Source organism: Epinephelus lanceolatus, chromosome 16, assembly GCF_041903045.1.
Source record: "Epinephelus lanceolatus isolate andai-2023 chromosome 16, ASM4190304v1, whole genome shotgun sequence".
NCBI lineage: Eukaryota > Metazoa > Chordata > Actinopteri > Perciformes > Serranidae > Epinephelus > Epinephelus lanceolatus.
Genome location: NC_135749.1, coordinates 6242070 through 6655113, shown reverse-complemented (window position 1 = coordinate 6655113; position 413044 = coordinate 6242070). Strand labels below are relative to the sequence as shown.

The 413044-nt window shown below is 41.6% G+C and overlaps 6 protein-coding genes across 8 annotated transcripts; 4 read left to right on the top strand and 2 right to left on the bottom strand.

Moving 5' to 3' along the window:
* Window positions 1-10737: 10737 nt before the first annotated feature.
* tpbg1b (trophoblast glycoprotein 1b) lies at window positions 10738-12486 on the bottom strand. Its single transcript, XM_033636301.2, has 2 exons — window positions 12094-12486; window positions 10738-11727 (listed from the first exon to the last, which is right to left on the bottom strand). Exons 1-2 carry the CDS (start codon window positions 12345-12347, stop codon window positions 10878-10880), a joined length of 1104 nt encoding a protein of 367 aa, XP_033492192.1. The 5' UTR covers window positions 12348-12486; the 3' UTR covers window positions 10738-10877.
* A 1692-nt stretch (window positions 12487-14178) lies between these two features.
* On the bottom strand, window positions 14179-24334 carry tmem222b (transmembrane protein 222b). Its single transcript, XM_033637671.2, has 6 exons — window positions 24149-24334; window positions 20978-21062; window positions 19633-19664; window positions 19436-19532; window positions 19170-19300; window positions 14179-16808 (listed from the first exon to the last, which is right to left on the bottom strand). The coding sequence occupies exons 1-6, from the start codon at window positions 24265-24267 to the stop codon at window positions 16721-16723; spliced, it is 552 nt and encodes a 183-aa protein (XP_033493562.1). The 5' UTR covers window positions 24268-24334; the 3' UTR covers window positions 14179-16720.
* Window positions 24335-38559: 14225 nt separating this feature from the next.
* On the top strand, window positions 38560-43162 carry LOC117263513 (membrane progestin receptor alpha-B-like). Its single transcript, XM_033636943.2, has 2 exons — window positions 38560-38696; window positions 41772-43162. The coding sequence occupies exon 2, from the start codon at window positions 41806-41808 to the stop codon at window positions 42868-42870; it is 1065 nt and encodes a 354-aa protein (XP_033492834.1). The 5' UTR covers window positions 38560-38696; window positions 41772-41805; the 3' UTR covers window positions 42871-43162.
* A 6768-nt stretch (window positions 43163-49930) lies between these two features.
* LOC117263514 (membrane progestin receptor alpha-B-like) lies at window positions 49931-57959 on the top strand. 2 transcript variants are annotated; one of them, XM_078175707.1, is made up of 3 exons: window positions 49938-50143; window positions 51111-51263; window positions 54122-57959. In XM_078175707.1, the coding sequence occupies exon 3, from the start codon at window positions 54156-54158 to the stop codon at window positions 55218-55220; it is 1065 nt and encodes a 354-aa protein (XP_078031833.1). In that variant the 5' UTR covers window positions 49938-50143; window positions 51111-51263; window positions 54122-54155; the 3' UTR covers window positions 55221-57959. The 2 variants fall into 2 exon arrangements, with proteins under 2 accessions (XP_033492837.2, XP_078031833.1); XM_033636946.2 differs by lacking the exon at window positions 51111-51263 and having other exon boundaries at window positions 49931-50143.
* Window positions 57960-67919: 9960 nt separating this feature from the next.
* Window positions 67920-76363, top strand: sh3bgrl3 (SH3 domain binding glutamate-rich protein like 3). The gene is made up of 3 exons (XM_033636433.2): window positions 67920-68047; window positions 71673-71840; window positions 72999-76363. Exons 1-3 carry the CDS (start codon window positions 68003-68005, stop codon window positions 73062-73064), a joined length of 279 nt encoding a protein of 92 aa, XP_033492324.1. The 5' UTR covers window positions 67920-68002; the 3' UTR covers window positions 73065-76363.
* Window positions 76364-78077: 1714 nt separating this feature from the next.
* Window positions 78078-402022, top strand: trappc9 (trafficking protein particle complex subunit 9). 2 transcript variants are annotated; one of them, XM_033637214.2, is made up of 23 exons: window positions 78078-78147; window positions 79731-80326; window positions 84102-84247; window positions 85773-85898; window positions 90197-90223; window positions 91544-91665; window positions 95547-95672; window positions 97873-98089; window positions 109477-109620; window positions 127282-127408; window positions 129596-129741; window positions 142071-142156; window positions 152368-152494; window positions 152692-152824; window positions 160123-160286; window positions 180770-180922; window positions 202554-202672; window positions 237711-237853; window positions 254949-255059; window positions 289206-289359; window positions 300555-300645; window positions 397603-397826; window positions 401286-402022. In XM_033637214.2, the coding sequence occupies exons 2-23, from the start codon at window positions 79743-79745 to the stop codon at window positions 401463-401465; spliced, it is 3450 nt and encodes a 1149-aa protein (XP_033493105.1). In that variant the 5' UTR covers window positions 78078-78147; window positions 79731-79742; the 3' UTR covers window positions 401466-402022. The 2 variants fall into 2 exon arrangements, with proteins under 2 accessions (XP_033493105.1, XP_033493106.1); XM_033637215.2 differs by lacking the exon at window positions 90197-90223.
* The last annotated feature ends 11022 nt before the right edge of the window (window positions 402023-413044 follow it).

The following is a 413044-nucleotide window of genomic DNA, read 5'->3' as shown; positions in this document are numbered from 1 at the left end:
AAGTTTACCGTTTTCAGTTGAAATCGTTGTCGTATAAACGGGACCTAAATGTGTAGCGACGCTGTGCTGGTGAAAGAGACGAGAGAGAGCGTTTAATTAGGGATAGACTTTTAATTTAAGCTTTATGGTACCTAAATTAAAATGAAACATAATTTCATTACACAACACAACTAAAATAAAATTGCAGGTTCTCAGACTGTTATGTATATATGTTCTATATATTATATCTGAAGCTGATATCACAGTGAGAGATTTCTCTCTTCTTCTTTATGTGACACCTAGTCCCGCTCTATTGTGCTGTGATTGGCTAGTACTCGCCCTAACCATGACCTCTTTGCCCTTACCCTGACCCCCTCGGACCTTGTTGTGTAACATCACAAGTACTAGCCAATCACAGCACAGCAGGGCGGGGCCAGGCGGGACACTCTTAGGGAAAAAAGTGTCGTGACAAGCAGTGCTAGTGGAATTTTATAATCCTATGAAGGAGAGTCCTCATCGTCTCCTCAGAGTCCTTACTGTAGCAAGATGCTGTGAAATGAGACAGAGACAGTCAGCAGATGGTGTCTCCTCTCTGGAAGAATCTACCCTTTGGCCTCCGAACCGTTCCTCTCCTTCTGACCAATCAGGTGCCTCAGATCCCTGTTGGGTGTGCTGGGCCCCCTCCCGCTCCGGCATCTGGTCCAACATTTGAAATAATGAAGGTAATAATAATGAGCTTAAGTCTCCACCCCACAGGAAGGCGAGAGGTCAAACTACCTACGGTGAGTTCACACCCAACGCATTCCATGAGCAGCTCGAGGATCCATCATCAGAGAGGCTGCACTGTTTGCACCTCAGTTTACAGCTAACAGTGTTCTGAAGCTAAAGTTTAAGCTTTCAATGTAGTTTTGGTCATCATCTCTATTGGCTATGATAACATACTGTATAGTAGTTCTCGCAGAGTCATTGCTCTCTTCATCTCCAGGTGTAACTGAAGGTGAGTACACCCTAATGTCAGTAATAATCCCTCTATGCAAGAAAGACTGTGACATGTATGGCAGGTCTAAGTTGAACCAGGAAGTTGGTCTATAAACTGTGAAAACACCAGACCATCTCTCCCATAAGTTTGTCTCGCCTGGTGAAATATTCATAACTCTGATCCACTGGATGCTCGTGTTTATTTCCCCTTTTGATTTATTTTTACTGACGATGCTGTTCCCAAAAATACAGTAAGCTGAAAACTTGTCAGCCAATAGTGTGATTCAACATCCAAACTATTTCCTGTTTACACATCCAGCAGACACAGAGAGTTCGCTTTTTTTTTGTGACCATCTAGAATAAGTGAATCCAACACTGACTCTCCTTTTAGCTGTTTTGTTGCTTTTGACCATAGGCAGTATACACTGTAAAAATGAAGTGAACATATAGAGATATTACTGAAAACCTGACGCACATGGGGTTGCCTTTTTGCATATATAGCAAATGACACTGTTTTTAAATTATTAATATTAGCTTTTTGTCATTTATCTTTGAGCACAGGTATATTTTAAAGGTGGCAATCTGAATCACTTGCAAAGGCCCACTCTCCCTATGGGCCCCTCCACCCCAGGGGCCCCAGTGCAAATGCACAGCTGCTATAGTGTGCCTATACTCCAGCCAGCCACCAGGGGGCGACTGAGATGTTTTTCTGGGTTTGGAGCGCTGTCATGTCGTCCATCTTTATTGTACAGGCTTTGAAGCCAGTTTCACATAGTGGCAAAAAGTGGAATTACACCGTCTGGGTCTGTCACATGATGCCATAGACTTACACTCAGTATGTTTACAGGCACAGCTTAATCGAGCTATGCTCAAAATTCGATTTTGGCGTCTAATCGGACTTCTGTCCTTGTCCCAGTTTACAAGCAACTGAGAAAATCGAATTACTGACGGGAACGTGTCCTCCTCCTCAACACTAGGTGGTGATATGCGTCGTTTCAGCGGGTTAATACGGCCCCCTTTCCGGTTGACCTGTTACGTCACTTAATAATAAACAACTGGAGTCAGGCGGCAGACCGGCATTTTCGAACAACAGCAAGATGGATAATCGTACAGCTTTGTTCATCTCGTACGTAATGTACGCGTTACTGATTGTGCAGATAAGGTGCACGCTATACCTCGTGGTCATGGTGATTTCAAGAGGCAGACAAGAACGGCGTATGCTGTTGGAGGGCTACAACAATAGCATGTCTTGTCTGTTCTGGGGTCATACACCAGCGCGGGGGGGTGTGGAGCATGTGCACATGCATTGTCTTGTTAAACTCCGATTACGGCGTATACATGCGGGAGAAAAATCAAATTCCAATCACATAGTCTGGGTGTCTTAATTGGAGTTGGAGAACTCCGATATTCGTCGGAGTAACGCGTTTACATGCACTTCAGTTGTCCAGTTATAGTCGGATTAAGGCAATAATTCATTTTTTTCAAGTGTCATGTAAACGTACTGACTGTGAAAGAGACGTCTTTAAATCAGTGGATTAATTTTTTTTTAGTTTCACAACAACTGCGAAATGACTATTTCACTATGAAGATTTGATCCATTCAGTGCGTCAACATTTCAAAAGTCTAGAGGAGCTGTATGATAAAATGATTTAATCCCATTTAAGTTAGCGTTAGCGTTAGCGGTAAGTCTCTTGTGCGTTTGCTCTATGGGCCCCACAATATGGAAGATCCGGGTAATTTCATTGAAATTGAAATAGAGTTTTTTTTGGCCTCATGCGCCACTGAGCAACTTTCATAGGAATGAACGAGGCCCCGCCCCCAACACTGTATCCAGTTCTCTCAATACATCTATGGTATGGGTAGGCAACCTTTAGACCCTCTCAGTGGCTCCCTGTGGCTTTGATATAAAATTATCTGGAAATGAATAACAGTTATTGAACATTCAGATTTTCATTCGTCATTGTTATAGGCCTGAAGTGATTATTGCTTTCGACAGCTGTAAAAATGTGTACCCTATACATTAAATTAAAAAAAGGTTTAACGATTCATCAACTAAAATCTGCGTCACACGTCTACGACTTGGTGCCTTTTCCTGAGTCTCTCTAGCATGAGTAGCTCTGGATTCCAAATCCAAAAATGGAAAAGCATTGGAGGAAAATAAAGGATTTAACACTGTGTGGACAGATTTATTTGCTTTCACCATCAATGCTGCAAAGTTAAGGTACTAAATGATTATAAATAGCCCTCTGCAGAGTTGCCACCTCGCAGTAAATCATATCAATGAATGCTCATTTAGACCTTATCCTAATGTTGATGCGCTAATTCAGACTTAATAGACTGTTATCTTCATTCAAATATGTTTTGCGGCTCCAGACTGATTTTTTTTTTTTTTTTTTGGCCAATAATAGTAAAGTAATAGTAAAGGTTGCTCACTCCTGCTCTATGGTCTCTACCAACTCTTCAGGAGCTCCACTACATTCAAAGCTAGTCGCTGACTGACTGTCTGCCGTTTGGCACTGGGCAGGTCGTGTATAGTGACTTTATAAGACCTTTTTTTTTCTTAAGACATGGTTGATGGAGTAAAATACTAAATTTGCAGGTCAGAAAATAACAAAACAATAAGCTGAAATGTGCTAAATAATGTGCTATATAACTTAGAGGAACTGCAAGGTTGGTTTCCTTTCACATAGTTGATCCATTTTTCATATAAATATACCGATTACTGCAGCTTTAATATTCTCATGAAACATCTACAACTGTAACTGGACTGAAAAAAACAGCCAGCAATAAAGTCTGTAAACCACTGTGGGTCTGCTGAAGGCGAAGTGGTTGATCCCAAGTTGTTCCAGCCGCACTAAAGACACAGAGGCCAACATGTCATACTCTATCATGCCCACCTGAGGGCAAAACAAATGGCGCCACCATTCTCAACAGAGGGCTGTTATGCTAACAAATTGCCTGTAGCTAGCTGAATACTTCAGAGGTCAGAGGTTTATTTTATTTTAGCAGCCTATATCTACCAGATTGGGAACATTATATTGACAAAACTCAATATTGTTGGTCTATCTCAGTGTTCCCTCTTCTTACCTTGACCCCACTGAATAGCCAGGTGTGAAATACTTTGATATTTTAAATCTATTAGATCAGGCCCGATGTAATATCCACTTTTGTCTTCTTAAAGGTTCAGTTTTTCAGGCTCTGCAGGCTATCACAATTTAGTTCTGGGTTCTTTACCCAGGCACACACAGCAAATTTTAGACTGTTTTTGTTGTTGTTTGCAGGCAAATGTTAAAGGAGGTCAATAGAGAGCATGAATTGTGGGCTGTGAACTGTGGGCGGGACTTAATTGCGCACTTTCTCTATTGTTTTTCCCGGCTCTCTGCTAAGTTCCAGCCCAACTCATTGATGCATGAAGCAGATGATGAAGTAGTGCAGGAGTTGTGAGTATCTTGTCCTTCCTTAAAACGGGTCAAGGCCATTTATAATCAACCAGCAACACGGGCCTTATTCCTTTTCTCTGAGAGGACCAGAGGAGAGACTCTTCATCATAGTGGGGCTTCTTCCTCTGGTATGCCTAATCAATCGAAGGCCTTGATTAGTCACCATTGGAACGATTCATCTTTATACTGTGCTCTTCTCCCTCGGGGAGAACGTAAAGCAGGGAAGTGTTATCTTTTCTTTAACTTTCAGGACATGCAGTAAGCCTCAGCTTCAGGGGTTCATTCAGACTGTGAGAGAACGAGGCAGGATGGGACACAGGGAAACATGTCTCTCTAATTGAAAACTCCCTAACCTCATCCTCCTATAAACAACCACAGCAACAACAAAACAAAACTTCTGACAAGCCACATGGATTAAGAGACTGATTTGTGGCCAGCTGGAGGACAGTGGAGCCCACAACAAGGCTGCAGGACAGTCTCTGCTCTGAGGCCCAGAGGAGGGGAAGTCACGGGGGTGGTGGTGGTGGGAGGCCATAAAGCCTGGCAGAGCCGTGCTGTTGCACCGTTTACAGTTGTAGTCAATTCGGAGATCAATGGAGAAACAGTCCTGAAGACTTCAGAGGAAAGCTGCATTGTTGCGGTGGAGTGTATTACATGAGCCTTCCTTTCATACGAGACAGGACTTTGTTGAGACATTTGTTTCTCATTTTCCGCTGGTCTGGGGATCCAGTGCGGTTAAGCACCAAAAGGTTTTTGTTTAAATTTCAAGAGCATAAAGAATCCCATTTTGACATGTGAACACATACATGTTTTACAAACTCTGTGGTGACTGTACCAAAGTGGGGCTGATAGATTATACAGTCAAATGCAAATCAAATCCATTTGCTTTGTGAGATTTACTAAAATCAAATTTAAATTAGAAGATTAAAGTATTGCAGCTATTGTGCAGATTTTTTTGTTTTTCAAAAGAGGATAGATCTGGTTTTGGACTTGTGGAAACAACCCTGTTGGTGGGCATTTCCCATGGCGGCGGCTGAGTGACATAAAGCGTTACGAGGAGATAGGCTGTCAACTTCCGTAGCGTGCTACACAGCCTGAAATCACGAAGCACTGCGGATTCAAATGGTTTTGTTAAGTTCAGTTCAAAGATTCAGTCACTGACTATGTTTTTTTCAAAGCTAAGCAACTGTATCACTGTTCAAATTCACTTTGGATCGTACAGGAGTAGGTTATTGCATCACAGCACATCACAGCGCCACAGCGTTTGACACTGATTCTCACTGTCTTTGTCTTTGTCTTTGCCCTGACACACGCTGTCGATCAATGTTTGGCCGTCTGCAAGTGTCTGTCTCCTAGTTTTTGCAGTGTGTCCCGCACCGTCGGCTCTAGTCGCCCCTTATTCTTAGCAGTCCCTGCAACATTATCAGTCTCAGTCTCTATATCGCAACAGGGTGAAACCTGACCCAGACAAGATCCTGGCTGTACAACCCACCAGCGCCATGCCACAGCCACCAGTATGACGCAGGAGGGAGCGACAGCGACCAGCGTCTCACACCAATGATTGGGATGAACAAGACAGGCCCATTTGCCGCCAGTGCAGACAAGCAGGTCACTTTGTTGAGTTTGTGGGAGGCCAGCTGCCTCTCAGCTGGCTTTAAACTAGCCAAATCTATTCTCTTCCGTATATCAATTTAGGCCCTCCCTTCCACTGCTGATTGGATGCAGGGGCTTGGTCTAGCGCTCTCATAGGCTGATATGACTTTCAATAAACAAAAGACAGAGCTGCAAAGGTGCAGGTAATCTGTAATCATCTGTCACGTATACGGCAGGAAGTCACATTTTAACTCTAATAGCATGCTATAAAATCAAAACAATAAAACGCTAATAAATAAAAGAGTATAAAAACATGCATAGCAATTCACAGTACATGAATAACCATAAAATCAACACTTGCGCTTGTGACATTTCAGCTTTTATGTCGGTGTCAGAGACGGTGGAGGCCATCAATGAAAGAAATCCCTCTGATTGTCAGTTCAGCTCAGTGCACAAGAAGAGAAATGGAAGTTAGGAAAGCAAGCAAACAGCTGAAGTCAAAAGGGTGTGAGATTGTTATATTTGGTATGAAGCACTAGCTCACCAGAGACTCTAGCCTCGTTTCCACCGAGCTGTACGATACAGTTTGGTACGTTTCCACAGTGAAAAGTTGTGGATGGTACCAATGGAACGTTCTGTATCGTCCCCATGTTTGGTCCCCCCTCTGTTGGGGTACCTAGCACACAGATGTGGTACTAAAAGGTGGAGCTGTGAACACTGCAGTCTGATTGGTCAGTAGAGGACGGTCACTCTGCTCAGGGCTGAGTTGTGTCTGGTTTTGAGGCTCATGTAACCACTGTTCATACTGTGGAGAGTTTTATTAGTAAACTGTAACTATAAAATGAAAGGATGTTTTGCTGCCTCTCACAGCAGCTGGAGTCTGAGAAACAATAACTTCATTCACTGGGCCGACTGCCGGTGACTTTTAAGGTGGAACGTTAACTTGTAATGTTACTCAGTGCATGAGGTGATGACGTGAATCCATCAGCACACCTTAAATTTCACTGTGACAACTTTGACCATCACTTTAGTTTTTATATGACACACACTTTTAGTAATGACTTTAAAAATATAGATTAATTTGGAGCGGATTATGTGAAGGTCATATATTCTAATCCTCACTTCCTGTGGGCTACAGCAACACTAAACCTCTGAGCTTGCCTGAGAAGGACTAAATGCACAAACCCAGTATTTATATTTAAATATCCCATGGAGAGAGACTCTCACTGCAGCCTGTTCTATTTTGTTCTGAAAATGTCGGCGTGCAGCCTCGTTCTGTGGACGATAAACCAGGTGCAGACTTCCATCTGTGTCACCACTGATGAGGAAATACAGCGAGTGCTGGACGGAGCAGTGAGTGACAACAACCCCGCCCACATTACGCTAGGGTCTAGGTACCATGTCTGAAGGATTACTTTTGGTTCCAAAGGTACCATACTGAAAGTGTTTGGTGGAAACGGGGCTTTTGCTGGCCTAGAGGCTAACCATTTACTTCCAGTTTCGGGCTTCACTAACTTGAATTGGGATAAAATGATTTAATCGTGCAGCTCTTCTAGACTTTCTGAATACAGTACATAAGTGCACCAAAGAGCTGATATCTTACAAAACTTAATTGAAATGTCAGATAGATAGTGATGTCAGAAAGAGGAGAGACTATCTGAATACAGTTTTAAAGAATACCATAATTCAGGTGTGTGTGTGTGTGCATGTACAGTGTTGTGTGCTGTGTGTGTTGTACCTCTAGTCTTTATGAAAGTGATAAATGGGAGGCCAGTTGGCTTTAATGGGTAGTCGGGCCAGCTGTACGAACTCCTCCTCACTTGCATCCTCTGGCAAACACAATTAGTCACATTGATCAAGTGAGCAGCAGAACAATGGGTAATACCCCGCTGGAACCACTTCTGTGGTTTAGTCACCACCTTCGCCGCCCAGACCGGTCGGATGTGATGGATAGGCAACATACAGGAAGCTGGGCGAATGAATCCTTTGATCTCACATCACAAATAAGTTCATTGTTAAAAGAAGGAAAGGGAAGATATGAGAGACTAGACTTTGCTGTGCTGCACTCTGCATGGTTTGGTTTTAAAAGTGCGGAAACCGAATGTAAAGCAGAATGTATCAGATGACTGTGTAGTGTTTAGTGACTGCAAATGTAAATGATGACATGTGTCCTTAGTTGAGAAAGAGACAGCTGTATTTGTCATACCATACCAGTGGAGGGGGGTAGATGCCACTTTGTCTCTGTCGTCATGCTGCTGACTGTTGTGGTCTCTTTTTAACATGTTCAATTCCTCACAGATGTGGTGTTCACTTTTAAGGCATATTCCCTATCATGGCCATTAAACCCATGTAATGGCGCCAAGATGTTCCCGGAGACAGGAGGCGTATGAAATAAAAAGCCTGCTGTGCTCCAAAGGATCGTTCTCAACACTGAAGAGAAACACTTCAAGTATGTATTTTGCCTTTTTGCAATAGCACAAACCACACGCTGCACATACAGCAACATAAAGCTGTTAAAGTTTGTGGAGCTGCTCCCATGAAGGAAACCTCAGCGGTGTGACAAATAGCTTGTGGGAATACAAGACATTGCAAGCAAAGTTGAAATAAAGATGTGATCTTTTAATCAGATATGTGCAACGTACAGTCTGAGGGAACACTGTAATTGGAGCAATTTTTCCTGTTTTTAACAAGCCTCTCTTTTCAACTGGGAGTAATGGAGAACGTCTGGATGCATTTGCAGGGTTCCTCTGTTTTCATTGCATTCCTGCTGAGACAATCTTGCACAGTCTATAGCAGGCAGACCATATATTTTTCAAACAGCCACACTCGTAAAAAGACAAAAAAGGCATGGGTCCTAATCCACACTTTTAATGAGCGAAAACGGAAGTAATGACATGCAGGGAATAATCTGTCTTCTCTCTGCTCTGCCAACTGACACCAATAACCCGTGGCCGGCCTAATGCCCCGGTTATGACACGTTGTGTAATAGGAAAGGAGGACTTCTCCTGGGATTCTCTCCCACAGGCAATTATTAAGAATGATGACACTTTAACAATCGCTGGATCAGAGCGCTCAACTTTGTCATCATGAGTGAATCCTATTATGCGGCGGCATAATGGTCGTCTGTGAAAATAGAAAGACAATGGGTATCACAAGGCATCTTTCTGCGCAGGAAAACAAAGCTCATTTGAGGCGTCTTGCCATCCAAGCCACCCTTTGTGCGAGCGTACGAGCCTCAATTGTTTTCTCCTCTGCAAGTAAATACCCGGCTTAATGTGGTCCTGTGGCTCAGAGATATGATACTTACAGCTCGGTCCAAATATTATGAATACATTCACCTCTGATTACACATGAGCTAAATGACTATACAGACATCACAACTTTCTGAAGCTTTATTTTGTCTTTACACATGCAGTAAAATGTCTCCATGTTATAAACATTTCTGGATTGCTATCAGAGGAGTTTGGAGAACATCTTGATAGGATGAAGATGCTGCTTTGGCTTCGAACAATGGGAGGCTGTTTCAGTTAACTCCAGGCCTCCTCCCTCCCCGTTCCAAATACCTAGATAGCTAGCAATTTAGGCAATAAACACTTTGAGGAATGGCAGCATGCCATCCTCTCTCACTGTCTGTGTTTGTCTCACTTCATAGCATCATAAGGCCACAGAGGATTGCTTTTGTCATGGAGCCATTTTGGAAAACAGGGACGACACATGTGACACTTGAGAAAAGAAGGCTATTGTGTTTTGTTTGGCACTCATGCAGGTTATAATTGATTCAGTTTAAACATGCATGTAAAATGTAAGGTTTGAGAAACAGACGTATTGATATACACCTCTGGATTTCAGTGGTATTTCTCTTAGGAAACAACACTTTTTCACAGCATAACCTGAACTGCAGGAACATAGACGGTACAGAAAAACCAAAAGGTGAAGAGCATTTTCTTTCTTAACTGATCAAACTGCTGAATGAAACAATGTAGCTGGTGTTACAGAATCATCTGTGTCTTATCACTGAGAAGAAGAAAAAAATCCCCTAAACAGAAAAACGTGGAGAGCCAGAGTTTTCTCTCAGAGAGCCTCCACAGCGGCTGTTGTCTTTAAGGAGGGAGGGGAGATTGCTTTCAGCGGCCTCAGCCCAGGACTGGTTCTCATCATTTTGACAATAAAGCTCAAGCAGTTGAAACAAAGCAATGGTTCATGAGAGAAAAAATGAGGGGGCTAGGAGATTTCCGCTGGTCTGCACCGAATTGTCTCCCCTTCAAATCCGACAGCCAAAGAGGAGCAGAGTGGTGACTTTAGGGGAAAAGCTTTGGAGGCTTAATTCCTCTCTGGCACCCTGGGGCCGGAGGACGCAGAGACCAAAGGGCTTGAAATGGTTCAAAGAAGAATGAGTGATTGTGCTTTGAATTCCCAGAGGTTTGTTTTTGTAGTGTCGGGGTTTTATTGCAGCATTTTGTTGCTTTTCTACAAGCTGAAAATAAGATCTGACACAGAGTAATGACTGAAAATGTGGAGACTGAGTTCAGATCGCTCTGCTGATTAAAAAACAATACCTAGCTGACTTTAGGCACTTGCTGTTGCTTTCATATGGACATAAGGAGCAGGCGTGATTTTAAGACATCACTTATTAAACTCCCTGTACAACATTCACGTCCGTTTAGCTCAAGAGAGCGAACAAATCCAGGATATTCTGTACTAAAAGAGCGCATTTGTTGTGTAAAGAGGAAAAATGGGCAGTGCATGCTTTAAACAACAAGGCTGAAAGATAATTAACACTATTGTATGTATATATTTACAGAAAAATCTGTACACTTTTTACATGTCACTACTGATAAATGCATTGGAAAAGAGTCATAAGAAAAAACACCAGAGGTGATTGTCCTCTCACACGTCAGCACTCGTGGAGACCTGTGATAACCTGGGGTCAGAGTCAATCTCGAAGCGGTAGTGGTAGCCCTCCCACACCTCCCTGCAGGCGTCCCGCAAGTCATAGATGCGCTTCTTGATGCCCTTGCGGTTGAGATAAAGTACAAACAGGAAGATGAGCCCCACGAAGCCCAGGACTATACCCAAGAAGACGTAAGAGGTCTGCAAAGCAAGGTCAGCCCCTGCACCGCTCTGATGGCATCCCAGAGTCAACGTGCCCACAGCCAGCATGGATGTGTTTCTCATGCTGGCCGGGAACGCGCACACGAGGCCCTCAGCATCACTTATGCGTCCCTGTGATCTGTTGAGCCACAGAGCAAATGGTTCGATTCCACACGTGCATGTAAACGGGTTTTCCCCCAGCTGAAGAACAGCACCAGGCAGGGAGTCCAGCTCTCGTAGGCCCTCCTCGGGGATCGTCTTCAGGGCGTTCAGGGTCAGATCCAGCTCCTCCAGGTGCTCCAAACCCGAGAAGGTGTTGTTGTGAATGGCCACCAGGGAGTTGTTGGAAAGCAGGAGGCGCCGCAGGCTGGTCAGGTGGGAAAAGATGCGTGAGGGTAAATAGATGAGGCCGTTGTGAGAAAGGTCCAGCCCCTTCAGGGTACCCAGGGAGCTCCAGCGGAGAGAGGTGGCCAAGTCCATCACTGACGAGTGGTTGTAGAGGGCTCGGCTCAGGTTGAGTTCCCGCAGAGACTGGTTCTGCACGGTGAAGGCCTCGGGGTGGATGAGTGCCAGCTGGTTGTTGCTCAGATCCAGGGAGCGGAGGCTGCGGAGTTCGGCAAAGGTGTGGGATTCCACCTCGGAGATTCTGGATGTGAGAGGACAGAGATGTCGTTCACGCTTTTTCACAAGAGCAAGAAAGTGGAAAAGAAGAACTGATGCTTTCAGACATAAAAACAGGACTGATTTATGTTGAGAGAATTTAAATAAAATGTGATGTGAGTGTCATTTTACCATAAAAGTCTGCAAAGCTCCCTTTTCAAGTGTCACTTGACTAAAATTATAAAATCTTGGCTGCTATGTTTCAGCGACAATCAGGACTGATGGCTCAAATACAGTATTTTGCTCTGAGACAAACTGCTCTGTCCTAAAGAAATATTTGTTTTCTGTTCTCCAAGCTTTGCATCACAAAGTCATGTTTGTCATGAATGACATAAAGGCAGGAGAGTCTTACCTGTTATTGCTCAGAGACAGGTTGGTCACATTCCCCAGCCCTTTAAAAGACTCCGGACCGATCCGCCCGATCTGATTCCCAGTTATGAACAGATTCCTGGTGTATCCGGGGATCCCAGTCGGGATACTCCGCAGGTCTCTGGAGACGCACTTCACGGTGTGAGCCGCCTCTGAGCATTCGCAGCGCGGAGGGCACGGCGCGTAAACGGAGCCGAGCAGCGCGCAAAAAACAATGCGCTGCGCCAAATGCAGCATGTTGGGGAGAGAAAAGTGTGCGGTCCGAGAGCAGAGAGAGAAACACAGGGAGGAAAATGCTGAAATGAAACGATCAGCTCCTCCAAGACATCATTATCATCTGTTGTCCCGGCTGAGAATGCGCCTCAACTTTGCATCTCTGCAGAAAGTGTGGCGGAGAGGGAGGGTCTGATTTCCATGAGAACAAAACTGGGGGTCGTGCTAATCAGAGGGGGTGTTTGATCCTTTTGCCGTGGCAAAGCGGGGCGTCGCTTCTTCTCCAACAATGAAGTTAAAAGGACCATCGCCTGGTGCGATGATACGCGGGGAGGGGCTTCTCTCCTGCTCGTACCCTGTCCGGATCCACGAGATCTTCCTCTCAGGCTCGAGTAGACGCTGCTGGCATGACAGAGGAGGAGAAAGTGGTTCAGCTCTCAGCTCCCTGTCTACTCAGATTTACCATTTCGCGCGTTGCAGCCACATATAATCATGTGGCGTCAGTGTCATTGGCCAGAATTGCAGTCCCTTCACTCCAAAATGTGGGCATGGAAATCTGGACATTTATGATTGTACTAAAAACATGAAAAATAATGCAAGAAAATCTAATATAGTGAAAATGACTTGGGGCAGAGTTCAGTGCCCATGTTTCCTCTCTGTATATCTTGTCAGGAATCATTATTCTTTTTCACTCTAATCTTGTTTTAAAGAGGTTTTTTAATATATGCTATTAGGTGCAATAACTTCCCTGTTAACTAGCTGGTGAATGTAATGTCCCTGGTCATTCCCACCTACCCAGGTGGTATGGTAAACGTGGGGGAGGGGTGTTTGGGGGCCAGACACAAGCCTTTGATCCCCCTTTTCTTGAATGTCATGATGCTCTGCAGGATAATAGCCATTGGGTGGGACTTGTAGCCACTTGATAGCTGCGTATCAAAGCCTTCTCTAATGTTGATTCTGACAGCTTATAATGATTATTACAGGAATCACTTCACAGTGTATTTATAGAAACTTGAGGAGGAGGAGGGGACTTTGCCTTTCATGGCTCGGAGCGCCGTGAATTCCAAACATCATCCCTCCCGCTGTCAGCACTGATGAAACACAGTTGTCATAATTCAGTGATTGAAATCCAGAGGAAGAAAAGAAAACTCGCAAATTTCTACAATAATAGACATCTTTATTGGTATTATAGCTGTAAGTCATAAACACATTCAGAGTTCACACAGTCACTTGCAGAGGAGTCTTAAAATTCCCCATGGTCTATATGATCTGCAGCATAAAAGATATTTTGGGGATTAGAGAAACAAAAGAGGGTTTTGAAATTGCAGACTGGTATAAGTATATATGGATAGTGGCACTAATAATAGCATCCCAACTGTCTTTTGTCAGCGGACTGAATTGCTGGGACCACAGGTCTCCACATTCCTGGACCTGGCTCTTGGATACAACAAGGCACCGCAGCAGGCAACATCTAAAACCATTCAAATCATCTCCATTGAATATTGCATTCTTGCACATGCACTCCAATAAAGGACCGGCGGACTATTTATCGTCACAAGTTCTATCTTTCCTCCTAAAATATACACATATATTTATATGTCAAAAGCAGCAATAATGACAATGTTGTGAGTTTCAAGTCATTCATTCATTGCCTCTCGCAGCTCAGAGTGTAATGAATGAGCTGTTTGACTAAAGAAAACAAGTTACGGATTCAAGCACAGTTTGTCTCCCATTTCCTGTCATTTAGCGCAATTACAGAGAACCAAAGGGGTTTTCATGTTTCTGTTTTTCTCTATAGGTATTTTCCACAGCCACGTTCACTAAGTTTGGACAGAGACGTGAAACGTAGCTGCAGTTTAATGAGCATACTTCTTTTTTAAACACATGCTACTTTTAGTAACATCATTCTCAAGTCAAATTCCCAACAAGTTAAAATGTAAATATTTGAGACTCTGGGGCGTAAATTTTTGTACGTACATAAAGGCAATTACCTCTTCACAGCAGTGACATGGCTTTAGGAAACAGTCGTGGAGCGTCACAGTAAAAAGGTTGGAAATATTCCCAAAACAATGTTTTTATTTACAATAATGTTCAAACTGACGGCACGTTCTCCATCTCTTCCTCCTTCCTCGTTTAATGCTTTAACAAAATGACTCTGCAGCTCTAATCCACATAAAGTGTAGCTACACACGGAACGGTACAGGCTATTGCATCAAATCAACGTTAACTTAAGCAGGCCTGTTATAGTCTAATTTATTATTAATCCTTGCTAAGGCTTGAACGAGTTTAAGAGAAAGATATGGAGTATAAATATAGAAATCAATAACTAGGCAGCTGGCTGCAACGCAATGCAGCTGACTATTAATCAAGAAGCCACAGTATATGTCAAACATGAACGTCTCTCTCAAACTTTCTTGCACACATGCAACACACACATGCTGGCATGCAATCACATGCTCTCTCTGATCACTGCTGTGTGCATGACTAACACACACATGCGATCACGCACTCATCCAGGCACAGATCTGCTTCACTGCCCGAGCAGAGATGATATGCAGAGGTGGAGTAGAGAAATAAAAAAATTGTAAATTATTCAAAGAATAAATCTGTTGAGTGAGTGATCACGTTTGCAAAATATATGAAGAGCACCTGGTGTACAGTACAATGTGTGATCAAATATTTACAGGCAACATGGGTAAAACACACACAAGAGGCCACAGAATATCTGCTTTCGAGAAGTTGAGTGAGGAGAGCAAAGTCTAGAAAACTGGCACTGTGTTAGCCCTAACATTCAACCCTAAAAAATAAAATAAATTGTAATTTATAACAACACACTAACATGACATCTACTTTGGATTATTGCAGGATGTTGGCCGGTATATATCAAAGCTTTGTGAAACAGTGCTGACATTTTGCAATGACCTTCAAATCTGATCTGCAGAGGTGGAAAACAGCAGGAGTGACGCTGGTCAGGCGCTGAGGGAAATGGGGATATTCAGCAGGGGTTGGCGAGTGTGAAAACCTGAGGATCCTGGCTACCTGCTGCTTCTGGCAGCACCGCGGACAAAGAGAGGGCTCAACACTTTTTTCTATTTGATTGCAAACAATGAGGGGATTTGAATCTACTCATGATAGCCATGGCAACGGATTTCGAGTGCCAACCATCATGTGGATTTAACTTCTTTTTTAAAGTGTCAAAAATAACTACAAAAATCAAAAATACAATATTTAAGGGATCTGTGAGCGAGGTCACTTTTAGGCACTGACTTCTGCTTCTTCACATTAAGTCAGAATTTGTGATGAAAAGCAAAAGATTAAAGCAGACGTCATAACAACAACAACAGGCCTTTCATTCGATAAATTTGGAGTCACCAATGAGCTGTTCCGCTAAAGAACGAGTTCAAGGACACAGTTTGAGTTGGTCTCCCATTCTCCTACGTTTGGCACTGGTATAGAAAACCAAAAGGAGCTTAACTATTCTGTTGGTTTCTCTAGGTATTTTCCACAGCCACATTCACTGAGGTTGCTACAATCATTGCATTGATGATCTGCAGTTAAAGGTATGAAAACATTTATCGTAAACCTATTTAAAGTAGTACCATGAGGTGATACGTGGAATGCATGTACAACATATCTCTGAGAAAATATTTCTTTTTAGAAGATGCAGACGTTTTGATATCGTACAAGTAAGAAAATGCACAAAAATACAAACTGCTCTGCCGTGTTTAGCTTTAAGTCGCAGTGCTACAGACGAGCTACATTAGATTAAGCATGAGATGCAATAAAGTCCCTAAAAAGGCATCTAATTGATTTAGCATGTTTGCCCTCCCCAGTATAAAAATGGTATTCTGGAAGCACTGAATCATGGGATTACACTCCCAGTCCAATACAAAGTAATATCATCAGAATCTGAAAGCAAGGCATGGATGTTTTCCCTCCGTGAATTCGACTATGTATGTTCCTCGACTCAACTATCAACACAGGTACACGACGTCTACGCTGTGCAGGTGCCGATGGCTTAAACCTGCTGTTAGGCTTTCGGTAATCATAATCCATTAAGTGTTTGACTGGTTCTGGTAGTTGTGGTGTATGTGGGGTGCTCAGTCACTTCCCTCTAAATAAATGACTGAATATAAATGAATTTCTGTCACTTGGTCGTTCCAGTTTCCCCACTGGAGTTATGCCACTAACAGGCCGCCTGCTCCCCACAAACCAAGCATGTGTTGGTATACATGTGTTGGACATTCCTGTTCAACAATCTCCCCTCGGAGGTGAGTAGTCTTTAGCTCCTCGATCGCGTCTGCACGACACCGTGTGATGCCCCCCTTGTTGTCTAAAAGGTCATCCCTACATCCGACCTGCAGGGGTTCCACTGTGTCTTTAACCTGCCTCCCAGGTCACCGCAGGTTGAGGGCCAGGGCCACTGTGAGGATGATGCCCATCAGCATCAGGAAAGGCAGCCAGGTCTTCAGAAAGCCTGCACAGCTGGAGCGGGGAGAGGAGAGACAGATGAGTGAAGGTGAGGAGAGTGTGGAGGTGATGACATGCATATAGTCCTGATGATACCCTGCACCAATAACCCTCCGCGTCCACTTGCTGTTACCGTGACATCACCAGGCTACATCCACACTTTTCTGGCATTTTGGAGCCCCTAAAATGGAGACTGTTGAAAACTCTGCTGACCCTGTTTTAGTTTGAAAACTCCATGGTGGCACGGCGGAAATGGATACTTCTGAAGCGATGACACAGACACCCATGATTGCTTCCAGACTGGGCCTTATCAGTCACGCCAAGACAAGCCAAAACATTATAGCTAAGTCTACATACCTTTTGGGATTTAATCCTTCTCATGTGGGTAACAAAACTACTTTCCATTGCAAAGCCTTCCTCTGGTGATGGTTGTGCTTTTGTAATGCTGCCATAATTGTTTTGCAACAACTCCCAATCTGTTTTCCACCACCTTGAGAGCTTTATACTCATGTCTTACTTTCAGTAACAGTTCCACCTCTTCGTCAGTCCAAGCAAATAAACCTCTGGTCTTACTTTTGGCCACCTCCGTAGTATATTCTCCAAGTGGCTACAGAGGTAAGTGACTACAGTGACTTCAATTGTCTTCTCTAATCAACTTCTTACTTCTCAACACACATCAGAGAGCCACTGGGATGTGCAGTCCCTTCCTGTAACAGTACTATACCACTAAGGCCTCCTGGAGAAATGTCCTATATACACTCTTACTACCTCCCTAGAATCAGGGCTCTCTCTCTCGTGTCCTGAGACACAACAGGTTCAAGGCATACCAGTAAAATCATGTCCGAGCCCCTGGGATCGCAGCGAGAAACCTCATTCACAAGCTCCAGCCCTACTTCTTGTGGTGTCTTTGAAGAGAGCAGCTGGAGATTATAGGGTAGCAGCAGCAGCTTATCCCTGCATTAGCCAAATAATGTTGCTGCTAAACATTTTTGTTGCAACGACATTAGTCTAACATACTGTATGCACAATGTAAAATTAATGCTATGTGAGAAATGTACTTTACAGTGTAGCCTGATATTTGAAGGACACAGAGAGACTTTTCATTGTGTCGGCTCTACTCAGGCATGACGGATTTCATATCAAACCACGACTACAACTGCTTTTTCAATGCAGTCATTTGTGTTTTGTGTCTGAAAGTCGACAACACAGAGACAAGAGCAGGCGAAGCTCTGCCAGGCCTGTACGGCAGCCATCTTCCCTTCGTGCTCGGTTCAGGGGCTTCAGCAGGTGCAACACCTGTTCAGTTGGACTAAGATCAGGTGCCAGTCGAGAACATTTCCTGCTGCACTGTCCAAAAACTGAAGGACTATTCCCACCCCGTTTACCCACTATGGATGCAACCACCTTCAAACACCCTTTAGCTTCAGAGGTATCAGTCACCATTTAAATTTGATGTCTTCTACTTCCCCCTTCGCTACTAAAGGGGGGGCGGCAGAGAATCTTTAGGGGGAGATAGTAAGTCAGCAGTGTATGCCACATAGAAGTGGTATACATCAATCAAAGCTGGATTTGTGAGAAACAGCATGGTTTTTGCCCCTAACTGCACGGGACTACCATAAAGTGGACATAACTGTAAGAGGGAGACTCGTGGGTACCTGTAAAACCCTTTTTTATTTACATATCTTGAGCTGAGAGGTCAAGGAACCCCTTTAAAAAAGGCCATGCCAGTGTTTCCCTTGCCAAAATTTAGCCTAACTTTGGAGCATTATTTAACCTCCTTCCTGACAAGCTAGCATGACATGGCTGGCACCATTAGACTCCTTAGTTCCTTCACTCCTGCCCTCTACAGCCTCGCAAAGACAGTGAAGTCAGTTGGCAGGAAGAAGTTAAATCCACTGAGCTAAATTATCGCTATAACAATGAAAAACATATCAGTGTCCTGATACTGCCTCATGTTTCTATATGAGAAACTATTCAAAATGATTCCTTTTAATGTCTCACATGAGACTCTGCGCTGTAAGTCAGTCACGTATTTATATATCAAATCCAGCTCTGGGACTCTCAGACTTGTGCAGAGCAACATGCAGAATTAAAGCTGTTATGTAACTCTTTCATGTTTTTAAATGAAGGTTAATGTAATCTATTAATAGCCTTGTGAGATCACGCATTGACAAGGGCAAATGAGTCGACTCAAAACAGAGCTCACGTAATCTTACACCATATTTATATTTTCACACACTGAGATCAACGGTATAATACCTGTGGCCTTTTCACTACCTCACTGGACCATGAGTTTATTTTCTGTATCATGTATCAGTTTAACACCAGCAGCAAACTCTTATTTCCAAAGACTGGAGACGTGTCACTGCTTCTTACCTGACGTGTTTTCCATGGATCAGAGCGAGGAGGCAGAGTTTGACCATGTTCCACGAGGTGCTGTTTTCATATCGCATCAGATTCAGAGCCATGGCAACGTGTGAGTGACAGTTGTCACAACACAGGTTGTGCTTTGGAGAAAATAAAAATACGAATCATTGCTGTTGTTTTCACTTTTACGGAGTAATTTCTCAATTATGGGATCAATAAAGGTGTATCTTATCTTATCTTAAATAAAAGACTCATCTACAAGACCACTTATTTACCATCCGGTGCTTATACTCCTCTGAAGCATCGTGCACCGCTGTGTCCCAGGCGTTGGAGCCACTGGCGTAGACTTTGCTAACATCCAGCATCCAGTACCTACAGTCAGAGAGAGAATCTAACTATGGTTGTGTTGGACAGATATTTCTCTGTAGCATTATGTGTAATCACAACAACCTGAATATTTTCAATCACTTACTTTGTTGGTCTTCCAAAAGCCATGTTGTCTTCCTGCAAAAAACAAGCAGAAAATGTTTATTGCTATTTATCATTTCAAAAAAGATCACGTGATCATCTGTGTGCTCATGTTTCTTTAATTCAGCTGAGGAATTCAGCAGTGACACACTTTTGGGTTCTTTGGGAACCGGAATACGTAATTTAGATGGTTTAGCATTACAAATTCAGGAAATGTGCCTCACATCCTGTTTGTATCCACCAACAACTTTGTTTGTGCGCAACGCAAATGGGTCCAAGAACCTATTAGGCTGCGGTCAGACAGTCAACAGGAGAAATGAAGGCCTCTCATTCATGAGAAAGGAATCGCTGCTTTGATACAGCAGGTGTATCTGATGCAAACACAGGAGGCATCGGCAAAACAACGCAAGCACCACAACATCTTGCAAGAAGCTGTGCAAGCGCACCTTCCTGCCAGATTATTTTGTATCATGAATGAAGTCTTTAAACTGTTTATCTTGAGAATGTTGTGACGTGAGATAAAGTGATTGAGGCCACAATAACTCTCCAGAGTTTAAAATCCTCAGAGACCACTGTGCAGTGTTTTGGTATCTGTTAGGCTTTCAATCTCATGGACATTCCTGGATCATATTTCATATTATCTCACTGGTACCTGAAGCAACACGCTCCCACCAATGAAGCCCCTTGCAATTTTTTGTGTGTTAAGCCCCTTTCACACTTGCACTGCAAACTTGAAATTGTCTGGAGGAGCAGTATGTGAGAACTCAAATGTCCAAATCAGTTGAATCAGGCATTAATCTGATTTTATCCTGCCAGGTCCCGAGTACAAAGTCTGTTTAATATCCAATTGAGCCCATGTGTGAACAGAGCAGGTCATTGTTCAAAGAATTCACAGCGAGTCAGTTGGTATGTTGATGACGTTTATCATCATGCGAAACTAGGAGAAAACAAACATCCAAAGGTAAAGATAAAGGTCATTTACATGAAAACAGCCACGAAAATGTCAAACTGAAGAGATGACGAGATTCGGGGAACTTCCGCCAGTAAGGGCCAATGCCAATATCATCAGACAATTTCAAGGACAAGAAGAGATTCGGTTGATTATGACCAAATTAATCAGCTATGCAGCATATTTCCAGTATGTGAGAATGCTTCGGACACAGACAATCTCCTGCTGTATTCTACATGTGCGAAAGGGAAACTCCGGACAAAGTCCAGACATGATTCTCCAGACACTGTGTGATCATATGAGAAAATGGCCTTAGCGTAGAGCCACTGTATTGTACTTAATTTTTCCATACAGGCTGTAATATATTCTCAGAATCTTTTGTTCATCTCAAATTACTCACTGAGACAAAGTAAGGTCCAGCAAAGTCCCGGATGACACCAGTGGAAGTGCAGATTCCCATGTGGCCGATGAATGGAAGCAGCCATCTGGACAAAAAAACAACAACAACAAAAAACATGCAAAGTTACTATTACAACTTAAAAGAAGCATTGCAATTATAACCTCCACAAAGATGAACACATTCCCAGATGCGAGTTTTCATCAGGTCCACACAAAACAGACAGACAGTCTAAGAGTCTTCTTAAGTGGAAAATATGCAGCAACACTGCAGTTTGAGGTAGAAATAAATTACATGTGTAACATTACTTTGTTGTTGAAGAAAGAGTGGCAGTAACAGTCACTTAACTTTTCCAAAATTCAACTTGATTGTCCTCCAGTTTCTCTTGGCTATAAAAACAGTACAGTACATGATATTGGATTTTTTTGCCAATTATATGTTATGTAACAACACATTTGACCCATTACCGATACCGATGTTTCCAGTTTTTTCCCCACCTAATTTTAGTGATCATCAAGTCTCTGCTGTAGTTAATTAACATCATAGTATCTATGCATGCTCTTATCATGATGGCCCACCAGCAGATGGAGACATGAAATACAATGCTTTTCAACATATGTAATATTTGTGCAAAAGAAGGAAAAAGATGTTGGCTGATTCTGATGACATACCGTCATTATCGTGCACCCCTAGTCTGATTAGCTTCACCTGTATGCTCAGCTCGTAGGTGGTGGCTCAAATTCAAAATACTTTGGTGATATTTTAATATCGTCTTGGATTGTATTTTCTTTCTTTTTTCATGTGATGGATGTAATTTTGATGCATGTTCAGTAATTTCTCATTATTGTGCAGGATGTTGTTTTTCTGAACACTTGCGGAGGTGTGTCACCTTCAAAATGGCCTCTCATTGTGATCGATTGCTGTCAGCCACCTGCATTCACTTAACAATCAGGACTGGGTGACACCCCCTACCAGGTTTATAAAATGTTTGCTTGACTCCTGTCCACCCTCATGCACCCTGATTAAGATCTTAGCTTCCTAACAAGTCAGTGTTTTTAACTCTAAGCAGCCATGTTTCTTTGAATGAAGGCTTCTTAACTTAATTCAAGTGCATTTGTTCCCAAAGTTCATATTTTCTTCCCATGTGACCCTGACCCTTTTCTTCAAGAGCAGTGAGAGTGTCATATAGTAAAGACAGTCCTGAGCACACCACTACCTCGTTCTCCATAAGAAAAAGGATGCTGGCTGATTCTGATGGTCTATTTTAAAGCCAGTATCGGCCATGACTAATGACGTGTTAATATTATTGTGCATCCCTAGCAAACAGCAGTCCTTAAATATTCATGTTTTGTAATTAAAATACACAGAGTCCTGAGTTACACAACTGTCAGCATTTTATCAATGGAAGAGAAAAGACAATATTAAGTTTCAAAAAAGCAGTAACTGCACAATTTGTAATTATATATTCAATACCCCCACCACAAAACATACACATTCACATACTTTTTCTAGAACCATTGTTTTAGAACTGGGTTGTCAAACATTTGGCCCGTGGACCAGCACTGGCCCGCCAAAGGATCCAATCAGGCCCACTAGATGACTGGACTAAAGCCTAGTTCACATTACACGATTTCACCGCGATTTTGATGTCGCAGAGGATCTTGAGAGCCACCTTGGGTCAGAGGTGAGTCGGCAGATAATCTACAATGAGTCCTCGTGTGTGAACGAGCCTACGAGCAAGTCGCCCCCTTGTCTGCAACCGGGACTGGATATCTGGCATGGTAGAAAAGTGGAGACGTCTGACATGACTGACAAAGGGCATCAGCCAATGAGAGGAGGGATACGTCCCACGTCAGAACGCAGAAGGACGGAAGAAATGTGTGGAGGACAAGCCGGCAAGCAACAACAACAATGGCAGCGTCCACAGGATCACGGGGAGCGCGTTGTGTTTGGACCCAGGCCCTGGAGGCAGATCTGATTCAACACTGGGAAGAATATCCATGCCTTTACGATGTGTCGTCTCCAAGTTAAAAAATGTAGTTTGGTGACATCATCGCGTTATCTGGGGCTCTGTCGGTGAGGGCTCAGTGGAGAAATCTTGTGGTGTGCACACACAGGTTGTAACGCAGTTGGCAAGACTCCCGCTGACAGAAACACACGTTGCCAGGTATGAACACTCAAAAGATTACGATAGTCTCTGTGATGCAAAATCAGGGTGAAAATCGTGTAATGTGAACTAGGCTTAAGAGGTTCCAGGTTTCAGGAGCAGGTTAAACAATGCCAACTTTGAGTAAAACTCTGCTTCAGAGGCTTTTTCACCCTGACCAGAATCCATTTCTCTGATATAACGATGAATACTTAATGTGACCATGTTTAAAGATATTGAACATTGTGCAAAAAAGTCAATCAGCAGTGTTAGTTCAAAAGAATCTATCAGGACATGTATGAATAAATGAACATGTAATGAGAGTGAGAAGTAGGTTGATTAAATGTGGAATAACTGAGACATATTGTTGAAATTGCACTTATTTTTTTTAAGACATCTCAGGCTGTTCATCTGTTTTGTAAAAGAATGGACGTCTACAGAATGTACTGTAATTCTTTACACAAAAAAGGGGAAAATATTGTAGCTGATACTATTCAAAGGTTTCATTAATCTATGAGTTGACACCCCTGTTCTATAACTATCATAAAAATAAAAGTCATAAGTATAATGCCAATACTTAAGCGAGTATATAACTGTTTTAAAACAGTATGGGAATAACAAATAGTAATTTGGACATTACTACAAGAGCATTATAACTTCTGAAGCCAAGTAAATTTGCACTTTGAGGAAAGTGAGTTTTAGCTTTCAAATGTTATGTGAAACCGTCATTTGTGTTAACTTTGTGTCAAAAAGCTTTCTTATTTTTGCCTTATTATATATGCACCGATATTAATGTCCCCTTTTTGATTATAGTCATAATATGTACACATTTTGAATTCATACTCTGACTAACTAACTACAGCAGGGACGTGCTAATATACGTGACCCAGTGTGCCAAAATGTTTTAAGGAACCCAGCAACAGGATGGTATTGTACGTGTGCTAGCTAGCTAAGCTAATAAAGCTGTCACTTCATGTCCCGAGGTTTCGGTCAGCAGCCGACCTGCACGGTGGACGGCGGTAACTCACGATAACACAGGGATGGGTGTCCACACAATACAGTAAGGGTAGCGACTGGTCTCTGGGTTAATTTTCTCAGACGCTATGTGGTAATTCTTCATGGTCTCTTTTTCAACAACATCCGCCATCACCAGCTGTGGAAAATGAACTTCATTTGTCCCACTTACAGCTGCGCCAAGGCACACGAATGCACGGAACAAGACCGGAAATCAAGTGATTCTGGCTTCAAAATAAAATGTACTACATGAGCGGTATCGTAAAATAGTGGCTAAGTAGTTTGACTCGCGCCGTTATAAACACATTTCACATAAATACTCGGTATTATTTCGACATCTGGGGAAATAGTAGCAGAAAATAGAGACAGGCGTGTTATATAATGAGCAAAACAATACATGGTGGTTAAATAAAGGTTTTATTTTGAAGGGCACAGTCTAAAGCTCTCCCTCTTATTCCTGCTGGCTTGATACTGTTGTCTGTCTTGGCAGCAGTAGCAACTTCCGGAATAGGTTCAAGACATCAAGAGGAACAATAGATCTGTCCAGTCAAAGTTTAGTCAAACAACCCGGTTATTTTGTTTAAATCTGAGCCTATAGAGCAAAATATATGTATTTTATGTGCTCAACATTGATATAAAACTGAGGAAAGCAGCAAACTGTCATTGAAGAAAATAAAACTTGAGAACTTTGTGTGTTTATGCCTGGCAGGTTATATAATAAGATAAGATACACCAGATCAAAGGTCACAGTGACCTTGGACCACCAAAATGTAATCTGTTCATCGTTGAGTCTGACAAATTTTGGCAAATTTGAAATTCCCTCAAGGCCTTCTCTATATATCGCTTTCAAAAGAATGAGACAGATGCAAGGTGACTGATCTTGACCTTTGACCATCGAAATCTAATCATTCAATTCAGTGTGAGTCCAAGTGGACGTTTGTGCCAAATTTGAGAAAATTCTCATTCACAAAAATGGGACGGACAGACTGACAGACAACCCCGAAAAGACTGATGCGCCCGGCCACGGCTATTGCAGGTGCAGAGGTCAACCAGGTCAACACATACAGATGATATATAATTATGACGCTGTCGTTAACAAACATTTCTGTCACTTGCATACATTTTTGGATATACTGTTCTGTGGTTGACTATCACAACTGACACCTCCAGAATTTTAATAAATACAAAAATAGCCATTACTTAGAACATTTGAGTTTTTTTTCCCATTTTCATTTTATCAAAATAAATAGCTAAGTTACTTTGAAGAGTGGTTTCTTTTATTTTTATTTTTTTTATTTTGTGTCACGCTCACTTACATGTGCCCAACCCTCACAGGTTTACAAGACACCATTACAATGACGTTGCAGTAACGATCCAGAGTACATGTTGTTTTACTGCTCAGTCCAGAAACAGAATACTCTCCCTTCTATCCCAGGCCTGGCAAAGAAAGTCAGCACAAAAAAGGTTTCTGCAAGGAAACTCAAACGTTTCATGATCATCCAACCAAAAGAAATCAACATAGATAGATAGATAGATAGATAGATAGATAGATAGATAGAGGTCATTTTACTGAAGAGCACGTCTTTTATCTCTTCATGTCCAGGACAGTAAAATAAGACATGAACCTCATTCTCAACTTCACCTACGTTACACAACAAGCAAATTCGGTTCTCCTCTGGGGTGGTGTCAAACCCTCCAGTCTCTAAGGCTAAAGTTAATGTTCCCACCTGGCACGGTCACTACCTGGAGCTCGCATAAACGGAGCCTGGGTTTGTTGAAGGTGGCAGTGCTGTTTGGGCTGAGAAAGCCATGTGTAAGTAAGGTAAAGGAGGTTGTTGGGTCGGTGCGGGGAGCAGTGAGACCTGGCATTAGGGGAGTGTCTCTGGGACGCCAGAGATCGCTGTCTAGTCTCCTGGAGGTGTCGTGGGACGAACTAGATGAAACACTGGTGAAGGGAAGTTCCCATCTGATGACCCCAAAGATATGTTAGTTATCACTGCTCACTGGTCTGTATAGTTAAGCCTTGCCATAATAGCTTATCATAGGGCTTAGGAGGTTATTCACTGAGTGCTGATCCTTTATCTAGAGCACACATTTCTTGTGTTTGTTTGAACCTGAGTGCAGCCGTGCACGCAGGGATCTTTGTCTTCTGTTAAGATTATACTTAACATAAGGCTCCACACTGTAGCTGTTTTTTTCAATCGATAATGGAATCATCATTAGATGCAGGCTCAGCCACTAATCTTTCTGACTTCATAAGTGTCAAGGGTCAACACCCCAAAGGTGCATGCTTAGAAAGAATTGTAGAGCCAGCGATTGTCAATCTGCGAGTCAGGACTTCCTTAGAGGTAGCAAGATCATCTCAGGGGTCAAAAGATGATTGACGACAGAAAGAATATATTTCTGTTACAGAAAAATATGTTTATGTTTTCTGACTGTATTCCTGTAAAATGCTTTTACGTCTTACGTCTAATCTGAGAAGGAAAACAATCACTCACTGCTCATGACTCATTTCCACACTGAGGCTTCCGGTGCAAGGAAGAATAACGAAAAAAACCCAATATTTGCCTGCCTCTTCCCTCACTTCAGGAGAGCAGGACATATTAAAACTTGGCGCCACATGGGTTATACCAGGATTACTTGGGTATCAAGTGGGTATGGGCCCAAAATGGGCATCTTATCTGGGGCCCACTTGGGTAAACTCACCCATGTGGGCAACTGGCATGGGTCCAATATGGAACTCGTGGACAGTCCCATATAGGGCCCATTCTTCAGCTCATTTACTACCCAGATGGGCCCCACATATGAATGTTGGCTATAAGAGTGATGGAAAATATGGGTTTACAACACTTCATGTCATTCGGAGACAGAAACGCTCATTCATTTGGTCGTAGTTGTGTGTATTGACGTGGTTGTACTACTGTATACGATATGATATGTCCATTAAGAAACTGTGGAGTGCATGCAGCCAAATACTTGAATCAATTGTCCCAGTTTTAAGGTTAAACTGTATTGTACAGGTCTATTGTTATCATCCAAATTCAATCCTACCACGAGCACTTTAATGAGACTTCTGTCTGCTTTATTGCAAGGAATCTCTATTTGATTTCATGCCAGCACAACGAGAGCTCTCCAGTATGAAGGAGGTGGAGGGCTGCAGCTATCGAATGAGTTATCTATGGCAATGGTGGAAATGGAAATAAAGATGAGCCCAAGGGATCCGCTGGGGCCCTGTGTACTCCATACTGGGTCCCATTAGATGTGACAGGTGATATATTGTGCGAAGGGCAAAAACAAACTACTCAGCAAAAGCAGGCAGACGTTGATAAACGAAGGCACACTGGGTTCATCATCAGGGAGCTGAGGGAATTCTCCAGCAAAATGCCACCTCAATATCTGGCTGAGCCATCCAACCCAATTAGGCCAGAAGATGTGCTGCTTTAGGGACTGTAACTCGGTGACATGTTATCCTTTAAAGTCAAAGGTTTGAAAAGTAAATGTCAAGTGTCTGCTAGTTTCCAGCTCAGCTGCCTGGACTGTGTTTACAGCTAAATAAAAATGATGGTCTAATTCTACACTTTTAGAAACACGTTTTAGAATGAATTTTTCCCAGAGGTTATGTAAAAGAGTTAGGAAGGTAAAAAGTTGTGATTTTACTGCTTAAAAAGAGGCCTGATTAAAGACAGAGACAAATGACTCTCTAAGCAGTCATTATAAAGCAACACAGCGCTTTCCCACATAAAACCGTGTCATGTAAAAAGGTCCTGAGAGGTGAAGTGCTTTTCATTAAGGGCTAATTAAACCTTGTAAAATGTCATGTAACTAAAAAGCCCACACAAATACAACTCACGTAACAAATCAGTTCATTGATTTAGGGTAATTTGTTGAAATTGTGATATTGATTTTCTGTTCAACAGTACACTAAGCTTCAGATTTTGTTTCCCTGGGGACAAGCGGGAGGTCATAACCCAGAGTTTATGTTGTATAAGGCTGGATTCCAATCTGGGCAAAGAGGGAAACTGCCGCAGGGCCCTAGACCCTCAGGGGACCCGAAGGCCCTGGTAACAGGGAATTTGTGCCACTACAGCAGAACATAAAGTGAAATGATAAGGGTAAAAAATGCAGGTTTACCTAATATTGAGGCCCCACACTGCAGAGGGGCCCCTAAATGAAAATTTAGCTATAAGCCCAATATTATTTCAGTTCATATTGTGCCGAAATGATGCATATTCCCAAATAAATGTTTAATAAATTTACTGCAGTTTATTCATACTACTAACATATAATCATAAGAGAAACCAATACATTCTCACTCCGACTTCGTCACATATCGACGTTTTGGTCATAGACTCTCCACATCCACATATGATGTGCAAGGTACCCTGGGTGCACTGGTTGTTGATATTCTGGGACACCGTGTACAGTTCTGCCTGTTAAGCCTAGTTCACATTACACGATTTTCACCATGATTTTGATGTTGCAGAGGCTCTTGAGAACCACCTTGGGTCGGAAATGAGTCGGCAGATAGTCTGCCACAACGAGTCTTCATGTGTGAGCAAGCCTACGAGCAAATCGCCCCCTCACCTGTGACTGGATATCTGGCATGCTAGAAAAGTGGAGAAGTCTGACACGACTGACAAAGAGCATCAGCCAATGAGAGGTGTCCCACATCAGCACACAGGAGGACGGAAGAAATGTGAGGAGGACAAGCCGCAGGGTTGCCAGGTCCGCTTATTAGCCGGTTTCTATATATATCTGTCGCTTCTTTTGGACTTGTTTCCATAGCCCTGGTTGCCTGTTTCTCTCCCAAGATCTGGCAACACTGACAAGCCGGCAAGCAACAACAACAGTGATGGCGTTCACAGGATCACGGGGAGTGTGCTGTGTTTGGACCCAGGCCCTGGAGGCAGATCTGATTCAACACTGGGAAGAATATCCATGCCTTTACCATGTGTCGTCTCCAAGTTAAAAAAGGTAGTTTTGTGACGTCACCGCGTTATCTCGGGCTCTGTCGGCGAGGGCTCGGTGGAGAAATCTTGTGGTGTGCACACCCCGATGACAGAAACACATGTCGCCAGATATGAACACTCAAAAGATTACGACAGTCTCCGCGACACAAAATCGGGGTGACAATCGTGTAATGTGAACTAGGCTTTACATGCATTGTCTTCTTTCAAGATACACTTCTGTTTTCACGGGAAATTTACCATTCATGTACAGTCTCTTTCAAAATAAATGCACTATGTCGGTACAACTCCAACAAATACACTTCGTTGGGTTTAGGCAATAAAAGGAAGTGGTTTGGTTTCGGTAAAAAGAACAGGGTTTGGCTTTAGAATCTTACGGGACTTGAACATTGCTCTCAGAGGTGAAAGTCAGTGATTGTTGGACCCATCCACCATCCCTCCTGCCTGCCCCACTTGGTCATTGGCAGCCTTAACTTTCGTCCTTGTCCCACCTTGTTTCCCCCTCATGCCGCCGGGTGCCGTTGAACTATAATGGCAACCAGCCCTGTATCATGCCGACGTCAAAGTACAGCTTTTTTCATTGGTTTCTGACGCCACAAGTCACTACCCAAGCGCTGGATTTCGACGACTTTGGGGTGAGACCATGCTCTAGAAACAGTGGTTGGTTTATGGGCAAAAAGGACAAAGGAACATACTAACACAATGCATAGACAGTGGAAGGAATATGTGTGCAGTGGGGGCCCACATTTGATTTGTCCCCAGGGCCATCTAGCAGGTGAATCCAGCCCTGGTGCATCCTGCAACATGTCTCACACGTGGTGCTTTCTAAAAGCTGGTGTTGGGATGTCACATATGTTTGAGACAAACTCTCATAATCTATAAGCAGAGGAAAAACATCACAGTGATGTGAAAAATAAAAATGTTAAAGTTTTCTCAACTGCTTTTCCTTCTGTTCAGGGGATCCACAAAGCATGAATGATCACATTTGTTAGTGTATGAATGAATGAATAACTGCTGCCATGAATGACACAGTTACACAAGGAAACACTGCCCCTCTGTGGACGAGCTGGAGAACTGCTGGACACTGCTGAGTCTCAGTCACATGGCTGGAAAACAGGTAGAACAAGTTTAAGAGATCAATGCTTTTCTTAGAACATTCAGGTAAAGTGACAACAAAACATACGTGAACTCCTCCTCCTCCCTCTACCCCCCTCCACCCCCCTCCACCTGTGTATTGTGCATGTGCCCTGTCACAAAAGACCGTACAATGCAGTGTCGTTATACAGCCAGAGACAAAACCAGTGTACATGGTGCTAGTTAGTGATAATTTGAATGAACACACCTTCGTGATTTGTGGCTTTATATTCAATCTCTCAAAGGGAAAATCTTTGTATTCAGTTCTCCCTTATTTGTGACTGTTTTGACTTCTAGTTCCTAGTACTGGTGTATACTTATCTTCCCCAGAATATCACAAGGCTGACACATAGAGACAGACAACCATTCACACCTACGGACAATTTCGAGTCACCAATTAACCTGCATGTCTATGGACTGTGGGAGGAAGCTGGTGCACCTGGAGGAAACCCACGCTGACACGGGGAGAATATGCATTCTATTCTTGTATTACTTCTGCTATGACACTTCACATTTCCGTGAGTGTGATGAATACATTTGATCTTGCCTTTTGTTTAGTATGTTATTTGTAAGGTCAATGAAAACAAAAATAATACAGGTGGTAAAACTTGATTTCTACTCAGGGGCCTTTGACATGCAAGAGCCAAAAGATTAGTTACAAATGTAGGACCTGCCTTAACAGATACTGTGCTTGAATTTAGTGCATATTCCCTAATAACCTTTAATTTTATCAAATGACTGGGAAAAAAATGAAAATATTATAGCTGCTGCGCAGCGATGGGTCGGGTCCGGGCATTTTTAGGCAATTCTGAGCAACCTCTGGAACCTAAGATGGTCATCTACCGCTCTGAGCTAATTGGCAAGTAGCAACGCAGATTTGAAACCACTGTAAAAAATTCAGTTATTAAGACAAAAATCTGAAAATACACATATTGCATCTAGACAGCATGGAGATGTTGGTAATTTGTTTGTAACAATGATTGATTTGCTCCATAAGTGAAAAACTGATGTTTAAAATTGCCATTTTTACATTGACTCCAATTGTTCACATTAGAGCAAAATTCAAAATGCTGTCAAAAATTCAGTTTTTGAGATAAATTTCTGAAATTTGCCACACATCATCTACCATGACTCTAGAATTTTGTCATTTTTTCATGAACATTGAAGATTTATTTAGCAAGAATTTGCATGTATATGTTTACAGTACCGTTTACAGTCAAACATTTTGATGCACTGTAGGCTCAATTTTTGATAAATCAAAAATCTGAGAAACGTAGTTTTTGTAGGACAGTCTGAAGATGCTCTGTAGCAAGTTTGGTGTCAATTGAGCAAAAATTGTGGGAGGAGATAGGTTTAAGAAGTTTTACAGTTTTTGAAAAAAACAGAGTGATGGACTTCATCATTTTTAATAGGTTTAAATGTACAAAAGTTTCTTCAGTATTGGGGCTACAGTTTGATGAAAGTTGTGAAGTTGTAGCATGTATGGTTGATTTGTTATGAATTTTCAAAGTTTTGAACTTTAGACGCTTGCTGTAGCGCCACCATCAGGACTATTGGCTTGAGTTTACAGCTGAGGATATCTGGCATGAGACTGGACCTTTGTGCAAAGTGTGGTGAGTTTTCACCCATGGGAAGTATGATTTCCTCGGAAGAAGAAGAAGAAGAAGAAGAAGAAGAAGAATACCTAGGATTACAATAGTGTCCTGGCAGCTTAGCTGCCTGGACCCTAATAACAGCTTTTATTGCCAATGAAGGTCTTAAGCCCTGAGGCAGTTACTTGCTTTGCAAACTTGGTGATACTTTCTAATCCATGTCTATAATTTAGGTGAAACACTCAGGATTATATTTAAAACACATCGACAAATTGGTGTAATTTACACACACCATGCCCATATACAACATATATATATATATATATATATATATATATATATATATATATATGGCAGGATAGGTGGAGTCAATGATCTGTTTATAAGTACAACTCAAGAGTTAAATAAAAATGACAAAATGTGAAAATGATTTGTTGACATCTCACATGAAAAATAAAATAAATAAAAGATATAAAGATAATAAATCAATCATAAGACCAATAGATTAAAGTGCTACATGATAGAAACTTCGAGAATATTAGAGCAATGAGAGATGAAATAGACCTGACACAGGAAATGAAATTATTGAGCAAGCAAGTGTGGTTAGCAACAGGAAGTGTGTAAATATTTGTGAGAGAGATAAATGGACCGAGTGAGGGAGTGACGGCGTGAAAACCTTCAGTAGAAATGTGTGTTTATCAGATACCAGATGTCTATACTTAAAACGGTGATGAGAAACAGAGTTACTACTGAATGCAACACTTGAGAGATCCTCCCAGTCCAGAGCTGAGGGTGTGCTGAGCTTCAAATATACAGTCTGTTTATTAATGGGGAACTCAGATACACACATAGAGAGACTGAATATATTCAGATGAAAGATCAAAGTGAAAATAAATGCGTAATTTCACTGCTCAGGATGGACGACAATTTCCTAAAAGATACGTGATATAGACTTAGATATTTGTACAGCAGGTCTAAGCTATAATTTGACTCTGATTTTAATTTATAAAATGTCATTAATCCAAAGTACCCAAGGCTTTTCTAATGAGTCTCATCTATTTGCCTCCATGCAGCTGTAGCTTCATTTGCCCTGTGTGCACATGACTAATTTGTGTTATCTTATTGTTGCCGTTGGGTCTTTACACATGTAAATGTCCCCAGTTTTTCAGGTATCATGTAAATTTAACCCTGTAACATTCCTGTGATGATACCCTGCCTCTAAAGTAAAACTGGTTGAGCCAAATTTAGTCTCTGTCATTGTAAGTGGACCACAGTTTCTGTTGCCTGGTACACTGTGAACTAATTTCCTCCTGGACAGAAAAAAACACTTGATTGCACTCTGAGCAGAAACAACTATATGTGTGCTTAACCCCAGTTCTCAGTCTGCAGGTGAACCTGCTGTTCCTGGTGTTGTTTCAGAGAACTGCACAGTCAGAGTGCGGAGCTCTTTTACATCTGCGGTGCTTTCCCCTTCCTGTTGTCATCCTTATGTATACACACACACTCACAAGTATGTAAACAGTTGATCACTTGCTGTCTCTTCAGTAAAATACCTCAAACATCTTTTTACAAAGGAAGGACAGACCAAAATGTCCCCAGGGTTTTAATATGTCTCTAAGAAATTTCTTACTTCTTTTTTTCTGGTAAAATTGTCCCACTGTATGTCGTGTGTGTTTTCGAAGGCTTCAGCACTCTAACTACAGTTTAAAATGAAGCAATCACAGATAGATGTCTGAACCTGTCATTACTGGAGACTGTTATGTGCTCTTTTGTTTCAATGGTAACGCTGAGTTCTAGGAAATATGCAGGCACACTGGAGGGTTCGCATTCAGCAGAGCTCAAACCCCCGGGGCCAATTCTCACCATTGTTTCAGGCTAAAGGGTTATGTAACAGGGAGCTCGGCTGTCTTGGTGCCAAACAGAAAAGGAGATCTCTGATGGAAACTGGATTAACTTAATTGTGCTACATAGGCTGGATAAGAGTCATAACAGTTTTCTGACATATCACAGAACATGGCAAAGCACATCCTTAAAACAAAAGGTAAAACTATACTTAAAGCATATTTTCAAAATGCTTATTCACTTTTTTGCCAAGAGAAGAAAGAAAACACTCCCATATCTGTGTAATGAACATGAAGCTACAGCCAGGAAATAGACAGCTTATCTTGGCACAAAGACTGAAACATGGACACAGCTAGCATTGCTCTGTTGGAAGCACTTAAATATTCAAGCAAAAACTGATGCAAAAACTACAAGATGTGAAGACAGGTGCCAGACTACTTTTGGTAGCCTAACTCGGATCTTGCTACTTGAGGTGAATTAGGTATATCTGGTAAATTTTGGTGGATTTTTTCTGTCGATTACCAAGAAAACCACCTAAAATTCTGAAAACTACCTTAATATTGTTACTTTTAGACTGTGTTATGGATCTCTGTTATATTTCTATAAGGTTTCTATCAGGAAAGGCAACATCACAGACAAGTATAACCTCATACAAGGTGAGGTCATTCCATCCATCAAGGATAATCCCATCAAGTGTCTGGGAAAGTGGTATGACGAGTCACTGAAGGACAGAAACACCGTCCACAGCACTGAGAAGCTAGCCTGAGTGTCAGATTGAAGCTCCCAGAACCTTCAGTCTGACATCACCTCCATTGAAGGCGATTTACAAGGGGGAGGGAATTTGATTTGTCCCTAACCAATCAGTAGAGATCAACGACTCACCCAGAATCTGACGTCATTAGTATCCATGCCTCGGGGGTGCCGAAAACAAGCGAGCATTGCCCGTTTAAAATGTCTCCGTTGTCGTGCACGCCCAGCTGCATCGCCGTTAATCCAGTTTAGCAGCTTCCTTAATTTGGTCCTCCATTAACGCGAGTAGTTGCGAAATACCTCGATAGCATTGTTAATGTGGTCTGCAGGATCTGTAGCGGTCGCCATTGTTGCTATCCTCACCAGTTACCCACCGCCGTACAGCTTGACTTCAGCATGGCGCTGATTGGCTAATCACTAGACCCGCCCCCACCCCCGGCATTCATTGGTCCTTCCATCATTTGGACGAGATAAATTGCAAATTCATTGCAGTATGCCAGACCAGAGATGCAAGCCTACTCAGTTGAGTGGGCGGGGTCTATGGTCTGGAACCAGGCTACTGAGAAGCAAGTGGAGAGATGGTTGAAGAACATCGAAAAATCTGGACTCCCTGGAAAGTTTAGGGCATGGCCATACCAACACGGCCTGCTTCCCAGACTGATGTGGCTGATGACGGTGTACAAAGTCCCATTAACAGCAATGGAAGGAGTGGAGCGAAAGATCAACGAGCACCTTAGGAGGTGGCTTGGAGTCCCTCCAAGTTTCACATCAATCGGGCTGTACATCAGATCTGGGCAACTACAACTACCTCTGTCATCCCTCGTTGAGGAATTCAGGGTGGCAAAGTGCAGGGTTGCCATAAGCTTTAGGGACTCAAGAGACAACAAGGTCCGGGAAGCGGGGATAAAGACCATGTCAGGATGGAAATGGGAGGCCTCTACAGCACTGGCCCAAGCGGAAGGAAATCTCAAGCTCAAAGACATCATCGGAGCACCCTGCACAGGCAGGCAAGGTCTGGGGATGACCCACTTTCAAAAGTGGAGAAAAGCCAACCCAAGGGAGAGGCGAACCATGGTCCAGGCAGAAATAAGGAACCTAGAAGAAGAGCAGAGGAAGGCGGGAGTGGTGGAGCTAGGATCCTAGCGAGCCTGGACAAGGTGGGACCTCCCAAAGAGGAAGCTGACATGGCAGACCTATGGAGACTCAAGCCATTCCGGATCTCCTTCTTCCTGAGGGCCGTCTATGACACCCTACCAACCCCTGTGAACCTGCACAGATGGGGCATGAGAGACGACCCAATGTGCAAGCTCTGTGGGAAAAACGGGACCATGGCACACATCCTGTCAGGCTGCAACATCGCTCTGTCCCAAGGCAGATACAGGTGGCGCCATTACAAAGTGTTAGCCGTGCTCGCTGAAGTTGTTGACAGCAGTGGGACTGACAGGAAGTGAGAGGAAGAAGGCGGTACGAAGACTGGGGGAGGTGGCAGAGAGAGCCTCGTGTTGGATATGGAGCAGGAGGGAGGAGGCAAGCTGGCAGCCGGGAGGGAGTGAGTAGTGGCTGGCCACCACTGCTGACCCGCCAGCAGGAGGGTGTTATGTTTAAGGGTCGAAACACCCAGTGAGTGCTGGTAACCATCTGACGACACAACCTCCTGGCTAAAGGCTGCAGTCATTATGTAATGACGTAGAGGAGAAGCATCACAAGATGTACGTAAACACAACAACTCTCCAAAAACTGAAGTGTTGGAACTCAAAGTTGTGATGTCACAGGGTATAAGTCTGAAAGTGCTCTGTACACAATGAATGATTAAAGGGCTGTACACATGCCGCGTTTTTTTGTGCCTTCATATTCATTGTTTTTAATGTACACATGCAGCAGGCGCACTCAAACACCAGAGCGATGCCATTGCGGCACGCACGTGTTCCTGAGCATCTGTTTTTCAGGGCACGATGGATGCACCCTCAGATAAACCAGTCACAGCTGTCAGATATCTTTCCCTTCTTCCATAAAATATCAGACTGTGGTAAATATGGAGCAGTTGGTCATTTTAGTACAAGGCTACCCAGAGCTTTACATGTGCCCCACAGACAATATGTTGGGCCTACACAATTTAAGAACAGCCCCTTGAAGAAGATCAGCTCTGCACTCAGGATATGTCTTGATGTTTGTATTGTAGTGTAGCGGTATGTGGATTGTAGTATGTGGATTGTGTTTTATGTATTTTATTGTGGTTTTATACTGTTTAAAACTGTACATTTTTAATAACATTTCAAGTCAACATGTAAAAGCCCAACTGAGCCTACTTGACCCCAATAAATAGCAAGTTACAGGAAAATTTCCGGACAAATAGATTTAAATTCTTCTCCCATTTTCTAGACCTCTCAGAAAAAGTCATCTTTTCCATCTTATAAAGACCTCCTTGATTATGTCCATCCATTGTGAAAGAACATGACCACATTTCAACAATACCAGCATAAATCTGTACACACACTCTGCAAACACAGCCCACACCATTCAGGCTCTTGTGGAAACATGCCCCACTTTTTACATAGGAGATCAGTCCTCCGTGGCCTCGTGGTCACTTTTATCTTCATAAGAAATTTTGCAGGAATGCCCATGTATTTGTTTTCCAGTAATCTTGATTTTTGCTGGAATTTTAAAATTGAGTGTATGTAATTAATGTACTCAGCTCTGACTATGAGGTGGAGGGTCTCTCTGTCTCTGTAGTACAGTATGGCAGTGGAGTATTGGGGGGGGGGAGGCTCCCCTGAGCAGATTCACTGACAAAGAATGTTGCAGGAGTTCACACCCACACAGTCAGAATAACTCACTCTGCTTTTCTCTCTTTTACTACAAATGTTCCCATTTAAATGCTACTTAAAGTCACTTTTTCCACTTTGCAGCCACAGAGGAATCAGACTGTTCAACTCCTGAGCTTGCAGGAGGTTTGTCAGTAATTGTATAAAATCCATTTGCACATGAACACATCATGAAACAACTGTCTTTACAACTGCAGCCTGATCAGCTGTTTCATGTTCACACATCTGACAGGGTTAAAGCGGTTTGAGTCAAAGCTGTCTGTCGTAGTTTTTTCCTTTTAGTCTTTATATATAAAAAGCACCTTCTTCCTCCTTATTCACCCGGTGTCTACAAAGCTACAGGCACAACAGTGTTTCCGGTGTCACTCACCAAAATAAAACACTCACTGACGTTTCATAACCTTCATAACCAGGCACAATGGTGCAGGTTATTGCCACTGAAGGTGAGCAATATATTTAAATCCTGGAGATGGATGAGTCTACTGTTTAGTCATATAACCCAGGCTAATTACAGGCTGTATTAACTTATTAATTATGTGTTATTCTTGTGTATTTTCTTATTGCAATTTTTCAATTATTATTGTTGTAATTTCTACTTCTCTATTTATCTGTACTTATTTCTGTCTGTGCTGCAACAACACCTGAGTTTCTCTAGGGATTAATAAAGGCCTACCTTTTCAAAAAAAAGAAAGAAAAAAAAATTTAAATAAATAAATAAATGAATAAAATAATTAATCATAGTAATGATAATAATAAAAATGAAATAGAAAAAAATAAATGTAGAATTTAAATTTTAAAAATAGTTTTAGATTTTTTTTCACTTGTTTATGCTTTTATTTTCCAAAAAATTGTTTACTATATTTCACTAATTCCAATCTGCATGTATTTATGGTGCTCATGTTGTTTTTCTGTTTCTAATTACTGTTTTATTGCTGTTACTTTTTTTGCAATAAATAAAATAAAATAATATAATAAAATCAAATAAAAAGATGAACAAATAAAAGAAAAGTAAGAATGAAGATTAGAAAACCAACAACAAAAAAAACAAACAACCAGATAATTTCACATCAGGAGTTTCATAAAAATTTTTTGTAATATTCTAAAAATTAAATTCAATTAAATCCAATCAAAAAATATGTAAAGGGGGTTGTGAACCTAAGAACTTCTGTTTATTAATAAACAATTCCCCAGATAAAATAAAGAAATGAACAATAAAGGTCAGAAACTTGTTGCTCATATTTTTCCCTGGGATGGCGCTTTTATTTTGGCACGCTCATCATACTTCCGGTTATATTCAAAGGCCGTTCAGCAGCTTGACGCTGACTTCTCCTTCTCACTTGAGAGCAAGATTCAATCTGTTGAATATTTGTCTCTGCAGACGACAAGACGAGGAGGAGGAGGAGGAAGAGGCCGATTCAGCTGCGGACACTGAAGGAACCAAGGGGTCTCAGTAAGGTGAGTTAAAGCTCAGTAATCAGCTCGGTGTCATGTAAAAGTGATGCGCACCCGGTTTTAGAAAGTTACGCGTGTGTTTCAGGCTGCGGCAGAACTTTACCGGACTGTGTCGGGTTCAGTCGTGAACATTTACAGTAGCAGACACACTGCTGAGTCTAAACCGACACGACCCGGGTCAGTGAAGCCAGATGAAGTCAGTGTGTTGGGGATATTTGACACACAGCTGCATGTTGTCACCAGGGGCGGCTGGAAGACGAAGGGAGGGTGTGTGCAAACATACTGACATTTAAAAAAGGAAGAAAGACAGAAAATTCATGTAGGCCTAATATAAATTAGGCCCTCCGGTTCCAACAACAATTACTTGCTGTATTTCTGAGAATAACTTCAGAAGTCTCAATCTTATTTCTGTGTGATAAATACACCAAATATTTAGCTACTCCTGTTTAAGGTGAAGTGTCACACTGTAAAGACCCAGACAGTAAGCACTTAATTGGCTTAACTCAATTACTGTTACTTGGCATTAAGTGAGGCCTGCTCTATAATGCTCCGCTACTTTATCCACCTCTGGTAAGGACATGCGCACAGTGCTTAGTTTAAGATGAAGAAGAGAAGAAGAAGATATACTTTATTAATTCTAAAAGGGAAGTTCAATTTTTTCACTCTCCTAGTTATTTTGGATGAGTAGGACCTGATAAGTATAATCGCAATGTCCTCAAAAGAAACAATAATAAAGTCCCAGTGTCCTTCAATGAGCTGATGATAAATTCCCAATAGGCCCGTTTCCACTGAAGAAGTTCCTGGTACTATCTGGGGGCAGGAACTACTACAGGAACGTCCTCTCGCTTGGTCCTCTCAACCGCAGCAAGGCTATTCAAGAGAAGGCTGAGACACGGGGTCAAACATGGGGGGAGTGCACATGCGCAGTGTAACTTGAGCTGCAATGCTGGAGAGTGACAGCAGGGGCGCTAGATAAAAAGCGCAGGATCCGCTCAGGCGATCAAGGAGTGCGCTTGGTGCGGTCTGCTTGGACTTTTGGACGGCGGCTGCCTGAAGTTGTCGGAATTGCATCTCTGTCATTCTCACCCACAATGCAGGCCACCAGTGACAGTCCAATAATAAGCTGTGAAAATGACATGCATACACATCCCCTTTATTCCGTGGTCTCACGCCATCTACTGAGCCTTTGAGGAAGTGCGGACCAGATTTTACTGCACATGTGCAATCCCCCCATGTTTGACCCCGTGTTTCAGCCTTCTCTTGAATAGCCTTGCGGAGTAGGAGGAAGGTTCCTGTGAAGTTACGGGGCTCTGTATGTGACGTAATCGTTGCGCGACCATTTTGACCGGGGCGATGTAGGGGCGTAGGGACGCCGTTAGCCGTTAGCGGTGTCTGTAATAACTCCGGTCACGGTCTGTGAAAAAAATATTTTTTCCAGCGGATGTCTTAGTTACAACATGATTGAGCTAACTGGAGTAGTTTCATGTCGTATCCGACAACGGGAGGCTTTTAACAGATGACGTCCTGATGTTAGCTTTGCTGCTGCTGTTAGCTGTCCCTGTCAGCTGATGCTTTCTAGACATCGTGATTTCCCAAAACTGAATAAATACCACACATAGCAACACAAAACTGCTTTGCTAGTTCAATCATGTTGTAACTAAGATATCCGCTGGAAAAAATATTGAGCGTTTATTGAGTTATTACAGACACCGCTAACAGCTAACGTTAGCCCAGCTAATCTACGATAACCATGTTATTAATCAGAGCCCTACGGCACTGTTATTAATTACAAAACGTCACATCCCGCCTTGAGTATGTCCAATCAGCACTAAGTAATCCCCAAGCCCCAGCCAGGAGTTTCTCGGGGCCGTTCTGAGTACCTACTCCGAGGCAGGGACTTGTTTAGCCCCTGTAAAAGTTCCGGAACTCTGTCCTTCGGGGGTGGTTCCTGCGGTGGAGACACGCCCCAACAGCCCCGGCCCCGTAAAATTACCCCGAAGTTCCTGCGGTGGAAACGGGCCTAATGTCTTCAAACGAGTACTTTCTAGTTAACAGCGTCTCACCGTTGCTGTGACTGTTGCTATTGTATGGCATATCAAACTATAAGTTATTAATCATAAATAAACAAGTTTCAACTATTAAATGTGGTCAGATTTTGGACCTTGTCCACTTTTGTGTAGGGATCTGCTGCAGACTGACTTGGCAGAGATGATCGTGTTTTTACATGGATTAGTGTATTGTCCTCTTACTACCACTAGATGGCACAAAAAGTGTCCACGATCGAGGACAACAGGTCTTAAGCCCTTTTTAAATAGGAATTGTGCAAATTTGCAGAAAAGCCCATTCAGTCTTTTGTCAGCATTGGCAGTATAAAAACAAAGTCGCGGAGTGCAGCAAAATGCCGCCTACCTACTTTTGCTTATACAGAATGTGCCTTTTTCGGGGCAATGGGGGGCGTGAGCAAGTAACAAAACGTGTAGCTCAGCCTGTGACGTAAACAGTGACATGCCACCAGTCCACACTCCATATTTGGTCCGGACAGGGACTTAAGCAGATGACCCTCCGGTTCCAGACCCAGGTCCCTATGGACAGAGCTACTGCCGCCCCCCATGCTGGATCCTTAATATAGTTTTGTTTGTTTCTTCTATCCTTAACTAAACAAGGCAAAAATAAATATACACATGCAGTTATTAAACTGAACACAGGGGGGAGCATTCATATTGAAGTGCATATAGGTAAGCTCCAGGTAATAAGGATCAGGTGGGGAATGGGGAAGCATGTAGCATCTCACTGACAAAAGTTTACACATTTATATTTGTATGCACTAACTAAACAGATAAGTAATGTTAGCTCAAGAGCTTAGCCAACAACCTGTTTTATACATCTGAAGAACTTCTATAACAATGAACTGCTTGGCAACCAGACCAGGCGTCTAACTGAGACAGGTCTTTATTAGGCATCACAATGTGTAGCTACACTGGGCTAGTAAAAGGGACTGGGCCTTTGATTGAAGTTTTACAATACACAACTAAATGATCTGTCAATTTTTGTTAATGTAAACTCTTAACATCTCTGCAGGGACCCAGCGTTCATCAATCAGCTACTGACAGATATGGCGACCATTGTGATGGAGAAAATCGGGCGAGTGTTCATCACCCTGCAGCAGATCAGGGAGGTTCCCCGGATGCTGACTGAGGCTGCACCCTCCATGCCCGGCACCATAAGAGACATCGATGTTCCCCACTACTTCAGGGAGCGTTACATCGGCACCGGCTACAGACCACTCAACCAGAACTGGCGTTACTACTTCCTGTCTTTATTCCAGCGCCACAATGAGACCATCAACGTCTGGACTCACCTGCTGGCGTTTTTAGTTATTCTGATTAAACTGCGACAGCTCACTGAGACTGTGGACTTTGTAGGTGATCCGCATTCGTGGCCCCTGATGATCCTTATCCTGTCCTCCTTGACCTACTCGGCGTGCAGTGTAATCGCTCACCTGCTGGGTGGAAAGTCTGAGCTCTGTCACTACACCTTCTTCTATCTGGACTATGTAGGAGTAGCACAGTATCAGTACGGCAGTGCGGTAGTTCACTTTTACTATGCTGTGGATGAGGGCTTGCACAGATACATGCATGGGATCTTCATGCCCGTCGCCACCATCCTCAACTGTCTGTCATGCCTGGGATGCTGCTATGGCAAGTACTGCAACCACAACTCACCGCCGTGGGTGCGTAAGGTGTGCCAGGTGGTGCCTTCAGGACTTACCTATATGTGGGACATCAGTCCTGTGGTTAAAAGACTCATGTCATGGTCTACAGCCAGCGATGACCCAGCCCTTATTTACCACTTTGGCCAGGTGGCGTTCTTTCTCAGCTGCACCTTCTTCTTCACCGTCCCTCTGCTGGAGCGCTGCTTCCCAGGGCGGTGCGATTTTGTCGGACAGAGCCATCAGGTGTTCCATGTTCTACTAACGTGCTGCACCCTGTGTCAGATCCATGCCTCATACCTCGACTACGTGGGCCGCAGGCAGCTGTACTCACATCTGCATGGGAGCAATGATGCCACTCTCTTTGTGGGGTTCTACGTGGTCTCTTTGGTCGTATGTGCACTGATAGTTACCTTCATGCTGAGGAAAGTGAAAGAAGTGCTAGACTTGAAAAACAAGTGCAAATAATAGACCAGATGTTGTAGGAACTATATGCAGAAGCATTTATGTGCCTTTCCTTCCAGACTAGGGATAGACCGATATGGATTTTTTAGGGCCGATGCCGATACCAATTTTTTTCCATCACCCTTAGCCGATGACCGATTATGGACTGCTGATTTTCTTGAGCCGATATTTGGGGCCGATACTGCTTTTGCTCCCTCAATTTACATCAAAAAAATGACACGATAACAAATATTACAGGTCTCAAGTTTAAAATAAGAAACATTTATTGAACAGTAAAAAAATACTAAAACAAGATGGAAAGTTGAGGTAGAACAGGTAGAATATTATCATTATTATTATTATTATTATTATACATTCAAATAAAAAAAGAGTTCATTGCTCTTAAATCTTCTAGTAATGTCTTTATAAAATAAACAAATATTTAAGCTGAAGCATAAATAAAACAACAACTACTGTACACAGTAGGATTCGCTGCATGTGCGCTGCAGGGTCTTCCGGCAACACAGAGCTGCCCGTGGATGCCTGTCTGTAAATCATGACAGGGAAAAATAAATCCGCGAACCCACGCACGTATCGGCCAATGCCGATACAAGTAAAAAACTCAAATATCGGCCCGATATATCAGCCGGCCAATGTATCGGTCTATCCTTATTCCAGACTTACTGACCGCTTGATAGAAAGGGAACTAATCGTACCGTATGCGCTGCTGGCTTGTGTTACGTAGATAGCTGCTGAAATTTGAAAATTTCATCACAGCACAGTAAGTAACCTACAAGAGGGATACATATTGATATCCTGAGGTAGTATTTTGGTACTGATTTGTATTGGATCTTTGAAATAATTCACAGTATCATCATTTTTTTCATTTATCAGCAAAGGCTAGTGCTTTTACTCAAGAGTCAAAGTAATCTAAATCACATACTCAAAACTTAAAAGCCACTGCCTACAGTACATAACCATTTATAAGCTCACTGCTGTAACTGATAACAGTGGATGACATGGTCAGATTTGTGAAAAATATGCAAATATTTATTTTACATATTATGAAAGTTACTGACTCTAGTTTTTGTTATTTATGCTGTCGCCATATATTTAACTCAAAATGATGGGGTTTTAAAATGCTAATCATGGAAATGGTTCAAAGGTGATACACCAGTGATACTCAACCCATGGTCTGTGGACCAAATCTGGCCCCTGATAGGGTGTTGGGTTGCCTGCCGACCAGTGTCTAATTCACAAAAAAATAAATTAATTCACACTGAGAATTTTTTTGGACTTTGAATGTAAATAAGGTGCCAGCGTGCATTAAAAACATCAAAATAGAGCTTGTTTCTGAAGAACAAGTGCCAACAAAGGTTTGAGCTACGTCCTGAATTTCCTTAAGTCCCAGAGACACCCTTGTGCACACCTGACCTGTGCAGGGATTTGTTTCTTGGTAAAGATAAGTAAGTCAGCAAATGTTGTCAGGTTAAAAACAGGCAATTCATTTATTACATATACTAACAAATATTAGGGCTGTCAGAGTTAACACGGTCATCACGATGCGATCAATTACCGAACATAATGCGTTATTTTTTAAAAATCGCGTTAATCGCATGCTGCTATTTTGTCACTTCCACGCACCCTTTTTTCCAGGTAAGCTACCACAGCGGCTTCCTGCTGCTGCAGAAATGGAAGATAACGATGGCACTGTGCTTTTTAAAGGCTCATGTTATGTTAACAAATTCCCAGACGGCTCAGTTAAGAAGTCAAAAGTAATTTGCACATTGTGTCAAACAGAATTAAAATATCACCAAAGTACTTTGATTTTGAGCTGCCATCTAGGAGCTGAGCACACAGGTACTCAAACTAAATCGAAGAAGTCAACCACAGTGCTTGCTGAATGGGTGGCAACTGACTGCAAAACAGTCAGCATCAAGAACGTCTCCAGACTGTGGGATGTCCTCAGGTCTGCATGTTGTGACCAGTCATATAAGCTCATACGCTGTCACAGGGAGAAATGGTGTCACACATACAGGACCTGTAAGAATCAGAGAAAGCAACTAAACTGGAACTCCTGTGAATGCTGTCGCGTTAACCGAGGATCATTGGACATCAGTGAGTAATCAGTATTATCTCGGAGTATCAACACACCATATCGGTACTGACTGGATTCACATGTGCTGCATATTTTATACACGCACTCGTGCACATTTCTCAACGTAGAACCTCAAACATTGTACTTCAGAGAATAAGCACTTTGAAGTTGTCTCCGCAGCACTGATTTGAAAGCAATAAATCTAAAAGTCAAGATCATAAAGTCAGTGTATTCGCATTCATTTGATTCCCAATCAAGACATTCTAGTAAGAACTGCTTCACCTGCAAAATATGGACTTCAAAACAGTTTTGAAATGAAAAATAATGAAATGCGATTGAAAATGCGCTAGAAATTTGGCGATTAATCCTGATTTTAAAAATGTATTGTTTGACAGCCCTAATAAATATGGTTAACATTTTGGTGGCCTCCTGTCACTTTGCAAAGTGAGCCCCGGGCCAAGCAACTTGAGTATCTCTCTGATACACTGATCACTGATTGTGGCAGGACTTTTCCTAGCTTAAAAACAACTCCATAAACGAACTTTAGATACTACAATTTAGTAGCTTTTACAAGGTGACAATGTTACACTTAGCCTTTGTCATTGTGCCTTGAGAGACAATTGTTTGGACATTTTATGTAAAATTCAGCACCGAGTTGGTGGTAAGTGAGAATTACCTTGTGATTGTTACTAATGTCCAGCCCTAAACACTATCAGATGATTGTACCGCGTGTAGATTCTTCAGAAACAAAAGCCGTAACATTGAAGTTGCCATCATACATGTAGGTTTGAAATCCTTGAAGACACATGATGACATGTCTGTCATTGCCAGTCTGAGATTTAAATCTTTCGTCGTCTTGCTAGCACAAGTTCTGTTTCACAGCACTGTTAGATATAATTTAATACACTGCCTTTTGACTGTATTTAAGAAAGATGGATTTTTATGAGGGATCTAATTAGTCTTAATAATACTGATGTGTCTTATTTTATACACACAGCGTATACTGTATGTGACGACTGTTGTATGAGGATGTCAGCAATCACTGTATTGTCTTATTGGAAATCTTGATTGTGCCTTATGAGTGGAAGAAGGGAGACGTGAATGTGGGTGTTACATGAGTGTACAGATAAAGGAAGTGTGATATTGTGTGTCTTTGGGTGATAATAAAGACAGTGATTGAGTTAAACAAACATCTCATGGGGACGGAGCAGGTCTGGAGGCAGAAATAATCCTTTTATAAACCGCTTTTCGTTTCATGTGTGCAGCGTTGACTGATGATGTGACATCTTGCCCGCCACTGTATTAAATTCTCACCTCGAGCAGTTCAGATATCAAACATGCCTGGAAATGACGGAGAGGTTCCAGACGGATGGGGAGAACTGGGTCGCATATCAGGAGCATGTTGACCTTTGCACACTGTGCGAGGAACATGTACATGTTATCTTCACTGTTATCTTTAATGTAGCCTACATCCAAACCACCAGAGTATAATGTAGATTACCAGACTGTGTGTTTAATGTTGAAACAGTAAAAGTAACCTCACCTATAGTGTCTGATCGTATGTTGCGCCCTGCCTCTGGTTAATGTTTGAGTAACTGAAACTCGCACTGGGACGAGTTCCACCTTATTGTGTGTGTTGATACTTTATTTCTCTTAATGCACTTTTATTTGCTTAACATCATGTCAAACCTGTCTGATTTCATCACTTATTTTCTTGCTGTTGCCAAATGAAATTAATGTCAACCTAAAGCGTCCTGCTTGTGATGTCCCCAGTCCACCTGTTGCAGGATGACATGAAATGATAGCAGAAAGATGTATGTGTGTAATTTCACTGATAAAAAACCTTTAACATGACAAACTGATTTATTGCTGTCTGTGGAGGATATGTGTTTTATTGCTGTAATCTGTCTTTATGGAGGAAGGGTTGAGAAGTGCAAGGGTACCATGACAATTGTTGATGCAAAGATAGCACGCCAAATCTGACTGCTGTTTCCCAATGGTTAATTGGTCTCCACAGCAACCTGTTAAACAGTGTCCTTCCAAGCAGGGCCTCAGCTGTTATTTACATACTGTACGGATACACTTGACACTGCGATGCTGTGCATGTGTGTTGGTGATTCATGAGCTCAGACTAGTGACTAGAACGAAGTCAACATAAAAACATGCACCTGTAGGCCAAGAAACCAGGAGTAGGATTAGGACTCTATTCAAGGAAGGCTTGTCCTTTGTAATGGAAGAAAAACAAATTTGAGAAATGGAGGAGAAAATTTAATCATTGTACCTATTAGGTGAAAATGTACCCTACTGTCTGTGTCAAGGATCCATCAAACAGAGCCAGTAAAAGAAAGTGATGTCATAGTGGCAGCTGCTACCTCTGACAATGCAGGAGATGTGTGACGTGGAGGCTTTGTGACTGGTTGGCGACCCACTTGGAGTCCTAGACCGACTCCCTATCTGAATTGACAGTGATACCAGGCTTTGCCCTTTGTAGAGCTTAATTAAACGGAACTCTATGACGATTTTCCACCAGCTATGTGCCACTGCAGTGTGTGCAGAAAGAATGTGTGCCACCAGCTCCCTGAGCTCCCAATCCAACTCCAGATCTGCCAGCGCAGGAAGCTGAGTCTGCAAGTGTAGATGCCTGTGATGGCTCTGAAACCCACTGTAAGTATCTTAGACACCAGCTACTCATCCTGTCGGGAATCCATTTTTATTTTTGTGCCTCTGCGCAATCCGCCTGTCCGTCCTTTTGTACGTACATACGTCCCATCCTTGTGAACACGATATCTCAAAAACGCCTCAAGGGAGTTTCTTTATATTTGCAACCAATATTCACTTTGACTGAATAGTGGACTGATAAAATTTTGGGGGTCAAAGGTCGAGGTCAGTGTGACCTTGCATCTGTCTCGTACTAGTGAATACAATATCTCAAGAACACTTTAAGGGAATTTCTTTACATTTAAACGTCCACTTAGACTGACGAATAAACTAATCAGAATTTTGTGGTCGCATGTCAAAGGTCAAGGTCAGTGTGACCTCACAAAATATGTTTTTGGCCAAGAATTCATATGCTAATTAGGTAACAACTTCACACAAATGTCTGATAGGATAAGGTCAACAGAAGGGGAGACATTTGGTCAGACGATGAATTGGTGACACTCATCTCAGCTGTCCACCTTGAAACTGTGCTGATTGTATAGATCTTCTGTGCTGCAGGGGGACAATGGGTGTAAAGCATTCATGTTTTCACAGACATGAATGCAAACTATGAGAGTAATGTGACTGAGGAGGCATACAGCCACGGGGCAGTACTTCTAGTTCATGTTTGCTTTGTTTTTGTTTTGGTTGAAGCCCTGCAGGATGGATGCTCATCAAGCTCATCTGTTTGTCTTCCACTGAGTCTGTTCCTGGCTCCTTGCATTATGCAAGATGAACAAAGGTGACCTTTCTATTGCTCTGTCTGCAGGGTGTGAAGATCTGAACCTTTGAGGCCCTGTAAATGTCTGGATGGTACAGATGATATGGAACAGTCATGGAAAGGCCAGGTAGAGCTTTTAGCCTCAGACTTCAGTTGTTGACTTCTGTAGCACTGAACTGCAGACTGAGTAGCCTTAGAGCCCCCTAATGGTCATGATGGGAACTTGTGTCCCTTCCCAATAACTTTTGCTTTTCATCCAGATCCAAAGGAACAGTTAGTGTGCTGGTTGAGTCCAGTTATATTACAATACCATTGTAGGGAAACACTTACATGGCACATATGAGGGGTGCAGCACAGTGTAAATGTGAGCACACGACTATTTATGCTCACATGCTTACACAGGAGCTACAGGAAAACTGTATGTTGCTGATTCCATCAGCTGTTAGTCCAAAGCACTCCCTCGCCTCAGACACAATTTCTCTATGGAGGGTGTGTGCCAGTAGGTTAATTTCATGGATCCAAACAGCAGCTCAGAAACTGTCCTGGTATTTTTTCTGCTCCTGGTCTCTCTCAGCCTGTTCAGCCTGTCTGTGTTATCCATTAGCTCCTGCTACTGCAAATCTTTCCCTAAGTTTAGCCAACCCTCTAACTTTATTAATGCCACCAGGGACAATTTGTTTTAACATCTTACCTTTAACACAGTCAGATGTCTGTCAGATGAGTGCAGAATCTGGTTTCTATCTGTAATAAGTATCTGTCTAGATTCTGCACTCATCTGACAGGGGCATCATAGTAGGGGGATTACCCAGGGCCCCAATGGGAGAGGGCCCTTGAAAATCCTGGAATGGAAAGTTTAGTTTTGTTTACAGCTTTTTCATTCCTACGTATTTCGTGCCAAAACTAAATTTAAATTGGCTGAATAAATCGGTTGAAAGATTGAACTTTGTAGAATATTTGTGGAGGCTCTCTGAGGTCCCTCTCACACCTTAAAGGCAAAAAAATGGTTTAGTCTGCACCAGGATTTGTCTTTAAATAAACTAAAGCTGAGTGTGTTACTCCATATGCTGCAAGAGCATCAATGCACGCTGTAATATCTTTCCCCCAAGAGAGAGAAATCAGGGTTCCAAAAATGAGAAGAAAGAAAGAAAGCAAAGGGAAAGATCAGCGTGAGTGGGTGCTGAGGGTGCTGCAGCACCCTCAGCACCCACCTTCCGACACCCAGTGCAGGTAGTACTAAAAGCATGTGACATGTCTATACATGCTCATTCCTCCTGACAGTATACAGCCACGTGAACTACAGCTACAGCCGTGGCTGAATCTATGATGGCAGGGATATGGCTATGGCGGCTGCACTGTGACCACTCTTCACTCTGCACTTTACTATTGACTGTCTACTGCATCATACATAATACAATATCATAATACAGCTCAGCCTTGGATCAGAGGAAACACAAAACTTGAGGGAATGCAAAATGCATGTGAGGGAAAACTAAGGTATTGCAGTGATGCAAAACTTGTTGTTGTGTACCTGTACCTCTAACTGTCTGTCAACCAGCACTCTTTGAAGCATTCCAACACTGACATTTACACTGAGACGCCTGCAGGGTAACTGTCTGTTGACAGTGTTCACGCCCATTGGCTTGTCATACTCCAAACATTTGAGCTACTGCCTCTTTATCTCAAGTGTACACATCCAAACCAAAGGGCTTACCTGTGTGTTTATGTTCACTTCGTACTTGATACTTACTTCTGTACAATGCTTCCTATTCAGCCGACCTCTGGTAAGAACCTTTTGTTATCAGCTACATATTTGTGTTGATGAAGTTGCAGTGTGCGCATTGTTGTGCTTCTGTAGGACGAGACTGTCATCAGCTAACCAGTGAGAGCGTGTATTGTTGTTTTTCATTGTCTGGGTTGCCACTGTGGTTGTTACATAAACTTTTTTGAATTAAGTACATGTTAATTGTTAGCACTCATATTGTGTTTAATTTAGTCAAGCTCATGTTTAAAGAGTAAACTGTGATTCCATGAAGTTAGGTTGCTGACTTCTACACAACATAAATGTCAGAGATCAGTTTAGTAAATAAAATGCTGAAAACATTTACCATTTATGTGCTACATTTGACTTAAATGCAATATTTTTAAATGTTAATCTCCCATTTGAATACTGAAGATACAACATTTTGTTTTGCTAGTTTTATTGGAAAACATTTGTAGCAGTAAAGATGACACTGCCATATGAACTGATTGAAAGTAGAATATAAGAAAAAATAGTAAAACATTTGGTTTAACTTTAATAGACATTACAAAATCATTGCGCTTGGTAGGTTCATTGTCAATTGAAAAACACCACACTAAGATGAAGTTGGGCAAAATCAGTGGTGCTCCCTCTCTAATCTGCACTGCCTCAAATCTTGTTTGAATTAGGAGAGTTTAAACGGCCCAAGGCAGACATTAAATATCTGTCCCTTCTCAGTTCTCCACTGAAAACTCTTTTTGTGGGCCTAAACAAATTTGTTACTTAACTATTCAGCTGCATGCGGAGGAGAAGTCCCACCCTAGCTTGGGAACCAGACAAACCTGTAAGCTCAGTTTTTTTTCAGCTCTGGTAGACACATCTTGTACACTTCATGCCCAAACAGGTTTCAAGTTGATTTTGTCACGGTTAATACTGCAGGCAGGTGAACCCAAATGCAAAAGCAGCCACATGGCAACAGGGTCTTGAAGAAAATACTCATTTATCACCAGATTCTGGGAACAGGCAGACGAAGGGAAAACACAACTGGCTGGCTTGAAACACGAGGAGCAAAAACAAATGTGGAACGCCAGTAACTGACAAGGAACCAGCTGGAGTAGGTGGGACCGGCACAAGGAGTCAAAGACAAGGGAGAGTGAGAACAGGTAAGTGGACTGCAGGACTAGCAAGGGATATGTGAGGCTCAGGGACAGGTAAACAGACAGGAAGTAAAACAGAAATGACACATGAGAAGGGAATCTAAAAAATAAAACAGGAAACAGGTCAAACATGAATCAATAAAATGAAACAAAGACAAATGCAGACAGAAACCCAAGAACAAGGTGCTAGAGATAAGACATTAAACAAATAGCCAGGATCATGACAGACCTGGCCCAGAGCGGGTCATGTATAACTGTTTATCTAATCTGGAACGTGCATCAGATAATGACCGACAACTTGCAGAGCCTTAGCACTTTAAATGCAAAATATGTGGTGACATAATTTTTGGACTCTATGGCAAGTATGAACCTTGCTTAAAGAGAAGTGCTGTTGAGGCATTTTCAAAAACAACCAAGATGGCTGCAGCTCTTTCTGTTTAAGTATTATTTTCAAATTCTGATGTCAAAAAGAGCAACACTCATTGACAGACTTACTAATGCTACATCATCACAGCTCATCTCGGCACACTGTAGTGTATTTACATTTGTCCATCGCTCAATGTTACGTCAAGTGTTTGGCTTCTCTGGTTGGCTTTAGGTCTATCCAATTGCGTCCAGAGGCGTTTTCGTCCATGGCCATGGATAACGCCCCTTGGAAATTGAAAATGAAAGCTGAAGTTCCAGACAAATTCGCATTTGTGATTTGGTCTGGTGACGTCAGGCTAATCATACCCTTTAATATTTGGACAAAGATCAGTAGGATGCCCCAAACGTTGCTAGGCATACTGTGCAGGGGCAGAGGCCCCCAGTCAGAAGCCCCGGTGCCCCGGTGAAGTTGTCTGGCAACGTGCCTGCAGTAGTGGTGTCGGTGTGAGTCCCAAATAAAATGTAAAAAGCTCTTTAATTTTTGTGTTTTTCAACCGATTGTAATGAGTCAATTTTATCTGGATCTGGATAATCTGGATATTTAGGCTAATCACTACTGCTCAATGCTTAGTAGAGGAGTGTGTTAGGCTTATATCAACTGAATTATTTATGCGCTGAAAGATAAATCATCACAGTCATTGATTTGGCGTATTCCTTAATTAATAGTTGTGAACACGTCCCCATTTATTATAATTGAATAATTGAATGTGGAAGTACAGCTTAGCAACTTGCTAGTGCGCTAGCTAGCTAACGCTGTCTGCTTATTAACACCTTGATCATTACAAAGTACTCTTCACTTTATAAAAGGCCACCACAAGAAAACGTGGTCTTTATTTATGTTAACTTAGAGACTATCATTTGTGTTTAGATCGGTTCATCTGCATCCAGGCAGGGAAAATGAAAGACTCGCCGATGTAAGCGATGTAGCTAACGTAGCTAGCACGCTGGCTATGCTTGATCAATGACAGGTAGAAACAAACATCTACGATCCATCATCCATTTATTAATCTAAACAAAGAACATGTTTTCTTGTGGTGTCCTTTCTGAAATGAGCAGTGGTGAAAGTTACGAAGGAGTCAATAAGCAGACAGCGTTAGCTAGCCAGCTGAAAAGCTGTCTGTTACTTCCTCGTTAAATTATATTATATGAGGACGTCTCCACAAGATTTAACCAGGGACAATAAGACATATCCATGCTTGACAAATGTGAGTTTTTAAAGTTATTTATGATGATAAATTGTCTTTCACACATCAGTAATTCAGTTCATGTAAGCCAAACACACACTCCTCTACTGAGCGTCCAGCAGTCGTTATCCGTACCGCAGAAGAAACTTTATTTTCCACTACACAGAGATCATAATGTATGTGTATATGTGTATATGTAGATTGTCTTGCACTAACAAACTAACGAGCAATGTCAACATTAAAGTGACCGGACATCTTCATGTACCTTGGGGAAAAACCCTGCGTCCATAGAAAAACTCAAGACATACAAACCTCTCCATTCATAGTTTTATACTTTGCAGTCACCTCAAGGATGTTTCATATGGAGATTTGTCAAATGATTTTTGTTTGTTATGGGCATTAAACAAAGCTATATAACACATAAACAAGTCAAACAGCTATTTACTGATGGCAAACACTGCATGGCTCAGTATGAACTTTTTTTCATTGCTTCAATGTATTTTAGAAAAATGTAAATCCCGTTGCCACTAGGTGTATGTAAATATAGGCCTAAATATTTCATGCTAACTGAAGGGCTCTATTTATTGCATATGTAACTATTAGGTAGTTTTTTGTTTACATCAAATTATAGGAACCATCTTCTTTAAGCTTCAAACAGCGTCCTAGGTGATGGTTTTCAATAAAAATTAAGGTTATCTTTTTTTGTATTCCTGTTATGACATCCAGTGGCACAAAAAGACATGTTTATTAGGGGTATCTTATTACAGTGAAAGTAGAAATGCTCCATCAGAATTTAACAGTTCATAATTAGGAATGTCAACAGTTACATGTATGTCAGTCTATAGGTTAATTTTGTACTCACACTATGCTGTACCACAACAAAGCTTAAAAGTATTCACGCTACACTGGTTAGCTAGCCGCCACCACTCTGTATTGCGCACCAACTGGGTTGGGTGGGAGCTAGCTAGCATCAGCGCTCATTCAGTGATTATTGCTCGTAACACTGTTCCGACCCGTGCAGTTGCTGTTCCACAGCAGTGTTACAGTACCCACCCTCCAATCTTACCTCAAGTCGCCCCAGTAACTAAGCGGCTTTATTTTGAGCTGCAAAACTCCTTTAGCTTTGATAATATTGTTGTTTGCTACTATATTAATGTTCTGAATGTAAACTGAACCTGGATGGAAAATGACACAAATACAGAGCACACAAAAAAGTTCAAGTTAATATAATGTTAACTCTTAAAATCTCTGCAGGGACCCAGCGTTCATCAGTCAGCTACTGACAGATATGGCGACCATCATGATGGAGAAAATCGGGCGAGTGTTCATCACCCTGCAGCAGATCAGGGAGGTTCCCCGGATGCTGACTGAGGCTGCACCCTCCATGCCTGGCACCGTAAGAGACATCGATGTTCCCTACTACTTCAGGGAGAGCTACATCGGCACCGGCTACAGACCACTCAACGAGAACTGGCGCTACTACTTCCTGTCTTTATTCCAGCGCCACAATGAGACCATCAACGTCTGGACTCACCTGCTGGCGTTTTTATTTTTCCTGGCTAGATTGGGGCAACTTGCCAAGACTATAGACTTTGTTAATGATCCTCATTCGTGGCCCCTGTTGATCCTTATCCTGTCCTCCTTGACCTACTCGGCGTGCAGTGTAATCGCTCACCTGCTGGGTGGAAAGTCTGAGCTGTGTCACTACACCTTCTTCTATCTGGACTATGTAGGAGTAGCACAGTATCAGTACGGCAGTGCTGTAGTTCACTTTTACTATGCTGTGAGTGAGGGCTTGCACAGATACATGCATGGGATCTTCATGCCCACTGCTGCCATCCTCAGCTGTCTGTCATGTCTGGGATGCTGCTATGGCAAGTACTGCAGCCGCAGCGTACCACCATTGGGGCGTAAGGCATTTCAAGTGGTGCCCTCAGCGCTCGCCTTTATCTGGGATAGTACTCCTGTGGCTGGAAGACTCATGTCATGGTCTACAGCCAGCGATGACCCAGCCCTTATTTATCACTTTGGCCAAGTGGCGTTCTTTCTCAGCTGCACCTTCTTCTTCACCTTCCCTCTGCTGGAGCGCTGCCTCCCAGGGCGGTGTGATTTTGTTGGACAGAGCCATCAGGTGTTCCATGTTTTACTAACTTGCTGCACCCTGTGTCAGATCCATGTCTATCACCTCGACTACATGGATCGTAGGAAGCTGTACTCACGCCTGCATAGGAGCAGTGATGCCGCTCTCTTTGTGCAGCTGTATGTGGTCACTGTGGTTGTATGCGCGCTGATTGCTGCCTTCATGCTAAGGAGAGCTAAGCGAGGGCTTGACTGCAAAGCCAAGTCCAAATGATAGATTGACACAGATTAACCTGTCTCTGTCCAAAGCTAGAAAAATCCACCAACAAGCACCTCAGAAACTCATTGATTGACATGTTGTACTGTGTGTTATTGGTTAAATTTGCACACAGTGACAAGTTGTTTTGTGGGGTTTTACATGCCAAGACATGACCAAGAAATAGTACGGCATATAACCTCCCATAAAACCCCTACTTGGTGTCGTCACACCACAAAGTCACATCGACTTGTCCATGTGAAATAGGTGCTGGTGGTGATTCAGTGACTACTTGCAAGGCTAGCTGGTGAACTGCTGTAGGTCACAAGCTAGCCACCAACATGTCAGCTGGCTGGGTCAGCACTAGTCAACCTCTGGAGCCCCTCTGTTTTCTCTCTTCTGTTCTGTTTACTTTCCCCTTACATTTTGTTCACTATCGCACACCATTTTGTTCAATGAAGAGTCATTCAAGAGGGAAACTAAAGCTCTTCAAGATAGCGAGCTTACTAACGGTCACTTAGCTTGCTCCATTCTGGACTGTACAGCCTTCCATTCCCTAAGAGGTCAGCACTGTCAGTACTTCTCGCTGTTGTTCAACGGCATGAATCTGTGCATCATAGTTCACCTGTTCAGCTGAACTCTGCGCAGAACATTTGCATCGATTAATTTAACTCTTTCAGGTGAATCCTCCAATTGCAGACATTCTATTGAAATTGATTCTGCCACAACTTTTGCCGTTTTTAATTATGTTGTGTCCAGGTCTTTAGACTTCAGCTTTAGTTCTGATTAAATAAGATATAACATGTTAAACGAGCTAGCTGTATGGATGCATGGAGCCAGCATGGATGTATTAAGAGCCGTTCATTCCTGAACGTTGCTCAGTGACACATGAAGCCAAAAATGCTCTTCTTCCGTGGTAAGTAATTACTCTGATGAAGCGCTGCTTCTGCATCATTGGACTCATGACAGAGCAAGCATGCTCGAGACTTCCGCTGGCCAAGCTGGCTACTTCCAGTTTAGCACGCCACTAACTTTAATGGGATAAAATTATTTGATCTTGCGGCACTTCTAGACTTTGTGTTTTTTGACCAAATGGATTAAATCCTGCTCAAAAAATATAAATGTATGTATGTAAAGGCAAAAAACACCAAAAAGTAGCTTCAAAGCTTCAAAGCCCGATGCACTTCCTTGGGGCCTGGCTCATACTCTTCATGCTAAGCTAAACTAAGCTTAGCACAAAGTGAATTTTGTAATGTGCTGGGTCAACGTGTAAAAACATGGGCCTGTGTGTCCAAAAATGTAGTTACTGAAGACCAGATACGAGGATAAGGATGTTATATGAATAAACGTGCCTTGTCTTGTCTTGCCTTGTAAAAGAAACAGGTACCTACATATTGTAATTTTCAGGGATATGCCATCCTGAAATGTTCAAGGTTGACTCCACCCTAAACATACACATCATTTTACATTTCGTGAGAGGAACTATTCAGCTTGTGAAAACACGTTATGATATCCTCAGGGTTGTTTCAGGTCTCATCGGTCTATATGTGCCGTTTTGAGGTCCAGGCAGCACTGGCTGCTGGCAACCTATTGTTCTTGAGGGGTTCAAACCCAAAGGGCCGAAGCTGTATTGTTTCTGTGTGAATTTATTTATTAATGTTTCTTAAGTAATGCTTTGCAAATTCCTTTCAGGTGGTACAATGTAGAAACATTTAGTTTTAATCAATGATTGGACCTGGGCGTGGCTTATTACAATAAATCTAAATTTCCAGACATTTCACATTCCAAATGAAAAAAAAAAATCAAAATAAAATTTTGAAATTTGTTTAGCACATTCACTGAACTTTGACAAAGTATGATATGAGGTTTTAATTTTAGACTTTTATCACCAATGCTTGTGTCAGTGACTGTTTGACTGTTGTAAGTGCTTTAAACCTAAAAAGACAAAAAAAAAAATCCCCCGTTTTGTACATATGACATCATTGCAACAAGTTTTGAGAAGGTGTAGAAAACCATGTTTTCCTGGTGGTGCAGTTAGAGCTCATCTACTCTGTGGATGTAGAGGTTTCAAGGTTCAGTTCCCCAGGTAGGCGGGTACTTTACTTTGTGAACATTGAAATACACTTGATAAACGCAGGTTGATGTGTGATGTTTTTCAGGGTCGTATACCCAACAGTCACATTGTTGTTACTCTCTCTGCCTCCTGCTTCTGAGGCTGGTTTGTCTTCCTAGCCTCAGAGCCGCTGGGCAGGGTTGAAGATTTTGTCAGGAAACTATACCTGCACTGGTAGATCTCCTGTTTCTGCCCATCTGTTGTGATGTGTTACTTTATCAATTTCCAACTAATCGTCCTAATCTTCTGTGACGAATCTTATTTTAATGCAAAGGTTAAGTGTTCAAATCACAATTTTGCCATCTTGCAGGTGCATTTTTCACAATAACTTTCAACACTTTGAACATAGTAGCACTATTTGTTTATGAATCAATAGAAATGAGATCTGTTGTCACATGAAACATATTTGCGCACAAGCTCATAGGCCACATGGAGTGTTTCTGTTGAAAATGAAACAAGGATTCAAATGCTTGTAATGTGCTTGGACCTTGATAAATGTCGCTTGTGGCTTCAATTCATGTCATTTTAATTGCATAAAAATGATCTATACACCTCAGTATAACTCTACTTGATAATTCATGTATCTGTATGCTTTATTTTTTAAAACTGATTTATGTTTACATTAAATTTCTTTAAAAACCTAACTTTTCTCCTTTATTTTTTCTCTCCTTCATTCATTCATTCATTAATTTTCTGTAACCGCTTATCCTGTTAGAGGTCACGGGGGGCTGGAGCCTATTCCAGCTGATACTGGGTGAGAGGCAGGGTACACCCTGGATAGGTCGCCAGACTATCACAGGGCTGACACGTAGAGACAGACAACCATTCACACTCACATTCACACCTACGGATAATTTAGAGTCACCAATTAACCTGCATGTCTTGGGACTATGGGAGGAAGCTGGAGCACCTGGAGGACACCCATGCTGACACAGAGAGAACACGCAAACTCTGCACAGAAGGACTCGAACCCCCCACCCCATGGTTTGAACCAGGAGCCATTTTGCTGTGAGACAACAATGCTAACCACCAGAGATGGGACCAAGTCACACATGTGCAAGTCTCAAGTAAGTCTCAAGTCTTAACCTTCAAGTCTCAAGTAAGTCCCAAGTCATTTTTTCTTGGGCAAGTCTAGTCAAGTCAAGTCAAGTCACAGGTTATGTCAAGTCAAGTCCTGTAATAGGTCAAGTCAAGTCCAAGTTAAGTCACCTTATTATTGTAATTTTACCTGCAGAATCTGATCTTAATAAAGTGAAAAGACAAGATATAAGTAACTGTCAGTAAACATTGACTTCATCGCTGCAGTGGTTACTTTGCAGGGACGACCCCCATGCGTGCGCGTGCACACACACAGGCACACACACATACACTAACCAACCAAGGCAGCGGCCAAAATCACCCATTTAGCTCATTTGACCCCGTGTTGCTCGTTCATAAAACGTACAGCCGGTCTTGTGAAGAACCGGTCGGAATGTTCGCTCATGTTTTCTCGGGTTAATGTTAGCAAAAAAATTAAAAAACAAGTTCCACCAAACCGACCCACCCGCCCACCCCCATATCGTATCAAGCTAACGTTAGCTAACTACCGACTAACCAGATAATATTAGCTAACTGACAAGCACTTACTGGACAGAATGGCTCTTCAAATGATGAAAAAGTTTGAAGTTGTCGCCTGGCTGTCCGAGATGTTTATGCCGCATGTCTTGCACTGTGCTGTTCGTCTTTTGCCGTCATAATGGTAATTCTGAAAGCCGAAGACGATGACTCTCGGTACCCCTCCCGCTGACATGTTGATGCCTATCTGATATAAGAGGGCCTGTTTCTCCAATAAACACGTAAGGTAGGTAGAGAGGGCATGACTGATTGACAGGGTAGTCATCCAATCATGACAACGCCATTCTCGGCCTGCGCTCCTACCGGGTAATCAACATTATTTTTTAAATTAATTTATTAATTTTATATTCTAACCGAAAACATGATGTAAATAACACTCAAGTCATTCAAGTCATCGTGTCTCAAGTCAAGTCCTGAGTCTTTAACTTCCAAGTCTTTTATTTTTTGTCAAGTCACAAGTCATCAAAACAGCGACTCGAGTCCAAGTCACAATGACTTGAGTCAACATTTCTGCTAACCACTGCAGCGCCTTTTCTCTTCTTGTTGTGTTTAATTTCTCTATATTCACATTTCAACTCATACTCCCTGACCAAATACTGTAAAGTGAATTATAATCTTGCTTGCTCTCAGATGGATCTACACACAGTGACAAATGTCTTTCTGCTTCCACCCAATGTAAATGACTTTACTTGACACATGAGCAGAATATATTTCGTACTGTCTCAGGTGCAGAGAGAATACTGTCCACCTCACTCAGATATATTGGTCCTCTGGCCTGCTCTGTGGCCTGGCTCCAGTCTCACTGTGTACTGGTGCGTACTGGTCCGTCCTGCACGGCTCACTTACTCACTTGAAGCCCTGAATCAGCTAAATTATGGCACTGTTGGACTCTCTCCCACATTCCTCCTGTCTGACTCACAATAGAAGGGGCCAGCCTGCTTCCCATGTGATAAATTCCAAATTACATTTCATCACAGCTCATAAACCTAATGGAGCTCAAAATACTTGATGCAACAATAAACAGCTGATTTGTTGATGTTTGATAAACAAAAAGGTCATGGACAGTTACAATTTTAATAGTCTAGATGATTTCATGTCACTTAGCCTACTGTTGTGTGGTCTAGTGGTTGGACAGAGTGTACCAGAACTGGACAAACCCAGATTTAATCCACTTGGCAGCCATGTGTGAAGTTTCCTTGACCATTATTAAACCCCCTAGCTCCTTTTGACTCTCACAGTGACTGGTTCTTTGGAAGGAGAGGCAGAAAACAGTGTTTTTTTTTTATTCAATGAATTTCAGAGGAGCTCCTGGTAAAGAAGAGAAATGTTGTAATTGTGCCAGCAGTCACCAAGGACTAAATGTTTAAGTCATGCTAACGGCAAATGCCAAACTGTCAGTGTGTCGCTGAACCATTTTGGGACAGTCTGAAATTTACCATTTCAGTCACCAAATGACTGAAATGTATGGAGATAGATTTGTTTCATAATTATGTGTATGAACAGATCGACAATCTGTGTGTAAATGTGTAATCTGTAAATATAAAACACCTTCTACAAATACAAAAAAAGATTTGTAAACTCACAAAACTATTTTGCAAGTATGAAACGGATCTGCAAATACACAAACAAATTCTACAAATAAAAAAAATATCTGTGAATACATGAAATTAATTTGCAAATAAATGAAAAGCATTTGCGAATATCTACCTAACATTTACAGCTTTCAAACAGGCATTTGTGGACTCAGTTTTTATTTGTGAATCGAAAAAACATTTGTGTCTGTTGTGCCTAGGCAAGGGTCAGCAACAAAAAAAGATCTGTTTGGAGCCACAAAACATATTTAAGCCTCATGATGTAGGTAGCACAGGCTTTTAAGTTGAATTTAGCCCGTCATCGCTGCAGTGGTTACTTTGCAGGGACGACCCCCATGCCTGCGCGTGCACACACACACACACACACACACTAACCAAGGCAGCGGCCAAAATCACCCATTTAGCTCATTTGACCCTGTGTTGCTCGTTCATAAAATGTACAGCCGGTCTTGTGATGAACTGGTCGGAATGTTTGCTCATGTTTTCTGGGGTTAATGTTAGCAAATAAATTAAAAAACAAGTTCCACCAAACCGACCCATCCGCCCACCCCACCCCGGTATCGTATCAAGCTAACGTTAGCTAACTACCGACTAACCAGATAATATTAACTAATTGACAAGCACTTACTGGGCAGAATGGCTCTTCAAATGACGAACAAAGTTTGAAGTTGTCGCCTGGCTGTCCAAGATGTTTATGCCGCGTGTCTTGCACTGTGCTCTTCGTCTTTTGCCGTAATAATGGTCATTCCGAAAGCCGAAGACGATGACTCTCCGTACCCCTCCCGCTGACATGTTGATGCCTATCTGATATAAGAGGGCCTGTTTCTCCAATAAACACGTAAGGTATGTAGAGAGGGCATGACTGATTGACAGGGTAGCGATCCAATCATGACAACACCATTCTCAGCCTGCGCTCCTACCGGGTAATCAACATTATTTTTTAAATTAATTTATTAATTTTTTAAATTAATTTATTAATTTTATATTCTATTCTTTTATATTCTAATGTTGATATTAATATCAACATTACTATTAGATCTAAATGAGCATTCATTAATATATTTTAGCACAGGTAGTTCCTCTGCAGTGGACTATTTTTGATTATTTGGTTGTCTAAATTTGCCACGTTGAAACAATGAAAGCAAACAAACTTGTCCACGCACTATTAAATTCTCTATTTTCCCTAGAGAGTTTTTCTTTTGGATTTGGGATTCACAGTTAGCTTAGTGAGGAAGACTCATCACTCACTGTAACCATCACTAGTGATGTTTTTAGGGGAAAATGTGCCAGGCCAGACTTTTTTTTTTTTTTTTAAATTGGTGTTTAGGCTATGCATACAGTTAAAGAATGTAAAACACAGTTATTCATTTCCATATAATTTTATGTCAAAGCCACAAGGAGCCACTGGAGAGGCGCTTAAGAGCTGCATGCGTCTCTAGAGCCACAGGTTGCCTACCCCTGGCCTGGATGATAAGGTGTGTTGACTTTGGGGATCCCCTGAATAGTGCCACCATGAGGTTGACATTTTTGGTTAAAAGTAACCATAGACTAAAAAAGATGGTTTGTGGACTCCTGATTGAAGCCTCAAGTTTGACATTTTTATTGTCTTGTTTTTTAGGGTCAGAAGTGACCATATGTGGATAAGAGGGTGGTTAAGCCTAGCAAACAGCCTGGCAATCAAAGCAGCCCTGCCTTTAATTATGTATAACTTTAATAAAAGCTCTAATAAAATTTAAACAGGTGAGTTATATACAAATTTTCCCCACAAACAGTTGTTGTGAATTGGGAAATTAGCTATAGAGACCAAAACCAGGCTGGAAACATGCTTATTTCTGCTGTTACGTTGGACATCTTGATGAGGGTCTATGGGGATTGACACTCGCTTGCACCCTCAAGTGGCCATTAAAGGAACTGCAGTTTTTTGGCACTTTGGTATTGGCTTTGTTTTTCAACCCCAAAGGTTGGTGCTTGATAGTAACATGTCTGGCTGTTATTAGATGGATGGCCATGAAATTTAGTAAAGACAGCCATGGTGTCTCGACTATGAATCCCAATAACTTTGGTGGTCCCTTATCTAGTGAAACATCTCAACGTCTCCTGGGTGGATTGGCTCAAAATGTTACACTGATAATTATGGTTCCCAGGCGATTTTTCCCACTGACTTCAGTGATCCCCTGACTTATTTTTCTAGCACCACCATGATGTTGAAATTGTGTTGTTGTTTTTCCCCAGTTAAATTTCTTGCATTGCCTCAAAAGTTGGTACATACATTCATGTCCCCCTCAGGATGGATTGTATCTTCGGTGATCCCTCAACTCTTTATCCAGCTGTCCTTTGTGTTTAGTGCTCATACATTTTCATGCTAACATGCTAAACTAAGATTACACCATCTTAGCATCCACATGTTAGTATTGTCATTGTGAGCATGTTGGCATTGGTTAGCATTCAGTTCTAAGCTCTGCTCTGCCTGAGTAAAGCCTCACAGAGCTGTTAGCACGACTCTAGTCTTGTTGTCACACACCTTGGAATCAGCAGGAGGCTGTAAAGAAATAATTTAGTGAAAATGTCAAGAGAAAGAATTGGGGCATCAAAACTATTTTTAGAAATATTACACCAGTAGACTTTTGGGTGTGTGGTAGACTGCTCCTCCACTGTTTCATTTCTGGTCACACACACACACACACACACACACACACTGCAAGCTTCACTGTGTGCTGAGTGATGTGGCTGCCGGCCTGGAACACTAAATCTTAAAGGAGTAATGAAGGCTTCCTGCGCCCCAGTGGATTCATTCTCCAGAGGTGTTTGTCAGCAGACAGCGTGCTCAGGGTAGACTCCCATGGTTAGAAAAGCTCTGTTGATTGTAGTCATCACTTTTGCCAAGATGAGCCTCGTTTTAATGCAGCACTGACTGTCTGATCTACACAGCTGCCTTGCACAATATCCTCAGCTTTTGGATTTAGTAGCCAACACAAATTCAGAAAAGATCAGTTTGCTAGGAAGATAACCGTGTGTCAAAACCACGGGCAAGTACATGCCAGAATTAGAGCAGTAATAAACCTGGTGAATGACTGTTTGCTTGTATAAATGAAATACCTCCCCAATAACTGACCAAAAAGATTCCATTGCAGAAAACCAAAGGAAATTTAAAGGAAATCTCAACTCAGATTTAAAGGAAAATCATAAGGTGCTTTGTGCAACTAGACCCTTGATGCTTTTCCTGTTTCTATAACAGGTGGCACATGGACAGGAGAGAGCCATTTAATTTGAGCACAACAGTGCGAGGCAACGAGGTTACTGTTGGCACTGTGTCATCATCCTGAGGACATTGGTATCGTTAACTGCTGCACACAATTTACATGCTTCAACTCTTCATAGTGATTTTAACATTGGCACAGACATGAAAGATCAATAAGTTTGGTTGCCAGTTGGCTCCAGTAAAGAGAAGCCATTGTATGTAGGTGTTAACCTGCGGTGTGACGTATTTAATGTTGTCTAGTTACAGACTATTGTTTGGCAGAAAGACGCTGTGTCTGTAGAGTTATTAAATAGAAACATTCATGAGGAACACCACTGTGAGCAAGTGACGCAGATTTGTTGAAGAGGAATAAAACTGGTGAAGCGAGTTCATTGTTACACATTTTTCCCCACAAATGCTCAAGTTAGTCGTCATAATCTGGAGCAATTATTGAAAACATGTCCAGAATATGTAGAAAGAGATGCTCGGTCATGATAAGATATACTGGTAAACTTGAGTTAAGGGCTTTAAATAAGGTATATATGGCACAGGTACACATGTAGTTATTTCAGCTGGTGATACTTTTCTTAAAACAATGTAAATTCATTTTGATGTTTGGTGCACGGAGGAGGAAACAGTGTGCATGTGCCTCAAGACACTTAGTGACCTCTTCATCTACTGTTCCAGAGGAGGATAGGATCATTAGTAAAGGTGGATTGCATCACTAGTTTTCCTGTAAACAGCCTGTGCAGTACATAAAGTACAAGGAGTTATGGTTGACAGAGCCGTGGTGTCACCTAAAATATTTACTGCAGGACAGGGATATGTAGCATGACGCCATGTTACAAGTTTATCAGGATGAATTATTTTAAATGTTTGAGGACAAGGCCATTTATTGTAAAGATGACATGATGTAGAATTTAGAACGTTAAGTTTACACATAGTAACAGCAGTGATTTACAGACCAGATCAGATCCTGTGTCTCTGTTTAAAGAAAATTTAGGCATGTTTGGGACTGTTTGTTACTAATAAGGAGAGAATGGGTGGTGCAAAATCCATGACAAATATTTTTTTAAGCACTGGGAAGGGACTTGTGTTTTTTATGTTGGCGTAGGGGAGTGAGATATAACTTTAAATAGTTTGATGGTGAATTCATTTTAAATACCCCTTTTTAAATTCAATTCAATTCACAATTTTATTCACAAACACAGATTAAAAGAAAAAAATACAACTGCAGTTCATCTGAGCATTTTGCACTTTGCTGTATACTGCCCACTTGTGGCGCTCCCATAGGAAGAGCAATGTGTAAAGACTTAGGGGAGGGGTGTCCAAACTTTTTTGAAAGGGGGCCAGATAAAACAACGTGAAAATACCTGGGGGCCAACTGATTCTCGCATCAAATGGGTTTAAAAAAAAAAAAGTTCTTAATGAACTATTGATGCCTGTCTACAAACTGTATGATAGTCCTATTATTGTGAGATGAAGGGTAAAAATGTGAAGTGATCTTGCTCGATTAACCATTATTGTGTAAAGGGCCACATATGGTATATTCTGAAAGTCAAGCTGAGGGCCGATTAAAATTGGTCTGTGGGCCACAATTGGCCCCTGGGCCAGACTTTGGACATGCCTGACTTAGCGCCTGCTGGGGGACCTCTTATGATACACTGAGCCCCTTCTGACTCTCTCCTCAGATTCTGAAAAGTTGGTTCTTCTTCATTTGATAACATTCACGTCCTGTTACTGCATGTCACTAACTCGGCTTCTTCTCCGGAGCCTGTGCTCCGCTGTCTTGCAGGTTTTACTGTCACATACATATACTATCATATATTAATATTATTATAATATTATTACTAAAATGAATCAGAGCCGATGCAGGAACAGGGCTCTGAGCATCATCAGGGGTCCTTCACACCCTCTCCACAGGCACTTTGAACTGCTGCCATCAGGCAAACGCTACTGCTGCATCAAGTCTAGGACCAGTCGACTGCTGAACAGCTTCCTGCCACAGGCTGTCAGGATGCTAAACAGTTCAATTGGACTCTCCATCCCATGCACCTTATACATACTGCACAACACTGCACATGGTCACTTTAAATGCCAATTGTCACTTTTTCTGATAATGGTCACTGCTGATGTGTGAGTGTCATACTGAACTTTTAGTTGGTGATTTATTTATTAATAGAGTACTGTGGCTGTGTGATGAATCAGTTGAGGTAAGTCAGATACAGTTATCCATAAGGGACCAAACACAGCTTCTATGTGGGGACCAGTGTGTGTGTGTGTGTGTGTGTGTGTGTGTGTGTGTGTGTGAGAGTCTGCACTTCACTGTCTCTTTAAATGGAGCAGCCAGTAGTGGTCCTCAGTGTGAGGGAATGTAGAGTCAAGTTAACCAGAGTACAACAGATCATTTCCTGTTATCGTTCCCAATATTAAACACTTATTGACATGATTTGTGCTTTGAGCTGCTGTGACATGTGACAGTGTTGGATTAACAAAGTTTATCTTATCTTATCTTATCTTATCTTATGTCAAAGAGAATATGCATCAGCAAAGCCAAAACTGATGATAACCTTAACCTGCCAGTTATTTTCTTGAAAAAATATCTGGTCTATAAAATGTGTCTGACAAAATGTCTCACACCCCAAAAATCTGTTTTGCAGACATATGAGGACGAGGCAACCGAGATGCTGGAACTGGGCAATGTTTGGCGTTATGAATCTATACATATTAGGCGATTCATTGCTCTTCAGATAGGCTGGTTGTCTTTCCTTGACATTACTGATGTGGGAGGAACACTTCCCTCAGTAAAACAAAACATAACAATAACCAAATCTGAGCTTATAATAGTGATACTTAATCAAAATCACTTATTCTTATTCTTATTCTCACAAACTAACCAGCATGTACGACAAGAGTGATGAACCAAGGCTTTTTTAAACTCCAGGATTTCATCTTTTAACATTCAAACATCAAAGGATATCTTTTTCAAATCTAACAACTAATTTATGGTGGAGGGAGGGTCATGCATTTTCCACCAGTCACTCGGGGAGGCTCAGGGAGGGTAAAAAACAAACAAACAAACAGAAGAAGAAGATACACGACTATACTATTAATCCCCGAGGGGAAATTCACTGTGCGGTCCAATACCCATACTACCATACTTTATAGTATGCCACAAAAAGATTTAGTATGACCCAATACATAGTTTGTTTAATGCAGTGTGCCAAAAATACCAGGATGTTTTACTACATCCAGTACGATTTTGCAGTATGCAAGCAAGCATGCTTTTCTGGCTAATCTGACCCACAATCCTTTGCACAGTGGACGATACGTCACATTGACAGAGCCGCAAACAGATTGACAGCTGTCAGAATTCAAGTAACTGATGACCAGTCGAACAGTAATAATAATAATTTTTGGACTTCGCACAGACTCGTGTACTTTGCTGGCATGTTCCCGGGAAGTCCGGGAGTGCTGAGCAAATCCACAATTCAGTCAGTCCACAAGGGGCCTCAAGCGGACTTTCTGCAGACTTCCAGAGAGTCTGCTTGGGGTGCAGACTTCACCAACTCAGTGATTTAATAACACACAGTTCACTGGAATACGGATGTGAAAAAAAAAATTATGAATGTTTAAAATAGTTATTCATTATTAGGCCTACTAAAATGCTACTTGAATTGTATGAGTAGGCACTGTTCATCAACTTACATGACATATATATGAATATGACTGCAGCGGTGGTTAACCGTTTCCACGGCAACGAGCAAACAGTCTCAAGGGTTGTCTGTCTGCCACTTGCAGTCTCTGCTCTTGCATACTTTACATGTTGACGGTAAATACGTCACACTACGTACAACTGAAGTCTGTGAGGGCTCAGTGCAAGTCCAGAAGGTGGACATTTGGATTCAGTCCATATTTGGTTTGGACGAGGACTTGGACCAGTGACTCTCTGGTTCCCAACCCAGGTCCCTATGGACTGAGCTACTGCTGCCCAAAGAATGAAACAAACAAACAAAAACAATAAAGTCACCCCCCTCCTCTGGTAAGTAACGAACACTCCCTTACTTTTACCTTTTTCTGTTACACCTTGTTTGTTTTCCCTTAATGTGGAAATGCACGACTTTTATTTTGAAAACACTGCCACACTTCCGCCTTCTTGTTACCGCTAACCGTTGAGCTTGACACAGGCGAGAGAAAGGTGCTGGCAAGCAGATACACAAAGGCAGTGGAAGGACCCGCAGCAATGGGAATCAAACTGTACTACACCACCGTTACTGCCTCACGGACGGTGAGTGAAGCGGCCGTAACATCATGAACTTAACGCCATGTTTGTGTCTCGAGCTCCGGTGGCGGCAGCTAACAAAGCTCCGTCCAACAGACACACCCAGCACCCTATCAGCTATAGCTTCCTCCTGACTAACGGTGCAGTGGGCCTGTGCTAACGTTACTCAGCGCCCCTTTATATCAATAATGTAACGTCAGCATTACCAGGCTGTGTGGGCTTAATGGTGGAGGTGAAAGTTAGCAGTTGTAAATGTGACTAAACTAAACATATAGGGGTTACAGATACGAGCCAGGATACATACTCCACCTCATTTCCGTTATACGGAAGAGGAAAGGTGTTTTATTAATCGAGCATGCTTTGTTAGCTCATATAGACCGTATTATCTATATTAAAAGCTAACTATTAAAGTGTCATTTTGGTACATAGGACCACCTGCAATCGCTATGTGTAACGCTAGCAAGCAGATGTATCCGTTACCTTACTGTACGCCAAATTTAATGTAAAAAACCTGCTCATTCTTGTTGTTCCCATGACTGTAGGTTGGCGGTAAGCTAGCGTTACAATCCTGCAAAAATCAGAAAAGTAGCTTAAATAAAAACTGCCCGGTGGTTTAAACATAAGCCGTACTCATTACTAGACCCTGTCACTTAGGAAAAATCAACTCTTTTATGCATTTGTTAGTTTCTAAGCAAGATATCCTTAAATAGTTTGTTTTTCTTATGGAGTTTTGCATCACAGTTCCATAGACTATATTAGAATGAATCCATTGGAAGAGGTTGTCATTCATTTGCAGACACTAGTGAAGTGTGGTAAAACACAACATCCCATGTAGGAGTAACTGTGCAGCACTATGAAAAGTGTATGGCAAACCACTGGGCTGAACATCTGGTATCAATTAGATGTGAGGAATTCATGTAGTAAAAAAGTTTTGTGACGTGCACTGGCGTTTAACCCTCTCATGTGCAGTCATGCTTCTAGGTAGCTTCAGAAGTGTTCAAAAGGAAGATTTTGATTGCTTACATGCCACTAACACAGCACCTGCTGCACTGCTCTCCTATAGTAACTATTCATTTTTCCATAGCCAAAGGTGTATTTCAGATCATTTGAGATGAGATAAAGAAAACCAGTATATTTAAAATTATCTTAATGTATGTATTGGTTATATATTTTACACATTTTGTTTACTTAGACTATTGTAAGACCATCCCTCCTATTCCAAAATGAAAACATGCCCAAGAAACAAAAGCGTATTTGCTATTATAGCCTAATAATTTTTGTTTTGAAATTAACTCTAAAATTTGCCCCCTCTAATAAACCTTATGAACTGTTCTGCAATGGTACGACACATGAAAGATCTGAATGTGCAATATTAGTACGTGCAGCACTTCCAGAATGTTTCCGTCTCAATACCACACAGTCGTCTCAGACCTAAATATCTTAGCCAGAAGTCATTACTGGCTGCGACAACGGAACTGCTATTGTTCTCACCTTGTGTGTGTGTTTGTGTGTGAGTGTGTTGTCATGACAAAATGTGGTGCAGGAGACACCTATTGTAGTGGAAACTACCGCAGACAATATGTCCTGAAAATTATATCATGATATTTGTAATGCAGCTTTTAAAATGAGGGAAGGAAAAAACACCATTTATGCCATCTCACGATGCGACATCCAAAATCTAAGATGATATATATATATAGTCTCATATCTTGATAACCATATAATATCTTCATATTGCTCAGCCCGACCACAGACGCAGTTTTGAAAACTTTGCCATAAAGTGGGATGCTTTGAAGGAAATCAAACATCACAATATTTTTGACCAGGTGCCCTGATATTGATATTGCAACGATATTGTAGATTTGATCTCTTAATGTGCAATAACTGGTGCAGTTGTTCACCCGTGCAATATTTTTCAGTATATTTATTCAACACACAATGTCCACAACTCTGCATATTTCTTATGTTTATTCTTGTTCTTGTTTTTATTCTATTGATGTATATATTGTAGTAACCATTATAGCATAATGCATATATTATATATCTGAATGTAACACTAGTTTATATAGTGTAATGTAGCACAATGCACATATTTTTATATTTTAACACATTTACAGACTCAGCACAGTGAAGATATATATTTTATTCTTAATATCTGAAGTGTTATACGTTGTAGCATAAAGCACATTTTTTGTCTTTACATTGGAGCGACTGTAATGAGTCACAGTGAAGTATTTCTGATTCTGAGAATATTTATAAGATGAGATTTTTGATAAATACCCCTCAATAATGTGGATATAATGACTGAGTAGGTAAAGGCAAATAATGGAACAGCTGGAACAGTCAGGTAAGCTCAGAAAATGACATCACTTTACTATAATACAGCCTTTAAAACCAGGGCGACATTTACAATGTTACGATATCCAAACTCTAAGATGATATTTAATCTCATATCACAGTATCGATATAATATTTATATATTGTCCAGACCTACTTCGCCCGGTGACACGTACTATGTACCTGAGCGTGGGTTCGAGCAGACAGTCCTGGAAATTAAGAAATGGTGTCCGCTCAGGTGCTCTTTGGGTGCGTTGGACCTGACAGAACTTTTTTGGTACACTCAGATAGATGGCGGCTGATATACAATCGAATGTTTTTATAGAGAAAACATTTATTTATGCTCTTTTTTTTAAAGGATCTTTTCAGTTATTGCAGGATTATTATCGTCACCTTTATCTTTCTCAATATGTTTCGGACTCTGGACGTCCTCAGTGAAACGAATCAGTCATTTCCATGTTCTATGATAGCGCATCAGCTATTGAGCCTTTTGAATAGTGAAGACCAGACTTTACTGTGCATGTGAAGGACTCCAATAATATGACACAAATTAATGCTGTGACTTCTCCTTTCTTTAACCTTCTTTATAGGAAGTAGGAAAGAGGACCCCCAGCCACACGCACCCACGCACACATACCCTTTACGCTCTTGGTCCACAGTCTTTTAACTTCATGGATCACTGTATGGCTGCTGGTGTGATCCCATTGGAGAATTGTCACTAGTATTTCAAATGCAGTCACTCTAGTTGAAAATATTGTGTTCAGTTTTAGTTCCTTCGTCAACTGCTCGCGCCATTCAGAGACTCTTAACTGCTGAATCTGTAAAAGTGATTCTCTCTTTCAACGCAAGGACACTGGCTGTACAACAGCTGTGTGTGGCCGACTAAATGCCAGCTTGTGTGTTTCCAGTTATTGCTGTGCTTAGGTGTGGTCACTTTAACAATCCCCCTCCCAACTTCCTCAGTTGCTGAAACAGATAGCAGAGCTTTCACTCAGTCTATTAATCATCACCCAGGAGACGGATAGAGCCGCTGCGTTATTAAAGGAACAGCCTTGAAAAGTAGTTAAATCATATGGTTTGTTTTTGCTCTCACATGCCTAAATGTCCCCGACCTCCAGGAGAGATAATATGACAAAGTTTATTCAGTTCATCAAAGTTGTGTGATGATCTTTGTCTGCCTATTAATCATCACACTGACGACAGGATTTGAGTTTTGATGGCAGTTTTTTATCCTCAGGGTTGAACAGTTACGCAGGGGTTGAAAACATTTCTGATAGGTGCTGTTGTGTTTCAGGTGAAGTCTCAACAGGCGGAAGTGATACGAATCCTTGATAGCAAAAAAATCCAGTACGAGCTCATCGACATCTCTGTGGGTGGGGAGCTGCGTGATGAAATGAAGAACAAAGCAGGGAACCCCACGGCGGTCCCACCCCAGCTTTTCAATGAAGACCAGTACTGTGGGGTGAGAAAAGCACACACACTCGACACACTATTTTTGTAGTCATAGGATCATTTGAAATGTTACTGTATTTTTTTACTGGCACTTGAGTCACCAGTATTAGCATGTAACATGTGTATCAGCCTGAATGATGGCTGATTATCAACAAGATGTGTTTATTGTATGGTAATATAGATACTGCTATTGTCAACCAGAGAGCACTCACAGATTTATATTTCAACTGTAACTTAACCTGCTTAGTACATATTTTTCCCACAGTTCTCTAACAACCAAATGTCGAGGGTCTTGTTCAGAAATTACCTTCATACGTTCATGTTAAGAATTAAACAGCACACTGTGTTAGCGACAAACTGAAGCATGGATGGATTACTGAACAGGCCTACCGTGCACAGGCCTAGGGGGTCATTTTGTCACTGGGCCCCTGGCCTTCACTTGCAAAATGTCACTCAAATTAAGATGTACCAAACAGAAAGAGAGTCAAAATGACCCAGAGGAGACACAAAAAGACCACACAGAGATGCGAAGGAACTGCAGAGAGGCACAAATGATCTCAAAAACAGGCAAAACAACCACAAAGAGACACAAAATGATGACAAAAACAGGCAAAACAACTACAATAAGACACAAAATGACCACAAAATCAGGCAAAACAACCATAAAGAGACACAAAATGACAACAAAATCAGGCAAAACAACCACAAAGAGACACAAAATGACAACAAAATCAGGCAAAACAACCACAGAGACACAAAATGACCACTAAAACAGGCAAACAACCACAAAGAGACACAAAATGACAACAAAAACAGGCAAACAACCACAAAGAGACACAAAATGACCACAAAGAGACACAAAATGATCACAAAAACAGGCAAAACAACCACAAAGAGACACAAAATGACAACAAAAACAGGCAAACAACCACAAAGAGACACACAATTACTACAAAGCAACACAAAACGACCACTAAGGACACATAATTACCTCAAGAAGAAACTTAACTACCCCAAAGAGCCCCAAAATGACCACAAAGAGACACAACACACACATCACTCCTGTGGTTTCAGTGTAAAAATGGCAGAAAGGCTTTGACACTTCTAGGACTCAATAGCTGCCTCGTTTGTTTTCTTGTTTGCTTATTGCCTCTCTGTCTCTCCACAGGACTATGAAATGTTTTCCGAGGCGGTGGAAGCAGATACAGTGGACCAATTTCTGAAACTGGCATGAGGAGGGCGGAGTGTGAATTCTCCATCTTAACCCCATTCCCCCAACCACCTACCCCCCCACCTCGTGCCCTGATGGAGGCCCTTTATCCAGTCTCTCTCTGCACCACTGGCAGTATCCACTCACTTTCAATGCCATAATGAAGAATGCCAAATATCCTGTATCTAACTAATCAGAAGACACACATTCCCCATACTGCACCATAAGACTCAGTCTTAATCTGTTTGATTCTGTTTTCTATTCTCTGTTCATTCCTTTTGATTTCTTCCAGACCTGTTCCCCGTCTGACAGACTAGTTTTTCTAAGTGCTCTGAGTCCACTCGGAGTCAGTGGGGTGTCTAAATGTGCGGTAATTAGGTCGACTAATCTTGGCCACGGCCACATGATCTCTGGAGATTAAACTAATCCGCTGGATGACAGCATTCAACCCAGAATCTTCCTGATCCTCTGCAGACCAAACAAACCATCATCACTCAGTCTTAACTACTCTGTCGTCTTTTTATTGTAGCCTTCAAGTTCCCATGTTGTACATGACTGCACACTATTTGTATTCACATGGGTGCAAATGCACACAGACGTAGCAAGGGCTGTAACGTCCTTAAACCCAATTAATTAGGAGTCATAGATGCCTTTTTGGCACGGACAACTTTTTGTAATTTTGGTCCATTGGTCACTGTACGCAGTAACCCGCTGTAACCACTGACGTCCTGCGCTGAGCTGACCTTAGTCAAGTCAAAAAGTAAATATTAGAAGAATACGTCAAACCCAAATGATCATTTGTGTGTCCAACACTCACCCCGTGGTTCGCTGAATTCGGGAAGAACATTTGTCCTTTCTCTCATGCCTCCACCGTGAATGAAGAATCCAAAAACAGAAAATAATCTTAAAATTCAAAGTAAGAGGCAGACAGGTTGAACAACAGCAGAACTATACCAAAACATCAGTTTACAAACTCACACAACTCCTGCAGTGTAATCAAAGTCTCATTTATACAGTTGTACGCTAAACTTTCCAAACATTTTTGCTGAAAAAGTAAAATCTAAAAAACTTTTGCATGAACAGCGCAAGAGCACGACTCATCAGTCTCTCCCAAACATGGACGAGTATATGGAAGTTTTTTATATATTACATTTTTAGCAAAAAAATACATGTCCTTGAGGTGAATTTTTTTTTCTTCTTCAGGTCTTGACTGTTTCAAAAAAATATTTGAAGTCGTGCATTGTTTACATCCATGTTTACTAGCATGCAGTCTTCTTCCTCTTCCTCTCCTACTCTCTGTGTAGGGGGAAACTGGTGATGGGAGTTTGTATCACCCGTGTGTTCGATACAAACGAAACAGGGAGCCACTTGAACAAACTTCGATCCATAGCGCTGTTAGTGGTCGAATCTTTAAGCAAAGTTTTGGAAATGTCCAACAAAGATAAATGCGGATGATATGTTTGTGAAATATATAGTAAATCAAAAAATAGCCACATAATCTACAAGGTCTTAACAAACACTTGTCGACGGTTGGCCGTCAACCAAAGTCAGGTTGTCGGTAAACATCTGTCGGTCTAGTTTTTGTGGTGTGTCCCGTATCGTTGGCGGCTTTTTGGCAGATTGAGCATGTTGAATCATCTGGATGTAATAGTCCGTGGAGGTGCTGCGGTGCTCGCCTGCACAGATAGGAAACCCCTCGGCTGACAGGACTCTGCTACTTTGTTTATCTCATGAATTCCTCGGACTTCTGGTTTCCATTTTTGCGTTATTTCCACTGGCGCAGAATGTACGTGCTACTTGGCCGTCGGATGTAGTCCGTGTAGTGTGTTCAAATGCAACTGACACAGGGCGACGTGAGGCGACGTAGACGACTCAACAGTTGGCTTTCGGCGCCGCTAGTTCTTTGATGTTGGTTGGGTGTGTCTGCACCTTAACATGTCTTTTCTTAAAACTACCTTATAATGCTACTGAAAGAATCAGTCAGAAGTCGTACGTTTACAAATCACACACATTGTGGCTTCACTGGCGTCCAGTCGTAGCTACCGTTTAGTACACAAGTACTTATACATGGTTTGTATTTGATAGGCTGATTCCAGTAATATATGTATTTACATTTTACTATATAGGACACCAAAAGGATTTCCCCATGTATTATCTAGTGCGTAAACATACCTTTATGCGAGGAAACATAATTCATAGGTACAACAATGTCAAAATAAATAAATTGTGAAAAATCCAAAAAGACGGTTTTCATGGCCGCGCCCCTGTCAGTGTTTATCATCAGAATAAGTTTAATTTGGAAACCAAAAACTCGCATTAGATCTGTGACAATGGTCACCAATGGGCCAGAGTTAATAAAAAGGTTGGTAATCAGTTGAAGAACTTTCAGTAGTTAGCTGCTTAATGTTAGCACCCAATGGAGCAGGATGAACACATTTCTTAACTTCACATTTGGTGCCAATATATATCTGTAAAGCGCTTTGCAGGTGGATTTTCACTGTAGTATTAGCACTTACCTGCCATCTTCTGTGTTCCCCATAATCTGTATAACTCGGACGCTTCGTTCCTGGCACCGACGGGAGCTCTGTATCGCTGACTGACGGTGCACAAAGATGGCAAACATTTAGAAGGACGCATTTCATATCGATTGTAAACGATTAGACTGAAAAAGATGTGAATCTTTGAGCTTTTCAACCGCGTAGCTTTTCCTTTCTTTTGTTTATTTTGTGTTACAGTATCACTGACTGTCCCGGGCATGAAGATGCAGTAATGTGACTATGCACTGAAACCCTGCCTCACTCTGAACACAGACATGAAGGTCAAAGCTCAGTCTTACTAGCCTTAGGGAACACTCACCACATGGGAAAAATGAAGGCTTCACTTATTTGTGCTTTTATGTTTATGCATTCATTCAGTTGACTGACTTCAGTTGGAACATAATGCTCATGTTTTGGGTTGTTCATCTTTTTTTTTTTTTTTAAACGGAGGACAACATGGTTTCTCTCTCCTACTCGTAACATCTGCCCTGCTCTCAACATTGTGTTGTTACAGTTTGGGATCTGTAGTAATGACAGCCTTCACACACAATGTTTGTGCACTGTTTTGTAAGTCAATGGTTGTAGATGTTTGCCTGCTATTGATGTATATTCACTATGAAACATGTTTAAGACATTCCATGTCTCTATCTGAGCTCCTACTTTGCTTTTGGACCAATTCCCCTTGGCCAAAAAAAGAGAAGAAAATAGGGAATAAAATGCTGTTGTCTTCCAAGAAGATTGTGAAAAGTGATTTATGGGTGAAAAAATAAAATGAAGTTGACTACCTGTCTGGATATATATTTATTTATTCATTAATGGGTTCTACCGAAAACTTTAAACCAGAGGACAGTCAGCCTAAATTAACTCTGGCATGTTAGAAGGTTGATGTAATTTATAACAACAGAAACCCAAAATTAAAATGTGTCATTTTCTATTCATAGTCCTCACATTAATAAGGAATTTTACAGGATAGTGTGGGGACATTAGCTCACCCACAAGAGAGTTGATTCTAATTGGCAAGTCAGTGGAATATTCTCATCACCAGCGCATGATGGCATCTTCCATGGTCTACCTCGCTATATTCATAGCAATGTTGTGTGTGAGCTACATAATTTCACTGAACGATTGTACACAGACTTTTTGTAATGGTGAAATACGACATCAAGTTAGTGTACACAGACCTAGTTTGTTAGACAAAACTTAAATGCATACCAGCTAGTTTTATATGATTGGCTAATAGGAGGTCATTCTTATGAGGCATGTATTTAAATTAACATTCATCAATAATAATCACTAGGAAGTCACAATACATTTGAAGAGCAATACCAATCGTGGTTTTGCTCAGGTGCAGTACCTTATGTGTTCTTTGGGTGGCGCTAATGTGGCATTAGACTTCTACCTTTGCATAAGAAGAAGAAGAAGAAGAAGAAGAAGAAGAAGAAGAAGAAGCCCTACAATAGGAAACAAAAACCCTGATTTCAAAGTAAAAGCAGAACATCATGTGACATTTAACACAACATTGCATATTATTGTAATCTTGTTTTAAAGAATAAGACACAAAAATATAACTCCATTCGTTAATGTACATGCTACTAAAGGGTAATGGGCATGGGCGGATTGTGAGACAATGTGCCCCGGGTACAAAGGTGCAAGAGGTCCCACAACAGACACAGGCTTTATTGTTGTTTTGTGTCTCTATGCATCATCTTGTGATTTTGTGTTTCTGTGTGTTATTTTTGCTGTTGCTCTCTGGATCTTTCTGGTCACTTTTGTCTCTTTGTGGCCATGTTTCGTCTCACTGTAGTCACTTTGTGTCTCTTTGAGGTCATTAGCCTTTTGTAACACCTTGGTCAGAGACTACAGATAATAAAACTGGCCTCTTGGTTAATTCTGGGATTTTTATATGAGGGCCTATCTATTAATTTTGCATGTCATTTCTCAAATAAACTAAACAAAACTTAACATTTGTGTCTTTTTGTCTGTGTTTGTAGTCTCTTTGTGGTCATGTTGTGTCTCTTTGTGGTAGCTTTGTGTCTCTTTAAATTCAGTTTGAGTCACTTAGTGGACAGTACATGTTATTTTGAATGACACTTTACATGTGAATGCGAGGGGAGCCCAGGGCCCTCACCTTGGGCCCCTATTTTAGGTCCCTGGGCCTGTGCCCAATGGACCCATTCAGTGATCCATCCTTTTTAAAGGGTAAACAGAGGAATAGTGTGGGAATGATCCTTTACAATAGCCCAGATAAACACTTTGCCCCACCACACAAGATGATAATATACCACAGTGTAACTATGATTATATCCCCCCCCAAAAAATATTGTAATGTGGATATGATGTGGTGACCCAGACGGACATATTTATTGCTCAGTTAACATAAGTGCAACAGTGAAATTATCTGATGACTCCGAACTACAGGTTATCACAATTTAATGTTGTTTCTCAGTCTTGTGATACTTTTATTTTGAAAGTGGAAACCGGATATTCTATTGTTGATTAGCGTTACCTTAAGTGTTGTAAAACACTGGTCCAAAGAAGGAAGCTGTATCACTTGACAGGTCTCTGCTAAGGTAACGTGCATATATGTTATATTTTAAAGACACCGGTGTGAAAGACAGAGGACTCTCTGAGCTGATATGTGCATTAATAACCTGGTTATTTCAGTCAGTTGTTCCTGTGTGACTGTCAGGAGCAGCCAATTCAAAGGCTAGCTCGCTAGCTAGCTAAGCTAAGCTAGCTAACACAACTGTTTTGTTAAGACAGTAACGTTATAGCCTAATTAAAGCTATTTCTCGTGGTGTTAAATTAGCGAAATACAAGCTAACAGCACGAGGACGTGTGTTCTGTGACATGCCAGTTCGTAACATTTGACCACTGCGATAATAAAGCTGTCAGCTGTCACAGTTAGCTGACACTACCTGGTGTTTATGTTAGCACAGACAGCAGCAGGTGATGCTTTGCTTTTAGACAGAGGGAAGGTTGAATTTAGTCTGAAAGTTTTATGTTTCTGTTGGACTACCGAGGAGTCTCTGGGTGCAGCTTTACACTCACTGCATATCAAGGAGCACTTTTTCATTCAAACGTCAGAGGCTTTGAGTACATACACTCACTGGCCACTTTATTAGGTACACCTTGCTAGTACCAGGTTGGCCCCCTTATGCCTTCAGAACTGCCTTAATTCTTGGCGGCATAGATTCAACAAGGTGCTGGAAACATTCCTCAGAGATGTTGGTCCATATTGACATGATGACATCACACAGTCGCTGCAGTACTGGAGTAGTGTCATGTTCAAGAAACCAGTTTGAGATGATGTGAGCTTTGTGACATGGTGCGTTATCCTGCTGGAAGTAGCCATCAGAAGATGGGTACACTGTGGTCATAAAGGGATGGACACGGTCAGCAACAATACTCAGGTAGGCTGTGGTGTTTAAACCATGCTCAGTTGGTACTAAGAAAATCTCCCCCACACCATTACACCACCAGCAGCAGCCTGAAGCGTTGATACAAGGCAGGATGGATCCATGCTTCCATCTGAATGTGGTTTTTCCAATCTTCTATTGTCCAGTTTTGGTGAGAAAACCCGTGTGAATTGTAGCCTCAGTTTCCTGTTGTTAGCTGACAGGAGTGGCACCTGGTGTGGTTTTCTGCTGCTGTAGCCCATTTGCTTCAAGGTTGGACAAGGTGTTGTTGCTTCAGAGATGGTCTTCTGCACACCTTGGTTGGAGCCAGTGCTTATTTGACTTCCTGTTGCCTTTCTATCATCTTGAACCAGTCTGGCCATTCTCCTCTGACCTCTGGCATCGACAAGGCATTTTGGCTCACTGGATAGTTTCTCTTTGTTGGACCATCCTCTGTAAATCCTAGAGATGGTTGTGCTGAAAATCCCAGTAAATACTCAGACCAGCCCGTCTGGCACCAACAACCATGCCACGTTCAAAGTCACTTAAATCACCTTTCTTCCCCATTCCGAATGCAGAATTTGTGCTGTGAACAGTTTTCATTGGAGGCACTGTCTACTGAAGAAATGTAATAAGAGTTAAACAATAAGTTGTAATACTGAGATGCACAGAAGTTATTGCATGTTCATTGATCAAACAAAAAGTAGAATATGATCAGTTCTATGTAAATGTTTTTGTTTTTCTGTCCCCTGAAGCCACATGTGAAGATGAGCGTCCCAGACTACATGCAGTGTGCCGAGGACCACCAGACAGTGCTTGTGGTGGTCCAGCCGGTCGGCATCGTACCCGAGGACCAGTTCTTCAAGATCTACAAGCGCATCGCCAGTGTGAGCCAGGTGAGCATCAGGGACTCGCAGCGCCTCCTCTACATCCGCTACCGCCACCACTACCTTCCTGAAAACAACGAGTGGGGGGACTTCCAGACGCACCGCAAGGTGGTGGGCCTCATCTCCATCACCACCTGCGCCACGGCCAAAGAGTGGCCTCAGACTGCCGAGCGCTTTCACGGCCAGAAGGAGGTGTACAGCTCCACCCTGTACGACTCGCGGTTGCTGGTGTTTGGGCTGCAGGGAGAGATCGCAGAGCAGCAGCGGACAGATGTGGCCTTCTACTCCAGCTTTGAAGACTGCCCAGATGTGGAGAAGAGGGTGGACGACTTTGTGGAGTCCATATTTATTGTTCTGGAGTCAAAGCGTCTTGACCGAGCCACAGACAAGTCAGGTGACAAGATACCACTGCTCTGTGTTCCCTTTGAGAAGAAGGACTTTGTGGGTTTGGACACGGATAGCAGGTGAGTTGATGTTTTTGCTGCACCACCACCTGTTTTTCAAAGCACTGTAGCATTTAATGCTTCGATGTTCACTGCAGCCAGTTAATATGATAACTGCATTATTAGTTTGTGTTTGTTTCTGTGTCAAGTTGCTTGTTACATGTCAGCCTTGCCTGCTCAGAAGTGATCCTCTCAAAAATCTGTCTCTTGATTTTTGCTGCGTTCATTTTCTTTTCTTCACCTTGGTTTATTTGTCTTTCTTCTTTTTTTCTTTCATACTGTCCTGTGAGTTTATTGTTGGGTGTGAAAAGGTGAGACGCTAGACTCATAAGTTTAGTTGACCCATACCGATCCCATCGGCTTTAGCTCTGCCCCTGAAAGACAACGCCAGACCTCTGTGCTGTTGTGCATTTGCTCATGACTCCCAGCCAAACTCATCGCTCCTCTGCAGGCTTCAGTTTACACTGCCCTCGGGAAGACACCATAGAGCAGCTGCAGAAACAGAGAACATTAACAACAATATCTTTGCTACATTTGTATACACCATTCACACTGGAGCCATGTCTGTTATTGTCGTCTGTACTTTACATGTTGTGTTACTTATTGTACGCATGTAATCTTAATATGAAGTATTTTAACGAACCTGAGAAGCCAAAGGTGATAGTTCGACAGTTTGATAGAAGTTACAGGCAAAGAATATCCCCAGCTGTAAAACAGTAAGACTAGCTACTAAAATTAAGAAATAATCTAGGCCCATCACAACCAACCTGATCATTAGGAGGCCTGATTTGCAGTACTGCATTAAAGCTCCTTGCAAGAGTTCCACACATATCAGCAATGTTTCCATCTTGGCAACTAATTTACAGTCTTATACTATTTGTAAGATTGAGTCAGAGGGCATTTAAAGCACCATACCAGTGTTTGTCTGTGCTTTCATCATGTGTACTCTTAATTACTGCTGATCTTTCTGCCCTACTGGCAGCCACTGGTTTCATTACCTATATATCGATCGATCTGTCTCTCTGTCTGTTTATCCATTCATTCAGCTTGTTTGAAGTTACTCTACAGCTGCTGCACAGCACAGAGACAGTAGCTGTGTATTCATGGTCTGTGCCTTTAAGTGCTGGTGGGAAGCCTCAACATTTAAAACTTCAGCGGACCACCAAACAGCATTTTTTTTTTGTCCAAGAAGATGCCAAGTTTGCGTGACTGTTTTCACAATGACCAGGTTTCCATGTTATTTGTTCGTCCTTGTCAGATTTCCCAACATTTTTTGCACGTGCTTTCACTCAGGTACCAATCTGTCAAATTGGATGTTGGAACAAGGGTTGGGTAATACGGAGAAATTCAAATACTATGGTATTTTTCACTGCATACCTCAATATAAATATTGTAGTGATAATGACTATTATCTATTGGTAATTTCAGAAAATATTTACACATAGTTTTTTTTTAATTTATTAGGCATTTTGCCTTTAATCGATAGGATAGTATTAAGCGTGAAAGGGGAAGACAGAGAGAGGACGACATGCAGGGACACCTGCTCTACCCACTGATCCACTGGGCGCCCCATGAATTTAGTTTTTGATGAAAAATTATCAGTAGTGTGTGTATACATATCACTGAATAATTAAAGGCAAATAATAGAACAGCTAGATCAGTCTGGTAAAATCCATCACTTAACTGTCATGCAGCCTTTAAAACCAGGAAAAGACAACACTTATGATTTTACGATATCCAGAATCTAATATCTATCTAGTCTCTTATCACAATATTAATATATTATCAATATATAGCCCAGCCCTGTGTTGGAACTTCCAACCAGCACTTGAAAGATCTGTCCAGGGGCGTTGGTGGCTTAGTGGATAGAGCAGGTGCCCCATGTACAAGGCTGTTGCCGTAGAAGCCCGGGTTCGACTCCAGCCTGTGGCCCTTTGCTGCATGTCACTCCCTCTCTCTCTCCCCCTTCACACTTAGCTGTCCTGTCCATTATAAAGGCAAAAATGGCCAAAAAATATCTTTAAAAAAAAATAAGGAAAGATCTGTCCAGTAAATCTTAAACAGTCTACACTTTCATCTGCATGCACTAAAAACTAATATTGAGACATGACATAAAATTAACGCAAGCAAAAGCTGATTTATCCTTTTTTAACTTATATATATTCATATGTATTTATTTTATATAAATATATGATATATCATCTAATAACAAAGATAAAATACAAACTGTGTTTCGCTCTAACAGGAAATATATGAAACATTTTTTGTTGTGCAGAGAGAGAAGGAGATGTAAACTTGGTAACGTTTATTTTATAATTTCTCAGTAATTTCTGAGAAGCGTACTGGAAAGAACGATGGAATATGTACGAGTTATAGGAGACTTATGTATTTCCTTGAAAACAAAACCCTTAATTCTCCATATACGTATGTTAAATTGTGTGCATGTTCTGCTGAGCTGCTGTGCTCTGACTAAAAGAGGTTAGTTAATTAATTGAAAGTGCACCAATTTAATTCTGTCTCTGCTTTCCCTTTAATTAGTTACAATGACATAGACTGGTTCTTTCCAGGAAACTTCTTGGAAATTAAAGGGAAATTACAGCCTTGTTTAAGTGTTGCCTGAAGCTCTAAACATACACATTTGAAATTAAGACTAAGGCGCTAACCTACAGACAGAATGATGAATGACTTGTCTCAGGCATGTTTGTCGTCTCTGCTGTTGGATTAACATGTCAAATTAACCTGAAACCAGTGGCCACCTTCATCATTCAAAAATCCATTTGCATACCGTGGAAGATGCCCAAACTCAATGTTAAACATCATGTAATATTTATATGCTTAAAAATTCAAAAACAATGGTATGGTTCTTTAAAGGAGGAGCTGATAGTTTGGCCCCACTGACTGAACACAGTTTGGCACAGGACATGCTACTGAGGTTTGTCGCATCTTCAGGAGAACATTTAGATTGGGAAGGTATAGAAGCTGGAGTGAGACACCGACCATGGATCGTGGATCTATATTCATGAGAGCATACATTACCTTCCAGCCTGGCGTAGCACTGCAGCTACAACTTAAAACATGAGTTTGATAATGGCATTCATGTCCAAAGATCCAGTTTAATAGTTGTGGTTGTTTATTCATGACTCCCGTTAGAGCAGCTGTTTTATTTTAGTTTTATGCCGACAGAACAGTTACATTGTTATTCAGAAGTACCGAGCATTAGCATTAATTTTTAATTTGCCAGATGTATGATATAGATTTTTCCTAATACATGTTTATATAGCTCTTAATGCAGATTTTTACGCTGCCGTACAGCTTAGAAAAATGTCCATGGCTCCATTTTATCTCAAGTTTTACCTTGTCCACACATGACCTTCCCAGTCTGTCAGAGTGCTCAAATGTCTTGCACAATGGGGTTCATCATTTCCCTCAAAGCAGTTACATTCCCCCGTATCCTGGCGAAGCTGCTCCCTCCCGACTCCCTGTGTTATTGTGCAAGACTACAGGGTCGTAGGTCAGCTCATACTCCGTCCTTGTTTTGTTGCTGCCCTCTGCTTGTGCTCCACCACCCCATACATCCCCTGTGTAGCTGACTGATAAGATCCACCCGAGTCTCCTCTCCTGGCACCCTGCTGACATAAGAAATGACAGTAGCAGAGAGTCAGCACTGTTTTGAAATAAAGAGGAAAGTCTAGTGTATGAATCAACTAAAATAACATGTACTGTTATTCGAGCCGTGCTGTTCATCTTCCTGTTGTCTGAAAATATTTTTCTCCCTTGTCCTCCTGCTTTCTCTCAGGCATTATAAAAAGCGCTGCCAGGGGCGGATGAGGAAGCATGTAGGGGACTTGTGTCTCCAGGCAGGCATGCTACAGGACGCCCTGGTCCACTACCACATGGCCGTGGAGCTGCTCAGGGGGGTTAATGACTTCCTCTGGCTGGGTGGTAAGTCTGGAAAATAGTGGCTTATTACTGTCAGAAAGTTAGAATTTGTTTATTACTCAGTGTTAGCTCATGTCTCCTTGTAATGTGTCCACTTGAGTCTGGTCGATTAATTCATTGTTACAAAGTTGGTACTGAGCAGGACATGTTATAGATGAAAAATAAACTTGTCAGTGCTCTCTGGTTAAAAAACTATGTAATGGTTGCACTGTTTCCAAATGACCTCAGAGGCCGTACACATGCCACGTTTTTTGCACCCTCAAAGTCATTGTTTTTAATGTAGACGTGCGGCAGGTGCGCTCAAATGCCAGATCGACACCGTTGTGGCGTGAACGCATTCCTGAGGGCCTGTTTTTCAGGGCGCGATGGCTACGCCCCAGGATAAACTGACTTCAGATTTGAAACGCAGCAGCGCACTCTGCATATTGTGATAAGCAACAACCAATCACATCAAACAGATATCTTTCCCTTCTTCCTTAATTATCAGTCTGTGATAAATATGGAGGAGAAATTGACCATTTTAGTGCAGGGATGCCAGAGCTTTTCATCTGGCCCACAGACGATAGGCTGAAACAGCTCCTGCAAGAAGATCAGTTCTGCACTTAGGATTTCAGGTAAATGGGCTATGGTACCATGCTTGTTATCTGCCACCGCGCTTTTGAAAGCAGGCTCAAAAAAGGCACAAAAGTAGTGCTCAGCGCCCAACCTCGTGTTTTCCATGCGGTTAAAGATGTGGCATGTGTACGGCCCCTTAAAACAGCAGGCTGGTGATCAGCATCTAACCTGTGTACCGGCAGCAACAGAAAGTTTCTATTTTTTTCTTATTTTTTGGAGGGCTTTTTTTGTCTTTGTTTGATAGGACAGATTTAGCGTAAAAGGGGCAGAGAGAGTGGGGATGACATGCAGCGAAGGGCCGTGGGCTGGAATCAAACCAGTGGCCGCTGCGGCAAGGAAACAGCCTTTGTACATGGGGTGCCAGGTGAGCTAGTGAGCGCCCCAACAGAAAGTTTGCTGATCTGGCAGGGAGTCGGCGTGGTCTGGGATCAGACCCCCAGAGTTGGGGTTTGTGTTTGCTGAATTCCAGTTGCTACAGCTGCCAACTGAAGGTTCATCTCCAGAGCTGCCAATGCTCTCATTCCGGCAATGTAGTCTTCTAGCGGTGGGAAGTGAGGCAGAGGGGTTGAGAGGTGTGCTAGCTAATTCTTTTCTCATGTGGGGTTTGATAAACAGTAAATTCAGTGCTCTATAAAGCTATTTTCCAAATAACTGTAGCTGTCATATTTTCACTGGACCTGCGTGTGAGCAGTTTACATGGGAACGCAGCCGTCAAGGCTTTCACCAAATTGAAGTGGGCTCAGTTTCATCTAAAGTGGGTTGGAAGAATGAGAGACGAGGACTGACATGCAGGGAGTGCAGCAGAAAATGTTTCAGTTCCTTTGACAATAAACAAAACAAAAAGTTGACAGAAACAATATTAGGAGCTAATTAAAGACTGAGTGTTTGTCTTGTATACTTTGTGCCTTTCTAGCTGCGTTGGAGGGTTTGTGTTCAGCTTCTGTCATATTCCACTACCCTGGAGGCACAGCGGGGAAGACTGCAGGACGCAAGCCAAGCATCTCTCAGCCAGCAGACGCAGGGAAACGCCACAGACCAGGTGAGCACATCCCTCTGGAGCCAGACTGATGGAAACAGTGGTCTGGGTGGAATAATAACTGAGGGCTGACTGAGTTGTGTTGAGTGAGAATGTCCCCGCTGACTGGCAGCTCAAACTTTGCTAAGTGTTGCTCAGCTAAGCTGCTTCCTTTGTGTGCAGAGTACAAGATGTCAGCTTCCTAAACTGCTGGAGCTTCTCTTATTTACCCTGATGATGCTAATTTGATTCAAACTTAACATCACTGAATCTGATTTTGTTATTAACACGCTGTTAACGTGGTGTGATATTAACACTGCTTTGTGTTTAACCACACGATCAGCAGAGCATCACCCTGCACCCTGAATATAAGCAGTGCTAAAGAGCTGATACCTGAGGCTTGAGTGATTTAGAGTGGCAACTAATGATTTTTTTAATTATTAATGAATTTACAGATTATTATTGTTTAATTGTTGAGCTTATACATCTGATTTACAGTGGTTTAAAATAAGACAAGTTTTGATGAAACTTGTCATTACATGCAGTGAGCACCAGTTAAGTGAAAAACAGTTACTAAAAACAAACAGTAGCAAAGTGCATATAGAGATTTTCAAATTAACAGGACTGAAAAGTAGAAAAAGTGGCTGTGTAAAATACAGTAGAAACAGCACTCAGGTATGTTACATGTTTAGTGCACAAGAAGCCATTGTAGGGGTGCATATAGATTTAAAAATACAAATAAATACAGATGAATGAGGGACTGGCTGCACAAAGCACCACTTGAGTTCACTTAAGTTTGACACTTTAGGCTTAATTTCTCCTGAGCGCAGGGACTAATTTAAGGATGTTGCACAGATTCCCCCTAAAAGGTTTCCAACAGTAAGGCATTTACTCCATTGAAATAGATTTTACAGTGGTAGAAGTTGCCATGAAGTGTGTGCGACTCACCCCTGTGATCCCAGTTATGGCCTCACACAGTTGGCCTATAGATAGTGAAAAAAAGGGCAGAGGAAAAGAAGACAAGAAACCAAATTATTCCCAGGAGAAAAAGGTTATACTTTTGGAGGAATACAACAATAGACAGCAGATACTAAAAAGTATACAGTACAGGCCAAAAGTTTGGACACACCTTCTCATTCAATGCATTTTCTTTATTTTCATGACTATTTACATTGTAGATTCTCACTGAAGGCATCAAAACTATGAATGAACACATGTGGAGTTATGTACTTAACAAAAAAAGGTGAAATAACTGAAAACATGTTTTATATTCTAGTTTCTTCAAAATAGCCATCCTTTGCTCTGATTACTGCTTTGCACACTCTTGGCATTCTCTCCATGAGCTTCAAGAGGTAGTCACCTGAAATGGTTTTCCAACAGTCTTGAAGGAGTTCCCAGAGGTGTTTAGCACTTGTTGGCCCCTTTGCCTTCACTCTGCGGTCCAGCTCACCCCAAACCATCTCGATTGGGTTCAGGTCCGGTGACTGTGGAGGCCAGGTCATCTGCCGCAGCACTCCATCACTCTCCTTCTTGGTCAAATAGCCCTTACACAGCCTGGAGGTGTGTTTGGGGTCATTGTCCTGTTGAAAAATAAATGATCGTCCAACTAAACGCAAACCGGATGGGATGGCATGTCGCTGCAGGATGCTGTGGTAGCCATGCTGGTTCAGTGTGCCTTCAATTTTGAATAAATCCCCAACAGTGTCACCAGCAAAACACCCCCACACCATCACACCTCCTCCTCCATGCTTCACAGTGGGAACCAGGCATGTGGAATCCATCCGTTCACCTTTTCTGCGTCTCACAAAGACACGGTGGTTGGAACCAAAGATCTCAAATTTGGACTCATCAGACCAAAGCACAGATTTCCACTGGTCTAATGTCCATTCCTTGTGTTTCTTGGCCCAAACAAATCTCTTCTGCTTGTTGCCTCTCCTTAGCAGTGGTTTCCTAGCAGCTATTTGACCATGAAGGCCTGATTGGCGCAGTCTCCTCTTAACAGTTGTTCTAGAGATGGGTCTGCTGCTAGAACTCTGTGTGGCATTCATCTGGTCTCTGATCTGAGCTGCTGTTAACTTGCAATTTCTGAGGCTGATGACTCGGATGAACTTATCCTCAGAAGCAGAGGTGACTCTTGGTCTTCCTTTCCTGGGTCGGTCCTCATGTGTGCCAGTTTCGTTGTAGCGCTTGATGGTTTTTGCGACTCCACTTGGGGACACATTTAAAGTTTTTGCAATTTTCCGGACTGACTGACCTTCATTTCTTAAAGTAATGATGGCCACTCGTTTTTCTTTAGTTAGCTGATTGGTTCTTGCCATAATATGAATTTTAACAGTTGTCCAATAGGGCTGTCGGCTGTGTATTAACCTGACTTCTGCACAACACAACTGATGGTCCCAACCCCATTGATAAAGCAAGAAATTCCACTAATTAACCCTGATAAGGCACACCTGTGAAGTGGAAACCATTTCAGGTGACTACCTCTTGAAGCTCATGGAGAGAATGCCAAGAGTGTGCAAAGCAGTAATCAGAGCAAAGGGGGGCTATTTTGAAGAAACTAGAATATAAAACATGTTTTCAGTTATTTCACCTTTTTTTGTTAAGTACATAACTCCACATGTGTTCATTCATAGTTTTGATGCCTTCAGTGAGAATCTACAATGTAAATAGTCATGAAAATAAAGAAAACGCATTGAATGAGAAGGTGTGTCCAAACTTTTGGCCTGTACTGTATTTGATCCCCAAGTAAGAGAAAACAATGTTTGTGGGAGGAAACAATTAAGTAGAAAATTAATTCAGTCAAATCTAGAGAGTAAAATCAAAAGCATATCGATCGGCTTCTCCCGGTAGCAGAACACACCTCTTGGGATGCTTCATTTTCATTTATCACCATAAACTCAATCATGTTGTGGTTAACATAGAGTCAGAGGTACCTTAATTTTTTTTGTTACCTTACTTTGCGTGCTAAGGTCTTTTGTGCAGCGGTCGAGGGATTCCTTAAATGTAAGACCAAGACAAGGAGAAAACCAGAAATACTTTAGTGAACATGTTAAGAAAACCTCAAGGAGAGGACTTCAGGGTGTTTTGTGCAACTGATTTTAATTTGAGGAAACCTTAACTTGGACTTGAAGGAAAATGTTAACTTAAGGTGTTTTGTGCAGCTGCCCCCAGAAGGTCAAAATTGTCATCAATGCATTTTGCATTTCTTGAACTAATCACTTAACTTCATAAATTATTTCAGCAATGAATGAAATGAATTCACTAGTTTAAATAACAAATATACAACAGTAAGATTTATTTTTCAGAATCTTTATGTCCTCCTGACACCCTGAGTCCTCATATGAGGACATCACATTTTGGGTTTACTTGACCTCATACTTCATTCTACTTAACTCAGACCTGTCCTCGTTCGTGGACACTTTATTTTGCAATCTAGTGGCAGTAAGAGCACAATACACCAATCCATGTAAAAACAAGATAACCACTATCTCTGCCGAGTCAGTCTGAAGCCGATCCCGACACAAAATCTGATCAAATTTTATGGCTGAAACTTGTTTATTTATGATTAATAATGTTTGTAGTTTGTTATGGCAACAAATTTGACTAAGTAACAGTGACAAGATAAGATGCTGTTAAGTAGAAGGTACTCGTTTGAGGACATTGGGACTTTATTATCATTGACAGTGTTTCATTTTTTATACTCCTCGGTTCCTACTGATCCCAAATAGCTAGGAGAAATTAATAATGCAAACCAAACAGAAGTTCAGGTCTCAGGAGGATATGATGGAGCAAATATTTAAGAATGTTCTGTTGATGTTCCTTGTAACAAACAAAAGTAATATTTAGTCAGTCAGCATTACTCACCAAAATGCTTTGTGTGTCCAGCAAAAGTGTCAAGCACCTTTGCTTCCTCATAAAACTTTTGCAAAGCTGATTGAAGTCAGCGCTCTTCTTCTTTGCATGTGTGTGCATTGCTGTGCATCTTGTTGCATTACTTCCACGTGTGGATCAGTGGAGTAGTGGCAAACCATTGGCTGGACTGATGATCATGTCACCTGTGTGTGTGCGTCCTTGTGCACATGCAAATGAAATGGGGACTCAGTCTCTTAAAAAGAGCTGCACAAGAGGTGCTACCATAAACTTACCTTTCACTTTATTTTTATTAAAGTTAATTGCATGCCAAGAGTTGATCATGACTCTCGATGAGTGTATCTTATAGGAGAACAGCAGCAGCAGCCATTCAGCCGACTGTTGGGACTAACACTGCTAACATTGCGCCTTGCGTCATGGAGTGAATCTGCATTCTTTCTCTCTGTCTGTAGGGGCTCAGGAGGTTCTCATTGACCCAGGTATGGTATGTCTAACCAACATAGCTCTTGTAGACAACAATCCACCTGTCTGCTTGTGGTCACATCTCCCCTGTGTTTGATGTTGTTTTTCATCCTACACCATCAGCTTCCTGATTCCTATTATTTGGTTTATTTTATCCTTTGAAAATTGATTCATGTTTTTTCCCCCTCTGTGGCAGGTAGTGTTTCCTGTGTTGGTTTATCATCACCTTTTTATTTTCCTAACGTACCTGCTCTTTCTCACAGCCTCACTTCTCGTGATCAGTATCACACAACTATGATTGAAGACTTTAAATGGTCACTCTTAGTAGCTCCTTTTCTTTATTTATTGAAGCCCCCTTTGCGCTAACAATATACATCTTATACACAAAAATCACTTAACCTTGTCAAAAATATTTTGAACACATCTAAACACAGAGTTACGTATCTGTGTTCAGGCACCAGCAGGTGGCAGCTCATCACCAGTGGTGCACACTATGACTTCTCGCTCGTTAAATGCTCTCTGTTGCTTAACTTCCTACTTTCATAGCCTATAGAAAAAAATAAATCACATAATGTATTTATAATCCAAAACTGTAACACCTCAGAAATGTCTTTATTAACTTTATTCGTGCAATTATTGCCTTGAGTGTTTTCTCTTTGTTGTGTTGTGTGTGCAAATTGACCCGAGAAGTAGTGCAATGCAGCATTTCATTATTCACACGTTTGTCACAGTGACAGCGCCCCAGTGTTGCTATGGACACAGCCCCGTTGCTAGGCGATGCGCTCTCAATTGGAATTTGTATTCTAATCAGATTTGGCCGAGAGATGCACCTTGCAATTGCTTCTGAAACACGTCAGGTGCGGGTTTAACTCTGCCTGGGACGTTAGCCATCTTGTTCACATCTCAGTGGCTCCACAGACCTCGGAATATTCATGATACCACTTCTTACTGGTGAAGGGGAGAGCAGAGCGAGGTGGGGTAGATTTAAGATTTAAATTGAGGTTTGAATGGGATCATCAGGAGGCATCAGAGCAAGGGATGAACACATGTTTCACAGTGTCATTCAGCATTATCTGTTATGTGTTCAGACATGTTAACTGTTATCTGAGCAACATCTGAACACTGTTTATCTGTGTCGTGGTTGATATATATCAATTTGCATGTGGCGTTGGTAGCCAGGGCCGTTATCTTTGAAGAGCAACTGGTGGATTTAAGTTTCCCCTTCGTGCTGTTGTCACACCTGTCGTATCCTTTCCTTCTGTGGTGGAGCAGACTGATGGACGGCCGCCCTGGTGTCTCTCTGAAACTAATCATATACCGTCCTCTTTTGAGTGTAGGTGCCCTCACAGCCAATGGCATCAGTGCAGACACCAGCACTGAGATTGGACGAGCAAAGAACTGCCTGAGTCCTGAGGACATTATCGAGAAGTACAAAGAGGCCATCTCCTACTATGGAAAGGTACTGACCAAGAACCACACTCTGTCATCAAGAATTCAATTAATGTTGTTGAATCAGCAACAAGAACAGCAGAGACAGCACAACTTCACTGAAAACTGACATTATAAAAAGGATGTATTTTATATAATATCAGACCAATTTGAAATAGGATCCACTCTAAGTACAGGTTTATCTGAGACAATCAGAATACTGATCTGCCATACAATTTGCTGAAACTGTCAGTATATTTATTACACAGTGTTATATGAGACATATAGCCTGTGACAAAAATCAGGCTCCTCCTCCGACTCCTTGTGCTTCTACAGACATTTGCGAGTTGTTAAACTGTCAAACTGTGCAGTCCTGATCAAATATGAATAAAGATTCTGTTACTGCATTGCCTGTTCCTTGCCTCAGATGTCTTCAGAAACATATTTTACTGTACTGTTTAGCTGTAAAATGAGAACGTTTGTGTCCTGGCCGCCATGTTGGAAACATTTGAGCCGAAACAGAGCAAAACAGTACACTAAAATCTGTTTCTGAAAACATCGGAGGCGAGAAATAGGCAATGCAGTAACGGAATCTTGATTCATGTTTGATGGAAGTTGGTCTGGCCGGTAGGCGGTGCGTCATTCTCAACAACTCTTAACAACGTCACAAACTTTCTCAGTTTACAGCTAAACAGTACACTAAAACATGTTTCTGAAAACGTTTGAGGCGACTGCAATTTATGAGCAGTGAACTCTGATTGACAGTTGAGATAGAGACTCTTCTGCTCTTATTGGTTGTGTTCATTCATGTGCAGTAATGTTATTATAAGCACTATAAAGAGAAGGAAAATGTTTTTTTTCACAGATTTCCTGCCTATGTAACAAGTTTCTGAGTGTGCAATCAGTAGTCAAGTAAACTTTTGAACATCACAAATTGCTTCACAGTAAATGACAAAATCTTGTGCACAAAATAAGAGCAATAAAAAACTCAAAGTAAACAAACACAACTTCTAAGTCATGAGTTGCCTTGTGAGGCTTTCCAGATGTCTTATATCTGAAAAAATAAGTTTGATATTTTATTCTTTTCTTGTTGTCAACACAACTTAATCCAAGAATGAATTAATCCTGTTAACAAGTACAGCCTGTGTGCTGCAGAGCTGCATATTCGTCCAGAAACTCTCGAAATCACATCAGTGAGCGAGAGGTATTAAAAAATCTTGAAGTTAATTTGCAAATGTCAGAATTTTTTGTCTCGCCTGCTGTCGGCAAATGTTAGTTATAATGAAAAAATGTTAGTTTAGCTTCACTCAGCACCATGAGACTTGTAGCGAACATTGTCTCAAATACTGACGCTCACCTTCTCATCATATCATATGTTGATTTTAGCAAAAATGTCAGTGAACTTCAGTTAATAATTTTTCATTGATGAATCCTTTTATCTGGGTCTGGGTTTTATTAATTGAATAAATTGAATCATAACCACTTGATCTGTTGCTAGGGAGCGCTGAAAAGATGAGTGCCACACAGAGGGTTGGGATGTCGACAGCTTTCTGATGTAGACAGATGCCTTATGGTATTTTTCTCTTGATTGTAAATAGGATAAATAGGAGGGATAAAGATGCCACAGTGCCTGACCCTCCAGGGCCCAGGTGTTCAAAACATTTAATCTGGGTCAGAACGATCCAGATTTGTAAATCCCATGTTTTGCTGTCCAGGATCAGCTGATCCATCTTACCTTTGTGCTGGTTTTTCAAAGCAACATTGGACTGAATCACCCTGATCCAGATACAGACGTTACAAGAGTACCAAATCCAGATAACTGGTGTTCTTGATTGGAATATAGATGATAGGAAATGAATTTGTTTGATATTGAAAGCTATTTGGAGAATTATTTTATGGGAACAGCACCCCTTTTTTTTTTTAACTTAGCTGTACCGAAAGGCTTAAGAGGTAGCCTAAGGTCTACTTTATCTACTTCATCACCTAACAATTCAACACATCAAGTGCAAAATATGAATAAATGTCATTATATTTGGCCAATTTATGTGTTTTATTTGTTCCTGAAATCCACCCTGAATCCACCCTCTATTAGCCTGGAAATCCAGACCCAAATCTAGAAAGATTTAGGGTCTGGCCATGAGTAATGAAAATGGCCCAACTCAAGCATGCATTTGAAAATATCACTGCACGCAACTGGATAACACTACGACCAATCAGAACAATACACGGGGTGACGTATACGCTTAGCTACCAGCGGAGCTAACTGGTAGATTAGACTCTTGCTGTATCCGGTTGGCAAAACAGCAAAAACGTCCTTCTTGCAAAGGAAAGATTCGAACACCGTCTTCTGTTCCTCTTTTAGAGAAAAAGCCAAGTCTAACTCGTTCATTGTAGCGGCCAAAACCGTTTCAAACAACTGGTGTTCATCCGTAGCCATCTTGCAGTGTTTACTGACTGATTCCGGACTTCGTCGTCACAGCGCTGTCGTCATCTGTTTAGCTCGCCTCTGGCCCGCCTATATCAGATACACCGATGTGATTGGTGCAGCTCGGTTTCATGGGTATAGGTAATGAGCATCATTACTGATTGCCAGAGTGACTCGTTGAGCAAATTCAAATTGTGCTCTCGCGAGAACTCCAGGGTACCCTTCTATTGGGATCAGGATAATCCTGATTCTTTGGATCAAAGGTATACCAATCCAAAAAGGTTTGATCTAGATCAAAACCAAGACTGGATTACATGATCTAATCTGATCTGAACAGCCCATTTTCAAGATTTGATCCAATCTGGTAGCTGAAATATGATCAGACTACTTCAGTACAACTGGCCCCAGAGCTTCAGAAGTGATCACAAAAATAATGAATTGGATTCTGAATTTGATTGTAAGCCACTGTAGGGAAAGGAAGATCAGCGTCACGTCAGACAACTTGTAGGTGATCCACGTGGTAATCCACAGCTCTCCAGTTTTTAGATAAACTGCACAATGATGGTGTTCATGCTGAGGTTCCTTTGATACAAAACCAGCCCGTCTGTGTAGTAGTATTTATCCCTGTCACCAGGGGGCAGTATTTGATCAGGTTTGATGGCGTTTAAAGACAGTGACAACACTGTGTTTAAATAGTGTGGGACCAGGACATGCTGACAGCAGCTGTTTATTTCTGAACGCTACATGGGGTTAAGACTTCCAAACAAGCATGAGACCGTGTGTAATCTGTGGAAATAGAAGCACATTAGTGAGTGAATGCCTTTATAAAAAGCAGAGTTTGACAGACAAAACCATGTGAATTATGTATTTGTTCATGGCATAATATATCTGTACTCTCTTTTGACCACTGTACTTGTACAAAGTCAGTAAGAATAGTATTAAAGTATCCCTAATGCTTAGGGAAAGCTGAATAGGCTCATTATGCTCCCAAACTATTCAGAAGCAACCCTGTGCTTTATCTTCATTATTATAATTGCCTTTTTGCGCTGACCTCCCTCAGCCCTTTTACCTGTAACTAGTTCATTCAGAATTAAATTACATCTCAACACATAGCCATTCAGATATTAATTGAATTTTAATAAGGAGACAATGAGGGTGGAAGTGGAGGGAAGTTGAGGGACGGCGAGATAAAAAATGCACATGGTAGCACGTGGCGTGAAGCCGCAGGAGCAGCAGCAGCTCAGGTTTTCAGTGAAAGCACACGTGGAGCAGCAGGCAGGAACCCCTGAAAAACGAGCGACAGGGGATCCGAGTTATCACACTTGTCTGTCATCCCACATTCGCAGTGACTGATGAGGCTGGTCATATGTTAATGAAAAAACATTCCCTGTGATTATGAGGTGGGTTGCAGAAGTCAAGGCGACCCTCATTGACTGTTCATTTTTCATTAACTAAGCCTCCCCCGCTCCTCCTCTTATCTCCCGCAGTATAAGAACGCAGGCGTCATCGAGCTGGAGGCCTGTGTGAAAGCGGTGAGGGTGCTGGCCATTCAGAAGAGGGCCAGGGAGGCCTCTGAGTTCCTGCAGAACGCTGTTTACATCAACCTGGGACAGGTACGCTAATGGACTGGAGGATAAATGCTTTTCATGCTGGGAGTATGGTGTTCAGTTGAATCAGGGAGACTGCAGTATATCTTACTGTTAGCAAAAAAGCACAATAAATCATAACTCACCTTTCCCATCCTGGTTCAGCTCTATCTCTTTATCATTAAAACAATACATTTCTTATTCAGGAAAAAAGCTTTGTCCTTCAGTGTTTGAGTCTTGTTTCCTTATGTGACCTATGCAGCCAGTGAAGCTTCCTCCTGGCTTGTCCTGTGAGTTCAGTGACCCAGCCTCTTCTTCTCTTCTCTTATAGGGACAGCTCACCAAGACAATATTTCTCCTCTTACCTGTAGTGCTACTTATAAATCTGGATTGTTTTGGTGTGGGTTGCCGAGTATTTGAGATGTCTGCCTTCTCTCAAATATAATGGAACTAGATGATCAAAGCACCAAAAAAATACATTTGACAAACCCCACAGCAGTGTCTCTTTTAGAAATCATGACCTGGTTACTCAAGATGATCCACAGACCTTGTTGTGAGCAGTTTCATGTCGGGACTCTTTTCTTTCTACCAAACTACATCCACCAACTGCGCAGAAGAAAGCGTGATTCTTCTGCTAGCTCACCTAGCACCACTGGGCTAGCTAACGTTACAGCTCAGCTGAGGAGAACGCCATTAATGTTGACATCTCGCGCTGTCACAAGCACAAGCCTCTCGTTCATGAGTAGATGCACTCTGCCTTCTGCGTGGTGGTACTGTTTGTGGGTGTATTCTGGTAGAAATAAAATAGTTCCTACATGAAACTAGAGTGTCAGACTGAAGCTCCCAGAACCTGCAGTCTGACATCGCCATCGGGAATTTGATTTTTCCCTAACCAATCAGTAGAGATCAACGACTCACCCAGAATCTGACGTTATTAGTATCCATGCCTCGGGGGTGCTGAAAACAAGCGAGCATTGTCCATTTAAAATGTCTCCGTCGTCGTGCACGCCCAGCTGCATCACTGTTAAATCCAGTTTAGCAGCTTCCTTAATTTGGATCTCCATTAATGCGAGTAGTGGCGAAATACCTCGATAGCATCGTTACTGTGGTCTGTAGCGGTCGCCATTGTTGCCATCCTCACCAGTTACCCACCAGCGCGCAGCTTGACATCAGCGTGGCGCTGATTGGCTAATCGCTAGACCCGCCCCCACCCCCGGCGTTCATTGGTTCTTCCATCGTTTGGACGAGATAAATCGCAAATTCATTGCAGTATGCCAGACCAGAGATGCAAGCCTACTCAGTTGAGTGGGCGGGGTCTATGGTCTGGAACCAGGCTAACATGAAACTGCTCACAACAAGGTTTGTGGATTATCTAGCGTAAGCAGGTCATGATTTCTGGAAAGAGACATTCCTGTTGAGTTTTTCAAATGTAGTTTTGGCGCTTTGAGCACCACAAGCTGAGTGTCATCTAGTTCCATTATATTTAAGAGAAGGCAGACATCTCTACGGCTGATATTTCCAACACTCTGCAACTCACACCAAAACAATCTAGACTAATAAATAGCACTACAGGTAAGAAGACAATAAGTAGTTTTGTTCTAAGGCGAACTGTCCCTTTAATACACCTGAAATAACATTATAATTGTATATTGGTGCGTGAAAACCTGATGCCACTTTATTTAATTGTGTAGCTGTACGTATAGCCCAACAGTGGAAATATTTTTCTTAATAATCCTTCATGCACTTAGCAAGATCAAATAATTATGTCTAGATGGTTAAGGATCTCCTCCAGAGACGTCTGAAGATGTATGAAAATCTACTTTGAATAATAACTTGTGTCTGATAATTTTTCCACAAGAAAGTTAAATCACGGATTTAAAAATTCATCTACTTCTTCTCCCTCGTGAACAATCAAGAGTCTATGACTGTGCCGATATTGATATAAGATTAACTTCTTCACATAAGATGTCTCATACTTAACTGAGAAGACGATTCTCAGTGTATGTACGCTTATGTTAGTCGTTGGGCTCTGATTGGCTTCCAGACTAGTTGTGATGTTACTAAATCCTGCTCATACCTGTGCGCAGACAAGGTGAGCACAGATAAACTCTCCCCCTTCAGCAGATGAATGTGAACACACACTCTCTTATATCATTCTGCACAGTGGAGCTCAGATATCCAAATACCCTCCTTGATTTGAGGGTTAATGTTGTCTTCATAACTGCAGTTATCAGAGGAGGAGAAGATCCAGCGTTACAGCATCCTTTCCGAGCTCTACGAACTGATCGGCTTCCATCGCAAGTCTGCCTTTTTCAAGCGTGTTGCAGCCATGCAGTGTGTGGCTCCCACCATCCCAGAGCCTGGCTGGAGGGCCTGCTACAAGCTGCTGCTGGAGACGTTGCCTGGATACAGCCTGTCACTTGACCCTAAGGACTTCAGCAAAGGTAAGCTTGGACACTTGGCAGTACCAGGTTTGCTATGATTCATCTCCAAATTATTCATCTAACATATGGGTGTGTTTTAGGGCTTTCATTACTTTTATTCTGCCATCAGTTATTTTGTCCATTAATTGAAATACTGGTTGGTTTCTAAAACATCCAAAAATAATGAAAAACAGCTATGAAAGTTTCCTGAAGCCAAGAAGGTGACGTCTTTAAATCGCTTTTTTTCACCAACTAGTGATCAAAAACCCAAAGACATTTAATTTATAACAACACAACAGAGGAAAAAAAGTGAGTACTCACATTTGAGAAGCTGGAACGTGAGAATATTTGGCATTCTGGCTGGATAATTGATTTGCACAAGGAACTGATTGCCAACATTTTTGCAGAATCATTTTCTGTCTGTTGACTAGTCGACTGAGCAACTAATTAATTCAGCTGGAGTGTGTATGAAGGTACTTCTTTGTATTAGGCCTCTAAGGTTGAACACATCAAGGCCCCACTGGCGACAGATCTAATACAAGAGCGTCTAGCTAGCATTCTACAAATGCTCTGATTTATATCAAACCTAAAATGAAGCAGCTATTGTAAATGGCATCATTTCTGTAATAGACCTGCTGTATACCGTATTAAGCATGTGGCAGACAACATATGCAGCATAAAGAAAAAGATACAGAGCATGAAAATATCGCTCCACAAAAGTTTCATCCATTATATTCGACAAGCAGGAGAGAAGGGAGACAGAAAAAGGCAGATCAGTTCCTGAATTAATTTGTGTGTTTAGTTTTTGATTCCTGCTGCAGGTCTGGGGAGGAGGCTCTCGTTAATCTACCATCGTTTTGTCTTCAGTTACGATGCTTTTGGGAAACACCTGTAAAGCTTAAGAACGTTGGAAAGATAGATTTTACGATCATCCTAGCCTGGAGATGCTTTTGGGAAATGAGGCTGGGATCTGTTGAAACAGGAGAAACTGCAGCACGTCGACCAAATTACAGCCTTTACTCTACAGAAATTCAACGTCAACTTAGCCTTCATTAGAATCTGAAGTGAACATGAGCATAAAACATCCAATGTAATCCTGTTTTTTTGCCGACAGTACTCAGATGTTTTACCTAAGTGAAAATGGTAACACCACAGGATAGGAATATTATGTTACAATTAAAAGTCCTGCATTGAAGCACAGAAATATTAGCATCAATAATAAAAAGGTACTCATCGTGCAGAATGGCCCATATCAGAATAGTAAAGGTAATATTCCTGGATTATAATTAGTCATGCAATAATGTGTACATCACTCTAATGTTGCAGCTGGTCAAAGTGAAGCTCATTGAAGTACCTCATGTTTTCTTGGTAACTATAACAACATCTAATTAGTAACATAAGTAGTCGATTTTAATTTGTATTAATTATCTAAATCTGCAGATCTACTAGTAACTAAAGTAAAAAGTAAACTCTTTAGTTGTTGTGTAGTAGAAGTATAAAGTAGCATAAAATGGAAATACTCGATTTAAAGCCACTACAAGGAACTTTTAACTGGATATGCAAAAGTCTCTCATTTCTGCTGATGTCTGTGCGTGACCTACAACAGCAAATGAGACCATCGGTGTGAAGATAAGCTATTTCTATATAGTGTATATCCATACCTTTAGGAAACTGTCTCCGGGTCCGCCCCAGGTTGCTTCCAGGACGAAACGATTTACGGCACTCAGACGGCACACGTCATCTTACCTAGCTGCTTACATTTATAGTGACTCTTATAAATAGTCGCTATTCCTCCTCCTCAACCCGACGTCTGCGGGGAGTTAAAATAGCAGCAATCATCGGGTAAAAGTTCTGTGAAAGCACTGGACTCATCAACAGTCAGCCACGTCTCAGTCACACAGAGAAAATCCAATCCTCGGGAAGTCAGGAAATCCTTCAGGATAAATGTTTTGTTCGCTAGCGATCTAGCATTTACCAGCCCAATCCTGACAGGAGCTGGCAGGTCCACGGCGTTAGCTGTCCGGGGAGCCACACACAGAGGCCGCAGGTTGCGCAGATTCACCCCGCGCTAGCGGGGACGAGGAGAGCAAGGGCTGGAACACCTCATCCGGGCCGACGACAGGTTCCAGCCAGGCGTCGACAGGGTCCAGTGGTGCCGAGAAATAAAGAGGCGAGGCTCCATACTCAGTCCAAGAAGCCGTGGAAGTGCTCGCCAAACAGGCTTTCAGCCTTACCAGCCGACCGCTGTGTTTACCCTGGCGGCAGTGGCGCTTACGCCGGAGAGGTGGAGCTGGGGCGCGGCAGAGGTGAGCTGGGATCCCCGATAGGAGTGGGGGCAAAGTTTTCCCGTCTTGTTGTTTCATTCATCCCCAAAACAAACACATGCACGAGCCAGGTAAGCGTCTTTACGACAATATGCGCTAGAGCTCATGGGAAATGTAGGCTTCATTCTGGCAAAACACTACCGCTTTTGTCCACAGGGTCGCCAAAATCAACTCAAAATGAAAGTTCCTTGTAGGGGCTTTAAGTACAGGCACTGCAAAATTGAACTTGAGCACAGTACTTAAATACACGTAGTCACATTCCACCACTGCCAACAGGTGTGTCATTTTCATACTCACTGTCTACTGTAAAACTTCAATTAAAAGCCTAGTCCCAGTTAAACACCCAGTCCCTTTTATTAGCCCGGTGTGGCTACACATTTTGACAAATAAAGGCCTGTCTCAATTAGAGGCCTGGTCTGGTCGCCAAGTAGTTCATTTTTATTTGAAAATAGAAGTTCTTCGGATGTATAAAAGCGGGTTGTTGGCTTCCTTAAGTTATGTGTCCATTCCTCAATTACCCTGTAAGTTATTCATGTTCCTCAAGTCCGTAAGGTTCCTCAGAGCAAAAAGAATCAAAATGGATTTTCTTGAAAATTAATCCAAGTTGTGAGGATTGTTTTAACAGGATAAAGTGGGGTTGTGACATAATCCTAGAGTGCTGTAACCCACTCCCCTTCTGATGCGCTATCTGTTGGAGCTAGATCAAATGAATGATTCGTAATTTCTGAAGCCTAATTTATAAACAAGTAATATTCATACTGGTTTAAATAAAATGATAAAATGGTAAATGGACCTGTACTTGCATTGAGCCTTTCTAATCATCTGACCACTCAAATCGCTTTTTACACTACGAGTCACATTCATCCATTCACACACACATTCATACACTGTTGGCTGAGGCTACCATACAAGGTGCCACCTACTACTCAGTTTTTTAACTCATTCACACCAATGGAGCAGCCATCAGGAGCAATTTGGGGTTCAGTATCTTGCTCAAGGATACTACAACATGCAGATTGGTGGACGACCTGCTCTACCTCTGAGCCACAGCCGCAATTTGATTGTATTTCCCATCTTTGCTGAGCAACAGTTTTGTTTGAAAGGGATTAAAGGCCTGTCCCAAATACAAGCCGGTAGAGTTGAGTGATATAAGCAAATATTAGCCCGCGCTGCTAATTGAAGTTTTACAGTAAGTAGTACATTTTACAAAGCAGCATATCCACTGTGCCAGCATATTTTGGATCATTTTTTAGTGCCACAACATTTAATTAAGTTGTCTGTTTGTACATCATTCCCGTTCTCATGAACGCGATATCTCAAAAGTGCCATGGGGGATCTTACTCAAATTTGGCACAAACGTCCACCTGGACTCACAGATGAACTAATTTGAATTTGATGATCAGAACCATGACCTCACAAAACTCATTTTTTGCAATAACTCAAGAATTATTATGCTAATTATAACAAAGTGTGTCGTAATATTTCCTGGCCATTAGTCAACTCCATAACTCTGGAACAGAAGGGGAGACATTTGGTGGGATACTGAACTGGTGACACTAATCTCTGGGGCCCATCTTGAAACTGTGCTGAATGTATAGATCTTCTGTGCTGCCAATTGATGATGTCTGTGAAGCATCCACGTGTCAGAATGTGTAGCTTCTTTGCAGCAGCACCCATATTTGAAGCACTGTCTATTGTCATGCTGCATATGAGTCTGGACAGACATGGATGTGAACTGTAACTTGACTGGTTGGCAGAGGCAAACAACCACCAGGTGGTATTCTAGTTATAAAATGATGGAATCATTGTCTTATGTATCACACAAAGCAGTGCCATAATCAAAATTTAGCTCTCAGCCTGAAGAGAGGTTATTTTGAAACCAACATCTGTCCAGTCAACAGTGGCAATGATCAGTGTCAGCCTGCAGTAAAAACAAACTGCAGAAACAGTCTCCTTGTATCAGAGCTAGATTTATTTATTCATTCATTTTAAGAGTCAAGTAGTAGAGTAGTAGAGTGGAGTAGTGCTGATTTCATATAAGTGAAAAGGAGTAAATCTCTCTGGATTAATCTTTTTTCAAATAGTAAAAGCAGTGCAGTCGTGCATGACTCCGACTACATGAGTGGCAGCAGTGCAGACGTTTTTAATAGATCGCAAACGAATAGCATCGCTTCGTGCCACCTCAGGCCCTGCTGTCTTTTCAAGAGTGCTCCTTCAGTGTGTTCCGCATTCAAGCCACCACTTTGCTCAAAAAGAGGCACAGTCGAGACGTGACCCAGGCTTTTGTGCACTCTTTGGTAAGGTCCTCTTGATAAGCCTCTCGGTTCTACAGACTATTGACCCTTGTCAATGGCAACGCGTTGGTGACACAAAAGGCAGCGCTCGGGGAAGAGAAAAGCTCAGGGACATCCATATTTTTTCTTATGATGGCTTTTCAAGGGATGCTGTTACAGGATTTTTTTCTTAGATAAGCTGTTAATGTCTGGCATCTCTTCCTTTTGAAACTGAATAGAAACACACAGCAGATTGGTTGAAGTCAAATGTTTGCACTTCTGCTTTGAATGGTTGTTTTGGATGGTATTTAGGATTCTTTACACCAATAGCAAATAACTGTTGATGCCCTGGGCCTTGATATCACATGGGTAGGTATGGTCAGTCAGGATTTATTCCTACTTTATAAAGAAAAGATAAACCAGTGTTTAATACCCAAACCATATTCTTTGTTTTTATTTGGTATCTTTCAATCTATCGTATAAGATTTTTTTCCCACTTTCAAAATCTAAACCTCAAAATTCACCAACATTTTTTCTGTTCATCTCTTATGTTTGGTAGTTTCTGTGCGCTCTGAACACAGATCTGAGTGTTTGGCCAAAACATGAAAACCACTCGCTGGTGAAGTGAGTAACATTGATCATTTTGTCACAGTGTAATGCTCTTCGGGAAAACCTTGCGTCCTGGCATTCATGTCTGTACCACTTGACACGCTACACCCACCCAAACACCATTACAGACCAATATACCTCCTCATGGCAACAGCACTCCCTGATGGCAGTGTGGCCCCTCAGGCAGGACAATGCACCATGCCACACCACAAAAACTGCTCAGGAGTGGCTTGGTGGACGTTGACAAAGAGCTCAAGGTGTCGACCTGGCCTCCAAATTCCCCAGATTCCGATCTGATCGAAACATCAGTTGGGGATGCGGGTACCTTGTCTTGCAACCCACAGGACTCGAAGGATCCATCAACAACGCCTAGGTGCCAGACGACACAGGACACCCCCAGAGGTCCTGTCTCCATGCCTTGACAGGTTAGAGGCCCCACTGTAGATTGGACTCTGACCTATCGAGGCCTGAACAAAGGACCTCTGGGGTACTGGTTTGTCCCACAGATGCTCGATCAGATTGGGATCTGGGGAATTTGAAAGCTAGGTCGATGCCTTGAGCTCTTTGTCATGTTCCTTGGACCATTCCTGAGCAGTTTCTGCAGCGTGGCATGGTGCACTGCCTTGCTGGGAGGCTCCTGTCATCGGGGGAGTACAGTTGCAATGAGCATGGGTACTTGGTCTATAACAATGTTTGGGTGGGTGGAGTGTGTAAAGGACCAACGGTATCCCATCAGAACAATGCATTGTAATGAAACGATCACTGTAATTCACTTCACCTGTCAGTGGCTTTAATGTTCTGGCTGATTGGTGTACATAGAGCTTCTTCTCAAACATAGCTGATGTTTTTCCACAGGTCAGCTGTCGTCTCTCCACATTTATATATCAACTTCTACAATCGATAGATTGCCTCTAGTCTTGAATCACTTTGCACATGAAGTTTTATGTCAGTTGTAAAAGTGAAACCGACAAATCTTGTGGTGAATTATGGCAGACTTGAAGGTTTGATCGATTCCTCTGCATTTGTTCATTCTAGAGACATTTTCAAGACATTTTGAAACGTATTTCTTCAGCAGACTGAGGTGTAAGTGTCATCTTTCAGTAGAAATTTCTCAACCGCACTTGTGAACAAAATCCCTCTCTGCGTACTGACATGAAAATCTAGTTATCTTACTGCATTAAAATGATCTCTTAGGATCTAAACTGAACAAAGTGGAGCCTTTATTTGAAAAAAAAAGAAAAGAAAAAAGGGAAAACATAAAAGAACAGTGTTCTCTTTTTCTGATCCAATTTTTCTTGTCTCATTACCAGAAGACGAAACAGAAGTACCCTGGGATTCTTATTACATCAATCATCAGTACATGTAATCTAAGACAGAGATGTATCACTGAATATTAGAAGAACACTCCTTGCTCCTCCAGTCCTTAGATTAAGGAGGGGATAAAGTAAAACATAAGGGAAAAAAGAGTAAGGGTTCCAGTTATATTGGAGAACACGTGACCAGAAAAGCTTCACGTCTTTGCAATCCTACATTCCAAATGTGTAAGCTTACACTTTGTTAATTTTTAAGATAAAAACACAAAAGGACCTGGCCCGTCTCTTTAACTGTAATAACGAGCCTGAGCCCGGTTTAAACCCCACATTTTTTTTAAGGATACAAACGTGGACATTGAAGGTTGACTCTCGTCTTTCTTTCCATGGCAAGCCTTCGTCATGTGCCTCTTAAGTGTCGAGGTCCCCATCTTTTTGATTTCATATACCAGCATCGTGCTGCACTTGGTACACTCGACGAAGCCGACACACACGTTGTCACCGTCGACAACTCATATGTGCGCAGCCAGTGACCCAGCCCACGCGTCAGGTCCGGGTCGGGTTCGGGCTCGGGCAGAGAATCTAAGCTCTACTGACAGACAGTCGGCAAGCTGCGTTTACATGAGGAAACATAGCGCCAACTGACCAATCTCCAGTCTCCAAACCCCATAAGCATTGTTAACTGTGTGAGCACCACCAGCCATGCTAACGCTAAAAGTGCTAACAGTGATAACATAGTTTACAATGCTAAATGGGTTTTGCGTCTCAAAATTAAGCTGCTTTCTTACTGGGAAGACTTGAGGGGAGACCGAAGGGTGGGCACAATGTTTCCACAGCACGCCACCATGCATCAGGACAGTGTCACCAGTGGTAGTCGCCAAATGAGCACCAACGCTCACTAGCTAGCTACCTAGTATAGCATGAATACCTTACAGTCTTGTTGTGGTGCAGCATAGTGCTAGCATTGCTACTAAACTGAAGGGTAACAAAAATAACCCATGTACCGACATGCGTAACCAGTCAAAAACATTCTCAGTGGTTAACCATTACATTTGCATCTCTACCGCAAACGTTTCCTGTTAATCAATTCATTGTGACAATTTGAAGATTAAAATTTTAGATGAGCCAGTGATATTTTCCCCTACACTCTTTTCCAGATTAATGGATTTTTGCCAGGTCTTTAAATGGGAACTGTGGTATTTTTAACCTTGGACCCTATTTCCCATTTTTGTGTGTCTAAGTGATTAATGGGAATGACAATTTTTGAAACTGGTCCAGTATTAAGAGAAAGCGCTGTGGCCAGCAGCGGCAAAACAGACTTACAGGTAACCACTCAGGGTATGTGCCCCCTGTCAATTTGTGTCCATGACAAGTCCCTTTTTGCCACTGACAGACTCAGATTGTTATTTTGAGTGTCTCACAACATTACAGAAAGGACCCTGCAGAGAAATTAAACATTTCTATACCTTTCAGTTGTTCCGTTGTGTTTTGTGTCCAAGTCTCAACAAAAGGGAAGTCTTGAAATCACACAGACTATTTCACATTGTCGGAATCAGCTTCAACCATGATGACATTGAAATCTTTTAGATGAGAGTAAGGTACGCTTTCAGTACTCCAACACAACAAACTATTACCGGCACTCCTCTCTCCAACTCTCACTCCTGTTTCCACCTTTTCCTTGAGTCACATCTCATGAAAAATCAGAATGACACTTCTCCTTCAGCAAGACTTGGACACAAAACAGACTGGAAAAACCAAAGAGGCACTATCAGCAGACAGACTGTCACTCACAGCAGCCCACCCTTAATTATGTGTAACTTTAAGCCTTAATAAAATGTAAATGGGTGAGTTATATAAAAATTCAGCCCCTGTACAGTTGAGTGAAGGGGAAATTAACTATAGAGACCAAAACCATCTTTGCACCAGGCTGTAAACATGTTTATTTCTGCTGTAAAGTTTGGTGTTTTAACATGGAGGTCTATGGGGACCGACTTGCTTCCACAGGCAGTCTCAAGTAGCCATTCGATGAACTGCAGTTTTTGGCACTTGTGTGTTGGTTTCATTTTTCAGCCCGGGAGGTTGCCGCTTGGGAAAACGTTAAATTTCTCTGTAGAGTTCTTTCTGTATTGTTGTAAGACACGCACAGTAATAATCTGAGCCTGTCAGTGACGAAAACAAGCACTTATAATGGACACAAATTTAAGGGGTGCACCTGCCCCAAGAGGTCTGTTTCATCTGTCTCAATACTGGACCAATATTTTTCTTTATTTAGACACAAAAAAATTAGTAAATAGGGTCCAGGGTGAAAAATACAGGAGCTCCCCTTTAAGTCTGTTATTCAGACCTTGGAAACTTTACTTGTAATTTCTTGTACAGTAAAATAATCTTATTCAGTTGGACCTACAAGTAGATGAACAGGGAGTGCATTATTCTGTAGAACTTAAATCACTGTAACATACTCCATACTGATTTATCAGCTGTAACATCCAAACCCCAACTGAGGCCGGGGTATCTACTCTGAGTCTCCACAGCACTGATGGGAAAGCAGGGATTGACAGTTGTTAGTCTTTTGGCAGATGGGATCAGGTGGGAGTTTATCAAGCAATAAGCTGGAGAGGCAAGTTCAAGTGAGAAAGAAGGAAATGGACATCAATGGTGCATTCGAATAAGGCTGCTGTTCCCTCGGATACAGTGGAACAAATGGCTTTTTAAGTGGCACACGGGCCCTTTTTTTCCACTACTCCCCTCTGTTAACAGAAATGGGAACTCACTTTCTTCCTTTTGCACAACTCCACTGTTGTCAGACACTTTAGGAGTGTCATTGCTTAATAATTTACATGTTTATTATTGAGGAGAATAATGGTGGTATGTGGCATCTCATCACCCTGCACAGTGGAAACCTTCCCTAGTTCCATCAGAGGCGGCCCAGAGGCACGGCTCCTTTTAAGTCGGGTTTTGCATGACAGTGCGACTGCTTGGCCGTGGCACCACGCTCATTATCTTGGCGGTGCGTTAAATGGATTGCCAGACACCTCCAGTTCGGGTCTGAAAATACCACAAATGAAGTCATTTTTCGTGTTGGAGTGAGAGAGACATCCTCAGAAAATCCAGAGTGTCCTTTGGATTACTGTTCTCCAGATAAGCGCTGGTTCTGGCAGACAGGTGGAAGTCAGCTATTTTTAGACTGCTTAGTGGGTGCAGTTTCACGACATAAAAAAATAGCTTATGAAGGAATTGCATTTACAGTTTGTTCAAATGGCAGGAGACGTCAGGATGAATAATGCCCACAGTGGAAAAATGCTGATAAGTGAAAAGCATCACAGGCATGATTTTGACGTTATTGGAAGTGGTATTTAAGCTGAGGAAACATCCAAGTGTTTACCAAATATCCTCCCTCTGGCCCCCGCGGCCTCCTCAGCACATCTTTCCTCTAGTTTTCTTTCCCACTTAGTGAGTCAACAGTCGACAGCTGGGAGTGGAGCAGGGGATCTCGTAGGGGGCTGAGGGTCTTATGTAACAGTTGGTGTCAGGCTAGAATGCTATTAAGATGTCTTGTGGTACTCTGCAGAGCAAACAATGCTGGCTAAGTTAGCGCCATGCTGGAACACATGTGACAGGCAAAGGGAGCACTTTAGTTTTAAGAGATGGCTCCAATGAGGAGACTCAAGGTTGATCTAATTACGTGTGGTCTTTTGTGTGTGAAGCATGCCAGATACAAACTTTTGTCTTTTTGCTGCCATAGAGGAGCAAAGAAACCAGAAAATATTCACATCTAATAAGCTGGAATCAGAAACACTTGACTTTTTGCCCCTAAAAAAAAGACTGAATCCAGTTAATTGAGAATCAAATCGGTTGTTGATTAATTTAATAGTTGAAAACTATATATAGTTGAATTCAGTATTCAGCTCTACAGTAGAGAGCAAAAAACACACAACCAAATAAAAAACACATCTGTTGAAAGCCTCAAACGACTGTATGACAAAGTGTTGCGGAGAAGTTTCACACTTGTTGCACCTTCTCACTGAATACATTCAAGAACAATTATAAATCATCAGTGTAAAGGTGTGATGAAATTAAAGCAGGGACATGTTGCTAAAATTATTATCACTAAATTACTTATCAGTATATATTACAGTGTGCAAATTTGGTCCGGTTGATGTTGAGAGAATTGACTTTGTGTTCTGCTATCACCAGACAAGATTTCTCTCATGTAAAACAATAATTTAAAGGGATAGTGCACCCAAAAATGAAAATTCAGCCATTATCTACTCACCCATAGGCCGAGGGAGGCTCAGGTGAAGTTTTAGAGTCCTCACATCCCTTGCAGAGATCCAAGGGGAGAGGAGGTAGCAACACAACTCCACCTAATAGAGGCTGACGCCGCCCCAGATTCAAATGTCCAAAAACACATAATTGAAACCACAAAATATCTCCATACTGCTCGTCCGTAGTGATCCAAGTGTCCTGAAGCCCCGACAAACAACTTTTTATGTCGGGTCTTCAGGACACTTGGATCACTGCAGTGTCTGATGAAGGGCAGGGGCCCGAAACGTAACAGATGTATAAATTGTTCAAGGAGCAGCTTCTGGTGTGCGGACTTTATCTTTTATTAAGTTTTTTGGGATGTGCGTGCTACTTTTACCTGTAATTTGCTGTGTATCTATAATCTCAAAAGAAATCTAGTTGTGATCTTGCAGATAGTGACCCTGCAAGATCACCTGTCAACTCAAATACCAGAATTAGTTTTTTTCATCACTAGTGTAGAATATTATTCTACAGATTGTCTTGGTGCATCTAAACTGGTCTGATAGAGGAGCTGTGCAACATTAGATGTCAGCAATGAGCCTTGTCAGCCTCCTGAATTTGACTTTCTCCCACCGTCCCTCTCTCAGGTACCCACCGAGGCTGGGCTGCTGTTCAGATGCGCCTCCTACATGAGCTGGTGTACGCCTCCCGTCGCATGGGCAACCCCGGCCTGTCTGTTCGCCACCTGTCCTTCCTGCTGCAGACCATGCTGGACTTCCTGTCTGATCAAGGTCAGCTCACCATGAAGCTTGCAAAGCTGCAATGTTACACTTTCTTTTTTCATTGTGGTATTTAAACCCTGTGAGGTGCTTCCAGCCTTCAAAAAAAAAATAAAAAAAATCTAGAAACAGCCACCCTGTCCTTTGACGATTGTGGCATTATACCTTGTGCTTAATAGTATGCGATGCACAACGAAGCCAGCTTTTTCTTGGCGGGAGTGCAACATTGTGCTCTGACCAGAAATCCTGTGCAGCCAGGAGATAGGGTTTTTACTGAAGCAGTGTGAGCCAGACGGTCCACTGGCCACACAATAGAGGCCAGCGTAATCCTTGGTTGGCTATGGAGCATGAGAATGGAGGGAGGGAGGAAGAAGAGGGAGACGAGGTATGAACAAGATGAAGCAAGCTTAGAGTATTAAATATTAAACATCAGCAAAGGGACTTGTGCAGCTGTGTTCAGGGTACTGCTTATATGAGCGTTCTTAGAAACAGTCCTGCTGAAATGATAATACTGGCTACGGCCTTATGTATATCAAGAGCTACGAAAAAAAGCTACCAAATGATGTAATTACTAGTGCTACAGCTGAGTGTTTTCTCACTGTAAACACTGACCCTGTAAGCCGACTTCTTGTGGACTGTTTTTTGCTGCGATGAAAAACCATTTCATATTTGCTCAGTGTAACTTTTGGGGCTCAGAGCTCTGCCTGCTGCAGTTTGGGTGCCCTCCTTTGATTGCCTCTACTCCCGTCTGCAGTGTGATATTACAAATGTCAGAAAGGTTATTGTAGCTCGCTCTAGTGGAATAATTCTCTTTTGATGTGTCTTGGGGTTTATGTGTGTATATGTCGAGCACAGAATAGAGTTGGGCAGGAAAGGACTTTTACGGCTCTGTTGTGAACGTCCAACAGACATTGTAGCCAAGAAAGTGAATGTTAAAATCAAACTCTCACACATTCACAAATCTTTATGAGTCAAAACGTGACCATCACTTCTAGTGCACGACTTCATCAGGGTCACCATACAACACATACAACACATTACAAAGATCAGGATGAGCTTCAGGTCTTTCAGAGGATGCTGCTGTCCTTGGCCGATATGACAGTCTTTCAGAGGCTGTAGTGGACTGGAATGAAGATACTGGTATTATGAAAGTAGAAGATGTAAGAAATCCATTGGTACCAACCATTTTATGTGAGCTTGTCAGAGCGGGTTTGATAACGCTTCAAAGTTAGGCTGAATTTTGGCGAGAGAAAAACTGCCATGGCAATTTTCACAGGGTCCCTTGTGCAAAAACCATGCTGTTTTTCTCATGTAGTACAAATGTGTTATATTTGCTTTTTGTATTTGAATATTCCTGCATACTGTGATCCCTTAAAGGCTTGGAATTGCATAAACTGGGTGTGACTGGAAAGCTAAGACACTTGTGGATTCAGTTACCCTGATTTTATTGATGTGTGATGACAGTAGCCTTCAAAGAAGCCATTTCATTGCAGTCAGGCCATTTTCTGAAAGGACATTCCTATATAAAATGGCCTATTGTGACCTCAAGGATAATCAGAGCCTCATGAAACTGTATGGCAACAAAGTGGAGACCTCGGGAAATCAGAAGATTGATGGCTGTAATAGGTATATTGACAATAAGGTTTTTTTTTCAGCAGTTTCCAAAACAGAGGTGCTCGCCATCCAATCGCCAAAAAATGTCATTCTTACAGAACATTTTTCTTGGGTGTTCTTTAAGATTTTGGTGTTTTAATGTGGTATTTTGGAGGGATTATTGACCATTTTTCCCCCCAATATGTTTACATTTAGCTCGACAAAGCAAATAGTATCAACCCAAAAATTGCTGCAACATCTTAAGACACATAATTGAACATGGGAATGACCATCATATATTTCTATCCTAATCTTCCGGCCCCTTTACTCTCTAAGCTTTCAAAGTTTTAATAGGTGCCAAACTAAAACACAATGTTTACTCAAAAAATTTGATACATTGCCAAGCTGCATCTCAAATTAATCCTCAGGTTCCCAGCTTCCCTCTGTGTACTGTTGACCTACTGTCTCCCCCTAAGGCCTCATTTCCACTTACGGAAGTCACTGGTGTTCGTATATCCGAAAATATATGGATGATGCCTCTAGTGTCCAACGCAAGGAAGTGCATTTCTTTACAGATGCAAAGAAATCTGATAGAAACTACCTGAAGCCCTGGAAGAGAAGCTACTTTTGTCTGTGTACACCATCCAGTAGTTTGGAATATGCACTTGGAACATTACCGGGACAAAAACAGGACCAATATTGCATGGAAACAAATAAATGAATATGTTGGCCTATAATAATAACTGAAATGAATAATTAAAAAGACATATCAACAGCTGAAGGAGTCATAATGATAATCTGACTGTGTATAATGTATAATGATATTTTTGCAGAATAACATTGCTCAGGTAGCACTCTGTCATACGGTCTCTCCGAAATCCACCGCAAAAGTTCAATTTTTTTAATATAGTCGCGGCAAATTCTAGATCGAAATATTACAGAGGCTAGGGGTTTTGCAGGCACATTGGATATCACAGAGGTTCCCATTGGAATTAATGGACTTCCAGTTGACTCGTCTCCGTACACATACAAGTGGAAATGAAGTGTTAAGATCCCTTGTGCCCCCTAAAAAAGACAAAATGGGTCTATGGTAGGGAGGGGGAGAAGAAGAGGTTAAAAAATAAAAGTTACAGTATAAAATAAAATGATTATAATATACACTGCCTGGCCAAAAAAAAAGTCACCACCAAAAAAAAAGGTCATACACTCTAATATTTCGTTGGACCGCCTTTAGCTTTGATTACGGCACGCATTCGCTGTGGCATTGTTTCGATAAGCTTCTGCAATGTCACAAGATTTATTTCCATCCAGTGTTGCATTAATTTTTCACCAAGATCTTGCATTGATGATGGTAGAGTCTGACCGCTGCGCAAAGCCTTCTCCAGCACATCCCAAAGATTCTCAATGGGGTTAAGGTCTGGACTCTGTGGTGGCCAATCCATGTGTGAAAATGATGTCTCATGCTCCCTGAACCAGTCTTTCACAATTTGAGCCCGATGAATCCTGGCATTGTCATCTTGGAATATGCCCGTGCCATCAGGGAAGAAAAAATCCATTGATGGACTAACCTGGTCATTCAGTATATTCAGGTAGTCAGCTGACCTCATTCTTTGAGCACTTACTGTTGCTGAACCTAGACCTGACCAACTGCAGCAACCCCAGATCATAACACTGCCCCCACAGGCTTGTACAGTAGGCACTAGGCATGATGGGTGCATCACTTCATCTGCCTCTCTTCTTACCCTGATGCGCCCATCACTCTGGAACAGGGTAAATCTGGACTCATCAGACCACATGACCTTCTTCCATTGCTCCAGAGTCCAATCTTTATGCTCCCTAGCAAATTGAAGCCTTTTTTTCCGGTTAGCCTCACTGATTAGTGGTTTTCTTAAGGCTACACAGCTGTTCAGTCCCAATCCCTTGAGTTCCCTTCGCATTGTGCGTGTGGAAATGCTCTTACTTTCACTATTAAACATAGCCCTGAGTTCTACTGTTGTTTTTCTTCGGTTTGATCTCACCAAACATTTAAGTGATCGCCGATCACGATCATTGAGGATTTTTTTCCAGCCACATTTCTTCCTCGAAGACGATGGGTCCCCACTATCCTTCCAGTTTTTAATAATGCGTTGGACAGTTCTTAACCCAATTTTAGTAGTTTCTGCAATCTCCTTAGATGTTTTCTCTGCTTGATGCATGCCAATGATTTGACCCTTCTCAAACAGACTAACATCTTTTCCACGACCACGGGATGTGTCTTTCGACATGGTTGTTTAGGAAATGAGAAGCAACTCATTGCACCAGTTGGGGTTAAATAACTTGTTGCCAGCTGAAAGATAATCGCCCATGCAGTAATTATCCAATAGGAGGCTCGTACCTATTTGCTTAGTTAAATCCAGGTGGCGACTTTTTTTTTTGGCCAGGCAGTGTATAATACATGCAAGCTAACGCAGCATTCTCATATGGATGATTGTGGTGTATGGTCGTGTGGTTTCAGGCCAACATATTATTGAACTGGTGCGGAGATAGAAATGGGTGACACAATATTTGGTCAGTACATGGGACAAGTGCATCTATGGAAAAGTACCCTATGTGGAACTTAAGAAGTCTCCATCCTTTGACCTGTACAACACAACAATCATGTAACTCATCGCCTATTATGTAAGGATAAGAAAAGATGATAAAGCAGTAACACAGCTCGTGAAGACGATCTGTCACAGTGAATACAGATTGGATTCAAAACTTTGCAAATTAGTATCTTGTGTAGAAGATGATGTTGAATTTTTAAACAGCAGTGACCGTTGTCATCAAATGATACTTCATGGAGCAAGGTACATTTTCACTGATAATGAATATCTGTCGTGATGCCGGTAATATCAAAGGTGCTATGAAAAACATGGGCATGTAATTGTGTGCGGGAGTTTTTTAATTTGTTTGAGCTACTATAAAAAAGGGTTTAATTGAAAGGGAACTAAAAATAGAAAGAGATGATTAGAAGATCTTGTCTCTCTGATTAACATCACATATTAGTTTTGGTTGCTTAAGTCTTTTTCATTTTTGAAAATCTTGATTACATTGCCTTGATTGTAGAGAGAGGATACATTTTCTTTTTAGGCTGGATGCCACTCTTTACTGTTTTAATGTCATCATGTCACCCACAGGGCACATCTGTGAATTGTTTTATTTTCTTCCAAGGCCTCTCTGTGGCTGGTTGTATCTTTTCAGATCTTGGCTGGCATCATCAAACATAGCTCATTTTGTTTTTAGCAGAACTTGAATTGAAAGAGATGCTGAACGTCTCTTCCTCTGGGTCACGACAAGGTGACCAGGATCACATAGGGTTAGTCACAGCTGATATTCAGGATTGCCTGAGAGAGTGAAATCAGTCAGGGAGACAGAATGAGGTTAAAGCAAATGAGGAGAAGTTATGAGAAATCTCTTGTTTCCCCTAGACATGACAAACCCTTGAAACAGAACTGCTGAAATTTTAAACAGGGCTGTAGAATGTGTGAGTGAAGCTATTAAGACTTTTGGTTCAGGAAAGTTAAGTTGTCACTGATGGCTATAATATTCACACAACTTCCTGTCTGTTTATCAGGAGTCTTGGTTTGGTTCTGGATTTACTACATGTCTGACCGGCTACAGGGGGTCACGCACTACAAGACCTTTCCGATCTTTCCGAGAAATCCCCAATCTGTATGTCTTGTGACGTGTGAACCACAACACTGAGGACAGGGGTGCCTACTAGAATATATCCAAGTCAAAAAGCGGCAAAGCAGCATTCTGAGTTAGTTATTAGGCTAGTAACTTACAGAAACATTGCTTGCAATAATCCACCTTCCACCTTCACTTCTGTTCTGTGGGTTTTGTTGCAGACAAAGCTAAAATCTTACGAATGTGCAACTTGAATAGAGCAGTATGGCTAGTGGAGGTCTCAGTTATGTATTGATTACATCTTCCTAACCTGATGTTAGTTAAGATGATCCATTCTGAATGGACTGCAAGTGACTTGCAAACGTGTCAAGTTTGTAAAAAACACACTTTATTTTTTAAGTATAGTGACTTTCCGGTGTTGAGCTTTCATTTTGAAGTGCCGTTTTTCTGCTGTGGAATTTGTGACCAATAGACAGCTTCTTGACAGAGACAGTTAGCTAGCTCGATGACATGGCCAAACAGAAGTATGATGCCGAATGTATTAAACTGCGTGGACCTTGAACTAATAACTTAGGAGAAATCTGGACCCTTTAGCTGGACCAGTTTGCAACCACTGTTTTAAGCCATAGATATACATTTTGGGCTGGCTGCTATGGTAACCAATCTTTCTACATTTAAACTTTTTTTCTAAGATGATAGTTTTCACTCAGAAAAAAATTGAACCCATCAGACTTTCATAAATATCGTAAGGTAGCTATACACTGCTTTTGTAAACATGTTTTTAATTTTTCTGGATTTCGACTAATTTTTAGACGGTATGAGAAATTAAAGTTAAATAGAAATAAAATGAATACAAAACAGACCTGTTTTATTTTTGTGTATCTCACGCATATACATACCATGAACATACACTTTTTGCGACAAGGTCATAATGCTCAATTTCTCTTTACAGAGTGACTATCTTGATATGTAATGTTGAGTTCACACCAGGCGTGAATAAAACATTTTGTGTGAGTGAATTTCGTGCAAAGACAACGTGAAGACGCAATGAGACTTGAATTCCCACTGGGCAGTGTGATAGCCGCGACGTGAATGATGGGAAATATGCAAATTAAGCTTCATGGAGAAAGCGAGTAGTGCGATTTTGCATTATTATTATTTATTGGCAAAAGTTGAAAAATCTGAACTTCAGCGACTGAGTAGCACGAGGATAGCCAATCAGAATGGAGATCCGCTGGGGTTAATGACGCCAAGGATGTACCAGCAGAAATTCATTCATCGATTTAGTGATTTTACACGCCTATGATGCAAGTTATTCACGCATATAAAGTGAGTCAACACAAAATATTTTAGCTTTCAAATTTGCACGAGTTAAAAAAAGTTAAAAATAAATGGTGGTGTCCCTGGTGCCTCGTAAGGTGTCTCTTATTTCCTCACTGAATTGCAGCCTTAGTGCAGTTTAGGCCAACTGTCATGGCTGTCATTCTTCCATGTTAATCCAAGTGTTGCATTTAAGGCCACAAGATTCTCTTTAAGATCACTGACATGCTTACAGAGCATGCATACAATCCCTTTGTCATCATCAAAGTTTTGATCACAACTTTAATTTGGACATGTGCTTGTTTTGACGTGCTGTGTTTGACCTGTATTACCTTTTACCCCGCTGGCTGCCAGATTAACAGCAGCGTGATAATCACATCATGACTGATTGGTGCTGCTGCTGTTCGTAGTGCTCCTCAACTCTGTAGCACACAGCATTTGGGAAAATGTGATGTGGCTGATACAGTAAGGTACACAGGGAGACGTGCCAGCAGGTGTTACTGACCCAACACAGGAACACAGGAAATGTGTCTGTGTATCATGTTCTTGATTAGGTGTTCGGGAAACTGTCCCTAACCACCAATTAGTGATCCTCAAGCTGGAGAACAACTGAAACCAAACATCACTATATTTTTAGGAAAAAAAAGTGATGTTTACATTGCAGTTGCAATGACCGGTGAAATTGTTGCATCATTTTGGGGAAATGACTCACTTCACTTCTCCACGTATTAAAAAGATATAGTTGTTAAGGGGTTGCAGACTTGCAATAGTTATACCAAGTGCAGATGAAGTCCTGAACTCACATTTCATGAGATATGAATGTTCGTTCTCTGTGCCCACGCTCTACCTTTGTAATGATGGACATTGTTATACATTTTTTTTTACAGGCACAGGTATACCTCCTGCAGTCACAGGCACCACATCAGTTTAGCAGTATTGATAAATTAAGAAAGAAAGAAATACATTTTGCCATTTGTCCGAAGTTTGTTGTGAGTACTTGCATTTAATTAGAGTTGTTCACATACTTAATTAATCCCCATCTTGCCGAAGCTGTGAGTAGAGGTTGTTTGCTTGGTTGCATAAACTTTCACATAACAATTCTGTTTGCACATCTATCTGTAGAGATTTCTGAAAATATTTCCTCCAACAACAAATTACTCATTTTTTGACTCACCGCTGTGAGCAACCAAAACAACTAGCATTATAATTCTGCTGTTGCTCATTGCAGCCAGGGATGTATCTCTGTTGCAATTTAAAATACATTTAAAATGCTGTTTTGATTTGCCGTAGGAATGTGTAGAATACTAAGCTTCAGCAAACAGCTTGATGTAGATGTATGAGCTGAGGCAGCAGTTAGAACTCATCGTCTCTCCTGCAGCTTAGATATGGCCGTAGGAGTTTTAACTGAAAGGGAGCGGCCTCATACAGCCTGAAAGCAGTTGTGGATGACAGGTAAGGTTCAAGTGGCACTACACTGGTCCTATCCATAAAGATTACAAGTCAGTAAGAGTTTTCACAACCACTTAGCCTGTGAAAACAGTTGTATAATGTGTTCTGTGGCTCTGGGGGAGCTTTGTCTTGTCTGAGGGTGCTTTCACACCTGCCCTGTTTGGTTCAATTTAATCGAACTCAACTTTGTTTGCCCCCTAAAGCCTAGTTCACATTACACGATGTTCACTCTGATTTTGCATCACAGAGACTATCGTAGTCTTTTGAGTGTTCATACCTGGCGACATGTGTTTCTGTCATCGGAAGTCTCACCGACTGCGTTACGACCTGTGTGAGCACACCACAAGATTTCTCCACCGAGCCCTCGCCGACAGAGCCCCAGATAATGTGGTGATGTCACCAAACTACGGATTTTAACTTAAAGACGACACATCGTAAAGGCATGGATATTGTTCCCAGTGTTGAATCAGATCTGCCTCCAGGGACTGGGTCCAAACACAACACGCTCCCTGTGATCCTGTGGATGCCGCCATTGTTGTTGCTGCTTAGTCTCGCCACCAGACAATCAGAGATCTCCGCCTTCTGATAGTCTGGGGACGCTCCTTTCTAAAGTGTGTTTAACACACCGGAGAAAACGGCCGGCAACAAAGCAACACCTCTTGCATTTTTGAAAAGGACACGCCCTCCCGGAAATGTGCGCTCCCCCTTTTCTTGTCCGCAAGGAAACAAACACACAGAGAGCTTGAAAATGGATGCCGAGAGATTTAACTCTGTTTTATCAAACGTGTGCTCAGTCCACAAGATTGTGGAAATGAAGGACTTACAGCGACTTTGTTTAAAACTTTTAACGCAGTCGGACTATGTTTACGAGCACAAGAGTTCAGCGAGCCGCCGAAGGACCGCCCTGCAGATTTACTATTGGTTCTGCAACGTAGGGAGTTTTTTTAAACTCTGAAATTGTATCCGCCCATCTAAACACAAAATCAGGGGGAAAGACATCAGTCTTTAGTTAAGCAAAGCGTCTAAAGAATGACTTGTGAGTCTAGTTGTTGCTTGCTGGCTTGTCAGTGTTGCCAGATCTTGGGAGAGAAACAAGCAACCAGGGCTATGGAAACAAGCCCAAAAGAAGCGACGGATATATATAGAGAAAGGCAACATTTAGAGAGCAAGCCCAAATAAGCAACTCCACTTTAGAAACAAGCCCAAAAAACCGCAACCCGCGACTGACAATATTTGTAAGTGACATCAAAAAAAAAAAAAAAAAAAAAGCCCAAAGTCGTGGCTAATAAGCGGACCTGGCAACCCTGCGGCTTGTCCTCCTCACATTTCTTCCGTCCTCCCGCGTGCTGACGTGGGACATATCCCGCCTCTCATTGGCTGATGCTCTTTGTCAGTTGTGTCACACTTCTCCAGTTTTCTAGCATGCCAGATATCCAGTCCCAGTCACAGACGAGGGGGCGACTTGCTCGTAGGCTTGTTCACACATGAGGACTTGTCGTGGCAGACTATCTGCCGACTCACCTCCGACCCAAGGTGGCTCTCAAGATCCTCTGCGACGTCAAAATTGTGGTGAAAATCGTGTAATGTGAACTAGGCTTAAGTGCAGTTCGTTTGGGCAGGTGTGAACACAGCAATCACACTCAGGTGTGCACCAAAACAACCACACTGAGACCTTCTTGAAGAGGTGGTCTCAGTCCGGTTACAAACCAACTCTGGTGCGGTTCGTTTGTGGTGAGAACATGTTCCGACCTTGATCCGAACCAACTGCAGTCACATGACACATTGTTTGGGTTAAACATGAGCATGTTACAGTCCTGGACGATTATTAATGTGCACCTCCTCCTGTACTGCCTTAATATGCACATTCAGCATATCCAATGCATCAAAACACTGTCGATGCCAAATTAAGCGAGAAGGAGTATTCCTGTGTCAGGAAAAAGTCAACATGTCAACAAGTTTGATATTGCTTACCTATAAATAGTGAATTTCATACCAGAAAGATTAATGTCACCTTTCAGTTGCTCAGCTTCCAGTCTACTATGATTACTTCTTTAACTGAGGTTTTTATTATTTTGATGATTTATGTTTCACTTCCAGTGTTTTTTGTCGGCCTTTTCTTGAATTACCAGAAAAATCTAAATTATTCATAAAACTGTTGATATGTCTGTTTGTGATCTGTCAGTAGTTTTCATTTCACAATATAATTTGATAAATCTCCCTTTGAAAATGTTCCCATTGTCTGCGCTGTCATTAAAGGTATTTGAAGCTCACCTCTTCCCAGAAGTATCTATAAAACAGTGTCTATGAATGATGAGTCTCAAAGCACAGCAAATATAGGAATCTCAGGGGGGCCTTCGCTCTACTGCCGAGGTTTTTCTTTTTTTTTTGGTTTTGTCAAACTGTGAAAATCTTTAAAAGATTCAGGAGAATAATGGCAGTGCCACTTAAGGACCTGCTCAAAGCTGAAGGCCATAAACTTTCAGTTATTATTGCCTGATTTGCCATTCGGTTATCACTCCATTATTCAGTCTGACTTCGGCTTCTTGTTTGCTGTTTTTCCCCAGACTTAAATGGCCTGTTATTATGTGTGATTTACCTGTCTGCTTATACTTGACTTCCTGTTTATCATGCCAATTTGTTGCCTGTTAACCACATATAATTACAGTTACAATTACATATACATCAGTCATCATGCAGCAGTCATTCCAAGTCCCTCAGTTTCTGTTTGGGTCCATTCACACTGAGACACATTGCATAAAGATTTATGAATAGAATTATCTTTGATCACATATTGGTCTGATTTAAGCAGGTATATCAGTCACGTGATTTATAACTGCCCCAATACCTGCATCAGTTTCATCCATGCTTCTCATCATATTTGTAGGGATTTTGGCTCTGGCAGAGTTGGATAACATTTATAGGGCTGCCCCTGACGTTGAATTTTCCTAGTCGACCGATAGTCGTCATTTAGGGCCATTAGTCGACTAGTCTCCTGCATGTTTCTGATATGAATGTAATGATTAAATTATATATTTTGAAAGAACAGTATCAGTAACATTGTTAACACTGTGCTACATTACAGAGAAATACAAAACCGTACTAATGAACCTTCATTAATATAGGCCTATATTTTATCTACAAGTGCACGTCACACACTGAGCGAGCCGCCTGTTGATGACGCTGTGGGCTAATGGGCATGTAGCTACTTCCATGTTTCAGATGATACGTCATGTTTGTAGTCGACCAATGAAGATGAGTTTACATATCACCTTGGGTTCGTCCTTCACCTTCTCAAAATGATCCCACACTTTGGATTTCCTGCCCGACATGTTGTTAACTAGCCTGTGGAATAACCGCAGGTACCAATTTAAATTCCCACATGGTCCAGTCATATAGGTTTGGATTTATTTTGACAAGGCGCAGCTCAGAATAGAGTTTCACATTTGTTTTTCTTCTGCGACTAAGCAGCCAATGAATTCTTGTCAACTAATGACCTTTCTGGTCGACTAATGTTTGGTCGACTAATAGGGGGTAGACCTATACATTTCCCAACTTCAGTCCCTTATGCAAAGGCCCTGATTGGATATTCCAAAGTCTGTATCCTGTAGTTTAATCTAGTCATCTTGCTGCATATTTTTTTTACACATAACCATAGACTATATTGTTTCAGATGGCACTTGGCTTAGGGTTCTTAAAGCGCCAAAAATATATATATTTGATAAACTCAACAGCAATGTCTGTTTCCTGAAATCATGACCCGGTTACTCCAGATAATCCACATACCTTGTTGTGAACAGTTTCATGTGGGAACTATTTTCTTGCTACCCAACTACACCTGCCAACCATATCACCACACAGAAGAAAGTGTGCATCTACTCATGGAAGAGAAACTCATGCTTGTGACAGTGCAAGATGTGACAACATCAATAGTGTCCTCCCCTTTGAGCTGTAACGTTAGCTAGCTCAGTGGTGCTAGGTGCGCTGGAGGTAGATGCACACTTCTTTCTGCGTGGTGATACGGTTTGTGGGTGTAGTTTGGTAGAAAGAAGATAGTTCCTACATGAACCTGCTCACAACAAGCTCTATGGATTATCTTGAGTAACCGCATCATGATTTCTGGAAAGAGACATTGCTGTGGGGTTTTTCAAATGTATTTTTTAGGTACTTTGAGCACCGCAAGCTGAATGTCGTCTAGTTTCATTATATTTGAGAGACGCAGTCAGCTCTAAAGTCCATATCTCTAACGCTCATTAACTCACACCAAAACAATCTAGTATGGTAAATAGCACTACAGGGAAGTGACTTTGGAGTGGCGTGATTCCTGTGCCCGTCAAAAAGCAGCTTTTATGTCCTTTATTCAGCCTTAGCAGCTCCCAGTCGTGTGCCTTACTGAGTGAAAACAGACCCAGACCCAACAGATAAAGTTGGCTGCAACGTGAACACATGGAAATAAGCCATTTACCAAATTGAAAGAGTAAGTGGCACTCACACACAGAGAGAGCTGTAAAACTGTGAACCCAGCTGAAACTACAGTGGGAATTGTTATCTAGAACAGTAAAACTGGAGCTATAATGACTCATTTTGGGGAAACAGCAGAGCAGACACATCAACGAAGAAGTAAGGATGAGGGTTGGGGGACAGAACATTTTGTGCATCACAGCATACCTGAAGACTGTGGTTAGTGTGCATCATCGAAAATGAATCAATACATTGTTTGCTCTTCACAGATTGTCACTCACACCAACCCACCTCATTTTATATTACGTTTCATGGAACTTGCGCTTTCAAAACAGTTTCCAAACGAACTCAATTGACACCTGCTGCCTTACAAATTATGTTAGATGTATCCTGACAAATTGGGAGGCGTTAATATGGCTAAGCACAAAAGATGCTGTCAGGACACCTGAGCCCTCTCATTACTGTCACACCAACTTGTATGGCACAAGCATGATTTCACTGTTTATTCAGAATGAACTGTTTGGTCACGTCAAGCTGTTGAAAGTGCAGCTTTAATAAAGTGCGGCCGGGAAAGAAGAACTGCAAACAAGCTTGTTAGATGGAGGCGGATTCTACAGGTGCAAAATTCAAAAGTGTCTCACTCCTACCCTTCTGTCATTCGACAAGGTGATGTAAGCTCAGATTTAAGAGAATAGAATTTGCAACAAACTTTTACCCATACTGCCTGTCATCCCGCCTTCAACTGCTGTTCTTCGTCTTGACGGTTGACACTTGGAGATGAGATCCTTTCATTTGGGGAGTCATGTGAAGTGTTAAGAGCTGCACCTTTTTCTCCCCTCTTTTTATTAAGTGTAAGAAGAAGGAAAAAACCCTTATCTGGACAGTGTGTTCCAGCTGTCAGGCTAATGATGTGCTTTGTTGTGTTAGTCTGGGCAGGAAGCTCGGTGCAAAGCGGGTTGGAAACAAGTCAAAAATATGTTTTCTTCTTGTTTAACCCCGTGGGTGTGACTGTCTAAGGGCCCTGACACATACAACTGACCTCTAAAACTACTACTGACAAGGACAATTTGGCAAACATCTTCCTTATGGTGGAAATTGCAACTGAACACACCACAAATAGGGATGTCAACAGCTATCCATTAATGGATTAACTGCCAGGACTATTTTTGACCAGTTACACATGTTGTCTATAAGTTACTTCTGCTACTCTTGCCTTTAGTAGTAGCACTGGCACTATGCTTTACCATAACAAAGCTTTAATATACTCATACCACAATTGTTAGCTTGGGAGGAGCTAGCTAGCATTGGCACATTTGGCAATTAATGACGGTAACGCTATTTCTGACCCATGGTGCCATTGCCACGGAAACATTTTACCTACCCTCCAGTCTCCTCCCAGGTCCCCCTGGTGAGTAAGCGTCTTAACTTTGAGCTGCAAAACCCCTTTAGCTTTGTTAACTATGTCATCACTGTTAGCTCAGTTAGCACCATTAGCAGTATCAGAACAGTTAGTGGTGCTAACATACACTGAACAAAAATATAAACGCAACACTTTTGTTTTTGCTCCCATTTTTCATGAGCTGAACTCAAAGATCTAAAACATTTTCTATACACACAAAAGACCATGTCCTCACAAATATTGTTCACAAATCTGTCTAAATCTGTGTTAGTGAGCACTTCTCCTTTGCCGAGATAATCCATCCCACCTCACAGGTGTGGCATACCAAGATGCTGATTAGACAGCATGATTATTGCACGTGTTTCTTAGGCTGGCCACAATAAAAGGCCACTCTGAAATGTTCAGTTTTATCACACAGCACAATGCCACAGATGTCACAAGTTTTGAGGGAGCGTGCAACTGGCATGCTGACTGCAGGAATGTCCACCACAGCTGTTGCCCGTGAATTGAATGTTCATTTCTCTACCATAAGACGTCTCCAAAGGCGTTTCAGACAATTTGGCAGTACATCCAACCGGCCTCACAACCGCAGACCACATGTAACCACACCAGCCCAGGACCTCCACATCCAGCATGTTCACCTCCAAGATCAGACGACGAGCATGCAGATGAGCTTCCCTGAGACGGTTTCTGACAGTTTGTGCAGAAATTCTTTGGTTATGCAAACCGATTGTTGCAGCAGCTGTCCGGGTGGCTGGTCTCAGACGATCTTGGAGGTGAACAACACACAGTCAGCATGCCAATTGCACGCTCCCTCAAAACTTGCGACATCTGTGGCATTGTGCTGCTGTGTGATAAAACTGGACATTTTAGAGTGGCCTTTTATTGTGGCCAGCCTAAGGCACACCTGTGCAATATTCACGCTGTCTAATCAGCATCTTGATATGCCACACCTGTGAGGTGGGATGGATTATCTCGGCAAAGGAGAAGTGCTCACTAACAGAGATTTAGACAGATTTGTGAACAATATTTGAGGGAAATGGTCTTTTGTGTGTATAGAAAATGTTTTCGATCTTTGAGTTCAGCTCATGAAAAATGGGAGCAAAAACAAAAGTGTTGCGTTTATATTTTTGTTCAGTGTAGTTAACAATGCATAAGTGGTTTTGCAGTTTAAAACCAAGCCACTTATTTATCAGTGCGACTGGGGGGAGACTGGAGGGTGGCCATCATGTTTCTGCACTAACTCTGTCCTGCCATCATGGGTTGGGACTTTGTTGGCAAAGGGGAAATAATAGGTCAGAAGTAACAATTTGTAATCCTGAAAGTCAAAAGACAAACAATAACAAACCACCCTGTGAATCTATTCCAGTGGTACTCTGTCTCTGTTGGCACCCTGAAAATCAAGCCCCCGAATCAACACTGAACAGAAACAGCTACTGTTCTCAGTAGTGGCTGCTGCAAATACTCAGACATGGCAAACAAGGGAAAAATGGACAAATATGCCATCAATCACAAAAGCTTTGAGCCAGGAGGACAACTCGGCTATCACCCATCCATTTCTTGCCATTTTAATCTCTCTACGCTTCTTCCTCTGATTCCTTTCTTCCTTCCATCTATCCATCTCGATCTCACTTTATTACCTTCCTTTCCCTCTCGCCACTCCTTCACTCTAACTGTACTCCTCTAACCGTACTTCACTGTGATGTACTGCCGGTCGGTCTCTGGCTTCCAGTTTGTATTTACAGGCCTGTAGTTTGTGCATATATTAACTGTTTTTCTTAGAACATTTTTACCATTGTTAGGAAACATGAAAACCCTTGGATGTAAACTTTTGGCTGTTAATAGCTTCTCATCTCATGTCCTCCTGAGACCTGGACTTTTGTTTGGTTTACATTTTTAATTTTTTCTAGCTATTTGGGATCAGTGGGACCTGATAAGTATAAAAAACTAAACATTGTCAATGATAAAGTCTCAATGTCCTCAAACGACTTGACAATAAAGTCCCAATGTCTTCAAATGAGATGATAATAAAGTCCCAGTGTCCTCCAACGAGATGATAATAAAGTCCCAATGTCTTCAAATGAGATGACAATAAAGCCCCAATGTCTTCAAATGAGATGATAATAAAGTCCCAATGTCTTCAAATGAGACAATAATGAAGTCCCAATGTCTTCAGATGAGATGATAATAAAGTCCCAATGTCCTCAAATGAGATGATAATAAAGTCCCAATGTCTTCAAATGAGATGATGATAAAGCCCCAGTGTCTTCAAATGAGATGATAATAAAGCCCCAATGTCTTCAAATGAGATGATAATAAAGTCCCAATGTCTTCAAATGAGACAATAATGAAGTCCCAGTGTCTTCAGATGAGATGATAATAAAGTCCCAATGTCCTCAAATGAGATAATAAAGTCCCAATGTCCTCAAATGTGATGATAATAAAGCCCCAATGTCTTCAAATGAGATGATAATAAAATCCCAATGTCCTCAAATGAGATGATAAAGTCCCAATGTCTTCAAACAGATGACAAAAAAGTGTCTTCAAACAGGACGAGTTTAGAGTTCCAATGTCTTCAAACGAGATGACTATAAATTCCCAATGTCCTCAAACGAGATGGTAATAAAGCTCCAGTGTCTTCAAAGAAGACAGTAATAAAGTCCCAATGTCCTCAAACAAGATGACAATTAAGTCTCAATGTCTTCAAACGACACAATAATGTCCCATTGTCTTAAAACAAGACGATACTAAGTCCCAATGTCTTCAAACGAGATGACAATAATGTCTTCAAACGGGATGATGATAATAAAGTCCCAATGTCCTCAAACGGGACGATAATAAAGTCCCAATGTCTTCAAACGGGACGATAATAAAGTCCCAATGTCTTCAAACGAGATGACAATAAAGTCCCACCGTCTTCAAATGAATACCTCCTAATTAACAGTGTCTTAGCTAGTTACTGTTGCTAAAATTGGTCAAATGTGTTGCCATATCAAACTACAAACATTATCAATCATTAAAAAACAAGTTTCAATCATTAAATGTGATCAGGTTTTGGACCTTGTCCACTTTTGTGTCGGGATCGGCTGCAGATGGACTTAGCTGACATGGCTGCCATCTTGTTTTTACATGATTAGTGTATTGCGCTCTTACTACCTCTAGATGACACCAAAAACTGTCCACGAACAAGGACAACAGGTCTAAGTTAAGTAGAAGGAAGTATAAGGTCTCAGGGTCTCAGGAGGATATAGGCTGTATACTGTATATCTTAGACAGCTGATTTGGATTATGCAATAAGCATATAATCTATATCTGTAGTATTTTTCCATTGAATGTACAATGATGTGGAGAAACACGCAAACTTCACGTTAATACAAAAGGCTTGAAATTTTAGGACTTCATCTATGAAATCTTTGCAATCCTTTTTAATGTCCTCCTCCTGATGGACACTCTTGAAACTTGCAGTGCCAAAGCAAATTCTTTGGCTGGGTGAGCAGTAATGTTCCCACAAAAAGTATTGATGGTACAATAAAACTTAAAATTTTACTTGAAGGCTGAGGCTGTTATTGCTGAGAGAGAGAGAGACACCTCACAGGTCATTAATGTCGGGTTAATTTATATCACACACAAAGATGAACTCTCTGCAGCAGAGACTCGGATTATGTGGGTGTGGGGAACTTTAAAGTGGAATGTGTTATGTCATAATTGTTGCTGCCTGATCTTTGGATAATTGTATCTATGGACCTCTTTATGTACCCCTGCCTCATTGATTTCCCTGCTGTTGTGTGCTTTTGTGTTTATAGAGAAGAAAGAAGTGACCCAGAGTCTGGAGAATTACACCTCCAAGTGTCCAGGTGGAATGGAGGTCATCACCCTTCCTGATGGCTTGAAGCTCCCTCCGGTGCCCTTTACAAAGCTCCCCATTGTCCGGTAAGACAGGAGTGCGACTGATTGTAGCTTTCATGTATCTTGTCACATGTTGGCTCAGTTTTGAACTTGGCAAACATATCATCCAAATTATACATTTGGAGTAATTATACCATTGGAACATTAAAGTTTGTCAGTTTGTCAGTAGCCATTACTGCTGAATTATTGCATGAAAAGCCCTGAATATATAATTGGTGCTTTAATGTCAATTGCTTTGAAATTAGGCCTTCCGCTAATCAATCTATCATGGAGTTCATTTAAAAAACATTTATAAATTTGGGTAATTTTGTTCTCTTTTGAAATTGCTGAGAATCTCTCAGTTGTTTGGATTATTCATATGGAATTTACAGTTGTCAACAAAACTAGCAAGAAATCTCTTTCTCTGTGTGGGTGTGTCCTTTGCATATCTCGTTAGCTGTTCATCTGATCTACTTCACACTTGGTGGGTGCATTGCTGGGGACCAAGAAACGTGCTATGTCAAATTTGGTGCAATTTGGACATGAGACATGTTCAGTGTTAATAAGCTTTAAGCAGTCTTTGGAGCATGTCCAAAGTCTGGCCCGGGGGCCAGTTGTGGCTCGCAGACCAATTTCAATCGGCCCTCGGCTTGACTTTCAAAATATACCACATGTGGCCCTTTACACAATAATGGTTGATCCAGCAAGATCAGTTTGCATTTTTACCCTTTACCTCACAATGACAGGACTATCATACACTTTGTAGACAGGCATCAAGTAGTAATAGTTCATTAAAAGATAAAAATTGTTGCATTTGTCTCACTTTTTGTTCTTTGAAAACCAATTTGACGGGAGAATCAGTTGGCCCCCAGGTATTTTCACGTTGTTTCATCTGGCCCCCATTCAAAAAAAGTTTGGACACCTGCCTTAAAGTATCCTGGTCTCAATGAGGACATAGACGTCACGTGTTTTTTTTTATTTGTCATTATTCTCTACAAGCTTCATCATTTCTCTCACAGCCTGTGGGTTATGACAGGTGTGTAGTGTAGACTTAAATATATTTTTTCTGGGTATCTTAGATCATGTCACTCTGTGTTTTTTTTTAATTTTATTAGCTTGTTATTTTTTCATTATTGTCTTATTGTATTGCCATTATATGGGTCATGTGATGGCCTCTGATTGGTTCCTGCCACTACATAGGTGGGGCCATACCTGTGTTGTATATTTTGAAAGCCCTGACGAAGACCTGCAGTGGTTGAAACATGTTGGCTCTTTTAATGATTTCGCCACTACAATAAAGGCTTTTTGATATTTCCTTTAAGTGCCTGGATTGCCTTCCTGAATTTCATTGAATACCTGGTAACTTAAAGGGAAATTTCGGTTTATTTCAACCTGTCTCCTATCGTCCTAAATTTGTTTCAAGTGACTAGTGACATAAAAATAATAGTTAGCATGTTAGCTTTTAGCCTAGATACAGCCGGGGCGCATAGTAGCATCAGACCTGTTAAAACGTAAGTGAACGGGCAACCTTCAAGTGCAAAGTTAGTCCACTAAATAAGCTTTTTTTCCACAAAGACCGCCTCATATCGTTAGGATAAATGTCAGAGAACATATAGAAAACAACATGTAAACGTGTTGTCTTACCTTACCGGTGTGCTGCCATGTTTGTTTACCATTTAGCTCTGCTTTCCAAAGCGCTGCTGAAAATCTCAAGAACAAGCAGCAATCTCATACCGTGCAAGTTCTTATCACGCCTGCGCCCCTTTGATCACAGAAGTTATTATTGCCTGCCTAACCATAAAGACTTTGACATGTTAATGAGCAACAGTAACTTTCCTCCAGGACTGCAGGTTCTGTGCAGGAGTCTTTATCTACTGGATTACATTGGCATTGTGTCTGTGAATGAGTTAATAGGTCCCTGAAACTGAGGAGCAGACACTTTGTTCAAGCGTCTGTGCTTTTGTTTTTATTGGTTTGCCGACCTTGTAACCTTAAACAAAGAGTGGTGTTATAAATCTCTCGCAGTGTGCACAAATATTCATCACAAATATCTGGATTATAAAGCCCAAGCTGTTGTTACTCTAAAGATGCACCAACTAACTCACAATACAAAGGACACGATAAAACATCACCAGTTTTTCTCTTGACATGAGGGCGAGATGATCAGTTTTGGTGTGAAATGTGCCGTTAATACACACTTACTCATGTCTTTTCCTGTGATGTCCAAACTAGGTCAGTGAAGCTCCTCAATTTGCCCGTCAGTCTGCGTCCTCACAAAGTGAAAGGCCTGCTGGGACAGAATATGTCCACCGCCAGCCCCTTTATCTACTCACCAATCATCATGCACAACAGAGGAGAGGAACGCTGCAAGAAGATCGGTGAGTCCATCATCATTTCTGTTGTGTCCGTGCACTTCTCAGCCTTCTGTACATTCTCACACACACACACACACACAGACCCATACTGGTGAGTTTCTTTTGGGTTTCATCCTCAATGTCCGTCTGAACCCGACCCAGCATAGACCACAACAGAGGACATTGGACATCTCAAAGAGAGAAACATAAATCCTGTCAGTTAATTCAATCAGTAATTCCATGTCTTAAATAACACAAATCACTTAGTTTTAATTGAGATATTAATGATTGAATTAAAACATCATATTTTCATGTTAAATATGTTTGTTAATATAATCAATCTTATACTGTGCCAAGTATTTATTGTATTTTTTTTTTAAAAAATATATAAATGCTTTGTTTTAAATGATAATTATTCCAATAATATTTGTAATAATTGTTGAATTATTTTTATTCTAGCTTTTAATTCCAAACAAAATCAGTATTTACAACTAATAATCATAAAGCCCATCAATGAATTAAATTACTTACCCAGTCACATAATAAAATACTTCCATTACTAAACCCAAATCATGACTTTAAATCATTTCATTCACACATAACGATGAAATATAGCTTCCGCTATCGAGCCGACAAGTCAGTAAACAAACAAACAACATTTTATAATCAACAAGATTGATGGCACATTAATACATTACATGAATGAAATGAATGACCATATCTACACACAACGCCGTCACACAAATTAAACTACATGAATGAATGAATCTCCGAGGATCGTTCCTGCTGCTTGTGTAATTTACGGTATGTTGTAAATCATCTTTATTTGTGCAACTGTCATACATGTACATACCACTAGCTTCTTTTAAATCATAGTGAAAGACTGAAAAAGAAAATAACAGTCTTTTAATTTATGCTGTAACACACACTCCATCATCATCATCATCATCATCATCATCACTGAGCAAATGTACAGTCCGTTGGAAAGTGTTTTTCAGTTTCAAGATATTGCATACATCCTGGACATGTCTAAACAGAAGGTAGAAAGAAAACCAGCATTCACTGATGGACGATATGACTCGAATATAGTCGGCGGTTCATTGTGTAGCCTGAAAGACTTCAGTATTACATATAGGAGAAAATCAGCAGTACTTTTAACTGACTGCTTTGAGAAGCTTTTGGCAACATTTTGCTTTCTCCTGAGCTTCTTCACCAACGAGTGAATCAAAGGAGAATGTCATCGATTTTACACACACAAAAAAAGCTACTTTTAAAAAGCTGTATCATGAGTCTGAGTGCAGAGCTAAGTCAGTGGCGTGCTCTTTAAAGTGCTTCTACTTTTTATCAATATCGCTGAAGTCTACAGCTTGTAGACAGCAGGCGATGCTTGGTATCTGGTGGTGTTGTCCCAGGCTTGTACTGCAGCATTTACAGTCAAACTCAGGTCAGATGTAGAGGATTTAAGTCTTTGTTTTTTAGAGTATTGGAGGGTTTGCGTTCTTGGAAATATTCTAGCTCCCATGTCATTGATCTTGACAACATCCAGTCATGGCAGAAACATAACAGAGTCCTTATGTGAGGTGATATGACACTGGCTTTTCTCTATTCTACGTTATTTATAGTTGGATGATATTGGCCAGATGCTGTCATCCCTCTTTAATTGTATTTAAATCACTATATATCAGCAGTTTATAAAATTTGAAATTAGATTTTATTCTTGAAGACAACAGCAGATGAAGTGCTCATGTGGGTTGCAGTATCATGGTATCCAGGAAGGTGCTCTTTGGTCAGGAAGTGTAGAACATCTTGAAAAAAACAAAATCCAAGGCAACTCTTCTCTGGTGCAAAAGTTAAAAGGCCTTTATTAAATGGCTAGTTCATGATGAACATTAAAATCACCAACATGTTTCGGCCATGCTCACTGGCCTTCATCAGGGCATATAGCTGCAGGGTTCACAGGTGGCCTAAATGAGGCCCTACTCAGACATGGGTGGAGCCAATCACCACTCTATTTGCCAGACTGCAGGCATATAAGCAAAACTCCCTTTACACAATGCACTCATAACTAGAAACCTGCATCATAGGGCCAGTAGGCAAACATTGAGAATATAACAGATATAATTAGAAAAAATCACAATAAACCATCAATAGGTCAAATTCTATAAGGAGAACAAGAAAATATATATACATAAACTGCATTCAGAAGCAGAAATAACATATGAAAATTAATAGAATATATACATAAAACACAAAAAAGAGACAACCAAGAATAAGAAAAAAAAGAAAAGAAAAAAGACACTAAATATATGCAAACAGATATACGAAGCAGGGCACCTTTACATAGGAAGTATTAATTTACAAAAATGGAGTGAGGTCAAGGTCCTCATTAATTCCTGGTTATACAGTAGCTTTCAGTTTGAAAATCCATTCCGCCTCTTTTTGATTGAGACGTTTCTGTCTATCCCCTCTTCTATCTGCCTCAGGGATATGGTCAATGCCCATAGCCAACACAGAGGAGGGGTCATTGCCATGATGTTCTTTGAAATGTTTAGCCATAGGGTAGTCCAGGTTACCTATCCTGATTGCATACTTATGTTCTGCAAGTCTATCTTGTAACCTGCGTTTAGTACAGCCAATGTAAAAGATTTGGCATACCTGACATTCAAGTTTGTAAATCACAAAGGTGGTTTTACAATTGATGAAATGATGAATACAATATGTTTTATTTCTAACTTCAAAGGTTTTAGATTTGACAATATTATTACAATGAGGACAATGGCCACATCTGTAACAGCCCTTAAGTTCAGATTTTAGCCAGTTATTGGGACGTGCAGCTGGTAGATTTTATTCTGTTTGCCTGTACAAAGATCAAATGCATTTACCAGTGAGTAAGTGTTTGGGGAATCGAATTGTATTTTTAAGGCAGCACTGAGGAAAACGTGTAATTTTCAGTCCTGAAAATGGTCCATAACAATATCAGAACAAACTAGTCATTTGGATGTCTTCCCCAATTAGTCAGTGAACCTGTTGGATGTAAGAAATACTTGCTCTCATTTCTTTCTTTCTTTCCGTTAATTATTATACATGTTGGGGAATGAAACCCATGCAAAAATAAATCAGATAATTTTTCAATTAAAGTGTACTTTGCTTCACTGTGATGTTATTTATCGATTTTAATTCCATTGTTTCCTCTTGTCATGGCATCCTTATAAACAAAGCCTTCATCATTTTAACTGGTGCTATTTTAAATTGATGACTCCTCCTCATAAAGGCCCTAATCGCCTGAGGAACATACAGTTGATTCATCATCACTTAGTATGTAAACAGCAGCAACAGGCTCAAGGCTGTGCTGCAGTGAATCACTGCTGTCCTGACTGGAAGTCTGGTGTATGAAAAACTGTAGCTTGTGTGTGTGTGTGTTGTGTCTGTAATGAATTCATTTCATTTCATACAATCCCAGATGCAAAGTCATTAATCAAAGTACAAATTAGCATTGTAGCATCTTTGAGTGGCTGTGAATTGGCTGGTGTGTGTTTGAGACTGTGTTGGTCTTCACTTTGTTGACACCAACCGCCACATGTGTCCAATGCTGAGTGAGGGACATCATGCAGGGCCCCTTCATCTCGCAGCATCTTTGAAGTCCTTTGAGGTCCATCCGCAGCTCTTTGATAAAAGTAATCAAAAGATGTAAACTGCTGCTTCAGAGTGTAGTTGTGAAATCAGTGCGCAGTGTGACTCATAAAACAAATAAAGTAAAGGCTGTCGACATTATATAACTACCTGACATCTGATATTAAAGGGGAACCACGCCCATTTTTAAAATTCATACATGTTCCTAAGGTTTAAGAGAGTCCAAAAATATTGGTAAACATGAACAACTCCAAATCCAAAAACTAGAGTACCAAAACTCAAACTTGTGATGTCATAGGGTTTAAAGTCTGGAGCTGCTCCATAGACAGTGGTGGGGTTTCCATCCACCTATTTTTATTCGCATTTTCAAAAATTGCAAAAAAAAAAAAAAAACAAAAAAAAAAAAACAAACTTGGATGGAAACACCAGAAATTCGAAAAAAAAAGCCCAAAATTCGCGAGGGGTTGGATTTGTCAGCGTCTCGATAAAAATAAAATGCGACTTTTTCTATGGAAACAGGTTTTGTGAATAAACGATGACGTACCGGCACATAGATCCTCAAATGTGGCCCTTGACATACGGAAATGTTTCAGCCAGAGTTTGTGAGTGAAATGCTGTTGGACAACTACTTCCCAAAAGTCCTTCACATGCCTACGTTCCCATACACACGGAGAACGATGCGGTGGTCTCCTTCCAGCTATTTCCGACAGTACTCTTAACATTAAACTTCTTCTTTGTCGTCTCTTCTTCAAGATGGTCAGGTACGCTGTGAACGCTGACAAAATGCTAACCAGAGTTCTCCCAAGAGCCGACAGGTTTATCAGGAATCTGTCCATGGTCTGTTGTTGAGTGTCAGTTGAGTGTGTTGTTGTTTACAGTGGGCATAAGACGCTCTCTTATGACATCATCTCATGGCGCACTGTTCTTCTACGGGGGTGTTTTTATTTTGTTCATTTTTCACGAGAAGTGCCACCTACTGCCTCTCCTGTTGACTCCCAATAATCGCAAAACAATAACGAATGGAAACGGGCATAAATTCACATTTTCTTTTGCGCATTTTCACAAAATTCGCTCAAATATTTCAATAAATTTGGATGGAAACCCCACTAATGACTAGTAAAAGATGTTCTAGATGACACTGAGAGCAGCCAGGGGAATGTTCTGACTATATGGGAACATTTTCTGTTTCACAACTGAGAACTCTACAATAGAAAAAAGCTTGTGTGGGTATAAATAGTCTCGTCTTCTTTGCTTGTGTTAGTACTGTAGTAGTGGTACACAACCTGTTTTGGGCTAAGGCCCCCCTGTCAATTATCCTGAATGTTGATGTTGATTATGATTCTGTGTTACACCATGAAATGAAAAAGCATGTCATTGAATTCCACATAACAGAATTGATTAAACTGGACAGTGGGAATATCATTATCATTAGTTTCAGAGGGAGCAAAAAAAAAAATGGTGTGATTAGAAATTATATTTAATTAATGAGCGTTAAACACATGCAATGGTTAGGAATTTGTCATCCAAAGTTTAATTAGGTCTTGTTATTGATAACAAACAGCACAGCAGCCAATTGGAAAGCAGTAATGTGGCCGTAATTTCAACAGGAAGCATCTTATACAGAATTTATTAAAACTTTTTTCATACATACATATAGTGATTGGGTTGTAAACTGTCTATACACTTTTTCTGGATGACTAATATAAAGTTACAATTGGTGATTACAGTGCCTTGTTAAACGGTTAATGACACTGTGCAGTGCATCTACAAACATTTTTTGGTGGCCATTACAAAATTGCAGTGTCTGAAGGAAGTGGCAACCTCAGAGGCTGAAAAATGAAGCACCAGTGATGATGGTGATGACCGAAATGTTGGCTTTAAACTTGGGAGTCCACAAATCAGTGGGTGATGTCACGTTAGCTATGTTCATTATTTTTACAGTCTGTGGTTTAAAGATACACTACACAGTATTCATTAACCATTTAACAAGGTATTATGGTCATCAGTTGTAACTTTATAATGGCTATCCAAATAATTTTGATCAACAGTTTACCAACCAATTATTAATCATTAACAAATACTTAATATAGTACATTAAGTGTTACGATGTGTGCAACAATAAACAATCAGTAGATAGGATTTATTATCATTTCATTGTTTATTAACAGTAAAGTAACTACAGTGTTACCAAAGTTTAATGAACTATCAATCCTACTATATAATGACGAAAATCTGTGTGTGTGTGTGTGTCTGTGTGTGTGTCTGTGTGTCTGTCCCACGTTTTTCTCCTCACTGACTTGGTCAATCCAGGTGAAATTTGGCACAGTGGTAGAGGATCATGGGAGGATGCCAATGAAGCAATATTACATCAATTGGCCAAAGGGGGGCGCTATAGCAACCGATTGAAATTGCAAACTTTGAATGGGCATATCTCATGCCCCGTATGTCGTAGAGACATGAAACTTTGCACAGAGATGCCTCTCCTCATGAGGAACACATTTGCCTCAAGAACCCATAACTTCCGCTTATATAGATTTTCCGCCATTTTGAATTTTTTGAAAAACACTTCAAATGGATCTCTTCCTAGGAAGTTTGAGCGATCTGCATGAAACTGGGTGAACATAATCTAGGGACCAATATCTAAAGTTCCCTCTTGGCAAAAGTTGGAAAACTTACTAAAACTGAGCTTCTATAAGGCAATGAATATTGCGGAGGGCGTGGCTCATCACATAAAGGTGTATAACATCTCAAGGGTTTCACCCATCACCACGCAACTTTGTAGGCATATGACCACACATAATCTGAGGGGACCCCTCCATTATTGACCCCATCAAACAAAATGGGGGCGCTAGAGAGCTCATTTCTTATCTAGGCCTAACCGCCATATGGATTTTTACTAAACTTGGTAGATATGTAGAACAGGACGCCTCAAGGTGACTGGAGAAATTTAACTCTAATTGGCAACTGGGTGGCGCTATAACAACAGAAAAATGCTTAAAAATGGCTAAAATGCGACCGATCACTGTGGCTCCCCCTGTGGACCAATGTTGGGGTTTTTCTAATGTTTGGTATGACTAAGTCATGGTATGATATGCTGTACACAATCACAGAAACTGTCAGTGTGTCATTCTGTCAGTCAGTCATTCTGTCTGTCCCACATTTTTCTACTGACTGACGTGGTCAATCCGTGTGAGGATTGGCATAGGTAGAAGGTGACAAAGCTACCAATGGGTATGGACTAGTTTACCATTTATTTAATAATGATTATTATAGTGTTACCACAAATATGTTGTTATATGATAGTATCAGTGCTGTGGAAATGTTCATTATGTTGAATGAACTGTGTGCCTGACCGGACACACCCTGGGTTGTTACTTGAGATTTTGCCATTCTTTGAATACAGCCTGTTGTAGGAGAATTTTCGACAATCGTCACATACAGCAGGAAGTGTAAAACCTGAATGAAAAGCTTGAATATTTCTTCAGAAATTCTGTTCTTTTTAACTGCCTTACATCTGTAATCAATCAAAATGTACAAATCATTCATATTAGAGGTGGATGATAGTGAGCTGACCACCAGTGATTTTTCATAAATGGCCAGTATTCATACCCTGGAGCTGCCCTTGTCTTTAATCCGTATTTTGATGTTGAAAGTCACATTTTCCTCTGACGCACTGTGGTGTTGTGAGACTCTGGAGATTCATTCAAACATGCTTTACCCTCTTAGTCCATCTGCCTCTGGAGAGCAAGCTGCCAGCTAATGAAGTTAAGATTCTGCCTTAACTCCTTCAAGGCATCTCCCAGCACGCAGGGACTGTAGAAATCAAGCATTTGAAAGATGGGTTAACTGTGAACATGCATTCATCACACAATGGCCACATGTCGGCATGTCCTCCCCTGCAGAGCTCAGTATTATTTCTGTCACGCTGTATGACACCAGCCACAACCTCTTTTACCCTTTTTAATGTCATAGCACAGCTTGGATTCTCCAACCTGAAAAAGACATTTTTAAACTTGGGTCTAGTGTGTGCTTGCTTTGTCATCAGCGTTATGTGCACTATAGGGATATTTCTGAGGACTTCATTATGCGCCAGTATGAGCCACAGCTGTAAACTTTTACAGCTTAGAGTAAACCATCACTTCCCACTTACTCATTTCACTGATGGGCAACTGAAGTCTAGTATTCCTTCCTAGGCTCTGGCAATTAAGGTGTGTGAATGCTGAGAATATATGTGTGCGTGTTTTCATGCTCTTTAAATCACATGCCATGAATCAGGTTGATGTTCAGCCATAAAAGAAGGGGTCCTCTAATGGAAGATTGTTTTCCCTGTAATTGCTCTGAGACTCAGTTTTAAGAACTGTGTAGTCTACAGCTATCCATTCCCTTTGATGTGGGTGATAGGCTATTTATTACAGTGGTATATGAGCATACAGGGAGGTGAACTTTACTTCATCTTGTCCTCGTTGGGGAGGCAGGGACACAGTGCGGCTAGTAAGTGTTTGGACAGTGACACGTTTTATATTATGTCACATTGGATTTGAAATAAAACAGTAACTATGGGGGTAAAATGCTGACTTCCAGCTTTAAGGGTGCAAGGGGGCATTCACATCCATAGTAAGTGAGCAGTTTGCCCTTTTTAAACATTGTCCCCCAACATCAGAATAATAAAACAGGGCAGTGATCTGACACATACAGAGTTTTAGGGTCGAACAGTGGAATAATCTTAACAGGCCAAGTCAGTGACCTCGGTCCAGCAAAGAGTGTTACACTTGCTGAAAACCAGACTGAAGGAAGAAAGATTCATCAATGTCTTCTTCTGGAAACCACTCTGAAAAAGGATTTTCCTCACAAACCACCACTATGAAAGAGACATCTATAAAACTGTCCACAGACTGCAAATCAGATCAGTTATTACTCTCTGTATTTTGAGTTTTTAAACCATAATTTTTAATTTCAAGGACTTTCTCAGAGCCTCCAAAGTTTTATGGGCCAAGCAGAACTTGGAGGCCTCCTCTTAGCAAGAAATATTAATTTAATTTAATGGGCGGCATGTTGGAGTCTTGGTATTTAGCTTTTATAGTACATCCATGGTTAGCATGAGGGTCAGGGATTAAACAGCTGGCCGTTTGAGGATGCTGCAACACTGTCCCTAGACTGCATTCAAACCAACAATAGCTCTGTGTTAAAAATCATAGCATACTCATTCTTTGAAATGAGACCACAGAGAGCGCCACTAAAAAAAATGCAAGGTTGTGCCACAAAAAACTTAATCTGGATCAACTTTTGCTGCAATTAAAAACAACTTAATCTGACAAGGTCCACATTTGGTAGATGACTTTGTAATATACACTGATCAGCCAAAACATTTGTACGACTGGTGGGTGAAGGAAACAACATTGATCCTCTTGTTACAATGCAATGTTATGCTGGACAACCTTGGGTCCTGGCATTCATGTAGATGCCACTTGATGCTCTCCATCCACCCAAACACCACTGCAGACCAAGTGTCTTCCTCATGGCAATAGTACCCCACGATGGCAGTGGCCGCCCCAGCAGGACAGTGCACCATGACACACTGCAAAAATTGTTCAGGAATGGCAGGAAAGGCATTGACCTGGCCTCAAAATGCCCCAGATCCCACTTTTAAAAAACATTAGTGGGACGTGCCAGTATCCCAGAGGTAACCCTGATCAAAGGTTGAGCCCCTTAAGATCAGACTTGGCTTTGACCTGTCGAGGTATCCATACAGGGAGCTGATGGTGGAACCTTCCTGTGGGTGGCATACTGGCAGGTCCCACCAATGCTCACTCAGATTGGGGAATTCGGAGGCCAAGTTGACGCCAGTAGCAAGGGGAAAGAGAAGGATTGAAATGCCAGAAAGGTCCCCAGTCAGACTCGATCCACGGACTTTATGAATACATGGTCAGCATCCAAAACCTCCGGTACACCCCATCCCTGCTCAGTCTTACCCACCTGTTTGCTGCATGTGTTGGCAGTGCCCACTATTCTCCTGCTTGAATGGTTCTTGCATTGGCTGCACTTTCTTAGTATATTTGACAAAATAATGGTCATTCGAGAGCTACTTTTGCGTGACCATCAGCCACATATGGTGGTCTAGATCAGCAAATGGAGTTTGCTTCATAGTCAATGTGACTTTGTATTGACATCAGATAAGATAAGCTTTATTGACTGTTGTAAGGCAACAGAAATTCTCTGAGGATAGACATCAAACTAGCACTGCACTTTTGAAACACATTTAAAAACAATAAACAAATGAAATAGAACTGTTAAAATGACAGTTTTTAAGAATGATGCCATTAACAAGAACAATGTCAACAGGTCAGGGTAGAGTGCCTAATTTAATTTGTTCAGACAGTCAAGATTATTTTATCAGACTACTTCTCTCAAGTCAACAATGAGCTCTCACCATCAATCTCTCACTGCTATTTTAAATAGATACAGCATTTCATTTTTTGGTGTATATTTTTTAAATTCCTCTGTTTACAGTATCAACTAAATGTCCTCCAGAAATGTGTCTCCGTCTGAGGCGCTAATGACTTGTGATTTCAAACGAGCTTGAAAGCTCGACTTTATGTTCATATTCCCTTCATTCCCTCTTGCTCTGGGGTTGCTTCATTTCACATGCATGACTTTTGCTCCAGCGCCCAGGCGTAGTGTGTATATATTATTCAGTATAAAAGATTAACATTGCTGATAGTTCAACAGAATATTTCTCTGTAAGTTGCAGTAACATCTTGAGTTCTGTCTCTGGTCAATAAAAGATGATTTTCCTGGCACACGGGAGACAGTTTGACAAAATAATTTGCCCTTTAAGGAATCAAACACAGGCAGTGTTTAACCAACCATGCAGCCATACATTGGCTCAAAGCATTCATTATTGCTTTGTACGTTGAGGAGCTGAAGCCTTTGGAGATCTGTGCAGAATCTCAATGGCCACTTGAGGAGTTAGGACTGAAGCAACACAAAAAAGAAAGCAGCAATCCACTCTGTTTTTCTATTTTCTGAGGTGTATTTCACACTTAATTGGCCGGCTATGAGAGCATGCCTGTGAGCCAGACCTGAGGTTGTGTGGGGCTTTCTAGACATTCATATCATAGATATCTTTCTTTTGACTGACTTAATTTCCCAAGGTGCATGGCTGGAGTTTGCTTTCCATAAATCCCCTTTCCTGCCGGGGACTGAGCCAGGATTTTTTAGGCCCTCTTTTGCAAGTCTATTTACAGAAATGGACTCTCAGAATGGACTATAGAATATGTTGGTGGTTTTAAATGGAGATGGGTATGGGTACAGTGGGACTGAAGTAGCTTCTCAATCTAACAGACCCTTTTAACATCTCATTCAGGAATGATGGAAACTGCGGTGCAGAGCTGTAATCTCTTCTCATATTTATTTTTTCTAAAAGTAAGACTAAGCTGTTTCTAAAATCCAACTTTTTTTTCTAAGAATGTTTGGACTTTATAGAATCTACTTGAATTCAGCACCCATAATGCAACGCTAACTTACCTTTTACAGTTCACATTTCTCAGGGGTCCATTTAATTAGGTCCTAACATAATTTGATCCCATTATTCCTGCTGTTAGCTCATTACTGCAGGGATAAATGTCATTCTCAGAACCAACAATGACCCATTGAAAATGCCCTATTATACCCTCAACGGCTCCAGCTGTTCGAATTAATGTGAATTTCTTGCACAGTATAATCAATGTATATACACTCCATGGCCCAAAGTATGTGTGTACCCTACAGTTTTCACCCATTACATCTTATTCCAAATCCATGGGCATTACTATGCTGCAGTAATGACCTCCACTCTTCTGAGAAGGCTGCTGACGTGATGTGGTACCTGGCTGCACTTATTTTGCAACGATAGCATTTTCCCTGTGTTAAAAAAGTTGCCATTCGAATAAGGCTACTTTGTTGATGCAGTGGGGTTGCCAGTACAGAGGGGCAGGCAAAAAAGTTGGACCTGGCTCAGCTTTTACCGGACTGTATTGTGATGTGGTAAAGTCCTCTTCATTGTAAACCACTGTGCAGTGTTTTGGCACTGTACATGAATTTAAGTATTGAAAGGACAGGTCTTGTTTCTATGTGAAGTTATGTATCAGACTGTGTCTTGGCAGGGAGTGGTAACACCCTGGAGTCTCAGCCGGTAGTCCGACAAGCTCAGAGTGACAGCAAGGCTCCAGGAAGTTACTGCTCTGGGCCAAGGAATAGTTTGGTATTGGACGTCCTCTATGGTTTAGGGATCTGGCATTCAACAAAATGCTCCAAAAATTATAATCAGAAAAAGAAACAGTCCAAAACATAACCCTCTACACTTTGTTCTTTATGGATTAAACAAAGCTTTAGATGTTGTTTCTTTTGGACAGCACAAGGCCGGCTTTTCACCCCTGTTTCCAGTCTTTTGAGTTTCTAGTTGGACATTCAGGGAATCGCTTTCTCGCCAGGAAATTGATACCACTGTTATGTCTTAGTTCTGCGCATCAGTAACCTGTAAAACTACAAACTGTCAACTTCCCATTGCGGTTTGTGTATGTATGAAACAAACGAGACATAACTTGTTAATTAGTCAAATTTAGTGGTGCAGGCATATTTCTGTAGCCTAATGGTGTGTTTTCCTCAGCTCATTAGTTACAAATAGGTTTTAATACCACTGACATCTTATTTTAATGTATCCATGTCTTTTTTTTTTCTTTTCCCAGACTTCCAGTGGGTTCAAGGAGATGTCTGTGAGGTTCAACTCATGGTCTACAACCCCATGCCTTACGAACTTCGTGTGGAGAACATGGTCAGTGAAATGTATTACACCTGAGCTTAAAATGTACTGTGATAAATGCTTTGAAGGAGAGTCGCTGATATCAGTGTCTGATGAATCAGAATTTTTGAGTATTTAACCGCAGCTTTGTGAAAACAGGAGGTTGCCGACTTGCTTTTCATGTAGTAGTAATACAAACAGTCCCTCTGCACCCACACAAGAATTGCAACAGGGCAAGTGATAATGCTTTGTATTCATCTTTGATAGCCTAATTAAGGTCCCTTGAAAGCTTTTCTGACAGTTTAATATCGTAATGATTGTATGAGCTGGTGAGAACAAACTCTTCTTGCCCCTGACAGTGAGAAAACATCACTAGGGAGATGCACACCCCCTGTAGTCCTATTACTTTTATGGTTTCACACACCATTCTGTCAGACAGGATAGGTTCTATATTGAGGTAAGCATAAGGCCATTTGCTCTCTTTATCTATGCAAAGTAAAGTTTGAAAAGAGCCATCAGACACCAGGCAGTCATTTAATTGTTTTGTTTAATATCAGCTTGGTGACTATAGCTTTTAAACTTCAGAACACTTCCTTATTAAAGGACCTCTGATTGTAAACGAGCTTGAAAGCTCGACTTTATGCTTCTTAATTTCTGGACTTTGTCACTACCTTACCGCTCCTTCTCAGCACACACCAGATGAGCCACTTTATCAGGGTCAAGGGTACAAAGGTACCAAATAAAATACCCTTCTTTCTGCTCAGTGCTGTGTCTGTTTTCTGAATTCAGTGATGTGGGGCAACCCTGAAATGCAAAGTAATCGTCAGGCTCAGTAAAAGGCCAGCAGGGAGAGGCCTGCTTTCAGCTGTTAGATAGCGGTGGCACACACAGGCGCTCACACAATGTACTACCTGTCAAAACTGATGTTACCTTTAATTATTTGGAAAGTCGAGGACAAATTGCCGTGAAAGTTTCGTGGCGGAGTGTGAACAGAGACAGCGGCCTCTTAATTGCGGTGGCTGTCTCGGAGCTGATGCCAAATAGACTTAGACAGGTCTTGCTGGTTGATTTAGCCGCCCTGCGTTGTCTCATAATGACACATGCTGTTACAGACGCAGGAAACGCAGGCGACCTCCGGTTTTGGAACATCTGGAAAGTGCTTATAATGGAGGAGTAATCACCAGCCAATTGTCCCTGAGTGTGTGTTTGTGTATGTTAAAGCTCCAGTGAGCCAAATTCATTTCTGATAAATATCATCACAGTAGATCACAAACTGTGGTCACAGTAGGGAGACGTTTTTCATTCCATCAGATATGCTGTAGGTGGCTTTTAATATTAAAAATAATCATTCAGAACTTAAAAAAGGAAAATACAAACCTGTTCAAAAAAGTTAAAATTAGCACATTCACTCGTGTGTGGTCTTTTCATCAATGCCGATTAAATACATGCGATTACTGCAGAGGTATTTGACCCATGTCTGAATGTTGACTGTAACCTTTACCCACATAGAAAAGCCAGATGTAAGCGGGTGCTAGTGGCTTTTTTGTGCAGTGGAAAAGGGGCTTTAGTCTGACATACATTTGTGTAAAATGGTTAAATAATTTCGTTACTAGTTGGTCCGTTGGTCCGTTATTAGTTATAATTAAATTATTACATTATTACATCAAATAATTTTAATACCTTTTAATCATTTATGTCATTCATCAAGCAAAAATTCCAAACATTTGTTATTGCCAACCCAAAGTGTGAGGATTTGTTGCTTAAAGCTGTATTTGGTAACTTTTATGAAAATATTTTTTTGTCATATTTGCGGAAACTGTCACTGTATCCACACAGTAGACCATGACACAGATGATCTGTGAAAAAAAATTATATCCCCCTGCCTCCTCGTATTTCTTTTAATGGCATTACCACACATAAGTGTAAAAAAACAATCAGAGCTGAGGAGTCTCTAATGCAGCCGTCAGTCCTGTCAATCACTGCTCGTGAACTGCAATCAACCAGGCCACGCTGATCAAATATGAATCAAAGTTCTGTCAGTGCATTTTCTGTTTGTTTTTTTTTTTTTTTTTCAAAAATTTTCAGAAGCATATTTTAGTGTACTGTTTAGCTGTAACATGAGAAAGTTGGTCAGGCTGGTGGGCGGTGCTTGGTACTTTGCTCGAGTTTTTCCATCATGGCAGCCGGGACATATACTTTTCCATTTTAAAGCTAAACAGTCACTAAAATATGTTTCTGAAAACATCTGAGGTGAAAAATAGGCAATGCAGTGTGATAATCTCAATTCAGTGCTGTTTACTTTGACCACAGTTCATGAGCTTTGAGTGACATGATCAACAGCTGTGTTGAGACTCTGACTGGATGTTTTCCGTGAGCCTCAGTAGATTCTAGCAAATGCGAAGAGAAGCAATACGAGGAAGAACATGTTTGTTTTTCACTGATTTTCTGTCTCAAGTATTTCAGTGTGGATGTAGTGACAGTTATTTTTCTAAAAATCACTGTACCTGTACCTTTAATATTATTGTAAATATCTTTGATAACCTTGGACATCCCCCCCAGTACCCATCCACCTGTCCTCCCATCAGAAGTACAGATAACATAAAACAAACATAAATATATAAGGGAAATAAATAAATCAAACAATCCATCCAATCACATCCATCAACAAACTTTCATTGATCACGAAAATGAAGGTGAGTCGCACTCATGTCCCCAGGAATCTTGCTGGGCTGTACAGTAATTTTGCTGTAGTGGTCCCAGTTTGAATTGCAAGTAGCTCACCTGGTAGAGCATCTATAAAGGAGACATCCTTGCCACAGTGGCTGCAAATTCGATTCTCACCTACGGCCCTGTGCTGCATGCCATCCACTCTCTCTTCCCCTTTCACGCTAACCCTGTCCTTTAAAATAAAGGCTAAAAAATCCAAAAAATAATCTTGAATATAAAAAAAGCAAGTAAATAGGACTCCCCCACATTAAAAAGAAAAAAAAAAAAAACACTTAAGATTTTTGTTCTGATGTCATAAACATTTTGACGAGCCGTACCAGTAAATCTGATGGCACAGTGTTGCAGTGGTTCACACTGTCGCCTCACAGCAGGAGGGTTCTGTGCTTCTGTGTGATGTTCGCATGTTGTCCCTCCCCTCTTTGGCTTCCTCCCACAGTCTAGTGACATGCAGGTTAGATTAATTAGTGACTCTAAATAGGTGTGAATGTGAGTGTGAATGGTTGTCTGTCTCTGTGTGTCAGCCCTGTGATAGTCTGGTGACCTGTCCAGGATGTGCCTCTCGCCCAGTGACAGCAGAGATACGCTCTAGCTCCCTGTGACCCTATACCAGGATAAACAGTTATGTTGAGAAAAAAAAAATGAAAGTATCAGTCAATTATTTGATGTGTGTGAGGAGTCAGTTTAAAGGGAAATTTCGGTTTATCTCAACCTGTCTCCTATCGTCCTAAATTTGTTTCAAGTGACTAGTGACATAAAAATAATAGTTAGCATGTTAGCCGTTAGCCTAGATACAGCCGGGGCGCATAGTAGCGTCAGACCTGTTAAAACGTAAGTGAACGGGCAACCTTCAAGTGCAAAGTTAGTCCACTAAACAAGCTTTTTTTCCACAAAGACTGCTTTCCAAAGCGCAGCCGAAATATCGCGAGAACAAGCAGCAACAGCTGGAAGGCAGAACCGGACAGTAGCCTGAAAAGTTCATTCATTTATTTTATGAAAGATTTATAGAATAATGGCTGACTTTTTGCCAGACTTTGACTTTGTGGAGGAGGAATTTGATTTTGCAGAGTTTGATGGCCGCCCTTATTTATTTGAGCCAGAATACACTGACAAAGAGCTTCGTGAAATTGAAGAACGGAGGAGGAGAGAGAGAGAGGGGCGCAACAGGTAGAGGACGAGAGAGGAGGAATGGCTGCTGCAAGGCTGCGTAGCTCTGGAGATTGGTGGTGTACCTGTGAATGCTGTGCCCCAGTGCCCACAGAAGAGGAATGCCTCTGTTGCAAGGAATGGGACCAGTTGCAGCCTTATTTTCAAGGTCTGGATGTGACCGAGGACGAGACACCTCCACCTGGAGCAGTATCCAGCTGGGCTTTATCTAGAGCTCACGAGATTTCAGGCACGGTATGAGATCGCTGCTTGTTCTTGCGATATTTTGGCCGCGCTTTGGAAAGCAGAGCTAAATGGTAAACAAACATGGCACCACACTGGTAAGGTAAGACAACACGTTTACATGTCGTTTTCTATATGTTCTCTGACATTTATCCTAACAATATGAGGCGGTCTTTGTGGAAAAAAGCTTGTTTAGTGGACTAACTTTGCACTTGAAGGTTGCCCGTTCACTTACGTTTTAACAGGTCTGATGCTACTATGCGCCCCGGCTGTATCTAGGCTAACGGCTAACATGCTAACTATTATTTTTATGTCACTAGTCACTTGAAACAAATTTAGGACGATAGGAGATAGGTTGAAATAAACCGAAATTTCCCTTTAAAGTCAGACGGCTCAACATGAGGACTCTAATGACAACGCTCAACGGGCCCCAAATTGCAAAAGCCTGAAAACTTTCTTGGCATAAGCACTTAATGAGTGATTTGAAACGCCATCTGAAGTTCAGGGAGTTACAGCACTTCCACAATATATAAGCTGCCTGTTTGCAGAGTTACCGTGAGGTGGAACAATCAAACAGACAAGGTCAAATAGTGATGCGGATGTCATTAACTCCTCCCACCTACAGGTGAATTGATCAGGTCACAGATGGAGGCTGTGGCCCTTCACAGCTCCACGGCAGCTGGGAACCTCAGGTGGCGTTGTACAGTCACGCAGGTAGAGACAGACTGGCTGACGCAAGCTGCCAAGAGCTCCTCTGTACCCCAGACAAAGTGACTGCTGTTAGACAGGAGCAAGCATCTATCCACTGTACATAAACCAGCTCGCTGAAACACACACAAGGTCACTTTTCCATCCTCGTCACCAAGGTGACCCTGTAGTTTGGCAAGACGGGCGCTCCATCTCAGTCACCACACGGCTTCAGCACTAATACCCAGCTTTGTTTTGTGCTTTATTGATTTTCCATTAAAGTTCTGCTTTTTACCCGATCCCCACCCCCACCCTTTCATTTTCAGAGGGGTCACCGTCCGACGCTTCTTTGTCCCCACAAACAAGTTCGGGATATTTATTTGCTTTTCCTCAAAATGACAAATCATACTTTTAGTCTCGTCTCTCCTTTACTGACCTCGTGTCAGCTGAGTTATTTGCAGTAAAGGTGGAGTCATCATTTACTTTAATAATGAAACAAGAACGTATTTATCATCATGCTGTATGAGCCAAATTAATACTAAGAGACATTTCTGTCTTGGGAATCTGTTTCTTATTTTATCTGTCTTTGTCTGCATGCTTTTTCTTGTTGCTGTCAGCTGTGCAGTGACGTTCCAGAACAAAGGAATGATCATAATCATGAATTATAATCATACCTTTTCATAGCATTAGTTAAAGCAAAACAAAAGGTTAACTGCATACTGTCAGTGCTGTACAGTGGAGTCGATGCAAACCAGCTCAAACAATACAATGCACACACTAATCGTTATTGTTAGAGAAACAGGCTAATTAACCTTATCAAGGCTGAATGCAAATGAACTATTTCCAATAGGTTACCACTGATACTCCTGCCATCCAATAAAGGCGAATAATGCCCCGAAGTGAACGCAAGGAGAGTTTAAATCACAGCCGTGGCACCTCGGAGGCTCAGCTCTTCGGCAGCCTTCCCTCTAGTGAGGTAGTGTCTGCTGCTGGCGATTGATGCAGTCATTACGTCACCTCAGTCTGCCTCGTGCAACCAGGCGGTGTGTACTGGGAATGTAAATACAGTTGTTCTGAGGGTGAACGAGTACACATCCAAAGAAAACCTAGAAACGACATGAAGGACTCTCTGACTACAAATGAGCCCTGGCTGATGTGGCCTGCGTTTGTCACTGCAACCAATTTGACAGCTATAAAGAGTGTCTTTCAGTTGTATTCATTAATAAAACATTTTTTTATCACAGACTGTTGAGATCCTGGAGGTGATGTCAGTGTGTAACAGCTGACGTACTGGCGGGCAGAGACCAACCAAACTGTTCTTGGACTGCTGAGGGGAGTTGGTTTAACAGGAGATAATCACAGAAAATTTTCAGACACATTAAAAAGACAAAACTGCACAAACAGAAAAAGTACCAAAGTTAAATATCACAGAAATGTAAAGCGATCAGCTATTAAAACTGATATATTGGGGGAGATAATTAGAGAACATTGCCGCTTAAATGCTGCCTGCAGGCCAGTGGCGACCCCAAGAAACATTTTGTGCAGCCCTCGAACATGACATAAAATGCATTCATTGTATATTAATCTTTTGTGGTCCATTAAAATACTTCTACTTTTAACAGCTTGCTTTTTATACAGTACTCAGCCACTGCATCAACCTGTGTCTCTCTAACAAGCATCTGTCAGGTTAGGAATTAGAACTTGTAGAAAACTACTGGTTGCCTTGGTTGAGTGTCGCAGGAAATACATTCTGTCATCATTGCTTGTGCTGCTTGGCTCAAGTTAGCAACTTGGGTGGATGACTCGCAAATGCCCTTTTCCTGTGTGGACATGAGTCATGAGCTGGTTTCCTAAATCGGCACACAGCAAATCTTTGAGCGCCTCTGCCGAAGAAGAAGAGAACATGCTGTGGTTAAGTTCACAAGACTTGTTTTAAATGATGACTTTCAACAGTGACAGCAGTGTGGCTCCGTTAACATCAGTGTTGGTTGGTCTCATGGTTGGTCCACCACTTTGGCCCAGACTTAAAGGGGAACTAATGTTTTTTTCAACCTGGGCCCTATTTTCCGATCTACTTTTGTCTAAATGAGTGACAGGATGTTCAATATGTGACATTTCTCCAGTATGAAGCTAGGGCTGACCTGCCTGCAGCCTATGAGCGCGCTATATTAAATAATAGGGCACTCAGACATCGTCAAACAACGTCAAAATACGTCCACTAAAAGTGCATTTTTTTCACACAGATAGGCTCGGATTGTTAGTATAATTATCCGACAACATAACGGAAAAGAGAAATGAACGTCTGTGTTTACCTTTAGCTGGATTCAGACATGTTCCTCTGCCTGTTGCTGCTCCCTCTCTCTCCTCGTCCACTCTTCAGTTTCAATGAGCTCTGCGTCCGTGTACGTCCGTGTACTCCGTGTTCAAATAAATACGGGCGGTCATCAAATTCAGATGGCTCATCCAGATCCAGTTGGTCAAAATTGGGTAAAAATTTAGCCATGACTATTCCAAACAGAGTAACTCCTCGCGTTTTTAAGGTCACTCCAGCGGTAACTTCCTGCAACAACTCAAATCTCGCGAGACGTGAGATTGTAGAGCTTTTAGAGATTTTGACTTGCCACAACAAACATGTCCAAATTATTACCCGATTTTGACCAACTAACAATCCGAGCCTATCTGTGTGAAAAAAAATGCACTTTTAGTGGACGTATTTTGACGTTGTTTGACGCTGTCTGAGTGCCCTATTATTTAATATAGCGCGCTCATGGGCTGCAGGCAGGTCAGCCCTAGCTTCGTACTGGAGAAATGTCACATATTGAACATCCTGTCACTCATTTAGACAAAAGTAGATCGGAAAATAGGGCCCAGGTTGAAAAAAACATTAGTTCCCCTTTAAATATCTCAACAACTGTTTGGATTGCAGTTTATCTTTGCTTTAAATATTCAAAGTCATGAATTCAATGTATTTTCATACAGCATCAGTCACAAGTTACATTTGGAATTTTTCCAGTGTTTTAATTCATGGCCAATTCCTTGATAAACTAATGACATTTCCATCAGCCTCAGCTATATTTTAGTTAAGTGCTAACTAGCAAATGTTAGCATGCTAACACACTTAACTAATTAACGCAAGCATTTTATTATATTATTATCTTAGTATGGCATCATACAGTCACTAGCATGCCTTTAAAATCTGAGCGGGCATGTCTAAAACCAGGTCTGTAATTTTTCGTATACGCTGTATCAATCCGTCACAAGATAAAATTTGTAACGCACAGAAACCTTGCACACTAAATCCGATACTTTTTACTGTTCCATTTGTTGCAAGAATTCTCGATACAAGGGAAAATGGAAGACACATGTTGGTAAATGGTAAATGGACCTGCACTTTTATGGTGCCTTTCTAGTCTTCTGACCACTCAGAGTGCTTTTACACTACGAGTCACATTCACCCTTTCACACACATTCATAAACTGGTGGCTAAGGGTAGCTTACAAGCCACCTACTACTCAGTTTTTTACAGTCTCATATACCGATGGATCAGCCGGAGATCGATCCAATCTTCCGATTAGTGGCGGAGCCACAGCCACAGCCTCTATGCTCCCTTGCCTGTCTTCATTGGAGTTACCTCCCTAGGTTGTCACCACTCTGTCTGCGTCTTGCATTTGGCACCGCGGCTACCTGAGTTCTGAAATCATATTGTGCTGCGGTTACATTATACTCTGCTGTCAGCAACATCATTGTTGTTGTGCATTTCTGGATCGGCTATTGTTACCTTCTCTTTGACGTGGAAGGTTTCCAGAAAGACATTGCTTCCAAATCTTTTCACTTCTGTTTCTTGCTGGCTCGCTGTCCTCTTCTACTCTGTTCCCTGTTCTGTTGATGTATGTGTCCCTCAGGTAAAGCCACAATTTCTTCTTGGTCAAACAACTCTCTGTAGGCTTTTGACAGATACAAAAAACACAGAAAATCAAACCTGCTTTCAAAACCTTAATGACAGTGTGAGTGATGTTACAATATGTATGGGAATGTACCAATTGTCATGAAGTTACTGTCTTTACTAGGACAATAAAGGCATCTCATACATGTATTTTCCTTGTTGCTCCACTGGGCTGCTTCGTCCATCTCTTTAGAGCTTAAATGACACAGGTGGTACAAGGGTTCAAAACCAGCCCCATTTCATTACAGCATTGCATCTGCCCTTTAATGTAGTGACATCACAACAGGAACTCAAGGAGACAGTCGTGATTGCTCTCTGGGGTCTTTATTACAATTTGGGTTTTATTTTTAGTAGCTTTAAAAGTTGAAGTCTTCGTTGTCCTTCCTATCGGTAATAATAATGCTTAAGTCACTAATTTAATTGCTGAGATCTGACGATGTGATGACATCACTGAAAAAGAAGTCCGACAGGTCAAGAAACAACCTGTCTGATCGTCTGGCCTTGTTCCCAGATCTGAGCTGTTACTTTGTCGAGTGTAAGGTTATCAAACGATGGTCAAAACTGAAAACAGGACCCAAGTTTTAAGAAACCAGAATTATCCTTTGAACGATTCTGTTATATAATTGGTGTTTCTGATTCAATTCACTCCAAAAACTTTCATCAAAGGACTCAGAATTACCCTTTGGACAGTCAAACACTCCCAGTGCATTAAAAACCTTGGCATGGAATATTCTGGTCTGTGCAACGCCCAGTGGGAATTTGGGCTGCTGAGTCTGAAACCTGTCTTCTCCCTCTTCCCTCCATGTTGCGATCTGTAGGACTTATTTTCAATCACTTCTCAGGCACGCATGGCTCAAGTGGCTATTTACCATGGAGAGCAATTTTCTCCAATGGGAATGGCCATCTCATGCTGATAGAGATTTAATCTTCAAGACATCGTGGGTAGATTAAGATGATGAATCACATGAAACAGTTGGAGAGATACTTCACACTGATCTGTTGGTGGAGAATCAGACGGTTGCATGTCACACTGCTCTTTCAAAGGGAAAACAAATGGGGGCAATGTGAGCATGGCGTGCACCAACAGTCAGAGGAGAGCTGAGAGATTTGATTGTTTGTCGATGTTTCATTGTCAGTTTTTATTGGTTTCAAGCAACTGTATTACCAGTACCAAAATCTGCTATTGTCACTAAGGTGCTCTTTGTGATAGGAGAGGTTTTCCAGGTTTTAACATTTTTATTTTTGCTGAACCAGACTTACAGGTGGGAAATAAAAAAGTTTTCTCGTAACAATTTTAAAGACACATTTTACAGCTATGGCCATATTTTATCCCAGTCTTAACAAAAAAGCACACAAAGTTTTCTTTTTTATAATTTCAACTCATCATTTGCCATGAACTTCCCTTTTTTTTTTACTCCTGTGTCCTTTTTGCTTCAATGAAAGGGTTTGTCTCTACATATGTATTACAATCATGTCTCATCCTCTCTTGTCTTGCTTTCAGGGTTTGCTGACATCTGGAGTCGAGTTTGAATCCCTGCCTGCTGCGCTGTCCCTGCCTGCAGAGTCTGGCCTGTACCCCGTCACTCTGGTTGGCGTCCCACGCACAGCTGGCAACATCACTGTCAATGGTGAGTCTGTCTGAAAACCTATTCCAACACTCAGATGTTGCACATAATAATGAGCTGCTCAAATTAGCTGTGATTTCTGATGCATATGCTGCTGTATCAGAGACACATTGTGGCCTTGATCTTAACTTTAAGCTCCTGTTCTTCAGAACACCATCCATTCAAGCTAAACATGTCCTATATTCTGTGTTTAAACCCAGGTTACCACACATCAGTGTTTGGGGTGACCAGTGATTGCCTGTTGGAGGGCCTGCCCAGTGTGAAGACTAGTGGCTGTTTGGTGGAGGTCATTCCCTCCCTTCCTCGTCTTCAGCTCAGCACATCACTACCACGGTCAGAAACTCTCTGAATCTGTTTATTTTCATGGTTTTTACAGCTCTCTAAAGCTACAGGGATGAGTTTAACTGAACACCAACACAATAGGTAACAGTCACATGGGCAGGGGTGCAGATTTGTGTTTGGGAATGCCGACAGTGTTTGAGCAACTAGCTAACTGGAGCATTTATTAGTTCACAGGGCACTCAGTAAGTAGGACGGTGACATCATTCATTTTTGTGAGCTCTGTACATTGGAAATTAAATGAGAATTAGGATGTTAAAGCACTGACCCACAGCTTTAATTTAAGAGTGTTTACATCCACCTTAAACAAACAGATTGAAAGGGACCAAAACGTATAAAATAAAGTTGGACACAAGGTTATCCCTGCCTGTCCAACTCAAAGGCAGGTCGCCTTCATCTTACTGGCTGCTGCCTTGGTTGAATATTCCAAGATAAATGCAGATTGTTTTGTTTACTTATGCCAAAAACTATCATACCTTTAATCAGCAACTGCCTTGATGCAATTATATCACACATGCACGTTATGCATGGCACTCGAGTGTGAAGGCAACAAGGGAGAGACACATTAGGTAAGCAATGAATGGCTGTGATTCATGAGGCAAATGTGCTTACTAGGGATGCACCGAAATGAAAATTTGTGGCCGAAGCCGAATAAAATTAAACGCTTGGCCGAATACCGAGTACCGAATACTGAATACCATTGTTTAGTTTTTCATTAGTTTTTGCAGATGAACCCCCTCCAGATTAGTGTTGTCACGGTACCAAAATTGGGACCCACTGTGCGATACCAGTGAAAATATCACGGTTCTGAGTAGTATCATGATACCACAGCGAAAATGAAGCAGATGTGTCTTTTGTCATTTATAAAAAGATAAATCACTTTTCTATAATACATCAATGATATTTCAGTGGAATAAATTACTTATTGACTTATTCATACTTCAAAAACAGCATCAATAAGTGATTAACATAGGGGGGATCAAAATAAAATAAATAAATAAATAAATAAAATAAAAATCAACCAGTCCCCCTTCTCCCCTGACAAGTAAAGAACAGTCCCTTCATAAGTAAAGAACAGTCCCTAAAGTGCGGTGAGGTTTGTGGGCTGTTACCTGCCACAAAGAGAAATGTGAACGGCTTGTTTCTCCTCTGACACACCACATACCTGTGTGTCGCTATGGCTCGGCTGTTCAGGTACTTTTGGGCAGTCATGACACCAAGAAGAGGAAATTATTGGAGCCGGACTTCTCCGTCGCCGGTAAGCCTATGGCCACCGTATTTGACAGGAATACATTCCTGTCTGTGTCTGTGACCCCCGTTCAACCCACAGCCGGCGGGATTCGCCTTTCGTTTCTGCTACTGGTTGAAATCTGTACTCGCACAACGTGCTGAATGATTTATTTTGCTCGAACAAAACTATTTTTAGTTGCAAATGCAAGTGCGTTGACGGATGGAGTAAAATATCGCCACACTGCAGACATTTGACTCCGTCCGTCACCGCACGCTGTTTGATTGCGTTATCAAAACATGCTGCTATTATTCGGCCTTGCTTTTCACTTATTCCACTGAATACCGAATGTGTGTTTTTTTGCAATATTCGGTGCATCCCTAGTGGTAACGTGTTTGTAATGGAAGCTTGGTTAGCTTGAGTTACAGAAGTAAAGAGGACTGGATATCGAGGCTCAGTAGCCTATCTTTTGAGTGCTGGTACTTCAAAGATAATTTCTGAAAGCAGGAATCTATTTAGTCAATCCAAAATGTAATGAAGCCCCTAAGGAGACATGGAAGGGGGAAAAATAGATGAGTGAAAAAAAGGTAAATACTTTTGTGTTCTCCAAAGAAATATTACTGTGGTACACAGCCATGAGTGATAAACCATGGTCTGGTAGCCACTATCTGAAGTAGTTTTATGCCTTTGAGCTGCTCTCAGCGAGGTAAAGGTCCTGAAAGATACATAAAAGCGTTTTCTTTCATGTACTTTGTGTGTTTTTCTATGAACATAATGCTGACATCGTTATGTATCGTTCTTTGTCCTCATATTAGGCAGGTTGTAATTTTTATTTTGCCAGAAGGTTGCCAGATAAATCCTAAAGATTGCTGTTTTCAAAATCCTCTTAGATGGATGGTGTCCAAGTGAGGCAAAGATCCTGAAAGATGCATATACATGTTTTCTTTCTTTCTTTCTTTCTTTCTTTCTGTTCTTTCCATGTTCTTTTACGAACAAAAGTAAATGCTAACATTGTGGAAACAATACTGCCACTATAATGATACATCATGATTGTCTTTATATATCAAAAACCTATTTTTGTACTGCTCTTCAGATAGATAGAACCCTATCGCTGGTCAAAATTTTATTTACTATAAAGAGTTAAGTAAGTATAATGGGAGCTGATCTCCAAAAGGCATGAAGTTAACATGAAACATGCTTTTCAACATTTTAAGCAAGAATAGTGTTTTATTATTGTTTTGGAGCACTGCGCAAAACGGCATGTTTTTCCCAAAAATGCTGCACATGCAGCAGCATTGATTCTTTGGTAACCTTGGTTACAGCAGTGGCAAAAGATGAAAAAAAAAAAAACCTGACTCTACTAGTAGTACCAAAAAATTTCAAACGATACCCAGCCCTCAAAATAAACAGTTTCTCACTGTCTGCAATCATGCAATAACTTGAAATTTCATCTCCAGAATTAAAAAGAAGAAGGTAACAGAGTTCTCCAATAAAAGGCCAAGGACGGAGGAGGAAAGAGATAATATATAGATATAATGTTTTTTTTTAACATCTTTAGACCGGGGCTGTAACTCAGTATGGCGAAGTTTAATACACTGTCAATGTCTCCTACAGTCGAACACTTTCTTAATAAAGCAGCCAGCCACTTGAGACAGTTCATGAGGTAAGTGAGGGTCAATCTAAAACTCAAATCAGAGAACAGGGAGCAATTATATACGTTATTGAAATATAGAAGAGTATGAAGAATAGCCTAATAAGTAAAAATGAACTTAATTTGGTTTTTGTGCCTTATCATATATAACAGTCAGCACAGGAAGCACAGAGCAAGTGGCTTCGACCCAGACTGGCCTAAAAGCAGGCTCATGAACATGCCCGATAGGATGTTGTGTGTAATCTGCAGAAAACACACATTTGGAGGCACCTCACATCACACGCACACCTTTCCACCTTTGTCTCAAAACTGTCCAGGAAAAAAACCCTGACATGAACTGAAATACAATCTTTATGTCCCTCTTCTTTGCTGCGAAACCTTTGAAGCCTCGTGCTCCTGCTGAGACCTTTTGGCTTCATTCAGGTCCTCAGTAAGTGAAACATGTGCTCAATTGAATCAAGGTCAGGTGACAGACTGCACAGACAAGAACACTGCGCTGTTGGGCCGTAAAAATATTAAAGGGCAGCGAGTCCTACGCTGCTCATCCACGATTGATGTGAACATCCTCACACACACCGTTAAAGCTGAAAGTCAGCACTTTAACCTCGTAGCTATTGTTTCATTTCACATCCATTGTGCCGGAGTTCAGAGCCAAAACAATGAAAAATGTGTCACTGTCCTACAAATCACAGACTGCACTCTCATTGGATGGTGCTGATACTCCCATTGCTTAACAAGTAACAAAAGGTAAATGTTCAGCAGAGTGTCTCTGACCTGTTAGATGTGTTTTCAGACATAAATCTGATCAATGATGCAGGATAAGCACCAAGCCATCTTATGCCAAATTATCAACCAGGCATTTAACCACAACCAGAAGTTTGCATAATTTGAGATTAAACAGACTTTCGGTTGTTGCCATTCACACCTGTGCATGCAAATGAGATGTTTATGCACTGACTCACATTCAAGTTTCTTTCTGATCCAAAAGAAAAAAGCTTTCCCAGAGAAAAAGAAAATTCAACTTCAGATCTCTTCTTTGTCCAGCCTGTTTCTCCCAGACATAACTGAGCTCGGTAAAACATCAGTGTAAGATTTTGACCATTTTCTCATACCTCTTAAATCCAGCTCCTGAGAAATAGCTTCTCTCTTGTCTCAGCCTGATCCTTATTTAAGATCTTAAAATGCTCTTTTTCCTCTCTCACTGCAGTGATCTTTATTTGTCTGAAATAATCAGTTCTTGAGATAACTGTAAGATCCACAAGAAAACTAAAATGAGCCCGCACAATTTCAGAAATTTGTCTCAGTGATTAAATTCAAGTCTCGATTTTATCCGTTCTCAGAATGGAGAACCCTCTGAGAAGCCAATGAGCACAGCTAAAGAACTCCTGCTGATTTATTTTTACTCCTCATTTCTCCTAAAGGGGGTTGGGGTGTCGGGAGAAACGTCTTCAGATAAGATGCTGTTTTCTTCTGATGAGAGAAGTAAAGACTATTGTGAGCAGCAAAATTTTCCTCTGGGTTATGGCAGAGTGGCCTAAAAGTGACATATTAATAATTTATTGTAACCCTAGTGTAACTCACAGTATGGAAACTTATCCCTTTCATACTAAGTAGCACTGTCATGCTTGCTTAAAACTCAGTTTAGGTTTGTGAACCCTTTTTAATTCAGGAACCAGATCCTAACCTTGCACTTACATTAACCCTAACCCTAAGATTACTTGTGTTTCATTTCGTTGTCAATCGCCTTTACCCCCTCTAGTTGCTTTAACGTCTGGGTAAACAGCAGATGACACTAGATTTAAACTCTTGATTGAAGAGATCTAACTTATTGATGTTTTTTGTTATTGTTCCAGTTTTTTTCTTAAATGTGACAGGCACTATGACAGTTTGCTCATGCCAGCCACCAAGCTTATTGTACAGCAAGCTAATACGTATGGTTTCAGTGTTATAATGTTACAATAACAGCGTTTCCCACACATTGATTTATATGTTATGACTGCCACAATATCAACATTTACGGCCACATATTGATGTGATATTTTCAACCCCTCCTTACCCTGCTCCCGCTCTCTGTATCTGTCACATGTGAGACAAGCTGAATTAGTTAAGCTAGCAAGGTAACGCATCCCGCGGTCCTGCTACTCCCCGTCTAGGGGACTGCATTGCTGGGAAGAGAGCGGGCTACAGCTCCAGAGATGGACCTTCAGCTTGGCTGTAGCAATTCAGATTTGGCCAGCTGCTGTGCTGGGCCTAACCTGTGTGATGGCAGCAACAGAAAGTTTGCCGATCCAGCAGGGAGTCAGAGCGGTCTGGGATCAGATGCCAGACATTGCTGGGGGTTTTTCTCGCTGGATTTGATCTAATTCTGTAGCAAACACCAGTCAGCACCATCTTAAAGTTATTTTTAGTATGATTCTTTCAACCACTGATAACAAGGCTGGGCTACCCCACGATTGAATTGGCCAAATAACATTGGCTAAAGTCACTGTCAAGGTAGTCAGCTCATCTAATGCTAATGGTAAGTTAGCAAGTTAACATTACAGGTGGATATTTCATTTGAATGAAAAGACAGGATGAAATTTAATGTGAATAACACCTGAATACATTTCCTTGTCAGTGAACATGATTTCCACCGAGTAACGTCAGATAGATTCTCATTCTCTCTCACTCGGCAATGGTGGCTGAATGAACAATGAAGACAACAACTCTTATAATCCCACGCCACCTCACATCATCATCAATGTCCGTCCTTTGTCACTGTTTTGATTGGGAGACCCACAGCGGCACAAATTCCATATTGTATATTTAAAACACACAACAAACCAAAAGGTCTTTGCTGCGTAACTCAAAACAAAACTGACCATAAGAGAGGCATTTTCTCTGTCAGAAACAGCTGCAGTTGTCTGTCAACTTTAAACATCAGAGTAGCAGGTGAATTTGTTTCCATATACATCCTGTCAGGAAATGACATTTTCAATGCAGCCAAAGCAGGAAACATAAGAGGAGAAATCATGGGTTAAATTAATTCTAGTAAAGGCCCCTGTTGGAGTGCTTAAATCATTCTGACAGCGGAGCTGCTGAAAAATCCACTATTTAGGTCATGCCTGTAAGTACAGCACTTCAGCAGCTTTTGATGTGGAAAATCTTTTTATTCTCCAGCGTTGGAAGAGTACCGTGGCGGATACATGAAGCAAATAGAATAGAAATGCAATACAGTATTTCATCTCGTGGGTGCTCTCACTGTGTCTACAGGCAGACCTTCAGCTCTGACCTCAGTTAAAGTTGGATGATTTCTCAGATATCTTTTTGCCTCCAGGACAAAGCTGCGTTCTTACAGTTTCTCAAATTTCTAACGTCAGTGTCAAACATTATTTTTAATTATTTCTAACATGTCAGAAAGCTCAGAGGACAGATCTACCGTAAGTCTTCAGCTGTGTTTTACAAAACTATTTTACTGAGACATATTTAATAAAATGCAAACAATGTGTGTTGCTGCAGTAGTTGCAAAACCATTTAGACTTCTCAGTTTCTTGATTGTAAAAGGTTTTCCATCATTACTCTATTGTAACTTTCAGAATGCATTTGAAGTGTCTTAACATTTCAAAGAGTTATGTTTGTGTTAACACTGTCAAGCTCAGAAAAAACGTATAGGCAGCATTTGATGACTGACATTGTATTTCTAGCCTCAGGCAGAGTGTTTGTTGCATTTTAAAGTTATTGAACATGTGCATGTTTAATGAGGCAAGTTTTAGAGAACATCCGCATTGATCTTTCACAGTCTTGTACATTCCCTTTTGCCCCAGTATTTGCATTACTTTGCAAAAACAGATGCCAGCAGCTCTTTAAAACTTAAAGCATCAGCTGCAGGCGTTTTGCTTTTGACAACTGGTGAAAATAGTTTGCCATGATGTCACCGACTGAGATGTGGCCAGAAATACAACGAGACGCAGTTTGAGCTCACAAAGAAAAGCACAAATGAAGCTCTCAGATGTTAAATGTTTTAACTGCGGCCCAAATGAGGTTTGATGGCGAAACCCACAAATCATTCAGCAGCGCTCTCCACTGAGGGGAAAAAAAAGCCATCAACAAATGACGTTCCAGCTAATGAGATTCCAAAAACCATTTATCATCTTCATCAAAATCTGAGAAAGAGCATTTAAAACTTTATCTGTCTTCACACACCTCAAGTTGACCAGTCTTAAAATTGATTAATCCCTGAAGAATTGTTTTTCAAATTATGACAAGTATAATGGAACTGTTTGCATCATATCAAACCACATCTGGTCTTCCACATTGCAGGCCTCATATCTCTCGAGTTCATTTATTAGAAATCTTAATTCATATTGACTCCTTTAGAGAATAAAAGCAAGATTATTAGTCAGTTTTTCCTCCATCCCTCACAAATCTGAACAGGTCAGCTCACACACCTCACCCGACGTCCAAAGAGGAACTGTCCACCACTGTGTCCGTCCAGCTTTTCAATGGAGAGACCCAGCACCTGACCATCACCTTGGAGAACATTGGATCTGAGGACATCGAGACTCTGGAGCTCACCTCTAAGATTATCAGCACCAAAGGTTAGTGCCTCTGTCTGTTGATTTTACTTTTAATTTTAGGACTGGAAACAGGAAGTTGTGACAGTACAGCAAAGACGATAAGATGACAGTATAGTCTACCCAAAGGAGCTGCATGTGAGAAAGCAAATGTCAGAGTCAGTTGGATTGGACATTAAATGGACTTTGCCCTGCCTTACAAAGTAGTGTAATGTCCGATTGAGTCCACGTGTCAATAGAGCAGGTAATTGTTGGGAAAATTCACAGTGAACGAGTCGGCGTGTTCACAAAGTTGTTTTCACACGATGAACTCAATGAAAATGTCTAACTGGGGAGAGGACGAGATTTTGGAACTTCTGTCGATAAAGGCCGAAGCCGGAATCATCAGACAAATTCAAGGAACATCAAGAGACTGTTATTTATGACCAGTTAATGAACTGGTAGCCTCTATATACAGACTCTGCATTCAGTGAATGTAGAGTCTGTAGGCAAACCCTGGAGATCTTGCCTCCGGAAGAAGAGCAGAAGAGCACTGGTTTCTGGTTGTAGGCTGTTTGTAGTCCGCGTGATATTGACCAATCACGTTTGAGCCGGCTGCAGTTGTTGCCAGGTTAAATGGCCCATGCGGTGAACTAACGAGGTGGAACATAATTGGCGTCACTGCAAACTCTGAATCCATCGCAATGGTTCAGCATATTTACTTATATATAAACCGAAGTCGGAAACAGAAATTCGCCTCCTCCGCCCAAATCAAACCGGAATGCCAAAAAATCGGGGGTCTGCCAGAGGCTGTATCACCGCCTGCTGGAAGTCAGATGCCGAATATAGCCGATGGGTTCCGAGAATGATGAACTGGCTACGTGACCGCAACGTAAACCGCGTCATGCCCTTCCTCCTATACGCTCTCACCATGCGCCAACCTTTGTCTAAAGTAGGTGAGGACCTTGCTGACACAGATAGTCTCCTCTTGTGGGCTACATGTGTGAAAGGAAAACTCAGGACGTTGTCTGGACTTCATACGAGGAAACTGCTTACGTCGAATAATACTCAAGTCCAGTTTGTTTTAAACTCAGTGTGCTTCAAATACAGGGCAAGAATTAGATAAAGATCATACATGACAAAATCATGTAAGATAAGAAGATATTACAATAGTCCTTTTTACACAGATAGTGCTATAGGGCCGCTACAAAGTCTCTCTTTGAGTCCGAAGGCAATAATAATCTCAAGGACCTTATCTATGAAACAACTGTAACATGCTGAAACAAATGATGTTCTGAGATCATTGATTTGCATCCAGTGTTTGTTATCAGTGCTGTTTTAGTCAGGAAAGTTTTTGATATACTTCATCACCCCCTGAGTTTTTGCTACAGGCTTTTGCAGTCTGCGTGTCCGCTGTACAACAGAGGTCACTACCCCGTTGTCTTTGGTTACACATCTTTCATGCCCCTGTGGCTTTTCACTCTGTGTTCCATCTCTTTGTTCAACACCTGCTCGGGTCCTCAGATCTCTATAGTCCCCCTCACTCCGACTGGCTGTCTGTGTGTGTCTCTCTTGCTTTTTTGTCTTTGTCTCACCTTCTGTGTGAAAAAAGCAGCTGTGTTGCTAAAACAGGCAGCAACATTTCCCAAACATTCAACTCTATTATGTTTTATTGATGATGAGATAGATGACGAATCATGCTTTTGAAACTCCTGGCTCAGTGCTGCCTGTAGTCAGCAGATTTAAAACCCCACTCGATGTTTTTTCAATGGACCTGAAACCTCTCTGTAAGGGAATTTCAACAAATGTGATGTCTTACAGCATGAATATAGTGTTGAGGTTGCTTTCTACATCTTTACTTTGACATCAGTGATATATTTTATCAGTTATGTAAACTTAATCATACTGCATATTTACATATTTGTCAATTAAAAGAGTAACTAAAGCCCAGGGCTGATATTGATCAGTATTTTAAAGTAAAAAAAAAAAAAAATCTTGTGATGATATGTCTGATTTTTGCATAACATAAATAATTTTTGATAAAGTTCAAAAATCCACATTCACATCTTGACATTTTACAGTTGAAAATAAACTTGTGCCGTCTGGTGAACAAACTATGTGGTGACAAACCTAAATTACCTTTCAAATTAAACATTTGAAAAATGATGTGGCCTTGTTAGAAAATATTAAAGTCAAAAGCCTCACCAGCTCAGTGGCCTTGTGATAGAGTGTCCGCCCTGAGACTGGGAGGTCGTGGGTTCCATCCCCGGCCGGGTCATACCAAAGACTATAAAAATGGGACCCATTGCCTCCCTGCTTGGCACTCAGCATCAGGGGTTGGAATTGGGGGGTTAGATCACCACATGATTCCCGAGCGCGGCACCGCTGCTGCTCACCGCTCCCTCAGGGGATGGGTCAAATGCAGAGAACAAATTTCACACATTCAGGTGTGTGACAGTCAGTGGAACTTTACCTTTACCTTTACCTTCAAAGCAGAGCTCTGAGTAAGTTATAAGGCTAATATGTGCAATAGTCCACCTTCCACCCTCTCTTCCCCTCTCTCTGTCATTTCTTTACCTCCTTCTCAAACATACACACACCTTTGAAAGTGCTGCAGTGCTGCTTGTCTCTGTCCTCAACCTGTGTCTTGCGCTGTCATTGGCTGTAGATTGCCGACAAGGTCCCTGACAGGTCCGGATATTGAGCATCTTGGGGACCAATGCCAAGTTTCTCTGATCTGGGATTTGGTTGGAAAGCTCCAAAAACAGTTGGCGAGTGGAAACTCAGGGCTAATGTTGTATAGTGTTACCTAGGCATTACCGGACGATAGGGTTGGGTCGGTATGAGGGGGGAAAAAAAAAAAAAAAAAAAAAGGTCAGGTTTTTGTGAAAAAATGCATCAAGTCGGTAATACCGGATTTTCGCCACTTGGGGGCACAATTGACTCATTTAAAATAAAAAACGACCATAGGACAGTAACACATTGTTTCTTTTATTCCTTACAAATAAATTTGCAGGTTTAGCTTACTCAATCAGTGCAAACAAGGGCTGCCTCCTTCGTCTGGCTCAAAGCCAAAGTGTTGCCATGTTGGCGCATTCTTTGATTTCTTTGAGACTAAATTGTCCGCCATTATCGACTCCCCGTCACTGTTAAACAAACTCCAGGCTACAGTAGAGGCCTCGGCGCATGCGCACTCGCACTCGCACCCCCTAGCTCAGTCCCCGCCCCACCCCCACCCCCCTCTCTCTCCTGCTCACTGTGTGCTTGGCGAAGAGGCAGACACAGGCTGTAAAATGACGTATGCGGTCTGGTCGGTCTCAAAAAAAAAAAACCTGGTCCAAGATGGAGTACCGAACCAGATTGGTATTACCGAGAACCGACCCAACCCTACTGGACGACCTATGTATGTCATTACTGAGTGGAGAAAACCTATAGTCAGCTCATGTATTGGTCAGACACCAATTGAGAGTTACATCATTGGTACTTAAAACTAACAAAAATTGAAGTGTTAGCAGATCAAAAAGCAACACGTTTATAGATTCCACTTGAATCAGTCTGCACTACTTCAGACCTCGCATTCTTGTCTACCTTACCCTCGGGCAGCAGACGCTGTGGATTCCGCCATATTACTCTTTTGGTCAGCTGACTCGCCCTAAAAGCGTCTTTACAAATGACATCATACATAGCTGCACTGTCCAGATGGAGGGCAGGCACCTTGAAGCAAAGACTACCAAGGCTGCACAAATGCCTATAATTTGCGCTGTTTACGGCTGTTCCAGTCGATCAATTGGGAAAAAACAAAGGCCATATTAAGTTGGAAAACAATAGAACATAAAGGGGAGAAGTTAAAATAAAAGTCATGGATTAACAGGTGCACCTGTTGATCAAAAGCCTCCATCTTCAGTCCAGAGGAGCAAAGTCAACTATTATCAAATAACGTTAAGGCGTTGGGCTAAAAACATTAAGTTGGATGCTATTACAATTACAATACATTGAAAGACAGTTATGGGGCGTCGGTGGATTAGTGGATAGAGCAGACGCCCCATGTACAAGGCTGTTGCCGCAGCGGCCTGGGTTCGACTCCAGCCTGTGGCCCTTTGCTGCATGTCTCTACCTCTCTCTCCCCCCATTTCACACTTCACTATCCTAACAATTAAAAGCAAAAATGCCCTAAAAAATATCTTAAAAAAAAAAAAAAAGACAGTTATACTCAAGCACATTTGCTCATCCGGCCAAAAGCAAGACAGCAGTCGTTTCATACATGGACCCAACAACACACAAAATAGTTACAGTCCAATAGACTCTTGTACGCTTTCATCAGCTTGCCATGCAATTTTAGTAACATTAGGGGGGCAATGTGCGTCCATGAATTTGGGGGAGCACATGTGTTTGTTTGGGTTTTGAGGTCGATTGTTAACATTCTTTCTCCAGAATCTTAGACTCCATCTGTAAGACCACTGTTTCTGATTGCATGTTATTCCACACTGTATTGAACAGAACCAAAATAGGTGTTTGGCTGTGAAAGTACACTCTATCTTTTGGACACAGTTATCTTTTGTATTCATACCCGTGGAGCCTGTGGGTGTCTCGTTATACCCACTTTGTCAGAAACACCTATAATAAAGGTTTCTGACCTGCTGTTCTCGACACATACCAAATTGGATCATACTGAGAAAATAGCAGCGTATTTCCTGTGATTTAACCATGTGAAAGCAGTAGATTCATGATAAACCAGAGACAGATCTGCTTTTTTCCAACCACTTGTCACACCTTTGCTCTCGGCAGCAGTTCGATCACACAGTGATGAGCAAAGGAGGAGTGGCTGGGAGCCAGTATATGGAATTGATCTGACATTTTCTGATAGCCCCAGGGTTCTTTGTTTAATTGAAGACAGGCTACACTAACATATCCTCTGTCCAAGGGTTAACACTCATAGATCCTGTCTTAGCAGCTCCTGTCAGTCTTGCACTTGTATATTTTTTCTCACTTTTTGTGCATTTCTCTCACAAGCATGTCAATGCCTCACACTGTTGTGTAGAGATATGAAAAACTTTGCTGACCAGCCTCGATGTAGACTTTATGGCCCAATGACAATGTGGTGAGAGAATTACTGTGTCTCCTGTTGCCTGGGAACTTCTGTACAGGAGCCTCATCAGGCCTTTGCCCTAAGGTGGATAAAAATTAGCCTGTCAATGCTAACTAGTACAGAAGTCTAATTAAAGTAGTCTGGTGATTTGAAGACACTCATCCAGTGACTCTACCTCTCAGATCCTCCCTGCTTCTCACATCTCCTGCTCCCTGCTGGCCGGACTCCAAGGTACAGTGTAGTCTCTCTGGTTAACAAGAGTTCTCTTTGAAATGGAACTGTTGTTGTGGTTGTTGGAAATGATTTAGGCTGCACACATAGTTTTGCCTCCAAGGGAATGTTATTTTCAGAGTTGGATGAACAAGCAAAAAGAAGCTGACTTCTCTAGACCTGAATTAGGAAAACACCATCTGTAGTTTCACTCAAAGACTTTCGGCAAACACTTTAAACTTGAATGAATGTCCTGGAACCATTTACTTTGGAAAATATTATAATTGTAGACTTAAAGGTTCTGTGTGTGACATTCAGAGCATTAATATAGCAGCAAACCACGATTTTCTGTTTAAAGATATAGTGGTGTAATGGCATCCTGAGCAGAGAATGAAGTGTGTTCTAATCAGCACTTCTCTGGGGTTGTTGTGGTAAGCCAGTCCGGCTGCACGTGCGAGCACGGTCTCACTCCAAAGTTGTCGAAATCCAATGCTTGGGCAGTGGCTTGTGGCATCAGAAACCAATGAAAAAAGGCATCCTTTAATGTCAGCATGATACACGGCTGATTGACATTATAGTTTAATGGCACCTGGGCAATGTCAGTGGGAAACGTGGCAGGACAAGGATGAAAGTTAAGGCGGTGGAAGTCTGAGTGGGGCAGATTGGAGGGGTGGTGTATGGGTCCAACAAACACCGACTTTCACCCGAGAGAGCGGTGTTCTGACGTCCCGTAAGATTCTAAAGCCAAACCATGGTCTTTTTTTCTAAACCTAACCACGTGTTTTGTTGAAGGACAAACAACCTCAATTCGCAGTGTTGTACTGGCATAGTGCGTTCATTTTTAAAGAGACTATGTCAACGTTGAATGTCCTGTGAAAACGGAAGTGTATGTTGAAAGAAGAGAACTTGACATGGTGTCCCAGAACGTCAACTACCAATGCACCCAGGGTACCTTGCACATTGTTTGTGGACGTGGAAAGTCTGTGACCAAAACGTCAATATGTCGCCACCGCTTTGCACTGAGCTCATACGACGGACACCACTGATACTGGGATGGCATCATCCTGGAAGTGTACTGTCAGCCCTCCTGTCTGTGTGGAAAGCTTCGTCCTGGCTCTCGCCTCTCATGTTCCTGATCGTGATTCCTCTTCCTCACTTGTCTCATACCTGTTGTAAAGAAACGCTCCAGCTCTCAGAGTCTTGGGCCTCTTCCAGTTTGGTGTCCCACGGGCTCCACTCACATTACGGCCTTGCGCCCCCGGCATTGCTTTGTGTGTGTTCATGTGCGTCAGGCATTTGTCCACAATTAACACTTTCTTTATCCCCGGCCTTGCGGCTCTCCACCGGGACACTGTTCTCCATCGTTATGCCCTTTTCCCAGCATTCTTTTGTGCTCAGGGTGCTGTCATCCTTGAGCGGAGTTGTTTTGGGACGTTGTCCTGGTCTCCCTGTTTTGTTTGTTGCTAACGAGGATGCCATTCCGCTGCTTACTTCTTCCTCAGGATACACTCAGACTTAAATGTGAAACTGGGTAACAGTTATGCCAAAATGTTTTTGCCTTCCCTCTGTCAGCTTTGAGCTTTCAGCCACCTCAATGGTAAGAAGTGTCCAGACAACTCGTATGCTCTGAATTTTGCATTGAGCCCCTTTAACTCTAACGTACACTGTATATTTTATTCAGTTAATATAAACACAAGGAAGCATGACACCATTCAAATTGATTAATTAAAGGTAAAAAATTAAAAAGTAATCAATAATGCTCATTAAAAACTCAGCGGCTCAGTGATTTCATAAATGTGGATGAAATGTTAATCCAGTAAACAAGGGTTGGTTTATTATGTAACAGTTCAACAACCAGTCAATATGGGTTGTGTCTTAAAACTGAGACACAAAAATAGCTCAATAAAAGTCATTGCACTGTTAAAACATTGTTAAATACATAAACATTTCTGCTCCTTTAGTTTCCCTCTACCATTTTTTCACTCATGTTTCCTTTAAGCTGCAGGGCTGGTCAAACGCCAAAGGTCAAAACTCACTTAACAAGTGGATGAATGGTCATTTTAAGTTGTAGCAGATAACTGAAGAACTGGCCAGCAGAGAAACCATCAACAAAGCTCTTCGTCTGTCACTCTCCCGTTCGTCTTCATCCTTGTTTTCAAGTGCCTTCTCTTTGTTTTTTGCTTTATCTTTTTTTCAGTCCCTTCAAGCTGTCCTTCAAATCCTTATCTGCTCCGGTTTCAGGGAATAACTCACTTAGTTCCTCATATAGCTCTCATTCTCCTTATTGTTTTGTCTAGCTCATGTCATTCTCTGGGTTCCTATCCAGGGCAGCAGAGTGACCAGTAACACTTACTCTTTGAAGTCTCATTGAAAATTCAGTTCTCTATCTACTTTGCTCTTGCCCCTTTAGCTCAAACGGTATATGGCTATATTTAGTCTCCAGTTACTGTAGAGAGGAAGAAGGAGCTGGGAGGAAGATGGTCAGCTGCTTAGTTAAAGCTGGGGAAGGTGGAAATCTGGAAAAGGTAAAAATGGCAGAACTTGAAAATATACCCTCCTCCTGCAGCTCTCCCATGTCTTTCCTGAGCCCCTCCCATCAGATAACCACATGCACATGCTTTATACAGTAACCCAGTGTTTCCCCATTTTATTTAATCTTATTTTTTTATAGAGTTGCGCACAGGTCATTCACTCAGCCCCTCAGCAGGGGAGTCGGGGCCCCCAGCTGGGATTTGCACTGGCTGGATTTGGGTTTCTGCGGCTGCTGCAGCTTCAACTCCATAAATGTGAACTTGAAGCCGCAGCCATGAGCCTTTGGATCCCTCAGCAGAAAGCTAAACTATTAGAAATAGTCTCTAATAAGTCTGTCTCCTTTTTTTGGGTGGCTTTGCAGTGCAGGCAGTTGTTGCCAGTGCTGGAATAGTAACTTTCTCAGCAGGATTCTTCGCCATTGAACCAGGCTGTCACTGAAGGGACGTGCACGTGCATCTGTATGTGGAGAACAGTCAGTAGCAATGCATCATCTTGCCCATAGCAGGCAGTAGGTGTTGCATTGGTTAGCTAACAAATCCACTCCTGCTTTCTCAAACCAGGTCCACCTCTGTGTGTTCTGTGTTGGGCATTCAAAGGAATGTTGTTGAAGGTCTGTGCCGGCAACGAGACAGAGCTTTCATCCACCAAAAATAAGACAAACTTTCTAAACGAATTAGTGTTTAATTTTGTTGTAATATCACAGGTCTTCAATAAAAGGCTCGAAATAGCAAGAAATTGTTTAAATCAAAAACTGTCTGTTCAAAGAAATGCCAAGTTTCTGTTCTTTAAAGTGTTCAGTACTTGCTGCAGTGGATACTTTACAGTCAGTGCTGGAAATGACACCTAGCTCTAAATACAAAAAATCTCGGACATGTATAAATGTTCAAATTCATCATCAGTCACTGTTGTTTTAGCCTTTTTGGATCCATAAACGACTCCACTTTCACTTGTTTTTTTATGTTGGATGTGTCAGTATTATTCAAGCACAAACTTTACTCCAGACAATCTGCATTATTTCACCTAATTATAACAAAGTGACCACAGTAAAGATTCCTTCCTGTTGGGCGCTCCTCAGGTGGGCTCTTGAAGTGGGCCTCATTACAGTACAAAGAAAGAACCCCTGCGTGTACCACATCTGAGCTCTGAAACCTTTGAAGGCCATTTTAATGTCAGATCAGCACCAGTCTGGAGTGTGTCACCGGAGTCATTTTCGAAATTTAATCTGGGTTTCACTTTGTTCCTAATGGCCGTCTGTGATAGTGTTTGATGTTTAAGTGGTTGTATCGAGTAATCCTGTGAACGCTTTCACAACAAAGCGTTATCTAAGGAATTAAGACATTTAGCTTTGGACATCAGTAGTTATTATGGTTGAGAAATTGTATTTGTGTGCACAGATGGTTTTAAAGAATAAAATTATATGCTCCTTGCTCAGCCAATGACTGGACCCAGTTGAGATGTTGCATGGCTGATGATCTCACCATATGCATGGTTTTCAAGAATAAGGAAAACATGCCACCTACAGTTTGTCCCATGTCTCGTTAAAATGTCTTAGTTAACTCCTCAAGAGATGACTACCAGTTGTAAAATCTCACTCATCCCCTCACAAACAAGTTTGACTGTTGTTGTCACTTTCTCCAAAGTTTTGCTCCTCTTATTTTCAGTAGTTGGCACAGATGGAACGGCAGCTGTCGAACCTTCATATTCTCTATTTATACCACACTGGTGTAGTTAAACATTACCAGACCAGTAACTTTGTTGTGTTTAGAAAATCCCCTTATTTTCTTAAGGCTTTTGTAGATGTATGTTTATAATGCTTCTGACAGCAGCAGCTGAGCAGGGTAAGTAATGGTACAGATATAACCCACATGGCTCACTTCTGATCAGATTTAGACTTTTTAATTGATGATTCCTGTGCTGAGATAAAGGATAAAAGTTGTGAGGTGCTAGTTTCAGTTGTTGTTTAAATAATGTGGGTTTTTTGAATCCCTACATGACTTCTAGCGATTTGGGACCTTACCATTGCTGTGAAATTTGCTGAAAACACCTATCCAGAGCATACTTAAAGTAAACTGACAGCTGTTCTTCTTCCAGTTTTTCATTGGCCAAAGAAGCGTCCGTCATCAGAAAAACTGTTTGCTGTTAGCTGGATCTAGAGACCAAAAAGAGACTGTAAAAATGGCTGACTAAATCTGATTTCAGTTGGAATTAAGTCAGTGAAGATTCTCAGTCATCCAGGTCATGGTAATCTGAAGTGCTGTTTCGTAGGCCACTGGACTTGCTTGAGTTTCTTGAAGACATTTCACCTCTCATCCAAGAGGTTTCTTCAATTCTAACTGACTGGGAGTTGCAGGCTTTTAACCCTGTGTGGTTGTGAACCCTTACAGAGATGTTGAGGTCACATGCAAGCTCTTAGTTTCAAATCAAATAAAATCAACATTATTTATGTGGCACTTTTCATACGACAGTAACACATAGTGCCTAAAAACAACAAAGAACCAAAACAGAAAACAAAAAAGAAAAGAGAAAACCCAACCCTCCCACCCCACATAGCGATACATAAGCATACACATATGCACACACACACACACACACACACACACACACACTAGCTATCACTAAAGAGACATGGCCGAGCACCTTGACCCAAGACGAGGAAAAATCCTCCTCTGGGGGCCGTCCACACTGAGAGGGCCCACGGTCCACGGCCACAGGGAGCGCCGCCGTAGAGATCACCCCGACCCGGGCAGACAGGAGGCTCCACACTGAGGTGCAGTGCCCTTCAGCCACCCAGGTCAGAGCTGTCCACGGGACGGCACCCCCCTCGGAAGACCAGGAACAACTCTCAGTGTGGTAGGCCCCCATGAGGAAACACTGGAGCTAAAAACAGACTAAAACAGTAAGATAGGATAAAAGGTATAAAATGAACCAAATAAACAAAAAGCTATTTAGCTCATAAAATTAAGTTAATAGCTGGGTAAGAATGATCTAAAACAGAGACATAAAATGCATCAAAACTAAAACCTATTACTAAAAAAATAAAAGGGATCAGTTAAAAGCCTGATTAAAAAGATGAGTTTTGAGCCTCTTTTTAAAAACATCAAGTCTCTGCAGCCCTGATGTTCTCCGGCAGGCTGTCCCACAATCAGGGGCCATAATAACTAAATGCCGCCTCCCCGTGTGTTTTTGTCCTAACTTGTGGTATGGTTAGAAGGCCTGTGCCGGAGGACCTCAGGGTCCAAGAGGGTTGATATGGTAAAAGCAGGTCAGATAAATAAGAAGGCCCAAGACCATTAAGACATTTAAAAACGAATAAAAGAGTCGTCAAGGTCACATGTGAGTGGTTGACCCATCTGGCCGTCATGTGTGTCCTTAGGGTTAAATGGGTCCAGGTATGAATGGGTGTTAAGTCATCTGGGGAGGGATCCCAAGACTCTATTGTAGGTGGGTGGTAAGTGGTTGCTTCCCTCAAGGTGTTGGAATTAAGCCTGTTTATGCCTCTGTGACGGCTATGGCCATAGTCTGAGGCATTATTTTTTGGGTAGTCTGTCCGCCCAGTTCTTGTGAAGCGATATTTCAAGAACGCCTTGAGGGAATTTCCTCAAATTTAGCATGAACATCCACTTCAGTCAGTGTGACTTTGCATGTGTCATTCTGGTGAACATGTTATCTCACAAATACCTTGAGGGAATGTCTTCAGATTTGGTAAGAACGTCCACTCGGATTGAAGAATTAACTGATTAGAGTTTTGCGGTCAAAGGTCAGTGTAACCTCACAGAGTATGTTTTTCTTCAGATTTCTTACGCTAATTATGACAAAACTTCACACAGATGTCCAATAGGGTATAATGATGAAGTAATGACACTTAACATCCCAAAGGTCAACTTGGCTGTGACACCGTAATGTTCTGCAAAAACACTTTTCTTGCCATTACTCAACTTAATAACTCAGGGACAGATGGGAAGACATTTGGTCAGATGTTGAATTGTTGACCCTAATTTTGGATGTCCACACTGAAACTGCGATGATTGTACAGATCTTCTGTGCTGCTGGGGGTAAGATGTGTGAGAAGCATCCGTGTATTCACGCATGGATGTAAACTGTAAGAAGCATACAACCGCAGGCGGTAATTCTAGTTTTGGAAATATGTTAGTAATTTAGTAAGTTACATTAAAAGCTGGTTAGCATTCTGTTATGTACCACCTTGAGGGGAAGACGACAGTGGTGACGGTGTGTTTGTTTGGGAAGATCTTAAATCTTGTAATCTTGTAAGGGTTCTTATTGTCCTGTCTAAAGTCTTTCTTCAGGAGTCAGGTGGTATATAGCGCTGTTCTGTTGAGATTTTGTTTTTATGTTCAGAAAGAGTTTATTTTACCTCGTAGTCAGCATAGAAACAGGGTTTATGGCAGAGCGCCTTCTGTTTAATGCTAACCACAGTGACCCCTGAAAGCTGCCTGTAGATGAGCTGCCTTTGAAATAACCGATATTTGCTGGGTGTTGTTCCCAGTTTGTTCTGGAGGCTGATAATTCGCACATATCTGAGTGTACTTCTGTCTGCACTGCAGCCGTGCTGCAGCTTATGTGTTTCTTGTCTCTGTTATGCAGTACAGAAATGGCTGTGCTCGAAGTTTTCATTATGTTGAATAACAAGGTTTTGAAGTGTCCCCTTGTTACTTGAAGGAGTCTTTTGTAAATGCTTTCAAGAGTCTGGAAATGACAGTTGAGCCAAAGCTCGCATACTACCTCAGAGGAAGAACAGTGTGGCGGGCTGCATTGTACAACCCAACCTGCTAATTGCATTGCAGTGCAATTGATCATCCAGTTCTTTTCTCTGTGTAAATTCATCTTTTGTGTTGCCATAACTTCTGAAACCGCTGCAGTTTCAAGGCTTTAAATATGCCCAGTCCTCGATGAAATTACCACATTTTAATGAATATGTATTTTTAATCTGGTAAATCTAATTTTTACTGGTGTTTTGCCACCTCATTCCGTTAATGATGAGGAATCATCCACTTGTAATGGTCCTATTTAAAGGTGGTTTCTAGATGGATACAGCTCTCTGAATGTAGAACTGAGTGAACTCCAATTATCTTTTTTTCTTTTATCTGCATGTCATTACTGAGACATTAAGAGTTGTCAACCTAAACCCTCAACATCTCAACCATTGTGAAACTGGGTGCACATAAACAAGCTTCATTTCAACTCTCATATTTAGATAGAAATAGACGTAGACATACTCTCAATTGTCCTTTTTCATATCAAGCCTGCTGTGGCAAAGACGCACCATAATTTCACCAGTTACTTTCAAATACTTAAACACTGCCAGAGCAGCTGTCAATACGTGCACACATTACACATGTCTGTGGCTGAACATAGTGACCATATCATTCATTCATCACATGTACCTGTAAACCACTCATCATTGAGACTTTCCTAATTAACATTGTTTAAAGATTATTTTTGGGGCTTTTTGCCTTTATTTGACACGACAGTCAAGCATAAAAGGTGGAAAGAAGAGGGATAACATGCAGCAAAAGGCCACAGGCTCTGATCAAGCCTGTGGAAAGGACATTGCCTTCGTATATTCGACGCCTGCTCCACTCACTAAGCCATCAGGCGCTCCCTAATTATCACTGGTAGACCTCAGAAATATAATAATTGAGTTATAGCTCATATATAACAGCTACACTCATATCAGAGCTGACTCCACAGTGTTTCACATTTGCTACAAAACCTCACAAAAGATATAAAGAAAGGTTGTAAGTGCAGGAAAATAAAATGTATTTAAAAGAAAACTGATCACACAAGTCATTGATATGATGGGCATTTTACAGGTCGCCATGGCTGCAAAGAAACCACACAGCTATTGAAACTGACTAACAACCAGACATACAATAACTCATCTCTAGATTCTTTCTCTTAAATTATCTTATGTTTTATTCCTCTCATTCACCGGCTTTCTCGTTATCACTGTTCGCTCTCCTCATCCATTCTCTAGCTCGCTCGACCACTGGTTCTCCTCCAACACACCGACTAGGGTGCGCTGTGCCATGCGGCTACTATTATACTGTATGCGGCTATTGTAGTAAAAAATACAGGCGCACGTGTGTAAATTAACAGTCTCTGTATTCCAAAAATGTAAAGAAAGCAAGGGAAGAACATTTAATAAAGCCCTGGAGGGCGGGAATGGATGAACCAGGTTAAAGAGTACCCACCCGGACGGGATGCTCTAAAACTAAAGCGAGCACACCCGCAAGGAGGCAGGGATCATTTCATTGGTCAACAATAAACCTGCCGTTCTATTGGTTGGGGGATTTTGACAGGGTTGTTACACAAAAAAATCCTGAGAGCTGAAATTCCACGAGTGCACAGAAGCAGCTTGAGCGCGAGGAGAAGAGCTGAAGCTGGAGCAGGAAATCTGTGCAAGCAACACGGTATCTGAGTGCGAGCACACAGTTTGAGCAGAAACAGTGTAGATCTAAGCGCAAGCAGAAGCTATTTGAGTGTGAGGGCAGGGTTTAGAGGGACAATATTACAAAATGTGAAAGTGAAATCAGTAAATAATGCTCTCAAATTGATAGACAGCTCTCTTGAATAAAGATAGGAAAAAAGCGCCATACATGACTGAGGCACCTGGAGGCTGAATACTGTTATGTGGAGACAATCTTTAAAAGAAAAAAACAGCAACAATGAATGGGTCATGTGTAATGTTTGCTAGAAAATTAATCTGAATCAGACTAAGCCATGCTGTTGGTCTATGAGGCTGTATGAAACTTAAGCCCCTTTTACACTGCCAGATTTTCAGCAAATGTTGGGCCGTTTTGCCGGCAAGCTGCGAGCGTTTAGACACACAGAGCTGGATTGGCGAGTTGATCTGAGGTGCCCAATTTTCTGCCTCGTAGGGTAGACATATTGGTGGAACCCTTTTAGTTTAAACAGACTGAGACGGCCTTCCACAACGGGAGGGGCTGTTGAAGACTTGTGGGAGGAGCTGTTGATGACGCTGCACGTGCGAGCCACTGGCGGTGGATAAACAGGAAACAGCTGATAGCAGGAATTAGCGAGCAGCTAGTAGCAAGAGGGAAACACAAACCTGACAGACACTGTAAAGATGAGCAACTGGAGAGACAAGGAATTGCGTGCCCTCCTTGTCCTCGCAAACGAAGAGGCCATTAACCGTCAGATGACGGGGACGGTGAAGAACGGGCCGACTTACGAGAGAATTGCAGAAGGACTGACCAGCCGCAGCTTCCCTCCCACGTCACTGTTTACGTCACACGCTGAGCTACACGTTTTGTTTCTTGTTCACGCCCCCCATTGCTCCGAAAAAGGGCATTCTGTATAAACAAAAGTAGGTAGGCGGCATTTTGCTGCACTCCCCGATTTTGTTTTTATACTGCCAATGCTGAAAAAAGACTGATTGGGCTTTCCTGCAAATTTGCACAATTCCTATTTAAAAAGGGCTTTAGTTAGACATATACACCATGCATAAACACAAAACATGTTGATGCCATTTCCCACTTATAAACTGGTAGTGAAGATTGGAGTGAATTTGCACCCTCAAAGATCACCGTTGCTGGACTGGAGCAACTCGTTCCCGGGAGCGTAATGTTGCCTGTGTTCACTATGCAGTTGCGATAGAGGCTGTAGTGTCACACTGCAGCACCATGGTGACAGGACCTACCACCCCTGGTCATCATATTACAGTGTCCCATCCTGCCTGTGGCTCCTGAATTGTAACCTGGTAGTGGCTTCAGACAGGCCACAGTTGGGAGGGCCTCTGTGAAGCTGTCTGTGTTTTCTGTGGGAACTGAATGAATAAAATATGAAGAGTCACAATAGGAAGACATCTGCAGCAAAACAAACATTACTCTTTCTGCCACAGCATAGCCGTCATGACACACGAGATAGGAGATCAGTTTTTAAAAAACAAATATTTATTCATTAAAAAACTTAACAGATAACAAAAAGAAACTCTTAATGCAATAATGTATTGTATCGTATGTAAATAAGCCGAGTCGTCTCTGAATAGCAGAATATCAGACCTTTTGTTCATCACTGCTGCCGTATTGCTCCTCTGTGGATATAAACATCATCTCAGCTGGATTGTCCTCGACAACACTCATGCACATTCATATCAAATGTCTCATAAGGACAAAACACTTTCCACTGTGCAGCCCGTAAAAAGGAAAAGAGGGGATTAATATTGCTTCAGTGATTTTGTTATGAGCAGAGCGGCTGTCAGCTGCCTGTGCGGTCCATCTTTCTCATTTGACGACATCAATTTCCTTGTGATGGCTGTTTATTTGTGGTTCCTCGTGCTAGCTTTGCTTGATATGGTGAATTATATTTGTCTTTTTTTTTTTTGACAGAAGCCTATAATTTATTTATATGCATATAATTTAATAAATAACTTGTAAACTGAAATACTTAAATACTGCTGACCTGAGTTAAGCTTGACAATGTTACAGGAGTGCCGTGCATGTCTAAGCATATTTTAATTTTTGACAGGGGAAGGCAGATCCAACACCAGCAATGGAAACTAGAACTTCAGACCAAATTCAGCTCAGTGGAGACTGTTCAGCCCAACATCCCTCAGAGTTACGTCCATACTGGATGTTTCCACCCCTCATGATGTACAGCTGATGCCAAAGTTCGGTAGCAATGCAGAGAATTGTGTAGCCTTTATTTTGTGCAGAGGTTAGTAAGGTCATGGGTGCTGGTGAGATTTTATTTTATTCAAATGAACTTCTTTTACTGGTGTCCAGGTTGTGGTGCAAAGCCAACTAGTGCCGAAGGTGTGAAGTCACTGTAGGGGTGCGGGGGTACTTGTTTTAGCATGTTTGTAACAGTCAGAGCTGGAGAGCTGAGCTTGTGTGAAACATGGTGGTGTATTGATAAAGGCTTTTTACTCACAAAGGTGTTATTGTTCTTACAGTGATGGGGGTAACTTTAGTTGGAGGACACAGAGAGCAGAGGGGAGGCTGCAGTGTAATAAATACATTACAGCAAAACCTTGAAAAGTACAGAGAACAGAGTCAGTCACGTCAGAGCCTATTAATGCTTAGGTTTTTAATAATATAGCCGAGGGTTGTAAGCTGCATCTATACTCATGAAGGTAACCAAATAATGACACGGAGGCTCTGTAGTCTGAACCAAGATGGCAGAAGCTTAATTGCTTCCCATATTGTCAAGGACAGCGCGTCACAGCTTCACTCTGTACGTTGTAGCCCTTATAATAAGTCCCAGACTTACACACTGGACCACTTTGAATGCAAACAGGTTGAAACAAAATTGAAGGTAATAATGCCCTTAAATTCTCAGCTCACATCCCAGCTACATCAGCTGATCTCAAACAGCCCAATCGACTGATGGAGCAGCTGATTGATGGAAGGAAGTCAGCTGACAAATCACGTGATTCTTTTCTATGCAACCAATTGGTGAATCTCAGTCAGGACGCCCTATTTAAACAGCTCTGGCCTGCCGACTGTTGCTGCTTTCCTCTGCAAGCTGCTTTGCCTCCACCCCAGCTCCTCCTTTTCATTCTGTGTCTGACTTATCAATGTCATTTCTGTTTGTCATTGATGCTGCTCTGTTCTGCATGGAAGGGCAGGGAGATTTGCCTCACTGCCTCAGGCTTTCCTCATTTGCACGTTGAAGGGCAGAGAGGTGTGCTCTCTCTGTCTTATGCTTTACACATAGGCACATGGAAGGGCAGGGAGATTTGCCTCACTGCCTCAGGCTTTCCTCATTTGCACGTTGAAGGGCAGAGAGGTGTGCTCTCTCTGTCTTATGCTTTACACATAGGCACATGGAAGGGCAGGGAGATTTGCCTCACTGCCTCAGGCTTTCCTCATTTGCACGTTGAAGGGCAGAGAGGTGTGCTCTCTCTGTCTTATGCTTTACACATAGGCACATGGAAGGGCAGGGAGATTTGCCTCTCTGCCTCAGGCTTTCCTCATTTGCATGTTGAAGGGCAGAGAGGTGTGCTCTCTCTGCCTTATGCTTTACACATAGGCACATGGAAGGGCAGGGAGATTTGCCTCTCTGCCTCAGGCTTCCTCATTTGCACGTTGAAGGGCAGAGAGGTGTGCTCTCTCTGTCTTATGCTTTACACATAGGCACATGGAAGGGCAGGGAGATTTGCCTCACTGCCTCAGGCTTTCCTCATTTGCACGTTGAAGGGCAGAGAGGTGTGCTCTCTCTGTCTTATGCTTTACACATAGGCACATGGAAGGGCAGGGAGATTTGCCTCTCTGCCTCAGGCTTTCCTCATTTGCACATGGAAGGGCAGAGAGGTGTGCTCTATCTGCCTTATGCTTTACACATAGGCACATGGAAGGGCAGGGAGATTTGCCTCTCTGCCTCAGGCTTTCCTCATTTGCACATGGAAGGGCAGACAGGTGTGCTCTCTCCGCCTTATGCTTTCCACGTAGGCCCGTGGAAGAGGCTTTCTGCGTAGGCCCGAAGAAAGGCAAAGGGGCCCCAGAACAGAGCCATACCGCCAAGTATAATACTGCAAATGGAAATAAAGTTTTCTTTAACTAAAGTGTTCCTGACTGAACTGTAAAAATACATTGTCTAGGAGGGAACAAATTCACTTATGATGGAAATGCGTCTGAAGGCGAAGCTCTTGCACCCATTTGTAGTGAGTTAAACTCTAGTCTGACTTTCTTGCAGAAGACCAGAGTTTGTGTCCCCGTCACAGACCTGCAATTAACATTCATGACTGTAACCACAGTCATTCCTTAAACATATTATAGTTGTTAGGTAATGATGAACGATGAGTCCAGCCTGATGTTTGACCAGCACTGTGACTTGTGCTTCTCTGCTCCTCTTACATTCCCTCGTGGTACTTATTTAGCCATTTGGCTCTACTTTTTCTAATTTGTGTTTTTTTTTTTTTACACAATTGAAATCAATCACAACTAATTTCCTGAGCTGAGTTTTAAACATCGCTATCTCTTATTAAAAGTCTTTGCGGTGTGCTCCATTTTCTTTAGTTTAATGTCGTACTTCCTGAGAGTGATATTGGTCTTTCTTTCAGGCAAGGCGATGCTTGTTAACCACAGCACAACACACGTTAGCTTTTCCTACAAAAAAAGGGACTGTGTCAGACAGTGTTTCGCTGCAAATAAAGCCAACCTGTGATTACCACTACAATCACTTAACATAGTTGTGGTTCAATTATTTTCCACGGCCTGCTTTCAATTGTTTTTGTGAACATTACGTGTGCACCTGAGAGTACGGCAGTGTTGAGGTCAGATGCATCTCTTTGATGTTGCGTCTGCCTTTGTACTAAACCATGCAGACTGTTGTATTGATTGATTTAATTGGACACACTCGAAGCCCTTTGTTCCTTGTTAATTACTTTTTGGCGTGACGAGAAATTTAATGTTCGCCAACTACTAAATTTAGCAGTTAGTATTTGTCACACAATACCACCTGTGATTTCTCTGACTGGGGCTGATTTGTCCTGATCACGCCTGTTATGCGTTCATACCTTACAGCTCTACTGCAATGCCTCCACACCTCATTTCCCAACAGGTGGATTATTGAGGGAGAAAAGCAGCCAGAGAGGATGAATATCTGAAAACCTAGCCTAATTGTTCCTGACAGTGTTTGAAAGAGAGGTTGTTTCATATCTGCTCTGAAGTGATCTCTATATTGTATTCAAGAGTAGGAATGTCTCTGGTTTCTACTTTAAATAAGGCATGAAATATTTCTCGTCAGTCATTGTGGCTGCCATTTCTCGGGACTTGTAGTTTAGTAGTGTGATGGCAATAAAGCCATCCACAGTCCTGGCTCTCTACCTGTTGAATTACGAGGCCTGGTGGTGAATATTCAAGTAAAAGTGTTCCCATTTCTTTTAAATAATTTCCCTATTGCCTCACTCTCCTCTTTCCTCTCATTTGATTCAGCTCTGAGTTTATGAATATTTAAAGTGGAGGATTATTCACAAAATCTTTATTTAATGCTTCCTACATTCACATGCTCTTAGAGGATTTTAACGGCTTTGGTTATGAATCAAGCAGGGATGTGTAAACTGTTGTTCTTACTGTGAGCTCGCATCTCCCCTTCTGTTCAAATCAGCCTGCTTGCTGTTCCTGCAATCCCTGAGAGCAGGAGTGGCTCACCTGCACAGACAGAACACATGCTTTATTCAGGTGATGTATCATTCATTCGATGCTCCTGGCTGAAGTGGATGCAGCTGAGTCATTTGTCTCAGGTAGAAGGGCTTGGAGGCATAAATTAGCGAGTCAGGTCTGGTGACGAGCAGCCAAAGGACTCGTTGGTAGGGGGCCAATCAGCTGCTTTGTTGCTCTGGGGAGCTTGTTGCAAAAAATAAATCATGGTAACACTGGCTTCTCTTTGTGATGTGCAACCTGCAGCAGGTACAGTGAGACGCCCGTCTCCACCAACTATACACAGACAGTAACCAGCAACTCCAACAGAATTTTTTTCTGTGCTTGATGCTCATGTGTGTAAATTGGCTCTGGGTGGCTACGAGCGCCATTTTTTCCCCCCTGTCCAAAAATATTTGCATCCAAAAATGTTAAAGCAAGCTTGGCGAGTCTTGTCATCTTTTATCCCAGCAGGAATAATCACACCCAGAAAATGGCTTGTTATTCATGTTCCAAAATCTGTTTTATTTAATTTGTTTGTTTTTAATTACCTTTATCTCCCGTTTGTGTGTGTGCAGAGAAGGTGTTTGGGGAGTTTCTGAGCTGGGAGCTGGAGGATGCTCTGTCTCACCTGCCTCTAAAGCCTGGTCAGGCTGTGACACTGACTGTCAGCATCAAAGTCAAGCTGGACTTCTCTGGTCAGGAGAACCTGCTGCAGGACCTCAACGATGGTGAGTGGACACACACGGATATTTACAAGTTATTCAGATAGTGAGATGTGCCTACATAGACCCGTTCACAACACATGTACACTCTTTATACACACAGGGACACACAGATGGGTTGAGGGTGGGTGAAATAATACACAATTAATGGGGAAAATATGAAATAACATTCTCTAAAATATGAACAAAGCAGAGCTGCAGAGCTGCTGTCTGACTCCCCATTATGAGAGACGCTGTGTGCAATTACGCACGGGTGGCAGCGTAACTTCATTGATTATTTCAGAGCTGAAAATTAAGTTCTGTTTCCTCAATCAAGTTTGGTTTGCAGCATATTTGCTGCGGTGACATTACTGCTCTTACTGTGACAACACGTGCTTCTGTAATTTGCTGATTTCATCATGGAAACAAAAGTGCTGGGAGATGAAACTCTGATTAGTTGAAATTCATATTACACCCAAACACACCTAACGCCCCTTGAGTCTTTAAAACCCAGATTATGCATCGTTTAACAGCAAAAGTGGATTGAGACACACCCTCACTTGACTTTAGACCACTAGATTGTTCAAATAGGGCCCTAACTTTTGTAAGCTGATTATGTGATAATACAAGTTTGCAGCTTTACATAATAAATCTATAAAAGTATAACATTTTTCAAAAGTTTCCCCTTTTATCAAGTCATAAATGTTGTTTAATGAGCTGCATTAAAACATACTTTAACCCATCTCGCTCATCTTGACAAACAAGTGCCACAAAGCCAAACTGAAATGTTAAAAACATACTTTTGAAATATATTGATTAGACAAAATGAAAAAAGAGTGACTCAGTAGCAAATGTTCATTTGTCTGTATATTTATTGATAGAGGGACATTAATACACAGATTACCCTTACAGTAAATAGACCCTCATAGACGTAAGTATGATATCTGTAGTATTTATATGAATGAAAAAATATATGAAAAACACCTCCCAGTGTAAGGCCGTAGAATTGGATAGCATGCTGGCATCACAGAAGCAAAAGAGGCTTGACGTATAAAACAATTGTCGACCTACAGTGTGACGATAGCATTACCATGGCAGTTACAATCATTTACCATCCGTTATGTGGTGGCTGATTTCATACTTTGTTCTGAAGGTCAGGAGCTCCTGGACCTTGTTATTTCCCCAATATGTAGACATTTTTTGGCTGCTGTTCTTCTTTGAGTTAGCTGCTAACTGCTAACAGTCACTTTTAAAAACCCCTGCAGTGGGTTGCACGCATAACACGTTATCAAAATGTCACACCCGTGCCGCCCTCTGTTCCCGTCATTTCAGCTGTTCCTTTTACATAGATGTAATTTTGGTGCTGTTACGACCTCTGATGCTCCCTTAAAGGCGAGACAGCTCTGTCCCCCCATTGTGCGATCATACCTTTTATACAGAACAGCCAGGCAACCATACATTGTAACCTTCATGAGGGATTTATTGCAGTGCTGACAGCACTGATTTAGTTGGGTGTATCTATTGAACTGACATTTGAGTGCATCTTTGTTATCTGGGCTAATGTTCTTACTTCAGTTTTCTTGCGGTGGATTATAGTACAACTGTCATCCTATCTGTTAACTGTCCAGCTGAAGTTATGCACATGTTGGATGCAGAATAGGTTTTGTGCCGCTGCACATGGAACACTGTGTTACGGGGATTCTGGCTGCCTTGTTTAAGATTCAGCAGTAATAGGAGAGAGGTCTCAAGGCCTCTACACCTCCATTTCTCTCCCAGCTTCTGGCTACCTCACTTCAACTGTCGGATTTCCTCTCCTCTAATTCTTATTCCTGCTTAAAAAGAAATAGTCTGACCTTCTCCCCCACCTCGGAGCTCATTCATTGTGTTCTTTCTCCAGTTTTTCTCATAGTTCATGCCCAGCCTCCTTTCTCTCCTGTCTCACTCCCAGCCTCGCTTCCTCCTCCTTCAAAATGTTGAACCTCCACAGACTCCATGGGCTGATAAATATTAATGAGCGATCAATATTGACCCGCTCCTGCACCGGCAGAGACTTTACTGTGTGTGCTTGTGTATGTATGTGGATTCAGATGACAGGGAAAGGAAATACACATGATGCCGCATGTTTATCTCAGTCCCAGCGCCGCTCTCCTCATGAGGTCATTTAAGCGATACTGTTTTAATGTTTTAATTAGCTGAGCAATAATTGGGGCCCTGAATTAAGGAGATAAGACGACATGGCTCTGTTGAAACAGCAGCTCTGAATTCGGTTATTATTGTGGCATTATGGGATGCAGTTTTTGCTCAACACATTTGATGCTATCTGCCACTGTAATACATGAATGAAATCACATTAATAATGTTGTGGTAATACACGGATGAACATGTTTGCATAAAGACAGTTGTTCTGCTTTGTTTTCAGTTAGTGCTGCTTTGTGCTGGAAGATTACCGAGTCCTGCCATCTTCGCTAATTAAACTTCGGGATTATTTTAGGCACAACTAATGCTTTTAACAACTGTTCAGTTGCACTGCTTAGCCACTCCACATGGTCACATACAAATTTTAAATGCCGCCACATTGCATGATTAGTTAGTCATTACCTTGTTAGAGGCAACGGCATAATAGGCGTTACCTGAGTATCTCACATAGAGAGACATTTTTAAACCAGGCACTGTCAGGTCAGGTTGATCTCATGCACCATTTGCACCAAGTTTTCCTAAGAAAATGAATGCATGAAAACTTGTTCATATCCCACATAGGTGTGGGCAATATGGCCCTAAATTAATATCACGGTATTTCAGGGTTTTTTCCCAATAATGATATTCTTATTCTCAATGTATGACAAATTAAAATTATTAGTTTAGGAATACAGAATTTCAACAAAATCAGTGATACAGTTTTACATGTCAACCAAACAATCTGCCTTCAAATATTCAGTAAAAACTGAACAAAAATGATCCTTTATTTCTTTAGTTTGTGAACAACAGTAACTCAGAGTGAGATTCAGATTCTGTATACAGTATTAATAAGTATAATAAATTCAATAGAATAAAATCTACCACAAATTACACATTAAAACTATATAGTTAGTTGTTTTTTTTCCACCTGGAACTTTATGCTCTGCCATTTCTCCTCTAATCATCACGCTGCAACCTGTGACAGGCTGTTATGATACCACAACTATCACACATTCACATAGATGGAGTTTATTCACGTAGGTTTACATTACCAAAGGTTTATGACAAAATCACTTAAGGACACCGACTCCCGTGTGCGCATGGCGAGAGAGGAGAGTGAGAAATGTTGTGCAGCTGCCAGAGGAGCCGCTGAATGAGTTCCCTCTGAGCGGTAAGTCACTAAAAGAGTCTGAGAAGTCCGGGGCTGTTCATAAAACATTCAGGACGCCACAGTTTATTCCACACTACTGAAGCTGCTCCTCTTTTTGGAACCACTGCGGTGTCGGTAATAATTTCGCTTTCAGCCATGCCTGTTGTTGCCATGGGTAACAGTGTGACGTCAATGTCAGCAAGTCGAAATATTGTGAGTATCTCATATTATATTTTAGAAATTCTACCAGTATAATCGTGAACGAGATGACATGGCACACCCCTAATCCCACACAATCATGAGGCAGTAATTTATATATAAGGCTGCAATCACGTGACCAATGTGCTGACGATATGCAGAAGGAAGTGGCCCGTTAAAGAGGCATCTTTAGGTGGTGGATTGAGACTGGAGTTTGGAATCGTAAGAAGTCATTTTAACATACAAAGACACCATATTTTCTTTTTCTGAAACCTAACCAAAGTAACTTTACGTGCCTAAACCTAAAGATGCTCAGCTATGTTTCTTTTCCTAAACCTAAACCACAAAATTTCATGCGAATTACGTACTTTACGATAAGTACATAACGTCATTGGTGGGGTGCTAATTTGTTGGTTATCATACAAATCGTGTGTGCATTTTTGCAGGATAACATACCAACTGTTGTATGAGGATACGTTGGCCAGGTACATGTGTGACTGTTGGATCTTTTTGTGATGCATGGATCAGTTGACTGTGATGCTTCTTATTTAAAGAAATAGTCTGACATTTTTAGAATTACGCTTATCAACGAACTTGCCGAGAAGTAGATTAGAAGATTGATACGACTCTCATGTCTGTGTAGCTGAGCTGGGAGCTGATTAGCTTAGCTTAGCCTAATATCTGTAAGCCAAGTGAGGCCGCAAGCCAGGCTCTGACAAAGAAAAAGATATGCCCTCCAGCATGTCTGAAGTTGATTAGTTAACACATTGTACCTTGCTTGTTTAATTTGTTCATAATCAGAAATGTAAAAACAACCAGTCGTTGTTTTGTGGAACGTGATGTGCTGGGATTGTTTCTCAGAAATTTCCCCCTGCTTCTTCTCTCTGTATAAAAATAGACTAATGGCTGTAGCTTCATATTGAGCGTGCAGATGGGAAAGTGAAATCAGCCTTTTCCTCTAACTCTCAGCAAGAAAACAAACAAGTGTATTTGCCCAAGTGTTGAACTGGTCTTTAAATTCTTATCCTTTGTAGCTAAACATGGTTCAGGTGTTGACAGGGCCAAGTCAGTTTTTCTGTCCACAAAAAGGGTCTCAAATGCCATTAGCTTAGTGGAGTGACATCCCTTTCTGGTCTCTTGTGGTATTTCAAAACGACACTAATTATTCTTCATACAAGGCGTAATGTAAAAAAAAAGGACCTTGAAGGCACAATAACAACAGAAGAATGATGCATGTCACACTTCAATACTTCAGTTTTGCCGTTTTCTACACTGCACTGAATCGACTAAAAAAAAGCATTCACCACAGCCATTTTACATCACACACAATATGTTTGTTTGGCAGTCATTATGCTCAGTGGATTAATGCATTCATTTAATGTGTCCCCACCTTCTGGATACAGTTAATGAACTAAACCATCGCCAGCAAATTGGTAGTCTATTTTAGATTTGCATTTCCTGCCACTGGGTTCCATGTGGTGGATTTCTTCACAGCACCATGGCGTGTACAGTAAATGTACAGTAAATGGACTGCATTTATAAAGTTCTTCTTTTCAAAGTGCTTTACAATCTGCGTTTCGTTCAACCACTCACACACACACTCAACCAATAGCACAGTGCTACAATGCAAGACACTTGGTCTGTCCATCGGGAGCCATTTGTGGGTCTGGTGTCCTGCTCATAGACACTTGGACACATGAACAGGAGGAGCTGCCAACCCTGAACCCCTGCCAACCAGAAGACAAAAAGAGGTGCCGTTTGTTTTGCAAGGACAGCGATAAAACATTTGTTTATCACAAACACTAACAGTGGACAGTAACTATTAATAGGCATTGAAAATTAACAATTTTAGCTGTGTCTCAGTTTGGGGCCTGCAGCCTTCGACCGATTGTGTCACATGGGCGTGACCAAGGCTGTCCCATTTTGAATGCTTCTTCAAATGCGGCCTTCTTTCCCAGAATTTAGAGGATGCACCGGATGAATCCTTCGTGGCCCAGCCTATCCCAAGATGCATTGTGCGCTGGTGACGATTATATATTAAGTTAAGGATAACAGTTGTTAACTAGCTGACAGTTAACTGTTATTAACAAGTTTATCTTAAAACGGTCCATCAGCCTGAAATATATCAAATGGCAGTGTCTGCCGTGGTGAATCATGTCCTCAAGTGTTAAATAAAAAATAAAATATATAATAACAATCTCCGGGTCCATGATTTAGGGCTGACTAACTAACTTACTAGCTTACTCCTTTTTTCGTCAAGCACAGGTGGATTCTAGGTAACAGGAACGGCAACGGGTGAGAACAACTGGTGATGCAACCAGGAAATCCTCCGCAGACCACACCGTCCCATTTTGGAGACTGTTTGGTTTGGCTGATGCAGTCTTCAAAGGATGTGGCTGTTGGCGACCACGAAGGTCGCATCTTTCAAAAGCTGCAGCTCCTGAATATAGAACGAGTCTTTATCAAACAGGACAGAGTTGCTGTGGGTCCTTAAAAAGTCTTCAAATGTCTAAAATAAACTTTTCCTAATAAAAGGCCTTAAAAATGATCAGATCTTCTTGACTACAGATTGAATTGGTCCAAAATCTTTTTCAGTCACGTCACCCCAAGAATTCCTGGTGTTGCCACTACAGGAAACACTATTCGAGGTGGGAAACAGACTTAAACACACCTGTATGCATGCAGTAATCCTAATTTCACCCCCTCTACACGTTTAGATCCTGCAACAAGTCTGCATCATTAAACTTAGACCTTGCTCAACAGCTTGTTTGTTAGTTTAGTATCATCAGTGTCATTTTACCTTACTGTTCATTTAAAGCTAGTCTGAGTGGGCGGAAGTTCGCTGCATAGATCAGCCTCTCATTGGGCGGAACGAGCCACCCACTGAAGTCCCGCCCTACCACCTCCTTCAACACGTCCTTTACTAACTTTTGCAGTGTTTGATCTTGCGGGGATGTAGCCATTTTTCTGCCATGGTTCGCGTCCTGCAGCTCATATTTTTGTGGCTGTGTTAGACCAAAACCTGTTTCCCCCCGGCAATATTATTGCAAGCGCACCGTTGCTGTGGCACCGCGCAGAACGATTGTGATTGGTTGAAAGAAATACAAGCAGCCGGGGCGTTTTTTTCTCCAATCTTAAAGTGAGAGTTGGCCCAGCCAGACCTTTCTTTTCTTGAGAAAGGTCTGGTGAGCGAGACTGATTTAAAGCTGACTAATGTGTTTACTGAACTGAACTGACATCAAGGTGAATATTTTCACTTTTGATGTGTATTTCCATCCTAAGTTTGGTCTTTTCATTTATTTAAAGTGGTAAAATGGTCTTTAAAAGTCTATTTAACTTGTTTATACCTGTACCTATACCTAGACACCCTGCAGGAATAAGAAAAATATACTTGTAAAGGAAGAGTTCACCATTTTGGAAAAATTTCTTTTTAGATCAAAGGATCTATACGGCTGCCATGTCTATACACTGAACGAAGCTTGAGCCAGCAGGGGATTGGTTTAACTTAAAACATAACCTCCCTGCAAAACTACAAACTGTGATTTTTACAGTTTTGTTTGTGTATGAATTAAACAAACGGATAAATAATGCAAAATAATTCAGGCGGATAACGCCAGTATTTATGCTATTCTAAGCTAAGCTAAAATAAGCCAGACATGATACCTGCACTGAATAATGATGTCAAATGCCTACTTGTTGCTGCAGTCTCATTTGTTCACAGCAATTATAACAACAAATCAATTTTTAATAAGATATTGACATTTGAAAATGCTACACTTCGTACCCCAGCGAGTGGCCCATTGTTTTAGCCATATTTAATTTAAATCCAGGGGTGTTATAAATATTCATTGTCCTTGGTAGCATTATGTAGGTCAATACAATTTCAAAGTTTTAATAAAAATGTATTAAAATCAGCTGCTCCCACTCCAACATGGAAAACCTGACAATGATTGTGAATACGTGGATGAATATGAATGAAGTGCTCCTCTTTGCCCAGGTGAAAAGATCCACACATGCGCTCTTTTTCTGTCTCTCTGTTCCTCTGTCATGCCGTCTCTCTTCACAGCTCCACAGCTCAAGGATAAATGATGGCTCGCAGCTTGTGGAGTCTCTCTGATGTGTCTGCTGCTGGTGCATTGTGTTAACATCAGCACTTCTATATTAAATATAACTATAGCCTCAGATGTCTAGCAGCCCTCATGTGACCAAAGTTTAGTTTTGACTGTTTGTTGTGTCGCACTGAAGCTAGGAATTAGTTTTCACATGATTCACACTTCTCAGAATGTGGTTGAGAGTTGTGGAGTTTTTCCACCAATTACGTGCTATTTATTGATCAGCCTGTATTTGTATGCACATCTGTCAGCTTTAACTGTGATGCTGCGTGGCACCTCTGCACCAGATGTCCTCTGTGCTCCAGCTGAGGCATAAGGGGCGAAGCAGACAAGGCCACAGGAAACGGTGCAGAGGGAACATTCAGAACAGGCCGAGCCTCATTGATTTATCCCCAGACAAGTTTGTCCCTCACTTTGGGTCCGGCTCGAGACCACGACACCATAACTCAGGATCAGATGGGAGTGATGTCATTACTCAGGACTAATGGGCCTTGACTTAGCGAGCTTTATCGTATTAAATGGTGTGAGCGTTGTATTTAATGACAACACTGCGGCCTACATTAGTGTTGTCTTTGAAGACAGCGCCGCGTACCACAGTAAATGTCTGCATTAAAGTAAGGAGACACAAATAACACGCTGTTCCAGCCATCAACATGAATTAAAAGACTCAAATGGAGAGGAGGACGCTTTCAGAAGCTCTGCTGAAATGTGTAAGGGACAGGATGGTGCTGTCAAGGAGTTTGCACTGCTGTCCTTCTTGTATAGATGGTTTTAAATTACTTCCAACACCAGCAGGCTTTGCCCCTAAGAACACTTTAAATAACCTTCGTGTTACATTTCTGTTTTACTTCTCTCTGTTTTCTTTCAACCTACAGTACAGGCCAAAAGTTTGGACACACCTTCTCATTCAATGCGTTTTCTTTATTTTCATGACTATTTACACTGTAGATTCTCACTGAAGGCATCAAAACTATGAATGAACACATGTGGAGTTATGTACTTAACAAAAAAAGGTGAAATAACTGAAAACATGTTTTCTATTCTAGTTTCTTCAAAATAGCCACCCTTTGCTCTGATTACTGCTTTGCACACTCTTGGCATTCTCTTGATGAGCTTCAAGAGGTAGTCACCTGAAATGGTTTTCCAACAGTCTTGAAGGAGTTCCCAGAGGTGTTTAGCACTTGTTGGCCCCTTTGCCTTCACTCTGCAGTCCAGCTCACCCCAAACCATCTGGATTGGGTTCAGGTCCGGTGACTGTGGAGGCCAGGTCATCTGCCGCAGCACTCCATCACTCTCCTTCTTGGTCAAATAGCCCTTACACAGCCTGGAGGTGTGTTTGGGGTCATTGTCCTGTTGAAAAATAAATGATCGTCCAACTAAACGCAAACCGGATGGGATGGCATGTCGCTGCAGGATGCTGTGGTAGCCATGCTGGTTCAGTGTGCCTTCAATTTTGAATAAATCCCCAACAGTGTCACCAGCAAAACACCCCCACACCATCACACCTCCTCCTCCATGCTTCACAGTGGGAACCAGGCATGTGGAATCCATCCGTTCACCTTTTCTGTGTCTCACAAAGACACGGCGGTTGGAACCAAAGATCTCAAATTTGGACTCATCAGACCAAAGCACAGATTTCCACTGGTCTAATGTCCATTCCTTGTGTTTCTTGGCCCAAACAAATCTCTTCTGCTTGTTGCCTCTCCTTAGCAGTGGTTTCCTAGCAGCTATTTGACCATGCAGGCCTGATTGGCGCAGTCTCCTCTTAACAGTTGTTCTAGAGATGGGTCTGCTGCTAGAACTCTGTGTGGCATTCATCTGGTCTCTGATCTGAGCTGCTGTTAACTTGCGATTTCTGAGGCTGGTGACTCGGATGAACTTATCCTCAGAAGCAGAGGTGACTCTTGGTCTTCCTTTCCTGGGTCGGTCCTCATGTGTGCCAGTTTCGTTGTAGCGCTTGATGGTTTTTGCGACTCCACTTGGGGACACATTTAAAGTTTTTGCAATTTTCCGGACTGACTGACCTTCATTTCTTAAAGTAATGATGGCCACTCGTTTTTCTTTAGTTAGCTGATTGGTTCTTGCCATAATATGAATTTTAACAGTTGTCCAATAGGGCTGTCGGCTGTGTATTAACCTGACTTCTGCACAACACAACTGATGGTCCCAACCCCATTGATAAAGCAAGAAATTCCACTAATTAACCCTGATAAGGCACACCTGTGAAGTGGAAACCATTTCAGGTGACTACCTCTTGAAGCTCATGGAGAGAATGCCAAGAGTGTGCAAAGCAGTAATCAGAGCAAAGGGTGGCTATTTTGAAGAAACTAGAATAGAAAACATGTTTTCAGTTATTTCACCTTTTTTTGTTAAGTACATAACTCCACATGTGTTCATTCATAGTTTTGATGCCTTCAGTGAGAATCTACAATGTAAATAGTCATGAAAATAAAGAAAACGCATTGAATGAGAAGGTGTGTCCAAACTTTTGGCCTGTACTGTACATACATTTTATAAAGGGATTTATATTTGCTGTTCTGAGTACCTTGGGCTGATAGGTGTCTCGAAGGAAAAATCCTTTCAAGTACTTTGTATCAGACATAAGTTTTTGACGTCTTGATGTAAGTCAAAGACTCCATTTGCACTCAGTCCCTCTGTGCACCTTTGGTGGACTAGAAAGCAGTTGATTATCAATTAAAGCTAAGTTTCAGTGAGTCCAAGAAGCGTCCAAGACAGGCGGAAATCTGATTGCTCAAACCACCTCGGAAGGAGGTCAACTTCCAAGTGGTAATTATGACCGGGAAACTCAGATGGGTTGTTGCTTTTAACTGATCCCTGATCAGTTCGACCACTGACTAATCAGTGGGTGTGGGAACAGCTTTAATAAGACGATAATAACTTCATAGTAGTCCATCCATTGGGGACATCTTTGTGTTTCTGTTAGGTTATGGATAACTGTTAGCTGGCTAGCTTAGCTGTTTGGTAGTTAAGTTACAAGTCATTCTTCTTCTAGGATTTTTGGCTGTTACTAATCAGTATCATTACCACCACCTTCTGGCCTGACACTGATTTACATGTAGTGAACAGAGATGCATAAATGTGGCTAAGTGTTAACCAAGCTAAAACTTCCTGGGCTGAAGCTAAAATTTAAGTGCCAAAAACTGCAGTTCCTCAAATGGCTACAGGGGCAAGTTAACCCTCATAGACCCCCATGTTACAATGCCCAACTTTACAGCAGAAATTAATAAAGTTAACACTCCCTCCAATAAAGGTCTTGGTCTCTGTAGCTAATTTTCCTGTTCAGTAACTCACCCGTTAAAATATTATTAAGGCCATAAAGTTATGCATGATTTAAGGTGCTGCCACTTTGAGTGACTGGTCGGTGCCGTCCATTGACAAGTCACTACAAAGGTGACAATGTTGGTTACGTAACGTAACCATGACATAACCCCAGATTCATATAGTATAGGTATAGCTTTAGCTGTTGCTATTTTTAGTGTGTTTTCAGTGTATGAAAGTTAATTGTAATGTTTTGGTTGCCTGAAAAAAATATCATTCAGCATTTGGTTGTATTAAAACATCCTCTAAGGAGACTTATGTTCAGTCTTTGCTGTGAGTACATTTTATTTCAATGGTTTTAAGCCTGTTTTCTTTGCTAGTGAAAATTAGTATTATCATTATCACAGCTAACTATGGGTTTGTTTGGACACACTGACTCTGAGTGCCGTGGGGCTCTCTGGCACAAACTGGACTGTTTGTAAATTCAGAGCGCTTTTGGAATATACCGATCAGTTGTTTAGCGCATCACACTCTCGGAGCAGCAGAGTGCACTCTGGGCACTCTGTCTGGGGAGATGTAGCAGCAGCGCGCCAAGCGGACTGAATGTGTGATTAACTTAATGGTTCTTTATTTCGTGTGGGAGCAGAACACTCTGCGCTCTCATTTCAGTGTACCGCATCAGGTTGGATTTATGAACGCAACCCATAGGCGCTGTGCTAACCAAGCTAGCAGCTAGCTTTAGGGTTAGCTTCACCCACTTATCCAAATGTAGGGTGACCATATTTTGATTTCCAAAAAAGAGGACACTCGCCCCGGCCATGAGATAGCCTACTTAAATGATACTCGCAGTTTACTCAAAGATGCCTTATAATTTTAATATATTTAAAGTTTATATGTATGGATAGAAAATTCAGTTCTATTACAAAATAATATCTCTCAAAGACAGAAATTTAGATAGGCTTCTCAGAGGTTACTCAACTTGCTTTTATTATGCCTAAAATAATAATCTTATTACACGTTTCAATTGTACAAAAATAAATATAAATGTAAAATAAATGTAAAATCTCTGGAATTAAATAATGATATAAATAATGTCTCTTCTGTATTAGAAAATCAACTTGTAAAATAATAGCTATCTTTTCAAGTCTTACTAGACAAATAAATAAATAAATAAATAATATGAAATAATGTTCTAAATAATACCTCTTCTGTATTAGAAAATCAACTTGTAAAATAATAGCTATCTTTTCAAGTCTTACTAGACAAATAAATAAATAAATAAATAATATGAAATAATGTTCTAAATAATACCTCTTCTGTATTAGAAAATCCAACTTTGAGCTCCCCAGCACCTTTATTAGACACAGAATCATATGTGCCAGCTTTGCACACGGTGCACTCAGCCTCCCATATATCCCGACTGGGTCGGGACGGTAACTTGGGAATTTTTTCTGCAGTTCATCTGTGAAGCTGCACTTGCGCTTTGGCACCTTGGAAGCTCAGAATAATGCTGCGCCGCTGATGTCTGCAGCTTCCTTGTTGTAAGTGTTGGAGATCCGCCGATAAGGCAGCCCCTCGGGGATTGCGCACACACACACACACACACACACACACAGGGAAAACCTTACATTATCATCAATTTATAAACACCCCCCGGACGCCCTGGACAGGACGTGAAAAGTGGACATATTCGGGCAAAAGAGGACATTTGGTCAGCCTAAAATATAGTCACCTCTGGCTCTAAAAGTCCAAGATGACGACAGCCAAAATGCCAAACTTGAGACATCAAAATGGCAGCCAACAGACCAATGTGTGACATCATGGTGGCTACGTCCATTATTTCCTACAGTCTATAGTTTATAGTTTGTACTAAATTGCATCTGGATTTTATGTGTTCATTTCTTGATGTTTATACGTCTCCATGTAAAGTATCACAAAATATATCAATTTGTTATTGACACTAGAAATTATTTTTTTTAAATGATACCCTGGTTTAGTAGCAAAGGAAGTTATGTTCTTCCACTTCCAGTTTTCCAGTTTGTTGGAAATAAATAGAGGAAGAATTGAGCAGTGATAGCCCCCATGGCTGAACAGACAAAGATAAGAGTGCAACCTATAGAAATCTAAGTAAACCTAATTAACAGAAAATCAAAGGGAAAATGCTTATCACAAGATGGTCTCAGACAGTGAGTGAAGAGACTGAGGCCTGTGTGTTACGGAAGTCAAGGCAGACAGTACCTTGGTGGCTGCAAAATAACAAAAGCCTGTAGTAGAAAATAAATAGTGGTTGTATTGTCGACTAAACGCCATGTGAATTTCTGCCTGCCAGACATTTGTTAGTGCTGTTAAAACAAAGCAGCTGTTTGTCGATGACTTTAATGGAGCGTCCAGACAGACTGGAATGGCTCTCTGTAATGATGGTAATCATTTGTTCAGATCTTTGTATATTACCTAACAGATTTCTGCTCATCACGAAGACCCATTCCTCTCTCTCCCGCCCTCTGTAAGACTGATAGAAGTGTAATGATGCTCTTACAGTCTCAGTGTTGCGTGTCAGCTCAGAATAACTGCGGTGTTGAGTGAGGCGCTGTGAGTTTGTGCTGTGATATCTTGTTTTGTCATTGTTTGAATTGAATTAATGGCGTATTTGATGCCCAGAAATGACAAAGCTTCAGTATCAGTCAAAACATTATGAAACATTATGTTGTCCATGTAGCGCATGTTAAATGAGGCTCAGGTCAAACAGTATTTGGTGTTTATATGCATTAATTTTCTCTTCCTCGAACAGGAAATTGAACGGGGTTTTTAATGTTTACACTGTGACAAGTCATATTTTCCATATTTACTAAATAATATATCTATCTTCCAGGAAAAAGGCTCATAAATGTGAGCACACCTGACACAGCAGAGATCAACAGTGTCATATAAACATCCAGACAAGTGCTGATGTTAGAATTATTCCTGGGGTGACACAGTCGTTGCTGGTATACCTAAACTCAGGCAGCGAGGTGCCCACTGATAGAAAAGCTGAGCTCACCCGATTCTCCCCGTGACAGTTAGACACGGACTGAGACAGATACTGATTGGAAGGAGGGTATAAAGGAGGGCGACGATTGTGAACAATGCCATCGTTAATCACGGTGCCCATTACTCACACAGTCTCTTTGCCACAGGACACAACGAGTCATGTGTATCTCCTGAAATCCGGCTGCGTGCCATAATGAAGGATGCAGTTCATAGAGTCCAAAAGTGTTTTCACTTCTTCCCCTTTCTGCCACTCTGAGTCTATGTCTAGATGCATATCTAATCTGTTTAATAGTGGGATGTAGAGAATGTGGTAACAACAAGAGGAGATTGTTCTCATCAGAGCAGTAACAGCAGTCGCTACGGACACGTTTCACACAGTTTAGTTGACTATATGCTGTGCCATTTTGGGTTGTCCCAGATGAGAGCTGACAGTTGTGAGTGAAATGGGGTGAAATTGAATCAAAACCTATGGTTGTAGATCATACTGTCTATAAAGGCTGGTTTTCAGCTGCACTGAACAAAGTGACAGCTGCTAAAAGTCAGAAACTAAGGAGAAAAATCTCACACTGTAATTTTTTCAACCATGAAATGATGAACCCAATCGCCAGAGTAAATGTTGGCATTGTGCACATCTGCAAACTATGGCTTATGTTACATTTGTGCATTAATGTAGCAGATATGATAAAACTTTGTGTTTCTTTATATTTCAACAATGCTTCGGTTAACATGTGGTTATGTGGGGGGAAGAGATCATGTTTTGGTATAAAATACTTGCTTTTGGTACCACAATCATGGCTGGAAACGCAGCAATGTCTCTGTAAAAAACGACTGCTCTTCATGGTGCTATCCTAGCAGAAAACGCGGCAGTGGCTTGGTAAAAAAACAACTCTTTTCGTGGCACTATCCTGGCAGAAAATTCAGCAGTGGCTCGGTAAAAAAAACAACTCTATTCGTGGCACTATCTCGGTAGCAAACAACTGCTTTCTGCGGTACTATCCTGGCAAATAATGCGGCAATGGCTCAGTGCAAAACTACTCTTTTTCGCGGCATTATCCCGGCAGAAAACACAGCAGTGGCTCACTAAAAAACAACTGCTGCTCTTGGCGCTATCCTGGCAAGAAACTCAGCGATGTCTGTGTGAAAGCCGCCTGCTTTTTGTGGCACTAAATGCTCAGGTTTCTCAATTGAAAAAACAAACAAACAAAAAAAAAAAAAAAAAAACTTTTGTGGCATTATCCTAACAGATACAAACACAGCGGTGGCTCACTAAAAATCATGGCTCTGTGTGGCACTGTCCCTGATGGAGACATCGCAATGGGTTGCTAAAACACACCCATGTTTGTTGGCTAAAAAGCAGCTGTAAACACAGCAATGACTCGCTACATCAAAAGGTTTTGTTGTTTGTTTTGCTTGTTGGTCCAATACAGTGGCCTGCAGATTGGCAGACCTCGCCTTGACGACACGCCATTCGATGACGAAGTCACTTCGTCACTTTAGAAATGCTGATATGATACGTATTAAAAGTACAAATGTAACATATCCATGGTTTGCAGAAACATACAATGTCAACATTTTCTTCTGGCAACTCCACTGAAGCCTTTTTTGTTTTTCTAGTTTGTTTTATTGTTCAGTTGTGAACGTGTGCTTAACTAAAGCTCTAAACCACAAGTGGCTCCCAGTGAGTGAATATGTCTGAGAGCTCAGGGTTTCCCACACATTCTTTTCATGGTGGTGGGCCACCACAATATCTTTTTACCAATATCTGTATTTTCTACTTCTGGAGCCGGGCCATTCATTAGGTGCACTGTTTGAATACTGTTTTGTTATTCATTGCACCACACTCTTAGCCTGGAAATCCAGACCCAAATCTAGAAAGATTTAGGGTCTGGCTATGAGTAATGCAAATGGCCCAACTCGAGGGGCAGCACCAAGCATGCATTTGAAAATATCACTGCACGCAATTGGATAACACTACGACCAATCAGAAAAATACACGGGGTGACGTATCCAGAGCTTAGCTACCAGCGGAGCTAACTGGTAGATTAGACTTGCCGTATCTGGTCGGCAAAACAGCAAAAACGTCCTTTTTGCAAAGGAAAGATTCGAGTGCCATCTTCTGTTCCTCTTTTAGAGAAAAAGCCAAGTCTAACTCGTTCATTGTAGCAGCCAAAGCTGTTCCAAACAGCTGGTGTTCATCTGTAGCCATCTTGCAATGTTTACTGACTGATTCCGGACTTCGTCATCGCAGCGCTGTCGTCATCTGTTTAGCTCGCCTCTGGCCCACCTATATCAGATACACCGATGTGATTGGTGCAGCTCGGTTTCATGAGCATAGGTAATGAGCATCATTACTGATTGCCAGAGTGACTCGCTGAGCAAATTCAAATTGTGCTCTCGCGAGAACTCTGGATTTCCAGGGTACCACACTCTCAGGGTGCAGAGCGTACTCTGGTCAGAGGAGGAACAGTAGAATGGCAGGTGCAGTCAAAGTGAAACTGAACTGTTCATTGTGCGGGGTCTAAAAGTTTGCTCTCACTGGCCTCTGCAGCAGCTGCTCCTCTTATCCGTCGTTTTGATCTGATCAGCTCTGACTGGATTGATGGATCTGTTATGCACCTCTGGACTCAAACTTTACAAACTGCTGCTGAGAAAAACAAGAACTCATTAAGAGTTACGTGCTACATTCACAGACCTGCAGAACTGAAGAACACAGGACATGGACGGTTTTCAGTTCTGAAAATGATCAAAAGGTGTCCGACCCTGTAGTTACCTCAACTGAAGAGAACACAAGGTCTCTATTTAAGATTATTGTTGGAGACAGCACAACACATGCACAAGTAGGCAGAGCCTGAAGCATCCGTGTATTCAAGCAGACTCTTGTTATTTATTTGATGGAATAAAAATGCAAGAAGAGTGCTCGCTCTTCTTACGTATGACTTTCTGGGGCTTTGTTCCAGGCTGGTAGCACCCTGAAGAAAAAGCTGAGATGTAATACAAAGGAATGAGTAGAGCGTGTGTTTCGCTCTATCTTGCCTATTATTGGAGGAACACCTTTATGTACAAGTCTCCCTGTTTTATGTTTTATTATTTTACCAAGACTGTTTTATGATCTGCTGCAGTTTGCTGTGTTAATTTGCTGTTCCTGCTGTTTGCTGTTGGTACAAACTCAACATTTCCTCCGTGTTTACCTGCTGTCATAAATGTCTGCTTTGCTGTCGTAAATTTAGCATAATCCACATTTTCACTGCTTTAATTCCATCAACACAACAACATATTCATTCCAAGCACACCACTCTGTTGCTCAGACTCTCTCTTTTTAACAGATATCCTCCTCTAGTTGGTTCTGTTTTACCAATCGTGTGTGTGGGTGTTATGGTTTGATAGTCTGTGTAAATATGTCTGTCTGTCTATCGTGAGCCCAATTGCCTGAGCTGCTGCAAAGACCAGTAATTTCCCCTCTCTTAGGGGAAATTGCAGGGCTTTGCTTTCCACTGACGTCAGAGAGAGATATGATTCCTTTGACGTCAGAGTGTGGGCTCTGGGCGTCATTTTTGGGTATTGTCTGTGAGGTTGAAAGCAGCAGCGCCTGTGGTGGTGCCTAACACAGCTGCAGATAGTGCAGCTGCGACTGTGTCCAGACTGATTCTGTCAAGGTCATGAATACAAAATCATTCATTTATTCTTCACATGCCGATGGTGGCACCATGAACCCTGTGATCTCAAATGTTCTATCATTTTCAAATATTTAAAACTAAATTGCTTCCAGGGCAATTATTGGACTATTAGTGCAAGCCAAGAGTGATGTTTGCAGTCTAACAAGATAAAGTGACCACAGTTTATTGAGATAAATTACACTGATGTCATTGTTTTAAATGTAAAACAGATCTACATTGCTAAAAATACACAAATGTGGTGTGTACATAGTGTGTTAATATGAGTGAGGGTAGACAAAATAATAGGAATACCTCTCAGTATGATGCAGTTTAATAGTAGGATTAATGAAATTGAAAGAGATGAGTTTTGAGGCGTGATTGCAAGGTGGAAAGAAAGTTGATGTTACAGTTGATCAGTGGGAGGGAGATCCAGAGGCGGGAGGCAGAGCACCTCGAAGGCTTTAGACCAGTGGTTCCCAACTGGTGGGTCAGGGTCCAAAAGTGGGTCACGGGTCGATTCTGAATGGACCGCAAGTGACTCTGAAACATGTCACGCTTGTAAAAAACACACTCTATTTTTAGGTACAGTGAATTTCCAGCACAGAGCTTTTACTTTGAAGTGCTGTTTCCTGCTGTAGAGAGACAGCAAACTAGCTCAACGACATGGTCAAACGCAAGTATGAACATGTTGAATGTATTAAACTGTGTGGACCTTAAACTAATGAGTAAGGAGAAATCTGGACCCCGAAGGTGGACCAGTTGGGAACCACTGCTCTAGACCCCATGGTGGTCAGGCGGGCTGGGAGTGCGAGTGGGGGTGTGGATGTGCAAGAGTTTGGAGAGGTACAGAGGAGCTAGGTTGCTAGCGTCACTGGGTTTTTTTTTTGTTGAAGTTACGCAATACTAGCGACAAAGTTAATAATAATATCATACAGTAATATACATAAAATTCAAATCTATATGTATTTTAGATCCTTATATGAGGGGATGCAACTCAATTTAAAGGTGCAGGTCAGTCCAGTGTAGGCACACTACTGGAGCTAGCATCCATCACAGGAAGTATCGTGCAGTGAGTACTTGCCAATCACATCACAGTAGGGCGGGACGAGGCGAAACATGCTTGGGGAGAAAAAAATAATGCGTCACTAGCCAATTAGATCGAATTCAGGCAGCTAGTGTTAGCTGTTGCTAATGCTAAATGAGCTGGGTGAAAACTGCCCCCAGCTTTTAAAACAAGAAGCCACAGAAAGGGTTTTAAATATGCACTTGGCTACATCCACAGTAGTGAGATGAATGCTTTTCAAATCTTCAAATGGTGTGCTTTGCTTTGACAAGAGGACAGGATTGATTATGAGCAACAAGGGATGTGTTTGGCAACAAACCCTAACCCACATTATAATGTAATAAGCTAATGGCCCTTGCCTTTGAAAATAACTCCGTTAGCTGGACATGCTAACATTTGCAGCGTTCATTTGAGCAGATAGACATTGTTTAATCCATTCCTTACACAAGGGCTGAAAAACATCATCCTACAAACTCTTCACATACCAAGTATTGCTTTTTCTGCAGCGCCATGATCAATGTTTCGGCTTGTGGAGAAATCCAAAGCTTGTCAGTCCCACCATGCTGACTTACACTTGCTAAAAAGTGATTGAACAATTGCTGTTCAGGGGTGTTGTCTAGCAAATGGTCGATTAAGTGCACATAATAGCCGTAGATTACTGAAAAGAAGGATACAATCTAAAACACATTTTACTCCTTTGAACACGACAAGCAGTAAATGATAGTAATAATATACAGTTTAATCTAATACTCCTGCCTTTGATCAAATGCATCAAGTTCAGACTGGTTTCCTGGTGATTGTCAAATAACTGTGAGGAACACGGCTCTTCTTGGGAGTATGAGAAATATAGGAATTCACTAACTAATGACAGATAGGTAGATAGATAGGTAGGTGGATAGATAGATAGTTAGGTAGACAGGTAGATAGATAGGTAGATAGATCGATAGATCGGTGGCTAGGTAGATAGGTCGATTGGTAGGTAGGTAGATAGATAGATTAATAGATAGGTAGATAGATAGTTAGGTAGACAGGTAGATAGGTAGATAGGTAGGTAGGTAGGTAGGTAGATAGATAGATAGATAGATAGATAGTTCGTTAGTTACGTAGGTTGGTAGATCAATAGATAGGTAGGTAGATAGATAGATAGATAGATAGTTCATTAGTTACGTAGATAGATAGATAGATAGATAGATAGATAGATAGATACATACATACATACAGTACAGGCCAAAAGTTTGGACACACCTTCTCATTCAATGCGTTTTCTTTATTTTCATGACTATTTACATTGTAGATTCTCACTGAAGGCATCAAAACTATGAATGAACACATGTGGAGTTATGTACTTAACAAAAAAAGGTGAAATAACTGAAAACATGTTTTATATTCTAGTTTCTTCAAAATAGCCACCCTTTGCTCTGATTACTGCTTTGCACACTCTTGGCATTCTCTCCATGAGCTTCAAGAGGTAGTCACCTGAAATGGTTTCCACTTCACAGGTGTGCCTTATCAGGGTTAATTAGTGGAATTTCTTGCTTTATCAATGGGGTTGGGACCATCAGTTGTGTTGTGCAGAAGTCAGGTTAATACACAGCCGACAGCCCTATTGGACAACTGTTAAAATTCATATTATGGCAAGAACCAATCAGCTAACTAAAGAAAAACGAGTGGCCATCATTACTTTAAGAAATGAAGGTCAGTCAGTCCGGAAAATTGCAAAAACTTTAAATGTGTCCCCAAGTGGAGTCGCAAAAACCATCAAGCGCTACAACGAAACTGGCACACATGAGGACCGACCCAGGAAAGGAAGACCAAGAGTCACCTCTGCTTCTGAGGATAAGTTCATCTGAGTCACCAGCCTCAGAAATCGCAAGTTAACAGCAGCTCAGATCAGAGACCAGATGAATGCCACACAGAGTTCTAGCAGCAGACCCATTTCTAGAACAACTGTTAAGAGGAGACTGCGCGAATCAGGCCTCATGGTCAAATAGCTGCTAGGAAACCACTGCTAAGGAGAGGCAACAAGCAGAAGAGATTTGTTTGGGCCAAGAAACACAAGGAATGGACATTAGACCAGTGGAAATCTGTGCTTTGGTCTGATGAGTCCAAATTTGAGATCTTTGGTTCCAACCGCCGTGTCTTTGTGAGACGCAGAAAAGGTGAACGGATGGATTCCACATGCCTGGTTCCCACTGTGAAGCATGGAGGAGGAGGTGTGATGGTGTGGGGGTGTTTTGCTGGTGACACTGTTGGGGATTTATTCAAAATTGAAGGCACACTGAACCAGCATGGCTACCACAGCATCCTGCAGCGACATGCCATCCCATCCGGTTTGCGTTTAGTTGGACGATCATTTATTTTTCAACAGGACAATGACCCCAAACACACCTCCAGGCTGTGTAAGGGCTATTTGACCAAGAAGGAGAGTGATGGAGTGCTGCGGCAGATGACCTGGCCTCCACAGTCACCGGACCTGAACCCAATCGAGATGGTTTGGGGTGAGCTGGACCGCAGAGTGAAGGCAAAGGGGCCAACAAGTGCTAAACACCTCTGGGAACTCCTTCAAGACTGTTGGAAAACCATTTCAGGTGACTACCTCTTGAAGCTCATGGAGAGAATGCCAAGAGTGTGCAAAGCAGTAATCAGAGCAAAGGGTGGCTATTTTGAAGAAACTAGAATATAAAACATGTTTTCAGTTATTTCACCTTTTTTTGTTAAGTACATAACTCCACATGTGTTCATTCATAGTTTTGATGCCTTCAGTGAGAATCTACAATGTAAATAGTCATGAAAATAAAGAAAACGCATTGAATGAGAAGGTGTGTCCAAACTTTTGGCCTGTACTGTACATACATACATACATAGATAAAACACTTCATTACAATATAACTTTAATTAAATGGTTGATGTCTAACAATGTTTGATACCCTGATTACCGTGGTAATGATAGCCTTGTCTTTATACTCTTTTGCTGACTGTGCGATGCCATGATGTCTTTCAGATGGAATCAGTGTGACAGGCCTGCCCATCTCCAGTCCGCTGCGCCAAGTCCTCAAACCCAGGGCCGAGACCAAGAATGTGGGCAGTGAGTCCGGCAAGGCAGAGTACAGCCATATTAAGGTAAATGAACAATAGCCTGTGTAAAATGCATCACCCATTGTTCCTATTGTTTTGCTCAGTCATTGATTAAGATGCAAGCAGTTGTTTTCTTTTGTTTTTCCTGGCTTGTGCCAAAGTTGCTCACTGGGACTTTTCTGCTGACAATGAATATCTCAGGTTGGGATATTTAACCCCCTCAGTCTCTCTTTTTCTTTCTCTTTACACCATTATATTTGTGTGCATATCTTTGCAAAAGTTAAATCTATGGCATTAGTTACCACCAAACTGCTGCTTTTGCTATAGAAAGAATGCTGAGTTTATGTGGCTGGTGTCTCACCTTGGCTGCAGATGCACTCTGCTCTTTGAATCAGGACTCAGAGCAACATAGGCATAGCAATGAGAAAAAAAAAGTGTTTACAGGTTTTTTGTGTGAAGCTGCAAAGAGTGCAAAGGGGAAATATAGATAGTGTGACAGGGGAGGAAAAAAAAGGCAAGAACAAGCAGTAGATTGAGCTGATCAGCAGGGGAGAAGGGTTTGTTTAGGACTGGATGTTGGAGGGGTAGAAATGGGCGGGCTGTCAGAGTGTACCTGCTGAGGGTCATCTGGAGCACAACAGCCACACCACCTGCAAGTGGGGTGGCTGCGTTGTCTTACCTTTAAAAAGCAGAAAAAAACCCTTTCTCTCCTTTGTGAATCATCAAGAGAGGAAACAGCATTGATGTTTAATGTTCAGATGTGCTGCCAAACAAAGCAAACTTTTCTAACTTTCTTAAGAGAAGTTTGACAGGATGATGACTAATGGTAGAGAGAATGCAGGAAGATCGTAGCTGCTCATGGTCAAAGAAGACTCACTCAGTGACAAGTTTTTACTTTGAACAGTTTCACAGAAAGAGCATCTTGCATCTAGAAAATCACGTTAACAGTTCACATTAGTTATGCATACTTTATACAGTATAAAGGATGGATTTTTATTGGTTCAGCTGCCAACTAAATATACAAAAGAACATTTGAAATTAAGTAATAAAACATAATTTATATGTGAAACCTACCCTCAAAAAAATAAAGAAAGCTGAGTCTCAATTAAAAAATTTTACTGTTTTTGGTAAATGGAAATGGAAATTAATAGTGAACACAGAAGAAGTTTGAACTACTTCTACCCTACAACAGACACATTTTTGGCTTTATTTTTATGGTGGACAGGGGATCTTTATGTGGAGATAGCAGGTTAACAGTATATGCCACATAGAAGTAATATACATCATCTAAAAGCTGGAAACCTGAAGATTAATTTCTAGTCATAAATATGTAACAAACATTATGTTTTGTGAGGCACCTATTCAAACGTAAATGGGCTTAGAACATTATGATAAAAGTATACGAAGGTCATTCCCATGCTCAGTTATGTCTCGTAAGTTGTTGCTGTGGCTGGAGGCTTTATGTTTTTGGTTGTCTGTCCATCCGACCCCATTCTTATGAATTCAATATCTCATGAACACTGTGAGGGAGTTTCTTCAAATTTGGCACAAATATTCACTTAGACTCAATGATGAACTGATCAGAATTTGGTGGTCAAAGGAAGAGTCAAGGTCACTGTGACCTCCCAAACCATGTTTTTGGCCATGACTCAAGAATCCACATGCTCATTAGGACAAAATTTCACACAAAGGTCTAATGGGATAAAAAGGTGAAGGAATGGCATTTTATATCCAGAAGTTCAAAGGTCATCTTCACTGTGACATCATAACATTCGGCAGAAATACTTTTCTGTTCATTACTCAACGTCATAACTCAGGAACAGAAGAGAGAGACAGTTTTTAAATACAATTGGCCAAAATATCACATTTGTACTGCATGCTTTTTGCAAAAGCTGCATGGGACCAGCATAAACGTGGCATGTCTGTAAAGAGATTTGTACCCATTTTCATTCAGATATCTTGAGATAAGTGTTTCCTTGTGAAAATAGGTATACCAGTTTTTCCCTTGCCAAAATTTAGCCTAAATTTGGAGCATTATTTAGCCCCCTTCCTGACAAGTTAGCATGACATGGTTGGTTCCACTAGATTCCTTCCTTCACAGTGGGGATATACAATACAGTTCAAAAGTGCATTTGGCCACATTGCATAAAATTTCATTAAAAACTTATTTTTGTATACATAATGAAAGGAGGCCTAGATGAACATAAAGCTGGACTGGAATTTCTGGAATTTGAAATATAAGCTGCTATAAAATCAGGACATAGCTCATTAGCCTGGTGAAACCATCCTCATCTCGTGAGCTCATATTCTATTTCTCTCCGCAGATCAGTCTGGCCATGCAATCATAAAGGCGCATTCTGGCATCGGTTAAAGCTTACCGGGCTAATCACAACCATTTATTACTCTGGGGCGGGCGCGTCATCAGAATAGGAGGGACAAGGAGCAGAGTGAATGCATTTCGTAAACAAAGAACATGGCTACTGATTTTGAAACTGCGATGGTAAATGTGTTGAACCAACTGGAATGTACATTTTCTTTGAAAGCAGAACAAACAGCTGCACTGAAAGCTTTTATTGAAAAATGGATGTGTTTGCCGTCCTTCCTACGGGGTTTGGTAAAAGTTTAATTTACCAACTGGCTCTGTTGATTGGGAAAAAGATGGGACTCAGTGAAAACCCAGTGGCTATTGTTGTGTCTCCGCTAGTTGCTCTCATGGAGGAGCAGGTCAGGGAAGCGACCAAGCTGGGAATCACAGCCATGCAACTCAGAGTCCACAGTGAGGAGGAAATCCACAAAGACGGCAACACTCTTTCCCAGACATCATCACATCATCACAGCTCATGTCCGCTGCAGCTTGCTGGTCTGTTTACAGTGGCATTGTGCTAGCCTACGTCACACGTTTCGTTTATTCTGATTGGTTTTCCGTCTTTCCAATTGCGTGAAGGGGCATTTTGAGTAACAGCCGTTGATACCGCCCCTCGGGAATAGAGGAAATGTACACTCCGTGTCCAACGCCAGGCTAATAGCTCATTGGTCCATATGAAAAATAAAGTTAATTTGAAGTGTCTATGAATGCAGCTTTGAGGCGGCCCTTATACAGCTTGTCCCCGTGTGGTTGCAAGTTGCACAAGTTGCCAGGCTTCAGTTAAAAGTTCAAGGTAGAATTTGTGCACCTTACAGACATATATCACCTGGATTACTGGTTATACTGAAGAAAAACCGATGTGAGGATATAAGGAACTCCATTTTGTGTTATTCCTGAACATATTTATGAACCTTTACCCTCGATATGGATTTCCAAGATTCTCACCACTGTAAAGAGCCAATTCCACTGATTGTATCTGCCAGAGTTGTAGTTTGCATCCCTACTATACTTCCAAATCCTCCTCATGCTGCACAGCAACGCTGCAGGTTAGAAGCACAGTTCTTTCCCCTTTGGATTTATTGCATAACCTGTTAGATATCCAATACCTTTGCGGTACGAGAATAAAAGAACCAGCCATTGTTAAAGGCAAGCTGGGCATTTTAATCAGTGGTTAGGCTTATTAAAGGCAGTGTTTGACTGACAGCTCTGACTTTTCATAGCAGAATATATGGTGTTGAATCCATGGTTTAAGTAAAGCCAATTACACAGGGGCTCTCAACCTGCTAAAAGTCTGCTTTAAAGCAAGTTGTGAGGACATGAGCTCCTTTTTCTTTTTCTTTTGTAGACGTGCTGTTGGACATACAGTAGACACCAGAGTGACTGATTCACTGTGTGCTCAACCAAAGCCTGAGCACTGATTTGCCTGTACACTGTATATATTCTGGGTTTCTAGCTGCATGAGTCATCATCGTTAGGGGCTGTGTTGTTTTCAGCAGTTTGACTCAAACCCACAGCACCCAGCAACCACTTGACACATGATGACGTAGAAGGGGTGGACACGGAGAATATTATTAGATGTAAATCCAAGCACACTTATGCAATACGCCAAGTTTGATGATGTTTGTCTGTGGCGGAAATAAAACTTGGATAAAGTGACGAACTATGTTCAGCTGGACCTGACTGTTTGGATATGTGGATCATTCATTGGGTAGGTATTTGAATTTCAGTTTTTGGATTTATTTAAATGACATTTAGATTATATTAGAGATGATTATAAATCCCAGCACTTCATTGATTGATTGATTGATTGATTTCAACATTTACCACCACATATTGATTTTCTATTATTATTATGATTATTTTTTACTTTTGAAAATGGGTAAAATCTTTTCCCTTCATTTTTTTTTTTGTTATCAACTTTTTTTTTCTTATGATCTCCTCTCTTTATCATGAATGTTTAGCTCTGTGCCAGGGACAGTTGGTGAGTCCACCCACATACACACAGTAGTCAGGTTTCCATCCACCTATTTTTATTCGCATTTTCAACAATTGCGAAAAAAAACTTGAATGGAAACGCCAGAAATTCGAAAAAAGGCTGAAATATCGCAAAAAAGTTTTTACGCTTGGAGGGGGTGGAAAAGTCAGCGTATCGATATTAGGAAAATGCGACTTTTGGCAGTGGAAACAGATTTAGCAAATAAACAATGACGTAGGCTACCGAATCCTACTTCTACTTCACACACACACCTGTGTGAACTTAGAGAGAGGTAATCACTCCAGTGTCAGGTGAGTGTATTTCACAACTTACCTGAATAGACTGGATGTGTTGAATACCGCTGCATCATGTGCGCTGCCTGGTGTACCAACACAGACATCACGGCATTATGTAGGCTACACTGACAACCCTGGTATGAGTGTGATGAGAGCTCTCGCAATAGCCAAGAAGTTCCCAAGGAATCTCTCCATCTCGTCGTAGTCATGGATGTGCCGGTAATTGTTTACATCAGTTGTGGACATGAGACGCTACGTCATCTCATGGCGCCCTCTTCTTCTACGGGTGTTCTTTTGCATTTTTATTTTTCATGAGAAGCGCCACCTTCTGCTCGACCTGTTGACTCCCAATACTCGCAAAACAATAATGAATGGAAACGTGTATAAATTCGCATTTTCTTTTGCGCATTTTCACAAAATTAGCTTAAAATTTGCGATACATTTGGATGGAAACCCAGCTAATGACAGGGCTAACTGTTAGCATCACACGGCTAACATTACCTTCCCCTTACTAACGAGTTTAACAACAGCGTCAAGCAGTTTTCAGTGTTGGTGTGAGTTTGTTGGGAGCGTTTAACAGCTCAGTGTCGGACATTGGCCACTGCTGCCGTATTATCTTGAGCTAATCTGGCAGACACTGAATTGATCGTTTGCCAAGAGGGGAGCAGCTCAGGAGACAGTTCTGTAGTGCTGCGTCTAACCAGTGTAACAAAAACACTGAATCTTACAAATATGAATTCAAATCTTACATTTTTTTAGAGCTAGCTTACTGTTTGTTTTATAGCGCTTTGTTAGGTCTTGGATTCGGAGCCTATTATTATGAGCACAGTTTAGTTTGGTTTCATTTAGGCTGTGTGAAAGGTGTCAGTCAAACTCCCTACATTTGAAGTGGTCATAAATTCTGACTAAATGTCCATTCCTCAGTTATTTATATTCCTTAGTTGTAAATATTGTCATGTTATGTCCATTGCAAGTCCATTTGCCAAGAAGACACTTAAACCGGCATGAATAATATTTTCAGTCTTTTGCTGGTGGGTCCCTAAATACTCAAAACACTTGATCCATAATTTATAAACTATAACAGACAAAACTTGGTAAAAACCAAGTATATGGCTGTGTCGTGTATGAAACAACAGCTTTTAATTTGAAACAGGAAGACAGGAAGTGGTGGCACTAACTCATGGTGTGTCTCACATACTTTAGTTAGTACACTTCCATGTATTATACTATGTGCACTATGTACTCATTGGTGTAGTGAGCAAATTTCGGCAGGGTAGTGTTGTCTCAAACCAAACACAGCTGTTGTGCACTCACCGGAAATGACAACCGCAAAGTAGCATTTGCGTTATCGTTCGCGTTACCAAATCATTACAGACTGCTAAATTAACCCAATAAACATACCGCTGGCTTATACCCGACAACAGTATAGTGGGGCTTAGTGCAAGAAAACATGTACAGCGACTTTCACGGTCGCACAGTCCTCTGCCACTATTTCCAGTTTGAAAAGTGGTCCCTCCCCTTCTGCTACGTAGCCTAGATGGTGACCATTGAGGGCGAGAAGTGTCCATAGTTCCAGACTCAACTTCTTGACCGTTTTGAGTGCACCATCCGGGTACTCATAGTGCACTGCATTTTCCATACTTCTCAGTGTGAGTGCACTTATGCACTCAAAATATTAAGTGTAAGTACAGAAGTACGTGATTTGAGACACAGCATCAGTCATGGACTCATGGACTTTCACAACTTATACACTAAGTTAATTAAGGTTTTGTGGTGGTGGATTTTTGAATCTGACAACTGAAGTGCGACATAAGGGCATCAATTGATGTGTCGAATGATGTCCATCAGTTAATTGCTTTCAGTGCGTTTGCCCCTTAAGGGTATTTGTCCACAAACCATTTTCCTTCAGCAACAAAGAGGTGGCAGACCACTGGGGAGGGCTTCATCCGAGCGCTTCATAAAAGACGATCCCACCATTGTTTAATGACGTGCTCTGCATGGGTATGTTTCTATGACAACAATATCTTGAGACTAACATTAGCTCGGCAGCTAACGTAATGCTACATTGACAGAGAGTTGACTGCACAGTTGATAAAAAAACTAAAAAGCGAACAGTGATGAAGGCACAGCACTCACCAGCAACATCCAGTGTCTGCCGACCGACCTGCTCCCAATTTTTAATTTTTTTTTTGTGACGACAGGCTGGACTTGCTGAAGAAGCGTTCGTGACATCACCTGCATCTTTCTGATAAGTTCAGAGACTTCAACTAGAGGTGCTCACAGTGGCCGCACAAAAAGGGTTGAGCACTCTGAGAAAAGACGCTTGGCACAGCAGGTTTTCTCTAGACGGCTGCATGCAGCCATATACTGTACGTGCTCTCCTCATTGGGAACATTTGCAAAAAGGTACCAGCATTCAGAAAACAATGCTATGTGGACACAGGCCTTAAAGGTGTACAGGTCAGGGTGGGAGTTTGATGTGTTGCATTTGAGATTATCATGCAGGAGACTGAAACCTGCGTCCCGTAACAGTCCCAAAACAGAGTTTTAATTAACATTTGCCTTTTTTATAACTGTTACTATTACCTGTAGCCACATCAGCTGTCCTGTACAGATATTGTGGAAAGTGAGGATTCTAAAAACTGCCATTGTGTGTAAAAAAAGAAAATCTTGTCACTGAACATAATCTGTGTTTTTACACAATCATCCAGCATCAACATTCTTATCTCTCGGCTGCTTGTTTCTGGAAGGCTGATGAGTCGGTGCTGGCAATGCTTCTCTTCCATATTTCTTCATTATCTCACCTGTCTGCGTCTTCTCCTTTTGTGTTGGAGGCCCACATTTATGGTCAAAGTGCGTTCATCCTCAGACAGCTTTCTCACAAGCCAATCTTCCTGATTCAATTTGTAACAGGAAGTGCGGATATGTTGCTCGCAGACATCGCTGTGAACCTTTCTAGCCCTCTTATTTCTAACTTTTTGAGCTGTTTCCGTGCATATGTTAAAGTGCTTATAGGCATCGCACTGGTGCTATGTGGATCCTGATTTGTCAGTGTGTGTGCATGATAGAATGAGAGAGAATCTATATTAGCTGCTAATAACTGATTTTGGCTGGGTGGATGGATGGACAGATGCACAGGAAATTGAAAACCTTCTAGCCAAACTGGCTGGCAGTGAAGCAGGGTGTTTCCTGCATATCTGAATCTTACACTGGCCAGTCAAGTATGACTTTGGACATCTATGACCACCTAAACCAGATTGGGCCAGATGATTGCTCAGGCTTGAGTTTTGACATACCTTTCTATATATTGTTTGTTTCCTATGTTTTGAATATTTGATCTGTGAGTGTCTGCTCTTTTGGCATTGGCATTCCAGACTATGAGTGCAATCAATCATGACTGATCTGTAATCAGCACAGAAGGATTCAACATGTTTATCTCACTGACCTTTTATCGCTCAATCTTAGCGCCCGTTTTTTTCAATCCTCCCACCAAATTGTGAACGCCTGCAGGCATGAAAAATGTGTATGCTGTCAGGGTGGGAAGGATCCAGCGCAGGTGAAGGAGGTCTGGCTGCTCAGACGTGTTGGTTTTTCCGATTATTTACACATTCTCAATGACTCATCTCCGAGGAGAGTGAGGGCGCTTCCACAACTTGCTTTCTTTGACACTGTCGATTAGTCCTCTAACCTCATCACCGCGGCTTTGTGTCTCATTCCACCTGCCTGTCCTCAGCGGGAGCGCATCACCTCTTTAAGCTCTGTTATAGTTTGATGGGGTCTGTAAAGAGCGCTGTGAATTAAAGTTCTGCTCCCCATTGGAATTCCCGTGCACGTAACCGAAACAGCAGCAGATGCAGAGTTTTATGGGGATTTGGACCCCCCAACTCCATCTGTTGGGGATTTATGAGGGCTGACATGAGTGACAGGCTGGGAGTAAGAGAAAAGAAGGGGATACAGCCATCCCATCTTTGTGATTGCCCATGAGTCACTGTAATGCTGGCTGGCGTGCAGTCCTGCTCACTCACTCAGCCTTCCCATGAACCTATCTTCACCAGACAGATGTCATCGAGGGCATTTCAACTGAAGCTATGATACTGGAATAGGCAGGTCTCTCTGACACGCCCAGCGATTATCTCCAAAACGCCAAATGTCTAGGGTGCTGCAAAGCTGCATCCATCGCAATTTTGCTTCCCTCCTCATAATGCCATGTTATTGTAATATAGAAATTGTTGTTAGAATAGAGATGTCCTGTATGTGTTCCTCTGAGGCTGAAGAGCAAACAGGCTGAGAGTGGGGAAGCTGTTACCGGGCTTCCTACTGCCAGCATCAGCGGTTTTAGAGTGCACAATTTTTTATATGACGTGCACCTCTTAACCCAGCCAAATATGAAATGAAATTGTCCCATTTCAGGTGGTCATTGGTGAGATATTACCAGAGTGGACACTGCAGTAATATCTTTGACAGTGGCTCCCAGAATGGGTTTCAGAGACACTCAGAAGGCCTTTAGTTGGTCTTTTTGGATCACTGGAAAACTGAGGGATAGTTACAAAGATTTTCTGCTTTTATATTTTTTATATTCATATATTGTTATAAAATTAAATATTGAATATATGTGGACCGTTGATCACACAAGCCAAGTAATGTAAAGATGTCACAAAATAATAGCTCTGTATACATTTGTCATATCATAATTCAGTATAAATTGATAACTGAAGATTATTCTTTAGATATAATGGGAATGATTTAAACCGTTTCACACAGCCCCAATAAGCCACAACTTGATTTAACAGATGGTGAATCCTCACTGATAACAATCCAGGATCTGATGACAGACTCTGTGGACCTGTGGATGAAAGGAAGTCCAATGTTTACTCTCCTTTTTGCTCTGTTTTGGTCTCCACCACCACCTAATTGATAGATTTTTCTTTGCCAGCTAGTCACGACCTTTATCAGTGTGCCTGTAGGTGCTGGGCAGGTAGCATCAGAGGATTTACAGTTTCAAAACTTTTTACTGGCTTGACAGCTGCCTCACAAATCAGCTCCATCACTATCAGGCAGAAACCTTGTATATCCAAAACTGTTACATTTTGGGAAATTAAATTAAAAACAACCCTGTATTTTTAAGATTAACAGTGTGTCATTAAAGTTGGCATTGTGTCTTTATGTACAGATACTTCCATGTGTCACCATGTTATTCATTCTTTTACCAAATTCAAGCTTATATTGATTTTCAAAGTATGTGATCAGCAAACGTCGACATATTTGTTCTGTCCATTGCCTAAAACAGCTTCATCTAAGGGCAGTAAGTGCGTTGCATCACATTATCATCAACTTACAGGCTACAAAGTTTCTTGTAGCTTTGTGTGTGCTCACATTTTCCTGTTGCTCAGTACATTTGGCCAAATTCTCTCTTTTTATGGGACCAGGAATGAGTGAGGAATTAGCTGGATAGCTGGCTAGCTAGCGCATCCTGTGATCCCTCCGATCACTCCCTACTGCTTCGTGAGTATTTGCCAGGAGGAGAGCGTTTGGCAGCCGCTGTAGCAACTTGAATTCAGCCAGCACTGGGTGTCACAGTGGGCTGGTGGCCAGCACCAGCACTAGGTCTAACCTGTGTAACGGCAGCAACAGAAAGTTTACATATCCAGCAGGGACTCAATTTTTCAAACAACCAGTTCTTTTTTTAAACTTTTATTCATGTAGTTTCTATATTTAGTTCTCTATTGAGAGGTCAGATGAAATTTTCTTGTCATGATTACCTTCAGCTCTGCTTTGTGTGGCACTGCAGATGGAGACAGGGGGAAGTTGTGAGGTTTTGCCGACAGTTTGATTATCCATGAAATTACAACATTTAGCCACAAGCTCTTTTTAATACGTGTCATTGGTTAAACATTTGTAAAAGCTTCAGACAGACGTAAAGGTATGTGGTTTCTGCCCTTCATTAACAGGAGGCTAAAATGAGTTTGGTGATAAAACGCTGTGAGTTTGTCACTATGAGCGACAACTTTAACATTAAACAGCCATTTGATCCATTGTTGATATAAAACTAAACTAACTTTTGATAATCAATCATAAATGATTAAGGTGTGATTTTAGCAGCTCCCCTTTGAAAATCTTGTCGGGAAGGTTTCTGCTTTGATGCTCTGTCTAAGTCACCATCTTTTTTGTTGCCTTTGGTGTTGGATCACACAACACATGTTGCTGTGTCATAATTTGAACAAGGTTTTATTTGTTTTTAGATAGCTGGTAATCATAACTCACTGCATATATGCGGCGATATTAACCTTAACCATGCTGTCGAGAAGATAAGATTGCACTTCAGAAAAGCCGATGTAAGCATTTCCTCAACAATGAAGAGTGTGTCGGTGGTTGTGTGCAGTGAGAAAGAACCTGGCCTGGAGACAAGACATACTGCCACACACACACACACACACACACACACTCACAGTGTCGGGGAGGGGGGTAGGGGGTTTAGTTGGGGGGTTGTCGGGGTGGGCAGAGCTTCTTCAGGGCTAATCAAATCCAGTGGAGACAGAGGCAGAGTCGGCTGCCTGCCTGCCAGCCAGCCTGCCTGCCTGCCTGCTATTTTTAGAAGCCCAGCCCGGCCGATGGCAGTTCAGCTCTCTTCACAGATACAGATCCCAGCTCGTGATACAGATATTTATAACTGCCACAGCTGTCTGCCCAAGTGTGAAACTCCAGCTGAACAACCAAATGATTTTCTTTTTCTTGGCTAAGGATTAAAACTGCTCCTTCTCTTCTCTCTCTTTTGGCTTGCTCACCACCAACTTTATGTTCCATTTTATGTGATTTTGAATGAGCATTGGTTTTTGAAAGCTTTATTGATTAGCTGCTGATACATTGCTTATGGAAGACCGAAGAGGCCTGGCTTAATTTCATTGGCACAGGATTCTGCAAGGTTATTTTTCTTGTAGTCTTGAATGGAGCACACGATAAAACAAAAAAGTCCTTCATTATTTTCCTAATTTTCCTACCTGAATCTGAGGTCATTACAGAGTATGTATGTGCAGTGATCACAACTGAGATATTATGTATTTGTCTGGAATATATTCATATCCCTCTGTACCTGATTATAGTGTAAGCCAGGTGTGTGATTGCAGGTTTCTGCATTATTTCTGAATCCCAGTCATCTCTCTATGGTCTACATTGTGTCAGTGGTTGATGGTGCATCCGTGTTTCTTCATCCTCTCTCCATCAGTGTCTCTGTCAGCGATAGACATCCACAGCGACAAGTGATAAACTGATATCAGGTTTATCGTGGTTATCATTTTAAGATAACAGAGGGATGGAGAGATACTGACGAGGAGCTGTGTGTGTTTTTGTGTTGAAGAGGAATAGATGGATAGATCCCCTTTGAGATGCAAAAGGTATTTTAAGCCCCTGCCGTTACGCCACCTCACCATTCTGTATGAAAGGTTCGACGGTGGAACAGGGGGACAGAGTTGTCTTGCACTCAAACCAGTAATGGAGGTTGAAATAGAACAGAATCAGTGTCTGTGTTAAAGGGACAGACAGCAGGATGGGACCATGAGTGAGACAGGTGGGACATTTTGTTGACATGTTATGCTTGCGACCCACAAGTGAGATTTAAAAAGCAGCTAGAAGCAGTTAGCAGCTAACTCAAAGAAGAAGAACAGTGGCTGAAAATGTTGGCATATTGGATAAACTATGAGGTAAGAGAGCTCCTTATCCTCCGAGCAGAGGACCAGATCAGCTGCCACACAACAGAGACAATGAATGATTGTTTTTGCTATATTATTATGATGCTGTCGTGTTAAACGCCACACCCATCATGCCTTGTTTGCTTCCGGGATGTTGGCATGTTGTCTAAAAGTACACACTGGACCAACCATCTCCAGCTGTACCAAAACATGGAGGTGGACTGCTAGTTTATGCAACTACAAGGAGTTTTTAACCAGTCATGAAACAGCTTGCTGCTGCGTGACTGTGCTCAGACTTGGGGAAAGGGTAAGGATCTCTGACATCTGGAGGGAACTTGGAGTACAGCTGCTGCTCCTTTGTGTCAAGAGGCCAGCTGAGGTTGTGAGGGCATCTGCTCAGGATGTCTCCTGGGCACCTCCCATTGGCAGAAAGGTCCTAGGGTAGACCCAGAACTCACTGGAGGGATTATAAAGCTCATCTGGTTTGGGAGCACCTCAGGGTCCCCAAGGTGGAGCAGGAATACGTTGCTAGAAAGAGGGACATTTGAAAGCCTCCTGCCCCCACAACCTGGCCCTGGATAAGCAGAAGATGGATGGATGGACGTGCCCAAAGACTACACCTAAAATCCAACAGGTCTGATATTTTATCTGACATCTCAGCTTCAGTAGCTCACTAGCAGCTGCTGTTGGAGCTTGCTGCTTTGTGGGTGTTACTTAACAGCCTGGCTATTGATGCCAAAGCTTACTTTGGCTGTAAACAGGTCAATCTGTGTTTATTCAGCTTTGACTCCAGAGAGATAGACAGATGGAGACAGGTGAGGGTGAAAGCAATACTTCAGTTAACCTATGATTGGACTTAAAGTGAACCTAACATCTTGGAGCTGTGTATCTTGATTGGTAGTTTCAGGCCCTTGAGGCTAAACTACGCTTCACAGCAGAGACGACACCCCCCACCCCCCCCAAAAAAAAAACAAAAAAAAAAACAATTCATTAAGCCGTGAACACATCATCAGGCCTTTGTAAACAGGCTGTTGCTCCATGATTCTCCATCATTTACAGCACCATGCTAAAGGATCCAACAGTGTGGTGTTACTTTCTACCACATGCCGGGCACTTACCCAGACCTTACATAAAGGAAGACAGCCCTCCCAAAAGGTTCAAAGAATTACAAGGGTCGTCAGTGTTCAGAGCTGCTTCTCCTCTCTGCTGTTTGAAAACTCCTTTTGGGGGATTTTGACAGGCAGCTCCCTTGGTGCAAGATTTGGCCTTATTTGAGATGACTGTCTCCACTGAGGCCATGGGTGTGGGGTCTATCCTTTCTCAGGATGGCGAGCTTGGTTTAGCATGCAACTATCTGTCGATCTGTCAGTCTATTTTTAGATTTTGCCGACAGGTCTTGGAAAGTTTTCCTGCTCACAGAGAGTGTGTGTTTGCCTGAAGGTGGATGCAGAGAGGAGAGATGGGGAAAGGGAGATAATTAAGATTAATCAAAAGGCATAATCATCATCAGGAACACACACACAGAAAGCTAACACGCCCCACACAGCCACAGTCACCGGCTGTTTGCCAACATTTTTATTCCTACAAGCCGTTTAATCTCTTGAGTGCTTAATTTACCTGGCCGCAATGCACGGTGCTCACTGATTGGAGTTTGAAGCTGCAGCTGCAAACCACAGCTGTGCCCCCTTCCAACTTCACTTTCCACTTTATCTGTATATGGATGCCTGCTGTCTTCAGGCTACAACAACATGAAGCATATCCCTCGTGCCTCGGTGATAGATGACAGGAGGAAACATGAGAAATAGGAGGATGGATGGTGTTTGGGGTGGGGGATGTGTCAGTGAGAAGCTGATTTTGGTATGGAAAACCACAGGGATTTGCAGCTATTTTTTTTTTTGCAGCTTGCATGTGAGTCACATATGAGAAGATACTCGTCGCATCCTCCGTCTCCGTGGACATTGCATCTGCTTCCATTCCCTGTCCTATCGCTCTTTGACAGAGATGCTGCAGGGCCCGCTGTTGGCTCTTTCATTACTGGGGTAGTACCTGGATAAGCCCAAATGTAATTACCTGCTTCATTCTTTTTCAAGCAGGGTTGTCATTACATTTATGATAATACAGTGTTTAATTCATTTCACTTTTCTTTGGAAACTCCCTCAAATGTTGAGTGATATGATTTTCATGTGAGACTCTTATTTTGCTTTTGATTATTTGCCTTGCAATTAGCATTTCCTGTAGGAGCTGGCTGCTGGGTATCTGTAACTCATCAAATTAAACCATCATATGACGATTGTTAATATTTGAGCAAATTGTAAAAGAGGGTGCTTGATTTCCTTTGAGAGTCAGCAAACCTGCAGGCCCGCCTTGCAGTTATAGTGTTGGCAGTGAATCAGCATGCGGTTCTACAGCTAATTTTTCGACTGTAGTTGCAACAGGCAGGGGGCACCTCATCCTGGCAGCGACACCACGAGTCCCCTTATTTAGCTTTTAGCTCCTGGATGTACTCACCTATAAAAGACAGAGAAGAAAAGTCAGCGCCGTTCATCTTGTCCCTGATGACCTGTCGGCGCTCCGTCAGCGCTAACACTGTGATGTGGCACCGCAGGCCTTCTGTCTCTAACTGATGGCCAAATGATCTGGTCCATTAAGACCCTAACCCCAGGGATAACTGAGTTTTGTATTCGTCTTCCTAATTACTGCTCATGTAAAATACACAGCTCTGTCTGGGCTCCCAGGCAGCTTTTTATGAGCTGCGGCGAGACAGGCCAATCGGGAGAGCAACAGTTGGTTTGCCTTGTGGCTCTTTAGACTTCAGTGAGATCTCTTCAGAGGGCTGTCCTTGTTCAAAGAAAGTACTGAAATATAAACTTTGGCTTCTGAATTATTGTGTATGTATTATATAATGCAATGATTGTTTATATTTTATCATCTCACTGAAATTTATGGCGAGGCGGAACTTTTCAAGGAAATAAGTTACTCTGGTGTGTGGTGGGTGAAAAATGACAGTTCAGTTCAGTTTTATTTATAAAGCCCAATATCACACATCACAGTTTGCCTCAGAGGGCTTTATGACATATGACATCCCTCTGTCCTTGGAACCTCGCAGTGCATAAGAAAACACTCCCTGCCAAAAAAACAAACCGTTTAATAGGGGAATAAGAGCAGGAAGAGCAATTGCAATAGATGTCGTACAGAACAGATCAACATGATAAAATTACAGTAATTCATATGAAAAAATGATATGGGGGTGGGGGGGCAGCAACAACAATAAGAACAATAACAACTATAACAATAATAATGGAAACATGAATAATAATGATAGTAGGTCCGCCCCCTTTTAGTCGACCAAATGCTAATCGATGAGAAAAACGCAGAAAATCAAACCTGTTCTGAAAATTTTAATGACAGACGAAAGTTTCAGACTCAGTGTGCAAACATAATTGACACAAAGTGAAGTCATATTCAACAGTTTTGGACGTAAAAAAACAGACTCAGTGTGCAAAGGCCTTGAGAGTCCACTGGAGACGGTGTCTGCCACGTGGACCAAAACTTGAAGTCATAGATGAATGACATCATTCATTAGTGTTGGGATGACATTTTACAAAAGTAAGACATTACAGTAACACTTTCAGCAGTAATGAAGTAATGTAAGGGGGCAGTCACACAGAAATGAGACGCTAGAAACGCGGACGCTTCAAAGATGCTTGAAACGCTGGAAGCCCTTATTCAATGTGCGTTAGACAAAAAAAAAAAGACAGCAAGGAGCGCCTGTGGTCTATGGCTCCCCTTGAATCTAGTGTTTCCCTCAAAGACAGTAGAGACAGTACTAGCTTACATGAAACAGTCACGAGCTATCAAATCCAACTTTGTTTATATAGCACATTTCATACATAGAAAATACAGCACAAAAACTGTAAACTATGAAATAAGGTCACCAGCCCTCTCACATATCCCACTGTCTGAAAGTTAACTAGCTGCTACAACACTAGCTAGCATATTATCGTCGACGTCAATTACATTGTACTCACACAGCTCCATGCGTGTCTCCTTCTGTGTTTGTTCGAGTACTGAGGTGTGCCTGTGTTTTATAATTCTTCAAAATCAAATATTGTCAGGGTAAATTTCTCGTCTTTGGATTGCGTTGTGTTGTCTGTCGCTCGTAACTGCCGTGACTGCCGTAACAAAACAGGAAGGAGGATTTGATTGGCTGCCTGGGCCAATGATAACAATGACGAATGGTGCTACTGGCGCCTGACGCTCAAAAAGTTGAAAATATTTTAACTTTCCAGCGTTTTGTTTCTAGTGTCTCATTTCTGTGTGATCGCCCCCTAATGTGTCACTAATCGGATTTTGGGTGTTATTGTTGCATTTTCTTATCACCATATGAAATTGACTTTTATCACTTTTTCATTCATCCACATGTCATCCATGTTGCTTCTGCTGGTGCACCTCCAGAAAAAAACAACCCCTGAAGAGTGGTTTTTGTGCCTGTCATGTCATTAAAGGAAAAATTATAGAAGGGTACCAGTGATCAGCACATCTGGGTGATGCACCGTATCACTGCACAGAGAAAACCCAATGTACTGCTAGCTCACCTAGCACCACTGCGTTAGCTAACATTACACCATTATTGTTTACATCTCGCACAGTACTAAGCACCTTTTGTCTGTGAGTAAATGCATGTGTCCTTCGGCGCAGTGCAACAGTTAGAGGGTGTAGTGTGGTACAAAGAAAATAGTGTGATGTGAAACTGCTTCCAACAAGGTCTGTGGATTATCTTGAGTAACCGGGTCATGACTTCTGGAAAGAGACATTGTTGTTGAGCTTTTCAAAGCGCTTTGAGCACCACAAGCTGAGTCCATTATACTGGAGAGAAGGCAGACATATCTATGGCTGATCTATCTAACACTCGGCAACTCACACCCAAAAAAATCCAGATAAATAAACAGCACCAAATATGTATTTGGGACCTGGGTTGAACCTTTCCTTTAAATCTTCAATGTAGTTTGGATGAGGCTCTATGTGTTTTTTTTTCTGAGACAGACAAGTCAGACAAGTCTTGTTCTGTAAAGCTTAGGTCACAAGTTAAAAGCTACTTTATAAATGGAAAAATCAACTCCTACAGTGATTAGATTTAGTTCCCAGTCTCTCCTCTTAGAGACTAAATGTTCACTATACAGGTCCAAAAATAACTCAGAACAACAACCTACAAAGATCAAATAAATGAGCCGTAGTGTAAAATTCAGTTCCGCCCCCAGAAGGTCATAAAGTTCTGTTTGTTGGCTTCTGTGTGCGTGTGTGTGTGTGTGTGTCTGGAATTGCTGGTGTATGCAAGCCCAGCGGGTGAAATTAGTAGAGAATCAAGCATTTCATCATGCTTACTGGACTTGAATCCATGTGTGAAATCCGACGAGCCGGGCCAAGTGTGGCTCCATATGCCACTGCGCTCGATGGCTGAACTGGTGTCGATCAGATCACCTTCAGCTGCACCGCAGTCACACTGAGCAGGATGTTTATATGCCAGCACGCTCCACCATCCAAGCACACCTGCTTTTTCATCTGACAGGTCATTGTTGTATATATATGTGTGTGTGTGTGTGTATCTAAGTTTAGTCAGAAAAATGTGTGTTTGCGTTTCTGCTCATGCATCGCCATGCAATTTATCATTTTTTTCAGGCCTTGGAGCTTATAGCTTTCAGCTCCGCTAGTCCCATCTTTGAAGCTGACTTCACATCTCCATGGTTGACTGGCTGTTGATGTACTGTAAGAGGAGCAGTAGGGGTCCAGGGGTGATGTGCGGCTTCTCCCTGCCATCGCTCCAGCTGGTAAATGGTGTGACACCTGCACAGGACCACAGGGTTACATAAAAGAGCAGCCGTTTCGTGTCTGAGGCACCCGTGGGCCCCCTGTTTACCTCTGATCACACATGAACAGAGAGCACCACACACATGTGTGTGTACAGTATATGTGTGTGTGTATATGTGTGTGTGCTGTAGCCAGTCTTCATCTGGGACAGATGCCACTCTCCCTTGACAAAATTTAGTGCTGCTGTTCATCCACTTCCCTCTCCCTTCATGACTCACAACGTATAATCTGATTGAACCAAATGTAAGTGAATTAGTCAACACTCAGAAAAGAAATCAGATTACTCTGGATGAAATGGTCCTTTTATTGCGACCATTCACAGGAAGTACTTATTTGCGCGAGCAGACACACCTGGGTTTCCATTGCATGTGTCATCACCCGGCTCAGCACCAAAGTGTTATTAACACTGGGCATGGTTTAGTGTAGATTTAATTGGTAAGAGTTTACAAATATGTATGTCCTGATCAAAGATCAGTTGTTTATTTATCGTGTGTTTTTTCCTACACATTACAGCTGTACAGTTTCGCCTGTGTCATGAACTGGAAATACTGGAAACGAAACTCTAAGCTGGAAATGAAAGATTTTGGAAATCACCAGATCCCGCAATTCTATAGGTGTGCTTTATACTCCTGTATCAAATAGAGTGTGCCAGAAAAGACGTCAAAACCCGGAAGTTTAGCATCGCGCTGGTTCTCGGAAGAGAAAGTGAATGTGATTTTTGCATTGCGTTTTGGATTATGTCAGAAAATAAGCTCTGTGGCTAACACAAGTTTATGATACTTACAGGTTTTGTTCAGCGAGATAATCTTCACATATGAACACCTTTCATACTGCATTTGAAGCTTAAATGCGATCGCCAGAAGTAAAAAGCTAACGTTAGGCTTTAACGGACCACATGACTACTCCACGGTCGCATGACTCTTGACGTCACCGCCACTAAGCTTTCAACTGATTTCAGCCGCTTTATTTTAAAAACATTGTATAATGGGGAAATCGGACTGTTTAAGCTAAATAAGAAGCTGTAATGGTGGACTGCCAGCACTCTCGCCTGTTCGGGGGTGATGACGTTTAATGTCCCCGACAGGGTTTGTAGTCGTATTGAGCAACTTGTTAGCAACCGCCTCTTTTACGACATGTAAAAGCTTCAAAATTCACAAGTAGGCTATTTACTGACGAGTTTTATTTCATAGAACAAAACCTGAAACTCGCTTAAGCTTTTGTTAACCACAGACCTTATTTGAGGCATTTTACCAAAATCCCATTCAAAAAACGTATTGACTTTTAGACGAGAGAACCGGAAGTGCTAAAAGCGCTAACGGAGTTCCGGGTTTACTGGCACACTCTATTGACGTGATACCTATGGCATGTGCTCTGCGTAGACATGTATCTGACGCTGTAGCCTAAACCATGACCTCCCCAGAAAAAGACCTCCTGCTTATTTTTGTAAGATGAACTCCTCCATTACCTTATGGGTCATGCACTGTGAAAATCTCATACCGTTGCAACCCTACCCTCCTTGGAAATTAAGCTTTTATTTGCTTTTTTACCTCAAAAGCACCATTTTAACTCCTGTGTGTGATCAATCCTGGCTTCATATTAGTAGACAAAAACTCTGCTAGCAGCTTGGCTAACTTATGCAATGTAAAATGTCATTGGCTTATGCTAATAACATTAGCCTGTTGTATTTGTGTGGAAAACGTGTTTAGTATAAGACAGTTGTTTTGTCAGTAAACCTTGTGAGTTGTAATGGAGCCGAATTTTGTAATGTTTCCTTTGTTAAATGTTGCTGTTGTCCCTGGCTTCATATGAGTAGAAGAAAACTCTGCTAGCTTTTAGGCCAATTTGCACAATGTTAAATGCCATAGGCTTGTGCTAAAAAAATTAGCATGTTGTATTTGTGGGGAAAATGTGTCCAGATAAAGACAAGTGTTTGTCTGTGGATCTTACAATTATAGTGAAACCAATTTGTGTGCTTGTGTTTGACATTGTCACTATTAAGCCATGTTTAATGTGTGTTTTGAATCAATTTAAGTTAAACAGCACTTCAAAGAAACCCCACCACCAACTAGTGTTTTGGAGGTGTAACTGCAGAGTGACACAGACACACCACTGCGCAAGTATTAATGCTCTATACATCTTTCTTTGACTGAAAGACAGTGATGTCTTGACTGAAAGTAAGACAATGCAGCTTCTGTTGCATTGACATTGACAGTTCTTTTGTATTTCCCCAAAGTCTACGTAGGCACATTATTAAATTTCTGGAGTCGCCCTTTTAGATTAGCTGACAGTGTTTGACAGCTGGCGTACCCTGATCACAACCAATTAAGGCAAACAGTATAGTACCAAAGTATTTGAAGTGGATCAAGCTTTATGTTACATATTATCTATCCTGATTTAACTAACTGTGTATGTCTGGTGATACTCAAATAATGTCAGCTTTGCATATATTTGGTTAAGATATTCTTGATCAACCAGATTCTTAAAGTCACTGAATTGATCGGGGATTTGTTATTACCATCCATAGTTTGAAGTGCACATCAGTATTCAAATGTGATAGGAGTACGAGGTAAGGCCATTATACCGTGGGTTTCCATGACCCTGGTGTTGTAATTAACCAGGGAGCCATGGTTTTAAATATTTGCATAAGCCTAACACAGCTGTTTCCCTGGTAACCTGATGCTGTTGGACAGGGATACAGAAAGGATTTGTTGGAACGGCAGTCCTGAAGGGTTTCAGTGAAGTAAAGAGGAAAGAGAAGTTTTAATTGGGATGTGATTTTTCCTGGACCTTAAACTGTGTGTCTCGCATGTTGCAGTGAGTGGTGCTATTTTCCTGCAGCCTGGTGGCTCTGATGTGTGTAACCACAGACTGACAATGTGTATCATTCAAATTAGAGACCTGACACCTTCGGACTGTAAAGGAAGATTATCCGCAAGTATAAAAGCTTTGATACAGTATGAAAGTTGTGAAGGCATTAATATTTACTCTGCCTCGCAGACATTTTCTTTTTATTTAGACGTGTCTCCTGGCTGGGGAGTGTATAATGAAATCAGAACAGACCAGCACAACATGAATAAAAGATATTTGTGTGATTTCATGGGGTCATTTTCGACTAATTAAAGTGCAGAAAGTATCAGAGTACAGGTGCACAGTGTGAAGTTTTTCCATTGACAGGTTTTTCTACTGCTATTTCCATCAATGAAGGTAGGCCAAATAACAGAACTACCTCTCTGTAATAATGCAGTACAGTTACACAGCACCAAACTTTTCTAACCTTCATTTCAGTTGCAACCTTATTTCAGGACTGTTGCATTGGATTGCATTAGTTTCGGCAAGGTGTCCCTAATTAACTGGCAACTGAGTGTAGCATCATATATAACAATAACAATAAAAGTAATGGCTTTCAAGGCACCCAAGGATGCTTTACATACAGTTTATGATACAAGAAGTTGAATAATTAAGCACAAATTCAAATCAGCAATTATAAAGTGCTTTACTTAAACCATAATAAGTGACAAAAAACAAGTGAAACTGAAAAGAAAAGCAAATAAGAAGAAAATGAGAAGAAAAGGACTAATACAAGTCCTGGTTGGGTTTATCTTTTGATTCCAGTCATAGGGGACATGGTTGGAGTGCAGCTTGTTTCAGGTGGCTGTCATTAAGAATCACTTTCTACAGGGAGTTTCTCCTCCCTAGCTGTCAAATTAGATTTTAATCTCCTGTCACACATGAAACATGAACAATAGATGAAGAAGTTTCAAGTTTGAAAAGTGGTTTGGCAGAACCTGTCACTAGCGCTAACGTCCACTTCTTGAGATTTAATGTGATAACAGTGAATACTTTGAGCCATTTTACATCTTTAAATGTTATTTTAATGTCAGAAACTACAAATTGCATGGCAATATTGCATCAATACATGATTGATTTTTTCGAGTACTTAAGTTCTTAATATTGCAAATGCAAATTAAACTTTTGCAACGTATCCTATTACTCCAACGTATCCTATTACAGTATGAAGTAAAATGCCCCTTTGCTCAGTTCCCAGTGCTTTTGCTGCTACAGCTTTATTTGATTTTTCGTATGATATCCTGTGAAAATGTGCAACTGCAGCTGATCATATGATATCCCACAAATTACCGCCCCATGTATGATGCTACATACTTCAAGGGGAACACGCCCTAAATTACTAAAAGCCATAAATCAGAGAAGTAAGTTTCAAATTTGCCATGTCATAGGGTATAAAGTCCGGAGCTGCTCCATAGACAATGAATGGGAGCCTGAATTTGTGGACCCATTTACTTTTTTATACTCAAATGAGCTTTATTCTGTTACAGAGTTGTTAGGGGGCGATCACATAGAAATGAGACGCTAGAGACGCAGATGCTTCAAAGACACTTGAAACGCTGGAAGTGCTTATTCAATGCGCGCTAGCTACTGGCATCTGATGCTCAAAAAGTTGAAAATATTTTAACTTTTCAGCATCTATGCGCATATATAAAGAAGCGTCTACAAAAACGCGTGTCTAAAAAGACGCCGGAAAAATGCCCGTCTACAAAGATGCTTGAACGCTGGTCAGACACGCCGTATCATAGGAAAACAATGGTTTTACTGGCGTCGCGTTTCTAGCGTTTCATGTGATCTCTCCTTTAGTCCTGCAACAGAAACTGTTCTCATATACTCAGAACATTCTCCTGGGTGCTCTCAGCGTCATCTATAACATCTTTCCAGATTAATTGTCCATGGAGCAGCTCCAGACTTAATACCCCATAACATCACAAATTTGAGTTTTAGCACTCTAGTAGAGTTGTTCATGTTTACTAATATTTTTGGACTGTCTTAGACCATGGAAAATAGGCATAGTTGTGTGTACCATGTAAGGTTATGTAATTAGTTTACAGGTACATAGGTCAAGTTAAGACAAACATGGTGAGGATGTATCTTAGAATGACTCAAAGTCCACACAGTCCCATGTTTTGTGACCCGCCCACCATCCATTCCTGTCTTTGCAAACGTGCTTGGGGCCGCTTCCTTCTTTATCTCTTTAGCACATTGATCATGTGATTACAGCCTTCCAAAATACGTGTATCATGCACAAATTACTGGCTCATGATAATGTGGGATATGTATGAATGTTGGTGCATTGCTCTTCATAGGAAAATGTGCAAACAGTGCATAAGAGCAGCCTAGCTTTTAGTAGCAATTAGAAAAATAACATCAGCTGCTGTTTCAGCCCACTAGAAACATCTTGCTGCAAAAAAATGATTGAAGTGGGACAAACAGACTGAAATTTTAACTTGTCAGATAAAACAGATGTTGACAGTTTTTCTTTTTGAGACATAATTTGCAGTATAAAAAAGCAACAACATATATTAGTAATCGTCAGCATATCGCAAAACGTTAAAAATTGCAATTATAATGTGTAGTGATTTATGTGATGTGACAGTATTGCATTGTGGGACCTTGTGATGCCTACTCCTAACAAATATATCAACCAACAGCCTGAACTGTTTAATGATTTCAGGGACAGGTGAGGCTGACTTTAAGACATTTTGAATATCAGCTGAACAGCAAGGTTTTTACTAACTATCGCTGTCCTCTCCACTGTGCGTTCCACAGTAACCATTAGATCACCTCTCAGGTGCAGCTGGAGGGAATTTGTGTCTTCACATTTTGTGGCAATATTTTACTACCCTCCACCTCCTATAATAATGTGAGCTTGACATCCCATAGTCCCCCTCCTCACAGATAGATCCCTCATAGTTGGGCAGGTTGCCCACCCACTCTTTAAAATGTCTCCCATTCTAATTGCCACATCAGAGGCAAACCCTAACTGTGAGTGGGTGCAGAGCGTGACATTAAAAACGCTGTGGGCAGAAATGTCAGGGCCATCATTAAGTGGACCAGCTCAGGGCTGCTCCACACAGGCTTTTGGTTTTGGGGTGGTTTTTGGAGCTGGTGAAGTTATTATATCATACTATGCAAACTTGTGTGCTTCACTGAGTCCTCCTCCTTAAAATAAAAAAAAAAAAAATCCTTTCTCCTGTCAGCAGTGTCAGCTATTTTGGTCTGTATGCAGCCTGGTTGTTACTGAGCAGTTTTAGATGCTCTAACCCCCATCAGCTGTCAAATCAACACAGACTTGTTCACAGCGCCCTCGCTCCTCATCATCCAGCGATTATTGTTAAGTCATTACACCGTGGGACCGATAGAGAACATATTCTCTCTTATCAGCCCTCCTGCCCTCCTGCCCTCTCCTCTCATCAATCATCAGTTGCCAACAAGCGCAGCAGAAACATGATAATGCCAATCTGTCTCAAGGCCACAGATACGATGAACTTGCCTCGTGGAAGCTAAATCGCAAACAGACGGACTCAGAAGACGCTTTATCTCGAACATCGACAAGCATTGTGTTAAAGGCAGTGCTGTGATCTCATTTGCTCATATTGTTGCAAACATATTGCATCAAGATTTTACAACGAGACCTTTGTAAATCCAGGTGTACAGCAGGAGTGTTGTGCTGCTGTTACTCCCACTTATCTGTGGAGACAGCTGACAATTTAGTTCCACTCAGTACTTGATTTGTATTTCACTTTCGCTACTAGATGTAAAGCCATCTTCAGGATGCTGTTTAACTCATCGTTTCTCTTCACTGGGGAACCCTGGGGTGCCCAACTGATTGGCTCAGTGATTGACAGCCAGGTGTACATATGAAAGGCAGTCCCATCAGCTCTCCAAATGGACATACTGCATCTGAATGCCCTCGAGTCATTTTTCAGTTTTCCGTGGAAGCTGAGGCCACCAGGTGACTAAATAGCTCTCCCGGCTGACGGCTCACTTCCCCGCCACTAGGCAGATGCAACGAGTAGGGTCAAGCCTCATTTTAAGGACAATTAGGCACACAGACTTCCATTTCATCACATCATCAAAGTACACTGTGACCCTCTGTCTGCCCATCGTTCAAACACCTGTCCCAGTTATGAGGGAAACACAAAAACACCTGGGTACACACATGGGTAGAAAATAAAAAAGGAGAGAGTGTTTGTAGCTGGCCTGCACGTTATTCACCACATTTCTTTCCAAATTAAGGTTGGAAAAATAAATGTTTTTGATACAGACAGAGAAATTGATGTTGTAAGTGTATCTCCCATAAACGGGGGCTTTACGCCATTTCCAATTTGGCCATCTGCAGGAAGATAATGATGTTTCACACCAGTGCCTTTTACTGTGGCTTTTGCTGAGACTGTGGAAATAGCGAGGTGAAATTCAATTTTTTGTGCTTGCAATTATTACCATTAGCTGTGTGTTAGTTTCCTCACTCTAAAATGGTCATAAAGGAGAGAAAGGAAGAGAAAGACTGCGCAAGTGCAGGGAGTCATTTTATTTTGAAGCATTTGTTGCTCTTTTGTAACCTCAATGTTATCTGTCTTTATTTAAAGTGAAACAGTAGGGTACAGGTTGACTAAAAGGGGATTTATACTTGTGCGGCAGACCCTACGCCATAGCCTATGCCACTGTGAGCATATATACTTCTGCAGTTGTGTCTGTGTCACTCTGCAGTTACACCACCAAAACACTAGTCAGCGGCGAAGCTGACTTGTCTTTATCTGGACACATTTTCCCCACAAATACAACATGCTAACATTATTAGCACAAGCCTAGGGCATTTTACATTGTATAAATTAGCCTAGCGATGAGCGGAGAATTTCTCTGCTCATATGAAGCCAGGATAAATTACACACACGACTTAAAATGCTATTTTAGTGGAGGCTTTATTGTCTTCACAATTTATTGTTTCTTATCTAAAGTAAATAAAAGCTTTGTTTCCACTGAGGGAAATGGCTTCAGCTTACAAAAATTAGACAGGAGGTCTGAGTTGCTGCAACGCAAAGTTACATTTCTGAAAAGGTGCACGTCAGGCTACGGCGTAGGCTCTAGGTCGATGCAGAGCTTATGGCGTAGTTACAGCGTTGATTTGACGCAGAAGTATAAATCCCGCGTAAGACTGTGACCACACAAGGGCAGACTTACTGACATTTGTTGAGTTTGCCATTAGCTTATTGTGATGAGGTCCCATCTCGCCACATGGTAGTGTGGGTGACCTGTAGTTCAGCAGTGGCGGTAGCTTTGCATCGACATCGTCATCTTCAATGGCAGACAATTTTATAAGAGAATGTTGCTTTTAAACACAAACTTGTCTACTTGAAACAATGTTCAACTGTTGAGAATCCAAACATTAAAGGTCCAGTGTAGCTGGTGACTGCCATGTGCTATAATAGGTAAACAGTCTAGGGTTTAATACATACAAAAAACACTTTGTAAATGCTTCACGTTGTAGAGAATGCATGATAATACATAATTGGTGCATAAATGTTTTCGCAGGGTATTCCTGTCCCTTGGGTGGACGTTCCTTAAATCCTTCCAGTCTTTGTGCGAAGCTGTCAGGGAGCTGCTTCTGTATTGATATTCATCTCGTGTAATTCTTAGTAAGACAGCCTATAATTGAATTTCCCAAAATTTTAGAGTATTCTGAAGAGACACTTTAGCAAGTCATCGCCACAATGCCAACAAAAGGTTGGCACTGGGCGTGCTAAACCACACCAGCTTGTACAATTTCGAGAGCGCCCAGTCCCTACCTACCTGTCAGTGGGCTGCTTTATCTTAGTATTCCTGTCAGGAGACATGTGTCCATGCCATAATCTCCTCAGCAAGATGTGTCAGGATCTTTATCTCAGTGCCAGAGCAATTCAAAAAGCCTCTTTTTTGTTGGCCCGTCATGTGCAAGAGAGAGAATACTGCGTGTGACGTTCAGAATTCACCTCTATTGTCAAAACAAATGCTGCGTTTGTATGGATGGATTTGATGGAGAGTCCTCTGAGGCTTTGTTGTGACACAGCAAAAAAAAATAAAAAGATTGAGTGAGTGATGGCATTCAAGGTAGGAGCCACTCTAACACTCTCTGCTTTCCATGTCATGTCTGTGATGCTTAGCTCAAAGCTCAGATTACATAAGTATTTTAAAAGATAAAACAAAGGCCAAACATGTGAAAGAAACAACATAACCTGCACAAACACATTTAGGGAGTTTACAAATTATTGATGAATAGAAGGCTGAAAAGAGGCTCATTGCATCACAGCTAGCAGAAGGTGTGCAGAGGCAACATGTTTAGGTCCAGCTTTTTTGCAAGTGAATGCTTATTTTTTCAGTAAATACTGTATGATCAAGGGATTCACCTTTTTATACCCCTTTCGTTTAACCCCTGAGCCATGATGGTGGAGGTTGAGCAGTTTTAAAGGGATGAGCCATTAAGAATGGTTATCAGCAAAGTAGACAACAATGTTATGGACTGCCAACCCATATCAAGACCCACTTCTGTGTCAACTGATTTCTCGTTCCTAAGGTTTGGTGCCAATCAGTGGAGCCCCTAAGAGAGGGCCATGGGGGGGACATGGCCACCCTGACACAATTGCTGCCCCCTCCAATCGGTCCCAACTCACAAAATTAAAACTGTGGCATGCTTATTTTTTAGCCCTTTAAATTACGGCGGTGTATTTGTCCTTTTAAGGAAAATAGCAAATCTCCTAACACAAGTATATACATTCAGACTACAGACGATACAGAACACAAGTCTAAATTAAAGGCCTTTGCATGCTGAGTCCATTTTTTCCATCCAAAATTGTCACATATCTAAACATAAATAAAACCTCACGTTGTGTCAGTTATGTTTGCACACTGAGTCAGAAACTTTTGTCCGCCATTAAAATTTTCAGAACAGGTTTGATTTTGCATTTTTCGCATTCCATCAGAAGCCTTTAGAGAAGTTTGACCAGGAAATCAGTGAAGAAAATGTGGCGCCAGTACATAGCTGTGACAAGACAAAGGAATGGGGCACACAGAATTCCTTCATAGCTCAGATAGTTCATGTTGAACAGGTCAGATAGTAGCATTTAAGTGGATGATGATGAAGAGGAGGAGGATGTGGACCGCACACAGATTGTAGAGGATAGCTCCGCCCCTTCATACAGCTTTGGTGCCAAATGAAAGACAGGGAGGGAGTGATGACAGCCTGATAGGTAAATATTCTGGTGCCAATAATCATCAAAAAAAATACCTGATTTCCCAGTCTCATTATGCTGAAGATATCTGCTTTTGATGCAAAGCAGGTAATCATTCAATAACCGGAGTTACACTGGCTTGAATATTTGTCATAATGCTGTGTTCTTATCTGAAGCTGAAGGCCTGAAAAAAAGCAGACGACTGGCCTTTCTCTGTCTGATAGTAATATGAGAAGCCTTCTTATTCTCTGAGTGTGTCAAGGTGAGCTCGCCTTTGAGAATACTGTCCTTCCGAAGTCTCTGGGTGTACAGAGTGTTTTATTTTGTACAAATTATTAAACCCTTACACAAATATGTGACTTGGGGCTATATACACAAAATGACTTAAGGTCTTAATCCATTGAATCGGCGGTCGTCTTTTGATCAGTGTTCTTGTAAAAAGGCAAGGAATGGTTGGAGAAGTGAACTTAAAACCAAGGTAAGTTTTAAGAAGAAGAAACATATCACAGTCTAACTCTTACAAAGAAATAGAAGTAGCAATGATGTAAATTGCTCAGCTCAGTGCACTCAGGGATTTTGCTGCTACAGCTTTACTTGGTCTGGTGTGATCAGTGAACATGTCCTCGTAGAACAGTTCGTACAATGTTCTACGAAAATGCACACACAACTGTATGTATGACATACTATGAATTAGCACCCCACGAATTAGGTAGCGTACTTAACATAAGTTATGGAGGTTAGGTTTAGGCAAGTAAAGTTCATGTGGTTAGGTTTATGAAAAGAAACATGGTGAGGACGTACCTCAAAATGACTCAATGGTTATAGGGCTGGGTGGTATGACCTAAAATTTATATCATGGTATAAATCGAATCCCTTCACGGTAACGGTATATATCGCGGTATAAATTTAAGTGTAAAAGTTATAATAGAAGTGTTTCTGAATGGGTTTTGTAGTCCCTTAGCAAAGCTAAATTGATAAAAAAAAAAAACAACAACAAAAGCAAAGATATAATGTATTTTTTAGAGCATTTATTGTGCAGAATGCAGATCTCAAAACTCAAAATTAAAACCCAGTACTCTATGGTGCAAAATGTCCCCTGGGATCTATATCAAAAGGTAATTTCCTTCTTTTAGCAAAATCCTAAATGACTGAGTTGTGTTTTTTCCACCTGGACCTTTATGCTCTGCCATTTCTCCTCTAATCATCACGCTGTAACCTGTGACAGGCTGTTATGATACCACAACTATCACACATTCACAAAGAGTTTTTTGTGGAGCCCCTAGCGTCACATAGGTTTACATTACCAAAGGTTTATGACAAAATCTCTTGCCGAAAATCAACTCCCATGTGCGCACGGCGAGAGAGGAGAGGGAGAGACGCTGTGCTGCTGCCAGAGGAGACACTGAATGAGTTCCCTCTGAGCGGTAAGTCACTAAAAGAGCCTGAGAAGTCCGGGGCTGTTCATAAGACATTAACTCACTCACTCACAAGTTCTCCAGCAACACATGTTGCACGTGCTACGCTAAATCACGGACGTGAACCAGCTCCTCTTGCTCCGCTGTCTCTATGCTCGCAGCCATTTTCACACTGAGGCAGGTGCGATGACGTCATAGACGATAGGACGGTAGAGCGCAAATCTCTACCGTGGGCCAAATTTATATCATTTCTACCGTCTACCGCATATACCGTGCAGCCCTAAGTGGTTACAACAGTCTCTTGGTGAAGTCCCGTTTTTTGTGACCCATCCATCGCCCCAACCTGCCCTCTTATCGGACCGCTTCCTTTTTTAGTCTTTACTCCCATCAGCGCATTGGTCACACAACCTTAGCCCTCCCAAATATGTGGGTAATACACACATTACCAATTCATGATTACGTAGAATATGTACGAATTTTGGTGCAGTGGTTTTTGTTGTGCTAACTTTAGTAGTTACATTTAGTGTAATCACGTAGCTGTCACTTGTGGCCAAAATGTGCAGAGTACTTTAAAGGATACCAGCCATCATATTGCAACCCTTTGTAATCATTCATCAAAATGACAGAATCAACTCCAGGTCCATGTCCCTCCATTTTCTGTTGTCTTCTTATTTCCTGTTTGCCTTTCAGCTACAAGCTACAAGACATCATCTTAAAAACAGCTCATGCAGTGTGGCTATCAGTGCCGGTGAATGCCTTAATCGAACTGCTACCTTATTCTGGGCATTCTCACTAATCACGCTGTTTGTATGCATGTGAAGGTGGTGCAAGTGTGCGGTCAGGGTGTTTGCTCAGGCTGTGTGCTGCTATCACTGGCCCGCTCCCAAACACTGTCAGCTCATTACAGCGGAGCCTATTTTTAGCCCAGTGTGATTGAAATAGGGTCCTGAGGGGGCCGGGAGCAGAGCAAGAGGACTGAACGGAGGAGGAGCTCGGGGTCGGCCCCCGGTCTGGAAAGGGAATCGGGGTGCACAGCCTCTGTTTGCTGTTGTCACTGAGACAATCGCTGTTTCTCAAGAGGATCATGTTGAGGCCATTAGTGCCACACAGGCAGCCGCAGGATCACACAGCTGCATGTAACACAGCTGTCGACTGCTTTTTTTCATTGTATGCTCTGATTACTATTAATATATGTCAGAATATATACATGTACGACACTGGTTGTGTTTATTGTTATGAAGCAATATGTCACCCACTGAAATATTTTTGGTCTTTCATGTGTTTTTAATAGTTTTTGGACAACAGTAGAGCTCTGTTGCAATTTCAGGCTTTGACAACACAGACAATATTGTCAGAAGGATAAAGTCATTGTTGGTTTTTCTCCTTTCATGGGCTTTGTTGATGATAATTAAAAGATAAAACAACACCAGCCTTATCCTTTAACAAAACAGAAAGAAAACAGCAACTGAAGCAAGCATTGTTATAGAGGAAACACAGACTTCTCTAACCAGTGTCGCTGCTCGAGGAATCTGAGAGATTTCACTCAATCAATTCAAATGAGATTCATATCAACGTGCTGTTCCTTTCATTGTGTTGCCAGCACAGCATGCGACTGTCTCTTGCCTGCATTGTAGGGCTGCTGCTCTTCCTCCACATCGTGAGCAGACTGGCTCCACTGGGATGACAAATAGTGGGGAAAATGGTATTCAGAGAGGATATCAGGATTTTAATTTGCAGCCTTTGCATCAAGCACGCTTTATGAAATACTCCATCATGAGGGCAATCCCCCTCTTTTGAAAATAAGCATGCTAATGATGTTAGGCTCCGTGTCCTCACCATATCAGATGACTTACTGTCAGCTGTGACGTAGAATACATTTTGTTAATAACCTGTACCACCTCTACCACATAATAAGCTACTGCACAATAAGCTAGGAATAACAATAACAAGACTTCAAGTCTACAGCTGTGTTTGTGGCTCTGTGAAGTTGTGCTCAGACACACTGGTGCTTTGAGCTAAATGCTTACTTTAACATGCTGTATGTTCAGCAGGTATGTGTTTACCGTCCTAGTTTAGAGTGTTAGCCTACTAACATTTGTTAATTAGCACAGGCGCAAGAATGCAAACTGCACTTAAGACTGATGGGAAGTCATTGTTTGTTTGTTTGCTTGTTTATGCAGCATTTTTATGCCTTTATTGCATAACCAATTAGAGAAATGACAGGAAGTGATGGGAGAGAGATGAGGAGTGACATGCAACAAAGTCTCCCAGCCAGATGTGAACTGGGACGTTGAGGTTCACCCCTGTACACGTTGAAAAGTCAGGGGATCAGTTAGAACAATTAATCCTGAGGGGAACATGACTGTCTTAGAAAATTTCACTGCACTCCATCTAATAGCTGTCATGACTTTTCACTCAATACTGGAAATGTGAACCTTGTGGCGACACTAGATGAAAAGCCAGGGGATCACCAAAGTTGATTGGATTCATCCTCTGGTAACCATGAATGTTTCATGCCAGTCCATCCAGTAGATGTTAACATATTTGGTAGGATACGTGAAAACTCGGCGCACTGGTGACGCTAGGTAACAAACAGACAAATCTGGGAATCATCAGAGTCATTGGGATTCATCCTCTGGGCACCATCAATCTATCCAACAGTTGTGGAAGCATTTCACAAAAACCCAAAATGTCAACCTCATGGTGGCTTTACAGGAAAATTCAGGGGGATCCTCAAAGTCAGAAGGTTTTGTCCTCTGGGGAACATAAATGTCTGAACAAAAGTTCCAATAATCCAGGACAGTGGTGGTAGATGTGGCGATACCAGCCAACAGCAACATCAGAAAGAAGCAACACGAAAAAGTGGAGAAGTATCAATGGTTGAAAGAACAACTAGAACAGATGTGGAAGGTCAAAGTTGACGTGGTCCCCGTGGTAGTAAGAGCACTCCGGCCAGTGAGAGAGTGGCTCCAGCAGATTGCAGGAACAACCTCTGAAGCCTCAGTCCAGAAGTGTGCAGTCCTAGGAACAGCTAAGATACTGTGCAGAAGCCTCAAACTCCCAGGACTCTGGTAGAGGACCTGAGCTTGAGGATGATACAGAGATACCCCCCTGAGAGGGTGAGAGGTTCAAGTTAGGGCTGGGCGGTATGGCCTAAAATCAATATCACAGTATTATTTTGGGGGGATGCGGTGACGGTATGATATCGCGGTATCGTCTTCTCTCTTTTTTTTTACACCTTAAATAAAACAATTTAAAAAGCCATACAGTCTAGGATGGAAACTATTTATTGTTATTGTTTACGGTTGCTTATCCATCTATTATTGTGTATAAAACGTTATACAGTATGTCTAAACTTAGAGGGAGGGCCAGCGGCTCCCGGGCCCTCTTCTCCCGCGGGCCTGGGTTTGGGGCAGTCGGCCAGGCCACCTCCATCATGTAGCGAGCGCCGGGCCCTGTTCTGCCACTGTCGCCGGAGTAGTGCGGTATGACGGTAACCACAAAAGCAGTACCACGGCTCATGTTTACTGCGGTAAGTTACCGTCACAATGAATACCACCCAGCCCTAGTTCAAGTTCATAAAAGCTGACAAAATTCAATAAACTGCACCCACAAACAAGGAGTGCCAGCGGCCCCGCAGTCTATGGTTGGCCAAGGTTTGGACGATACTATTTCTTGAGAGCCTGCACATATATCGATATATAAGATTACGTATCAAAGCAGGGCAGGTAGGCACACCAACATTTACAAACATTTGGCTGGCACTGCACAATCATGGAAGTTTAAGAAGTAGTCTCATGCCATCACTATAGGCCACATCAAGTCTTTGCATATTGCTCTTCCTATAGGAGCGTCACAAGTGGGCAGTATACAGTGGAGTGCAAAATGCTCATACTAAATTTGGGATACAGTACAATACACGTATACAACTTGTGACACTGTCTGTGGATGTCTTCATCATCAGATAAATCATTGACGTTATAATGACCAAGATATATAATTTCTTTACACACGTTAAGAGCAATACCTGATAAAAAGAATTCAGGAAATACTAATGATCTGTCTTCTTTACTTCTGACAATCATTGTGTTGCTATTATTGGTGTTATATTTGATGTCAAAGTCTGCATCATAGTTATAGCAAATCTTCAGCAGCTGTTGTGGGCCAGCACTATATGGGCAGAAGATTACTAGATCATCTGCATACATAAGATTATTTATTAACATATTGCCACCTGTGTTACGTGCATTCAACTGCTGCAACAAGTCATCCATGTTTACATTAAAAACAAAAGGAGACAGAATGCTGCCCTGTTGAAATTGTATTCCCTTCAATAGTTTTTTCAATACTGTATTAAAATATGGAGCCCAGTGGAGGATATTAACCATTCATGGAGCTGCTGGCATGCCTAAAAAGAAAAGCATAAAAGTATACTAGGTTGAGGAAAAATAATAATATGTACATGACATGAGAATATAGCAAGGATGTGAAATAAAGCCCACGCAGTTCAAGATAAGTGGAAATTTAGAATTAAGATGCTCAGTCTACAATGATAATAATCCTGTCTGATGTTTTCATCTCTCTTTGCTCACTGTGCTGTGCTTCTGTCATTAGGTTGTAATAGGCCAGACGTCTAGCCAGCAGGCTCTGAATCATTCCACTTGGCGCTCTGCGCCCCCACAAGAGGGGATAAAGAGTAAAAAATAATCAAAGAATCAGTGAAATTCGTTCTGGAAAGGCACAGCCAGTAGCTCCATCAGCAATATGTGGAGAGATGATATAGGCTGCATAGGAAGAAAAGCGGGACCTTGGGTGCTCCCTTTACCCCGCTTTAGCCCAATGCCTGAGTCAGCTACTGCTCTTTCACCATAAACTGCCACTTTTAATTTCCCCATCCTTCGCCGACTTGGCTGCTTGTCCTGTACCCTCCCCTCCCACCCCCTTCTCTGCAGAATACCTCCGAGTACCTCTGAGTAATTCTCTGTGTCCACTTTCCCCTCAGTCTCTCTGTGGAACACTGCCAGCGTATCCCACCTCCTGCACCCACCTGCTGCCCTCTCCTCCTATACTGTTTTAGGACGAGACATGTTGATTCTGAATCATCTGTTCTGAGCCATCAATCATACCCTCCCCACCCCGCAGGCTTTCTCACCATTACACTTCCATGTCATTAAACAGCACAATGGCAAAGTGCATTTATCCGTAATGACTTCTGATGCATCGATTTTAAAAACGCACCAGTTTTACTGATGGAGTGGCAGAAAGCAACATGCTTGTGGTGACCTCTGACCCCAATCACACTCAGTCTTCCATACAGATATTCCTCTGACATCACAGTTTTTTTTTTCTTTCTTTTTTGACCGAATCAGCCTTTCATTGTAGTGCTCCGTCAAACTTGATCTACATTTATAACCTTCCCTCGTCCTTTTTGCAGACTTTGGAAGCAGTGCTGAACTTCAAGTACTCGGGGGGAGCAGGCAAAGTGGAGGGCTACTACAGGGAGCTGTCTTTGGGTGTCCATGTTGACGTGGAGCCATCTGTGTTCTTCACCAGAGTCAACACCCTCCCTGCAACCAGGTAACACAAAATTAACAACCCAATAACTAGTAGAAATGTTGGCATTGTACATCTCTGCAAACCACAGATATGTTACATTTGCATGTTACTGTGAAGCGGATATGTGCAAACTTTACGGTTCAACAACACTGTGGATAACGTGGTTAGGTTGAGGCACAAAAAACATTTGGACATGGTTAGGAAAAGATGTTTTGGCTTAAAATACCCAGTTTTTGGAGCACAGTCCCTGCTGGAAAGGCAGCGTGTCTCAGTAAAAAAAAAAATCCCTGCTGGAAAAAGAGCCACTTAGTACAATGGAAGTTACAGGTTGCTGTAATCATTCCTTGTTCCCACACTGGCTACCTTTATAGAGTGACTGCTCTGAAGGAATTGCGGTACAAGATCCACAGTTCTTGTCTCAAGCAAAAGGGCATTCCATTGTTCAGCCAAACCCAATATGAGGCTTCAATCGTCTGGGTTAGCCCAATCAAGTGGGTATCTTCAGCCTGGAAGTCATAGTAGATAGGTTTATTGCTGGTGTTTTGTTCCGGCAACAATCCTAATTTTGGAAAATACCCACATCATTTGGCTGAGTCTTTTTATCAAATTGCTAGACTGATCAGTAGACTGATTACAGCAACCTGTAACCCGTTCAATATATAGGCATGTGAGAGTTGTATAAGGAGCGAGTTGAAAAATGTGATGTGAAAATATGATAGAAGTATGTATAAATGCACCAAATCATCTCATGTATTCTGTAGCTAAAAAAATGCAGAAAATGATTTGCTCCATACATCAGCCAATTCAAGATTTTAGAGGCTTTTTAAAAAATTTACAATGTGTTAGGTAGGTTTTTTGCAATGAAACTGTGGTAGAAAGTTAAGAGTTCAAAAATAGTTACTTCTTGTTTTTTGGTGTGATTCATTAAAAATTGAGAACAGCCTGTTCCAGTGAGAATTAAACCGTCACCCTCTGTCATGGTGACTTTTCCTGTCTGTTGTCCATGTGTTTCGTCCGTTCTACAAGTGTGTTTTTCAGATATTTTTTGTCAGTTAATGACTTTATTTTCTGTTTTTAATGACACCGATACAGAACAGTTTACACCTGCTTTTGTGCAGAACATTAGGGACATGCCTTGCACAGTCAAGCAGAATTTCTTGTTGGTAAATGTGAGATGTTCACGTCGCATGTTTGCATTTTCACAACGAAAAATGGGAAGTGAGTTTAGTGATGATGTGCGGCAGACTGCTAGAATTGATAAAACTTGCTGGAAACTATGATTGGTCAAATTGTGGTGATTGGATAAAATTGCAAGATTACACAGAATTTACAGTGATTGGTTGAATGTGCGTTAATTGTTTGTATTGGATTGTAACATCATAACATCCCGGAGGTGCTGGCATATCTGCTGTTGCGGTTTGGTTTTGTTGGACAATTCTGCAACATATTAAAACTTTGTTTCCAGCCTTTCAGCCATCAAAGGATCGGCAATCCTGAAGTTCTTCAAACTTACCACCCGTGGGCTCTGTCAGAAATCTGTTGATGTCACTTCCCTTAAACCTAATTTGATTCATTTTTGCCACTTGAAGACAGTGCAACAAACTTTAAACACAATACTGAGTTATTAGCAGCTTCTAAAGTTGATATCTGGGACATGTTGGCAAACAGCAGACACAGAGTTGCGTTAATTTACTGCACTGTCACAGGAACTACTCCCATCATCCTGGTGACTTGAAACTACCGTAACACAAACTGAGTAATGAACTGAAACAATTGTTGCAAGGTTTGTTCTTTGGGAACCATATTCAGTCAATAAGTCAGTGAAATGGTGCTTATTCATATTTAATGATCCTTGCTCACCAGGGACACTGCAGGTGAACTACTGCTCAGTTTTAGTTGAGTTACTTCTCGTCAAAATGGGTCATCAAAGCAGCTTTTGTCAAACGGTCACAGCACTGGCTTACGTTCTGATCAGTGGTTGTCCCTCTGTGTCTTTAATCTGATGAGCCTTTAACCCTGCCTGTCATGTTTTTTGTGTGTCTGGGCCTTATATTTTTAATCTAAACCCAGCCATTGTTAGATAAGACAGCAATACCACTCAACCTTCACTGAAGTGCCAGAACAGTTAAGTAAAATCTACCTCAAAGCTGCTTTTGTCCCAATAATTGGTGATAAATCTCAATTCTAAAGACTTGTTTTATCTCACATACAATACAATGTGCCTATTTTTTTCTCGTAATTCGGTGAGTATGACTCGGTGAATAGATATCGACCTTCTCTTTAAACCACTGCAGGAACACTCACTATGGCATTGTTGCTATCAAAACCAGAGGACTTGAAATTGTATTTTTCAGCAACAGGCCAGAGAGTGGCAGACTTGAATGGATATTGAGTGGATATTCAGTCTTTTCTCTTGCTCTGACACGCTCTCTATCTCATGGACATACATAACTCTGGATGCCATCACACATCCTCACTCACACACATTCACCGTGTCTCACTTCACTCCACTCTTCAGCTCCCCAACTCCAAGCGAGGGAGACGGATCGTAGCCGAGTAATGGCCACTTGAGGTGAATCATTAGCTGTAATAATATCTGCAGTTTAAGCCATTCATCTTGACTCAGCGCTGATATGCACGCATACATAGAGATGCTGCACTGCCTGATATACCATCAAGCCTGTCATAGCAACCTCACTTCTGCCGCAGCCTTAGCACTCTCTGCCTCATCACAACCACTCTCAAGCAAAACATTTGAAATGTGCTGAAACTGAAGGCCTTGGAAAGGTGTCTTAAGTTAAATACAGCTTTTTTGTATAGCTCAATATCACATTCGGTGAATTTTTTACAGGCCGATATCTTCTTTGCTCAGGATAACCTGTCTAAAAACAAGCCACTAAAAACCTTAGTACTTGAGCAAAATTGGAAAAGTCCAGAGTATTTCCTTGACTGATTTGAGAATATAAAGATAGAAGGTATAAATAAAACTAAAGGGACTGTTCAAAGATACACTATACAAAGTCCCGAAAACAGGCTCATAATATGTCCAATATAACAAACTTAAATTTAAGACTCCATTGTCCTTAAATACTTCAAGCACCCACAACTATCCGTTGTTCTGTTATGTCCCAGAGATGTTAAAATACTGCAACACTGATATTACATATTAGCTTAAATTCATGAACCTAAATGTGTTCAGATAACTTAAACGTTATTATTTCTTAAGCAAGTCTCTTAATACCTGAAAATACACATTAACATGAATCCAACGTATTATTAGTAAGGACAAATTAGCCTATTCATAAAAAAAAATAGAGTACACATCATTAATGACGGACTTAAGTAGGATTTATAGTTGTGCAGCAGACCCTACACCGTAGCCTACGCTATTGTGAGCATGTATACTTGTGCGGTGGTGTGTCTTTGTCACTCTGCAGTTACACCTCCACAACACTAGTTGGCGACGGAGGTTTCTGTGAAGTGCTGTAAAGTTTGGTTGATTCAAAACACATTTAACACACATGAAACATTGCTTGATTGAGACAGTTTCAAACACAAGTACACAAATTGGCTTCACTATAACTCGCAGCATTCACAGACAAACACTTGTTTACAAATACAACATGCTAATGTTATTAGCACAAGCCTATGGCATTTTACATTGTATAAATTAGCCTAGCAGCTAGCGAACTTTTCCTCCTCACATATCAAGCCAGGGCGAACAGCAATATTTAACCAAGGTAACGTTACAATACTTGGCTCCATTACAACTCACAATGTTCACAGACAAAACAACTATACTACAACTATACTATACACGTTTTCCAAACAAATATAACATGCTAACGTTATTAGCACAAGTCTGTGGCATTTCACATTGTATAAATTAGCCTAGCAACGAGCGGAGATTTCCTCTGCTCATATGAAGCCAGGATAAAGCACACACAAGACTTAAAATAGTATTTCTGTGGGGACTTTATTGTCTTCACAATTTATTGTTACTTATCTGTAAAATTAAAGATAAGTGCTGAGGGAAATTATTTCAGCTTACAAAAATAGACAGGAAGTCTGCGTATAAATTCTGCCTCAGTGTAACCTATGAATTCTTGTCCAACCATGTGAGCTAGTTTACGCTAAATCACTATGTGGCACCTGAACATAACGGCGAGGCAAACTATTTAGCTAACAGTTACATACTATTGAAACATATTGGCCGATTAGTTGTATTATTATTTCAAATGTATGGACACTCTTGTGAGCCACAATGGATTGTTTTGTTACTTTTCGGGCAATTGACTCTCAAACACCGTCTACCTCAGGACTTGTTTTGTTTCTTAAACAAAACTAAGTGTTATTAGAAAGGTCTTTTAGAAAGATGTTTATATTCCTTAAAGTAAAGTTATCCAAATGTTTGGTTTTGGATTGAAACTCAGTTATTGCATCAGCACGACTTTCCAAGAATTTTCATTGATAGCGAACCTTGATCTTGCCTGCAGTGATATTTGTACAAATATTGGTCAAAATTAAAAAAATAAATCCCATAAACTCAGACAGTTCTCACATTATGTCTCCAAGGCTTAGATATGAGATGTTAAGATGACTTTAGTACTCAAACTACCATTAGAAACGTCTTAAAATATAATCACCATCCAGTTTTCAATATCTCAGGCTTTGTATACACATTCATACATTATTAGGTAGAATTTTTTCTCTGGAGGGATTGACATTGAAGTCCTGTAACACACTTTACTTGTTAAGATAAGTACTATTGAATTTCTTCTTGGCTGCAAGTTCAAAGAGAATTTGGAAGTGGTTGTATGAAATGGCTCAATAATACAGCAACTTATCTTTTTGATCTGTTTTTGTGTTCCTCTGTCTCTGGTTCCCTCCTTACCTTACAATCATCCACCTCTCTGTCTCTCACTATATAAATAAACATACATTAACCTTTGACAGACATTTTTCTTGTTAGCAGTGTGTGGTTTCCTTGTCTCCTTATTTTTACCCCACACTGCATACATTTTTTGTATCTGCCTTTCCCTCCTGCATTACATTGACAATATATTATGTGGAGAGCATATTGCGACTTGTTTGGGACTCGAAACCCAAAGTCTTAGGACTTGACTTGAGACTTAGTAGTATTGACTTGGAACTTGACTTTGGACAAGAGTTGAGACTTACTCGCAAAACAATGACTTGGTCCCATCTCTATGCCCCTTTCTGCAGCACCATTTTCACTCTCACTTTGTTCAAGTTTTCCTCTGTTACACTTGAATTTTCTATTTCAAATGTATGTAGACAATACTCAGAATAAAGTATTGTTATGGGCAAAGCATTCTCCCATTTCATAACCCAGACAAGTCAGAATTATTGAAAGGCATATCTAACTTTTACATACCTCCATCTTTATCAAATTAAGTTGTGGATGGTACTAATGGAACCATTCCAAACCCTTCCCAGTTTTGGCCCCCCCTCTGTTGGGGCACCTAGCACCCTGTGAACACTGCAGTCTGATTGGTCAGTAGAGGACGGTCACTCTGCTCAGGGCTGAGTTGTGTCTGGTTTTGAGGCAAAAATAACTTCATTCACTGGGCCGACTGCCGGCAACTTTTAAGGTGGAACGTTAACTTGTAATGTTACTCAATGCATGAGTTGATGACGTGAATCCATCAGCACATCTTAAATATTCCACATGACAACTTTGACCATTTGTTTAGTTTTTATATGACATACACTTTTAGTAATGAGTGGATCTTCAAGCGTTTATGTATATTAATTTCGACCGGATTATGTGAAGGTCATATATTCTAATCCTCACTGGTTCCTGTGGGCTACAGCAACACTAAACCCCTGAGCTTGCCTGAGAAGGACTAAATGCACAAACCAGCCATTTTTAAATATCCCATGGAGAGAGACTCTCACTGCAGCCTGTTCTATTTTGAAAATGTCGGTGTGCAGCCTCGTTCTGTGGACGATAAACCAGGTGCAGACTTCCATCTGTGTCACCGCTGATGAGGAAATACAGCGAGTGCTGGACGGAGCAGTGAGTGACAACAACCTCGCCCACATTTAAGAGGACTGCTTGCGGTGGAAACACTAGGGTCTAGGTACCATGTCTGAAGGGTTACTGTTGGTTCCAAAGGTACCATACTGAAAGTGCTTGGTGGAGATGGGGCTAAAGGTAGCCACAAGGGTGTACCACAATCATATCACAGGTTGACCAACCCGTTCCCATTCCCAGTCACTTTGTCACACCCCTCTGCAAACACATTGTAACATGTTGTTAACATTATTAACCGTCTGCGTTAGGTTTGCTATAGACTGTGTAAATAATGGATGTAGCTACCATGACATCACCCATTAGTTTGTGGACTGTTGTTTTAAAGCCTGGAGTTCAGCATTTCAGCTATCGCCATCTTGTTTTTTTTGGAGCTAGAAGTGACCATTTTTGGATGACAGGTTTGAGCTGTGGAGGAGCGAGGGGTGGATCTGACTCATAGACTGTAGCAACACCTCACAGACACCCTGCCCTTAAAAATTTCTAACTTTGGGCCTTAATGAAATGTAAACAGGTGAGTTATAAAAAACAATCCATCCCATGTACAGTTGAGGAAATCAGCTGTAGAGACCAAAACCTTTTGTTGTACGATGTTTATTTCTGCCATAAAGTTGGGCATTTGAACATGGGGTCCTAAGGGGATTTACTCTGTTTTGGAGCCAGCCTCAAGTGGCCATTCAGTGAACTGCAGTTTTTGGCATTTCCGCATTGGCTTCATTTTTAGGCCTCGGAGGTTGCTGCTTGGGTTCAAACAATGAAACTACTTGGAAAGGTTTAGGAAAGATATTATAGTTTTGGTTAAAATAAGTACTTTTGTTATGACTTTTGGTTTCAAACAGGGCAAGAACTATGGTCTCCTTGGTAAAAGTCATGTTTTGTTTGACCCATCCACTTACCCTCCTCCTGCACTATGCAGACTATTTATATTACATTTGTTGTTCTCAGCGTCAAGTTTTGCCACAGATTTGTTTACATTGGAGTTTGCTGAAAGCCTGGTGGTCCCATAGAGACACCAAGGGTGACTTTGCCACCAATATCACGCACTAAGGGACATGACAAAGCCTTGGTATTTGACGACATGAAATGAGAACGGGCTGAAATCTACTGCAGTTGAAAGTGTTTCTCCTATTGCTGTATTTTGAAGAGAATATAAATATGAGAACACGTGGTTCAGCTGATGTAAATAATGTTGTTGTTTTTTTTCATTAAACTGAATGTTCCATGTCTTCAAGGACGCCACTGTCTCCAACACTCCTGATGATTTTTTTTCCCGCTCACAATGCAAAACTGTGCAGAATCTCAAAATATAAGCATACAGTGTGATGTTCACAACTGCACAGAATTGTGTATAGTTATATAGCACCTGCCTGGTTATGTAAGATTTAATCAAGGTAACCAGTGGAATAGATGTGCATAATCAGGCTTTGACGATGTGCATCACTCCAATTAGCGACTGTGTATGGAACACATGCCTCACCTGAAGGGGAAGCCTTTATCCATACCAGCTGTTGTGGATAACAGATGCTGGTAAAATCTGATATTAATCTTTATCCTGCCCTCCTGGCATCACAGCCATAATTAGAATAGAACAGTGCAATTAGACGTGTCTGCTGGTTGAGCAGTGTAAGGTGAAGTAGAAACAGTCAATCAAAACACGAATACTGTGTTGACTGGGAGAGTTTGGGGAAGTTTGTGTGTTTGTCCCTTCACCAGTTAAAGAGACAAAAATAGCAGCTGCTCTGAGTGCTGCGTCGACGTGCTCTGAGCTGGCAGCTGCCATAAAATGTGGTTAATCTTTGTACCAAAATATCAGTGCGCTGCTGGATTGACAGTGACACTTCCTTTACTTTGCTTCTCTTCCAACCGCAGTGCTCTGAAAGTCACTAACATATCCAACAGGTGCAAGCAAAAAAAAAAACCCTCACTCCAGAAAATACAGCTTTCTGACTATGTCCCTCTTTTCCTGCTTGTTTCTCTTTCCATCCATGTGTTACTGTACCATTAGTGCTCAGTGAGACAGAAAATGTCACAGCAAAAGTCATTTGTGTGTCCTCACAAAAAAGGTGGAGCTGGAAGCTTGGCGACGTACAGTAGCACCTACTTGCAGCACTGTACAGTAGTGCAGGAATGAGTGCAAAAGCCCAGAAACAAGTGAGCATTTTCACACTTTGGTTGCCCGGTCTTGAAGTCACTGGGTTTCTTGAATAGGTTTTTGGTTAGATGCATGAAGGTCTGTGGTGAACACAAGCTTAGGAGACTTTCACATTTTGTTCTATGACAAAAATAAGTCAGTAAATACCCCACTCATGAATTTTGAGGCTTTGACGTGTCCTTAAACAGGCTGTTGCTAACAAGTGGCTAAACAAGACTACAGGAGATCATCACGCCGAACACTGCTTTACAACCTCGTCAATGTTGAAGTCATGCGACCGTGGTGTAGTTTGTTTATAGACGAATGTTAGCTTTTACTTTTGGCTATTGCAAGTATGCTTCAGTAATCATCGTCATGATATTATCGTGCTGAACAAAACATGCTGGCCTGAGTACCATAAACTTTCGTTCGCCACAGGCTTAAATTCTGCACTAATTCAAAATCCATCGGAGAAATCCTGTTGGGTTAATGTAATCAGGGCGTTGTTGACTTCCAGGTTCACCTAAAAAAAACAAAACAAAAAACGAATTCCTGTATTTGGCAAGCTTTTTCGACTGGCAAGCTAACCGCGAACATGCTAGCCAGCTGGTAAAATGTTAGCCACACCACCAACTACCAGGCTAGATGGCTTGCTATTGTCTACCTAGCTCGTTCGCTAGCTGGACAGTATGTTATGGCACAGTTTATTCAGCATATGTATACCATCTGGACTGACTGCAGGCTATGCTGTATTTCAGTTGCTGAGCAGTAAACACTCCACCAGCGCAGGGTCATATGTCAAGATGGTTTGCAGTCGGTCAGTGGTGCAAGTTAGCATGTCAGAGGTCACCAGAGCTGAGCTCACTTTCTTCCTACGTTTGCCTCTGCTTTGCTTGTGAGGTCTCTTTTGTTCTTTTATCTCCTTTCTTTTTGCTTTTATACATATTTTTCTTTTTAAGTTTGCCTCCTACCCTTCTCTTCCACTTCTCCTTCTTTTTGTCATATTCCCTCACCTCTCACCATCCCTATCCTATCGTCTCTTCCCTCAGATTACCTCCTCACCTAGCTTCTTGAGCTCTGTTTTTACCTCTGTATCAACTGCACTGAGTCTTGTAATCTGGATGTGAATAGTTCCCCAATATTATTGCACCTGCTGCTGTTCATGGCCGTTTACAGTCACGACTCTAAGGTTACAGCTACATGAATGTGTTCTTGTTCTAAAACATAGCTACTGCTACGTTTATGGCCAGCATCTACAATACTCCAGCAATTTGGAACCCCTTACACGGAGACCTTTGAAAATGCTGCTGACCCTATTTTAGTTTGGAAACTCCGGGGTTGTGTTGTAGTCTGGACTTGTGGAGACAGAGACTTTTGAACATCATGGCGCAGCGTCCCGACTGGGTCTTATCAGTGATGTCGTGTCAAGCCAAAACATTATAGCTAGGCCCACAAACGTTCTGTGATTTCATCTATCTTGTGTAGGTACTCCTTTCCCAGCGCCGTGGCTTCCTCTGGTGGCGGATAATGCTTCGTGTATCACTCTCATATGTCTTTGCAACAACTCTTCATCTGTTCTCCACCACCTTTATTGCCTTATACTGATTTTTTTTCCAATTGATTTATGTATTTTTATCATTCTATTTGATAGGGACGATGCAATTTAACATAGTTCCAATACAGAGTATGAGACTAATGTGGTTTCAGCTCTTGTTCGTATGTGTTACTTTCGGCAACAGTTCCACCTCTTTGTCCGTCCAAACAAAGAAACCTCTGGTCCTACTTTTCGCCATCTTTGTAGTATTTTCTGTAACTAAGCAAAGAACAGTCCTCTTCCTGTTTACATCAGCATGCTCACTTTATGTTGATGATCATGTGATATGGGTTTTAAGGCGTGTTAGTATGGACAGATATTATTTCTGTAAATGTGCTGAAAGTCTCGTGTGTACAGAGATCATTGTCTTTTGAAATTATCACGTACTAGTGTGGATGTAGCTAGTGTGTCCAAGTTTGTGGTGGCTAGCTGGCTTTGGCTACCCACTAATGACTTGAATAATCATGTCCACAAGAGTGTATTGACGAGATATTATGATTAAGATAAAGCCACCTGATTTATTGGATCAGTGTGTGGATTCTTTGTTTAGTCTGTCTCTACCTGCCAGTTAGCTATTGGTAGCTAGCTAGCTCTCTGCGAAGATCAGTGAGGGGATTCATCTGCTTTATCTGCTCTGAAACTGCTAATTCAACTAAATGCCACAACTGTCTTGCATCAAACGTAGTTAGAATTATGAATCATCCAAAAGCTTTAAAGAATTCACATTTCTTTTTCAGCCCTGTCACCCAGCTTCAGATACACCTTTCAACAATACAATATAACAATATAATCCACCGCAACACCACAAACCAAGGCTTAAAAAGGAAACATTTAAAGTTTTGCAGAGACAGTATTTTTTTTGCTTTACCCTGTTCTATCTCATTAACCTCTGTCTTGCTGTTTGTTTTGCTCTCTCACTGTCTGCTTCAGACTTTTCACTATTTCTTTAAATTCTCTCTCCTTTCTCTGTCACGCCGTTTCTCAGATCCTCTGTTCGTCCTTTTTCATCTCAATCTTTGTCCCTGTCTGCCTCCCTCCTATTGTGTCTCGTGACATCTTTCATTACTTCCCTCCATGTGTCTCTCTGCGTCTCCCCTACCCTCCTTTGTTGCTCTCTCTGTCCCAGTATACATTTTTACACCTCCTTTTGGCTGTGGTATCACTTTCCTGCCATATCCAGCCCAGACCTGACTTCCTCCACTCGTGCTTTCTCGCTTATGGCCATATGTACGGCGACAGATCTGTGAAGTGACAGAGAGCTGGGATGTGTGAAATACGCAGTGATCCACAGTTAACGGGAACCTGTTAACCTTGGTGTTGCACTGGAAAAATGCATTGCTCCACTGGGAGAAATGAACTGATCCTCTGATGTGTTTTTATGAAAGTGCATCCTGCGTGTCGTCATGTGAGTAATTCAAACAGTTTGCAGCTCCTATATGAAGGAGAGCCTCCGCTGTTCTGCTGCCTTCAGCTAACAGATGTCAGTGCAGACAGTTTTTATTAGAGTTACTTTCCACGCTGAGGACCTCAGTGGGTAGAGCAGGCACCTCATGTACAAAGGCACTGTCCTTGCCACAGCTGCTGCAGGTTTGACTCCAGCTCGTGGCCCTTTGCTGCATGTTATCCCATATCTCTGTCCCTTTCACGCTTGGTCTGTCCTATCAAATAAAGGAATAAAAAGCCAAATAATAATCTTAAAACACGAATTACTCTCTATGGAAGACATAGGCCTCATAAAAACTGTTGAAGATCTAATGTTGTTTTTGAATCTTTAATTTCTAAATGCACTACAAATATAATTTCATTCACAGTTCCAGGGTGGAAGCAGACATCTCAGACTGATATCTCAAACCGAAGCAGATAAAACAAATATCTCTGCATTGTTAAAGGTGTTAAAGGAGAAAGTATGTTTTAGGTAAACTGGCCTTTTAGTGAATGGCTTTATTTGATTTAACTTTATTGTTTGGCATGCTGCACAGAGGCATAGGCATCACTGAAATAAAACCCTGGCTGCAGACCAACCTCCTCAAAACTTAACTGTGACAAATCAGAAGTCATCATTGGTCCCAAATCTCTTATCAAATCCATTGATGGCTCCACCGTGTGTTCCTCCCCCATGTCTGTAATCTTGGTGTCATCTTTGATCAAACCCTCTCCTTTGACCAACACATCATCAAAACAGCCTTCTTCCATCTCAGAAACATCGTCCACCTCCGTCACTCTCTCTCCTTTTCAGCTGCAGAGACTCTCATCCACCCATTCGTCACTTCCAGACTGGACTACTGCAACAGTCTCCTCATAAACTACAGTATATTTAGAACTCAGCAGTTTGTCTTCTCACACACTCTCGCACCCATGACCACATTACCCCCGTCCTTCATAACCTCCATTGGCTCCCGATCCCCCAGTATATCTTCTTCAAACTTCTCATCATCACTTACAAAGCGCTCCATGACCTGGCTTCCCCCTACCTGTCTGAGCTCCTCCACTGGTACACTCCCTCCCGCACTCCTATGTGGATTTTATACTTCTGTGTTGAATCAATGCCATAGCTACAGCGTAGGCTCTGCGTCGACATGGAGCCTTAGCCTTAATCTGACGTGCACCGCCTCAGGAATGTAACTACACATAGCAGCGACGCTGACCTACTGTCTCCTCTTCTAAGCTGAAACCATTTCCCTCAGTGGAAACAAAGGTTTTATTTACTTTAATTTCACAGATAAGAAACAATAAATTGTGAAGACAATAAAGCCTCCGCTAAAATAGCATTTTAAGTCTTGTGTGTGATTTATCCTGGCTTCATATGAGTAGAGAAAATCTCCACTCAGTGCTAGGCTAATTTACAGAATGTAAAATGCCATAGGCTTGTGCTAATAATATTAGCATGTTGTATTTGTTTGGAAAGCGTGTTTATTATAAGACAGTTGTTTTGTCAGCGAACCTTGTGAGTTGTACTGTTACCTTTGTTAAATGTTGCTGTTGTTCCTGGTTTTATATGAGTAGAGGAAAAGATCGCTAGCTGCTAGGCTAATTTATACAATGTAAAATGCCATAGGCTTGTGCGAATAATGTTAGCATGTTGTATTTGTGGGAAAAATGTGTCCAGATAAAGACAAGTGTTTGTCTGTGAATGCTGCGAGTTATAGTGAAGCTGATTTGTGTACTTGTGTTTGACACTGTCTCTATTGAGCCATGTTTAATGTGTGTTTTGAATCAACTAAACTTTACAGCACTTCACAGAAACCCCGCTGCCAACTAGTGTTTTGGAGGTGTAACTGCAGAGTGACACAGACACACCACAGCACAAGTATAGATGCTCACAACGGCACAGGCTATGGCATACGGTCTGCCGCACAAGTATAAATCCCACTTTAGGTCTGCTGATGCCAACCTCTTGACCCCCCCAACCACTAGGACCAAACACCCCACCTGGGGGCACAGGGCCTTTGCCATTGCTGCTCCCACCCTCTGAGACTCACTCTCTAAAGACATCAGAGACTCCCCTTTACTCTCTACCTTCAAGAAAACCCTCAAAACACACCTTTTCCAAACTGCCTACAACCTCTGAATTCAGCGTACTTTTATTTTTTATTTTTTTTGCTGTTGTTGTTCTCTGTAAAGCGTCTTTGAGTATCCTTAAAAGTGCTTTATAAATCCAATGTATTATTGTTATTATAGTGACAACTCAGCAATTAGTTTTTGGCTACTTTTCAGTTGTTATTAAATGTTTAAACGTGGACATAAAGTCAGCCGTCCCTTATTGCCTGCCGTAGATAAAAATAGCCCACCATTGGCAGTTCTCTAAATCCAACCAGGGTAATTAAGGCCATCACATTCTGTGTGTAGGGAATATGTCACGTTTTTGTGCCAGAGTGGGGCTGCGAAATCAGCACTTATTGATCCCAGATTGCAGAACCGACTGAAGCGTGGGCCTGGCTCCATTGATCTTTGCGTTTTTGCCTCCTCCCACGGCGTGTGCCATTTTTACCACCCACTTCCTCGCAGCAACAGTATCCCCGGTCCCAGACTAATGCCCAGTAAGTGTCAGAGTCGATTGGCTCTGTGTTGTTGATGTAGGAACAAAGATGATCAGACTGTTGCCCTGGTCTGTTTTGTATTGATGTCTTTTTGTCATCTTGGCGTAGTAATGTGTGGCGCCAGGATTAGAGAGTTACTCTACTGCAACAGTGTTCTTTTCGGATCAATAACAGAAAAAATGCTGACCTCATGGTTCATTTGTTGGTGCGGTAGTGCTCTTAGAAATACACAGTGGCATTCATTAACTTGCTTTTTCTCCCCGTTTGGCACACCACCAGCTGTACCTGAAATGATCTGTAGAAAAGGTCATCTTCTGTGTTCATCACCGTCTCCTTAGAATTCATTTTCACCTCATAATTTACACACTGTGGTGATGATGAATAATCCCTACTTCACACACTTACAGTCACACGCAGCCACAGTTGCTTCATTAAATGTACATGAGGCAGATGTATTGATATTTCATTGATGGATGATTTGCTTTATACATTATGAGCAAAGAAGACAGGTTCGATATGTGTTCACTTTGAAACACGGGGGATCACTTTGTTCCCTCTCCGTCTCACTCGACTCTTAAGGAGGAATTTAAAAATTCACAGACTGAAATGGAGACAAGTAGTTTGAAACCCTATTGGCAGTTGTGAATTATTTATTTGGCTTAGATCTCGGTGCCCTGCGTAGTAGCTCAGCAGAATACTTATCAAAATGATTCAGTTATGATTCAGTTTCCTCTGGTTCAAAAACATAATCCTCAGCTTTTGTCAACACACATTCTGTTAAAGTTTCAGCTACAGATCCTGAATGGAGTGTCTGTCACTGTTCAGCGTCATTTCAGGCTCATGCTGTGGTCTGTTAACTCTTATCAAAAGGTGCAAATCCACATCGTCTGGGCCTGTATCCCTGCCTCTTTTCCTTCACTCTATCTTGGGTACTTAGTGCATGAGCAGTGAGCCTGTGTTTCTTAACTGGGTGGTCTGATTGATCACCTCAGCTAAACGGCCCGGCCTATAAATCAGTACCTCGCCCCACTCAGCGCGTTAATCACGTCCACCAACAAAGACAACGAGACAATTAAAGAAACATGGGTAGGCCTTAAAAAATATGCTCCGTTAATTGCCACAGCAGTTTATTAGGGACTTGGGCAAGATCAACTTAAGCTTCCATTAACCCTGAGATTTAAGAAGCGAGCAGGGAGGGAGGGGGGCTTAGAGTGACATGAAGGGCAGATGTGGTGATGGGCAGCACTCAGTTTGTACAAGTTTGATTCCACTTACTGTGAAAGATGGCAATCTAAAAATACAGCATTGGCTCGGGTTTGAGACATGAGGTATTTCCTCAGAAATGATTTTTTTTCTGGGGGATGTATTATACATCAATACAATTGTACGAAAGCCCTGAGAGGCAAGGTGGGGAAAGAAATGCTGGCGATGTCGGCCAAAACATAAGTTTATCTCCTACGTAGGAGCTATTATCTCCTTAGTATGACAAATGCAAATATCACAAATGCAGCATAAGCAAACGGTTTACCTTATCAAAAACTTAATAATAAATAATTGTCAAAACTTGATCTCACTTACCATCACTTTATTTAATTTATGAATGTGTCTATATAGTTATGATATGTAATCAGTATATCCAAAATCTCAAGTATATTATGTGGAAAATTAATTACTTAGTTCAATGGTGCGTAATCCGGGCAGGAAGTAAGGCCCAAGAGGCAAGGAGTTGTATTTAGTCCCTTAATCATTAAATATAGTGTGTAACATGAATCATCAGTTGGAGTGTCATCCCCTATTTCCTTTAAAAGCCACCTGGCACTCTGCTGTTTACACGGCTGTTTCGGCAAATTGGTGAAGCAAGCTGTGCAGTAATGTCTCTGTGGCAAATATTGTGGAACGTTTAGGCAGCAAAACATGAAACCATAAGTAGAGGAAACAGAACTAAACTTGTTTCTGAAATATACATTGAAGTTACGCTGGTCCTTGTGTGTAAATGCGCACAGCATCTCTGTTAATGGGGAGTCTCACTGCATTTAAGCAGCTCTACTCTGGTCTCTGCTATGTTCACATTTTAGAGAATGTTATTAATGTTTTTCTAATTAATGATGTATTATTAAATAACCTGCAACCCATCCGCACGTCTCCTGTGTGTGTAACATGCAGAGTGTATGCCCGTTGAGAACCCTCCTGTGTAGGCGCATCTTAAACCCCTTTCCTACCAATATTGAGCACTACTTGGGCAGAGATGGTGATAATGGTGCATCACTGCATTTTGAGTGACTAAAACTATTGCATTCACCTGGGTATTGTGTTTCCATCAGTGCCGATTGGAGCCGATAAATACCCACGACTACTGCAGAGTCATTTAAACCAGGTGTGAACGCCGATTGTAACCTTTCCCATTACATTAAAAGCCAGATGTTAACTGGTGTTAGCAGGTTTGTTTCTGCAGAGGTAAAGAGGCTTTACTATTTGAATAATGTGCCCTTTAAATAGCACAAAAAATACTGAGTCATTTTGACTTAGACCAGGTTTATGTTGCTTAATGGTGCATTCGCTTGTGATCTGATCCCTCAAAGTCAAAATGCACCAACAATGCGCCTGACCACACCTCAGGGGTCAGGGTCAAAAATAGGGCCTCTGTTTATGTGGAGCTTTGTCACATTCCTCCTGTGCAGCGACAGAAACTATTAATGTAACAGCTCACTGGCTGTACTGGACAGTCTGTTCTCTGTTTCTGAGATGTCCATTCCTTTCATCTGTCATTACCAGGGAAAAAAAACACCTACTACTTAAAATTAACTCTTTGAAAATCCAGTATCATCTCTCCTGTCTTGATCTAAATCACAAATTGGCCCTCTTATGATCTGCATGAGAAAAGCAGGCCTCAGGATGATGTGGAGATGGACTGCTCCAGCCGGGTCTGTGGGCCTGATGAAAGCGCCGCCACCTTTGATGTTACGACAAGGACTGATGAGTGCTTCACACCGTGTCTTCTCTTGATCTCGTGCATTTGCTGTGTGCGTGTATGTGGCCGTGTATTTTTAGAAAGCAATCATAACCTCATGCATAAAGTATAAACTCACATACACATAAACAAGTCATTATGCTTAGGTTATATAGGCGACACAGTCACTTACAGGACACTTTTTGTTATGCATTTGTGTATAATCTATATAAATGGTGCATGGGGATGAGCACCAGTACAAACAGATACCCTTTTTATAATTTAGTTTTTGAGTAAGCCGAGAGATTTTGGCTCAACACTCAGCTCTTGTGTCTTTGTCTGTCCACAGCACCCGCCAGTGTCATCTGCTGCTCGATATCTTCAACCCAACGGAGCATGAGCTCACCGTCAGCGCCAAGAACAACCAGGACCTGGTTCTCCATGCCAGCGAGTGCCAGAGGTGAGTGGAAGGTTTCTCTGTCTACATACAAATAGATGCAGTCTTACCATGGCCCATGTGTCGACGTCTCAAAGCAAAGTGTCTTCCAGCTCTTAAGTTTATTTTCTCCCAGTGTTTCTAATGATAACAAAAATGAAGACTTTCAAGCAAGATACTTTACTGCAAGATACTGCTCAATGCAAACTGTAAGTTTCTGTATTGACATCCTACCTTCCAGGCACCCAACATGTGAAACAGGGCAAATGTTGTTCAGACTTTACCTCAAAAACGTCTTCTTTGTCTTTGTCTATTTTGCTTGTTTATGGGAATTCATGCATATTGCCGAAAGGATCAGGAAAGTTGCAGATCAGAAGTATTTATGATAGCTTGGGACTTTATTTAGGGAATAAAGGCTAGCTGTTCAAATCGTAGCCAAACCATAGTACCACAGCAAATCCACTGAAAGACAAATCTCTCCATGGATATTGTTCAGAATACTAACTATGGCAGCCCCCTGGAAGATGGAGGTAGGAATCATCAGACGCACAAAACTCAAGTTGCTCTTTTTAATTTATCAGCATTGTGCAGTGTACTTCTGGATATGTTCTGGTCCCCAGATTTAGCTGCTCAGTAACGGCTCCTTGCTTTCATGCTGCTCTTCGTTGAAGGCAGCTGTGTATACTGAGGCGACTGCCAGGTGTAAGAGAGGCATTGACCGGTCAGGCTCCGTAATAGTTTTATCTTCTGCTGTCTGCTCAGAAATGGTGAATTTACACCTCATAGCAACTTAATACGACACAGTCTCTGGCTTTTGTTTGATACTTAGTGTCAGCAAAAATGATGTTGTACATTTCTGATTTATCATTGCCGCAATTAGCTTGTCTACTACATTACATAAATGTCAGTGTCACACTAGACGTCCTGTTGAACCCGTTAAAATGTCTATACAGGAAAACAGGAAACTGTCTATAAGGAAAAAAGTAAAAAAGTTGAGTATTTGTAATGAAGACCAAAATGTAATTTGACTGACATAAATCTGAGTCAGGCACAGCCCTAATACTAACTAAAACCCCGTTTCCACCAAGCACTTTCAGTATGGTACCTTTGGAACCAACAGTAACCCTTCAGACATGGTACCTAGACCCTAGTGTTTCCATTGCAAACAGTCCTCTTAAATGTGGGTGGGGTTGTTGTCACTCACTGCTCCGTCCAGCACTCGCTGTATTTCCTCATCAGCGGTGACACAGATGGAAGTCTGCACCTGGTTTATCGTCCACAGAATGAGGCTGCATGCCGACATTTTCAGAACAAAATAGAACAGGCTGCAGTGAGAGTCTCTCTCCATGGGATATTTAAAAAAAGCAGCTTTGTGCATTTAGTCCTTCTCAGGCAAGCTCAGGGGTTTAGTGTTGCTGTAGCCCACAGGAAGTGAGGATTAGAATATACGACCTTTACATACCTGTCGAAATTAATATATATAAAAGGTTGAAGATCCACTCATTACTAAAAGTGTCTGTCTTATAAAAACTAAAGTGATGGTCAAAGTTGTCACAGTGAAATTTAAGGTGTGCTGATGGATTCACGTCATCAACTCATGCATTGAGTAACATTACAAGTTAACGTTCCACCTTAAAAGTCACCGGCAGTCGGCCCAGTGAATGAAGTTATTGTTTCTCAGACTCCAGCTGCTGTGAGAGGCAGCAAAACATCCTTTCATTTTATAGTTACAGTTTACTAATAAAACTCTCCACAGTATGAACAGTGGTTACATGAGCCTCAAAACCAGACACAACTCAGCCCTGAGCAGAGTGACCGTCCTCTACTGACCAATCAGACTGCAGTGTTCACAGCTCCACCTTTTAGTACCACATCTGTGTGCTAGGTACCCCAACAGAGGGGGGACCAAACATGGGGACGGTACAGAACGGTTCCATTGGTACCATCCACAACTTTTCACTGTGGAAACTGGAAAAAAGTGAATTGAACTGAACCCAACTGCTCAGTGGAAACGGGGCTAAACTGATGCTTAACATTTTGAATTTTAAGTTAGGCCTTCTCTAGGCCAATATGCAGCTTTATCATGTATGGAAATCTAAATATCACACAAGACTTTGTATCAACAAATGTTAAATATTAAATCAGGATCGGAGGTAAAAAATCATGATCATAACATCTCTTGAGTTGTAGCATCTCCACTTATAACTCTTCGTAACAAATTCATCCCAGCACTGAAATTGCAGATTTTTAAGCATCATATTTATTATTAAAGTGAATGCAAACTTTGTTTATATCAGACTGTGTGAGTGTGACAGTATGCATGCTATAAAAGCAACATAATATATCAGTCTATATGTTATTTTAAATCTGGAAAGTTGAAAATTAGACCGCTATAGCCCCGAACGTCTTTCATGAAAGATTTCTCTTACTGTGGATTTAGTTTAAGTTTCTCTGAAAGTCTAATTGCTTCCTCACAGAGTCTTCGTCTTTGCCATGAATAAAAAAATCTGGGGAAACCTAAATTTGTAAAGGGCAAAGAACAAGATTTGACACACATACATCATCGCTGTCCAACCGTCTGTGTAGATCACCTCAGCCTCTCTCTCTCTCTCTCTCTCTCTCTCTGTGCTTGTTTCACGGGAAAGTGGCAAATTATGATTCCTGTCAATGCTCTCTCTCCAGTGCATCCTTCGCCACAAGTGGAGGTACACTGCTGGTGACTCATAGGCCTTTCTCCACAGGGGTGGAATGTTATTATTTGAGGGGAATTAGGGGGTGGAAAGGGATCTTTTCAGACAGAGCCAAACAGCTCATCTCCCAGCTCACTCCAAATAATCTTTCCTGTGCAGAAGTGAGCTGTTAGGATAAGCTTAGCAGCATCTTGTTACCATAGAAAAGATCACTTCACGACTCTCTCAAAAAAGTTGCATTCAGCAATACTGTTTTATTTAACCCTGTGTGTTAAAGGATTAGCTGCTGAATTATAGTGTTGGACTCAAACAATAAATATAATGTAAATCATCATACGATCATTTCGTGGAACCAACTTATAATTTCTCATTTAATTAATATACATAAGTGTGTTTTTTTTAATTTGAAGTAATTTCAACTTTCTAGTTTTTATTTTCTGACCTGAGTCCGACACAGTTAATGTAACGCTACTGTAGCACAAGGTTTGTCCTTGTTACGCTAGTGTTGTAACCATGGTTACAGCTTGCCTGTTTATACACACCTGGCAGCTTGCAAATTACCGTAAAAAGACATTGTCACACATATCATCAGCAGTTATAAATAATGAAATTTGAGTCTTACTGTTGCCGTACGTTAAGTCTTCATCTCCATGAACTCTTTTTGAACTGTAACCACTGTTAACTGAACTATTTACCATTTCTTTTAGTTATCGAGTACTCTATCGATTATTCTGGTGATTATTCAAGAAATCGGATAAGAAATACTGCATGTTTTCATTAAATTACTGTAGCTTTATTTGAGGGCAATAGTAATATATATAGAAAGAAAATATTAGAAGTCTCTGAAATGAGAGACATGAGTAACAGATTTGTTCTAGCTCAGTTGAACATGGTGGAACTCTCTGCACAAAGCTGTCCAAAGTAAGACTCTGCGACTTAAGAGTGCAATTCTTTGTTTTTAATTGATATTTATAACATGGCCGTCATAAATATCATACTTTAAGTTCCTGGGTTGTTTAGACTCAAGACTAGATTCACTCAAGGGTTGCCTTACACCTGCTGACTACTTGATTTGTGCATTTAGGCTCTATTTTCTACTGTGTGTGTGTCTGAGAGTGATTGAGGGGGTGCATGTGTCAGTGAGTGTGTGAATGAGTTGGTAAGGGGTGCTATTTTCTCTAGCAAAACTTGGCTATTACACATGATACATTGCCAGCTAGCATTAGCCACCACATCAATATCTGTTATTAATCAGCCATTATAAAGCCATAATACACGTATGTTCTTTACAGGTGTTATGGATCTCAGCTAGCGATCACTGATTAAAGTTAAATGCAATTAAACATGATGTTACCGTACTTTGTTGTGTCGGGACCGCTCGGTGAACTCAATGTTCTTGATGTTTTCTATGTAGATGTTCTTGATGTTTTCTTGATGTTTTCTATGTAGATGTAGCATTGAGGACGTGCTATTGTGGTATGCTAACTCTGTTTTGAAATACACACTTTATGTTGTATATATACAGTACAGGCCAAAAGTTTGGACACACCTTCTCATTCAATGCGTTTTCTTTATTTTCATGACTATTTACATTGTAGATTCTCACTGAAGGCATCAAAACTATGAATGAACACATGTGGAGTTATGTACTTAACAAAAAAAGGTGAAATAACTGAAAACATGTTTTATATTCTAGTTTCTTCAAAATAGCCACCCTTTGCTCTGATTACTGCTTTGCACACTCTTGGCATTCTCTCCATGAGCTTCAAGAGGTAGTCACCTGAAATGGTTTCCACTTCACAGGTGTGCCTTATCAGGGTTAATTATGGGAATTTCTTGCTTTATCAATGGGGTTGGGACCATCAGTTGTGTTGTGCAGAAGTCAGGTTAATACACAGCCGACAGCCCTATTGGACAACTGTTAAAATTCATATTATGGCAAGAACCAATCAGCTAACTAAAGAAAAACGAGTGGCCATCATTACTTTAAGAAATGAAGGTCAGTCAGTCCGGAAAATTACAAAAACTTTAAATGTGTCCCCAAGTGGAGTCGCAAAAACCATCAAGCGCTACAACGAAACTGGCACACATGAGGACCGACCCAGGAAAGGAAGACCAAGAGTCACCTCTGCTTCTGAGGATAAGTTCATCCGAGTCACCAGCCTCAGAAATCGCAAGTTAACAGCAGCTCAGATCAGAGACCAGATGAATGCCACACAGAGTTCTAGCAGCAGACCCATCTCTAGAACAACTGTTAAGAGGAGACTGCGCCAATCAGGCCTTCATGGTCAAATAGCTGCTAGGAAACCACTGCTAAGGAGAGGCAACAAGCAGAAGAGATTTGTTTGGGCCAAGAAACACAAGGAATGGACATTAGACCAGTGGAAATCTGTGCTTTGGTCTGATGAGTCCAAATTTGAGATCTTTGGTTCCAACCGCCGTGTCTTTGTGAGACGCAGAAAAGGTGAACGGATGGATTCCACATGCCTGGTTCCCACTGTGAAGCATGGAGGAGGAGGTGTGATGGTGTGGGGGTGTTTTGCTGGTGACACTGTTGGGGATTTATTCAAAATTGAAGGCACACTGAACCAGCATGGCTACCACAGCATCCTGCAGTGACATGCCATCCCATCCGGTTTGCGTTTAGTTGGACGATCATTTATTTTTCAACAGGACAATGACCCCAAACACACCTCCAGGCTGTGTAAGGGCTATTTGACCAAGAAGGAGAGTGATGGAGTGCTGCGGCAGATGACCTGGCCTCCACAGTCACCGGACCTGAACCCAATCGAGATGGTTTGGGGTGAGCTGGACCGCAGAGTGAAGGCAAAGGGACCAACAAGTGCTAAACACCTCTGGGAACTCCTTCAAGACTGTTGGAAAACCATTTCAGGTGACTACCTCTTGAAGCTCATGGAGAGAATGCCAAGAGTGTGCAAAGCAGTAATCAGAGCAAAGGGTGGCTATTTTGAAGAAACTAGAATATAAAACATGTTTTCAGTTATTTCACCTTTTTTTGTTAAGTACATAACTCCACATGTGTTCATTCATAGTTTTGATGCCTTCAGTGAGAATCTACAATGTAAATAGTCATGAAAATAAAGAAAACGCATTGAATGAGAAGGTGTGTCCAAACTTTTGGCCTGTACTGTATATGTCACATCTTTCACGTCACTATATCACCATTTAGACTAATCTGATGTTTGTAAAGTCTATAAACACAATGATTGAACAAACATTACTATTTCTGTGTGCACGTTTTATAATTAATAACATGGTTATCGTAGATTAGCTGGGCTAACCGTTAGCTGTTAGCCGTTAGCGGTGTCTGTAATAACTCATTAACTCAATAAACGGTCCATGAAAAAAATATTTTTTCCAGCGGATGTCTTAGTTACAACATGATTGAGCTAGCAAAGCAGTTTTGTGTTGCTATGTGTGGTATTTATTCAGTTTTGGGAAATCAAGATGTCTAGAAAGCATCAGTGGCTGCAGCTGACAGGGACAGCTAACAGCAGCAGCAGCGCTAACATCAGGACGTCATCTGTTAAAAGCCTCCCGTTGTCGGATACGACATGAAACTACTCCAGTTAGCTCAGTCATGTTGTAACTAAGATATCCCTGGAAATTTTTTTTTTTTCACGGACCGATTATTGAGTCACTGAGTTATAACAGGCACCGCTAACGGCTAACAGCTAACAGCTAATGGTTAGCCCAGCTAATCTACGATAACCATGTTATTAATTACAAAATGTGCACACAGAAATAGTAATGTTTGTTCAATCATTGTGTTTATAGACTTTACAAACATCAGAGTAGTCTAAACGGTGATAAACTCTGCTGGTTTTCTACCCGGAAGTATTTGTAAACGACAAGGCGATTCCCTCTATAGTTAGTTGCACTAGATTTAATGAAGCCTCGAGGAAAATAATTTGCCTCGATAACAAACCTCACCACTGAACAGGAAGTAGCCCAACACAGGCAGTAGGCTGGTTTTAACTTTTATCCGAGCTTCGGGTTCCGTCAGGCTCAGGTCGGGCCACTTCACATCTTATGAGTTCTTCTGACTTCAAGTGTCGTTGACTTGAAATGATAAGTTGAATGAATGTTACACAGTGTCACATTACCTTGCCCGACATCACTGCTTGTGTTTCTGTAATAAAATATCCGGGTCTTTTAAACTGTTGTAAACACTTTACAGGTCAGGTGTTTATTTACTACAAGTGGTTTCATACCCACAGTGGAGGAGTCACTGCTTAATGATAACAGTGAGCCACATGTCTCTTTTTGCGCTGCTCTCTTTTGACTCTGATGCGTGATTATATTTTTTGATGTTTGTTGTGTTGTTTCATTGAAAAAGCAAAACAAATCGCACCTCAGTAAAAGTGAATCTCTGCCAAAGAAAAAGACAATTGTGCTCCCAGTTTTAACATTTTCAAGAGTCTCTTAGAAGAGATTTTGATCTCAAGGTCCCATGCTGTTTATCCATTTACCGCCCACTGTTCTGCCTGTGGAACACTTGCACTATGTAGAACTTTGTCAGACTGTAAGCACTATCAAAGTTTCATGAATTTAAACATGAAATATAAGTAGTAATAGACTAGACTCATTTCGGAAAGTGAGGTGGTCATAAAGATCATTCAGGAACACTGGTGGAAAGTAACTTTGTACATTTACTCAAGTACAGTTTAGAAGTTTTACATGTACTTTCACTGAGTATTTTCATTTTATGCAACTCTGCTTCTTCTCCACTACATTTATTTGACAGATTATAGTCAGTAGCTGTTTTTCAGGTTAAGACTTCATAAAAATCAAATAAGAGGCTTATGAAATACAGAAAAATATTGTTCAAGGTTAAACCAGCCTTTTTTTTGGCTGGTGCCTCTTTCAGAAAAGGTCTGTTCAGGGCTCCTTGTTACATTTCAGAAATCTTTGAGTTGTTAGCAGTTAGAGAGAGATATAGTACTTGAGGCACAAAGTGATACAATGATGCATTGATTTCCCAAAGTTTAGGCAAAAGCCTGAAAACTTACACGTACAGATTTGTGTCACAGAACTTTGTTTTTTATTCTTTCCTCCTCCATTCATCATCTTATGACCCTTCAGTTTTATCTGGTGTCCATGTAGAGGAGCCCGACCTCTACTGTGGGTTGGGAACCACTGGACTAAACTACCAAACTGTATATAAAGTAGTCAAAATTATCTGCACCTAGGAGCAAATACTTTCACTTTTGAGTACATTTTGCTGATAGTACTTTTACTTAAAGGGACAGTGCAACCTGAAATCAAACGTACATATTTTTCCTCTTACCTGTAGCGCTGTTTATCAGTCTAGATTGTTTTGGTGTGAGTTGCAGAGTGTTGGAGATTTTGGCTGTAAAGATGTCTGTCTTCTCTCCAGTATAATGGCACTAGATGGCACTTGGCTTGTGGTGCTCAAAGTGTCCAAAAATACATTTGAAAAACTCCACAGCAATGTCTCTTTCCAGGAATCATGGTCCAGTTACTTAAGATAATCCAAAGACTTTGTTGTGAGCAGTTTCATGGAGGGACTATTTTCTTTCTATGGAACTACACCTGTGCCAGCCGTGCATCTACTCATAGAAGAGAGGCAGTTGCTCATGAAAGCGTAAGACAGTAGTTCCCAACTGGTCCAGCCATGAGGTCCACATTTCTCCTTAGTCATTAGTTCAAGATCCACACAATTCAGTGCCATACTTGCGTTTGGCCACGTCGTTGAGCTAGTTTGTTGTTTCTCCACAGCAGGAAATGGCACTTCAAAATAAAAGCTATGCGCCAAAAATTCACTGTACTTTGGAATAAAGTTTGCTTCTACAAACTCGATACGTTTGCGAGTGACTTGCTGTCTATCCAGAAACGGCCCGCGGCCCATTTTTGGACGCATCCCATCATTTGGGAACCACTGGCGTAAGGTGAAAACATAAATAGTGTCCTCCTCATCTGGGTTGTAACGTTAGCTAGCTTAGTGGAGCCAGGTGAGCTAGCAGAAGATTTGTGCTCCCTTTTTTTTTTTCAAACAGGGTTGAAGAAGTCAATGAAGAAGTACAGAATAAACAAACACAGAACCAGAAAGGACAAAAAGACAACCCCACCACAAGAAATAAAAATAAATAAATAAAAAATAATTTTAAAAAAGGGTATATATTAAAAAAGTTAAAAGAAGATAAAATGAAAATAATGATAATAAAATAAAAATTTAAAAAAGGGAAAATGTAACGGTGGAAATGAGTTTCCTCCGTGGGGTGTCTGCACTCAGCCTTAGAGATAGGGTGAGGAGCTCGAACATCTGGAGGGAGCTCGGAGTCAGTTGAGGTGGTTCGAGCGTCTGATCAGGATCCTCCTGGGCGCCTCCCGCTGGAGGTGTCCCAGGCACGTCCCACTGGTAGGAGGCCCCGGGGCAGACCCAGAACACGCTGGAGGGATTACATATCTCGTCTGGCTTGGGAACGCCTTGGGGTCCTCCAGGGGGAGCTGGAAAGCGTTGCCGGGGAGAGGGACGTCTGGGGTGCTTTGCTCGGCCTGCTGCCCCCGTGACCCGGCCCCGGATAAGCGGATAGATGGATGGATGGAAAATGACGACAAATTAATTAACTTGTATGACATAAGTAGGGGAGTAAAGCATGCTTCATTACAATTTTTCAGCTTCCATATTTGCCACAAAAGTTAAAAATGGTTGCCAGGTGGCACAGAATCGTGAAGCAGTTAATAAAACAACACTTTTTCTCCAATTGTAAATGATACATGACGTCCTTGATCCAATGTCCATGTGTTGGAGGTGAAGAGTCTCTCCATTTACACAGGATGAGCCTTCTCGAGTAAATCAAGTAAAAGAGAAATAGATCAGTCGTCTTTGCTATTGTCTGTCAGTCTCTTTGTTAGGTTTAAGTCAGGCTGTCTGTCACCGTCACATAATTATCCAAATTGCAGAGATCTACTTTACCCATCTGTCACTGATATCATTGTAAAGTCAAAGTTATACATAGGAATTTAAGTAGAGGTCAGACTACATAATGTACCAGTTGTATAATTGATATAAAACCCTGTCTGTCTGGAAACTGATACAGTATGACACAATGTGCCTCTAAGGTAAAAAACGTCAAGTCTGGTAACAGCTGCAGATGTATATATAGACTTACATATCTTTTTCCCCCTTTATATGACATTCCCCATAGACACAGCCGTTGGCTTCGACTCCACCAATCAGAGCTTCCCTCCTTTTGGGATTTGTCTTGAGGCCTCACAGATGTATTGATTATTCATCAGATTACATATTGATTCATTTCACAGCAAACTGTATTTCTGTCGATACCCTTGTGAGGCTGAGACGAGTTGATGCAGCCGCAATCATCACCGGCTCCGTTTTTGGCAACACGCTGATCATTTCCTTTGACACACACCCAGCACACGCACAGATTATTCAGAGTGGGGTGGGATTTTGCATACAGAGAGAATCGGGACCACGGACTCGTAGATCTCCGTCTGCTGAACCATATTGTGCTTGTCTCTTCAACTCATCCTCTCTCGACATCAGATGGCCCTGTCATTTCATATTTCTCTCCTGTTCTATGATGAATGAGGTGTCAGGCGCAAGATGTTTTCTGGATTCTTCATCCAGGCCTGGTGAAGCCAAGACTTCAATCCGACAGTCGCAAAAATGACCCTGTCAATCATCCATGCTTTCCTCCTGCAACAAATGATTTTTAATTGTTTCCACTGAGCTTTTTCATGGTTACACAAATAGAAATAGAAACGCCTTCATGCATGGCGAGACGTATCGCGCTTTGAACAGTGCATTTAATAGTTTCCAGACTTGAGTCTAGGGAACATCGTAGGAAAACAGGAAAGAATGTCATATAAAGGGAACACGAAGACAGCAGCAGGAAACTGTTTCCATCATCTGGTACAGCCACATTTAAGTAGTTTTAGATTGCGACAGGTGGTACCTTCCATTTATTGAATGACACTACTGGAAGACAGAGATCTTACTGGTTGTGTTTGAGCCGTAAGTGGAGTGTGTGGAGTGTGTATGCTCTCCCTGTGAAGGCGACATGTGGAGAGGTGAGCTACAGAGTGCTGCTTTCATCTTTTCATATCATTCACAGACATGTCTTTTACAAGGTCTTTATCCCCTTGATGGTGTTCTTTAATGGTGGATGAAAAAATGTGAAGTACCTCAGAAAGTGAATGGTCACTTTGATGTTTTGGAGCCCAACAAGGCTCTCAAAGACCAGCACGACACCACACAGTGATGCCCAAACTTGGATTTTTCCATATTTGCTTTGAAATGGAGCAGAAGAGAGGGAAGAGGACGTGTAGAGGATGTGCACCTGTCTTTTCTTTTGTGGTTAGGTCTTCTAGATTTTCTTGGTGTAGCCTTTTTGGTTCAACAGTATTCAAAGTGGAAGATTAAACAGGCTCACATTGAGAGAGGTTTGCTTTTGTGAAATATAATGATACCAAATTAATTGTTTAATTATTGGACATGTTAAGAATCAGTGTTTGGATAATCATTAAAAATCAAGCACACAGTGTTTTTAAACTACTGTTATGGCCCATTTTGCCACAGAAGTTATTGAATTTTGTTGGGTGTAATAAAATGAATAGCTATGGTAATCGTATCGGTCCTTGAGAAGTCATGGAAAAGTTTTGAAATGTTGTCTTTAAATTGTGGGAATGCTGAGGTTAGGTATTTGGGCAAGAAATTTTACAAATATGAGATGTTATAACTAGACTTGCACCGATTAATCAGCAGTGCTCGGAATCGGGCCGGTTTTCACGTGATCTGCTGTGACCTGTGACCGGCCGGTCAGTCTAAAATATACCAATTTAAAACGCCGGTCAAATTTCCGCCGCGCCGCATTACTGACATCATGTAATATCAGCAGCGCACACACACGCACAAGTGCGACTCAGGCTTGGACGATGTGAGGAAGTGAAACATGTGCGGCTTCTCACCTTAATCATTGATGCACACACATCAAGACAGAGAAGGAGAAAGTTGTTAATTGTCCGTGTTAAACTGAATTGCGGAGCTCTCACTGCTGCACTGTGCCGCTTGAAACTGATGAGGCGCATGTCCACGTGCCGAAGATGCCGCTTACTGGCGGGCGCGTCCTGTAGACCTGTGTGAATTTTCCACAGGAGATATTTTTTACTTTTTTGTCTATTCAAGAAATTACCCACACATGCTCTCCACCAAGAATTAATATTTTATTTATCTATGTTTTTATTTATGTATGACTTTTTAACTTATTTTAATACTGTACCTGAAGTTATATTGGAGTAAAAAGGAAAATGTTTCTTAACCTGTGTCACTGTTGTTGTTTGTTTGTTTGAGATGATTATTGAAAAGCTGGTTGTATCTTGGTTAAAGTGTTCTTAAAAAAGGAAAGAGAAAATATTGCAATATCTTGTGTGCTGTAAAGTGGTTTGAAAAAAATGAAATCAGAATCGGCCATCGAAAAACTGCAAATCAGAAATCGGTATCGGCCCAAAAAAAATGCAATCGGTGCAAGTCTAGTTATAACAGCAAAATAACTCTGGAGCAACAAACGCACAGGTACGATCATCCCTTACCCACCAGCCTCGATCATGGGACGGTCAAAAGACATTGTTCTGAGAATCTAAAAGGTCAAGAGTTGGCGAAAAAAAAATCTAAAGTAAAAGGGCAACATTTATATTTTATATTCTTTTGTCAGATTTGTTAGATTACTGTTAGTTCTTCCTCTACAATATATCTATGTAGAGAACTTACATCCATGCAGCCAATGAAATTTTGCATAAAGCAGTGATGTCACAGTTGCAGGCGTTCACAGTCACCGTGTTTCCACCAAACACTTTCAGTATAGTACCCTTAGAGCCATACATACACGTACAAACATGTACTTAAACAGTAGATGTCTTTTGCGTTCCCATCGTGGATAGTACTCTTAAATGTAGGTGGGGTTGTTACCGGATAGTAACGGCAGCATCAGTGCTCCACCCAGCTTGCTGTATTTCCTCTTCACGGATGATGTAGAGGAATTCCTGCACCTCATTCATGGAACGGGGTTGCATGACATTTTCTGCACAAAAAAAGAACAGGCTGGAGTGTTTAGAGCAGAGCAGAATTGCCCGAGTGCATAGGAGCAACATTTTTCTCCAAGTGAAGAAATATTTAGTTTGTATAACCCTGTTGAAATAAGTGCTCAAAGATACAGTCACCACTGAGGTGTATGTCATACAAGAGAGCCAACAAAAGCAAATGGAATGGTCAGAGTTAACATATTAACATTTAAGGTGTGTTGATTGCGGCACGGTGGTGTAGTGGTTAGTACAGTATCAGCGTGGGTTTCCTCCAGGTGCTCCAGCTTCCTCCCACAGTCCAAAGACATGCAGGTTAATTGGTGACTCGAAATTGTCCGTAGGTGTGAATGTGAGTGTGAATGGTTGTCTGTCTCTATGTGTCAGCCCTGTGATAGTCTGGTGACCTGTCCAGGGTGAACTCTGCCTCTCGCCCAATGTCAGCTGGGACAGGCTCCAGCCCCCCATGCCACACTCACGAGGATAAGCGGTTACAAAAATGGATTGATGGATGGATGGATGATTGATTCTTGATGTCAACTCATGCATCAAGCAACATGGGAGAAAACATTCCTCTTTGAAAGTTGCCAGTAGCTGCCAGCAGTAGCCTTTGAGGAGCATGGAGAATAAATTAGATTTTCAGAGTCTTTAGCTGCTAATTGTTAACTAGTAAAGATGAAAAGGCAGCGAAACATCCTCTCATTATAAAGTTATAGTTGACTAATGTATGTAAACTTGCCACCACAGGAACAGTGGCTACAGTCCGCTGTAGTCTGAGCAAGAGTATTGATGTTCTTTTGGCCCATGAATAGACTGCAGTGTCTGTAGTTCCCCCTTTTAGTATCGGATCAATGTGCTCAGTATCCCAACAGAGGGGTGACGAAAAAACAGGAGGGAATGGAGCAGATCTAACAGTACCATCCACAACTTTAACAATGGAAAATAAATATTGTGTAACGGACTGAACTGAACCAGACTGTTTGGACGAAACGAGGCGACAAACAGCCACACACAACACAAGAGCCACAAACTCTGATCAACAACCAAATCTCCCTCTTATCCAACTTCCAACCATGAACACACATCTTGTCCTGCACCTCAGCTTGTTAAATTAGCCACCAAATAAACATTCAGTGGGGAAAAGTGCACCGCAGCTGACATGAGTGTGCAGGCTGGGTAGCTAATTAGCTGCTGAGCCGCAGCACATTGAACAGCATGTAAACGTACCTGCAGATGTCCCTTGAGTCTGGTTGGATGCTGGTGTGGTCCACGAACAACACGCTGTCGGCCAATGTGACATGCAACTACAGAACAAGTTTGTTTACTTTGTTTGCTGTCGTCCTGCTGATGCTCAGCCTGCCAGCTGCTGTCAATCAACACACCCCTCCTGCCAGCTGAGATAAAAAGGAGTGTTTCTGATATTACCCTAAAGTTTTTTCCCCCCTTTTCAATAATGAAACACAAACGTACAGTTACAGTTTATGTTGTTGCGGTACTCTCCTGTCTTAGGCTCAGCTCCCCCTGTGCCGACTGAGTAGCACTTAGGTTCTGTTTGAGCTGCTACTTTTGCGCTAACATGAGCCTGTGGATAGCTAGCTTAACTCTCATTGGTGTATAATCATCTGAAAAGAAGAATAGTTGTGTTTTTGTTACCTTAAAATGAGCTGTTTATTTCTACATACAGAGCGGGTCCTCTTCCACAAAATCGGCCATGTTGTTTCTACAGTAGCCCAGAATGGACAAATCAGACATTAGCTCTTATGTAACTTTTATTTAACCTCTCTAACTCCGCTAGGACGCCGACGTCCTCACTCCCTCCCTCCTCTGTTAAATGGTATCTCCCAGGCACACTACGTCATCAAACCATGTGATGTTTGGTATTGCCAGATTCAGGAAGCTCTCGACTTTTCAAAAATAACATTGTTTTTCTTCCAAAGTCCAAAATCGCGATGAATGGTGACAAGTCATGTCATGCCGTTTTTCGATGGGAAAAGTTAATACTCGCGATCTTATGCGGAGCCGTCAGTGGACATGTAGCTGTTTTATAAAAGGTAAGAGTCTCACTCCTACCACTATTTTTGGCTGAGATATACCGTCTAGAAAATGGGATCATAACTTTCACGTTTCATATGGCTTTATTTGGTGATATTTTATGGTGTTTCTGTGTCATAAACAACATCAGCTATCATTATCACACCTGATTTTAATAAGGTACAATGTTTGAAGCTGGCTGAGTGTTGTTTGATCACTGATAGTACTGTTTTGAAGCCGAGTGAGCGCTCTTGTCATGTGGAGCTCCGCATGGATCTTTTCATGGAAAAAACACTATAGAATGGTCATACTTTGAGCAATCCTCCTCAAATTTGAAACAAATGTTCATTGATAGTGTGCCTACAGCCCCACAGTGTCATTTACCTGCTCAGATGAAGCCACAGACAGTTATTCATCCTGAAACACATTTTTTATTTTATTTTAGGCAAAATCTTACTCTGTCTCTGTATCACCTAGAGTGTTTCTGACACTTTCACAAGAAACTTCAGGCATGCATGCATGTAGTCAGAGCGGTTCAGAAGCTACAGTCATTTTAATTTGAGTATGTCATTTTAGGCGTTTATGCTACAAAATGGGGGTGGAGTAAAAGAGGTTAACCAGGAAGTCCCATTGAGATTGAAAACCTCTTTGACAACAGAGACCTGGCCGAGGTAGCAGCCAATCAAAACACATTTAAAATGCAACAAATACAACATATAACACAGAAATCCACAATAAAACAACAAGTATTCAATCACAGTGGCCTCTCAAGAAAAACAAGCACATGTCTCTGTCACTACATTCTTTATGATGCCCTTAAATTCATCAATGGATAGAAGTGTTTCTAATTTTAGAACTTTTTGGATTGTTCCATGTCCATGGTGCAGAGTAGGAGAACGCAGTTTTCCCCAGATCTGCTAAAACCCAGGTACATTAAAAAGCAACCACCTGGAGGAGCGGAGCTGGTAACTGCCAGAGCTGACACACAGAAGGGTGCAGAGGTTGGCTGGAAGTTTGCCCAGTATTGCTTTAGAGATAAATATTTTTTATCAGTGCTGTTGTCTGCGAGTGGTCAATGACATCCAGCCCACCAAATCATAAAGAATGCAGTGATGAGTAAGTGACTTTGCATTTGTAATAAGATGCATGGTACACTGAATCAAGGCCACATAAAATGGAGGAGGTTGTATGCGTATACAATATGTCACTGTAATCAATCACAGACAGAAAAGTGGCCTTCTTAGCACTGAAAGTAAAACAAGACTTCTAAAATAAAAGCCACTCTTCACTTTAAGCTTCCTAACTAGAGCAGCAGTACGTACATTAAATGAATATACCCAGGTACTTGCATGAGGACACTCTTTCAGTGGATTTACCGTCAGAAGTGAAGATGCTGAAATCATCAAACAACTGTGAGCGAGCTTTTGAGAAGACCCTGAACTTTGTTTTCTGACCATTTAAAATTTCAAACTCAGCAGGGCGGTATTGTAAGTATTGTGATATTAGATTTTTTCCATATTTCCAGCACTGGATTAATTATTATTAACAGTGATTAAGAGATAGTGGTTAATCCTCCTGAATCACATCGCATCACAATCTTATAAAGCAAAAGAAAGAGCAGAAGTCCTTGGTTACATATTTCTGATGAAATTCTTATGAAATTGTGATGGTGATACTGTAAAAATGAACGTTCATTCATCAGTATGCTTCGCCATGCATATTAAGTCTGCAAGAAATGACTAATTCACCCTACAATAACTCCTCGGTGGCTGTTTTTTTTAACCACTATGAGCTGAGAAAAATGATCGGGCTCTAATGGTCACTGCTCTGCATAAACAGCATGTAAATTAGCACCGCTCTCCTCGCTTACTTGCTGTTCTTTCATTTGAGGAATAAAAGGCGCGATCCTGCGACCATCAGACAGCCCTGACCTTTCTGCGACTGACTCTCTGATCTAATGAGCAAATTATGATCAGGCAGAGCGAATGGAAGTGTATGGTATTCATATAAATCGAAAAATAAATGTTGTCCGAGATGTCGGGCTGCAAAGTAATTTCCATTAGACAAGTTCTCAAGCGTTGTTATTACGTGGGTTTGACTGCAAGTCACTCAAGTCCTTCAGTGGGTGATTCTTTTGTGTAGAATGGGTTTGATGCGAGTGTTTGAGCAGTATCTAATTATCCGAATTGAAGAGCAGAGGCCCTGAGGCACTTGTCTCTAGCTGTCAGCTGTATAAATAAAATCAGTGGGAGAACATCCTCGATCACCTCTTTGTGATATGATCCCTCTCAGCATCTTCCAGGAGGTTTCTCTGCACCATTCATCGCTCTTATGAGATATGTTCTCTGACAGCTCGAGTCCTTTCGGCTCTTTGTTTCCAAATTGCTTTGCTTTACTTACATCTTTATAAACTGAACTATTCTTGAATGACCAGCAGCTGTAATTTAGCAGTTGCATCAAATCAATAATGAACTTCATGCTTAAAATCTTATGTATTTTCTGTTTGATATCACCAGCACACAAGTATGGTGTAATACCAGCCATACTTAATAATAATAATAAACTTTAAAAAAGTTTAAAAGTGCTTTAGAAGGAACCAATAAGATTAAAACATGTCAGCACTACATGTACAATAAATAAAATGAAGTTACACATAATTTACAGAAAATAAATACAATAAAATCAGGGGAAAAAAACAGATTAAATATGGCTTCTGTTTCTGTTATCAGTGTTAATGTTGCTTTGGATTAACCCAGCCTACAGTGGCAGAAGTATTTCTTCAGTAGCAAGTACTGCAGTTTTTGTACCCAAGTTGCACAGTAATGTCCTGTAATTATACACAGTAACTGGGATATTGCTCTTTGAAAGAGATGTTGCTGTTGTGAACTGAAATAACATCCATTTTTAAGACCGAATTTTGTATGAATGTTTGTTCACAGTCACTTCCGGGTGAAACCCCCAGTGTTATGTACATGAAATGACATGGTGCTGAGCAATCCCAGTCTAAATTGGCTAGTTTTTAGCCACCTAAAAAAAAACATTTCAGTCAGGAACACTTTGTCAAAGAAAACTTTATTTCCATTTGCAGTGTTATATTTGGCGGTATGGCTCTGTTCTGGGGCCTCTGCCTTTCCTTGGGCCTTTGCAAAAAGCCTCTTCCACGCGCCTATGTTAAAAGCATAAGGCTTTAAGAGAGGCCACACCTCTCTGCCCTTCCACGTGCAAATGAGGAAAGCCTGAGGCAGAGAGAGCAAACCTCCCTGCCCTTCCATGTGCCTACATGTAAAGCCTAAGGCAGGGAGAGCAGCAGCAAAGACCCTCCAGGAACCGAACAGAGCAGCATCAGTGACAAACAGAAATGACATTGATGAGTAAGACACAGCAAAAGGAGGAGCTGGGGTGGAGGCAGGTTGCAAAGCAGCTTGCAGAGGAAGCAGCAACAGTAGGCAGGCCAGAGCAGTTTAATTAGGGCGCCCTGAATGAGATTTTCCAATTGGTTGCATAGAAAGGAATCATGTGATCTATCAGCTGATTGGGCTGTTTGAGATCAGCTGATGTAGCTGGGATGTGAGCTGAGCTTGACATCGTGTCCTGCCTACTTTACTCTGCCATAATCTTAAAGCCAACTTTCTCCTTTGACAACAACGCTAATTTTACTCAACGGAACACAGGAGTAGTTAATCCACCCCCACCTCGATCAGTTACTGATACTGATGTTCTTAGGTAATTAAAGTACGTGTTGTTGCAGCTCCCATCCACAGCAGTACATCACTGAGCTTCAGTGCTGGTAGATTTGGTTCATCAAACACGCTAGCAAAGCAACACAATATGTGAAATAAGCACAACAGAAATGTCACATAGGTCGGACCACCATGTTTAACTATATATCTTTAAATGTTACAGTTACGGCTGAAAATGACAACAGAAACTAATAAGTTTGCTGATTTCACATACCCGTGCAATCGAATTGTGTACCTTGAAGTGATTGTTGTTGTTAGTGTGACATCGCAGTGATTCGGTTTATTGGAGTGGAACCAAAACATGGACAAACCTGCATGACTTTATACCTGAGTATGTTTGGTTTCCTACCCTTATATTTTCGGTAAATTACTGTGTACAGATAGTTGCTGCAGCAGTGAGTGGCTATTTTTGACCCCAGCGTCCTCTTTTTAAAGCTCGATATTTGTCATTGTAGTAAGCACAAGATTCTGTGGCACAGATGCTCTTAAAAGTCATCCAGTGTCCATTTCTTGGCCAGCAGCAGGTCGCTCTCAGACCTTGTTGATCCCAATCCCCACTCTGTATCAACACTACAGCTCTGTCTCCCAGGGGATCTAAACAGGTCATCAGGGGTTTACATCTCATCGCAAAATCAACCCGTTGGCCTCTAACCACTTCCCACCGCCACTGTCCACCATTATCATTGCAGAGCCGTCTCAGTAATAACGCTCACTGCAGCAGTTTCTCATTTCCAGCCACGTCTCCTCTCCATTCGCCATGCCTTTTGGCTCTGCCGGATCGGTGCGCATAAGGGCAGACACGCCTCATTGCATGAGCTTTTCAAACAAAGCTTGTTTCCATGGTGACCACCTTTCCCCCTCTTGTGCTACTTTTTATGGCAGCAGAGCACATAATGCATCTGCAGTCATATACCCCATCTCAAACAGCCCCAGTCTGAACGTTATCATTTGATTGTTTGTTTCACAGCCTGCAAATCAAAATTTTTTTTCCCACTCTCTTGGAGTAGCTTACACGCTCATTACATGAACAATGTCATGTCTTTTAAAAACACACTGGCATCCGCTGAGGATGTGGCACAGGAGCAATGTTTCCTGACAGAGATGAGAGCTGACTGCTGAGATGTACATCTGCTGCTGCTCGACCTCTCCCTGGGATTCAGCTTCACTCCACTGTCATTTTTTCTCAGCATCTGCGGGAGTTTTCTCTCTTTCTTTTCCCCCATCTCACATTTTTCTCGAAATGATGTGTTCCCTAGGGGGCGTTTTAGCCCTGTTGGCTGTCTGGAGATGGGTTAGTTAAGGTGCTGGAACATCAAGCTTTCTGTACAGTACTGTATCGCTGGAATCACGTCATCAGTCATGTTTTTACATTATCGTAATCCTGGAAATGTGCTTCATCTTCGCCGAATCCATACATACATTTGACGGATGCAGATTTATCTGCCTCACAGTCATTTCCATCTCCACTCACCTGTAACTTTATCGACTTTATTGTTATGGTTAAGCCCTGTGCTGTCATCGGATTATCCAATTCACTCACGGTAACACATATATAGCAACACATTATTATTTCGAAGCTGCGTCGTCCCTGGTTGAAATCCAGCTGGGGACTTTTGTTGCATGTCATTCCCTTCTATCTCCTCATGCCCTGCCTCTTAACTACTGTGCTGTCTAATAATGGCAAAATGCCCCAAAAAGAGCTTCAGGGTTTCAGCAGCAGAGACAAAAATAGCTCACTCTGTCAACCCTAGTAATAGTCTACAAAGCTTCAATTCTAATGACAGCCAGCACATTAGAAGATTGTCTGCAGCAGGAGCATTCTTCGATACCTATCCGCATGCAGTAATTGGCAGCAAGGATTGGCTTTTACCGCAGCTCATCATATTGAGCGAGACATGGATGGATGGAGCGCCGCTGCCTCTGCAGCCGCTGCATACAAAGGGTTACACGGGAGTCAGCCGCAGTCTAAAAATAGACTGTTGCTCTCGCCTGCCTCTGCACAGGCCTCTATGGATCTCCGCCCTTAAGCTCTTGCACGTGAGGTAAAAATAACCCTCTTTGTGAAGCATACACACACACACACACACTCTCTCAGTACGTTCCTCGCTCTCAGCCTCTCCCTTGTGACATAACACAATCTCTGGCTGTTAAAAAAGATGCAAAAAGGTTCAGATAAAATGTTGGTTACACATGATTTGCCGTTCTGTGTTGGGCATCGCTCAGACTGTGCACATTGCTCACAGCATGTTCACAGTCACAGACTAGTGAACACCTTTTACACGTTGTAGTAAAACAGCAAGGCAGCTGAAAAATCTTTCACGAATACGCTGAATATCAGCAGCGGCTACAATATCACAGCAGCAGCAGTCGACTGGAAGCAAGCGATCGCACATCACAACATCTGTTATTTTGTGTCCACGTTTGAGTTCACAGACCTCCAGGTTGACGTGATTCATACGTTGCAGTGGTCGGATAAAATTGGCCCCATGTGCTTTAATGTGATTATCATGTACTTTTGGTCTGAGGCAACACAGCATTTAATTAGGAAGGGGTCATTTCACTGTGACCGGCTCATCCTGAGCTGCTCTTATTACTGCCATTAAAAAAGGCTTCACTGCCGCTGCTTATAGCAGGATGGTGGTAATTAGCAATATAGTGTCTGAAGTCACACCTGGGGGACAGGATGGTATTCAGTGATATGGGTCTGGTTTGCTATTAGATGTTCTTTGGTAGGAAAATAACATGAAAGAGCTGTAGACCTCCGTCACCTCCTCTACACACCCAAATGCATTTACATAAGTGGACCTCTCTGCACAAACATTCTACCTGTCTGCTGGTTTTGTTGTTGCTGTGTTGAGTTACTCGGCTTTTTGCAGCATCTTCGCAGGTAGGCTTGAACTGAATACTTAATATCTAGTAAGGATAATGATCTTTATATGAGCACGAGTATCATCCGAGTAGAACATATCAAAATCTGATGATGATGGAAAATCTGCCACACACACACAGTTCACTGCTGCAGCTCGGACACACAGACACAATCTCGCCATCGTCACAGGCAGTCACGCTGTCTGCAGGGATTAGCAGCTCGACTCTCACTGCCTCTACACCAGTCAGGTATTCTTCCATTGACTCACTCCTAACTTGGTGTGTAAAATATTCCAAAGCCAGCCCAGTTACTTGGAGAATTTGGAGACATCCCGTTGTTCCTGTACTCATTATTCTGATACTAAAACTTTTTAAAATGAAATGAGCTTTTAATCACAGGCCTTCTTTATTTTACTGTTTTTATATTGTCCCAAAAAAACAAACATACAGTATCTCACATAAGTGAGTACACCCCTCCCATTTTTGCAAATATTTCATTATATCTTTTCATGGGACAACACTATAGAAATGACACTTTGATATAACTTAAAGCAGTCAGTGTACAGCTTGTATAGTAGCATAGATTTACCTTCCTCTGAAAATTACTCAAAACACAGCCATCAACATCTAAACAGCTGGCAACATAAGTGAGTACACCCCACAGTGAACATGTCCAAATTGTGCCTAAAGTGTCAATATTTTGTGTGCCAACCATTATTATCTAGCACTGCCTTAACCCTTTTGGGCATGGAATTCACCAGAGCTCACAGGTTGCTTCAGGAATCCTCTCCCACTCCTCCATGATGACATCATGGAGCAGATGGATGTGAAGACACCTTGTGCTCCTCCACCTTCAGCTTGAGGATGGCCCACAGGTGCACAGGTGAGTTTAGGGCTGGATACATACTTGGCCAGGCCATCACCTTCACCTTCAGCTTCCTCAGCAAGGGACAGTTGTCATGGTGCTCTTCACCAAGGTACCACACATGCTGAAAGAGCACCAAGACAACTGTCCCTTGCCTACAGTCAAGTATAGTGGTGGCAGCATCATGGTTTGGGGCTGCATGAGTGCTGCTGGCTCTGGGAAACTCGGTTCATTTAGGGAAACATGAATTCCAAGCAGAGCATGATCGCCCCTCTTCAGAAACTGAGCCGCAATGCAGTTTTCCAACATGATAATGACCCAAAACACACCTAGTAGATGACAACTGCCTTGCTGAGGAAGCTGAAGGTGAAGGTGATGGCCTGGCCAAGTATGTATCCAGCCCTGAACTCACCTGTGCACCTGTGGGACATCCTCAAGCTGAAGGTGGAGGAGCACAAGGTGTCTTCACATCCATCTGCTCCATGATGTCATCACGGAGGAGTGGGAGAGGATTCCTGAAGCAACCTGTGAGCTCTGGTGAAGTCCATGCCCAATAGGGTTAAGGCAGTGCTAGATAATAATGGTTGGCACACAAAATATTGACACTTTAGGCACAATTTGGACATGTTCACTGTGGGGTGTACTCACTTATGTTGCCAGCTGTTTAGATGTTGATGGCTGTGTTTTGAGTAATTTTCAGAGGAAGGTAAATCTATGCTACAATACAAGCTGTACACTGACTACTTTAAGTTATATCAAAGTGTCATTTCTATAGTGTTGTCCCATGAAAAGATATAATGAAATATTTGCAAAAATGGGAGGGGTGTACTCACTTATGTGAGATACTGTACATTGCTTTGAAAGGTCGTTACAGAAGCACATGGCTAATTAATATGCAGAAGTACTCCTCTGCCTCTGATTGGCTCCGATGATGTCATCTTGCAAAATGACATTATGGGAGCATGTGTAGTGGAGAAACAGCAATGCATGTGTGATAAAAAGTATTGATCTGGAGCTCAATTCTGAGCCAGTTCTGTAGTTTTCCAATAAACAATAAATATGGCAGCTTTATTTAAAAAAAAAAAAAAAGTTCTGTTAAAAAAGTTCTCTTACTCTTATGATTAAAAAACATTGATCTGAAGATCAACTCTGCGGCTGCTGTGTCATTTTCTAATAAACAATAAATATGGCAACTTTAATAAAAGAATAACAGGTTCTGTAAAATATAGTTCTCTTACATTTATGATCAAAATAACCTGAAGCTCAATTGAGAGGCTGTTCTGTAAATAGTTTTCTGAAAAGTAACTTTTGATCAACCCATATCAATTTCAGAATTAAACAACTTCAGGTCAGAACCACACCAACTTCTGATTTAAACCCTGCCCATTACAAATACAGATACAGATCATTTAGTTGGCTGAACAGATACAGACAAAGATGTACTCTCTTATCCCTGTGCTCTTAAGCCCCGTTTCCACCAAACACTTTCGGTATGGTACCTTTGGAGCCAACAGTAACTCTTCAGACCCTGGCGTTTCCACTGCAAACTATACGGTTAAATGTGGGCGGGGTTGTTGTCACTCACTGCTCCGTCCAGCACTCACTGTATTTCCTCATCAGTGGTGACACAGATGGAAGTCTGCACCTGGTTTATCGTCCACAGAACGAGGCTGCACGCCCACATTTTCAGAACAAAATAGAACAGGCTGCAATGAGAGGTACCCCAACAGAGGGGGGACCAAAAATGAGGACGGTACTGAACAGGGTCCGTGTACTTCACGGCCATTCGTTTTTCATTTTGAAATAACAAAAACACGGAAAACCAACCATTATCCGTTTTTTGTTTTGAAATGACCCAACGAAAAAGGAAAAAAACGATCCGTCTCCCGTTTTTTTTTATTTGATAATAAAGAAAAGAAAAACGGAGAACGAATCGTTATCCATTATCTGTTATCCGATTTAATTTAGGAATTTAAAAAAAAAAAAAACCCTGTGGGAAACTCCTTCCTCTATTTTTCACCACGAGCGAGCCACCACTTTTTTTTTTTCAGAGGACGAGAAGGCGCATCATCAGAGGGCGTACATACTGGGTACATAACGCAGCAGCGAAATCAACACAGAACATTCCATTTCTTCTATTTTCCGCAAAAAAAACTGCATATTCATCCAAAGACATATTGCCGCCAGGGCCCAGTGCCGAATGATGCTCTCTGATGACACACATCTCTTGACGGGTCGTTCGTGGAGCACATAAGAGCTATGAAATGTGCATACAGAGCATGTACATTTCCTATAACTACTAGAATATTGCTTTATCTGACATGTTATGCTAATAAATAACTTTTCTAACTAATCTAGGTCACTCTACATGGACGGCAACTAACCGCATACCACATTACATGTCTGCAAAAAATGACATGCAATACGTGAATTAATAAAAAGTTTTATTACCGTGGACCAAACGTTCCTTTTCATCCGCCAGTTTTCTGTGAAAGTGACGTCAATTTCGGTCAAGTCGGCAACTCCTGTTCCAAAATTATGTCCGAGTTGTTTTTCCGACATGAACGGGCGTTCATGTGTATTTTCCCAGTCAGAAAGTCATTTTTCCGATTATTCCGACACCACATGAATGCAACTTACTGGTCACAGAGAAGAAACAAACAAAAAATAGAGAAAGAAGTTTCCCACAGGGTCTTTTTAAATTCCCAAATTAAATCAGATAAAGGATGATGGATAACGATTCGTTTTCTGTTTTTCTTTTCTTTATTATCAAATAAAAAACGGGAGATGGATCATTTTTTTCCTTTTTTGTTTGGTCATTTCAAAACAAAAAAGGGATAACGGTTGGTTTTCCGTGTTTCAATTTCTTATTTCGAAATGAAAAATGAATGGCCGCGAAGTACACGGACTGAACGGTTCTATTGGTACCATTCACAACTTTTTACAGTGGAATTGGAAAAATGAGTGAACTGTAACGTACTGTATTGCTCAGTGGAAACGGGGCTTTATTTATCAGTGTGAGCTGGAATTTGTTTCAGTGATGAATCAAGCAGTATATGTGTTCATCAGTAAATGACACATAGTTTGTCAAACAAATTTTCATGCTCAGTTGCCCTTGAATGTTCTGCTAACATACGTTCATTTTGGGCTCCACAGTAGGAGGTGAAGTGGAAAGAGAGTACACCTTTTCCAGGGATTGCACACTGTGAGCAGCTCAGACCAGGGTCTGTGGCTTAGATTGAAAGGTTATCTGGACACCCCAAGTTTAAATAGCATGATATTGCTGTATATTACAGTAGTTATATTTGTGACTTATCATTTTCTCCTGTCTTGGGAAAAGCTGTTCACTTTGACTTTGACTTTGACACTTTGAAAAGTGGCACAGTTAAACAGGTGTTGGTGGTTAAATGCTGGGACATCCACAAGCTATTCACTGACAACTACATATAAAGAAGTTACCAAAACTTTCTTGGCATCACTGTGAACTCTGACCAACCATTTTTCCTAAAAGGACATTCACATATCACTAATTTATAGCAAATACTGGGAATTTTAACACTGCTCAGATTACATAATCAGCAAATATTAATATCGTATGCATCGGAAAACAAAATATTTATACTGTATGAGTCTGCAAAGCTGCTTGTTCTCGCGAGATTTCAGGCACAGTATGAGATCGCTGGTTGTTCTCGCAATATTTCGGCCGCACTTTGGAAAGCAGAGCTAAATGGTAAACAAACATGGCAGCACACCGGTAAGGTAAGACAACACGTTTACATTTCGTTTTCTATATGTTCTCTGACATTTATCCTAACGATATGAGGCGCTCTTTGTGGAAAAAAAGCTTGTTTAGTGGACTAACTTTGCACTTGAAGGTTGCCCGTTCACTTACGTTTTAACAGGTCTGACGCTACTATGCGCCCCGGCTGTATCTAGGCTAACGGCTAACATGCTAACTATTATTTTTATGTCACTAGTCACTTGAAACAAATTTAGGACAATAGGAGACAGGTTGAAATAAACCGAAATTTCCCTTTAAGGTTGGAAAAGGTTATGGTCTGATTTGAGACATGAGTCAGAATTTAAATTCAACCAAAGCCACAGTCTTTCCCTAACCCTTAACCAATAGTTTTAGTAGCCTTACAACACTAGACGCAGAACGCAAATCCCAGGTTCCACTTTCCAAGTCCTGTGATTTGTAAGCCCGAGCATTCGTCCCTGCTGCAACGAGGGATGAAAAACGCTTTCACTGAATTCAATCCAGGCAGCAGTACTTCTTCTAACATGTATTCTACAAAGCAAATTACTTTTATAAACGTGTATTTTGTATTTTTATTGAGACTGTTATTTGTTACAGTGTGTACTAGTCATATATATACATAACATTTAGGTGGGATCCATGAATAAATCACAGCACATGACTGTGACTTAGGTGCTTTCAACCTGCTCTGAGAAAGCACAAATCTCTGTTCCACACCTCTGCTCTGCTGCTGCTGCTACTCTTATAAAGTCAAGCCCATTGTGACTCATCAAAATACCAAAATACATAAAAATGGATTCAGGCTAAAAAACAAAACAAAAAACATTGTTTTCACCTGAAAAAAAGCCACTTGGCCAGTACAAAACCCCACAGACAGACACTGACAACAAAATAGATCTTTGTCTGTATGCATGGACACGAATATCACTGCTCATTTCTGCAGATTTGGCTTTCATCTGTGCATGTCTTTGGTGGATTTATTTGAGCGCTAACCGATTTCTGGCTCATCCTTTTAAATAGATAGAAATTTTGGTGAAATCGTTCCATCCATCCAATCTCCCATCTACCCTTGCTGCCATTCTCGGCCAGGGAAATAAAGGCCAAGCAGGCTGTTATTAGCAAGGGGCTGGGGGGAGGCAGGCAGGTGAAATGGACTGGGAATAAGGCCTGGAGATGTTCCTCGGTGCCCCCAGCTCAGCACACAGCCTGTTATTAAAAGCCTTGTAATAGGCTAGATTAGCCTCTAGATATGGCCTAATCCTTAAAAGACTCCACAATCAAATCAATGGCAGATCAAGATGGTGGGAGTTGAGGTGGGAGAGCCTGGCTTGCCTTGGTAGAAAGCACTTTTAGGGGTGCTTTGGGGGTTGGATGTGGTCTTTGTTGCTCTTACAACTGCTGTTCTATTGACTTGCTTATGCTTTATATTGCATTTTCTCTATTTACACTGCTTCAGTGGTGCACTAATGGTTTTTATAAACATTTTGGAATTACTTTGCTGTTTTTAAATTAGGTTTCCATCACGTTTTATTGCAGGAGAAAGTGTTTGACTTTCTCTCAGATCATGTTGCCTTCACCTTGAGACCCAGTACAAATTTTACACTTGTAGTTCGGGCTTTGTCACGGCTGCATTTAAAAATGCTAATGTGAATTTTTTCTGGTGGCTCTCATGCCTTTTAGATGGAGGTGGATTATCCAAAATGAGCTGTTGGTTGGACAAAACAACATCTTGTCCACCTTTGACTGAGAAATGGTGTCAGACATTCATCACCTTTGCTTTGTATTTTACAGAGTAAACGACTAATTTAAAGGGGAACTAATGTTTTTTTCAACCTGGGCCCTATTTTCCGATCTACTTTTGTCTAAATGAGTGATAGGATGTTCAATATGTGACATTTCTCCAGTATGAAGCTAGGGCTGACCTGCCTGCAGCCCATGAGCGCGCTATATTAAATAATAGGGCACTCAGACATCGTCAAACAACGTCAAAATACGTCCACTAAAAGTGCATTTTTTTCACACAGATAGGCTCGGATTGTTAGTATAATTATCCGACAACATAACGGAAAGGAGAAATGAACGTCTGTCTTTACCTTTAGCTGGATTCGGACATGTTCCTCTGCCTGTTGCTGCTCCCTCTCTCTCCTCGTCCGCTCTTCAGTTTCAATGAGCTCTGCGTCCGTGTACGTCCGTGTACTCCGTGTTCAAATAAATACGGGCGGTCATCAAATTCAGATGGCTCATCCAGATCCAGTTGGTCAAAACTGGGTAAAAATTCGGACACTCACTCAGAGTGAAAGTCTGGCTCTGAAATCTCACGTCTCGCAAGATTTGAGTTGTTGCAGGAAGTTACCGCTGGAGTGACCTTAAAAACGCGAGGAGTTACTCTGTTTGGAGTAGTCATGGCTGAATTTTTACCTGATTTTGACCAACTGGATCTGGATGAGCCATTTGAATTTGATGACCGCACGTATTTATTTGAACACGGAGTACACGGACGTACACGGACGTACACAGACGCAGAGCTCATTGAAACTGAAGAGCGGACGAGGAGAGAGAGGGAGCAGCAACAGGCAGAGGAACATGTCCGAATCCAGCTAAAGGTAAACACAGACGTTCATTTCTCCTTTCCGTTATGTTGTCGGATAATTATACTAACAATCCGAGCCTATCTGTGTGAAAAAAATGCACTTTTAGTGGACGTATTTTGACGTTGTTTGATGCTGTCTGAGTGCCCTATTATTTAATATAGCGTGTGCTCACGGGCTGCAGGCAGGTCAGCCCTAGCTTCGTACTGGAGAAATGTCACATATTGAACATCCTGTCACTCATTTAGACAAAAGTAGATCAGAAAATAGGGCCCAGGTTGAAAAAAACATTAGTTCCACTTTAAGAAATAATGATTAAAAAATAATGAATAGTTTAGCAATGGCAATACTTGCTTAAAGCGTTGAAAATCTCCACAGCTAAATATTGGTTCAAAATAGCAGCTATCAGCAGCCTTTTTGTTCGCTTGGTGACTCTGTCATGGTCCTGAGATTTTGTCAGTAGTATGTTGTCTAGAGAACTTTATATTTTGCAGGCTCAGTCCTTGTGTGCCATGTCTTTTCTTTTACTTGCTGCCTTTGTGTGTTTTCCCTCCTAGGTGATTATCTGCCCCGCCCTGATTTGCTTCACCTGTTCCAGTTACCTCCCTGCTCTCCTTGTGTCTTTGTGCTCCCCTTGTCTCTTGTCAGGTCGTCTGTGTTGGTCTCTGCGTTCTTGGTTTATTCCTAGTTTAGTTCTTGTGTTTTTTGATGGCACCTTGTTTCACTTCAGCCACTCCTCAGTTTTGTTGTCTTGCTTGTTTTTGTCTTTTTTTTGTAATCAGCTTTATGTCACTAAAGCTCGCCTTTTGTTCTTTTTTCCAACCTGCCTGTCAGGCGTTCTGCAATTGAGTCCTCTTTTGAACCTGAAAACGTGACTCTGACATCACAGGGTTACATGCCACAGTGACCAGTGATGTGTAAATGGGTAGACTTTCATACAAAGGTGTTAAAAAGCAGGGGGACTTTGGGAAACTGACTTCATTTGGCTGCCCTTTCTCTGAAGATCCAAGGAGGCCACAGTAGGCAATTTTGAGTTGCACATATCAACAAATCACCTGTGGAGTCCAGTGGTCCCAACAGATGGGTCACTGAATAACACTCACATTTGGAGGCTCAGAAGCCGCTGGAAAATCTGCGATGACTCACTTAAAAACTGTTTTTGTTGTATGTTGGTCTGCAATGTCCCAAAGTCATGAATGTTACTGTGGAATTTTCTTTTGGCCAGTAATAGTTCTTCATAACACTGTAACCAGCTCTTGTCCACTGCTCAGTGTGGTAACCGGCACGTAACATGTTGTGAGCACATTAAAATCCATGTAGATTATTATTTTTAAATGAAAAACAACACAATTAGCCCCTTATAAGCAATGTACACATACTGCTGTATCCTGGCCTTTGTCAGCCCCTTTATTAGCAAATTATTGATTTCTGTGTTTCATTGAATTTTATTTGTAGCACAGGAGTCTCTAAAAGTTTTATAAGTTAGCAGCCAGTGCAAACAGACACTCAAATGTCAACTCAAATCCCACCAAATGAAGGGTTTTATAAATGAATCTCATGAAGTCGGGGTTACAGTGAATTTACAGGAAATATGAAATGCTCCCTTCACTGCTGTGATGCTAATTGCTTGGTTTAATTCTTAGGAAAACATTCCTTTCCATATTGCTCCTCATTTGAAGTGTTAATTTGAATGTGGCCGTCTGGCTCTCAGTAATTACCTGTCCAAAGGAAACCAGTCGCAGGCCTCGCCAGGCGCTGTCTTCCCATTTAGGATCCATTTGCATTGTTGCAACACGGTATTTTTAGACTTAATGTGTAATGTGCGCTTTTGAAGAAGACTGAATGAAAAGCAGCTCCCATTTGAGGATGGGACTTCAGTCGGTGACATAAGCCCAGTGCCACTAATCTTCAAAGGCGGGTGTATTTGAGTGTGTCGCAGCAAGAACAGGAGCTTTCCTGTTGTCTTTGGTTTGAAGTCTTAATTGTTATTGAATTTGTGTTCTGCTTTGTTGTAAAGGCTGTGTGATGATAATTGCATTGCCTTTTCTCCTCCACCTCACTTTGATGTATGTGCGTCTCTGGACTCATCACGAGATCTTTTTTCTTGCAGTGTAATTTCATTAATAACTCGCTTGCAGGACAAGTGAGGCAGCAGATCACCTGTAATGATACTCTTGTGCTTATTACAGTGAAATTCAAAGTAACATAATGACCAAACAGACATGTAAGATACAGACAGATTTTCTCCCTCAAATCATTTATTATTTGCCAGATCAATACACTTCTTTGTTTATCTCTGTTCATGTTTTAATGCGTTGTTTGACTGCTCACCGATGACAGCTATGAAGAGTAAACGCAACAAAGCACTCGCCAGTTCAGTGCTCTGCCCATCTTCCTCTCTCTGCATCAGAGAACGACTCCTGTGGGAGCCGTCATGGCCTCTGAACTGAAAACCAGAGATGAACCTACCGATCAATACATGGATCCGCTCTGTTTTGCCTATCAAACAGAGGGAAAATTGCACAGCACACATGGCTGCAGCTCTTGAACATGTTCACTAAGAAATCATTTGCATCGGTCTGTGTGGTGCCTGTCAGAGCAGCAAAAACAGGAGGCGACACTCCGACTCTACCTTTATAGGAACCTCTTATTGCAAGTTGGCCTCCTGTGAAGATGGATGTCCAGGTAATTTGCAGTTAGCCACCCACCTCAAAGTCACATTGTGTCATTTGTCCAAGTAGGGAATGATAGGAGCGCTGAGGGCACGAAAAAGATGGACTGCAGGTTTTTGTTCTTTTCTCTGTGTGTGAAGATGGTGTCTGTCTCTCAGTTAAACACTTCAAATAAAGCCTATCACTCATCATGACACCAGTGAGAGGCCTGAGATATTTCTTATTTCCTGTGAAGTGCTGCTGCATTGTGCCCATGCTTCACCATGCAGGAGCCCAATAGGTATCTCCATGTCTGTTGTTTTTTGAGTTTTCAGATGAGATTACTTAATACTTAATAAGAAAATCCCCCTCTCGCCAGTGCTCTTAAAACCCTCTCTCAACATTTAGAGACATGTTTTTGGCCACCTGATAGATGCAAGTCCAATATCCACTGTCCCTTTGCCTCTGTTTTAAGGCCGAGACACACCAAATAACTAGTGGCAGCAAAGGCTGACTGTTGCATAGCCTCATGATGCCTGTGCCCTGTCCAAAAAGTTGCACCTGAACACACTGCAAAGACTAAAGCTAAAGTAGCATGTTTGTTCTGCACCTGCTTGAGAGGCAATCACTCTCTGTTGCAACAGGCAGCGCTAGTCTGTATTCATAATTTGAAAAGGGAAACTTAAGACCAACAGGATGGATTCAGAGGCTAGTTAGCCAGTCAGCACATTAACATAATCTGATGTCTGAAGTACAAAACATTTCTGCTACAGAGCTCAATGGCTAAAAATAATCTTATCTAATGTCAGAACTTTGCTCTGATTTTACGACTTAAGTTCTTTGTTTACTTTCCTCACTTTGTTTCTCTTATCATGCACTGAGCTGAACTGCCAGTCAAAGTGATTTCTGTCATTGCCATCTCCGATTCAACATGCTGAACTGCCAGCAAGGGCTAACCACTGCCAGTGGAGTGGGACACTCACAGAAACTAGGGTGACAGATGCTCACCAAAGGCCTGACATTGACTAACAGCTGATCGTCGACTTGGTGTGTCAGGGCTCTCAGGGCCCTTATTTACACTTAGTGCGAAGCGTTGCATAGCCTCACTGTCATTGCGAGTTTCAGACGGACACAGTTTTCATTTTCACCCCCACCACTCACCTTGTGTAAGTAGCAAATCTACTTGTGGTCATCTGTGGGCACATGAGTGTGTAGGTCTTACACCAAGGTGTGGTCAGGCACATTGCTTGGGTATTTCTATTTTGAGGCAGCAGAAAGCGATTGCTCCATTGACCAACAAAAACCTGGTCTAAAGTCAGAATGGTGCAGTATTTCCTGCTATTTAAAGACTGCATTATTCAGATAGTAAGATGCACCCACACAGCTGGGTTCACAGTGGGCCTAAACTCTGCTTGTTCCACACACAGGGACTTGCAGATGGGTTGAGGGTGGGTGATATAATGAATTATTAATATATTTTTGAATGGAGGGCCATGAATGCAGTACGGGTACAGTGTATTTTTTTAGGCTGGCTTAGAGGTCATTTTTTGTGCACACGTGTGATCTTAGTTTGGTACAACAAGACTTCGATCCTGGAGGTGACACTTGAGTTACCTCAGGCAATGAAGACCCTGGCTCTTGTAAATAAATAAATAACATACCCACAATATTGGGAAGGGGGTGCTTGGACCTGAGGGTGTTTGCTCAGGATAGATAAATAATTTAACACTTGTCAAACCTCACAAAGCAACCTGCATTGGGGAAATATGCTGAACAGTAGATGAAGATAAGCACTGTGCTCTGTTAAGGTAGAAATATGTAAATGCATGAAGCCAGTTGTCAAGTGTAGTTCACCCAAACATATTTTTGGTATCTTTCCTGTGAAAGGTTTGAGGTGAGCACTGCACTTAGAGATCTCCTGGACTTTTTAAATTGTTTTTCTGCTTTTAACTTAAGAAGGATTGTAGTAGAAATTGGCAAGCTATATTCCCAGCCATGCTTGCTGTCAGCATGTGTTGCAGTTAAGGCAATTATAATGTCAGAATTCAGTGGGGAAAGAAGTCATTACCATGGGATCCCTGCATTCAGGGTCAAAATAAATCTCCGCATGACATGTAAAATGGTGACTAATGTAGGCATGTTCCCAGCATACTATAGCACTAGCTGTTAACTTGCCACTTACAGTAGTTCCACATTCTGGTGTGACTTGGCTTAAGGTGTTGCTGAGCTGGCTAATTTCGTCCACGTTCAGTAGCATCAGTACTTTGTGTAATCGATTACAGCTATTAACATTGGTTGTCTAAAAGCAGAACTGAATCTGAAATCATTTTTTGTCTATTCACTATTATTGTTCATCCGTCCATCCAATTTACCCGCTTATCTGGGGCTGGGTCGAGGGGGCAGCAGGCCAAACAAAGCCCCCTAGATGCCCCGCTCCCCAGCAACGCTTTCCAGCTCCTCCTGGGGGATCTCAACATTTTCCCAGGCCAGATGAGATATGTAATCCCTCCAGCCTGTTCTGGATCTACCCTGGGCCTCCTACCAGTGGGACGTGCCCAGAACACCTCTAACGGGAGGTGTCCAGGGGGCATCCTAATCAGATGTGCGAACCAGCTCAACTGACCCCTTTCGATACGTTTTTTTTTTTTTTTTTTTGAATTGAATATGTTTGCGTCGACTTTCTTTGAACACTTACCAAAGCTAAATACTGGCTATGAATATCAGGTATCAGTAACTTGAATTCCATAAATCTGATTCACGTCATTTGAACCTTTATTAACTTGGTTTTAAAGTTTTACATCACAGTTATGTAACTGTTATGTCATTCTCAGTGTCCTCAAAATGTTCTTGTGGAAACTTGTATTTACAAGCGGCTCTCCCATCTCCTGTTGCAGGATGGCCATCCAGGTTGACAAGTTTGACTTTGAGAGTCTGCCACAGCCGGACCAGGAAACAGCTCGCTTCACTAACCCCAAACAGCTGGAGGAGGAGCGACAGCATGCCCAGGGCTGCCAGATCAACAGCAAGCTGGGCATCTGTTGGAGCATCATATCCTTCCTGTGGCTACATGTATGACAGTTATATAACAGAGACCAGCCTGAGCTGAGCATCGCCAGACAGACAGGAGATAGATATGGTAAAGGTTTGCATTCATGATTGAGTGTCCTTAGTCTCTACTTAACCAATTAACAGTTCATAATCCCAGATAAGTTTCCAGCAGTTATATTCTGCGGTGTGTTTGTTGAATGTTGTTGTTTGTTGACAGTCAGATCAGTGATACAGGGCATCTGGATCCTACATCTGGAGGCCCTCTGGCTAGCAGGGAACTTATACGCCTGCACTGACAGATGGGGAAAGCATATGGCAAAGCTCTTGCCGCTTCGACACTGCGAAGTGATGTCTTAGTGTGTGTATGCGTGGGCGTGTAATTGTGCCACACATCAGTACGATACATGTTCCCATAGGTCCTGGTCTGTGGGCAAGCCTTGTGGTTCGTCAAAGGTAATCTTTGACAGCGCATTGTTCTCTGGGGTCTGCTTTTTTCTCAGGGAGACAATTTGTATCTATTCCTTTATACACTCTTGTCCTCTGGCTTGTCATGTACATGTACATGTTCATGGTCACCATACCTTGCCTGCAGGAATAAAGAATGTATAGGCATAGACTGTAGCACAGATGCAAGCTGGGTTAGTATTTGTATCCAGTGGGGTTGTCAGCTGAGACCCTATACTTTCTCTTAAAACTGTTATGTATTTATTTTCTCTCTCACGTTCTGGCGATGATACAATAGGAGCACAAAAACTTACAGGAAAGTGTTGTTGTGTAGCTTTATAACCAGTTAGAACCTTTGAGCTACATGGTAGGTATCCTCACCAACAGATCCACTGAGACATCCATGTATGTTTTCTTTTGTTTCCAATGCTGAGAATATGTCTGCAGTACTGTGGGGTAAAACCTTGGAAGGTATGACCATTTCAGTTCTAAATGAAAAGTCTCTGACAGAGTTTTTGGCCAAGTAGTCTCGGAAACAAAGGAATTTCTCTATTTAAAGTTGTTCTTGCTGTTCTTCCACTGAGACCTAATTTTTATTTGACAAAAGGAGATGCTCTTGTACAGTAAATTAATGTCAGAAAGGAGACAAACAGAGGTGGAAAAAGTGATTAAAATAGTAACATTATTTTTAGATTTTTTTGTGAAATCAGGTATTACTTTAAACTAGACTTGCACCAATTACAAGTTTTTGGGCCGATACCAATTTCTGATTTGCGGAGTGTTTAGACAGCCGATTCCGATTTTGCCCGATTCTGATTTCATTTTTGTCAAACCACTTTACAGCACACAAGACATTGCCATATTTTCTATCTTTCCTTTATTAGAACATTTTAACCAAGATACAACCAGTTTTTCAATAATCATCTCAAACAAACAAACAAACAACAACAGTGACACAAGTTAAGAAACATTTTCCTTTTTGCTTAAATATAACTTCAGGTACAGTATTTAAATAATTAAGTAAAAAAGGCAAACATAAATAAAAACAGAGATAAATAAAATAATAATTCTTGGTGTAAAGCATTTTTGGGTAATATCCTGAATAGACAATAAAGTAAAAATATCTCCTGTGGAGAATTCACACAGGTCTACAGGACGCACCTGCCAGTATGCGCGCGGACATGCGCATCTTCGGCATGCGGACATGCGCCTCGTCACTTTCAAGCGGCACAGTGCAGCAGTGAGAGCTCCAGAGTTCAGTTTAACACTGACAATTAACAACTTTCTCTTCTTTTCTCTCCTTTGATGTGTGTGTGTGAATGATTAAGGTGAGAAGCTGCCCATGTTTCACTTCCTCACATCACCCAAGCCGTGAGTTGCACATGTGCATGTGTGCGCTGCTGATGTTACATGATGTCAATCATGCGGCGCGGCGGAAATTTGACCGGTGTTTTAAATCGGCATATTTTAGACTGACCAGCTGGTTGCAGGTCACGGCCGATCACATGAAAACCGGCCCGATAACGAGCACTGCCGATAAATCGGTGCAAGTCTAGTTTAAACATTGGTCATTTTTGATCAAAAAATTGAACTCTAGGTCCACATACTTTTTTTTAAATGACATCTCACAGTGCTCATCTGCAGATGAAGTTTTCTTAAGACAGGAACTTTACTTTGACTAACTGTAAGGCCAGAGGCAAATTTTTACTTATGTGGACAACAGTGTGCTATTCGTTGACATCCAGTACTTGCATGCAATCTGATTTTAAGGCTGTGCAACATGTATACTGGACTAAATTGTTTGTTTGACCAGTTCGAGACTGACACTGAAGACTCCACTCTGATCCTCTTGAAGTACGACCTCAGAGTAGAGACCATTTAGGTTGCAGAGCTAAAGCCAACAAACCAGAACTTCAACCAGCTGAACTGTGGAGAAAGATCATGAGTGCCATAAAAGGCTCCTGAGTTCATGGGCAAGTTTCCTGCTGTTGAAAAGAGCCACAAGCCATCCTGCACACAGTGCCTTCTATCAGCCTATAACTCGTCAGTCTGCAGTTTCCAGTGCACATATTTAGAGATTTAAGAACTGCCTGTCAGATTGTTGGTGAGCATGGTGTACAATTAATGATGAATTCAATCTCTGAGCTACTGAAGTTGCCATTATATTTTTCCTTTTTATGAAGGCGTAAACACCTCCATCATTATGTGCATTGTTTTATCTACAAGTAATTTGGCAGTGTGTAGGCAGGGATGAAGAAAGAAAATGACATACAAATACATTCCCAGCAGCAAGTCTGATAGCACTCCTGTTACTTAAGAAAAAAAACATCCTGAAACAGCCTGTTTGATCATTTTATCCAATTCAGTACATGCATTATGAGTGCAATTTATGAATGTAAACATGTTTCTTTTGAAGCTGAACAGAATATGGACAGGCTCAAGCAAGTACGTCATCAACAGACAAATCCTGTAGCTGCTCAGAAGGCAGTGAAACAGTCACTGTGTTTTTTCTGGGCTATGAGGACAAAAATAAAGACACATGTAGGAGACGTGCATCCCTAAATATATAACTTAAAAAAATAAAAGATAACTGAACGAGAAATGAAAAGTGGAACATCTGAAATAGGGTTGAGTGAGATGGACAAAATTCATATCACGGTATTTCCAGGCTCACTGGTGATACATGATATATAGCTCAGCAATTTCTGTGAAATGGGCGACATGTTCAGTTGCAAGTCAAAGCCACATTTGAGATGTCACAAGCATTTTTATAAAGTCAGGCAAAATCAAATGCAAAGACAATATACAGCAAATGCAACAATGTGTAAATAAAAATTATATCAAAGTTTAGTTGATTCAAAACAAACATTAAACACACATTAAACATGGCTTAATAGAGACAATTTCAAACACAAGTACACAAATCAACTTCACGCAGCATTCACAGACAAACACTTGTCTTTATCTAGACACATTTTCCCCACAAATACAACATGCTAATGTTTTTAGCACAAGCCTATGGCATTTTACATTGTATAAATTAGCCTAGCAGCTAGCAATCTTTTCCTCTTCTCATATGAAGCCAGGGACAACAGCAACATTTAACAAAGGTAACATTACAAAATTTGGCTCCATTACAACTCACAGGGTTCACTGACAAAACAACTGTCTTGTACTAAACACATTTTCCAAACAAATACAACATGCTAACGTTATTAGCACCAGCCTATATTTTACATTGTATAAATTAGCCTAGCAGCTAGCAGAGATTTCCTCTGCTCATATGAAGCCAGGATAAATCACACACAAGACATAAAATGCTATTTTGTGGAGACTTTATTGTCTTCACAATTTATTGTTTCTTATCTGTAAAATTAAAGTAAATAAAAGCTTCGTTTCCACTGAGGGAAATGGGAGCTGTGAGAGAGGAGAGATGCACACTGGCATGTGTTACGTAATGCAACTTGACCCTACATCATTATAAACAATGTTGTCTTAATGTATATCTTTCTTGAAAATATATCAATATATCGTATGTAGTCGTTATATTGTCCAGCCCTAATTTGAAACTCCATGTTCAAATCATAGTCTATATAAATGAATAGATTTAGCCATGGTGACATCACCCTTAGGTTTGTGGACTTCCATTTTAAAGCCTAGAGTTTGGCATTTGTGCCATCCTTGATTTTTGGAGCTAGAAGTGAGCATATTTGGATGAGTGGGTGGATATAATCCTAATGTTAGCATCTAGTTTGGTTAGGACAGTTCATTTGCAGCTATGGTTAACCATGATAATGCTAATGCTGATTTTCACTAGCAAAAAACTGGCTTAAAATCGTCATAACAAAATGTACTTACTGGAAAGTCTGAACATCTGACTCCTTAGAGGGTTTTTTAGCCCGACCAAACCCTAAAAAATACCTTGTCAAGCGACGAAAACACAATAATGAACCAAACTGAAAATACATTTACAAAGCGACAGCATCTGGGTTTCGCGCCATAGTAGTGACTTGTCAACAGATGGCACCTACCTGTCAGTCAGAGCGTCCACACCCTTAATTATGCATATCTTTAAGCCTTGTTGACATTCAAACTAGTGAGTTATATAAAAATTCCCCTCCTCTTCAGGCGTCATGAACGGGGAAATTAGCTAAAGAGACTAAAACAGTTTTTTGAACCAGGCTGAAGACGTGTAATTCTATATATAACTAATAAGTTGAACATTTTAACATGGAGGGTCAACTGGCTTTTGGTGTCAGCCTCAAGTAGCCATTAGAGGAACATCAGTTTTTGGCTTCTCTTCTCAGCCACACAGGTTGGCTCTTGGTTGAAATACAAGTAATTTGGATGGAACATCTCCGACGCAGCTTATCTTAAGTCACTTATTCATTCAGTGTGAATGGACCAACACCAAAATTGTTACATGATGTTATTGAGCTGATTCTTGATGCTATCATTTCTTGCACAGAGAGACATTTCTGTGTATGAAGATAGTGACTCAGCTGTCTCACATCCTTGGAATAGCACAATGTAAAATCTGCTCCGGGGTGGATTTTTCCCCTTTTTACAACATGAAAGAACGAGAGAAATAAAAGATTTGATTGCAGTGCGTGTCACACTCCCAAGCCCTCGCTTGGCCCTGAGCAAAGTAACAGTCACTTAAATTTGTAATTTATGACTTCCCTATATTATTATTTCTGTTTTGTTTATGGTTTACAGTTATGGTGATTCACTCACAGGGAAAGGCTCTGCCATGTACAGTGCAGCCACTGAAAGACATTGAAGAAATAAAGCAGGAAATGTGTAATGTGTAATGAGGTCATTGCCAAGTTCATGAATCATCCCAGCGTATAGTGTGGAAGTTAATTTGTGTCTCAGTAGCTCTCGTAACTAGCGCTAATATCCACCTCACAGTTGATTATTATTGTGACCTCCTCACAGTATATCCAGATAACAGTTTGTCTAAACTATTGCAGCCAGCTCAAAGTGACAGCATGCTACTTCATGCACAGATTGACTTCAGCGGACACCAGTGCAGTGTGGGACTTGTTTTAAAATGTCACAGATCACATTCAAGGCATCGTTCTAAGCTGTACTCCTTCAGCAGCACTATTTCTTTTTATCTTTTCTCTAAACTTAGGTCTAAGAGTCATCTTAACTGTCAAGACTCCCAGGTTATGGAACCACCTGCGAACTCTTTTAGTGTTTTACTACAAGCATTGTGACTTAAAAGTTCCTAATAAAGCTCAGAGACTAGCTTTAGGTAGTATTTATCACAGAAAATAGCAACAAAAAGCCATTCTGTCAGCCCATTGCAGGGATGCACCAAGTCTCCAAGCAACACTTTGGAGGCCTTTCAAAAAGCTGTAGAGACATTTTGAATTAGCATAAGCAATAATTGTCAATTTTCCTTTGCCAGGAAAAACTGTGGCGCGAGACATAAAAGTATTCTGGGCAGCAGACAGAAAAGTGCCAAACTCTGAATGATTGTTGACAATAAGTTCAGTGGGTGGACAAGCATGCTGATCATCAACACATTGTTTCTATTACTGCTCAGCTCTGCAGCCATTTGGAGGAACGGACGTGATGTTTGTTGGCTACAAATATATGATATACTGCACCTGAAAGTGGATTTCAGCCCTTTGTGGAGAGCTTTGTCTCAGACTTTGACCAGTGATGTTTACCTGATTTATTTTGCAGTCGGCCCCATCGGTATCCATCAGGGTCACCTTACGTAGCCTGCTGCCACTGTGACTCATACATGGATAAATGCCAGAAATGGATGAATAATTGATTGGAAGAAGATTTTTGCAGCATTTGTGAACCTTTGTTTTCAATAGAGCTGTACTTATACTGTACTGATAAGGCAGATAAATGCTCCAAGTACCTAAATTGGTATAGTGAGACCAATTTATCTGCAGCGTTCGTCAAACCTACAGAAGCCCTGACAGGCAGGGTGAAAAAACAGAGTTTATCTCCTACATATGAGATCTTGTCCCCTACATGCTGAATGTTACCTTTATCGCTGAAACAAAACGCCCACATTTGGTGGCTAAAAAGCGGCTTGAACAGTGCAGCTTGGCAGGTGTCTACTATGGAAAGTGGTGCTATCCATGGTGCTGAAACAACAGCTGAGCAAGCCTAGATGCTGGTATATGAGATGCATGCGGTTGGCTAATCAGAAAACAGGAAGCTGCGAGCCATCTACATTTCCAACTGGCATCTACAATGGAGTCTCCGGTTGAGTTCATCCTACCTATCGCGTTTGCATTATTCATCATGCTTTGTTTGATGAACAACAGACGACAGGGGACTTCTGTTAGCTAGCTAGCTAGCTAACCAGCTAACATTAGGAGGCAGCATAGTTATACTAGCTGGCGTGTTATCGTAATGTGAAAAACCCGACAATTTTGCAGAACAGGACAGATGACAGATGCTAGATTGTGCGAGCTAGCTAGCTAGCTAACAAGCAACCTGACGACAGTAACGTTAGCTATGTATGAACTTTTTTCCCCGTCTCTTGCTCAGTGGTAGCCATGGCAATGTCTACCCCTTGCTGGCAAGTCAGCATCTGAAATCCCTCGCTCCGAAGGGCTAGTTTTGTACCCACTACCCCTCGTTATGCCCACTAACCCTACACGCAAAAAGGAATTGGGACACCCCTACCCCTCGCGGGAACGTGCAAATGTAGGGATAGGGCCAAGGGGGGGGTATTGGGACAGGCCCTAAGTGCTTCATTCTATTGGTAGAACTGTCATTGTGATGATGTTTTTATCTTGTCCTGTGAAGCAATGAAATGTAGCACTGTGCCCAAGATGAATTTCCCTTAGGGGACAATAAAGTTTACCTTACTTTACCTTACCTTACCTTATTCAGCTCTCACACTCTCAAAACAGCCTAATAAAGCCTGAAAATGTGTTTTCTTACTAGGAGATATTATCACCTACATCTTGTACATAGAAGATCATGTCTCTTATATAGGAGATAAACTTGGCCAACTTTGGCTTGGCTTTGGTACAAACCTAAAGTTTATAGGGGTTGTTTCCTTCACGTGTAACACAGTATTTTGTTCCAATAACATTAAGTTACTGTCCATCCATCCATCCATCCATCCATCCATTTTCATCCACTCATCTGGGGTCGGGTCGTAGGGGCAACAGGCCGAGCAAAGCACCTCAGACGTCTCTCCTCCCAGCAACACTTTCCAGCTCCTCCTGGGGGACCCCAAGGCGTTACCGGGCCAGATTGGATATGTAATACCTCCAGGGTGTTCTGGGTCTACCCCAGGGACTCCTACCAGTGGGATGTGCCCGAAACACCTCAGGCGCCCAGGGGGCATCCTAATCAGATGACCTAACCACCTCAACTGACCTTTTTCGACCAGTAAATCGAAAGCATTAAAAAAACTCTACAGTAAAAAAAAAAAAAAAGTCCAGCCCCCATTGCAGAGATGAAAAGTCTATATTTTTAGGCAAAAAAAAAACTTGTCAAATGGTGTTTGGAAAGAGTCACAACAGCGTTTGTAGTGTACTGTGTGTGTTGTCTTCTAGTGGAATCACACAGTGTTCCTCAGACCTGTGAGGGTCTGCTGAGGATTAGAACATCAGATGTTCAGGCTACTGATATTAATGCGACTCTACTATTCATGCTGCACTGATGAAGACATATTGTAGCTGCTAGGTGCGCCTGCCACCAACAGTTTTACTGAAGCCTTTAGGGTACAAATCCTCCATGTTCATGCTCCAAGTGATCACAGCCACAACACTGCCATCGCTGGCCATTGTTCATTCTAATAAGATGCAGGTGCATGTTGTGACATGTGATTCATCATGAGTCAGACTTTGAGTTTGGAAACGATCCAGCCGGCACAGTGGGCACCTCACAGCACAGCATGTTTGTCTGTAGATGCCTCCTCTCTCTCTCTCTCTCTCTCTCTCTCTCTCTCTCTCTCCCCCTCCCTGCCTCTGCATGCATACTGTACTCTCCCTCAAAGGTTAATAGACACAGGTTCGGTGCTCCAGGCACTGCTTGTCTCACCCATTATTCCAAATGTCAGCTGTGTAAATGATCAGCTGTGTCCTTATCATCACACATTATCTGGGTAATTGCTCTCTGACAGCCATATTTGTTTTGATGCAGCATACGTACGTTGATAGCCCACACTGCCATCATTTTAATGCTGTCATTATAGTCAGGACATGCTCTACATGGATCTCTGACATCTAAATGAATGCATTACACGAAAAACACAGTGCAGTTATCTTATAGTGAGCTCTTTTCCCCTCCTTTGCTGATTTGTTTTGTACCTGTAAGCCATATGAATGCTTTATTTTGTCAGTCAGAATTTGATCTATGTCCTAATGATTGATTTCTGAGGTCTGTGAGTAAAACTAGGAAGTGATGCAAGTATCAGACTTAATTGACTACGCTGTGGGAAAGCAGGAATGTTTCCACGGCTGATGTTCAACCTGATTTAAGTTTTATTAAATGTGGTAATTCACATGAAAACCAACTTATTTCTTAAATAATTTTGGATTTGGTGCATCAGAATTTTCTCCATAAACCTTACAAACTGTCAGGGAGAAAAAGCAAACAAGATGACCACAGTATAGGCTCATTAATGCTGTCTGCTGCAAAGCCAATTATCCTGTAAGGGTCTGTTGAAAAGGGACTTGTCAATGCTGAAAACATCAGAGGTTGTGGAATAGTGTTAAAGTGTCAGATGCTCATACCCCCATGATCGCTCGTACAGTTCACACAATTTAAACGGTATCTTGAACGCGCGTTTTCAAAAGAAAACACAGTGTGATTGTTCACAGTTGAAAAGCATCATTTGAGGAGTGAACTAGAAGAATCAGCTGGAATAAAGAAACTTAATTCAAAGGGGGAAGATTGTGATGGTTTCTTTAACATAATAAAAACAAAGTAATAAAAAGAACAATAAGGAAATTTGCTGAAGTCTACTTGGAGGAGTTGATAGCTGGTTGGATTGTACATAGTGAAAACAGCTGAAGTGTCATTTTTAGTGTGAGCACTTAAAGATATACTATGCAGGATTTTCATAAAAAACCAATGTAAAGACGCGTACAGAAATCTCTCTCAGTCATCACTTATGTGGCTTTGTATTTTTCTGCAGACACTCTGTCCTCTGCCTGTATTTTTATTCCTCCACAACAGCGACAGCCGTACCCAGAGCATTATGTTTTCGGGTTCTCCATTCTTCCATCCCATTCTCATGAACACCATGGCCCAATCCCATCTCTACCCCTTAAATCTTCCACTTGGTATTGAGTGCCCTGGTTTGCGAGATAACCCTTGATGAGGAAAGTGAGAAATATCAGGGTAGAGATCTTTCCTTAAGAAATGAGACACCACTTCATGCAAATCGGCGTGGCCGACGTGCAGGCATACGTTACGCGTAGTAGCGACGCAAGATACCGGTAGTCATTCAGGTTTGAAAATGCCGGCTCCAGAGCTTGTGTTGTGGCGTGTGCTGAGTTCATTCTTCTCCGTCTGATGAATCAACGGAGAAGAAATGCTGGAAACAGGAGGCGCCTACGACGTCTTCTAGTTCTGACCGATTTTGTTCGGGTAAGTCGATTTGTTTAAATATTTTGACGCTGTGTTCAACCGAGTTGCTGATGAGTTTACGCTAGTCCAACCATCTGTTGTTTGTATAGCCTACATTCCGATCGTACAGTAACAAATTGTTTTCCAAAACTTGCCGACATTGCTGACTTTGCAAGGTGTTTCATTTCCCACTTCGTTGAAAGTGTGGGTCGGGGCTCCCTTGGCATTTAGGGCGGGTTTTAAGTGTTGCAAACCACTTCCACTACCTCAATTCTGTTTTGGGACACCACTAGCCTTAACGTGAACGCACACAACCAAGTGGAAGTGGGTATTTCTAGGGGAAGTGTCGGTATTGGGACAGGCCCCATATCTCAGAACGCCTTGAAGAAATTTTCTTCAATTTGGCACAAACGTTAACTTGAACTCAACTATGAACTGATTAGATTTTGGTGGTCATAGGTCAAAAGTCAAGGCCATTGTGACCTTGTCTGTCTCATTCTTGTGAACACGATATCTCAAGAACACATTGAGGGAATTTCTTCGACTTTGGCACAAACGTCCCCTTTGACTTAACGATGTACTGACTAGTTTTTGCTGGTCAAAGGTCGAAAGCCTATGGTCGGTGTGACTTTGTAACTCTCGTTCTCGTGAACGCAATGTCTCACGACTTTAAATTTGGCAAAACTGTCTCGTTGTACTCACCGATGAACTGATAAGATTTTTGTGGTCAAAGTAGGGCTGGGTGATATGTCTATTTTTTTGATTGTTGATGTTTTTCCAGCAATATAAATAGCTATTAGAGAAGGAATTATGATTTATATAGTGAAAAGGCATTTAGGCAGGTTTTTAAAGATGTTTTTCATATAAAAGGTTATATTAAAGTTTGTTTAATAAATGTGTATGATTCAATTTGTGCTCATTGAAAGACAGTGTAATGAAGGGCTGAATGACTTTTAAATAGTTCAGCTATTTTTTTCAGGGTTTTTTGGTTTTGATTTTCTCAGTATTTTAATCAGTTATTTGATATCTATGTTTTTCACGCACAAATGGGGGGATAAATGATCACAATATATATATTGCAACTTTTTACTGTGTATGTGTGTATACAGAGGACTTTCTCATGTTGATAACACTTGAAATGCACCAAGCCTCTCCATCATGTTGCCCTTAACCGTGCTCACCCTTCCCTGCGGCGCCGTGGAGAGGCCAGCGTGGAGGGAGTCCTCAACCAGCTGGTCCTGGAGCACCTACAGCTTGCTCCTTTGCAGTGGGGTGAGTCTCTCAAGTGTGACCCTGCGTGTGTGTGCATGCGTGTGAGATTATGAGCTGTGATCACGCACTTACACCACAGTCATGATTGAAAGGTTGTGAACTCCACCCGCAGTTTTGCAAACGTGTTCACATGGAATCCGTATTTAATCAAAATGTGAGGTGGAACTAGAGGAAATGTTTTAATGGTGTTGCTGTGACTGTTGTGTGTTATAGATGTTCTTTGATCTTCCTTTTTTTTTTTAATTAGATATCCCATTATGTTTTCCATATGCTTGACTGCCAATCACAGTTATCTTTGTGGTTCTGTTGCCGTCTCTTTACCTGTCAGTGCATGAACCTCCAGATCTGGTCTCAAGCCATGTTTTTTATTTGCATTCATAATGGGCTACAGGCTATTTTGGAGAAGTGTAGACAGCAGCTTGGGAAATGTGTGAATCACCCGGGACGCACAGAATTTGTAGGAGCACTCTTCGGTCGCACCATCTGTGATCATCCTCTGAAATCACTTTTGATTTACTGCGGGTGTTTGTTTTCTGAGATTCCTGCTCCCTCTTTGGGCACTGCCAGCATTTTGATTAGTCAGCTGGGGCTGTCCTGCTTTCACAAAGAGAATGCAATCTGCAAAATGAAGCGATGCAGCAGATCAAGCATGGAAATCTAAGAATCTATTGAGACAGAAAGAGGAGGGAGGCGGGATCAAGGCAGATACTTTGCTGGATTCACTGCTCTTCAGATTTTTGGCATTTGAGATGAACCTCTTCTGTGAGGAAAGCTGTTGTGAAGATGTTTCAGATAACATCTGTCTTCTGATTTTCTACATTATGTGTGTTATCTCAGTGCAGACAGTTGCAGATGTTGTCATTATCTCCACTGGGTGTGAGAGGGATCATACGTTGGTCTTTTGTGTGCATATGTGTATCTGTCGGTCTGTCCACAGCTGATCTCACATACTATTCTGTAACTGTATATAAAGATGGACAATATGGCCCCATTACCTCCCACGCTACAAAGATGAAGCCAGCATATTCTGGGTGTGGTGGCTGCCATCTTGTGCTGGTGACATTTTGAGCCAGAGTCTGCAGTATGGAGTTCCCACCATCTGACGAACACCATTGATCCTAAGCACACTGATTGACACACACACAGCTGACAATCATGACGCCACACCCTCTTTTCTACAGCATCAAATAACTTATTAGAACCAAACTTATAAGAAAAAACAAACACTTCACTTTTGGGAAGCTGTCATGTCGTCCATCTTTATATACAGTCTGTGGCTCCCACACGTTATGGAAAAGTGTGGAAATTGATTAAAGTAATTTTCAGATCTGGATAAGAATGGAAAAAAGAAAACAATATGGAAAAATATTTGTGTTTCCAGACTATTGTTCCGAATTTGTTTTCTAAAATAAACGATTCAGAATTTCTAATAATAAATTCATCATAGAAGCAGAGTGTTTTTATGGTTTTTGGAGCAGGCAGCCAGCACAGCCAAAATGGTTACCACTGTGGCAGAGACTGCAGGCCAGAGCGAGCTTGATGTCCTCGAAAGTGAGGCAAGAAGTATGAACTCATACTCCTACACAGAGCTGCCTCTACACCTGTACATCACCGCCTGCGAAACAGCTCTTCCCCAGCAATCATGTAACAACCAAACCAACCCTGGATATCTGTGTCCAGATTAGTTTGAAAGAAAATGATGCAATACAAGAAAAACCCAAATATTAAACTTTAAACTTTTATGAGATATGCAGTGGTGTGGTGATCAGGAAAGACGATCTTTTCTTATGAAACCATATCATGAAGTATTTCTATGATCCATACCTTTATGGCTGCATTCATCATTGTTCCACAGATACAGTGAATCAACAAGGCTTCCATATTAAACATCGAGCTGTTTGTACTGTGATGCCAAAAATGGTCTGAAATATCTAGAGTCTGGAAATATTAGTCTGGAAAAGTATGACCTTTTAAAAATGGAAAAACATTTGAGTAAACCTGACTACTGGTCCAATCAGCCTGATATTTTGTCTGCACATTTAAGACTGCATTCTCAAAGACCTTTCATGGTTGGGGGGAATTCATTGTTTTATTGACTGTTTGATACCCTCATTGACTGCTGACTCCTCATTCCTCGTAACCAGGCAAGTCGTCAACAAAATCCCTTCGTCAAAGCATAGCACAAAAGGCATTTCCAGCAGTTGTAGTGGCCAAGAAAAGCCTTACCATCTGTGGCGGGCCACATTTGACCGTTGCCTTGGCTCAAAAACTGACATGCACAGAAAACTTCGGTCTTATTTTTAAGTGGCGCATCTGCAGATTAAAGGTGCTGTATGTAAGAATGTGGCCAAAATGGTTACTGCACTCAAATTCAAAAGACTGCCGCGAGTCGTGTCCGCCCCCCCCCCCCCCCCCCCCCCCACAGATTCGAGGTTGCTGGACAGCGGCATGCTGGAGACTGATTTGTTTGCCCACAGGCGGCTGCCGTGGCAGGACCGCGTCGTCGCGTCCTTGATCTTCGGTTTTCCAGCGGACCATTCGAGCAAGTCCGGCTTCTCTGCTGCTAACGCTGCTGCCGGGATACAGCTGAGGAGCCGTCTGCTAATGCTATGTACTGGGACACTGCTGATGCTGCTTGCCGTGCTGCTGTAGCTCAGTCGTAACTGTAACTGATGCTGAGACTCTACTGACTGCGTGACTGGTAGACAGCAGTGGGTGGCGCAACAGGCCAAAACACAAATTCAAAACATAAACATGATTTGCAGACCGTAAAAATGTTTTTTAAATGCAAATATTCTGGCTGTACTATTGTTGTCTGTGAGATCAGTATGTTATATGAACATTATTCCTTAGTCTCTGTGACATATTAGGAGGATTTTACAACTATTTGCTTTAGATTTCTTACATATAGCTCTATAAATAAATACCTGATATCAGACGCATCACGTCAATAGAAACCGAGGGGGCACGTGCCCCCTCAGATTTGAGGGTTGATTTTTTTGTTTTCAACCAATTTTATTTTACTTACTTTACCTTACTTATTATTTTACCATCTAGCTATGATCAGTGGTCATATTGAGTGAAATGTATTCTAAATAATCTCCTTCATCTCAGACCCATTTAGTGGCCGTAACTTGCATAAAATGCACAAATGGTAATTTACGCATTATTTATTAGGATTTAGGGGAGATTTCCTGTTAGTAGTGATCACACACGGCAACAGAGCAACCATCTTGATAATAAACGATCTTTGGCTGATCATGTGACCGCTCACAGCTTTCCCATTGGATTTTAGCCACCCGGGTCTCCCATCGGACAGCCGATCTTGCCGGCTTGACATCTAGGCTTCCGGGTAAGCTATAAACACACAGATGAGATTGATGTAAAGGCTGAAGTGTCCTGCTTTCATTAAAAAAAGAATTACGTCGCTCTTATTTTCCGTTACGGAAATAGACGCGAAAGAGTACGACTATTTTATGCAATACAATAAGCTTAGCTATGTTTGCAATATTTTCCTAGCTGCTAGGGTTTGTTTGAGAAAAACTCCTTTCCTCCTTACACAAAATAGTTTACATGGCAAGGTGTAGCTGCGTTAAGTGTGTGTGTGTGTGTGTGTGTGTGTGTGTGTGTGTGTGTGTGTGTGTGTGTCTGGACGGGGGGGTCGGCTTTGAGTTTGGGCCCTATCCAACCTCAAGGCGTTGTGCAGCAGGGGCCCAAAATAAGTGATTTGAGGGCATCCCCCCAAAAAATTCATGCGCGCGCATAGCGCACGAACTCAATCCACTGTGCCCCCTCACATTTTGGGGTTGCATGACCCCCCTGTCTGATATGATACGCAATAGTTAGGCACAAAATAAATTAGTCCTTGTTTTTGTTATCCTCCATCCATCCATTTTTATCCACTTATCCGGGGCTGGGTCGTGGGGGCAGCAGGCCAAGCAAAGCACCCCAGTCAACCCTCTCCCCAGCAACCCTTTCCAGCTTTTCCTGAGGGACTCCAAGGCAATCCTGCCTATGGTCATGAGCTTTGGTTAATGACCAAAAGAATGAGATTGGGGTGGCTGGACTCAGCCTTAGAGGTAGGGTCAGGAGCTCAGACATCCGGAGAGAGCTCGGAGTAGAGCTGCTGCTCCTTCACGTCAAAAAGGGTCAGTTGAGGTGGTTCAGGCATCTGATGAGGGGTGGGTGCCTCCTGTTGAAGGTGTACCGGGCACGTCCCACTGGTAGGAGACCGTGGGGCAGAACCAGAACACGCTTTGTCACCATATTGATTTTGAGGGAGCCAGAAAGGATAATTTCACCTGTCACTATTGTGCCATATTCACTGAGTGGCTACTGTCAGTTTCTGCAGATGCGTTGCGGCCAGAACGGGTGCGCCTGGATGAGATCTGCACGCTACTGAGTGCACTTATTTAGTTTCCTCATGCATTCCCTTCTGTAAAGGTAGTTTTGCAGTTCCAGTCCAGGCCTTTGCAGCCTCGCTGATTATGAGCCAGATAATTTGCCTCAGCCCATTAGGATGCCTTTATCAGGGTTGCCAAGACTATCACAGGCTCAATTACGGGTATAGTTCAAGCATTTCCCCTGTGTCTAAAATCGTTAGTCCAGTGGATGCTTTTAATGCCGTTGTGCCTCTGTGAGATACTGTAGATGAATATGACTTGCTTGTAAGAAGAATGATTGTAGTTGTGTTTAATTGCTGGGATGTTTATGTCCAAAGCTTTGTGTTGTTTTTCTCACATTCCCCTACAAATGATAGAGACTGTAGAATGATACGCTTATTTATTTCCTCTGATAACAGAGTTATGCCAGAAAATACTGCTTTCTGACTGTTCATCATTCAGTCAACCTTCAGTTTTCACCTCTTGCCGCTCTGACACTCAGATGATTTCATCTTTTCATTAGGAAGTCGAAGCTGTTTCAATCTTTTGCAGATCTCATGATGATTATATCCTTGACAATCCTCATCTTGACACACTTGAACATTTCTCTTCCGTTAGTTTATTTAAACTCCTCCAGGAGGTGATAGATAATATGTCAAAAATTCTTCAAATAAGAACTCAACTCTCAGGTAAAAATAAATTCTTGTCATTTACCCAAAGCCTGTTACTGAACAGGCACTGCCACATCTACTGCACGCTGTTACACTCTCATCAATACTGAATTATTGCAAAATATTAATGTTTGTCATTTTAAAAACATGGATGCTGTTGTATCCTAGGAAGAAATTAGTCTTTCTTGAACATAGGACTGCAGAGAGTGATCTTTTTTCATTTCAGATGTAATTTACTGGTCTATAAGAAATGACTAACAAATGTGGAATCCATTATACATTATTAGGCAGCTAATGTGTAATGGCAGTGTGAGATTTGTGCTATTTGGAAACTAATTGTTTTGTACTTTTTAATTATCTTGAGGAGTGCATTAAAAATACAAAGCTTCTGGAGCAGACGTTAGCCAGGAGAGCGATAACCCCTCACCCGTGACAGCATCATGCCATTTTTCCAATGATAAGGGGAATAATGTCGACAGTATTATGAGCAGTCGAGCAGTGTCTGTGTGTTAACATCTGCTATCCAACTATAAACTAGGTGGCGAGGCATGAACATGCATGCAGACCTCCATGGAGACGAATCATTGACGGGGCTCCTCATTGCCTCATGGTGTGTGTGTGTGTTCACTTTAAAATCACAAGTCTTATCCCCGAGCAGCACATGAGTATATATTGTCCTAATGCATTTGTATGAGTGTGGTACATTCGGCTGGTTAGAGTGGTTTAGTATACTGACCATGTCCACTTATGTTGTTGTCTGTGTTGATGGTTCTTTAGCTAATCCAAGATTGCTTCAGTACCACTTCACAGTCGACATCCAGCTGCCCAGCGGTGGGCAAATATCTGGAGGACCATCATTCTGTGGAAGAAAATCGTAATTCATTCCAGTTTTGCTCTCAATCAGAGCACTTGAGCACGAGGCATCCTCCTTGATTTGTGGTCGAAGAAGCATGACGTGTAGTTGAGACGACCCGATTGAAGGTCAAGTCAGGACAGGGACAGTTGTCACATATGATCACCCTCTGTATCCAGATGGCTTCATGTAAATGTTTAAGAAAAAAAATCTAATCTATCTTTTTTTGGTTTATTTTTTAAACCAGATGAATTTGATTTGAAAAAAAATCACCTATACTGATACATATAATACTGTATTTTTCTTTTTTTATTGTCCAGTTGGCTCCCTACAATCACATTAAATTTCACCAGTGTCTCAGAACTGATGGCCTCAGACAGGATTTGACAGGGTTTAAACAAAACATTTTTTAACAACACTAAAGAAAAGTGTCATTATAAGATCAGAGAAACTGACAATTTAAAATTTGAAGCATTTTTAAAAGGGTTAAAAGTCTTACATATACATTTCCATTAAAGATCCAGTGTGTAGGATGTAGGGGGACATATTGGCAGAAATCAAATCTAATATAATAAGTATGTGTTTCAGTGTGTAATCACCTGAAAATAAGAATCTGTTTTTTTTTTTGTTTTTTTTTTTTTGGTTACCTTAGAATGAGCCCTTTATATCTACATGGGAGCAGGTCCTCATTTATGGAGATTGTCATATTTACCTCCATGTTTCTACAGTAGGCCAGAATGGACGAAGGCACTGGCTCCAGATAGGGCCACTCATATTTTTGTGTTTTCGTGCCAGCCAATGTAATTAAAAGTCCATCTGCGACAAGCAGTGACGGAAAAACACTGATGTGTAAAGTGAAACTGCTTTGATTGGTGTTTTTTAAGTGAAAGTATGTAAAATCTATTAATATAGTGCTTTTTGCAGACATGGGTCACAAAGTGCTTCAGACACAGAGAGACAAATTGCACAACTAGCAAAACTATTTGCACTATTTTGCTGGTTTAAATCACCAGCTTAATTTGTTTTGGAGAGGAAGAGACCTCTGGATAATTTGGCTCCTGGTAAAACCTCCTGAAAACCTGGATCTTAAGTTATCAGAGATAAAGTCTGAGCACACATGAGCATGTGTTGGGTGAGCCACCTGTCTCCAACATGCCAAACAGTGTCCCAGAAACACTGATTTGTAAAGTGAAGCTGCTTTATTCAGTGTTTCTACTGGTTTTAATCACCTGGTGTGTTTGTTTTGGAGAGGAGGAGACCTCTGTGAGTCATTCAGCTCCTGGTAAAAACCTCCTGGATGTCTGGATCAGAAAAAAGGTGAGCACAGGTTATCAGAGAAAAAGGCTGAGCATTTTTATGCAGTGAATACTGCTTATTTTGATTTTGAAACACAATTTTTTGTACTTGTTGATTTTTTAATCATTCATAAAATACATTTATTTTTGCTGTACTGAATGTTAAAAATGTTGAGTGAGCACATTTTGAAATACAGCAACTAAATAACACAAAAAAGTCACTGTATAAGAAAGAGATTTGGACATCTTTGCCTGAGCTCAGTAACTCTGTGGCAACCTCGATGCCTCTTCATGGTTTATGTCTATAGGAAGTTATGAATATTTGATCACACAGGTTCCAGTAAATGGAGGACATCGGGAAGTGCCAGAATCGGTTATCTGTTTGTTTACAAGCTCATTATTATTATTGAATGTGGAACAAACAGAGGCCATTAGTAAATGATTGTACCTCAGGGCAGGGCAGGACCACCTCCGAGTCATATCAGCAGAGCTGCAATTATGTAAGATCATATATGACGAAATTCACCACATAATTACAAATGAATAATGCAGGTATTTTTAATTAGTGGCATATTCTTTTGTGTCTGCAGAATTTCAATTTCGAGGTTCTGAGAACGGCTGTAATTCACTGAGTGGGCTAGAATGTAAAGCGGATTACTTTTATGTTTGTGGTAAGCTTGTTTGGGAGAAAAAAACAACAAAGACGTAAAGAATGCCCCCCCCCCCGCCCCTCGCCGTCTAGAGAGCATATTATTTCCTCCAGCACTTTTTTCCCATTGATATATGGACAGCTTGAACATTATTTTCAGCCTGTGTTTGTTTGATTTCACAGGGCAGTCCTTCAGAAAGCCTGCTGTTCTGCTTTTTTGGAAAGAAATTAACATTAAATATCAACTGTGACTGCAGTATACCAGGCACAATTGCAGCATAATCAATTTATGGGCAGGTTTCATAGACCAGGAAAAAAAAGAATGATTACGCCTAAACTTGTGTACTTGGCAATAATATAAGTCTGGACTGATATGTGCCTCTGTGCTTGAGTGCGAGTACTAATCCCCAAACTTTTCTACTGAGTTTATGCACTTTTCATTGTCATTTCATTTTCTGCTCCAACAGTAAAAGTCTGTCATTTTGTCACAGATCCTGAGAGAGAAGTCCACCAAACTGTATACGCTGGCCATGGATTTGATAGCGCTGTTGAAAAGGGTAGACAGTTTTACAAACAGTCTAAATGTCAGCAGAGCAGCGTTGGAAATTCTCCACTTTTTTTTTTCAGAAGGTTACTGGCTGATTGGTTTAATTATCTGTGACAAAATTGTATTGCGCTTCCAAAAACTATAAGGGGCACTTGTCATGCTTAAAATTGGACGACTCAGAGGGTGGAAGTTTGACTGTGTTTGGCTGTGGGATGGAACGCACCAAATTAGGATGTAGATATCAGCTCTTGTTTTTCACAGGAAAATATTTACCATTAATACCAAGATAGCAGGGTGACTGATTCACTGTTACCAAAGTAAACAAAAAGGTCTAAACGAGTGCCGACAGATTAAATGCTCATTTTATGACTCTAACAAACTGAAATTGTCAGATCCAGAATTATTTTGTTTCATTATTTATCAAAAACCACCCCACCCAAATCCAATTATTTTGCTTTCATGTGACAAAGATCGGATTTTTTTCCAGTCCGATCTTGGACACTTTTGTACGTGTCCCCTTGGCAGCACATACAGGTGCCAAAGTGTCTTGTAGCAAAGTCAGCAGATGACCCCCTCGTCACACTTCTTGACAACCACATTTGTCCGGGAAGGTGAAGGCGAAGGCAGGCATGTCAGATCAAAGCCAGATACTGGACAGTTGGGTGGAGCATGCGACTGACAAATGGTGGCAGACTTAGGCAAGAGGCTCTGCTTGTCAGCTGAGATTGCATCAACCAACCTCAGACCTTAATGTTATGGTCGGCTTCACCTGGTTTACAATAACTTACGATGCCTTGAGATGTGGTAGCGGAGTAAGCCTACGAGAGTAAGAAATTGAGGTATGCTGAGCTTGCAGCAGGTGTTCAAGAACGTGGCTGAAAAGCAAAAGTCTGTACAGTTGAGGTAGGCCGCAGAGGGTTTGAGGCAATGGGACTTTGAGGCAAGGCCTACTGGCAAGTGGTCAAAGATCCCCCTAGAGCTGCTGAACAGGGCATTCAGTGGCTCTGGGTGCGGAGAGAGGACTTCACCTTGGCTCCCAATAAAGCAGACGGGGCTTGTGCCAGGAGTAACTGCTGCACCCACTGGAGGTGTTGTGGGCCTATCTGCAAAACACTGAGTAAAGAGGGCACCCACTTGATAACCCAAAAGATGCCATTGCTTGCTCAGGGTGCGTCTGTGGCTCAAGATGTAGAGTGGGGCGTCTGATAATCTGAGGATCGGCAGTTCAGTCCCTGGCTCCTCCAGTCTGCTGTGTTTGATGTGTATGATTGATAGATTAGATCCTGATGGGCAGATCGGCACCTTGTGTGGTGGCCTTCTCCATCAGTGTGTGTGTGAATGGGTGTATGAGGCGTGTAGTGTGAGGTACTTTGAGTTGTTGGGGAACTAGAGACTCACTATATGAATGCAAGTCCATCCATTTACCAGTTGACCACCCTGCTGACCCTAGGCAGCATGCTTAAAGGGAAATTTCGGTTTATTTCAACCTGTCTCCTATCGTCCTAAATTTGTTTCAAGTGACTAGTGACATAAAAATAATAGTTAGCATGTTAGCTGTTAGCCTAGATACAGCCGGGGCGCATAGTAGCGTCAGACCTGTTAAAACGTAAGTGAACGGGCAACCTTCAAGTGCAAAGTTAGTCCACTAAACAAGCTCTTTTTCCATAAAGACCGCCTCATATCGTTAGGATAAATGTCAGAGAACATATAGAAAACGACATGTAAACGTGTTGTCTTACCTTACTGGTGTGCTGCCATGTTTGTTTACCATTTAGCTAAGGCTGCAACCGGTCCCATTCCTTGCAACAGAGGCATTCCTCTTCTGTGGGCACTGGGGCACAGCATTCACAGGTACACCACCAATCTCCAGAGCTACACAGCCTTGCAGCAGCCATTCCTCCTCTCTCGTCCTCTACCTGTTGTGCCTCTCTCTCTCTCCTCCTCCATTCTTCAATTTCACGAAGCTCTTCGTCAGTCTATTCTGGCTCAAATAAATAAGGGCGGTCTTCAGAGTTGTTGTCTTACCTTACGGTGTGTTTACCATTTACCTCTGCTTCCCGGATATAGGGCAGGGCTGTACAGTGCTGTACATATATGTCGCATGTGTGATGGAAAAAAATGTTTGTGCGGTGAATTTATTTGCCCAGTAGCAAGCACGTGACAGACTGCTTGCGAGCGGCTTGTGTGTGTGTGGTCTGTTTTTTTCTCTTTTTTTTTTTTCACTAGACAACAAGAGCGTTCACTGCCGTGCATCGTCTGGCAGCCAGGTGAGTTGGTTCATTAGCGTAATGAACGGAGAGAAAGTTCTTGTCATTGAGTGTCTTTGTCTCTGTGGAGGAGGCGGGGCTATGGGCCACACACACACACACACACACACACACACACACACACAGCATGATCTTCGTGAGGGGGAGACGAGACAAAGAAGAAAACAGAGAGTTGAGCTCAAGAGAAAGACAGGGAACTTGTTCCTAAACCAAATGCCACGTGGGGAGTGTTTTGGGTTTAAACCAAATGACAGAGGGGAGCCCAGTAATTTGGACTGGTTTGCCTGGTTTATTCTAAAACCATCTCAACAAAAAGAGTGAATACGACCAACTTAACTGCACACCTGAGAGTGAGAGACTATTTTTTTGTATTTATAAGGTCTTTATTTATTTACATTGGTACTTTTACGTGTTATTTCCGATATTTAAATTTTCTTTTTTTGCATTCGTAAATATTCTTGTTAAATAAATGTTTATTTCTCTTTAAAAGGGTGTGCTTGCATCATTATGCCTTTATTATCATTATATAAGTTTAAAAAATGGTCTAAAAACAGCAAAATTACAACAATAATAAAATGATCTTAAAAGCACAATATTGTGCAATATTATCGCTTATCGCAATAATTTCTGACGCAATTAATCACCCGGCAAAATTTGTTATCGTGACAGGTGCTACAAACTTTCTGGCCTGTGCTACAAAATTATCACCCTCTGTAGCACCAGTGCTATGGGCTAAAAAAGTTAAGGTACAGCCCTGTAGGGATAAAATCATAATGTGACAGTCAAAGTGGCTCCATAGCACACAAAGAAAAGAGTACCAAATACAATGAATATGATGTTTTTTACACAAGTAACCTTTGCTAATAATTATTTCATTGATTCACAAGAGTCAATCTGCATTATACCAGCACTTTTATTAGTACATAAGACAGACAGTGTAGTCATAGTGATTGTTAAAGTCCCATTAGGGGTCAGATGAAGTTTCGTAGGGTTCCTTTTCACAAATGTATTATTTATCCCAGTATTAACCAGGAAAACTCCTGAGATACATTGTTTTTCATGAGAGAGTCAAGTAACTAATACAAAGTTATGCAAAAAACAAAAACAAACGTACATTTACATATTACACAGTAAGATTTCACCTGAGGCCTGAAAGAAAGCTTAACTTTTCAAAACAGTTACATTCTACTTTGAAACATGTTTTGAATCTGGCATGAAGGCACTGTATAAAGTTTTCCACATGGAGATTGTCTCATAAATCCAGTCTGCAGTGACTCTGGGGACAGTGAAAAAATGTTCCGTTCCACCCTGAGAAGTATTTGTATTTGCACTTTAATTCGTCCATGTCAGTGTCGCCCTGTCGCTGTAAGATTCCCACCTCCCTCCACAGCGGCTCTAATGCCAGAACAGGTGGTGTCATTTGTTTTTTTGCAGCCTGGCATTATGTAAATAGCCCCATTGATTATAGCTCCTCAGCTGTCAATTTGATTAAGGGCAAAGTGGTGCACCTCGTGATAGGTGTCGCTGTGTCAACTTAATGGAGTGTCGCTAAATAAACAATCACCTGGCCAATCAGACGGAGCTCTCTGAGGGGTTGACACCATCATAGCAGGTTATGGTACCGTGCTAAAAGAGAGCAGGATGTTTGTATCAGACAGGAAGTGCCCTGACATTTTTGAGATAAGATTAAAGAGGGTGACATTTTTAATGATCCCCTTGGAAGAAATTAAGTTGTTGTAACAGCAAACAGGGGAGGTTTACTGCAATAAATCTGACTGTGAGGAAGTAAAATGTAATTGTTCCATGTTTAAAGCCCCACTAAAATGTATTGGAGTAAATGAGGTATAATGGCAGCAGTACAGCATTAAGACTTATGAATATCCACTGTATAAAGGAAGCACCAAGAGTCAGAAATGCAGTATTTAAATATATTTTTAGCTTCAAAGACAAATGTCTCACTAATAATGAATATTTTAAAATAATATAGGTGATCAGTACAAAGTGATATCAAACACTCGCAATGACCTGCATTAATTAGAAGCCATATTTAAGCAGCTGTGGACAGGCTTTGGTTTTCAGTATTGCCTGCCTGTTGAGTGCTGTAACCAAGCAGTGAGATGGAAAACAGCAAGCCTGAATGCGGACTTTGCACCCATTCCCCACCCTCCCCCCGTCTCCCACCATCAGTCTGCCACCAGGAACCCATCTCAATGGAATACAAATTCACCCATGAATGGAAAGACAAATGTTTAGCCTAGGAGAGAGATGGAAAGAGAAGAGTGGGGGCCTCGCTGTAAAAGGCCGAGAGATAATTTAATAAGACACCGCTTCTGAATCGGCTCACCCCCCACCCCCCCCCCCCCCCTGTCTACCTTGCGCACACACAGATGGACATTTGAAGCAGTCACAGGCGGTGGCTTTTCAACACACACTGGGGACACCTCACAGGATAATATGTCTTTAAGCTTTTGTCAGGTGCCCAATTGCCATGAGTGCTGCAGGTCTGATGAATGGTGCTGCCAAACAGCCCAGACCCACCTAACACCAAAGTCCCGTTGTGGTGATGATTGGTGATGATGATTAGAACCACTGACCTGAGAGACAGGATGGGAACGAAGACATGCATGGCTGAAACTGAAGGAAAGTGTTCTCAGTGCACCTGTGACTGGTAATATGTCACATCTACAGTATGAGAATACATCAGCTCCAGGCTCTGCTGCAGTTATCTGCACAGCAGTGATAGGGCCTGGGGGAGAAGATATTAAGCCTTCCTAAAGCCCAACTTACTATAGCAGGACATCAGTCCAGTCTGCCACCAAGCTCCAGGGAAGGCAGACTCATCCATCGTCTGTTGTGACCACCTATGATTTATTCTATTTTTTGTTCAGTGTTAGCTTTGATAAGCCCCAGCCGCCCAAGACTCTGCGGAGAATAAAAGAGTTTAGATAATCAATGGATGGATGATATATGTATACTGGTGGCTTATTAACAGTGGATGTTTGAAAATGGAGACAAAAAGAGGACATGAAGCATAAGTAATTAAGATGAATCCAAAACATTTAATTAATGTATAATTAATACATGTATATTTAATACATTTTAAAGTTTAGATGAACGATAATACAGCTCTCCAAAAGTGAAGCCAAAACATCTTGATCGTCGTCTTGTGGCTGGCTGAAGTATAGATGATAGCAGCCGCCAGTGGTCGAATTGTTAATTTTTAACAAGGGGGATGCAATGTAGCTTTGATTTTTTTGCATGCACACATAATCAAATATGACAGCACAGATGTGCAAAATTAATCAAGATAAAGAAAAATCCTGACCTATACCTGCTGCCTTTAAAAACACAAATAATGCAGTAATATTGCTATTGCAATACAGACAAAAAAAACGTTTAGAGTATAAATAAGAGTAGTTCTAAAATAGCTGTGAAAATTAATCTTAGAGTCACTCTTATCCTATAGACATTTTCTTAGCCAGTTATAATTTCTCCTTACTCCTTGTGCTGATAATTGGTGATGCTGTCAGGTCCCTGTCCTGATACCTGCCTGGTTTCTCCCTTTCCCTCTTCTGTCTATTGCAATATAGATAATAAATGTGCAAAGCAAAATTGATAAATAGAATTAGGAATAGTAGTGGTGACATAGCTGTGGAAATTAATCGCACAGTCACTTTTGTACTTTAGATATTTTCTCTCAGCCAGTTATAATCTCTCCTCACCTGTGAGGACCCTGCATGATCATCCTTGCTGGCCTCTGGTCCACTGTCTCCTCCCTGACCCTGCTCTTTCTATTGTGGCAATAAAGATTAAAAAATATGTGCAAAGCAATAGTGAGAACAAGTTCTTATTAAGGAGGAGTGGGTTTATTCCTAACATGAAACTAGCTAGCAAGTGATTGAACATAGGTAACATTAATACTAGTGTTCTTGTTAACTAGCGTAACTTGATACATTGGCATCTATTAATTAGTCATCATTTAGCTAACATTATCTACATGCAACAGCATTACTCAACTTACATGGTTTGTTTGGAAGAAACTGTAGCTACAAGGTTTTTTGCTTCTTGGTGGCTGCTTTGCTGAACATAGTTAACACAGCAGCACTGTCCATCCACTGTCTCATCTGTGCAATTGATTCAGATCACAACATGACAGCATGTATATGCGCCTGACGCAGTCTACTCATGGTGCGTTTAAAGACGGCTCGGAAAAACACGTTACCACATGTTAAACGAATTGAACGGTTGTAACGGCTGCAAAAAGTGCGGGGGACAGAGGGCACAGATACAGGAAGTGCGGGGGACATGTCCCCTGTGTCCCTCTCTCAAATTACGTCTGTGCCTGCACACACAGATTCTAGATTAACAAGGGGGATGCTTTTTGGTCAATTTTGTAACAAAGGGGATGGCATCCCCCCTCATCCCCCCTCAATTTGACCAGTGGTGGCCGCCCTCTTCATGTTAAGTGCAACACACACTGCCGCCAGCGAGGCGCTGTGCAGTTGCCAACTGCTAGTAACGGAAGAAGAAGAGGAAAAACTTTGAGGCAACAACAACTTGGATTTCACGGGTGAGTTTCTTATCAAAATCGTCTTATTAAAAATTTGAAAAAGTTAATAATGTTAAGCATCCAGATACCCCTTTGAAAGCTGCAAATGAAACTACAGTGGCCGAGACGTACATAAAAGGCTTTTCTCGCAGCGTCGGCCGCGCTGGAAATAGAGCTGTGGGCTGAAGCAGAGCGGCGCGGCACATCGGCCGGTGCCAGTGTGGGTTTGTTCATAGAATATAATGGAGGTGGATGTTTTGACGCGCAGCGGTGTGCGTTGCACTTTAGTGGATGGGACATGGGCCAAACTAAAAACTCAAAGAACACATCAAATACATATTTCCCTAAGGTGGTTTCCGTCATTTTAGGTAGTTCTTATCATCCTGCTGTCCTCAAGTGTTCGTTTTTCTAATACATTTGGTTTTGATTAGTTATTTAATGCTATAAAACAGGGATTTTACAATATGATTGACAACTGTGTGAGCCAATCAGTGGGCTCACATTTAGTGGAAGTGTTCCCAGTTGGTTGGACGAGTATATGGGCTGCAAAGTTGATACCACACAGACTGCTACTGTGCAGACTCTGACTCCAAATGACATCACCAGAGCAAAATGGCAGCAGTATCCTGGATATTTTAGCTTCGGCAAGTTGTTTCAGCAAGTTTGGTTTAGGCACAAAAACCACTTGGCTATGGTTGAGAAAAGATCATATTTGGGCTTAAATAGCCAGTGTGAGGGCACAATCCCTAGAAGAAAAGCTGAGATGTCTCAGAACAAAACAACAGCTTTTCATGGTAGTATCCCTCATGGAAACTCAGCAGTATCTCTGGAAATAACAACCGCACTGTATCCGATGGAAACACAGATACAAGTTGCTAAAAAACACCCACCTTTGGTAGCTAAAGGCTGATGAAAACACGGCAATGACTTGCTATAAAACAACCTTTTTTGTTGTTTGTTGGTCTTGAACATTTGTCTGCAGCTTGGCAGTCTCTCGTAGGTGTCACGCCGTCCACCTCCCGATGACGAATGGTTAATGGACTCGCACTTGTAAAGCGCCTTTCTAGTCTTACAATCACTCAAAGCGCTCTACACTATGTGCCACATTTACCCATTCACACACACATTTATATACAGTTGGCCAAGGCTACCATACAAGGTGCCACCTGCTTATCAGCTAAACATTCACACGCTCTCACAAACTGATGGCACAGCCATTGGGAGCAATTTGGAGTTCAATATCTTGCTCAAGGACACTTTGACATAGATCTTCCGATTAGTAGACGACCCACTTTACCTCCAAAGTGAGTTCATGTACTACGTCACTTCTGAAACCTTGATCCGAAACATATGAAATGTTTAAATGAAATGTATTCATAGTTTGCAGAAACGTAAAATACCATCATTTTCTCCTGGCGACTGGGCTGAATAAATGTGGAAAAACCTGTTGTATAAAGCCTTTTTGAGCTCCAGAGGGAGCTTTGTGAAATTTGATTAATTACCTCAAATGCTGAAAACAAAAGTCCTCATCTCTGCTAGAGGCTCAAGGCTACGTTAGCCAGCAAAAACACACCAACCCAACATGAGAGAAAGTGATCAGAAGCATAAAACTCTTTGAACAAGTAACATGAAGCAGAGAAAACCAGCAAACTGTCACATTGGAGCTGCAGTCAAAACACTCACAGTATTTTTGCTTCATAAATAAATTCGAGTTAACTGTTGTCACAGTTGTCACTAATTAATTTTCTGAAAAGAAAAAAACAAGTTTGATTCATTTACTGTTTCTGTAAATTAAAAAGTGATGTATTACAACTTCAAATTAAGCAGTCAGTAATTCTGTCAGGTTGTCACCCTTGTAATGTTTATGTAACAGCAGAAAGCAGGATAGTTTGGGGCCTAAATTGTGTTCTCTTCCACTTTCAGTCCTTCAGTCCACGGTGTGACAGGCCAAATTTACTGTACGTGTGTGAATCAAATTAGTGGAAACACAGCCCAGTATCCCAGCATTAAAGCCCATATTGAACGCTTCACTGTTTCATGATTTACGTCCACAGCCAACGCTCAGTGCCAATTTTTAACTTTCATGTAGGAGACTTGTGTTTGCTGCCATTGACATGTGCAGGGAAACTATTGATAAAAAGAATCACACCTACAGGCTTGTTTGTTTCCATTTCCATCAGTACACAAACACACACATTACCACCCGCAGCCTACTTCGCCACCCACCCTCTGGAGTGCAGATTTGCTTAAATTTGTGGCGGGTGCTGCCCATTTAGCTGACTGATGGGCGCTAGGAGGAGCGCTGGGTAGGCAGAAGCTGATTTATCTGCTTGTTTTTCAGCCCTGTCGCCCAGGCTCTGTCAGTCAGCCATCCTAAAGGTCTCCTATCAAAGGCAGGAGAAAGCCAGAGCGAGATGGCAGGACGACGCTCACCTCACTCTGTCTCCTCGGCCAGTATGTGTGATTTACAGAGGCAGTGCTGACTCAGATTGGCTAAGTTCGGTGTGTGGACGGAGACAAAGATACTGAAGCGGTTGATAAGTGTGTAATGATGAGGCAGCATCCTTCAGAGTCTTGAAATGATTCTTCTGCTCAGGTAGTCTGAGGAGATGATCTGCGGTGAATCGTCTATTGTCTTTAAACCAGCTAATTAACCCATTATGATTGTGACTAATGATACTGCAGACTGTGCCGTGCAGAATTATCATAACACAGGACTATTTAACAAAGGGTTGTTAAATTTTTTTTGCCACATTAGGAGAGCAAGCATGAAAGGATCATTTGTTCTACTTTGGCTGGAATCACCAGTCTTGTCCTATCACCCTGGTAGCTTTAATGTGGAAATGAGAGCAAAGAGTAGAGCAGCCCACTCTATGATTGCGTCTAGCCTTTTTATTCCTCTCTGGCCCTGTGTGGATCTAAAGTGAGCACATTTAACAGGCTTGGAGCGTCTGTTTATGGGGCATTTATCATGACTACAGAACAATTCGCGCTGTCAGTGCGTCAGTTTGGGCGAGCTGTGGATATAAATCAAAACTCCTCCGGCCTGCCACAGCTAGCCCACCACACACTCGCCCATTCATTTAGACTGGTGGGATGAGAAAGAGAAGAAAAGAAAGGGAACTCGAGTAAAGAGTAGGTAGATGCGGTTACAGAAAATGAAGGGATATTTTTGTGGAGATTAGATTGTGGAGAGATCTTTAGACATTTTTGTACCAGTGATACAGGCACAAAGGAAGCATGTAGCCTAGTTGTGTGTGCCAGAAATGACTGTTGGTACGATATACATCATATAACTTCTCATCTTCTTAATTAGTCTCCTTTGATTTTATTTGCAGTGTTTTTAAGTGTGGCTCAAAGAGATATTTGAGCCAAAAATCCAAAATATGTATTTTATCTCTTAGCTGTGGTGCTGTTGATCCTTCTAGATAGTTTCAGTGTGAGTTTCAGAGTGTTAGAAGTATCTGCCATAGAAATGTCTCCTTTCTCTCCAATATACTGGAACTAGATGGCACTCGGCTTGTGGTGCTCAAGCGCCCAAAAAAGAAAAAACAACAGCAGTGTCTCTTTCCAGAAATCATGACCCTGTTACTTGAGATAATACACAAACCTTGTTGTGAGCAGTTTCATGCAGGAGCTATTTTCTTTCTACTTTGCCAACCATATCACTGCGCAGTAGGGCTGGGCCATATAATGATTATGAGCAATATGTTGATATATTTTCAAGCAAGATATACATTTAGACATGCATCTCTCCTCTCTCACACTCTCCACACAGCTCCGCCCCACTTATTCACTCTCAGGATCTCCAGTAACACTTTTAAGAGACATAACCTGACATGCACCTCCCAAGAAATGTAACTACACACATGACTGCTACACAGACCTGTCTTTTGTTGAAGACAATAAAGTCTCCACAAAATAGCATTTTATGCCTTGTGTGTGATTTATCCTGGCTTCATATGAGCAGAGGAAATCTCTGCTTGTCGCTAGGCTAATTTATACAATGTAAGATGCCATGGGCTTGTGCTAATAACGTTAGCATGTTATATTTGTTTGGAAAACGTGTTTAGTATAAGACAGTTGTTTTGTCGGTAAACCTTGTGAGTTGTAATGGAGCTGAATTTTGTGAAGTTAAGTTCGTTAAATGTTGCTGTTGTTCCTGACTTTATATGAGTAGAAGAAAACTCTGCTAGCCTCGAGGCTAACTTATACAATGTAAAATGTGTCCAGATAAAGACAAGTGTTTGTCTGTGAATGCTGCGAGTTATAGTGAAGCTGATTTGTGTACTTGAGTTTAAAATTGTCTCTATTAAGTCATTTTTTTAATTTGTGTTTTAGGTGTGTCTTGAATCAACTAAACTTTACAGCGCTTCACAGAAACCCTCTGCCCACTAGTGTTTTGGAGGCGTAACTGTTGTGCAGCTGCATATTTTCAACCAGGAATAAAATCCCTGTCTTTGCACTTTATTTTTTATCACAGCCTGTTTTTATAAAAGTGCTTGTGACATTTCAAATGTGGCTTTGACTTGCAATTGTAGGAAATACCGAGATATATATCGTGTATTGCCAGTCAGCCTGTTAGTACCGAGTTATGAATTTTTGTCTGTATCACCCAGCCCTACCATGCAGAACATTTACTGCTAGCCTACCCAGCACCAATACGTAAGTTAATGTTGCAGCTTAGCCGAGAAGGACGCTATTAATGTTAATATTTTTCAACACAAGCACAAGCCTCTTGTCCATGAGAAGATGCACGCTTCCTTCTGCGCAGTGATATGGTTAATGAGTGTAGGAAGAATATAGTTCCTACATAAAACTGCTCACAACAAGGTCTAACTGGGTCATTTCTGGAAAGAGACATTGCTGTTGAGTTTTCTTAATGTAGTTTTTAGGCACATTGATCACCATAAGCCGAATGCCATCTATTTCCATTATACTGGAGAGACGACAGACATCTCTACAGCCATTATCTCCAACACTCTGCAACTCACACCAAAGTGATCTAGATTGATACACAGCACTACAGGCAAGATGAATGTATTTGTGATTTTGGGGTGACTTTCCCTTTAAGTATCCATTTCAGTTACCTTGTTCATTCTAAGAGGCGGTGTTCCCCCCAACCCCACCAGCATTTTCTAAATGTATTTTCAGCTTAAACGTGTTTCTCCCTCCCTGCTTTCTATCAAATAAAACCACCTCCTTCATTGATTTTTTTAGAGGAAACAAGAGTATTCCCAGCGGCTGCCTTTTCATCCCTGAAAGACAGATTACCTGACATTTCTAAATGCAACCAAGTCCAGCTTCTGGTTTCATTGTGAGAACGTCTAGAGCGCCTCGCCACGCTGTTTCAAGTGCAGCTAAAAGAGGGAATATTGTGACACAGCTGTTTCACCTGCCAGAGTACAGAGAAATGAGCATAGCTGTGTTATTACATGTGGCTCTGCATCATCAATCCTCAGCAGTGAGAAACACAAACAGAGCAGCAGTGGATGTCGTCTTGACTTAACTGTTTGTTAATATATATATAGAATTATAATGCTCCGTTTCTTCCACCAACAGGGCTCTCATTTTAGTGTAGAGCGTCAGACTGAATTTACAAACGCACCATGTCAGGTCACTCACTCTCCAGGACCGCGAGTGTTACTTGAATAAGAAAACATTGACCAACGGGACCAGACTGGCTGACCCGTATGCTCTCACTCAGTGGATGGATGATGTCACAGAAAGCCAATCTTAAAAAGGAGGACGACACTTGAACAGTTTCCTCCGGTTTGTTTCGCTGTCGAAGCTAACGTTAGCTAATACGCTAATAAGTTAGCATTACAGAGAAATCCAATATTACTCTTAATACCTTTTCAGGTTTTGATGAGGTGGACATGATAACCCTTAATACAAATAATGTTATTCGTCCCTACAACAGGAAATACTTTTTCCCTAACCTGATCCTTTCGTCTTATCACATTTAACCATTAAGGGCCAGTCCCAATACCCCCCGTTAGCCCTACCCCCGGCCCTACCCCTACATTTGCGCGTTCCCGCGAGGGGTAGTGGTGTCCCAATTCCTTTTTGCGTGTAGGGGTAGGGGGCATAACGAGGGGTAGTGGGTATGAAACTAGCCCTTCGGAGCGAGGGATTTCGGATGCTGACTTGCCAGCGAGGGGTAAACATCGCCATGGCTACCACCGAGCAAGAGACGGGGGAAAAGTTCATACATAGCTAACGTTACCGACGTCAGGTCTAGCTAGCTCACACTATCTGGCGTCTGTCATCTGTCCTGTTCTGCAAAATTGTCGGATTTTTCACATTACGATAACGCGCCAGCTAGTATAACTATGCTGCCTCCTAATGTTAGCTGGTTAGCTAGCTAGCTAGCGGAAGTCCGCTGTCATTCATCAAAGGAAGCATGATGAATAATGTAAACGCAATTGGTAGGATGAACTCAGCTGGAGACTCCGTTGTAGATGTCGGTTGGAAATGTAGATGGCTCGCAGCTTCCTGTTTACAATAGTTACATATGCGTGAACGTAACCGACGCAGTGACGTAGTGAGTGGTGTCCCAATTCCTAGGGAAAGATTTCAACCCCTACCCCTTTTTGCTTCATTTCGAGGGCCAAGGGGTAGTGGGCAAGGGCTAGGGGTAGGGCCAAGGGTTAAGGGGTAGTTGGCAAGGGCTAGGGGTAGGGCCAAGGGGTAGTGGGCAAGGGCTAGGGGTAGGGCCAAGGGTTAAGGGGTAGTTGGCAAGGGCTAGGGGTAGGGCCAAGGGCTAGTGGACAAGGGGGGGTTTGGGATTGGGCCAAAGTCATGACTCCTTCTATTCTGGCTCCCGATAACACAACAAGACAACATTTTAAGACTCATATGTAGCCTCCAGCCCTGTGGTGGTGCATCATGTTTTGCCTCCAGCTAACAAACCAACCTCATTGTGACGTCAGCCCTAAAATGGTCTATAGTTTTGTCAACTAACATCAACACACAGAAGTGAATTTATTTTACAAATTAATTTGATGAAATCCTTTTAGATACCTTGTCATCCAATTACTTGAAATGAAAACTTCTAAACTAGTGTCCCGACACACAGTTGAATGGAACAATGGACCAGGACAGCTTTTTAGTGATATTCTTAGAAAAGGCAGTGCAGTGATGTACTCTTCTCAAATCAGTTCATGTTATACACTCATACACCTTTCGGCAGTAATGAGGACAGAAACACACTTGATCTTTGGCCTGGTCCTCAGTGACATGGTTTTCATATTGACCCAATGATTTGCCACTCCAGTTCACAAACATTTGCCTTCCTGGACATCCGCAGAGCCTGCCAGTCTTTTTGACGCTGGTGGGATATGACACAGCCCCTCAGAGGGAGAAGTCACTCCACTGCACTCTTCTGTCGCTATTGATCCTCCTCAATGATGCTCTGGAGCCACAGACTCATAATCAGATCTTTTCCCACGAGTGGAGCAGCTCTTGTGTTGTTTGCAAAGGGTTTCTTACAGTTTGTAGATGCAGTCAAATCTGTTTATGTCTCCCACAATGAAATCGAGGAAGGCAAGGGTAGAAAGTTCTCTTTTTGTTACCTCATTTGGCCATCCATCACGAGGAATACATGAGACGTAGCTGATTGGTTTACAAATAAACATGGCGAATGTGGGTGCTCACGGCTGTCACAACAATCTTTTGCAGTTACAGGTCAGAACAAGTGTAATTAATAATGATTGGTCAAGAGGAAACCCAACAGCTGTGCTGTTTTTTGTGTTTTTATGAACAAATATTCTCATGTGGGATTATTGCATTATTACCTAGACGTGCTTTGACTGTCATTGCTGAGCCATTGCCATCCATCTTGTTCCGTACAGCTGCTAAGAAGATGTAGCAGGCCATCCATCATGCCTGACTGTGGTGGATCACTTGTTGGCCGGCTAGGGATTCACAGGAGCAGAGGCCCGCTGACAGGTCTCTGTCAACCCTGTGGGTAACTGACACTTTTTAGTCAATGGACTGATCCTGCTCACACTACTGACAGGATTCTGGCCCTGACACATACCGGCCATTACTGTAGTGGGACACCTACTGAGAACCACCGAGCGGACGCTGTTACCCTGTCATTCCTCTCTGCCCTACAGTACGACCAAGAGTAGTGTGTGCACAGGGTCTGCTTTAAGAATATGTGACTGGCTGACAGCATATAATGGGGAGACTTGGAGGGCTATGGAGCATCATTGCAGCATCCTAGTGTGCCTGGAAAGTACAGGGGGTATATTTTAGGAAACACTTGACAAAAATACACTGTCACATTGTCACATTATCTTTTCCTCTCTTTTCCCTGTCTCTTTATTTTCACTCTCTTGCTCTCTCTCACTCACACCCACCCACCCACACAGACAAAGTAATTTGACACTGAGTTTAAAAACTGGCATCATTGCCTCTCATGGTGGTGCTTGTTATGACTGGGGTCAGATAGAGTTTGCTCGCTAGGACCGGCATTGTGATAATATAAAAGCTTTGCAGCACATGGGGATCAGTGGAAATGGTGCAGGCAGACAACATAATTAATCAATTTGAACGATTATCATGAATGTTGCCTTTTTCATAATACTGACTGCTATCATTAACTATTAGCCTGATTGTCACTCATTAGCAGCTTTCATACCTGTCAGCGAGGGCAAATCACCGCATTCACAATACAGTATTAATAAAGTCTAGAAAGCAGCTAAATTGTTCCAGTCAAACAGCTAAACGACACAACATTTGATCAAATTGAACTGACCCCATTAACAGCATCTAACCGAGGCAGAATATCCTGATTGCCATGTTCCAATCCGATTGAATCATAAGCCTTAAATAATATATTCTTCCTGGAGAACATTAGTTTGTGAAAAGCCTTGGCTTTGCAACAGATTGGGTTTTAATGAGCGTTCATTAACATACTTTGTAGAATAACTCTGCAGTACAGTAGGTGACAGTCAGGCCAAATATTCCACTTTTAGAGAAACAAAAATGGAATTCAAATCACTGTTAAAAATAGATGGTTCATGTTTTAGATGTTTCAGTAAATGTTAACTTCTAGGGGTGCACATCTGTCCCTCTGATATGTATCTTTATTCAAGGTCTACTGTCCATTACAAAAGCAATATAGACAATTTAGATAAGCTGGTGCCGATAACATACAATAGGATTCAAAGCAAGTTTAAGACTGTTTTAAAGCGTGCATTATTTGATATTTTGGTGGCTGCTGTAAATGCAAAACTGGCATATCGTCACCTTATAAAGTTCCTGTGGTCAACGTGTTCACTAACAGTTGGCTACACATCCAGCAGACATAGCCGGACATCCATTTGGTGTCATGTTTCCTGCCACTGAAGTCCAAAATACATTTTTTTTATGCCTTAGAAAATATCTGTCTCTTTAGCTGCTGAATTATTCAAGATGCCCACCATGGTGGTAATTGTTGGGTCTTTGAAATTTAAAAGTATGGTATAGACATGCTTTGTATGGAAAGCGTTCAGAGATCATTTTTCTAACATTTTGGCGCTATATAAATAAAACTGACTTCACTTGACCAGCTGGTTGCTAAATCTGTCTGACTTTTGGTGCTTGGCAGGTGGTGTAGGGTGGTTTTATTTTATTAGTGAATAAAAATGGCAGCCAGCTGCAGCCATAGGGAACCAAAACAGTGACCTTGCAAGCTGCAAAACTAAAAGAAATATATGAAAGTTGCCAAAATGAATAGGGCTGGACCCAAATATTGGTATATTTGGATATTGGTTCATTGGACATACAGTTTGAGAACAGACAATAACAAAATTATAAAAAAAAAATTTATAAATCCCAGTGTCTCAGAGCCCCACAACAATATCAGCATATTGATTGACATTGTTTTTCTTTTAAAGGCTTATGCCCAGTGTTGCCAAATTAGCGACTTTGATGCTATATTTAGCGACTTTGACGCTATATGTAGCGACTTTTCAGACCCCTCTAGCGACACTTTTCAATAAAGCGACTAGCGACAAATCTAGTGACTTTTTCTGATGTTATTGGAGACTTCTGGAGACTCTGTCGTGAGAGCACGTATCGTTTCTATTCTTCTCAACGAGCAGCGGATGCTGCCGTGAGCTCCTCCCCCGCCCCAAAGCACTCACAGGCGGCCCAGTCCTCCCTCCCAGCAGCAGTCAGAGCAGGAGATGTTAACCCCTCCACGTCCAGACTGCAAGTGAATCGCGCATGCGTGGAACCGCCGCTGGCTGATCCCGACCTGGTTTACAGTCAGGGCAAGATGTAAATGTAAAATTTTCTTTGTCTAATATAAATCACTGAAAGAAGGTTCATTTGTAGTTCTAAACATATTCAGGGTGTTTTTTTTTACTCAGTTTTTGTCTCTCCCACGACGTTATTCCTCTCTCCTACAGCGGCCATTACAATTACATGCACATGGATAATTATGCAAATTAGGCGATGACGTCATTTAATGACTTCTAGCGACTTTTAGGACAGCCAATAGCTACTTTCCTTACTGAGGAGCTGGCAACAGTGCTTATGCCACTGTGCGTAGCCCTGCTTTCTGACTCATGAGAGCTCTACCCACAGGACTAACTGTTAGCATCACATGACTAACATTAACTAGATGATATTGATAGGTTTAACGACAGTCGAGCCGTTTCTGTGTTTTTGTGAGTTGGTCCTGATCATTTAACGGCTCGGTGTTGGATGTTAACCGATGCTGCTGTGTTAGCTTGTGCTAACCACCAGATGTTGAGCTGACTGTTCGCCAAGAGGAGAGCAGCTCCGGGGACAGTCCTGCAGTGCTGCGTCTAATCTGTGCAACAGAAACACTGAATCTGAATATAAATCTAAAATCTTAAATATATCAGAGCTAATGTGCTGTTTCAACACTTCTGCACTTTTCTTTCAAAGCACTTTGTCACACGTCTCGTATTTGGAGCCTATTATTATGAGCATTTTTGTTGGTCTTTAATTTTTCCGTGATAGGAAAAACACAAGCTGGTATTATGTCACCAAAAGCACACAGCTAGGATCTTGAAGATAAGTAGCATGTTTTTGTTTATTGTTTTTTGAGCCAACATCATGAGACCTTTGCAAGTTTTTCAGACTGCTAATACAATATTGTAGTTTTCATGCAGTGTTTTACACTGTACAGTCTGAGATTTTTGCAGTGTGGGATTTCTTTTTCAGGAAATAAATGTCTTGAGAAGGTGTGTGATTGAAAATGTAGAAAAAAGAAAAGACTGGTTTTAGCAGCCATATTCATTTTTGAAATCAAATTCAAACAATTTTCTTTGAGTCTTTGTTTTCTGATACGTCACAGTTAATCTTTACACCCGTCATCATTTCACATCAAAGCCTATTACACTTTCACCATGGGATAGGTGATCAATGTGGAGTTTTCATGTGCAGACCGATAGTGTTTTTTTGCAGCCGTCGTTAACTATCTTCTAATATTTTACCTGTCAACCAAACAAAGCCAACCCATAATTTGTCCTCCACCCAACACAAAACATCTCTCCTCCTCTGAATGGTATATGGCACCTGACCCAAAACAGTGGCCACTGGCCTTACCCTGAATATGAGGGATCACTGACTGGAAGGGGTAATTAAAATGAAGTCTCCGGACAGTCGCAGAGCTCGGACAAATAATTGGTTTGTAAGCCTGGATGAATCGATCGGCAGGACTCATATCTAGCGCTTGTTGCAGTCACACATGGGAGCATCTATCCCCCTCCACCCCATTATGGAGTTGCCGTTGTACAGCATGCCACTGTGTATTGACTGCTTTGTGCAGATTTTCCTGTAGAGCCGCCACCAGTGCTTCCTCACAAAGACCATAATGGGAAAATAATGGTGAAATGAGGCCACAAAAACAGGTACCCTATTGTTATTGTTATAAAGGCCTACAAGTCAAAGACAAGTGGTTTCGGCTACTAAACACACTCGTTTAGCTTGAACACACTCACTGTCATAAATTTAAAAAATGCATTGGAACTCTGACACACACCACCGCCATCCTCCTCATCTGGACTCCACACATCCTCCATCTTTTCCTGTCATAAGAGACGTATTTCAGCCATTTCCAGATATTTTAAACACCTGACAGTTACCATGAATTAACAGAACCTCAGTTACATATGTAACTCTCATTTTAAATGTCCACACTGACCATCGACCGCTCTCTCTTACTCATACGCCTGAATTCCTCCATCTATCATCTTCCTTTCTGACCAGAACTGAAAGCTCTGACAGTGCTTCAGTCCCACCGAGTCTCCACCTACAGCAGCCTCGACAGCCGAGACAGTAGTTCAGAGCTTTTTGAGCTGCTACCTTAATGTCAGCTTAGCGAGGCTTCAGCAGATGCAGCTGGGGTGAAGAGTGACAAAACAGGGGATATGAACGTGTGGTATGCAGGGTGTGAAACTGCCTCAAAGATTATTACACTGATCAACATTGTAAGCTGTAAGAGTACTAGTAGTCGTGCTGCATTTCTGCTTCTGTAGTATGTCTACTGCTGCCACTCCCGGTTGCGGGCTCTCAATTTTTTTGTATGCCAGACAGTCCACACTGCTAAGGGCTAAGTAGCAGGTAATTGAGGGTGAAGTGAGCCAGGGTACATTATACATTTTCCACAGATTTTTGGGGATCTAGAGGAGAGAGCAACCAGCCTGCCAGACCTGGTTGCAAATGCATGTTAGTCAAGAACATTTCAGGTCATTTACGATTTCTAAGGAGCATTATTAACAGGTTGTCAACATGCAATGTAGTGCTGAAGCCCCGCTTCCACCAAACACTTTCAGTATGGTACCTTTGGAACCAACAGTAACCCTTCAGACATGGTACCTAGACCCTAGTGATTCCACCACAAACAGTACCCTTAAATGTGGGCGGGGTTGTTGTCACTCACTGCTCCGTCCAGCACTCGCTGTATTTCCTCCTTTATCAGTCTGCACCTGGTTTATCGTCCACAGAACGAGGCTGCGCGCCGACATTTTCAGAACAAAATAGAACAGGCTGCAGCGAGAGTCTCTCTCCATGGGATATTTAAAGATAGCAGCTACAGAACGGTTCATTGGTACCATCTACCACTTTTGCCAAATACTGTCTGCAGCCTGTCAAGAACATCTTTGTTCTGTAGAAAAGCTGTAAGTGCAGTTAATTGTTCTTTTAACAAAATATACCAACCAGTTCATTCAATACTGACGCAACAGTGGCTTCAACATCAGCTGCAGCCATCTTGGTTGTTCTTGAAAATGCCTCAGCAGCACTCCTCTTTACAGTCTTCATCTCAAAAATGCCCTGTATTATATAAATGGTTGTGATTCTCCCGGCATGACTTGGCCCACTGGAAATGTGTCCAAGGCGGCGAGGGACCAAACGTATATGCAAGAGCAAATAAAAAATGAGCTCACACGAAAATAAGGTCCATAGAAATGAACACAACGGACTGGGAACAGGATCAATGGAGAGTGTAATAAACTGCATGTGGAATTTACCAACTCAAAAAAATGGATTAAAGGTTAAGATACTCTTTAAAGAAATGGAAGGTTTTCATACATAGTTTGGTGTATTGTATGAATCACAATATCATGCAATCATTAGTGAGTATAAATAGTATAAATTCAGAGCATCAAACTCCAAGCAACTGAAGCAAGCAGCATACACTGATTATTGTTGTTGTAGTGTGACGTTAGAGCACAACACATAATGTCATTACTCTCTCTGCGACCTTTTAGGATAGCGTGACCACACATCACACACTCATAACATGTTCTTAGTGGCGTATTCACTTCATGTCCTCCTTTTATCAAACAGCAATGGCCTTTTGTTCTCCTCTTTTGTCTGGATGTGCCATTGTTCTACCCACCTGGTATTTAAAGACAATCATGGCGCGGCTAGTAATTAGCTCGAGGGATCCTACTTGCTGGTCTATTTTCAATGCTGGCTTTGTCTGCAAACATAATACCATAGTCTTTTTCTCAGCGATCACAAGAGGACGCAACAACTACTTGTAACAGGTGGCTGGTATTTTAATGTTATGAAGATCACACAGCAGGGGAGGGTTTCTGTTTGCTCTGCTGAATCACACAGCACCAATTTGACTGTTTTAGAGTTTTAGGCAAAGTTTTCCAACAACGCTGCCAGCAGCGCTGCCAAATCCCTTTGGTTGCTCTCCCAATTCAAAAAATATCTAACACAGTAACTCACACCTCAAAGCATTCTGAGCTCCAACACTTGCACCTCAGAGCCTGCCAGCTGAAATACCTGCATCAGCTGCATTGTGATATTCTGAGCTACCACCTCTGGCATGGAGAAAAGGGAACGATGGCCAGATTTTGACTTACCCTTGAGTCTGACTAACACTCCTCAATTGGTTGCTATTTTTTACGACATTAAACCACACGTTTGTCTCCTTCAGCTGCACTTGGCAATAGTGATGTTGATTTACTCTGTTTTTAGAATATAAAGCAAATTAAAAGGCCCACATTATGAATTGAGCACACATTGTTCACTTAAGACGTCAGCAGCGATGCAAGAACAGATCTTTTTCGTCGAAGATTTGATCTCTATCGTTCTGCAGTATGTGGTCAGTGCATGCAAAGGAAATAGTCCATTTTTAAATATTGGAATATGAAACATTGATATTTTCCATTGCAGCTGCAACCATGCATATGGCAGAAGTCACTGTGATAGATCAGTAAGTATGCAGTGGTCTCAACAATCAAGTGCAAAGGCCTGACTTATAAATTAAAGCACTACCTATCCTCTGGGGACCATGAATGTCTTCACATTGCCATTGACATTACTATCTCAAGAGCTTGTGTTGCAACGTCACTAAAAGCACTTTTTTCCTAATAATTTTGCTAACTTGTTAGTTTGGATCTGTTTGATGAATCAGGCATAATGTTTTATGTAACACTCACTAAACATTTAACCGGATTAGCAGCCATAGTTCAGTAGGTTTACTCTGAACTCACTTTGAACTGTTTTCTGACTTTGAATGAATCAGTCTGTACTCTGTCTGAACTGAGCAGTTGAGTGCAGTAGATAAGTGTGTTGTTTGTTTGTGCAGTGTGTGTGTGTGTGTTTTTGGGGGGGTGGGGGGGGGTGGGGGGGGGGGGGATCTAGCCTACTGCAGCCCCATCCATTTATCCGCTCCTCTCTCCCCACGGGGCCAGTGTTGTACTAAATAACGGCGTATGCTCACAAAGGTTAAGCGGTGAGTCAGAACCAGCGATGACAGGTTGACCAATGAGTCTCAGCCATTCTGCCACGAAGCTCTGTGTAGCAGATGAGACAACTTTGCACACACACACACACACACACACACTATCATTCTCATAGCTCACTGGACATTATTGGATTTTTGCGCACTGTTTCTGTAAACTATAAATCTTTCCTCTTCTCCCTCTCCGGCATACAGACATTGACTTTGAGGTATTAATGATGGGTTTACTCCTCTGTTATTTTGCTGACTGTGTGTTCATTTTGTTTCAAATGTCTCTGTTGTTGTGTTACTGCACCCTAGAATCAGATCAATAGAGCTCCTCCTAGGTATATTCACTGAAGATTGGCGTGCTAATTCACAAAGAATGGGTTGCCGCCACTGATAGCATCATGAATTGTGCATGACTTACAAACACTGTCTGCCCCATCTCGAGGCCTAACTCGTAAAGATAATGTGCTAACGATGTCACAGCACAAACACGCCCATAATGTTTTGTAGCTAAGTGCAATTTCCCCCTTTTTTTTGCACCTGATTGCAGCTGTCATTACGGCTAAGTATAATTCTGCCACATCAGACAGAACAATGACAGAGAGAAAAAGAAATCTAACATTTTTAGATTGCTACAGGTCCAGACTAACGAGGCATTTCCTCAAAACTTTTAGGCAAGGAATTTGAACGTGACAGAGTGAAACAGTATTTCGCCAGGTGCAACACCCCTTATAGATTTCACTGTAACTGCATGTGGCTATCAGCGCCAAATGCATGCACATTACCTAATTTAAATATGTGCTAATAGCACAGGAGCTGTGAAACACTGTTTGCTTTGCAGCACAGTTAGGGGTGCATTTCACCCTTTGCAGGCACTTTGAGAATTGCACCATTTTTTTCTAATTGGTGCAGGTTTAGCGGGTGAACATCCGACAGCCTCATATGCTATGAATTGAAATTGATTTGCATTATATCCGTTACATGTAGAATTAAAATTAATTATTGCAGACAAAATCCTCTTTCTTGATAGTAGCTGAGAAACTATTTCTTTTAAAGGCCCTGAAATAATATCACAGTTTTTTAGGGTATTTCTGCAATAATGTTATTCTTGAAGATATGACAGATATATTAGAAAATATATCATTTATTAATAATTTAAGAGCCAAGTATTGCAGCAAAATAAGTAATCTAGTTTTATAGTTTGCTTCAAATCTTCAGTAAAAACTAAAATGATCTCTCATTTCTTTAGTTTGTGAACAACAACAGTAACTCAGAGTGAGATTCAGATTCTGTTACAATATTAATAGTTAAACTAAATAAAATCTACCATTAATTACACATTTAAACAGCTCCCAGATACAAAAAATGTCCCCTGGATTTATATATATATATATGTATAAATCAGCAGGTGATTTCCTTCTTTTAGTAAAATCCTAAATGATTGAGTTGTTTTTTTTTCCACCTGGACCTTAATGCTCTGCCATTTCTCCTCTAATCATCACGCTGTAACCTGTGACAGGCTGTTATGATACCACAACTATCACACAGTCACATATATGGGTTTTTTGTTGAGCTGTGAGCATCACGTAGCTTTACATTACCAAAGGTTTATGACAAACTCACTTGACGACACCGACACGGCGAGAGAGGAGAGGGAGAGATGCTGTGCTGCTGCCAGAGGAGCTGCTGACTGAGTTCACTCTGAGCGGTAAGTCACTAAAAGAGTCTGAGAAGTCCGGGGCTGTTCATAAAACATTCAGGACACCACAGTTTATTCCACACTACTGAAGCTGCTCCTCTTTTTGGAACCACCAAGGAGTCTGTAAAAATTTTGCTTTAAGCCATGCTTGTTGTTGCCGTGCGTAGCAGCTTGACGTCAAATGTCAACAAGTCAGAATATCATGAGTATCACAATGAATTTTTCACATGGTATTAAAAATTATACCGGTATTATTGTGAATGAGATGATATGACACACCCCTACGCTGAAAACCTGTTTTCTCAGTTAGCTTCTGAATATTAACGATCAAGTCCAACGTACACAAAAGTTGCGATTATATTCAGTCTAAAAATCTTCATAAATAATACCTCAGGATGATTTTCATGACTTTAACTGTGTTGAATATTTATTTGGAAGGACATATAAACCAATATACCCCAGTCTACCTCTTTGCCCTGTGCCTGAAGAGCATCTTTGTTATGTGAACTGTTTTTGTCTTGTTTTTTCTTTTGCAAGAGCACCTTGAGGTTCCCTGGACTTTCACGTTAAACTGATTTGGCCTCTGCATTTGTTTTGTCAGAGAGAGTTTCTGCCCTAGATATTCTGTAAATTGCTGTGACTTTCTGTTGCAGGATGGGGACACATAGAGTACTGCAGGGAGCTTTGAGGGCCTTTTCTGGAATGAATCTGGGTCTATTGTAGTGGTGTGTGAGTCCCAGAGCTGAGTCTCAAACTCAACTTAAACAGTCACAATGGAGAAACTTGTAAGGGGACTGCTTGGGGAGAAAAATCTCCTCAGCCTCAACCCGCGCAGTGCTTTGTTATTGGAACTTAGTGCTAATTATGGATTAGCCAAGCCAATTTTACAATCTCCAAAAAGTTTCTTTCAGATTTCAGGAGGCATAAGAGAGGAGTTTGAAGCCCTCGGAACTTGCAACTAGACTACATCGTCTGTACTTGAATTTTTTAGACATTTATTGTAATAATTACAACTTTATTAAATATTTTCAAGGTCAGGGATAAACTTTTACACCCAAGAATTATAATATTTTAGTCCTAAAACATTCATCAGTCCATAATGTTATAAATTGAAAGTTTTCCTCTCAGTATTCGGTACTGGTGAAGGTTTACAGCATACACAGCCCTTTCAGACACTGTAGCTGTGTACATTTTGAAAGCTTGTTGTAGATAATCTGTCTCCCGGACAATGCACAGTACTGTAAAGCCCTTTATAGTCCCACTGTATTAAGCCCAGTACATTCACAAGAGTATGTACTGGTATATAAAGAGATTTAGCATTCGTTATAGAGGCATTGGTTCAGGTTGAACAGGGAGAAAGGAAATGAGATGCAGCAAAAGCGAAGCAGATTTATTGATTTTTTTTATTGATGGATGCATGCAACCCTCAGAAGCCCTTTGTGAAGACATATCTCTCAGTGCTTTCATACTGGATTTTTTTTGCTGATAAGTTTCCTAACATGATACTGCTTTATTCCCTAAAGAGCTCTCACAAAAGAACACCTGAAACCTTGAATAAGTACCTTTTTTCATGAAAAGGCAATTCCCCAGAAACAGGAGATATGAAATTGTAATTCTGTAGGAAACAAATGGTATGTGGGGCTGCTCTGAATTATAAATGAAAGCAGAAAGGCCTTAGTTCTGCCTTCTTGCCCGAGTGTGATTCAGACAGTCTGGCATGAGGACGACATGGTCGCATAACAGGTGGGGACACACATACATACACATGTACTCAATCTGTGAGTCCCAGAGACTCCAGCATGTTTGAATCAGTGGCTCCTTTACAGTACGACTCTTATATTGGGTTTCCAAAACCAGTCCCGGCCTCAAATGATTATCGCTTGTGTGTCCTCTTCTGATAAAATGGACTTGATACAGTTTTTATTCAAGATTGGACCCAACTACACAACTTACATAGGACTTAATCTGAATTAATTCATTCATCAGACGGTGATGAGAATCATTTTGTTTCATTTTTCGGCCACGTGAATAGAGTTGAGTGTCATTGTGGGTAATGTGGGCACCAGGTTTTGATAAAAAGAGATTATATCAGTTTAATTCTTTCAGTTATTATTTTTTTCCAACCCTATTACATGACAAGAATGTTACTGAATACTGCACAATCCCTGATTATGTTCACTGATGGTTTTTAAGTCCAATGCCAGATTATTTTAAATTCTCCCTTTCTAAAGTATATGCACATGGCAAATACAAAAGGTTGATGTTGCTCCGATGCACCGAAATTAAAATTTGTGGCCGAAGCCAAATAATATTAAACGCTTGGCCGAATACCGAGTACCGAATACCGAATATCGTTGTTTAGTTTTTCATTAGTTTTTGCAGATGAACCCCCTCCAGATTAGTGTTGTCATGGTACCAAAATTGGGACCCACTGTACAATACCAATGAAAATATCATGGTTCTGAGTCGTATCACGATACCACAGTGAAAATGAGGCAGATGTGCCTTTTGTCATTTATAAAAAGATAAATCACTTTTCTATAATACATCAATGATATTTCAATGGAATAAATTACTTATTGACTTATTCATACTTCAAAAACAGCATCAATCAGTGATTAACATAGGGGGGATCAAAATAAAATAAATAAATAAAATAAGAATCAACCAGCCACGCTCCTCCCCTTCATAAGTAAAGAATAGTCCCTAAAGTGCGGTGAGGTTCGTGGCCCGTGAACGGCTCGTTTCTCCTCTGACACGTCACATACCTGTGTTCAGCTGGCTCGGCTGTTCAGGTACTTCTGGGCACTCCACACGCCAAGAAGAGGATATTATTGGACCCGGACTTCTCCGTCGCCAGTAAGCCGATGCCGCCGTATTTGACAGGAATACATCACTGTCTGTGTCTGTGACCCCCGTTCAACCCACAATCGGTGGGATTCGCCTTTCGTTTCTGCTGCTGGTTGAAATCTGTAGGCTGCTCGCACAGCGTGCTGAATGATTTAAGCCTATTTTCCTCGCTCAAAACTATTTTTAGTCGCAAATGCGAGTGCGGTGACGGATAGATCGCCACACTGCCGACATTTTACTCTGCGCGTCACAGCATGCTGTTTGATTGCGTTATCAAAACACGCCGCTATTATTCGGCCTTGCTTTTAACTTATTCCACCGAATTCTGAATGTGTGTTTTTTTGCAATATTCGGCTGAATATATTCGGTTACCAAATATTCGGTGCATCCCTAGTTAAGGGGAGATTGTGTTCACCGCCAAGTGGCACTCTCCGAGGCTGAGAAGTGAAGCCAACCTGCAAGTACCAAAAACTGCAGTTCCGCTAATGGCCACTTGAGGCTGGCTCCAAGAGTGAGTCAATCTCCATAGACCCCCATGTTAAGATACTGTACAGCAGAAACATGTTTACAGCCTGGTACAAAAATGTTTTTGTCTATAGAGCTAATTTCCACATTTCTGACAACTGTACAAGGGGGTGAGTTTACTTTTCTTTTTTTAAGGCAGGTGGGTGCCATCCATCAACAATCACTACGACGGAAACTACTTTGGTTGGTAACGCAACCATGGTGTGACATCAGATTCATAGAGTATAGGTGTAGCCGTAGCTGTTGCTATGTCAGTGTGTGGTAGGGCTGTCAACGAATATTCTAAATTCGAATTTAAATTCGAATTTGAAAAAAAAAAGGACCTTCGAATGTGAAAATTGATATTCGATTGTGGAGAAAAAAAAAAAAAAAAACCACCACCGCAGCTGTCCTCTTTGCGAGTGGGCGTTGGCATCAGACGCGCATTTCTCCAGCCTGGTCGACAAGCGGTTCTGCTCCCAGCTGTTGTCTCCGTCACCCGGCTTGACACATTCGCTCGCAGCTCGCGCAGAAAATAGACCAGACGTCGAAACGATCGCTGCAGGACGCGAGCCGGTCACTGTCCGGTGCTTAGAGGCTATTCGCAGCGCTTCCGCGGGCGGGGGGGCGAGCGAGAGGTCTGCGGTCGTTTATAACGTAATGTTATAGATAATTGTTTTATGTGTTTTAATGTGTAGGTATGTAAATGTTTTCAAAGACGTTTATGTTGAAATAAAAATACGTACAAATAGTTATGTTTCCTTGTATTAATACATATACAAGTATGTTTCCTTGTATTAGTTTGCCCTCTTGTGGACATAATGTGGAAAAAAAAAATATTCGAATGGTTCGAACCTCTGAGTTATTTTTAGAAGGAATATTCAAATGGCATTTTTGAGCAATTTTGACAGCTCTAGTATGTGGTCACCTATAAAGGTCTTGTTTAGCGTTTGGTTGTACTAAAAGATCATGCTAACCAAGATAGAAGCTAGCATTAGCATCATCTCCACTGTCTTGTCTGAATATGTTTTATTCTGGCTCCAAGAATCCAAGAGATGGCCAAAATACCAAACTCAGAGCTTAAAAAGGAGAGTCCACAACCCAAAAGTTGAGGTTACGTACAATATTTTATACAGTCTGGCAACACTTGCTTACAGCTAGGAAAGTTAATTGCAGAAGGGACGCACACTCCGGTCTCTGGAATGAAAATCAGACATGCTACCTACCTATGCACTACCCTAACTTTTACACTCTTATTTCCACCTTGTGGATGAGAGGCTTGTGCTAGTTAGGGTGCGGAACATTAAATGTGTCCCCCTCAGCTCAGCTGTAATGTTAGCTAGCTCAGTGGCGCTAGGTGAACTAGCAGTAGATGCAGACTTCCTTCTGTGCGATAATACAGTTTGGGGATGTAGTTCAGTAGCAGGAAAATAGTTCCTATATGAAGTTGCTCACAACAAGTACTGTGGATTACCTTGAGTAACTGGGTCATGATTTTTTTCTCAGTTTTATTTATCTATTTATTTATTTATTTTTGCTTTGAGCAGTACAAGCAGAGTGCCATCCAACTCCATTATATTGGAGAGAGGGCGGGATCTCCAACACTCAGCAACTCACTAAAATAATGTAGGCTGATAAATGGAAATAAAGCCAAGAGGAAAAATATCTACATTCGATTTTAGAGTGAATTGTCCCTTGCAGCATTGTTTCCAGTATTATCGGCAGTATCCCTGCTTTTAAAAATATATCAGCAGAGCTCTCCTCTCCCGGTCTGTGTATCCTGTATATGTTTGGTGTTGCGTGGCGAGAGGGTCCCTCTCTCACAAACCGTGTCTCAGCGTCACAGCCAGTTGGCTGATCCATGCTCAGCAGACTGCAGGATGTCCTGGTCTGCTGTGTCTCACTGGCCTGAGGTCAGTGCAAACGTGCTGCTGACAGCATGCTGGGCATCTTCAGCGCTGCCAACTGAGCCCCCCAGAGCGCTGACGGTGCTGCTCATGTGCATGTAAGGGACTCTGCTGATGACTCATACACGTGCCGACGAACCAGAGGTTTAAAAGAGATTTGTTTTAATCTAATAGTAATTATACAACAGGAAAGGAAAATAAGAAAAAGGTTGTTTGGACTAGATGCCTATTTTAGAGGAAATTGTGATAAAATACAAACACAGGAGAATAAAAAGTCAAGATGAATATAATCACCGAAGAAGCACATCTTAGACACTGTTGGTGTGTGTTGAAGCTAGGAGGTACTGTACTTTGTGGTAAATGTGACTCTGCTGTCCGTGCATGCATGAGGGCTCCCCTCTTTAGTGAGCTGGTCAGTGAAAGACATTTTAATGTCATCCTGACCTGTGTGGCTGTTTACAGGATGCCCTCTACCCATCTGCCAGTCTGAGTTAGTCTCTACTTTCACTGCACATGGAGATGAGAGGCACTCGTCCTTACGGTACTTTGCTAAGAGAAGCTCCAGGAACATGCCACGCCGAGGTGCACGCAGGTTGACTGAGAAAGTGAATGAAATCGTGTGGATGATTTCACACTTGATGCAAATTAGAACACTAAAAGCAGCCAAACACATTTCATCCACCCCGGCTCTCCAGCAGTCAGATACAATGCACTCACTGGCATATATACAGTATCCGGTAATGCTTGATACTTTATTTGGCTGAGTTTGAACAAGCCACAGCGCTGCCAAAAGCCATAAACCTTAGACAAAACCATACAGCGCTGCGCTGTAACATCACTGTTAGGTTGATAAATATTCATGCATTTGGTCCTTTCTCTCCATCACACACTCAGGTTGGTTAAATCATCCTGAGGTTGTGACTTAGTGGGGTCATTATTGTGTCATTCAGTATTCCTGCTTAATGCAACACTGAAATTTTAATGACCGGTTATATTTAGTTGGAACCATATTTTACCAATTTGCATATTTTAGCAGCAACAGCTGTGGAATCTCCCGCCTTCCCCGGGGCTTGCCTGGAGCATATGTCTCATGTGAAGGTAAAAATGGAGTCATGAAATGATATTGCATCCTCAGTTACTCACACAAGATTTCCTGGCATGCATAAAAACGTAGCAGTGGGAAAAATGTTGCTATTACTTATACAGTCTTTAGTTGTGTCATACACTTAGCCCCCAGTGAAGACAGCCAGGAAAAGCCGCATCACTGTGAGTTGGTGTAGAAAGATGTGTAGATGTATTTACACACTGGTTGAGTCAGTGTAGTATCAGAGGTGCTGCTACATCTGCTGTCTGAAAGATGTTAATCTCTGAGATCAAAGTAGGATTTAATTCTACACTTAACACCCAAGCTACTGGCAGGCTTAAGTGATACAACTGTTCTTGCCAGCAAAAATTTTGGGTTATTTATTAGACTTACTGGCAGCAGAGAATCCAGATTCACAGCAGAGTTGCTATAGTTTTGTATTTTTTATTATTTTATTGACATTTATTTATTTTCAGTTAGTTTCCAGATTATATTTGCTCATTTCAGTTTAGTTTTTATAGTCATAGAACATATGCACCGCCACCGCCTCGTGCTTGCTATGATGGCAAGTTTGACCAAATTGATAAAACTTAAGGCATTCTAGGGCTGCCCCAGACTAAGACTTTTCCTTATCGACCAATAGTCGTCATTCAGGTCCATCAGTTGACTAGTCTCCTGCATGTTTATGATATGAATGTAATGATTAAATGATGTATTTTGGTGGTCTGAGTTGAAGGTGTGAGAAAGAATAGTATCAGTAACATTGTTAACACTGTGCTACATTACAGAGAAATACAAACCGTACTAATGAACCTTCATTAATATAGGCCTATATTTTATCTACAAGTGCACGTCACACACTGAGCGAGCCGCCTGTTAATGACGCTGTGGGCTAATGGGCATGTAGCTACTTCCATGTTTCAGATGATACGTCATGTTTGTAGTCGACCAATGAAGATGAGTTTACATATCACCTTGGGTTCGTCCTTCACCTTCTCAAAATGATCCCACACTTTGGATTTCCTGCCCGACATGTTATTAACTAGCCTGTGGAATAACCGCAGGTACCAGCCCTGGAAATTAAGGGCCGTACACATGCCGCATCTTTAACCATCTGGAAAACGCAAGGTCAGGCACTGGGTGCTGACTAATAAGCATCTCTTTCCCAATGAAAGTCCATGGGATAAAGTATTTTTGGGCCCCATGGCATCACAGGACGAACCTTGAAGTTGTAATTCCAAAGTTTGGCCACTGTCAAACTGGCTTCAAACTCTGGCGCTGTTCTGAGGGGCTTTATTTTACTCCAATTCTAAGCCAAATTCTGTTTGGAAGGGAGGGTTGTTTTGTTTTGTTTGTTCTAACCAGTCTGTAGCACTTGATGTATCCATCCTGCCAAGAGGATTTTCAGTTGACAAAGAGGCTATGGTAGGAGCTGCTAAGAGCAGTTAAGACAGCCTTTTTATCAGTGATTGAAGATCGCAGACGTTATCCATAGATGTTGCTAGCTAACTATGAAGAAAGGTAATATCACCATTCTTGCCTCCTCCTGCCTGCAAAGCTATAGCCCTTTTTAAACAGGAATTGTGCAAATTTGCAGGAAAGCTCAATCAGTCTTTTTTCAGCATTGGCAGTATAAAAACAAAATCAGGGACGTGTAGCTCAGCGTGTGACGTAAACAGTGACATGGGAGGGAAGACGCGGCTGGTCAGTCCTTCGGTGATTTTCTCGTAAGTCGGCCCTTCCTTCATCGTCCCCGTCATCTGACGGTTAATGGCCTCTTCGTTTGTGAGGACAAGGAGGACGCGCAATTCCTTGTCTCCCCAGTTGCTCACCTTTACAGTATCTGTCAGGTTTGTGTTTCCCTCTTTCTACTAGCTGCTCGCTAATTCCTGCTATCAGCTGTTTCCTGTTTATCCACCGCCAGTGGGTCGCACGTGCGGCCTCATCATCAGCTCCTCCCACAAGTCATCAACAGCCCCTCCCGTTGCGGAAGGTGCCTTGTTCCTTTTAAACCAAAAAGGTTCTGCCAATATGTCTACCTCGCAGCTACCACGCTCGCAGCTTGCCTGCAAAACGGCCCAACATTCGCCGAAAATCTGGCAGTGTAAAAGGGGCTTCTGATTGGTTGATTATTTCCCCAACTGGCTCAAATTGCCATCAGTGAGCACAACACCAGATCGATATGAAGCTGAATAATCAGAGATATTTCAGAGGTCTGGAACCAGGCTAAAGAGCAGGAAGACTGCATGTCCCTTTGTGTTGTGATCTCTGCTTCACTTTGGCGTTCTGCTGTTTTGCGTTTAGCTGATAGGTGTGTCAGGTTATTGGTTGTGATTTGCTGTTTGCCTGAATGGTTTTCTACGGGTGGGCTGATTAGAGCTTTGAGCCAACCAAAACAACACATTAAAAGCTGTGTGATCGTCTAACAAAATAACTGCTTAACCACCCCAGTGCACCGTAGTTGTAACGAAAATATTCAACAGCATTTTTGGCCAGACGGGCAACCACCCACCCTTCAACCCAAACACTCTAATCTCTATGCGTGTACACCGGGACAAGTTCTCCATGCCTATGAAGTTTGACAGGTCCTCTAACATCAGCTGAAGAATTATGCAGATCTCCTTAGCTGTCCTGATGGATACTGTGAATGGCTCTGCAGGGAGCTCTAAGAACACATAGAGTGGTGGTGGATTAGCATGCCATGAATAAATGAAATGCTAATGTTTGCTAGCTAATGAGTCCCACTGAAATATTTCAGATGAGTCACATGTGGTCTGAAACTGATGGTCTTTAAGTCATTTAAATGTAACCCAATATGTCTTATGTTGCATTTTGTCTTATTACAGAGCCTGTTTAATTATTCATATAAATGTTCATGTGACTGTATGCGTCTTCAGTTAGTAACGGGTCACTTCTCATGCATGAGTTTCCATGTGTTCCTTGGAGCCCAGCCGCGGTATTGTTTGTTTAAAGGTATGCTTGGATGTAACCTAGCTGATTTTTTTTGCTGTGCATTTTAAACATCAGTTGGAATTATTCACCCTTTTTTTTTTTTTTGAGAGTGCTTGGGAAAAACACATGAATAATGCAACAGCACTCAGTGGCTGTGGTGGGCCTTAATGAGATTTTTTGGAAAGATTGCGCTTACTGAGTCATCTTGGGGCGAGAGGAGAGTCAAGGAAGGGAAGAGTGAAGGTGAGCAAGAGAGAGGGGTTTCAGGTAGGCGCTCTAAGTCTCTTAGTTCTAATTCAAGTCATGGCAGGGGCTAAATGTAATTATGGTGGCACAGAAGCAGGGGACAGGGGGCTGACGCATGGCCGCCTGGTATTATCCTCACTTACCCAGAGTGTCCTCTCAAAAACTGAACACTATAGTCGTGCCATACTAATGCTACTGTGGAGAAGCACAAAAAACTATCAGGCCGATTTACATGCCCGCAGAGGGAAACCTTAATAAGGAGTGACAGTCACAGAACTATAGAGTGGCTGGTTGTGTAAGTGTTTGAAGTCCTTTTTCAAAGTTTTCTTTTACTGCTTATTGTTGCTCACCATATTGTATATTTGTGTGGGTTTCAGGTCATATGACAGTATTATAGGTTTATGTTACGACCTCCTGCCTTTATTTCTGAGAGATTACCTTTATTGAAAACATGGGACCATAGAGCAGATGCAGAATTAATAATACAAGGTGTGTCCCAAGTGTGTTCACACTGGAAAATATTGAGTACAGTCAAGTATACACACTAAAAACCCTTGTTTTATGAAGGGCTGTTTATGTTGTAACTAATGCTGCCCAGTTATTAAAAATCTAAAGTTATGGATCAATTGGAGGTGACGTTACAGGGTTGCAGTTTGATTGACATGCAGTGGTTTAAAACACGTAACTATGTTGAATGTTTTGTACACTAATTAATATATCGAATATACTGTGATTAGTATGTACTTTGGATTTGGAAACTAGCACCTTTAGTTTGCACTCGTCCATCCATCCATTTTCATCCGCTTATCTGGGGCTGGGTCGCGGGGGCAGCAGGCCAAACAAAGCACCTCAGCTGTCCCTCTTTCCAGCAACACTTTCCAGCTCCTCCTGGAGGACCCCAAGGTGTTCCCAGGCCAGATGAGATATGTAATCCCTCCAGTGTGTTCTGGGTCTGCCCCGGGGCCTCCTACCAGTGGGACATGCCTGGAACATCTCCAGCGGGAGGCACCCAGGAGGATCCTGATCAGATGCCCGAACCACCTCAACTGACCCCTTTCGACGCGAAGGAGCAGCAACTGTTCTCCGAGCTCCCTCCTGATGCTCCTTACCCTCTAAGGCTGAGCCCAGCCACCCCACAGAGGAAACTCATTTCGGCTGCTTGTATCCGCCATCTCATTCTTTCGGTCACTACCCAGAGCTCGTGACCATAGGTGGGGGTTGGGACGTAGACGTACCAGTAAATCGAAAGCTTCACCTTCCAGCTCAACTCCCTCTACGCCACCATGGTCTGGTGCAGCGCCAGTATCACTGTAGAAGCCGCATCAAACCGCCGATCCATCTCATGCTCCATTCTACCCTCACTCGTGACCAACACCCCAAGATTGGAGAGTGGGGGAGAGTTACTGTCTCAAGCGAAGGAGCTCAAGTATCTTGAAACTGTGCTGATTGTATAGATCTTCTGGGCTGTCGGGGGATGATGTGTGGGAAGCGTCCATGTTTTCACAGACATGGATATAAACTGTACGTACATACCGTACCGTACATCCACAAACTGGTAAGTATGATTGTTGTGACCACAGATTACAGCACTAGGCCACCACATGATTGAATTTGCCACATAATGTTAGCTACAGTTGTATGGGTAGTCAACTCCTCTAATGCTAATGGTAAGTTAGCAAATTAACATTGTTAGCTAACGTTGGCAGCAACATTATTAGTATGAAATGCCGTACCATTAATAAACATGGCTAAACGTTACAAGAATACAACTTTAATACCTTTAATCATCCATGAACATGACACAAAAATACTTGCTCTCTTACCTTTATCAGTCTTGATTATTTTGGTGTGAATTACCAAGCGATGGAGATATTGGCCATAGAGACGTCTGTCTTCCCTCCAACATAATGAAACTAATTTACATATTTAATCAACAAATACAGTTATTGGATTGGACCTGTATCTCCATATTAGTTTTACTGAAGAGGCTGAAGATAAAAAACAAGACTCTGCTCATTAGATGAGACACTTATCCCTTAGAACAGCATATTACCACAATCTCTACATACAGCTGGGTATAAATAATATGTAATGTGATACAAAGTGCCAATAAGTCTTTGCAAATTGCAGTAATTAACAGGGCATTTACTGCAAATACTAACAGTGCATATTTACAGTTTGACTTTAATCTTAAATCTGAGCAGGCAGTGCAGCCCTGCATGTTAGCAGACCACAACCCCACCAGTACCTGCTGCTCGACTGTTGAACACTATCAACCCATCACCTCCAGCTATTCCATAGGTCTGGAGCGGGAGACCTTTTCACCTGCAGACACCGCAGTGATGTAACAAGCAGTAACGAGTGCTGCAGGAATGTTCAGCGCTGATAAAGTGACTCTCAGCTGCCTGCCAGAAATTCAGTTTTCCTCCTCTCCTCATATCACATCAAGAGGCAGCTTGCCAACACTAGGTGGAGGCCCATATTGTTGCTAATTAAGCCCTGTTGCATTTATGCAATAGCTCCAGCAAGAAAGTAAACTGGCTGTAGCAGGGGAAGCAGTCATTATATTCCAAAGCAAATGGTTGGGAGGGCTTGAATTTTTATTTGGCCCATGCTGGGACTACACACCAAACTTTACCACTTCAGGGCTGAAGAGGAGAAGTGCTACATTTGTATTTGAGACAGTACCCCTACTTTCTTGCAAAGGCCAGTAAAGACATCTGCTGCGGCAATCATCAAGTCCAAGATGTCAAGCGTGTGTCACTGTGTAAAATTTTTATTTACTTAATTGGTCCCCAAGATTAAGTTGGAACAGCAAACTTAAATTCTATTTTAATTTAATTTGAAATCATCTACATCTAAAACGATCAAACTTGTATCAACGTAAACTATAAGATATGAATGCACTCAGATGCATTTTATATTGACGTACTGCTACACTGCACTGTTTCTACTTATCATACTCTACCACATTATGCTCTACATCATAGCTGCAGGTTTGCATGGTCACTTTACAGCAGCATGGTGGTGGTTGTGAAGGATTTAATCAAGGTAACTTCATTAATCTGGTGTATGTGTTCCAGCTTCCACAATGCGCGTCACTCAAATTAAAGACTGCAGACGGCACCAACGCCTGCCAGCTGTAAAGACAGTTAATCACTCTAAAGCAAAAGCTTCATACATGCAAGTTGTTGGGCTGAGAGATGCTTTACAGAATCAAACATTATACTTTTCCTCGTGGTATTTCTATAGGACAAAAATGTTGTCAGTGTGATGGATTCTTTTCAATAAAATGTATATTAATGGATTAGCTTTCAGCAATATTGAACAAATCTCTAGTGTCCCATTGACTAGGGTTTTCAAAGGTTAAATATTAATTTGTCAACCAGCAAGAATATTCATGACTGATTACGTACGCTGGTCTATAGATTTTTTGTGCTACTCTTCAGCTTACTGCACCGCGCACCACTCTGGTTGGGTTGAAGCTAGCTAGCAGTGATTGCTGCACAAACAACATGGCCACCCTCTGGTCTGCCCCCAGTGTGCCTCATTGAGGAAGCAGCTCAATCTTGAGCTACAGACCCCTTTAGCATGTTTAACTATTTTATCTCTGTTAGCTCTGTTAAGACAGTTAGCAGTGAGTGCGTTTACATGGACAGTTTAATTCCCTTTTCATTTGGAATGAAAGTTCATTCCTATTAAAAGTGATCTTGTAAACACCTAATTCAGAATGAAAATGACCAATGCGATTGAAAATTCAATCCGATGTAAGGGGCTGGAATATTCCGTTTCTAAATCCGAATGAAAGAATTTCTTGCGCTTGTATACACTCATTCCTCTTTAAGTTCATTCTGGTCTTTCTGCACATGCTCGTTTCCTTGCCCTTCTGGCGTGATGATGCATAAAGCGCGCACACGACTCCTTGCACTCACCGGTTTCCATTTGCCACAGCGCGGTCTTCTATCTTCCTTCTTCGACCTTCTACCTCCCTTCTCCTCCTCAACAGACGAAGCATTAGCAGAACAAGGTTGTTGTCGTACTGCTGCTTCAAGAATATAAGCAAAACAAGCCCAAAAAAGGCACTAAGAACGGCATCATCAAGCATCTTGTTATCTGGAGCGTGGACTACAGTGTTTTCTTCCGGTAAACATAAACACGTAACATCCGCCCCGCCCCCTATCCAATCAGAAACCTTCCCTGCCCCAAACCTTGCGCGGACCTGAATAAAGGCGATTAAACTGATCTCCCGTGTAAACCCTCATTCAGAATGAATATTTCCCATGTAAACTACCTGGAAAGACTTTAATTCCGAATGATTTCATTCAGATTTATTTCATTCTGAATGAGAAGCCATCATGTTACTGCACCCAGTGTCAGCATGGCTAGTGGTGCAAATATGTGAAACAAAGGGGTTTTGTGGCTCAAAATGGCGCTGCCTACTCACCGGGGTTACCCACCTGGAGGGTGGCCACCATGTTTCCCCAGCAACACCGTCTGGCTACTTGGTCAGAATGGCTTTACCAGCAAGAATTGCCAAATAAGCGGTGCTGCTAGCTGGTTTCACCTGTCCCAGGTAGTGCGCAGTGCAGAGCAGCCAATGGTGGCTAACCAGTGGAGACCAGACGGTGGGCAGTGGGCACCTTGTTTCCACTTTATAGCATGGCTTGCAGGCATTCTGTCAGCAAAGCCAACAAAGACAGCATCTCATGTCATTTAACTCATTTGTTTTTTTTCCTTAAAAATGAATCAGTTAGTTACTGGTTAATGGGTATTGGGCTGCTGACATCCCTAGCCACGGCAGTGTGCTTTAATTCAATTTAGTGAAATCAGTGTATTTGTCTCATGAATTAATATAAAATGCAATTTCAGTGAAATGTAATCCTGTCACTTCCTTCAGTTTGCATTACCAACAACTGTAGCAGTGAGTTCATGCTTGGGCAGTCTTAGGCAGTGTCTTCATTTCGGATCCTTGTTGCCTGAGGGCAGAAGCTCTCTCTGAGTCTCTTGGTGCTGACCTGGTTTAACTGGTAACTTCTTTCTGACCTCAACAGGGAGTAAAGGCCTTTATCCAGCTGGTTGGGATCTTTAAAGATTCTTCTGGTCTTACTCTTGCAGTGCCTGGTGTAAACATCCTTTCAGCAGGGTAAAGCAGCGCGTATAGTTTGTTAAGCTGAACGAACCACTCTTTGCAGGGCCTTGCTGTGTTTGAAGAGATACCTGAGATTTTGTCAAGCATCTGAAATGATGCAGTCTCTGCTCACCACTGAGTCGAGAGGCAGCGCCCAGGTCATGGTCTGAGTGATGAGGATACAGAGGCACTTGAAGCCTTTTAACAGCCTTTTAACATGCTTTTGGCATGTTCAGAGCTGGCAGGCAGCAGAAGGTGCAAAACATTGTCCATTTGACAGCAAAATGACAGTGCGCTAATGGGTTGCGAGTAATACTCACACGTGTGTCTCACCTTCCAGTAATAGCTAGTCCCTAAGAGTTTATGTAATGCACTTCAGGGCAATTTTTCATATAAGTGAACAAAAATAGGTGATTTTAAAATCTAATTTGATTTTTTCTAGATTTTGGCTTTTATGTATTTATTTATTGCTATCTATGAATCGTTGGATAGAAAAATCAAAATCAGAACATTAGAAATCCTGCATACATTTATCTGCATTCATGCATCCAACTTATTAAAAAAACTGCATGTGCTCAAGTGGCGTATAGCGAGAGCTGTATTACTTTTCTCATGTTGGCTAGAGCCATACAGCCAAATATGGTAGCTTATTACAGCTGCACCTGCAAGACTGAAACAAAATCACTTTCTCAAATCAACACCGTATTATACAGCTTATGTGTCGGTAAAAACAAGTTCAGATATTATTAAAATTGTTGGAAACCTACCATAATAAAGTAGCATCAGTGTGGTATGTTTCTCTCTACAGAGGAGAGCCAATCTGGAGTCATTTACATGCAGATATGCAGCACTGCACTCTATTGATGCCCGAGTCTTTGCTTTTCTTCATGTTTAGGTGTAATTAAAAAAAGCCTATTTCACCTATCACTCTGGGCTAATAGCACTGGGATCGTGGGCCATCTCAAGCATCTACACACAAATGTTAGGTGGCATACTATCAATGCTTCAGATTTTCATTGACTTAACAGACCTTGGCGGGTTTTCTCATTACAGCAATATTACACACATGCTCTTTCCTCAAATCCTCCTCGACTTTGTGAGGTTTTTTTGACATATTCATTTATTAATCTACTCACACATTAATTTTACTGGCGTTGTAGAAAATGTTAGCTGTGCCAGCCATTCATTTATCACTTTAGTAAAACTGCAATCTTGGCTCTGCCTGATTAGTTCCTGTTGAAATAAATAAATCCTGTTTAAATGAGTAATTGTTAAAAAGAAAAAATCAAAATGTTTCATCGAAACCTTTACTGCTTTACTGGGATACAAAGCGAAACTGGTAGGTAATCAACATTTTGCCTGTTGTCGATTGGTCAGTGTCAGGTACAAGCAATGAGAAGTTAAAACATTTTTTTGTCTTTGTGAGATCACATTGTAAGCTTGTGGGTTCATGTGAATGTGCACCTGCATGAAATTTCATGCGGTGAAGCATCTCATGTCGCAGGGGACTCATGAATATCACGTCTTAGAGAGTCAGCATCAGCGACTATGAGTCAAGCTTATTATTCTTCCTTTTGCTCTCCTGATCCTGAATGGTTTGTTGTGCAGCCTTTTCCAGTAATGTATCCTCTGCTTGACAGTATTTCTTAGAAAAAGGCACACCAGGATTCAGGTTGTTACGAGGCCGAAGCCATGGGAAATGTGTAGCGTATACTGCAAATATGTTTGTGTATGTCTGAATATTTATGAGTTTGCTTTCGTGTATTTGTGTCATGATTGTAGTGGAGGGAGATGGGAAATATGACATAACCGGCACAGTGAGGGCACTCAAGGCTCTTCAGGGAGGCCAGCTCAGGGACAGAAGTGAGAACATGGCAGCGAGATTAATTTTAATCATGTGAGCTCGTGAATCACCTTGCCTTGGCTTATACATTAACTCACACCAGGGCTTTTCCTGCCTCGTATTGAGCCAAAGGTGTTACCTCAACCGTGACCCACTGGACCCTCATTTATCACTTTTTATAGGAAAATAAATTTAAACATGTGCGAGGTCCTAAGCACATTTGCACAGCCCTACTGACTGGGTGACTGTGAATATAGGAAGAACCAGCTATGAATCAAATAATCTTATAGCTCTATAACTGGCGAAGCAGTCAACAGGTGTTCTCTGGTTACAAGGTCAACAATGAGTAGTACAAAGTAGAAACTGTGTCACCAACTCATACAGATCTTTTTTTTTAAAGTTTGATGCATGCAGCATGGCTGTAGAGATAGCAGTGTTGGTTGGCACGTTGGTGTACCAGTTTTGACTAGAAGGAAATGTCCTAACAACTAATGGATGGATTGCCATGAAATTTTAAGCATCTATTTACGGTGCCCAGATAAAGAATCCAACTGTCTTCGTAGATCCCCTGATATTTCATCTAGTGCCATCATGAAATTGATATTTGTAGTTGAGAGTGAGTGAGTGAGTGAGTTATCTTGACAACGACAGGATGGAGTGCCTTGAAATTCAGAGTCCCCTGAGATTGACTAACTGATCTCCTGACCTTTCCTCTAACACCGCTATCAAGTCAAAAATGTAATCTGTCAATAACTTTGGTTTAGTTTGGTTTCCCTGCAACACTAATGACATTCCCATCAGCCTCTGCTGCCCTTTGTGTTTACCGCCAGTTAGCAATTTTAGGATGCTAACATGCTACACTAAGAATGTGAAAATGGTTAACATTATACATGCTTGAACGCTTCGTTGGCTAAGTGTTTACAGTGCATACCGAATAACCACAACGTCGTAGGTTCTAGTCCGGTCTTGGGATCTTTGTTGCATATAATACCCCCCCACTCCACCTCACCATTTCTTGGCTGCCCGCTGTCAATTAAAAGTGAAAATGCCCAAAAAATAATCTTTAAATAAATACCTTTCAGCATTGTATTGTGAGCATGTTAGCATTTCACTTGAAGCACTTGATTTCTTATGGTTTCATATTTGTCTAAAACTCTAAAACTACCAATGCATTCAGGCAACATCATCACTTTAAAGGCAAATTAGTAAGTCAAGTTAGTTTTATTTATATAGCCCAATTTCACAAATTAGAAATTAGCCTCAAGGGGCTTTACAATCTGTACAGCATACAACACCCTCTGTCCTTTGACCCTCGATTCGGATAAGGAAAACCTGCCCAAACACTAACAGCAGTCTGACTCCCCCATCCATCACTGGTCTTCTCTTCCTGGTAACCCGCGCTTGTTTTAGTCGTATATTCCAACGTTGACCCTTCTGTTTTACTGGCTTATGCTCCTCTTGTTCCAATGTCGTGTGGCACCGTAAATATTGGAACTGTTGTCCTATTGGCATACAATAAAGCTAGCAGCTACAGAGCACCTGTCAGTGGAACACGGGTGAAATGCTGTTTTTATGTGCCATGTGCCCGTAGAGCAGCAGTGACATGTCAGCGTGACATACCATTAAGAACTGGCATATGCAACCAGACCAATAGTTGGATGCCATCAGCCATTCTTTAATATCTGTTTGACTGACTGGCAGACCTGACAAATTCACCACATCTTGTTAGCAATATGAACCGTGCTTTTAATGGCCAGCACTAATTAGCTCATGAATCATCTTGCTATATTCTGTCTCTTTACCTAATGCCCCCCTGGAGTAGTTCCACTGTTGCAGTTATTGGCAGTGTTGCCTGTAACACCGCACTCTTGTAATAGTCACTGCCAACATGGTCATGTTTTTATACAAGCAGCATAGTATTTATGGCAAGGGAGCCCTGTTGAATTTGTTTATGCAGAAAAATTCATGTTGTAGTCTCGTAGGAGCGACTCTGTGAAAGTGTAAGGAAACAGGGGACATGGCACACAGATCGGTTTGAGAAGTGGAAGGCTGAGGGGTTTAAGATGAGAAGTGAACATGTTAACCAGCACAGTGTGCAACTCCAAAGTGACATTCTGACATAAGCAGCCCTGCCTTTAGGGACCTTGCTGAGCAGTAAACATATTAGTCTTGTAAGACAACTTAAAGTAGCTTTTGTTAATATACCAGCCACTGTAGTGATAAAGTCCATGACATTTAGGAGGCTCAGTGAAGATGGATTATTACTTAGAATAGGAGAAGTACATCCCTTCACTCCAGCAGAAGGGGTAATAAAAATCAGGGCTGAGGAACTTGAAACATATAAGGCATGAGAGGAATGTGCGTACCAAATTATCTAAATAAAAGAGCACCTTTATCCCAACTGAGGCCTTCCTCGCATTAGGGGATGCTACAGAGCCCATTAAACATTAACACTGTACAGTCCTGCAATGGTTTCAATGTGTGCGCCAAGTTTTGTCAGTTTTCGAGTACACCTAGGGCAAAAATCAAGGGTGTTGCAATGATCCCTGCAAATTTCGTGACCATCAAAGGACCTTAAGCCCAAAAGTGGCATGTGTTTGAGGGTGCAAACATGTATTTGATATTTAAAGTACTGTTTTCTGAGGGTTCCAGGGAAAAAAATCTGACCCACTTTCCCAAGTAATACTCTGGCCTCGCCCAGCTGCTCCTGGTATGAGCAATGCAAGCATGACAAGCTGTGTCCTGGGAGCAGATGAATGATTGCGTCACCATTATCTCCTCTGTTGATGATACAGGAGGAAAAACATTGTGTGTTGGGATACTGGACTGTTCAGTGGCATTATTTCCACAATTTAACATGATATATACAGTATAATATGCAATCACCACTACAGTAACTCAAATCTGTGATGGAAGATTCTGAATTTAAGGTTTACTTCCTAGCTTTGTGGAGATTTCGGCCCTATAACTGGTTTGGTTGCCATCGCCTGACTTTGATATGGAAAACTTGATCATGTGATGACAGGTAGTTGTATTTAAGGGCGAGGTGGTAACCCCTGTCTCTGTTCAAAGACAGTCTCTGGTGTCTTTGATTGTTCTCTGGCTGCCCAGTAACTCCTGGTCCATGACTTTGGTTTGGTGTTCACAGATGGCTGATGTTTGTTTCTGGTGTTAGTTCAGCCTCTAGTCCAGGTTCCTCGCTGATTCACCACAGCTGCCGAATGTGGGTGTACAAGGTCAGATGTGGTCAAAAACTCCGAAGAAAAAGGACAAATATGTCTGCTGCAGGTCAAGAATGAACCTCCATGCTCAACCAACTCGAATGTCTGTTTTGAGGCATTGAGTGTGGACAAAGGAATAAAGCACTTGCAGAAATTTAAGTGCCCCCCACACTCAGCTTTTCACATGGATCTTTATTGTCATTTTCCATTGGGGGCATTAGGCAACATAAGGGTGACCCAATTAAAATGGTAGAAACCAATGTTTTAAGCATTTTTCAGAAGTAGCCATGACAAAAGTTGGATATGTTTTACGGCTCTGCACTGTAAAATCTGACAAGTTGATTGTACTAAAAGTAAAATCTCTGAAACTGATTGCATGAAAAAGGTCATTGTAGGTAACTTCAAGTCTCAGGTTGTGTTTCCTTTATATCTAATTGTTTATTTTACTTAAAATTAAGTTATTTATTTTTACTCAACTTTTTGCAACTTGAAAATGACAAGTAAAATTTACTTGTTCTTTCTAAGTGTTAGCAACTTAAGTAATCCAAGTTAGTCTGACGTCACTGAACAGTTTTGTTCACTCAGTAGGAAACTGCCATCAAGAATATAAAGTACAACAAAGAATAATTAGTTTGCAGGATTATTTTAACAAAATTACATTCTGAGGATCTTAAGACAAGGCCAGTGTTTGTGGAAACAAATGAAATTCTAAAATCAAAACAAAAAGACTCTTAAGCCTTTAATTAAAAATAATATTTAAAAAGAGATTAAAAATATTCAGACTAAATCTTTTTGTCTTTACTTAAGGTTTCAACAAGGCTCCATGGCACAGTTTCATCACTAATACCAGTATACCAGCCAACGTAAAAGCTGAATGAAACTTTCCATCAAACTATGCATATTATGTTTATACTTTAAACTGTCACAAACAAAATACTGTAGGTGTTAACATTGTGTTGTAGATCTGTATTCTGCTGGTTGCAAATTATTACACCACATTTGTATATACTTGAACATGTTAACAGAACAGAATTTGCTCATATCCTTATTCCAACACATGTAAAATCCTTTTTGTCATTACACAAAATACATAAAACTGTTCAGTTGAGTCAGAATAACTTGGTTTACCTAAGTTGCTAATATTTAGAGAGAACAACTCATCATTTTTAAGTTTTATCAATTTGACAAAATTAAGTAAATAAAACTAAAGTTTAAGTTTACTAAAAATGTTGATAAAAAGTAAACATGACTTAAGACTGATAGTTATATTACTTACATTTTCAAAGCAGACATTTTCCTAGATTTCTTTTTAAGTAAGATCAACTCATCAGATTTTACAGTGTGTATACATTACTGTGGTTTCATGCCACTCAACTACTAACAGACACTGTGATATTAAAACACAAGAGGTTTGATGTTGCTGGGTTTACCTTTCTGTGTTGTGGTTTCCCTCTTCACTCCAGTGTCAACATAGGTTTGGATATGTGGCAGTAGGAAGTATTCGGTGCCCCCTGATAGATTTGCAGCACTTAATAGTGCAAACAGACCAACATTCGTCAAAGTCAGTACTGACAAAGGCATAAGGCAAAAGCATACAGCATATTGTCAACCCAGGGCAGAGTGGATGTACATTGTCACTAGATGATTAAAAGGTTTTTATTCTATTGGAGTACATACACTCACTGGCCACTTTATTAGGTACACCTTTCTAGTACCGGGTTGGACTTCCTTTTACCCTCAGAACTGCCTTAATTTGTCATGGTATAGATCCAACAAGGGGCTGGAAACATTCCTCACAGATTTGTCTACTGCACATCCATGATAAGAATCTCCCGTTCCAGCACATCCCAAAGGTGCTCTATTGGACTGAGATCTGGTGACTGTGGAGGCCATTGGAGTACAGTGAACTCATTGTCATGTTTGAGATGATGTGAGCTTTGTGACATGGTGTGTTATCCTGCTGGAAGTAGCCATCAGAAGATGGGTACACTGTGGTCATAAAGGGATGGACACGCTCAGCAACAATACTCAGGTAGGCTGTGGTGTTTAAACCATGCTCAGTTGGTACTAAGAAAATCTCCACCACACCATTACACCACCAGCAGCAGCCTGAACCGTTGATAGAAGGCAGGATGGATCCATGCTTCCATCTGAATGTGGTTTTTCCAATCTTCTATTGTCCAGTTTTGGTGAGAAAACCCGTGTGAATTGTAGCCTCAGTTTCCTGTTGTTAGCTGACAGGAGTGGCACCTGGTGTGGTCTCCTGCTGCTGTAGCCCATCTGCTTCAAGGTTGGACAAGGTGTTGTTGCTTCAGAGATGCTCTTCTGCACACCTTGGTTGGAGCCAGTGCTTATTTGACTTCCTGTTGCCTTTCTATCATCTTGAACCAGTCTGGCCATTCTCCTCTGACCTCTGGCATCAACAAGGCATTTTGGCTCACTGGATAGTTTCTCTTTTTGGGACCATCCTCTGTAAACCCTAGAGATGGTTGTGTGTGAAAATCCCAGTAAATACTCAGACCAGCCCGTCTGGCACCAACAACCATGCCACGTTCAAAGTCACTTAGATAACCTTTCTTGATGTGATTATCTGATTAGCTATTTGCATTAATGAGCAGTTGAACAGGTGTACCTATTAAAGTGGCCAGTGAGTCTATATCCAAGGGTGGGAGATGCTTTAGCCAATGTCCAAGTGCCTCAGCCTGTGCACTACAATCACACCAAAGATAAACTACACAGATATGTCTTACAGTTAAAAAAGAACAAGAACCACCTCCATCAAAATGTATACAGGAAACATGACAAGGCTCAACTGTGTTAAGAGTATGAATATATTATGTCAGTTGACGGTTATCTGAGATTTTATGTCTGTAGCCCAGAACTGTAATGACTCAGCTACTGTTAGCCTGTGCATGATTCCTAGCAATATCATAATCTGTTGTTTTGTCTGTGTTTTACAGTTTTGTGTTTAGACATGTGAATCTTTAAAGCTCTTTAAGCTTGTCAAACATAAACCAGACATTTCAGCATGTGTCCCTCTGCAATTAATGAAGGAAATCTTGGTGATTTTTCCAACATTGTTATGGATGTGTAAAGCATCTTTGTGTCTGACAAATTAGAATAAGATCAATGGTTGATCGGACAGCCAGGAGACAGCGTTAGGTGGCTCTAGTGTCAGAATGAACCACTCTGTCTCTCAGTTGAGTATTGCTGGAATATGTACAAAGAACCCTTTTTATTTCCACATTCCTCAGTTTTATTAGTAAGGTTTTTGTGATTGAAATGTTAATGTAACCGATAGTAAGTCAAGGTCATTGATTTAGCCCAGAGTCTGTCTCAGAGGTCTTTAGAAAGTGTACAGCAAACAACACCCTCTGTCCAAATACCCTTGAAAAATTAATACAAATATAATAACTAGACTAATGGCCAAAAATAAAAAATGTCCATGAAAGTTTTGTTTGGGTGCTGGCAGAAGTTGATTACAGCGTTGATTATCAAAACACACTCTTCTGCACTTCATGACATCACTGTCGGAGCATAGCTGTGTCAGCTGAAGGCTGATTAATAATTGCTTGTAGTCTCTCAGAGCCTGTGCAAGGATCCTACGCCATTTTGAGCATTTATACTTGTGTGGTGGTTTGTGCGCATCACTCTGCAAGTACAGCAAATCGGACAGCTGGTGGTGGGGCTTCTATGTCACTGTGTTGAGTCTCTGTGAAGTGCAGTGACTTTGATTGACTAAAACACACAGAAAACTTGGCTTACCGGCAACAACATTTACCAAAAGTACAAGATTTGGCTCTATTATAACTCACAAGGTTCACAGACAAAACAATTGTCTTTTGCTAGAAACCTTTTCCATCATATACAACATGCTAACATTATTAGCATAAGCCTATGGCATTTCCCTTTGCATAAATTAGCGTAGTGGTTAGCAGACTTAAAAAGCCAGAATAAATCACACACATGGCTTCAGATGCTGTTGTTGTTTCTTATCTGTGAAATCCAAGTAAAGCTTTGTTTCCACCGAGGGAATCGGTTTTACAAAAATAAACAAGATGTCTGCGTTGCTGCAAAGTGTAGTTACATTTCTAGGAAGGTGCACGTCAGGCTAACGCCTAGGTTGCATATCTTGCACATCCCAGCTTTAGTCTGCTTCAAATATTTGATCCCTGAAGCTGAAGAAAACAAGTCAGTGTATTGCCCAAAATGTGGCACTGTTCCTTTGAGATCCTCAGAGCCACAAACTTTGATTGGAGAAAAGGTCTAATTGGGACAAAACGCCACAGAACACAGTGACAAGCTGTTATTGCCAGTCTTTTTGCAAGCTAACTGTAACTGCACCAGCATATTATTGCTCCAGGGTATGTGAAACTTTACACAGAAGCAGGTCTGAATAGCTCTGAGCTTCTCGAACATTTTGTTGAATTTTACCATAGGTTTTGCATCTACCTGAATACTATGGAGTCCCCTATAATGCACCTTAATACCAGTTACAAAAGAGGAAACATTCACTGAGTAACTGTACTGAAGCACTGAATGCAGCAGCAGCAGCAATTACAGATCTAAAATACCACCAAAGGGATGTCAGAATCCTGTGAACAAAACAGGACAAGGTAGCAACATACCATCATCTCCCACAGTCACACTGCAACTTGTGCTATGTTAAGAATCACACCACGAGGGTGCTAATGATGATGGCGATCGTAGCCCGTAACCAGAGGCGAATGCAGCTATTCTTAGAAGCAGCACTTTTTATTTAGAAGGAGAGGAACGTGTCGGCGTTGGCAGCGTCGAGCCGCCTGTTCTTTTTTCTCACTTCATTAATTTGTTCATTTATTCAGTGGACTACTTCTAATCTCATTCCTGTCTCACCCATTCATCATGCCGCTTGCATTTCCTCTCTTTGTGTCTCTGTGTCTCTCCCTGGTTGAACAGCAGTCCCAGATATCAGTTGTCACCAGTGATGAAACAAATATCTCATACATCTGCATCTAGCCTGGAGCTGCCCCGTTACTGAATGGCTCACATGCCTGCAGGAGTAGATTTGGAAAATGCTGTGAGGTTCTTTATTTTGCCGACACACTTCAGAAGGAAGCAAAAAAAAAAAAAAAATCGACTGCCAAGTTTTCTCGAGGTGTTTATGTAGGACTCAGTTACCTTCGACAACAGGAGCAGCATCCAGTATTTATTTTGGTCTCTCATCTCTGCAGAATGGTAAAGTTGGATTTTTGACCACAAGGTCAGCAGCTTCACCCCGTGGATCTGAAGGCAAAGTCTTGGCAGAGAAAGTGAGTCACTAACAGCCATGTTACGATGCCAAAATATTTTTACTCACACTGAGTGAGGACCATATGTGTTGAAGCATTTTCAAGATTTTTTTTCTATTAAAAGATAGTTTCTCCGTGCTTTTTATTCCAAGGTTAGCGATCACCGTTTGCACTCTGTCTGACATCAGTTCTACCACTCTTTGTAGAATCTGAGAATTTACATGATCCAAGCATTGTTTTGTCTTCTTTTGCGTCCACCCATTGATAGGGCTCAGATCCGCTTACAAAATTACCAGTACCCTTAAAGTTCAATTTCAATTCAATTTTATTTATAAAGCCCAATATCACAAATCACAATTTGCCTCACAGGGCTTTACAGCATACGACATCCCTCTGTCCTTATGACCCTCACAGCGGATAAGGAAAAACTCCCCAAAAAAAAACCCCTTTAACGGGGAAAAAAAAACGGTAGAAACCTCAGGAAGAGCAACTGAGGAGGGATCCCTCTTCCAGGACGGACAGACGTGCAATAGATGTCGTACAGAACAGATCAGCATAATAAATTAACAGTAATCCGCATGACACAATGAGACAGAGAGAGAGAGAGAGAGAGAGAGAGAGAGAGAGAGAGAGAGAGAGAGAGAGAGATGCAGGTAATGACAGTAGCTTACAACAACATTAATGAAAGTAATAATATTATAGTTATAGTTCTGGCTACTGTGGTACAATATGTTGAAAGTATGTATTAATATCTGACAGTATACTTGTGTGACAATAGTCATATGTGTATAATAACAGTAGAAGTATGACTAATGACTAATGATGGCAGCAGCAGCAGGAGGCAGAAAGTGATTCTGATACCTACTTTTTCTATTTTATCAGATACCCATCTTGTGAATGGAAGCACTTTGTTGCGCAAAATGCCACCAGCTGCCACAGAGATGTAGTATCGCCGGACTTTCAAACATTTTCGCATGCTAAATTGCCATCACTAAATTGAAGAAAGCTTGTGGTGATCGGCTGCAAGCAAAACCATACAAATAGTTTTTTTTCAAGATGTGGGTACAAAAAGGATTTAATGCAAGTATGTTCGACTGGAGGAGTTGCTTATTTATACCTCTGTAAGTTAAATATCACCCTCCTTTTAGCTTTGTTTTGGCCTCCACCAACTCTTACAACTGTAGGTCTTTTTCAGTGCTAGTTTAACGCCCTAAATTTCAAAGTGTAATTTTGAATATTTGAGCAGTATGAGGCACTCTGAGTTTGGAGGACATCTTAAGCCCAGTTCAGACCAATGATTATGATGAGACGAAACTGTTGTAAAAAGATGCAGAAAAAAGTTGCAGCAGTGTGAAATGGCTGGTCTGGCCGATGGTGTCACCTGCAACTCAGCTGGTCAAATTGCTGACGGCTGGTTTTAGAACGTAAAGTTTCCTGTATCAGTGGCCAGTCAGCTTGCGGTAAAGTTCACAGGTCAAGTCAAAATGACGTCAGATGGCGTGTCAGATGGCGTGTCCGCTTGCTGCGGCAGGTGCTTCGTCCCCACCCAGCCCTCTGTTTCTGTCCTCACAATGGGCCGGTGTCGGACGGTGCGTCGCTGCTGCTGCTCGCTGTATGTGCTTATGCCCCGCCCACACACACATATATTATACTATTGTGTCGTATTTATTATGAATACAGCCCGTCTGATGCTTGTTTTCTTTGTTTTTCGCCGTTTCATCACTATTACAAATGCAGCTGTAGCCAGTATCTCACTGTCACTATCCTCATTCATATTTTAAGAAGCTACAAATTATATTCAGCCACAAAATCTGAAAAGCTGCACATCACAACAGAAGTACAGAGAGTATTACCGTCTCATCTCATTGCATTGGTGTGACGCAGCAGGGTTTTAGAACGTTGCAGAATAGCACCTTACAAATAGTTGCCTGTTTCAACTCATCTCATTGCGAATCTTTGGTCTGAACTGGGCTTTAGAATTTGGGGGCATTGTTGAGTTCTGTGAAGGAGTTGGAGAGTGTACCTGAAACTTTGTATTGTAGATTGAACCACTGAGTCGACTGAAAAAAGAGCATCCTCGAGAGTCTCCTGATATTACAGGATATTTGACCTCTTCCAAGTTTTTGAAGTTGTGGTCTGGGAAAATCACTAGATTCAACACTCTCTGATCCCCCCCGGTCTTAAGGTAGAACACAGCATCAGTGTTAAGGGTCACTGTCCTGATGAAAACTTAATCTTCTTCCAAACAACTTTAAGCTGCAGTTGTTTCAAGCAGTGGAAGCTGAAAGGCTCACACATAAGAGAGGTACTGCAGGGACACTGCAGTGTTATTATTGTACTGTTGTAGTTTCATATCTACTGTAGTTTACTACGATCTACATCTTATTTTTGTCATTGATTCTGGCAGACAGAGGTCTTGAAGGTAAATTACTGTCGTCCCTAACTGTGTTTGAATTGACAAAAAATACATACTGTAAGTGTTCACTGTATAGCACAAAGCACAAATATTGGTATCTGAAGTTATATTCTTGACAGTGATGGACTTTGTAATCCAGGCATGTGAGACTTCTAGGGACAGCAGCAGCACATCAGAGGCTTGTATATGCTCGTGTCAGGAGTACTAGAAAGACCAGATGTCTCAGTCTTGGCATCTCGGCTTCTTTCGACTGAACCCAAACTTCCAGATAATTTGCTGAGCCAAGCCGAGGGGCACGAAGAGACACAGAACATCTTAAGCAATCGTTAAGGCCGCGTTGAGAAATGTGGTGTGGGCTCTGCTGTCAGCCCTCAGCAGACGTTGCAGACATGCTGTCAGGGAGATTTTTGTCTCACTCCTGCGCTTGTCTGTCGTGCGTGTCTGCATGCCGCGGTGTTATGCTGCATGGGCAGGAGCGCTCATGCAGACATTAATATACATTGCCAGTCAGACTTCTCTCACACTACGCCGAAGTCCGGGCAGTTGATCGGATGATAGGAAAATATAAGGCAAGTCCAAATCACATAAAAGACATGTTTACTCCCACTCCCACTTTATTTGATTGACATGCAGAAAGGGAGACCAGCTCAACTGAACTGAGCTGGTGCATGATTAGATTGGACAATGCCTGATCCAATTGTTTTTTCTTTTTACTACCAACTGTCTGCTAGTTCTTTCCTCCCACATCATGTAATGGGTTATGTACCTTTGTCCTTGCCCCTGGCCCCAGTTTTCAGATGTGAAGCATCTCATGAATTCACAAACCCCGTCACATTTAGCAGCGAGCAGAAGCTTTCAGCCATCAAACAACTTTGCTTTGCATTCATTTTTTAGCATGACATTGCTGTGAACCAGCAGTACAAACACCAACTATTAGCTGCTAAAAATGTATGTCTAATTGTTAGGTATGTTAGCTGTTTCCAGTGACGTCTATGCAAGAGGAACTGCCATAGTGAAAAATTAAATGGTAGACCAGCTGAGTTTCACAAGCCTCATGTGAGTCATCTGGAGGCCGCAGCTCCTCTGGTGGCACCGTTACTTAGATTGGTGACTCATAATTGAGTGATTTAGGTTCAAATCATTACATCCTGTAATTTTATTTTGTATTTATGAGCTGTACTTCCTTATTTTTTTTACTATGATATAGTATATTGAGTCATCTTACTGAATCTTTTATGACCAAGACAGACAACATTTTCATCCTGCCACAGCTAATAGTTGCTGTTGGAACATTTCACTCAAAACCTCAAATGTGAACCTTCTGATGGCACCAAAGGTAAAGCCAAAACACGATCACCAAAGTTATTAGGATTCATCCTCTGGGGACCATGAATGTCAGAACAAGATTTGGTGCCAGTCCATCCAATAGATGTTAAGATATTTAACAGGATTGACTGGTTGGTGGAACTAGATAAAAAGTCAAGGGATCATTGAATCTTAAGGATCCATCTCTGGGAACCATGAACGTTTGTTTGTAGAGATATTTCGGTCTGTCATGATAATTATGTTATCGACTTATCGCACAATAAATGGACATGACCTTAATTATTTTTGCCTTGATATTGCCCATTGTGTTTCCATGCATGTTTGTTTTCATGAGAATTTCACCAACATTTTGGCCAGAATGCACAGCAGGGTTTACCCAACCATCACAAGACTTAGTCGCAGCAATTCTCCCTTTTTTTTCTCTCTACCTCCGCCTACTTGGATGAGTCGAAGAAAAATACAAGTTACCAGTAGCCTGCAGCTGCACTTTTTGAGTGGAAGATGCACATTCCTGATAGTCGTTAACTTGCCAACCCCTGGCAATGAACCAAAAGGTCAGTCATTTATATCTTTACCATCCTACAACTTCGTCCTTCACTCCGTAAATCCATGTCGTCTATCCACGAGCTGGATTATGGAGGTCACTGCACCAAGCTTCGCTAAGTTTGTCTATTAGTTGTTAGAGGCATCAGTTGGATTTATTTTTGTTCGCCAAACTTTGTATTAAGTCTCAAACTGAGTAATTTTGGGCTACTTTTATAAAGGTACGATAGTTTTAGATGTACTTTCTTGTTTATGTAAATTAGTTAGCTAGCTAGTTAGTTAGTTAGTTAGTTAGTTAGTAGCAGTTTATTTCAAGCACATAAGTAGTCTCTTACACAGACGCCAATGACGTCAGCATGCTGGCTGACTCTGTCGTCTGTGGACATTCCCATAGGAAAGTTGTAATAGAACTAGTGCTGGCTCCCAGCAGCAAATCCATGTACTTCCGTACTTCCTCGACCAACGGCTGATTAGCTTTGCCTTACACCCGCCTACACCGGAAATGCTGTTCCCCGAATTGTTGTCCGTAGTACAACAGAAAAGGAAGTGTTCAGTGCATTGCAAGAAGAGATTAAAACTAATATGATTTCATTTGATTCAGCTATATTGCAGAGCTATAACGTCTCTGTTACATGTAACACACGTGCCGCACCTATGGCAACGCTGTCACGTGGTCTGGATATCCCCACCCATTTCTATTACAAAACGAAAGACGAAGTCCCCAGACTCCCATTCCGAAGTAAGGGAGGCCGTCCACGTGAGACTAGCACATAAGTAACAAATAAACAAAATAATCATACAGTAGGAGACAGATATAGAAAAAGCAGGTTACTAAAGGAAGCATGAAGACTGAAATCAACATGTAATGATTTGATTTACAGGAGTAGGAGGAAGTACAAATGTTATTCCCATCACTTCTCCATAAATTAGTAATAGTCAGTTAAGTAGCTCTCCATCCATGAAGCTGTGTAATAATTGATTGATTTTACTAGACCTATTCTAATATATTAAATTAATTACCAATAATATTTGTCTTACAGTTAGATATGAATAATTTTAAAAAATACTTAGAAAATAAAACTTCATATATATATATATACCTTATTTAAAAAAATAATATCATCTTTATATCCTTATCCAATCACGACAGATGTGTTTTGCTTTGTCAAACTATGTATATATACACAAAATATGTATGTATATACTCACACATACACAAAACGGATGGCAATAAATGGCAATGGCAAGAAATAAATGAATGTTAATTACAATTTTAAAACTAAAGTAAACATTTATTTCTTATTCCAATACCGATGTCTGACTATTCTCAAGAGTTAGATGTTCAATACTCTTCGAAAGGGGCGTACTTGTGTTATTGTACTATTATATTATTATTATATCAGTGGCATAAAATGGTCTCAAGATGACAATGATGTCCTTTATCACAATTATTTTTGGAACAAGATATCGTCCAGTAAAAGTAGCTGTTGAGACGGTCCAAGACATATTTCAGTCTGGATGAATTTGGTGGACCAACTGACTAACCCACCAGCATCCCTGTAGGGCCCTGCTGCTAGTGAGGCTAAAATCAGAAAAGTGCCCATACAATATATATTCATATAAGTTTTCATCAGCCCATCCTGTCATTTTAAAATCCCACCAAACCTATACACTCCTGCTTGGTCGTGGAAATGACCACATGTACAGCCAGAGGGCTTCTGTATAACAGTACCGCCTTGTATCAACAGCATTACGTCTTTGTTAGCCCCATAAAGCCTGACTCCTGACACTAAACTCTTTCTCTTCGGACATTAGAAGAGTATTTAATTTTGAACCAATGGCATAGCATTAAATTAGCCTTAGACTTTTGTCTCATTTGCAGTGATAGACCATCAGCCTCAGCCTCCCAGTGCAGACAAAGTTATTTATATCTGCCAGAGAAGAGGAAAGCACAATGGGAACCTTCTTGCCGTCTTGCCCAGCAGCACATGAGCTCTGGTTTTCGTACTTGTATGCTCAGACGGAGCCAGTGCTCAAGAGGAAGCCCACTTTGTCATTGGATTGTGCCTAAATTGTAAGTAAGTATGACGATACAACAATATGAGTAATGGGAAAAGTAGCAAGGAAGATACAGTATGTGATGCAAGAGCGTCTGTGTTGCTTTGTAGCCTCCTGTGTATCAATATTGACATCCTACAGTGTGTCTTTGTCCCGGTAGAGTTCAAAGGCTGTTTAGAGCTGCAACAACTGTTAAGTTACGTGTCGTCTTTTGACTGTCTCCCAGAAAACATCCGTCTGGACCACTTTGAGAGCCATGTTTCTGTGTCTCCATCCAGTCTCTGAAAATACATCAGCCTCCGTTTATTATTACAGAAATCCATAAATCATTCAGTGGGTTTTGGTAACTTGGTGCCCTCACTGGCTGTTTTTAGAAGTCTGAGCTATTTCAGAGCCAGCACTTACGCAGCTTGTATTAAAATTAAATAATTCAAGGAAGGAGGGATGAGCGAAAAGGAAAATGGATTGAAGGAATAACTGCTTTTTATGCACTGCTTCTTTTCCATGATATTGATGGGTCTCACTTCATCTCTGCCTTTCACCTAAGTTTGAGATCTCTATGCCAGTGACAGTAATATATTAGAGACAACACTGTAATGCAGTCAAGGTAAGGCTCCATTCTTCATTAGACAAGCTATCATCTGCATACACACTATTATATTTAGAGACATTGCTGCCTGCATCCCATTACCAAAATAAAATACTGAAGTGTTTTGGATGATGGTACTTCATCAACAGGTTGTGCCTGATGCTCTGATCTCTGTCCTCATCAGTGACACAGCCCCTCCTCCACCTTTTAATTATATCAAACACAGCCAAACCTGCTCTATGTAATTAGACCTTGACTGAGAGGCACAGAGGTCTTCCTCAAGCCTCCTGTATAATTGCATCTGATATTCACTCCTTAACAAGATTTTGCTAACCTTCTATTGACATTTAAACAATACAGTCTCCTCCCATCTCCAAGTTCTGATCTGAGGACCGGGGCAGTAGAGCTCAGCCGGTCTGTTGAATCTATTCAACCTGTCTTGGCTGTGATATCAATGACCCTTCTGCATTTATTCAGCAGCCATGTTATCAATGTCAAGAATCATCGGAAAAAGTCGGCCTTTGATGATTCCCATGACATCATATCATAGATTCTGGTTTTATCATTCCTGAGTGTGTCTGTCACTTCTTTAGATCAGATTGACAGAGGAAGAAATGAGAAGAGTTTCATAATGGTTTGATTTTATTCACAGGCACAACTTAATTTCCAACAAATTTACACTACCAAAATTACATTTTTTTAGTGTCACAAAATGCCCATACTGATACTGCTGATGTAGATAATGTGATATGATTAAAAAGCCCAGATTAGTTACCAAATGGACCTTGTGGTCAGATTGTTTTCTTAGCTGCCTATTCCAATGTCAAGAATGAACTTTAACCTTTCTCTAAATCACAATCTCTGCCAGTGGTGCAGTGCAACTAAGTACATTTACTCAGGCACAGTCCATCAGTACAATTTCAATGTACTTGTACTTAAATGTTTCTATATTATGCAACTTTACTTTACTACATTTCAAATGGATTTTTTTAAAACGCAGTCTCACAAAATATGAGAAATGGACACAACCTCATCAAAACGCATTATGTGGTGGTGGGAACAAAATGTGTTAAAGTTACAGACCGGCAACATGAAAACAACGGCAGTGCAAAGTGTATTACGAATGGCTGCAGTTTCAAACTCAGCGTTGTGAAATTGATGCAGTTTGGTCAGGGGTAGAAAAGAAAAACACTTGGTTAGGTTTACAGAATAAAAAATAACTTGATTGAATTTAGGAAAAAGATTGTGATTTCCATTGAAATAACTGTATTTGACGTAAGTGACGTTAACGTATGGACTTTACGTCAATTTTAGGCAAAGAAAAACACTTGGTTAGGTTTACAAACCAAAAAATATTGTGGTTTCCATTGAAATAATTATGTACAGGACCTAAGTGTTGTTAAATTATGTACTTTACGTAGTTACCTAAAGTGTCTATGTAACATACTATGCATAGTTACATAAAATCCATATAGTCATGTATCTACATTGACTGTTGGTTTCACACAGGACACTAACCACTGGTCTCCAGGTTGAAAGTCCATGTTTGTTTGACCCATGTCCAAAACCACTCCCGACCCGCCCTCTGTGGAGTGTTTCGCTCTTTATACCTAATTCACGTGTCCGGCACAACAGAAGATCCTCATTGACTTTGTATTGGCTAGGGATGTTGCGATCCAACTTTTTCACTTTTGATCCGATACCGATACCACATACAGATACTACCATTTGTGGAATGGAGTGCTAGTATCGCAGTGCTAGTATCGCACTTTTCCCCTGCAGTGCGATCCGATCCGATCCACGTTTTTTGGCTGGATCGCAGCATATTTTCGATCCGCAATCCGGATCGCAGCATCCCTAATATTGGCATTATTTTAGTGTTGTCAGCATGCGATTTTAACCCATTTCTTGCCCACCACCACCTAATGTGTTAAGTGTTCTTGTCCATTTCATGTATTTCTATGAGACTGGGCTGAGAATTTTTATTTCACTACATTTATTTGACAGTTGTAAATACAAGTTGCTTTGCAAGTAAAGACTCTGTACACCAGCGCAGGTGTTTTAAATTACTCTGGGTGATGTGGTGTCACCAAACTGTGTTAATTGATGAGATCTGACGGGTACAAGAAATAGCTTTTCCCCCAAACATATCAAAATAGTTTACTTAATCATTTCAGATTAGATATTTATTACAGGTCACAGTATTTCTGGAGCATCATGTAATTTGGAAAGGTGTCTTCCAGAAGTTATGAAACATCACAAACATTGGTCCCTTTCTGTGGAGCTCAGCACATTCATATAGGAAGACTACTTCAATCTTGTCCTCTGCTCCTTCAATTATTATTACCTCAAGGTCACTCCTTTCATCTTCTGTCCATTCATATATATCCCTACATCCCTCGGCTGTACTGTACCCATCAGTGCAAATCTCACCAATGCTTTGTCAACAAAGTTGTACACTGAATCCATAATGTAATCATTCCTGATGAAAATCTATTGCAAGCGTGATTTAACACCATCTCTAGAAACTACATCTTCCAAAGTGATCATAAGAACCTTTCACTCTCAACAGAAATTGAGCATCATGAGCTTTTTAAGTGTCACATTTATTGCAGAGCTATTGCATTGGATTGCATTACATTGTACAGGTGTTCAGCAATAGCCATAACAAGCTCCCATTTGCTCCAACACCACTTTGGTCTGTGCACAGATGGCAAACAAATAGCCAGATGTTGAGCGGCACTTGATAGAGTAAGATTTATTCAGCTTGTTTTGGTGTAAGCAGAGTCGAGAGACCTTGTGTATAAGTATTGTTTTGCATATGTTTTATCCATGGCTGTGATCTAGAGAGGGGTTTGTTGAAGTTAAAACATCAAGGACATGAGGGTCGCCAGCACTGCTGTATAATAAATGTCGAGATTAACCTTGGGATTTATTCATTTATCATCATTCTTTCATCACTCAGCTGTGTGGACTAAGTCGTATTCAGACCAGTTTCATCCCCAGTTTGGCAGCTGTTCACTATTCAATTAACTGATGACAGTAACCTCATGTGGCTCAAAATTGACCCTACCTAGTCTGAAATGACTGTAGCATCAGTAAATCTGCATTACATTTACATTTATATTGCCACTTTTCACCCAAGATATAAATGTTTAGTCTAAGCACCCGGTGAAGAAGTTGATTCAATAATTACTTGCATTTTGGAGTAAATTTTGTGTTCTTTAAAAATATAATTGTTGAAATTTAAGTTGTGGTTGATCCCGTAACATCTGTGGTAACTGTTGCTAACATCACGTGCTGTTTAATACCAAGGAATGACTTACAGGTTCTGTATGTGACATTCAAGAAGTTATCATAGCAACAGACCCAACCCAGTGTCACTCCAGAGTCTTTTTCACCCGGATGGCCAGTGTTCGCTTCCCCTATGGCGGAAAGCCAAAAGTGTTCTTTTTTCCTCAACCCAACCACGTGCATGTGTTTTTGTTGGAAAAAAAAACATCAATTTGCGGTGTTGTACAGACGTAGTGCATTTATTTTGAAAGAGACTGTATGCAAACTGTACATTTCCTGTAGAAGTGAAAGAGTATTTTGAAAACAGACAATGCATGTAACAGGCTGAAATTGACACAGCGTCCCAGAACGTCAGCAACCAACAAACCCAGAGTACCTTGCACGTCATTTCTCGATGTTGAAAGTCCATGACCAAATGTCGATATGTGACGAGGTCGGAGTGAGAATGTGTTGGCAATAGGGCTGGGCGATATGGCAAAAAATGTTATCACGATATATTTTTTCATATTGATCGATCTTGATTTTTATCACAATATGTAGTTTTTGCTGATTCTGCCAGTTCGGGAAGCATCCTGAATGGAGCTTGAAGAAACAAGAGATTCATTGAAACTTAACAATAAAAGTTTAATAACATAAAACCCTAAATAATATGCTTTTCCAATATTGAGAACAAAATGTTTTTACAGGGTATATGCAGGAATCCTGAGGTTAATTTCAATACCTTTTTAAGACTTTTTAAGACCTTCCAAAAAAAACCCTTAAGACCTCATTGCCACTTCAAGCTGTCGTTAGCAGTAACGCATCTTTAACTTACTAAACAGCTGTAGTTTGCAATTAAATCTATGGAGCACAAATATACAACAGAACTCAGATACGATGAGAAGGAATAAAGCTTGAAAGAATAAATTAAACCAAAGGCAGGTTTATTAAAATACACCTTAGGTCATAACAAGTAACACAGCTCTACTGCTGAAAACAACAACCTTATGGCTAACCCCCTGCATGTGAGATTTAGGGCTGACCCAAAAAATTCGAAGCTTCGAAGCTTCGTTCGATGGTACAGGATTCGATTGTGGAAAAAAAAAATTGAATATTCGGCCTTTTTTTTCTCCACTTATCATGCTGTCCGTTTACGGTTGTTTTTTTCCCCTTTAGCCATATGTAAACTCAAAGAACGAGAAGCAATGTCAAATAAAAGCTTTAACTTTTTGAAACATTGTATATAAACTTACCGCTTTGAATGCTTCTCATATGGGGTAATGGCTGCAAAACATGACTGGATAGACTGTTGTTTTGCTAAGCTGCCGCTAGCAAAGCTAACAGCAGATGAAGGGGTCTTGCTAGGCTGTCTGTGTGGAGTCGGGGCAACTTGAGGCCGCATAGTTAGACTCTCTGTGTGGTAACTGGGATGGTGCTGTCTCAGGTGATTGAAAAGGTTTGTGGTGTTTCCCGACCTGGTTGGTACCAACTGCCGGCATATTTTGCAGACCGGCTTCATCTGCTCCTCCTCACTTTTGAGGTAATGTTATCCAAACCACTTCAACACAACTGACGTCGCGTTATCTCTTTTTTTCAACAATATCTTCGGTTCCGGATGATATTGTGATGTCGCTTTCACGTTCTGCATTATTTTTGCCGCCTACAACGAGAAGTGGGCATATCCTGCCTGCATGGCATATGGTAGCCAGCAGACTCTGATATGCTGTTGTTACACTTACTTTTGCCATATGATATCGATTCAAAACGTCCCATGCTGATAATTGAGATTGATCAAAATTTTATCGCAATCCCGAATTGAGATCATATGATCGCCCAGCCCTAGTTGGCAAACATTTCTTATGTAAAGATATTGTGAAGTAATGGTGTCCTGAGTATGGAATGAAGCCATGCTGCCTCTGTGTGCGTTGTTATTCGAGCTTCTCGGTAGTTTATTGTGGTAAGCTGCGCCAGCCATGTGTGTGTTAGTGCATGTGTGTATCTCACTGGCTATCTAATCGCTGCCCCTTTGCACTGTGCTCATATGGAAGCGCGCCACCCACCCTTCGGTCCCTCTGTTGTCAAAACTGTTAGCTCTGTTAGCACTGTTGCCGTTTTTAGCTGTGTTTATGGAGATGCACTGTTAGCAACAATTTTCGCTAGCTACTAGCAACCTCCATGTTTAAAACCATGTCCAGACAACTTATACACTCTGAATATGGCAATATTCAATATGGTCCTGATAACACCGAATTAGTTACCCTGGATTACATGCCACATTGTTTTGGGTGAATACCTAGCATAGGTAGCCAGTATGAATGCAGCACAGGAGTGGTGGAGCCCGCCACAATGAAAACATATATGGAAAAATGACAGAATGCAGTTGTTATGCTTTATCAATGAATAAATACAGTCCATGAATAGTATAAAAGAATTATGAAAATTTGAAAGATTATAACTTTGTCTCCCCAGAGTAAAGGATCTGTTGAGTTTTCCATGACCAAATACTGATGATACCGAACAACCACCGCACCAAGCTGCTTGGTCTTTGCAAGGTGCTGGAAACATCAATCAGTCCAAACTGGTAGAAAAAGATTTCTGCAAGTGACTGAGATTGGTTGCTTTTACCTGCCTGTCCATTGTTGCCTTATGTATGTCTTGATGAAGCTCTGATAGACTGAAAGCTCAACAACAAAGTGAAACACCGCATAGATGTAAGTGTGCTTAAATCTTACTGAAACCTGGATGAAAGGTTTCCTGTTTGATACAAGCTTAACATTACGTCTGCAGGGCTCAGTTAGAGGTGTAGTGGGATCTTGCACTTCTCTGTTTTATATCCAGAAGCTTTGGGCATTTTTGAAGTGACCAGTTTGTTTCATCACGACGAAAACTTACTGCAAGTTACGGAAATCTGTTCTATCTCTGATCTGGAAGTGTCCTGTAATGTATAAGCCTGATCACTGCTGTGTGGCTTAGTCTGAAACTCTTATTAACCCAGAGACATTTATTACACCCTTGGCTGTCTCTTGATGACCTGCTTGATGGCCTGTAGAGCTATTTAACTTCACTTATCTATCATAGAGATAATTGATAGCCCCCAGCTTTCATTAGTTTTTTTCCATATTACATTCTCAAACTATATCAGCCAGTTAATATAAATACCTTACAATATTATTATACGATTGTCTGTTTGATTGCCTTTTACCAATTAACATAACACAAAAGTAAGTGAGCCTCTTTAGTTCTTCAGTCTCTGTCTTGGCAAAATCTTGTGAAAAGGAAGTAATGTGTTTTAATTTTTCAGCAGCCACAGCGAGTTGTTCAAGATAAACACAAATGGGCATCATTTCATGAAATGGCAGTACAAACACACCACTACAGTGAGCACTTGGCACCAAAGTTGTTGGGGAAAAAAAAAAAACGATTTTGCAGCTTACCGCTTCTTACAAATCAAATCAGATTTGCTCAGCTGAGTGGCCAAGTCGTCTGTTTTCCAAATCAATGCTTTTGTACTTTTTTTGATCAATAAAAATAGCACTCATAACAGCTTGTAAGAAATACCGCCAACGGTAGAAACTGGGCCACATTTAGAGAATATATGAGTAATGGAAAGTACAGTAAAATGAAAGATTGTAGTTATTACACTGGCAGTGCTAATGAAGGAACACTGATAGGAGAGATGGGGCTGTAGGTTCAGGGATAGATATGAGTGAGGAGTGGAAAGAGGGAGGTAACTTGTGATAGAGTTGAGAAGTGACAGAGTGAGAAATGGAGATGGAGTGTGGCCGGTGGACAGGTATGGAGGATGCAAAGAGTTCCACCTGCTGACTGAGTGATCCAGGAGTGGAGGAAGAGAGGAGGGATAGATGGAGCCCAGACTGATGGAGTGAGTGGGGAGCTGCATTATTTGGGTGATTGATAGCAGGCAAGTTACAGAGGTGATGCAGTTCAGACTGGTTTAATTCAGAAGCTAGGAACTTGGACTGCTTAGCATAGGCTAATTCTCTTTGACCCTCTTCAAGTTGTTAGAGAGATGTCACATTATTTCTCCATTAATCACTTTGATTCACATCAGCTCAATTGAGCTGACTCTATTGATTTGAGAGCTGTTGTTCCACGCTGTGATAAAGAGTATGTTGATGACGATCACAGGAAGTTGTTGCATTAGCTTAAACAAATCCCAAAAATATAGATTTCAGTGCTACTTTTCCACTTTGTTTGGTGCATCTGGTTGTACATATACAAGGTTTGAGCCAGAGCACACCATTGCAACAATCTTCCTGTTACAACATAAAATGTCACTGTCACTTTAACCCCTGACTTTGCCCCATAAACTCAATGGCAGGGTCAACACTGTTAGCAAGCTGTAACAACAACCTGGTCTCATGCAGAAGTCATTAAATACCGGCGCTTGTGCAGCTACTTTTGCATTAGACACGAACGATAAAAACTGTGCTGTCATGTCGGCATGATTAGCAGCCAGCTGCCGTTATTGTGTAGGGCGGGCAGGAGGGGTGGTCAAGTCAATTTTATTTATATAGCACATTTCATACAAGTGTACAGTCAATGTGTTTAGCCGGACCTTGTTCTTTTGCCCTCAACCCAACCACATGCGTGTGTTGGCCAAAAGTAACCATGTGCTTACAAAAACATCAATTTGAAGTGTTGTACCAATGTAGTACGTTTATTGTGAAGTTGACACAGCATCCCAGAACATCAACAACAAATGCACCAAGTATACCTTGGACGTCATATGTGGATGTGGAAAGTCGATGACTATGCATCGATATGTGACGAGGTTGGAGTGAGAATGTGCTGGTGTCAACCTTTGTTTTGCAAGCAAGCCAAACTACAAAATGAAACTGTTAGCAAACGAAGGTGCATTGTTAGCCAGTCTGGCAAAGACGGTTTTCAGAGTGTGAAATGTATCATTTTGGTACATATAAAGTTAACAGGAATTGATTTTGCAGCGTCAGGGGGAAATGTGGCGGGACAACAGCGAAAGTTAAGATGTCGGAAGTCCAAGTAGGGTGGGTCGAAGGGGTGATGGATGGGTCCAACAACCACCTCCTTATGCCGGGATGGCCTGTGTTTGCCTCCCGTAAGATTCCAAAATTGATTTTCTTGAAGGCTATCCAATACAGACAGATGGTAAACAGTAGTCAGAGCGATAGTACATGACATGTGTGTATAATATTTTAATAACTTCAATCTGGACATTCAGGGCTGAGCAGACAAGTGTCCTGTCAGACTGTTACACTATAATGTTAGCTAACACTGGCTAACTTTATTTCAGCGAGCAAAGAGGAAAATAAACGCTATGTTCATATCACAAGCAAATGGCCCAAATTCGTGACAGTAGTAGAATTCTTTTGAGTTTTCCCCCTCATACTTCACTGGGCAGGTGCAAACCACTCATCATACAGTGCCTACATTTTGAGTCTTGTCGTGACAGCCTGTTGGAATGTAGCCCTTGACATCCTAAAGTTTTAGAGGAACTGGTTCTCTGTGAACATCCTCCACATCGCAGCCCCACCATTCCTGACTCGTCTCCTGCACCCACACCTCCCTCCTCAGATCTACCAGCAGTAGCTGCTAATAGAGCCATGGCTCTGGCTTTTGCATTCACCATCGTGCTCAAAATATGACAAATTGTCATCCAACCTTCACAGCAAATCATTAATGAGATGAACACTTTCACCTCTGTGTTATTCATTTTTTCCCCATCTAGACAGAAAAAGGGGATCTGGGGAATGAATAAGAATGGAGCATTCAGCTCTGTAATGTGAACGTAGCCTTAGATGGTGTCTGATATCTTCCGCTTTAATTATCTCTACCAGCAGTTTGTCATTATGATCACGACTTCTTAAGCCCAGTTAGGACCAAAGATTCACGATGAAACAAGTCGAAACAGGCAGCTACTTGCAATGCGCCGTTCTGCAACGTTTTAAAAACCAGCCGGATCACACCAATGCAACTTGATGGGTGTATCATCTCTATGCAACAACTCTCTGTACTTCCGTTCTGATTTGCAGCTTTTCAGGCTTATTTTGTGGCTGAATATTATTTGTAGCCTCTTAAAAATATGAATGAGGATAGTGATAGTGAGATACTGGCAGAGAGCAGCAGCAGCGACCCAACATCCAACACTGGCACATTGTGAGGACAGAAACAGAGGGCTCGGCTGGGACAAAAGGACCTGCCGCAGCAAGCCAATACGACATCTGTGGTCATTTTGACTTGACCGGCGGACTTAACCAGTTCACACCGCTGCAACTTTTCCTTCTCTCATCGAGAGAGTCTCATCGAGAGTCTTTGGTCTGAACTCGGCTTTAAGGAAGCATACGTAGTGGAGGCACATAATGTGTTAAAATTACGTGCCAGCATCACAGAGACAATACTAATGGAGAGTCAATGAGGATCCTTTCTCAAACCCATAGGTAGTATAAAGACCAACAAAGTCCACATAGTGAGCAGTTCGGGTGGTGGATGGGTCAGACAAATACAGGACTTTCACTCAGGAGAGAGTCACCGCTGTTGGTGTCACGTGTGGAACCAAAAGTCAGTGTTTAGTCATTGTGACTTACTAACGCCAGGGCCACACTGCCAACAAAGTGCTGCGAAGCGCAGCGCACCGAAATTCTCGCACGAGCCCATTCACATCAGACGCACATTTCTCCACGCCGGTCGACAAGCGCTTCTGCTCCCAGCTGTTGTCTCTGTCACATTTGGGGCCGTTTTTCCATCATGGGTATCTCTCTCAGTTTGCGTGTGTGTGCCCCAACCCCCACCCCCTATAGCCATCTCTCTCCCTCTCTCTTTGTTGTGTGTGTGTGTGTTTGTGGGTGTGTGTGTATATCTCTCTCGTGCTCTGTTTAGATACCACTGACTAATATGTATATAAACACACACATATATACATCGCATTTGTCAAACGGGGTGTTTTATTTTGAAATTATTTTTATTCTGAAAATTGACCAGATGCTGTTGTTGCTCCTTTGTTTGACTTCCTGCCTGGCTTGACACATTCGCTCGTGGCTTGCGCAGAAAATAGACCAGACACCGAAATGATCGCTGCAGCTGAAAGGAAACTGGCTTCGCTTCGAGGCTATTCGCAGCGCTTCTGCGTCCGGTGTGGCCCTGGCGTAAGTGATGTTACTTGTTGTACTCACATCAGGTTCAGTGTACTTACGTCCTGTATGTAAATCCAATCCCCAGTCTTTTCCTAAACCTTAGCAATTTTTCTCCCTCTAAACCAAACCAAGTCGTGTATGTGCCCTAACCTGACAAACCTACAGCCATTTTATCATGTGGGAGATCAGGTTGAGTATAACACTACAGAGCAGTCATCACTAAATATAATGCCACTTTTGAATGTAATGATTAGAACAATGAGTCATTTTATGTGTCACAGTGATGATTTTATTATCACTTAAGTGAGTGTTGGTCTGTTTTTCTAGACTGAGCAACATTTCAAATTTAAAGCAAAATATTCATAAAATATTTGTCAGTGGTTCAGTGAAGCCCAAATCTCTGATGAAAGGAGAATTTTGTCTTACCCTTTTATTTGGCTTTTTCAGTCATATGTGTTGTAATTTCCGAAGATGTCTTTGGTGCAATGGAATAAGATACACGTCTCCCCACAGTGCAGTACTGACAGCTCATTACCAGTGTGTCGTGCGTGTCATGCCACTACACTCCCCCAGAAAATTTGGTTTCATTTGTATGAGTTATGAGTGTGATTCTTCCCAAGGAATCAATTATTTGGAAATTAGATATGAGGATCTTGGAGCGTATTATCACACATACAGTATGACAGCTTACCACAGGTAGGAAGAAAGGCTGTTTCTGTTGATATTCAGAAACTGTAGCACAAAATGTTGCTAATGCTAATGAGCAGGTTAAAGTGGCCCAATTGTTCTTTTCATATTTTGTGTCTTATATATAGCATAACAACCAGCCAGTTAGAAATGAGCGTGGTAAAACTTAACTCTTCTCTTTAGCACTTAAGACACAATTACTTAGTTACATAAACTCTCTGTGCTGTACATTTCCTTCCAAGACAATTTGTCAAATAGTTACAGACTCTCTAAGTGCCCCAGGGTTAATTTGTCTCGGACATAATTGCCACATAAAATTACTGTACCCCACAGTGTGTCTGCGTGTCGTATTATCTCCTCAAGAAACAAAAAAGCAGCAACAGGAATACCATGCAGCAGCAGATTGTGTGTGGGTGTTGCAGGCAGGGGCTTTTGTTGTGCTCCTCTTTTTTTTTTTTTTTTTTTTTTTTTTTTACATAAAATGACATTCCCTTTAGCAGCACCCCTTTGGTTCATGCCTGGGAAATCCTCTTCTAGTCACTGCTGTGTGTGCGTCATCAGGAGCAATTTTTACAGCTTTCAACCTCCCACACGATGGCAAGCTCGAAACACAAAGACGAGGCGGAATGGGAAACAGAGGTGCTTCCCCTGCTATCCTTAAGACAGCTTGTTGTCAGACAAATCATAGTTCTAACAGCAATTTGTTGCTGTTAATACTTTGATCTTTAGCTGCGAGAAATTCGTTGTGGTGCACTTAAGATAAAACTTAACTCCAGATGCAAAAAGAGTCATTGGAGACACTTTATTTTTACCTATTTTTGATTTCTCTCTGATTTGTTTTAACCTCTGCCATCTTCTCGTATTGTACCATAACAGTGTATGGATTGAGAATCTTACATGGTAACAAGATATGTCTCTTTTCAATGATGGATCCAATGAAAACTCATCATGTCAGTGGAAGTTATTGCCTCATTAAACAAATATCAATGTGGATGCAAAACAACAGCAGCACTATCTTTTCTCGCTTGTCTTCAGTTGGCTTCAAGGTAAGGACCCGGACAAGAATTCCACCACTGTGCCTGAAGGTATACACGTATTAGAGTTTTAATGTTGAAGGTAAAGTGGATTCATTTGCATAATTAGAGTTGGAACATATTAAGAGAAGAGGCAGGGAGGCAGAGCAGAGTAATGAGGCAGGGAAATGGGAGTAAGTGTGCAGCACGGCATATGACAGCAGCCATGTTTAGACCACACTACAGTAAATCTCTCAGGGGAGGCTTACTAATGACTTGTGACTAATGATTTTTCTGGAGATGAGTCAAAACAGTCGCCACCGCCTCCTCCCACTCCCCCACTCTCTGAATCTGTCCTCCTCAAACAAGCACTTCCACCACCTGTTGATGCTGTCGATCCAGCGTGTAGCGTGGAATTGACACCGCAGGCTATTGTACGGTGGCCTTGTTTGGTTTTCCACTCTTTGAGATTATGTCAGAGGAGGTAAACGTAAATAGTTGACAGTGCAGCGCAGCCCCTGCACCATCGAGTGCCGGACCATCCCAGTGTGCAAATATTTGATGGTGATACAGGCTTTGTTCTCCATTGAAACCATTCTCAGGTAAAACAATTCTCATGTGAAGAATTTTAGTTTGTTGTTGTGCTTCCCTTTGTTTGTTTCCAGAGTGCAGTCCTCACAGCATTGTAGATATTGTCCTTACACGGCCGCAGCACTCTGCCCATTACTGTCTGATTCCACATGTAATGTTTGTTTGAGTTGAGCCTGGTTTATCCAATTATTTTGCACATTAACGGAAACAATCAAACAAGTTTTACTTAGTTAGATACCATAAAGTGTTTTCTTTATTTTAATTAGCTTCAAGACAATTATGTGTTGTAGGGCTCCCTGTGGACTGCCTGTCAGGCCAATTGTAATATTTATCAAACCAAATGAGCCACCATACACACCAGGAATATCTGCAGTCTGTTTCTTCGCCATTGAGCAAAACAGCAACTAATTATAATGATGCATCCCAGAAATTGCCATTCAAGAAATAAAGGTAATCACACTTTAATCAGATGTGATGTGCACAGAGTTGTAATCACAGATTTCACTGGAAACCCCATTACTGTATGTCAAAGAGCTCGATCTTCAAAAGTGAGGGAAAAGAAAATATTCAAAGTGCTTGAAGGCTTCTGTGGAAAGATGGTACTCCCAGAAGAGTTAGAGAAGATACCAGATTCACATAATGAAGGATAGGTTATCCCATGGTGTGTCATCATTAGCCTTAGATAAAAATGTACATAAATCTTTTATAAAGTGGGTATATGTTAAAGTAATGATTAGACATTTTGGAAAATATGCTAATTCATGTTCTTGTATGAACAGTAAGATGAGAAGCTCGACACAACTCTGCCTGTAAAACCACAACTTGTTAAAATTTTTGTCAAACTATCAAAGTATAATGTGTTAATTAGTGAGTTTATGCTAAGCTAAAAAGCTTCTAGCTGTAGCCTTGTATCTAACAGACATATGAAGAGAGTATGGGTGGCTGTGAGAGTCCATGTCAGGTGGCGTCCCGGGCCTTGAGGGCGAGGCCAGTTGCAGATAGGTGAAAGCGGTTTTTGTGGTGTGGGGTCTTGGACCTGATGGACCTCAGCCTTCCACCAGAGGGGAGTGGTTTAAAGAGTTTGTGCCTGGGTGTGAGGGGTCAGCCACAATCTTTCCTGCCTAGCTCAGGGACCTGGAAGCATGCAGGTCCTGGAGGGACCCCAAATTTTAGCCAGTCACCCTCTTAACAAAGTGAATGATACGCTGCAGTCGGCCCTTGTCCTTAGCAGTGGCAGCAGCGTACCAGATGAGGATGGACTCAGTGATGGGAGTGTACCATGATTGTCTTTGGCAGGTTGAACTGCTTGAGCTGCCACAGGAAGTACATTTTGTAATGTGCTTTTTTTGATGAAGGAGATGATGAAGGAGCCAAGGAAGCTGAAGGACTTCACATTGTTGTCTCGAGTAGGCACATATTGTGATGGAGGCAGGTAGGCCTGCATTCTTCCTAAAATCCACAACCGTCTGTTTTTAGGGCATTCAGCTCTAAATTGTTCTCTCTGCACCAGGTCACCACATGGTAAATCTCCCACCTGTAGGTGGAGTCTTCCCCACCAGAGATGAGCCCAAATAGGGCGGTGTCATCTGCAAACTTCAGGAGCTTAATGGACTGGAGGCTAGTGGTGCAACAGTTGGTATACTGGGAAAAGAGCAGAGGGGAAAGAACACAGCCTTGAGGGGAACAGGTGCTGATGGTCTGAGAGTTAGAAACGTGTTTCACCAGCTTCCTTTGAGACAGGAAGTCTGTGATCCAGCTGCAAGTGGAGTCGAGCATGTGTACCTTGGTGAGATTGTCCTTCAGCCAAGCCAGAATGACGGTACTGTATCCAGAGCTCAAGTCCACAAACAGGATCCTGGCGTAGCTTCCAGAGTAGTTCAGGTGCTTGAGGATGAAATGGAGGGCCATATTAATTGCGTCTACATGCCTGTTGGCTCTGTAGGCGTCCTGCAGGGGGTCCAGGAATGTATCAGTGATGGTTCTGAGGTGGGACAGAACAAGGCACTCAGATGAATTCCTAACTTTAGAGGTCAAGGCGAGGCATCTGTAGTTGTTAAGTCCTCCTGTCCTTGTTTTTTGGGGACGGGGATGATGGTGGTGGTTTGAAGCAGACTGGCACATGGCATGTTTCCAGTGAGGTGTTAAGGATGTCTGTGAAAAAGGCAGTGCTTCTATTGACAAAACACAGGTGAGTGACTTTATGAACTGTGACAGTGGCCCGAGTCAATAAAAGCACAACTTTGTAATTACATTTTGTTTGTGGCCCGTGTCACAGTCACCTTGATTTCGCATTAGTCAGAGTAAATTGTTTTAAATCGGATAATGAGACCTTCTTTTTTTTGGAAATTACCTTGGGTCGATGTTACTTTTTCTTTACATAGGTCAAATTAGGTAATCAGAGAGGATGAGAATTTATGTAACTATATACCACAGTATACAGATATAGTCTGTCTTGCTATGTAGTCACTGACTGTGAGAAAAGCTGTTCTGGTTTTTGTTCAAATTAGTCTATTGGATTATCACATCAGATTTATTGCAGCAGCTGTTTTTTCCTGCTTCAACACCCAGGCTATCGACTTCTGCCGGGGGTAGATAGCCCTAATTATTTTCCATCCATATGTGATTAACAGAGATTTGCCTTTAAATGCTCAGTATGCGGGCCTGTTGAACACTCATCTCCTGTCCAACTCGGATCAGATACGCACCAGTAGCTTCAGTATCACTCCATGAACTCGTGGCTGTCTGTGTTTCAAGCCTCCATGAAAATTAGATAGCATAAAGTCTCTAACTAACAGTGCTTTTGTTGTAAGTTTTCGCCAGCAACTTTGCAAAATGTTATATCCTTTTTAAGATTCAGCAGAAATTTGGGAATGCATTGTTAGAAAGGTCAAAGAAGCGGGGAGTCACTGTTGTATCCATTTATCATGTAAGCTACCTCTGTGGTAAGGAGAGCTACTGTTGTTCAGTGTCTTTCCTTATGTATTGCAGTCATGTAATTACTGTCCCTCAAGCAGGCGAGTGTACCTATTAGCTGCGTTCTTGATATTTACTGTTTCTGACATTAATCAGAAACTGAAGGCAGCAATCAACAGTTTTTTTGTTTTGTTTTTTTGCCTAATTGAGGCCAGGTGCCTGTAAATTACATTTGGAAAATAGAAAAATGAGATTATTACAGTTTAATGCTGTTTGGTTACAGTGAATGTGTTGGAAGGGGAGCAGATAAGAAGGACTGCCAAAACCCACAGCTCACATTTTGCTGATGTGTAAGTATGTTTACTGGAGAGATATGCAGAGAGGGAATAAGAATTCAAAATGCAATGGCACTCCTGGAACAATATATCCACAAAATTAAAGCTGCACAAGGCTAGACTTTTATGCAAAAATATGCACAGTCTACTGGATTCAGTTTCTAAACGTAGCTGCATGGATGAAGGCCTTCGTCCTACTGTACGCGACTGCTGTGGCCTGAGACATTATGTTTTTTGGTTTTCTGTCGATTCATACATCCGTTCGTACATCCATCTGTCCTATTCTTGTGAAAACGATATCTAGGATTTGGCACAAACGTTGCCTTGGATGAACTAGTCTAACACCACTGAGCCTTCAAATCCGTCTCATTCTCATGAACGGAATATCTCAATAACGGCTTGATGGAATTTCTTCAAATTTGGCACAAACGTCCGCTTGACCTCAAGGATCACCTTTTTTAGATTTCGGTAGTCAAATCACTTGGATCCAAGATGCGTAGCATTTCCCAAACATCTGCAATTTCACCAAAAAAAAACCCCAAGTACTGGAGTCTGACCTTACAAAGAGCATAGATACGTTTTACTTTCTGTTCAGTTTTACATAATAAGGTTTGAGCAAAAATGCTTGTATTTGGAAAGCACTGAGTATATGACTGGATAAAGAAGACTTGGGTTATACTGCTCAAGTTGTGTTAAAGTTAGAAAATCGATGTTTTGGTATAGTTTTGCATTTCTTAAACATGTTCCCCAATCAAGCAATAAATTAATATGTTTGCCATTTTTTATGGAGGCATGTAAGATAAACAAAGTTTTCCTCACAAATTCAAGGTTACACAGCATAACTGATAGGTCATTTTGTGGGTGAAATATTCCACAAACAAGTACACGTTTCCATCATTCAAAGTCCTGCAAAGGTAGATACATTTAGCGTGAATTTCGAATCCATATATGTGTTGTACTGACAACAGACTACATGTATTTCTAGTATTCCAAAGTGCTTACACACAAGTAGGTAGATCTGACATCAGAGGAAATTGTCTAGAATGCAATTGAACCATAAACTTCCAACAGAAACCAACAACCATAGACGGCAATGCTGCTGAGTAAACACAATGATAATCCCCAGACATAATTTTGTTATCGACCTCTTTGGGATGTCATCTAAATGAGTATTGTGTTTTAGATCTAATTTATTTCCTTTTTGATAGAATAAATATTGATTTTATCTTGTTGGAACGCAGGAAGCTGCACTATTATAGGATTGTGGTTTCCTTTACATTCAACCAGTACTCTTATAGTGTTACATCACAATCCGATATCTGTTCACCACCTTTTGTGCTTGCTATAGATGTGTGACTGAACATTCAGTTCATCAGTAGGAATAATGTGAATGTGTCCAGTAGAATAAGGCTTTAACATGATCTTGTGTGTGATATCATAGATTGTTCTGATGGGATCTTGATTTTTAGGCAATGCACAATTTGTTAAAAGTAGACTGAGCTGAACTGGTGTGCTGTAGTCTCATTTGGGACTTAAACTGAAGGTATTCATTGGCGGAAGCAGGAAACTACGCAGAAAAACACAGGCTCAGGTACAACAGGTTGAAGATCACTTTCAGGAAAACAGCCAAAAACTATTTTGGTTCCACAAACACTTCCGTGACCAATTTAAGTCAAACACAGAACTGAAGCGGAAATATTATACAACCATCTGCACAGAAAAAAGAATCCTCCTTGCAGAATTATAAGGTTACCTCAACTTAACCAGGCATTATAGAGAAGATTACAGATTGCTGCTCAAGGGTTGATACATCAGGTACAAAAATGCACATAAAGAAAATTAATTCACAAATTAAAACATTTCTCACTTTACCGACCAAAGCTGGATTTCTGCAGACAAAAGTTATATTATTTTCAAATATAATTGAAGGCATTACAGATGCTGGGGAGAACTACTGCATCTGTTTAAAACAAAAAAACAAAAAACAACTGTGTCGGTTGGGTCTGAAGACTGCAAGTTTAAAAATGAAAAACAATCTGGGGCTCTGGAGTCAGAAAAAAAGTTAGTTTACCAGATCATTTCTGCTTGATGCAAGCAGCTCAAAGCTACTATAGCTAATAACATACCACACCTGAGTCCGTCCAGTTGAATGGGTCAAACAAGCACAGGACTTTCACCCAGGAGTCCAGTGTTTACATCCAAAGTCAATGTCGACTCCTTTTGATAACAACGTAGCTGTATGCCAGCATGTTTAGCATGCTACACTTGTGGCGTATGTGATGTGTTGTGTGTGTGAATGTCACCTAACATACATCATGTCACATTAGTGACAGAAGTACTTATTTAATGTCAACCATATTGTTTTAAATATTAAATGGCAACCTTTAGAACAGTAATTTATGTCATGGCTGGTCAGTTAAGTTGTTTTGTGAGGCAGTGGACATCAATAATTCTGTTGTTAAGGACTGAGAAAGCGTTAGATGGTCAGCTAAGAAAATTGTGACCTTTTTTGATAGCCATAATGGCAAGAAACTTTATTTAGGATTTTATTTTGCACTTTATTAAGTACAAAGTAAGCAGTTTAAGGGTGGCATGGTGGTGTAGGGGTTAGCTTTGTCACCTCCCAGCAAGAGGGTTCCTGGTTCAAACTCGGGGTTGGGGAACTACCCTGTGTGGAGCTTGAATGTTCTCCCTCCACAGTCCAAAGACATGCAGGTTAACTGGTGACTCTAAATTGTTCATAGGTGTGAATGTGAGTGTGAATGGTTGTCTGTCTCTATGTGTCAGCCCTGTGATAGTCTGGGTGTACCCCTTCTCACTCCAATGTCAGCTGGGATAGGCCACAGCTCCCCCGCGACCCCCAACAGAATAAGGGGTTACAAAAATGAACTTTATTAAGTGCTTTTAAAAGGTTTAAGTGGCAGTATACAAAAAAATGTTTTTGTGATGAAGCATGACTGAAGTTAGACACACAGTACAAGTAAGCATTGATTTAGCATTGCTGGATTTGTGCGACACAGGTGTATCTGTTACCTGTAACTCTCTTTCATTGCCTCCATGTAAGACTACTGGGGAGTCCTCTGAGAGGATTCCCAAAGCTGTTCACTTAGAGCTTAAGTTTTACTTTGTGCTGGGATGTGCTCTGTGGAGGTCACACAAAAGAGCTGTGGGTTGTTTCTACATTCTGCTCTCTGCAAGAACTTTTTACAAAAAGTGAGAGGCGACAAGCAGTCACAGCAGAAAGTTATAGAACAAAGGATAACTCAGTGTCTACGCTGATGGGAAGTGATCTTGTGAAAAGGACGACATGAGTGACTAAGTACAGAATTTACTGTGAGACAAACGCTATTATTCACCCCAGCATTTATTCAAATACACAAGTGCAGCAGAGTCATCAGCAAGTTCAGATCCAAGTTATTTAATCTTCTGTAGCTACTGTTGAGTCCAGGTCAGTTTAATCAGCTCATGCAAATTACATTCAAGTAAATAACTGCAGTATCCACAGGATCATTTTCAACTCAGTACAGTGGCACATTGACCACACAGGTTATAATACAGATATATAGTATCAGGGGTTTCTCAGCTCTGAACAGAATATTCAACCTGCAGGTGTAGTTTGGTAAAGAGCCGGATTGAAGAATTATATATGACAGCACAGCTGGAAGGTCCAAGCCAAGACTGCCATCCCAGTATGGGGCCATTAAAGTGTAATGGCACCCAGCCACCACACTAGTGCTCCCCCACATTCTTGATTTGTTCTATTTTGGGAAGTTGCTGTATAGCAAAGACACAAGGTCTACATTGTTCTTTTTCCCTGATCAGCCACACTCACAGTGAAAACAAAATGCTCGAGGTAACGTCCAGGTGGCTAGATTTGCCAAAGTGTGAACTATGTGCCTGCAACATGCTGTATTATATCACCCCCTTGTTTTCTCCGCGGTCCTCCCCTCTTCTAATAGGGAAACATTTAATGTATCTATATGCGGATAAAATCTAATCCTCACGACATTTAGAGGCAGATGGAAATACAGACGTATTGGCTGCGTTATTACACACAGCTGCTCATTAAACGGCATGATACACACAGTATGTATATATGTATGGCTGCATGTATACAGCATTTAGACATGATTAAGAGGTTAATTTACTGTTTGAACAAACATTAGACTGGTGAATGGACATGCATTCGTAATGCCTTTCGAGTCTTTCTAGACCACTCAAAGCACTTTAACCCATTCACACACACATTTATACACTGGTGGCCGAGGCTACCATACAAGGTGCCACCTGCTCATCAGTTAAGCATTCACACACTCTAACACACACATGGCACAGTCCTTAGATACTTTGACATGCAGACTGGAGGCGCCTGAGATCAAACCGCAGATCTACCGATTAGAGGACGACCCACTCTGCCTACCTTCAGCCACAGAAGTGTTACAGAATGTGCATCATGCTTGATCTTTGAATGTTGCCCAACATGACATGCTTATCGGCGTTTGCAGCTGCAGCAGCTTCTCTAGAATACGCTGAGTTTACAGAATGTAGTGTGAAAAGCAAGAAACCTGCAGGGGCAGTGGAGGAGACTTAGTTAATCAGAGCTGCCAGAAAGTAGGGTTTGGTTCTGGTTATACTTGTTGGGCCCAGTTCCACAGTGGTAGCATGCTTACTTTTAAATAAGTCTTAACGCATCTCGTTGAAATTTTAGAAGTGTCTGTTGTCTCTCAAACCACATGACCGGCATCGGCCTATGAATGTTAGTCAGTCGGTTTGTTGTTTGGTCGGTCCACCACAATGGTCCAGACTGAATTATCTCAACTATTGGATGATAGCCTAATTCTTTTTGCAGACATTCATGGCTCCCAGGTAGATCCTAATGACTTTGGTGCTACGGGGTATTCTTGTAGGGCCACCATGAGGTTGACAGTTTTGGTTTTAGATGAAATGTGCCAGCATTTATTTGATCAATTGCCATAAAAATTGGTACAGGCATTCATGTCCCCCCAGCATGAATTGTAACAACTTTCTGTCTAGTGTTGTAATAATGTCAAAATTTCAATTTTTCAAATAGTTAGACTAAGTATCTGCAAAGCTAATGACAGACCCATTTGCCTTGGCTGTATTTGCGTTAAGTGCAAATTCACAAATTTTAGCATGCTGACATGTTAAACTTAGATTGTGAACAGGGTGTTAAATATCAGTGTGTTAGCGTTTATTTCAAAGCGCCGTCTCGCCTAGGTAAGTACAGCCTCACAGAGGTGCTAGCGTGCCTGTATTTTAGTTTTACTTACTGGTTTAACTTGTTAGTTTAAGAAAACAAACCTTAGTAAACTGGGTAAAGCCATTAAAGGAGTTCCGATTTGATAAGTGGCTTCTTCACCTGCAAGATCGTCTGAGACCTGCCACTGGGATGAGCTTCCCGAGATGGTGTCTGATGGTTTGTGCAGAAATTCTTTGGTAGTGAAAACCAATTATTGCATCAGCTGTTCCAGTGGCTGGTCTCAGACAATGGAGTTGTAAGGCTGGTTGGATGTACTGCCAAATTCCAAGAAAACCGCAATGGTAAAGAAATAAACATTCAGCTCACAGGCAACAGCTGGATATTCCTGCCGTCAGCATGGCGATGGCGCGCTTCCTCATCTGTGGCTTTGTGTTGTGTCAGACTGCACATTTGAGATTGCTTTTTTTATTGTGACCATCCCAAGGCACACCTATGTAGCAAGAACGCTGTTAAATCAGCATCCTGATATGTCACACCTGTCAGGTGGACACTAAGTCACATTTAAACAAATTTGTGATTGAAATTATAGAATATTAAGCCATTTGAGTGTGTAGGAAAAAAGTCTTAGATCTTTTATTGCAACTCCTGAAGAATGGGAGCAAAAACAAAAGTGTTGCATTTGTAATTTTGTTCATTGTGATTTAAATATAAAAAATGAATGAAGAGAAAAAGGACCAGGGAACCACAATCTTAGTTCAGTGAATGGGTTGTTGTGTCAGCAGGTTCAGGGCAGTTTAAAGTCTGAGAATAAAGATCTCTGTGTTGTCGTCTGGTGAAAAATTAAACTAATTCTTCTCATAATACTAATTATAATTATAAAAGGCAAATTATAATAACGATTAACATTGTGTAATAGCATCTGTATAAAATTATACAATCTTATACACATGTAAATGTAGTTTTTATAATTTTCCTTCAGTCTTCCTTTGGTTGGAACGTTCTCCCTTTTTTACTCTCTCTGTCCTTTGTGTCTTTTGTACAGAAAACCCATCCAGCCACCCACGCAAACACTCACATATACACACATACACCTGATCGTACTACAAATGGAAAATCTGAAGCCAAAGTTTTTCTTTTTCGCTTTTGTTTTGGTCTGTTTGAGTTTCGTTCCCTTGTTTGTTTTTTGCTGTGTCATAGGTTTTATTTGTCTGTTTTCATATTGGTTCTTCCACTGCACTGTTTGCTTTAGGAATGCTCTCTCGTATTGTGCTATAAACAAATGTGAAAATAAGGTTTTAGACGTTCAGACAGTCTTTTTGAGATTTGGTCACTGTGCTGAGCCTATATTTGTATTCATTCATTGCATTCCTATTCTCACGTATACAAGAGCCTCTTCAGATCTATTGTGATTCCCTGTTAGAGCACCACAGAGTGCACTTTTATTCCCACTTGTCGCAGTCTGACACGTAACAATAAGTTGTATTGTTAAATGCTTCAGTAAGAGTGTGTAAGCATCTTAATCCCTGTATCCTCACAGTGTTCTGCCTGCTTTTAAAAGCCTGGTTGAGTGCGGCTGGAATTGAAGGATAAGGATGCTAAACAATGATAACCTTGGGCACCACCATCCACACAGGGAGCCAGCAGAGTACACTCCTGTTATTGAAGAGGAAAATAAAGAGAGGGAATGAAAGGTGAAAAAAAGGAGAGAGGAGTGTTATTTGAGTAAACAGAAGTCACGTAGCCACCAGTGGGGAGTGAAAGCGATGTTGAATGTTTGGATGAGTAATGCTGCTGCTCCCGTGGTCATGATGCTCACAGAGCAGCGATGAGTGTGTACACTCGGGCTGGAAGCAGCTCAGCTCAGTTAGCCATCCTGCGTGGAGATGAGCCAATATTAGTCTACTGAGCTTATAAACTGTTGCTGCGACATAACCCCCAATCTTTCTGCCACAGGCTGCTGCTCAGCGCTGATTGAAATTATAGCACCCGAGCAGGTCTGCTTGTTTAGGGTGAAGCTTCTTAAATATGTCCTGCTGACAGTGAAATAGTTAAACGCAGTCAGTGTTGGATCACAAAGGGAGGCACAGATGGACAGCGATTACTCAGACCTTTTAGAAAGATGCTGCAATGGGAGAAGTTTCATCAGAAAATTTATGGTCGGTTTATAATGCCTTCATCAATTTATGAGACGGCATGTGTTGCTACAGAGCAGAAAAAATGATTCCAAAAATAGAATAACTCCACAGTTCAAGATGTGCAGCTCTCCTGGTCCAAACTGGTAAATGTGGAAATGTTTCCTTTCCTTTCTGTCAAAGCAGATGGAATCTTTAAACGTTTGTTGAAGGGAAAGACAACCGATCAAGTGAGTGGTTGTTATGGGGATAATTAAAAAAGGGGCAGATGGCTTCGGGGGATATGAGAGGCCAGCAGGTTATTTTTAGACTTACTGCAGCACACCTCAACCTTTTAAAGCACATCCTCCAGCTCCATCGGAGCATTCATCAATGACCCTGCCTGGATAGCGGCCGCTGGTCGGGATGAGCTGTTAAACCCTGATGACCTGGTCATCTGGGCCAGAGCACAGCTCTTTGTTAATGTTCATCCTGGAGGAAGAGACACTGCTGCTGGACGATGGTTCACCTGGATATCTACTTTAATCATGCTTTTAATCTACCAAAGCAAATTGTTTCACTTTAAAGATATATTTTGGTTTTAGAAACAAGTCCTGTTTCCTTTTTTAATGCAAGAAGGAAAAGAAGGAGACAGCATGTTTGGTAATGATGCTGATTTTTTGCACATGAATTAATCATCACACTGTCTCAACATGTTAGACTCTGATAGCACAATGGAAACATTATTGAAATAGCAATATGGCCAAGTGCAGTATCCAGATTGCATGAGCCACAGTCCTTGAAGGTAAAATGTGTCAAAACTTATCATTATAAACGAACCACTGCTACAGAGATGCTCCGGCCTACAAATCAAATTCCAGACGTAAAGAGAAACAAGCTTGTTTGGTTCAAACCTCAGCAAAAATCACATCATGATCATGTTTATATTTTTTTCAGTGAGAACGAAATGCAAAAATTACGATTCCAACTAAAACGGCTACTCATATCTTAATGGAAATATCTGTCTAAATAATTGCAGTATGATTTTTTTTTGTGTATCATGCAGTCCTGGGGTCTCATTTACAGACATTGCGTACGCACAAAACGAAGCCTGAAAGAGGCGTACACCACTTCCCACGCAAAAGTTGTGATCTATAAAACCAGACTTGATGGGAGAAACTTTGACCCATGCTTACACACATTTTGGAGACGGGAAATTGGTGACGCATTTCCTGTTCATGGCAGTTATAACCGAGCCCAGCCCAACCCCAACAGACTTTCTGATTTGTTAGTCCGAACCCGGCCTGAGCCCGACGCAGCTTGTTACCTGACATAGTTATTGTTATCATGGTTATCACATATTACACAACTATAATTGAATTAGAGTCTTACCATTGTTTTGAAGTCTTTATCTTCATGAACTCGTCTCCTGCCCTAAATGTAACTATTGGCCTTTGTTGCGTTCAGGCGCAAAATAACATAGATAACAAAGTCCAGCACTTGAATAGGCCATAGCACAACACAGCGGCATGTCAAGTGGGCCAAACCCGAGCAAAATTTCTGATTTGTTATCTGAATCCAGCCCGATCCGAAGTGCTCGGGTCAGGTATCCACACTTAATGCGGATGGTGAGGTGGAAGCCTGGCTGTAGAAACTGTCAAATATTTTTGGCACACGTCCGTATGTACATTTTTAGTATGGATCCTACACATCGTTAAATGAGACCCCTGGACTCTATTTATCTTTGCACAGTGAGACTGGAAACCAAATTCACTCACACACTATTGTACTTAGTATTCCAGAGTTGGCCAACCATCTCCGTCCACACGTCGATTGAGTCATTAGTATATTTTTTTATATATAAAGCCATTCTGGGCAAACTACCATCATGAAATATGATCTCAGATTACGTGACGTATATCAGCTGTCTGTCAGTACAGACAGAGCTGGGAGAAAGCCTCCATGTTTTCGGCGTCAGCTACTTGGTCTTCAAAACAAATTTAAATGGAAGAATTTTGGATTTTATGGGGCAGTGTGAGTACTTTGCCAACTTTAGGCTTTTTTTTGGTTTGTTTTTATCATTTATCTCTTGTCTGGTTTTATATTGTTTTGTCTTCAATATTTAATGCTGCATCTCTCAAAAGAGGATTCCACCCTCAGTGGGACTCACCTTGTTAAAATAAAATAACAGATCTATACTGCAGATTGATCATCAGCCCTCCTGAATATTTTGTCTTCGGAGCTACGAGAAGACACCAAGCTCATTGTTCTGATATTAAATCATTACTGCAGGTGAAATATTATTAAATTAAAACTACAAGTGGAATGTTCTTTTTCATTTTAATTCATTCGTATTAATTAACAGGTCTCTCCTGTCTTCTTGTTCTTTTCTTTTTGCAGGGTCAGAATTTTCTTTTCTTTTTAATATGTCGGTGTGTATTTGTGTCTTCCTTTTTCTGAATTTTATTTTCTTGCTTAAGCTGTTTTCTTATTGTTTATCCTCAGATATTATCCCTCTGTTTTTTTTTCTTATGGAGGAATTTTTTTTAATTTTTTATTCACTTAATCATATTAACAATTTTATTATTTTAATGTCTAATTTTGGATTTTTTTGGAGGATAACTGTCTCTGTAGGCACATATATTTTTTTTCTAATTTTTTATTTAAATTTTATTTTATTTTTTAATTTCATTACATAAGAATTTCATCCACCTTGTAAGAGTGAAATATGCAACAGGTATTTTTGGCACACTTGCTTCTTTAAACTTTTGCTTTTTCCTTACCACACACACACACACACACACACACTATCCACTTGAGGACTGCACTAAATAATACAATATTGGTGATGTAATGAGTTTCCTGCACACACTTGTGAGATGTCATTCTCCATGAGGTGTGATGAACGTGACATTTTTATTTGTGATTCGTCCTCTTTCTCCTCGCGCTGCACAATATTTGTGAGTGAATCTTAATGAGCTGAATCGACACCCGGTGTGAAGCACGGCATAATCTTGTAAACACTGACAAATCTGCGAGTGACGGCCGTCATCTTTATCTTCACGGGTGACAGCAGCGATAGGGAGAGGGGCGGAGAGGCTTGTTTAATCCCAGAGCCGTAGTTTGATCTGTGGCTCATACTCATACAGGAGGGAGGTGTCGTCTCTCTCGCGCGCTCTGTTTTTCTCCTGGTTGCTGTGGCGACGCCTGCCGCAGCGCTTCGCCTCTGCAGACTCCAGCAGCAGCAGCAGCAGCAGCATCTGGGCAGAGCTGTACGTGCGGACGTGAAAGCCGAACCCAGCTTCACATGTTACGTAACATGTTGTAAGCGCTGCACCTCACTGTGGGCAGGAAATTAACAAACAGATCAATTCCTCTCATTACGCACAAATTATTAATGAGGCTGTCACATCACAAGGAATCAATGCGTTAAAATGAGCTGACTGAAGTCCCGAGTCTCGCGCGCTCCCTCTGTGAAGCACCTGTTTCTGCAGCAGCACTTGTTGGAGCAGTGTTCTGTCACTGCGATATTTCTCCTCCTTCCTGCTGACATTTAGCATCTCTGTGTTTAGTGGCCTGTTTTATTAGAACAGTTCTTTTAATGTGCCACACTGCTCACTTACCTCTTTATTTTCTCTTCCTCTTTCCACCTTCCCCCCTCTTCCTCGTCATCATCAGGCTGAAAATAAACTCCTCCTTTCATTTCTTTTTGTAGTTGTAAACAGTGTTTCTTTAAATAATGTGGAGCAACATCTAACTAGTGAGAGGCTCCCCACTTTGTCTTCCATGAACATCAAAAAGACACAGCCCTCCAAAATCAAAACTGAAACAGCTCAGTTCATAAATAAAAAGTTCAGCCCCAGAAACATCCCAGCTGTGTGTTATTTAAAGGATCACTGTTTCCAGCTGCAAAGGGCTCTAACAATGAAATGAAAAGAGTTTCTTCCCAGTCTGATGATGATATTAGCTGGAGGGAGGAGGAAAAAGGGGAGATGCTGGAGCATAGTCGCAGATCAGCACTTGCATACTGTGCAGGTGTCAACACTTAAAGGAACAGTTCATCTTAAAAATTAGAAATACATATTTGTTCTCTTACCTGTACTGCCATTTATCCATCTAGGTTGTTTTGGTGTGAGCTGCCAAGTGTCGAAGATATCAGCCGTAGAGATGTCTGAATTTCTCGAATGTAATAGAACTAGATGGCACTCGGCTTACGGTGCTCAAAGTGCCAAAAAACGAGAAAACAGCGGTGTCTCTTTTTGGAAATCATGACTTGGTTACTCAAGATAATCCACAGACCTTGTTGTGAGCAGTTTCATATAGGAACTATTTTCTTTCAACTGAACTACACCCACCAACTGTATCACATTGTGATTTGAGGCCTTTGCTAATGTTAGCTACATAAACTCACTCCCCGCCGCTACCGACCACCTCACCAGAAGAGTGGGGCAGCAGCTTTATAGACTGACCCCCAGTAACCTGTATCCAGCCAGCATAAACCCCAGCTCCAGGGGACCCTACAGCCCAGACTCCCCGCCAGAAAACTTTAGGTGGCTGCTGTTACATGGGTTAAACCTGGTGCTGCCGCTGGCCACCACCCCACAGTGACACCCGGTGCCAAGGGGAATTGATCCTTCGCTAAGTCCTGCCCCCAGACGCAGACTTACTTATCATAACGTAGCATCAGGCCGGCTCAGACCAGGGTCCGACGGCAACACAGCTGTGCTCTATTGACTCTAATGCAGTCGTTTCAGATTTCCTTCATTTTCAGGCTGGTTTTGTGGATTTGGAGCTAAATGTTGTGCCTGGGACACGTCGTGTATTAATGATACTCGTTACCTGGAGAGGTTGGAAAAAGATATACGTTTCTTCCCTGTTCCAAAACCAAAATCAGACCCTGAAAAGTGTAGGGTTAGCTAGCTAGCTACTGAAGATATAGCCTACTGAATGTATACACATGCTGTTTTTGCTTTTTAATGATTATAACAGTGAAACAAAGACTGACCCTGCTGTACAGGAACCAGTGAAGGGAAGCAGGGAAACTTTGCTGATAGTCAACCAGTATTGGTATTCAACCAATGTTTGGAGCCAAACACCTTTCATCTGCACACACTGTGATGCCACACAGCTGGTTCAATATCAGCAAAGTTTCCCTTTATATTCATTGTCTTGTGTGGCGATCAGCAGTGATGTGGTGGTTCACTTTACACTGTGATCTGTAGCCTATAGTTCGGCTTTAGCTTCTAACTATCTTAACTGTAGGGGTGACTTATAATCTAGAGAGCATCGGTGCACTGGCCCTACAGCACTTGGCTCTGCCCAACAGGAAACACACAGCAGATGCTTTTATAAAGAAGTGTTTTGTCATGACCTTTAGCGTCCTCTCTGTGGAGATGTAAATATGTTTGTGCTGAGAGTCCCAAGAGAACTACAACCGATCAGAAACCTTGATGTCCCAATTCTTGGTTGCTTTATCTCTTGTGACGGTTACGTAACGGATTAGTTGTCCAAAACTTGAAAATCAGCTACTGCCATCTCATCTCATCAGTGCCAAATTACCACGATTGTAATAGAAATTCTTTTGTTTTTTCATGATAAGTATCATTACATGTATTTTTAACACAGTGGCAGTTTTCCTCAGTAGAGTTGGCCGCTGTTTCTTCCCACTGTTTGTACACGTTTGTTATCTAAATCAGTTGATTGCCTCGGTGCTGATACACAATCCAGGATAAGAGAGTAGAGAAACTCTGTGGCAAATGTGCAGGCTGTGGGTGTGTGTGTAACTGAGGCTTGTGTGTGTGGGAGTTCATCAGCTCATTACAGACTAACCATTCTCTTTTGTTCGTTTCAATGTGAAAGAATTTATTTCTAGTTTTAGAGCCAATGTAGGCTACCTATAATTTGCACATCTCCTAGCAACAAGACTTTGAACAAACTAAATATAACTATTTGCTAAGGTGTCACTATAGGCTCAGTGCAAGTGGCTGTGGAAGGATTGTGTTATACTGCATGTGCATGGATGCATATATGCGCGTGTGTGTGTGTGTGTGTGTGTGCAGGGGTGTCTGAATGCACCATCACCAGAGGTATGCCACTTAAATATGCACTTCACAGCAGCAACAAGGAGCTGAAATCATGTTGAAACTACAACAAAAAAGGCAAGCGTCATTTCATCTTCTTTATTAAAGTAGCTACAAGAACATAGCACACACTGCAAGAACATAAACAAGACCTGCTCTGACAGCTGTAATACTCAATGTAATGGACACATTTCGGTTGATAATCTCATAAAAAAAGTAGAAAAATAAATAAGGATGCACCAATTATGAAATTCTGGACTGAAACTGATACTAATGTTTTATGTTATTGTTGTTTATTTTGTTTTGTTGTTATTTATTCCCCCTTTTTGTGCCAGGAAAACATAGAAATTTTCATTACAAAAAATAATAATAATACAAACTTATGAAACAGCCTTTAATATAACCTTTCACGTGAGAAACATATTTTTAAAAAAGTGCCTTAAAAGCCTTTTTACTATATATATAATGTATCATAGTCACCTCTCTAATATGTATTTTATAAGACATCATTTTATTCAAGTTCCCCCCCCCCCCCCCCCGAAAAACTACACTTTCCTAGATTGCATTTGAACACATCATGATAATGTTATAATGTATCTTCGCCCAATAGTCATTTTTACTGGATAGAGCTTAAATACATCATCATGTAACTCCATTCAGCCAATGGATGTATAAAGAGAGCTGGAAACCGAGTTGGAGGTGGGATCCCATTTGTTCCTGTGAGAGTTGCTCAGCAGCACCTCAAGCCAAAACCTTATCGGGCCCGTAGAGCAGGCATACTAGAGACTTCCATCGGCCAAACCAGCTTCTTCCAGTTTAGCACTCTGCTAACTTGAATGAGGATAAAATTATATAACTGGGCAGCTCTTCTAGACTTTCCAAGCTACTGGACCAAATAGATCAAATTCTGATAGTAATACAAGTCATTTCGTGGGGGTTGTAACACCCAAAAAAACCTATTCACTGATTCACAGATGTCTCTGTTTCAATGTGAGCCTATCGGAAAAAGTGTTCTTGGGCCCAATAGCATCAGGAGACAGACCCTGAAGCTGTAATTCCAATGTTTGGCCACTATGTAAATTGGCTTTAAAGCCGGGGGCAGTTTTTGGGGGACGTGATACCACCTCCGATAGCTGTTCGTCTCGGCCACAGGCTGCTAACGGCTAACATAAACTAGCTCTCCTCCTGCCAATTTCAACACAGATTTCAGTGGTTAACATTGTCACCTCACAGCAAGAGGGTTCCTGGTTCAAACCCAGGGTGGGGGAGCCCTTCTCTGCAGAGTTCGCATGTCCTCCCCGAGTCAGCGTGGGTTTCCTCCAGGTGCTCCAGCTTCCTCCCACAGTCCAAAGACATGCAGGTTAATTGGTGACTCTAAATTGTCCGTAGGTGTGAATGTGAGCGTGAATGGTTGTCTGTCGCTGCATAGATCAGCCTGTCATTGGGCGGAACGAGCCACCCGCTGAAGTCCCGCCCTACCACCTTCGGTTGTGTAGCAGTTTTAAACCGTTTACTAACCTTTACTAACTTTTGCGGTGTTTGATCTTGCGGGGATGTAGCCATTTTTCTGCCATGGTTCGCGTCCTGTAGGCGATATTTTTGTGGGTGTGTTACACCAAAACCCCCCCGGCAGTATTTTTGCAAGCGCACCGTTGCTGTGGCACCGCCCAGAACGATTGTGATTGGTTGAAAGAAATACAAGCAGCCGGGGCGTTTTTTTCTCCAATCTTAAAGTGAGAGTCGGCCCAGCCAGACCTTTCTTTTCTTGAGAAAGGTCTGGTGAGCGAGACTAGTCTCTATGTGTCAGCGCTGTGATAGTCTGGTGACCTGTCCAGGATGAACCCTGCCTCTCGCCCAATGTCAGCTGGGATAGGCTCAGCCCCCCTGCAACCCCTTCGTCAAATGATGAGTGAATGTAACATTGTACAAGAAAAAATTATGACCCTGACGCATTCATAGATAATTTACTGCATCTTTTCGTCCCGGAGACATTCCGGGAAAGATGTCAGGTCGTCCCAAACACATTTTTTGTGTCCTCGCAAAGACGGGATGATGTAAGTCTCGAGAACTGCTTTTTTTTTTTAATTTGTCTGCACAAATTTGATGTGATACAAAAAAAAAAATAACATAAGGCCATCTCATGTGCTGATCGCAGTCAATGAGGCTAATATCAGACAATACTGATACTGGCTGATATATCAGTGTATGCCTATTAATAAATAATGCACAGGATATAAACAGAGGAGAAAAACATTTACTACATTCATACTATATTTACTTGAGTAGTGAAGAGCTTCTTGATAAAGGCCAGTATCAGCAAACCAAAAGATCATTCCAAATCTACAGAGACATGTTTTCCTTAAGAAAAAAAAAAAAAAAAAAAAGCGAAAGGCCTCCTGTGAGCGTCTGTGTGAGTGAGTGAGTGCTGCTGCTTGTCTCTGTTGAGTGAAGTGTGTTTTTAATACAGACGTGGAGCTGAATGTCACCCTCCTGTAGCTCCAGCCTCCCCGGGGCTCTCTCACTGACTGTGACAGCACGGCCTCAGTCGCCCACACACACCCTTGCCCCCACCCCTCCTGCTGGATGGTCTGTCTATCTTCATACTCCCCCCTCGACCCCCCTCCCACCCCTCGCTGTACGCAACAGATCGGCACACCAGCGGCACCGAAACGCAGCTCAGCTCTTTCATCAGGCTGTCACACAGGCTCAGCCGCTCTGACTCACAGTGTTTATCACAGCTCCGGGCGTGACACTAGAAAGCGTATGACAAGCGGTTTGTGCGTGTGTGTTTGTGTGTGTAGGCCGGCGTTATTCTCGTCATTACTCGGGTGATCTCTCTGGGTGCCCCTTCATCCCCCACGTTTGGAGTCAGTCTTCTCTTCGGCCCCGCCAGGAGCGCTCTGGAGCTCAGTTCACTGAGCTCGTTGTTCAAAACAAATCATCGTGTCTCCCTCTGCACCTTAGCCAAATAGAGGCCACATCAGCAGTGACTGGCCACACATTAGCCGAATTGAATTGAACTCAGTCAGTTTCTTGGTTGGTTACGGCAGGAAAGAGAGAGAGAGAGAGAGAGAGAGAGAGAGGCATAGCTGTGTGAAAAGAGGGAAATGTACTTTGTGCATGTGTGTGTGGCATGTTCACAGTGTTCCAACAATCTCGTTCGTCCTTTCTTAACAGAAATTAGTCATGCATGAGATTAACAGGAGGGAATTCAGTTTAATACCCACAGCTCCAGCACTCTCCACTGATGTCAATAAAATGTATTTTAGGACAAACAAAGCCTATTGATCCTCCACCAGAAGCACTATGATAGGCCATTAATGGTCGGCTCGGGTTTTGATGAATACAAATGAAATGGAGATTGGATGAGAACCCTGTGAATGGCCCTGCACCAGATTTAAATGTTGGTTTGAAAGGTCTTAATTCTCGCTTCTGCCAAATTCTTCAGAGTCCCAGTTCTGTACAGAATGTGAAACAAAAGAAGCGTCCCCTCCGGGCCCTCTAATCCCCTCGCCTTTTCTTGTCTGTTTCCAGATGTGTTGGTGAATGGGAAGCCATGTGACTGTGATGTCATTGCCGACTGTAAAGCGGGTGACGCTGTGACCCTGGAGGTAAAACTGACCAATCTGAGCAAGAACTCAGTGGGCCCCCTGGCTCTGACTGTGGTGCCCTACCAGGACTACCAGAACGGAGTCCAGAACTACGATCTGGAGGACGCGGTCACCTTCATCGGCTCCAACACCTTCTACATCGACACAGTCAGTAGGGGCTTGGGTAATAACACTGATGTCATAGTGCTGTTTTAAATGTTTACAAATGTTTTGTATACGGCAACAGTTATAACTTCTCCTATGAGAACATATTTTATATTATCACTACTGTGTTTTACTATATTCACATTTATTATCTGTTTGTACACCGGCCTCCACTAGTGGGCGCCCACAAGAGGAGTTATAGTTGTTGATATCTGCTTATTGTACATATATCTCTGTATGTACAGCATACCATACCATGGTATGCCATTGCATTTTTCTGTTGTTATAGCGCCACCTAGTTGCCAATTAGAGTTAAATTTCTCCAGTCACCTTGAGGTGTCCTGTTCTACATATCTACCAAGTTTAGTAAAAATCCATATGGAGGTTAGGCCTAGATAAGAAATGAGCTCTCTAGCGCCCCCATTTTGTTTGATGGGGTCAATAATGGAGGGGTCCCCTCAGATTATGTGTGGTCATATGCCTACAAAGTTGCGTGGTGATGGGTGAAACCCTTGAGATGTTATACACCTTTATGTGATGAGCCACGCCCTCCGCAATATTCATTGCCTTATAGAAGCTCAGTTTTAGTAAGTTTTCCAACTTTTGCCAAGAGGGAACTTTAGATATTGGTCCCTAGATTATGTTCACCCAGTTTCATGCAGATCGCTCAAACTTCCTAGGAAGAGATCCATTTGAAGTGTTTTTCAAAAAATTCAAAATGGCGGAAAATCTATATAAGTGGAAGTTATGGGTTCTTGAAGCAAATGTGTTCCTCATGAGGAGAGGCATCTCTGTGCAAAGTTTCATGTCTCTACGACATACGGGGCATGAGATATGCCCATTCAAAGTTTGCCATTTCAGTTGGTTGCTATAGCGCCCCCCTTTGGCCAACTGATGTAATATTGCTTCATTCACATCCTCCCATGACCCTCTACCACTGTGCCAAATTTCACATGGATTGACCAAGTCAGTGAGGAGAAAAACGTGGAACAGACACACACACAGAGTTTTCGTCATTATATAGTAAGAAGCTAAGATGAGCAGATATCAACATGCTAAATAGGGGGAAATTAAAGAGAAGCGTTGCCGCAATGTAACCACAATAAAACAGTGCATTAAAGCTGTGGTTGGTAACTTATAAAAAAAAAAGTCATATTTGCTGAAACTGTCACTACATCCACACAGTCGTACATGAGACAGATAATCTGTGGAAAAAAGATTTGCTCCTTCCTTCCTCATGATGCTACAAATGACATTGCCACACGTAAATGAAAACAACCAGTCACACCGCAGGAGTTTCTAACACAGCTGTCAATCGTGTCAATCACTGCTCGTTAACTGTGGTCAAACTGTCAAACAAGTCATGCTGTCAAAAATATCAATTCATTGATACTGAATATTTGAAACCGTTTCAATATTTGTTTTCCGCAGTATCGTTACACTGATACTAGCTGTGCTTTCTCGCCAGCCAAGTAAAGAAAAGTTGTCGTTGCCTTGTTATATTTACCTTTATCTAAAAAAGGTGAATTGTTCCCAGTGGTATCAAAAATGGTGTCAAATATTGGTATTTTTCAAGGTGTTGTATCAAAGTTACAAATTTCAGTATTGTGGAAACACTACAAACTACAACAACACTGATCAGAGATTCTATTTCACAAACTTTCATAGGGTGCTTTCACACCTGCCCTGTTTGGTTCGTTTCAGTCAAACTCAAGTTCATTTGTCCCCTAAGTGCGGTTCATTTTTTTGAGCACTAAAACAACCGGTCCGAGACCTTCTTGAAGAGAAATGAACTCTTGGTGCGGTTGGTTTGTGGTGAGAAGGTGTTCCGACCTGGATGTGAACTAACTGCAGTCACATGACACATTGTTTGGGTTAAACATGAGCATGTTACAGTCCTGGAGGATTATTAATGTGCACCTCCTCCTGTACTGCCTTAATATGCACATTCAGCACATCCAATGCATCAAAACATTGTTTTCTAGTTGGAGCCGCGCCTCGTTTTCAAACTGTATGGTTTGACTAAAATGAACAATGACAGCAATATAGTCCACGATGAGCAGCGCTAAAATCAACCTGCGTAGCTGTCCCTCCATTGTGACATTAGAAAGTGTCACATTTATCTTGCAAGTGTACTCTTCTTCAACGTTTTGTTTGCTTCCTGGATTTTTCCCACATGGAAATTCTGACCAATCAAGAGCAGCTTTCTCACACAAGGCCTTTGATCTGGTCCTCTTGTAAATGCTGTCATGAGAACACGAACCAACTCTAGGCAATTATACAACTTTGTGACAAAATTAGTCCCTGATTCAGACCAAAGGAGACGACTCTAGGTCTGAGAGCAGCCTTATTTTACAGCTGAACAGTCACTAAAATATGTTTCTTAAAACATCTGAGAGGACAAATGGAAATGCAGTTACAGAATCTTGATTTATATTTGACAGTTTGATCACAATTCACGAGCAGTGACATGATTGACAGCTGCGTTAGAGACTCCTCTGTTCTGATTGTTTTGGGTTTTTTTTTCAACATCCGCAGTAGAGTCTAGCAAATACCATTAGAGGCAATAGGAGGAGGAGGAAGATCATTTTTAAACCAAATCATATATACGTGGCATTGCTGTGCATGCTCCGTGCACATCTCAGAATTTGAAGCACCATGTTCTAAAAGCATAACAAAAAAATAAAAGAACAAGATGGTACACGTTGAAGCATATCATCATGTTTTATATTGTTTTCCCTGTCTCTCTGTGCACTTGCTGAGATTTATGATTCGCTTCAGTTATGTAACCATGGCTGCTTTTAGTTTTGTCAAAATTGTAATAACTCTGTGTTTCATTGCGGTACAGGCTATAGCATGCACATTACTGTACCTCAGGGAACAGTACAGGCAGACATGACTTTTGCTTAGACGGATTACATAACGCAGGCATGTTTCAAGTCACTGTAAACCGTGACTTGAAATGAAACCAGTGAGTGTCGAGCAGGCAGGAAGAGCATTCAGATATCTGTACCAGAGCATGTTTAGCAGAATTGTCTAAAACCACAAAAACAAAGGTACGAGACTGTAAAGGTCACGACTGAAGTCTGTAGATTAAAGACAGCGTTGTCGGAGAAGGGATCCTAGACGGGAGCCTTTGTCTGTAACACATTCTCACTCCTGAATGAACAAGCTGGAGGCGATTAAAAGCGGCGTGGTTGATGCCAGAACAAAGAGCTTATAGTAAAAAAAAAAAAGCAGATGAAAGCATGAATGAATTCCCCATATTCCTGAATGTGCAAAACAACTTCACTTTGGGAATTGTTCTCAACTGAACAGGGAAACGCTGCACTTGCCACAGTCAGCTTCAAACCCACTCCCCTGCTGACTTCTTTTTGGCTGACATTGTGCCAGGTTCATTATAAATCTACTGAAAGGTGGCTGCTAATGATTCTCACTGCTGTCTGTCTTTGCCACCACCAGGTTAAACCCAAAGAAAACTCCGTCTGTGTGGGCGCCCTGCTCTTCCTCTACACTGGAGACTTCTACCTTAACATCAAGTTCCAGGATGACAGTGCTGGACGAGAGCTCCCTTTAGCTTGGTTCACTCTGCCCAGTGTCCACATCAGAGCCCTGGACGCGCCGCTACAAGCCGGGGCCTGAGGGCGCAGTGGCCTCCTCATTTTAGCTCCGAATGAAAGATGGAGAGTTTTGTTGTTGATGTTCTCTGTAAATACATTATTCTTATGGATTGAATCACATGTAAATAACATTTTGTTAAAGGTTACAGCATGTGTACTGCAGAGTGCAAGGGCTCAAACTCACACAGACACACTCCTGCACATGGTCAGTGTGTTAGTTACCATCTAGCTAATGATAGAGCTGACATCTGTACAAGTGGCTGGGCTGATTAAAAACAGCCCACTTCTCTGTCTTTCTGAATGCATCTGAAAGGCTTGGACCTCCATCACATCATTTCAGCAGAATGAGTGCAATCAGTAGTCTCACTTGTGGAGACGAAGTTAATTTTCCTTGTGCTTTGGCATTGAGTCTAAGGCCTAGTCCACCTTTGTTCTAAAAAAAAAAAAAATCCAATCCAAACACACTGTTATAAAAAACATCTCCATCCAAATGGAAATGCAAAAACACAACTGAAGCACCGTCAGGAGCAACGCAAAACCAACAGGCAGCGATATAACTGTAACCCTAAAGCCAGCAAAGAAGAAGAAGATGTAGACCATTCAGAAGCCTAAATAAAAGCATTAACATGCTTCAGGGAGGATGTTTTTCTTTAGGCCGACATGGAAGTTAGCGTCGCCCTGCTTCCCTCGTGAAAAATCCAATGGAATTATTCCATCGGATTTTGGATTACTGAAGAAAATAAGCTCTGTGGAGAAACAAACATCTGTGGTACTTACACGATTTGATCAGCAAAATAATCTTCACAAATTAACCCCACTTATGATTTTTGAAGCCTAAATGCAATAGCCAAAAGTCACATGATTTAACATACGTACCAAAATGAGACTGTAAAGCCGTGGTTGGCATGATGACGTACTGTGGTCTCATGACTTATTAGCAGCCACTTTTTTAAAGACGTGTAACAGCTTCAAAATTCACTGGTGGATTATTTCCTGATGTGTTTTTTAAAGTAGAACAAAAACGTGAAAGTCTTTTAGGCTTGTGCTAACCACCGACCTCATTTAAAGCATTTACCAAAAACCCATTGACTTCCAGGTGAGGGAACCAGGAGTGCAAAAATGCTAACTTAATTGCGGGTTTAGGATTCATTCCTTGGGCAATGTTTTACCGGAAGGCTACCTGAAGTAATGACCTCCGTAGCTCATTCTGACGCCTCTGTTTGTCGATATCCATCCATCCATTTTCATCTGCTTATCTGGGGCCAGGTTGCAGGAGTGGCAGGCAAAGCAAAGCACCCCAGACACCCCTCTACCCAGCGACGCTTTCCAGCTCCTCCTGGGGAAACCCCAAGGTGTTCCCAGGCCAGATGAGATATATAATCCCTCTAGCGTGCTCTGGGTCTGCCCTGAGGCCTCCTACCAGTGGGACGTGCCTGGAACACCTCTAACAGGGGGCGCCCAGGAGGATCCTGATCAGATGCCCGAACCACCTCAACTGGCCCTTTCTGACTCCCTTTTTGACTCTCTTCCTCAATATAGTGGAATAGTAAAATGATTTGTACGAACACGTAAAAGGTCCTGTTAGCAGGGTCGGAGCCAGCACTGTTTAAGTCACATCTGCCATTGCACGAAATGTCGGCTCATTTGTGACGCCTCACAAAGGAGATAACGGTGCACACTCTGATGTTACAAGCCCAAAACTCTTCTGTCAGCACGTCAACACTGAAAACAGTTTCTGAAGTTCTTTACTCTGGATGGAGTTTTACAAAAGGTCTGTTTTCAGTGACGTAAAATGTAGTTTGAGTGAGGACGAAAGGCCAAAACACATAAACATGCTACATTTTCAAATATACCCCTGTACGTGTGGACTAGGCCTGACTGTGACACATGAATTTACACCACTGACCAACAGCAGACTGCACTGACAACACTGATCTTTGAGGGAACTAAGGCGGACAGTCCAAAATGGATTCTGACCTCCTATTAGCTGTGACGCATCATCCAGCTCTGTATAACCCTGCTCTGCCAGAGTATGAACTGCTCCTCAAAGGAGATGCAGCGTGATTTGTTCAGATGGATGCTTAATTTGCATTTCCTTAAATTAACTGTGTAAACTTTTTTTCCGGTTTGCGCTGCTAGACTCAACAGATGGTATCCAGGTCATGAAACGCACTATGTCATTAACTATTTTACTAATCTTCCAGTGCCAGTTATTTTGCAAGAATAACTAAACATCTGCCTCCTGGTGCAGCAGAGCATCGCGGTCACACTTTTTCTTACCTTTAGCAATTTGATTTTTGAATCACCGTGCCATTCATTCAGTGGAGTCTTTTGTTACCTCGTATTTGTAATTAGGAAACAAATGAAAGGAAGAAAATGAGAAGAATTAGTGTTACAGGGCAGAGGACCTCAGAGCAGTCACTGAAGAAGAGATGCTGTGAACCAACACTGGAAAATGTGATTAGCCAGAATCTATAGCCCGTTATGTACACATAAAATATATTTATTTCTACTGCTGTATGCACTGTATTCTCTCTTGCCTCTGTGCCACCTCACTGAATTACTGATGAATCTGAGTGTCTTAGATTAGCCTATCATTATGTGTGACTTATAATTGTTGTAAATAAATGTTAAAAGAAGCAACCTTTGTTTGTTTCAACATTATTGCAACGCTTTGCATTTGTCTGCCGCAGCCATTATAGCTCTGAGTTGATCTTCATTTTCTGCCTGCTGAGATGACCTTTATCACCTCAGCATTTTGGGAATCTCAAGTCTGACATTCACTCACACCAAAATCCATAAACAGTGATTACTGGGGAAAACATTGCTGACTAATAATGCTTTTTAGTATTTATTTATACAGAGAAGGGGGACTGAACAACGTGCTGGTGTCCAGTGAGACCGTACACCACAGTGTTCAGCTCAAACACTTTCAGTTGTGCTTTTTATGACATTTTCAAACATCAGCACATTAAATATGGTCACAGTAAAATCAATCAATCAATCAGTTGTTATAAAAGGTACAACTCCAGTAAACTGTGATCCACCAGCCTCTTAACTTGGACACTGTAGTCCTTTCTTGCAACTTACATCGTCGGCTGCGCTGAGTGACCGTGTTTCCAGATAGTTCTGGATCTGGTAACCTGGAAATGCAGATGCCCCGCCCCTAGCAAATTCAAATTTGCTTTGCACGGGGATCTGGCCCCGATGAGCAGAGCCCGGTGAATCGCCTATCGGACCAATCAGATTAGTCTATCTGACAGAGGCGGGCTCTGGGTGGGCGTAACATGATGAGGACAGCGCCGCGCCACAGGAGTCGAAAAGTAAAGAGCCAAGATGGCAGCTGCCGAAGGACTGCATCCATTCACTTTAGCTTTGGAAGAAACGCTAAGCCAACTATCTTTTTCCTTGAGAGAGGAACAGAAGACTGCCCTAGAAGCCTTCGTTTTCAGGAAGGACGTTTTTGGCGTTTTGCCGACGGGATACAGCAAAAGCATAATATATCAGTTAGCCCCAGTGGTTGGCAAACAAAAGGAGCTTAGTGCAATGAATATGTCACCTTGTTTTTTGCTCTGATTGGCTATCGTGCTATCCAATTGCATGCGGCGGCATTTAATATGCCTCAGTTAGCGCCACCCCTTGGGTAGGAAGGGTGTATCGGTGAGGGCCAGACTCAAAATCTTTCTAGATTTGAGTCTGGATTTCCAGGCTAGGAATCCGGGGTTTCTGGTTGTGGATTGTCCACACGTCCTGACCACAATAAGGCGGGTCATTCCTCCTTAACATGTGCAGCACTGCACTGCCGCCTTGCAGCCACCTGAATGCCATATTGCAGTGATCCACAGCAGGAACAGGACAGCACCTCACATTCCCACTGACACACCGGTCCTTATCAATTCAACATAAAGCAGTGGTGTAAGGTGGATACAACGGGCCATAGTTCACACTACTCACTATCTATGCACCTGAACTAGTTACCATGTGATTCTATCGCCTCGTCACGTGATCAAATTTAGACTTGATATTGTATAACACAAACATAGGCCCTACGTATTACCCAGGAATAATCATACGTATATACGTGTATGACAAAAATACCAAAGAAAATAAGGAATCATTCATTTAATGTAATTGTTTTTTATAGCTTATTTATAGTTTATGTAGAATATGCATATAGTTTACACCTGTTATAGAATGCTACTGACTGTTTTACAAAAAAAAGAACAAAACTATGATGATGAAACTATGATTTTCAAAGGCTTAGAGCCTAACGAATGGCACCATTTTTTACTTAATGTCATGCAAAAAAAAACATGTAAAAATGTAAAAAAATAAATAAGGCCCTGTTTTCTGCCCTGCACATTGTGAGAGAGCCCGCTTTCTGTATGGGCCCCCTCACCTCTTGGGCCCCGATGCAACCGCCCTGCCTGCACTGTCTATATTTACACCCCTGCCAAAAAGCACACTCCTCCTCTCCTTCTCTCACCAGAGTCCTGCTCTGTCAGACTGACGTACAGAAAAGGAGCCTCCTGGTTTCATGGTGCAGCCCAGAATTTCGCCAAGTTTCAGTGAATCAAAGGATGTTACAGTTCCTGATATCCTGTTTGAAACTGATGCAGCATGAAGGTCATTTAGTTTATTTTGTGAGGCCTGTACAATGGCTGGCAGGATGCTAGTTCAGCTGGTGCCATCTTCTTTATCTTGTCCACACATTCTCACTCCAACCTCGTCACATATCGATGATTGCTCATGGACTTTCTATGTCCAGCCACGACGTGCAGGTACCCTGGTTGGTTGTTGACCTTCTGGGACGCACTGTCAACTTCTGCCTGTAACATGCATTGTGTTCTTTCAAAATAAATGCACTACCTCGGTAGAACACTGCAATTTTTTTTAACTTCAACAACCAACGCACGTGGTTGGGTTTAGGCAACAAAAACATGTGGTTTCTAATGTTACAGGATGTGAACACAGCTCTCCTGGGTGAAAGTCTGTGTTTGTTGGACCCATCCACCAACCCTCCTGCCTGCCTGCTCAGATTTTGACGACCTCAGAGTGAGACATTGTTTACATTTGAAAACCTCAACCTGGCTAGCGAGCAGCTAGCTAGTTAGAAGTCAGCAGGAGGAGAGGTTACAGACTGGTGAGCTGATTTCATCATCCCAAAGAGTGGCTCACTGCTGCACGCCACCGCCGTCCAACAGCAACAACAAACAGCACCACCAGCACTTAAAAAATAGATATAAGAGCATAGATTTAGCTAGTCTACCAGCAGCACCACTGATTTACTGAGAGTGTCACACATTATCCATCTGGGAATCCGTCTTCCACTAACATACTGACTGTACCAACCTTTTAAGTTACGCCTGGTCCCAGCAGCAGCTAATATAGTAAACCGACTGCAGGCCTTGTCCCATCCTTTCACCAAATGTGAACCGGGTGATAAGATGATCAAGGAAGATTAGCCTTGTTGAGAAGTGTCTTGGTGTGAGACGGAGAAGTCCATCGTGTGTATTTGGAAGAGGGCTTATCAGGAGAAAACACTATTATAATGGGGCTTTGTGTGAAATAAGAGCTTGAGTGTGTCGAAGGATGGGATATATCCACACGGCCCGACCACTGTACAGCAGGGCTGAGTTTTATTCATGTAAAGTGATAGTATAGATGCTTTTCTTTTTGTGTAACTCTCTGTTTTATGTGTGGAATCGCTGATATGTAAAGCATGTTTGATCCTGGTGAGCGCATGAGAAATGACAAGCTGTTTTTTTCCCTGACTCTATCTAGTGATGTTTCCCCATGAAGGTCACATTGGAAGTTGAGCGACAGACAGCTTTTCCGCTCGTAGTAAATGCGTTCGTTTACACACGTGAATAATACATCAGTGAGTCTGCAGAGTTCATCAGTTATGCATACAACGCAAACAATCCCAAAGTCGTGCCCTCCACGCTTATTAATTTGTTTATCTCTTTATTTATTTGATTAAGAATAGAGTGCATGTGTGTGAGTGTGGGTGTAGTGTCAATTTGCTAAAAATTAAAAGCAGCTCTGAGTGGGTAGACTTCTGCGTGCAACAATAGAAGTGGATATTCGGATGTGAGCGTGTGGACCCTGGGCTGCTGTCAGTACAGGCCAACACAGTACACTGCAGTCTGTATGTATGCAAATTATATCTCCTGCATATCGTTTACTGACCCTGAGATCTGCCTTCTTCAGTAAAGCAACTCCATCTTATAAACCTAAATTACAAAGCAGGGCTGTAATTAGAAGTGTCGTATCCCCACTTATCGAAGCATAGATTCACCTTATTCAGTCTAATTAAATTCAGGGATCTGGCATGGACGCGTCTCTGAGCAGAGGAAGAAAAGAAATGGAACTCCAGAGTAGAAAAACAAAACCATCCTCTCCAGCAAAAGAAGTGAGCGCTCTCTTTAGGGATTCACCAATGTTTTTATAGCGCCTTTCAAGAGATAGGGGGTCAAAATTGCAAACATCACAAATGCTGTAATGCAGTTTACAGTTTCCTCCCACTGCTTGCTGTGTCCACCAACAGACGGGCTGAAGGAGAAAGTACTGTATGTATGTTCACTTAGTTACTGTATCTACACAAATGTGTTCTTTCCATTCTGAAAAACTGCTTTACCTTTACCTTTAGTTATTGATTACTGTGCAGATAATGAGTTTACAGTCAACAAGTAGGTGGGACCATGGACGCAGGTTTGACACCCAAAATTCTGGATCCTACACTTCCCATAGTGCAACTGGAAAGTGTTTCTTCATTTTTTCTATTTTCATTAGACCTTCCCTGCATGGAGCCTGGTCTCACTTCGAAGTCATCAAAATCAGGTGCTTGGGCAATTGGAGTCGTTAGAGTCACATGAGGCCATTTGTGAACGACCATTGATAGAGTCAATGACTCCAATTGCAGCGTTGCAGCAGGAGTTTCAACGACCATCGTTGACACACCATTGGAGCACTAACGAAACAGTGACATCATTGGCCTTGTGAAGACGTCCCCAGAGGTTAAATACCTGGGTGCTTCCACACCAGTTTGTCAGACTAGTTCCAGCCTATTCAGACAAGCATGAACTGATGAAGCCTCTTGGATAAGAGGTGAAACGTCTTCTAAGACCAAACCAAGTCCAGTTGCGTTCGATTCAATTGCCTTGAGATAACTATGACCTGGATGAATGAGAATATCCACAGGCATGTTCAGGGATGATGATTTCTCAGAAGAGGAACGCTATTTATGCCGTAGAATAATATGTGAAAGTCTCTTAAAGGGATAGTGCACCCAAAAATGAAAATTCAGCCATTATCTACTCACCCATATGCCGAGGGAGGCTCAGGTGAAGTTTTAGAGTCCTCACAACACTTGTGGAGATCCAAGGGGAGAGGAGGTAGCAACACAACTCCACCTAATGGAGGCTGACGGCGCCCCAGATTCAAACGTCCAAAAACACATAACTGAAACCACAAAATATCTCCATACTGCTCGTCCGTAGTGATCCAAGTGTCCTGAAGCCCCGACATAAAAAGTTGTTTGGAAAAACGTCATTTGAACTCAACTACAATGAGGCTAAAAACAGAGTTCAAATGACGTTTTTCCAAACAACTTTTTATGTCGGGACTTCAGGACACTTGGATCACTACGGACGAGCAGTATGGAGATATTTTGTGGTTTCAGTTATGTGTTTTTGGACGTTTGAATCTGGGGCGCCGTCAGCCTGCATTAGGTGGAGTTGTGTTGCTACCTCCTCTCCCCTTGGATCTCCGCAAGTGATGTGAGGACTCTTAAACTTCACCTGAGCCTCCATCAGCATATGGGTGAGTAGATAATGGCTGAATTTTCATTTTGGGTGCACTATCTCTTTAAGAGTGTATTAACCACAGTCCTTATTTTGGACATTTAAACAAAAACCAACTCAAAAAACTGACTTTGAGACGAGGGAACTGGGAGTGATAAAATGCCAACTCATTACTGGGTTTAAGGACTCATTTCTGCACCACACTATTAACAGAATTTTGTCCCAGTGGCCAGCTGTGGTACTGCAACTAAAGGATGCAGCTTAGCACCTTGTCACTAGCCTACCTTTTTTATGAAGCCCCGACCTCACCTGAGTATTGTGGACGTCCACACCTATAATCATCCTGAACATGGAAAATAAGAAGAAAATATGAAAACAGAGGCAGAGGACAGTCTTTGAAGATAAATACACCTGCACAGTGCACTTTTTGGTACATATTTTGAGCACTTCCACCACTATAAATTACCCTCTGAGCAGATTTAAAATATATGCAAAGTCTTTGCATGAGGCGTGTGTAGATTGTAATGTGTGTGTCAGATTTTATGGCTCTTCACCCCAAACAAAAAGCTGACCTCTGCAGAGCTAAGGACATCCAGCATAGACTCGGCATCTTGTCTGGAGTTTAAATGAGGTTTCTTATCAGAAAATCAACACTGAATTATTAGCCACCCACCTTCATTAGCTTGTAGCACACCTGTAATTCCGATCGTAATCAGCCTTACAATCATCCATCAATCTGAGCTGGTGCGTTTCCTCCCTGCCTGAATATTAGAGAGTTGCAACAGTGAGGAAAATGAGCTGTTTGAGAGCAAACAAGAGCCTTTCATTTAGTGGTGAAGCAATCCCCCCGAGGTGCCTCTGAAGACAGTATAGTGTGTCACTCTGCATGAACACACTCATGCAAATGAATCCACAAGGAGCCAGAGTTCAATTAAATCCCTTTCTCCTCTCCTTCAGTGTCGAGAGGTAAGTCACGTCCATTCATATACTCTATCTGCAACCTTGATATGCAAATGAAGTCAGGAGTGGAGCGATGTAGGGGTTGCGGGGAGATTAAGGTGTGTGCTGAAGAAAGACGAGCGATTTGACACCTGCACTGCTCTTTCACTCTCATGCCTGTAGCACTGCCAGAGGAACGCACAGGAATCCTCATCCTACTGCATGTTTACTGATCCACTGTGACTCTCTGGCTTAATTACTACGCTATCTGCTGCGGCACATGAGCTGCTAAATATGAAATAAACCTAACCTGAACTCTAAAATGTGACTGCAGCTTATGGAAGAGTTTCCTCCCAGTTAAAGTCCCCATGAAATGAAAAAAGACTTTTTTCACCTTGTTCACTGACCTTCCATGTCAGACAGTGTGTGCACCTTCATCACAATAAATCCTGAGAAAGGACAAACCTTGTTTTTTACCTAAAACTGACCTCAAACACCTGAACCAGAGCTTCACTAAGTGGCAGCAATGAAGGCGGGGTTCACTCTGGACAGGTCCCCAGACTATCAACCTTTCACACTCACATTCACACCTACAGACAATTTAGACTCACCAGGTCTGTGGGAGGAAGCTGGAGTACCAGGAGGAAACCCATGATGACACCGGAGCTGTGTTCGAAATCGCTCCCTATAGTGCACTATATAGTGTGTTCGCCATTTTGTAGTGTTGTTCGAATTCTCCGCGGTTAATTTCATTCACTATATAGTGGACTATAAAATACCCACAATGCACAGCAAATGTGAGTGAACAAACGATGTACCCTACATTTTACTCCCGTATACCACAATGCAATGCGGTCGTCTTTTGCCAGAGGAGAAGAAGAAAGGTGCAACAAGCCAATAGTTTGCTTATATCAGCTAGCATGTTAGCTTAGATTTTTTTAGGCTAATTACCAGTTGAAGTCAGCGAATCAACAAAAGGCGCCTTAAATGACTAAGATACGTTTGCCTTCGCCTCCGTCTTTGCCCGAGCAGCAGGACTTGGGTCATCAGCATCCAAACAATCACCGGAATCATTATTTTAATACACAAAAAGAAAAGAAACAAATAGGACGCTAGCCGGTAACGTTAGCTCACGAGCTAACAATAGCCACTTAGCTCGCACGAGCCAGGTAGCTTGTAGCTCGTGCGCTATCGTGGGCTATTACAGCTCACAATGCAGACACACAACCATAGCTGACAAAACCAAATGTCCACACCATTGACATTTCAACAATTTATTGACAAAAAGTACAACCACCATACAGTTCGATCATCCTCAAAGCGCCCAGTTTGTTTACATGATGTTCGGCGCGTCCACTTGTGTCGCAGGAGTATGCAGCGCAGCTACTGACGCAACGACGTTCAGAAAATTTCAGTTAGTGTCCAAAATCTCGTGCAGTCGTTCCCCATGTTGTGCACTATATAGTAAACACGAAATAGGGAATAGTGAGTGAGTGAGTGAGTGAGTGGACAGTTTCGAACACAGCTAGTGAGAACATGCGAACTCCACACCCCAGGGTTTGAATCAGGAGCCCTCTACAATTCCACTTTCTGATTTACAGCATCACAGTAAAAGGTCACAAAAATGAAACATGAGCAATTTAATCACAGGAGCTGTCCACTTTAACCCTTTCTTTGGATCAGCACATGAAAGATATCAACAAGATCGTTTTCATTCAGCTACGCAGCATACCTGAAATCTGGGGCCGTATTCACAGACATTCTGAGAATCCTCTCAGAGAGCTCCTGACTTAGCCAAAAAACATTTAGTGAGGAGTCCTAGCTTAGGAGTGACCTAGGAAAGTTCTCAGAGCAACTCTGAGCGAGAAAAGGACAGAAACTTTTACCTGACTGGGGAGGTGTGGTTGACCTACTAGGTATGATGCATTCTTTTAACAGATGTGATTGGTTGTCCTTTTGTGAGCCCGTAAGGTGTGGACACTCTGTTGAAATGAAATGAACTGCTGACTGTCAAAGTGTCGTCATTGTTAGTGTTGATCACTTTATTTCTGGAGTTGCAGCGTATCGAATTTCTCAGCGTTATCAATCACACATATTGTCCCTGCATGGTCTAACCTGTGGCATTACATTTACTCGCTGTCATCTAGTGTTTGGAGAATATTTCTCAGACCTCTTTGTCTTTCCACCATTTGCTTTTGATGACTTATAAAACTGTAAACGTGCACGCACCATCCTACCTGTCTGCTCTCCTCAAACCTTACACTCCAATCAAGACTCCCTGCTCTCAGAATGCAGGATTTCTGGCTGTCCCCAGAGTAAAAAAAGAAGACAGCCGGCCACAGGGTCTTTTCCTATCCTGTCCCCTTCCTCTGGGATAGTCTTTCTCTCCGTCTTGAGAGGATGTTGTAGCTATTGGCAACACCTGGAAACTGCCTAACATCCTCCTGGATCCATCCTGCTTATCCAAAGCCAGGTCGTGGGGGCAGCAGGCTAAGCAGAGTATTCCAGACACCTCTTTCCAGCAACACTTTACAGCTCCTCCTGGGGGACCCCGAGGCGTTCTCAGTCCAGATGACATATGTGATTCCTCCAGTGTGTTCTGGGTCTGCCTCGGGGCCTCCTACCAGTGGGACGTGCCTGGAAAACCTCTAACGGGAGGCAACCGGGAGAATCCTGATCAGATGTCTGAACCACCTCAACTGACCCCTTCGACGTAAAGGAGCAGCGGCTCTACTCCAAGCTCCCTCTGGATGTCCAAGATTGTCTATATTGTAACTGTTATTATATTGGTCTGTTCTGCTCACACATCTATGGGACCCTCCTCCTTCCCTTTTCCCTGTTAAATGTTTTTTTGGGG

Coding starts and splice junctions, on each gene's coding strand:
- trappc9 (XM_033637214.2), top strand. CDS start 79,743: ATGAGCGTCCCAGACTACATGCAGTGTGCCGAGGACCACCAGACAGTG. Junction 90,224..91,543: donor GGAGGTTCTCATTGACCCAG/GTATGGTATGTC, acceptor TTTTGAGTGTAG/GTGCCCTCACAGCCAATGGC. Junction 255,060..289,205: donor CATGCCAGCGAGTGCCAGAG/GTGAGTGGAAGG, acceptor CTCCTGTTGCAG/GATGGCCATCCAGGTTGACA.
- LOC117263514 (XM_033636946.2), top strand. CDS start 54,156: ATGGCGACCATCATGATGGAGAAAATCGGGCGAGTGTTCATCACCCTG.
- LOC117263513 (XM_033636943.2), top strand. CDS start 41,806: ATGGCGACCATTGTGATGGAGAAAATCGGGCGAGTGTTCATCACCCTG.
- tpbg1b (XM_033636301.2), bottom strand. CDS start 12,347: ATGCTGCATTTGGCGCAGCGCATTGTTTTTTGCGCGCTGCTCGGCTCC. Junction 11,728..12,093: donor CTGTCTCTGAGCAATAACAG/GTAAGACTCTCC, acceptor TCTCACATCCAG/AATCTCCGAGGTGGAATCCC.
- sh3bgrl3 (XM_033636433.2), top strand. CDS start 68,003: ATGGGAATCAAACTGTACTACACCACCGTTACTGCCTCACGGACG. Junction 68,048..71,672: donor CCGTTACTGCCTCACGGACG/GTGAGTGAAGCG, acceptor GTTGTGTTTCAG/GTGAAGTCTCAACAGGCGGA. Junction 71,841..72,998: donor ATGAAGACCAGTACTGTGGG/GTGAGAAAAGCA, acceptor GTCTCTCCACAG/GACTATGAAATGTTTTCCGA.
- tmem222b (XM_033637671.2), bottom strand. CDS start 24,267: ATGGCGGATGTTGTTGAAAAAGAGACCATGAAGAATTACCACATAGCG. Junction 19,665..20,977: donor CTGGACCTTACTTTGTCTCA/GTGAGTAATTTG, acceptor TGTTTTTTGCAG/GAAGACAACATGGCTTTTGG. Junction 19,301..19,435: donor AGGAGTATAAGCACCGGATG/GTAAATAAGTGG, acceptor TTTTCTCCAAAG/CACAACCTGTGTTGTGACAA.